General features: G+C 45.2%; 3 protein-coding genes across 5 annotated transcripts; 1 reads left to right on the plus strand and 2 right to left on the minus strand.

Moving 5' to 3' along the window:
- Positions 1 to 120,634: 120,634 nt before the first annotated feature.
- On the minus strand, positions 120,635 to 132,108 carry FBXL15 (F-box and leucine rich repeat protein 15). 2 transcript variants are annotated; one of them, XR_014789308.1, is made up of 5 exons: positions 132,000 to 132,108; positions 129,844 to 130,003; positions 126,624 to 127,126; positions 122,848 to 122,984; positions 120,635 to 121,929 (listed from the first exon to the last, which is right to left on the minus strand). XR_014789308.1 is itself a non-coding variant. In XM_084845158.1 (4 exons), exons 1-4 carry the CDS (start codon positions 132,044 to 132,046, stop codon positions 121,743 to 121,745), a joined length of 897 nt encoding a protein of 298 aa, XP_084701284.1. In that variant the 5' UTR covers positions 132,047 to 132,108; the 3' UTR covers positions 120,635 to 121,742. The 2 variants fall into 2 exon arrangements, 1 of the variants encoding a protein (XP_084701284.1); XM_084845158.1 differs by lacking the exon at positions 122,848 to 122,984.
- A 60,043-nt stretch (positions 132,109 to 192,151) lies between these two features.
- On the plus strand, positions 192,152 to 406,618 carry PSD (pleckstrin and Sec7 domain containing). Its single transcript, XM_084845159.1, has 16 exons — positions 192,152 to 193,123; positions 193,248 to 193,350; positions 209,587 to 210,061; positions 212,921 to 213,367; positions 270,198 to 270,398; positions 270,944 to 271,024; positions 282,485 to 282,597; positions 284,354 to 284,412; positions 291,848 to 291,937; positions 356,775 to 356,818; positions 397,907 to 398,085; positions 399,594 to 399,664; positions 401,675 to 401,832; positions 402,532 to 402,676; positions 403,087 to 403,230; positions 404,324 to 406,618. Exons 1-16 carry the CDS (start codon positions 192,167 to 192,169, stop codon positions 404,546 to 404,548), a joined length of 3,492 nt encoding a protein of 1,163 aa, XP_084701285.1. The 5' UTR covers positions 192,152 to 192,166; the 3' UTR covers positions 404,549 to 406,618.
- On the minus strand, positions 406,413 to 457,719 carry NFKB2 (nuclear factor kappa B subunit 2). Of its 2 annotated transcripts, none has more exons than XM_084845162.1 (23): positions 457,426 to 457,719; positions 456,726 to 456,789; positions 455,781 to 455,859; positions 455,540 to 455,580; positions 455,329 to 455,427; positions 451,041 to 451,192; positions 443,017 to 443,123; positions 440,270 to 440,428; positions 439,366 to 439,470; positions 438,257 to 438,342; positions 434,363 to 434,501; positions 434,152 to 434,271; positions 431,370 to 431,576; positions 425,956 to 426,097; positions 424,774 to 424,888; positions 424,024 to 424,231; positions 413,214 to 413,383; positions 411,178 to 411,280; positions 409,644 to 409,861; positions 409,213 to 409,291; positions 408,845 to 409,017; positions 408,652 to 408,763; positions 406,413 to 408,578 (listed from the first exon to the last, which is right to left on the minus strand). In XM_084845162.1, the coding sequence occupies exons 2-23, from the start codon at positions 456,747 to 456,749 to the stop codon at positions 408,442 to 408,444; spliced, it is 2,775 nt and encodes a 924-aa protein (XP_084701288.1). In that variant the 5' UTR covers positions 456,750 to 456,789; positions 457,426 to 457,719; the 3' UTR covers positions 406,413 to 408,441. The 2 variants fall into 2 exon arrangements, with proteins under 2 accessions (XP_084701288.1, XP_084701287.1); XM_084845161.1 differs by having other exon boundaries at positions 431,295 to 431,576; positions 457,426 to 457,510.
- Positions 457,720 to 576,716: the final 118,997 nt, after the last annotated feature.

The following is a 576,716-nucleotide window of genomic DNA, read 5'->3' on the forward strand; positions in this document are numbered from 1 at the left end:
ACAGGAGAGGTAAATTACTCTGTCCATCAGCAAGAGTTTGTGAAAGCAGGTTTTATGTGAGGACCACCAAATCAGGCCTCTGTCAGTAACCTGCCTCCTAGTTCACCAAGGTGCACTATTACCTCTTCTCCCACCCACCTCCTGTGTCCCGGCTGAGGTATGCTGTGGCTGCCACATAAGGCCAGTTTTTATGGGATGCCTTCTTATCAGGACCTGAAACTATTTGAGACATGCAGGAAGACAAAAGGCCTGTCTCTCAGCCGCCAAGTGGGCTGAAGGGATCCCTTTCAGCACTCACAGATTGTTCTGTGTTCTCTTAATTGATGGACCTGGCCAGCTCTGACAGCAGTGGCATGCAGCTGCTTCTGGCTGCTGCTCCTTCCACAGGCCACCTTTCAGCAGGGAAATTGCTTTTGATTGGTGTTATTGAGAGCAGCTTCTCTTTTCCTGTGCTTGATGCCTGAAAGATGCTTAACAGCTCCTCATTTGAGACCTTTTCTCTCCCACAGGCACCACCACTCTCCTACCCCAGGACAATAGTGTGGGAGGCCACCTCCCCTCACTGTAAATCAGGGGTGAGTAACTTGTGGACCTCCAGATGTTTTGGCCTACAATTCCCATCAGCCCTAGCCAGCATAGAGTTGTAGGCCAAAACATCTCAAGGTCCACAAGTTGCCCCTCTGCTGCAAATTATTAGCACCCATTTTCAACTACAGCCCAAAACCTCAAGGCTACTCAGGAGTCTGAGACATATTTTAAGGTATTTTTTGAAGAAGGGTGGGTTACCGGGTCCATAACTGGACAGAGCTGCTGTTAAAAATGGAGGAACTAAGGGCATAATCCTATGCATGTTTAGACAGAGAAAAGGTTTACAGCGTTCCCCAGCCAGCCTAAGTCTATTTTCTATTACTCCTTCATTTCCAGCTCTGGAAGTCTGTAGTCAAGCTGTGTGCCTGTTTTTGTGTTGTGAGAATTGGAGTGGGGAGAGAAAGTGTCTACCAAGGTCACCAGAGTAGTCTCTTGAATGGGGATTGACTCTTCCAAGCCAAACAAAAACAAAACGAAATGGTATGAAAAGGCAGCCTAGAAGTATAGGTAGCTACAACTTTGCCATGAAGTATAGATAGTGGCATCTTTCTGTATCACTGCTAAACCCGATCTGCTATGTTCTGTCACCAAGAGGGTTGTCTTGATGAGCAATTTACTGCCAGGTTGCTGTGTTTGGAGGTCATTTAGGGCACGTGACATCATGGCCATCTCACAGCCACCCTGGAGAACAAAACAAATACAGAACAAAACACAAGAAAAATGGAGGGTGGGGGGGAAGAGTTCATGAATTAGCAGAGCACTGCCACAGAGGCGGGGGAGTGGGTTTGCCAGGATGTTCATTTTTCCCATTTAAAAAAATGGGGACACATTGGGGACTGTTCAGCATTTGAAGTAGTTAGAAGTCAGTCAATAGATTATAAACTCCCCACCCAAAAACAAAAAAGACCCAACAGATGGTCATGTTTTATTAGTGCATTTATAGCATAAATAAAATGTATTTATTTATATTAACTTATAGCATTTTTATTTTTCCTTATAAAATATATACCAGGTCTCCAATAATGACAGCATAATTTTAAAAACAATAAAATAAAACATTACCAAATTACAATAAAACTAAATAATAGTACCATTCAAAACAGAATAAAAACAGATTTTTTTTAAAAAAATAAACCATTTCAAATGACTGCCTAAAACTAACTGCTGGAAGAGATAGGTCTTAGTTAACCAAAACCAGAGCAGCAATGGTGCCAGGCGAACATCTTTGGACAGAGTTTTCCATTATCTTGGTGCTGCCACTGAAAAAGCCCTGTCCCTCATGCCTGTCCACCAAAATTTGGGTAGGGGATACTGAGCAGGGCATGAGGAAATTATCTTAAGGATTGGGCAGTTTTATATGAGGAGACCATTCTTCAGATACTCTGGTCCCAAACTCTTAGGACTTAAAAGGTCAAAAAAAGTACTTGCATTGAGCCCCAAAACAAACTGGTAACCACTGCAGATTGTATAATAGCAGAGTTATGTTGTGTGGGGTGGTGGGCGGGGAGAGAAATTTGTCACTCATCACTATTAATACCATGGGATTAGTGACACTTGTGCAGTTCATTTCCAAGAGCACTCCAAAATGAAACAGATGCACTAGGTTAGCCTTTCCCAGCCTGGCACCCTGCAGATGTTTTGGACTTCAACTCCTGGCATCCCTGACCATTGGCCAAACTGGCTGGGGAAGATGGGAGTTGAAGTCCAAAACATCTATAGGGCACCAGATTGGGAAAGGCTGCTTCCCTCTAAGCAAGGTAACCTTCACTGAATGGATAACCTGCCGTGCGTGGCACAGGCACAGCAAGACCTGGTGTGCCTCTCATCCATCCTTGGACAAGCTGGGGGCAGGGTGAGAGTGGATCCATGAATTACATGGGGCAAAGTGGGAGAAATGCTGACTGGGAGTGTCTACCACTCAGCAATGCAGTCAGTACAGGCCCTGGAGCTGCGGCAGCTCTGCAGTGCAAGTGGTGCTGTATCACTTATTTTAAAAAATGTTTCCATGTATTAAAAGATCAACCTGGATTCAGAGACGTATCATCCACTGCAGCCAAACATTACATGCAAGCCTAATGGCTTGCTCCTTTTCTGCAATGATCTTCTTTTCTTTTTAGGAGCCAATTTGGAGTGGAGAAGCAGCAGGATAGGAATCCTTAACCTTTCCCCACTTCCACTTACCTCACCCCACGAGTAACTTTTTTCCCATGCGGGGTTCTAGGTGCACTTTGTGAGATCAATATGTCTGGAGCAATGCCGGTGATTTCCATGAGTGATTTCCAGTAGAAAAACAGTAGACGGTGAAAACATTACCGCCCCCCCCCCCACAGCCCTTCTCTGCTCCAGATGGCTTCTCCCCACACTGCTTTCAAGCAAAGAAGAAAACTGCCAAGCTTTAGTTCCCACATGCTTGCATGCTACATTCAGTTAGCACCTTGTTCCCAGTGGGAAGGAAGGATCCAGGAAAGACCGAGCTCAGGGGTGAGAGCAGGGGAAGGTGGGAGGGCAGGGCAGCTATAGCAGAGCTGCACAAAGTTGGTTTGTTTGGCTGCCTTTGTGTCACTCTTGTATTTACTGAAGGCAGCCGCAGTTTGTTCTGTTCTTTCAGCTAATGTATGGGACCAGATCAGGGTGCACATGGAACTACAAAGCAGCCCTTGTTGTCGGTAATCTGAGTCACATGTCAGACTCTTATTTGCTGTCAGTGGCTTTATTAAAGTCTACAGTTTCAGACCCTCAAACCTTACCTATTGTGTCCGATGGCCCCACAGATTCTCTTAGGGAGCGCTCACAATTATCAACTCTCTCACATGAGCACAGAAACACCATCAGGGGAGGCAGAAGCAGTGCCAAAGCTAGGGGGTGCATTTCTATGAGAAAGGCCAAATAAGTTGGAATGTGCAGCAGAATGCCATTTGGAGGAAAGGAACAGTCTCCTTATAACAGAGAACATGCTGTGTCCAGGTGACAGCTTTCTGTCCTGGTCTTTGCATAATTTAACACTTAACACAGAAGTGTAGAGAGCAGGACCATCAAAACTTAACATACGAAGGTGTGCAGGATTTGGGAAAAGAGTCCTTCACAATTCACCACTTGGACTGTGTTCCCTAAGCTGTTCCCACTCATTCCCTAGTCTGCTGTTTGAACTGACAGGGATAAGACTAGTTCTTGTGTGGGTTAGGTATGTCAGGTGCTGGGAAACAGCACACCTGGCATGCAATACATCCAGAAAGAGTGCACACCAGAAGATGTAAACACATATTTCACTGTCCTGTAAAGTTATTCATCATGTCTAAGTGCAAAGTACATCAGAGCCAAAATAGATTTGATATTGGGGTTCTCTGATTAGATCTCCCATTTCCTTTTTTGAAAAAGCCTCTGCAGGGGAGGAGATGTGAACTAAATTGGGGTTGCAGCACTAGGGGAAGGTGAGTTTAACTCTGCTCCCTTGCACCATTTTCCCAATCTAAATATCTCCTCCCTGTATAGGGAAAATATTTAGGGATCACATCTTATCTAGTTTGGCCCTAGCAGTTCTTTTTCATTCATTTCCAAAAGAAAGCACAAGTTTGCAAGTTGGGAGTGCTCTGGGATTCATCCTGGATTCTCAAATGGAGGCCATGATCAGGACTTGTGTTCTATCATTTTTGGCTGATAAACCAGATGTGTCATTGCTAGGAATGGACAAATCTGTCAATTTCATTTTCTCTCCATTTTTCATGCTTCCCGTCTCAAGTTTGGTTCGTCTCCTGTCTTCAGTTCATGCAAACTGCATGGCTAATGGTCAGACATACTGGCAGTTGTAGTCCAAAACATCTGGAGGGCACCAGGTGGGGGAAGGCTGCTGTAGATAAAGACGATTGGTGCCTTTATCATTGCTTCTACTACATTTTGTCATTTGTCTTGATGCCTCTTGACAAACATTCATCTTCTGTATCAAGGAGTGGGGAAATAAGGGGGAGGGGAATATTTTAAAATAAATGAAACCCTTTTCGTAAACTGTTAATTAAAAAACAAACAACATCTTAGAATACTTAGGGCCAGTTGGGGCTGTGTGTTGCTGGTGGGGATGGATTCTGCTGAGTAGGCAGCACTATTGAAATCTTGGCCAACTGTCTGTAAGAATGGCATGAATGGTGCGCATGAGAAGTATGTGTATGTGAGCATATACATCACATATATATTTGACTTACTGTGATTTTCCTGAGACTAACCAGCATCCTGATTTTCCATCTGTAGAAAGGAAAGTCCAGTTACCTCAGGGGACTGATGTGAGGATGAATGACAATAAGGAAATTTGGCTCCCTGTTTTGGGCTTAAGGGATAAAGGATAGCTTGGTGGGCAATACAGCCAAATAGGTGGTATCTCCTATTTAATATACCTACATAGATTTATATATATCCATAGCAATGAATTCATATGAAATGCATACAACTTTCTAGATTATTATACATAGGTTTCAACAAAAGTGGACAAAATATCCGAATAAGTATCCATTTGAAGGTGGCATCTATATGCCACCCATTCAAATACTGAAAGCATTGTAAGGTCCTCAGTCCATTCCATTATATGAGATGAGTGTTTATCTTTCCATTGTTGCAGTATCAGTCTTGTAGCTGTCAAAAGCATGGTGAGAATCCATTTACACAAACCATTTGTTAATTTCCATGAAGCAGGTAAATAGTTTAAAAGAGGATTTCTATCAGTGAATAGTGACTGCTCCAGTACAAAATTTACCCGTTTAATTACCTCCTCTCAAAAAGAAGCAATGACTGGACATTGCCAAAACATATGTTTAAAAACAAGATTAGCTGCCAGCAATTAGCCAAATTTGACATTCCCTTATTAAAGAGATGTTGTGGTGTCCAAAAGACACAAACCAAACATTTCTGCTGAATAAGAAGCAGCCTAAGATCCATAGACATGACTAGTAGGTGCCAAAGCAGTGATCCACTGATTAGGCATTTTGTGGTGGTTTCTCTAATTCCCAAATGTGCCCACAGGCTCAAAATAGTTGGGGACCCCTCTCCTAGAGCTACATGTTCAGTTGTTCCTTCTGCAACATGAGCTACTGATTAGATCTCCCATGAGCTACATGAGCTACAACATGAGCTACTTTTTTATTTTAAAAAATAAAAGGAACCTGGTGGTTGGAGTCTACCCACCCAACCAAGGAGAAGACGAGGATGAAACTTTTGTAAAGCAAAAAGCCAGTGTTTCAAGGAAGCATGATGTAGTAGGAATGGGGGACTTCAATTTCCCCGATATTTGTTGGGAGACAAATTCTGCAAAACATGGTCCCTCCAGGAAATTCCTGACTTGCGTGGCAGATAACTTCCTCCTACAGAAAGTAGAAGAAGGAACTAGAGGATCGGCTATCCTTGACTTGATCCTAACCAACAGAGATGACTTAGTAGCAGTTACAGTAGTAGTTACAGGAACTCTGGGGGAAAGCGACCATGTTCTACTTAAGTTCTTGGTTCCAACAGAAGCAAAAGCCGAGTGTAATCAAACGCGTACCCTGGATTTTAGGAAAGCTGATTTTAATAAATTCAGAACAATGATCAGTAAGGTCCCATGGCAAGTGACGCTAACAAGAAAAGGAGTCCAAGATGGGTGGGAGCTCTTAAAAACGGAAATTCTCAAGGCACAATCACAAACAATTCCAACAAGAAGAAAAGGTGGAAGACAACAGAAGAAGCCAATGTGGCTTCACAAAAAGCTTAGGGAGGACCTGAAAACAAAAAAGGACGCATATAGGAAGTGGAAAGAAGGTCAAGTAACAAAGGAAGAGTACAGGCAGGTAGCACAGAATTGCAGGGATGGCGTCAGGAAGGCTAAAGCTGAGAACGAGCTGAGGTTAGCGAGGGATGCTAAAAACAACAAAAAGGCTTTCTTCAGCTACGTGCATAGTAAAAGGCAGAGGAAAGAAATGGTGGTTCAGCTATTAAATAAGGATGGCAAAACGATAACAGATGACAAAGAAAAGGCAGAGGTGCTCAATTCCTACTTTGGCTCAGTCTTCTCCCAAAAGAGGGTCTATGACCCCCCTGGCAAAGGCGAAGTACAGGCTGAAGGGGCAGGATTGCAGCTTGAGATCGATAGGAATATGGTCAAGGAACACCTAATTACTTTGAATGAGTTCAGATCTCCAGGGCCAGATGAACTGCATCCTAGAGTAATAAAGGAACTGGCAGAAGAACTCTCAGAACCGCTGTCTACGCTCTTTGAGAAATCCTGGAGGACAGGGGAAGTGCCAGATGACTGGAGGAGGGCTAATGTTGTCCCTGTCTTCAAAAAGGGTAAAAAGGAGGAACCTGGGAACTACAGATCAGTCAGTCTGACATCAATCCCTGGAAAAATTCTGGAGCATACGATAAAGCAATCCATCTGGAAGCACCTTGACAACAATGCCGTGATTACTCGAAGCCAACATGGATTTGTCAAAAACAAGTCCTGCCAGACAAATCTGATCTCATTTTTTGATCAAGTAACCTCCCTTGTAGACCGTGGGAATGCTGTAGACAACATATACCTTGACTTCAGCAAAGCTTTCGACAAAGTGCCCCATGATATCCTGATGAGCAAACTAGCTCAAAGTGGGCTAGATGAAACAACGATCCGCTGGATCCACAGTTGGCTACAGAATCGGACTCAAACAGTGTTTATCAATGGGACCTTCTCCAACTGGGGAGAGGTAACGAGTGGGGTACCGCAGGGCTCAGTCCTGGGCCCAGTGCTCTTCAACATTTGTATTAATGACTTGGAGGAGGAGGTGCAGGGAATGCTGATCCAATTTGCAGATGACACAAAATTGGGCGGGATAGCGAATACTTTGGAAGACAGAAACAAAATTCAAAGTGATCTGGATAGACTGGAGTGCTGGGCAGAAAACAACAGAATGACATTTCATAGGGATAAATGCCAAGTTATGCACCTAGGAAAAAGAAACCAAATGCACAGTTACATGATGGGGGATATGTGGCTCAACAACACTACAAGCGAGAAAGATCTTGGAATTGTTGTCGATCACAAGCTGAATATGAGCCAACAATGTGATGTGGCTGCAAAAAAGGCAAATGCTCTTTTGGGCTGCATTAATAGAAACATCGCTTCCAAATCCCGGGAAGTACTAGTTCCCCTCTACTCAGCACTGGTTAGGCCTCATCTGGAGTACTGTGTCCAGTTCTGGGCACCACACTTTAAGAAGGATGCAGACAAACTGGAGAGCGTTCAGAGGAGAGCAACAAAGATGATCAGAGGACTGGAAACAAAGCCCTGTGAAGAGAGACTGAAAGAACTGGGCATGTTTAGCCTTGAGCAGAGAAGACTGAGGGGAGATATGATAGTACTCTTCAAGTACTTGAAAGGTTGTCACAGAGAAGAAGGCCAGGATCTCTTCTTGATCATCCCAGAGTGCAGGACACGGAATAATGGGCTCAAGTTACAGGAAGCCAGATTCCAGCTGAACATCAGGAAAAACGTCCTGACTGTTAGAGCAATACGACAATGGAACCAATGACCTAGGGAGGTGGTGGGCTCTCCCACACTGGAGGCATTCAAGACGAGGCTGGACAGCCATCTGTCAGGGATGCTCTGACTTGGATTCCTGCATTGAGCAGGGGGTTGGACTCAATGGCCTTGTAGGCCCCTTCCAACCTTACTATTCTATGATTCTATTATTCTACTGTCGCTTCTTTCAAAAGTGACAGAAACAGAACAACGCACCACTCCACGCCCCACGTGTAACAACTAGAATTAGAAGCTCTAATATCATTGCTGGGTTTATTATTCCAGACCATTGTAAAAGTACCCATCGAAAGGCACACAGCCACAGCTCACTGTGGCATCTCCAAAAGCCAACAGAAGATGCCATCTAGGAATATATGGTCCACGCATCTTAAAATAAAAATATTTTATAATGAAACCGACTCCTGTCAGTATATGGGGCAGTAGCTCATCTATTCACTGCCATTTGCAGCAAGACAAGGTGGCAAGTTTAATCCCACACCATCTAACTGACATGAACAAATTAAGCTTCTTTTTAGAATGGTTATTCTGTCCCAGTAAAAAAATCCTTATTTTTGTAATCTTGAAAGAGCGTATCTGTCAATATGCTGGCTTCAGCTAAGACTATTGTTTCAAAAAAAGTAAAAATAAGAAGAGTTAATTTGCAAAGGCAAAGCTGGTCGAAGCATATTTTATCAAGTTTGGACACTCTTCATTGATAACCAGACCACTCTTCATTCCGACATGTGGCAGACTGGACAGCTTTTGTGCTTGGTGTTTAGGGTTTAGTCATTTTGTATTTTGATATTATTGTGTTTCAACTTTAATAAACTGTAACCAAGAAAAGAAGAACAGTAAACAGCTGTAAACAGAAGAACAGCATGTGCTTCTTTGAGCCATAGCTACTAAGATTAAAGACAGATTTTATTTGGCACAGTAAAGATGGGGCAAAGCAGGTTCTGCTGAGAAGGGGTATGCATTCATTTCACAATGAGTGAAAAATTGAACCAGAAGTGACCCATTTGGTTCAATGTTCATTTGTTACAAAACAAATGGCAAAAGTAATGAATGGCTATGAATGGAGCTAAATTCATACCCATTCATCATGGGGGGGGGGGTTACCTTGTCCAATGGCAGCATGGCTGATTCCAGAGAAGAACAGGAAATGGGACTTGCCTGAAAAAGCTGCCGAAATCAGTTTATCTGCTACCAGTGGCCAAAAGAAAAGAAAAAATCAACACTAAAAAAAATGAAAACTGGGGGACGGGGATCACATCAGAGTCATGAAATAAATGAAATTATAAAACAAAGAAAAATCTTACACATGACTACTTCTAAGCACGCAAAGTTTGTCTCATGTATTAGACATTCCCAAGCAGAAACATGTTAACATTTCACATCAATGCTCCATATGCCTAAACGTTATCTACTCAGAAGAAATTTACACTGATTTCAATAAGGCTCACCTCCACATTAAGTATGTTTAGGATTGCAGCCTAATTTGTAGGCAATTTTTCCCATTTAAGATTTAAAATGCAAGTCTGAACCGAGAACAATAATGGGAAAGTATTCCTGTCCTACCTTGTAGAAATAGGTCTTGTACAGGTCTTTAACAGATACAAAACAGAAATTCAACAGGAGAACGTTTTTCCCTGTATAGAGCTATAGTGAAAGCCTCACATGTTGAATTTCATGCCTCTTACATAGCTGAAAAGAACTGGTATATCAAGTGGTACCAGTTATATCAGATGTGCCTTGAAAAATGGCTCAGTAAAACAGTCAGCCAATGTATGCATCTCATCACACCCCTAAAAGAATCCTTGACACAAAACATCCAAACTGGATATCTCCCCACTCCTCAACTCAGAATCAGTATTTATGAGCTTTATTTGTAAGCATTTGGAGGGAAAACATCTGTTTTCCAGGAGTTTTCTCCCTACTTGAGATGTTGGTGCATGCAACCCAATAATTCCACACATATGGTAATTATTGTATTGCTTCCTCATAAGAGTGGTTTGTTTTCACTTGCCATGCAGCTCCCTCAGAGTATCTTTCATGGGAGAGTCACTTGGAAATTTACCCACCCCCACCCACCTCCCTCCAAACACACACTCAAGAACGAGAGGGTTTTAGATCTGGATAACAACGTAATGACCTGGATTACACCAGGCTTATGATGGGTTATTTGACCTACATTGAGCCGCAGCATGTGCTAGGTGTATGCGGCCATCATTATGAATATGCAACTTCCAATGGGTTTGTAATGTATCATCCAGGGCCCCATCTACACGAGTCTTTTACTCCAGGCGGCTGCGAGTTGAGTCTTTGGGATATACGACACAGTGGCCACTTCGCAGCTAGGGGTGTACGGATTACTTACCTTGTTCCGCTGGGGCCGTCTGCTGTGGGGGAAGGCAATCCCCCCCCCCAGGAATCCTCCTGTAGCAGCCATATCGGGGGTCAGACTAAGTAGCCTCATGCAGTCTCATGCTTCATGTTCTTGCTGAGCTCTTTCTCCCTTGAATATATTGTTGTAAGCTAACAAGACACAGGAATTCCTTATCTTGTCAAAGGTCATACAATTGTATATCTTGTTCTCTGCTGTTCTCTTCTGTTCTCTCCTTATCATGGCTACCCTATAACCCAGTTCTTGTATTATAAACAATGGTGCTGGGAAAAGAAATGTTGAGGACTGCAACCCCACGTGGGAGGGAGAGGAGGAGCCATTTCATATGTGTCACAATGTCTATAAAACCAATGTGCTGATGTATTTCGGGGCTTCTGGCTCTTTGGAAATGATTCCAGCCTTAAGCCCGCGCGTTAAATAAAGAATCTCTTTTTCCTTCACTCCGTGGTCTCTCTGACTCTGGGTTCTGCAACATAAATGGTGCTGTGACTCGGATGTGGCAGGCTCTGAGCCAGACAGGTGGCAGTTGCCTGCTCTTGATCGCCGCACCAGGAAGACGAGCTCGGCGCATGCCTCCCTTTCTTGGCGCCACTGACCTTTTTGTCGAGTGAATGGGAGAAAGCCTGCACCGGGATCGCCCAAACGGCAGCGAGCAGCAAGAGAACCTTGGGAAGCGGAGGAAGGAACTTGAGCCCTGCCTGTATCGCAGCTGCAATTGAGTTGAAACCCACATTGGAAGCCTTCAGGAGAAAGGCAAGTATATGGGAAAAAGAGGGCCCCACCTTTAGGGAGAAAGGCCACTGGGCAGAAAAAAAGAGGGCCCCGCCTTATGAAGAAGGTCAGTGTTGGTGGTATACGTATACAAAAAGAACCTACTCCTTGCGGGTAGAAGGAGGGCCTGAACACACCCCCGAGTGGGCGCCAGTACCCAGCACGCCAGTACTCAGTAGGAAGCTGAGGAAGCTGGGGAAGCCGCTTTCCGCTCTGGTAAAAAGTGGGGAAAGTGGGTGGCAGGGACATATGGATGCAGTGGAGAGATTGATGATTGTGTGAGTGGCTACTGCGGTTTCTGATGCATACCGTTGACCGTCCGGGTGCCCAGGCCAGTAGCAAAGTGCGTGGCGTGTAAAATCCTCTTGTGTCGGCCAGTGAGACCCCTTACTCACTGACCAATTCCCATTCCCTAATTGTGTCTGTCTTCAATTTAGGAGGGAGGCTATGGGTGGTGGGGGAAGCAAACCTTGCACCCCCTTGAGATGTATGTCAAACCAAGAAGGAAAAAGTTTTTTTTAAAAAAAGATTCAGAATAGAGAGAGAAAACAGCAAAAAGCTCAAGGTCGAGCTGAGAGGAAAAAAAGAACAAGATCTGAGGCTGTTAATTAGAAAAATGTTGCAGGACAGTCTGGCTTTTAAAAAGCGTGGGAGAGTGAGAGTGTAAGGCCGAAGAAGTAGCTGTTAGCCTAGCGCGCCGAGAGGGGGGGGGGCAGGAAAATTGCCCACAACGTTCTGAGTTGTGCAACATCATCACCTCGCCTAATTGAGATGAAATCCCTAAGAAATGGAAACTGAAAATGAAGACCCAGAAGATGAAGGCAAAATAGAAAATAAAGGTGAAGAATCAGCCCCAGAGAACAGGCTAGACCCCTCTTCAAGTGAAAAGTGTGCCATAAGACTGGCCCAAAGCAGAATGAAGCAGAGAGACCACGTTGAAGATCTCTGTCAAGGTAACCGTCTTTAGCTTTGAACTGTGTTAGAATTGCATAGAGCCTGTAGCTACTGACCATCGGCTATATGATTTCTGAAGAGCGTAACCATTAAGCTTTTGCCGTGGGATTCCCTGCAATGAAGAAATCTCACTGATTTAAGTGTCCAGTGTTACACTGCCTAAGTGTGTGTGCTGAAGAGACCAAGAAACCAGACAGCATGTTCCTGGCCAAGCCAAAATCACACTACTACCATGCTCCTGAAAGCTGCAATAAACTGTGTAAGCTGGGAGACCCAACCTGATTGAGAAGAAAAGAAGATATTGGAGCAACTGTCTTAAAAAACAAGGAGATCTGTGTAGCTGGCTGGCTGACGCTGTCAGTGATGTTACAACTTTAAATTAAGACTGTTTTCCTGTTTGAGACCCCAGCGAAGAAAGCTGACCCGAGTTATTTGTTGCCCGTGCCAAAGCAGGAATTTGGCTGCCCTGTACCTCATCATGTCCTGTTTTAAGCTTGGGATTTACAAATACAAACTGAGAAGCTTGCCTTTGAAGTCCTGCAAATCACCCCACCGCCTCCCCGAAGATTAATGGCTGCCGGAAAAATGCAAGTATAAGGCGATGCCCATCACCCCCCAGCGTCCTGAGTTTCAGCACTCAGTGTTTCAGTGCTTTCATGTACCAGGTTAGAAGAAAAAAAAAAGAGTAAGTTTTTAAAATGTCTGTGAGAACCTGACAGAAGTAAAATAAAATGTACAGAGGAGTTGCCCAGGTTAAAGCGTCACAGCTAGAGAGCTGAGCTGTGCCGCTCTGTTTAGATAGAGGCCTTGCTAAAAAGTTAAAGGCCCTTGTCTGTCAGAAGGGGTGTAGGGCCACATTTCCCCTTTTTAAACTGATGCAAAAGTGGAGAGCCTTTGCAGGAAACATCGCATCTTCATTGCCCAGAGCCTTCTCTGTTTGCCTCCATCATTGTCTGGGCTTTTTAGAGACACTCTGCACATGAACTAAAATTTTAAATTGTCAAAGACTTGCCATGGACAGTGCTGTGAAGCTTTGGATAAACTTGAACTCTCATCGCTATGGACCGTGTGTCTGTGTTTGTAGTCAGCTCAGTGTACAGCAGGCTGAGTTTGATCTATGACTTTCAGATTTCCTTCTGCCAGAACTCATGCAGCATAGAGTTGCCGATGCAAAAATGGTGACCTAGAACTCTTTGCGTGTGTAAGTATGCCCGTCCCTTGATTTTAATGGGCCCTGAGCTTTCAGCCAGAAGAGCAGTATAATTGCTGGATCTGCTCCATCATGCCTTACCATGCAAAAAGTGTTTTCCATTCATTGTGTTAAATTGCAGAAAAAGTTTGTTGTGTATATTTTATGATTTCTTAAATATCATAAAATATATGTGATATTTGCAAATTAGTGTTAGTTGCAACTCCAAATGATACTAAGTGTGGTTCCCGATGGATGACAAGGAAAAAAGACAAAGGCAAGTAAAAAAGAAGGAAATAAAGAAAGTAGAAGACAGATAGAGAAGGGAGGAAAAAGAAAAAAGAAAAGGCAAGAGGCAAAGAAAAAAAAACATTTGTAGAAAAAAAGCGTGGCCATAGTTGCCCCCAGGATAAATTAAAAGCAGCTGATTGTGCCTGGAGCTTATGACCTGGGATAAAGTAGCCACAATATTGTAATAGTTCTTTAAGATGAAGAAAATGTAACTAGAAGGAGAAGAAGAGCCTTTCCCAAATGTGTGTCATTGGGACTAGTGTAAGGCAGAAAGGTTTAAGTAAGTGAGTTTAACTTGAAAAAGACAAATAAAGAGACAAGGCTGGTGCATGGAGCAGAAAGTTTTATATAAAAAGTTTGAAACATGATCTGCAATACAGACAGATCAGCAAAGAAAAAGAAAGCAAAAGAAAGAGAAAAAATTTGTCTTCCCATACTAATGAATAAAAGTGTTATCAAGCACTTTGGGAAGCGAAGTTGTTTACAGGAAGCTGTGCCTGAGAACCAAACACTTCTAGCCTATGCTGAAAATGCTTGCTAGTGTTGTGTTGCCTCATGGGTAACATGTATGGTATAAAACCCATTTAGCCCAATAGCTCGTGGTTCAGAGAAGCTGTCTGATCCAACCATTAAGTACGCCTGTGTGCTGTAAGTTACCCAATAAAGTCTCCTTGTAAGTAACCCCCCCACCCCCCACCCCCCGCCTCTGGAATCCCAAAACACAAGTAGGGCTAGAGCGCCTCACCCAGTATCAAACCCTGCTGTTAAAAGCCATGAAAGCAGGTATGAAGAAGTCAGTTAATATGACCAAAGTGTCTAAAGTGCTGCAAGGTGCCACCGAGGCCCCAGAGCGTACTTGGAGCATCTTTCAAATGCCTATCGCCAGTATACCCCCCTCAACCCAGAGGCCCAAGAAGACGTGGACGAAAAAAGAAAAGAAGACCCGGCAGAGGCAGAAGATTCTTAAAAAAGAACCAGTGTGCCCAGTGTGGACAAGATGGACATTAGTGGCATGAATGCCCAAATAAAATAAATCAAATACACAAAGGAGAAAACCAAAGGGGCCAGAATAGGTGAAGAGGGAGACAGCTTGAGAGGGGCCGTGACATTGACTGTGAGGGGCCGTGACGTTGACTTCATAATTGACACTGGAGCAGCATCAAAAGCAAGCAAACGTTAGCCTTAAACAAGAAGTCCAAACACTGAACAAAGTTCTTCAAGCCCAGCATCGCTTTGTCTTAGAAAAATAAGCCATTCCCATCACAGAAGCTCATCCTTTCCAACCAAGAGTTAAAGTATGAGTTAAAGAGGGAAAAATAACCCTTTGACTCCCAGATGGAGAGGACTGAAAACTGTCATACTTTCCACCCCCGCAGCTATGAAAGCAGCTGGAGTTAAACCCTGGATACATTGGACACGAGTCAAGAAAGCGAGAGGGGTAGAGTAGACTGTAAATAGAAATCCTGAAAATCCTTTAAAAATCATTCTGAAAAAGCAGTAAGAAGACTCAGGCTAGACCTTACTGTGGACACACCGGGAGACTGTCCCCCTGCGTACGGTCAGACCTGCAACTGGAGAATTGAAGAAGGGGACTAGACCCTACTGCAGCTTGCCAGGTGAATAGCTGCCCAGCGTACGGTCAGATCCCAAAGAAGATCAAACATGCGTGTTGTAGTGTTAGTAGTGTTGCATTGTGTCTCCTTAATAAGGTGCAAAAAGGGGGGTCTGCCCCTAGAAAGAGAAGTTTGTCCCAGCGATTTGCTGATAATTACTGGCTTCACCTGGCTAACATCACGAGAGTAAAACATTTTTGTTTGCCAAACGGTATACCTGCAAACAGGCTTATTAGCTCTTGCCTAATACCTGTCTGTAGACATCCTGGGAAAATTCAAAAAGATACCATGTTAAGAGTTTATGGTGTAAGTTTAACTTATTCCCAAAATGCTAATTGGGGCGTGGTTGCAAAGATCCTACCCCCTACAGAGTTCACTCTACGCACCCCCATCGTTGCTGAAACAAATGCTACGTGTGCACAAATGCTTAATTGTCAAAAAAAATTTCCAGAAAATATAAAGCTATCCTTGGCCCCCTTCCACTGTAATAAAATTCAAAACATAACTTTTAATGATGTCCACATACTTTTGCCTCATGGATGGTTTTAGACATGTAGTTCCCGCACTTGGTCATTCATTCCTGCCAACTTGTCTAATAACCACCCATGTTGCCTCAGCCGCCAATTAAACTGGTGCCAATTCTTCCCCTGTGGCCCGAGAAAATCCATCGATGGCAGCCTCGAGCACTCCAACTAACTAAAAATTGTAATAGTAATGTGCAGTTATATTCTGACTCAGAAAAATTGGCCTTAGCAATGTCACTGGTTGGGGTTCCAGGTTTAGCCTTGGCTGATGGTCTGGAGATCAACTGGTTAGCTTGCAGCTTAGCCAAAAGCATAAATGCCACCTCACGAGCATTGTCATTGTTAAATAAAGTGTTGCGTGATCTAAGAGGTGCAGTTCTAGAAAATAGAGCTGGTATAGATTACCTCTTCCTTCTTCATCATTTAAGTTGTGAGACACACCAAAAGCTCTGTTGTTTTAACTTAACTGATAATGGCAATGCTGTAGATGAACAGATCAACAAGCTGCACAATATAGTAGCTAATAAAACAATAAGACAAAACAATTAGCTAAATTAGTTGATCCTTTGGCTTCCAGATCTTAGCTGGCTTGAAGCATTGTTCATCCTAATTCTACCAGTGTTGTTCATAAAAGTTCTGTTATGTCTCTGCGTTCCTTGTCTTATGCGCTGTTTAACCAATCTGTTTTATGTCTCAGCCAGTAAAACTGCTGCCCTCTACGCTCTAATAGCCCAACAAGAGGCTAAGTAATATGTATGTCACAAAAAGCTTTGTATAGTTATCAGAAATGCTATAATTGTAATGAAATTATGCATTTAAGGGGGGAATGTAGCAGCCATATCGGGGGTCAGACTAAGTAGCCTCATGCAGTCTCATGCTTCATGTTCTTGCTGAGCTCTTTCTCCCTTGAATATATTGTTGTAAGCTGACGAGACACAGGAATTCCTTATCTTGTCAAAGGTCATACAATTGTATATCTTGTTCTCTGCTGTTCTCTTCTGTTCTCTCCTTATCATGGCTACCCTATAACCCAGTTCTTGTATTATAAACAATGGTGCTGGGAAAAGAAATGTTGAGGACTGCAACCCCACGTGGGAGGGAGAGGAGGAGCCGTTTCATATGTGTCACAATGTCTATAAAACCAATGTGCTGATGTATTTCGGGGCTTCTGGCTCTTTGGAAATGATTCCAGCCTTAAGCCCGCGCGTTAAAGAATCTCTTTTTCCTTCACTCCGTGGTCTCTCTGACTCTGGGTTCTGCAACACTCCCTGGCAAACTCTGCTCCACAGGGAGCCCGCAGAGCCGCCAGCCGCGGCCGCCTGCAGCCGGACCTCTGTCCGCTGCTGGGCTGCGGCTGCAAATGGCGGCTGCCATAGCAGCCACCATTTGCATCCCTGCGGTAGCCATGATAGGCTATGTATATATTTACGTAGCCTATCAAGACAAAAGGCAGGAACGCAAATGGCGGCTGCTACACCATTTGCATCCCTGCCTTTTGCCGTGATAGGCTACGTAAATATATACGTAGCCTATCATGGCTACCGCAGGGACGCAAATGATTTCCCTGCATTAGCCGTGATAGGCTACGTAAATACCTACGTAGCCTATCATGGCTGAAGTAGAATAGAAATGGAGGCTGCAGACCGGGGCAGCCATTCGCGGGGCAGCGGACGGCCGACAAAGGTAGGCTCCATCCCAGGGGGATTCCACAGGGTGGCAGGAGGGATTGCTCCATTCCGCCACGGACTCCACTGGACTCACTGGAGTCGGTGGCGGAATTCTCTAACATCCCTATTCACAGCCATCTGTGGTTTTCTCCTGGAAAATGCAGATTTCCAAGGAGGCATATTGTTTCAATGTTTTTGGTTTGCTGTGGGTTTCCTGCAGTTGCAAGCTGTCTGTCCCTTCCCCAAACTGACTTTGCATTTTGCAGTGGACATGTTGTAGGCGTGTGTAGTGCTTGCATCACTCTGTGATGCCCCTTTTCTCCCCCCATCCCTTCACAGCTGCGCAGTTACAGAGGCACAGAGAGGCGTTTTCATTCATTTAATCACACTTTCGGACACTTTTGCAGCTTCATATCTTCGGAGTGGTTGCTTTTGGACTCAGTGCCCAAGGGCCAGGGTGGTCTTGGGGGAGGGCCAACTTTGCTCTGGCCACCATTTCAGAGTGATGGGTAGGCACGTACCTCTCATGCCTTGGGTGAGTGCGAACCATTGCTGGGGAACTGTCAAACAGTTGGCGTGGAGATGAAGAAGCACAGGTCACCCACATTTTACCTAATGAGGGATGGACAGACAAAACAGAACCCCTAAAAGACAAAATAGCCACTGAAGTGTCGCACCCCCATGCTGCACAGCTGCACATTAAAATATAATGGCTTAAAAAAAGGGCACAGTGGAGTCTTTTGGGGAAGCCCACAGTAAATGGCGAGTGTATCACAGCAGGAGCTAATTCAAAGCTGCAATGCAGCGCAGTTGTGAAGGAGTGAAGCATGAAAGTGGTGCCATGTAGATGGGGCCCAAAGCTGGCCACCATGGGTTATTCAAGAGTAAACAACCCTCACATAACCCTGAGTTTGTAGTAGGACTATGGCAGGGTTGCTTAACCCTCAAGTAACCCATAGTGTCCAGGTTCAAACAACATGCTGCAACCCCATTGGGGATTGCATAGTCATAATGGCAGCCACACGCACCCGGCACAAATAACCCACAGTGAGCTTGGCATGTCCTTTGAACTGGCCCAATGTTTGCAAAAATCAATCAAGAGAACTGGCCCAACTAAATACTTACTCACCAAACAAAAGAAACTGCTTTGTCAGATGATCTGATCATGCAGTTCATAGTACTCATTGGGTGGTTCGCACTATCAAAACAAGCCACGGTGGCTTGTTGTGAGTTGCAACAAGCGTCGGCATGTGCCGGGCATGATTTACATAATCACCGCCTGACCACGAGTTATGTGGTCACATGTGGTTATGTGGTATGAGGGAACAGGGTTAATATGAAAAAGTTTTAAAAAATATCTCTTTATCAAGGGAAATATCTGCAAATGCACTTCAAAATAAAGAACAGTCAACTCAGAAAAGCAACACTAAAAGCATGTAGCCTAGAAGCTCCAGATCTCTAAACATGTTGTTGAACTATACAACATATTAACTTCACAACATGTTTAGAAAATATGATAATATTTTCCAACATGTTTAAAGATTTGGAGCTTTCAGGGACATGAGACTGTACATGTTATGGTTCTGTGCTAAATGTATTTTTTTTTAATGCTGTTACAAGCACAGACTCAAGTTGAACATTCCAAGTTTCCTGGAAATAACTCCTTGGGGAAATGGCCCTTGATTCATAATGCAGCTGAGCATTATGAGCTGAGCAGATGAATATATTGAGAGTGCAATCCAGTGTATTGTCACTCAGATGTAAGTCCCACGGTGTTCAACGGGGCTTACTCCCAGGTATGTATTATAGGGCTGCAGCCTGAGGCTACAATCCTCCTATCTACACTTACTTGAGAGTATGACCTATTGGAATCAATGGGACTTCTTTTTGAGTAGACATGAATAGGATTGCACTGTAAAGCAAACAATTACAAATGTCATTGCCATCACTAATCCACACCAAAGAGAGAACAAGATAGGAAGAGAGGCAGTGATGAGGTGAAGAGGAAAAAATAGAAAATGGACTGAAATGTGGGGTGTGGGGGAGAGAATCCACCTATAGACAACACATTCACCCTAGAATAACTACCCCATTAGAGTCAAACTAAATGTTATGTTAAATGCAACAGCAGCATAATGTCCAGATCACCAAAAGTAATAGTTCCATTCTCTATTCTGCATCAGATTGCATTTGGAGTACTGTGCCCAGTTCTGGGTACTCCATTTTAAGAAGGACATTGACAAGTTGGAGCATATCCAGAAAAGAGCAACCAGGATGGTGAGGGGTCTGGAAATGAAGTCCTATGAGGAATGGTTGAAAAAGCTGGATATGTTTAGCCTGGAGAAGAGAAGATTAAGGGGAGACATGATAGCAGCCTTCAAATATCTGAAAGGCTGTAATGCAGAAGATGGAGCAGACTTGTTCTATGTTGCTCCAGAGGGCAGGACTAGAAGCAATGGCTGGAAATTTCAGGGAAACATCAGGAGAAACTTCCTAACACTGAGAGCTGTTCAGCAGTGGAACGGAGTGCTTCTGGAGGTGGTGGGTTCTCCTTCACTGGACGTATTTACTCAGAGGCTGGAGAGCCATCTGTCAGGGATGCCCTAGCTGCACCCTGCACTGCAGGGCCTGCATTGGGTAGGGAGTTGAACTAGATGATTTCTGAGGATCATCTAGAATCAACTCTATGATCCTATGATATGTGCAGTGTTGTAGTGGAGCCAGGGTTTTCACAGTTGGGACCTTCTGATTAGCAGGGACAATGATGTGGGCAGTGAAGCAATGGAAGGTCTCTGGCCAGATGAGGTAGCATTGTGAGCACGTGGAACCCTGTACTGGTCTCAGTTGTTTATGATTACATCTGAACCAAGTCTCTACTAACCACTAGGACTTCGCATCATTTCAACAGAATGCCTATCAAGGGGGTTGGGTGGTTTTGCAGTTCTGTCATAACAGGGCTCTTCTCTCCATCCAGTTCTTCATAATTTCATTAGCTGTGTCATTTGGTCATAGTACTGTTTGCTTTCCTAATATGACAGATTTAACCCTTTTATGTAATATGTAATGTAATATGTAATGTAGGCTAGGTCCCCAATTCCAATGGCATGCTCCAAGAGGGCCTTTATTTGTTTTATTGCTTCTGCTATGCTTGGGTCTGGTCTAATGACTTCTTCCCTTTTCTATGATACAAGGGGGTGTTCCACAACAATGGAAGGAGAAGCGAATCAAGGAGTACCAGATTTTTAAAAAGGAATCGGCTTTGCTGCACCTTGGTCCCTGCAGGGCTCCACAAGTAAGTGCTCCGCACCAGCAAAAATTGCCTCACAGAACATACTTCTGGGTGGGGGTGGGGGTTGGAGTGAATGTCATGTGACTGGCAGGGGCTGCTCAATCAATAAGAGAGGCTCCCCAGGCTCTCCCCCTTTCTCATTTCCCCTGATACTCCAGATGCATCTGCATTTCAAGAGAAAGCCTCATTGTCCACAATGGGAGTTACTTCTGAGTGGACACACATATGTTTGTGCTGGGGAACACCTTTTGTCTGGATAAAAATCACTCCTCTCATTCCCCGCCCTGCACCTGCATTAAGTACTTTTTTAAAAGTGACAATCATTAAAAGAACAGAGTGTTCTCCCTGCAGAACAATCTCCTTCTCTCTCTCCCTCTCCCCTCCCACACATTACTTATTTCATTAAACAAACAATCAGTAGAGAAGGAACACAGTGTTCTTGCTCCTGTGCTAGATCAATCAAAGCTTTGAAGCTTCGACATTAAGGCTCCTAAATGCGTTATTTCCATTCATGGGAAGCTCAGTGACTCCCTGGAGTGCGCATTTTGGGGACAAGCCTCATTGAGCACAATGGGCATTATTTCTGAGTGGACACACATATGCTTGTACTGGGAAAGACGGTGGTGGGGGGAACACAGGGATGGGAAACCAGCCCCCTTTCTGACCTGATGCTGCACAGGATCCCTATAAAAAAGGTGTGAAAAAACGAAACAATGGAGAATCGGAGCCTCGAGATCACGCTTTACAGCCTTTAGGGAATTTGTGCTTTAAACTGTGCCATTTCAGTTGAGGGGGATCTCTGTAAATTCTGATGTGGGCATTCAGGGAACAAGCCTCATTGAGCACAAGGGGAGTTACCTCTGAGTAGACACTACTCAGACATTGGTTTGTGCTGGGAAACACAGAGACAGGAAACACCCCTTCACTGTGGTCACGGTGAAAGGTACACCTCTGGGCAGAGCTAGCATACCCAAGGTAAATGCAGGGGTTGGGGCACACAACAATTGAACTGTGGAGACCGCGACTTATAGAATCATAGAATAGTAGGGTTGGAAGGGGCCTACAAGGCCATCGAGTCCAACCCCCTGCTCAATGCAGGAATCCAAGTCAGAGCATCCCTGACAAATGGCTGTCCAGCCTCATCTTGAAGGCCTCCAGTGTGGGAGAGCCCACCACCTCCCCAGGTAATTGGTTCCATTGTCGTATTGCTCTAACAGTCAGGACGTTTTTCCTGATGTTCAGCCAGAATCTGCCTTCCTGTCACTTGAGCCCATTATTCCGTGTCCTGCACTCTGGGATGAGCAAGAAGAGATCCTGGCCTTCTTCTCTGTGACAACCTTTCAAGTACTTGAAGAGTGCTATCATATCTCCCCTCAGTCTTCTCTTCTCAAGGCTAAACATGCCCAGTTCTTTCAGTCTCTCTTCATAGGGCTTTGTTTCCAGTCCCCTGATCATCTTTGTTGCCCTCCTCTGAACCCTCTCCAGTTTGTCTGCATTAAAGTGCATTAAAGGGCACCACACTTAAAGTGTGGTGCCCAGTACTGGACACAGTACTCCAGATGAGGCCTAAACAGTGCTGAGTAGAGGGGAACTAGTACTTCCCAGGATTTGGAAGCGATGCTTCTATTCATGCAGCCCAAAAGAGCATTTGCCTTTTTTGCAGCCACAGCACATTGTTGGCTCATATTCAGCTTGTGATCAACAACAATTCCAAGATCCTTCTCGCTTGTAGTGTGGTTGAGCCACGTATCCCCCATCTTGTAACTGTGCATTTGGTTTCTTTTTCCTAGGTGCAGAACTTGGCATTTATCCCTATGAAATGTCATCCTGTTGTTTTCTGCCCAGCACTCCAGTCTATCCAGATCACTTTGAATTTTGTTTCTGTCTTCCAAAGTATTAGCTATCCCGCCCAATTTTGTGTCATCTGCAAATTGGATCAGCATTCCCTGCACCTCCTCCTCCAAGTCATTAATCAAAATGTTGAAAAGCACTGGGCCCAGGACTGAGCCCTGCGGTACCCCACTCGTTACCTCTCCCCAGTTGGAGAAGATCCCATTGATAAGCACTCTTTGAGTCCGATTCTGTAGCCAACTGTGGATCCACCGGATCGTTGTTTCATCTAGCCCACTTGGAGCTAGTTTGCTCATCAGGATATCATGGGGCACTTTGTGGTAAGCTTTGCTGAAGTCGAGGTATATGATGTCTACAGCATTCCCATGGTCCACAAGGGAGGTGACTTGATCAAAAAATGAGATCAGATTTGTCTGGCAGGACTTGTTTTTGACAAATCCATGTTGGCTTTGAGTAATCACGGCATTGTTGTCAAGGTACTTCCAGATGGATTCCTTTATCATCTGCCCCAGAATTTTCCTAGGGATTGATGTCAGACTGACTGATCTGTAGTTCCCAGGTTCCTCCTTTTTACCCTTTTTGAAGATAGGGACAACATTAGCCCTCCTCCAGTCATCTGGCACTTCCCCCATCCTCCATGATTTCTCAAAGAGAATAGACAGCGGTTCTGAGAGTTCTTCTGCCAGTTCCTTTATTACTCTAGGATGCAGTTCATCTGGCCCTGGAGATTTGAACTCATTCAAAGTCATTAGGTGTTCCTTGACCATATGCCTATCAATCTCAGGCTGCAATCCTGCCCCTTCAGCCTGTACTTTGCCTTTGCCAGGAGGGTCATAGATCCTCTTTTGGGAGAAGACTGAGCCAAAGTAGGAATTGAGCACCTCTGCCTTTTCTTTGTCATCTGTTATCATTTTGCCATCCTTATTTAATAGCTGAACCACCATTTCTTTGCCTTTTACTATGCACGTAGGTGAAGAAAGCCTTTTTGTTCTCAGCATTAGCCTTCCTGACGCCATCCCTGCCATTCTGTGCTATCTGCCTGTACTCTTCCTTTGTTACTTGGCCTTCTTTCCACTTCCTATATGTGTCCTTTTTTTGTTTTCAGGTCCTCCCTAAGCTTTTTGTGAAGCCACATTGGCTTCTTCTGTTGTCTTCCACCTTTTCTTCTTGTTGGAATTGTTTGTGATTGTGCCTTGAGAATTTCCGTTTTTAAAAGCTCCCACTTATCTTGGACTCCTTTTCTCATTAGCGTCGCTTGCCATGGGACCTTACTGATCATTGTTCTGAGTTTATTAAAATCAGCTTTCCTAAAATCCAGGGTACGCGTTTGACTACACTCAGCTTTTGCTTCCCTTAGAACCAAGAATTCAAGTACATCATGGTCGCTTTCCCGCAGAGTTCCTGTAACTACTACTTTATCCACTAAGTCATCTCTGTTGGTTAGGATCAAGTCAAGGATAGCTGATCCTCTAGTTCCTTCCTCTACTTTCTGTAGGAGGAAGTTATCCACCACACAAGTCAGGAATTTCCTGGAGGGACCATGTTTTGCAGAATTTGTCTCCCAACAACTATCGGGGAAATTGAAGTCCCCCATTACTACTACATCATGCTTCCTTAAAACATTGGCTATTTGCTTTTCAAAAGTTTCATCCTTGTCTTCTCCTTGATTGGGTGGCCGGTAGTAGACTCCGACCACCAGGTTCCTTTTATTCTTTGTTCCATTTATTTCAACCCAGATGCTCTCGATGGGGCTACCAAGCTCCTCCTCCTGTATTTCTGTGCAGAGATATGTATTTTTCACATACAGTGCAACCCCAACTCCCTTTCTGTTCCTCCTCTTCTTTTTGAACAAGTTATATCCTTCAATTGCTGTATTCCAGTCATGAGAGTCATCCCACCAAGTCTCAGTTATACCTATCAGGTCATAATTTCCCTCCTGTATTAAGAGTTCAAGTTCGTTCTGTTTGTTTCCCATACTCTGGGCATTAGTATATAGACATCAAAGACCATGTGCTTCATAGTCTGGCTTTCTTCCTACATGTGTCTGAAGACTATTATTGGGTGCTATCAGAGCTGTTCTCTCCATTGCAGTGCATGCGCCTACGTCCATTGTTACCCCCAACATTACATCTCCCTTCCCCGTAGGATTCAGTTTAGATCCCTCCTGATGAAGTTCTTCATGCTGTGGCCAAACACATTCTTCCCAGACTTTGTGAGGTGCAACCCGTCCCTAGCCAACAGCCCATCTTCCAGGAAGTATAGCCCGTGGACCCAGAATCCAAATCTCTCTCGTCGGCACCACCTTCGTAGCCAGTCATTCACCCGGAGTATTTTTTGTTCCCTTTCTATCCCTCTTCTAACTACTGGAAGGATGGATGAGAAAACTATCTGGGCCCCAAAGTTCTTGAGTTTCCTTCCCAAAGCTTCAAAGTCTGACGTGATCTCTTCGTAGCTCCGCTTGGCGGTATCATTTGTTCCCACATGGATGAGAAGAAAGGGATACCTGTCAGTGTGCTTTATGAGTGCAGGCAACCTTTCAGTCACGTCTCTAATCTGTTCTCCCGGGAGACAACATACCTGACGAGTCCACGGGTCTTCGCGACATACTTGGGTCTCAATCCCATGCAACAAGGAGTCTCCCACTACTACCACTCTTCTCTTCTTCTTCTTGTAGGCCTGGGTTTCATCGCCTCTGTTTGACTGACCTTCAGCCTCTTGCTCACTTCATGCAGGTTCCCCTGTGATTCTTCCTCTGCAGGCTGTCCTCCAGTCTCATCCGCAAGTACTTGGAATCAGTTCCACAGCTCCACTGCTTCCACTGGTGCAGAGTGGCGTCTAGTTCTTCTTCTCCTAACTGTCACCCTTTTCTACTCCATTTTTCTTCACCTCAGCATTTCCCACTGCTTCTTGCTGTTGCTCTTCAAGCTTCTGGTCTTCCCTTTGCTGCTGTAGTTCCCCCATTCTGTCCAAGAACTCTTCGTGTTCTCTTATTCCCCGGAGGGTCGACAGTCACCGCTCCAGTCCACTTACTTTTTCTTCCAGCAGCGTGATCAACTTGCACTTGTTGCAGGTGTAGGCCATGTTGTTCTCAGGCAAGAAAACAAACATTGCACACACCTTGCAGGTCACCACCACTGGAGAGTCTTGTCCTTCCATAGCCTCTTTTCCCTTTTTGTGTCTAGCTCTGTGATTGTTCTAGACTAGCCTGTGCCTGCTCCTCTACTCAGTAGAGGTTAAAAGCAGAGTCCCACTGGTGTGAAAGTGTGTGTTACAAGACAAATAAATGGAAAAAAGTTAGTTAAAAAAATAAAAAATAAAAATAAAATGTTAGGGGCCTCCCCCTTGACCTCCCCTGCCAAACTCCCCTGGCCAACTCCTGTTTGCTCCCCCTGTTCGCTCGCTTTCTGGGAGCTTGCCTGCTTCTGTAGTCCCTGGACCAGCTGGAGCAGCTTGCTCTGCTCGGCTCTGCTCTGCTCAGCTGGGAGGCGGGAAACAGACTGAAGCACTCAAACGCGTACCCTGGATTTTAGGAAAGCTGATTTTAATAAACTCAGAACAATGATCAGTAAGGTCCCATGGCAAGCAATGCTAGCGAGAAAAGGAGTCCAAGATGGGTGGGAACTTTTAAAAAAGGAAATTCTCAAGGCACAATCACAAACAATTCCAACAAGAAGAAAAGGTGGAAGACAACAGAAGAAGCCAATGTGGCTTCACAAAAAGCTTAGGGATGACCTGAAAACAAAAAAGGACACATATAGGAAGTGGAAAGAAGGCCAAGTAACAAAGGAAGAGTACAGGCAGGTAGCACAGAATTGCAGGGATGGCGTCAGGAAGGCTAAAGCGGAGAACGAGGTGAGGTTAGCGAGGGATGCTAAAAACAACAAAAAGGCTTTCTTCAGCTACGTGCATAGTAAAAGGCAGAGGAAAGAAATGGTTGTTCAGCTATTAAATAAGGATGGCAAAATGATAACAGAGGACAAAGAAAAGGCAGAGGTGCTCAATTCCTACTTTGGCTCAGTCTTCTCCCAAAAGAGGGTCTATGACCCCCCTGGCAAAGGCGAAGTACAGGCTGAAGGGGCAGGATTGCAGCTTGAGATCGACAGGCATATGGTCAAGGAACACCTCATTACTTTGAATGAGTTCAAATCTCCAGGGCCAGATGAACTGCATCCTAGAGTCATAAAGGAACTGGCAGAAGAGCTCTCAGAACCGCTGTCTATTCTCTTTGAGAAATCATGGAGGACCGGGGAAGTGCCAGATGACTGGAGGAGGGCTAACGTTGTCCCTATCTTCAAAAAGGGTAAAAAGGAGGAACCTGGGAACTACAGACCAGTCAGTCTGACATCAATCCCTGGGAAAATTCTGGAGCAGATCATAAAGCAATCCATCTGGAAGCACCTTGACAACAATGCAGTGATTACTCGAAGCCAACATGGATTTGTCAAAAACAAGTCCTGCCAGACAAATCTGATCTCATTTTTTGATCAAGTCACCTCCCTTGTAGACCGTGGGAATGCTGTAGACATCATATACCTCGACTTCAGCAAAGCTTTCGACAAAGTGCCCCATGATATCCTGATGAGCAAACTAGCTCGAAGTGGGCTAGATGAAACAACGATCATGTGGATCCACAGTTGGCTACAGAATCGGACCCAAAGAGTGCTTATCAATGGGACCTTCTCAAGCTGGGGAGAGGTAACGAGTGGGGTACCGCAGGGCTCAGTCCTGGGCCCAGTGCTCTTCAATATTTTTATTAATGACTTGGAGGAGGAGGTGCAGGGAATGCTGATCAAATTTGCAGATGACACAAAATTGGGAGGGATAGCTAATACTTTGGAAGACAGAAACAAAATTCAAAGTGATCTGGATAGACTGGAGTGCTGGGCAGAAAACAACAGAATGGCATTTAATAGGGACAAATGCCAAGTTCTGCACCTAGGAAAAAGAAACCAAATGCACAGTTACAAGATGGGGGATACGTGGCTCAACCACACTACGAGCGAGAAGGATCTTGGAATTGTCGTCGATCACAAGCTGAATATGAGCCAACAATGTGATGTGGCTGCAAAAAAGGCAAATGCTATTTTGGGCTGCATTCATAGAAGCATCGCTTCCAAATCCCGGGAAGTACTAGTTCCCCTCTACTCAGCACTGGTTAGGCCTCATCTGGAGTACTGTGTCCAGTTCTGGGCACCACACTTTAAGAAGGATGCAGACAAGCTGGAGAGGGTTCAAAGGAGGGCAACAAAGATGATCAGGGGACTGGAAACAAAGCCCTATGAAGAGAGACTGAAAGAACTGGGCATGTTTAGCCTTGAGAAGAGAAGACTGAGGGGAGATATGATAGCGCTCTTCAAGTACTTGAAAGGTTGTCACAGAGAAGAAGGCCAGGATCTCTTCTCGATCATCCCAGAGTGCAGGACACGGAATAATGGGCTCAAGTGACAGGAAGGCAGATTCTGGCTGAACATCAGGAAAAACTTCCTGAGTGTCAGAGCAATACGGCAATGGAACCAATTACCTGGGGAGGTGGTGGGCTCTCCCACACTGGAGACCTTCAAGACGAGGCTGGACAGCCATTTGTCAGGGATGCTCTGACTTGGATTCCTGCATTGAGCAGGGGGTTGGACTCGATGGCCTTGTAGGCCCCTTCCAACCCTACTATTCTATGATTCTATGATTCTAAGCTTCCCGCCCAGTCAGCTGCTGGGAGTACTCAGGCCACACCCCTCCAATTCAGTTGGAGTTCTCAGAAGCACCTGGTGAGCTCACAGCCAATCAGAAGGACAAAGGGCAGCCCCCTGGGCTTCCTGAAGCCCACTTACCTCTTAGCCTCTGTCTCCTTTGTCTCCTTTGTCTCTTCAACCACTGCAACTCCCCTGGCCAACTCCTGTTTGCTCCCCCTGTTCGCTCGCTCTGTTCACTCGCCCTCTGGGAGCTTGCCTGCTTCTGTAGTCCCTGGACCAGCTGGAGCAGCTTGCTCTGCTCTGCTCTGCTCTGCTCTGCTCAGCTGGGACTCTGGGAGGCGGGAAACAGACTCAAGGAAAAGAATCGGACTTTAAGCAGAAAATCTGTTTTTTCCGTGATAAGATGCAGGGTGGCTGCTGGATGGCCACAATGTCATATATTGACCACCAAACACAGCCATCTCAGATTAAGTTGCTCATGGAGACCCCCCCCCTCCCCCGTAGCTAACTTGCTCTTCCCCAATTTGCATTTCCCCAGTATTCAGCTTTAGCTTATTCGCCCTGCATCTTGTCAGTATGGCTTCTAGGTTTTTGTCATGCTGTTCTCCAGAACTTCCAAACACTAGAAAGTAGTCACTGATGACTTCAATACTGTTAAGACTTCCAATAATTCATTTCATGGGTTTTTGTTTGAGAGATCTTGCTTACAACATATGATATGCCAAAAGGAAGCATTTTGAGGCTACGCTGAAGAAAAGGAAGTACTTAAGAACATAAGAACATAACTTCTTCATGCAATTAATGAATCAATTAATTACTGGGATTTATAGTGCCAGGATGTGGTGATGGTCACTAGTCTAGATGGCTTTTTAAAAGATGTGGACAGAGGATGCAATCCTAATATAGGAAGAGTAGCACACATCTACGATGGCCACTTATGGATCACCAAAAAGGAGGACAGAAATTTGCATAAAAATTACATATGCTAATTTGCATGTGTACATGAACATTTAGAAATAATCATTATAATTTAAAAAGAAATACAATTTCACCATCGGGGAGAAGACTGATCAGGTGACCTGTGAGTCTGCCTATTAAGACTGCTGTCCAACAGTACTAACTGTTGATGGGCAACTTCAGGGCCCCTCCTGCTCTCCTTTCTGATGGTTCTTTCTCTTTAAACCAGACTTGGAGAGGACAACCCTTCAAACAGAGGATGACTTCAAATACAGGACTGTCCTCAGTAAAACAGGGCACATGGGAACCCTACGAAACATCCCATTACAAATGCACTGTAATTCTACAGTACTAATGTAGTGAAGCAGAACCATCAGAAAACTATTTCCAAAGACCAGCATTGCACATTACAACTTTGGAGTCTATGGAGCATGATTACAACTCCTTCCTGTAAGCATCATCATAACTTGGGAAGGAATTCTACACTGTCCAATTGTAAGTCAGAATTCAGGAATGTGTGGTGTCTCACACTTTTAAAAAGCTACCCCATATTATAATTTCACTCAGGGGCACTCCAGGAACTGGAAATGGTAACTAGATAAGTATCCCAGAGCCCTAGGTAAGCCTAGCTGAACTGACACTTCAAATTGATTGTTTCTTGCTAGGGATTTGCTTATTGTCTCAGAACGATTTGATGTTCTAATTAACCCACACAACACAGATATTTGTAAGTGCAGTCCATCCCATTTTGCTCTGTCTTTGTTTTTGGCCTAAATAAAAGCTCCATGAAGTTTGAGGGCTTGCCATCAAGAGAAAGTTGGTCCAATCAAAGATAATTTTGTAGCCTTCTGTGTATTCCCTTAAGCCATCATCAGATAAAACTATTCTGAAAAAAACTATCTGGCTTTTAAAATAACCACTCCTTTGCTGGGGGTGGGGGTGGGGGTGGTGATTACAATCTACTTGAGAGTCATTTGACTGAAAGGCAGAGTATAAATCTTCTAAATATATTAACTGATCAGCATCCTGCTACTGTTCTAAAGAACACATGTGCTGCTAGGGCATTGTGAGACCTCTGGGCCATTTCCTGAAGATGAATGCAACAGGGCAGTGTGTGCATGGTCATTTATGATAATAAGCTTGTCCTGAGCCACCACATCTTGAGGCCACCTCTGGATGAGAATTCACCCAGGAAAACCACTTTCTCCCAGTCTAAGCCTCCTCCTGTCTGTCTGCAATAATAATAATATTCTGCCTTGCAGGGGCCCTTATAAAGATTACTGAGATCATGTATGTGAAGTGACTTCTTAGGTAAAGCACTATGAATAGTAACTATTACTACTTTGGGGTGATAATGATGATGTATTCCCCTTCCTTTGCCTACACCTAGGTTGTGTCTCTAGACTGTGATAGGAACCTAGTTCATTTTATTTCTGTTCAGCAATTGTCACACTACTGGAATTTTAGAAATAATAAATTGGCTACTTGTACCATGCAGAGACATCTGCTAACTGGACTGAATGATGGACAAGTCCTGGTCTCCTATGTGTGCCATTTATAGTTTGCTCTATAATATGCTTGGCAAGGAGGCTGTTTTAGCTCATCTGATAGTGAGTGTAGTTGTTGGCATCCTTAGGCCTTGGGTACTTCACAGCGTACTGGTGGCAGATAAGACCAGAGTGGGCCTTTTTTGCACACATATACACACAGCATGCTGCTCATCTACCTTTGCCAAGGCAAATGGGAAGTGTGGAGCAAAACAAGGGCTATGGTGCTCCCTGCTGGCCAATTACCTTTTTCATGCACAGGTAGTCAATCCAGCTTTCTTGCCATCTCACCTTTTTAAAAGCCTTTGTTCTTGTATGTTAGCATGATGCATAATGAATCCTTTATTTATGGTCAATTGACCATCACCAAAAGATACAATACATAACAATAAAATATGTTGTTCTTCATCATAAAATTAAGTCACAGTGCCATAGAGGATCTAGTTAAAATAGCAATGTTCAAACATTTAGCAACTCGCTTGGTAATTAATGTGTTGGATCCTTTGATCTGCAAAACATGCCCCCCCCAGGAAATTCCTGACTTGTGTGGCGGATAACTTCCTCCTACAGAAAGTAGAGGAAGGAACTAGAGGATCGGCTATCCTTGACTTGATCCTAGCCAACAGAGATGATTTAGTGGATAAAGTAGCAGTTACAGGAACTCTGGGGGAAAGCGACCATGTTGTACTTGAGTTCTTGGTTCTAAGGGAAGCAAAAGCTGAGTGTAGTCAAACGCGTACCCTGGATTTTAGGAAAGCTGATTTTAATAAACTCAGAACAATGATCAGTAAGGTCCCATGGCAAGCGATGCTAACAAGAAAAGGAGTCCAAGATGGGTGGGAGCTTTTAAAAAAGGAAATTCTCAAGGCACAATCACAAACAATTCCAATAAGAAGAAAAGGTGGAAGACAACAGAAGCAGCCAATGTGGATTCACAAAAAGCTTAGGGAGGACCTGAAAACAAAAAAGGACGCATATAGGAAGTGGAAAGAAGGCCAAGTAACAAAGGAAGAGTACAGGCAGATAGCACAGAATGGCAGGGATGGCGTCAGGAAGGCTAATGCTGAGAACAAAAAGGCTTTCTTCAGCTACGTGCATAGTAAAAGGCAAAGAAATGGTGGTTCAGCTATTAAATAAGGATGGCAAAACGATAACAGATGACAAAGAAAAGGCAGAGGTGCTCAATTCCTACTTTGGCTCAGTCTTCTCCCAAAAGAGGATCTATGACCCCCCTGGCAAAGGCGAAGTACAGGCTGAAGGGGCAGGATTGCAGCCTGAGACTGATAGGCATATGGTCAAGGAACACCTAATGACTTTGAATGAGTTCAAATCTCCAGGGCCAGATGAACTGCATCCTAGAGTAATAAAGGAACTGGCAGAAGAACTCTCAGAACCGCTGTCTATTCTCTTTGAGAAATCATGGAGGATGGGGGAAGTGCCAGATGACTGGAGGAGGGCTAATGTTGTCCCTATCTTCAAAAAGGGTAAAAAGGAGGAACCTGGGAACTACAGATCAGTCAGTCTGACATCAATCCCTAGGAAAATTCTGGGGCAGATGATAAAGGAATCCATCTGGAAGTACCTTGACGACAATGCCGTGATTACTCAAAGCCAACATGGATTTGTCAAAAACAAGTCCTGCCAGACAAATCTGATCTCATTTTTTGATCAAGTCACCTCCCTTGTGGACCATGGGAATGCTGTAGACATCATATACCTCGACTTATACCTCATATCATATACCTCATATCATACATCATATACCTATTCCTGCATTGAGCAGGGGGTTGGACTCGATGGCCTTGTAGGCCCCTTCCAACCCTACTATTCTATGATTCTACTATTCTATGATTCTATGACTTCAGCAAAGCTTTCAACAAAGTGCCCCATGATATCCTGATGAGCAAACTAGCTCAAAGTGGGCTAGATGAAACAACGATCCGGTGGATCCACAGTTGGCTACAGAATCGGACTCAAAGAGTGCTTCTCAATGGGACCTTCTCCAACTGGGGAGAGGTAACGAGTGGGGTACCGCAGGGCTCAGTCCTGGGCCCAGTGCTCTTCAACATGTGTATTAATGACTTGGAGGAGGAGGTGCAGGGAATGCTGATCCAATTTGCAGATGACACAAAATTGGGCGGGATAGCTAATACTTTGGAAGACAGAAACAAAATTCAAAGTGATCTGGATAGACTGGAGTGCTGGGCAGAACACAACAGAATGACATTTAATAGGAATATATGCCAAGTTCTGCACCTAGGAAAAAGAAACCAAATGCACAGTTACAAGATGGGGGATACTTGGTTCAACAACACGACAAGCGATAAGGATCTGGGAATTGTTGTCAATCACAAGCTGAATATGAGCCAACAATGTGCTGTGGCTGCAAAAAAGGCAAATGCTCTTTTGGGCTGCATTAATAGAAGCATAGCTTCCAAATCCCGGGAAGTACTAGTTCCCCTCTACTCAGCACTGGTTAGGCCTCATCTGGAGTACTGTGTCCAGTTCTGGGCACCACACTTTAAGAAGGATGCAGACAAACTGGAGAGGGTTCAGAGGAGGGCAACAAAGATGGTCAGGGGACTGGAAACAAAACCCTATGAAGAGAGACTGAAAGAACTGGGCATGTTTAGCCTTGAGAACAGAAGACTGAGGGGAGATAGGATAGCGCTCTTCAGGTACTTGAAAGGTTGTCACAGAGAGAAAGGCCAGGATCTCTTCTCGATCATCCCAGAGGACACGGAATCATGGGCTCAAGTGACAGGAAGCCAGATTCTGGCTGAAAATCAGGAAAAACGTCCTGACTGTTAGAGCAATACGACAATGGAACCAATGACCTAGGGAGGTAGAGTGCTCTCCCACACTGGAGGCATTCAAGACGAAGCTGGACAGCCATCTGTCAAGGATGCTCTGACTTGGATTCCTGCACTGAGCAGGGGGTTGGACTCGATGGCCTTGTAGGCCCCTTCCAACCCTACTACTCTATGATTCTATGAGTCTATGAGTAAGATGCACATAAGAGATTCTAAACACCAACCTGGAAAAGATTGAGTAATTGGAAGTATTAGGGCATCTCTGACCCCCTGATAGTAACAGCAATTGAACAAAACATGTATGAGAGATTCTACTTCAACATTGTTACAACGGCAACATCTCTCATTTACCAGTGTTTTGTAGTATCTTCCAGCTAAGAGTTTAGAGGGTAAAACATTAAGCTCAGCCAAAGAGAATGTTTTCCTATATTTAGGAACTGATAGCCAATTTAAATAAGCCATTCCACCTTTGGAGAAGGAGCCTGGCAAAACCCAAAATCTGGGGGAACATGGCCCCTATGCTGCACAGTACATCGTGAGTGTATCGCAGGGCATGGTGATTTGAAGCCACATTGCTGCGCAGTTGTGACAGGGTGGGGGGTCAAAGCAGTGCCATATAGATGGGGCCCTGGGCACACCAAATGCAGATCTGAGAAAATAATGTTGTATACCTTCTAAAGAGCATTTAACAGTCAGAAACCAAATTGGTGCCCCAGACAGTGAGAGACAATTTTAGCTTTATAAAATTTTAGCTTTAACTTTATAAACCCAGATAGCTGACAGAATGTGTTTTCCACCTTTAGTAAAGAAAAAACTGGCTATAGCATTCACATTTTGTTTGCCTTTGGTCGTAACAGATTTCCCCTGCACTCTCCAATTTACAGTTTCATAAAACCAGATATCTAGATATTTGAACGAATCTACTTGCTCAACTCTGTTATTATTTAGAGTCCAGGAATATCTACCCTTTCTTTTTGAAAAGACCAAAACTTTAGATTTTAGATAATTAATAGTTAGAAGGTGGTGTGTTGTTGTTTTTTACAGTAATCAACAAACCCGATCAGCAATCTCTGAAGACCCAGGCGCGTCTGAGAAATCAAAACTGCATCATCAGCATACAAAAGGACAAAGATCTTTGTGGGTCCAAGCTTAGGTGGATGGGAAGGTAATGAGGGAAGGTCAGCCAATGATAAATTAAATAAAATAGGGGCAAGAACACACCCTTGCCTGACTCCATGTGTAGACGCAATGTCCTTTGAGAGATGGCCAACATTACTACATCATACATGTGCAGACGTATTATAGTACAATGTATGTATCAAAAACAGTAGCCTTTTATCAAAAGAATATTGCTCCAATTTGCACCACAGATGTTCGTGAGAGATGGAATCAAATGTGGGGTTTAAATTAATAAAGGCAGCATGATGCACTGTTGTAGAAAATGTCAAAGCTGGCCTAGGGTATTTGATGCTCCAAAGTACCACCAATTTGCTCCTATTTTGTATCTCTACTGGGACAAAGACTTGAAATGCAGTAGGACCACCCCAGCTATCATCCATTCCATCTCCCTCCTATCCTGTCTGATACATTTGCACTAGAGTTGCCAATCTGCTGTGACTTTTAACAGGAACTGGATGTGCAGACATGTTATAAAAAGCTTCACCTATGCCTGCAAATTGAACTGATCATAAAGACACAAGAGCAGGCAAGGTCAATTTTTACTTGTTAGTTGGTAATCTAATTTCCTTGTTGAAAAGCCTAAGCTTTTGCTGAAAATGACTGTCCCTGAGTATCCTTGCTTTGTGTTCATGTTAGGATATGTTAAAACTAGTACTTTATCACTGAAAGTTCCCCTACCATTTGTCAGTTGCTGGATATCCAGGTCACTGCCTCAGACTTCAGCAGTGGAAGAGGGCTTCAGCCTGGTGACAGTGGCAAAAGGAGCAGGTCTGTGCAAGTCTGTAGGACTGAAAAAGGTGCCAAACTGAGATAGCAGTCTGCAAGACAAAAGTGAGAGGGAAGATAGAGACAGACGACGCATGCCAGGACAAACAGAAAAGCGGGCAAGTGGCAGGCACAGGAGGCAGGTAGGCTGGCAGGGAAATAGACTAGCCAGCACAGGGGAGCAGCCTGGTTGTTCAGAGTGAAGATTCAGAGCTACAGCAAGACCTGGAGCATGGTTGGCTGGTTGGCTGGTTCCCCCCCATCGCTTGGTTTCTGGGCTCAAGAGGGGTCTGCCTCATTTGGTACCTACAATTTGCTCCTCTGAGCAGCTGTCCTGGCCAGCAATTCCAGGATTGCTAGTTCAAGTACTGTGATGCCAATGCCTACATGGTAAGGTCTGCATTGCTTGGTAGTTGTTCAGTGCTGAGCCTAATTGAGTCACCTATGAGGGCCAGACACTATTTGTGAGTACCACTGCAGGGAGAGGAACACTGAGAGGGCAGTATGACATTTTTGGTAGATGTTGAGGGCCTACTTTTGTTTTCTTAGGTTGGAAGGCTTGGCTCAATAGTCCCTTATTCTATGCAAAGGATTTTGGATGGGGTAACCATTCCCAGCATGAATGAAAGGACTAAATCAGTGTTTATGGTGAGTAATTATGTCAGGAGTAATTACAGCTGTAAACAAAGCATATAGTTATCATGGAAGTAAAATTATTACATGAGTAAAAATGGATGTGAACAAGAATGTGTAAGCAGACTTTCTTCTGATTAATATTGTGGTCCTTTGCGCAGTCATCTGATCCCATACATGTCTTTTGGTCAAAGACAAGATCTGGGTATCAGAAGGCACCCATCCATCCTATGGTGCTGGGGAAGAGGGGGAGAAAGCTGAAGCAGATTATCTAGACCCATTTCACTCTGGATTTGGGGCAGATTTTGAGACTGAGATGGCCTTGCTGGATTATCTACACAGGGAGCTGGACAGGAAGAGTGCGTCCTTATATTAGTTCTTCTGGGCCTTGCTGCAGCACCAGCTTTCAGTACAATTGGCCATGATATCCTTCTGGATTGCCTTTCTGGACTGGGGCTGAGAGACACTGTTTTGCAGCAGTTCCAGTCTTTCCTGGAGGGCAGATTTCAGGTGGTCATGTGTCCTCTTTTACAGAGGACAGTCCTCTATTTGAAGGGCTGCCAGAGGACTGTCCTCTATTTTGAAAGTGTCCTCTATTTGAAGAGCTGTCCAGCTGGGCCTTGAAGTTACCCATCAACAGCATATAGATACCAGACTGAGCAAGGCACACAGGTCACCTGGTCACAGCCTTCCACAATCCACACTATGGTGAAACTTACTGTATTTCTATTTCAATTATAATAATAATTTCAAAATTTGCATCTATACATATAAATTAGCATATGCACATTTTGTGCAAATCTGTGCCCTCTTCTTTCTGATGTGTGTCCTCTTTTTGTTGATTCACAAGTGACCACCCTAGATTGCAGAAGGTGGTGCTGGAGCTGGGGAGGTCAGGGAAGCCAGCAGGAAGCCAGCAGGGAGGGGGTTTGGAAAACAGCAGGAAGCCAGCTGGGGGAGTCAGCTGGGGCCAGCCTGGGAGGTTGGGGGTAGGGTTGTGTGTTTGTATGTGGGCTTGGGGCTGCATGCATGTGATGGAGAGGGAGAAAGAAGGGGTTGGGGGATTTTGGAGGGATCCTAAAAAATAATAAGTGTGGGTTTTTTGTGTGCTTGAAGTGAGGAGGAGAAGGGAGGGACATGTATGTATGTATGTATGTATGTATAAATGCATGATGGATACATAGGGTGCTTGTGTGTTCTCTCTCATACACACACATCTATGGGTGGTGAGCTGGGGAGGGAGAGAGAGAGAGAGAGAGAATGGGTGGTGTTCTACAGTGTGAGAGAAAAGGAATGTGTTGGATGGCAGAGAGGTGGGAAGATAAAAAGTTTGCCGTCTGTGAAATAGGGTTCTATTGGTGCTGATAACTGTGGACTCAAATGAGTTTTTTGGTGTATTGGGACTTAGATACCACCTCTGCCTCGTACTCGGTCTTTTGGGCAAGTTACTTGTCCTTGTGACTAGCCATGCCTCCCCATGACAGACATCTTGTGGTGGTGCACGGGACAGTTTTTCAAACTGCCAAATGTGCCCATGGGCCCAGAAAGGTTGCCTACTCATGGCATATGGTGTCCCACAAGGTTCTGTCTTGTCCCGTATGCTGTTTAACACCTACATGAAATCACTGGCAGAGGTCATCTGGAGATTTGGAGTTTGCTGTCAGCAGTATGCGGCGTCCATGGCCAGGAGTGCTTTTGCCCACATGTGATGCCCATTGTGCCCAATTCTGTAGAAAGAGGATTTAACTATGGTTACTCATGCCTTAATTGCATCAAGGTTGGATTACTGTGACATGTTCTACATGGATCTGCCTTTGGAAGGAAAGGTTCCTCCTGTGCAAGCACCGGGTCATTACTGACCCCTAGAGGGACGCTGCTTGTGCTGGCGTTTTCATGGCAGACTATAGTGGGGTGGTTTGCCATTGCCTTCCCCACGTGACTACCTTTCCCCCATCAAGCTGGGTGCTCATTTTACCAACCTCGGAAGGATGGAAGGCTGAGTCGACCTGAGCCGGCTACCCGAGACCCGGCTTCCGCTGGGATCGAACTCAGGTCGTGGGGAGAGAAGCCAGTTGTAGAGAGCATGTTACTCTATTCTTGTACTACTCTACTCTTCATTGGTTGCTGGTTCATTTCTGGCTGGAATTCAAAGCAGCGCTATGCCAAAAATTTATCCTACATTTTTTTGACCATTCTCCTTCAGTTTGATAGAAAATAAATTGCTTTTGAGAAGAAATTCAAAGAAGAAGGAAATTTCAGAGAAATTCTCATGAGTTGGGTTCACAGAATCATAGAATAGTAGGGTTGTAGGGGGCCTATGAGACCATCAAGTCCAACCCCACAATTTCAGAGTTCTTGTGCTTACTTTACTTATGAAGTGGCCAAGGACCGAGTGCAGTTGTCTTGTCTTTCATTGTACAATCATCTCTCTCATAGCCTGTAGCCTCCTGGGATTCCCACACTTCAATTAAAGCCCAGGGAAAGACATCATGAGGTAATTCCTCCCATTGGGCTTTTTCAGATCAGGAAGTGCAGGAAGGCTAGGAAGCCTGGGAAGCTACAGAGCAATGGAGAGACATATAATAGAGTTTAAAAAAAAAACACCTCTATTTGTGGCAGGTTTTCCAATCACAGTGGCTTCAGTGCAGTTTGGGAGTCCATGTGACCTCAGCTGGCTTCAGCTTGTGGAAGCAGCACTGATTTGCAGAAGGGAAGAGTTGCATGGGGTGGCAGCTTACATCTACCCGGAAGTAACTCATTGCCTTGGGGATGGGAATCAGCCCAGCTGCTTTGAAAGGACACTGTTGGCTGATCTACATTGCGCCCGCCATCGCAACAACATCGGGGTCCTGTCTAGTTAAACGCACTCGCATTAAAGCATGATTATCCACACTCACCCATTTTCCCCATTGCGGTTCTTCATCAAATGCACGAGCTCAGTTCACACTTGAGAGCTGTGCTGTTTTCCTGCTGTTAAAGACGGTGGCTCTCATTGGAGGAGCAGAAACTCTCCCTATTTCTGCTGATTCCCTGCCCACCGTCCCTCTCTTCCTCTATCCCTGTGTGTGTGTGTGTGTGTGTTTGCAGGGATGGTGCGAGCATCCTGTTGGGGCTCGAAGCCCGGTGAGAGCTTGTTCCTTGCCGCCACCACCGCTGTAGCAGGTGAGGGTGAAGGGAAGAAGGAGGCACCTATCCTCTTCACACACACCCACCTGCTGGAGTCCAGGGTGAGAGACTGGGGGGTGTCTGGCGATGCTCATTTCCCCACGCCAGCCCTTTCCAGCCAGTGCAAGGAAGAGGGGCAGCAGCGACGGCACCCAGCACTCAGGTTGGAGGGGGGGCTGCTAACATCTTCGAAGCGTCAAAGCTGTGCAGCTTCAAAGACTGTGAGATGGCATTGCATAGGTTCCTCAGCACTCAAAGCTTTATCACCAGCAAGGAAACGGCTGGAGGTGCATGTTCTTGTCTGATCTCAGAAGCTCAGCAGGGTTGCCCCCCCCCATTCTCCCAGTAGCTTAACTGGTGCTGTAATGTTTTCTCATGGCCCCAATCCTGGGCACTCACTTACTTGGGAGTAAGCCACATTGAACTCAATGGAACTTACTACTGAGTAAGATCACCCTGTAAGTCTGCAAGCCTCGAGTAAGCTTCATTGAGCCCCATTAGGGTGCTCTGAAACAAAAAATGATATTGCTTCTGAGCTTGGTGGGGTGGGGGATCAGAGGTGTCTCGCTTCATTGCAGGGAGGCATTTTACTTTCTTCTCCCTCCAATTGAGAAATGCAGAGGCAGGAGACGCTCAGGTCGGCGGGGGGGGGGGGGGAGGCTGCTTGCATCTTCGAAGACTGCCCAGTGAAAAAAATTATGTTTGTGTGTGGGGAAATCTGGCTGGAGAAGACACTATTCTTCAAAGATTTGAAGATCTGAAGATTTGAAAATAATGCCTTAATTTTTTAAAAAAAGATCACTTACAGATCTTATCTTATCTTTTAAAAAAAGATCTTATGTCTACTCAACAGTAAGCTCCACTGAGTTCAACGTGGCTTACTCCCGAGTAAGTGAGTGCCCAGGATTGGGGCTGTGAGAAAACATTACAGCACCAGTTAAGCTAGAATGGGCGGGGGAAGACAGCGTGTGTAAAGGCACTCAGTTGTGATCCTTAATTTAAAAAAAAGAAAAGCCAAAGCAAGGGATAGAAGGAGGTAAAAGTTAGTATCATTTGAAGGGAGAGAACAACCCGCTGAAGCCTGATTCCCAGGCGGTTGCCCATCCAAAATTCTGACCAGGGCTGACCCAGCTGAGCTTCCCAGATCAGACAAGACCTGGCACCTCCAGCCCTCTGCTGGTTGGTGATAAAACTTCCATTGCTAAGGAAGCTATGCTATCAGTAGCTGGAAGACCAGATGGGGGCATCTAGAGCTGTGATTGGACAGGGGGAAAATACAAGCACCACCATATATTGACAGGCGTGGGAGGGGACTACAACCTTATAAGTTAATGAACACGGAAAAGCAGAGCACCTGAATGGGAAATACCAGGATATCAGGGTATTGAAAGCAGGAGCACAGAAGTGGGAAATTCCGGTCCCAATTCGAGGCAGGTCCTGTGTAGTGTGATAGGGATGTCAGAGAATTTCTCCACAAATCTCGGGGAGGCCGAATGCCAGCGCATTCGGCCCCCCAAAATTGGTGGAGAAACGGTCTGCACCCCCCCGGGACGGGACTTACCTTGTTTGAATGTCCCTGGCGGTAGCGGCTCCGGCGGCGGGGCGGCGGCGGTGGCCGGTCTTCTGACCGGCTGCTGCCGCTGCCGCCATTTCCAAGTAAAACAAACAAACGTGATAGGCTACATAAAGATTTACGTAGCCTATCACGGCTAGATTTTTAAAAAAAACACTGTGATAGGCTACGTAAATGTTTACGTAGCCTATCACAGCTGACTTTGCGGGGGGGAAAGCGCGTACGCAAATGGCGGCGCCCATGGGCACTGCCATTTGCATTCCTTATTTTGGTACGTGTAGTCTACGTAAACATTTACGTAGACTACGGCGAAAATAAGGGGAACGCAAATAGCGTTCCCCTTATTTTCACCATAGTCTACGTAAATGTTTACGTAGACTACACGTACCAAAATAAGGAACGCAAATGGCGGCGCCCATGGGTGCCACCATTTGCGTACGCACTTTTTTTTTTTTTCAAAGTCAGCCATGATAGGCTACGTAAACATTTACGTAGCCTATCACGTCTGACCGCAGGGACGCAAATGGCAGCGGCTACGGCCACCACCATTTGCGTCCTGGCAGGAGAGGAGGTTTCGCGGCCGGAGGGACGGGGCGCCTCCACCCCCCGGCCAGAATTTCGGGGGGAGGGACGGAGCGCCTCCCCCCCACCACGAAGCAAGCCTCGGAATTAGGTAAGGGACTTTCGTCCATCCCTAATGAAAGATGAGCGGTGAAATCTTATTGGAAGCAAAAAAAAATGTAAGTGTAGATTGGCCCTGTTTCTAACCTGTGCTCAATCACTGCCTGTCCCTTTAAATATTCACTGAGCAGGAGTGGGGAGGTGAGCAGAACTAGGCTGTTATGTGTGGAAGTGCAAAGATATGCAGAGCCTTACTTATTTTAAAAGCTTCACAGGGTGGGGAAGCAAGCCTCCTTGCTTCCCCACACTTACCCATCTTATGACATTCAGTTCTACTTGTTTTCCCCATGCTAACGGATTTTCTTTTTGTATACACCACATTACTGGCTACCATTTACCCCAGGAGGATACCCAATTTCATGAAAATCCATATTTAAATGGAAACGCCTCAAAACCTGTTTCCATGTAGATTGGCTCCTGGTTGTCTTCTTTTACAGGCAGGTGGTATAACTCAGACTGCAGACACTCACTTTCGCCCCACCCCCTACAGATGAAGAGGAATGTGAGGTAGCAAGGCCAAGTGTCGATGGGCAGAGTCCACTAGGGCAGGGGTGGGCAAACTTTAGGTTTGCAAAATCTACTTTGTTTTTCATTAGAAACCCCAGGACCACCAACTAGAACCAGTGCAAAATAGTGGTTCAGGAAGGTGGATGTAGAATTGCGAGCTCTCATTTTATCTTCCTCCCCATAACTTCATTTGTACCAAGACTTCACCAGGATTCAGCCAATGAGTCTGTTTTCAAAACTAGAGCTAAGCTATGGAGAAACTCTGAGGCACTAAGTGCCTTTCCCTCACCACTGAAGCTACAGTTCACTATTTTTATTAAAGCTTTCTGTTCAAAGGAACATAGGAAGCTGACTTATACCGAGTCAGACCCTGGGTCCATCTAGCGCAGTATTGTTGACACTGACTGGCAGCAGCGGCTCTCCAGGGTTCCAGGCAGGATCCTTTCGTAGCCCTACCTGGAGGTGCCGGGGATTGAACCTGGGACCTTCCGCAGGCCAAGCATGTCCTCTACCACTGAGCTGCAGCCCTTCCTATTGCTGGATAATGGCAACTGACAAACAAAACAGCCCCAGATTGTTTCTCTGCAACCATGTGAACCCACTCTTCTCAAAGACTTGAATGAGGAGAAGGAGAGAAACCAACCCTCTTGTCTGTTTGTATAAAGTCAAATACAGTTCAGAACTTCTCTTGCCCACTGAAGAGAATTCTCTTTAAGAATTCCCCAAGATATGCCCTGAGAATAAAGAAGAGAAAGAAAGGATAGGATAGGATAGGACAGGGAAGAAGAAAAGAAGAATGGTGACTGGACATGTGCGTGGGGTTAGGGGGTAGAGAGAATTCCCTAAGCCAGGTGGCTCCTTTCAGAGAGGGCTCTGGATAGGGGCAAATGCTCCTTCCTTGTTCTCCTCGACCTCTCAGAGGCTTTTGATACCATTGACCACAGTATCCTCCTGGATGGCCTGGAGGGGTTGGGCACTGGAGACACTGTATTACGGTGGTTCCGGTCCTTCCTCTCTGGCAGGTACCAGAGGGTAGCACTGGGAGAGGAGGTTTCGGACCCATGGCCACTTCACTTGTGGAGTGTCACAGGGTTCCATCCTCTCCCCGATGCTATTTAACATCTATGTGAAGCCGCTGGGGGCTATCATCAGGAGGTTTGGGGTGCAGTGTCATCAGTATGCGGATGACACACAGCTCTACCTCTCGTTCAAATCTTCACCAAAGTTGGCTGTAGAATCCCTGTCCAAATGTCAGTGAGTGGCTGGATGGGGAGGAACAAGCTGAAGCTGAACCCTGACAAGACCGAGGTACTTTTGGTGGGAGACAAGAGGAGGTTGGGGGATGTTGACTTGGTGTTGAATGGGGTATGGTTACCCTTGAAAGACCAGGTCCGCAGCTTGGGGGTCATCTTAGACTCCCAGCTGTCCATGAAGACTCAGGTGTCAGCTGTGAGCTGGACAGCGCTGTACCAACTCCATCTGATACGGTGGCTGCGCCCCTACCTTCCCGACCATCTGCTCCCATCGGTAGTACATGCCCTGGTCTCCTCTCGTTTAGACTACTGTAATGCGCTCTACGTGGGGTTACCCTTGAAGACGGTTCAGAAGCTGCAGCTGGTACAGAATGCAGCGGCTTACCTGATTAAAGGCAAGATCACATCACTCCAGTGCTGAAGGAGCTGCACTGGCTACCAGTTGTTTTCTGGGCCAAATTCAAGGTGTTGGTTTTGACCTTTAAAACTCTATATGGTTCCAGCTCAAGGAGCACCTGCAGCAACACCAGATAGGCCACTCAACAAGATCAGCCTCGGATGGCCTTCTCTCTGTCCCATCAGCCAGGACAGCTGGGCTGGTGAGGTTGAGGGAGAGGGCCTTCTCTGTGGTGGCCCCCACTCTGTGGAACTCCCTCCCTAGGGAACTCTGCCATGCCCCTTCCTTAATGAGCTTCCACCACACATTAAAAACATGTTTGTTCAGGCAGGCACTGGGGGTGGGTTAGGGTAATTTTAGAAATGCTGTGTTTTTAATGTTGAATTTTATTGTATGAACTGTTTTTTATTGTTGTACATTGCCCAGAGTGGCTGGGTGACTGGCCAGATGGGTGATTAATAAAATAGATAGATAGATAGATAGATAGATAGATAGATAGATAGATAGATAGATGATAGATAGATAGATAGATCTTCAGAGGAATTTAAGAGGCTGTGAAGGGTTTGTAAGGAATTCCACCCCAAATGCCTGCCTGAACAACCACGTTTTTAATGTGTGGTGGAAGCACATATTTAAATTAACTTTATGAGGTGAGGTGGCAGAGGGCTTTTTCTAGCTTTTTTAAAACTGTAGAACCTGTTTAAAAGCCTTAGCTGTTCCTCGATCATGACACCACATAGACCTAACCCTCCTTTTGGAATAATTTGTGTCCTACAGCTATTTAGGAGAAATTAAAGTGGAGGGGGAGAAAGAAGTTTGTGGAGGCTGATTGGATCCTTTGCTGTACTGAAGCTACTAAACTTCTGCAGAAGCCAAAGTTTCCACTTTGGGGCAGTAAAATCAGGTGCTGTGTGAAATACAAGTATTTCACATGAAGCTCTTTCTTCCTTTCCTTCTCCCTCTTCAAAATTTCATTGCAAGCAAGCTCCCAACAGCGGGCATGTAAGAGCAGAAAAGTAGAGGGAGAGAGGTTTTTTGCACCTCAAAAAAACTCTGCACCAGAGATTAGGGATAGTGACCTCCTCCTAATGGTCACCTTAAATACCTTCTGATTAGGATCTCTAATCCCCTGTGTGGCTTGACAGTTTTTACTTTTTGTTTTAGTCCTTGAGAAAAGGAAACTTTACATATGGCTAGCATAAAAATCACTGGACCTTAACTGCCTGAAATTTGGCAGGTTCAATCAGCTCCATGGGGGCTGCAAGGTCCCCAAATTCCATGCACTTATGTGGAAGAAAAAAATTATAGCTCTTTGCTTTGACACATTTTCTTGAAAATAGCAAATTTTACCAGCGGCTAGTGCAAAAGCCACTGAACCTAACTGCCTGAAATTGGGCAGTTTTCTCTAACAAGAAAAGGAGTCCAAGATGGGCAGGAGTTTTTAAAAAAGGGAATTCTAAAGGCACAATTACAATTCCAACAAGAAAAAAAGGTGGAAGACAGCAGAAGAAGCCAATGTGGCTTCACAAAAAGCTTAAAGATGATCTGAAAAAGAAAAGGCACACATATAGGAAGTGGAAGGAAGGCCAAGCTACAAAGGAAGAGTACAGGCAGGTAGCACAGAATTGCAGGGATGGCATCAGGAAGGCTGAAGCTGAGAATGAGCTGAGGTTGTCAAGGGATGCTAAAAGCAGACTTCTTCTCATATGGAGCAGAAACAAAGATAGTCCAGATACAGCAAGAAGCACAAGATTTATTGGATGCCTCTGACATCAATTACAACTGATTACTCTGAAAGAACGTGGTGTGTCTCCTTAGGGAGGTGCTGGGAGCAGATATGAAAAGCCTAAGGTCTAACCCTGACTAACCATTCTTAGCCACAGCACATTCTTCCCTTGTGGAGGCTGCACATTATGCCAGCCGCAGCAGGAATTTCCCAAACTATCGTGCAGACAATACACTAAAATCTTGGGCAGGCTGGATGGCAGCAAGGCTCAGCAGCACAGCACATGTGCTTCAGGCCTACCCCCGTGCTGTTGGTTTTCATTCTGTGGGTCAAGGTGGCTAGAGTGGGTGATGCTTTTGGTGGGTGGGCGGGCAGGTGGCGGGGGGGGGCACTACCAGACCTGCTATTAACATCTCTCTCTTTTTTCCAAATTACCTCATATAATTTGTAAACACAAAGCAGTACCTGACTTTATAAGGAGGCTGCTAAGTGCTACTGTAGCATGGCTAGTAACAATTGCTCAGCAGGCAGCTTTGCCTTTGAGATTAAATGGCCTGCCACACAGACACGCGCGCATATCCCCCGCCCCCCCAGTCTCATGCTTCCTGCCAGGCAGTAGACACATCTCCCTGGGCAGCAGCAGTTGGGCTCTTCTGCTTGTCTTTTTGTGAGACTGCCACTAAATGAGGTGATTCCTCCCACAGCCAGTCACGCTGTCATCCACCATTCCCAACCTCAGCCTGAGCTCTGCTTGGACTGCCAGCCTTCTGCTCTGATATTCATTCCTTAAAGGTTAGGTTTCTTCTTTCTTACCCACTGGCCCCTCCACTCCCACCAAGTCAGATTTTCACCAAACAAAAATTAAAGTGCAGGGAAAAAGAAAGAGAAAAAAAAGGAAGGAAGGAAGGAAGGAAGGAAGGAAGGAAGGAAGGAAGAAAGAAAAGGCTCAAGAGGCTCCCGCCTGGTCATTCCAATCAGGTCAGTGTTTCTTTGCCAGTTAGGATGGATGCAATGCGAATTATTAAAAATAGGTCTGTGGCCCCATCTGTGTTGATTATTGTCCTCTGTTTCCATCCCCTGGCCAACTCTGTTAATTAATAAAGAAACTGTCACAGAAGGGAAGTGAGGGACAGGCAGGGGGAGCAGGGATATCCCTGACTGGAGCCTCCTGCTTAGAGAGTTCAAGAGAGAAATTGGACACTTGAATCTCTCTGTCATTTCCCATTGTGTGCAGGTCTCCTCATGATGTTGGGCTGGAAGTCAGCTCCCACCACCAGCTCTGACTGACTCTTCCATTCAATTATGCACTAAAAAAGAGTTTCTTCCATGGCAGCCTGGCCAATGTGGCTTGGCTGCTCCATCTGCCCTGGATCTGAGACCTCAAGGAAACAGCATCTGTCCCTCCTAAATAAATAATGGTATAGCTGAATGTGAGTGGGATAAAAAAAAATGAACCAAAATATGAGGCAACCAAGGTGTTGTTGCTCACAAGTAAGGGGGCAAATTTGCAAGGGAACTCTAAACAGTCCTGCATTCATTTGGTTGTATTTTGTCTGCATTTGTGCTCTGCATACATAATATGATATATGGAGGTGTGGAGGTGAGGAGAGGGGAAATTAAAAAAAGGGGTTGCCTCCAGCGAAAGGTGGACCCTTCAGAGAAGAGGAGTGTATATAGAACCATCTCCTTTCTCACAAGCCAGAGGAGAGCTCAGGGCTGTGCTCCCTCAGATCACTTGCCTTAAAGCCAGCACTTTGCTTTGGGATGAGTTTTGAAATCTCCGCTTCTGCCCTGAAAACAGCCTGCTAAACATAACTACTCAAAAATAATTCCCATTGACTTCCACTGCAATTACTCAGCACACAGCCAAGTGTTGTTGTTGTTTTTAAAAGGAAGCTTGTTGATGCCACAGGACTCCACCCACATATACCCAAACTAATGCCAATTCTCATGCAGTCTACCACACAAAAGCAGATCTTCTTTTCTTTTTTGTATATGCCACCACTTTAATTGGCTGCATTTGCCATGGGAGAAGCAAATCCAATCTTATGAAAATGAGGTTTTTAACTGAATCATGTTGGAAACATCTCCATGTAGATGGCCTCTTAGTCAATATCCTGGTGGTGCTAGTAGAAGAGTTTTAGATGTGTTAGGCACTGGGATACGTTTTGGGATATTTCCAGCTTATACAAAAGGGATGGACTTCACTTAACCCAAAATAGAGCCAAATTGCTGTCAAAAAGGTACAGCAGCTGTCAAGCATGGTGTGGGCCTGCATTGCTGCCTCAGGACCTGGACAGCTTGCCATCATTGACACAACCATGCATTCTGCAGTGTAACAGAAGACTCTAGAGGATAATGTCAGGCCAACCATCCATGAGCTGAAGCTGAACCAAAAGTGGGTCATGCAACAAGACAATGATCCTAAACATACAAGCAGTTCTACAAAAGAATGGCTGTGGAAGAAGAAATTATGTGTTTTAGAATGCCTAACCCCCACTGAAATGTTGTAGCAGGATCTGAAGCAAGCTGTTTATGCAAGAAAGCCCTCAAATGTCACTGAGTTGAAGCAGTTCTGTAAGGAGGAATGGGCCAAAATTCCTCAAAACCTATGTGAGAGACTGATCAACAGTTACAGGAAATAGTTACTTGAAGTCATTGCTGCTCAAGGGGGTGCCACCAGGTACTGAATCTAAAGGTTCACATACTTTTCCACACATGGATATTGAATCAGTTGTGGAGAAATAAATGTTGAAAAAGCATCATGTTTGTGTGTCATTTGTTTTCTCAGGTTATCTATTGTTCTTTATCTAGGAGTATGGGGTTCAATTAAGATCTAATAACATTTTAGGTTGGAAATATGTGACAAACCTAAGGGGTTTTATCATGCAGGGAGAATAGGAAAAGAAAGGCTTCCTTCTAGGCAAATAAAGTAATGTACCAATACAAAAAGGCTGGGTGGGGGGGAGACCAATTACCTATTGGTTACTAGGCAACTGATGGAGTAGTTTATTCTATTAACCCCTGACCCCCAGAGTTATCCCAAAAAGTTAGAGTGCAAGGTCAAGTTAACCTTTGCATGCACATGCATCTCCAACCAAAAACTACTCCCTCCTGAGTTATTCTTCCGTTGTGGTTCTTCCAACACTTTTGATATTATCAACCATAGTATCTTGTTAGACCAACTCTGAAGGTTAGGGTTGATGGCCACAGTGTTACAATGTTTCCACTCATACCTACAAGATTGGTTCCAGAAGGTAGATTGCAGAATTGTTGCGCAACTTCATGACATTTGAGCTGTGGAGTCCTGCAAGATTTCATCTTATTCTACATGTTCTTTAGCACTATATGAAGCCACTGGGTCTGGGGATTTAGAGTGAAGTGTCATCAGTATGTTTCTCTTTACCATCAGATTCAGGTGAGGCTGCAGAGGTGCTGAACCATTGTCTGGATGCAATAAGGGATAGATGAGGGCCAACAAACTGAAACTGAATTCTGACAAGAAGGAAGCACTGTTGGTAGGTGGTTCCCAAATCTGGGAAGTTGGTGTACAACCTGTTCTCGATGGGGTTTCACTCCCATTGAAGGAGCAGATGTGTAGCTTGGGGGTGCTCTTGTATCCAACACTGTCTCTCAAGGCCCAAATGGCCTCGTTGTCTCAGAGCACTTTTAACTGACTTAATCTGGTTCATCAGCTGAGGCCTTTCCTGAATAGGGATAGTCTGGCTACAGTGACCCATGTGCTAGTGACCTCCAGGTTGGGTTGCTGTAATGTGTTATAGGTGAGGTTGCCCTTGAAAATGGTCCAGAAGCTTCAGCTAGTACAGAATTGGGAAGGAAACTCAAGAACTTTGGGGCCCAGATAGTTTTCTCATCCATCCTTCCAGTAGTTAGAAGAGGGATAGAAAGGGAATGAAAAATACTCCCGGTGAATGACTGGCTACGAAGGTGGTGCCGACAAGAGAGATTTGGATTCTGGGACCACGGGCTATACTTCCTGGAAGATGCAGTGTTGGCAAGAGACGGGTTGCACCTCACAAAGGCTGGGAAGAATGTGTTTGGCCACAGCATGAAGAATGTGTTTGGCCACAGCCCTCATCAGGAGGGCTTTAAACTGAATCCTACGGGGAAGGGAGATGTAATGTTGGGGGTAACAATGGACGTAGGCGCATGCACCGCAACGGAGAGAACAGCTCTCATAGCGCCCAATAATAGTCTTCAGACACATGTAGGAAGAAAGCCAGACTATGAAGCACATGGTCTTCGATGTCTATATACTAATGCCCAGAGTATGGGAAACAAACAGAACGAACTTGAACTCTTAATACAGGAGGGAAATTATGACCTGATAGGTATAACTGAGACTTGGTGGGATGACTCTCAAGCCTGGAATACAGCAATTGAAGGATATAACTTGTTCAAAAAGAAGAGGAGGAACAGAAAGGGAGGTGGGGTTGCACTGTATGTGAAAAATACATATCTCTGCACAGAAATACAGGAGGATGAGCTTGGTAGCCCCATCGAGAGCATCTGGATCAAAATAAATGGAGCAAAGAATAAAAGGAACCTGGTGGTTGGAGTCTACTACGAGCCACCCAACCAAGGAGAAGACGAGGATGAAACTTTTGAAAAGCAAATAGCCAATGTTTTAAGGAAGCATGATGTAGTAGTAATGGGGGACTTCAATTTCCCCAATATTTGTTGGGAGACAAATTCTGCAAAACATGGTCCCTCCATGAAATTCCTGACTTGTGTGGCAGATAACTTCCTCCTACAGAAAGTAGAGGAAGGAACTAGAGGATCGGCTATCCTTGACTTGATCCTAACCAACAGAGATGACTTAGTGGATAAAGTAGCAGTTACAGAAATCTGGGGGAAAGCGACCATGTTGTACTTGAGTTCTTGGTTCTAAGGGAAGCAAAAGCCGAGTGTAGTCAAACATGTACCCTGGATTTTAGGAAAGCTGATTTTAATAAACTCAGAACAATGATCAGTAAGGTCCCTAGCAAGCATTAGCAAGAGACGCTAATGAGAAAAGGAGTCCAAGATGGGTGGGAGCTTTTAAAAAAGGAAATTCTCAAGGCACAATCACAAACAATTCCAACAAGAAGAAAAGGTGGAAGACAACAGAAGAAGCCAATGTGGCTTCACAAAAAGCTTAGGGATGACCTGAAAACAAAAAAGGACACATATAGGAAGTGGAAAGAAGGTCAAGTAACAAAGGAAGAGTACAGGCAGGTAGCACAGAATTGCAGGGATGGCGTCAGGAAGGCTAAAGCTGAGAACGAGCTGAGGTTAGCGAGGGATGCTAAAAACAACAAAAAGGCTTTCTTCAGCTACGTGCATAGTAAAAGGCAGAGGAAAGAAATGGTTGTTCAGCTATTAAATAAGGATGGCAAAATGATAACAGATGACAAAGAAAAGGCAGAGGTGCTCAATTCCTACTTTGGCTCAGTCTTCTCCCAAAAGAGGGTCTATGACCCCCCTGGCAAAGGCGAAGTACAGGCTGAAGGGGCAGGATTGCAGCTTGAGATCGACAGGCATATGGTCAAGGAACACCTCATTACTTTGAATGAGTTCAAATCTCCAGGGCCAGATGAACTGCATCCTAGAGTCATAAAGGAACTGGCAGAAGAACTCTCAGAACCGCTGTCTATTCTCTTTGAGAAATCATGGAGGACCGGGGAAGTGCCAGATGACTGGAGGAGGGCTAACGTTGTCCCTATCTTCAAAAAGGGTAAAAAGGAGGAACCTGGGAACTACAGACCAGTCAGTCTGACATCAATCCCTGGGAAAATTCTGGAGCAGATCATAAAGCAATCCATCTGGAAGCACCTTGACAACAATGCCGTGATTACTCGAAGCCAACATGGATTTGTCAAAAACAAGTCCTGCCAGACAAATCTGATCTCATTTTTTGATCAAGTCACCTCCCTTGTAGACCGTGGGAATGCTGTAGACATCATATACCTCGACTTCAGCAAAGCTTTCGACAAAGTGCCCCATGATATCCTGATGAGCAAAATAGCTCAAAGTGGGCTAGATGAAACAACGATCCAGTGGATCCACAGTTGGCTACAGAATCGGACTCAAAGAGTGCATATCAATGGGCCCTTCTCCAACTGGGGAGAGGTAACGAGTGGGGTACCGCAGGGCTCAGTCCTGGGCCCAGTGCTCTTCAACATTTGTATTAATGACTTGGAGGAGGAGGTGCAGGGAATGCTGATCAAATTTGCAGATGACACAAAACTGCGCGAGATAGATAATACCCTGGAAAATGGAAACAGAATTCAAAGTGATCTGGATAGACTGGAGTGCTGGGCAGAAAACAACAGAATGACATTTCATAGGGATAAATGCCAAGTTCTGCACCTAGGAAAAAGAAACCAAATGCACAGTTACAAGATGGGGGATACATGGCTCAACAACACTACAAGCGAGAAAGATCTTGGAATTGTTGTCAGTCACAAGCTGAATATGAGCCAACAATGTGCTGTGGCTGCAAAAAAGGCAAATGCTCTTTTGAGCTGTATTAATAGAAGCATAGCTTCCAAATCCCGGGAAGTGCTAGTTCCCCTCCACTCAGCCCTGGTTAGGCCTCATCTGGAGTACTGTGTGCAGTTCTGGGCACCACACTTTAAGAAGGATACAGACAAACTGGAGAGGGTTCAGAGGAGGGCAACAAAGATGATCAGAGGACTGGAAACACAAAGACAGAAACCAGCCCCCATTGTAACCTGCAGGATATCTATAAGGAAGCTGTGAAGTCCTTCAAAGTACTCAAAGTGTTCAAAGGATCTTAAAGTCCATCCAAAAAGTCTTTACAGGAATCTGGTGTAATCCTGTTTCGCATATGAGTTGCTTCTTCAGATAAATAATAACATCCTTAGACTCAACAAAAAACGTTGTTGCAGTACTGTAATCTGAATAGTTTTTCGAATAAGGCCACTTAATCGGCTGGCATAGCTTGCATTTTATCTCATAGAGCTTCACAGACCTCAAACCACAGTCTGATCATTTCTCTTGCTCTAACGTTGGTAAGTTGAGTCGGCTTTCTGTAAAGACTTTTTGGATGGACTTTAAGATCCTTTGGACAAACTACAATTTGGAAACACATTTGCGATTTTATAACTTTGATAGAAGACATTTGCCATGTCTGTTCAAGGCATTTGTTCTGAATTGACTTCTTTTTAACTGGCATCATGTTGTTGTGGGGTTTTTTAAAAAAGAAGACAGCATTAGGTTTGTAGTTTACTGGCTTGTAAGTTTTAAAAAACAGGTTTTTTTATATGTATATACCTGATATACAGATGCTTCTGTTATCTTTCAATATATGTACAGTTGTATTCACATTGTTTTCATATGTATAATTATATTGTTCCAACAACAATCCTAATTTAAATAGATCACTCCCACTAAGTTCATTGTGTGTTTTCATATTGTTACATAGAATCATAGAATAATAGAATCATAGAATAGTAGGGTTGGAAGGGGCCTACAAGGCCATCGAGTCCAACCCCCTGCTCAATGCAGGAATCCAAGTCAGAGCATCCCTGACAAATGGCTGTCCAGCCTCGTCTTGAAGGCCTCCAGTGTGGGAGAGCCCACCACCTCCCCAGGTAATTGGTTCCATTGTCGTATTGCTCTAACAGTCAGGACGTTTTTCCTGATGTTCAGCCGGAATCTGGCTTCCTGTAACTTGAGCCCATTATTCCATGTCCTGCACTCTGGGATGAGCAAGAAGAGATCCTGGCCTTCTTCTCTGTGACAACCTTTCAAGTACTTGAAGAGTGCTATCATATCTCCCCTCAGTCTTCTCTTCTCAAGGCTAAACATGCCCAGTTCTTTCAGTCTCTCTTCACAGGGCTTTGTTTCCAGTCCCCTGATCATCTTTGTTGCCCTCCTCTGAACCCTCTCCAGTTTGTCTGCATCCTTCTCCAAAGATGCCTATCGATCTCAAGCTGCAATCCTGCCCCTTTAGCCTGTACTTCGCCTTTGCCAGGGGGGTCATAGACCCTCTTTTGGGAGAAGACTAAGCCAAAGTAGGAATTGAGCACCTCTGCCTTTTCTTTGTCATCTGTTATTGTTTTGCCATCCTGATTTAATAGCTGAACCACCATTTCTTTCCTCTGCCTTTTATTATGCACGTAGCTGAAGAAACCCTTTTTGTTGTTTTTAGCATCCCTTGCTAACCTCAGCTCATTCTCAGCTTTAGCCTTCCTGACGCCATCCCTGCCATTCTGTGCTATCTGCCTGTACTCTTCCTTTGTTACTTGGCCTTCTTTCCACTTCCTATATGTGTCCTTTTTTGTTTTCAGGTCCTCCCTAAGCTTTTTGTGAAGCCACATTGGCTTCTTCTGTTGTCTTCCACCTTTTCTTCTTGTTGGAATTGTTTGTGATTGTGCCTTGAGAATTTCCTTTTTTAAAAGCTCCCACCCATCTTGGACTCCTTTTCTCGTTAGCGTCACTTGCCATGGGACCTTACTGATCGTTGTTCTGAGTTTATTAAAATCAGCTTTCCTAAAATCCAGGGTACGCGTTTGACTACACTCAGCTTTTGCTTCCCTTAGAACCAAGAACTCAAGTACAACATGGTCGCTTTCCCCCATTATACAACATGGTCGCTTTCCCCCATTATACAACATGGTCGCTTTCCACAACATTATACTAGTATTACCTGACCCATTTACACTTGTATCCTTCTTTGCTAATTTCTTATCGGTTTTTACAGCTGTGGCCCCTTTTTGTACTTAGGTCCTTACCTGAGCCACAGCTACCACAGCCTCTGTCCAGCCACTGCCACTGCCACTGCCATCCTCAACACCGCCATCCTTGCCGCCGCTGCTGCCACTGCCATCCTCGCCGCCGCCGCTGCCTCCACCATCACTGTCCTCACCACCTTCTCCGCCACTATCCTCTCCGCTGCCAACTCCTGACGCCTGGACGCATTTTAAAAATGGTGACTCCCTGTGGAGTCACAACGGGGTAATTGGATAGCTCATTATCTGCGATCTATTTAAAAACGGAACAAAGGGCATTTAGTGCAGGAAATGCCTTGAATGATCACAGCGTCATGTAAAGAGCCCGCAAACTTCTGTGAAGGAACAATCTCTATCGCAGGATAAACGTTCTGTGAAGAAAGCCTGAGACTTCACCATCAAGACAGGTTTTTATTCTCCTGTTCCTCCCTCCATCTTTTTGTAACATTTTGCCTGATGAAGAGATCTGGAGATCTTGAAAGCTTGTACAGTTGTTGTGATCTTTTGGTTGGCCTAATAAAGGTATGACACTAATGTGTATTTTGCAATTCTGATGATAACAACCACTGCAAGCATGTGGGTATTTTCTCTTTCCTTTTTTACTCATTGCACAGTACCTGGCTTTTGAGGTGCTCCACTGATAATAGTAATTATAATTCATAATTAAAGAGAAATAGACACAAAAAGAAAAGCAAGCAGAAGGTTAGCGGTCAAAGGCTTGAGAGAGGCTTCAATGAAGTCACAGTTGCTACGAGTGGGAGGTGTGCATGAAAACTTGTACCCAGGGTAGGCTCCACCATTATGTGGGGTCAGGCGGTGGAGTGGGAAAGAGTGGCCAACTGAGCTGCTTTCCCTGCCCCACTCCTTCCAGGAGGGCCCACCCCTTCTTCCTATCCATGCAGCAGCAGCTTCAGATGCCACCTGCCCAGCCTACCTGCTTGGCCAGCTGCTCCCTCACTTGCTCAGGCAGCTGGCTGGCCACTTGCTCCTGCCTGCCCCGTCACTCCTGCCTTGTGCCCCATCTGCCCATGGAGTTCCTCTGAGCTACAGTGAGAGGCTGGCCTGGCCAACCTATTGCAATAGCTGGGGCATGAGGCAGGAGCAGCGGCCAGGCCAGCAGGAAGGAGCAACCAGCTGATCTGGCTGGCTGAGCAAGTGAGGTAGAGGCCAGCCAAGCAGGGAGGGAGGATGGCACACAAGAGCGGGAGTGGCGGCAGCTGGGAGCATGGGGAGTAGCGGCAGTGGTGGCAAGAACAGTGGGTAGGCTGGCCAGGTAGGTAGATAGCTAGGTGAGAGGTGGCACTGTTGCTTGGCTTGAGGTGGCAAGATATCTTGGGCCGGGCCTGCTTGTGCCCAATGGGTCTAGTCAGGAAACCCATCACAGGAGAATGCTGATCTGGATTAATTTAGTCCTTTGAAACAGAAATACATTCCTGGGCACAATTAACCCACAAATTGCTGCTGTCCAAACAGGGTCATTCTCTGCAGCCAATCACAGCCCACCCGTGTGGGCTTGTGGAATAAAATTCCATGAGCCATTAGTCAGGCCCACGTTTGCTCTGATCCCATGCTTCACTAACCTTGCATATACCAAAGTACAGTAAAGAAAAGCATGCAGACTAAGTGTCTGGGTGAAAGGAAGTGTCAGGGTAACAGGGGAAAATTCCAAGCCTCAAGTTTCAAGGCCACCTGAAAAGTTAGATAAAACCAGAACAGTAAGAACTGCTTATCACTAGGGATGTTAGAGAATTCTTTAGGAGTTAAAAGGAGAATAAGAAGGAGAGGTGGAGTTCAATACAGGAGGAGCCATCTCCTCTGGGAAAGGCACTTCAGTTTTCTACTTCAACATGGCTGCAGTATATAAAGCCGAAACAGGGAGACCATGGGCATTGCTACACCAGCCTAAAATCCTGCATTTAAAATGGGGCTTTCAGCTTCCGCTTTAAATGCAGGTTCACAATGGACTCCTTTTACATGTGCTTCATTTTCCCCGTCCCCTTTCCCCCTCCATCTCCCCATATCTGAGTCTTCCATATCTTTAATTGACCTTGCTCCTCTTCTTGCCGCTTTTCCTCTTTTAATGGAGGGAACTCAAGCAGAACACAATGGGGTAATGTCATAGCTCATTATCTGTAACCTATTTAAAAATGGAACAAAGGGCATTTAGTGCAAGAGACGCCTTGGAGGATTACGGCGTCATCTAAAGAGCCCGCAGACTTCCATGACTGAGCCATCTCAATAGCAGGATAAAAACTCCATCTGAAGGAGCCCCATGGCTCTCTTCACACCTTGGTCTTTTAGCAAGATCGTTCTCCTTTAATTACTGGTTTTCACGGGAGCTTTGAACGACACCACTGCTCTAATGCTGCTATTTCACAACTTGCCTTCCCTCTTCCCATGTTATCTGAGAACGGGGAAAACCCGGCATTTTCTGTGCTTGTGACTGACATCGCCATTTCCCCCCTGTGTATTTCCCCTTTAGCACTTTGTCCCGCTTTGTATGGCTGTGTGCTAGGGGGTGTTGCTGGGCAGTGTTGAATAACATTGTCAGGACAACAAATTGGGCGGGGGGAGGTCACTTACCACTTCCAGTGACCATTTCTGCCTCTCTCCCATTCCACTATGGGTGCTAGAACTGTAAAGCTGAACCCTGACAAGCTGAACCCTGAACCCTGAAGCTGAACCCTGATAAGACCGAGGTACTTTTGGTGGGAGACAAGAGGAGGTTGGGGGACGCTGACCTGGTGTTGAATGGGGTACGGCTACCCTTGAAAGACCAGGTCCGCAGCCTGGGGGTTATTTTAGACTCCCGGCTGTCCATGGAGGCTCAAGTGTCAGCTGTGAGCCGGACAGCGCTGTACCAACTCCATCTGATATGGCGGCTGCACCCCTACCTTCCCGACCATCTGCTCCCATCAGTAGTACATGCGCTGGTCTCCTCTCGTTTAGACTACTGTAATGCGCTCTATGTGGGGTTACCCTTGAAGACAGTTCGGAAGCTGCAGCTGATACAGAACGCGGCAGCTCACCTGATTACAGGCAGCCGCTGGCGAGATCACATCACTCCAGTGCTGAAGGAGTTGCACTGGTTACCAGTTGTTTTCCAGGCCAAATTCAAGGTGTTGGTTTTGACCTATAAAACCCTATATGGTTCCGGCCCAGCCTATCTTAAGGAGCGCCTCCAGCAACACCAGACAGGCCACTTAACAAGATCAGCCTCGGATGGCCTTCTCTCTGTCCCATCAGCCAGGACAGCTAGGCTGGTGAGGACGAGGGAGAGGGCCTTTTCTGTGGTGGCCCCCACTCTGTCGTACTCCCTCCCTAGGGAACTCCACCATGCCCCCTCTTTAATGAGCTTCCGCCGTGCATTAAAAACGTGGTTGTTCAGGAAGGCATTCGGGGTGGGTTAGGGTATTTTTTTATGATGTTTTTAATGTAGACTTTATTGTTTTAACTGTTTTGTTGTACATCGCCCAGAGTGGCTGGGTAACCAGCCAGATGGGCAATTAATAAATTTAAAAAATAAATAAACAAATAAAATAAAGTGTTTAACCATCCCAAATGCTTCTCCGAGATCCCCCTGAACACAGCAATGCTTACTTCTGAGTAAACTTCTTGGCTGTAAGGCTTTCCTTTCCTGGGAGTAAGTGCCATTGAAATCTGTGTGGCTTGCTTCTGAGTAGGCATGCATAGGAGTGCATTGTAAGTTTACTTAGAGTAAACTCTTAAGGTCTCCCATCCCCTTCAATGCATTTACTTGGAACTTCCCACTCCTATTGACTTCACTGACTGCTTCTTCTGCCTTTTACTCACCAGTTTGATGGGCTTTTTTCCTCCCAGGGAGGATGGGGGAGTCTCCCTTCTCAGCCACGCAGGAGAAAGGCTCGACAGTTAGGATTTCAATGAGCATTAAAAGTGCCTCTTCTCCTCCCCTGAATAAATTCATCATGCAGAGCATAGAATGGTCAATTTAATGGTTTCCTTTTTCGGTATGGAGTTGTTTTAGATAAGGCAGTAATGCTGAGGTGGTTTTCCATAGTACTCCCTCCCACCTAGCAAGCCACTATTCCTTCTCCTAGCCCACCTTGCAGGGTCATTGGGAAGCCAGAATAAGGGGGAAGAGCAACAACAGCGTTGGGAGGGGGGAGCAAGCCAGGTCTAATGAAGAAAGTGTCCCACGTGAAGCAGTCTCCGGGGGTGGCACTGTATAAGGTTGGTGCACTGACAAGTCCATTTGTGGATTTCTTACTTCTGCAGTTGGGAATCTGGAAATCGGTACACCCTTCAAACTCAGTAGTGCAAGCAATGTACTGCATTTAATTCCATCACACACTGATGGAACAACAACAGCATGGTGGGGGGGGGGAGCAAGCCAGGTCTAATCATAGAATCATAGAATAGTAGGGTTGGAAGGGGCCTACAAGGCCATCGAGTCCAACCCCCTGCTCAATGCAGGAATCCAACTCAGAGCATCCCTGACAAATGGCTGTCCAGACTTGTCTTGAATGCCTCCAGTGTGGGAGAGCCCCCCCCCCCAGATAATTGGTTCCATTGTCATATTGCTCTAACAGTCAGGAAGTTTTTCCTGATGTTCAGCTGGAATCTGGCTTCCTGTAACTTGAGCCCATTATTCCGTGTCCTGCACTCTGGGATGATCGAGAAGAGATTCTGGCCTTCCTCTCTGTGACAACCGTTCAAGTACTTGAAGAGCGCTATCATATCTCCCCTCAGTCTTCTCTTCTCAAGGCTAAACATGCCCAGTTCTTTCAGTCTCTCTTCATGGGGCTTTGTTTCCAGTCCCCTGATCATCTTTGTTGCCTTCCTCTGAACCCTCTCCAGTTTGACTGCATCCTTCTTAAAGTGTGGTGCCCAGAACTGGACACAGTACTCCAGATGAGGCCTAACCAGTGCTGAGTAGAGGGGAACTAGTACTTCCCGGGATTTGGAAGCTATGCTTCTATTAATGCAGCCCAAAAGAGCATTTGCCTTTTTTGCAGCCACAGCACATTGTTGGCTCATATTCAGCTTGTGATTGACAACAATTCCAAGATCCTTCTTGCTTGTAGTGTTGTTGAGCCACATATCCCCCATCTTGTAACTGTGCATTTGGTTTCTTTTTCCTAGGTGCAGAACTTGGCATTGATCCCTATGAAATGTCATTCTGTTGTGTTCTGCCCAGCGCTCCAGTCTATCCAGATCACTTTGAATTTTGTTTTTGTCTTCCAAAGTATTAGCTATCCCGCCCAATTTTGTGTCATCTGCAAATTGGATCAGCATTCCCTGCACCTCCTCCTCCAAGTCATTAATACAAATGTTGAAGAGCACTGGGCCCAGGACTGAGCCCTGCGGTACCCCACTCATTACCTCTCCCCAGTTGGAGAAGGTCCCATTGAGAAGCACTCTTTGAGTCCGATTCTGCAGCCAACTGTGGATCCACCGGATCATTGTTTCATCTAGCCCACTTGGAGCTAGTTTGCTCATCAGGATATCATGGGGCACTTTGTTGAAAGCTTTGCTGAAGTTGAGGTATATGATGTCCACAGAATTCCCACGGTCCACAAGGGACGTTACTTGATCCAAAAATGAGATCAGATTCGTCTGGCAGGATTTGTTCTTGACAAATCCATGTTGGCTTTGAGTAATCACTGCATTGTTTTCAAGGTGCTTCCAGATGGATTGCTTTATCAACTGCTCCAGAATTTTCCCAGGGATCGATGTCAGACTGACTGGTCTGTAGTTCCCAGGTTCCTCCTTTTTACCCTTTTTGAAGACAGTGACAACATTAGCCTTCCTCCAGTCATCTGGCACTTCACCCGTCCTCCATGATTTCTCCAAGATAATAGACAGCGGTTCTGAGAGTTCTTCTGCCAGTTCCTTTATTACTCTAGGATGCAGTTCATCTGGCTCTGGAGATTTGAACTCATTCAAAGTAATCAGGTTTTCCTTGACCATATACTTTGCCTTTGCCAGGGGGGTCATAGACCCTCTTTTGGGAGAAGACTGAGCCAAAGTAGGAATTGAGCACCTCTGCCTTTTCTTTGCCATCTGTTATCGTTTTGCCATCCTTATTTAATAGCTGAACAACCATTTCTTTCCTCTGCCTTTTACTATGCACGTAGCTGAAGAAAGCCTTTTTGTTGTTTTTAGCATCCCTCGCTAACCTCAGCTCGTTCTCAGCTTTAGCCTTCCTGAAACCGTCACTGTAATTCTGTGCTACCTGCCTGTACTCTTCCTTCTAATGAAGAAGGTGTCCCACATGAAGCGGTCTCCGGGGGTGGGGGCTGCTAGGAATGGGTTGGTGCATTGACTGTATACAAGTTTATTTGTGGATTTCTTACTTCTGTAGTTGGGAATCTGGAAATTGGTATACCCTTCAAACTCAGTAGTACTGCATTTAATTCCATCACACACTGACATATTTAGCAGAGAAGGACTAGCAGCGCCAGCAACCTCGGTGTAAGCCACCGAGAAGACTCTCTCCCTCGCCACAAAGTTGGAGGAAGGAGGGGACCAGCTCCCATAGCCCACTATCCAGGCAACTAGAAGGGCTTGCGATTTCCCTCCTGCTGTGGAGGAGTGGAAGGATGGGCGGAGCCATCAATCATGTTACAGGAACCAATGATCAGGGGAGGGGAGGGGGCATGGAGCCAGCAGCCACCTTCTTTCCTGATTGTTCCATGCTGCTCTGCCCAGCCATGAAAAGGTAAAAGGGTTCATCACACAGCAAGAATCGCCCACCAATTGCAACTCCTGCCTCCACTCGTCTTTCTGAGGAAGGACTTTCCTCGATTCCCAGGTGTCTGCCATGTAAATGCTCTTCTCCCTCAGTTGGAGGGAGAAGAGGGTAAAATGCCTCCCTGCAACGAAGGGAGACACATCTGATCCCCTACCCCACCAAGCTCAGAAGCAACATCCTCTGTTGATTCAGAGCACCCCATTAAGTTCAAGGGGGTTTACTCCCATGTAAGTGTGCCGAGGGTTGCAGACTTGTGGCACAATCTTACATTTTATGTCTACTCAGAAGTCAGAGGTTTCCTGTGGGCTGTGAGAAAAGAGTACAGCAGAAGTTAAGCTATGAAAACAAGACCACCACCCCACTCCTTTGAATATATGCCAGGGAGGGAGGCACTCCCTCAGTTCAAACCACTTGTATGCCATGTAAAGGAACCCTTCCTAATCCCACAAAGAAACTGAAAACAGGAAGCTCCAGAAAGGATGTGGATTTTTGTGGGTTTTTGTGGGAAACACCCATAGAGTGGAGGGATGTGCTATGACAGATGCCTGTATACAGAGCCAGTGTAAATCCCGGAAGGGATCTGGAATCAAAAGGGCCAGTTTGTAGTGGGATAAAATGCCAGGTGTGAAGACAGCCCCAAACTCAGATGATAGGATATGCAATATGGAACTATATCACTCTGGCTTCATGTTGCTCACACTTACAGCACATGGAGGGGCAGGGGACTTTAGTGATAGGACCTATGCACTTTGCACAAAATAGCCTGGTTTCAGAACACCTATACAATGAGCCCATTGTTACTTGTCTTCCCAGAACCTTACAGGCAATCCGTCTCAGAACTTCAGAAACAAACACCCAACAGCAAACCCCACTCCACTTCTACATCTGGGGTTGCATGGACAGAGCACCCCACACAGGTAAGCAATGAAACGGAGCACCCATGCTAGAAGTATAACAACTTCAAAAATGCCTCTCCCCCCTCAACACACACACACTGCTATATGTAAAAACTATGTCTTGACTAAATTGAACAAATCCTTCATCCCCAGCAGCTGAGAGTAGTTTCATCCACACAGGAGACACCAGGTAGGCAAATTACAGTTTGACCCATTTTCCCATGCTAAATTGACTTAATGGGGAAATCTAGATTTAAGAATTGGAAAGAAAATGTGTTTATGGCAGACCTGGACAGATAAAATGATCTTTACCCTGGATCAATTAGTGGAGGCTGATGATGAGTTCTTGTTATTCTCAACTTTGTGGTTGTCTTTTAATGTTTTAATGTTTTTACAATTTTAATATTGATGATTTAATTACATTTTAAACTTTTGTACCGTTGTATTTATATTTCTATTCATAGGTTTTAATTGTAGAAGTTTTAACGTTGTAAGGCCGCCTTGAGTCCCAGTATTGGGAAAAAGGCAGGTTATAAATAAATATACTACTACTACTACTACTAATAATAATAATAATAACTTTGCAAGATCAGTTTGATTTTCCTGCTACGGTGGAATGGCAGTACTTGCAACTGAAACCTTTGATGGTAACTAGATTTGGTCCTGCTGCTTTTACTGCTTCGGAGTCTCTTTCAATACTGGAAATACTCATTGAAGCTGATCAGATATATCAACCTACTATTCATGTTTATAAATATTGATTATCAGTGAATAAATATGATACAAGTGGTTTACAGCAAGAATGGAACAGGGAATTGGAACGTCCCATTTTGTTTAATCAATGGACTGCCATTTTGGCATATTGGACATCTCAACAGATCGTCGGTTACACCTTATTCGGCAAGAACTTTTGTTTCGGGTCTATTGGACGCCACAACGTCTTTTTAATAGAGGTTTGTCAAATTCAGCTAATTGTTGGAGGTGTAATGCAGTCAATGCTTCTCTTATTCATACGTTTTGGAAATGCCCAATGGCTGCCTCCTTTTGGGAGGAAGTTCTTATACAGATAAATTTTGTATTGGAAAGCTCTTTAATATTTACTAATGTAAATGTTTTTTTTTAATTACTTACCTGTTTCTTGGAATGCAACACATGGTCAGCGTAAATGGATCTTACGTGCGCTTTTGGTTGCTAAAAGACTGATACTATGATACTGGAAGGAAAAAAGCTCATTGTCTATAATGCAATGGAATGAAAACTTAACAACGCTAGCAACATTTGAAAGAGTGGTATATAGGCGTAACTTGCAAATGGACTTATATGTGGATATTTGGTCTGCTTTTACTGAAGTTGATGTGTAACCTATTTTTTCCTTTTTTTCCTCTTTCTAGAATATTGTAATAATTCGAAACTGCCCAAACGTTCACGATCTTAGTCTTGCAGGATCAAAGCGTGGCCACATGGAGGGAGCAGCACAGTCACTGCATACAGATTCCTACTGCAACTCCATATAGGGTAAGGGCTACATAAGTATTGTTTCCATCGTTACAGTCTGCCCCCCAATAGTGTGCTGAAGCAAGGACACATTCTGTACATCCAGGTCCAAGGATAGTGTATTGCAGCTGCTGACCATTGCTTATTACCCTATCTATATCTCCCTTCACTCTCTACAGGCAACTCTCCAACAGGTGCAGAGGACAGGACAGTTCATCACGTTTCCTAGAGTATGCATACATATGAGGTGTATGTATGAGGAATGCTATTATTAATGTCATTTTTCCACTCTACTTCAGGTCATATCACAGGGAATATTTTGCTTTGAGTAAATACAGTGCTTTCTATGAGTTGTGAATGGCATACATGCATTTAAGTCGCTGCTTTCCTCAGCAAAATACGCAGAAGCGTGGATCAGGAAAGGTTTGGGGCCTTGCTTCTTTACCTCTTGTCAATAAAAGCAATAATTTAGGCACATAAGCACAAATATTTTCTACTTGGTATTTGCATCCAAGTACAAAATATCCTGATTGTCTCCAAACAAGGGTTTAAATCCAATGTACGAATGGAAGTCCACTCGCACAATAGGATTTCCCCTTGCTCTCCCCCTGGCCCTGCCGCAGCCCCTGTGCACCTCCCAAATGTGCTCTGGAGGTTCCCCCAGTTGTGTTTTCCCATAATTTCTTCTATCTTTTTATTTTTCCACAAGAAAATTAGTTAAGGAGGAAGAGACGGAATAGCTGCACAATGGTTTTTGATTGGTAGCACTAGGAGCCCTCTGTCTGGAAGTAACCCTTGTGACAGGAAGCCCTTGAATCACAAAGCTGTTCCATTATCACATGACAAAGAATCCACTGAAGAAGAATTTTAAATATTATTTCATGTATAGGGGAAGAATTACCAGGATGTGGAATTAGTGAGCCAGAGGAATGATGCCTTTGCGGGTACCCCTTTGTGTGAGGCTGAGGAAGAAGTGGGGAGGTTGGCAAAGGGGTCACAGAAGTAGAGGCCCTGAGTACAATGCAACAAAGGGCCCTGTGCCCTTTTAATCTAGTGCTGTTGAGTACATGGAGTAGCAGTGTACATGTGCCAGGAGAGGGTCATAACCTCTTTCATTCTTTTCCTGAGGGGGGTTGGATAATGAAGGAGAAAGCAGTGAAGCTGAGGGCTAATATATAGTGGCATTTCCTGGCCTCTCTTCTGCCAGTGAAGCTCTGTTTCATCTTTAGCCTTATCAATTCTGCAGCCATGTGGCTTTTCACTTGCTAGCCTCTGCCTCATCTCTCCCACCCACCCTCTTTTTGATGCAATAGAAACGTTGTTAATGCCGTTAATCTGCTAAGAGGTACAAATAAAAAAAAAATACAACTGCACACTCAAAAGCAAGAGCTGCTGGCATCCTTGGGCCAGAGAGCACCCATCAAACTTTTGCAGGGGCTTTGCGTTTATTTATTTAATTTTTTTTCATTTGCTTTGGGGATTTTCTTGTCTTCTTTACCCATTCCTACACACACACTCACATTCTCGCTGGATAAGGTGTGTTTGTGCAGTGTTAGTGTGGTGCTGCAAATGCACGTTCACAGGAGCAGTGTCCCTATGGAGGAGCAATGTTTTCATGCTTCTGATTCAGGATGGAACTACATATTTGCCAATCTGTGTCTGCCTAGTAATGCTGGGATGCAGCCAATTATGGATATATTATATGGCATCCAGAAGGTTGAGATTCCCACCTGCCCTGCCTGGTGCCTGAACTGAGAGGTGAAGAGTCCAAGGAAGGAGCGAACACGTACGAAAGCTCCTCTCCTTTGCACATGCGCAAACAGGCCACTGATGGAGAGACATCCAATCGAATCTCTGATAAGAACAGGAGGATAGTCTATGTGCTGGAGCAACACCAATTTGTTTTTTCCCAGGCTTGTTTTTGTTTGAGACTTGGAATTGTAGGTGGTGAGTGGGGGACACAAATGGGGCTCCACCCCCCGCCCCCAGGATGGGTCATGTCTGCTCATGTTCTTAAAGTCACTTGATTCTCTGTGCAATGGGAGCTGTTGCTAGAATGGGAGAAAGTGGGTGCTTTTGTGTGGACTGAAGCTTAGGGATGACCTGAAAACAAAAAAGGACACATATAGGAAGTGGAAAGAAGGCCAAGTAACAAAGGAAGAGTACAGGCAGGTAGCACAGAATTGCAGGGATGGCGTCAGGAAGGCTAAAGCGGAGAACGAGGTGAGGTTAGCGAGGGATGCTAAAAACAACAAAAAGGCTTTCTTCAGCTACGTGCATAGTAAAAGGCAGAGGAAAGAAATGGTTGTTCAGCTATTAAATAAGGATGGCAAAATGATAACAGAGGACAAAGAAAAGGCAGAGGTGCTCAATTCCTACTTTGGCTCAGTCTTCTCCCAAAAGAGGGTCTATGACCCCCCTGGCAAAGGCGAAGTACAGGCTGAAGGGGCAGGATTGCAGCTTGAGATCGACAGGCATATGGTCAAGGAACACCTCATTACTTTGAATGAGTTCAAATCTCCAGGGCCAGATGAACTGCATCCTAGAGTCATAAAGGAACTGGCAGAAGAACTCTCAGAACCGCTGTCTATTCTCTTTGAGAAATCATGGAGGACCGGGGAAGTGCCAGATGACTGGAGGAGGGCTAACGTTGTCCCTATCTTCAAAAAGGGTAAAAAGGAGGAACCTGGGAACTACAGACCAGTCAGTCTGACATCAATCCCTGGGAAAATTCTGGAGCAGATCATAAAGCAATCCATCTGGAAGCACCTTGACAACAATGCCGTGATTACTCGAAGCCAACATGGATTTGTCAAAAACAAGTCCTGCCAGACAAATCTGATCTCATTTTTTGATCAAGTCACCTCCCTTGTAGACCGTGGGAATGCTGTAGACATCATATACCTCGACTTCAGCAAAGCCTTCGAGAAAGTGCCCCATGATATCCTGATGAGCAAACTAGCTCGAAGTGGGCTAGATGAAACAACGATCATGTGGATCCACAGTTGGCTACAGAATCGGACTCAAAGAGTGCTTATCAATGGGACCTTCTCAAGCTGGGGAGAGGTAACGAGTGGGGTACCGCAGGGCTCAGTCCTGGGCCCAGTGCTCTTCAATATTTTTATTAATGACTTGGAGGAGGAGGTGCAGGGAATGCTGATCCAATTTGCAGATGACACAAAATTGGGAGGGATAGCTAATACTTTGGAAGACAGAAACAAAATTCAAAGTGATCTGGATAGACTGGAGTGCTGGGCAGAACACAACAGAATGGCATTTAATAGGGACAAATGCCAAGTTCTGCACCTAGGAAAAAGAAACCAAATGCACAGTTACAAGATGGGGGATACGTGGCTCAACCACACTACGAGCGAGAAGGATCTTGGAATTGTCGTCGATCACAAGCTGAATATGAGCCAAGAATGTGATGTGGCTGCAAAAAAGGCAAATGCTATTTTGGGCTGCATTCATAGAAGCATCGCTTCCAAATCCCGGGAAGTACTAGTTCCCCTCTACTCAGCACTGGTTAGGCCTCATCTGGAGTACTGTGTCCAGTTCTGGGCACCACACTTTAAGAAGGATGCAGACAAGCTGGAGAGGGTTCAAAGGAGGGCAACAAAGATGATCAGGGGACTGGAAACAAAGCCCTATGAAGAGAGACTGAAAGAACTGGGCATGTTTAGCCTTGAGAAGAGAAGACTGAGGGGAGATATGATAGCACTCTTCAAGTACTTGAAAGGTTGTCACAGAGAAGAAGGCCAGGATCTCTTCTTGATCATCCCAGAGTGCAGGCCACGGAATAATGGGCTCAAGTTACAGGAAGCCAGATTCCGACTGAACATCAGGAAAAACTTCCTGAGTGTCAGAGCAATACGGCAATGGAACCAATTACCTGGGGAGGTGGTGGGCTCTCCCACACTGGAGGCCTTCAAGACGAGGCTGGACAGCCATTTGTCAGGGATGCTCTGACTTGGATTCCTGCATTGAGCAGGGGGTTGGACTCGATGGCCTTGTAGGCCCCTTCCAACCCTACTATACTATTCTATGATTCTATCATCCTGGGATAGTCCAGGAACTGTTTGGCTGGGGGTGGGGGGGAGCAGGCATAAGATGCCTAATCACTCTTCTCTGTAACTGGCCTGTTATCCTGCCAACACCATACCTCCTCCTACCCGTGACCACACCAATTGGGGCACCCTCATCGCTCCCTAGGTTAACCAACAGGTCTCCCCTGCACATAACAAGCAGTCAATAATATATAGCAGAGCAAAAAGGTCTCAAATACTGGCTCTCACCATGGCAACAGCAAAGCACCAATGTTAGTTTACTTATGCTCTGGGGCCTACAGGTGGGGGGAAACCCAGGGAACCCGCCCCTTAAAATGCCTCTAGGGCCAGATATTGAAATGTGCCAGGGGGCGGGGTGATTTTCTCACCAGACCTTGATGGCAGATTGCAGGTTATTCCCTCTTCCAGAAAGTGCCTTAAACAAGGAGCAGAGAACAGCTCCTTTTGCACCCCTAAGCATCTACGCTGGTGAGAAAAGCAGAGGAAACCTTGCATCAGCATCACTCATCATGACTCCTAAGAAAACACCACTGTGGAAAAACAGCCTTCAGTGCTCACTGAGCCACAAACATGATCCACTTCCTTGCTGGAGATAAGAGAGGTGAGGCTGCACTCCATAAGGTACCATATCAGCCAGTGTTTGCACCAGCCCCCTAGCCATCCCCTCCTTTTAATACAGAAAAAATATTTGGTACCCCACTCCACCCCCAGCAGCCTTTGAAAAGGCATCAATACCAAAGGGATCCCCATTTTCATAGCCTTCCTTTTCAGCAGATCTCCAGGAATTTAGGAATAAGCTTTTGAGCAACTCCTTCTATTGTTGGAAGGAAGACAAAAGGATAAGGACCTGGATTTAAGCATAATAACAAGAAGTGCCCTCATGCAGAAAAACTACCGCAGAAGGAAATCCCCCTCCCTCTGATATACACAAAAGCAGGAGAGGGAGAAAAAATGTTTGAAAATAACTAATTAAAGTTGTTTTAGCCTCTCTCATATGCTTCTAAGGGCACCTAATCTCGCAGGAGCAGTGGCATGTGGAACAATAAACCGCAGCCCCCACCCCACCTCCCCTTTCTCTGTGCCTCCAACCTCTGTCTCAGAGGTTTTAAAACAAGAGACCACTTTAAGTTAATGAGCTCTCAGCTGACTAAAAGAAGTCTCTAATGAATGCTGATGGTCACTCATTCCCTGGCTGAATGAATAGGATCTTGCCAAACCCATAACTGTCAGAAATTTCCATTCATAAAATCCACATGCCAGAGAGGTAAGAGGGTTGAAAGGGGGAACTGGAGGTGTCTACATGGAATAGGCTGACCAAGAAGCAGTATGCATGCATGACCAGCGGTGGTCAGGCCCTAGGATTCCTGGGTCCCAGTTCCTTGCTCCTTTGTCTGGTGGTTAATTAGGGGTATTCTCACCCCACCCCACCATGACTCTGGAGGCCAACTGTTGAGATAATCAATAGGAGTTTGGGTTGGGGCTTCTACTTTCCTGTTATTATGTCACCATCTCTACAACGACCAAGGGCTGGATAGAAGGAGTGGGGGTGAGGGGGCGGGGGTGAGGATTGTCCTAAGTTATACGCGTGGGGACATCATAGCTTGCCAACTATTGGAAGCCATGTAAGAACACAAGAGGAATGCAGGTAGAATTGTTTGGGATGTCAAAAGACGGAAAAGGGCAGACAGATGAGGCCATTGACATAGCACAAAGTGTGGTGGACTCAAAATTGGGGGCTCAAATTTTAGATTGAGGTGAAATTGGGAGGGCGCAAAATTCATCACCCACTGCTGGTGGCCATCATTCTTTTCTCCCAAAAGCAGTGCCACTATGTGATGATGCATCCTTGCTCTTATGGGAGCTTCTGGGGAGAATGGCAGCCCCATTTTGTTTCATGGGGGATTTTGGCTTGCCTTAGTTGAAATACTTCCACATTTGCAAGACAGATGGAATTTGCTACATGCATAGTCCAAGGTGTGTGTGTGTGTGTGTGTACAGACGCACACATGTATGCTAACCCTGCTTTGGATTGAGCTTGGGGGAAACAACAGAATCTGGCTGTGTAGAACACTGCTTGGCCAGCACTTGTAGCATGACAAAACTACCTCTCTCTCCTCTCCAGAGCACCTTTCAAGTTTAATTAAAACAAGCATTTAATTGGATAAATTTGCAAGGTGCTGAGGGGTGGGGCTGACAGCCTGTTTGAAATATGCAGGAAGGGCAAATATATTTATTCTTTTTTATTTATTGCAATACTTATATACCTCATTTCCTAAAAGATCACAGAGGCTGACATAACAATACAATTATTTAAAAGCCAACAATATAACATTAACCACAGCAACAGTATAAAACATGAAGATAAATTCTTCATTGGATTCAGAGGCAAGTACCTGTGTTGTTTATATAATGGCCATTTACACATCACCACCACCCCCAAAAAAGGAAATGCATCACCAAAACAGAGGACAGAAGAGGATGCAGTTTTGCAAAATGTGTGCATGTTAAATTTATAATATGTAGATGCATATTTAGAAATGATCACTATAACATAAATAGAATAAGAACCACTTTGTTCTGGGAAGTCCACTCATCACATTGTTGCCACATGTACAGTCTTTTCTTGAGCACCCAACTCAAGGGCTACAAGCTATACCAGTTTAAAGCAGAGAGATCTGTACAGAGCATGACTTGGCCGGGCACCATTTAGAGATGGTATTTATTACTATGATATAATCTTTTGGATTTGTCAAAAACAAGTCCTGCCAGACAAATCTGATCTCATTTTTTGATCAAGTAACATCCCTTGTAGACCGTGGGAATGCTGTAGACATCATATACCTCGACTTCAGCAAAGCTTTCCACAAAGTGCCCCATGATATCCTGATGAGCAAAATAGCTCAAAGTGAGCTAGATGAAACAACGATCTAGTGGATCCACAGTTGGCTACAGAATCGGACTCAAAGAGTGCTTCTCAATGGGACCTTCTCCAACTGGGGAGAGGTAACGAGTGGGGTACCGCAGGGCTCAGTCCTGGGCCCAGTGCTCTTCAACATTTGTATTAATGACTTGGAGGAGGAGGTGCAGGGAATGCTGATCAAATTTGCAGATGATACCAAATTGGGCGGGATAGCTAAAACTTTGGAAGACAGAAACAAAATTCAAAGTGATCTGGATAGACTGGAGTGCTGGGCAGAAAACAACAGAATGACATTTCATAGGGATAAATGCCAAGTTCTGCACCTAGGAAAAAGAAACCAAATGCACAGTTACAAGATGGGGGATACGTGGCTCAACCACACTACAAGCGAGAAGGATCTTGGAATTGTTGTCGATCACAAGCTGAATATGAGCCAAGAATGTGATGTGGCTGCAAAAAAGGCAAATGCTCTTTTGGGCTGCATGAATAGAAGCATCGCTTCCAAATCCCGGGAATTACTAGTTCCCCTCTACTCAGCACTGGTTAGGCCTCATCTGGAGTACTGTGTCCAGTTCTGGGCACCACACTTTAAGAAGGATGCAGACAAACTGGAAAGGGTTCAGAGGAGGGCAACAAAGATGATCAGGGGACTGGAAACAAAGCCCTACGAAGAGAGACTGAAAGAACTGGGCATGTTTAGCCTTGAGAAGAGAAGACTGAGGGGAGATATGATAGCACTCTTCAAGTACTTGAAAGGTTGTCACAGAGAAGAAGGCCAGGATCTCTTCTTGCTCATCCCAGAGTGCAGGACACGGAATAATGGGCTCAAGTTACAGGAAGCCAGATGCCGGCTGAACATCAGGAAAAACTTCCTGAGTGTCAGAGCAATACGACAATGGAACCAATTACCTGGGGAGGTGGTGGGCTCTCCCACACTGGAGGCGTTCAAGACGAGGCTGGACAGCCATCTATCAGGGATGCTCTGACTTGGATTCCTGCATTGAGCAGAGGGTTGGACTCAGTGGCCTTGTAGGCTCCTTCCAACCCTACTATTCTATGATTCTATGATTCTGCTGTCCCTGCAGCAGATTTTCAGCTTAAAAACAAATGGTTGGGGCTAAAAATAAATGCAGATGCTTAAATGTATAATTGTACAAATAGTACTTTAAACAAAGGAAAGGTGGACAGTCCACCAGAAGCAACGGGTGAAGCCAAATTCATGAAGAGATTAGTGTTCACTGTGGAGCCAGGTATGTGTCTCTCATGCGAAGAGCAAAGGCGGAAGGAAGCTGAGCTCACCCTGCAGGGCCAGGAAAACACACTGGCTCCTTTTTTTAAGTATGTCTGAATGCATCCTGGATTTACTAGTATATTAAAAAACAAATTAAATCTCTGAACTGATCAATTCTTCAAAAGAAAAAAATGGGATGTTTAAACCCACAAATGAGTCAGAACAAGATTCTGAAATGGTTGCTGGATATAGATAGAAGAGCCCTAGTCAATGGCAAGGGGGGCGGGAACCCTAAACAGTTTCATTAAGGGTTAATGTTAATCTTAGGAAAACATAGATACCAAAAAGTAAGGAAATGCAAAGTAGTAGCTCTAGGCCACACATGCGCACACAGCACCCTCTCACTCCCACCTGCTTTGCAGCCTGTTCTGCCCAGCTACATGCAGCAAGATACCATTGCAAATTCTGCTGACTATGGTAACTTCAAGGTAAAAACACCCCTCAGCTCAATTTGGAATTGGGCATGGGCAAACTGAGCTATCCCACCCTCACAAAACATCAGAAAGTAGCCTGATTTATTCCAAGCCACATTCAAATCCCATAGGACTCCCAAATACATCATCAGGAGTTCAAAGGGATCTGCTCATATTCCCACCATCCCCATCACCTACAAGCCTCTGTAGCCTGCCCTGCTGCTCCTTTCCCATTCATCTGGCCTAGGAGCGGTAATGGTGATGGTGGTGGCAGCATCAGCATCAAAACAGGGAGGTCTCACTGGAGACTCCTTCCTACCTTGGCACTTGCTGGAAAGCTGCCATGGTAGTGCCCTAGGGAATAATAGATTTTGGAAAATGTAAGGTACCTGAGTCTTCTGTATGGATATTAGATGCCTTGGAAACATATCTCAGGGCTCCTGGAACACCTGCCATCTATACAAAGACTCAGAGACCTGGGCCAGATCAACACTTCGTGTCATATCGATATGATCCCATCATGGTGATGCTATAACCCTCTTGCCATTTATAATTCGTAGCACACACAATGACATCTGTTGCGGTATTTTGGATAATACAGAATAAAAAGCAGGAAATAACACTAGAAAAGTGATACACAGAATAAGCAATGTGCCCCAACAGTTATCAGTGCACTTCAATACTGATAAAAAGCACTAGCATAGATCTAGCCCTGATGTGGGGCAGTGGATGTGGCACTCTGGAGAAAGTACATTTCTGAGGGTCCCTGGTGCTGGGGTGCTGCCGTAGCAGTAGTCTATGTGCCAGGAAGGAGGCAGGGAGGCCCCCAGTGAGAACTCCCTGCTGCAGCTCCAACCACATCAAGTAAGTGGGAAGGTGAGGTGCAGGCCTGTAGAGAACACTTCTTCTCCAACTCTAATTACAATTTATTTGGAGAAGAACTCACAGGGCTGTAATGGTCACCTCAGGTTGAAAATGAGCATTACAAGTTTCTGAGGAAACTACAAATCTCATCAATATATGTAGTCACGTACAGCCCAACCACTCTGCTCCCAGAAATCTCAGAGCTGGCCTATAATAGATTCATGTAAGAAGCCCAGGGGAAAACACAGTATTAGTTCTTCTTCTGTCCAGTTTCTTCTCCCCTGTCACAGTGAAGAGGACTAACCACACCTCATACATGGTTGGGGCCAGCCCTCTTCTTGCAGCCACTGAGACAGCAGTATACTCTGGGGTCCTTTCAAAGAACTAGGAACATAAGAAGAGCCATGCTGGATCAGACCAGGGGTCCATCTAGTCCAGTATTCTGTTCACACAATGGCCAACCAGCTGCACACGGGAAACCCACAAGCAGGATATGAGTGCAACACCACCCTTCCGCTCATGTTCCTCAGCAACTGGTGTATACTGCATCTGATACTAGAGGTAGCATATAGCCATCAGTACTAGTAGACCTTGATAGCCTTCTCCTCCAGGAATTCATCTTATCCCCTTTTAAAGCCATCCAAATTGGTGGCCATCACTACCTCTTGTGGAAGTGAATTCCATAGTTTAACTATGTGCTGTGTGAAGAAGTACTTCTATCTGTCCTGAATCTCCCGCCAATCAGTTTCATGGGATGACCCCAAGTTCTTGTATTATAAGGGAGAAAAAATGTCTCCCTATCCACTGTCTTCACACCATGCATAATTCTGTATACCTCTATCATGTCTCCCCTTACTCACCTCTTTTCTAAGCTAAACAGTCCCAGCTGTTGTAACCTTCCCTCATGGGGGCGTTGCTTCAGCCCCTTGATCATTTTAGTTGCCCTTTTCTGCACTTTTCCCAGCTCTACAATATCCTTTTTTAGGTATGGTGGTCAGAACTGTACACAGTATTCCAAGTGTGTGGTTGCATCATAGATTTGTATAAGGGCAGTATAGCATTGGCAGTTTTGTTTATTCTTTTCCTAATTATGCCTAACATGGAATTTGCCTTTTTCACAGCGGCTGCACACTAGGTCAACATTTTCATCGAGCTGTCCACCACAACCCCAAGATCTCTTTCTTGGTTGGTCACCACTAGCTCAGTTCCCATCAGCTTATACCTGAAATTGGGATTTGTTGCCCCAACGTGCATCACTTTACTCTTGCTTAAGTTGAAATGCATTTGCCATTTGGATGCCCATTCTCCCAATTTGCTGCCTGCAGTGGTGTAGCTAGGGATGGACCTTGGGGCCAAAGTCCAGAACTCTGTAGCCCAGGGGGCCCCAAATGACAGGAGAGTGGCAGGTGATGAGGGCAGTGGAAGCAAACTTCATTTTATTCCTATAGTCATGGTGGTGCTATGGTTTAAGTCAGTATATAAAGCAAAACTGCACATGCGCTCTCTCGCTCCCGCTCCCTCCCTCCCCCTCTCTCTCTCTCTCTCTCTCTATATATATATATATATATATATATAAATAATCAGGATTAGCAAACAGTTTTGTCATTGTTTTAACATATCAGGAATGTAGAAACTGTTGTAAAGCATGGAATGGCAGTTGGGGTGAGGAGAAGAGAAATGTTAGTTGTGTGCTTCACAGCTGAAGTAATACACATGGCTGTGTAAAGAACCCCTCCGTCAGATCATTAAATCCAAAGTTTTAAATTACCTAGCTGCACCACTAGATGCCTGTAACAGGAAGTCTCTCAAAGAAAAATACCACACACCCACACACACAGACACCCCCCATCCAGTTTATTGAAATGGCAGAGCATTGCTGGAGCAGAAAGGGTAACTTTGTAATCTTTTTTGTTTGTTTGTTCTAAAGGGCTTCTTGGGAGTACATCCAAAAAAGAAAGTGAAGTGCCCATCCTTTACAGATATATATTGTATTTCTGTGAATAGGACAATCACTGTGAGTTTGCTTTAAGGCAACACCTGGCCAAAATCTTGGACTTTACAAAGAAGCCTTTATAGTCCAGGGGGTGTCTCCATAACAACAGAAAGAGAAGCCAATGATGGCTTACCCAGATTTTTCAAGGAGCTGGCTTTGGTCCACCCAGGGCTCCACAAATGAGTGCACTGCACCATTCTAAGTCCCTTCACAGGAACATACTTCTGGGCGAGGGGTTCGGGTGGAGTGAACGTCATCAGACTGGCAGGGGCTGATCAACCAATGTGAGAGGCTTCCCCACCCTTCCTTACAGCTGATAAAGCTGTGAACGATCAAAGCTTCCAAGCTTCTCATTAATTACTCCAAAGCAAACATTAAAGAAACACAGGTACAGCCTTCTTTCTCCCCTGAAGCTCCCGATGCTACAAACAATCAAAGCTTTGTCCTTACACCTGAGAAAGCAGCGTCGACATAGTGCTTCACAGCCTTTAGGAGAGTTAACCCTTTGAATACTTGAAGCACCATGGCTCCAACCAGCCCCTTTTCTAATCCCCTTTCTCCTTTCCGTTGAAGCTCCCAATGCTGCAAAGGATTGAATTCACCATCACGTGTCAAACCAATATTCCAGTAGTGCTAGCAGCATTTCAGGCAGAGCAGAGGTTACTTTAGATTTTTGCAAGTAACTGTAGAACCGTATAAACCTGACAAATGGTTTGGGGAAATAAGAGAGCCAGTGTGATATAGTAGTTAGAGTGTCAAACTAGTATTGGGGAGACCTGGGTTCAAACCCTTGTTCAGCCATGAAGGTTGGGACAGTCACTATCTCTCAGCCTAACTTACCTCACAGAATTGTATTGATAAAATGGAGAAGAAAAAACAATACACACTTTATTGAGCTTGTTGGAGGAAATGTGGAATATAGATGTAATTATTTGCCATTGGCAAAAGTGCAACATAAGGAAATAAACATGTGAATTGCATATGAAACAAGAGGAAGTCAAGAGTGCTTCCATGCCTTTGAAAGTGTATTGTCATTATAAGTTTGAGGATGAATGAGAGCAGAGAGACTGGATATTGGAGAGGGGTATAACAGGTAAATGGAGGAAGATGAAAGCAAAGGGCAAGATGGAGGAAAGGGCTGGTGGTAAAAATGAAGGCAGGCTCAAAGAGGATTCCCTATGCCATATACTCTGTGATTTGTTTGCATTAGGCAAATGGGAAGGGATAATGGTTTTAGCTGCATCTTGTGAGAGCACTTGCCTGACACAAGAGGTTCTGGCCCCTTGTCTTGAGAAGCAAGAGCTCTTACATGCTCGAGAGAGACAAAGGCCTGCTTGTCTGAGTAGAGTGTGCTTGGGATAAGATGTACTGGAGCCTGCAAATGGTTCATAATGTCAAGGGCCTCCCAAATCTACCATAGTTTGGATAGTGCAGCAGAGGCTCAACATGATGTAGGGATCAGCCAATACATACACATGGTTTCTATAGCTAGAGATATTCTGCCTTCTTAAATCTGCCCAAATATTCTTCACTGTTGATTCTTATGTAAAATATAAATTGAAAATTCAGTCTCTAATATTCAGTATCAATATTTAACATCCAATGGCATTGGTATTTGATAAATGATACTAGCTGACAATTATGGTATTTGACCTATTTAGCATCTGGTAGTACTTGATATTTGACAACTGATGTCATTTGATAATTGACTTCTCACATTTTATATCTGATTTCACTTGATAATTTGAAAACAGTGGTATTTTACAAACAATGACTGGACGAAACAATGACTTTTATACTCAATACCATTTGATATCCTATGTATAATACACATTATTCTGTGTATAGTATATTATAATTTACAGGTGGTATTTATATTTCATATCAGATATTCAATATTAGCAGTTCAGAATCTATATTTGATATTAACCCTGTCCCTCATGCACACTGACAGTATTTATTATTATTATTCCCAAAACTGGTTTGAGATGACAAGCAATTCCAGTTAATTCTTGGCAATGTCTGGAGTAAACTCACTTTTTTTAGTGCTTGATTCAATACTGTACATTTTACTTTTTCAATAAGTAGTTGCATGTGGAAACAATCCTTCCAGCAAATCAATCATATTTCACCCAGTATTTAAAAATGTATGGGGTTGGAGACAGAGAGAGACAGATAGAGAGGCCGCATTCAGACATCACTTTAAGCCATGGTGGTTTATTTTTTAAATAATCCACAATGCCCCACCACACGAGCAGGCTAATAAACTACCGTGAGTAGCTGATTAAGCTACTGTGCATAATCTGAGTCATTCCCCGTCCCCTGTCCCACTGCAGTCCTCCCGCCCAAGCAGTGGTGCTATTTCACCCATTGACAAAGGAGTGAAAATCCCGGGTGATGCACAAAGGAGCAAAAATCCTAGATGCACCAGAAAGGTGGTGGTGGCTTACACATACACAGCTGTAGCACTTTTTTACTCATTTGCTAAAGTGCTATAGCACTTTAGTGAAAGAGCACTACAGCTGTGTATGAAATTTGGTCCTGAACCTGCAAACCTCCAAGATTTTATAGCTGCCACCCCCTTTTTGGTGCAATCAGAATTTTCACTCCTCTGGGGTAATTGTGCAGGGTGTTGATTGTGCATTGGGTGCCACCTGACTAGGGGAGGCTGTGTGTGAAGTTTGGTCCTGATTCTGCAAACTTAAGGTGTTCCCAATTGAGCATTTCCCTCCACTGACACTACTGAAATAGCCTGTGTAGGCTGTTTCCTTAACAAAGAGAACTGAACCGCTCTTGCAGCACAACTTTGTAGGTGATCAAAATAACCCACGGTGCCTGCCAGATGACACGATAACTCATGGTGAGTTAAATAACCCCTACTGCAAACCGTGGGTTATCAGAGTGGGTTATTTTGGGTAAATAAACCATCATGGATTAAAACCCACAGTGCCCAACAGACGACACGATAACCCACGATGGTTATTTAACCCATCATGAGTTATCATGTCATCTTAACCCAGTCAGAGACAGATCAGAAAAATTAGAAGGAAAGCAAACAAGAAATGAAAGCCTTCCCTATTACTGGCTGTTGTTCAACCACAACATTGCTGTTCTTAAACTGCTGTTCTCTTGGGCTGCACCAAACTGATATTATCCCCAACCCCTGTAATTTTGCTCCAAACACATGACTCACTAGAAAAAGAAATAGAATTAACTATGTTTGAAATTAGAGCTTTTCAAAATAATTAAAGAAAGAGTTTGTTAGTTCTAAAGTAAGGCTAACCCAACATGTCCTGTTCCATGCTAACAGACAAAAGAAAGGTGGAAGGGTAAGGCTTGCTACAAAGATTAGGATTAGACTAGCTATGCTGAGGATAGACTATTTACCAGTTTTGACTGTTTTAAATTTTAGGAACAGATTAAGTGTGCTTCAGTTCAGGAAAGGAAGAACATATTGCATAAAAGGGGTGATAGGGAAGAGAGAAAATGATGGAAGTGCTATGGTATTTTTCAGATTCCTCCCATCCCCATTTTTTCTTAATAATTATTTTTTAGTTTCATATCACAAAAGAACAATATATCAAGAAATCACCAGTGTCTGCTATTTGTACAGATTAAACATGAATAAACATTCTCAAATCCTGGACATTGTTGCATGAATTTCCATTTCATTTTCTTACAGTCCTTTTTTCCCTACCAACCTTCCCTCCCCCCACCCTCCAATAACACCCACCACCTGAGTGATCCCACCTCAGGATCAACTCAGGAAAACACAAACACACACACACAAAACAGACAACTAATATTCAAAGGAAAGCAAAAGGGGAAAATAACTTAATAAAAATGGTTAATCAAACAGTTCTACATATGGCTGCCAAATCAGGAGGCCTCTGTCCTCTTTCATCAGATGTTTCCTCCCATCCCCATTTTAAAATATCCATGAGTGGTCCCGTTGGGACATCACACAGTGCCCCAAGTCTCTAAACTAGGCCTGGCTTAGATATTGTATTATGATGAATTTTGCACCCCACTTAAAAATATTTATGATGTTGAACAGATGTTTGGAAAACTGTCATATCAGTCTGATATCACAGGGCTCAAGGGAGATATCATATTGAAGTGTGTTTTACATTTTCTCCCCTCAGAAATAGTTGCAGGTCACGTTGATGTTTAATTCACACAAACTTTCATTCTGACCTGTCTTCAAGGGCTTTTTACAGTGCAATGTATTTGGTATGCTGAACTGGGTTTGAACTTTCATCTCAATATATCAGTCTTCAAGAGACATCAGAGTGTGTTTTACAGGTTTCCTAGCCTCCAGAAAACAGGTCTAGTGGTTGAGCAGGTATTTCATTTGAAATGTGGACTTGTGTGCAATACATATGCACTAAATTTTAATACAATATTAAAAAAATCTAACAGGCTAGTTAAATCAAAGGCCTCACTTGGCTCATCCAAAAGAGAACAATACATTTTTAAACATTTAAAACCATCTCTAAAGTTCACCAAAACAACGTAAGTGTGTCAGGGGAACAGTATGTCAACACTCAATATTAATTTAGTTAATAATTTCACAGTACCAACAAGTAGGAGCCTGTGTTAACCACAAGACCATTTCTGAGTGGTACAGCAAACAAATGTAAATGCTGGCTGGCCAGGAGTCTGTGTGGCATTTTCCCAATGACAAAATTGTGCTCAGTTAGGAAAATGTGATTTCCCCATGATGAATGCACTAGCAGAGGTTAAAACATTTATATCACCCAAAACAAATGAGTAAGAATGGAACATTTATTTGCACAATAAAACCATCTAGAAAGGCCTTAAAATTATGCATTGCAAGAGAATGAGAAGCATGTTGGAGTATTACCTAGTGTACCTTTAAAATTAGCATACCTTTAAAATCCAGTTTTCAGGGGTCACACAGCACTTGAAAGGAACATACTTCTGGGTGGGGGGAGTAGAAATGAATGTCATCAAACTGGCAGGGGCTGCTCAACCAATGAGAGAGGCTTGTTTCCTGGCTTCCCCCTGCTACTACATTATTATGAATGGAGAGCAACTAATTTCTCCCACGTGTGCAGGTTTCCCTGAAGAAGCTAAAATCCCCAGTTCACCAGTGCAACATCTGAAGGCTCCCCCGAGAGCTTCCCTCCATCCCACTTTTGCCACATTCCAGCAATCTGCCACGGAGTGATTACTCCCACCCCATTTTTTCTCCATATGTGCACTTTTGCCTATTGCTTCCCCCCCACACACACACACACTTTCTCCTTTTCTCCTCCTCCTCCTCCTCCTTGCTTGCAATGACAAGCCCCTGTAAACCCCAAAGATCATTACTGAGATAAAGTGATAAAGTGGAAAACTGGACTTTACATAACAACGGAGAAATGACTTTATATTAGAGAAACTTCAGAACATCAAAGAAGCACAACATCGCAATAGTGATTTAAGAGAGCAACAGAGAAGTGAAAGAGCACTTTAGGGCAAGTTACTGAAGTTAGTCTTCAACCCTTTCACTGCAGGGGAGTGAGATTTATTTCTTACTTCTGCGTAAACATGCACAGAAGGGGGGAATATATTAAAGATTAAAAGCAGGCTACTTTAGATGAATGAGTGTCCCCACTACTATGGTAATGTGAGGGATCACTGCTGTGCTCCTGGGGATTTTCGCAATGGGAAAAACTACTTCCATTGGAGAAACAAGAAGGAATGGGGTGTCCCACCGTCTTGAACATATCACTGCCAGGTCACAGAGGCACACCCAGGATTTAATGCAGGGGGACATGGCACACTGTGGTAAAGCTGCCGAAAGAAAAAGAAGTCGGAGTAAAAACAGTTTCAGAAAATGCAGCTTTCAGGAGGGAAGAGGCTAGTTGGCAATGGATTGGTGACAAAGTATTCTGTCATGAAGGAACTCAGACTGCTCTAACTTTGCACTAAATCACCTGTGAACAACCCTCAGGTCATCTGATAATAATTCTCCATATAAGCTAACCTCCTTGAGGACAGCCAAGCACTGGCATACAACCTGCTGACATGATGAACTATGTAAAAGCATGCACAGGTGTAATGGAAGGGACATGCACAGAGTCAAAACAACAGGGCTTACTTTATAGCAGGGATGGTGATATTATCTGCCAGGCTGCAGGCTTCCCTGTCCTCTCTGAGCTCACAGCTGCAGTCTTCACAGTGGCTAGGAAGGGAAATGCATTTTCCCAGCAACAATATAATGTTGTGAGCTATGCTTTTTGTAATGCAAAATATTTAAGGTGGCTTGGCCTTGAATGGGCAATTAAGACCCATTGGCTTTACAAAGGACCTGCTCTTTGTGGATAACGGCCTGGTTTGCAAAAAGAAGCCACCGTGGGTGGGTGAATTTCCCCACAGAACATCTCGCTGCAGTGGCAGCTGCCATTTTGAATATTCTGGGTGCAGTGGCGCATGCACCTCGCAAGGATGGGTTGTTGGGGTGGTTGTCAAGCCATCTGCAACCCTAAAACAACCCATGGGTTCTCGGTGGCTTATCAACCACCCACCCGCACCAATTTCACACGTAAGGAGAAGCTGCCAGGGGTGAGGGGCTTGGATTGGCAACCTGGTACCTGTGGGCATCGCAACCCACAGTTGTTAATAAGCCACGGTGGGCTGTAGTGATCAAGTGAACCAGGTCAGTCACAGTGTGCTCTTCTTCCCTTGTACTGGGCAAAGAAAATCCAGGCAAATCTCTTATATCTGTTTGGTGACATCTTGTGGCTGTCTCTCTTCCTTTCAAAATCCCCTGTTGAGTCCTCTTCCTACCCCAAAGGAGGAGGGGAAGGTGGCTCTGTGTGTCTGCATGCCTGCCTGTCCCTCTCCTGCCCTTTGGGGTTGTCTAGTTGGAACATGATTGTTCTGCTACTTTGTCTCCACCTATCCAAGAACTCTTACTAGAAATTGGCTAAATAGTTAAATATGTTTACTCTATTCAATGAGACTCCCAGGAAAATATGCATAGGCCTAAAGAGAACCCATGCTTCAGAATTCACCACTACACCACTGAATACATACATAGCCAAATATAAGAGCCTCAAAGTTCATTGCATGTTTTAAAATTCACAGTCAAATGTGGCCTTTTGATGTTTTTTTGGTTTAAAAAAAACCTTTATACTTTTGCTGCAAACCTATACACATTATACTCCTATACACCTGGGAGTAAATCCCATTGAACTCTGTAGAACTTACTTCAATTACATATGCAAAGGATTTTTAATGAATTAAAATTCTGTGCTATTTCCTTACAAATGTTATTTGACTGCATACACATTCCCCCCCTCCCTCTCCCACCTCATCCTTCTCTCTCCCCCCCTCCCCTCCTTTATCTCTGTCTCTCTCATATATGTACTTCTTTCTGTGAATGAACTCCTCATTCTTTTATTCATTCCACCTAACCTACTCCTTCCTCCAAATTTCAATTCCAAAGATCCTGAGTTAAATATTGGCTGGAGAAAAAATGGCATCTCAAATAAGAGAAGCAATTCCATGGAAGTTTAATGTAAAAAGATCAGCTAATATCGACCCATAATTTGAACAAGTGTCATGGAGACAAAATAAGGAAGGGAGACAAATAAAGACAGGGAGACAAAATAAGTTGAAATGATCATGTTTCAAAAATTCTGTATGTACACTCAGTCACTGAAGCAGAGATTGCAACAAGCTATATAACAACACAGCCATGTTTTCTATTTCTCCTGTAGATCTATGCTAACACAAGGAGAGTCTCTGAAAATGGATGTTGCTGACAAACAAAACTTGAAATCTTCTGCATAGGGCTCGGATGGCCTAGTTGATAAAAATTTCTAGAGGGCTAACTCTATCAATGTTGCAACAAAACCAAAAGAGACATGGCACTTAAAAAAATTATATATTTGTTATGGCGTGTGAGCGCACACACACTTACACACACAATGTACATATAGGCGATAACATTGTAAAACAGCAATGAAATGCAAAAAGGAAACATCTGTGAGCCCTATGCAGAAGATTTCAAGTTTTGTTCTGTTTGTCAGCAACATCCATTAATTGACTATTCATTTGAACCGAATTGTCATTAGCTGTGGAGGCTGGTGGCTCTGATGTCAGTGGGGCAGTGAATCCACTCCGGGTTTCAGTCAGAGCCAGTCAGAACTTTTAGAGATCTTACTGGTTCTGACTGAAACCTGGAGCAGATTCACTTCCCCACTGACATCGGAGCCACCAGCCTCCACTGTTAGACTGTATTTTTTGCATTTGAATGAAGAGAAGAGGCATGCCTGCTGCTGCTGGGCCTGCCGCCGCTGCTGCCGCCACCACCAACACCAGGACTTCCCTGCGGACTTCTGCCTGGCAGACCACCAGTCCCTGCAGGACCAGGCCCCCAGGTACCAAGCCAGCTGTGCTGCTTCCACCTGCCGCTTCCTGGAGGGGCTACATAAGCTGGCTGGCTGAGGTGGCCTGGGAAAGCCAGGGTCTGCAGGAGAAGCTGCCACCACCGGGAAGAGGCCTGCTGCTGCTGCTGCTGCTGCTGCTGCTGCTGCACTGCTGCACTGCTGCCACCACCACCACTATCACTACTGTGGGCTCCTGCCTGGCATTATTTTTAAGGGGATTTTTAATTGTTTTGTTGTTGTTGTTTTTTTTTAATTTCTGGGGGATTTTGTTGTGTTTTTAGGGGTGGGTAGCCTGCCTGATAGGCGAGAGCGAGGGGGCATGTGTCCACCTGATGGAGGCAGTGGGGGGAGTGTTGGGGGCCAGAACATACCGAGGCTGGGCGGCAGGCGCTGGCGGAGCGCTAGGGGCAGGCCATGCCAGGTAAGGGGAACAAGGGAGAGATGTGTAGTATCTGTCCCCTGCTCCGGGCCTGTCCAGAGCCAAAGGATGGCTGGGGGAGGCGTGACCCCATCTTCTGGCCTTTGTTTGCTGCTCTGCAATGCCAGGTCTGTTACCCAGAAAACCTCCCTCATCCATGACATGATCCTGGATGAGGGTGCAGACCTGGCATGTATTACGGAGACCTAGGTGGCCGAGGCTGCTGCTCCAACCCTTGCAGCCATGTGTCCAGCCAGATTTTTGTATGCACAGCAGCCGAGGGCTGGGGATCGGGGAGGGGGAGTGGCTGTTATCTACTGAGAGTCCTTGGTCTTCACCAGACCCCCTCTCCGGGAGACCAAGGTTGCTGAGTGCATGTACTGGAGGTTGGGCCCGAAGGGCAGTCTGGGGATTCTGCTCATGTACCGTCCACCCCGCTGCATGACTGACTCCCTGGCTGAGGTGCTTGAGGTGGTCTCTGATGTGCGTGTACAGTCCCCTAACGTATTGGTGTTGGGGAACTTCAACGTACATTCAGAGGCCATCCTCACAGGAGCTCCTTGGGACTTCATGGAGACCATGGCTTCCTGGGAGCTGCACCATATTCTAACTGGGCCCACCCATGTAGCCGGTCATGCATTAGACCTTGTGTTTGTTTCTGGAGAAGCGGGGAGTGATCTGGAAGTCGGGGGTATATCCACCACCCCCTTGTCATGGTCAGATCACTATCTGGTGACGTTAGACTTCTCGGTTCCACAACCCCTCCGCAGGGGTGGAGGACCCATTAAAATGGTCCGCCCCATGCGTCTTATGGATCAGAATGGATTCCTGAACACGCTTGGGGATTCTCTGGGGCACGCCAACGGCCACTCGGTGGAGACCCTGGTGGGTGGCTGGAATGCCGCAATCACTGGGGCATTAGATCGGGTGGCTCCGAAACGCCCTCTCCCCCTGAACAGGGCTCGGACTGCACCATGGTTCAATCCGCAGTTACGAGCTCTGAAACAGGAGGTGAGACAGCTAGAGTGCCGGTGGCGGAAGTCTCTCTCCAAAGACGATCAGACACGGGCTAGAGCTGTATCTTCAGCCTATCACGTGGTGGTGAAGGCAGCAAAAAAGGAATATTATGCTGCCTCTATCGTGTTTGCAGGCGGCTGTTCCAAGTGGTCCGGAGCCTGGTCGGTCCTGTGGCTCCTGAACCACTGGAGCATTCTAGGGCCTCCTGTGAGGCCTTGGCAATAACATTGATCAGATTAGGAGTGTTACTCTGCATGCTGTGGATACAGTTAGTGAGCAAGAGGCAGCCTGTGGCAAACCAGTTTTGTGGGATCGGTTCCAGCTTCTTCCTCCTGATGAAGTGGACAAGGTGCTTTCATCTGTAAGGCCGACCACCTGCTTACTTGATCCTTGCCCATCTTGGCTCATTATGGGCTGCAGAGAGAGACTGGGTGAGGGGCTCAGGGCGGTGGTGAACGCTTCCCTTGAGGAGGGAGTCATGCCATCAGCCCTCAAGGAGGCAGTAATAAGACCGCTCTTAAAGAAGCCCTCCATCGATCCTCAAGTTCTGAACAACTTTTGCCCAGTCTCAAATCTGCCATTTTTGGGCAAGGTGACTGAGCGGGTGGTGGCGATGCAGTTGAAGGCACACTTGGAAGGAACTGATTATCTAGACCCATTTCAGTCGGGCTTCAGGCTTGGGCATGGGACAGCAACGGCCTTGGTCACCTTGGTGGATGATATGATGAGGGCTCTGGATAGGGGTGAATGCTCCTTCCTTGTTCTCCTCGACCTCTCAGCGGCTTTTGATACCATTGGCCACGGTATCCTCCTGGAGGGGTTGGGCATTGAAGACACCGTATTGCGGTGGTTCCAGTCCTTCCTCTCCAGCAGGTACCAGAGGGTAGCACTGGGAGAGGAAGTTTCAGACCCATGGCCGCTCACTTGTGGGGTGCCACAGGGTTCCGTCCTCTCCCTGATGCTATTTAACATCTATGTGAAGCCCCTGGGGGCTATCATCAGGAGGTTTGGGGTGCGGTGTCATCAATATGCGGATGACACACAGCTCTACCTCTCGTTCAAATCTTCACCAAGGTTGGCCGTAGAACCCCTGTCCAAATGTCTGGAGACGGTGAGTGTCTGGATGGGGAGGAATAAGCTGAAGCTGAACCCTGACAAGGAGACAAGAGGAGGCTGGAGGATATTGACCTGGTGTTGAATGGGGTACAGCTACCCTTGAAAGACCAGGTCTGCAGCCTGGGGGGTCATTTTGGACTGCCAGCTGTCCATGGAGGCTCAGGTGTCAGCTGTGAGCCGGACAGCGCTGTATCAACTCCATCTGATACGACGGCTGCGCCCCTTCCTTCCCGACCATCTGCCATCGGTAGTACATGCCCTGGTCTCCTCTCGTTTAGACTACTAAATGCGCTCTACGTGGGGTTACCCTTTAAGATGGTTCGGAAGCTGCAGCTGGTACAGAACGCAGCAGCTCGCCTGATTAAAGGCAGCCGCCAGCGAGATCCCATCACTCCAGTGCTGAAGGAGTTGCACTGGTTACCAGTTGTTTTCCGGGCCAAATTCAAGGTGTTGGTTTTGACCTTTAAAACCCTATATGGCTCCGGCCCAGCCTATCTTAAGGAGCGCCTCCAGCAACACCAGACAGGCCACTTAACAAGATCAGCCTCGGATGGCCTTCTCTCTGTCCCATCAACCAGGACAGCTAGACTGGTGGGGACGAGGGAGAGGGCCTTTTCTGTGGTGGCCCCCACTCTGTGGAACTCCCTCCCTAGGGAACTCCGCCATGGCCTTCTTTAATGAGCTTCCGCCGTGCATTAAAAACGTGGTTGTTCAGGCAGGCATTTGGGGTGGGTTAGGGTATTTTAGAAAACATTTTTATTGTAGAATTTTATTGTTTTAAACTGTTTCATTATATGCTGTACATCACCCTGAGTGGCTGGGTGACCAGCCAGATGGGTGATTAATAAATTGAATAATAAATAATAAAAATAAATAAATGAGAAGAGAAGAGAAGAGAAGAGGAGAGGAGAAGATGGGTGGGTGGATGGCGGTTGCATTGACTATCATGGATTTACTTGATCTCAAGCCTGGCTTTGTGACCCACGATGTTGTGCTTTCCATGAATTTTGAGTCCTGTCCATGGATTCAAGAGTGCTTCCAGAGCTCATAGTGCTTCCAGTCAAAAGACATTGTGTAGCTATTCCATCTCTTCCTCCTTAATGGATTTTTTTGTGGAAAGAAAAAGGCAGAAGAAGCTGTAGGAAAACGCAGGATGGTTACAAGTGGGAGACTATGTTATCTGGACCGCCCGTAAGGCTCCATGAGCCTCATCTGGAACCACCATAATTTTGCTACATGTCTTCCTTTGTGCTTCCAGAGTGGTAGCCATGTTAAGTCTGTTGCAGCAAAAACAACAGTCTTGCAGTAACCCCTTGGGAGGAAGCCTCCAATCTCGGAGGTTTCTGAGTATCCAGTGCCTTGCTAGGCTGCTGCTGACAGGGCAGGAGGAGCAACAGAGGCGATTTTCACTTCTCCTTCCTTGCTTTACACAGTTTTCCTCTAAATGGGCCTTTGAGGCCATCTAGAGAAGATGTACTGCAAAGGGCTGGACTAGGCTTTCTTATATCCTGGCCTCTCCTCTCCCCTCCCTCTTTTCTCTCCCTCCAAGGCCGCATGTGGAACCTCAAGAAGCAGCTGGTGCAGTTATTTCCTCCATGGCGGGGATGGGGAGGGGATCAAAATTCAGAACCCCCCTCCTGAAGTCATAGCAGTGTCTATAGTCTTGGGAGAGGGACTCCAAATAATCATATGTTCCCTGGAATGCTCACCTAGGGACTATAGGATTGCTCTCTTAAAGGCTAACAAATTTATTATGGTATAAGCTTTCAATCATGACTAGAATCTGATGAAGTCGACTCGAAGTCGACTCAAAAGCTGATACCATAATAAATTTGTTAGGCTTTGAGATGTCACAGCCTCTTTCTTGTTTTTGGTGGATAAAAGACTCTTTGTGGTTGTAGTGATGCAAGCTAAATTGGGGACCAAAACTGTTTTAAATTATTTCTGAGCAATTATAGATAAACTTGCTGAACATAAGGAATTATTTTAGAAGTTTTGGACTTGAGCCTGGGTTTAAGCCTCAGCATTGTTTAAATTTCACTCATGGCATGCTCTTGGGGGGGTTCTCCATGAGCAATTTACTCAGAGCTGGCTGCATTTGGAGGTCATTGTGGCCATGCAGCAGCCACCCCGGAGCTTATCCGGGAAAACCCAGATTTCCTGAGACTGCTTAAAGTCCCATTATTTTCCTTAAGTTGGGTTCACCGTGGTATAGTTGTTGTGTGCCCCAACCCTTGCATTTACCTTGGGTATGTTAGTCCTGCCCAGGGGTGTGCCTTTCATTGTGACTCCAGTCAAGGGGTGTTTCCCAGCACAAACTAATTAGTGTCTACTCAGAAGTAACTCCCATTGTGCTTAATTAGGCTTGTCCCCTGAATGCCCACATGAGAATTTACAGAGGCCTCCTCAACTGAAATGGCACAGTTTAAAGCACAAATTCCCTAAAGGCTGTAAAGCACCATCTCCAGGCTCCAATTTTTCCATTGTTTGGTTTATTGCCTTAGGAAGTAACTACTTCACATCTTCATTATAGGGATCCTGCGCAGCATCGATTTAGAAAGAGGGCTGGTTTCCCATCCCTGCATTCCCCCCCATCATTCCCAGCACAAGCATATGTGTGTCTACTCAGAAGTAAGTCCCATTGCGCTCAATGAGCTTGTCCCCAAAATGCGCACTCCAAGGAGTCACTGAGATTCCCATTATTCAAAATAATGCATTCAGGAGCCTTAATGTTGAAGCTTCGATTGATCCAGCATGGCAGCTATAACACTGCATTCCTCCTCTACTGATTATTTATTTAAAGAAGTAAGTAATGTGTGGGAGGGGGGAGAGAGAGAGAAGGGGATTGTTCGACAGGGAGAACACTGTTCTTTTAATGATTGTGGCTTTAAGAAAGTACTTAATGCAGGTGCAGGGAGGGGAGAGAGAGAGAAGGAGTGATTTTTATCCAGACATAAGGTGTTTCCCATTTCCTAGCACAAACATATGTGTATCTGTTCAGAAGTAACTCCCATTGTGGTCAATGAGGCTTGTTCCTGAAATGCAGGTGCATCTCGAGCTTCAGGGAAAAAGAGAACGGGGGGGGGGGAAGCCAGGGGGGGGAAGCCTCTCTTACTGGTTGAGCACCCCCTGCCAGCCAGATGATGTTCATTCCCACCCCCACCCGGAAGTATGTTCTGTGAAGTGATTTTTTACTGGTCCAGAGCACTCACTCGTGGAGCCCTGCACAGACCAAAGCGCAGCAAAGCTGATTCCTTTTAAAAAATCCGGTACTCCTCCATTCACTTCTCATTCCTTTGTAGTGGAAACACCACCTTGGACTAAGGCTCTCTTCACACCTCTCTTCATAATCCCCCTACAAACCGGTCCTCTTGATTCTAGATCCTTTCCAGGATTTAGACTGGCCCTGTATACGGGCATCTCTCATAGCGCTTCCCTCTGCTCTAGACCTTTGAATGGCTGGGCGGAGCAGCATGGAGCAATCAGGACAGAAGGGGGCTGCTGCCCCATGCCCCCTCCCCTCCCCATTGGTTCCCGTAACATGATTGATGGCTCCACCCATCCCTCCACTCCTCCACAGCAGGAGGCAAGTCGGAAGCCCTTATTTATTATTTATTTATTCATTTCATTTCTATACCGCCCAATAGCTGAAGCTCTCTGGGCGGTTCACAAAAATTAAAACCAAACAACACACAATAAAACAATTTAAAATATATAGAACATTAAAACCACAATATAACAATACAACCACAATAAAACCTAGCAGCAGTGCAGGAGTTTAAAATACAGACTTAAAACAGCAAAGCTAAAAATTTAGAAAGCTAAAATGCTAAAATGCCTGGGAAAATAAAAAGGTCTTCACCTGGCGCTGAAAGGAATACAATGTAGGTGCCAGGCGAACCTCACTAGGGAGCTCATTCCAGAGCCGGGGTGCCACAGCAGAAAAAGCCCTCCTAGTGACCTGGATAGTGGGCTATGGGAGCTGGTTCCCTCCTTCCCCTGACTTTCTGGTGAGGGAGAGGGAGTCATCTTGGTGGCTTACCCCAAGGTTGCTGGCGCTGCTAGTCCTTCTCTGCTAAATATGTCAGTGTGTGATGGAATTAAATGCAGTACATTGCTTGCACTACTGAGTTTGAAGGGTGTACCGATTTCCAGATTCCCAACTGCAGAAGTAAGAAATCCACAAATGGACTTGTCAGTGCACCAACCTTATACAGTGCCACCCCCGGAGACTGCTTCACGTGGGACACTTTCTTCATTAGACCTGGCTTGCTCCCCCCTCCCAACGCTGTTGTTGCTCTTCCCCCTTATTCTGGCTTCCCAATGACCCTGCAAGGTGGGCTAGGAGAAGGGATAGTGGCTTGCTAGGTGGGAGGGAGTACTATGGAAAACCACCTCAGCATTACTGCCTTACCTAAACAACTCCATACCGATAAAGGAAACCATTAAAAATGACCATTCCAAGCGCTGCATGATGAATTTATTCAGGAGAGGAGAAAAGGCACTTTTAATGCTCATTGAAATCCTAACTGTCAAGCCTTTTTCCTGCGTGGCTGAGAAGGGAGACTCCCCCATCCTCCCTGGGAGGAAAAAAGCCCATCAGACTGGTGAGTAAAAGGCAGAAGAAGCAGTCAGTGAAGTCAATAGGAGAGAGAAGTTCCAAGTAAATGCACTGAAGGGGATGGGAGATCTATTGAATCTGTTTCTATTGAATCTGTCAGTCCAAACAGGCAACCAGATACTGTGTATGTGTATTTGGAAGAAAGTCCCTCTGAGTTCAGTGAGACTTAATTCCAAGTAAGCATTCAGAAGATTACAGCATTAGCCTTATACAGTGCCTTGCATAAGTATTTACCCCCCTTTGACTTTTCCACATTTTGTTGTTTGTGTTACAACCTGGAATTAAAATGGATTTAATTAGGATTTCTTGTCACTGATCTACACAAAATAATGTCGAAGTGGGGGGGAAATCTACATATTTTACAAAATGATTTACAACTGGCCCACCTCTAAATTACATAAGTATTCACCCCCTTTGCTGTGACACCCCTAAATAAGCTCTGGTGCAACCAAGTGCCTTCAGAAGTCACATAATTCATTGAATGGGGTCCACCTGTGTGCAATTCAAGTGTCACATGATCTCAGGTTAAATACACCTGTTTCTGGAAGGCCCCCGAGTTTGTTGAAGAGCGTATCTAAACAGACAGCATCATGAAGACCAAGGAGCTATCAAAACAAGTTCTGGAGAAGCACCAATCAGGGTTATTAAAAGAAAATATCCCAAACTATGAACATCCCCCAGAGCCCTGTTACATCCGTTATTACAAAATGGAAAGAATAGGGCACAACTGTGACTCTGCCTAGAGAAGGCCATCCACCAAAACTCAGTGAGTGGGTAAGGAGGGCATTAGTCAGAGAAGCAACCAAGAGGCTGGTAACTGAAGGAACTGGCAAGATCCACAGCTGAGATGGGAGAAACCATCCATGGGACAACTATCACGCTGATGCTCCAGACAGCTGGGCTCTATGGAAGAGTGGCAAGAAGAAAGCCATTGCTGAAAAAAAAATGTATCACATTTCATTTGGATTTTGCCAAAAGGCATGTGGGAGACACAGCAGACACGTGGGAAAAGATTCTCTGGTCTGATACGACCAACACTGAACTTTTTGGCCTTCCCGCAAAACACTATGTGTTGTGCAAAGCCAACAGTGCTCATCACGCTGAGAACACCATCCCCACAGTGAAGCATGGTGGTGGTAGCATCATATTGTGGGGGTGCTTTTCATCAACATGGGCTGGGAAACTGGTCAGGACAGAGAGCAAGATGGATGGAGCCAAATGCAGGGTAATTCTCGAGGGAAACCTGTTTCAGTCTTCAAGGGATCTGGGACTGGGGCAAAGGTTCACCTTCCAGCAGGACAGTGACTCTAAACACACAGCCAAAGTTACATTGGTTTAAAAGCAAGAACCTGAATGTCTTAGAATGGCCCATAATGGCCTCAGTTCAACTGAGAATCTGTGGCAAGACATGAAAATGGCTTTTCACCAACGGTCCCCAAGAATGGGCAAAAATTACAGGATCCAGATGCGCAAAGCTGGTAGAGACTTACTCAAAAAGACTCTCAGCTGTAATTGCTGCCAAAGGTGCTTCTACCAAGTATTGACTCAGGGGGGTGAATATTATTTATGCAACCAAGATTTCTTTGTTTTTGTTTTTGTTTAATTAACTTTTGTGCCACAATAAAAACATTTTGCGCCTTCAAAGTGTTAAGTATGTTGTGTAAATCAAATGGTAAAAATGCCAATTGTTGTTCAGTCGTTAAGTGCACGACTCTTTGTGACCCCATGGACCATAGCACACCAGGCCTTCCTGTCCTCCACTCTCTCCCAGAGTGTGCTCCACTTCGTATTCATTGCATCGGTGATGCTGTCTAGCCATCTCATCTTCTGCCATCCCCTTCTCCTTTGCCTTCAGTCTTTCCCAGCATCAGGGTCTTTTCCAGGGAGTTTTCTCTTCGCATTAGGTGGCCAAAATATTTCAGCTTCAGCTTCAGTATCTGTCCTTCCAATGAGTAGTCAGGGTTGATTTCCTTTAGGATTGACTGATTTGACCTCCTTGCAGTCCAGGGGACTCGTAAGAGTCCAGCACCACAGTTCGAAAGCATCAATTCTTCGGCACTCAGCCTTCCTTATAGTCCAGCTCTCACAGCCATACGTTACTACTGGGAAAACCATAGCTTTGATTATACGGGCCTTTGTCAGCAATGTGATGTCTCCTCCCAAGGATCAAGCGTCTTTCAATTTCATGGCTACAGTCACCGTCTGCAGTGATCTTGGAACCCAAGAAAATAAAATCTGTCACTGCTTCCATTTCTTCCCCTTCTATATGCCAGGAAGTGATGGGGCCAGATGCCATGATCTTCATTTTTTTAATGTTAAGTTTCAAACCAGCTTTTGCACTCTCCACTTTAACCCTCAACAAGAAGCTCTTTAGATCTTCTTCACTTTCTGCCATTAGGGTGGTATCATCTGCGTATCTGAGGTTGTTGATAATTCTCCCGGCAATCTTAATTCCAACCTGTGATTCCTCCAACCCAGCGTTTCTCATGATGTACTCTGCATATAAGTTAAATAAGCAGGGCAACAATATGCAGCCTTGTTGTACTCCTTTCCCAATTTTGAACCACTCAGTTGTTCCATGTCTGGTTCTTACTGTTGCTTCTTGACCCTCGTACAGGTTTCTCAGGAGACAGGTACGGTGGTCTGGTACTCCCATCTCTTTAAGAATTTGCCAGAGTTTGTTGTGATCCACACAATCAAAGGCTTTAGCATAGTCAATGAAGCAGAAATAGACGTTTTTCTGGAATTCTCTTGCTTTCTCCATGATCCAGCGAATGTTGGCAATTTGATCTCTAGTTCCTCTGCCTCTTCGAAACCCAGCATGTACTTCCGGTAGTTCTCGGTTCACATACTGCTGAAGCCTAGCTTGTAGGATTTTGAGCATAACCTTGCTGGCATGTGAAATGAACACAATTGTATGGTAGTTCGAACACTCTTTGGCATTGCCCTTCTTTGGAATTGGAATGTAAACTGACCTTTTCCAGTCTTGTGGCCACTGTTGAGTGTTCCAAATTTGTTGGCATATTGAGTGCAGCACGTTAACAGCATCATCTTTTAGGATTTTAAACAGCGCAGCTGGAATACTGTTCTCTCCGCTAGCTTTGTTGTTAGTAATGCTTCCTAAGGCCCACTTGACTTCACTCTCGAGGACGTCCGGCTCAAGTTCAGTGACCACACTATCATGGCTATCAGGGACATTCAGATCTTTCCTGTATAGTTCTTCTGTGTATTCTCTCCACCTCTTCTTCATCTCATCTGCTTCTGTTAGGTCCCTGCCTTCTTTGTCCTTTATCATGCCTGTCTTTGCACAAAACATTCCCTTGAGATCTCCAATTTTCTTGAAGAGATCTCTAGTCTTTCCCATTCTGTTGTTTTCCTCGATTTCTATGCATTGTTCATTTAAGAAGGCCTTCTTGTCTCTCCTTGCTAATTCTCTGGAACTCTGCATTCAGTTATAGAATCATAGAATAGTAGGTTTGGAAGGGGCCTACAAGGCCATCGAGTCCAACCCCCTGCTCAATGCTGGAATCCAAGTCAGAGCATCCCTGACAAATGGCTGTCCAGCCTCGTCTTGAAGGCCTCCAGTGTGGGAGAGCCCACCACCTCCCCAGATAATTGGTTCCATTGTCGTATTGCTCTTACAATCAGGAAGTTTTTCCTGATGTTCAGCTGGAATCTGGCTTCCTGTAACTTGAGCCCATTATTCCATGTCCTGCACTCTGGGATGAGCAAGAAGAGATCCTGGTCTTCTTCTCTGTGACAACATTTCAAGTACTTGAAGAGTGCTATCATATCTCCCCTCAGTCTTCTCTTCTCAAGGCTAAACATGCCCAGTTCTTTCAGTCTCTCTTCATAGGGCTTTGTTTCCAGTCCCCTGATCATCTTTGTTGCCCTCCTCTGAACCCTCTCCAGTTTGTCTGCATTAAAGTGCATTAAAGGGCACCACACTTAAAGTGTGGTGCCCAGAACTGGACACAGTACTCCAGATGAAATAACCAGTGCTGAGTAGAGGGGAACTAGTAATTCCTGGGATTTGGAAGCTATGCTTCTATTAATGCAGCCCAAAAGAGCATTTGCCTTTTTTGCAGCCACATTGTTGGCTCATATTCAGCTTGTCACCTACAACAATTCCAAGATCCTTCTCGCTTGTAGTGTGGTTGAGCCACGTATTCCGCATCTTGTAACTGTGCATTTGGTTTCTTTTTCCTAGGTGCAGAACTTGGCATTTATCCCTATGAAATGTCATTCTGTTGTTTTCTGCCCAGTGCTCAAGTCTATTCAGATCACTTTGAATTTTGTTTCTGTCTTCCAAAGTATTAGCTATCCCGCCCAATTTGGTGTCATCTGCAAATTTGATCAGTATTCCCTGCACCTCCTCCTCCAAGTCATTCATAAAAATGTTGAAGAGCACTGGGCCCAGGACTGAGCCCTGTGGTACCCCACTCATTACCTCTCCCCAGTTGGAGAAGGTCCCATTGAGAAGCACTCTTTGAGTCCGATTCTGTAGCCAACTGTGGATCCACCGGATTGTTGTTTCATCTAGCCCACTTGGAGCTAGTTTGCTCATCAGGATATCATGGGGCACTTTGTCGAAAGCTTTGCTGAAGTCAAGGTATATGATGTCTACAGCATTCCCAAGGTCTACATGGGAGGTTACTTGATCCAAAAATGAGATCAGATTTGTCTGGCAGGACTTGTTTTTGACAAATCCATGTTGGCTTCGAGTAATCACAGCATTGTTGTCAAGGTGCTTCCAGATGGATTCCTTTATCATCTGCTCCAGAATTTTCCCAGGGATTGATGTCAGACTGACTGGTCTGTAGTTCCCAGGTTCCTCCTTTTTTCCCTTTTTGAAGATAGGGACAACGTTAGCCCTCCTGCAGTCGTCTGGCACTTCCCCCGTCCTCCATGACTTCTCAAAGAGAATAGACAGCAGTTCTGAGAGTTCTTCTGCCAGTTCCTTTATTACTCTAGGATGCAGTTCAGCTGGCCCTGGAGATCTGAACTCATTCAAAGTAATTAGTTGTTCCTTGACCATATGCCTATCAATCTCAAGCTGCAATCCTGCTCCTTCAACCTGTACTTCGCCTTTGCCAGGGGGGTCATAGACCCTCTTTTGGGAGAAGACTGAGCCAAAGTAGGAATTGAGCACCTCTACCTTTTCTTTGTCATCTGTTATCATTTTGCCATCCTGATTTAATAGCTGAACCACCATTTCTTTGCCTTTTACTATGCACGTAGCTGAAGAAAGCCTTTTTGTTGTTTTTAGCATCCCTTGCTAACCTCAGCTCATTCTCAGCTTTAGCCTTCCTGACGCCATCCCTGCAATTCTGTGCTATCTACCTGTACTCTTCCTTTGTTACTTGGCCTTCTTTCCACTTCCTATATGCATCCTTTTTTGTTTTCAGGTCCTCCCTAAGCTTTTTGTGAAGCCACATTGGCTTCTTCTGTTGTCTTCCACCTTTTCTTCTTGTTGGAATTGTATGTGATTGTTCCTTGAGAATTTCCTTTTTTAAAAGCTCCCACCCATCTTGGACTCCTTTTCTTGTTAGCGTCGCTTGCCATGGGACCTTACTTTTCATTGTTCTGAGTTTATTAAAATCAGCTTTCCTAAAATCCAGGGTACGTGTTTGACTACACTCAGCTTTTGCTTCCCTTAGAACCAAGAACGCAAGTGCAACATGGTCGCTTTCCCCCAGAGTTCCTGTAACTGCTACTTTATCCACTAAGTCATCTCTGGTTAGGATCAAGTCAAGGATAGCCGATCCTCTAGTTCCTTCCTCTACTTTCTGTAGGAGGAAGTTATCCACCACACAAGTCAGGAATTTCCTGGAGGGGCCATGTTTTGCAGAATTTGTCTCCCAACAACTATTGGGGAAATTGAAGTCCCCCATTACTACTACATCATGCTTCCTTAAAACATTGGCTATTTGCTTTTCAAAAGTTTCATCCTTGTCTTCTCCTTGATTGGGTGGCCGGTAGTAGACTCCGACCACCAGGTTCCTTTTATTCTTTGCTTCATTTATTTCAACCCAGATGCTCTTGATGGGGCTACCAAGCTCCTCCTCCTGTTTTTCTGTGCAGAGATATGTATTTTTCACATACAGTGCAACCCCACCTCCCTTTCTTTTCCTCTTCTTTTTGAACAAGTTATATCCTTCAATTGCTGTATTCCAGTCATGAGAGTCATCCCACCAAGTCTCAGTTATACCTATCAGGTCATAATTTCCCTCTTGTAGTAAGAGTTCAAGATCATTCTCTTTGTTTCCCATACTCTGGGCATTAGTATATAGACATCGAAGACCATGTGCTTCATAGTCTGGCTTTCTCCCTACATGTGTCTGAAGACTATTATTGGGTGCTATCAGAGCTGTTCTCTCTGTTGCAGTGCATGCGCCTACGTCCATTGTTACCCCCAACATTATATCTCCCTTCCCCGTAGGATTCAGTTTAAAGCCCTCCTGATGAAGTTCTTCATGCTGTGGCCAAACACATTCTTCCCATCCTTTGTGAGGTGCAACCCATCCCTAGCCAACAGCCCATCTTCCAGGAAGTATAGCCCGTGGACCCAGAATCCAAATCTCTCTCGTCGGCACCACCTTCTTAGCCAGTCATTCACCCGGCGTATTTTTCGTTCCCTTTCTATCCCTCTTCTAACTACTGGAAGGATGGATGAGAAAACTATCTGGGCCCCAAAGTTCTTGAGTTTCCTTCCCAAAGCTTCAAAGTCTGACGTGATCTCTTCGTAGCTCCGCTTGGCGGTATCATTTGTTCCCACATGGATGAGAAGAAAGGGATACCTGTCAGTGTGCTTTATGAGTGCAGGCAACCTTTCAGTCACGTCTCTAATCTGTCCTCCCGGGAGACAACATACCTGACGAGTCCACGGGTCTTCGCGACATACTTGGGTCTCGATCCCACGCAGCAAGGAGTCTCCCACTACTACCACTCTTCTCTTCTTCTTCTTGTAGGCCTGGGTTTCATCGCCTCTGTTTGACTGACCTTCAGCCTCTTGCTCACTTCATGCAGGTTCCCCTGTGATTCTTCCTCTGCAGGCTGTCCTCCAGTCTCATCCGCAAGTACCTGGAATCGGTTCCACAGCTCCACTGCTTCCACTGGTGCAGAGTGGCATCTAGTTCTTCTTCTCCTAACTGTCACCCTTTTCCAAGGAGTATCCTCTACTCCATTTTTCTTCACCTCAGCATTTCCCACTGCCTCATCTTACTGTTGCTCTTCAAGCTTCTGGTCTTCCCTTTGCTGCTGAAGTTCCCCCATTCTGTCCAAGAACCCTTCGTGTTCTCTTATTCCCTGGAGGGTCGACAGTCGCCGCTCCAGTCCACTTACTTTTTCTTCCAGCAGCGTGATCAACTTGCACTTGTTGCAGGTGTAGGCCATGTTGTTCTCAGGCAAGAAAACAAACATTGCACACATCTTGCAGGTCACCACCACTGGAGAGTCTTGTCCTTCCATAGCCTCTTTTCCCTTTTTATGTCTAGCTTTGTGATTGTTCTAGACTAGCCTGTGCCTGCTCCTCTACTCAGTAGAGGTTAAAAGCAGAGTCCCACTGGTGTGAAAGTGTGTGTTACAAGACATAAATGGAAAAAGTTAGTTAAAAAAATAAAAATAAAATGTTAGGGGCCTCCCCCTTGACCTCCCCTGCCAAACTCCCCTGGCCAACTCCTGTTTGCTCCCCCTGTTCGCTCGCTCTCTGGGAGCTTGCCTGCTTCTGTAGTCCCTGGACCAGCTGGAGCAGCTTGCTCTGCTCTGCTCTGCTCTGCTCTGCTCAGCTGGGAGGCGGGAAACAGACTGAAGCTTCCCGCCCAGTCAGCTGCTGGGAGTACTCAGGCCACACCCCTCCAATTCAATTGGATCTCTCAGAAGCACCTGGTGAGCTCACAGCCAATCAGAAGGATAAAGGGCAGCCCCCTGGGCTTCCTGCAGCCCACTTACCTCTTAGCCTCTGTCTCCTTTGTCTCTTCAACCACTGCAACTCCCCTGGCCAACTCCTGTTTGCTCCCCCTGTTCGCTCGCTCTGTTCGCTTGCTCTCTGGGAGCTTGCCTGCTTCTGTAGTCCCTGGACCAGCTGGAGCAGCTTGCTCTGCTCTGCTCAGCTGGGAGGCGGGAAACAGACTGAAGCTTCCCGCCCAGTCAGTTGGATATATCTTCCCCCTTCTCCCTTGCTTTTCGCTTCCATTCTTTCCTCAGCTACTTGTAAAGCCTCATCAGACACCACTTTGCTTTCTTGCATTGCTTTTTCTTTGGGATGGATTGAGTTCTTGGTTCGCATACTGCTGAAGCCTAGCTTGTAGGATTTTGAGCATCACCTTGCTGGCATGTGAAATGAGCGCAATTGTGCGGTAGTTTGAACACTCTTTGGCATTGCCCTTCTTTGGAATTGGAATGTAAACTGACCTTTTCCAGTCTTGCGGCCATTGTTGAGTGTTCCAAATTTGTTGGCATATTGAATGCAGCACTTTAACAGCATCATCTTTTAGGATTTTAAATAGCTCAGCTGGAATACTGTCATCTCTGCTAGCTTTGTTGTTAGTAATACTTCCTAAGGCCCACTTGACTTCACTCTCTAGGATGTCCGGCTCAAGTTCAGTGGCCGCACTATCGTGGCTATCAGGGACATTCAGATCTTTCCTGTATAGTTCTTCTGTGTATTCTTTCCACTTCTTCTTAATCTCATCGGCTTCTGTTAGGTCCCTGCCTTCTTTGTCCTTTATCATGCCCATCTTTGCACAAAACGTTCCCTTGAGATCTCCGATTTTCTTGAAGAGATCTCTAGTCTTTCCCATTCTGTTGTTTTCCTCGATTTCTTTGCATTGTTCATTTCAGAAGGCCTTCTTGTCTCTCCTTGCTATTCTCTGGAACTCTGCATTCAGTTGGATGTATCTTCCCCTTTCTCCCTTGCTTTTCACTTCCCTTCTTTCCTCAGCTACTTGTAAAGCCTCATCAGACAGCCACTTGGCTTTCTTGCATTTCTTTTTCTTTGGGATGGATTTCGTTGCTGCCTCCTGAACAATGTTATGGACCTCCGTCCATAGTTCCTCAGGCACTCTGTCTACCAGGTCTAATCCCTGAAATCTATTCCTCACCTCCACTGTATATTCATCAGGGATATGATTTAGGTCATACCTGAATGGTTTAGTGGTTTTCCCTACGTTCTTCAATTTAAGCTGAAATTTTGCAACAAGAAGCTCATGATCTGAGCCACAGTCAGCTCCAGGTCTTGTTTTTACTGACTGTATAGAGCTTCTCCATCTTTGACTGCAAAGGACATAATCTATCTGATTTCGATATTGACCATCTGGTGATGTCCATGTGTAGAGTCGCCTCTTGTGCTGTTGGAAAAGAGTGTTTGCTATGATCAGCGTGTTCTCCTGGCAAAACTCTATTAGCTTTTGTCCTGCTTCATTTTGTGCACCCAGGCCATGCCTGCCTGTTATCCCGGTGATTTCTTGACTTCCTACTTTAGCATCCCAATCCCCTATGATGAAGAGGACATCTTTTTTTGGTGTTAGTTCTAGAAGGTGTTGTAGGTCTTCATAGAACCCATCAACCTCAGCTTCTTCAGCATCAGTGGTTGGGGCATAGACTTGAATTACTGTGATGTTGAATGGTTTGCCTTGGATTCGTACTGAGATCATTCTATCGTTTTTAAGATTGTACCCCAGTACTGCTTTTCCCACCCTTTTGTTGACTATGAGGGCTACTCCATTTCTTCTAAGGGATTCTTGCCCACAGTAGTAGATATGATGGTCACCTGAATTAAATTCGCCCATGCCTGTCCATTTTAGTTCGCTGATTCCCAAGATGTCGATGTTCAATCTTGCCATCTCATGTTTGACCACCTCTAGCTTACCTTGATTAATTGATCTGACATTCCAGGTTCCTAAACAACATTGTTCTTTACAGCATCGGATTTTCTTTTCACCACCAGACACATCCACAGCTGAGCGTCCTTTTGGTTTTGGCCCAGCCGCTTCACTCTTTCTGGCGCTACTTGGAAATACCTTCTGCTCTTCCCCAGTAGTATATTGGACACCTTCCAACCTGAGGGGCTCATCTTCCGGCGTCATATCTTTTAGCCTTGTGATTCGTTCCATGGGGTTTTCTTGGCAGGAATACTGGAGTAGGTTGCCATTTCCTTCTCCAGTGGACCACATTTTGTCAGAACTCTCCACCATGACCTGTCTGTCTTGGGTGGCCCTGCACGGCATAGCTTATGGATTCACTGAGTTACACAAGCTCCTTCACCACAACAAGGCAGTGATCCATGAAGGGGAAAAATGCCAATTAAATCCATTTAATTCCAGGTTGTAACACATCAAAATGTGGAAAAGTCAGGGTGGGGGGTGTGAATACTTATGCAAGGCACTATAGAAAGGTGTGGCTTTTGTTGTTACTGTTGTTTAACAACTTAACATAAGAAGCAAAAAAGTCACAATTTCTGGAATAAGTGTGAATAGTTAATTAGTTCATCCACTGAAGATGAATGGATGTAATCACAAACACTTATTTGTCCAGCACTAAGAAAATTAATCTCAGCAGTAATAATTTGAGGTGTGGAGGGAAGCAATTTGCTAGGACACAATTATATTCCTCCCATCTTTTGCAACAGTGGAATGTTCACTCTACTTAGAACAGAAACTTAGTTGGGACACAGTGACAATTACAATGACTACTGCACAAGGATTAAACTTCCTTATTTGCAGCTCATGAAATAGTCTTGAAACTATTACCCAACAATCTCATTCAAAGAACACTAGAGCTAACTGAACTAAGTGCACGAAACTGCACTGTGTGTTTATTTCTGTAAATGTATACAGGTTAATCTAACTGCTTTGCTTTACTAACAAATCAACTGTACATGTCTACTCAAATGTAAGTCCCACTGAGTTCAGTGTGGTTTAATCCCAGGCAAGTGGGTGCAGGATTGTATCTTTAAAGGCATGTGATGTTAGTCAAGTGTTTAAACAGAATTGTGTGCTTAAGTGGGCTGCTTTTTTTTTTTTTTTGGAGGAAAAACTGCTGTAGGGCCCCAATCCAGGACGTGCTCCCAAATCCAAACTAGGAACCTGCAACAGTTTTCTGCTGAAAATGGCCACTTAATTGGCTATTTGTCCCCAGAGTTATTGTTTGCTGTAAACACTTCTTTGGGAGGCAAAAAGCAGTCTGGAGGGAGCAATTTTCAGCCATTTTGAAGCTGCTTTTTTCCAAATAAAGGCAGCCAGGTTAAGCATGTTTATTTAAACACGTGACTACCTTGACGTGTAGTTTGGCTCACAGAGTAGATTCGGAGTGGAAAACCTGTATGCACAGTAGCCATCATTGGCAGCAGACACACTCAACATCATGTCTAATTGGGGCTCAGGGAAAGTAAAAATAAGGACATAAGGATAAGACCAGGTCTATTAGGTCCAGGGCATTTGTTTCCACCAGCAGCCAGCCAGATACCTCTGGAAGCTCACAAGCAGGACATGGAAGTCATATCCATTCCCTGATTATTGTTTTGTATCCAGTATCAATACTCAGAGATATACTGCCTCTGACCAGAGAGGTTCCATTTAACTATCATGACAGGGAGTCTGGCATATCCTCCATGAACTTGCATAATCCTTTTTTAAAAAAAAAAACCATCTAAGATCAAGTATTCCAAATGTGGCTGCACCACTGATGTGTATAATGGTATTACTGAGGAGAGAGATTAAATATCAGCAATACTTGAAATGAGATAAAGTTGTGAATCCTGTTCTTGCTGTATAGATCAATGCAGAAAGAATATTTGGGGATTGCAATTCAATCAGTTTTCTCAGTGGATAAACATGACTGACTGAATTCTAGGGGATGTGGCATTAATGCATGAATGCAGCGTGTTGGGGGAGGTTGTCATTGTATTTATATTCATTGTCAATTATAACAGTTTGCCATTAATCTGTATAAAATATATCTGAACTCCTTCAAAGTGGCTAAACTAATTACTAAGCTATTTTTAAAACTTCATGTCTGAACCAGAATTGGACAGAAAAGTTAAAAATTGCTGATGAACCTACAGCAGGAGTGAATCCAAATCTTTCATCTCCTTGTTTTTCCAGGGGAACATTTGCTATGTACAGCAGTAATTTGTATTATTAGAATTACGTTTGATTTTATTCCATGGATGCACCTTCCTTGTTGCTAAAAATGTAGCATTTGAGTGACATCCAGTGTTCAAATGCAGCACTGCTGTTTGTTGACATAGTAATAAACTGTACTGAGCCAAAATGGGAAGGGCTCATTAATGGAAGATTTTCACACTCATCCCCATTCATATATACACACACACACACACACACACCCTCACTGCATTGGCAACATTCCATGCCCCTCTGTGAAACGGTGCAAAACAATTCACAAAGAGATCAAAAGGAAGAGGGGAGGCAACTGGACCAATGCTCCTTCTTCCTGATCCAATTGTCCAGATGGATGATGTTCATATGGATTCCTGCATTGAGCAGGGGGTTGGACTCGATGGCCTTGTAGGCCCCTTCCAGCTCTACTATTCTATGATTCTATGATATCCAGATGTGCAATGAAACTGCAAGCACAACCAAACAAGGAGTGTTCACCCAGTTACCATTCTGCCATTCAGTGAGGCTAATGAGAGGACTTTGTTTGCCTGCAATGACATTATCACATAGCTAGATCTGACTGGCTACATAATGCAATGATGTCATCATATTCCTGACATGATCCCTGATTGGCTGGGGTTATACAGTGATTAAACTATTTCAAGTAAAACAGAAAAAAGGAATCAAAGCTGCAGTAGCGTGGAAACAATGGCTGAAAAGAAGAGGCATAAAAAAATGTACAAACATGTGGAAGGTAGGGTTTTTGTGGATCATTTGCCCTCCTCCCCAAATTGTAACAATGAAGGCTAAAACGAAAAAGAAAAAAAAAAGCTGTACAGTACTAGTTAATAAGACAGCAGATCTTGGGCCTGCATAAGCCAGAATCTTTACTGTCAAACTCATTATCCCAACAAAATCTTTAAGACAAGTTCTGATTTGTGCAAGGGTATACTCATATTTATTCCACTGCTGAGCTAGGTCTGACCTCTGGAACAAAATGAATCTTACCTGTTTATTGTTCAGCTGATGATAATCTTTATCTCTGGTGTCTTTGTTGCAATGTAGCAATGAGGGCAGACTTTTTATATCCAGGGATAAAAACATCACATATACTCAGACCTGTGCTGCTGAGGAGCAAAAAAAGAAGGGTGATACATGAACATAGTTCATATATAAAGAGGCGGAGTGTCCCAAAGATCAAACTGGTTACTGTAGGAAAACAATCCTAATCCAATAATGGCAACGGTGGATTAAGATGGTTTTCAAGAGGTCATTTTCTCTGGTTCTCAGTAAGAAAGGGGGTATTTTATTTGCATTATGCAATCATAAGGTGAGGAAATGTGGGTAAAGTTATAAATATTGTCAGTGTTTATTTTAAGTTATATTTGGGGGTATAATTTGGTTGTTCTATTTTATGGTTTATATTATTGCTATTAAAAGTAACTATGTAAACGACATTCTTGAGATTCTTATACTTTTTAAATTAAAAGTATAATTGGTTGTCCCTTTCTACAGTTGGTTCTATTGCCATTGATAGTAATCATTCAAGTGATACTCTTGAGCTTTGCATTTAAAATTGATGGTAAATTTAATGGTTAACAATCTTTTGCTTTTGAGAATTCTGTATTGCACCTTTAGCAGATTCTTATTATTTATTTGATTTATACCCCACCTTTCTACCAAAAAAATGGCACTCAAGGTGGCTTACAAAAACAATTTAAAATAGATTAAAACAATAAAACACATTATAATACAATAAAAACATAACAATTACAGAATAAAACAGCATCCAAACCAGCAAACCAACTTGCAAGCCAAAGGCCTTCTTGAATAAGGCAGTCTTTGGCTGGGTTCAGACAACACGCTAACCCATTGAGGGCCGCTCCCGAATGCAACTCACAGTAGGTTAACATGTTGTGTGGGGAGAGTTTTTCCTGCCCATGTTTGGTAAGTTATCCACCCGCTGCAGAGTGGGTACAGGGACCGGGAATGGGTTACCCATGTCATGTGTTGGGCATTCTGTAGGTATTTATTAATTTATTAATTTGATTTATTAGCTGCCCATCTGGCCAGCTATGCAGCCACTCTAGGCGGCATACAATACTAATAACAAATTTACATAATCAACTGAACAAAACAACATAACAAAACAACACTGCTCTACCAAAAAAAAAAAAAGGTAAAGGTGTCCCCAGCCAGTCATGTCCGACTCTAGGGCGTGGTGCTTATCTCCATTTCTAAGCCGAAGAGCCAGCGCTGTCCAAAGACGCTTCCGTGGTCATGTGGCCAGCATGACTGAACACCGAGGTGCCCTGAAAAAAAACTCTAACCCATCCCAAATGCCCGTCCGAACAGCCAGGTTTTTAAAGCCCAGCAGAAGCTCATCAAAGAGGGGGCATGGTGGAGGTCACTAGGGAGGGAATTCCACAGAGTGGGGGCCACCACGGAAAAGGCCTTCTCCCTAGTCCTCACCAGCCTTGCTGTCCTGGCTGATGAAACAGACAGAAGGCCTACCGAGGCCAATCTCATTGAGCGGCGTCCCTGGTGTTGCTGGAGGCGCTCCTTAAGATAGGCTGAGCTGGAACCATATAGGGTTTTAAAGGTCAATGCCAACACCTTGAACTGGGCCTGGAAAACAACTGGTAACCAGTGCAACTCCTTCAGCACTGGAGTGATGTGGGGCCAATCTACATTGTGCCCACCATCACAATGACGTTGGGGTCCTGTCAGGTTAAACGCACTCGCATTAAAGCGTGATTATCCACACTCACCCATTTTCCCCATTGCAGTTCTTCATCGAATGCGCAAGCTTGGTTCACACTTGTGCTGTTTTCCTGCTGTTAAAGACGGTGGCTGTCATTGGAGGAGCAGAAACTCTCCCTATTTCTGCTGATTCCCCACCCACCATCCCTCTCTTCTTCTATCCCTCTGTGTGTGTGTGTGTGTGTGTGTGTGTGTAGGGATGGTGCGAGCATCCTGTTGGGGCTCGAAGCCCGGTGAGAGCTTGTTCCTTGCCGCCACCACCGCTGTAGCAGGTGGGGGTGGAGGGAAGAAGGAGGCACCTATCCTCTTCACCCCCCCACCTGCTGGAGTCCAGGGTGAGAGACTGGGGGGTGTCTGCCGATGCTCATTTCCCCGCGCCAGCCCTTTCCAGCCAGCGCAAGGAAGAGGGGCAGCAGCGACGGCACCCAGCACTCAGGTTGGGGGGAGGGCTGCTAGCATCTTCGAAGCGTCAAAGCTGCGCAGCTTCAAAGACTGTGAGATGACATTGCATAGGTTCCTCAGCACTCAAAGCTTTATCCCCAGCAAGGAAACAGCTGGAGGTGCATGCTCTTGTCTGATCTTGGAAGCTCAGCAGGGTCAGCCCTGGTCAGAATTTTGGATGGGCAACTGCCTCAGTGAGCAGGGGGTTGTTCTCTCCCTTCAAATGACACTAACTTTTACTTCCTTCTATCCCCTGCTTTGGCTTAAAAAAAAAATTAAGGATCACAACTGAGTGCTTTTACACATGCTACCTTCCCCCCTCCCCCCCCCGCATTCTCCCAGTAGCTTAACTGGTGCTGTAATGTTTTCTTGTGGCCCCAATCCTGGGCACTGGCTTACTCAGGGGTAAGCCACATTGAACCCAATGGAACTTACTATTGAGTAGACATAAGATCACCCTGTAAGTCTGCAAACCTCAAGTAAGCCCCATTGATCCCCATAGGGTGCTCTGGAACAAAAGAGGACATTGCTTCTGAGCTTGGTGGGGTGGGGGATCAGAGGTGTCTCCCTTCATTGCAGGGAGGCATTTTACCCTCTGCTCCCTCCGATTGAGAAATGCAGAGGCAGGAGATGCTCAGGTCGGGGGGGGGGGGGCTGCTTGTGTCTTCAAAGACTGCCCAGTGAAGAAATTTATGCTTGTGCTAGGGGACATCAGGCTGGAGAAGCCCTATTCTTCAAAGATTTGAAGATAATACCTTAATTGTTTTTGTTGTTTTTTTTAAATCACTTACAGGGGGATCTTAGGGAAACATGTAGAGGCAGTATTCTTCCCAATTGATTACGAGGAACCAATACAATTAAAATCACTTTAAAACATATTAGGCTACCTATATTTATGGTCCCCACCCCTTTGGGCCCATTCAGCTTCAGTATTTCTGGCTACAGGCCTGAATAAGGATTTTTAAGACATCTTGGTTAACAAGAGGCACAGCATATCTGTGAGTCTGGAAGTAATAGTGTTCTTCTGCTCAGCTCTGGCAATACTTCTATGCAGTGCTGTCATTTTTCCTTCTGAGATTTAGCTGCTTGTAACAAGCTCCATTTCGTGAGGATTCCTGGCACACACTTGCTAAAACCGTAAGTTATAGGTTTTTCTGGTCTCCAGGCCTTCAAGGCCAGAACTGAATTTCTGCCAAAATTAGACTGACTGATTTCAGCTGGGTTGCAGTGAGAGGTTTTCACTTCTCTCTCCTCTCCTGGAAGCTGAGGAAGTTATTCAGCCTGACAGTGATTGGCTATGGAGGCTCACCTCACACTTGTCAAGGGCCTGGGGGGAGGGTACTATTGCCCTTTGGTTTTTGTTTCATCTAGTCTTTGGTCTTGATTCTGGTATTTCTTTTGATCTTCACCTGCTAACTAGCTTCTGTGCCTGTGAGCTTTTGGATCCTGCATTGGATCCTGTCCTATGGGAAGATCCTTACTTTGGTAAAGTATAGGATAGGGATAGGTATGGCTTTGTTGTTTTTGCCTGCAGTATTGTTCCAAAAGGTTTCTCTATTGTTTTAAAGGGTTTCTCGGATTTCTTTGGGTTTTCTCTGATTTCCTCTGATATTGGTACACCTTTTCTACCCCTTTCCTCTTTCCTTATTGTGAATAAACTACATAACTATTTCAAAGTTTGTGTGTGCTTTATTCCACTTAAACCTCAGTACTGAATTCAGTGCTTTCAGCTTTGGTCTTGCCACTGTTTAGAATTTTAGGCTTGGGGCTGGAAACAGAGGGTGTCAGTTAGAATCCTTATTTCTGTGCTTTCAGATTTGAGTATCCCCTGGCTCGGGCTGAAGTGGATGTAAAAGGTATGATGGCCATCTAGCGACCAATTTGTTGTCCCTGCCTACCTTGCAGGGAGTTTAGGCAACCCCCTTCCTCCCTTCACAAGTACTAACAACGTTCAGTAGCAATATTGCTAAGACTCATATCTCCAAGTGCAGAGTGTATCTGAGGCTTGTAATGCTTTTATCAAATGAGATGAGCATTACTACCTATGAATTCTAATATGGCTCAGATTTTAATCCAAGCCAGGGAAAATTCCACCCATACCCCCCTTCCTACCTAGCCAGTCCCCAAACCTTCCCCCATCCACCCAGTGATCTCCCCAAAACCCTCAGGAAAACTACATTACCTAATGGTTTCTTGTGGAGAGTGGTGGCAGAAAGCTGCAGGAAGAGGAAAGATCTCTACACTCTCTCCACTCCACCAGCAGCCACTAGGAAATGTATTTTCCTGAGGCTTACTGTGATAGGAGGGAGAAAGACTGTTGGCTTTGCACCACACATAGTGTTTTGCGGGAAGGCCAAAAAGTTCATTGTTGGTTGTATCAACCAGATAATCTTTTTCCACATGCCTGCTGTGTCTCCCACATGCCTTTTGGCAAAATCCAAATGAAATGTGATACATTTTTTTTTCAGCAATGGCTTTCTTCTTGCCACTCTTCCATAGAGCCCAGCTGCCTGGAGCGTCAGGGTGATAGTTGTCCCATGGACGGTTTCTCCCATCTCAGCTGTGGATCTTGCCAGTTCCTTCAGTTACTAGCCTCTTGGTTGCTTCTCTGACTAATGCCCTCCTTACCCACTCACTGAGTTTTGGTGGACGGCCTTCTCTAGGCAGAGTCACAGTTGTGCCCTATTCTTTCCATTTTGTAATAACGGATGTAACAGGGCTCTGGGGGATGTTCATAGTTTGGGATATTTTCTTTTAATAACCCTTATTGGTGTTTCTCCAGAACTTTATCCTGGACTTGTTTCGATAGCTCCTTGGTCTTCATGATGCTGTCTGTTTAGATACGCTCTTCAACAAACTCTGGGGCCTTCCAGAAACAGGTGTATTTAACCTGAGATCATGTGACACTTGAATTGCACACAGGTGGACCCCATTCAATGAATTATGTGACTTCTGAAGGCACTTGGTTGCACCAGAGCTTATTTAGGGGTGTCACAGCAAAGGGGGTGAATACTTATGTAATTCAGACTGGGGGGGTTGTAAATCATTTTGTAAAATATGTAGATTTCCCGCCCCCACTTCGACATTATTTTGTCGAATTATTTTGTCTCCAACAAACACGTCTCAGGGCAGGGAAAAAAATACGTAAATATCTACGAAAAATAGCCTTTCTTACGGAAGTTATGCAGACTCACGGAAATGGCTGGGCACCGGAATTACGGCTGTCGGTACAGATTTATCTTCATAATTTTCGGAGTGGGGGGGGGAAAGAGGAGAATTCCCGGGGGTTGTGAACGACGGTACGGAGCACTGGCTGCAAACTGCAGAAGTCAAGCGGCACGGAAGGTACACAATTCATACAGCCCTAGTCAAATGTGAAACATCTTTTTAGCCTTTGATAAACTAAGACCTGAAACTCGCTGCTGTATTTCAATTTTTGCATTTTATACCAAGAAATACAGAAATCAAATATTGCAAATACAAATTAGAATGTTGACTTCCCTATGTGCTTTAGATTTAGTTAGTCATGTGTAGAGGTCTCCTGAAATTTAGAGCCCAAAGCAGTTTGGCTGCTGTTATGAAACTCATGAAGAAAAAGAGACAGTATAATGGAAAGTTCTTTCTGAAGCAGTCACACTTGTACAAATGCAGCATAAAGAGAAAGATCAGCAACCTTCTCTTTGTTTGAATAAAAAGCACACTCTGCACATGCTCAGGGAATGGACAAAATGAGGAATAAACATACCAGGGAATATGAAGAACTATATTCTTTGTGTGTGTGTGTGTGTGTGTGTGTGTGTGGAATCTCCCTCAATCCAGTTGTTCCCTGGGGAAAAAAAAACCCATTCACCCAAGGGTCTTCTGAGATAAGTAACAGGAGGTTTGATAATGAACTGGATGTGGAAATACAAAGCTGAGCAGAGAGGAGAACCAACTCTGTGTATGTCTACTCAGAAGTAAGACTTATTGAGTTCAATGCAACTTACTCCTACACATGTCAGCACCCCACTTGCCCCCAGCTCAGCTTTGTATTTCCACATCCAGCTCATTATCAAACCTCCTGTTAGTTATCTCAGAAGACCCTTTCCATTTCCACAGTGTAGTGGTTAGAGTCCAGCCCAAAGTCACCCAGTGAGATGACTAAGAGGTTTGATAATGAGCTGGATGCGGAAATACAAATCTGAGCTGGGGGCAAGTGGGGTGCTGACATGTGTAGGAGTAAGTCACATTGAACTCAGTAAGACTTACTTCTGAGTAGACATGCAGAGTTGGTTCTCCTCTCCATTTTAGCCTCACAATGTCAACAACAACGCTGGATGTGGAAATATAAAGCTTAGCAGGGAGAATAATACCTTGTGCAGGGCTCCAGACAAGCACAGTCATTTTAAAGGGTTTTTTTTCCCCCTTTAAAACAGCATTGCTTTAAACAAAGAGTGCATCGCTCAGGCACACCTAGGACAGTCTTCTTTTGGGAAGCCCCTAGGAGGAGGAAGTGTTTTGGCTGAAAGTAAACAGAGATGGAGGATTTCAATTGAAAAAGAACACCCACAAACAAGGCGGTGAGCACAATTCATTTTTTTTTTAAATGTGCGTATTTATTATCGGAATTTACTACCTTGTTTTTATTTACGTAAATTTCTTGACTCTGTGCGGATGACAAAAAAAAGCCGCATGACTGCTGGCTCCGCAGGACCTCATGGTGCCGTTCCTCAGAGGATTCCGTGGCATGGACTGAAGGGAATTCAATCCCATTTCAGTCCGTGGCAGAATTCTCTGACACCCCCTACATTTGACTTAATTTTTTCAAACATCATGACGTTTAAATGTTTTTCTCCTTCCCATTTCCTTTCTGCCTCCTCTTCGGAGAAGGAACCCTCCACTTTGCTAGACACAAGGGCCCATATTGAGAACACTGAAGCCTAATAGTGCAAAGGAACGAAGTGGGTTCTCTACACTTCTCAAATGTAACTACAAAAAAGAATCTTAAAAGATTTATGTTGGTAGAAGCCCTCACCAACTAATACCACAACAAATCTGGGTTTCCCCCCAAAAGTATATGTTTGCCTAGCAACACTTTTTTTTTATTATTTTGTAAAAGGTGATCCAGCTAAGGAGGGTATGAACAGGATAATTAACAGATGATATCAGAGTGACAGGGCTCTCCCTTTGTAGCAGCCATATCGGGGGTCAGACTAAGTAGCCTCATGCAGTCTCATGCTTCATGTTCTTGCTGAGCTCTTTCTCCCTTGAATATATTGTTGTAAGCTGACGAGACACAGGAATTCCTTATCTTGTCAAAGGTCATACAATTGTATATCTTGTTCTCTGTTCTCTCCTTATCATGGCTACCCTATAACCCAGTTCTTGTATTATAAACAATGGTGCTAGGAGAAGAAATGTTGAGGACTGCAACCCCACACGGGAGGGGGAGGAGGAGCAGTTTCATATGTGTCACAATGTCTATAAAAACAATGTGCTGATGTATTTCGGGGCTTCTGGCTCTTTGGAAATGATTCCAGCCTTAAGCCCGCGCGTTAAAGAATCTCTTTTTCCTTCACTCCGTGGTCTCTCTGACTCTGGGTTCTGCAACATAAATGGTGCCGTGACTCGGATGTGGCAGGCTCTGAGCCAGACAGGTGGCAGTTGCCTGCTCTTGATCGCCGCACCAGGAAGACGAGCTCGGCGCATGCCTCCCTTTCTTGGCGCCACCGACCTTTTTGTCGAGTGAATGGGAGAAAGCCTGCACCGGGATCGCCCAAACGGCAGCGAGCAGCAAGAGAACCTTGGGAAGCGGAGGAAGGAACTTGAGCCCTGCCTGTATCGCAGCTGCAATTGAGTTGAAACCCACATTGGAAGCCTTCAGGAGAAAGGCAAGTATATGGGGAAAAGAGGGCCCCGCCTTTAGGGAGAAAGGCCACTGGGCAGAAAAAAAGAGGGCCCCGCCTTATGAAGAAGATCAGTGTTGGTGGTATACATATACAAAAAGAACCTACTCCTTGCGGGTAGAAGGGGGGCCTGATCACACCCACGAGTGGGCGCCAGTACCCAGCACGCCAGTACTCAGTAGGAAGCTGAGGAAGCTGGGGAAGCCGCTTTCCGCTCTGGTAAAAAGTGGGAAAAGTGGGTGGCGGGGACATATGGATGCAGTGGAGAGATTGATGATTGTGTGAGTGGCTACTGCGGTTTCTGACGCATACCGTTGACCATCCGGGTGCCCAGGCCAGTAGCAAAGTGCGTGGTGTGTAAAATCCTCTTGTGTCGGCCCTTTCTCATTGACCAATTCCCATTCCCTAATTGTGTCTGTCTTCAATTTAGGAGGGAGGCTATGGGTGGTGGGGGAAGCAAACCTTGCACCCCCTTGGGATGTATGCTAGCAACTTTTAAGAAAGGTTTTAGTGGAGATTATGGGGACCCCCCCATGAATCCTCAACGGTTGCAGACTTTGTGTGAAATAGAGTGGCCGTCTTTTGGTGTAGGATAGCCTACTAAAGGCTCTTCAGAGCCCAGCAAAATCAGCCGTGTATATGCCATTGTGGTTGGGAGACCTGGGCACCCCGACCAATTTCCCTACATAAACTCGTGAGATTCCATAGTCCGCGCTTCTCCTCCATGGCTAAAGAAATGCCTAGAATCATTTTTTTGGTGCTCAGAAAAGAAAAAAGTTTTGGTGCTCAGAAAAGAAAAATTGGCCAAAAAGAAATTACAACCAGTGTTAGAAGCCTCGTGTAAAGATCTGGCAGAGCTAACGGCATTTCCACCTGCTTATGCCCTGCTTCCACCACGGGCCCATGTTACTGTAAGACTATAAGACCGCCCCGTCGAGATCCAGATCCTGTGGCTCCTGAGCCCCTGCCATCCCCCCTGCAGAGGCATTGCCCCTCGCTTTGACTTAGAACTGTCGCCATCAGTTTCAAGCCCCACCAGCAGTAATTCGCTGATTTCAGCTACGGTCCTCAACTCCCAGATATTGTCTGCCGAGACTTTCTTCTCTACGGGATCGGGAGGTTCACCTCTTACACCTCAATCAGCATTAATAAAAGAAACTGAAGAATTGAAGTGTTGGGCAGAAGATTTAATAAAATCGGCAGTGACCCTTAAAAAGATGTGCTTTCACAAAAAAGGGGAGACGAGCTCGTCTACTTCTCAAGACTTGCACCCCCTTGAGATGTATGTCAAACAAAGAAGGAAAGGGGTTTAAAAAAAAAAGAAAAAAAGATTCAGAATAGAGAAAACAGCAAAAAGCTCAAGGTCGAGCTGAGAGGAAAAAAAGAACAAGAGCTGAGGCTGTTAATTAGAAAAATGTTGCAGGACAGTCTGGCTTTTAAAAAGCGTGGGAGCGTGAGAGTGTAAGGCCGAAGAAGTAGCTGTTAGCCTAGCGCGCCGAGAGGGGGGGGGCAGGAAAATTGCCCACAATGTTCTGAGTTGTGCAACATCATCACCTCGCCTAATTGAGATGAAATCCCTAAGAAATGGAAACTGAAAATGAAGACCCAGAAGATGAAGGCAAAATAGAAAATAAAGGTGAAGAATTAGCCCCCACAGCACAGGCTAGACCCCTCTTCGAGTGAAAAGTGTGCCATAAGACTGTCCCAAAGCAGAATGAAGCGGAAAGACCATAATGAAGATCTCTGTCAAGGTAGCCGTGTTTAGGTTTGAACTGTGTTAAAATTGCATAGAGCCTGTAGCTACTGACCATCGGCTATATGATTTCTGAAGAGCGTAACCATTAAGCTTTTGCCGTGGGATTCCCTGCAATGAAGAAATCTCACTGATTTAAGTGTCCAGTGTTACACTGCCTGAGTGTGTGCGCTGAAGAGACCGAGAAACCAGACAGCATGTTCTTGGCCAAGCCAAAATCACGCTACTACCATGCTCCTGAAAGCTGCAATAAACTGTGTAAGCTGGGAGACCCAACCTGATTGAGAAGAAAAGAAGATACTGGAGCAACTGTCTTAAAAAACAATGAGATCTGTGTAGCTGGCTGGCTGACACTGTCAGTGATGTTACAACTTTAAATTAAGACTGTTTTCCTGTTTGAGACCCCAGCGAAGAAAGCTGACCCGAGTTATTTGTTGCCCGTGCCAAAGCAAAGATTTAGCTGCCCTGTACCTCATCATGTCCTGTTTTGAGCTTGGGATTTACAAATACAAACAAACTGAGAAGCTTGCCTTTGAAGTCCTGCAAATCACCCCACCGCCTCCCCGAAGATTAATGGCTGCCTGAAAAATGCAAGTATAAGGCGATGCCCATCACCCCCCAGAGTCCTGAGTTTCGGCACTCAGTGTTTCAGTGCTTTCGTGTACCAGGTTAGAAGAGAAAAAAAAAAGAGTAAGTTTTTAAAATGTCTGTGAGAACCTGACAGAAGTAAAATAAAATTTACAGAGGAGTTGCCCAGGTTAAAGCGTCACGGCTAGAGAGCTGAGCTGTGCCGCTCTGTTTAGACAGAGGCCTTGCTAAAAAGTTAAAGGCCCTTGTCTGTCAGAAGGGGTGTAGGGCCACACTTCCCCTTTTTAAACTGATGCAAAAGTGGAGAGCCTTTGCTGGAAACATCTCATCTTCATTGCCTTCTCTGTTTGCCTCCATCATCATCTGGGCTTTTTAGAGACACTCTGCACATGGACTAAAATTTTAAATTGTCAAAGACTTGCCATGGACAGTGCTGTGAAGCTTTGGATAAACTTGAACTCTCATCGCTGTGGACCGTGTGTCTGTGTTTGTAGTCAGCTCAGTGTACAACAAGCTAAGTTTGATCTATGACTTTTAGATTTCCTTCTGCTAGAACTCATGCAGCATAGAGTTGCCGATGCAAAAATGGTGACCTAGAACTCTTTGCGTGTGTGGGTATGCCCATCCCTTGATTTTAATGGGCCCTGAGCATGCCAGAAGAGCAGTATAATTGCTGGATCTGCTCCATCATGCCTTATCGTGCTAGAAGTGCTTTCCATTCATTGTGTTAAATTGCAGAAAAAAGTTTGTTGTGTATATTTTATGATTTCTTAAATATAAAATATATGTGATATTTGCAGATTAGTGTTAGTTGAAACTCCAAATAATACTGAGTGTGGTTCCCAATGGATGACAAGAAGAAAAGACAAAAGGCAAGTCGAGAAAGAGGAGGCAAGAGGCAAAGAGAAAAAACATTTGTAGAAAAGAAGCGTGGCCATAGTTGCCCCCAGGGTAAATTAAAAGCAGCTGATTGTGCCTGGAGCTTATTACCTGGGATAAAGTAGCCACAATAATGTAATAGTTCTTTAAGATGAAGAAAATGTAACTAGAAAGAGAAGAAGAGCCTATCCCAAATGTGTGTCACTGAGACTAGTGTAAGGCAGAAAGGTTTAAGTAAGTGAGTTTAACTTGAAAAAGACAAAGAGACAAGGCTGGTGCATGGAGCAGAAAGTTTTATGTAAAAAGTTTGAGACATGATCTGCAATACAGGCAGATCAGCAAAGAAAAAAAAAGAGAAAAAATTTGTCTTCCCATACTAATGAATAAAAGTGTTATCAAGCACTTTGGGAAGCGAAGTTGTTTACAGGAAGCTGTGCCTGAGAACCAAACACTTCTAGCCTATGCTGAAAATGCTTGCTAGTGTTGTGCTGCCTCATGGGTAACATGTATGGTATAAAACCCATTTAGCCCAATAGCTCGTGGTTCAGAGAAGCTGTCTGATCCAACCATTAAGTACGCCTGTGTGCTGTAAGTTACCCAATAAAGTCTCCTTGTAAGTAACCCCCCCCCCCCGCTGGAATCGCAAAACACAAGTGGGGCTAGAGCGCCTCACCCAGTATCAAACCCTGCTGTTAGAAGCCATGAAGGTAGGTATGAAGAAGTCAGTTAATATGACCAAAGTGTCTAAAGTGCTGCAAGGTGCCACTGAGGCCACAGAGCATACTTGGAGCGTCTTTCAGATGCCTATCGCCAGTACACCCCCCTCGACCCAGAGGCCCAAGAAGATGTGGACGAAAGAAGAAAAGAAGAAGACCCGGCAGAGGCAAAAGATTCTTTAAAAAGAACCAGTGTGCCCAGTGTGGACAAGATGGACATTAGTGGCATGAATGCCCAAATAAAATAAATCAAATACAAAAGAGAAAACCAAAGGGGCCAGAATAGGCGAAGAGGGAGACAGCTTGAGAGGGGCTGTGACGTTGACTTTGAGGGGCTGTGACATTGACTTCATAATTAACACTGGAGCGGCATCAAGAGCAAGCAAACCTTAGCCTTAAACAAGAAGTCCAAACACTGAGCAAAGTTCTTCAAGCCCAGCGTCGCTTTGTCTTAGAAAATAAGCCATTCCCATCACAGAAGTTCATCCTTTCCAACCAAGAGTTAAAGTATGAGTTAAAGAGGGAAAAATAACCCTTTGACTCCCAGATGGAGAGGACTGAAAACTGTCATTCTTTCCACCCCCGCAGCTATGAAAGCAGCTGGAGTTAAACCCTGGATACATTGGACACAAGTCAAGAGAGCGAGAGGGGGAGAGTAGACTGTAAACAGAAATCCTGAAAATCCTTTAAAAATCATTCTGAAAAAGCAGTAAGAAGACTCAGGCTAGACCTTACTGTGGACACACCAGGAGACTGTCCCCCTGCGTACGGTCAGACCTGCAACTGGAGAATTGAAGAAGGGGACTAGACCCTACTGCAGCTTGCCAGGTGAATAGCTGCCCAGCGTATGGTCAGATCCCAAAGAAGATCAAACATGCGTGTTGTAGTGTTAGTAGTGTTGCATTGTGTTTCCTTAATAAGGTGCAAAAAGAGGGGTCTGCCCCTGGAAGAAGTTTGTCCCAGTGATTTGCTGATAATTACTGGCTTCACCTGGCTAACATCACAAGAGTAAAACATTTTTGTTTGCCAAGAGGTATACCTGCAAACAGGCTTATTAGCTCTTGCCTAATACCTGTCTGTAGACATCCTGGGAAAATTCAAAAAGATACCATGTTAAGAGTTTATGGTGTAAGTTTAACTTATTCCCAAAATGCTAATTGGGGCGTGGTTGCAAAGATCCTACCCCCTACAGTGTTCACTCTACGCACCCCCATCATTGCTGAAACAAATGCTACATGTGCACGAATGCTTAATTGTCAAAAATTTTCCAGAAAATATAAAGCTATCCCTGGCCCCCTTCCACTGTAATAAAATTCAAAACGTATCTTTTAATGATGTCCACATACTTTTGCCTCATGGATGGTTTTAGACATGTAGTTCCCGCACTTGGTCATTCATTCCTGCCAACTTGTCTAATAACCACCCATGTTGCCTCAGCCGCCAATTGAACTGGTGCCAATTCTTCCCCTGTGGCCCGAGAAAATCCGTCGATGACAGCCTCGAGCACTCCAACTAACTAAAAATTGTAATAGTCATGTGCAGTTATATTCTGACTCAGAAAAATTGGCCTTAGCAATGTCACTGGTTGGGGTTCCAGGTTTAGCCTTGGCTGATGGTCTGGAGATCAACCGGTTAGCCTGCAGCTTAGCCAAAAGCATAAATGCCACCTCACGAGCATTGTCATTGTTAAATAAAGAGTTGCGTGATCTAAGAGATGCAGTTCTAGAAAATAGAGCTGGTATAGATTACCTCTTCCTTCATCATTTGTGAGACACACCAAAAGCTATGTTGTTTCAACTTAACTGATAATGGCAATGCTGTAGATGAACAGATCAACAAGCTGCACAATATAGTAGCTAACAAAACAATAAGACAAAACAATTAGCTCAATTAGTTAACCCCTTGGCTTCCAGATCTTAGCTGGCTTGAAGCATTGTTCATCCTAATTCTACCAGTGTTGTTCATAAAAGTTCTGTTATGTCTCTGCGTTCCTTGTCTTATGCACTGTTTAACCAATCTGTTTTATGTCTCAGCCAGTAAAACTGCTGCCCTCTACGCTCTAATAGCCCAACAAGAGGCTAAGTAATATGTATGTCACAAAAAGCTTTGTATGGTTATCAGAAATGCTGTAATTGTAATGAAATTATGCATTTAAGGGGGGAATGTAGCAGCCATATCGGGGGTTAGACTAAGTAACCTCATGCAGTCTCATGCTTCATGTTCTTGCTGAGCTCTTTCTCCCTTGAATATATTGTTGTAAGCTGACGAGACACAGGAATTCCTTATCTTGTCAAAGGTCATACAACTGTTCTCTGCTGTTCTCTCCTTATCATGGCTACCCTATAACCCAGTTCTTGTATTATAAACAATGGTGCTAGGAGAAGAAATGTTGAGGACTGCAACCCCACACGGGAGGGGGAGGGGGAGCCATTTCATATGTGTCACAATGTCTATAAAAACAATGTGCTGATGTAAATCGGGGCTTCTGGCTCTTTGGAAATGATTCCAGCCTTAAGCCCGCGCGTTAAATAAAGAATCTCTTTTTCCTTCACTCCGTGGTCTCTCTGACTCTGGGTTCTGCAACACCTTGACAACCAGCACTCAGGGATGCACAGCCACCTCCTATATTGTACTGGTTGTAAAGCATACCGAAATTAAAAATGATTGGAAGTTATACTAGTTTCCCACCCCCTCCCCATACACTGTAGGTTGGTACTTGGGTTTCTGACATAATGAAAACATTTGGGACAATGGAGGAAGGAGGCCCTTGCATTTTCTTAGGAAGGCCAACTTCAGAAGGAAGCCTCACAAGCACTTATGAGAGCACTTTTGTCATGTACTGTTCGTGTTTCAGACACATGATGGTGAAGATCAGAAGACATATAGGCCAGCACCCACAAAGGAGGTAAGCAGCAGATTGCTGAGATAAGGAAAGAGAGGTATCATCCAGCCTCAGTCCTCCAGACCATTATCTACAGTAGCCTCAAGCTTAGACGACATACAAACTGTGTGTGTGCAATCTGCAGAAATCTTGCCAGCAGAAGTTGGCAAATTGTATTAGAGCAATTTACCAGGTGGAGGTAAGGGCAGCTGCATAAGAAGTTGTATTAAGCCCTAGCTCACATCTCTAGCGCTGGGCTACCACTGGCAGGAACCAGAGTCCCATTTCATTGAGATTGTGTTCATTTCCACTAATGGCAGCAGGTACCAGCTTTATCAGGGCATTTTATTCTATGTACATACAGGATTTTGCAAAGATTGTTTGCATATGTCAGCAAGAGTTCCTTCAAGAGCCAAGATGAGCCAGTGACATATTAAAGCTTTCCAGACATGCAGTCATTCACAGATAAATGCCTGGGACATTCATGTTTTGCAAATGTGTTGTAGTAACAAGCAGTTTGCTTACTACCAATTCCATGAACTGCAGTTCCATGAACTCAGAAACCAGCTTTCAGGCCACAGCATTTTCAGGGGGTGGAGAGAAAGAAGCAGTCTCATCCCTGAAAACCAAGGAGTAAGGGAACAAAGTCCATCAGGGATGGGACATGCTTCCATCCCTCCCAAGTCAACCTATATAATTATTCTCCATATCACAAACAGATTCCTTCCCAAATGGTACCTACAGAGCAAGTAACTTCAAGCAAGAGAACCCAGTTACATACTGCAAGTTACCTGGAAGGGAAAGTTACTCCTCTTCACGGTGATCTGTAAAAGAGTAAGTCCCAAGCATTGGGATTTACCCTTCTAAAGGGCATGTGAGAGTACAGCTCTATATCTTGAGCTGCTGAAGTCTCCACCATACAAGAGGAAAGGACCCTCTCTCCCCAAAAGAATGACCTATCATTATAAATAAGCCCACAATTGGCAACAGTAGACCTTTTGGAACTAGTCTTGTAAATGCAGTCTAGTATTTTAAAAATGTTTGATAAATAAGGTATTTTCTACATTAAACTTGGAAACTGAGGGCAGAATCCAACAGGCATCCAACACCTCCACCGATTCTCTTATGCCCCACCAACTCTCATCTGCAAGCGGTGCCCACTGCTTGCGGTATGAAGGTTTAATGTTTTCAGGACAACCAGAAACAAATGAAAATGCTCATTTCTGGAATGGGGCACATCAGTAAAGCTCACATACGGGAGCTCTGCCAACCTGTCCCAATCAAGAACATCTGTCGTGCAACCAGAGGGTCCCGTTTGTGCAACGGAATCAGAATGCAAGAGAACTGGCAAGGGTGTAGGCATGCCGTTGGATTCCACCATACTTCACATATATCTAAAAAGGTTTGCTTTCAGAGCATGAAAGGAGACAGCTCCTTGTGCATATGGCACAGTTCTGAGTATGCCTCTTGATGAGGAGGCAAGGTCAACATCTGTCTTATAATTAAATGATTCAATCACAACTACTGCAGCAAAGACTAAGTGCTCTGGCCTTCCCAGCTTCCAATGAATCATGCAGAAATGCAGTGGCTAGCCTCTACTATGGATGACTGTTTGGGGCCACAGCTCAGTGTGACAGAGCACAAGCTTTGCATGCAGATGGTCCCATGTTTGATCCCTGGCTTCTCCAGGTAGGGCAAGGAAAGAATCCCACCTGAAACCCTCCAGAGCCGCTGCCAGTCACTGTCGACAATACTGGGCTAAATGGACCAATGGTATGACTCAGTATAAGGCAGCTTCCTATGCTCTCAGGACTCTCAAAAGCCTTTAGTTAGTTGATCTACAGCAGCACACCCAAGGCCAGTTTACACAATCACTGGCACTCACCATGGCTTAAATAAGCCCACTGTCGGTTGCAGCATGTGCTGGCTATCACTGAATATTCAAGCCGGGTAGTCACTGTGGCTTACCATAATGTGCAAACCTGGGCAGGGTGGCTTGTTGCCTTGGTTAACAAGTCACCCCAGAACTCTACAGCAGCCCATGGATGCCCACCAGGCAACCTGCCTCTCCTGATTTTTTTTAACATTTTTTTTTTTTTTAGTGGGAGGCTGGCATGCAGCAAAACAAAGTGCCACCCTCCAGCACCATCTTTATTTGGATTCAAAAGGCTGGTTTTGTGTTTTGGAGCTCAGACCCCACCTCTGCCTTGTGCTTAGGTTCTTGGACAAGTTAGTTCTCTTTTAGTCTCACCTGTTTGCCTTCAGGAAAATTAGTGCTTTGTGACGGGCCATGCCCACTCTGGCACCCATTTTATGAGAGTGCCCATCTCACCCTCAAAATTTCAAATGTGCCCAGGCTGGGGACCCCTGATCTAATACAAAGTAAGTAATGCTGGCATCCATTAGCGTACAATTGAAAGAACTGTGTTTCCTTTTAGAAAACTACTTTCCAATCCTTTGTGTACAATTGACTCTAGTAATTTCATTCACACACTCCATTCTCACTTTTAGTTGTGAGAAAGAATGGGCACATATGAAAGTCTAATGTATACTTCCCCTTTTAACACACACACAAAAGTGCATCACCTTTGCCTTTAAATGCAGGACTTTGGGGCAATGCAGGTCTTCTCATCACTGGCACCAGAAAACTTCTACTCTGTAGCCTTTATAGGCACAACAGACTGTTGCAACCCTCAAAAAATAAAGGTCCTCTTCAACTCTTAAGAAGGGTGTGGTAAGACTTCTGCAGCACTCAGTGGTACTAATGTTGCCTACTGTCAATCTCCAGTGAGCTGAACTTCACATTAGATTCTTATAACTTTTCCCAACTAGATTTTCAATTATCTGTGGAGATCCACATGAAAAAGCAGTTGGAATTACTTGTGATTTGCAGACACTTCACAGTAGCAAGCCCAATCCATCTCTAGAATGTCCTTAATCATAACAGTTATCCACCATGATGCAGCTGGGAATCATATACTGTCCATCCTAAAGCAAATGTACTGGCTTTTCCAGGGCATACATACGCTCCCACAAGGGGTATCAGTAGCTCAGAACAGCTCTAACTTGCAATGATGGGTCTAAAACCTTCTCTGCCTTTTGAACTCAGTAGCAGTAGCTGACAGTTCTACCCACAGGGAGTCTGCAAGAACCACTAAAGTGTCTTCCTTTCATTAGTTCTGAAGATTGATAAATGGGGCAAAACCCACATCCTGCAAAAGAACCAGGGCACGCTGCAGTGGAGGTTCCACATCCAACTCCACACCACGACTACGCAGGACGCTTAGGCTGGATTCCACCACATCGTGACAGTGCTTCACCTTCAAAGCACGCAGCTTGGGACAGTACTCCGCCAAGGTCCTACCAAAAGAGAACATGCAAAAGGTCAAGTTCACAGTCTCCTGGCAGCAGCATTAATTGAGTTCTAGACTAGAACTGTATCACTTTGGGACATGTTGGAGAGGGGTTATGCGCAGAAGCCCCTAGATTCAACCACTGGCATATGCAGTTAAAGGATCTCAGTTAGCAGGGTTGGGGAAGGCTTTCAGGACCCTGGAGAGCTACCGCCAGCCAGAGTAGACAGCACTGGGTTAGATCTATAATTCATCTGTTATAAGGCAGCTCCATATGTACCAGCAAGACTGGTAGAGAGATAGGGCAGTTTAAGATCTAAGGCTGAAACAGGTGTGAAATGCAGCCATAAAAAGCCAGTTCTAAGACAAGAAAGGTGCAATAATGGAATTAAGCAAATTTAACTTGATTCCAAAGCAAAGTAGATGTCTACATAAACAATTCAGAATCCATTTACTCCTATTCATGTTACAGATCAAGGGAGAGGAATCCGGGAGACAAATCACTAGGAGCAATAGATACACTGTGGGACTACCACCCACTCCTCCACTCACAAGCACCACTTAAAACTTGAGAATGTGGCTTCCTGCAGCTCATTAGCAGCCTTCTGTTTTATGCAGAGCACTAACAAGCCAAAATTCATTGGCTAGCAGCAAAAATCCTTGTCTGTAATTTGTATTCCTGCCCAGATAATATCCAGAGAATTGTTTCTGCCTATGATGGCAGAGACACTAGGAACTAAGTATAAACCTTAGTGATAGGAGTTTTGTGTGTTCTGCAACTCATTTGCTGGGGAAATTCAAGACAGGAGCTTGTCTTCTAAATTGGTCCAATGCAGTCTTGACTGGCCTAGAGCCACAAGAATATGGTCTCTCTCATAGAAAGAAAAACGGTTGGGAAGGAGACTGGAAGGAGACACTGCTTTACCTTGGCTGCCTTCAGGTGTGCATCTGCTCTGCTCCATCCCTCCACAGACAATATATTCACCAGAGCCTTTTTGGAGAGATGACTGGAAGGAGAAGCTGCTTTGCATGGGCTACCTTCAGGTGTGTGTCTGTCCTGCCCTGCAGACAATATATTAGGCTAGAACTTGCCAGAGGTGTGAGTCTTGCTCTTAGCCAGAGGACCAAGGCTGGCAGCAAAAGCTGAAAAGTTTACTGAACTAGGTTTATATTGTTAAGGTGACTAATTGAACTCACTTTTACATCACTGAAGTGTTTTTAGCTTGCAGTTGCTTTTTCCCTTTCTTCCCCACACCTAATATAAGGTATTGTATTTTAAAGCACTTCTTTAGTTTTGTGTAAAAGTGTTCATGGATTTTGGAGTGAGTTCAGTGATTATTTCACTATGGCAGTAACCAGGGCCCAGAAGGGCCAATGGAAACTCAAAGAATGTCTTCCTTCATCAGCACAGAAGTCAGTATTTGATTATTGCCTCCCAGCAGAACCTGAGGGAATACCTAGTGAGGAAACCATATTCAAGGAAAAATGCACCCCTGCAGAACATATTAATTTAATCATGCATGTATGGTAGGATATAAAGATAACAAGGATTTGCAGTTGGGGAGTTCGAGAGATATTCCAAATGAGATGGGGGCAATTGGTCCCCTGATCCAGTTTTTGTGTGTGAAAACTTCCTTGCTGCCCCCAGAACTTGGCATTACCTCTCTTTTGCACAACAGGATAACTTGGTGGATAAGAATGTGAGAAAATGAAAAGTATACATTTCTTTGGGATCAATGCTTCCTCACAACCCAAGCTAATGAGAAAAAAATTACATTCGAGGAGCATTCTGGTCTTAGAGATAACATGCCAGTCATAATGGCTCTGAGACTGGGCTTCTGGAAACTTTTTATAGAATTTGTACAAGAAACAGAGAAAAATTATATCTGTGTATGTGGATTTTGAACTCTTGAGATGGTTAGTCCTCCTTTTTGTTGTTGTTGTTAAAAATTAGGAGAGAAATCAGATAATGTCTGTGAACTCAATGTATGATATACAACTAAGATAAGAAGTAGAGAACAATAATAAGCATTTGTTGTGTAAGGGGAGCCAAAGGTAGATATTTTATAATCTTAACAGATATTTTAGTGTATGTGTATTGTGCGTTTATGTTGTTGTTTTCTTTTTAAAAAAAATTATTATATCGAGCCTGGGATTCTGACATCAGCTTCTGCTTCAGAACCACTTCGTCAAGAAACAACTAGTTTTCTTTCTAATTTCAGACAGGTGCAGGCTGATACTCCTCTCATTAATACACAGGGTTCTAGAGGCTAACCAAGTGATTTGTTGGCCGACTGGGAAGAACAGGGTATGGAATGGCTAGACATGGCAGAAGAGAAAGAATATCCCAATAATGTGCTTATCTGTGATTTCTCACCTCGCTTTTCCTGACTTCACCTAATTATATTAGTTAAGCAGCAAAGGCATCAACGATGGAAACTAGTATGTCAGATAACATGATGGAATGGAATAGAAGGTGAGCATAGGCAAACAGGGCAGGAGCCAAAACAAGTAGATAGTAAATTAGATGTAGTAAGGGCACCCAAGATAGTGGATTCTCTGAGGAACTTTGATTTCTGTATCTCCATATATAATTGGCCATTGAAACATATGGATGGCTCATGGAAAAAAGATGTGGAGGTCCTATCAGATTTACTATCCACAGTTGGGATGTCATGGGAGGACAACCACATGCTTATACCCCTTGAGGTATAAGAAAACAAGAGGTATAAAAAGAAAAATGACTGTAAATGTCCTTGGAGGGGCTGCATGAAGTTTCCAATAATCAGGGAGGGAGCAGGATGTTCCTTTCAATAACAGCCTGTACCTCTCTTCATAGTCTCCCATTAGACAAATTCATGGAGGATAAGGCTATCAATGGCTACTACTCATGATGGCTATATGCTACCTCCAGTATCAGTAGTGATATGCCTACGTACACCAGTTGCTGTGGAACAAAAGTGGGAAGCTGCTATTGCACTCATGTAGGATCATGGACCTTACATGTAGGATCATGGTTCAGACAGCTGGTTGGCCACTATGTTAACAGACTGCTGAACTATATGAACTTTTGGTCTGATCCAGCGTGGCTCATGTTCCTAGCACTCTATTGATCCCTCTCCATTCCTGGCCTGTAAAAATTGGTCCAAGGTAATAATGCAACCAAAATAAAGTATTCTGATAAAACACATCCCTATTATCCTACAAAATTTGCATGGTTTATTACAGTTGAGGAATCTAGCTTTCAAGAGGCAGAATTCTGTACATTTAATACAGCATTTCACAAGCCCTATTCTCCAATATAACTGCTGTTTTTGAGAAGCCACAAAACATTCCAAGCTCTAGATGAGTTTTGTTTTCAGCAGATATTTTACTTTTGATTTTTCTCCCGGGTCAGGAGTGTAACATCACATTTTAAAATACATACTTGAACTGATCCTGCCTACAACAGACAGCGGGAGAGGACCAATCATCCAATCCAAACTCCTGCTGAAGGTACAAATCACCAAATTTGGCTTCAAGTATCTCTGCTCCCACTCTGTTCCAATTGAAATATGTCATGTCCCATCATTGCAGGCATTCAAGCAGGCTCTAAAGACCCATTTACAACTGCCTTTTCTTGAATGAGGATCTTCTGGGGCTACTGTAGTTAACATTTATCTGATTTTACTGTTCTTACTGGGCTGAATGCTGTTTGTTATTATTATTATTAGTGGTGGTGGTGGTTCTTGTTTTTCATCAATTGTAGTTATATGTAGTTCCATGTTTTTAAATTTGTATTGATTTTATATTGTAAATTTATATCTTGGAAGCCTCCTTGGGAGATTTGACAGGCAGCATCAAATATAAATATATATTTTAAAGAGATCTAGCCCTCATCATGGTGGGGAAAAGCCTAAGCTGGAAAGAGCTATTTTTACTTACTGCACAATCCACAGGGGGATGTCAGGTATCAGTGGGTGGACCTTCCACAACCCCAAAACGTAATTGGGGGTCATAACAACTACAGAAATAGCCAGAAGCAACACAAAAAACAAGCTGCAAGGATTGGCAAGTTCAATGCATTTTGAATTATCTTAATCGAGGAAACATGTACATATTTACTCCTTCATGAAAACTGATCAAAAAGGCTGCACACTGCAGTTACCCAGCCTGCAGCCTTTTGAGTAATATTCTTGAAAGTGCTTTTTGTGTTGCTTACACAATCCTCTCTATAGCTGTCATCATACCCTCTTTTTCATTCCATTACCTCACCAATCCTTTCTCCGAATTTAGATTTTTCCAGAAAGTTCAGAATTCCAGTCAGAAACAAGGCATGTTAATCTGTTGACTATTCAGTGCAGAATCTCACTGGGTGCATTTGGAGGTCTGTATATATGCAGCAACAGTTTTGGAGAAGCTCCTTATTGTCTTAGTAAAGGAGAGTTTATATTGATTAAAGCCAGTCAATTGAGAGCTAGTGAGGTGTAGTGGGCAGAATGTCAGCCTAGGACTGGGGAGACCAGGCCCTGAAACCCCACACTGGTCCATGCTCACTAGGTGACCTTGGGCCAATCACCATCTCTCAGCCTAACCTACCTCACAGGGTTGTTGCGAGGATAAAACCATGTATGCCACCTTGAGCTTCTTAGAAGAAAGGTGGGATATGAGTGTAATAAATACATAAATGCAATTGCTTTACTCCCTATGTGCACGTGTTACCTAATGGAATTGTTCTTGACCCTCAGGCAGCCCGTGAGGTCCAGGTACTCCAACTCAGGACAGGCTTTGGCAATCTCCTCTATTGCTGCATCACCAACATTTGCATTGACAGCCAGTGAGAGGGACTTCAGTCTGTTGCACTTCTGTGCAAGGTAACAGATGGCTTCATCTTTCAGCTGCCGGCAGGCTGTAAGGTCCAGAGATTCGAGCTCCTTGCAGTGGTCAGCAAGGCTCCGCAGGGAGAGACTATCCACCCACTCACAATGGGCTAGAGAAAGCTGGCGTAAACTGGAGCAGCTCAGAGAGATGGCAACCAGCGCATTCCGGCTGAGTTGTACACAGCCGTTCAACTCAATTTGCTGCAAATTCTGGTTTTGACCAATCACAGGCAGCAACTCCTTGTCAGAGAGCCAATCAGAGCAGTTCTGTAAGGCCAGTTGCTGCAGCACCTTTTTATCTTTTAGCAAAATACAGAATGCAGCTCTTGGAAAGTGAGGTCCGACCTGCCATAAGCAAGAAGACAAACTGGATTACTGTAAATATCTCAAACCCTGCCAAGAGCTCTCTCCTCTTGCACCTCCCCCTTTTAATGGCAAAACTAATCAATGCCAATTGGCATTGAAAGGTGGCATATATGTTTCAAGAAAATCATTAAAATAAATAAAGAGCTGTACAAATATCTGAGAACACTGAGAAGACTTCATCCATCCTTTGCCAGCAATAAATAGGGCCTTGTAAGTCCTGGGATGGGGCTGATGTGGCAGAAATAAAGCGCAGACTTTTGCAACCACCTTTTAACACATCACATTGCTTTAAAAATCTGCAAAAGCCTACTAGCAGACCATCTAAATCATGCAAACTGGGCAACTTCACACTAATGACCAATTTAGTGCATGCTGTATTAATTTATTCAAAGCACAGAAGCAAAGTTCCCTTGAATCAGAATACTGGGTGGAGGTGTGAAGTGGGGAAAGGGTGGAACATCTTGCCTTCAACAGAAAATACACTAGTATGGTAAAAGTATTCTAGCCAGTCTAAGGTTCATGTCACCCCAGTGTCACAACATTGCTACTACTTCTCCGTCCCTGCGCTTTCTGCTCTCTTCCCTCCACAATTATGTTTCGCTTAGGCTGCCTTGACAATCATATTTTGTTACAACTACTGCAGAAATGGTCCTAGCACTGCATAATCTCTAGTTCCCCAACCACAGCTAAGGATTAAATGCAATTAATTTTCCTATTAAAAGAATCCACAACAATTCCAAGCATGCCAGAAACCAGTGTTTAAGGACTATGTTGATGGCTTCATGATGCTGTAAGTGGACAAGCCATTTTCACTATGAAGCAGCTAGAACACAGAAATTTTATCAGAACCTATTAAGGCATGTGGGTGGGACAACAGCAAAAGTAGAAACCCTATAAAGAAACCGTCATTTCTAACCCTAGAAATAAAATCATATGTAATTATCTTGCCCTGAAGGGAGGGGAGAAAAAGCACAAACAGCTTGGTGAGCTGTCACCATTCAGCTCCCAGTGGTGGCCCTTCCCTCCCCCAATTGCCACCAGAAGATCTTCCGAGGAACCATCTTGTCCTGAGGACAAGAAGTGGATTAAGCGTGAACTCATGAACAGAAAGCAAAAAGAGAAGAGAAGCAGCAGAAGGGTAGGAAAGCAGAACAGACTAGCAGAGAGCACAATGCAGAGACCACAACGCCCCGGAAGAAGAACAGATACAGTGCAAACCTGATAACTGAGAAGAGTACAATCAGAATATTCCAGAATGGTATATTCTCGGGATGTACACTAACCGCAAGATTTCGTTTGGGCCCTGATTCAACAATGCAGAAAACTGGTTAATTCAGCTCAGATCAATTTGGAGGCCACCTGCTTTGACCAGATCTCAGTTTGGAAATCCAAATCTTCATGTATCCCATTAACTGTAATTGGAAATCGATGAATGGCTATAACTTCTTTCTATTTGTCAGAATTGCATGAAATCTGCAGGCATAATAGTCCCTTATGAGGGGATTAAACATGCCAAATTTCAGACAAATGGAGTGGGGGGTTGTACTATGTGCCTTTAAATTTTGACTTTTTTTTAAAGGGAACTGCCAATAATCTTATTCTTGGCAGAATTGGATGGAGTTTGCAGGAACAGTTGCCCCTTCCGCAGGGATCACACCTGCCAAGTTTTCAATGAATAGGTGCAAGGAACTTTGTGCAAGAGCAGCCATTATGGTTTGGGGATTAAAAAAAAAAAAAAGATATGCTTATCCCCCTACATTTTTATCAAAGTGGCATACAGCATAGAGGTAGCCCCAGCTAAGAAACCTGCAAGATTTTAGAAGGATAGGTGAAGCCTTTTTTGTGGAAGGGGAATGTTCAAATTGGGGGGAGGGGCAGGTTTTAACTGATTCACCAACAGGAAAGAGAGCAGAATGCAAGGGAGTCCCCACTGTATCGCTGATCTCAGATTGGAGATAACAACAGAGATTCCTCCAGGGTCCAGGGTTAGGGGGCCAAGCCCCACCCCCTGGAGGAACCCATGCAGTAAACTAATATGCCTTCGTCCTTGTTTGGAAGTAGCAGGCCAACCCCACCAGGTGCCTCAAAGCAAGCAGCATATTCCCAGAATTTGTTATAATCTGGAGGGACCTGGGTTTCTGTGTGTTTTTTAAGTAGCAGATTTGTGGATTTGGGTGCAGAATCTGAGATTTTTAAGCACCAGTCTTCCATGCACACTTTATGTTTGGACACCTCTATTGCTCATCTCTGCAATAAATTGATTTTCAGATGTGAAATGTCACTGCAAAGAGTGATGACTTTAAACTATGTTTAAATCAGAGAGATAAGAAGTGACTTCTTTTCTTAGAGAAATTTATCTCTCTACTCTGCTTCATTTTACACAGCTAAGATTAGAAATTCTCTCCTCCTAAATCTATTATTGAATGAACTCGCTGCTGAAGTTCAAAACTCAGTCCCACCACAAGTTAGTTTTGTTAAGAAAGGTATCTTATCTGATATTTGTCCATTACCAATATTAACGTGGAAATCACCTAGTTTGACCCAAGGACTCTACAACTACACATACAGAGTGATGATAGCCCGGTATCCCTTGCTTCCAGTTTATTACAGTTTAGTCATCAGCCACACCTACTCCACATAGGACTGAATACAGATAGATATCGATATAACACACACACACAATTAATTCATAATACCTGGCTAGAATCAAAGCAGCGCAAGTTGGTGAGGTAACTCTGGATTAGAAACAGGAATGCCTTGCTGACCCTCTGCAGGCTCAAGAGTTTCCTCAGAGGGAGATATGAGAGAACATGGGGAATGAGGATATCGTCCCAAGGCAGGTCCAATAACTGTTTTCTGGAATAAAAAGCAAAGTCAGTCAAGACAGCAGTTGCCCAAAAAGGTGGAGTGGGATATGACTGGCCACTAAAAGGTCACTTATCCATTAAAGTCCTCTGTTCTCTTACAGATAAAGTCACTGCCACATACATTCTGCCACACCATTTCCTGAAATATATTAATCCAAGCATTAAGTAATTCTTTTTGTGAAGAACAGAAGATGACATCAACTTCAGCCCTGCCTCCTCCAACCTTAACTTCCCCGTGTTAAGGTTCAAAGTGATCTGGATAGACTGGAGTGCTGGGCAGAAAACAACAGAATGGCATTTAATAGGGACAAATGCCAAGTTCTGCACCTAGGAAAAAGAAACCAAATGCACAGTTACAAGATGGGGGATACGTGGCTCAACCACACCACGAGCGAGAAGGATCTTGGAATTGTCGTCGATCACAAGCTGAATATGAGCCAACAATGTGATGTGGCTGCAAAAAAGGCAAATGCTATTTTGGGCTGCATTCATAGAAGCATCGCTTCCAAATCCCGGGAAGTACTAGTTCCCCTCTACTCAGCACTGGTTAGGCCTCATCTGGAGTACTGTGTCCAGTTCTGGGCACCACACTTTAAGAAGGATGCAGACAAACTGGAGAGGGTTCAAAGGAGGGCAACAAAGATGATCAGGGGACTGGAAACAAAGCCCTATGAAGAGAGACTGAAAGAACTGGGCATGTTTAGCCTTGAGAAGAGAAGACTGAGGGGAGATATGATAGCACTCTTCAAGTACTTGAAAGGTTGTCACAGAGAAGAAGGCCAGGATCTCTTCTCGATCATCCCAGAGTGCAGGACACGGAATAATGGGCTCAAGTTACAGGAAGCCAGATTCCGACTGAACATCAGGAAAAACTTCCTGAGTGTCAGAGCAATACGGCAATGGAACCAATTACCTGGGGAGGTGGTGGGCTCTCCCACACTGGAGGCCTTCAAGACGAGGCTGGACAGCCATTTGTCAGGGATGCTCTGACTTGGGTTCCTGCATTGAGCGGGGGGTTGGACTCGATGGCCTTGTAGGCCCCTTCCAACCCTACTATTCTATGATTCTATGATTCTATGATTCTATGTGTTGATAGGAAAGGCCTGAAATAATGCTATAACCATCCTCAACTGGATGCACATACAAGAATGGGAATCCTGATTACATGGGGCTCCTGACTGCACAAAGTACTGTAACTGGATTCAACCAAATACAATTACGGTGCCACTGCAGACCCCCATCAACATGGAGAGGTCCAGGGTAGAGCAATGGGGCCAGAGCTCACACCCCATCTGCCCCCCACAAGTAGAATTTTGCTTGCCTGTAGAGAGCTATAGAACCAGATCCTGTGGTCACCCTCCTGTGCCCCTTCCCCTTCAATTTTCTGTTGGAGAGGGAGGCACTACACCCAACAAATGTTCCTGCAGAATTTTTCCTACTCCCCATCTTCTCTCCCTGTTGGTGTGGTTAATAAGCTTTCTTTACTTAAGACTTTTAAGCTGCCTTTAACATGAAAATCAACGTTTAAATAAAACAGAAGGAGCATGATAGACCATTTCTATCAATGTGACCAGAATATTTTAGAATCATATTAAAGCACACATCAAGATTAACAGTTAAAGTAATCTCATAGAGCTATAAGATATATAAGATATAAACCATCTCATGCCACGTCTATGTCTCTGACCATTTCCATTTCCTTTCCAGATCCATTCCTTGCATTAATAGTAGCTCATTTGTAGCTTGCATTGCTTTCAGTGGAATCCAGACATATCAACAGACATTCTCAACTTCTATTATCTCCTATGGACCTTCCGAGAGCTGCCGTTGTTTCAACGGACATCCTTGCCCCACCTGGCACAACCGCACCAGAGAAACTAAAGGTTACCGCTCTCCTCCCGCCCGCCCGCTCCGCAGATCTAGCTGGGGGGGGGGGTCTCTACTCTCTAGTCGCCTAGCCTGCCTCTTCTCTCCTCCCCTCACACCTGGCACCTGCCGGCCCGGGTTCTCGGACTCTGCCCGAAGGCTCCATTCTCCTCCACAACCAGCAGATACGGAGCCAGTCACCACCTCCGTTTTAACAGAAATTACGTCAGGAATAAGGAAGTGGCGCCTCTTGCTTACTTCCTCCGCAGCCGCCATTTTGCCTAGCGGGGCGAAAGCCCCATAGAGTTATAAAAGGTTAGAGTAGTATGAAATGTCATGGTGTTGCAGAACCCAGAGTCAGAGAGACCACGGAGTGAAGGAAAAAGAGATTCTTTATTTAACGCGCGGGCTTAAGGCTGGAATCATTTCCAAAGAGCCAGAAGCCCCGAAATACATCAGCACATTGGTTTTATAGACATTGTGACACATATGAAACGGCTCCTCCTCCCCCTCCTGTGTGGGGTTGCAATCCTCAACATTTCTTCTCCTAGCACCATTGTTTATAATACAAGAACTGGGTTATAGGGTAGCCGTGATAAGCAGAGAACAGCAGAGAACAAGATATACAATTGTATGACCTTTGACAAGATAAGGAATTCTTGTGTCTCGTCACCTTACAACAATATATTCAAGGGAGAAAGAGCTCAGCAAGAACATGAAGCATGAGACTGCATGAGGCTACTTAGTCTGACCCCCCATATGGCTGCTACAATGGTTCACTCTGATTAATGCATGTTGGGAGTCAGGCTGAAATTTACAACAACCTTGCAGTCTAGTCGTATCATATTAGTATTGCAGGCTGAGCTGAGAGAGTAGTTTACAAAAATCCTGCAGTGTATTCAGTTGTAAATATTTCATATGAGGTGGTGCTGGGGTGGTTAATATCTCCAGCCAAAGGTACCCCATACAAAATACCCCACAGTCTCAGAAAAGGTCAATCGACTTCAGATTTTCCCTCAGACCTCCTCCCTGGGCAAATACAACACTCAGTTATTTGCACTTTGGCTCCATTATCTCACATACAGATGGGTTTAGTGTGCAAACACTTTAAATGTGCAAACACTCAAATTAGGGATGGTGTAAAAGCTGGAACGGAACGGGCCAGAACAGCCCATTTATAGTTTTAAAAAGCATGCCAAAAATGATAGCACATGTTAGAAGCACTTGAGAACAATATTTTAGGACTAAAACCCTTGCAATATTGTATTATTATTAACCCCATAATGTCCAGAACACATCTGGAACAGAACAGAATAGCTCAGAACAGACACTTCCAAACGAGCAAAATCAACTAAACTCACCAGTCACACATAACTCCATGGGAGGGATGCAACAAGCCACAAAAAGGCCACAGAAATCATGTTCTGATACCCACTCTGGGCCATAGTCCATATTGAAGAAAAATGGCCCAGAATGGCAACTTCCAAGTGAGCCAAATGAACCAAACTTGCCAGTCACACACTACTAGATGGGACAGATAGAGTAAGCTCCAAAATGTCCCCGGAAACCATGTTTCAATAGCCATTTTGAGCCATAGTTGGTATTGCACAAAACAGGCCAAGATAGCAACTTCCAGGTGAGCCAAATCAACCAAACTCATCAGTCACATTGGACTAGATGGACAGATGTGATATGCTCCAAAACCTCCAGGGAAATCATGTTTCAATAGCCATTCCAGCCAGCAGTGTAGTGCTCTGGGGTTGCACTGGGTCTTTGCTCCTGCACTTTTATTGGAGCCGGCTCCCAGCTGGGTTGCAGTCTGCTGCTGCCAGGGAGATACAACGGGAGGAGGAAGGAGCAGAGGAAGGGGGTGCGGGCGACTGGCAGCTGCCTCTCGCCTACCATGCAGAGCTGGCCAGACAAAGGGGGCAAGAGAGGGAGCCTGAGGGAGCTCTGCAGCCTCCTCTCAGCACCCCCTTTTCAGACCTTCCCAAGGAACACAGCAGGCTGGGGGGTCTTCTGACACTATAACCCTTTATTAAACAGAGCATGCTAGTATGGGTGGATCACTTGATTGAAAGATCCTTTCTGAACGGAGCATACTAGCACTGGTGAATTGCACACACGGGAAGTGCACACCCTGGTACAGATAAGCAGTAACTTATATATTTTGCAATTTCTTGCTGTGCCACAGCTGTCAGCCAATCAGATACTGGCACGCTAGTGGGGGCTAATCATGTACATGGAACAAAACCTTCCAGCACAGTTTTCGTATCTACTTACAACAGTCTAGCTTTTCAACATCCCAGCACATCCTCTTTGTCTGCTTACAATGCATTTCTACTTTTCCCACCAATGGCAACATTCCAAACACTCAGAGGGAGGCCTATCTTTTCTGCTGCAGCCTGAACAAAACTGCAGTTTTTCTCTCTCACCTCCTCAGCTTCTCCGTCTTCCACCCCCTGAGCAGCTGCCACGCCTCGCAACTTGAACATCCCCAGCCAGCCCCTCAGCTTCCTGACCCTTTCCCCACCCTGCTGCCTGTCCCCACTTCGCCCTCGTCATCCTGCAGCACCAACCACCCATTCAGAGCTGGGCTGCTGCTGCTGCTGCTGGGCGGGGGGCGGCGGCTCGCCCTTGTCTGTTGCTCGTGCTTATGCATGGGGTTTGCTGCATGAGAGAGAGGGATTCTAGCGGGTTTGATGTGCAGACGTTAGCAGGGGATCATGTCTTAGCACCATGCAGTGAAAAGTTTTCACCTGCTGTTTGTTTGCTCATCACGTTTGTCCTTCAAGGTGCAGGAGGGGGCCTGAGGTTGGATCCAACCCCTCTGGTTGACAGTAGGATCTTAGGTTTGTTTACTCAGAAGTAAGTCCCAATGTGTTCAGTGGAGTTTACTTTGGAGGGACTAGGCCATGAGTCACTTAACCTGAACTTGAAGGGTTAATATGAGTAAGGTGGGAGGGGATCTTTGAGAGGTTGTTCTGTCTTTTCCTTGTCTCCTCCCTCTACTTTCTTATCTTCTTCCTCCTGCAAGTGATGCTGACCTCAGCCAGCTTGAGATGTAAGTTTGTTATATCTCCAATAAAAGTCTGTTATTGAAAAGTCTGTTCCTAACCCACCACTCAGGTGTGTTTTGTCTACATCTGTGACTACTGACAGGGGTGTGTGTGTGTGTGTGTGTGTGTGATTTGGACTTTAGTTTACTCCCCTAGTGAGTGTAGATATGCTTGCAGCCTTGTAGGGCAATTCTACTTGTCTGTTCAGAAGTAAGTACCATTATATTCAATGGGATTTACTCCCAAATAAGTGTGTATAGGATTGCAGCCTTAAAGGAGCTGTGGGTCACCACGGACTAAGTTCCATTTATTTTAATGGGGCATTGCTTGACACCTGGTTGCAATGGCTCTTCATAATAATTAACCACAAATATACTGTGATTGTATTACTACTACTACTACATGCTTCCTGAATTAAAAAGGACTAACCTTTTTAGTCCACACTGGAGGCATTCAAGGCGAGGCTAGACAGCCATCTGTCAGGGATGCTTTGACTTGGATTCCTGCATTGAGCAGGGGATTGGACTCGATGGTCTTATAGGCCCCTTCCAACTCTACTGTTCTATGATTAACCAAATAATATTTTCTAGCAAGTTGCTGGACATGACATATGTGTGTTTTCTTTTCAAATTGACCTTTTAATAATTCTGAATTAAGGTGACCAGATACTCCAAACAAAGTGACTGAAAGCTCATTCTTATTGTATAATCTTACAAGGGTGTATAATTTTAGAAGGGGGCATGGGTGCGAGGGGGTGTGGCTGTGATTATCATGAAGGGCCCTCGCACTTCTGAATTTGCCACTGCACTGCTGGTTCCGGGCATAGTAGTTCCGGCCACTACTGGTTCCGGCCAAATGAGCCACAAATTCTTGGACAGAGGCATCCAGTTGCTCCTGAAGCTTACAATGACCTTTGGCCATTCACATCTCTCAGCCTAACTGACCACACAGGGTTGTTGCAAGGACAAAATTGGGGGTGACCACTATATTTCACCATGAGCTTCATGAAGGTAGGTGGGATATAAATGTAGCAATTATGTTTCCAGAGGCATGAGGTAAAGACTGGGTTCGGACATCACGATAACCCATTGTGGGTTATCATGCTGTCTGTTGGGAATTTTTTAACCCATGGTGGCTAATTTAGCTGAAATAACTTACTCTCCTAACCTACAGTCTGCATTAGGGGTTATTTAACCCATCATGGATTATCATGTCATCTGGTGGTCGCCATGTATTATTTTGGTCACCTACAAAGTTGTCCACCAAAGTAGGTGACCAAAATAATACACGGTGACCACCAGATGACATGATAATCCATGATGGGTTAAATAACCCCTAATGCAGACTGTAGGTTAGGAGAGTAAGTTATTTCAGCTAAAGAAGCCACCATGGGTTAAAAAAATATATATATTTTTTTGGTCACCTACAAAGTTGTCCCCTTCATGGATCACTGCCTTGTTGTGGCAAAGGGGCTTGCATAACTCAGTGAAGCCATAAGCTATGCCGTGCAGGGCCACCCAAGACGGACAGGTCATGGCAGAGAGTTCTGACAAAATGTGGTCCACTGGAGAAGGAAATGGCTACCCACTCCAGTATTCTTGCCAAGAAAACCCCATGGAACGTATCACAAGGCTAAAAGATATGACGCCGGAAGATGAGCCCCTCAGGTTGGAAGGTGTCCAATATACTACTGGGGAAGAGCAGAGGGTATTTCCAAGTAGCACCAGAAAGAGTGAAGCAGCTGGGCCAAAGCCGAAAGGACACTCAGCTGTGGATGTCTCTGGTGGTGAAAAGAATATCCCATGCTGTAAAGAACAATATTGTTTAGGAACCTGGAATGTCAGATCAATGAATCAAGGTAAGCTGGAGGTGGTCAAACATGAGATGGCAAGATTGAACATTGACAGCTTGGGAATCAGCGAACTAAAATGGACAGGCATGGGCGAATTTAATTCAGGTGACCATCATATCTACTACTGTGGGCAAGAATCCCTTAGAAGAAATGGAGTAGCACTCATAGTCAACAAAAGGGTGGGAAAAGCAGTACTGGGGTACAATCTTAAAAACGATAGAATGATCTCAGTACGAATCCAAGGCAAACCATTCAACATCACAGTAATTCAAGTCTATGCCCCAACCACTGATGCCAAAGAAGCTGAGGTTGATGGGTTCTATGAAGACCTACAACACCTTCTAGAACTAACACCAAAAAAAGATGTCCTCTTCATCATAGGGGATTGGGATGCTAAAGTAGGAAATCAAGAAATCACTGGGATAACAGGCAGGCATGGCCTGGGTGTACAAAATGAAGCAGGACAAAAGCTAATTTTTTAAAGAGTTTTGCCAAGAGAACATGCTGATCATAGCAAACACTCTTTTCCAACAGCACAAGAGGCGACTCTACACATGGACATCACCAGATGGTCAATATCGAAATCAGATAGATTATGTCCTTTGCAGTCAAAGATGGAGAAGCTCTATACAGTCAGTAAAAACAAGACCTGGAGCTGACTGTGGCTCAGATCATGAGCTTCTTGTTGCAAAATTTCAGCTTAAATTGAAGAACGTAGGGAAAACCACTAAACCATTCAGGTATGACCTAAATCATATCCCTGATGAATATACAGTGGAGGTGAGGAATAGATTTCAGGGATTAGACCTGATAGACAGAGTGCCTGAGGAACTATGGACGGAGGTCCGTAACATTGTTCAGGAGGCAGCAACGAAATCCATCCCAAAGAAAAAGAAATGCAAGAAAGCCAAGTGGCTGTCTGATGAGGCTTTACAAGTAGCTGAGGAAAGAAGGGAAGTGAAAAGCAAGGGAGAAAGGGAAAGATATATCCAACTGAATGCAGAGTTCCAGAGAATAGCAAGGAGAGACAAGAAGGCCTTCTTAAATGAACAATGTAAAGAAATCGAGGAAAACAACAGAATGGGAAAGACTAGAGATCTCTTCAAGAAAATTGGAGATCTCAAGGGAACGTTTTGTGCGAAGACGGGCATGATCAAGGACAAAGAAGGCAGGGACCTAACAGAAGCAGATGAGATGAAGAAGAGGTGGAAAGAATACACAGAAGAACTATACAGGAAAGATCTGAATGTCCCTGATAGCCACGATAGTGCGGCCACTGAACTTGAGCCGGACATCCTAGACAGTGAAGTCAAGTGGGCCTTAGGAAGCATTAGTAACAACAAAGCTAGCGGAGATGACAGCATTCCAGCTGAGCTATTTAAAATCCTAAAAGATGATGCTGTTAAAGTGCTGCACTCAATATGCCAACAAATCTGGAACACTCAACAGTGGCCGCAAGACTGGAAAAGGTCAGTTTACATTCCAATTCCAAAGAAGGGCAACACCAAAGAGTGTTCAAACTACCGCACAATTGCGCTCATTTCACATGCCAGCAAGGTGATGCTCAAAATCCTACAAGCTAGGCTTCAGCAGTATGTGAACCGAGAACTACCGGAAGTACAAGCTGGATTTCGAAGAGGCAGAGGAACTAGAGATCAAATCGCCAACGTTCGCTGGATCATGGAGAAAGCAAGAGAATTCCAGAAAAACGTCTATTTCTGCTTCATTGACTACGCTAAAGCCTTTGATTGTGTGGATCACAACAAACTCTGGCAAATTCTTAAAGTGATGGGAGTACCAGACCACCTTACCTGTCTCCTGAGAAACCTGTACAAGGGTCAAGAAGCAACAGTAAGAACCAGACATGGAACAACTGAGTGGTTCAAAATTGGGAAAGGAGTACGACAAGGCTGCATATTGTCACCCTGCTTATTTAACTTATATGCAGAGTACATCATGAGAAACGCCGGGTTGGATGAATCACAGGTCGGAATTAAGATTGCCGGGAGAATTATCAACAACCTCCGATATGCAGACGATACCACCCTAATGGCAGAAAGCAAAGAGGATCTCAAGAGCCTCTTGTTGAGGGTGAAAGAGGAGAGTGCAAAAGCTGGTTTGAAACTCAACATTAAAAAAACAAAGATCATGGCATCTGGCCCCATCACTTCCTGGCATATAGAAGGGGAAGAAATGGAAGCAGTGACAGATTTTACTTTCTTGGGCTCCAAGATCACCGCAGACGGTGACTGTAGCCATGAAATTAAAAGACGCTTGCTCCTTGGGAGGAAAGCTATGGCAAACCTAGACAGCATAGTAAGAAGCAGAGACATCACCTTGCCGACAAAGGTCCGTCTAATCAAAGCTATGGTTTTCCCAGTAGTAATGTATGGCTGTGAGAGCTGGACTATAAGGAAGGCTGAGCGCTGAAGAATTGATGCTTTCGAACTGTGGTGCTGGAGAAGACTCTTACGAGTCCCCTGGACTGCAAGGAGGTCAAATCAGTCCATCCTAAAGGAAATCAACCCTGACTGCTCATTGGAAGGACAGATACTGAAGCTGAAGCTGAAATATTTTGGCCACCTAATGCGAAGAGAAAACTCTCTGGAAAAGACCCTGATGCTGGGAAAGACTGAAGGCAAAAGGAGAAGGGGACGACAGAGGATGAGATGGCTAGATAGCATCACCGATGCAATGAATATGAACTTGAGCACACTCCGGGAGAGAGCGGAGGACAGGAAGGCCTGGTGTGCTACGGTCCATGGGGTCACGAAGAGTCGGACATGACTGAACAACAACACAACAAAGTTGTGCCGCAAGAGCGTTTGAGATTGCTGCTGCTCTGCTCCTCGCAGGTGTCTTCTATTTGTTGCACCTGGGACTTTACCTCCTCTGGGGTAATTGCACAGGGTTTTGATAGTGCATCAGGTGCCTCCTGACTAGGAGAGGCTGCGTGTGAAGTGTGGTCCCAGTCCTGCAAACTTCCAAGGTTTATTTGTGCCACTCCCTTTTTGGTGCACACCAGGATTTCTCTCCTTGTAGCCCCTGCTGTGATCTAATGAATAGGTATTGAGTTTCTGGGGTATCTCTTACAAGCAAATGAACAAGAGACATAATATTATAATCCTACATGAGAAAAGAAGCAACCTAGCCTAGTCCAAAATTATGCAGTCATAATCAAATTAAAGTTGTCTACTGTTTAAACAACCAACATTATATTTGCCTAATTTACCACTGAAAACAATTGCAGCATGTCACCTTAATCTTTCTCTGTGTGTGTAAATCGGATAGTGGAAAGTTAAATTGTTTGGGAATGTGAACTGTAGCACAGAACTGGTATTGAAATGCCATTTCTATGGATGTTAGGGAGCTTATTACAACAGTCCCATCCAGTAATGTGTAGCTGGTGAGTTTGGTTGTTTGGCTCACTCAGAAGATGCTGTTCAGGCCTATTTTCTGGAATACAGACTATAGCCCAGAAGGGCTACTAAAACATGGTTTCCGTGGAGGTTTTTGAGCTTATTATATCAGCCCCATCTAGTCCAGTATGACTGGTGAGTTTGGTTGATTTGACTCACTCAGAAGTTGCCGGTCCGGCTGGAATAGGGACTATGGCCTGGAGCAGCTATTGAAACATGGTTTCCCTGGAGGTTTTGGAGCTTGTTACATCTGTCCCATCTAGTCCAGTGTGGTGGCAAGTTTGATTGATTAGGCTCACTCGGAAGTTGCTGTTCCAGCCTGTTTTATGCAATATGGACTATGGCTGGAACAGCTATTGAAACCTGGGCCATGTTTCCACGACAATGGAAGGAGAAGCTAATGGAGGAGTACTGGATTGTTTTTAAAGGAATTGGCTTTGCTGTGAGCAGGGCTCCACGAGCAGATTCTCTCCGGACTAATAAAAATCACTTCGCAGAGCATACTTCTTGGTGGGGGTGGGGAGTGAATGTCATCTGACTGGCAGGGGCTGCTCAACCAATAAGAGAGGCTTCCCCCCTCCCCCGCCATTCTCCTTTCCCGTGAAAGTCCAGATGGACCTGCATTTCAGGAGCAGGTCTCAGTGAGCACAATGAGAGTTACCTCTGAGTAACTCATATGCTTGTGCTTGGAACGAGTGGGGGGAGAACACAAAGATGGAAACCAGCCCCCATTTTAACCCACAGGACCTCACTGGCAACAGTGGGAGTTACTTCTGAGGAGACACTAATGGGTTTGTCGTGGGAAAGAGACAGAAACCAGCACCCATTTTAATGCACAGAATCTCTATAAGGAAGCTGTGAAGTAGTTACTTCCTAAGGCAATGAGGCGGAGCCTCGAGATCCTGCTTAATTGCACTTAAGGAATTGGCCTAAAAATGTGCCATGTCAATTGAGGGGGTTCACTCTAATTTCTTTGGTCATTCAGAGGGCTAGCCTCGTTCAGCACAATGGAAAGAAACACCCTTTGACTAGAGTCATGGTGAAAGGCACACCCCTGGGCAGGGCTAGCATACTCAAGCTAAATGCAGGGGTTGGGACATACAACAACTATACTGGGGAGAACCCAACTTAAGGAAAAGAATCAGACATTAAGCAGTCTCAGGAAATCTGGTTTTTCCCTGATGAGATCTGGGATGGCTACTGGATGGACATGACATCATGTATCCCTAAGGACCTCAACACGCAACAACACCGTGGTTTCCTTGGAAGTTTTGGAGCTTATTATATCAATCCCATTGAGTAATGTGTGACTGGTAAGTTTGGTTGACTTGGCTCACTTGGAGTTGCCATTTTTCTTCAATATGGACTATGGCCCAGAACGGGTATCAGAACATGGTTTATGTGGCTTTTTTGTGGCTTGTTGCATCCCTCCCATGGAGTTATGTGTGACTGGCGATTCTGTTTGATTTTGCTCATTCGGAAATGTCCATTCCGGGCCGTTCTGTTCCAGATGTGTTCTGAGCTTTATGTGGTCAATAATAATACAATAGAATCATAGAACAGTAGGGTTGGAAGGAGCCTACAAGGCCATCGAGTCCAACCAGCTGCTTAATGCAGAAATCCAAGTCAGAGCATCCCTGACAAATGGCTGTCCAGCCTCGTCTTGAACACCTCCAGTGTGGGAGAGCCCACTGCCCTAGTTAATTGGTTCCATTGTTGTATTGCTCTAACGGTCAGGAAGTTTTTCCTGATGTTCCGCCGGAATCTGGCTTCCTGTAACTTGTGCCCATTATTCCGTGTCCTGCGCTCTGGGTGATCGAGGAGAGATCCTGGCCTCCTCTCTGTGACAACCTTTCAAGTACTTGACGAGCGCTATCATATCTCCCCTCAGTCTTCTCTTCTCAAGGCTAAACATGCCCAGTTCTTTCAGTCTCTCTTCATAGGGCTTAGTTTCCAGTCCCCTGATCATCTTTGTTGCCCTGCTCTGAACCATCTCCAGTTTGTCTGCATCCTTCTTAAAGTGTGGTGCCCAGAACTGGACACAGTACTTAAGATCAGGGCTAGCCAGTGCTGAGTAGAAGGGAACTAGTACTTCCTGGGATTTGGAAGCTATACTTCTATTAATGTGGCCCAAAATAGTATTTGCCTTTTTTGCAGCCACATCACATTGTTGGCTCCTGTTCAGCTTGTGATTGACAACAATTCCAAGATCCTTCTCGCTTGTAGTGTGGTTGAGCCAAGTATCCCCCATCTTGTAACTGTGCATTTCACTTCCTTTTCTTAGGTGCAGAACTTGGCATTTATCCCTATTAAATGTCATTCTGTTGTTTTCTGCCCAGTGCTCCAGCCTATCAAGATCACTTTGAATTCTGTTTCCGTTTTCCAGGGTATTAGCTATCTCGCGCAGTTTTGTGTCATCTGCAAATTGGATCAGCATTCCCCGCACCTCCTCCTCCAAGTCATTAATACAAATGTTGAAGAGCACTGGGCCCAGGACTGAGCCCTGCGGTACCCCGCTCATTACCTCTCCCCATTTGGAGGAGATCCCATTGACAAGCACTCTTTGAGTCCGATTCTGTAGCCAACTGTGGATCCACCTGATCATTGTTTCATCTAGCCCACTTTGAGCTAATTTGCTCATCAGGATATCATGGGGCACTTTGTCAAAAGCTTTGCTGAAGTCAAGGTATATTATGTCCACAGCATTCCCACAGTCCACAAGGGAGGTTACTTGATCAAAAAATGAGATCAGATTCGTCTGGCAGGAATCTGATCTCAAGATTTTTAGTCCTAAAATATTGTTCTCAAGTGTTTCTAACATATGCCACTATTTTTGGCATGCTTTTTAAAAAATATAAATGGGCCATTCCAGCCTGTTCCGTCTTTGACACCATCCCCTCAAATTATGCATTTTTTTAATTAGATGTATATTCCGTCTTTCCGCCACAAATGGTGTTCAAGGCAGAACATTTAGATGTTTCCCACAAAGTAAACACCAGCAAGTCTTCTCTTGCCCAGTACCTTTTGTGGCGGGTTTCGTTGGGGTTTGGAAATACCTGCTACCCATTCACAGCTACATTTAAAAATCTGAATTTCACCATTGGTTTCACTTCCATCTGAAGAGAGAAGAAAAAGTTCTATTGAAAATGGAAAGCAGCCCAGTGACGTCAGGGATCTCTACACCTCAAGTTTATTGAGCATTCATGGTTGCTCACTCACTGAATTGTGTGGGTCCATTACACGACGTTGTCATTGTCCAGTCATTATTCCACTATTTCCTCCCACCTATCCCATGTTTTCCTCAAACGGAAAAAATGGGGTATTTTTCTAGATATGCACAAATGGAGCGCCATGTCCTCCCCGTGTATTTCTCCCTTAGCGTTAACGAAGTGCTGAGTGTGGTTGTTGGGGGCGTGGTCATGATGTCAAAGGTGGTGACGAAGGTCTGATGGGCGTCCAGCCTTCCTGCTCCTGCACCATTTTGGCTCCTCACCATTTTCAGCCTGCCTGTTCAAAACAGAATGGCAGAGTGGCAGCGAGGGGGGGCGGCAGCAGGGCTGACTGGCAGGAATTGGCCAAAAGCATGGGAGACGGAGGCGGGGCCTGGGGAGATCAGTGGGGGGTGCTGTCAGTCCCCATCCACCAGTAATGTGCAAGGGGAAGGAAAGGGGCAGGAACCCAGGAGCAAGTATTGCTGAACCTGGAGCGTGTGTAATGCCTCTTCATGGAAACATAACGCAATGGGAATGGCCATCTACAGAGAAGGAAGCACATGTAAAGGGAATCAGTTGTGATCCTGCATTTAAAACAGAAGTGGAAAGCCCACTTAAATGCAGGATTTTAGGCTGGTGTAGAAATCCCCTCAGTCTTTTTAAAGCACCCAGTCCCACCATTCTCATGCTTCCCACCTTCTGCTTTGCCTTCAGTTTTCATTTGATAGCACGCCAGCCCTGCGTCCAAGTCAGTGGAGCCCAAGGCTTCTGTGTGTAATTGAGCGCTCAGTGGTGGATGTGGTCTGAGGGCGTACTTTAACTAGATTGAGCTCTGCCAGAGTCTGAGGGGTGTTGTGGCACAAGGGCTTTTGTTCTGCTGGAAACCTGAAGCAGCCACTACCATAAAGTGATAATGGGAGCGGGGAATGGGCTAATGGCTTCTACTGTAAGCACCTTAAATCACAATTTAACAGTTACTGAGCTTCTAAATAGACAGGGATTAGATTTGTGTGCGTGGTTGTGGTTTAAGGGAAATGCAATGGAGGGGGACTATAAAGTTATTCGTAATAGGGGTCATAGAATCATAGAATAGTAGAGTTGGAAGGGGCCTACAAGGCCATCGAGTCCAACCCCCTGCTCAGTGCAGGAATCCAAGTCAGAGCATCCCTGACAGATGGCTGTCCAGCCTCGTCTTGAACGCCTCCAGTGTGGGAGAGCCCACCACCTCCCTAGGTAATTGGTTCCATTGTCATATTGCTCTAACAGTCAGGAAGTTTTTCTGATGTTCAGCCGGCATCTGGCTTCCTGTAACTTGAGCCCATTATTCCGTGTCCTGCACTCTGGGATGATCAAGAAGAGATCCTGGCCTTCTCTGTGACAACCTTTCAAGTATTTGAAGAGTACTATCATATCTCCCCTCAGTCTTTTCCTCTCAAGGCTAAACATGCCCAGTTCTTTCAGTCTCTCTTCACAGGGCTTTGTTTCCAGTCCTCTGATCATCTTTGTTGCCCTCCTCTGAACCCTCTCCAGTTTGTCTGCATCCTTCTTAAAGTGTGGTGCCCAGAACTGGACACAGTACTGCAGATGAGGCCTAACCAGTGCTGAGTAGAGGGGAACTAGTACTTCCCGGGATTTGGAAGGTATGCTTCTATTAATGCAGCCCAAAAGAGCATTTGCCTATCCAGATCACTTTGAATTTTCTTTCTGTCTTCCAAAATATTAGCTATCCCGCCCAATTTTGTGTCATCTGCAAATTGGATCAGCATTCCCTGCACCTCCTCCTCCAAGTCGTTAATCAAAATGTTGACGAGCACTGGGCCCAGGACTGAGCCCTGCAGTACCCCACTCGTTACCTCTCCCCAGTTTGAGAAGGTCCCATTGATAAGCACTCTTTGAGTCCGATTCTGTAGCCAACTGTGGATCCACCAGATCGTTGTTTCATCAAGCCCACTTTGAGCTAGTTTGCTCATCAGGATATCATGGGCACTTTGTCGAAAGCTTTGCTGAAGTCGAGGTATATGATGTCTACAGCATTCCCACGGTCTACAAGGGAGGTTACTCTTTGTCTGCAAGCATTTTTTGCTCTCCAGATCACCTCCACGGCTAGTTTCCACCCATAGGTGGGATTCCTGTGGGTTGAAAAGAGGAGTTGGGGACTTTGATTATAAAAAGGACTTGGGGAAAAGAGTGGCCACCTTCTCACCCCAAACCCTACCACATACATGTCCCTGGAGGTCAGGTAGGCACCAACACTGTGTTGTTTCCGGTGCCTCCTGAAAACAGCACTGTTCCAGAAGGTATTCCTTAACTGACCAGCCATGGCTTTTGTTGGCATTCTGTTTTTAAAAAGCATAATTTTAATATAGTGTTTTAATCTTTTTATTCTTCTACTATTCTACCTTTTATGTTCACTGCTCCAAAATCTGTTTTAGATATGGAGCGGTATACAAATATTGTAAATAAATAAATAAAAATCAATACAAGGCATTCCATTTGAGGAAAGCACACAGGAGACTAGATAATACTGAGCAATGCAGAGTTGTTGTAAAGCACTCTTGCACCAATCTGCAATATGGAGGAAATGATGGACTGTGTTTTGCATTGGCAGGGACATTTTTTTTTTTAAAGAAACCCACACTTTCCCCACCGGATATTACGATCTGGGTTAGAAAGAGCATGAGTTTCCATATTTGCTGCTAACTTTTGTTTCTGGGTCAACATGCTGCTATTCAATCACCAGTACACTAAATAGCTTTAAAGCAGCGGTGGGCAACTTCAGGAGTTTGGATGCCACTTTCCACCACCACGCCAGACCCTCCTGCCGCTGCCCTCCTGCCGGATTCAGCAGCAGCAAAAAAATTGGCACCTTGCTGCTAAATTGCAATGGCAAACCTCTACAGAGGGTTAAAGGGGACAAATTTAGCTTATTTTCAAGCTAAAATATGGCGGGGGGTGGTGCATGTGGCCCATAGGCCACGTATTGCCCACCTGTAGTTTAAAGGAACCACAAATTCCCATCCCCAGACAGTGGAACTGTAACTAGAGAATTTTCTGATGAAGTTTAGACTAGAGCTTTTATCTGACTCTTATGTGGAAACCTGAATTAACTGATTATTGAAATGCCTAGAAAGATAAGAGGGGGCTAGTGACTGTCAGATGTGTTGTCAGCAGAGTAGACCTCCTGATTATTTATTCCTTATTAGAGTGGGAGAGGTAACAGCAGCTCATAGGAAACAATAGAGGAATTTAACTGACAACCTGTTCTCTCTCTCTCTCTCTCTCTCTCTCTCTCTCACACACACACACACACACACACACACCTCCACTCAAAGTAGTAGGATCAAAGAGATGAGGTCATGTTCTTCAAACTTGGGTTTCTGGGTGCTTTCAGACAGATAGCTTCTAGCACTACCAAACATAACACATTGGTGTCTCATTCACAGAATTTTACAGGGGGCCCAGACGACATCATCTTCCACTCATAGCCCTCACATATTTTCCTACCACTTCTTCTGCCTTTTTTTTTAGGCGTGAAAAATCCATTAAGAAAGAAAGGCAGAATAGCTGCACAATGCCTTCTGACTGGTAGCACTAGGAGCTCTCCATCTGAAAGTTCCCAGAGTTCCTCCTGAATGGATCTTTTGTGGGGAAAAAAAAAAAGGCAGAAGCAGCAATAGGAAAACATGGAAGGGTTAAAGTGGAAGACAACACTGACCTCGTTTGCACAATCACCATGGATTAAACAAGCACGTGTGTGCTTGGCACCATTTGCCTAATCACCTGCCTGGGAACAGCTTGTCATCTTGTTCAAACCCAGGAGGCATGGCTTGTTGGAGGGGAAAACAACCCTCAAATAACCCAGCAACAGCCCGTGGTTTAGGCAGAGTCCTATTATATTCAGTGATCAAAAAAACCTGTCAGTTTAAGACCAGAGTTAAAACTATCTCATGTTGGCTCACACTCGACAAAGCCAGGAAATTGGAAGTTAAGGCTGCTGTCTTAACAGTCATGCCCTGTGATCGGTGAGAATGTTTGTCAGGGCCTTGTAGGTTATGGCCAGGATTTGATTAGAAGTAGCCTGGAAGGGCTTGGGCCTATTCAGCCTCTGGAATGTCAGAATCTGTGTGAGCTTATCTCTGTCAGTGTTCTCAGAGCAGAGCCAGCGGGACAACTCCCTATCCACCTGCTGGTCTAGCCTTGGCAAGCAGGGAGGTTGGAAGCTGTCCATGAGAACCTGGCAGAGGTGAGGTGGGGTTTGCAGAAGGGTCGCCCAGGTTGAAGGATTACTGATAGAGTGCTGAGCAGTGATGCCCTGTTTAGACAGGGGCCTTGCTGAAAGGCTAAAGGCCCTTGTCTTTCAAGGGATCCAGAAGGGGTGTCTTACAGTCATGCCTTCCCTTTTAAGCTGATGCAAAGGTGAAGAGCCTTTGCTAGGAACATCTTGTCTTCATTGCCCAAAGCCTTCTCAGTTTGGATCAATCATTGACTGGGCTTTTGGAGGCACTCTGCACTTGGACTGGAACTTCAGATTGTTAAGGACTTGCCATGAAAAGTACTGTGAGGCTTTTCATAGATTTGAACTCTCGTTGCTGTGGATGGTGTGTGTCTGTTTGTCGTCAGCTCAGTGTACTGGCAGGTTGGGTTTGATCTACGACTTTTGGACTTTCCCCAGCCTGGATGCATGCAGTGTGGAGTTACCAGTGTGAAAGTGGTGGCACGGAACTCCCTGCGTGCCTGGGTTTACCCTTCCTTTGATCTTGATAGGCCTTGACCATGTAGCCTGGAGTTATCTACAAAAGATTCAAAGTTGGACTCTCTATGGGTGTGGTTTGTTTAGGCCTTTCAAGAAGTTATCCCTTGATTGCCAGATGGGTTCATTCCAGGAATCATTCCTTTTCCATGTCCAGGGTTGGAAGCTCATGAAAGGATTGTCTGGGTTAGGTACCTAGGAATCCAGAGTCCCTTCCCTTGTATTTGGAACTGTGGAGAATGATAACAGGGAAACCACGTTGACGAGGATCTCAGTCATGATAGTAGTGTTTAGCTTTGGACTGTTCTGGAATTACATAGAGCTTATAGCTCCTGACCATCAGGTATATGATTTCTGAAGAGTGTAACCGTTAAGCTTTTGCCATAGAATTTCCTGCAATAAAGAAATCTCGCTGATTTGGGTGTCCGGTGTCAGATTGCCTGAGTGTGTGCGCTGGGGGGATCAGAAAGCCTGACAATGTTGTGCAGTGTCACAAATTTTGCTTGCTTACAACATACCCTCCAGGCACCCACCCTTTTCCTTGGTCTTTCTGGCCCAAATCCAGAGGGTGAGGATGGAGTGCCTGGGACCATGAAAGATGACCCACTGGTCCTGTATTGCTATATGAAACATCTGAGCCTTACTGTACTGCTGCAGGGATGGGTAACTTGTGACCCTCCAAATGTCTTGGCCTACAACTCCCATGATCCCTCACCTTTGGCTATGCTGGCCATGGCTGATCAGAGTTGTAGGCAAATACATCTGGAGGGCCACAAGTTGCCCACTGCTGTGCTAGAGGAATCTTTCCTTGAGTTGACTCATGCCTATTTGTTGCTTGTCCTCCCAGACAGAAAGAACACTCGGCTCCAACTGACAGTTGCCCTGGGACTGCAGAAGGAAATAGAAAGAACACTTTGGCCTCATCCATTGGCCTAAGGAACAAGAGCCTCACTCAGGCAAGAACACCAGCAAGGGAAGATCAACCTGGCATAGGCATTGTTATAAATCGGCACACCTGGGCATGTGCCCCAGATCTTTTTGAGATGTACTAATAACATCACCTCCCTTAATACAATCTAATTTTGATCCTTTCAGTGCTCTGTAGCCACACTGGACACCATTTTTAGTATTTTTTTGCCCTACGGAGGCAGGGAGGCTTGCCTGTGGGGGCAGCAAAAATGGCCCCCAGACATCCCGAAGTTGCCCACCCCCAGTATATACATACATACATTTGGTGTTCTGCAAATTTATGTCATGAGCCTGTACCCTGGATCTTTCTAGTACCTAGTAACGCCTCCATCTGACATGCATTTAAATGCCCACTTATAGCTCACTACCTTGTTCTGGCCTTGAAAAAACTGGTCTCCTCTTCCTTTTCCCTTCACACCCCTTCCCTTGTGGGTCTTGTCTTTTTAGTTTGTAACCCTGATGGCAGAGCCAATCCCCTGCTTTTTATTGATGTGAGCTGCTTTGGGAGACAATAATTGTCTGGAAAGTGGGATAAAAATGCAGTAAATAATAATAATAATAATAATAATAATAATAAACGTAATAATGAAGGCAATCAAAGTAAGTGCAATGCTTCCTGTCTTCAGCCTGCTAGGAAGAAAAAGTGGCATGCTTCGTTGCCACCAGCACTCCCAGACGTATTATGGCCACATACTGTTTGCCACATGCTTTTCCTCCTTTTGTGCTCCCCCAAATTGGAAAGTTCTCTCCCAACTTCGCAGTACGTGAGAAGGGTAATAAAGCTGGAGGAAGCATTTCAGCACAGATCTTAACCAAGGTTTCCAAAGTAGCAGGTAACAGAGCTAGGAGCAGAGCAGGATGAAATGTTGCATCAGCTGGGCAACAGCTGACCAGCTTTATAGATGGCTCTGCTGCCTCACCCCTTTTGGAGCACCAGCTGGGCCCTGATCCAGGGCACACATTGGGTTATCTTACTTGTGCTGCCAGACATGCACTGATCTTTCTGTTCTGGGCTTCCAATTCTACTCATTGCCCTCTCTCTTCCTGGGTTCCATGGGTGATTTCAGAAGTTCTGGAGCTGGTGGGGTGATAGCACTAATCTGCAAGCTTCCCTGAAAGAGGCATTTCCCAGGGGAATGGTATCAATGTCCCCTGTAGTAGGGCTGGCAATGGGGTCTGTCCTCCTGTAAGGTCTTGTTCATTTGGGGGCTGGTGCTGACAGGCAGGTGATGGGGCATGAAAAGGACATTAACCACCTTCATCTTCTCCTAAATCTCAATATTTTTCAAGTTTATAGTTCAGACTATAAACATCATGATACTTGACACAGATAGACCACCTCTAGTTGAAAACATGTGCTGCTTGTTGCAATGAGTCTCCTGGGTATCTAAGTCTAGGGGCATTATTTTCCATTTATTCTCTACTATTTTGTACAGCTCTCTGAACTATTACTAGTGTATAGGCCTTAGATGGAAAGTATAAAAACACTTGATATTTTATCAGTTTCGGCTATTGGGCGGTATAGAAATGAAATCAATCAATCAATCAATATTTTAAACAAGATTTGTTTAGCTTTCTGAGGGAAGTTTCTTCCTCATTCAACAAGCAAAGTTGGGCATGAAAATACTCCAAAATGGTCAGCCTCTAAAAGCTGTAGCCTTTCAACAAGCACACTATTCCCATTTAGGAGGCATTTTGGTAGACAATATTTAATGTGTTTCACAGCAGGAAGCTACACCTTGTGAAATTATACTGCTAGTGGTAGCTGATGAATTTGGGAGCTAGTGGGGCTGCAGTTTGCGTTTTAAAACTTTTATCTCCTCCAGTCCTTCCCTTGCTGACCTGCCTATACATTTGAGCTGTTCCCCATCTTAACAGCTCAAAAGGAGGTGTAACCTAGCAGGCATGAGTGTCACTTGGAAGGGCCCCAGTTGAAGTTATTTCATTTATTATATTTCTATACCACCCCATAGCCAAAGCTCTCTGGGCAGTTCACAAAAATGAACCTCAATTATACCTCAGATATGAATTTACAGATGGCTTTAGTCAAGCTGCTGTCTCTCAGCCTCATCCCCCATCTGCAATATGGGGATACTACATACATGGTTATTATAAAGGTTACCGCTATAGTTATGTATAATTTTGAGTTCTCTAAAGCAGTGTATAAATGCTAAGCATTGTTTTTCTCAATTTTGAACGCAAATTTCTATGTTTTCCAAGGATGAAGCCTACCTCACTAGCCACCTATGAGAGCACAAACCTTTGCAGGAAAGCTACACATGTGGCTCTGTGCTCCTGTAGGCAGTTAGTGCAGAGAATATTTGGTTATTGGGTGGGTTAGAAATGTAATCAGTCAATAAATACTGTAATCCAAGCAAATGTATGCAATGATAGTTTAAATATGTCAGGGCTAAGCCAAAAGCGGCTGCTAGAGGAGAGTTAATTGTCAGGTATAGAACCATAGGACAAAGCTGAGAGTCAGAACCACTGGACTACACAAGAGCCAGGAAAGCTATTGCAACACAGGCAAAGTCTCATCCCAAACAGAAAGCCTTTTATAGCCCTTCTAAGTTCCTTCTTGCCTAAGAAGGACCTAATGGCCAGTCTGGATGGGTGGGGCCAGTCCAGAGCCCAAAAATATTTCACTGCCAGGCAAATGCTCCAAAGAGTTTTGTGGATTCCCTAGCCCTAATGCTTGCTGGCAAAATAACAATGAGTTATTCATTGTTCCTATTCCAGGTAGGAAGGAATGGGTGCCAAGGCCTACAGGGGCAAGCTCTCACCAGCACAGAACAAAAGAAAACAGGCTGAAAAATCCAGAGGTCCCAGGAAAAGGGGAGCAAAATTCAGAGGTAGGCAGGCAGCAAAACATTAAAAAGACAGGGTCTAGGAGCCAACCAATAATAATGCTGTTCAAGTAATCCACCTCTCTATGAAAGGAAACACATTGCTACCAGCTTTTGCCAACTGCCTCTTGCATAACTGCCCATGACCTTGTCTTCTTGCTTTTTGAAATATAACACCCACAGTATCGAAGGTCCCAGGGTCTCATCATTGTTGGGGGGCGGTCAGGATAAGGAAGGCACTGAGGATGGGAGCGGGGCGTGCAGGAGCAGATTTGACAGGTGTGAGGGCAAGAATCGCCTGCCAATTGCGTCTCCTGCCTTTGCATTTCTCAATTGGAGGGAGAAGAGGGTAAATTGCCTCCTTGCAATGAAGAGAGGCACATCTGATCTCCACCCCACCAAGCTCAGAAGCAACGTCCTATATTGTTCCAGAGCACCCTATTAAGTTCAGTGGGGCTTACTGGAGGGCTGTAGACTTAAAGGGTGATCTTATGTCTACTCAGAAGTAAGCCCCATTGAGTTCAATGCAGCTTACTCCCAAGTAAGTAAGTGCCCAGGATTGGGGCCACAAGAAGGAAGGTGCTCCCTCAGTTGAAACCACATGGCTAATCCTGCAAAGAAACCGAAAGTGGGAGAGTGGGGGGGGGGGAGTGAGCATGTGTAAAGGGAGTCAGTTGTGATCCTGCATTTAAAATGGAAGCAGACAACCCCGTTTTAAATGCAGGATTTTAGGCTGGTGTAGAAATGCCCACAGTTAGTGGGGGATGTTTTACAAGGCCGCAGGCTACAAACCCAAAGGTTTAACAGGCCACGGTGCTGTCTAGCTGGGCCTACCAGAAAGCTGGCCTCGCCTCGCTGCCCTTTCAAGGTCCACATTCTACTGTTTTCATTGCTGCCACTCTCAATGGAATCACACCCTGCCACCCCCAGGTTTAATTTACTGACCTCCCCTGGCTGGGCCTCACCCATCCGTGTTGTGGGGAATTGGAGAGTAAAGACAGGAGTGTGTAGCATGAGGCACTGTTGCTGCTCTCTGAAGAGCTGCTTCTGCGTGGAGGAGCCTGGTCATGCTGGTGCCTGCTACTACCTCTTTGCCTTATGAGGAGGCACTCCTGAGGCACCAGTTAAACTCAAGGGCATCTCCCCTCCCATGTCCCATCCTGAACCTTGCCCATGTGACTGGAAACTGAAAGCAGAGAAAGACGGGGCAGGCACAGCACAGCAGTGCTGTTGCTGCTGTCAGAATAAAGTCAAGACTGGAATTATATCCCCTTGCCCCTATGAGCAGATGCCCATGCCTCCTCCTCCCATCAGGAAGGAGGCGAGGCAGGCAAAGATGAGCTAGTCATCTATTCACTAGGTTGGCTTGGCTTCACTGTTTCCCTAGCTGGGAAAGCCTGCATGCCTGGTTCTTGGCCCAAGCACCAAGTGGATCCTAGTGCTTGGGCCAGGGAGCAAATGATGTCAAGTTGGTGTGGCCACGCCCACTGATGTCAGGCAAGAGAAGAAGCCAATGTGGCTTCACAAAAAGCTTAGGGATGACCTGAAAACAAAAAAGGACACATATAGGAAGTGGAAAGAAGGCCAAGTAACAAAGGAAGAGTACAGGCAGGTAGCACAGAATTGCAGGGATGGCGTCAGGAAGGCTGAAGCTGAGAACGAGCTGAGGTTAGCGAGGGATGCTAAAAACAACAAAAAGGCTTTCTTCAGCTACGTGCATAGTAAAAGGCAGAGGAAAGAAATGGTTGTTCAGCTATTACATCAGGATGGCAAAATGATAACAGATGACAAAGAAAAGGCAGAGGTGCTCAATTCCTACTTTGGCTCAGTCTTCTCCCAAAAGAGGGTCTATGACCCCCCTGGCAAAGGCGAAGTGCAGGCTGAAGGGGCAGGATTGCAGCTTGAGGTCAAGGAACACCTAATTACTTTGAATGAGTTCAAATATCCAGGGCCACATGAACTGCATCCTAGAGTAATAAAGGAACTGGCAGAAGAACTCTCAGAACTGCTGTCTATTCTCTTTGAGAAATCATGGAGGACAGGGGAAGTGCCAGATGACTGGAGGAGGGCTAATGTTGTCCCTATCTTCAAAAAGGGTAAAAAGGAGGAACCTGGGAACTACAGACCAGTCAGTCCGACATCAATCCCTGGGAAAATTCTGGAGCAGATGATAAAGCAATCCATCTGGAAACACCTTGAAAACAATGCCGTAATTACTCGAAGCCAACATGGATTTGTCAAAAACAAGTCCTGCCAGACAAATCTGCTCTCATTTTTTGATCAAGTAACCTCCCCTGTAGACCGTGGGAATGCTGTAGACATCATATACCTCGACTTCAGCAAAGCTTTGGACAAAGTGCCCCATGATATCCTGATGAACAAAATAGCTCAAAGTGGGCAAGATGAAACAACGATCTGGTGGATCCACAGTTGGCTACAGAATCGGACTCAAAGAGTGCTTCTCAATGGGACCTTCTCCAACTGGGGAGAGGTAATGAGTGGGGTACCGCAGGGCTCAGTCCTGGGCCCAGTGCTCTTCAACATTTTGATTAATGACTTGGAGGAGGAGGTGCAGGGAATGCTGATCCAATTTGCAGATGACACAAAATTGGGCGGGATAGCTAATACTTTGGAAGACAGAAACAAAATTCAAAGTGATCTGGATAGACTGGAGCGCTGGGCAGAAAACAACAGAATGACATTTCATAGGGATAAATGCCAAGTTCTGCACCTAGGAAAAAGAAACCAAATGCACAGTTACAAGATGGGGGATACGTGGCTCAACAACACTACAAGCAAGAAAGATCTTGGAAATGTTGTCGATCACAAGCTGAATATGAGCCAACAATGTGCTGTGGCTGCAAAAAAGGCAAATGCTCTTTTGGGCTGCATTAATAGAAGCATAGCTTCCAAATCCCGGGAAGTACTAGTTCCCCTCTACTCTGCACTGGTTAGGCCTCACCTGGACTACTGTGTCCAGTTCTGGGCACCACACTTTAAGAAGGATGCAGACAAACTGGAAAGCGTTCAGAGGAGGGCAACAAAGATGATCAGGGGACTGGAAACAAAACCCTATGAAGAGAGACTGAAAGAACTGGGCATGTTTAGCCTTGAGAATAGAAGACTGAGGGGAGATATGATAGCATTCTTCAAGTACTTGAAAGGTTGTCACAGAGAACAAGGCCAGGATCTCTTCTTGATCATCCCAGAGTGCAGGACACTGAACAATGGGCTCAAGTTACAGGAAGCCAGATTCCGGCTGAACATCAGGAAAAACATCCTGACTGTTAGAGCAATACGACAATGGAACCAATGACCTAGGGAGGTGGTGGGCTCTCCCACACTGGAGGCGTTCAAGACGAGGCTGGACATCCATCTGTCAGGGATGCTCTGACTTGGATTCCTGCACTGAGCAGGGGGTTGGACTCGATGGCCTTGTAGGCCCCTTCCAACCCTTCTATTCTAGACTATGATTCTATGGCTATGCCCACCTGATGTCATATGGCCCACACAGGTCAACCAGCCCCCCCCCCCCAACTAGTTCTGTACCCTTGATTTATAGGATTACAGCCTATGGCAGTTCTGCCTCGGTGGGCATTTCTTAGTTTAAAAAACTTTTAGGCTTTGCTCTTTTGATTGCTTCAATCTGCTCTGCATTGTTTTAATTATCTGTTCTTCTATTGCATTTAATTTTTCTTTTATGGACATTGTTATATTGTTTGTTTTGTTTGTTGATAGCCACCTTGTGTCTGCATTACAGAGAAAGGCAGGGTAGAAATTTTTGTTATAAATAAATATAATTCCATATACTCTAAGGAAAATAATGTTTGTGCTAAGAACTCTGGAAAAAATGCTTCAGAATTTTTACAGTATGATGTTTCATCAGTGAGAATTCCTGCGTATAGATCAAATAGATGATAGGTGTGGGATTAAAGATTACAAATGCTACAGGCATGGAAAGAGAAATGTAAAGTCTTGGATTATATTGAAGAATTGAAAAGGAATAAATCACCAGGGCTGGATGGATTTGATGCTGAGTTTTATAAACTTTTAAGCTTACCCCTAGTTATAGCATTAGTATTACCAGCCCAGTCCTATGCACGTCTATTCAGAAGTAAGATCCACTGAGTTCAATGAGCCTTATTCCCAGGTCTATAGGATTGCAGCATTGAGTGTAATATCACCTGTAAATCATGGCCCAAAGTAAATATTTTGGGAGGAGGACAAAAAGGGGGAAATATCCCTCTAAAGTATCATGCAGACCTATCTAATTGTTGAACTCAAGAGTATAAATTATTGGTAGGAATAGCTGATATGTTTAATAAAATTTTCTATAATTTTATTCATATAGATCTTGCAGAATTCATTTAAATAAAACTATTCAGATAATACTAAATGGGGTTTGAATATCTTTTTAATAAAACAGATCAGAATCAATAGCCCTCTTATTTGCAGATGCAGAAAAAGCATGGAACAGAGTCAAGTGGCCTTTTCTTGTTCCACTGAAAATTTGAATTTGTGATATACATTTTTACAATGATTCCCTTTGATTTATAGTCAGCCATATTCAAGGCTAATAGTAAATAAAATGTATTAGGGCACAATCCTATGCATGTTTAGACAAGAAAATGTCCTACAATTCTTAGCTGGGGCATGCTGGGAGATTTAGGGCTTTTTTTTCTGTCTAAACATGCATAGGGTTGTGCCCTAATACATTTCTATTTACTATTAGCCTTAGGGAATTTTCAGTTGTCTACAGGAAGTCTTCAGGGGTGTCCACTTTTGCCATTATGAGTGCCATGTTTCTAGAACTGCTAATAATTTCAGTGTGGCCAGATCACAATGAAATTATCTTTCAGGTTGGGAAAAGGAGCTTAAGCTATCCTCATATGTACGATACGATACTTTATTGCTTAAAGCCACAGGCCACCACAATGTACATTAAAAAGAGAGAGAGAGAGAGAAAAAACGAACAAACAAACGAACAGTACAGTCACATATTTGTATATACATAAATTCATACATCCAACAGAATCATCCCTAGTAGGCTTTGGGCTTTGGCATGTATTTTCCTTGCTGCCAAGGCAATTTTTGCAACCTGGGCAGTGGTGAAAGCATCAGTGCCAGAAAGAAGGACACATATCTGTTCTAAAGATGTTCTATTTAGGAGGCTCTGGGAAATAATGGCAGGAAATTTATGCCTAGGATGGCCATAGAGAGGGCATCTTAGTAAGTAATGAGAGACATCCTCAACCTCCCCAGACCCACAGATACAGAGTCTCTGATGGACTGGGGTATTGTCAAATCTTCCCTCCAAGAAGACAGAAGGCATGCACTGTAGACGCAATGCTGTAAATGATTTCCGTGAGGCACAGTCAGAGTTGTAAAATAACTCTCCAGACCAAATGACATCTTATATAATGGGTACCAGCAAGAATAAGGCATTTGTGAGATTGTAACCAAATCCATCCACTTAGAATAAAGATAATTTTTTTCTTTAAGCCTCTGCTTTACTCTATCAGAAGGGAAAGAAGGAAAGGACTCAGTATCAATTCCATAAGCTTGCAACATAGGTTTGGTCAGGTTTACCCAAGACTTTTGGGATGGGGTCTGAAGTTGCTCTTGAAAGCATTTTTTTGGAAGGCGAGATTCGCTCATATGGGTCAACCTGAGCCAATACAAAGCGAGAGCAGTGTAAATAGATGTTTTAACTGAAATCAATCCTACTTCTGCCCTTAGAAGGGCCCCAGGTGTACTCTGGGGGGCAGTTAAGAGAGATCTCATAAAAGAGTTCTGAACCACCTCAAAAATAGTGGCATTTGTGTATCCCCATACCTCAGCTCCATACGTCAGTTGTGAAACTACCTTCTTCTGAAATATCTCAACTACAGGGGCAACCAAACTTCCCCCTTGTGATTGAGAGAACTGAAGGAGAGATTGAGTAGACTGGGATGAGTTCAGCTTAATTACATCTAGATGTTGTCTCCATGAAAGTCGGGCATTGAAATTAAGGCCCAAATATCTAAAGTTGTTCATTTGTTAAATGGATTCATTGTCCAACTTCCACATATGTGTTTTCCTTTTCTTCCCAAATACTACAATTTTAGTCTTAGCATAGTTAATAGACAAATGCTCTCTTGTGCAAAATGTACTCAACTTTCTCAAGAGCATACCAATTAATGTAGTGGAAATCATTGCGATATCATCTGCATATAGGAGGACTGAGAGTTTAACATCTTGAATAGAAGCTGGGAAGCATTCCAAATCACTCAGTTCTTGAACAATGCTATTAATATAAAAATTTAAAAAGGGGGCCAATAGACATCCCTGATGCACTCCTTTATCAGTTGGGATGCTTTCTGATAACAATCCATTCGCCCCCAGCCTAACTCTAAGAGTAGTGTCAGAGTGAAGCATTTGGATTAAAAGAAACAGCCTTCTATCAATGTTTGTGGCAGATAGCTTTTGCCACAAATGATCTCTATCTACAAGGTCAAAGGCAGAACTAAAATCCACAAAAGTAACAAATACCTCTTTTCTATCATGCTGAGAATATTTCTGTATTAGGTGATGGAGAACAAAACACTGGTCTATTGTAGATTTCCCCTTTGCAAACCCAGCCTGTTCTTCAGCTAAAATCAAGTTTTCAGCTGCCCATGCCTCTAATTTGTATAAAAGATATTTAGTATATAATTTTGAATCAACATTAAGCAGACTGATTGGTCTAAAATTATTTGGATCTGCTTTAGAGCCTCATATGTACGTGATATTATAGGAACTTACAATAACTTGATTCAACTGAAAATCTGCCTTTTACAAAGATTTGCTGAAACATCAAATTATACAGTCAACAAAGTGGTCAGCCAAACACCCAGAAGAGCAAAGAACAGTAGCAGGGGGAGGAAAACTCAGGGTCCCCATGAGACCACCTACCTTTTAACTAAGGCAATCAGTCCTTGGCTCAAAAGAGACTACTAGGAATTACCTGATACAAAGCCTGCTAAAGGAACAATGCTGCTTTCATTGCCATTTGCTATATCCAGTGCCACCTTAGCTGACCAGGTGGCCACTGAGATTAATTTGGCTCTCCCCAAGACTGCCACTGCCCCTTCCACCACTATAGTCATTGCCACTACTACAGGTAGCTCACTTAAGGACATAAGAAGAGCCATCTGGATCCTAGGGTCCATCTAGTCCAGCATTCTGTACACACAGTGGCCAACCAGTTGTCAATCAGGAACCCACAAGCAGGACATGAGCAAAACAGCACCCTTCCACCCACGTTCCCCAGCAACTGGTGTACATAGGCTCACTGCCTCTGGTACTGGAGGTAGCACATAGCCATCAAGTCTAGTAGCCATTGATAGCCTTCTCCTCCAGGAATTTGTCTAACCCACTTTTAAAACCATCCAAATTGGTGGCCATCACTACATCTTGTGGTAGCGAATTCCATAGTTTAACTATGCACTGTGTGAAGAAGTACTTCCTTTCATCTGGCCTGAATCTCCTACCAATCAGCTTCATGGGATGACCCTAGGTTCTAACATTTTGAGAGAGGGAGAAAAATGTCTCCCTATCCACTTTCTTCACACCATGCATAATTTTGTACAACTGTCATGTCTCCTCTTACCCTGCTTTTTTCCAAGATAAACAATCTTAGCTGTTGTAATCTTCTCTCATAGGAGAGATGCTCTAGCTCCTTGATCATTTTAGTTGCCCTTTTCTGCACTTTTTCCAGCTCTACAATATCTTTTTTTAGGTGTGGTGACCAGAATGGACACAATATTCCAAGTGTGGTTGCATCGTAGATTTGTATAGGGGCAGTATGATATTGGCAGTTTTATTCTCAATTCCTTTTCTAATTATGCCTAACCTGGAGTCTGACTTTTTTTACAGCGGCCACACACTGGGTTGACATCTTCAAGGAGCTGTCCACCACAACCTCAGGATCTCTTTCCTGGTCAGTCACCACTAGCTCAGATCCCATCAGGCTATGCTTGAAGTTGGGATTTTTTTGCCCCAAAGTGCATCACTTTACAGTTGCTTACAGTGAACCTCATTTGCCATTTAGATGCCGATTCTCCCAGTTTGGAGAGATCCTTTTGGAGCTCTTCACAATCCCTTTTTGTTTTAACAACCCTAAATAATTTGGTGTCATCAGCAAACTTGGCCACTTTACTGCTCACTCCTAATTCCAGATCATTTATGAACAGGCTGAAAAGCAGTGGTCCCAATACAGTTCCCTGTGAGATCTCACTATTTACATCTCTCCATTTGGAGAGTTTACCATTTATTCCTACTCTTTGCTTTATGTTCTTTAACCCATTACTGATCCATAGGAGGACCTGTCCGCTTATTCCATGACTGCTAAGTTTGCTCAGGAGTCTTTGGTGAGGGACTTTGCCAAACGCCTTTGGAAGTCCAAGTATACAATGTCTACTGGATTGCCCTGTCTACATGCATATTGACACTCTCAAAGAACTCTAAAAGGTTAGTGAGTCAGGACTTAACTTTGCAGAAGCTGTGTTGATTCTTTTTCAGCAGGGCTTGTCCTTCTGTATGCTTACTAATTTTATCTTTAATAAGGCTTTCAACCAATTTACCCAGAACAGATGTTAAACTAACCGGCCTGTAATTTCCCGGATCCCCCCTGGATCCCTTTTTGAACACTGGTTTTACATTGGCCATCTTCCAGTCCTCTGGTATAGAGGCTGATCTTAGGGACATGTTGCATATTTTGGTTAGAAGACCAGCCAATTTCATATTTGAGTTCTTTGAATCATAAGATGGATACCATCTGGGCCCATGGATTTATTTGCTTTCAATTTATCAACAAGGTTGAGAACTTCATCTTTCATCACCACTTCTCCACACCTGCTCAGGCCCAATGCCCAAGCAGTTGACAAATGACCCAAATATCTGTTGCACTGCTTGCAAATGCTACAAAGAGATTAGAGAGCCATCTTAAACATATGATGCTTGCTGATCTCTCATTGGCCACACAAAGCAGATGTGCCTCATGCTGTCATCTCTCCTTGCCCTCCATTCAGCACACATGAGCACACATGCACACACATCCACACACATGCGCACACATGAGGAAGAGAGGGTTTTCATGCAAAGCCTTAGCAATCAATGTCAGGTGTCAGTGCCATATAAAGCTTCAAAATATATATTATGAATTCAGTGGTCACCCTATAAAAGAATTGATATATAACTTAATACAGCTTTTGGTTCCTTGAAGAAGCTATGTATAGTGTCTCTCAAGGCTTTAAAATGATTAAAAAGTATCAAGTGTGCAAATGAGAGAGTAGTTGTTCCTTATTTTCTATTGCAGAACAGGCACCATCTAATATGTGCCTGTGACAATTGTGCAATCACATTCTATGCAGCATTCAACCCAGCAAAAAAAAAAAAAAAGCGGGGGGGGGGAGTAGAAGGGAATTGTATTTTCCAGGCAACATAACATTACATTTTAAACACTGGGGAAATACCATTACCATGGAAATACCATACCATGAAGCATTTCCTCAAGGAAGGACATCTGAATTGCCCACAATAACTTGAAAACGGCTGCATCTTCTTGACTGCCTAAAAACACCTTTGCTCGCCCATAGCAGCAGCTAGTGACTGTCCTTTAGCAAGTATGCGGGAGCTGTCCCTTCAGCACCACACTAGGTTGCCGGATCAGCATCCCAAGGCTGATTCCCACTCTGCATTTTGTACTTCAGTAGGCATAAGACACACACACACCTCGACTTTCCCTCCCCCATGGCTACCAGAAATGTGAAACAGAAGCTCCCTTACTGACCTTAAGAGCTTCCACATGTCATGGACAAGACTGGAATCAGGTATCCGAAGGAACCGAATTTCTGAGGACAGGAAACATTCACCATGGAAAGGCCATTTTTGGTGGCATCCTTCTATTTGTTTGTTTGTTTATTCATTTCATTTCATTTCATTTCTGTACTGCCCAACAGCTGAAGCTCTCTGGGTGGTTCACAAAAATTAAAACCAAAAAGCACACAGTAAAACAATATAAAATATAAAAACATTAAAACCACAATATAACAATACAAGAAATAATAATAATAATAATAATAATAATAATAATAATAATAATAATAATAGAAAAACAGGTGGTCCAGTTCCAATTAATTACTGGTGGGAATCCAATAGTTCCTTTGAGGCTTCCTTGCTCTCTTCCTTCATTGTATCAGTCCTCTGTCTTCTCTCTTTCTTCCTTCAAGTTCTCTGGGATTTCTAAAACTGCTTTCTTTCCTGCACTTTCAGCTTCACTGCTTTCCTAGCCTTGACCTTAACTGCCTCAGCTGCAGTTGATTTCAGCCACTTCTGAGTAAGCCCGCATAGGATTGCAGCATAACTTTTTCCTTTACTTCCATCTCAGTGATCTGTGATTCATCAGCAATCTGTCCTTCAGTGAAAGTAATTCATATTCTAAGATAAAGCCTTAGAAATAATGATTTTGAGGAAGGAAAAGAAGTTCACCAGTAGGACAGAATTAATGCATCATAATGTGTATAGTGGAATGTCTCACCTACCAAGGCTTGAATACATGTAGAATCTACCTAATAAATATGCAGGGAGAAGAAGCTGGAAGGACAGGAAATAAGAAGATGGGCACTGTTCTTTCTGCTTCCTTATGTGCAGTTACCATAACAACTCCACATAAGGCTTCAATAAAAATAGAAGCTATTATCCCCTTCTGCTCTCACTTTGTTTTCCAGGGTCAACCTGCCTCAGAAGAACTATTTATTTCAAAGATGTATACACCACTTGTAAATTGGGGGCGGGGGGGAATCCACCTAAATTAATTAAAAACAATTGAATGTAAAACAGCAGCCCAATAAATATAACATCAAATAGCAGCGGGGGGTGGGGCGAAGCAGTGAAAATATTAAAACAGCTCATAAAAACAGGATCACTGTTTATTTAAAAGTTGGGCAAATACAATTTCATAACCTGACACGTAAAAGTTAAAAATTAAGGTGCCAGCCAGACATCTCTGGGGAGGGCATTCCATAAGCAGGGTGTCCCCACAAAAAGGCCCTCTCTCCTGCTTCAACTATGAAAGCAGGGGCACTCCGAGGAGGGCTCCTAACAAAGATCTTTAGCTGGACAGATTCATATGGGAGTAGGCAGTCCTTCAGATACCTGGATCCCAATTCTCAGGCCCAATTTAAAGATACAACTAAAGGGGGGAGAACCTAGACCAATCAGATAAGATTCCATCATTTCAATGTCTGTGTGTGTATAATTTCATTATGTCCTCCATACCTTTGCCAAAAATCAAGAGAGAGATTATAGGACTTGAACATCTCAGAGGAATAGAGAATATTAAATCTGAAGGTTTGATTTCTGAGATTTAAAAATATCAGAAGCAATGCAATAAAATATCAGGAGGAATAAGAGGGGGGAAATATCTGCATGAAATGTTGAACAAAAAGGATTGGGAAGAAATATGGCAGAAAAATACTTCCATTTCATTAAATGCTTTCTTGAAGGAGTGTCCCCACCTTATGGGCACCACTAGATGTTACACATAAAGTACCTATATATTTTCCCTGCAGGGCAAACAGCAGCTTCAGCTAAATATTGTGGGAGGAAAGGATGTCATACAATGGAAATCAAATACATTTGTAAAAGAATTGATGGATGGGTGGAAGGATAGGGTCTTTTATGCATGTATAATGTTCTGATAGGTGTCTTCAGAGGTTTGGGAAAATAGATTAAAACAATGTCAGGACATGATATTCCACTTAAACTTTGATTTGTCTTGTTAAATAAAGCATGGAATAATGTGGAGTTTACTAGCAGCAAACTGTGTGTGGCTCATTTCTGTATATACAATCAAGCACTTACTATTGCTCAGTTGAGGAACAAATGTTGGGACATTTCAGGGATGAAGAAATTAACAGATTTAATATGTATAGCTGCCTTGAGTGACATTTTTTGGTAGAAAGGTGGGGTATAAATCAAATAAATAACATATGAATTACAAAAAAGGGAAAAATTCTTGACAACGGGTTTTGCATTATACAAAACCAAACCCAAACCCAAAACCACCCTAGAACACTGCCCTTCACACACTTTAAAAAGAAGGGATATCTGGTTCTTAAATAGTCTGCTATATAAGCTGGTCACAGCTGAGGGAGTAGCAGTAATGGTAGAGGTGGCCATGGTGGTCGTTTGCCTCACTCTCCTCTGCTGACAAGGCTGCAGGCATACAATGGCACTATTGGCTCTGCCTTTTGGTGTTTGTGTTTCATTTGTGGACTGCCTCTGTATTCTCCTGGAGCATGGGCAGCCCTGGTTTCCACAGTACTTGTGCCCCAAGGTGTGGCTCCCTAGAGGTACATGCTGTGGCTATGAGGTTATGCAGGGCATTTGGCCTGCATCCATGCACTGGGATCTGTGCTGGGGATGGTGGGTTCTTCAGTGCTCTCTGCAGTTCTTGTAGGCCTTTTTGGTTGTTTTGTTGGCACAACAAGGGAGGACTTCCTGCTGAGCTTATACAGGTGGTGCCCTGCATTGATTAGCTCCTGTGTGAGCCGGACTCTGATGCGGACTCTGACTCTGACATGGGTGGGGGGAGAGAAGCATTGGCTCCAAAGGCAGTATCTTAACTTTGTCCTCATGAGACTATTAATCAAGAAGAGGGAGAGATTCTTACACAGAAGCTAGGTAGGATGATTTCATTCTCCAAAGGGGGACCAGGGTCCAAGTACTAGGATCTGAGAAATGGAGTGTCACATCCCATTAATCCCATTCAAGAGAACCCCAAAATGAGGACAGGTCCATCCATTCCAGGCAACAGAACTGTGGAAAGAAATGCAGGTTCTCCTGGGGGATGAGTGGCATTTCCCAGCAGGAAAGTGATGCTGTATGCATTGCCTCACGGTAGCTGGAGATGGTCTAGAATCTCTCTCTACGTGGATGAGAAAGACCTTCTTTGTCACACACGGAGTTAGAGGTAATCTATACACTGCTAGAGAGGAGGTGTGAGCTGGAGGAGTGCCATTAACAGCCGTACTGTAAGTGGTTAGTGTGTGAAAGCAATGAACAGGAAAGCATCCTGTTCCCACGTTTGCGTTAGAGATGAAGGGCATCTCTGCACCTCCAGTTTATTGCACATTCATGGCTGGCCACTCACTGAATTGTGCAGGTCCTTTACATGATACCATCATCGTCCAATCATTATTCCACCATTTCCACCCACCTATCCCATCCTTTACGCAAATGGGAAAAAATGTGGTATTTTTCCAAATATGCACAAATGGAGCGCCATGACCACCCTGTGTATGTCTCCCCTAGTGTGAATGAACTGCTGTGTGTTGGCAGCTATGGGCATTTGTTTTGGGTTGTTTGGGGTGCGGTCATGATAGCAAAGGTGATGATAATGGGCTGTGGGGCGTGTCGCCTTCCTGTGCCTGCACCACTTTTGGTCCTTGCCATTTTTGGCCTGCAGCGTTCTGAACAAGGCAGCAGGTCAGCAGAATGGCAGAGAGGCAGGTTGGCAGAGCGGCAGGGTGGTGTGCCGGCTTTCTGAGCTGCTGGGACACCCCCCTGCTGTGCATTCCCAGCAAGTAAATGGCTGAGTAAATGGCAGATATTGTCAAAAACACTGAACGGGGAGGCACGCCCCCTGGGAAGATTGGGGGGGGGACTGTCTGCATGTCAGTCCCCCATCCACCAGTAACATGCAAGGGGAGGGAAAGGGGCAGGAACCAGGGAGGAGCTGTCACCACACCCCAAGCGTGTGTAATGCTTTTTTGTGGAAAGGTGCTGATGCCTCTGAGCAGCATCACCACCCCCGTGAGAAGGAAAGAAATGAAAAATAACATGATAGGGACAGCCATCTAAAGAGAACGACCCAGTCCTTCAATGATACTGGATGGGGAAAGAACCAGCATTGATGTGGAATTCTCCGCCTGTGGGCTTCATCACATGGAGCTTTTATCCTGCGATTGAGATTGCACCTTCATGGATGTTTGAGGGCTCTTTACATGATGCCGTGACCCTGCTGCACTAAATGCCTTGTTCCGTTTTTTAAATAGATCTCAGATAATAAGCTATCAAATTACCCCAGCCTCAGTTTCCTCCATGAAAAGCATTGAAGCGGCAAGGAGTGAGATCATGAAAGAGAATGGAAGGCTCAGATACGGGGAGAAGGGTGGGGGCGAAGGAAGCACATGTAAAGGGAGTCCGTGGTGATCCTGCATTTAAAACGGAAGCAGAAACACCCTTCTAAATGCAGGGTTTTAGGCTGGTGTAGTCTTAGGCTGGTGTAGAGATGCCCTATGTGATGGAGCCCGAAGGTTCCCTCTGTACATACACATTGCCCCTGTGTGATAGACAACGTGCTGTATGGATGGTGTAAGAAAATACACTACTACACCACAAACGCACAGGCATTGCTGGCGGTTGCCCCGCCCGGGTCAACTCCCTCGACTCTGACCCAGGGAGGAGTCGCGCAACCTACTCCCGCGTGTCCCAGGGATCCAGGCAAAGCGAGCGTCGCCCTCGATTGAGCAGCAGCAGCGCTGCGGCCTGACAGACAGGTGTCCCGCCGCATCCCTCGAGGGAGTTGCCAGGCACAGGCGGCCGCATCACCGAGAGCGGCCGCGCGGGGACGCTGACCTTGGCTTGGCGCCCGAGTCGGCCCCACGGATCGGGGCCCGGACTCCTCGGGCACTTGGGGGCGGGCCCAGCTGGCAACCGCGAACCGAGCCGCTGATTGGCGCCGGAGGCATGGCGGGCGGGGCGCAGCTTGCGGGCTGCTGCAATCAGCACGCTGCGCTCGCTACCTGCTGCTTGGCGCTAAGCGGGGAGGAGCAGCTGCAGTGGCAGCGTCTCGTCCTGGCGGGGCGGCCCGGCCCGGCGCCTGGTGGGCTCCGAGGACGAAGGAGGAGGCCTCCTCCTTCCGCCGCCTCCTCCTCCACAGCAGCAGCAGCAGCAGCAGCCGCCTCCGCCCGCGTTGCCGCAGCGTCCTTAGGTGAGTCGGGCCAGCCGGCTTTGCGAGCTGACGGCCGAAGCGAAAGACAAAGGCACGCTCCTGCTCGGCTTGCGGCGGGCTGGCGGGCCGGTCTCTCTGCCCGCCTGGGCCAGCACCACCTCGCTCCGCCGCATTGTCTTGCGGTCCCGCACGTGCAGCGCTGGGGGCGTGCCCCGGGGAGAACCGAGGGCGCGCGGCTGTGCGTTTCAAGAATAGCAAGGACTTAGTCCGGCTGGGCGCATGCTTAGGAGGAGGGGAACAGAGGGAGGGAGGAGACGCAGGCGGGCAGGGCGGCCCCGCTCCTGCTCGGGCTCCTGTTACCCACTGGTTCTGATGAGTTCATTGAATGTGGAACCCCAGGCGGAGGGGGAGTAGCGGCTCTCCACTCCTCCTTTGTGAAAGCTGAAGTGGCTCTGCCCGTCATCCACCTGCAGTGGGGATGGGTTGCTACGTTTAAATCATGTATGTGCTGTGTGGGAGGGGCTGCTTGAGAGTGCATTTCGGAGAGTGGAGAAATGGTCGCGCTGGAGGAAGAAGTTTGCGCCAGGCTGCTCGGAGCAGGTACGGGAGGGGAGGGGAGGGGAGGGAGGTACGGCATGTTCGTGTCAGTCTCTGCAACAGCCGGGCGGACATCAGAATTTAGATCTGTGTGTGGGAGCAACCTCCAGAGAGCCCCCCGCCCCATGAGCTGCCCAATAAGAGACGCCCTGTGGCAAGTCTGGGAAATAGCGCGAGAGAGCGGGCACCAGAGCGTCTTCAGCTCTCCTAGAAGAAAATGCTGTGTAAGCTGTGCTGCAAGATCACTGGTTGTGTCTGTAGGAGGCTCGTCTGTCCTAGGAGGCAGACAGGTAGGCATCCACGGGTGCAGTGTGGCTAACCACTGAGCACCACCCACACTCTATAGGAAGCTGCCTTAGACTGAGTCAGACCATTGGTGCATCTAGCTCAGTATGGTCAGCACTGACTGGCAGCAGCTCTCCGTGGTTTTAAGCAGGATTCTTTCCTAGTCCTGTTAGGGAGATGCCAGGGGTTGAACCTTGGGCCTTCTGTGTGCAAAGCAGGTGCTCTACTATTGAGCTAGGGTACTGTAGTGCATGTAATCATGGTTGCTTGGTGATTTTGCCTGTGGTGAAGAGACTAACTTGAACTTGCCTGGCTCCTGGCCATTTCTAGGTCAACCTCTGGAACTCTATGTCTCTGTTTCATGCATTTGATCCAGTGGGCTCTGGCCCAGGAAAACTCTTGCCCCAATATCCATGTATTTGTACTTAATGTTGCACAACACTATTGTTTACATGGGTTGCCCATCTGAATGGGCAGGTGGTTCTCTTAGTCCAGAAGCTTGTTGCCCAGAACTTAAGGTATGACCTCAAGATGCACTGGTGTCTTTACCAGGATTGGTCATCAGTCTAACTAGAATAGCCTTTTTAGCTTTAAAAATGTTCATAAACTGATACTGTGCAGGAGTATAAAACATTATTGAAGCTAGACAAGTGCTTGAGAAATGCCAAGTGTCTGCAGTGGAAGATTTAACTGAAGTAGTGGCATCTAATGATAGATACAGTAGCTACAAAAGAGATTGTGGGTGCATATAAATGTACATAATTTGAGTGGTGAGTATTGTGAAAGCATACTATTTGCATTTTGTTCAAATACACCATCTTCTCTCTCAGATCAAGCACAGGGGAGACTGGTTCTTTATGTTTGTGAAAAGCCAGCTATGCACAACTCTGGCTGGAAATGGGGATGATGCAAAACCACCTCTTCCTCCTCATCCCCACTCCTCGAAATATTTCTAATTACTGTAAATTATTTTTTACTTTCAAAAAGGATAAAAATTCATTCAATTCAATAGATGTACATACTGTGTGATAAAAATAAAGAGACTGCATGCTTGAAACATGGGGGAGGGGCAAGGCAGACAACAGGATTAGTATTCAATTTGCTAATCAGTACATCTGACGTTTGCATTCTGAAGAGAGGAGGGAGTTGAGGCCTGTTAAGTCTGGGTAGAAGAAGTCCAAGAGACACAAAGACATAAAAGGAAGATGAATCTGATCCATGTACATGTCTCCAGTAGTTCAAAAATCCTGGCAGGCAGGCATATCTCCAAGGAAAAGTATTTCCAGAATCTATCCATGGCCTTGATTTGTGTTTTAGTGGGCCTTATAGAACCTGGAGCCAGGATTAAAGATATGGCTATTACAACTGGCCTTTTCTGGCTACTGAACTACTAGGTGTGTTCCTAATTATATTATAGATGCTTCAGCAAGATATAATAGCAGGTCAACAAGACTTAATTTGTCTCAAACTAAACAAGCATCAGTGTAGAGAGACACTACCAGACCCCCCCCCCCCCAATGTGACTTTGGAACTCCTACCTTCACTCAAATTATGTACCATCTTTCTAAAATAGCTCAGAACTTCTTTACTGTCTCTGAGCATTGCATTCTTCAGGAACTCATTCCTTCAGAGTTGCTCCTTGCTGAGCCAAGAAAACTAGGCTGATCTAGGGTGAGCTGATTGTTTTGATCAGCTGATTATGCCCTAGCAGGCAGAAAGGAGGAAGGGACTGTGAGAACTGAAAATATAATTCTGACTGGATTTTTGGCTGGAAGGGATAGGTAGCAAGACAAAAAGACTACGCCTAAGAGAAATCCAGAGGACTGTATTGTATATGCCCTCCTGTACATCCCCTTCATTTTTGGAAATAATAATATTTAGTTGTTGTTTGCCTTGTGATGCCCTGTCAGAGGGCAACCACTCTCTAACCTATTCCCAGCTCCAGGGAACATCTTCAACATCATTTAAGATGTAATCCCATGCATACTTACCTAGGAATAAAGCCCACTGAGTGCCATGGGGCTTGCTTCTCAGTAGATATGTATAGAATTGTACTGTTAATGTATGGAGACATACGTCCCTTAATGATTATGAAATCCTGATCAGCTTGGTTCAATACTGGATAAAATTGATTCCTTTCTCTCCTCCCTGTATGTATATTGATATGTAGAGGACCACTCTTGTGTGTGGGCATCAAGGTATATTGGTATGTAGAGGATAACTCTTGCGTATAAGATGATAGAGGATGATGAAAGTTTGGGATTAATTTGTTGAGAATAAAAAGGTATAACTGTGACTCAGTAATATATATATCAATGCCATCAGATATGTCTGCAATGGGGGTTGGGCAAGGTATTACTCTTACGTTAGCAGAATTTAAATAAGTCTTCAGGGGGTAGTCCCTTTGCTCTACTTGCCTGAAGTCTTTCCTGTCCCAAACATGTGCCCTACTCAGTGATGTGGGTTTTCTGATACAATTTTCCATGCCTTAAATCTATTTGAATCTGATTTAGCATGTTTGTTTGACTTATAAGGAAACAAAACTTTTTAGAGGTATACCACACTAATTTTACATGCTCTAGAATAGCCTTCCCCAACCCAGTGCTCTCTGGATGTTTTGTACTACAACTCCCAGCATTCCTGATCATTGATCATGCTGCCGGGGGCTGATGGGAGCTGAAGTCCAAAACATCTGGAGGGCATGAGGTTGGGGAAAGCTGCTCTAGAATGTTGCAAAATTTTCTCTAATAGCCAAAGGGATAGTCACTGAAATAGTTGACTAGGAAAAAAAATCAAAGCACACTTGGAATGCAATCATATTAACATTTACCCAGAAGTACCACTTGGTTCAATTGAGCTTACTCTCTAAAGTGTGTTTAGGATTGCAGCATTAGTGTGGTTTAAATCTTATATTTAAGTGATTGTAATACTTCACTTGAAAATTATTGAAATTTTTGTAATGTTTTAAGACACGAACATTTAGGGCTGTGCACCACTTTGTCCCGAAGCCCGAACTCCTAGCCGAAGTGGGTCACTTCAGGCTGCTTCTGAGGCGAGGTGGAGGGGGCATGAAGCAGCATGAAGTGGGTTGGGTTGCTATGAAGTGCTTCCGAGTGATCTGGAAGCCCAGCTGCGCTGCCACTGCCACCCAACCCTCAGCTCCTTACCTGGGCCCTCAGGATGCACACCTGCAGCTGTCTTCTTGTTCCAGGGAGTTGCCATTTTCCAGAAATAGATCCTGCACAAATGGCGGCCATCAAGCGCACAACATTGATGTAGTTGGCTGGCAGTGTGTGTCCTGAGGGCCCAGGTAAGGATCTGGTGGCGGTGACTCCCCAGAACAAGAAGATTGCTACTGGCACATATCCCAAGGACCCAGGTAAGGAGCTGGGGGCTTGCATGGCGCAACAGAAGTGTCTAGGGGGCAGTGGGATTCAGCCATCAGGGTTAGGCCCCAAATCAGCCCGAAGTGGATTGGGCCCACCCTGGAAGCCCTGACGCAGGTTCCAAAGTGGATCAGGGGTCCCTGAACAGCCCTAATGAGCATTCATGCACTATTCTTATATCACTTAAATTTAAAGAATAAAATGTAGGCACTGAACATTGTTAAAATACTAACTTTAGCACATCCAAGGGGCTGTGCATTAGATATATAGATATTTCCTGGGTATAAATGCTCTTATGTTCTATGCTCACATTTGTTCAATATGTGCAGGAGAAGCAGCATTATACCCTCTGGAATATATACTGTGGATCCACTGGATCGTTGTTTCATCTAGCCCACTTTGAGCTATTTTGCTCATCAGGATATCATGGGGCACTTTGTCCAAAGCTTTGCTGAAGTCGAGGTATATTATGTCCACAGCATTCCCACGGTCCACAAGGGAGGTTACTTGATCAAAAAATGAGATCAGATTCATCTGGCAGGATTTGTTCTTGACAAATCCATGTTGGCTTCGAGTAATCACTGCATTGTTTCCAAGGTGCTTACAGATGGATTGCTTTATCATCTGCTCCAGAATTTTCCCAGGAATTGATGTCAGACTGACAGGTCTGTAGTTCCCGGGTTCCTCCTTTTTACCCTTTGTGAAGATAGGGGCAACATTAGCCCTCCTCCAGTCATCTGGCACTTCACACATCCTCCATGATTTCTCAAAGAGAATAGACAGCGGTTCTGAGAGTTCTTCTGCCAGTTCCTTTATTACTCTAGGATGCAGTTCATGTGGCCCTGGAGATTTGAACTCATTCAAAGTAATTAGGTGTTCCTTGACCATATGCCTATCGATCTCAAGCTGCAATCCTGCCCCTTCAGCCTGTACTTCGTCTTTGCCAGGGGAGAAGACTGAGCCAAAGTAGGAATTGAGCACCTCTGCCTTTTCTTTGTCATCTGTTATCATTTTGCCATCCTGATTTAATAGCTGAACAACCATTTCTTTCCTCTGCCTTTTACTATGCACGTAGCTGAAGAAAGCCTTTTTGTTGTTTTTAGCATCCCTCGCTAACAGCTCATTCTCAGCTTCAGCCTTCCTGACGCCATCCCTGCAATTCTGTGCTACCTGCCTGTACTCTTCCTTTTTGGCTTGGCCTTCTTTCCACTTCCTATATGTGTTCTTTTTTGTTTTCAGGTCATCTCTAAGCTTTTTGTGAAGCCACATTGGCTTCTTCTGTTGTCTTCCCCCTTTTCTTCTTGTTGGAATTGTTTGTAATTGTGCCTTGAGTATTTCCTTTTTTTAAAAGGCCCCCCCCCCCATCTTGGACTCCTTTTCTCGTTTGAGTCACTTGCCTTGCTACCTTACTGATCATTGTTCTGAGTTTATTAAAATCAGCTTTCCTAAAATCCAGGGTGTGCGTTTGACTACACTCGGCTTTTGCTTCCCTTAGAACCAAGAACTCAAGTACAACATGGTCGCTTTCCCCTAGAGTTCCTGTAACTGCTACTTTATCCACTAAATCATCTCTGTTGGTTAGGATCAAGTCAAGGATAGCCGATCCTCTAGTTCCTACCTCTACTTTCTGTAGGAGGAAGTTATCTGCCACACAAGTCAGGAATTTCCTGGAGGGGCCATGTTTTGCAGAATTTGTCTCCCAACAAATATCAGGGAAATTGAAGTCCCCCATTACTACTACATTATGATTCCTTGAAACATTGGCTATTTGCTTTTCAAAAGTTTCATCCTTGTCTTCTCCTTGATTGGGTGGCCGGTAGTAGACTCCGACCACCAGGTTCCTTTTATTCTTTCCTCCATTAATTTTGATCCAAATGCTGTCAATGGGGCTACCAAGCTCATCCTCCTGTATTTCTGTACAGAGATATGTATTTTTCACATACAGTGCAACCCCACCTCCCTTTCTTTTCCTCCTGTTCTTTTTGAACTAGTTATATCCTTCCATTGCTGTATTCCAGTCATGAGAGTCATCCCACCAAGTCTCAGTTATACCTATCAAGTCATAATTTCCCTCCTGTATTAAGTGTTCAAGTTCATTCTGTTTGTTTCCCATACTCTGGGCATTAGTATATAGGCATCGAAGACCATGTGCTTTATAGTCTGGCTTTCTTCCTACTTGTGTCCGAAGACTATTATTGGGTGATATTAGAGCTGTTCTCTCTGTTGCGGTGCATGAGCCTTCATCCATTGTTACCCCCAACATTACATCTCCCTCCCCCGTAGGATTCAGTGTAAAGCCCTCCTGATTAGGTTCTTCATGCTGTGGCCAAACACATTCTTCCCATCCTTTGTGAGGTGCAACCCATCCCTTGCCAACAACCCAATTTCCAGGAAGTATAGATTTGGATTCTGTGGTCCCAGAATCCAAATCTATCGGCACCACCTTCGTAGCCAGTCATTCACCCAGAGTATTTTTCTTTCCCTTTCTAGCCCTCTCCTAACTACTGGAAGGATGGATGAGAAAACTATCTGGGCCCTGAAGTTCTTGAGTTTCCTTCCCAAAGCTTCAAAGTCTGATGTGATTTCTTTGTAGCTTCGTTTGGCGGTATCATTTGTTCCCACATGGATGAGAAGAAAGGGATACCTGTCAGTGGGCTTTATGAGTGTAGGCAACCCTTCAGTCACATCTCTAATCCATCCTCCTGGGAGACAGCATACCTGGCCAGTCCATGGGTCTTTGCGACATACTTGGGGTTCAATCCCATGCAGCAACTACTCTTCTTGTTGTAGGCCTTTGTTTCATTGCCTTCAGCCTTATGTTATTTATTAATATTTATAAACCCTTACCTCTGCAGATTTAAAAGCAGTGTACACAAATAGTAAAAAATAGTAAATAATATAAAACCAAGAAATAGAATTAATATACCATACATAGCCATAGAAATAAAATATGAGATAAGCGAAATTACACCGGGAAGGCTTGCATAAATAGATGTGTCTTCAACATGTGCCTAAAAATAAGAATTGATGGTGCATGTCTAATCTCAGGGGGAAGATTATTCTGCAGAGTGGATCTCAGGAGGGCCTCACCCAATGACCTCAAAAACTTGTCTGTAGGGGATGGATCATGAGGAGAGCTATAGCTATTTGGAAAAGGTAACTGCAACATTGAAACGGTCTGATTTACTGATATTGCGTACATTAATTGGCACTGTTTGCATGTTGCAATAAGCCAGAATTCTTTAAAATTCTTTAGAATTCTTGCTTATCCAGAATGAGCAAGTGTGCTTGTCTGCTCCTGTCAGGGGGAGCAGCTAAACAAACCAGGCAATCTGTGTCCGTGGTTTATTTAGCAAACTGGGATCTCTGGCTTGTTGCTCTCCTAACAAGACAGAATCATAGGCCAGGGGCTTTATTGCTTTATGATTCTGGCTTTTTAGGAAAGGAAAAAGTCCGAGATCCCAGTTTGGATGTAACACTAAGCAAACCACAGATGGAGGTTGTCTGGTTTGTTTAGCTGCTTCTGCTGGCAAGAAAAGCCAAACTGGAGCGATCAAGCAGCACGTGCTCATTCTGGATAAGCCAGAATTCTAAAGAATATCTGAACTCATCCATTATGGTACTAATTATTTCACAGAATTAATTCATTTTTAGACATGGATATTTTTCCATGGAAAAATAAAATAGTAGAAACATTCTGCTGCACATCGCTGACCCTGCTTGTCTTGCTCCCATCCCTGCATGCTGCCACTTTTCATCTCATTCATCATCGGGCCGCCCCCACTGGCCCAATTTGCTCCTCCAAGAAGATAAGGAGGAAGCTGGGGTGTATTGGGGGGACAAGGGGGGGAGAATATAGAGCTGTACTAACTTTGCAGAACATTCATTTCACTTTCAGTCCCAGAGAAAGAGCCCCATATATATTCTTCATGGATTCTGAGACTGGGTTCGGATGTCACGATAACCCACAATGGATTAAATAAGCCACAATGGCTTATTTAACCCATCGTTGGTTATCTCGTCATCTGTTGAGAATGTTTTAATCCATGATGGTTTATTTGGCTGAAATAATCCACTCTCATAACCCACAGACTGCAGTAAGAGTTATTGAACCCACTGTAGGTTATCGTGCCATCTAGAACTCACTGTGGCTTATTCCAAATCACCTACAGAGTCGGCTGGCAAGAGTAGCCAAAACTGCTCCAGCTGGCACAGCCCTTTTTTCAAGATCTGACAAGCAGCCCAGGGACAACCACAGCCAAACAAGCACAGCCTTCCCTGATACAGTTACTGTGCTACAGTGACAAAACGACAGCTTTCCCCTAGTACAGCCTCGTACTATCATGCTACCCCACTACAGCGTAGTTACATAATGACAGGCTTCCCTGATCACTACTTTGAAACTGTGCAACTTGGGGAATAGGGGAAGAACTGTTCACTTTTCCATGAAGAAGCAAAATTGTGCAATCATCTACTATCGCATTTGGGGGGTCCCCATGTGGGGACATCGCCTGTGCAATTTCAGCGCATTCCAGCAAACTGTCAAGGAACAAGAGCTCCTACTCCTTTTTCCTTTTCTGGCCATCCGCAGTACAATACAGCCTTCCCTGATCTCTTATTGCACAACCCTGCTACAGTGAAGGAATGTACTGGCAGGCTTCCCCCCTACCCATGACAGTCTTCCCTGATCTCACCATCATGCTACAGCGAAGTCACACAATGGTAGACCACCCTGATCGCTACTGTGCAAATGTGCAAAAGTGGAAATGAGTTTTTTTAAGAGGCAAGTGCGGAATAGGGGAAACTAGGTGAATAGGGCGGGGGGGGGGAACTGCTCACTCTTCCATGAACAAGCAAAATTGTTTAGTTACCCAATATAGCTTATGGAGGCCCCCCATGAGGGGTCCCAACCTGTAGAATTTTGCCCCATTCTAGCAAACTGTCAAGGAGTTATAGCCTCCACTTTCCTTTTCTGGCCACTTCTCTGTGAAAAAGCAAAGTTAGGCAGTACAGCACAGGCTTCCCCAGTACAATGACAGTCTCCCCTGAATGTTGCTATTGCAGGATCTCGCTACAGCTGCGTCACACAATGACAGACCTCCCTGATTGCTACTGTGAAAAAAGGAAAAAGAAGAGGCAACTGCAGAATAGGGGAACATAGCTGCATGGTACACTACAGCCTCCCCTAACCACGCGATCATGCTACTGCGATGCGTCGCATTTTCAGCCCTCTGTGATGAACTGACACTGCTCACTTTTCCATGAAAACTGCAATGCAAGGGAAGCTGGGATACCATCCAGCAAAGCGGGAGGACTGGAGGGGGAGGAGGGGCGAGGGCGGGGAAAATAAGCTACTCACAATAGCTTATTTGGCTGATCGCATGTGGGATAACAGTACTTTATTTTCTAAATAAGCTATCTTGAGTCGCTTATTAAGCCACCAGAGCTTACAGTGACATCCAAATGCAGCTGAATGTAGTTTGCTCTTGCTGTCACCCTTATAGATCTAGAACTGCATTGCTGAACTGAAGTAAGAGAGAGCCTGCTGTGTCCAGTTGTGATGGTGTAACTGTTTACAAAGCTGCAATAAGGGTTTGTTTGTTTGTTGCAGGCATCACAGGAGAGCATGTAACTCTGGGATATTCAACATGGTACTCATGGGCACCAACGTTCCCACAGACACCTCCCTTTAGCACCTGCCAGGCTCTCCGACTGTCCTGATTTAAAAAAAAGAAATGATGATGATGATAATAATGGGAGGCTGGCATGTTACAAAGTGAAGTGCTAGCTTCCAGTACCATCTCTGGGCTCCATATATATTGTGGGGGGAAATATGTGGTTTAGCATTTGGGGCTCAGACACCACCTCTGCCTTGCACTCAGTTGCTTGGCCAAGCTACCTGTCACTGAGCCTCATCAACTTGCCTTCTGCAAAATGGGTGTTGAAGCAGAAAACTGTGGGTTCAAAAGAGTTTTGGTGTTTTGGAGTTCAGACCCCACCTCTACCTTCTACTTAGGTTCTTGGGCAAGTAACCTTTCTTCATTCATACCAGTTGCCTTCTGGGAAATGGGTGTTTTGTGATTGTCCACACCCACCATGGCAGCCATTTTGTGAGTACACCCACAACACTCTCAAAATTCCACATGTATCCACTGACCCAAAAAGGTTGAGGACCCCTGATGTAACTCTGTCCTGCAGGGAGCAGGTAAGGAATGGATTACAATGCTGTACTTGAGGCTTATCCTAGACTTTGTCCTCAGAGATTTCCTCTCTCGTGTATGTGTGTAATATATAATTTTCAAATGTATGCTCTGGCTTACAGCCCAGACAAACCCCTAAAAAAATAACCTACAGTTATAGAGCCATATTAACAAACAGCCAATATATGCAGAATTAATAATATAAACAAGAATCTCCATTCTTGATCCTTCTGTAAATATAATGAAAAATGGTGTCTGTAATTCATAACAATGGCAGGTAAACAACCCTCAGTCATAGGGCCAGAGCTCCTTTGTTGCAGTCCTTGACAGTTCAGCTTTGGTCAGCTTTGTCCCCCTGCTGCTTTGTTTGTGTGCATGCACACTTCTCTGAGGATTAGATACTTTAAACAACAAAAAAGTGTGATTACACACAGTCGAGGAAAAGAAGGAAGGAGGATCCCCGCCACTGGGACTGGCCCCAACCTCCCTGTGAGGGAGGACCGCCCAGGACCAAATCCTGGGATCCCCTTCCCAAAACAGGACTGGCCAAACCTGGCCTTTCAGTCCCCCAAAATACCCAGTAGCCACCCTCTTAAGCCAAGAGGCACTGAAATTAGCACTGAAGTTGTGCAGAGAGATTACACCAACTAAAGGTTGGATAACGGTTTATTAAGATCAAAATAAAGGGGTAGAGGGAAAGGGAAGAATAGACGTAGCAAGTTACACAGAGGGTACAAAGCTAAATCACTTATTTATAAACAGAGCTTCATGAATGCACACCCAAGCAAAATAATAAATCTACCTGGCCTATCCTTACATGCTTAAGTATGGATCTCCCTGGATAGCAACGAGCCGTCTGCAGGTCCAGGACCACCAGGATGAAGGGAGACCCCATGCCTTGACCCCAGCCCACTTTTAAAGCCCAGCCCTGGCATCCCAGGGCAGATTTTGCCTCAGCCAATCACTGGCTCAGTCCCTGGGTGGACTGCCCTGGCCTCCAAGAGGCTGGAACTCCCCACCACCTCCAGCTGTTGGCACTTTCTAGTTAGCAGGGGCGGCATCTGGCCTTGGGCAAACGGCTGAGGAGCCTCTAGATTACAAACAATTCCAGGTGGTTGCATCCAGTGTGACAGCCTGACTCGATCTTATGGCGGAAAGCAGTCTGTTATCCTTGACATAAACAAAGGATCTCACAAAATCATAGGGTTGGAAGGGGCCTACAAGACTATCGAGTCCAACCCCCTGCTCAATGCAGGAAGCCTGATTCCCAGGCGTCTCCCATCCAAGTACTAACCTGGGCTGACCCTGCTTAGCTTATGAGATCAGATGCATCCAGCCTTGTTTAAGGAATTTGGTATTTGTACATTCTTATATAAAATTACCTGATACGCACCTCTCAGACTAATGTGTGGATTGGAACTTAGCTATCCAAAAGATTTTGCACTCCTCCAAATGTTGCAATAGAGTCTCAGTTTAAATATATAAAAATAAAATATGTATTTAAATATGTATTTTGAGAGGGTTTTTAAAAAAATGCAGATTAATGCAGGAATGGGATGGAAGTATGTCTAAAACATGTGAAAGTGACATTCACTGAAGCTAGACAAATTCACCCATCCCTAATGCTAACTATTTTGATGTACGTTCTTTGAATTGTTTGAGTGAGGGGCCTTGAGAGGTCTGCATGGAACTGTGAAGTATGGTGTATACAGGATATTTACAAAAACAGCCTTTGCTGCCCAAATACACTACAGAAAGGAGGAACCTGTGAAATCAAAGCCATCCTCATATGCACCTTAAGCCAGACCTAGAAACATATTTAGAATTCCAGCATCAACTTCCCAGGAGCCTGGGCAGTCAGATGCCTTGGAGTCTGCATGGCCTGCATGGCCTAGAACCAGGGACGTAAGCTAGTCGTAACTAACTTGGACCATTGAGTTCTGTTGGACTTAAGCATGAATTAAGTCTCAGGTTAGGGCTTGACTTCTGAACTTCGGAGGTTATTAATCCATCTCTGACAGATGTTGTGTGCTTACTACCCTTAAAAAGACAGTAGTTGGACCCCTATTTAAAAAGCCAAAACTAGATCCTCTAGTGTTGGGTAACTATTGCCTAGTGTCACATGTGCAAATTTTGAGTAAGATACTGGGGAAAGTGTTGGCTTCTCAACTCCAGGCTGAAACTGATCCAAGTAGGCTGAAATGGATCCAAATAATTCATATCATACAAGACTTCGATGATATGGATTATATGGATCTGTTTCAGCCTGCTTTCTGACCTGGTTTTGGCCTGGTTACCCTGATGGATAACTTATGTTGGGAAACGGATGAAGTACAACCCTATTAGTTCCCCTCAACCTATCAGCAGTGTCTGACACCACTGACCATGGGTGCTTGGCTGGGGTAGGACTGGGGCACACAGTGTTATGGTGGCTTCAATTCTTCCTGGAGTGGAGGACCCATAAGGTGGTGCTAGGGAACTTCTGTTCCACCACATGGCCTTTGGCTTGTGGGGCACCCAGTGGTGCTGTGGTAAATTTTGAAGTGTTGGAACCCCAACCAACCAACCAACCAACCACTAATGAAATCTCACAATGAAGTTTCTGGGGCATGACTGCAGATAATGAAGATAGTGGTGCTTACTTCTGGCTGCATAGGTTTAACGTGTAAAACACATTGAGCTTTAACAAAACATCTTCAGCCAGCAGAAATGCTACCACTTAAACTTCTAGTATGAAGTAGGAACCTTATCAAAGCAAAGGAAAGAAATATCCAGCCTCTGCTTGATTGTTTCCATCATACTCTGACTTCCACTATACTAATCTTGTTGTGTACTGCCTCTTCAAGAGGCAAGCCCAGAAGGCCTCAGTGCTAGCAGGCCATGTGAGAGGAATAGAAGGGATTGGTTTTACTTTTGGGAAGAAGCTAGTAGGTGCAGTTGGGCTAGCATGACCTCCTAAGAGGCCAGGACAATCTTGGGCCTGTACAGTAATATAGGCATAAGATTGTATTACTGTACCAGGGACCATTTTGACTCCCTGCGTGCAACATTAAATGCCTATGATTACAAGCTCAGATACAAGCCAGAAGAATTGACTGTAAATGTGGATGGATTAGGCCACTTACCGCTGCAGATATTGGAGTGTGCTACCCCTCCACCAGTGAACATTCTTATGTTGGAATCAATGCCTTAACCCCCTCTTCAGGTTGAACGGATTGCCAGGCTGACAACCAAAGATCCTACCCTGACATGTATTCCCAACTGGGTGTGGAGGGGTTTGCCAACTGAGAAACTGGCTGAAGAATTTGGGCCATTTTCATCACACCTGCATGAACTATCAGCCCACAGAGGTTGCCTATGATAGGGACATTGGGTTGTAATTCCAGAATTGGGATGCCAGATCATTCTGATGTGCACACCTGGATATTGTTTGGATAAAAACACTGGCCAGAAGTTATGTGTGGTGGCCTGGAATGGACACAGGCATAAAAAGAGTCATGAGAGAATGCAGCACATGTCAGGCCAATCACCACAACCTATTAAAGGCCCCCCATATTCCCTTGAAGTGACCAAGGAACCCTGGTTGTAATGTCCCTTGGGCATGGTTAATGTGGGGGTGAGCTTACCTGCTCAACTTGCAGTTCACCCCTGGGCCTTACTCTTATGTAACACACTTCTGACTCCAAAGCTTCCACAACTGCATTATTTATTGATACATGAAAGAAGACTTAACTCCCGAGGAGCCACACACCACGCTGCCTGGCTCCAAAGCCTACATAAAGAGAATAGAAAAGGCCTCCAGGTCTCCAGAAAGGAAAAAGAAACTAACAGCTGCAGGCTTCTTAAAGATATATACACATATCACACTGGTCATGCATTGACATTGACTTTGCTGGACCTTTTCAGGGTAAAACCTTCCTAATTGTGGTGTATTCTTAATAAAAATGGCTTGAAGTAGCCATGGTCCAAGTTCTCTATCAACTGTTCGCAACTCCAGGGATATCAGACATCATCGTTTCAGGTAAAGATGCAGCTTTCATCTCTGCAGTTTTCAAAGAATTCACCAACAGTAATTTCCTCAGGACTATAACTGTTGCACCTCACAGACCTTAACTGAATCACAAGTGGAGTGAATGATACAAACCACAAAATACACATTGAAGAAAATTATTGCTGGGCAGGACTGGGCAGCCAGACTGGCAAAATTCCTGTTTGCACAACATTGCATTATGTCTAGTGACTGGGCCCAGCCAAGCTACTTATGGGGCGTTGCCTCAGGACTTAGATCATGTCACCCTGCTCTTGCAAGAGATTTGCAGTCTTAGAAAGGTCAGGAGCTATATTCTGCTTTGACATCCAGGAATCTACATACCGTTCTTTTTCTCTTTCTTCATTTAAGGCAAGCATTTGTTTTAAGTAAGTGAAAGCTTCTGAATCTAACCCCCACCCCCCAAGTTTTTATTCAAGTTGTACATTTCTGATAACGATTCATAGACATTAAGGTACACACAGACCCTTGGGCTTGGCGCAGAATTAAGGAAATTTATGTTGGTTTTGAGGAAATTAAGCAATTTTCCATTCATTTCTTTGGAGTTTCACCTAACTGACTGGTCAGATGGAGACCATTTAAGTAGATTTTGGAATGAACACTGTCCTGGTCTAGTTACCTTTGACTGACAGAAATAACTTGAATTCTGGGAAGACAGGAAACTACCTTAGACAAAGTCAGACCAATGTTCCATGTAGCCCAGTATTGTCAACACTGACTTGCGGCAGCAGCTCTCCAGGGTTCCAGGCAGGATTCTTTCCTAGCCCTCCCTGGCCATGCTGGGGATTGAACCTGGGACCTTCTGCATGCCAAGCAGGGGCACTACCACTGAGCCATGGCTCCTCCTCTTCCTAGTTCAGTATAGGCTTTCTGACCCATTCCCCACCACCACGGTTTTAATTATATGTCTATGTTGTGTTTTGGTCTCATAATGTCATGCAAACAAAAACAAAAAAACCCAAATAACTATAAAAACAATGAACTAAAATTGTACATGTGAAATTGCCATATTCCAACCAGCTACTGTCATCTAGGATAATCCTTAAATAGTTGTCGTAGAGGCCAAGATGTCTCAGACACCTGAGACAAGAAAAGCTCTGAAGAAAGACTCAATCTCTGTATGTATGTCTGTGAGACCCACATAGCACTCCACTGGAATCGCCAACACTCCTTCTATGTTGTATGTTATGCAGTGTGCGCCATATGGCATGGCCACATTGTTGCACTTCACCATCACATGGCTATCTTCTCTCCCAGTTGTAGTATGGCATGGCATTGAATACCTAGCAGGAATTATCTGCACAAATACTGATTCAGATATCCCATCTAGCCATATTTTAACACAGGATGTCTGATCATCTGCATTTGTGGGGGCTGCTCTAGTCCCCAGACAATGATCTGGGGGTTGGAAGTGTGTTTTGCTGCACAAACTGACCCTTTTGAGAGTGGTGCAACTTCATAAAATTGGCACTATTTAGCAATAATGGTTTCATGGTTAAGGAATGCATGTACTCGGGTATAGCATTATATACATGCCATGGATATATTACCTCATCTTGTATGCAAAGATCACAACAGCATCTAGTTGGGACTCAGCAGAGGGTCTTCTCAGATAGCCATGCCAGGCTTTGGACCTCCCTCCCTAGAGAGTTTCATTTTGTCCCCTCTCTAATGGCCTTCAGTCAGCAAGTGAAAACATTTCTCTTACAGCTGGCATGTGACCTGCCAAAGTGTTAGTGTGTGTGTTCTCCCTGGCTCAATAGCTTCTGACACTTTTCTCTGCTTTTGCCCCTCTTATATTTTATATTGTTTTTGTTGATTTTATGTTGGCATTTTAAGAGAAAGGTTGAGATACAAATAAAATAAGTAAAAATAAGCCCAGAGTTTTCGTGTGTGTGTGTGTGTGTGTATCTCCTTACAATGCCCAAGATAAGGTACCTTCTATTGCACATGAACAGCTGAGGCTGAGCGAGCCTAAGACCACCTGGGGCCAATCTAAGTGATTTGGGCAAAATCCACATTTTCACAGAATCGAATTAGCTCTTTCCACAGTACACACAGTGCTGTATTCCTCCGCTTTTGTGGTGTATATAGGAACTGAAGCTGCATTAGTTGGGGTGGGGTGGGCGAGTCCAGCCACAAGTAGAAATGAACAGCAATTGTGTAGGTGTGGGGCAGCCAATGAGTGGAGGCTTGCTCCCCCTCCCTCGCATGTTCAACCAAGTGCAATGCAGGACTTGCTTTTGAGTAAGACATTCATGACAAACCCCACATACACACATTTATGAGACGGGCAGGCAAGCAGGCCGCCGCTGCCTGGAGATTGAGCAGAATGAGCAGGAGTTCAAGAGGCACAGAAAGCGTGGAGCCAGCGAGGAGGGAGAGCGACTAGCACGTTGTCTTCGATGTATATTAACTGGCCAATCAACAGGCTCCCCGCCCCCAACAAACACAGGCTCAATGAAGTGCTTCTGGGTACATCTTCATGAAAATCATCCACCCTGGCAATCACCCTTTCTTAGCTGCACAGCTTCAAATCAACAGGCGTCCGCAGTTTCTCAGCTGTGCTCCTTTGTAGCTGCACAGTTTCAAAACAGCAGGGCTGCCCCCCCCCCCCGCCGCCCAATGACTATTTAAAGTGAAAGGCAGCAACTGAGCCAGTATTTCTCAGCTGTGTCCTTCATAGCTACGCAGCTTCAAAAAAAGCAAGGCTGGCAAAGTGGAACTGAAGGCGATGAGTTACTTCCGGGTAGACATGTTTACCCCTCTGCTCTCCCCAGCACCCCACGCTACTTTTCCTTCTGCAAATGGGCGCCGCTTCCATCAGCGCTGAAGCCAGCTCAGGTCACGCAGACTCCCAAACAGCACTGAAGCTACTGTGACAGGAAACTCTGACACAAAATGAGTTTGAAAAAAAAACCCAGATTTAGGACAAGAAATGCCAGACTAGCTATGGAGAGTAGCATACGTTATCTGACACTATCGATTTGGGGGTGGAGTAGAACTGGAGTAAGAGCCCCAAGTAGATGGGGCCCCAGTGAGTTTACGGCTGAGGTGAGAGTTCCTGATTCATAGCTGAGTCCCTTGGCCACTGCACTATGGTGGGTCTCCTGAAATATAATGTTAACCTATGGGACCTCTCTTTTTTAGGATTTGAAAGAGTTTTTCCCCTGTTGGTGAAACTAGGCAATTGTGTTTAACCTTGATTGAAATGTGGTGGAGGCAGTGGGGGTCTGCAAGCCATGCCAGTGCTAAGAAAAGAGTCAAGTGGCAACTGAAAGTCTAAAAAAAAATGGTTTGGATCCATTGATTTCAATGGGAGCAAAGTATGACTAGCTTTGTCTGGATCCACCTGGTATGGCCTTTCATAATAAGTAGTTGCACTTTCACTTTATGAAGTAGGCTCCAGGTCTGCATTGTGGATTCCACAATCTACTCTGGAGTTTTGGGAGATCAAAATTAGTTTTGGAATAAACTTTGTAAAGCAAAAGCCAGTTATTCTACCCATCCGCAGTGGCCCATTGTTATTTCTGTGCCTAAAAGGACCATGGGGTTTGGAAAAACCAGAGCCCAATAACCATAGAACCACTTTCCCAAGAAGAGTTCCCTCGCTCAATCTGGAAAGCTTTATCAAGCTAGATGACTCTTCTAACATCAGTCTTGCTGAACTGGCATAAGGGCATAGGTAATATTTGGGCTGGGAACTGGGATTTTCTAGGACCTGATTATAGCAAAGATGTCAGCATGGGACATGATTACATTGGTAACAAATGGCCACAACAGGGATAGAGCTTTGCAGGTGTGGAAGACAGAAACAAAATTCAAAGTGATCTTGATAGGCTGGAGTGCTGGGCAGAAAACAACAGAATGAAATTTAATAGGGATAAATGCCAAGTTCTGCACCTAGGAAAAAGAAACCAAATGCACAGTTACAAGATGGGGGATACTTGGCTCAACAACACCAGAAGTGAGAAGGATCTTGGAATTGTTGTAGGTGACAAGCTGAATATGAGCCAACAAAGTGATGTGGCTGCAAAAAAGGCAAATCCTATTTTGGGCTGCATTAATAGAAGCATAGCTTCCAAATCCCGGGAAGTACTAGTTCCCCTCTACTCAGCACTGGTTAGGCCTGTATGCTCTTCCCTGAATAACTAGTTTACTTTTTCAAAACTTATATGTGTGGATGGTTGAACTTGATCAGGTCTTACTCGCCCTGCCCCCTTACAGATGCTGTGCAATTGCAACCACAACAACAAAATTGTGACACTGACTTTGTCACAACTGCATGTGTGTGGCTATCATGATTGCAGAGGTACTCATGAATATGGTTGTGTTTTCTGTCTGTCGATGTTTGATGTGTGTCATTCACACAGATTTGATATCCAGGGCAACACTTGAGCATCTCTGTTTTCTTAGGTGTTTTAGGCGCAATAATTGTAGAAGCAAAGGCTGAAGATGGACAGACAAGGCTCTCCAAAGGCTCTAGCGGTCAAAGCTCCTGTGGCATGCAGGGCTTTGTCTTCTCCCTCATGGCTTCCAGTTCATGAGCCCCTTCTGTATTTATCCTTTCTTTTCACAGTACACCATTTTCTACAGAGCCCAGTTTTATATTTGCAGACTTCTGAGATCAAATAAGAATGGCCTTGGGCTTCCCTGAAGAAATTGGACTTCCCTGATACAGAAATTTAGGGGGACAGGCATTGTATATAACCTAGAGATATCTTACTTCTTGAGAATACTACCCTTCCCAGGGTTATTAGGATGGAATAAATTTAAGAAATTTCCAACAAATGATGGAAATTCGTATGGTAGAATAACTTTTTAACAACACCACAGAAGCACTGTACTATCTGCAGGCAAAGGGCTGATGAAAAAGGCTTATGCCTGTCCCTCTGTTTACACTAGGGAGGCTGCTGTTTTTGGCATTTCTGCTTGTCCTGTTGATGAGCTTTCTGTGCCATAAAATAATAGCTGAAATTGACTAATCCCTGCTGTGACTTGCTGGGGATCCCTTCCACTGATGTACAAGTTCTTAGCTAACTTTTTCCAGATGCTGCCAAAGCCCATTACTGCTATCTCATAATCTTTTGCTCTTTCTTTGCTGAATGATGACTGTAATTGGTCCTTGTCCTCACTTTAACAACGCCTCTTTATGTTCAGGCAGCTTTTTATGGCTTCTTCTGTCCGAAGTCTCAGAGCCTTTCTACACAAGTAATTTATCATGTGCTCATGATTCCCCACTTATGGTAGTTTCCGGGTTCTTTACACTACGTCATCATCCTCCAGGACGTCTCCCATGCTTTGCAACCAATTTAGCTGGGGTGTTTCTAACTAATGAAGTCTGGTAATATTTGTGAAGGCGGGATAAAGCCTAGTGTAATTCCGCAATTCCACTATGTGTAATGGAACATAAGGAAAGTAAGAGAAAGAAACCGCCCAGAAAAAAAAAATAAACATGTAAAGGAGCCAAGCTTAATCCTGAAAAGAATCCAGAAACAGAAACCTCGATAGAGTGGCGGGTTAAGTCTGTAGTGTAGATAGGCCCGCAGTGGCAGTTTTGAAGCAAATCGTGTAGGAATCAGGGGTGGCCCTTCTTGGAGTGAGGTGAGGGTGCAAATTTGGGGGCAGCAGAATGGAAGACAGACATTTCCCCTAAGGGCCATGCTGCACCAAGTGTTTTTCCTGCATAGGCCCCATTTAAATGAATGGGAGTTCTGTAAAACCATGACCATGGGGCACTAATGCTGGATTGTGCCCCTCTTAGTAGGAAGGGAAGGTGCCATTTTCATTTACCGCCTCGAGCACCAAATGTGTTGGGCTTACTTCATGCCTAGTGTTTTTCTATACAGAAAGAGTATCTGCATCAGCTTTTTGGAGCAAAATAAACATGTTGCCATATTACCCACTTGATTATGTAGATGTTTTTCCTTACATAGAAATTGTCTTGGCCCATCATAGCATGGCATTTTTGTCTATATGGATTCTCAAACCTAAGAATTTTGCCTGTGGAAAAATGAAAGACAAATTGTGAACTATTTTACAGTCAGGCTTTCAAATACAAACATGGGTCCCTCTTCTGCCATTCTCTGCACATACTTTGAATCTTCCTTCTTATTCAGCAGCACATGGCATATTTGCCTAAACACCTCTACCAACCCCAAAGTCTGCATAATTTTGTTTTTAAGATTCTGTCCAAGCTGGGATAACTGAACAATATAAAGCAGATCTTAGAGCCACTTTACAGTAACACACTTTTCCTACATGGATAGTACTTTTGTATCGGAAAAATCCATGTGGAGACGTACGTGTGTGTGTGTGTGTGTGAGAGAGAGAGAGAGAGAGAAAGAGAGAACTACATCCATGTGTGACACTTGCATGTTATCTATGGGCGCCACTATTTTTGGCAGAGCAGAATGAGAACTCTGGCTTAGCTCACCTGTTCAGTATACTCTCTGTGTTTGTAGCACAATATTCCCTTGTGTTGTCTTATGAAAAGATGTCAAGATTTTGGCATGTTTAGTTTTAGAAAATAGGAAGTCTGAGAAAAGGATATGAGAGCTCTCTAGAAATACATGTGAAGAGGAAATTAGATTAAAGAAGCAAATGCATGCTTAATGTAATTGAACGTGTTTGCAAGAGAGACATGCCTGGGAAAACTGCACATCCTCAGAGCCAGTGCTAGGCTACCTCTTGCCTACACTTTCAACAATACATTCTACCTTTAAAAGGCAAGTTTCAATGCAAAAATAAAATCCATGAAAATTCATGGATTTACCTTTAAAAAGGTAAAGTGTAGTTTATCCTTTTTCAAAGAATTGGACAAATTTGTAAAGCCATAAAGCCATTAAAATAGCTATTAGGGTAGCTAAATGGAACTTTCACATCTGAAGACTTTATGGTCTCAGTGTGAGCTTCCCAGATACACCAGGCTGGCCACTGTTTACAAATGCATTCTGGGAAAGCTAAAACATAGTCTGAACCAGCAAGGCTGGTTATCAGGAGTGGGGAACTTAAGGCCCAGGGAACAAATCTGGCGCTCCAGGGTTCCCCAGATGGCCACACCCTTTCCTTGGCCCCATTGCCTTTCCCCCAAACACCAATCGGTTTGTGGTTTCCTGGCTTTGGTGTAGTTTTTCTCTATTCTAAAAGGATGAAATGCCTCTCCTAAGGCTTAGTTACTTAGTTACATAAAGCAGTAAGAGCTTTATGTTAAAATATGCTGGCATTGTTGTAATTTTCTTGTAGTTTAAGCACTACCTTCTATGCCTTCAGCCCCGCCCACTACTGGAATGTGACCTGACAGCTTCTCCGAAATTAGATTTGGCCCTCAGTCTGATTCCCCACCCTGATATATATAACAGTATTATGGGAAATACGCAATATACAGGCCGAGAGGCACTGACTCTATACATTCTGTTTTCCACTCATTCCCCTGGATTTGAACCTGTTTGCAAGTTAAGATTTCTCAGACCTGAAAATCCTTAACATTTATTCCAGGCATGTAGCAGGGGAAAGTGTTTGGTAATGGTGGTGGTTTTTAAGCAGTAAATTTACGGGCCCCTTGAGCACTCTGAGGCATTTACGTTTGTGATATTTTGGCACACTCAATGGTGATACTGATTTCAACAGGAGACTATGGGATAGTGATTTGATCATGAATGTGTGTACCTTGTTACACATTTTAAAAATACAAATTGTAATATTCTTGGACCTCTCTGACTAGTGATCTTGCAATGCATATTTCACAAAGGACAGAGCTGAGGATGAGTAGATAGGAGGGGCTTTGGGTGGGCAAAGTTTGGGCAGAGTTTTGGGCACCACTATTTGTGGTGAGGGGAAACACACAACAGCTGTCCCACTGAAAGAGTTTTGCACAATGTGTGGAACAAGACATAGTTTGATAGATGTGTGTGGAGAATGTTAGCACCCTGGACAAATGTATGCATGGGCCCATACCTCTTGTTTAACCTAGAGAGCATGCTGTGCTATCTCACTGCTCTATCAGTTTGCTCAGATTAGGAAAGCCAGAATTTTGTTGTTGCTGTTGCAATTGCCCAGCATCTGTAAGGGGGCAGGGCGAGTAAGACCTGCTCAAGTGCAACCACCCAAACATACAAGTTTTGAAAAAGTAAACTAGTTATTCAGGGAAGAGCATACAGCCTCCTAAGGGTCTGGGGAATGGGGAACCACAAACTAGTCTAGGGAAAAATAGAGCAGAGAAAGATGGGCAAGACCATGGTTTTTTGGCCTGTGTTTCTCAACTTTGGGAAGCTTTTCATTTAGATTGTAGTCCCACTCCCTGTAATCTTTGGAGACTGTGTACCCCACCCCTCCTGCTTGAAATGTACATCAAACCAATTCTAAGAGGAGTGCAGAAGGGCAGAGCACATCTGTGTCACTGGCCAAGCTAGAGATCCTCTGCCGTCCCCTTCTCCTTTTGCCTTCAATCCTTCCCAGCATCAGGGTCTTTTCCAGTGAGTATTCTCTTCGCATTAGGTGGCCAAAATATTTCAGCTTCAGTATCTGTCTTTCCAATGAGCAGTCAGGGTTGATTTCCTTTAGGATTGCCTGATTTGACCTCCTTGCAGTCCAGGGAAGAGTCATCTCCAGCACCACAGTTCGAATGCATCAATTCTTCGGCGCTCAGCCTTCGTTGTAGTCCAGCTCTCACAGCCATACACCACTACTGGGAAAACCATAGCTTTGATTATACAAACCTATGTCGGCAAGGTAATGTCTCTGCTTCTTACTATGCTATCTAGGTTTGCCATAGCTTTCCTCCCAAGGAGCAAGCGCCTTTTAATTTCATGGCTACAGTCACCGTCTGCGGTGATCTTGGAGCCCAAGAAAATAAAATCTGTCACTGCTTCCATTTCTTCCGCTTCTATATGCCAGGAAGTGATGGGGCCAGATGCCATGATCTTCGTTTTTTTAATGTTGAGTTTCAAACCAGCTTTTGCACTCTCCACTTTCACCCTCAACAAGAGGCTCATTAGATCCTCTTTGCTTTCTGCCATTAGGGTGGTATCGTCTGCATATCTGAGGTTGTTGATAATTCGTAATAATTAGCCTTGGGGATGGGGGGAAGCTCCCATTGGTGCCAATAGGGCCTTTCCCCCCCGCAAATGCTAATTGCTGTGCTGCAGGGGAGTTTTCATTGTGATTGGGCTGCAGAGGGAAGGGTTTAAACCTCAGCTCCCCGCACATTGTACTCCCAATAAAAATTAATATGATTAAAAACAAATTATTATTACTTAAAAATAGGAATAATAAATCCCAGACATGGTTGCTGACCACACATTAGGTTGTATCCAATGGCGGCTTTGCCTTGCAGAAAACTCTTCTGCTCATGCAAGTCAGAGCACCTGATTTTGTTGATCCCCCCCATTTCACTTAAGACCCCTGTCTATCCCCCTGAAAAGCTACTCCTTAGGGTTGGGGGACCCTCTGGAACAGAATGGGATAGGGCAAGTAGGTTGTGGGGGAGTTAGTAAAAAAAACAAAACTGAGTGCCCAGACTTGTGCAAGTAGAAGCACTTTCCACCAAAGCAAAGTCAACATTGGATACAACCCAATTAAAATAACGTCTAATTCAGGGGTAGACAACCTGCTGCCCTCCAGCTGCTTTGGACTACAATTCCCATAAGCCCCAACCAGCATGAGAAATGGTCAGGAATTATAGGCATTGTAGTCCAAAACATCTGGAGGGCACCAGGTTCCTATCCCTGGTGTAGCTTGACCCATCATTATCAGGGCTCTGCATGGAAGTGCCATTGCTGCTTGCTGGAATGAATGCAGCAGAAGCTCAGTGGTGGAAGAAGGAGAGGTAAAGTGTCAGGGCAAAGCTTCCATCTTTTAAAAACAAAACTCCCAGATTGGGTCCACTGCATAACCTGCTCATCTAAGGTAGCAAAAATAGCAGCAGCGCTTCTCTGGAAACCTTTTTTTTCCTAAGCCTTCACACACCAATCTGCTTCCCAGGGGCAGGAGTTTCTCTGTGGAGAAGGATGCCCAACAGCACACTTTTCCTTCACTGAGCACTTACTTGCACTGGGTTTTTGAGAATGTAAAAATCAGCTGGAATCCCTTTGTTGTTTTTAACCTTCCCTGTACCTTAGCCCTGCTTCTTCCTGAAGCACAAATAGAGATTTATTAGAAAGCCAAGCCAAAATCTGTGCACCTCTGTTTATTTTTCATTTCCATTCACATCAGAAAATAGACAACTGGTACCCTGTGACCCATATGTAGTCACATCTCACATGCATTGCTGTTATGATCGCTGCATAGAATTGCCATCCGGAGAGAGATGACTCTTATTTTTCCAGGTCCAGTGTACTGTGGGAAAATGTAATCTCTACAACAGAAGTACAGAGTTGAATACGTGGATGGTGAGCTACCACTGAGAAATAAATCTGCCTTTAGTTCCCTGTGTGAAAATCCTCATTGAAGTAGTCATGGAGTATATTCTGTGGCCTTGCTTCTAGACTGATGCAGTATAGGATCTGTTCACCCTCTGGTTTGGTGTTCCTCTGTATCTGAGACCTCTAACTTTCCCCTATCTGTTTCAGGGCCATGTAATGCTGCTTCTGCTTCTGTTGGATTTCTCACCTCAGCAGTGCTTGGAACATTCCTTCTGCTCCTTCCTCCCCTTTCAGCTCCATTCCTGATCCATCTCCTTCATCCAAGATGTCCCAGTCTGGAGCAATCATGTGCTTCCATCCTGAGGGAGATCACGCTATGACACCTCAGCACTTAACTCGAGAGCTTGAGAAGAGGTCATGGCTGTCGCCTTCAAAGAATGTGGAACCTGCTGCCTTTAACTCCCAGCACTGTCTCTCACCCAATCTCAATGCTGGAAGAATTCACCTTCTCCGCAAGGGACTTACCCCAGCAGCCAGGAGGTCCCAGCTGGGCATGTATAATAGCACTGGCTCCCTCTTCCGGAAGATCACAGAGATGGGTTATCTTGGCAATGGCAGCTGCCCTAGCTCAGGGAGAGTGACAGCACCATGTACCCCACTGAGAAGCAGGCCTCCACCTTCCCTATTCTCCCCAGGCAGCCACATCCCCCTGGTGGCTCCAGTCCCTGATGGTCAAAGCTCTGTGGTGACCTTCCGGTTTATTGAGAAGGCCAGTGTGAAAACTTTAAATGGCCTCCCTCTGGTAGAGTCCAGGAAGGACAGAGGCCTGACCAGGAGCCTAGAGTGTGATGAAACCCTCTACTTTGACTCCAGCAAGCAAGGAAACGGTGGCTCCATTGTCCAAAATCAGCATTCCCCACAGCACAAAGTGACAGTATCCCTGGGGCCTGTTATTCTAGATGTGAGTGAGAGTTTTAAAATGAAGACAAATGAGTACAATTTGAGCAGTACTGACCCTACAGGCGAACAGGCCCCACTCACCCTCAGCAGTAAAGGCCAGGCACACCTTGGTCATAAGCTGAAGCTGGAGACATCTGCTTCAGACCCTCTCCTGGCTGGAAACAGGTTCCTTTTAGGTGCACAGTCCTCCCTGGGCAGTGGAAGCCCACATCCTCTCAGTGCCAACTGCCTCTCCAGCTCCCTCACCAAGGGGATGAGCAGCCCTTCTAATGATGTCTCATTGCTTCGGAGAAGCCCACAGAATGGGGAGTCACAGTGCCAGGTACTTCATAGTAAGACTGATCCCTTTCTTGCCAAGAATGGATGTCCCCTGAACATCCCTAAATCTTCTCACCTGACATCTAACTAGGGAGCCTCACAAATAAAGTTATTTCTCTTTTCTATAGGGAAGCCTGTGGGCGTATTCCCGAGAGAGCTCTGCCCATGCCCAACGGATTGCCAAGGCCAAATGGGAATTCTTCTATGGCTCACTGGACTCTCCTGGCACAGGTAATGAATTCATTGCTAGTACTGGTGGGGAAAGTGTTTCCATTTATGATGATCAGCATTTCTTTAGGATTCACACCTGAAAACTGTGTCTGAAGTTCCACATACTATGGATAATGCAACTATAGTGGTGCATTTCAACATTGGATACTCAGGTACTTGAATAAAGGAATGGACAGTGTCTTTTCAGATTCAGACAAAGCAGGAACTGGATATGTGCCCCTAGGGGTGTACGGATTCCCCACTGCCTGTTCCGGTGGGGAATCCGTGGGCAGGGGGAGGAGATCCGTTCCTCCCCTCCCTTGGAATCTTCCAGAGCGGCTCCACTCCGCAAGGATTCTGCGGAGCCACACCGGCCATAGGGCCACTTACCTTGCTGGCCAAAGCATTCGCCTCCTCCTCACCGATTGCCATTTCTTAAAAAAAAAAAAAAAGGCGATCGGCAGGATGTGCCTATAGACTTAAATGCAAATAGAGCCGTGAATCTTGCATATAAGTCTATGGGTCCATAGGCTTATACGCAAGATTCATGGCTCTATTTTTTTTTTGGGGGGGGAATACTTTCTATTCTATTTTTTATCTTTATAAATGAAATAAACAATACCAACAACCCAATCATTATCCACAGTTTCCAACAATACAGTATTCTTAAGAGGACACAGCAATAACGAGAGAGAGAGAAAAAGAGAGAGAACGGAAAAAATTGGAAGAAAAAAAAGGAAGAGGAAAGCAAAAGGGGAAAAGAAAAAATATTAAAAAGTTACTTCAAAGGATTAAATTGAAACTGCATTACACACAAACTTCAGGTATCATTCTATTTAAAAATTATACCTATATAATTGCCAATATTACACTTCAGTACAGCATAGGTAATCAACCTTACATTTCAGTATCGTATCATCAGTCTTATAGCAAGGAAGCAAGCATACAATTAATTTCCTTCAGTTAATATATAATAATAGAGCTTAAAAATTTAGCCAGCCAAAGATATTACTAATCACAGTCTCATAATAATGAAAGTAATAATAATAGTAAAAAAAGAAAAATTAAAAAGGATAAAAAATAATAACAAATCACTAATAAATTTTATACTATCTATATCTTAGATAATATATATATATGTGTATATATATATATATATATATATATATATATGAATGAATGTGTACATATCTATACACACACAGATAGGAATTTTATATACAGTATATCATATCTAATATAAAAAAGAAGTAAGAAGAAAACAGGGATATCTAGAAACAGTCCTCCGCACTGGCACACTGCCCGGTCTTTGTAGCCTAAACAAATCCAAAGAGCAATCTTGATTGAAGAATTCTCAGCTCATGAAGCTGGAAAAGATGTCTCCTGTGCTTTACTTTGTATGCCAGCTAACCAAGCCTCCGCCAATTCATGATTTAGAAATTTTTTCATCTGGCCTTCAAAAAGAATACAAAATATAGCAGGATATTTGATATGATATTGTAAATTCACTTGTCTTGCCTGATTTCTCGCCATGGTAAATTGCCTTCTTTTGTCAGCAGTTTCTTTAGTGTAATCCAGGAATAGCATAACTTTATCCTGAGTCGGCCCCCCCAAAAGTCCTTTCATTTCTCTTGCCAAGCACAGAATATAATTTTTTGTGGGGACTCTTGCAAATTGGACTATGACAGTTGCAGTCCCATTGGTTCCACGAACTGCACCTGGAACACGGTATGCATGCTCAATATCAAGTAAATAATCAGCTGGCGGAAGAAGTAGCTCATGCAAAAATTTATCCAGGAATTTAGGCAGGCTTATCCCATCAGGCAGATCTTTGTTGCCAAGGGTATGCAGTTTTGCTCTACGAGAATACACCTCCAGTTGGGAAATTCTAGCAGACAGGATATGAGAGGCATGCATAGTAGTCTCTTGCACAGAAATCTGTTCTTGGAGGGCATTAACCTTCAATTCCGTCTTTTGCAGAGAGCTATTAATTAAATCCACAGCCCCTTGAAGGATAATAATGGAATCTTGGATTGTATCCAGCCTCTTAGCCTGTTCTGCTAGTTGAAAAGACAGAGTTTTTATCAAAGCCAGCAACTCCCCTACATCTGAAGCATTTCTAGAAATCTTTGGCAAGGGGGGAGTTGGGGGGGTCGGCGGTGGTCCCACAGCTTTCTTCCTTCCCTTTGATGCTGCCATCCCCCTCTTCCAAAGACAAAGCAAGTAGATATAGTTACAAACAGTCACTTAAACAATTTTTTCAGGTCCTCAGATGTTGTTATTTTCAATTCAAAATTACTAACTAAAATTGGTGTGTGTCAGCCCTGAATTCTCCTTACTATGTAGGAGTTTCAAAACAGCTTTGAGTGGGTGACACTCCAGAAAACTAACCTTAGAGTCCAGCCCTTCTGCTGCTTCGCAAAAGGAGTTGTTCTTCCTTTTAATTCCAGGGAAAGATGAAAAGGTTTTTCAACCTTTTAAAAGCTGTTTGAGGGGGTGACCTGCGGAGCCGCCTCAGAACGCTTGCCAGAGCAACATGGCACTGACTGGAAGTCTGATTCATGGCTCTATTTTGTGTATATGGGCACATCCTGCTGATCGCCATTTAAAAAAAAGAAAGAAATGGCGATTGGCGTGGAGGAGGCAAACAGTTCCGGTGGAAGAAGCAGCCGAGTGCTGTTCTGCCTCCAATCCTTCTGGAGCGGAGGGAAGTGGTGCCGATCCACCGTGGATTCCTGAGGCCAGATTCCAAAGAATCCGGCCTCATTTGAATCCGCAACAGATTTCTTTAATATCCCTATATGCCCCTTTAGACAATAGGCCTAAAACACAAAGTGGACCCTCATTAGCTGGACAGCTTGTTGAGCAATGATAACTTAAAATTGGGCTGGTGATTTGGTCGAGGCTCTGGTCTCACTATGGAATGGTGAGATGGGAAGGGCCATTGATACAATCACTCCCAAGTGCCCACTCTGGTGCTGTGGAGCCCATAATTCACCTTGGTTTACAGAAGATCTATGGGCAATGAAACAGGCCAGATGACAGCTAGAATGCAGGTGGCGCAGGTCTCGGAGCAAGTATGATTGAAGATTAGCAAAGACTCTTTGTTGTGCCTGTTATGCGGCAGAGAAGATGGCAAAAAAATCTACTATACATCTATTATTTCATCCTCGAAATGTTGCCCAGCAGAATTGTTCCAAGTGGTGAAGGGCCTGTTGAGATCTTGCTCAGGCTCAGAGAAACTGGGATTGGAACCCTCAGTCATCTGATGTGATAAATTTGCTAGGCACTTCGAGGAGAAAGTCGCTCATAAGTAGTGAAGGGGGGGTACCTGCATCAAATTCTAAACCACGCCCCTTTTTCAATAGTGACAGGTGCCCCGCCCCCTTAGGGAGACCAGAAGTCCCAACCTAGCCAGAAGACCTACCTATGCGATCAGCTGGCCAGGTCACATCACCTTCAGGGTCACCTGATGGGGGTCATGTGACCCCTCTACGAACTCATCATGCCACCGTGGACCAATAGGAAGAGGTTTTAGAACCCTAACAGGTATGGGTGCAGAAATGGCCCAAAGGGCCATTTCCAAGCCCTCCCTGGATTGGCCCAGAGGGGTCATGTGGCTCTACGAACTTGTCATGGTGAGGCATATGAGACCCCTCATAAATAGCATCTAGAACCCTCGAAACAGAGTGCATGCTGCTTGCTGAGTGTTAAAAAGCCAGGCTCTGTGAGGCATGTGACCCCCTCGGTATTTTGGGGGTTTGTATTTCATTTAATTTTATTTGAATACATGCTATAAACCGTTTTCTCTTAGAATTTATGCTAATCAGACTCCTTGAACATTGCTGTAGCTGCGAATAATACAATTAATACGTGCTTGCAGAAATGCAGACATTACCAAGCTGCTAACACCAAATGTGAGAATGTATTTCCATTTAGAAGTCTAGACCATTGACCCCTACTCTTTTCTAAAGGGCAGCCCCTGTTTTTTGACTCCCCATGTAGGATTTTTACAAAATCTAAGTGGCGCTTAAAGAATTATTTACTTTTTAAAGACCCTTGAAGGTTTTACTTGCAACCACTGTGATTTCTATATTTAATGATGCTTTCAAAATGATTCTAAAAAAAAAAAAAGCTTACTTTCCCCCTTCAACTCTACCACCCTTTAGGATCTAGTTCCATTTTGGGAATTAGTGATAAAAGTTGATTCTTTCAAAATGATTCTTAAGGAAAGAAAGGAAAAATAGTTTTTCCCCTTCAACTCTACCAGCATATACCCCCACCTTTTGGAATAGACAGAGGGTGATGATTGGATTGCAGCACAGGATGTTTGTAATAGGCCTTACTTGACAACCTTTAATTTTGTCTGCCTTACAGAGTTGTTGCAACCCTTGTGATTCTTACAAAAATACTTACTTTCAGCTTTACCACCATATCCACCTCCCAGGCACCCATGAATACAGTTGATAGGCTTAAGGCATGACTACTGTAGATACCTTTGTCTCCACAATCTCCAGGATCAGATGCTTGGATTACTAAATTTACCATGCTGCTAACAGCTCGTTTACAAGCAAAACAGGCAAAGCACATTTAAAATGAGAATTTATTTCCATTTTAAAGTATAGTCTCCCTACCCCAACTCTCGCTAAACAGCACCTCTTGATTCTGCCCCCCCCACCCGATTTTTTAATTATTTTTTTAGTTTACAAAATTTCACTGTGTTTAAAGCATGTCTACATTGAGGGACTGTTGTAACCCCTGTGATTTTTATTTTTATGGATTTTACAAAATGCTTAATTTTGTCTTCCTTACAGAGTTGTTGTAAAAGGATCCTTTTGCTTCAGATCTGAAATGTTGCAACCTTTGTTTTTCTGCTTTTTATAAAATGCTTACTTCTTTTCTCAGTGGGAAAATAAAAGGCTGCTACACTTTGAATAATATAACCCTGATGATCTGCGGGGGTGGCTCCTACATCTCAAAATGGGAATTAATGATACAAAGTCACTTTACAGGGGTGAGCGTAGTTTTTGGGAAACCCTAGCAGCATTTTAAATGTGTCTAGGGTGAAGGACCAGATTGCAGGTAAGCTTATAGTAGGTTTTAAACATAAAAACAAGTGATCTGCAGACAGACAGACAGACAGACAGACAGACGATGCTGCTGAGCAAGACTAACACAAAACTCTCTAACAAAAGTGTGAGGAAGAGGAGTTGGATCCTGACAGTTCTGTGTAGTCCCTTGCTTGATCTGTGCCTTCTTCATCTCAAAAAGTCACTTTACAGGGGTGAGCATAGTTTTTGGGAAACCCTAGCAGCATTTTAAATGTGTCCAGGGTGATGGGGTAGTACAATATCCCCTTTTGGGGCAAGGTGCTTGAGCATGTGGTGGCTCGGCAGCTTCAAACGTTCTTGGAGGAAACTGATTATCTGCACCCATTTCAGTCTGGTTTCAGGCCAGGGTATGGCACTGAAATGGCCTTGGTTGCTCTGACTGACGACCTACTCCAGGTGAAAGACAGGGGGAGTGCTACCCTGTTGATCTTCCTGGATCTCTCAGCGGCTTTTGACAGCATTGATCATGGTGTCTTACTGGATTGGCTCTGTGGGATGGGAGTTGGGGGCACTGTGCTACAGTGGTTCTGCCCCTACCTGCAGGGCCGATTCCAGAGAGTGGTATGGGGGATTTCTGTTCTACCCCATGGCTATTAAGCTGTGGGGTGCCACAGGGTTCTATTCTATCCCTCATGCTGTTCAACATCTACATGAAGCTGTTGGGAGAGGTCATTAGGAGTTTTGGGGTGGGGTGTCACCAGTACGTTGATGATACTTGGCTCTATTTCTCCTTGTCATTGGAACTGGCTGAGGCGGTGAAGGTTCCTGGAGGCTATAACGGGCTGGATGAGGGCCAAGAAACTGAAGCTAAATCCTGACAAGACGGAAGCTCTGTGGATTGTTGGTTCCTGAGTCCGGGACTTGGGAAAGCGACCTGTCCTGGATGGGGTTGTACTCACCCAAAGGAGCAGGTGCGTAGCTTGGGAGTACTCCTAGATCCATCCCTGTTACTGGAGCCCCAGGTGGACTCCATGGTCCGGAGTACTTGGGGCCAGCTTCAGCTGATCCTCCAGCTACGGCCTTTCCTGAACAGAGATAACCTAGCCACAGTAGTACATGTGCTGGTAATTTCCCAATTAGACTATTGCAATGCACTTTACATGGGGCAGCCTTTGAAGACGACTTGGAAGTTGCAGCTAGTGCAAAATGCAGCGGCTAGACTGCTGACAGTAGCACCTCATAAAAACCATATAACACCAGTTTGAAAGGAATTGCAGTGGCCGCCAATATGCTTCCGGTCGGAATTCAAGGTTTTGGTGATGACATTTAAAGCCCTAAGTGGTTTGGGACCTTGATATTTGAGGGAACGCCTCTTCCTATATATGCCTGCCCGAGAACTGAGATCTGTTGGAGAGGCCCTCCTCTGTGTCCCACCAGTACAAGACATACACTATGGTGGGACGTGGGAGAGGGCCTTCTCTGCTGTGGCACCCTGGTTGTGGAATGCCCTCCCCTTGGAGGCTTAATTGGCACAGACATTGGTCTCATTTTGCACCAAGTAAAAATATGGCTTTTTACCAAAGCCTTTGAGGGCTAAATGCATTCCCTAGCACATTGTTTTAACTGTTTTATTGTTGTAGATTTTAACTGGTTTTAGCTTGTTTAATAGTTTAATATGTTTTTTGCTGTTTATTTATTGTTTTATACTGTTTAAATTTATCTGTATGCCACCCTGAGATCTTAATGATATAGGGCAGGATAGAAATGTTTTAAATAAATAAAATAAAATAAAATTCAGCAAGGAAAAAAAAAAGTAACCTGCAGCCTGCTCGTGGCCCTTGGCTACTTCTGTGGCCCATGGAGCTGAGGGGACCCCTCCGCCCAAGTTTCCCTTGCTAGTGCTAGCGAGGGAAGCCCTTCCCTTATCTTTGATCACTCCTGAGCAGATCCACTTTAGAAGGAGCAGCTGCAACCTGCCATTCAAAGTGGCAGGCTGGAATGCTTCTCTTCTAAAATATCTACTCATGAGTAAGCTTCCCAGGAGAGCAATATTTGTAATTCTTGTTGCTGCTTTTCATGCAACTTATTTGCTAGACTGCACTCATGCAAAGAATAGCACATGAGCTTATTAGGGGTGCTGCTGGATGGACTCCTCCTAGAACTACCAATCAAAAGGATTTGTGCAGCTATTCTGTCTTTCCCTCCTAAATGGGTTTTTTTGGTGTGGTAAGAAAAAAGACGGCAGAAGCTGTGCAAAAATATGGAAGGGTTAACAGTGGAAGATAATGACATCTGGTCCCCCAGTACAATTCCATGAATGAGGCAGGGTGATTGCACAATACAAACCTTGCCTGAAAGCACCCTAGGACTACAAGAGAAAAACATCTGAGTGTTTGCCAGTCCATGTAAAAGAAAGTAGTGGGCTAGTCCCAACACCTTAGTCACCAGGGAACTGAGTGACATTTCAGGCTGAGTATATCAACCCACCTAATGTTGAGTCAGGCTGTTGGTCTATCTACCAACAGTACTGACTGTTTGGACTACAAGCAGCTTTTTAAAGGTCTCAAGTAGAGAATTCTTTCCCAACCTTATTATTTGAGATATTCCCTCAGATCACAGAATACCGTGTACATAATTTTCTAACCTAAATAATCCTTAAAGTGAAATTGATGTATTTGGTTTTCTGAGATGTCGAGATTTGGTTTGTGACACACAGTAAGTTAAGGTCTCTTGGTACAGTGATCTCATCTACAGTACTTTGTTTATACCCTGCTCTTCAAAGAAACTTTCCAAGGGCAGTTTTACAATAAAATATAAATAGAATAGAATAAAAATAAAACATACACAATAAAATCTAAACAATGTTCTAGCGCCAGTAAGATGTGTTCCCAGTGCCTGGTTCCCAGTTTACACCCTAGCCCTATTCAGGCGTTCTGAACCTGAATGGGGCAAATGTAGACCACTCCAGCCCTATGCCTGTCCTTTGTTGCATTTGTTGCCTTCAACTCATGGAGGTTGACTGTCTGAAGGGGAGAGCCTTCTGTATCCATGGAGGCTCTCCATATGAGCAAGAACGCAGCAGGTGTGATTTTTATCACCTTTATCTTTCTATCAAGACTTGGACCTGGCAGCCCTTCAAATAGAGAATGCCTTCGAAAAGAGGACTGACCTCTGTAAACATGGCCACACAGAGCCTGCCTGGGCAGTTTAGCACCTTCACTTTCCCATTCAGAAGATGCTCCAAACAAGCAGGCAGTGCTAAAATTTCCTCCAGTATGTCTGCCAGATTCATCCCCTGCCCCCTTTCCTCTGTCCTGCTATAGATGCCCACATGGGATGACCCCAAAGTGGTTGCCCTCATTATGAGCCTTGCACTCTTCTGCCTAGACCACTTGAGTGCTATGAGTCACCAGTCAGAAGCTACAGGGCTACCTGAGCTTTGCATTTTTTCTCAGCTTCATTTACCTCATGGGTAGTTAAAAGGATAAAATGGCATAAGCTCTTGTACGGCCATCCTGAGCTCCTTGGAGGAACAGTGGGATACAAATGGGATAGAAAGAAGCAACAATGAATTTTGTTGTTCAGTCGTGTCCGACTCTTCGTGACCCCATGGACCATAGCACACCAGGCCTTCCTGTCCTGCGCTCTCTCCCGGAGTGTGCTCAAGTTCATATTCATTGCATCCGTGATGCTATCTAGCCATCTCATCCTCTGTCGTCCCCTTCTCCTTTTGCCTTCAGTCTTTCCCAGCATCAGGGTCTTTTCCAGAGAGTTTTCTCTTCGCATTAGGTGGCCAAAATATTTGGGCTTCAGCTTCAGTATCTGTCCTTCCAATGAGCACTCAGGGTTGATTTCCTTTAGGATGGACTGATTTGACCTCCTTGCAGTCCAGGGGACTCGTAAGAGTCTTCTCCAGCACCACAGTTCGAAAGCATCAATTCTTCGGCGCTCAGCCTTCCTTATAGTCCAGCTCTCACAGCCATACATTACTACTGGGAAAACCATAGCTTTGATTAGACGGACCTTGGTCGGCAAGGTAATGTCTCTGCTTCTTATTATGCTGTCTAGGTTTGCCATAGCTTTCCTCCCAAGGAGCAAGCATCTTTTAATTTCATGGCTACAGTCACCGTCTGCGGTGATCTTGGAGCCCAAGAAAGTAAAATCTGTCACTGCTTCCATTTCTTCCCCTTCGATATGCCAGGAAGTGATGGGGCCAGATGCCATGATCTTTGTTTTTTTAATGTTGAGTTTCAAACCAGCTTTTGCACTCTCCTCTTTCACCCTCAACAAGAGGCTCTTGAGATCCTCTTTGCTTTCTGCCATTAGGGTGGTATCGTCTGCATATCGGAGGTTGTTGATAATTCTCCTGGCAATCTTAATTCCGACCTGTGATTCATCCAACCCGGCATTTCTCATGATGTACTCTGCATATAAGTTAAATAAGCAGGGTGACAATATGCAGCCTTGTCGTACTCCTTTCCCAATTTTGAACCACTCTGTTGTTCCATGTCTGGTTCTTACTGTTGCTTCTTGACCCTCGTACAGGTTTCTCAGGAGACAGGTACGGTGGTCTGGTACTCCCATCACTTTAAGAATTTGCCAGAGTTTGTTGTGATCCACACAATCAAAGGCTTTAGTGTAGTCAATGAAGCAGAAATAGACATTTTTCTGGAATTCTCTTGCTTTCTCCATGATCCAGCGAACGTTGGCGATTTGATCTCTAGTTCCTCTGCCTCTTCGAAACCCAGCTTGTACTTCCGGTAGTTCTTGGTTCGCATACCGCTGAAGCCTAGCTTGTAGGATTTTGAGCATCACCTTGCTGGCATGTGAAATGAGCGCAATTGTGCGGTAGTTTGAACACTCTTTGGCGTTGCCCTTCTTTGGAATTGGAATGTAAACTGACCTTTTCCAGTCTTGCGGCCATTGTTGAGTGTTCCAAATTTGTTGGCATATTGAATGCAGCACTTTAACAGCATCATCTTTTAAATAGCTCAGCTGGAATACTGTCATCTCCGCTAGCTTTGTTGTTAGTAATGCTTCCTAAGGCCCACTTGACTTCACTCTCGAGGATGTCCGGCTCAAGTTCAGTGGCCGCACTGTCGTGGCTATCAGGGACATTAAGATCTTTCCTGTATAGTTCTTCTGTGTATTCTTTCCACCTCTTCTTCATCTCATCTGCTTCTGTTAGGTCCCTGCCTTCTTTGTCATGCCCGTCTTTGCACAAAACGTTCCCTTGAGATCTCCAATTTTCTTGAAGAGATCTCTAGTCTTTCCCATTCTGTTGTTTTCCTCGATTTCTTTGCATTGTTCATTTAAAAAGGCCTTCTTGTCTCTCCTTGCTATTCTCTGGAACTCTTCATTCAGTTGAATGTATCTTCTCCTTTCTCCCTTGCTTTTCGCTTCCCTTCTTTCTTCATCTACTTGTGAAACCTCATCAGACAGCCACTTGGCTTTCTTGCATTTCTTTTTCTTTGGGATGGATTTCATTGCTGCCTCCTGAACAATGTTACGGACCTCCGTCCATAGTTCCTCAGGCACTCTGTCTATCAGGTCTAATCCCTGAAATCTATTCCTCACCTCCACTTTATATTCATAAGGGATATGATTTAGGTCATACCTGAATGGTTTAGTGGTTTTCCCGACGTTCTTCAATTTAAGCTGAAATTTTGCAACAAGAAGCTCATGATCTGAGCCACAGTCAGCTCCAGGTCTTGTTTTTACTGACTGTACAGAGCTTCTCCATCTTTGACTGCAAAGGACATAATCTATCTGATTTCGATATTGACCATCTGGTGATGTCCATGTGTAGAGTCGCCTCTTGTGCTGTTGGAAAAGTGTGTTTGCTATGATCAGCGTGTTCTCCTGGCAAAACTCTATTAGCTTTTGTCCTGCTTCATTTTGCGCACCAAGGACATGCCTGCCTGTTATCCCGGTGATTTCTTGACTTCCTACTTTAGCATTCCAATCCCCTATGATGAAAAGGACATCTTTTTTTGGTGTTAGTTCTAGAAGGTGTTGCAGGTCTTCATAGAACCGATCAACCTCAGCTTCTTCGGCATCAGTGGTTGGAGCATAGACTTGAATTACTGTGATGTTGAATGTTTTGCCTTGGATTCGCACTGAGATCATTCTATCGTTTTTGAGATTGTACCGCAGTACTGCTTTTCCCACCCTTTTGTTGACTATGAGTGCTACTCCATTTCTTCTAAGGGATTCTTGCCCACAGTAGTAGAGATGATGGTCACCTGAATTAAATTTGCCCATGCCTGTCCATTTTAGTTCTCTGATTCCCAAGATGTCGATGTTCAATCTTGCCATCTCATGTTTGACCACCTCTAGCTTACCTTGAGTCATTGATCTGACATTCCAGGTTCCTAAACAATATTGTTCTTTACAGCATCGGATTTTCTTTTCACCACCAGACACATCCACAGCTGAGTGTCCTTTCGGCTTTGGCCCAGTCGAACAACAACAAAAAGGAGAAAGAAACCAAATGCACAGTTACAAGATGGGGGATACTTGGCTCAACCACACTACAAGCAAGAAGGATCTTGGAATTGTTGTAGATCACAAGCTGAAGATGAGCCAACAATGTGATGTGGCTGCAAAAAAGGCAAATACTATTTTGGGCTGCATTAATAGAAGTATAGCTTCCAAATCCTGTGAAGCACTAGTTCCCCTCTACTCAGCACTGGTTAGGCCTCATCTGGAGTACTGTGTCCAGTTCTGGGCACCACATTTTAAGAAGGATGCAGACAAGCCGGAGAGGGTTCAGAGAAGGGCAACAACGATGATCAGGGGACTGGAAACAAAGCCCTATGAAGAGAGACTGAAAGAACTGGGCATGTTTAGCCTTGAGAAGAGAAAACTGATATGATAGCGCTCTTCAAGTGCTTGAAAGGTTGTCACAGAGAGGAAGGCCAGGATCTCTCCTCGATCATCCCAGAATGCAGGACACGGAATAATGGGCTCAAGTTGCAGGAAGCCAGATTCCGGCTGAACATCAGGAAAAACTTCCTGACTGTTAGAGCAATACGACAATGGAACCAATTCGCTAGGGAGGTGGTGGGCTCTCCCACACTGGAGGCATTCAAGATGAAACTGGACAGCCATCTGTCAGGGATGCTTTGACCTAGATTCCTGCATTGAGCAGTGGGTTGGACTCAACCGTCTTTTAGGCCTCTTCCAACCCTACTATTCTATGCGTTTATGATTCTATGAGCAGATGAGCTATCAAGCAAGTAGCAAAGGGAGGCTGTAGGCTGCTGCCCTTGTAGGCTTTAAAGAAAAAACTAGGTGGACATGCCCTTGGCAGTAGATCTTCATTGATTTGGGGGTTTATTGAACCCTTAGCTGCCCATCACACCACTTTCAGAGGAGGAGCCATATTAGTCTGTTGTAACAAAAACAGGACGAAGGTCATTCAGAAAGAGCTTTTTACTTCTCATTATTATTTTTTCATCACCCTTGAATCCTGAAAAGATTATAATTTATGAAATTGAAGTTAACACTCTGTTCACTCCTCCATCATTATTCAGTTAAAAGGAACTTAGAACAATTGAGTAATATGTTTTAGTTGATAATCATGAAGTTAAAAGGAGAGATTAAATTCTTATTGGAATGAAATAAAACACCAGATATGTAGATCTTTACAACATGGGATGCCTTTGAAGTGGGGTTGAATGCCACCACATTCCCAGATGGCAAATTGGGGGTGGGGACAAAATCATTAGGGTGGGTAAGAAGATGAATTTTTGCACTAAGACAGCAATCCTATGGTCCCTGGGCAAGTGTCCCAGGGACCATAGGGAAACCCCTCCAAAGTCAGAGGCAGTGTTGTGACCTTGGAAGGGGGAATCAGAGATCTGACCCCACAGCTCTCCCCCTTGCAGCCAGTGTGGAAAGAACAGTGCTGGCTGCTTCTCTGAGGTCGGAAAAGCAATCTCAGAGGAGGAGCAAAGGGGGCGTTCTGGTGGGCAGGGAGGGGAGGAGATTGGAGAGACCAGGATACAAGTTATCCTGAGACTCCTCCAGCTTCTTTTCCTCCCCCTCTGAAGCGCCCTTGCTAGATGGGCTGAAAAGCCCATCTAGCAAAATAAGAGGTGGGGGGGTAGCTATATGACAACAGAATGAGAAGCACATTGGGGTATTATCTGGATTTTCATTAAATCGGCTTTGGTCCATCAGTGGCAAACGAAGCAAGAACAGTAGAGTAAACATTACCTAAAAACTCACTTTTCAAAGGTCAATGCAGTTGAAATCACCTTACTTTGGGGTTGAGTAGGTGAAGACCTGCTGGTAGGAGTGAATGTCATCAATCCCATAGATGCTACTCAACCAATGAGAGAGGCTTGCTCCCTGCCCCGGTCCATGCTCCTCTGCTCAGGGAAGTTTCATGGAGGAGTAATGTGGTAGTTTTCCCTAAACACCCTGGAGCCAGCAGCAGGGTTGCTGCCGCTGCTGCCTCTACTTCCTGACCACAAACTAAGCCTCATCCTCCTGCCCACACTTTTATGAATGGGAGAATAAAGGCTAGAAACTCTGATGGGTGAAAGCAACAAATACACAATCCTGAAGCCCCAAAACAGCACTGTAGTGGTTTTATGAATGAGAAACACAGGCCCATTGAGAACAACAGGGTCGCTTCCTTCTACAGCCCCCCTTTCCGTGTTCAGTGATATGGGAGAGGAGACAACCAGTTACTTCCCCAACATGGTGCCTTTGGGTGCCATTTCAGCAAATTTTATCCCCAACCTGGCACCCTCAGAAAAAAATTAATCTGGGGTAAATTAAATTAAAAATTTATGAATTGAAAAGGCAAGCTAGGTACTCCCAGTGGCAAAAGAGTGAATGGGGGGAGCAACAACTACGCAGTTGTGAATGGCAGAAACAGCACTGCAGCACTTTATGAATTGAAAAGGCAGGCTAGTTACTTCAAGGGGCAAAAAATTGCATTGGGGGAGGGGTGGCCCCACCCCTTGACTGTGTCACTGCCAGGCCACAGCCATGTCACAGAGACATACCCAGGATTTAATGAGGAGGGACAGGGCACACTGCAGCTGAACCGCCTGGGAGCCGCTTTAAGTAAAAAAAACCCGTAGTAACTTTCAAAAAATGCAGCTTTTCAGGAGGGAAGCTGCTAGGTGGCTGCAGATCAGCGAAGATTTCATGTGTTGCAAAGGACCTCAAACTGCTCTCCCTCTGCACTAAATCATTCATGTAGATTGAGTCCAGATTGGAGGGCGGGGAGGCGAAGATCGCTTCTGCTGCTCCTCCTACTCTGCTGGCTTCAGCCTGGCAGGGCATAAGAATCTCAGAAGTCCCCAAGTTCAGAGGCTTCTGAATTATGAGGGCGCAGTTCATAGGATTGCACCCTTAATGTATTAATTAATTAGTGGGCCTATAAAAAACAACGTCTAAATACTTTAACAGAGCAATCCTGTGGCCCCTGGGAGGCATCCCTGGGACCATAGGATATAGCAGATTGCCATTTGCAAGGCCATAGGCATTGCTATGACCTCAGGAGGGGAAATCCAGCATCAGGCCATTCCCTCGACTCTGCTCCCTTAGAGCTGCTGTAGAAAGCACCGCAGTGGCTGCACTTCTGAGGTTGCTGAAGACCTCAAGGAGAGCAAAAGGGGTCATGGAGGGGAGAGGAGAGGCATGGATCTGCGGGATCCTACAGTTTCTCCATTGCCGTCCCCACCCACCACCAGTAAGTCAGCTAGACAGGCTCAGAGGCCCATCTAGCTGAATTTTTATTTTTAAGAGGAACGAGAAATGAAATTGCTTCCATCATTCCCCCCACCCTGCTTGACTCTTGCTGGCCGGGCTTTGGATAGACAGAGGACTCTGAGATTGGGAGAACAATCATTAGGAGCAAACTAATTTTGAGGAATAAAATACAAAGCCTGCAATCTTAGGCAAACTTACCTGGAAGTAAGCCCCATGGACTGAATAGGACTTCCTTCTGAGTAGACATGTACTGTAAATGGAATAACACTGTTGGAATAAATGGAACAAGGATTTGAAGGAAAATGCATGGCAGTATTTATGGTATGGAAATAAAGTATTTATGCCTTTATATCAATTTATTTGAAAATTATTAAAGGAGATCTGATATACACATGGTAACAATGTCTACCACCTGTTTGGGGAACAGATTATTGATAAAAATTAAGGAAATAACTGGAATTACAGTCCTGCTAGTTACTAATCAAATATTTTTGGGATATTTAAAAGTACTTCATACAAAGCAAGTAATTTAACTAATATGTCGATAACAATAAAGCTCAATACCGGCAAAAATGTACCATCTAAAATATGAAAAAGCAAATGCTGAGATATTATTTGTAGCTTGAAATCAACATACATTGTTCAATATAGAGAAGGTAGGACAAAGTATATTTAAAAACCAGAAGTAGTTAATAAATGTTTCCATTATAAGAGTAAAAATAGTTGGATCATCAAATTAGGTGGGATTGAAATAGTGAGGCATTGAAACCCGTATTATTATTTATCATAATATTAATTATTGAATAATTGAAATGACTACTTAATGTGTGGGAGTATACTTCTATGCAGTACATTGCTTTTCTAGATAAAGTATTAAAAAAAAGAATGAACAGTTTTGTTCTTATAGAAGATGATCACATAGACTATTTTATTCCTTTTTTTTTATTCCAATGTGGGATTACTACCCAAGGCACAAATCCTCATGCATGAAGTAAGCTGTGCAAACAAGACTGTGTGCAAGGATCACTGCACACTCCATTGTAGAGCAGGCAATTAGTGTGTTGGGGTGGGGAGGAGACCCAAAAGGTAGTGTATGTTTTGAGTTTTAAAAGTTTAAGGAACACTGAGTTAGCACAAAGTTTGTGTCTTTGCTTTAACTTTTGTACAGCACTTTATCTTCAGGCATGATGATGATGATGATTAGCTGATACTAAACTCTTTTCAGTGAGGAATGCCTGCAGCTTGTTTGCTTCCTCCCTCCCTCCTGCTCTGTGCTTTTGTTTTTCCTTCTGACTTTTCTATTTGTCTTATTGGACACATGTGTTGTACTGTACTGTACAACCATAGGTGTTGACATGTAACATGTTGATGTTTCTGGGCTAGTGTCATGCATGTAAGACAGAGAGAGCTAGTATCTTTTAGGAATTGGTGAGTATTTTTATGTTTGTAACCTGGGATCTCTATGTTTCAGGGATGGCTCCTCAGAATACACTGGATCCTCCACCTCAGCTCCTCAAGAAATCCAGCCAGCCGATGCAAACAAAACCAGATTGGACAGGGTCAGAGCATAGTTTGTGTCATGTAGAGGTAGAAATTGAGATGGCTCCACCAGGCAGTACAAAGCCTGGAAACTGTGAAACTGGAATTATCCGCAGAACGGTGAAGTATTCGGAGACTGACCTGGATTCTGTTCCTTTGAGGTGCTACCATGAGACCAACATTGATGACATATTGGCTGAGAAAGATGAAGTGGATTCAGCCATTGAGAGCCAGAAGGACAGTGAGAGCAATCCTAGTTTCACTGGAATCTTGGGGAAAGGGAGCACTGTTCCAGGGGACCTCTTTACTCAGCACACCAGGGAAGATGACGGCAAGCGTTTGAGAAATAAGATACAGGACAACAGAGATGATGAGGTATTTGAAGCCACACAACAGCAACAGGAGAGGTGAGGGTTTCTTTAGAGTGGTCAGTACTGGCAGTGAGCGATGTTTTCTGTTTTTTGTTTGTTTTGCAGCAACAGAATAACAACAGAAGCATGGATTTTACTGGCTTTGGGGTAATTGAGTCTCTTTATCCAGGGCATCCTAATACCTACTAACACAGGGTTGGGCATAGCAGTGCTCCTCTGGGAAATCTTGTCAGCAAGTTGGAGTGCTGCAGGAAATATACAATAATGATTTTGGTTATGGTGAAGAGCTGCCAATGATCCTATAGCTCTCTTGTCAATGCTTTGCTGAACTAAAAATTCTGCATATTTGTTCTAAGTGCTCTCAGTTCTGCATCATGAATATCTTTTAGTTTTATGCTTCCTGCCTTATAGCTATTGTCTCTTGAAAGCTGTTGCTGCTGTTGCTCTCAAGTTTGCATTTCAGCTTTGGATGGCGCCTATAATGCCACTAACTCTGCAGCCGCAGTATTTCGCAGTATTTCACTTTACTGCATAATACACCTACAACCAGCCAGCCACTCTCATCTTCTTCCTCAGCCACAGGGCTCCTGGGAGAGTCACGTGAAATATTGTGAGTGGTCTCGAACTCTCACAGGAGCAGCCGGGACATCATGAGAGGTCCTGAACTGTCGCAGGAGTTACCGGGATGTCTCACAGTATTTCAACTGACTCCCAGGAGCCCTGCAGCAGGGGCAGAAGGTGGGAGCGGCCTGGCTGGTGAGCAAGGAGGGAGAGCTGCCGCCACTGCTGCCAGCCACCCACCTGCTGCCCAGAAGAAGCAGGGCAGGGGCAGTGATGGGGGCAGCACTGCCACTGCTGCTCCCACCACACCAGGGCAGTGCCACCTTGCTTGAGGCTGCAACATGGCTTGGCCCGGGGCTGCTTCTGCCCTCAAGAAAAGTGAGTCAGAGCAGTTAGTTGCTTGATTGACTGGGGATGCCTGGCTCTCCCACCCCATTAATAAACAAACTTTGTGCCCTGTTTGTTTGTTGGCTCAGGGGACTCAATTACAGCGATACTGGAGGGATATGGCAGAGTGTTCCTCCTGGATGCCCTGCCTTTGAGTCTTTCAGGGGGGAGGGGGTTCTCTTGAGTGTGCACACGTGGGATGATGAGGCAGCCTGGTGGAGAGAGTTGCATGGTGCAGGCAGAACAGGAGAGACCTCAAGCCAAAGCTGCCAGAAGCAAGTGCAATTTTTGGCAACCAAAATGTGTGAATGTCTGAGTTGAGGAGAGAGAGCATATGCTCTGGCTAGCTGACACGTAGATGATTCCTTGCCCCATCCACACTTACTGATGGTGCTACTGTGTACTGGACAACTTTTACATTAAATCTGGATGACTTTTTTTTTTTGGCATTCATTGTGTAATAAACTACAATTGCTACTTATACAAGACTAACTTCCTGCAATCAGGATTAGTATTCAAGGAAACTCAAACTTGCCTCTGAAATTCTGTTCAGTAATTGTGTAGTGGGCTGGACTGGGATTCGGGAGACCCAGTTCTAGTTCCCAGTTGGCCGTGAAGCTCACTGGGTGGGCCAGTCACTGACACTCAGCCTAACCTACCTCCAGGGTTGTTGGGAGGACAAAAATGGAGAGGAGAAGGATCATGTATGTCACCTTGGGCTCCTTGGAGGAAAGGTGGAATATAAATGTAACAAATGAATAAATAAAATATAGAAAGGACCATCTCTGGTATCCCCATTAACAGATGGCAGATGATGGGGAAGACTCCAGCCTGAGACCATGGAGACCTGTTGTCAGTCAGAGTAGACAACACTGGGTTAGATGGACAAATAGTCTGATGCAGTATAAGGCAACTTCCAATGTATGTATTTTGAAGGGAAACTTGTTCAATGTGCACATAGTATTCTGCACAATTTTCAAGACAGAAAACTTATTAGTAAGGAGTGCTGTGGTGGCAAGAGAGTTGGGCTAGCTAAGGAGTGGGTGAAGGGGAGTGTAATGGGAGGGAAATACCACTCAGGGCCATGGGAATGTGATAGGTGGCCATGCAGGCCACAAAAGCTCTGCTCCAGAATACTGAAGTAATTAGGCAAATGTTGTGTGTACTTTGCTTGCAACCAAATTATGTAGGTTGCCAGTCTCAAGGCAAATTGGGTGAAGGTGTAGGACATGGCTGAAAGAAGGAGAGAGGGTATTTTTTGCCTACAGGAATGGGCACCAGACCCTAATGCAGCAGGCAGGAGCCACTGCAGAGTTTCCCTTCTCTGCTAGAGGAGGAGAAAGGGGCTGGAAATGTTTCAGTGATCTTGTTCCTTCTCTCTCTTAGAAAGCCAATAATCCAGGTAGCGCCACTACTATTAGATTGTCTAACAATTAGCACAAGCCCTTGGGATGGTGTGGGTTATAAACTGAATAAAATAAGTAAACAGGCCCAGCAGACCCTGTGGAGGAAGTGCCCCAGACCTTGGCACAGAAACACACCGACATATCAGGGCTGAGCCTCAGAGCCTGCCCTTCCCAGTGAAGGGGACCATTGACCTTCAGCTTGGTCAGTGGAGGGGACCACTGACCAAACTGGAGATCAGTGGTCCCCTCCACTGGGAAGGGCAGGCTCTGAGGAGGGCACCACTGACCAACACTGGTTAGCTGATGACTGAGGAGGCAAAAAAACCCAAAGAACTAATGCATTCTCTGATTTATTACAGGAAGAACTTATCATTCCCTTTGGGAAGGGTGGCAAGGAATTTCTCTTGGCCAGTGGGGTAGGAAAGGGAGCCCTGAGATCCTTACCTGGGAGAGGGAGCAGGAGGGAGAAGTGCAGTGTTTGATTCCTGGTAACCATCACCTCTCTTCTCTTCACCTGGGCCCATCCACCCCCAATCTCCAGGAACATCAACAGAGATGCCCAAGGGTTGCTCAAATCCCCAGTGCCCTTCCTCCTTGGACACAGTCTATCCAAAGATGGCATGGATTCATTCAGCAAGCATTTTGAGAGCATCATGGAGTCTCACCGAGCTAAAGGGACTTCTTACACCAGCCTAGATTCCATTGACATCCTGTCTTCCCCAGCTCACACACACAGTGGAACTTACTTCACCTTTGATCTCCCTACTCTGACCCCAGAAATGCAGGAGCAAATTCGAGACAGTGCCAAACTCATTGAGCAGAATTTTGCCCCCCTGGCCCTCCTGGAGCCCGACTCTGGAACCAGTTCTGCCACTGATGCTCCCTGGACTGAGAGGGAAGAGGAACCAACACAAGGAAGGAAAGGTGGCCTACAGAGTCCACGCCACTCTGAAGACAGCTTGGGAATTCCCCTGGCCTCCATCATAAGGTGAGTGAATAAGGCTAATTCCAGTGTATTCCTGGGGTACTATCATCTGATTGTTCAGGGGCTTAGCAAGTCTTTGTCTTACCTGTCTCCTTAGATTGGCATTGTGGGACAGAAATTACTGGAGAATGTGGACTCAGCAGCATCCTTCTAGGGTTTTAACTGTCTCAGAAAGCTAGTGAGAAAAATGCAAAAAGTGTGTGTCCTTCATGCTGTACCCCTTGGTCTTTCTACCTTCATGAATGGGCCTTTAGTAATCTGAAGGATCCACTTTTAGAATGGGGAGTAAGTGCTCTGTGCCAAAATAATTAGCCCCATGCTAAATGTTTGTGTTCCATTTTAGTATGAAAACTGTCATTTCAAAAGGTGCGAAAAGGTCTGCAGAAATAAACACCCTACCTTTCCACTGTTTCATTATTATTGTTTTTCCAGTTGTTTGCAGCTATTGTTCCCCCTGATCTGATATTGCCTTGGTGACATTTCTTTAATTTGAAAGGAAAATGCTCATGCTCTTTCTTTAAAAAAAAGAAGAAAAAGTTGTTCCTATTTACTAATATACATGCAAACGCTTTTTAGAGACTATTGATGTGTATAGATTTTTAAAAATCTAGAAATCTCCTCCCTGCAAACATTTTAATACATTTTGATCAGCCACAAAAAAAATGTTATTAAAAATGGGGAGCACTTTTCAAGTGATGCAAAAATATTTTTGAAATTTCCTCATGCCCCATTTCAGCTCAACACTAAAAACATTCTAGTTCCTATGCAAAGGAAGCTCTCATTTTGAGTTCAGAATCAATTGTGCAGAAGATTACTGTACATTTGTGTGTGTTTTCCCATGAGGTTGCTCAAATGAGAGGTAGAAGAGGTGATATTTGACCCATTTGAGCCCCACACTCCCAACCACTACTACTACCACCACTAAGAAAGGTAGTATAGATTTTCTGATACATGCTGTCATCTTGTATTAAAAATGGAGTGTGTAGGTGAAGTCCAGACTGTTCATATAAATGGAGGCCAAGAAAAAAAAAAAGAAACCATTATCTTCCCTCTGTACCTTCCACAGATTGAGGGAATTGTCTCTTTCTCCCAAAGTGTTCTGGTGAAAATATGAAATAGGCCTGAGAGCAGAAGAAGACTTTGCTACATCTTGGACACAAATGTGTATAATGCACACAAAAGGCTTACTGAGGCTAAGAACATGTCAGAATATGTGGCAAGACAGAGTTGGGGCACAGGAATAAAAGTAGGGGAGGAGGTGAATAAGGCTTTTTTGAAATGTGTTGTAATACAGAATTGCCATCCACCTCTTCAACAAGATGGGTTTGGAGATTTGCTAATTACCCAACTCTGGGTCTGTGTTTGTGCATCTGGTATTCTGTCCAGATTTTTGGAACAAGGAAAGGATGGAAAATGTGATGGAGTTTGTTCTAAGTAATTATGTTCTTGAGCTTCTGTTCCCACTTATGGTGATTTAGGGCCAAACTGCACATGGCACTAAACAAATTACTTGTGGTTGCATGATACTTTTAAAAACATTAAATAGTAAGTGTACCCAGTAAAGACTAGAGCCAAAGGGTAGGGTTTTTTAAAACCTTTTTTCCTATGTTGCCGTCCCAATAAAAACCACCCTTCCCCAGAGCTGCTATTTGGCACAGAAGGAAGGTTCCCACTGACATCAGTGGGAACTCCCATTGAGATCAATGGCAGCTAGCAGCTTGTGGGGGAGTCAAGAGGAAAGGGTTTAAAAAACACCCTGTGGGCCATGGTCCTGATCCTGACACACACACACACACACACACACACACACGCTGTGCCTGATATTTAATGTTTTTAAAAGATTCATGCAACTATATGTGACACATTAAACATCAGATGCAGTTTCGGTCTTAGTGTGTGGTTTGAGTTTTTCTAGTTTTCCTTCCTGATACAGGATGGAATATATTGTATTTAAGCTAGGGAAAGGAAAGGTTCCTCCTGTGCAAGCACCGAGTAATTGCTAACACCTAGAGGGACGCCGCTTTCGTTGGCGTTTTCATGGCAGACTATAGCGGGGTGGTTTGCCATTTCCTTCCCCAGTCGTGACTACCTTTCCCCCAGTATGCTGGGTACTCATTTTACTGACCTCGGAAGGATGGAAGGCTGAGTTGACCTGAGCCGGCTACCCGAGACCCAGCTTCCGCTGGGATCGAACTCAGGTCGTGGGGAGAGTTTCGGCTGCAATACTGCTGCCTACCACTCTGTGCCACATGAGGCTCTTAAGCTAGAGACCCCCTCAAACCATTCCTCTTAGGGTAACACCCTGTGTGCATGTGCATGTTTGTGCATTCTCTAGAAAGGTTACTGTCAGCCCAACCCATGTTCATACAAATAGGTAACTATCCAAGTGGATGCAATTCAACTTCTCATGGGGCACCGCCATCCAAACATATGTTCCGACTCTTGTTCTATGACTTATCTGGTGCAAAATTTGAGCTCTTTAGAATCTCGGCTTTGGAATTTAGTTTCTGATTTCTACCTCTCATGACTGGAAAAAATAGCAAGTTTTGGCAATGGAAAACTTTCTTGTTCAGGGGGTGGAGCATCTGTGCTCAAATGTCATAACTGGAGACAAAATCTAAGTCATGTGCCTTTCCAAAGGATCAAGAAGCTGTATCTCAGCTGCATTTTACCTAGGTGCTGCATTCCTGCAACCAGTGCAGAGCCCTACGCTGCACTGGTTGAAGGAATACAACCTTACATCCAAAGAGTGGTTGCGGGGAGACACCCTTGTTGCGGGGGATAGCCCTGCTTCTTTTTGAACCACGATTTCTCTTAATATGCACAGGGAAGGGGGGATGCACAGCCTCACAAGGATAAAACTAAAGAAAGAAGATTAGTTCATGAAATAAGGAGTCAGGGATATTAGTCTGTTGTCAAATGTCAGTCTGTGGGTTCCTTGATGATACTAATATGAGTGAGGTACCAATCTTCTCATTATAGCATGGGGAATCAAGTTTTGAATGATGATAGGCTCAGTACCTCTTCAGTTATGAGTTACAGGGTGAAAAACAAATGAGACCCTGATCAGTTTGACAATTTGGGAGAGGTTGAAGATGAAGAAGTAGATGAACTGAATGGTATTTCTGATGAGAGTGATGATGATGGTGGTGGTAAAGATGATGGTAAATAAATTTATTGTTTGACCTCATGTAATAAACAAAACTATTTTGGATCTTAACTTGACTTTTTTTCTGAAAACAAGAGCCTTGGATCTGAGATTACTTTAAGTATGTTGTTGAGATGGCCTTTCTCAAACATCTGTGCAAATTATAGCTTGTTATTTTTTTGTTTTTAAATCCTTAAGGTGCTGGACTACACCATGTAATTTGGGTAATTTAGCCACCATTTTGTTTTTATACTTTGATGTCTGCACTATTTTGGCAATATATGCCTCAATAAACAATTTACAATGCAAATAATAACAAAAATTGGCCACAATAACTATTTTCCAGTAACAATTAATGTTTTTTTTTAACAATTCTGACTGCCATTTTGTTTTTTTCCTGTAACTTGTAACTGAAGAGGTTCTGAGCCACCATTCAAAACTTGATTCCCCATGCTCTAATGAGAAGATTGGTACCACACCCATACTTGTATCATCAAGGAACCCACAGGACCCAATTTTTGTACATTTAAATGCAGACTATATGCTGTTCCTTGCCATTTTGTTCCTTGTGCTATTCAACATCTGTATGAAAGTGCTTTTAGCCTTGTGATACGTTCCATGGGGTTCCATGGTGGTCAAACATGAGATGGCAAGATTGAACATCGACATCTTGGGAATCAGCGAACTAAAATGGACAGGCATGGGCGAATTTAATTCAGGTGACCATCATCTCTACTATTGTGGGCAAGAATCCCTTAGAAGAAATGGAGTAGCACTCATAGTCAACAAAAGGGTGGGAAAAGCAGTACTGGGGTACAATCTTAAAAATGATAGAATGATCTCAGTACGAATCCAAGGCAAACCATTCAACATCACAGTAATTCAAGTCTATGCCCCAACCACTGATGTCGAAGAAGCTGAGGTTGATCGGTTCTGTGAAGACCTACAACACCTTCTAGAACTAACACCAAAAAAAGATGTCCTCTTCATCATAGGGGATTGGAATGCTAAAGTAGGAAGTCAAGAAATCACCGGGATAACAGGCAGGCATGGCCTTGGTGTACAAAATGAAGCAGGACAAAGGCTAATGGAGTTTTGCCAAGAGAACACGCTGATCATAGCAAACACACTTTTCCAACAGCACAAGAGACGACTCTACACATGGACATCACCAGGTGGTTAATATCGAAATCAGATTGATTGTGTCCTTTGCAGCCAAAGATGGAGAGGCTCCATACAGTCAGTAAAAACAAGACCTGGAGCTGACTGTGGCTCAGATCATGAGCTGCTTCTTGCAACATTTCAGCTTAAATTGAAGAACGTAAGGAAAACCACTAAACCATTCAGGTATGACCTAAATCATATCCCTAATGAATATACAGTGGAGGTGAGGAATAGATTTCAGGGATTAGACCTGATAGACAGGGTGCCTGAGGAACTATGGACGGAGGTCTGTAACATCGTTCAGGAGGCAGCAACGAAATCCATCCCAAAGAAAAAGAAATGCAAGAAAGCCAAGTGGCTGTCTGATGAGGCTTTACAAGTAGCTGAGGAAAGAAGGGAAGCGAAAAGCAAGGGAGAAAGGGGAAGATCTATCCAACTGAATGCAGAGTTCCAGAGAATAGCAACGAGAGACAAGAAGGCCTTCTTAAATGAACAATGCAAAGAAATCGAGGAAAACAACAGAATGGGAAAGACTAGAGATCTCTTCAAGAAAATGGGAAATCTCAAGGGAACGTTTTGTGCAAAGACGGGCATGATAAAGGACAAAGAAGGCAGGGACCTAACAGAAGCAGATGAGATGAAGAAGAGGTGGAAAGAATACACAGAAGAACTATACAGGAAAGATCTTAATGTCCCTGATAGCCATGACAGTGCGGTCACTGAACTTGAGCCGGACATCCTAGACAGTGAAGTCAAGTGGGCCTTAGGAAGCATTACTAACAACAAAGCTAGCGGAGATAACAGTATTCCAGCAGAGCTATTTAAAATCCTAAAAGATGATGCTGTTAAAGTGCTGCATTCAATATGCCAACACATTTGGAACACTCAACAATGGCTGCAAGACTGGAAAAGGTCAGTTTACATTCCAATTCCAAAGAAGGGCAACAACAAAGAGTGTTCAAATTACCGCACAATTGCGCTCATTTCACATGCCAGCAAGGTGATGCTCAAAATCCTACAAGCTAGGCTTCAGCAGTATGCGAACCGAGAACTACCGGAAGTACAAGCGGGGTTTCGAAGAGGCAGAGGAACTAGAGATCAAATCGCCAACATTCGCTGGATCATGGAGAAAGCAAGAGAATTCCAGAAAAACGTCTATTTCTGCTTCATTGACTACGCCAAAGCCTTTGATTGTGTGGATCACAACAAACTGTGGCAAATTCTTAAAGTGATGGGAGTATCAGACCACCGTACCTGTCCCCTGAGAAACCTGTACGAGGGTCAAGAAGCAACAGTAAGAACCAGACATGGAACAACCGATTGGTTCAAAATTGGGAAAGGAGTACGACAAGGCTGCATATTGTCACCCTGCTTATTTAACTTATATGCAGAGTACATCATGAGAAATGCTGGTTTGGATGCATCAGAGGTCGGAATTAAGATTGCTGGGAGAATTATCAACAACCTCAGATACGCAGACGATACCACCCTAATGGCAGAAAGCAAAGAGGATCTCAAGAGCCTCTTGTTGAGGGTGAAAGAGGAGAGTGCAAAAGCTGGTTTGAAACTCAACATTAAAAAAACAAAGATCATGGCATCTGGCCCCATCACTTCCTGGCATATAGAAGGGGAAGAAATGGAAGCAGTGACAGATTTTACTTTCTTGGGCTCCAAGATCACCGCAGACGGTGACTGTAGCCATGAAATTAAAAGACGCTTGCTCCTTGGGAGGAAAGCTATGGCAAGCCTAGACAGCATAGTAAGAAGCAGAGACATCACCTTGCCGACAAAGGTCCGTCTAATCAAAGCTATGGTTTTCCCAGTAGTAATGTATGGCTGTGAGAGCTGGACTATAAGGAAGGCTGAGCGCCGAAGAATTGATGCTTTCGAACTGTGGTGCTGGAGAAGACTCTTACGAGTCCCCTGGACTGCAAGGAGGTCAAATCAGTCCATCCTAAAGGAAATCAACCCTGAGTGCTCATTGGAAGGACAGATACTGAAGCTGAAGCTGAAATATTTTGGCCACCTAATGTGAAGAGAAAACTCTCTGGAAAAGACCCTGATGCTGGGAAAGACTGAAGGCAAAAGGAGAAGGGGACGACAGAGGATGTGATGGCTAGATAGCATGACGGATGCAATGAATATGAACTTGAGCACGCTCCGGGAGAGAGCGCAGGACAGGAAGGCCTGGCGTGCTATGGTCCATGGGGTCACGAAGAGTCGGACACGACTGAATGACTGAACAACAACAACAACAACAATGAAAGTGCTGGAAGATGTTGTCCAGGAATTTTGGGTATGGTGTCATCAGTATCCTAATGACAACTATCTTCTCTTTCCATCGGATCCCAGGAAGGCTGTGAAGGTGTTTGAGTACAGAGATGGACTGGATGTGAGCTAACAAGCTGACATTTAATCCTGACAAGACAGAAGTGCTATTAGTTAGTAGAAGAGCAAGTCTGGGGTTAGGTGTAAACCCTGTTCTGTACTCCCCTGGAAGGATCAGGTTTGCAACTGGGGGTGCTTCAAGACCTGTTTTTGCCCCTGGACAGTCAGGTAGCAGCCATGGCCAGGAGTGCTTTTGTGCAACTTCAGTTTGTGCGCCAATTGTGTCCTTTGATGGAAAGGGCAGATCTGGTCAGTGTCACACAGTCACAGCCAGATTAGATCATTGCAATGTACTCTACACAGGGCTGCCTCTAAAAAATGTTGGTAAGCTTCAGCTGGTGCAAAATACTTCAGCCAGGCTTTTGGCCATTACCGATTTTTGCGGGGAGGACGTGACTCCAATACTGTTCAGTTTTCATTGGTTTCTGATTTGTTTCCTGACACTGTTCAAAGTGCTGGAGCCAATCTACACAGCCAATTTAATGTGGAGGGAGAGCACATTAGGGTTGTTCGCAACAGATGGTGTGGTTGCCAATCTGCAGCCACCCCATAGCTTTCCTCTGGAAAAGGTACATTTTGTGGAAGTCCTTTTAGTGTGTTATTTTTCTTAAACGTGGCTCTGGAGAGGTTCCACTGCAATGTGCCCCCTCTCCTCACATTAAATCCTGGGCATGCCTATTTCTGTGACCTGGCAGTGACCTGGTCAAGGGGTGGGGCCTCCCCGCCCCCTTTCCCTCTTTTTGGACACAGGCTTCTTCCCACTTAGCACTACTTCCCATTCACAAGCATGTACCCATTGAGAATCTGTAGTGTCTTTTTACCATTGAGAAAATTGGAGCTGTGCTGTTTCAAGCCTTCAGAATATCATACTTCCTCTTTTTTCCATTGAGAAAATTGGAGCCGTGCTGTTTCAAGCCTTCACAGCAGTGCACTAGCTATCTAGCCTCTTTTTCCTATTCACAATAGGGCAGTTTCATTCACAGAGTGGGAGAGGGGGCAGCCAGTAGTGGGAGCCTGCAGCAGCAGTATTCCACAATATTCTTACTGCAATACACTGAAAATGAAAGAATACACAGAGGGGAAGGAGAGGGACAGGAGCATGGACAGGGCAGTGAACAAGTCTTATTCACTGAGCAGCATCTCTGCGGTTTATGACATTCACTTCAACTGGCAGGACTCCACTCAACCCCAAAGTAAGGTGGTTTAAAGTGCTCTTGTGTGACTTGTGAAAGTGGGTTTTTAGGTGGTGTATAATCCACCTTTCTTGCTTCATGTGCCTCTGATGGACCAAAGCCAATTTCCTGATAATCAGGATAAAAGCTGAAAATGCTTCTGCATGCGTTTCCATGTAGATCTGGCCCTGGTTGTTGTGAGGATAAAATGGAAAGGAGAATTATGTAAGGCTCCTTCGGTTTCTTAAAGGAAAAAAGGCAGGATGTAAATGTAATAATTAAATAAATAAATAAATAAATAAATACATGATCTGGATCACAGTGGGGGGCAAAGACATTAGCTATGTTGTTTGACCAGGCAGCAGTGGAGGGTTGGAGGGGCCCAGTATATGCAGGGTGGCAGTCAGGAAAAGGAAGCATGAAGGTAGGCATAGTCCTCACACTCAGGACATGTTGTTCAGACTGATAGATTGGCTTGGCTGCAAGGGCTTTATATGGCCTGGTGTGTCGTGTTTGGCTTGCAGAGTCAGCAGATAGTATTCAGGCTGGGAGATTAGCTGATTCTCTTGGAACTGTATTTTACAAGGTACTCTTTCCCCTAAGGCAGGGGTGCAGAACCTCTTTCACCCTATACTGTATGGCAGTCTTCCTATATGTCTGCTATTTTTGTTGTTTATTCGGTCATTCGCGTCCGACTCTTCGTGACTTCATGGACCAGCCCACGCCAGAGCTTCCTGTCGGCCGTCACCACCCCCAGCTCCCCCAAGGTCGAGTCCGTCACCTCCAGAATATCATCCATCCATCTTGCCCTTGGTCGGCCCCTCTTCCTTTTGCCTTCCACTTTCCCTAGCATCAGCATCTTCTCCAGGGTATCCTGTCTTCTCATTATGTGGCCAAAGTACTTCAGTTTTGCCTTTAATATCATTCCCTCAAGTGAGCAGTCTGGCTTTATTTCCTGGAGTATGGACTGGTTGGATCTTCTTGCAGTCCAAGGCACTCTCAGAATTTTCCTCCAGCACCACAGTTCAAAAGCATCTATCTTCCTTCGCTCAGCCTTCCTTATGGTCCAGCTCTCACAGCCATAGATTACTATGGGGAATACCATTGCTTTAACTATGCGGATCTTTGTTGTCAGTGTGATGTCTCTGCTCTTCACTATTTTATCAAGATTTGTCATTGCTGTCCTCCCAAGAAGTAAACGTCTTCTGATTTCCTGGCTGCAGTCAGCATCTGCAGTAATCTTTGCGCCTAGAAAGACAAAGTCTGTCACTGCCTCCACGTTTTCTCACCCAACAGTGCCTGCTTATTTTCCCCACTGCTTTTTATTGTTTATTCAACTTAGATCTTTTTTTCTTTTACAAAAATCAGCCATGGGGGTGGGGGGTGGGGGACATAATCTAGATCAAGACCATGGCATGGGGGAGGGGAATTAACCTTTTCCACCCTGTGAAGGGAGCCTGGGAGTTGCCCAAACTTCCTGCAAGGTAGGCAGGGACAATCAAGAACCAGTAAGCTGTTTCATCCACCTCAGCCTAAGTCAGGGGATTCTCGGACCTCCTGGGTACACTTTGGGCTACTAAAACAAGAATTCAAACTGACGCCCTCTGTTTGACATTATACATATAAACGTTATGCAGTGGCAAAACACCCAGCCAAAAGACACTGAGTTTTACCTGGAACGAAGCACACATAGCTCTAGAGGTAGATAAGTAGTTTATTAAGATGTGGAAAGGGGAATGGAATAAAAAGTGATATAAAGAATTACAGAGAACCTTTGAAGAATACCCCAGGCAAAATAACAAAACACTAGCTAATCCTATCCTACACATTACCAAAGTAAGGGTCTCCTACAGGACAGGGCCCCAGCCAGGGTTCCAAGAATGCACAAGCCATCAAAAAGTACAGTCAAAGTACCCAGCCTGGAGTGCCATTCTTGACACACACCCATATCATTTTTCTATTGAAAATTATCTCCTGGAACAAAGCAGAAAAGTATTGTTTATAATATTATTGAAAGACATCAGGATATGTTTAAAATCATGGATAAATCATGGATTCAGCACCTGGAATAGGCAGCTCATGCCAATCCTGTACCACCATTATTGGCACAAAGGTGGTATGCAGCTTTCAGTTCATTGCTCACCATCTTTTACCCACAGTGCTCAAACACACTTCCTAGTTAACAGCATAGGTAGGAGTTTGTAGAAGGTGGCTGGGGGAGGGGAAGGAAGATTATTTATTTATTTAGAGTATTTTTATCCCGCTCCTCAGCCAAAAAGGCTTAGAAATAATCAATAAAAGAAGACAGTCCCTACCTGTAGGCTTAAAATCTAAAAAGACACAACACACAAGGAAAACGGAATAGGAAGGGGGCGGGGAGTCTTTCAGCAGGGCTGATGGAATGGCCCTGCTCTCTTTCTCATCTCTTTCTGTACAGCCTGCTGGAATGGCTAATGGTGACAGTTGAAGGAGCTATATATGTGTAAGTAAGAGAAAATGAGAGAGTGTAGGTGTGTGTCTCAGTGAAAAAGATGTGTCAGAGGATGTAGAACAGCGGTACGACAAGATATCACCCTTGCACTCCATATTAACTAACCTGGGAAAATTAGCTCATATGCCTCAGTTCTGTCCTCACAACTCCTAAACAAAGATGGGGAACTGAGGCAAAGATAAGATGTTATGCCTAATGTCACACTATTTAGATTTTTGGCCTGCCACCATCTGAAAGGCCCAGAATGTGTAACAAAAACAATCCCTTCAACAGAACATAAAACTTACTGAAATTCACTGAAATTTTCCCACCCTTTCCTGACTAAGCCCTGAGTTCCCAAAGGCTGTTCTGTACCAATAAGTCTTTCAATGCCTGTAAAAGGTGCTCACGCTTGGACTTTGGCTAGTGTATAGTGGGAGTTCCAAAACTGTAGATGACAGCCGCCAAGAACTCCTCACTTTGCACCTTTGGTGTCTGAATGAATCAGCAATGCATTCTTCCTAGTGTTCTGTATGTAGGAGATGCAGGGTGGGAATGTGAAAAATAATCAGAAGTTGCTTTGCCAAGCTCCATCCACTTTCCAGATGTGCCATGCAATCATGTCTTTTATCCAGTAGATGGCATCTGTCATTTATTGAATTTCCTTTCTGGGGCAAAGAGGCAGGTGATGAGGATCATTTACAGCAGCTCTATGAGATTTGTGGCTGATTCCTTCCTCTCTAAGACAGATCACAAAATCTTGTTTAAAGAGGATTTGTGCAGATTGGAGAAAGAAATTGAACTGTATAAGATCAAAGCAGCAAAGAAGGAAAAGTGGGAGGAATGACTTGCATTCTTTCTCTGTCTTAAATTAAAATCTGAGCCAGAGAATAACTAGGGGCTGTAATGCTTGCCTTGTATTATTTTATTTAAGTATTTCGAGGATGCCTTTTAGGGTATAGCCCTTGCAAGGTATACACAAAACAAAATGCATTATTACAATGATCAGATCAGACCATAGCACACAGTTTAAGAGAACTGCTTGTAAGGCAGGCCTAATGATTTACATAAAATGCATTAAGGAAGGACTGCTAGGTAAAGATGGATGAATCTGTCAATTTTGGTTTCTTTCAGTTTCTCATTTTTCCAATCCTTAGTTTGTTCTGTCCTGTTTCCGCATCTATTTGTGGCCTTTTTCATAAAGTCTGCACAAAAATCTGTACACATTTTTGCACGCATTCTCCTTATACGTTTTTGTGCACATTTTAACTAATATACACATTTTTTGCACTCCCCCTCCCCAATATACACATTTTTGCATGCACTTTTTCTTAATATATATTTTAATGCATTTTTTGTTCAGGGAATTGAATCAGAAAATTCTGAAAAGTGCAAATAGGATAAGTGTGTTCTGGTTTGCACATTCATTTGGGAAATGCAAATTTGGTAAGTTCCTATCAAAATGTGAACTGGAAAAAAATTTCTATGAGACCTGAAACATGAATTCCAACACCATAGCCAGCTGCCCTTTGGTGCTCCACTATGTAATAAGAGGATCATGAAGGTGACTGGAGCTACTTTTAGCGTGCATTTTGTATGACTGTATGCATGGGGTTTGTGCAAGTGAACCTACCAGAGTAGAGCCCAAGCCCCCCCCTCCAAACAAGTGCCTGCTGGCTATCTCACTGCAGGTTATCCCTTAGGCAGTGAAGTGTCTGTGAGCTACTTCCTGTCTAGGTAAGTAGGCTGAAGTTGAGCTGCAGGACACCACATTCCACAGAACACCAAGACAGAGTCAGGACAGGTGAGGAAGCATTCTCTTCACAAAGGAAAAGTGCCCTGCATCAGCTCAGAGACACTCGAAGTTGAGTTAGGCTCTCTTTCCTTTAGTCTGCCTGCCCTATGAGGCTGATATAACATTTACCGTCAGGGCCAGAAATATTGGAACAAGGATAACTGTTTTGGCAGTTGGCCTTTGTACACCACCACACTGAAGTTGAAAGGAAACACACCCAGATGGGAGCGAAGTCAGGACTTTCAGCTGTAATTCAAAGGGTTTGACAAAAGTGGGGCACTACCCATTCAGGAAGTACAGCCAGTGGCATACACCCCCCCCCCCATCGTTGGTGGCTCATAAGTAATGGAACAAACCAACATAATTTCAAACTGAAGGATCGCCTTTAATACCTGGATGAGAATCCTTTGTAGTCAATGACTGCCTGAAGTCTGGAACCCATGGACATGACCAAATGCTGAGTTTCCTCCCTCAAGATGCTTTGCCAGGCCTTTACTACAGCTGCCTTCAGCTGCTGCTTGTTTGTGGGTCTTTCTGCCTTCAGTCTTGTCTTCAGTAAGTGAAAAACATGCTCTATTGGGTTGAGATCCGGTGACTGACTTGGCCATTGAAGAACATCCCACTTCTTTGCCTTCAGAAACTCTTGGGAAGCTTTTGCTGTATGTTTTGGGTCATTATCCATCTGCCATATGAAGCGGCGTCCTATCAGTTTGGCAGCATTCGGCTGAATCTGAGCAGAAAGTATAGCCCGATACACTTCAGAATTCATCCTGCTGCTTTTATCAGCAGTCAGGTCAGCAATAAACACCAGTGACCCAGTTCGATTGGCAGCCATACATGCCATGCTATAACACTGCCTCCACCATGTTTGACAGATGATGTGGTATGCTTTGGATCATGAGCTGTTCCTTTCCTTCTCCATACTTTTCCCATCATTCTGGTACAAGTTAATCTTGGTTTCATCAGTCCAAAGAATCTTATTCCAGAACTGGGCAGGCTTTTTTAGGTGTTTGCTGGCAAAGGCTAACCTGGCCTGTCTGTTCTTGAGCGTTACCAGTGGTTTGCACCTTGTTGTGAAGCCTCTATATTTACCTTCATAAAGCCGTCTCTTGACTGTAGAAGTTGACAATGACATGCCTACCTCCGCAAGAGCGTTCTTGACCTAGCTAGATGTTGTGAAAGGGTTCCTCTTCACCCTGAGCAGAATTCTGCAGTCATCCACTTTAGTTGTCTTCCATAGTCTTCCAGGCCTTTTGCTGTTGATGAGCTTGCCGGTTAATTCCTTCTTTTTCAGGATGTTCCAAACTGTTGTGTTGGCCACTCCCACTATTTTTGCTATCTCTCTGATGGGTTTATTTTGTTTCCTCAGCCTAATGATGGCCTCCTTCACTCACATGGACACCTCATGTTTGGACCTCATGTTGGGGGTTCCAGTGAACAGCTACCAAACGCAAATCTAACACTCAGAACCACCTCCAGGTCTTTTACCTGCTTGATTGGTCATGGGGTACCCAGGAAACAGGCCACACCTGGCCATGCAGCTGCTTGTCAGCCATTCATTCCATTACTTATGAGCCACCAATGGTGTGTGTGTGTGTATGCCACTGACTGTACTTCCTGAATGGGTAGTGCCCCACTTTTGTCAAACCCCTTGAATTACAGCTGGAAGTCCTGACCTTGCTCCCATCTGGGTGTGTTTCCTTTCAACTTCAGTGTGGTGGTGTACAGAGGCCAACTGCCAAAACAGTTATCCTTGTTCCAATATTTCTGGCCCTGACTGTATGTGCCTTGTTTATTTACACTGGAGGGTGCCAAGCAGCATTTTGTGGATGTTCACAATGACATAAGTTTGGGAATCTTACCTCTGCTGACTAACCAGTTTTACAACACCCTAATCTCTGTATCAGGAATATGGAACTCCAAGGAATGCAGGAGGACAGTCCATACTGTTCAGGTTATCCTTCCCATGGAGCTCAGTAGGCAGGACCCATTACTGAATGAGCTAATCCCTGGGAGGGTCCAACACTCCCCCAGACATGACCTCCCTATCAGCAAGGTAACAAAGTTTTAAATTCTTTTTACTTTTTTTAGTTAGGCTCCTTCCTTTTACCTTCCCCTCCAACACATCCAGACAGGATTGGGTAAGGGAGAAGGGTTTTTTTTTTTTTTCTGCAAAGAGGTATGGGGAGGGCAAGAGGTCTCCAGGGACCATGTAGGCCCCCATAGAGCCCCAGACAGAAAACAACTACTGAGGCATGCTTTGTGCTGCCATGCCTCACAGCATTCTATTCTCCTTTGCTCCTCTAGAGGAGGAAGTAAGAAGTGACCATGTGCAGAGCTGGCTCTTGAGTGTGGACAGCCATCAGGACTGCCCCCACTGGAACCTCAATCAGTATGAGGAGGTGGAGTTGCAGTGATCTATTATGAATCCATTATCTTATTGAGCTGCCCCATCCAGCAGTCCTCTAGATTTGAGTTTAGATTTGTTGAGACATGTAACTTCTGCAGGGGTGGAGGCCCCATTTAATTGATCTGCCCTTGGAGAGTGATGGATCATGAAGGATCCCTGAATGTTCTGGGGAATTTTCCAGCCACTAGGCTGGCAATCCTGTCAACACCCTGATTGGTCTGTGGAATGGGGAGATGATTTGGGCAGTTGACATAATCACTCCTAAATGTCTTCTCTAGGGATGGAAAGCACAAGCCTCTTGGTTTTCTGGGGAAATGAAGGCCTCTACTGATAACTAGAGCGGCAGTGGAGGGGAATGTGGGCTGAATCCAACCTAACAGCATCAGCAACTGTGTTGGCAGCCTGGCCATTTTGCATCCTCCAAAATCCCCTATAGCTAGCATCGTTCCATTGCGAGGTGGTCTATTACACATCTCTTCATCATTCTACAGCCTTCCTGGCTGCCTGTGCTTCCTGATCTGAAAAAGCCCCATGTGGGAGTTGTTACTTCATGACCTCTTCCCTTGGGCTTCAATTGTGGGAAGCAAGGGAGGCTGCAGGCTGCCAGAGAGATGCTAGTACAAATAAAGACAGCCTCAGCCACTTCATAAATAAGGCAACCAGAAGAACCCCAAATCCTACCCATGATAATTTCTCTGAAATTTGCTTTTCCTTTGAACATTTTTTTGAAAGCAATTTCTTTTCTATCTAATTGAATGACAGTGGTTAAAAAAATGTGGAAAAATTTTTTGGCACAACACCAGACTAATTGGGTTTTTTCCAATCTGTCTTTGATGCTTGACTTCTGTGCTGTTGACTTTACCTAGTATATAATTAGAGGATCTACAGATGCTGGTCTGTGCTATGGTAGACTGTATAACCTGAAACTGTAGGATGTATATTTTGCAAAATATTTTACTAGGTTTCAGTATCTTTAATGGTTTCATCGTCTTTAATTGTTTCACGAACACAACAAATCCATGAGATAATCCTTATTACTTGCCCAAAACTGCTGGCAGGGGTTAGCAGTGATGTACCATTTACATTGGACTGATACCTACTTATGACTCTCTTCATGTTCTTCCATTTACTGATCTTCAGCTTATGCTTTGACTCAATATCATCACTAATAAATGTCATTATTCAACAGACACAGGGATTGGGGCGAGCAAAATAATGAAGAAAAAAATTAGCAGCTGAGATAGCACTACTTGCTGTGCAGATATTACCTGAGGTTTTGGACCAACATATTAGACATATTAGACATTTAGATTCTATCTAGAATGGAGTTCTGTATTCTCTTTTTAACTGTTGCCAAAGAAAACCTCCAGATCACAATATTCCATAATGTCAGCAACTAGATTCTATGTGTTTAAAACTACAATTAATACTACTTAATAATATTACTTGGAAGTAAGTGGAACTTACTTCTGAGTAAACCAGATTATGATTTGACTCCTAGACTATATTTCTGGTCAACAGCTGGTTGTTGTTGTTCAATCGTTAAGTCGTGTCTGACTCTTCATGACCCCATGGACCATAGCACACCAGGCTTTCCTGTCCTCCGCTCTCTCCCAGAGTGTGCTCAAGGTCATATTCATTGGATCAGTGATGCTATCTAGCCATCTCATCCTCTGCCGTCCCCTTCTCCTTTTTTCTTCAATCTTTCCCAGCATCAGGGTCTTTTCCAGGGAGTTTTCTCTTCGCATTAGGTGGCCAAAATATTTGAACTTCAGCTTCAGTATCTGTCTTTCCAATGAGCAGTCAGGGTTGATTTCCTTTAGGATGGACTGATTTGACCTCCTTGCAGTCCAGGGGACTTGTAAGAGTCTTCTCCAGCACCACAGTTCGAATGCATCAATTCTTCGGCGCTCAGCCTTCCTTATAGTCCAGCTCTCACAGCCATACATTACTACTGAGAAAACCATAGTTTTGATTATACAGACCTTTGTCGGCAAGGTGATGTCTCTGCTTCTTACTATGCTGCCTAGGTTTGCCATAGCTTTCCTCCCAAGGAGCAAGCATCTTTTAATTTCATGGCTACAGTCACCGTCTGCGGTGATCTTGGAGCCCAAGAAAATAAACTCTGTCACTGCTTCCATTTCTTCCCCTTCCATTATTCCAGGAAGTGATGGGGCCAGATGCCATGATCTTTGTTTTTTTAAAGTTGAGTTTCAAACCAGCTTTTGCACTCTCCTCTTTCACCCTCAACAAGAGGCTCTTGAGATCCTCTTCGCTTTCTGCCATTAGGGTGGTATCGTCTGCGTATCCAAGGTTGTTGATAATTCTCCCGGCAATCTTAATTCCGATCTGTGATTCATCTAGGGATGGCGGAGAATTTCTCCCCAAATTTTCGGGGGGCTGAGCGCCAACGCATTCGGCCCCCCGAAATTGGCGGTGAAATTCTCCACCACCACCCTGCCACCCCTCCGGGATGGGACTTACCTTTGGCGAATGTCCCTCTCAGCGGCGGGTCCTGGCGGCATTTCGGCGGTGTTCCGTCAGGGGTGGGGGCGGCGGCCGGTCTCCTGACCGGGTGCCGCCGCCACCATTACAAAAAAAAAAAGTAAAACACACACACACACACCCGTGATAGGCTACGTAACGATTTACATAGCTTATCACGGCTAGATTTCCAAAGTCAGACGTGATAGGCTACGTAAATCGTCATGTAGCCTATCACGGGTGACTTCGGGGGGGGGAAAGCGCGTACGCAAATGGCGGCGCCCCATGTGCGCCGCCATTTGCGTTCCTTATTTTGGCACGTCTAGTCTACGTAAACATTTACGTAGACTACGGCGAAAATAAGGGCAACGCAAATAGCGTTCCCTTATTTTCGCCATAGTCTACGTAAATCTTTACGTAGACTAGACGTGCCAAAATAAGGAACGCAAATGGCGGTGCCCATGGGCCACCGCCATTTGCGTACGCGCTTCTTTTTTTCTTTTTTTCCAAAGTCATCCGTGATAGGCTACGTGACGATTAACGTAGCCTGTCACAGCTGACTTTGGAAATCTAGCCATGATAGGCTATGTTAATCATTACGTAGCCTATCACGGGTTTTGTTTTTTGTTTTTTACTTTTTGTTTTGCAGCCGGGGAGACGGGGCGCTTCTCCCCGGCCTGAATTTTGGCTGGGTGAGGCGGGACGCCTCCCCCCCTCGCCTGAACTTCGGGGGGAGAAGCGAAGCGCCTCCCCCCCACCGCGAAGCACCCCTGCGAAAAGGTAAGTGACTTTCGTACATCCCTAGATTCATCCAACCCGGCATTTCTCATGATGTACTCTGCATATAAGTTAAATTAGCAGGGTGACAATATGCAGCCTTGTTGACCTCCTTTCCCAATTTTGAACCAGTCGGTGTTGCTTCTTGACCCTCGTACAGGTTTCTCAGGAGACAGGTATGGTGGTCTGGTACTCCCATCTGTTTCAGAATTTGCCACAGTTTGTTGTGATCCACACAATCAAAGGCTTTAGCATAGTCAATGAAGCAGAAATAGCAGAAACGTTTTTCTGGAATTCTCTTGCTTTCTCCATGATCCAGCGAACGTTGGCGATTTGATCTCTAGTTCCTCTGCCTCTTCGAAACCCAGCTTGTACTTCCGGTAGTTCTCGGTTCACATACTGCTGAAGCCTAGCTTGTAGGATTTTGAGCATCACCTTGCTGGCATGTGAAATGAGCGCAATTGTACGGTAGTTTGAATACTCTTTGGCATTGCCCTTCTTTGGAATTGGAACGTAAACTGACCTTTTCCAGTCTTGTGGCCACTGTTGAGTGTTCCAAATGTGTTGGCATATTGAGTGCAGCGCTTTAACAGCATCATCTTTTAGGATTTTAAATAGCTCTGCTGGAATACTGTCATCTCCGCTAGCTTTGTTGTTAGTAATGCTTCCTAAGGCCCACTTGACTTCACTCTCGAGGATGTCCGGCTCAAGTTCAGTGACTGCACTGTCATGGCTATCAGGGACATTCAGATCTTTCCTGTATAGTTCTTCTGTGTATTCTTTCCACCTCTTCTTAATCTCTTCTGCTTCTGTTAGGTCCCTGCCTTCTTTGTCCTTTATCATGCCTGTCTTTGCACAAAACGTTCCCTTGAAATCTCCAATTTTCTTGAAAAGATCTCTAGTCTTTCCCATTCTATTGTTTTCCTCAATTTCTTTGCGTTGTTCATTTAAGGCCTTCTTGTCTCTCCTTGCTATTCTCTGGAACTCTGCATTCAGTTGGATATATCTTCCCCTTTCTCCCTTGCTTTTCGCTTCCCTTCTTTCCTCAGCTACTTGTAAAGCCTCATCAGACAGCCACTTGGCTTTCTTGCATTTCTTTTTCTTTGGGATGGATTTCGTTGCTGCCTCCTGAACAGTGTTACGGACCTCTGTCCATAGTTCCTCAGGCACTCTATCAGGTCTAATCCCTGAAATCTATTCCTCACCTCCACTGTATATTCATAAGGGATATGATTTAGGTCATACCTGAATGGTTTAGTGGTTTTCCCGACGTTCTTCAATTTAAGCCGAAATTTTGCAACAACAAGCTCATGATCTGAGCCACAGTCAGCTCCAGGTCTTGTTTTTACTGACTGTATAGAGCTTCTCCATCTTTGGCTGCAAAGGACATAATCAATCTGATTTCAGTATTGACCATCTGGTGATGTCTATGTGTAGAGTTGCCTCTTGTGCTGTTGGAAAAGAGAGTTTGCTATGATCAGCATGTTCTCTTGGCAAAACTCCATTAGCCTTTGTCCTGCTTCATTTTGTACACCAAGGCCATGCTTGCCTGTTATCCCGGTTATTTCTTGACTTCCTACTTTGGCATTCCAATCCCTATGATGAAGAGGACATCTTTTTTTGGTGTTAGTTCTAGAAGGTGTTGTAGGTCTTCATAGAACCCATCAACCTCAGCTTCTTCAGCATCAGTGGTTGGGGCATAGACTTGAATTACTGTGATGTTGAATGGTTTGCCTTGGATTCGTATTGAGATCATTCTATCGTTTTTGAGATTGTACCCCAGTACTGCTTTTCCCACCCTTTTGTTGACTATGAGCGCTACTCCATTTCTTCTAAGGGATTCTTGCCCACAGTAGTAGAGATGATGGTCACCTGAATTAAATTCACCCATGCCTGTCCATTTTAGTTTGCTGATTCCCAAGATGTCGATGTTCAATCTTGCCATCTCATGTTTGACCACCTCCAGCTTACCTTGATTAATTGATCTTACATTCCAGGTTCCTAAACAATATTGTTCTTTACAGCATCGGACTTTCTTTTCACCACCAGACACATCCACAGCTGAGTGTCCTTTCAGCTTTGGCCCAGCCGCTTCACACTTTCTGGCGCTACTTGGAAATACCCTCTGCTCTTCCCCAGTAGTATATTGGACACCTTCCGACCTGAGGGGCTCATCTTCCGGCGTCATATCTTTTAGCCTTGTGATATGTTCCATGGGGTTTTCTTGGCAAGAATACTGGAGTGGGTTGCTATTTCCTTCTCCAGTGGACCACATTTTGTCAGAACTCTCCACCATGATCTGTCTGTCTTGGGTGGCCCTGCACGGCATAGCTTATGGCTTCACTGAGTTATGCAAGCCCCTTCGCCACAACAAGGCAGTGATCCATGAAGGGGCAGCATTGGTTGACCACTGTGTAAATGGAATGCTGGACTAGATGGGCCCTTGGTCTGATCCAGCAGGGCTCTTCTGATGTTCCTATGTTCAATGGAACTTACTTCTCTAAGTGTGCATAGTATTGTGCCTAATTTTCCTTCTGCTGACCATGAAAGCAAATCTGGGCCAAACTACATACTATGTTAGTATCAGTTTTAAATAGTGTGTTTAGGACTGCCACACCCCTTTCTTGGCACCACGAGAGCTCCAAAATGCATTGGGACTATGGTACTGGTGGAGGTGGATTTTATCCTTCTCCCTGCACTGTTTCCCCATCAAAAATACCCTCCTCAAGTGCTATTTGTCTTCATCTCCACACCCTCCACAGCTGTAGTATATAACTGCCAAGGTTCAAGATTTGGGAGCAAGACAAAGGTCTCGCCTTATTCTTGAAATCTATACTTTTGCACTGTGGTGCAGATTAAAAGGCATGTACTGTTGGAGAAGTAGAGGCAGAAGGAGATAGCAACCTGCCACATTTCTCTACCACATGCTTTTAACTTTGTGCTCAAAGAGGAAGGAAGGCAGAACAGATGACAGAGACCACTCTTCCGTGGCATGAGCAAATCGTCAGGTAAGATTGTTCCACACTGTTTCTTCCCCAATTTTACATGGCAGTTGCCAAGAGTAGGCAAAAAAAAATCATTTGAAAGCACACCAATGAATGAGGATGTGCAAAATTAGAAAACAATTTGCATTCGCCAGTTTTAGGGAACTGAGATATGGCAACTGTAATACACAAACACACTACCCTATGGCTTCTGTTTCTCTGTCCTGCACTAGTGATGATGTTGACAGGTGACAGCAAAAGGGAACTTCTTCCCTGGCTCTCCCCATATGGCAGTCACAAACATCTCTCCAACCCAGCCTTCCCCAACCTGGTGTCCTCCAGATGTTTTGGACTACAACTCCCAGCATTCCTGGCCATTGGTGATGCTGGCTTGGGGCTGATGGGAGTGGAAGTCCAAATGTCTGAAGAGCACTAGGGCCCAGTCTACATGGAAATAGAATGAGAAGCACTTTCTGATTTTATCCAGATGTTCATGAAATTGGGTTTAGTCCATCAGCAGCATACAAAGCAAGAAAAGTGGAGTATACACCACCCAAAAACCTGTTTTCACAAGTCACACAAGAGCACTTTAAAATTCCTTACTTTGAGATTGGGCAGAGTCCTGCCAGTTGAAGTGGATAACATCAACTGCAGAGATGCTGCTCAGTGAATGAGAGAGGCTTGTTCCTCCCCACTCCCCATCCATGCCCTCCTGTTACTGGCTGCCCCCTCTCCTTCCCCTCTGTGAATGAAATGGCTCAGTCAATTGCAGTGGATGCGCATGACTTGCTTCCGAGTAGGCACATTTAGTGAACACCTCCCCTCACGTGCGCCCTCTCTCAGGGGAAGTTGGGGTGAATTAAAGTACTTGAATTAAATTGCTGTGGATGTGTGGATAGACAGGCTCTCCCCACCCCGCTCTCTGCACTCCCATGCACTGTTAAGTCAACAGGAGACACCGAGTTACTTCTCCCCTGTTCTCCTTACTGTGCTCAGTCAAGTGAAATGGACGAGAAGATCGCTTTTTGAGCTTGTATATGCACACATTCAAGCTGTCACCTCTTACAGTCAATAAAGCTCTGCATACCTATGCATCTCCATTTTTTAGCCCTCTGCTCCCCCTCCCCATGCAGCTTTGAAACAACAGGCTTTCACCCCCATTGCACTTGCAATGGAGGAGTTACTTCCAAGTAGACATACAAACATCTTCTCTCCTTCCCATCTCTCTCCCTCTGGTAGCGACCCTAAGGCCAGATGAAGTGATGCAAAGGTGCAAGACAGCACTCCTCCAGAAAAGCAATATTGTGAATGACTGAGCAACAGCAGTGCTTATAATAGTAACAATGGTCCTGGCAGGATTAGAGATCATTTAGGGGCCGTCAGCTCCTAAAATCAATAAAGTTCTGCATACCTGAGAATCAGAACAGGTATGGAGGGCGGGGAAGGGCATTACAGGTATGTGATGCTGCATGCAGATTTGTTTTTTACAAAAGGAGCCTAAAAGCAACCTGCTGACTTTCTCAGGAGTAAGCCTCATTGAAAAAAATGTGATTTACTTCTGTGTGGACATGGTTATCCATGCCAGCTCATGGTTCCTTGAGGCCAAGAAATTAAAAGGGAGAAAGGAGAGAACCAGCCCCATTCATATTCGAAGGTGTGGAGATAGGGAGAAGCAGAAGGTTAACTCCTTCCATTCATTCCCTCACCTGTTGTTTGAGGTTTGCTTGCTGCCATTCTCCCCCCACCCCCTGTGGCTGGTGAACTGCAAAAGTGGACAAGTTATTTTCAAGTAGGGATGCGTAGTTTTAAAATGGCAGGCTTGAGGCTTGCTCTCCACCACTTCCACTCCCCACTCCCACACTCAATGAATATTATAACAACAGGCAGAGGAATTCTCCTGACCCCTCTGCTCCTGTACTTGGCAAAGTGCAATTTAAAGTTACTTCCGGGTAGACATGACTCTGCTCTTCCTGTGCCCACCCCCTGCTACTTTTCCTTCCACCAATTAGCACTGCTCCAGCTGCCCGCAATGAGGGCAGTTCAGCTCACATGGACCCCAAAAGTGCCGTGAAAGCATCACGACAGGATAATCAATCAGAAAAGCAGTTTCAGAACACCGGATTTTAGAGCTAGAAACAGTGCACTGGTCATGCATGCATCATCTGACTCTGTCAACTTCAGGGTGCAGTAGGACTGGCATAAAAGCCCCATGTAGATGTGGCCCAGGTTGGGGAAGGCAGCTCTAGCCAAAGTATCTGGTTTGCATTGTCAGAGCAGACCATGAGGGTGTTGCTGCTGATAGCTTTGAGCATGTGGAGGGCGAAAGATGCCGAGAAGTGGGCATGGCACTGTTTTCACTGCCTAGGTGGGGATAGGAAATTTTTTTGGCCCTAGAATTGGTTCTAGGCAGGCACATCAGAAGCTACATGTGATCAGTGGGCACAGCCACATTCAAAAGTGGGTGAGGCTACCTCAGTGCTAGCATGTGGCCCTACAATGTGGTTGCCCAGACCCATTCACACACTCATGCACGCACGCACACACACACACACAGCCCTTCTCCCATTGCAATTCGGCTTTTTAAAAGCCTGATTTCAGTGGAGCAGGGGTGATTTTTCAAGAGTGGTGGTGGTCACAGTGTTGGGGAAGGGAGGGTTAGCCCTTCTCTCCACAGCAGCCACCTTCTCCCAAAAATGCCCTGTATGCTGCCATTAGGCTATTTAAAAAGCCTAAATGCAGCATGGGTAAGGGAGCAGAGAAACTGTCTTATCTACAATCAGAGATAAGACAGATAAGATCAGAGATAAAGCAGGGAAGTGAAAAGGGACACACACACCCTGCATGCATGCAGCAAAGGTTCCCCATCCCTGTCTTTGGCAATGTTTTGAGAAAGATGCTTCCTGGGTTGCCCACAGTGCCCACAGGTTGGCAAGGGAGAGGAGGAGGGAACCGGCTACAGCTCAGTGGTAGAGCACCCGCTTTCCACGCAGAAGGTCACAGATTCAATCCCTAGCATCTCCAGGTAGGGCTAGGAAGGAATCCTGCTTGAAACAGTGCACTGCCAGTCAGTGTTGATGATACCAGACTAAACAATAGACCAATAGTCTGTCCTGGGAGGGAAAGAAGCAGGAGCATGTGGCAGTGGGGATATGGCGGTGAGGAAGGTGCCAGTTCATAGTGGTTGAAGGAGTTAAGGTCCTTCCTCTGCCAAATGTATGCCCACCTTACCCCACCAAATGGCTAGGTTTTTGTTTATTGTTCACACTGCCACTGTCATGGCTGCGGCCTCCTTGTCCTCTAGAGTCCTACATACTGCTGGTTTTATTTTCTGCCATAGAAGTGAACAGCAGCTATTCACTTCTTCAGCAGGAAGTAAATCACTGCTCCTAGAGACTGCTGGGGTGGGAGGCAGGTTTTGTCTTTGTGTCTGCTGTGACCCTGATGCAACCTATTCAGTTTTCCCCACACATCATTGGTTCTCCATGACTTACATGAGGCAAAGTAAATTAAGCTGCAGCCTGGAAGGTTAGAATCATAGAGTCATAGAATAGTAGGGTTGGAAGGGGCCTACAAGGCCATCGAGTCCAATCTCCTGCTCAATGCAGGTTCTTTATATGGAGGCAAAACCCACCCCCGGTCTTGACACTGGACTCAGTAATGTGTGGGGTGAAGGGAAGTCTTTGTTCCTACCTCAACTGTGTCCCTAACTTCAGCAGCTGTGGTTTCTCTCATGGTCCTTAGTGGCTCTCATTAACTTCTGTGGGAGAAAATAAACAGTTCATCATATTGATGGGCATCTGGCCAGTTAATTAATAAACATGGTTTAGTAACCAGAATTGGCTTGTGCTAGTTGCTCTCTCCTGCTTCTGCGTACCTTAACAGTGGGTGCTATAGCAACAAGGAGAAGGAAGGAGAGGATGCCTAGCAACAAGGATGGTCTGGCAGCAGATTTCTAAGCAAGTCGGTTGGGAGATGGCAGTTGAATGAGAGTAGCTGATAGAGGAGTGGGAGAAAGATATTAAGGGAGTGGGAGTGCAGGATCCCCTGATCCTGCAGGGCTCTGAGATGGAAACAACAGAATTAGCTTTTCCTTTTGCTCATAATGAAACTTGCATTTCTCCATACCAATGTTTCTGTTGGTGAGTACAATGAAAAAAGGAAGTGATATAGATCAACTACAATATTTTCTCCTAAATACAGAGATACTGGTCACTTGGAAGAATGCAATAGTAGTGATAAGAATTAGGATTAGTTGCAGGAGATGGGATGACTATAGCCAGGGAGTGGAGGATCCCTCCTGTAGCACTACATGGACATTTAGTTTTCAATGGATTAAAAGATTTTAAAATAGAGAGAGAGACTGGTTGCTATTGCTCATGTACATTTTGTAATTATGAAAATCAGTAGAAACCCACTGTTCTAAAATTCTAGAGTTGGCAAGAACTTTTAAACTTTAGATAGATAACAAGATAATTTGCCCAAAGTGGCAACTTCACGCAATCAGTCCCTAGTGGACTAAGGAAAACTGAATGCCTGGGCAGCTAGTACAGGAAATGTCACAACAAATGTTTCCAGGCAATACTCTAAGCTTCTGTGGCTTCCTTGTAATCACGGCAAAATAGCCCCTTGCATGATTTTCACATAAGGCTACATATTTGGTGTTGGATCCAGTTTTATGTTGCATCAGCTGCGCTGATGGAAGTGGACTTCCCTGCCCCCTCCTTCCCATAGCAGTCCCTCCAACCTCCTTCTATACAGAGGGTCAGGAGATCCTGCTGAATGGGGTGAGCTGTGTGGGGGGGATCCCCAAAATTGGGCAGTGGGACCTTATGCAAGCAGAGCCCTTCCTCTCATAGAAGGCAGATTGTGGATCCAGCCCTTTCTATGCAGATTTCCCTATATCTGGGTAGCAACAATAGCACTTATGAAGAATACTTGAGACTTACAAAATCCAAAGTGGAAAAGGGTAAACCTTGGCCTGTGCTTCTATCACAGCATGCCAAGGCCTTTTTGTGAGACGCTATGAGCCAATCTACATGGGGCTTTCACTTGGGTTCTACTCCACCCCCAAGATGATCGTGTCAGATGATGCATGACCCTCCCCATAGTTAGCATGGCATTTCTTCCCCTAAATCTGTTTTTTTCCCCCCAACTCATTTTCTGATGGATTTTCCCGTCACAGCAGCTTCAGTGCAGTTTGGGAGTCCATGTGACCTCAGCTGGCTTCAGCACAGGCTGGCGGAAGCGGCACTGATTGGTGGAAGGGAAAATTGTGTGGGGCAGGGGCGGGGGGACAGCAGAGGGCTAAATATGTCTACCTGGAAGTAACTAATTGCTTTCAGTTGCATCTTGCTGAGTACAGGAGCAGAGGGGTCAGGAGAATTCCTTTGCCTGTTATTTGTGTGCCAGAGTGGGGAGAGGAGCCATCCCGGATGCTTTGAAACTGCAATTGTCGAGCAGAAGAAATGGAAAGGTACATAGAGTCATACTGATTTTAAAAGCTTCACTGAGTTCAGGGTGGGAGAGGGGGCAGAGAGTAAGCCTCTGCTTATTCGCTCTGCCCACCCAACCCCCAAACTAATGCAGTTTCAGGTGCTGTTTGCCCCATGCAAGTGTTTGTTTGTTTTTTAATGAATACACCACATTACTGGCTACATTTTGCCCTGGGAGGAGCTAACCTGATTTCATGAAAATCCATATTTAAATGGAATTGCCTCAAAAAATGTCTGTTTGTAGATTTGGCCTGTGAGAACCACAGAGGGAATTACAAGTACCATTACAGGCTGGTTGGCAGTTAGAATGAATGAATGAATGAATGAATGAATAAAAATAATTAGTTTTATGAAAACACTCCATTCTAATTTGTTTTCATGGTGAAAATTCCTCTACTGTTACTGCTTTTGCAGGAGCATTGGGCAACCGCTTTACCCACTCCAGATAGTAACTCTGACTTCATGTGTCAGAAGTCAACAAGGTGCTAAGGAAAAATATTAGCATTGTTGTGAATATCTTCTTGTGATAATGGTTTGTGCTCGCTTAAAGTTATGATATTTTCTCTGTAGGTCATGAGACCTTGTGAGATAAGGACTGTTTGCACCAGCCATGTAGCTGAGGGATATGGGGAGAGGAAGGAAGAGTGCAAGAGAAAAGACCTCAGTGTAGAGTAGTGGTTTCTTCACCCTACTTCCCTATGTTCCTGGGGTTCAGCCAGCAGCTTCAGATCTGTTGGTCCAAAAGAGAGAGAATTCAGCACCACACATCCCTTTCATATGTACTGCCAAATCTCTATTTCACCAAGCATCAAGATACTACATAATTCTCTGGGATGATTTGGGAACAATGAAAGTCTGCTCACCCTACCTGTTGGAGCCTCAGAGGTAATGGAGTTGGGCAGGGGCCACTGCTACAAGTATATGCAAAGTAGGAATAACTATATTCAAACTAGACAAGGCCTCCCCAAGCAGAAGGCTAAGAGGCTGATGTCAGGAGTGCCCTAGCGGCCTCTTTCAGTCTACTCCAATAGCCAACTCAAGACACAGACAAAAGGATTCTTTTCAAGCCTTTAATCCTTTTACAACTTAATGACTCTTTCAGATGCTAATCACCAGCGACTAAGCAATGAACAGCAGAGTAGCCTATGCTCCGGGTTAGGTAGTTGGTCCCCGTTTGAAGGAGAGTCACATGCAGACCCTGAACTTATGGGCTAGGGAGAGTTCCTCCCTCTTTCCCTTGGGTCCACAGGACGCGACCGTTGCTTGCACGCCAAACGGGTGCTACGCCTCCTTTCCGCGCCCTCCATCGCTCATCGCTCCCTGCATCTGCGTCGAGTGTCTAGCAAACCCCCCTCCCGCACTGTCTCACTGCCAGGGTCACTATCTATCCCAGGAATGCTGGCAGGAGGAATCTCTGCCAGGTGCTGTGTCTGTGAGGGATGAGCGGGCTCCTCTCCCACGGATTGCTGTTCCTCCTCAGAATCAGAACTGCTCTGGGGTTCTGTGGGCTCAGTTTCCACCTGACAGCTGAGTGGGGCTGCCTTGAAGGGAGGCCAGTTCTAGTATTCCTAGGAGAAGCAAGTCTTCACCCTGAAACTTCTGTTCTCTCCTTGTTGGTTTAAGAGATTGTAAGTGCCCAGCTCCTCTTTAGACTCACATGTCTTCTTCCCTCAAGCCACATTCTCTCCTCTACCAGTGATCAGAGCAAAATATAGAGCAACACTTATAGTAACTTGCACAGATGAGCCTCTCTGCCTCTCCCCATCCCACTAATAAACTGGTTATTCTCCTTGTGCTAGGCAAGTTATCAATATTTACATTTCTCTACAACATAGCTGGTAAAGCAATTGCTTTCTTGTCATGTGATTTAGAAGCCATGACTCTGTCTTTTAAACCAAGGATGCTCATACCTCTAGACAATGGCCTAAGGGCTGGAAGGATATTTTGCCACATAAATTAAACCCTCCATTGGTGGTCAGGGCATATAACAATGTCAGGACCACCAATCAGTGTGGGCTACACAGTTACAAAGCATATAAACCCAAAGTTAAGACTGTCTGTCTTACAGCATTTAAAATCTGAAAAAATGTATTTGTTTAGCCATAGGTCATAGAAACATATCAAACTAAACAAACGATGCAAAGTAAATTAGAACTGACAAAACAGTATGAGTCCATTGAACATCATATTGATTAAAACAGAATGAAATAGCGCAGAAGTCAATTGTCCATCAATACTTTCATCAGTGGGTTTGGGTTTTTATCAGTAGTTCACAACTGCCAACAAATAAGCATCTACAATTAGTATCTTTGCTATTATTTGCCAAAAACCATTCCTATTTCCACAGGTTTGACTAGTTTTCATACTCTTTCAAAATAGGATTTTTTCTTTAAAAAACTCTAACCTTATGTAAAAGCTTACAAAGAAGTTTGGAAGATTTATCAAGCAGTTCTCCACAGTGCTATTTTTACTTCCACTGGTAGAGAGCTGGTGACAAATTTTAGGGAGTCTATTATGTTCATAATTTGACCCAATAATTAAACTTCAAAGGAAGGGGTAATCCTAAGGGTGGGTGTCTAAGATAACCTTAACACTTTATTTTGGCAGGACTGAAGCAGAGAAAGACCCCAAAGTTCAGTTCCAAAAAGGATCTGTGGATGAAGTTTAGATTCTAGAGTTTTAAAATTTTAATCAGGAATTATATTATTTATAAAGATTTTAATCAAAAGAAGAAAGTACATACATCCTTCCCTCCTTTTTTATGCAGATACTGTTTGTTAAACGACCTATGCTGTTTGTCAGACTACAAGACAAATCTCTAGATTTGTTCCAGAATATTTAATTAATTAATTAATTAATTAATTAATCGGCCATCTGGCCAGTCACCTGGCCACTCTGGGTGAAGTACAACAGGACAATTTAAAACAGTAACATTACACATTAAAACTAGGATAAGCAGATCCAGATAGATTCTAGAAAATGTTTCCCATAATTTTTTTTTTCAAATGCTGTTTTGCAATCCACAGAAGCTACATGGATTCCTATCTTCTTTGTATATACAGAGTAATGGAAAAGATGGGTTGACACAAAATTTTTTTTTTTAATTACATAGATTTATATACTGCTTTCCAGTGGGCTATCAAAGACGTTTACAAAAATGATAAAAACATAAAATATAACAAACAAGACAGTAAAATAATCACTAGTCAGCTATAACCATACTAGCTGGGTAAAGCTATGAAGAGTGCTGAGCAGATGTCTAAAGATCAGAACTGAAGATGCTTGCCTAATGTCAGTGGGGAGCTTCGTCCAGAGAGCAGGTGCTGTACGCTCTATTACATGTACTCCTGAGACATGGAGGAGCACGTGGCACAATCAGAAGTAGTCCTCCTGAGGAACACAAGGACCGGATGGAGACATAAGGTGTGAGGCAATCCCTAAGGTAACCTGTTCCCAAGTTGTTTAGTGGTTTATATGTTAACAACAGAACCTTAAATGTGTCCTGGTAGGTTATTGGCAGCCAGTGCAGTTCTTTTAACAGAGGTGTAACATTCTGCTGAAAAGAAGCCCCTGTTATTTTCGGCTCCTGCCAGCTGACTACAGCTGGTAGTGATGAATCACTGGCTAATAACAGGGTCATAAACCTGTTCAAGTCTGCGAGAGGGAAAAGGTGGCTGAAGCAGGAAACTTTCCCCGGGCAGTCAAATCCAAAGCAATGTGGCAAAGAGAAGTCTGTATTCCAGTCCGAAGTCTAAAACACAAGGGAACATGAGCAAGGCAGTGGGTCAGGTCCAGGGTCGAAGCTGAGATCCGGCATGAAATATGACATTCTCCAGCAGATTTGCTGCTGCCTGCTTCCTGCTTTTATCTGCCGCATCCTGAAGCAGATGCATCCAATCAGTCCTCCTGCCTCTGAGAGCTTTTCTGTCTTAAACAGACAGAGACTCACCTATGTTGTTCTCTTACATGCAGCCACCTTTGCTCTGCAGAGGTCGGTGGCATTTCACCCTGTGAAGTCTCTGGGGGGGGCTGCAGCCAGGCATGGAACATCCACAGGAGATGAGGGGGCTTGGGCTCCTTCTGTGCTGGTCCCTTCCCCAGGTCTGGACTCAGTCATTCCCCTTCATCCTTGGGGGAGTCTGAGGGAGGCATGACACTATCCCCCTCCTCAGGCTCATTCTTCCTCTGCCCCCCTAGCCTTGGCTTGGCTGGGTTTTGCTGGTGGAACTGGCAAACCAGCTGGGGGGCATGTACTTGGGCTGCGTCTTCCCAGGAACGTTCTTCTGGACCGTACCCCTTCCAGTCAATCAGGTACTGGAGCCAGCCGTGATGCCAGCAAGAATCTAAAATCTGTGCAACTTCAAACTCCTCCTCCCCATCCACTTGCGCTGGGGGTGGAGGCAACCAGCAAGCACTCAAGGGATGAGGTGGGAGGGCTGGAATGAGCAGTGACTGGTGGAACATGAGATGAAGGTGAAGGGATGCGGGGAGCTGCAGCAGGAAGGCTGATCTGGGTTGATCTGCCAGGTGATCAGGAAAGGACCAATGTGCCATGCGTCCAGCTTCCAGGATGGCCTCGAGGTATGCAGCAACTTGGTTGAGAGCGACACTCTGTCCCTACTTTCAGCGGAGAGCCCGGTTGGCGGTGGTGGTCAGCAAATTGCTTGTACACTTCTTTTGCCTGGTCTAGTTGATCTTTCAGGACTGCCTGTATGGCCTTCAATTCCTGCACCATGAGGTCTGCAGTGGAGACCAGCGAGGGAGGTGCCACTGACGGGAAGACTCTGGGGTGATAGCCATAGGTGGCAAAGAAGGGGGTCTGCTGGGTGGACACATGTAAGGAATTGTCGAGTGCAAATTCCACCAGCAGGAGTAGATCCACCCAATCATCTTGCTGGAAGCTGACATAACACCGTAAATACAATTCCAGCCTGGCATTTGTGTGCTTGGTCTGGCCATCCAGTTGAGGGTGATAAGCCCAGGACAGGTGGACTTGGACGTTGAGGGCATGAAACAGGGCCTGCCAAAACCAGGCCATGAATTAGGTCCCCCAGTCTGAGATCAGATGATCTGGGAGACCATGAAGACGGAACACCTGGGTCAACAACATCCGCACCATCACCTGGGCTGAGGGGAGACCGGCACATGGGAGGAAGTGATCCATCTTGGTGAATAGGTCCACCATGACAATAATAGTGGTCATTCCTTTGGAGCTGGGCAGGTCAGTGATGAAATCCAAGAATACAGATCTCCATGGCCCTGGGGGAGTGGGAAATGGAAGCAAGAGGCAGGGTGGTTGCCCAGGAGCTACCTTAGCCCACTGACAGGTGTCATATAGTCTCTGACATCCGCACAAACCCAAAACCACCAGAATTCCTGCAAAACTAGGTGGAGAGTTTTATAGGTCCCAAAGTGACCAGCTGGTTGGCTGTCATGGCATAGCTGGAGCACCTCTCCCCGTAAGGTCCCGGGGGGGGGGATATACAGGTGATGTTGATGGTACAGCAGGCCATCCTGCATGGAGAAGGGGTTGTCTGCAACAGGGGTTCCAGACTGGGGGTCTGGCTGGTGCGCTTGAACATATGGATTGCTCTGCTGCAGCCCCCGTACCTGGTCCACCAGAGATGGGAGTTGCTGGGTGGCCGCAAAGTTTTCTGGGTGAAGGATGGGCTGCAGAGGATGACCTGTTGTCTCAGCTCAGTATTTGGGCTTGTGGGAAAGTGCATCTGCCTGTTTGTTCTGGTGTCCTGGGAGGTACGAGACCATGAAGTTGAACTGGGAGAAGAAAAGAGACCACCGGATCTGGTGTTGGTTAAGTCTCTGGGCACTTTGCAAGTATTCTAGGTTTCTGTGATCCATTCATACTTGCATTGGATGTCAGGCCCCTTCCAGCAGGTGGCGCCACAGCTCAAATGCTACCTTGATAGCCAACAGCTCCTTCTCCCAGATGGTGTAGTTCCATTCGGATGGGTTGAGCTTTCTTGAATGGAAGGCATAGGGGAGTAGGGTCTGCCCCTTCACCACTGGCTGGAACAGGACTGCTGCCACAGCCTTGTCAGAGGCATCAGTTTCTATGATGAAAGGCTTAGTAGGGTCCAGCTGTTACAAGATAGGGGCTGAGGTGAACGCTGCCTTGAGGCATTCAAATGCCTGCTGTGAGTGGCCTCTGTCCATTGAAACTTCTCCTTGGCTTGAAGCAAGTCTAAAAGGAGTGCAGTTAATGCAGAGAAATGGGAAAGAAACCGCCGGTAGTAGTTGGCAAAGCCAAGGAGGCATTGTATATCTTTCACACAGTGGGGTGCCTGCCACTACAAGATGGTCTCTATTTTTGCTGGGTCCATCTGAATTCCAGAGGGGGAGATACGGTGGCTCAGGAAGTCAATGGTCACCAGGTCGAACTCGCACTTCTCCAGCTTGGTGAATAAGTGGTGTTGTCTTAGCCATTGTAACACTGACTGCATGTGGTTCTCATGTTCCCAGGGGTGGTGCGAGTAGATCAGAATGCCATCCAGGTAGATCACTAAGAAGCGGTCTAGGAACTCCTGGAAGATGTCATTCATAAGTGCTGGAAGACAGTGGGGGCCTTTACATAGCCCAAACGGCATAACGGTTATTCAAAATGGCTGTATCTGGTACAGAAAGCTGTGTTCCATTCGTCCCCCTCCTGGATGCATACTAGATTATAGGCCCCACGCAGATCCAGCTTAGTAAAAATCTTGGCCTCCCGTAACTGCTCCAAGAGTTCAGGAATCAATGGCAAAGGGTAGCAGTTCCGGATAGTGATCTGGTTGAGCCTGCCATTCCCCTTCATCCTCGGAGGAGTCTGAGGGAGGCATGACAGTTACTAGCCTTGCAGCTGTGTTCTTACCAGTGGTAGAGTAGCCAAAGATCAATGGTGCTTGTAAAAATCTTAATGATAATTCCCCAGTCTTCCAACTTACATAAAATATACTTGACATAATTTTTTGCCATGGTGTCTTACAACTTCTGAAAACATGTTTTTCTTATGAGTGAAACTGTCAACAAACTGTCAGGGTGGACACTGAGCCCATAGAACCTCAGAGCAGTTCTGATTCTGAGGAGGAACAGCTGTCCGTGGGAGAGGAGCGCGCTCATCCCTCCCAGGCCCTGCAGCTGGCAGAGATTCCTCCTGCCAGCATTCCAGACATAGATAGCGGTCCTGGGAGTGAAAGAGCGCAGGAGGAGGGCTGGCTGGATGCTCGACGCAGACACAAAGAGCGACGAGCTATGGAGGGTGTGGAAAGGAGGTGTAGCGCCTGTTTGGCACACAAGCAACGGTCGCATCCAGAGGACCCAAGGGAAAAGGGGAGGGACTCTCCCTAGCCCATAAGTTCAGGGTCTGCAAGTGATTCTCATTCAAACGGGGATCAACTGTTTCCAACCCGGGGCATAGGTTACTCTGCTGTTCATAGCTTAGTCACTGGTGATAAGAGTTATTAAGTTGTAAAAGAAATAAGGCCTTGAAAAGAATCCTTTGTCTGTGTCTGGAGTTGGATACTGGAGTAGACTGAAAGAGGCCAGCTAGGGCCCCCCTGACACAAACTTGTTATCATAGCTTAATCAAAATTTGGTATGGTTGCTACTAGGTGCTGGATAAATTGCCTTTAGACCTGGGGTTACTGGTCAGCCATCTGTGGATAAATTTTAAATTTACCCAATGAAGGGAACAGGGCATTAGGATAGTTCCCTCACAGATACACTTTTAAATAATTCTTTTTTTTAATTTATTATTAAATTTATTAATCGCCCATCTGGCTGGTCACCCAGCCACTCTGGGCGATGTACAGCATATAATAAAACAGTTTAAAAAATAAAATTCTACAATAAAAACGTTTTCTAAAATACCTTAACCCACCCCAAATGCCTGCCTGAACAACCACGTTTTTAATGCACGACGGAAGCTCATTAAAGAGGGGTCATGGCGGAGTTCCCTAGGGAGGGAGTTCCACAAAGTGGGGGCCACCACAGAAAAGGCCCTCTCCCTCGTCCCCACCAGTCTAGCTGTCCTGGCTGATGGGACAGAGAGAAGGCCATCCGAGGCTGATCTTGTTAAGCGGCCTGTCTGGTGTTGCTGGAGGCGCTCCTTAAGATAGGCTGGGCCGGAACCATATAGGGTTTTAAAGGTCAAAACCAACACCTTGAATTTGGCCCGGAAAACAACTGGTAACCAGTGCAACTCCTTCAGCACTGGAGTGATGTGATCTCGCCGGCGGCTGCCTTTAATCAGGCAAGCCGCCGTGTTCTGTACCAGCTGCAGCTTCCGAACCGTCTTCAAGGGTAACCCCACGTAGAGCTCATTACAGTAGTCTAAACGAGAGGAGACCAGGGCATGTACTACCGATGGGAGCAGATGGTCGGGAAGGAAGGGGCACAGCCGCCGTATCAGATGGAGTTGATACAGCGCTATCCGGCTCACAGCTGACACCTGAGCCTCCATGGACAGCTGGGAGTCCAAAATGACCCCCAGGCTGCGGACCTGGTCTTTCAAGGGTAGCCGTACCCCATTCAACACCAGGTCAACATCCCCCAGCCTTCACTTGTCTCCCACCAAAAGTACCTCAGTCTTGTCAGGGTTCAGCTTCAGCTTATTCCTCCCCATCCAGCCACTCACCATCTCCAGACATTTGGACAGGGATTCTATGGCCAACCTTGGTGAAGATTTGAACGAGAGGTAGAGCTGCGTGTCATCCGCATATTGATGACACAGCACCCCAAACCTCCTGATGATAGCCCCCAGCGGCTTCACATAGATGTTAAATAGCATCGGGGAGAGGACGGAACCCTGTGGCACCCCACAAGTGAGTGGCCACGGGTCTGAAACGTCCTCTCCCAGTGCTGCCCTCTGGTACCTGCCGGAGAGGAAGGACTGGAACCACCACAATACGGTGTCTCCAATGCCCAACCCCTCCAGGCGGTCCAGGAGGATACCATGGTCAACAGCATCAAAAGCCGCTGAGAGGTCGAGGAGAACAAGGAAGGAGCATTCACCCCTATCCAGAGCTCTCCTCATATCATCCACCAAGGCGACTAAGGCCATTTCTGTCCCATGCCCAAGCCTGAAGCCCGACTGAAATGGGTCTAGATAATCAGTTTTTTCAACTGCATCGCCACCACCTGCTCAATCACCTTGCCCAAAAATGGCAGATTTGAGACTGGGCAAAAGTTGCTCAGAACTTGAGGATCCAAGGAGGGCTTCTTTAAGAGCGGTCTTATCACTGCCTCCTTGAGGGCTGATGGCATCACTCCCTCCTCAAGGGAGGCGTTCACCACCGCCCTGAGCCCCTCACCCAGTCTCTCTCTGCAGCCCATAGTGAGCCAAGATGGGCAGGGATCAAGTAAGCAGGTGGTCGGCCTTACAGATGAAAGCACCTTGTCCACTTCATCAGGAGGAAGAAGCTGGAACTGATCCCACAAAACCGGTTTGCCACAGGCTGCCTCTTGCTCACTAACTGTATCCACAGCGTGCAGAGTAACACTCCTAATCTGATCAATGTTATCTGCAAAGTGCCTTGCCAAGGCCTCACAGGAGGCCTTAGAATGCTCCAGTGGTTCAGGAGCCACTGGACCGACCAGGCTCCGGACCACTTGGAACAGCCTCCTGGGACAGCACTCTGCAGACGCGATAGAGGCAGCATAATATTCCTTTTTTGCTGCCTTCACCGCCACGTGATAGGCTGAAGATACAGCTCTAGCCCATGTCTGATCGTCTTTGGAGAGAGACTTCCGCCACCGGCACTCTAGCTGTCTCACCTCCTGTTTCAGAGCTCGTAACCGCGGATTGAACCATGGTGCAGTCCGAGCCCTGTTCAGGGGGAGAGGGCATTTTGGAGCCACCTGATCTAATGCCCCAGTGATTGCGGCATTCCAGCCACCCACCAGGGTCTCGACCGAGTGGCCATTGGCGTGCCTCAGAGAATCCCCAAGCGCGTTCAGGAATCCATTTGGATCCATAAGATGCCTGGGGCGGACCATTTTAATGGGTCCTCCACCCCTGTGGAGGGGTTGTGGAACCGAGAAGTCTGACGTCACCAGATAGTGATCTGACCATGACAAGGGGGTGGTGGATATACCCCCGACTTCCAGATCACTCCCCGCTTCTCCAGAAACAAACACAAGGTCTAATGCATGACCGGCTACATGGGTGGGCCCAGTTAGAATATGGTGCAGCTCCCAGGAAGCCATGGTCTCCATGAAGTCCCGAGGTGCTCCTGTGAGGATGGCCTCCAAATGTATGTTGAAGTCCCCCAACACCAATATGTTAGGGGACTGTACACGCACATCAGAGACCACTTCAAGCACCTCGGCCAGGGAGTCAGTCGTGCAGCAGGGTGGACGGTACATGAGCAGAATCCCCAGACTGCCCTTGGGGCCCAACCTCCAGTACATGCACTCAGCAACCTTGGTCTCCCGGAGAGGGGGTCTGGTGAAGACCAAGGACTCTCAGTAGATAACAGCCACTCCCCGTCCCCGATCCCCAGCCCTCGGCTGCTGTGCATACAAAAATCCGTGTGGACACGTGGCTGCAAGGGTTGGAGCAGCAGCCTCGGCCAGACAGGTCTCCGTAATACATGCCAGGTCTGCACCCTCATCCAGGATCATGTCATGGATGAGGGAGGTTTTCTGGGTAACAGACCTGGCATTGCAGAGCAGCAAACGAAGGCCAGAAGATGGGGTCACGCCTCCCCCAGCCATCCTTTGGCTCTGGACAGGCCCGGAGCAGGGGACAGATACTACACATCTCTCCCTTGTTCCCCTTACCTGGCATGGCCTGCCCCTAGCGCTCCGCCAGCACCTGCCGCCCAGACTCGGTATGTTCTGGCCCCCAACACTCCCCCGCTGCCTCCATCAGGTGGACACATGCCCCCTCGCTCCCGCCTATCAGGCAGGCTACCCACCCCTAAAAACACAACAACCCCCCCCCCAGAAATTAAACAAAACAAAACAAATTAAAAATCCCCTTAAAAATAATGCCAGGCAGGAATTGGTGGCAGCGGGAAGGCCTGGTGTTGGTGGCAGCGGCAGCAGCAGGCCCGGCAGCAGCAGGCACGCCTCTTCCCAATGGTGGCAGCTTCTCCTCCTGGCCCTGGCCAGATAATTCTGTTATTTGGGTCCAAAATTAGAATAATTGAGAATACTGAGCATCTATCCATCTCCTTCTGATCATAATATGTTTTTTGACTATTGACTTGAGGAGCTTCCTGCCATTTTATCCAGTGGTTCTGCTGAGGCCCTGATCTCTGCTTGGAATGGGGAGGTGACCATTGGCATGTTTACTCTCAAGTGTCCTTGATCAGTCATAGAGCTCTATTTGCACCTTGGTATTCTGAGTTACTAAGGGCTATTAAATGGTTGGGTTGACAACTAGAGCGCAGCTAGCAAAAAAAAACAACTTGTGCCAAGCATGATTGAACACAGGTGGCAATGGTGGTGAAGGTAGCTTAATTCTCTGTGATCACTTATTTTTTTGAGTGGCAAAAGTCTGTTCTCTATAGGATTGGGAGATCAGATGGAACTCTTAAAGGCTTACTGTGGCCAATTTGTATTATATTTTGCAGGCAAAATTGCTCACATTTGTTCTGACTTGGATGCCATAATTTTGAGAGTCAAAGATAGATGCAGCCAGGGTTCCATCTAATCATGTTGGTTTGGATAGGTTTCAGCTTGTGCAGCCTGCTGATGTGAAGACATTGCTTGGTGGTTTGAGTCCCACCACCTGCTTTTCGGATCCATACTGGATATAAAATCTGCCAGAACTGGGCTTACCATCTGGAACTCAGAAGTAACTCATAATCATCATCTTTATTACTATCACCAGTCAGACTTTGAGCATACAAAAATAAAAAGAGTCTACAAACACATTTAGAGAACATACAGTAAAATAAATTCTGAAGAGATCTTATTCTCCTAGCATTCGAAAAGAATTTAGCAAAAGTGTCTATTGTATCCCTATCCTCTGTTGTCCTAAAACAGTAAAGAAATGCATTTATATCTGATCTACTACCAAACAGTAATTTCTCTCTATTCTCTATATAAAAGGAACAGCAAAGTAAGACATGAGTAACGGATTCAATTTCATTCCTTCCACATGGGCATAAGTGATCTAAGAGACTAATTTTCTGAAACCTCCCTTGTAACAGAGCAGAGGGTAAGACATTAAATCTTGCCAAAGTAAGTGCTCGCCAATATTTGGGGATGTAAAGGATCGAGAAATATTTTGCTTCTACCAACCCATAACTCAGATTTGCACCCCAAAACAGAGGACAGCAAGTTCTATTTGCTGCAGAACTTAAAACTTGAAGATCATAATCCCTAACCCTTTGAGACAGAAGAGCTCTGGCCTTCTTAGCTTTCATCATTAATACAGACTCTGGGCAGAGGCCCAGAGAATTGATCTTATTCCAAAGCAATTTCATCCACTCAGAAACATAAGGGTCATCATGTGTCTTGTATAAGTAACCTGCTCCAGCAAAGGAGATTGTTACCTTGTCGTGGTGCTGGAGCTTGAGCACCTCAATGACTTCATGAGCTAAACCGTGAAGGGACACCCAAGACAGGAAGGTCATGGCAGAGAGGTCAGACTAAATACGATCCCTGGGGAAGGAAACGCCAACCCACCCCAGTATTCTTGTCATGAAAACTAAATGGATCAGTACAACCAGAGATATGTCGGTATACCATCGGAAGATGGGACTCCCAGGTCGGAAGCCCCAGATGTGATGACGCACTAGCTCAAAGCCGAAAGGACAGCTAGTGGCCTACGGTGCTGGTGGTGAACGACGAATCTGATGTTCTAAAGATCAACACACCATAGGAACCTGGAAGTAAGATCTATGAGCCAGGGCAAATTGGATGTGGTTATTGGGGAGATGTCAAGATTAAATATAGACATTTTGGGTGTCAGTGAACTGAAATGGACTGGAATGGGCCACTTCACATCAAATGGCCACCAGATCTACTACTGTGGACAAGAGGACGACAGAAGAAATGGAGTAGCCTTCATAATTAATAATAAAGTGGCTAAAGCAGTGCTTGGATACAATCCAAAAAATGACAGAATGATCCCAATTCGAATTCAGGGTAAGCCATTTAACATCACAGTGATCCAAATATACGCCCAACCACAGATGCTGAAGAAGCAGAAGTAGATCAGTTCTATGAGGATCTGCAGCACCTACTAGATAGTACGCCAAAAAAAGATGTTATTTTCATTACAGGAGACTGGAATGCTAAGGTGGGTAGTTAAATGACACCTGGAATTACAGGCAAGCATGGTCTGGGAGAACAAAATGAAGCAGGACACAGGCTGATAGAATTTTGCCAAGACAACTCACTGTGCATAAAAAACACTCTCTTCCAACAACCTAAGAGACAACTTTATAGTTGGACTTCACCAGACGGTCGACACCGAAATCAGATTGACTACATCCTTTGTAGCCATAGGTGGCGGACATCTATGCAGTTGGTAAAAACAAGACCTGGAGCTGATTGTAGTTCAGATCACAAACTTCTTATTGCACAATTTAGAATCAGACTAAAGAGAATAGGGAAGATCCACAGATCAGTTAGATATGAGCTCACGAATATTCCTCATGAATATGCAGTGGAGGTGAAGAATAGATTTAAGGGACTAGATTTAGTAGATAGGATCCCAGAAGAACTATGGACAGAAGTTCACAGCATTGTTCAAGAAGCAGCAAGAAAAAACGTCCCAAAGAAAAAGAAAACCAAGAAGGCAAGATGGCTGTCTGCTGAGACACTGGAAGCAGCCCAAGAAAGAAGGAAAGCAAAAGGCAACAGTGACAGGGGGAGATATGCCCAATTAAATGCAAAATTCCAGAGGTTAGCCAGGAATTATTTTTAAACAAGCAATGCGCGGAAGTGGAAGAAGATAATAGAATAGGAAGGACAAGAGACTTCTTCCAGAAAATTAGAAACATGGGAGGTAAATTCCAGGCAAAAATGGGTATTATCAAAAACAAAGATGGCAAGGACCTAACAGAAGCAGAAGAGATCAAGAAAAGGTGGCAAGAAGATACGGAAGATCTGTATAGGAAGGATAATAATATCGGGGATAGATTTGGCGGTGTGGTCAGTGAGCTAGAGCCAGGCATCCTGAAGAGTGAGGTTGAATGAGCCTTAAGAAGCATTGCTAATAACAAGGCAGCAGTAGATGACGGTATCCCAGCTAAACTGCTTAAAATCTTGCAAGATGATGCTCTCAAGGTGATGCATGCCATATGCCAGCAAATTTGGAAAACACAAGAATGGCCAACAGATTGGAAAAAATCCACTTATATCCCCATACCAAAAAAGGGAAGCACCAAAGAATGTTCCAACTATCGAACAGTGGCACTTATTTCACATGCCAGTAAGGTAATGCTCAAGATCTTGCAAGGTTGTTGTTGTTCAGTCGTTCAGTCGTGTCCGACTCTTCGTGACCCCATGGACCATAGCACGCCAGGCCTTCCTGTCCTGCGCTCTCTCCCGGAGTGTGCTCAAGTTCATATTCATTGCATCCGTGATGCTATCTAGCCATCTCATCCTCTGCCGTCCCCTTCTCCTTTTGCCTTCAGTCTTTCCCAGCATCAGGGTCTTTTCCAGGGAGTTTTCTCTTCGCATTAGGTGGCCAAAATATTGGAGCTTCAGCTTCATTATCTGTCCTTCCAATGAGCGGTCAGGGTTGATTTCCTTTAGGATGGACTGATTTGACCTCCTTGCAGTCCAGGGGACTCGTAAGAGTCTTCTCCAGCACCACAGTTCGAAAGCATCAATTCTTCGGCGCTCAGCCTTCCTTATAGTCCAGCTCTCACAGCCATACATTACTACTGGGAAAACCATAGCTTTGATTAGACGGACCTTTGTCGGCAAGGTGATGTCTCTGCTTCTTACTATGCTGTCTAGGTTTGCCATAGCTTTCCTCCCAAGGAGCAAGCGTCTTTTAATTTCATGGCTACAGTCACCGTCTGCGGTGATCTTGGAGCCCAAGAAAGTAAAATCTGTCACTGCTGCCATTTCTTCCCCTTCTATATGCCAGGAAGTGATGGGGCCAGATGCCATGATCTTAGTTTTTTTAATGTTGAGTTTCAAACCAGCTTTTGCACTCTCCTCTTTCACCCTCAACAAGAGGCTCTTTAGATCCTCTTCGCTTTCTGCCATTAGGGTGGTATCGTCTGCATATCGGAGGTTGTTGATAATTCTCCCAGCAATCTTAATTCCAACCTCTGATTCATCCAACCCGGCATTTCTCATGATGTACTCTTGCAAGGTAGACTCCAGCAATTCATGGAACGAGAATTGCCAAATGTACAAGCTGGGTTTAAAAAAGGCAGAGGAACTAGAGACCAAATTGCCAATATCCGCTGGATAATGGAGAAAGCCAGGGAGGTTCGGAAAAACATCTATTTCTGCCTTTGACTGTGTGGATCATAACAAACTGTGGCAAGTTCTCGGTGGTATGGGGATACCAAGTCATCTTGTCCTCCTCCTGAGGAATCTGTATAACGATCAAGTAGCAACGGTAAGAACAGACCACAGAACAACGGACTGGTTTAAGATTGGGAAAGGAGTATGGCAGGGTTGTATACTCTCACCTTACCTATTCAACCTGTACACAGAACACATCATGTGACATGCTGGGCTTGATGAAGTCAAGGCTGGAGTTAAATCGCTGGAAGAAACATTAACAATCTCAGATATGCAGATGATACCACTTTGATGGCTGAAAGCGAGGAGGAGCTGAGGAACCTTCTGATGAAGGTGAAAGAAGAAAGTGCAAAAGCTGGGTTGCAGTTAAAACTCAAAAAAACCCCAAGATTATGGCAACCAGCTTGATTGAGAACAGGCAAATAGAGGGAGAAAACGTGGAGGCAGTGACAGACTTTGTCTTTCTAGGCGCAAAGATTACTGCAGACGCTGACTGCAGCCAGGAAATCAGAAGATGTTTACTTCTTGGGAGGACAGCAATGACAAATCTTGATAAAATAGTGAAGAGCAAAGACATCACACTGACAACAAAGGTCCGCATAGTTAAAGCAATGGTATTCCCCGTAGTAACCTATGGCTGCGAGAGCTGGACCATAAGGAACGCTGAGCGAAGGAAGATGGATGCTTTTGAACTGTGGTGCTGGAGGAAAATTCTGAGAGTGCCTTGGACTGCAAGAAGATCCAACCAGTCCATACTCCAGGAAATAAAGCCAGACTGCTCACTTGAGGGAATGATCTTAAAGGCAAAACTGAAGTACTTTGGCCACATAATGAGAAGACAGGATACCCTGGAGAAGATGCTGATGCTAGGGAAAGTGGAAGGCAAAAGCAAGAGGGGCCGACCAAGGGCAAGATGGATGGATGATATTCTGGAGGTGATGGACTCGACCTTGGGGGAGCTGGGGGTGGTGACGGCCGACAGGAAGCTCTGGCGTGGGCTGGTCCATGAAGTCACGAAGAGTCGGAAGTGACTGACCGAATAAACAACAACAATAAGTACAACAACAATAAGTAATGGTTACAATAAGTAACCTGAGGATCCAGGGCCATACAAACAGATCCAAAAGTGGAATATGCTAATCCAAGCTCTCGAAGTGATTGTCTGTAGGACAGTTTCTAACAAGAGAGCAGGAGTTGCCATGCATTTTGGAAGACCAAGGGTGGAACGTATGAAAGCTGCCTGTGCAGATTCTATTGAAAAGTTAACGCCAGATTGCAATGCCATACGTCAGTTGCATAAGTGACTCTGGCTTTCTTTACATGGAGCTTTTATCCTGTGATTGAGATTGCTCCCTTATGGAAGTTTGCGGGCTCTTTAAATGACACCATGACCCTCCGGGTCGTCTCCTGCCCTTTGTTCCATTTTTAAATCATAGAATCATAAAATCATAGAACAGTAGGGTTGGAAGGGGCCTACAAGGCCATCGAGTCCAACCCCCTGCTCAATGCAGGAATCCAAATCAGAGCATCCCTGACAGATGGCTGTCCAGCCTTGTCTTGAATGCCTCCAGTGTGGTAGAGCCCACCACCTCCCTAGGTCATTGGTTCCATTGTCGTATTGCTCTAACAGGAAGTGTTTCCTGATGTTCAGCCGGAATCTGGCTTCCTGTAACTTGAGACCATTATTCCGTGTCCTGCACTCTAGGATGATCAAGAAGAGATCCTGGCCTTCCTCTCTGTGACAACTGTTCAAGTACTTGAAGAGCACTGTCATATCTCTCCTCAGTCTTCTCTTTTCAAGGCTAAACATTCCCAGTTCTTTCAGTCTCTCCTCATAGGGCTTTGTTTCCAGTCCCCTGATCATTTTCGTTGCCCTCCTCTGAACCCTCTCCAGTTTGTCTGCATCCTTCTTAAAGTGTTGCTCCCAGAACTGGACACAGTACTCCAGATGAGGCCTAACCAGTGCTGAGTAGAGGGGAACTAGTACTTCACGAAATTGGGAAGCTATACTTGCAAATGCAGCCCCAAATAGCATTTGCCTTTTTTTTGCAGCCACATCACATTGTTGGCTCATATTCAGCTTGTGATCTACATCAATTCCAAAATCCTTCTCGCTTGTAGTGTTGCTGAGCCACGTATCCCCCATCTTGTAACTGTGCATTTGGTTTCTTTTTCCTAGGTGCAGAACTTGGCATTTATCCCTATTATGTCATTCTGTTGTTTTCTGCCCAGCGCTCCAGTCTATCCAGATTACTTTGAATTTTGTTTCTGTCTTCCAAAGTATTAGCTATCCTGCCCAATTTTGTGTCATCTGCAAATTGGATCAGCATTCCCTGCAAGTCATTAATACAAATGTTGAAGAGCACTGGGCCCAGGACTGAGCCCTGTGGTACCCCACTCGTTACCTCTCCCCAGTTGGAGAAGGTCCCATTGATAAGCACTCTTTGAGTCCGATTCTGTAGCCAACTGTGGATCCACCAGATTGTTGTTTCATCTAGCCCACTTTGAGCTAGTTTGCTCATCAAGATATCATGGGGCACTTTGTTGAAAGCTTTGCTGAAGTCGAGGTATATGATGTCTACAGCATTCCCACGGTCTACAAGGGTGGTTACTTGATCAAAAAATGAGATCAGATTTGTCTGGCAGGACTTGTTTTTGACTAATCCATGTTGGCTTCGAGTAATCACAGCATTGTTTTCAAGGTGCTTCCAGATGGATTGCTTTATCATCTGCTCCAGAATTTTCTCAGGGATTGAAGTCAGACTGACTGATCTGTAGTTCCCAGGTTCCTCCTTTTTACCCTTTTTGAAGATAGGGACAACATTAGCCCTCCTCCAGTCGTCTGGCACTTCCCCCGTCCTCCATGATTTCTCAAAGAGAATAGACAGCAGTTCTGAGAGTTCTTCTGCCAGTTCCTTTATGACTCTAGGATGCAGTTCATCTGGCCCTGGAGATTTGAACTCATTCAAAGTAATTAGCTGTTCCTTGACCATATGCCTATCGATCTCAAGCTGCAATCCTGCCCCTTTAGCCTGTACTTCGCCTTTGCCAGGGGGGTCATAGACCCTCTTTTGGGAGAAGACTGAGCCAAAGTAGGAATTGAGCACCTCTACCTTTTCTTTGTCATCTGTTATCGTTTTGCCATCATTATTTAATAGCTGAACCACCATTTCTTTCCTCTGTCTTTTACTATGCACGTAGCTGAAGAAAGCCTTTTTGTTGTTTTTAGCATCCCTCGCTAACCTCAGCTCGTTCTCAGCTTTAGCCTTCCTGACGCCATCCCTGCAATTCTGTGCTAACTGCCTCTCCTCTTCCTTTGTTACTTGGCCTTCTTTCCACTTCCTATATGTGTCCTTTTTTGTTTTCAGGTCATCTCCAAGCTTTTTGTGAAGCCACATTGGCTTCTTCTGTTGTCTTCCACCTTTTCTTCTTGTTGGAATTGTTTGTGATTGTTCCTTGAGAATTTCCTTTTTTAAAAGCTCCCACCCATCTTGGACTCCTTTTCTCGTTAGCATTGCTTGCCTTGGGACCTTACTGATCATTGTTCTGAGTTTATTAAAATCAGCTTTCCTAAAATCCAGGGTACGCGCTTGACCACACTCAGCTTTTGCTTCCCTTAGAACCAAGAACTCAAGTACAACATGGTCGCTTTCCCCCAGAGTTCCTGTAACTGCTACTTTATCCACTAAGTCATCTCTGTTGGTTAGGATCAAGTCAAGGATAGCCGATCCTCTAGTTCCTTCCTCTACTTTCTGTAGGAGGAAGTTATCCACCACACAAGTCAGGAATTTCTTGGAGGGGCCATGTTTTGCAGAATTTGTCTCCCAACAAATATCGGGGAAATTGAAGTCCCCCATTACTACTACATCATGCTTCCTTAAAACATTGGCTATTTGCTTTTCAAAAGTTTCATCCTCGTTTTCTCCTTGGTTGGGTGGCCGGTAGTAGACTCCGACCACCAGGTTCCTTTTATTCTTTGCTCCATTTATTTTGATCCAGATGCTCTCGATGGGGCTACTAAGCTCATCCTCCTGTATTTCTGTACAGAGATATGTATTTTTCACATACAGTGCAACCCCACCTCCCTTTCTGTTCCTCCTGTTCTTTTTGAACAAGTTATATCCTTCCATTGCTGTATTCCAGTCATGAGAGTCATCCCACCAAGTCTCAGTTATACCTATCAAGTCATAATTTCTCTCCTGTATTAAGAGTTCAAGTTCGTTCTTTTTGTTTCCCATACTCTGGGCATTAGTATATCGACATCGAAGACCATGTGCTTCATAGTCTGGCTTTCTTCCTACTTGTGTCTGAAGACCATTATTGGGTGCTATCAGAGCTGTTCTCTCCATTGCAGTGCATGTGCCTTCATCCATTGTTACCCCCAACATTACATCTCCCTTCCCCGTAGGATTCAGTGTAAAGCCCTCCTGATGAAGTTCTTCATGCTGTGGCCAAACACATTCTCCCCATCCTTTGTGAGGTGCAACCCGCCCCTTGCCAACAGCCCATCTTCCAGGAAGGATAGCCCGTGGTCCCAGAATCCAAATCATAGAATCATAGAATCATAGAATAGTAGGGTTGGAAGGGGCCTACAAGGCCATCGAGTCCAACCCCCTGCTCAATGCAGGAATCCAAGTCAGAGCATCCCCGACAAATGGCTGTCCAGCCTCGTCTTGAAGGCCTCCAGTGTGGGAGAGCCCACCACCTCCCCAGGTAATTGGTTCCATTGTCGTATTGCTCTGACACTCAGGAAGGTTTTCCTGATGTTCAGCCGGAATCTGGCTTCCTGCAACTTGAGCCCATTATTCCGTGTCCTGCACTCTGGGATGGTCAAGAAGAGATCCTGGCCTTCTTCTCTGTGACAACCTTTCAAGTACTTGAAGAGTGCTATCATATCTCCCCTCAGTCTTCTCTTCTCAAGGCTAAACATGCCCAGTTCTTTCAGTCTCTCTTCATAGGGCTTTGTTTCCAGTCCCCTGATCATCTTTGTTGCCCTCCTCTGAACCCTCTCCAGTTTGTCTGCATCCTTCTTAAAGTGTGGTGCCCAGAACTGGACACAGTACTCCAGATGAGGCCTAATCAGTGCTGAGTAGAGGGGAACTAGTACTTCCCGGGATTTGGAAGCGATGCTTCTATGAATGCAGCCCAAAAGAGCATTTGCCTTTTTTGCAGCCACATCACATTCTTGGCTCATATTCAGCTTGTGATCGACAACAATTCCAAGATCCTTCTCGCTCATAGTGTGGTTGAGCCACGTATCCCCCATCTTGTAACTGTGCATTTGGTTTCTTTTTCCTAGGTGCAGAACTTGGCATTTGTCCCTATTAAATGCCATTCTGTTGTTTTCTGCCCAGTGCTCCAGTCTATCCAGATCACTTTGAATTTTGTTTCTGTCTTCCAAAGTATTAGCTATCCCTCCCAATTTTGTGTCATCTGCAAATTGGATCAGCATTCCCTGCACCTCCTCCTCCAAGTCATTAATCAAAATGTTGAAGAGCACTGGGCCCAGGACTGAGCCCTGCGGTACCCCACTCGTTACCTCTCCCCAGCTTGAGAAGGTCCCATTGATAAGCACTCTTTGAGTCCGATTCTGTAGCCAACTGTGGATCCACCGGATCGTTGTTTCATCTAGCCCACTTTGAGCTAGTTTGCTCATCAGGATATCATGGGGTACTTTGTCGAAAGCTTTGCTGAAGTCGAGGTATATGATGTCTACAGCATTCCCACGGTCTACAAGGGAGGTGACTTGATCAAAAAATGAGATCAGATTTGTCTGACAGGACTTGTTTTTGACAAATCCATGTTGGCTTCGAGTAATCATGGCATTGTTGTCAAGGTGCTCCCAGATGGATTGCTTTATGATCTGCTCCAGAATTTTCCCAGGGATTGATGTCAGACTGACTGGTCTGTAGTTCCCAGGTTCCTCCTTTTTACCCTTTTTGAAGATAGGGACAATGTTAGCCCTCCTCCAGTCATCTGGCACTTCCCCCGTCCTCCATGATTTCTCAAAGAGAATAGACAGCGGTTCTGAGAGTTCTTCTGCCAGTTCTTTTATGACTCTAGGATGCAGTTCATCTGGCCCTGGAGATTTGAACTCATTCAAAGTAATTAGGTGTTCCTTGACCATATGCCTGTCGATCTCAAGCTGCAATCCTGCCCCTTCAGCCTGTACTTCGCCTTTGCCAGGGGGGTCATAGACCCACTTTTGGGAGAAGACTGAGCCAAAGTAGGAATTGAGCACCTCTACCTTTTCTTTGTCATCTGTTACCATTTTTCCATCCTTATTTAATAGCTGAACCACCATTTCTTTCCTCTGCCTTTTACTATGCACGTAGCTGAAGAAAGCCTTTTTGTTGTTTTTAACATCCCTTGCTAACCTCAGCTCATTCTCAGCTTTAGCCTTCCTGACGCCATCCCTGCAATTCTGTGCTATCTGCCTGTACTCTTCCTTTGTTACTTGGCCTTCTTTCCACTTCCTATATGTGTCCTTTTTTGTTTGCAGGTCATCCCTAAGCTTTTTGTGAAGCCACATTGGCTTCTTCTGTTGTCTTCCACCTTTTCTTCTTGTTGGAATTGCTTGTGATTGTGCCTTGAGAATTTCCTTTTTTAAAAGCTCCCACCCATCTTGGACTCCTTTTCTCGCTAGCATCGCTTGCCATGGGACCTTACTGATCATTGTTCTGAGTTTATGAAAATCAGCTTTCCTAAAATCCAGGGTACGCATTTGACTACACTCGGCTTTTGCTTCCCTTAGAACCAAGAACTCAAGTACAACATGGTCGCTTTCCCCCAGAGTTCCTGTAACTGCTACTTTATCCACTAAGTCATCTCTGTTGGTTAGGATCAAGTCAAGGATAGCTGATCCTCTAGTTCTTACCTCTACTTTCTGTAGGAGGAAGTTATCCGCCACACAAGTCAGGAATTTCCTGGAGGGGCCATGTTTTGCAGAATTTGTCTCCCAACAAATCTCTCTCGTCGGCACCACCTTCATAGCCAGTCATTCACCCGCAGTATTTTTCGTTCCCTTTCTATCCCACTTCTAACTACTGGAAGGATGGATGAGAAAACTATCTGGGCCCCAAAGTTCTTGAGTTTCCTTCCCAAAGCCTCAAAGTCTGATGTGATTTCTTTGTAGCTTCGCTTGGCGGTATCATTTGTTCCCACATGGATGAGAAGAAAGGGATACCTGGCTTTATGAGTGCAGGCAACCTTTCAGTCATGTCACTAATTCGTCCTCCCGGGAGACAAAATACCTGGCGAGTCCACAGGTCTTCGTGACATACTTGGGTCTCGATCCCACACAGCAAGGAGTCTCCCACTACTACCACTCTTCTCTTCTTGTTGTAGGCCTGGGTTTCATCGCCTCTATTTGACTGACCTTCAGCCTCTTGCTCACTCGCATGTAGGTTCCCCTGTGATTCTTCCTCTGCAGGTTGTCCTCCAGTCTCATCCGCAAGTACCTGGAATCGGTTCCACAGCTCCACTGCTTCCACTGGCGCAGAGTGGCATCTAGTTCTTCTTCTCCTAACTGTCACCCTTTTCCAAGGAGTATCCTCTACTCCATTTTTCTTCACGTCAGCGTTTCCCACTGCCTCATCTTGCTGTTGCTCTTCAAGTTTCGTAGATCACAGATAATGAACTATCAAATTATCCCATTGTGTTCTGCTAGAGTTCCCTCCATGAAAAGAGGAAAAGTGGCAAGAAGAGGAGCAAGATCAATGAAAGACATGGAAGACTCAGATACGGGGAGAAGGAGGGGGAAAGAGGAGGGGGGAACGGAAGCGGGTGAAAATGGGAGTTCTTTTGATCCTGCATTTAAGATGGAAGCAGAAAGCCCCATTTTAAATGCAGGATTTTAGGCTGGTGTAGAGAAGCCCTCTGCCTTAAAAACATGAAGTGCAGCAGGGACAAATTGACCCCCTTTGGTATAGCAGAACCTTATTATTGGAGCAGCCGTGTTATTAGCTGTTGCTCTAGCCCTACTTCTCTGCAAAAACCAGCTGAGAGTTTTATAGAAGTACATACCCAAATATTTATAGCCTGAAATTTGCTCAATACAATTCCCATTCACAGACCATCCAAAGGTCCTCCTGCATCTTGAAAAAACCAGCACTTTAGATTTATTATGGTTAATTCTCAATTGGTTGATTTTTACAGTAGCTAGTGTAAACGTAGGAGGCCAACCCTGGTCCATGATATAAAAACAGCATCGTCTGCTTGAAGTAAAATGGGAATCTTTGAATCAGCCAGTTTTGGAGGGTGGGAGTCTAGTATTCAAAGCATTATGTAAATCACTCAGAAAAATGTTAAAAATGGAACTAAAATGCAGCCTTGTCTTACACCCCTGGTTGACACTATTGGTTCCAACAGGCTACCAATAGAGTTACTTCTAATTTGAACTTTCATCTGATGGTAAAGGTTTTGGATCAAATATAGAAGTCTTTTATCAATACCCCACATTTATAATTTTGCCCATAACTTATTTCTCGAAACTGAGTCAAAAGTGGATTTCAAATCTATGAATACAGAAAATAATTGCCTCCCTTTTAGTTTAGAATACTTTTCAGCTAGATGGGCCAAAACAAAACAGTGGTCGAAAGTTGAGCAACCAGGAGTAAAGCCAGTTTGTTCATCTTCTATCGCTTTGGAGTTTCCCATCCAATCTAGAAGACATTTGCATAACAATTTGGTGTAAATCTTCCCAATTATAGATAGGAGGCTTATGGGACAATAATTATTGGGATCCTGCCTCTCACCCTTCTTATGTATGGGAACTTAAATTGCCTTGCGCCAAATATGTGGGAAACGACCAGTCCTGTTGCATAAAGTAAAGAAAGGGGCTAAAAAAGAAGCCCACCAGCTCGCATTGCATTTTAATGCGTTTGAGGGTATACTATCAGGTCTGGGGGAGCTTATTGTTTTTGAGTTGACTAATTAAATCACTAATCTCTTTTGGATCGACATCAGGCCACTCAGATAAATCATCTATCTTCCCACTTACAGTTAAATTTACAGAGTCAGGGTCAAGAAAGATTTCAGTAAAGTATTTCTCCCACACCGCTGTTGGAATACAGCAATCAGGGGCCTTATTATCTGATAGTCCTGTAGATACCAGATTCCAAAAACACCTTGTATCTTTATTCAGAATTGCCTGATTCAACAAACTCCACCTCTCACTTATATCAGCTTGTTTCTTGGCCTGGATAAAGTTTTTAAAGTTGAAAATAATTTGCAGAGAACACGTTTATTGTGCTACTTCTATAGTTCTCATATATATTCTGAATTTGTTTCTTAAGTGACATGCAGTCACGATCAAACCAGCCAAAACTTTGTCTATGTTTTTGAATTTGTGGTTTGGGGTTTTCTAAAACTGTACATAATGTATCCATTAACTCTCCATAATGGGAAATCATTTTGGCTATATCACTGCAGAGTATTATGTTCAGATATAAAGTTTTCCCAACATCAGAAAGTATGAACTCATTAATCTTATCCTCAGAGCAATTGTTCCATCATACCACTTTATTGATTATTGACAGAATTATAGTGATGGTGATTGATAATTGGTTATGATTCCATCCTCAAAACCATTAAGCATAGTGATTAATGGAAAATGATCACTATCAGTAATTTCATCAACCCCAAATAAATGGATCTGCTCCTGCAGGACCTGCAAGATGATCACATAATCAATAACACTAGAACCTAAACTGGAAGTGAATGTGAATTCCCCACTACTGTCAAAGGGTGCCCAACCATTCAATAGCATTTTCCCTGACCAATTGATAAATTGAGCCAGAAGAACCCCTGCAAAAATTAACAACTTTATCTTTACATCTTTGGGTTGAGTGCATAAGGTAAGGGACCTCAGACTCTTCTAAATAAAAATATTTAGACTCAGTAAGTGCAGCATTGCTTGCTCCCATCCTGGCGTTGAAATCTCCCATTATAATCACTTTTGCTTTTGGAAATTGGCCTTCCATTTGGTTTACATAATCTTCTAGTGTGCACCATTGTTGTTTACCTATTGAATTATCCTGTATAGGTGATAGGTAGATATTAAACATCAAAAACTGTTCTTGTCTAAATTGGAGCAACACAGCCATGGCAATAGGGTCACAAATAGCAACTTTCCTAACAGTTGTTTTCAAGTTTAGTGAGAACAAACATAGTAAACCTGAACAGGGCCAGCCTTTACCTTTGTTACGTCTTGCATTAAGCGAGTAGGATAAAAATCTGTTAACAGTTATTGGCTCAGTTACCCAAGTTTCTTGAAAAAAACAACATAAAATTTATCTATGTAATCCTTAACAGGGGGAATTTTATTAATTCTACCCTAGCCTGCTACATTCCATGATAAACACCTTAGCTGGGTATACCTAGAGGCTATCTTGATTAGATTAATGGCTCCATTATCTCTAATTCTCTCTTCATATCTAAAAAAAATACTCCCGTTGGCTTTAGGGGTAGCAACCCAGTTCAACTTACTGGGATTTGTAACAGTGGAAAGCTGAAGACCTAATTCTGATGGCTCAAGGTATCTATGGCCTAACCAGCTATTATGCAACTTATCTGCCAATTGTGGCTTTACAAGCTCAGTAATTCATAGAGGGGGAAATTGTGAGTCAGAATCAACAAAGAATAAAACTTTCTGTATGGGCAGCGCTGTTGATTATACACTGCGGCGAAATTACTCTAACTGATTATGACTCTTCAAACAAGAATTGCTTATCATTATCAGTATGAGAGGGAGAATGTTCAGTATGGTTCTGGTTACATAGGGCACTGTCATCTTTGTTTAAATCTCCTTTCAATGTATAGATGTTCGTAATCTTTGCTTGTTCCACTGCTTCATGGGCCAGTAGATTACTGCTGTCTTCTAAGCGGAAAGGGTTCTGTGTTGATGGAGGAAATGAGGATTTTTTTAGTCTCTTCATCTACAGGGATCTCCTCATTATTTAAGGTGCTATTGACCTGTAAGAGAGCAGAGGACAGGAAGGCCTGGCATGCTATCATCCATGGGGTCACGAAGAGTCGGACATGACTTAACGACTGAGCAACAATTGACCTGTAACCCAATAAAAGAGATTTTTGTCCCTGGGGAAAGCCATTTCTTCATCTATTCCTTGCAACTTCTGCACAACCATTGAAACTGTTGATAACCTCAGTGTAGCATTCTGCTCATTGTAAGGGAGGGCAACAAAAGGGAGGAGCAATTTTGAGTCTATTGGCTTGGAAGGATAATCCATTTTCTTAGTTGTTTGTGAATCAAATCCCCTCCAAGAGTCGAATCAATTTCAACGTTAGAGCAACTACAGCTTGTTGAATTGACTGCTGAGATATTCCTGTCAGTTGACACTTTCCAAGGTGTCTTTTTCCCCCTTAATGAGAGTCTGTGTCTTTGCTTCACTGACTCTAAATGCAGGGGGGTCTGACTCTGCTATATAACAGCAGTGGTGTCTTTAAGATGTCGAGAAAAACACGTGAGGGAATCAGACCGAAGTTGTATAATAGTTTCCTTTTTAAGACTAACCTGGGAAATTTAGAGGTTTCAAATGCTAAAACATATTTCTTATTATAATTTGTGCTTTGAATTCTATTAACTCCCATGAGATTGATTCTTCTCTTCGGTACCTTAAGGATGTGGCTAAGATGTTGAACTGCTTGCCTTTTGGAACTCCAGATGTGTATATTTCCCTTATAAGGCAAAATAATAAGCGCCACTTCAAGGGGCTGTAATATTAAATTACTCTGCTTGCAGTTATTTGAGCATTCCCCTAACTTTATACTTTCAGAGTTATATTTTCTCCCTTCCTCCCTTGAAGCCTCAGGGTTATCTAGAAGGGTCTCAGTGTTAAACCGTGGTGTTAGCTCTCCTAGTTAGCTGAGACCTGGCCAAGTCGATGGAAGACGCATTCAACTGTACTGGCTATTAATGAAGTTTGTTCAGCAAAGAGCATTAAAATGCCTCCTGTACCACCCAAATCTAATTGAGACCTTGGGGACACCTTCCTCTTTAAATAAAGAAAAGGGGAAATCCTCAGTTCCAGTTCTCAAGGTTCCAGATTTGTTACTTGCAGGAATGTTTGAGTTAAGAATGGATTCCTTCTGAGTTGATGAGAAAAAGTTATCAATCCTACACTGTTTAGGTGAAGGGTAAGAGCTGCAGTCCTCCAGGTTGCAATAGCTTTTCAGTTTTCTCACCTTTAATACTAGGAACTACCTTTCACCATCCTTCCAATCAGAGTCAGAACATCAAGCAGCTTAAACAATTTAACAGTTCAAGTCAGGAAACTCCACCAGATTTATAATGTTTCAGACATCCAATTATGCTCCAGGTACTTTTCGCTGGTCCCACTGTCACTCGTTATAATCTATTATCAAAAGGTTCTGGGTCAGCAACAGCTGTTAGGAATTGTGCCTCCACAGGGAAGCAGCATCCCAATGAAAAACTTACTAAACCTGCTTTTGTGTAATGATAATTTAGGGTTGTAAAACATGGTTTAATTTGTTTTGCTTTACTTTATTTCTCTCCTCCTCTCTTCCTCTTCTTCCTCTCTTCTTGAGACACCCTTAAAGATTTTAGCTCAGCTGGCCAGATACCAGTTCTTATCAAGGAGAGAGGAAAGATTAATCCAAGTAGAAGCTTCAAATAGCTTTCTTCAGGAGAATATTCCAACTCAAGGTTAAGTTAATAAAAATGGTCTGATAATAAAAGGTCAAGATTACAGTTTAAGAACATTAGCTTTAAAAAGCATTAACAATATTTATCCTGTTGACTCATGAAGGTAAGTAGACTTTTAGGATTTATAATAGACGGCTTGACTCCACGATATATCAGCTTTGTTGTTAAAAAAGGATCTTATCCAACACTATTCAAATGTGGTGAGATCCCAGTCTGTTCAAATGGTTCCTTCCCTCAGTAAAAGCTCATTAATGAGCAGAGAGCCAACATAAAGACATAAAAACATTTTAAAAAGCCAAGATAACGCTAACTCCACTACTGAATCAAATCAATTAGACAATGGAAAACTAATTAAAAGAGATAAAAAGAGATTAAAACTGAGAATGCTGGAGCTCTCAAAAACACAGCTAACCGCATAGATGCCATTTTCATCACCATCCTTGTTCTCCTTATTCCTCAGAGGTAACTAACGGCTCTCTGAAGGTGGATATGGTTCCCACTGCATCCCTGTTCAACCCTTGTTTAAAACACCAAGTTTGGATCCCTTGATTCTGGAAAATTGTCACCCAGTATCTAATTCTTGAGTAAGATACTAGAAAAGGTGGTGGCATCTCAACTCCAGATGGTCTTGGATGACGCTGAATATTTGGATTCATTCCAAGCTGGTTTCTGGCCTTTTTATCTTTTATTGTTTGGGGACAGAAATAGCCTTGGTCACTCTGGTGGATGATATGCTGGGGGATGGATGAGAGGAATGCAATACAGTCAGTCCTACTGGACCTCTCAGTGGCTTTCAGTACCATCAACCATTGGGGGGCATGGTGGTACATTGGCTCCAGTCTTTTTTCAAGGCATGTAAGTAGGTGATTCGGGGGGACTCCTGCTCTGCCCCCATAGTTAATGCCTGCATTGATGTTTGGAGTGCATCAGGGTTCTATCTTGCCCCCATGATTTTTAACATCTACATGAAACCACTGGGAGATGTCATTTGGAGGTTTGGCTAAAGTATCAGGCAGTTCTACCTCTTGCTTCCTCAAGCTCATCCTGGGGAAGCTATGAAAACCTTGTCTGGGGGGCAAGCTTGGGGTGGATGAGGGCAAACAAGCTGAGGCCTAATCCAGCTAAGATAGAGTACTGTGGGTATGGAAAAATGCTGAGATGGATGGTGTGAGACCAGTGCTGGATAGGGTTGCACTTCCCCTGAAGGATCAAATGCACAGCTTGGGGGTTCTCCTGGACTTGGAGGTATCTATGAAAATGCAGGTGGTGTTCTGTTACCAGGGGTGCCTTTCATCAGCTTTGGCTGATTCACCAGCTTTGTCCCTATGTGAAGAAAGCCTTGCTATAGATATTCATGCCCAGGTTACATCCAGTCTAGACATATCATGCTATATGTGTGGCTGCTTTTAAAGACAGTTCAAAAGCTTCAGCTGGAGCAAAATTCAGCCATCCAGTTGTTCACTAGGGCAAGGTGATCAGAGCTTGTAACACCGATTCTGTACCAGCTGCACTGGTTGCCATTGGGCCCTGTTTCATGCCTGCTGGTAAGATCTATTATACTGGTGGGCACAAGAGATAGGGCCTTTTCTGTGGTGGCCCATCTTTTCTGTGGTGGCCCTACTGTGGTGGATGTGCATGTGGTTCTTTCCCTGGTTTTAAATTGCTGGAAGTTCCAGTCTGCCTTTAAATGAATGGATACTGATCTTTATTTCATGAATTGGAGATGTAACTGTCAGTTAGTTTAATAAATGTTTCATGCTGCTGTAGTAAATTGGATTCTATATTTTATTGTTTTATAATATTATCTTGTACATCATCTTGAGGAAAGTTCACCTCAAAAAGCAGTATTTAAAATATATTAAATAAATAAAGGAACAGAGCAGATTCAGAAAAAGAGACCTGCAACATCAGATGCAAAAGTTTCAGGGTTTGGGTTCTTCAGTTCTGTCCTCTAGATATATGGGCCTAGGACTCAACAGGGATTTTCCAGTTCCTGCCTTCTGAACTAGTTAATTTCTCTATTATTGCCAGTTGGAGCCATGTCTTTTCATGTTTAACAGGAAACCTACAGAATTGCTCTCTGCTGGTTTCTGGATATTTTTTGGCGGTGTGAAGGTAGTGTATTTAGCACAGGAGCACAAAACTGGAAATGGCAGGAAAGGGTACATCAAAGCACCAGTTAACAGAGGGATTTCTTGTTATTCTACCTTGGATGGTACTGCCCATGCTGGCCCTAGTAGCCTCTGATTTGCCATTTGGACTAATGGTGAACAGCACAATAATAGCCACCGTCCCTGATCAGCACACCAGGCACTTACCCCCAACCCCCAGCATCTAGAGGAGCCTTCAGCGAAGGGCAATAAGGCAAAAGGCCACTGGTTTGCAAGGCTTATGTGATGGCTTCTGTGTTTTTGTTTTAGTGAGCATCCTCTTAGTCCATTGGTCTCTGACTCGGATTCTGAACTGGACAGCATGGAGCAATTGGCCCTGGGCAGTACGGACACCCTCTCCAATGGGCACAAGGCTGATCTGGAGGCTGCTAAACGCCTGGCAAAGAGGCTCTACAACCTGGATGGTTTCAAAAAAGCAGATGTAGCCCGCCACCTGGGGAAGAAGTACGTGTGGGTATTAGGAGAAAAGACCGTTCACCCAGAGCTCTGTTAACTCCCTGAGGGAATACAGCAGCCTGCTACACTCACACAGAACGATCCCGAGGAGACGGTCTTTTGGAGGACCAGCAGATAGGACACAGCCTTCACTCCAGAATACTGAGTAAACCTTTGGCTAGCTTGCCTTTACCAGACACGCTTGGGTTGACAGTGCTTTCTGTGTGGCCCACATAACATACCCAGGGGATGGCCTATGTTGTACTTCTCTAGCCTGAGAAAAACATGCACACAAAAACATGTATGCCTGGACTCCTAATGCATATTGCCACAGGAGAATAAAGATCTCACTAGAGATTGAGGCAATGTAAGGGGGTGTGAAATAAAGTCCTTCATCAAAGATTGTAGGTGCCTTTGCTGGCCTGATATATATTCTGCCTTTCTTCTTGTCTTCCTGTTTCCTTGCTGTTGTGTTCATGATGTCCCCTGTGTACTCCTCTCCCCACATGTCTCCCTCTCCTATGATATAGTTTTAAAACAATTTCTTGTCTCCTTTTCAGTAATGATTTTAGTAAGATGGTAGCAGGGGAGTACCTCAAGTTCTTTGAATTCACTGGAATGAGTCTGGATCAAGCACTTAGGTAAGTGTTCAGAGAATGAGGTGTGCAATCTCCAGAAATGCTGAAAGCATGAAAAACTGAGTTTAATAGAACTTCAGGGGGAAATTGGACTTTTTGCAGTAGTCAGTTGCTTTTCAGGATTAGCATTTATTTACATTTTATGAATATTACAACTCCTGCATCTTTTCACTAGTTCTTGACACAGTCATGGCAATTCACCAACACTTGATAAGCCTAGAGTTCTTGCTACCTATCTGAAATTGCAAAAATGGGGGAGGGGGTGTCTACACATTGCTGGTGGGATCCATTCAGCTTGTGGGGGCGGGGCAGCGTCAGAAGTTGTGAAGGCTTGTCTTTAGACATGTAGAGATTATTCTGTTTTGAAGTAATGAGGTCACTATAGTCATTCTTCTGTTGAGGGGGATGCAGACATTTATCTTTCATAACACGCTGTCTGGTATTTAAAGTATAATGTAGAGTTGTTTCTTAAAAGCAGTTTTTGCTCTTTTCACAATTGCAGTTTAGAACGCGCACACACACAGACACACACACACAGTGCTTTTAAGTTTTAAAAGAGAGATTTGGAGATCTGATCATGGATCTATTGTGTCTCATGAAGTTATGGACCATAGTCCTGAGCTGAGCATGTCTCCACTGTAGTTCTTTTAAAAAGCAGTGAACTGCTTTCTCCCACAAAGCAAAAAGATTTTAAAGACTTTTCCTTTGAATTATGTGCAACTATTCTTGTACTTGGATATGCAATCATGTTTTTTAAAACAGGATGTCAAAGAGGTGTTTTCCCCACAGCAAGCTCTCCCCTGGTAGCTAGAGTTGCCTAGTCTTCACTTGTCTGGCTATGGTGCCTCCCTGGAAAGATGGAATAGCTGCACAATGTCTTTTGACTGATAGCATTGGAGGTACCCTGAGAGGGTGCAGCTTCACATCTCACAGTACTACTCCCTTTGCCCACCCTTGCCTTCTGCCTGCTGTGGGACAGGTGTGCTATAGCAGGTGGGAAAGGAGGGTGAGCAAAGGACTGATGAACCTGCATCCTGTCTTGCCTGACACACTGACCTGGTTCACATGTAACAAGAAGCCACTGTGAGTGAAATTACCAGTGGGGTTTCTCATTGCAGTGGTGGCCACCATTTTGAATATTCAGGTCATGGCAGGGGCACACCATAGCTTCTTGTTCTATGCAAACCCAGTGAGGGTGGTTTGTTGGGGTGGTTGCCCTCAGAGGCACCCAGAATGTATGGGCTGTTTTAGGGTTGCCCTCACTGCGACCTGAATATTCAAAATGGTGGTTGCCACAGCAGTGAGAAGCCCTGCTGGGAAATTCACCCACAGTAGCTTCTTGTTACATGTGAACAGGGCACTGGTAGCTTAACTGGAGAGGGGAGGGTTATACCACATCTCTGTGGAGCCCACTCCACACCTTTCTCTCAATACATAAATGGGGCAAGTCTGCAGCATCAATTATTTAAGCTGCCACAGGATTCTTTGCCTGGATCACCATGAAGCATCAGTCTTGAACTTGTGGTCCACATTTGAAATTTTCTTTCTTAGCTTTGGAAGGTTTTCTCTGTTGCACTGGTTTATTTACACCTATTTGTTTATAGCATTTTACCGTACTCTGCAGCTGAAAAGGCTCCCAGAGCAGCTTATAGAATGTAAAACAAGATCCACCAAAATAGTCCCTGCCATCAGGCTTACAGTCTAAAAGACACAATATAAAAAGAAAAGAAAAAAAAGAGATGAGGAGGGAAGGGCAATACAAGCAAGCAGTCACACGTTCTTAATGTTACAAGGTTCTCATAAGAAACAGATGGGATGGAAACAATTCAGGGAGAGAAGGAGTAGCCATGCTTCCCTTCTCTCCCTTTGCTGCAGTCTGGCCACGTCAACAATGGGATGGTCATTGGGTTGGATCCAGACAGTGGTTTTATTATGAAATAACACTGGCTCATTGGCCCCTTTTTTGTGGGGGGTCCAGATTATATTGTCATCCATTTGTGGCCCTCCCATGTTTTCCCATTGCTGCTTCCACTTTTTATTATACCAGAAAAAAATCCATTAAGGAAAAAAAAGACTGAATAGCTGCACAATGCCTTTTGATTGTTAGGGCATTTCTACACCAGCCTAAAATCCTGCATTTAAAACGGGACTTTCTGCTTCTGTTTTAAATGTAGGATCACCACGGACTCCTTTTACATGCTTCCTTTCCCTCCCCCGCCCTTCTCCCTTTATCTGAGTCTTCCATTATCTTTCAGTGATCTTGCTCCTCTTCTTACCGCTTTCACTCTTTTCATGGAGGAAACTGAAGCGGAACACAATGGGGTAATTTGATAGCTCATTATCTGCGATCTATTTAAAAACAGAACAAAGGGTCACGGCAGGGTCACGGTGTCATGTAAAGAGCCCGCAAACTTCCATGAAGTTGCAATCTCAATAGCAGGATAAAAGCTCCGTGTGAAGGAGCCCTTAGTGCTAGGGGCCCTCTGTCTGGAAGCATCGTAGCTTAATCCCTTTGAGATTACTGAGAATAGAGTTAGTCATGACTAAATTATCCCATTGATTTCAATGAATGTAAAGTGTGGCTATCCTAATCTAAATCCAAACCATTCTAAAGAAATAGAAATAGCTAAAGAAATAGCTAGAGTTTATTTATTATTTATTTAAAACATGTATAGCCCACACTTCCTCAAATAAAGCTCAATAAATGAAAACAATTTAAAAAAGTATCAAATACTAATAGCTGCAGTAAAATACCAAAACCAAAATAAAAGATAAAAACTACAGAGTTATTGAAAATAATTGCATCTGACAGCTTGTAGTAAGTTAAAATAATTCCAGTAAAGGCGTGACTACTCATTGAAAGTCTGTAGCTAACAGATTGTGGAATTCACTGCCTGCATAGACAGGGCAGCAACTTCTGAAACATGTTCAGCCAGTTATTCTTTAATCAAATTTTGAAATAATCATTCTGATTCTGGGCCTTCGGGGTGATGATCGAGAAACACTGCTGCACTAATAACCCATGGACTTGCCAGGTATGCTGACTCCCAACAGGACGGATGAGAGACATGGCTGAAGTGTTGCCTACACTTACAAACCCCACTGATATGTATCCCTTTCTTCTCATCCATGTGGGAACAAACGATACCGCCAAACGGAGCTATGAAGAATCACATCAGACTTTGAAGCTTTGGGAAGGAAACTCAAGAACTTTGGGGCCCAGATAGTTTTCTTATCCATCCTTCCAGTAGTTAGAAGAGGGATAGCAAAGGAAAGAAAAATACTCCAGGTGAATGACTGGCTACAAAGGTGGTGCCAACCCAAGAGATTTGGATTCTGAGACCACGGCCTACACTTCCTGGAAGATGGACTGTTGGCAAGGGACAGGTTGCACCTCACAAAGACTGGGAAGAAAGTGTTTGGCCACAGCATGAAGAACTTCATTAGTAGGGCTTTAAAATGAATCCTACGGAGGAGGGCCTCTTCATGGATCATTGCCTTGTTGTGGCGAAGGGGCTTGCGTAACTCAGTGAAGCCATAAGCTATGCCGTGCAGGGCCACCCAAGACGGACAGGTCATGGCAGAGAGTTCTGACAAAATGTGGTCCACTGGAGAAGGAAATGGCAACCCACTCCACTATTCTTGCCAAGAAAACCCCATGGAACGTATCACAAGGCTAAAAGATATGACGCCGGAAGATGAGCCCCTCAGATCGGAAGGTGTCCAATATACTACTGGGGAAGAGCAGAGGGTATTTCCAAGTAGCGCCAGAAAGAGTGAAGTGGCTGGGCCAAAGCAGAAAGGACACTCAGCTGTGGATGTGTCTGGTGGTGAAAAGAAAATCCGATGCTGTAAAGAACAATATTGTTTAGAAACCTGGAATGTAAGATCAATTAATCAAGGTAAGCTGGAGGTGGTCAAACATGAGATGGCAAGATTGAACATCGACATCTTGGGAATCAGCAAACTAAAATGGACAGGCATGGGCGAATTTAATTCAGGTGACCATCATCTCTACTACTGTGGTCAAGAATCCCTTAGAAGAAATGGAGTAGCACTCATAGTCAACAAAAGGGTGGGAAAAGCAGTACTGCGGTACAATCTCAAAAATGATAGAATGATCTCAGTACGAATCCAAGGCAAACCATTCAACATCACAGTAATTCAAGTCTCTGCCCCAACCACTGATGCCGAAGACACTGAGGTTGATCGGTTCTATGAAGACCTACAACACCTTCTAGAACTAACACCAAAAAAAGATGTCCTTTTCATCATAGGGGATTGGAATGCTAAAGTAGGAAGTTAAGAAATCACCGGGATAACAGGCAAGCATGGCCTTGGTGTACAAACTGAAGCAGGACAAAAGCTAATAAGAGTTTTGCCAAGAGAACATGCTGATCATAGCAAACTCTCTTTTCCAACAGCACAAGAGGCGACTCTACACATGGACATCACCAGATGGTCAATACTGAAATCAGATTGATTATGTCCTTTGCAGCCAAAGATGGAGAAACTCTATACAGTCAGTAAAAACAAGACTTGGAGCTGACTGTGGCTCAGATCATAAGCTTCTTGTTGCAAAATTTCGGCTTAAATTGAAGAACGTCGGGATAACCACTAAACCATTCAGGTATGACCTAAATCATATCCCTTATGAATATACAGTGGAGGTGAGGAATAGATTCAAGGGATTAGACCTGATAGAGTGCCTGAGGAACTATAGACGGAGGTCCGTAACATTGTTCAGGAGGCAGCAACGAAATCCATCCCAAAGAAAAAGAAATGCAAGAAAGCCAAGTGGCTGTCTGATGAGGCTTCACAAGTAGCTGAAGAAAGAAAGGAAGCGAAAAGCAAGGGAGAAAGGGGAAGATATATCCAACTGAATGCAGAGTTCCAGAGAATAGCAAGGAGAGACAAGAAGGCCTTCTTAAATGAACAATGCAAAGAAATCAAGGAAAACAACAGAATGGGAAAGACTAGAGATCTCTTCAAGAAAATTGGAGATCTCAAGGGAACGTTTTGTGCAAAGACGGGCATGATAAAGGACAAAGAAGGCATGGACCTAACAGAAGCAGATGAGATTAAGAAGAGGTGGAAAGAATACACAGAAAAACTATACAGGAAAGATCTGAATGTCCCTGATAGCTATGACAGTGTGGTCACTGAACTTGAGCCGGACATCCTAGACAGTGAAGTCAAGTGGGCCTTAGGAAGCATTAGTAACAACAAAGCTAGCGGAGATGACAGTATTCCAGCTGAGCTATTTAAAACCCTAAAAGATGATACTGTTAAAGTGCTGCGCTCAATATGCCAACAAATGTGGAACACTCAACAGTGGCCGCAAGATTGGAAAAGGTCAGTTTACATTCCAAAGAAGGGCAACGCCAAAGAGTGTTCAAACTACCGCACAATTGCGCTCATTTCACATGCCAGCAAGGTGATGCTCAAAATCCTACAAACTAGGCTTCAGCAGTATGCGAACCGAGAACTACCGGAAGTACAAGCTGGGTTTCGAAGAGGCAGAGGAACTAGAGATCAAATCGCCAATGTTCGCTGGATCATGGAGAAAGCAAGAGAATTCCAGAAAAACGTCTATTTCTGCTTCATTGACTACGCTAAAGCCTTTGATTGTGTGGATCACAACAAACTGTGGCAAATTCTTAAAGAGGTGGGAGTACCAGACCACCGTACCTGTCTCCTGAGAAACCTGTACGAGGGTCAAGAAGCAACAGTAAAAACCAGACATGGAACAATCGATTGGTTCCAAATTGGGAAAGGAGTACGACAAGGCTGCATATTGTCGCCCTGCTTATTTAACTTATATGCAGAGTACATAATGAGAAACTCCGGGTTGGATGAATCACAGGTCGGAATTAAGATTGCCGGGAGAAATATCAACAACCTCCGATATGCAGACGATACCACCCTAATGGCAGAAAGCGAAGAGGATCTAAAGAGCCTCTTGTTGAGGGTGAAAGAGGAGAGTGCAAAAGCTGGTTTGAAACTCAACATTAAAAAAACAAAGATCATTTTATTTTCTTGGGCTCCAAGATCACCGCAGACGGTGACTGTAGCCATGAAATTAAAAGACGCTTGCTCCTTGGGAGGAAAGCTATGGCAAGCCTAGACAGCATAGTAAGAAGCAGAGACATCACCTTGCCGACAAAGGTCCGTCTAATCAAAGCTATGGTTTCCCCAGTAGTAATGTATGGCTGTGAGAGCTGGACTATAAGGAAGGCTGAGCGCTGAAGAACTGATGCTTTCGAACTGTGGTGCTGGAGAAGACTCTTATGAGTCCCCTGGACTGCAAGGAGGTCAAATCAATCCATCCTAAAGGAAATCAACCCTGAGTGCTCATTGGAAGGACAGATACTGAAGCTGAAGCTGAAATATTTTGGCCACCTAATGCAAAGAGAAAACTCTCTGGAGAAGACCCTGATGCTGGGAAAGACTGAAGGCAAAAGGAGAAGGGGACGGCAGAGGATGAGATGGCTAGATAGCATCACTGATGCAATGAATATGAACTTGAGCACGCTCCGGGAGAGAGCGCATTACAGGAAGGCCTGGCGTGCTATGGTCCATGGGCTCACGAAGAGTCAGACACGACTGAACGACTGAACAACAACATGGGGGAGGGAGATGTAAAGTTTGGGGTAACAATGGATGAAGGCTTATGCACCACAACTGAGAGAAGAGCTCTAATAGCGCCCAATAATAGTCTTCCAAAATTAGGAGGAAAGCCATACTATAAAGCACATCATCTTTGATGTCTATATACTAATGCCCAGAGAATGGGAAACAAACAGAAGGGAGTTGAACTCTTAATACAGGAGGGAAATTACGACCTCATAGGTGTAACTGAAACTTGATGGGATGACTCCCATGACTGGAATACAGCAACTGAAGGAACAGAAAGGGAGGTGGAGTCACACTATATGTTAAAAATACATATCTCTGCACAGAAACACAGGAGGAGGATCTTGATAGCCCCATCGATAGCATGTGGGTTAAAATAAATGGAGCAAAGAATAAAAGGAACATGGTGGTCGGAGTCTACTATTGACCACCCAATCAAGGAGAAGACGAGGATGAAACTTTTGAAAAGCAAATAGCCAATGTTTCAAGGAAGCATGACGTAGTAGTAATGGGGGACTTCAATTTCCCCGATATCTGTTGAGACACAAATTCTGCAAAACATGGCCTCTCCAAGAAATTGCTGACTTGTGTTGGCGATAACTTCTTCCTACAGAAAGTGAAGGAAGGAACTAGAAGAACGGCTATCCTTGACTTGATCCTAACCAACAGAGATGACTTAGTGGATAAAGTAGCAGTTACCGGAACTCTGGGGGTAAGTGACCACGTTATACTTGAGTTCTTGGTTCTAAAGGAAGCAAGAGTGTAGTCAAATGTGTACCCTGGATTTTAGGGAAGCCAATTTTAATAAACGCAAAACAATGATAAGTAAGTCCCATGGCAAGCAACTCAAATGAGAAAAGAAGTCCAAGATGTGTGGGAGTTTTTAAAAAAAGAAATTCTAAAGGCACAATCACAAAAAATTCCAACAAGAAAAAAATGGTGGAAAACAAAGGAAGAAGCCAATGTGGCTTCACAAAAGCTTAGAGATGACCTGAAACCAAAAAGGCACAGGAAGGCCAAGGTACAAAGGAAGAGTACAGGCAGGTAGCACAGAATTGCAGGGATGGCGTCAGGAAGGCTGAAGCTGAGAACGAGCTGAGGTTAGTGACGGATGCTAAAAGCAACAAAAAGGCATTCTTCAGCTACGTGCATAGTAAAAGACAGAGGAAAGAAATGGTGGTGCAGCTATTCAGTGAGGATGGCAAAATGATAACAGATGACAAAGAAATGGCAGAAGTGTTCAATTTCGACTTTGGCACAGTCTTCTCCTGGAAGAGGATCTATGACCCCCCTGGTAAAGGTGAAGTACAGGCTGAAGGGGCAGGATTGTAGCTTGAGATTGATAGGCGTATGGTCAAGGAACACTTAATTACTTTGAATGAGTTCAGATCTCCAGGGCCAGATGACTTGCATCCTGGAGTAATAAAGGAACTGGCAGAAGAACTCTCAGAACCACTGTCTATTCTCTTTGAGAAATCATGCGAGGATGGGTGAAGTGCCAGATGACTGGAGGAGGGCTAATGTTGTCCCTATCTTCAGAAAGGGCAAAAAGGAGGAACCTGGGAACTACAGACCAGTCAGTCTGACATCGATCCCAGGGAAAATTCTGGAGCAGATGATAAAGCAATCCATCTGTAAGCACTTTGAAAACAATGCAGTGATTACTCGAGCATGGATTTGTCAAGAACAAATCCTGCCAGACTAATCTGATCTCATTTTTTGATCAGGTCACCTCCCTTGTGAACTGTGGATAGGGATGTACAAATCCCTTACCTTGTTCTATAGTGGGGCTTCCACTGTGGAGGGGAGGTGCTCCGTCCCTCCCCCCGGAATCCTCCCTGGGCGGCTCCGCTCACAGCCTAATGCAGGCATGCAAATGGTGGCCACTACGACGGCCACCATTTGCGGTCGCAGCGGCCTGGCAGCAGCCAGAAGACAAACCGGAGCTGCCACTGCCGCATTTGCTGCTGCTGCCACATCCACCGCTGCCGCCGCATCCACCACCAGGTAGGTCCATCCTGGGGGGACATTTCAGGGAGAGGTTGTTCCGCCACGGACTCTGGTGGGCCGGATTCCAAAGAATCCGTGGCAGATTTCTCCAACATCCCTAACTGTGGGAATGCTGTGGACATTTTAAATCTTGACTTCAGTAAAGCGTTCAACAAAGTGCCCCATGATATCCTTATTAGCAAACTAGCCAAAAGTGGTCTAGATGAAACAACTATCTGGTGGGTCCACAGTTGGCTACAGAATTGGACTCCAAGAGTGCTTATGAATGGGATCTTCTCAAACTGGGGAGTGGTAATGAGGGGGGTACCACAGGGCTCAGTCCTGGGCCCGGTGCTCTTCAACATTTTATTAGTGACTTGGAGGAGGAGGTGCAGGGAATGCTGATCAAATTTACAGATGACATAAAATTGGGTGGGATGTCCCTGGAAGACAGAAACAGAACTGAAAGTGATCTTGATAGGCTGGAGCGCTGGGCAGAAAACAACAGAATGAAATTTAAGAGGGATAAATGCCAAGTTCTGCACCTAGGAAAAAGAAACCAACTGCACAGTAACAAGATGGGGGATACTTGGCTCAACAATACTGCAAGCGAGAAGGGCCTTGGAATTGTTGTAGATCACAAGCTGAATATGAGCCAACAGTGTTATGTGGCTGCAAAAAAAGGCAAATGCTATTTGGGGCTGCATTAATACAAGTATAGCTTCCAAATCTCGTGAAGTACTAGTTCCCCTGTACTCAGCACTGCTTAGGTCTCATCTGGAGTACTGTGTCCAGTTCTGGGCACCACACTTTAAGAAGGATGCACACAAGCTGGAGAGGGTTCAGAGGAGGGCAATGATTAGGGGACTGGAAACAAAGCCCTATGAAGAGAGACTGAAAGAACTGGGCATGTTTAGCCTTGAGAAGAGAAGACTGACTGGAGATATGATACTACTCTTCAAGTACTTGAAAGGTTGTCACAAAGAGGAAGGCCAGGATCTCTTCTCGATCATCCCAGAGTGCAGGACACAGAATAATGGGCTCAGGTTACAGGAAGCCAGATTCCAGCTGGACATCAGGAAAAATGTCCTGTTAGAGCAATATGGCAATGGAACCAATTACCTAGAGGTTGGGGGGGTCTCCCATACTGGAGTCATTCAAGATGAAGCTGGACAGCCATCTGTCAAGGATGCTCTGACTTGGATTCCTGCATTGAGCAGGGGGTTGGACTCGATCGTCTTAAAAGCCCGTTCCAACCCTACTATTCTATGATTCTGTGATTCCAATTAATTAATTAATTAAAATTATATACTGCCCAATTGGCGGTGTACAGTAATTTAAAAACTCCAAAACAATAAAATAACAACCAAAACAATAAATGCAACAATAACAATATCAAAATATAATTATTAAAAACATTAAAAATAAGAGTCAGCAGTAAAATTGATAATAAAGACAGCAAATCAAATATCAAATGTCTACCAGAAGAGGAAAGTCCTAGCCTGGCCTCTAAATGTATACAGTTGAAGATACCAGGCAGATCTCTCTGGGAAGGGCATTCCACAGACATGGAGACACTACAGAGAAGGCTGTTTCCCTGATAGCCTCTTGTCGCATCATTGGGGGCAATGGCACCCAGAGAAAAGACTCCAAATATTATTGTAACAGTTGGGCAGGAACATATGGGAGAAAATGCACATTCAGATATACTGGTCCTAAGCTATTTAAGGGTCAACATCAACACTTTGAATTGGGCAGCCAGTGACACTGACTGGCAGCCAGTGTAGCTGATGCAGCACTGGAGTAATGTGTTCGATACTACCAGTCCCAGTAAGCAGCCTCGCTATTCTGTTCTGCCCTAATTGAAGTTTCCAAACTGTCTTCAGACATAGCTCCACATGTCATGCATCACAATAATCCAAATGGGAAGTTACCAGGGCATGTAGCCAGGCTATCTCTGTCCAGGTAGTGTCATAGTTGATATATCAGCCCAAGCTGATAAAAGGTACCTTGTGCCATTGAGGCTACCTGGACCTCAAGTTACAGAGCTAGATGTAGGAGCATTCGTAGTTTACAAACTAGCTTCTTCTGGGGAAGTGCAACCCCATTTAGAGCAAGTTGAACTGGACGGATGAACCACCTACTAACAGAACCTCTGTCTTGTCTGGATTGAATCTCAGTTTATTGGCCCTCATCCAGCCCATTACCGAGTCCAAGCGCTGATTCAACATAGTCACTGCTTCATCTGCATTTGATGAAAAGGAGAGGTAGCATTGAGTGTCGTCCATATATTGATGATACCTCATTCCATCCCCTCCGACAACCTCTCCCAGCGGTTTCATGTAGACGTGAAAATGCAAAATAGAGCCCTGAAGGATGCCACAACGGAGTCTCCATAAGGCAGAACTATAGTCTCCCAGCACCACCTTCTGGAACTGGCCATCCAAGTAGGAGTGGAACTGCTATAATACAGTGCCTCCAACTCTCAATTGAGACACTGACATTCTGCCCCAATTCCGGTGCACCTTGAAATGTTTCTCTTTTGCAGTGCTTGCTAGTGGCCTGTGCTCAGTTGTGTGAGGAATGGGATGCTGGGACTTGCAGCTCCTGGCCAGGAGATCTTGCCACTGTTTTAACTAATCACAGCCACCGCTTGGCTGATGCTGCAGTGTTGCTGGGGCTTCACATCCCTAGTGGCTGACAGGGCTGTTGCCTGTGCAAGTGCAGAGGTGCTGTGTTGTCCTGCCTAAGGAAGAAAGAAAGCACTCTGCTGAATAGCAGGACATGATGGTACTGTGAGTATTGTACTGAGGAGTAATTGTGTCTTTTTATTTCCAGGTCCTTTCTGAAAGAGCTGGCCCTCATGGGCGAGACTCAAGAGCGGGAGCGAGTCCTAGCTCATTTTTCACAGCGTTATTATGAGTGCAATCCTAAAGCCATCTCTTCTGAGGGTGAGAGTTCATGAAAGTAGGAGATGAGTGGGTGAGGTGTTTGGGCTTGTTCAGAAACCAAACAGCTGGATCTGTTCTCAGCATGCAGACTTGTTCCATACCAGTCAGTCAAGCAGAGTTGGATCTGAGGTCCTCCATTACATCCATTGGGGCACTGCAATGTTCCAGGCCCTGTGCACATACACTATGATTACTGGATTTGGACTAAGTGCTGCCTGGAGTGGATTTACCCTGTGCCACTTGCTGCCTCACAAAGAGAATTGAAGGCTAAGAAGCTGAATTCCTAGTGAGATGGATGATGTAGGTTGGACTGGTCTGCTTTTTGCCTAATACAGTGCCATGTGTGGAGGTGACCTCTACATCCAACTGCCGTTGCTAGGAGTGGTGGAATAGGCTGGAACCAACTACTTCTCTTTCCATACCTTTTGCTTGCTTGCACACCCTGCTCTCTGCATATGGAGACTAGAATTAACTTCCTGAAGCCTGCTAAATAAAGTTAGAATTAATGGTAGTAAACAACGTATTGCTACATGCTCCTCCTCACTTCCCTGAATGGGAGTCATTCTAAGGTCAATACTACTGGGTTTAGTTTCTTTTGGAGGAGAGCACTGAAGGCATGGTATCTGTAATATTTGCACAGTTTACAATATGCAAGCAGAGCATAAGTAAATGCAAGGAGGTACTACTGCAAAGTAGCAGATCTGCTACCAGATCACTAAAGATGCTTCAGTTCTAGTCAAATCATAGCTCGCTCACACCAGGGCTGTTCACACATCACCAACCCACACTCAATGATTGAGTGTGGGTTGCTGAGCCATGGGTTGTTTGTAGAACCATGAGCTTGTTGAACCATGGGTGTTGCCTGAACCCAGGATATTTTCCACAGGGTGGCTTGTTAACCCTGCAGCGTGACTTGTTAACCATCCTGAACAATCCAACAACAAACCATGGGTTCTCAAGGTGGCTTGTTCAAGAAGCCACACTGCATGGTTAACAAGCCACTCTGGGGAAAATGTCTTGGGTTCAGACAACGCACTAACCCATGGTTCAACAAACCCACAATTCAAAACAAACCACACTCAACCACTGAGTGTGGGTTAGAATGTTGGGCGAACCCAGTCACTGTCTGCATCTTTACCTGTCTCTTAAAAAACAAACAAAAAACAACCATACTGGCTGTGTGCACTCTCTCCCTCTTTCTCTCTCCCTCACACACACACGCTTCTCTCAAATGGCAGGATGGACACCTTAATCCGATGGGAATTTCATTCCAGACCTCATACTTCAGGGGACCATCTCCCAGCCATTAGTTCCCACTGAAGAAACATCAACCTATCTGCCTAACAAAAGGTGACTTGTATCAGCATAAGGAAATGCTGCTACATATGCTCACATTGTCAGTGTTAATAAACAGCCACCACAATATCTAATGTCCCCAATTGGTTCCCAAACTCCCTGGGTAATGTCTACATAGAGGACTCTTGGGATAACTGCTTGAATCAACTGTGGTTTACAAAAACTCATATAACTTTCATTCTAGATAACCATTCCTGTGGCTATGAATATAGTTCACAGGGTTTTTCTAAGGATTTTACCTGTCCTACTTTACTATATGTGCACACGAGACGGTCGGTCTTTAGAGCTAATTAGGTGAGGCTTTTAGCTTAGGTGTGGTCCAGATCATGGAAAAATGAAGGGTGGCTAGTCTGGGAGCTCATCTCTCTCTCTTTCTCTTTCTCTGGTGCTTGAGCTACAGATGGAGCCCACACTTTGACCTGCGCATTGATGCTCTTAAACACAGACCTTCATGGACATGTAAGTGTCTCTGTGCTCTGATTCTCTAGCTGTTATCTTGAAGGCCTATTATTGACATATGTCAACGCAGCTGTGCAGGGAAGTTTCATTTTCCTGGACTGGGAAAGCTTTGTACTAAGCTAAATAAGCTATAGGCCAGGTTCAGATGATCAGCAGGGAAAAGAAGCCACTGTGGCTGCTTTTCCCCATCCCACACATGTTGCTTGCACACCTGCCATTCCCTAATTGCCCTTGCTGCAGTGCGGATTGCCATGTTGTCTGAATCCGGCGAGGTGCACGGTGGGGGTGGCTTCCAACTACCCTGTAACCCCTACAACAAGCCATGGGTTGCAGGGTGGTTTGGAAGCCACTCCTGCCGCACACCACACTGGGTTCAGACAACACAGGAACCCATGCTGTGGCAAGGGTAACTATGGAAATAATGGGTGCACGAGTGGCACGTGCAAGACAGGGGAAACAAGCCACAGTGGCATCTTTTCCCCCACTCGTCATCCAAACCCAGCCATTGTATAGTCTCCCAGCCAAATTGTCCAATTGTCTGGAAGGTCCCTGTGTCCAAATATGTGCCCTATTCTGCTTCCTGTAAGCCTATTTTAAAACTCCCTGCTGCCCAGAAAGCAGTGGCAATTTTCCCATGGCAAATCAAAGGAATAGTGGCCAGCCATGGGGGATTTAAAAATGCCAGTAACTAGCCTAGCTGGGAAGCAGAATGATTGTTCGATGAAATACATCCTGATTCTGCATTTGGAAAGAGGAAGGTAGGTTAGTGTTTGTGCACTAACAAACATCTATGCAACAGTACTGGAAGCAGGGTGGTGGGCGGGGGGGTAGATTCAGCTATGTGCAGTGTTCCAGAATATGGTGCAATGTTGCATTTTCTCCCTACCACTCCATGTCCTTGTGACAGATAATCTAAAAGTACAAAGGGAAGAGAACAGAGAACAAAGTGAAGTTGGGATGCTACGTAGAAAGATGTAAGTGATTGAAAAGGAAAGGTCATAAGAGATGAAAGAAACTAAGACGAAAAGGTTAGCTGAGGTGGCAAGAATATTACAAAAATAAAGATTTGCTGTATCCCTGAATTCTTCTAATTGCCAAGAGAAATTAAAGTGTCCAAGGAGCTCAAATTTGCTTTAAAACATGATGCATGCTCCCCTTGTGCCTTGTCTTAAAGAGAAAGTGCTACTTTTTTCTGCCATGCCTCTTAATTTTGGTGGCATATTTGGTGGCACAGCTGAGGAAGGGGTGAAAGTGGGGGCTGCAAAAAAAGCCCATGGGCTGCATGTTGCCCACCCCTGGATTAGACTCCGGTCTATCCAGATAAGGGGTAGGCAATGTCATTTTCTTTGCAGACCCACGGGTGCACTTGTCATTTTGGAGGATTTCCTTTTTTCTTGCCCCTCTCCTTCCTCCTCCTCCTCCTCCCCCTCCTCCCTCTGCCCCAGATTTCCTTTCCCTTCCCCCAGCTTCTCCTGTCCTTTCTGCCAAGCACCACTTCTTCTACCCACCAGCTCGCCTCCTCCACCACTTCTCCCATCCAACCACTGCTTCTCCCCCGACACCACTTCTCCCCACACCACTTCTCCCACTGCCCACTTGCCACCTTCGCTGCTTATCCCAGTGCCTGCTTGCCACCCATGCCACTTCTCCAGCCCATTCACTGACATATAGATGTATATTTTTCTACTGCAGATGAGCTCCGCTTCCCCCTGCCTTTGCTCTTGTAGTCTGTTTATTATATTTTTGAATCAAAGTTCTCTGGGTGATGTACAATTAAAACCATAAAATACAAAGTAACAATAATACATATAGAGCCTCTGGATCCAACAAAGTTTTGTATTTCCTTCAGCACCAATGCTTTGAGTGGGCTATCTTCTTTTCGTTTCCCCCCCAAGTTTATGAGCTTAATTTTAGTGCTTAATTTCTGAAAGTTTTTAACAGTCTAAAAACTGCTTCAAGGAGGGATAGGAACTTCATGATTAACACAAAGGTCAGCCAATCAGCACTGTGCAAATGCAGCTTCTGCTGGTTTCCTTTGAGGTTAATCTGGGTGATTCAAAAGGAGAATATGGTATATTCGCCAAACATGCAATGAGTATGCTTCTGTAGTATAGTGAGCTTCTCTAAATGAGTAATTTATTGCATGCTTGTGATTGATCACTCATGGAGGTTTGCGGGTCCTTTACACATTGTCAACCCTCAAGATGTCTCCCATGCTTTCCCCCCTTAATCCCGCTTTCAAAAAGATTGGAGATAAACTGTAATGAAAGGTGATGGCATGATACCAGCAGTGTGTAATGCCGGTGTAGAGCTATAATTCAGCCACTAGATGGCCCTGTTTCATTGAACATAAAGAACATTGCTGAGAAGGGAAGTTTTCAATTCCAGATCACATGTTCGCCGTCTAAAGGAGCTCATCGTAAACCCGGAAAGGCTCTGGAAAAAGAAAGCCCTGGTAAAGATGCAGGATTTTTGCTCAAAGTAGAGAAACCCAGCATGTTGTCTGCAACAATGGCCAAACGTTGTTTTGGAAACAATGGAAAGCTCAAAAGCAGGGCATGATCATGAAAGGCAGGGGCATTGCTAGGTACTTGACATATCCAGGGCACAGGCCCATGCCATAAATGTACAGGTGTGTGCATATACACATGTCTATGTACATATTGGGGGTGAGCAACCTTGGGAGGCCCAGGGGCTATTTTCGATCCTCAGGACCCCCCCGGACCCCCCCCGGTGCAATAATAATAATAATAATAATAATAATGATGATGATGATGATGATGAAATGGTGTTCAGAATGGCTATGGAGCACCAAACGGATCAAAATTAGCTTGTTTTCTAGCTAGTTTTGACCCTTTGCATCACTAAAGGGTCAAGAAAGCTTCAAAATGGCCTCTTCAGATGTCATTGTGTTTTTGTTTTTTTAATCTTTGTTACAATTTGGGGGGGCAGCAGGGGTCACATGCAGCCCACGGGTCACTTATTGCCTACCCCTGGTATATCCATATGTGTATGAATGTGTGTGTCATAGAATAGTAGGGTTGGAAGGGGCCTATAAGATTATCAAGTCCAATTGATTCCCTGCTCAGTGCAGGAATCCAAGTCAAAGCATCCTTGACAAGTAGCTGTCCAGATTTATCTTGAATGCCTCCAGTGTGGGAGACCCCACTACTTCCCTAGGTAATTGGTTCCATTGTTGTATTGCTCTAACAGTCAGGACGTTTTTCCTGATGTTCAGCTGGAATCGGGCTTCCTGTAACTTGAGCCCATTATTCTGTGTCCTGCATTCTGGGATGATTGAGAAGAGATGCTGGCCTTCCTCTCTGTGGCAACCTTTCAAGTACTTGAAGATCGCTATCATATCTCCCCTCATTCTTCCCTTCTCAAGGCTAAACATTCCCAGTTCTTTCAGTCTCTCCTCATAGGGCTTTGTTTCCAGTCCCCTGATCATCTTTTTTGCCCTCCTCTGAACCCTCTCCAGTTTGTCTGCATCCTCCTTAAAGTGTGGTACCCAGAACTAGACATAGTACTCAAGATGAGGCCTAACCGGTGCTGAGTAGAGGAGAACTAGTACTTCACAGGATTTGGAAGCTATACTTCTATTAATGCAGCCCAAAATAGCATTAGCCTTTTTTGCAGCCATATCACATTGTTGGCTCATATTCAGCTTGCAATCTACAACAATTCCAAGATCCTTCTCGCTTGTAGTGTTGTTGAGCCAAGTATCCCCCATCTTGTAACTGTGCATTTGGTTTCTTTTTCCTAGATGCAGAACTTGGCATCTATCCCTATTAAATTTCATTCTGTGTTTTTCTGCCCAGCACTCCAGCCCATCAAGATAACTTTCAGTTCTGTTTCTGTCTTCCAGGGTATTAGCTATCCCACCCAATTTTGTGTCATCTGCAAATTTGATCAGCATTCCTGCACCTCCTCACCCAAGTCATTAATAGAAATGGTGAAGAGCACTGGGCCCAGAACTGAGCCCTGCGGTACCCTGCTCGTTACCTCTCCCAAATTTGAGATCCCATTGATAAGCACTCTTTGAGGCCAATTCTGTAGCCAGCCGTGGATCCACCTGAGAGTTGTTTCATCTAGCCCACTTTTAGCTAGTTTGCTAATCAGGATATCGTGGGGCACTTTGTCGAAAGCTTTGTTGAAGTTGACGTATATGATGCCCACAGCATTCCCACAGTCCACAAGGGAGGTGGCCTGATCAAAAAATGAGTTCAGATTAGTCCGGCAGGATTTGTTCTTGACAAATCCATGCTGGCTTCGAGTAATCACAGCATTGTTTTCAAGGTGCTTCCAGATGGATTGCTTTATCATCTGCTCCAGAATTTTCCCAGGGATTGATGTCAGACTGACCGGTCTGTAGTTCCCAGGTTCCTCCTTCTTGCCCTTTTTTGAAGATAGGGACAATATTAGCCCTTCTCCAGTCATCTGGCACTTTACCCATCCTCCATGATTTCTCAAAGATAATAGACAGTGGTTCTGAGAGTTCTTCTGCCAGTTCCTTTATTACTCTAGGATGCAGTTCCTCTGGCCCTGGAAATTTGAACTCATACAAAGTAATTAGGTGTTCCTTGACCATATACCTATTGATCTCAAGCTGCAATCCTGCCCCTTCAGCCTGTACTTTGCCTTTACTGGGGGTCATAGACCCTCTTTCAGGAGAAGACTGAGGCAAAGTAGGAATTGGGCACTTCTGCCTTTTCTTTGTCATGTGTTATCATTTTGCCATCCTCACTGAATAGTTGAACCACTATTTCTTTCCTCTGTCTTTTATTATGCACATATCTGAAGAAAGCCTTTTTGTTGCTTTTAGCATCCCTCGCTAACCTCACCTCGTTCTCAGCTTTAGCCTTCCTGATGCCATCCGTGCAATTCTGTGTTACCTGCCTGTACTCTTCCTTTATAGCTTGGCTTTCCTTGCACTTCCTATATGTGCTCTTTTTTGTTTTTCGGTCTTCGCTAAGCTTTTTGTGAAGCCACATTGGCTTCTTCTGTTGCCTTCCACTTTTTCTTCTTGTTGGAATTGTTTGTAATTGTGCCTTTAGACTTTTCCTTTTTAAAAACTCCCACCCATCTTGGACTCCTTTTCTCATTAGAGTCACTTGCCATGGGACCTTACTTATCATTGTTCTGAGTTTATTAAAATTGGCTTTCCTAAAATCCAGGGTACGCGTTTGGCTACAGTTGGCTTTTGCTTCCTTTAGGACCAAGAACTCAAGAATAACATGGTCACTTCCCCCTAGAGTTCCCATAAGGTTAGGATCAAGTGAAGGATAGGCGATCCTCTAGTTCCTTCCTCTACTTTCCATAGGAGGAAGTTATCAGCAACACAAGTCAGGAATTTCTTGGAGGGGCCATGTTTTGCAGAATGTATATGTTTGTATACATTCATGCAAATTTAGAATTCATAGTATTTATTTATATTTCACTAATGTTAGCAAAAAATAACAGTGAAATAAAGAGTGTCTCTGAGTATATGGGGAATGCTTTTCTCTCACCACTGAGCAATTGCAGCTTACCCCACACACTTTGTAGTGATGGAAGATATCCCACACAGTCTCAGCATTATCTTTTTAGGGATTAAACACTGACCATACCTGTTGGAACCACACCACATTACATACATTCTGTTCCCCTTCAGCAACAGTCTGTCCATTTTTCCATCCTCTAGCAATGCTTCATCAAACGCTACCTCCTCCTTGTTATGTGCGAGTTCTCCTTGTCTCCTCCTCCCCATAACTTAATTTGTGCCAAGACTTCATCACAATTCAGCCAACAGTCTGTTTTCAATACTAGGGCTAAGTTATGGAGAAAGTACCTCTGAGCATGTCGTATGTGCCATGACAAAACACAAATGACAGAACGTGTGTAGAATGGTAGCCAAGACAGTGGAGTGGAATGGGAGTAGATTTAGAATTGCGTAAGTGAGCAGTATTTACCTCTCCCCCCACCCCCACATACCCATTAACTCCTGTTTTTATTAAATTTGTCATTCCACTGATGGATAATAGCAACTGATAAACAAAATAGCCCCATTCTTTCCTCCGCAACCATGTGAACCCATTTTTCCCCAAATCCTCTGTTTGTATAAAGTCAAATACAATTCAGAACATAACTTACCCAGCACCTTTTGAGAATTCCAAGACTCTGGGTGGAATAAAGGAGAGACCAGGGCGTAGGATAAGGGAGGAAAGAAAAGGAAAATAAGAGCAGTGATTGGAGATGGAGCAGGGGAGAGAATGCTCCAAGCCAGGTAGCTCTTGTCACAGGGATAGTAACTCAGAGGAACTGGGCGGGGGGCAAGGGGGGGAGGGTTACACTTATAAGGTGAAGTGGCTATAGGCTTTTGTTTCTTTTTTTAAAATGGCAAACTCTATTTAAAAGTCCCATTGGGGATGGGCCATAGCTCAGTGGTAGAGTACAAGATTTGCATTGCATTCCTGGCATCTTCAGGTAGGGCAGGGAAAACTTCTGCCTGAAACCCCAGAGAGCCACTGCCAGTCACTGTCAACAATACTGGGCTACATGAACCAATGGTCTGACTTAGTATAAGGCAGCTTCCTATGTTCTGTGGCAGTTCTATGAGAGAAATCTGCATGCAGCCTTCCTAGGACTTTCTGATTCATGATGTCATATAGTCCTAACCCTCCTTTTGCTATAATCTGCTGACTGCAGCTATGTGGGAGAAGTTAAAAGTGGAGGGGAAAAAGAAGTTTGTGGAGGCTCATTAAATTATTTGCTGTGCTGAACACGCTGAGTTTCTGTAGCAGCCAAAAGTTCCAGTTTGGGACAGCAAAATCAGATGCTGTATGAAATACCAGTATTCCACAGGGAACTCATCCTGCCCTTCCCCATCCCTCTTCAAGTTTTCATTGTGAGCAAGCTCTCAGCAGTGGCCATGTAAGAGTAGAAAGGTAGGGAGAGAGAAAAGAACCCAATCAGCAGACTGTGGAAGGAAACGTGGTGGCGTCTCCTATAGTTTAAAATGCTTCTGCCTTCATACTGTGCCCCCTGTTGGTCTGCCAAGGCAATGAGTTCGAATGTCTTGTAGTCACTGCAAGACTGCTGAGCTCAGAGGGAAGAGGCAGGCTTGTAGTAAGGCAGATGATGTCATTGGGACACAGCTCAAAAGATCCAGGGCACATGCCCAGATGAGCCTTTAAATAACAATGCCCATGATAACAGGCACCTTTCCCCAGCATCTGGTATTCAGAGGCAGACTACTTTTGGAGATATTAATGAGGTCATAACCACTGACCTCATTCCACCATCCTTGTCTAAGCCTTTTTAAAGAAAGCCATATAAAGACAGCCCATTACCATATACTCTTACAAAGAATTCTGCCCTGATAAACCTGATTTAATTAGCTCTGTTGTTCTCATGACCTTGTTGCTATTTCTCCTTTCCCCATTTCTCCTCATAGAACATTGGGAAACGAATGTCCTGCTCAGATTTCATTGGGAACCTGGAAGGACTCAACGAAGGGAGTGATTTTCCCAGGGAGCTACTCAAGGTAAATCCAATTAGCACTCTTCTTGGAGACTCAATACAGTGCAAGGAGAGCCTGTGAAATCAGTTTGCAGGCCACATTTACTAGGACAATTCCCTAGACCTGGCATGTCTGATGGGTTTTTCCATTCCAGAGATATCATTTGGATAGGAAGAAGGTGCACCATTAGCCTGGTTGCAGCCCCTTTCAAAAAGGGGGCATTCTGTAGTCAGGGCATTTCTTCTGAGGTATGGCTATGTTCAAAAATAAAAGGGAGTACTATTTTTGATGCTGCGCTCAAAATTAGAAAAAAGGCTGCATTCTACAACTGCACATTGATAATCAGCAGTGTTCATTTTCTAGATTCAAAGGGTGCTGAGTTCTTCATGGAATCTGATATCTGGTTCAGAATGGCTTTCCTGAAACACTTTGGCTTTTTTCCCCCTTGTGTAATGAAAGCACAGACATTGTAGTGGAGAAGATGCCTTTGAAAATGCACACACTGGGCCCATTCTCATGACACCACAGCCTGATAGACAATGGGTTATGTGAAGATTGTTTAACCCTCACATAACCCATGCTCATCAGGTTTCCACGATATGACAACCCCCAAGTGGGGATTGGATATGCAAAGTGGCACCCAAAGCACCCGTGTCATGCGAACCAGGTCACTCTTTTTGCAAAAAGCTCCTAATGACCAGAAAATGGAGCCTTCCAGATTTCCCCAGTAAGTCTACAGGGTGTGGTGTAATAGTTACACAATACTCTGCTTTGAAACTGCCCCAGCAAGTAGAATTGGAACCACTGCAAAATAGTGCTTTGAATTCTCATCTCTTCAAGGACCTGAAGGTCACGCTCACCCAGCAAGGGGGGCATACTCATCCAACAATCCCTTAGTCCAGGCCACTGACAAGGACAGTTGCTGTACCCAGATGACAACTAAATCCTGAATGGTTTCTAGATCCAAAATATCAGTTTCCTCTAAAAACTGAGGTAGCAGTTCTAGAGCAAAGTATTTGTTTTAGATTTTTTCAGTACTTTTGGTGGTGGTGGGGACACTCCCTGAACATTGTATTAATCTTGGAGCGTGATGTGTGTGCATCATAGAACTTTCAGGTGTGGGGTGGACTTACTGTTCGACATGGCAGCCAACGTTTTAAAAAATGTTTTTTAACCAACTAAAAAATACCACTAAGCTCCCTGGGAATGTGATCATGTATTGTCATTCCCAGGGGCATTCTTGGAAAAAAGAGATGGATGGGCCCATGAGGGCAGCCATCTTTCCCCCCATTTTATGCTGCAGGAACATAGCATCATGCCCAGGTGCATTCTGGCCACACTTTCAAACTGAACAGCAGTGACGCTGCTGAACACTGCTAAGTTGCCTCTTGGAGAAGCAGCTTAGCTTTTTTCTAAATTTTGAACCTCCCTTTTGCCTGAGAAGAATGATCAAACTTGGCATAAGTTTTGTTTTAGGTAAAATTCGATAGCAATAAACGGTATGGATAAATTCCCCAGGCTGGGGCTGGAGAGGGAGTTGGCTCCTGTTCCAGGTAGCAGCCAGTATGCTTTGGTACCTATGCTTCTGCCAAGGAGGGGAGGTAGCTAGAATTCTATTGGGCCCAGCTACAACCCCTATTATGGGGAGGGGGGATATATTTAGGGATTATACCCCTAGAGGGATTACACCCCTGGTTCTTATATAAATAGTCGTTCACTTTCAAGAAATCTTCCTGGCTTGTATTATTACCCACTTACATTTTGTTTGCCTAAATGTATCCCTTATTTGGTCAAGATTTGTACTTTGCAACAGAAGTCTTTGACACTCCTTTATCAGGGATTGGGGATAACAGTGGGGATGCCTTTCCCTGTGGAGAGGAAACAGGGCCTAGGGAAGGAAGCTCTATGGAACAGATGGGGAACCTCCATAGGCCACAGCTTCTCCACCCCTGCCCTTTGGGCTTGTTTATGCGCTTTCTAATCTAATGATATTTAAGCCTTCATTATAGAATCCCCCCTCAAAAAAACCCTATGTTTTCTGAAGTGCTTTGAGCCTTTCAGATTCACATTAACTAATTTTGTTTTTGAGAAATTGCCCTTTTTGAAATTAAATATGAGTGTGCTGGATGTTATTGGAAATTTTTCACTCACATATGTTGTACTTGGTCATGTTGTGGTCCCTATTTACAAATAGCTCAACAATTATTTCATCTTGCAGCAGATCCTTGAGACCACTTATGGCAGTGGTCTTCAACCTGTCAAGACCAGAGACCCACCTCTGATCCCTAACCGGCAACATGGGACTCACTTTCACATTTCCACTTTTTGTTTATGTGGGGAGAGGAGCGAATCCACACAAAAACACACAAAAACGCTTCCTTGGACTCACATTCTCCTATTCCACCAACAACTCCCATTGCAGAGTAGCAAGTGACTTTAAGATCATAAGTGAAAAACAGTGAGGATGAATCCGCATAGGCATACAAAATTATGATAATGGTGGTAGTTGTGGTGTTATCCTCTGAGCTACACAGAAAAGTAGTCTTTGGAACCCAGCTGAAGTTCTGAGAGCATCCAAAATCCACCCCTTTGCATGTTGTTGTTGCAGTAGTAGTAGTAATAATAATAACCCAGCAGCAACCCATTGCAAAAGGAGACATTGAGAGATTATACTAATGATGATATCCTCAGAGCTACTGAGAAAAAAATCCAAAATCCATCTCTTTTACTAAGCATCCCCACGGCTCTCCAAAACTCCTCAGAAGAAACAGCAAAAAGCAGCATAGTACAAAAATCCAGCTTATGTTTCTCTACTCGTAAGTAAGAAAGACTGGATTACTCAGGAGTAACTGCCTAAGCTACAAACAGAATAAATAGCCTTTGCCCCCAAAACCCCAAAAGAAGATTTAAAAAATATATTTAAAAAACCAGCAATGCTGGTTCTGCTTTAGCTTTAATTCTGCTGCTTTAGCTTTGCTGGCCAATGACACTAATCATACTTAGAGAGACTCACTTACCCACATTAATTAAATAATATGAATTTGCACTGTCTGCCTGCAGAAAAGTTAGCTGGTGGCTCCATCCATGCTCAGGCAATCACGCACTGGGCGAGTTCACATGTCATGCTAAGCCACCTCGAGAATAAACCATGGTGGGTGGATGGCTTGTCTGTTACTCCTGGCTGATGATGGACCGCTCAATGGCATGCCATGGCTTGTTTCTCCTTCTGGCCCACTCAGTCCTCCCAGTGCCAGCATGTATTCCAGGGGCCTTTGCAGCAGAAATCCTCCTTCCCTACATCAGCATCCTTTCTGCAATTAGGCTGCTGGGGTTGCCGGCTCATGAAGGAAACTCCCCGCCCCCATCAGATCGCCAAAGAGATTTGCATTCCTGAACCCTTATGAATGTGTGAATGTGTATGCAATTTTTTCCCGCCTGTCTGCTATTGAGCCCAGCACAGCCATATCCCCCTCTTGTCAATCTCCTTTGCTGCAGAGCAGTAAAACAGAGGGGGAAATTATGCAAACTTCATAGAAGCGGAAATTCATTCCTGCACACTTGCACAGGACCAAAAATAATTGTTGTTGTTGTAATTGAGAATGCATTTGGGACAGTCTCCAGTGTCCCTTCGCCCAGATTTCTATGAAAAAAACATTAAAATCCATCCTGAGGCAGAGGGGACTGAAAAGGGAAGAGGGAGCATGGTGGAGGCACTAGCGAGATTGCGAGGAACAGCAGGGTTTTTTTCTGTTCTTGCTGGCCAGCTCTCTAGCCACTCCTGACAACCCATAATAAAACTGCCTTGCTGGATTTGGAAATCCCAAAAAGCCACCCTGAGAACAAGCCACCCTAACCAACCCTGAGTTCTCAAGGTGGCTTGTTTGTGAAAAACAACCTATGGTGGAAACACTGCTCCAGATGTGGACTTCACACTAAGCCACCCTGCAACCACCCATGATAACAATCCACCGTGGCTTAGTGTGATGTGCGAACCAGTCACTCACACTCACTCAATGCTGGTGATCAACAAATATAAGTTTTAATTTGCTCATTGTCTTGGAGAATGCTGCTGCTGGATGGACAGAACATGATCTCAGAGAGGAACAGACTAGTAGTTTGCTGTTCCACTGCACATACCTGGAAAACAGGACACAGAGCGATCGGAAGAGCTGATGAAGGGGACTAACACTGAGGACTTGTTGTAAGCGTGGTGCCACACAAACACACAGTAAAAACAAAAAAAGTTCACTTTTGGAAGAGCATGGGTCTTTGATGCAGGGAGTAAACAAGGCCAGGGACCCATCTGATGAGGCCTTGCAAGCCACTTGTGGGTCCCAATCCACTGGTTGAAGACTTCTGACCTAGGTCATTTGGGTGCTTAGGTCTTCATCTAGAGATGTACCTCTCCCTTTAAAAGTTCTAAAGTACTGGGAAACTGCCCTTCCTGCTCCAGCAGTCCTTTTGCCCATTCTTCTCCCCCACAAATTGTGAGGCAAATACCAGAAGCTGCCTTTCTACCAGGCAGAAGATGAAAGAGATTGAAGGGACTGGCAAAGCAGCCATGCAGGAGGTCTGGCACCCAAATGTTTAACCCTTCCCTCTTGATTCATTTTTCACATCTAAGACAAGGGGGGAGCAGCTACTGTCCCACTATGGGAAAAACAAGGAGTCCCTATATCTGTTTCCTTTTAGATGGGAAAGCAGCTGGGGCAAGCAATTTTTTATTCAAAGAGCAGATGGAGAGGAAGTGTTAAGCCTGATCACTCTGATCAGATTCACAGGGCTCCTTCACATGGAGCTTTCATCCTGCTATTGAGATTGCTCAATCACGGAGGTTTGTGGGTCCTTTTCATGATGTCATCAACTTCCAGGTCACATCCAGAGTTATTTCCTGGTTTTGTTGTTGTTGATGTTCAGTCGTTAAGTCGTGTCCAACTCTTTGTGACCCCATGGACCATAGCATGCCAGGCCTTCCTGTCCTCTGCTGTCTCCTGGAGTGTGCTCAAGTTCGTATTCATTGCATCGGTGATGCTATCTAGCCATCTCATCCTCTGCCGTCCCCTTCTCCTTTTGCCTTCAATCCTTTCCAGCATCAGGGTCTTTTCCAGTTTTCTCTTCGCATTAGGTGGCCAAAATATTTGAGCTTCAGCTTCAGTATCTGTCCTTCCAATGAGCACTCAGGGTTGATTTCCTTTAAGATGGACTGATTGGACCTCCTTGCAGTCCAGGGGACTCGTAAGAGTCTTCTCCAGCACCACAGTTCGAACGCATCAATTCTTCGGCGATCAGCCTTCCTTATAGTCCAGCTCTCACAGCCATACACCACTACTGAGAAAACCATAGCTTTGATTATATGAACCTTTGTCGGCAAGGTGATGTCTCTGCTTCTTACTATGCTGTCTAGGCTTGCCATAGCTTTCCTCCCAAGGAGCAAGCATCTTTTAATTTCATGTCTACAGTCACCGTCTGCGGTGATCTTGGAGCCCAAGAAAGTAAAATCTGTCACTGCTTCCATTTCTTCCCCTTCTATATGCCAAGAAGTGATGGGGCCAGATGCCATGATCTCAGTTTTTTTAATGTTGAGTTTCAAACAAGGTTTTGCACTCTCCACTTTCACCCTCAACAAGAGGCTCTTTAGATCCTCTTCGCTTTCTGCCATTAGTGTGGTATCATCTGCATATCTGAGGTTGTTGATAATTCTCCCGGCAATCTTAATTCTGACCTGTGATTCATCCAACCCGGCGTTTCTCATGATGTACTCTGCATATAAGTTAAATAAGCAGGGTGACAATATACAGCCTTGTCGTACTCCTTTCCCAATTTTGAACCAATCGGTTGTTCCATGGCCAGTTCTTACTGTTGCTTCTTGACCCTCGTACAGGTTTCTCAGGAGACAGGTACGGTGGTCTGGTACTCCCATCTCTTTCAGAATTTGCCACAGTTTGTTGTGATCCACACAATCAAAGGCTTTAGTGTAGTCAATGAAGCAGAAATAGACGTTTTTCTGGAATTCTCTTGCTTTCTCCATGATCCAGCGAATATTGGTGATTTGATCTCTAGTTCCTCTGCCCCTTCGAAACCCAGCTTGTACTTCCGGTAGTTCTTGGTTCACATACTGCTGAAGCCTAGCTTGTAGGATTTTGAGCATCACCTTGCTGGTATGTGAAATGAGCGCAATTGTACGGTAGTTTGAACACTCTTTGGCATTGCCCTTCTTTGGAATTGGAATGTAAACTGACCTTTTCCAGTCTTGTGGCCACTGTTGAGTGTTCCAGATTTGTTGGCATATTGAGTGCAACACTTTAACAGCATCATCTTTTAGGATTTTAAATGGCTCAGCTCGAATACTGACATCTCCGCTAGCTTTGTTGTTAGTAATGCTTCCTAAGGCCCACTTGACTTCACTGTCTAGGATGTCCGGCTCAAGTTCAGTGACCACACTATCATGGCTATCAGGGACATTAAGATCTTTCCTGTATAGTTCTTCTGTGTATTCTTTCCACCTCTTCTTAATCTCATCTACTTCTGTTAGGTCCCTGCCTTCTTTGTCCTTTATCATGCCCATCTTGGCACAAAACATTCCCTTGATATCTCCGATTTTCTTGAAAAGATCTCTAGTCTTTCCCATTCTATTGTTTTCCTTGATTTCTTTGTGTTGTTCATTTAAGAAGGCCTTCTAGTCTCTCCTTGCTATTCGCTGGAACTCTGCATTCAGTTGGTATATCTTCCCCTTTCTCCCTTGCTTTTCGCGTCCGTTCTTTCCTCAGCTACTAATCTCAAAAAGATCCGGAATGAATTAACTATCTTTTAAACTCTCAATGTTTTGCGATTAAAACAGCCACTAGATGGCACTGTTTCATTGAGTTCTATGGGACCTTGAAAATTAAAAGCTTCCGCTCTCAGCAATCATGAGGTCGCTGTCTGGGAGTCCGTTGTAAATGCAGAAAGGTTCCAGAACCAGAGGATTGTAGGGGTTTTCTTTAGTGTAAAGGCAGCCAGTTTCTCCCCCACTCCCCTTTTGCTTTTCAGGTTTTTGCTACTGGGAGACTGATCACAGATCTCAAAGTATCACATCTAGTTTGGCCCTTGGCCCTATGCTACACCTGATTAGTTAAATGAGGGTGTTTCCACTCTAGGCATTTGGTGTGGCATTGCTGTGCTTCATTCATTCAATTTTTAATTAAAGCATTCACAAGATATCATCAAGATATCATCAAGATATCACAAGATAACTCAGCCCTGGTTAGGCCTCATCTGGAGTACTGTGTCCAGTTCTGGGCACCACACTTTAAGAAGGATGCAGACAAACTGGAGAGGGTTCAGAGGAGGGCAACAAAGATGATCAGAGGACTGGAAACAAAGCCCTATGAGGAGAGACTGAAAGAACTGGGCATGTTTAGCCTTGAGAAGAAGACTGAGGGGAGATATGATAGCACTCTTCAAGTACTTGAAAGGTTGTCACAAAGAAGAAGGCCAGGACACGGAATAATGGGCTCAAGTTACAGGAAGCCAGATTCCAGCTGAACATCAGGAAAAACTTCCTGACTGTTAGAACAATACGACAATGGAACCAATTACCAATTAGGTGGTGGGCTCTCCCACACTGGAGGCCAAGGCGAGGCTGGACAGCCATCTGTCAGGGATGCTGTGACTTGGATTCCTGCATTGAGCAGGGGGTTGGACTCGATGGCCTTGTAGGCCCCTTCCAACCCTACTATTCTGTGATTCTATGATCCAATCATTGTCATCTGGTATTTTGCCCAGTGGTTCTTCCATTTTTTCTAAGATCACAGAAACAACAATCTTTTCAGAAGAATGGAAGAGTAGCACAATCTCCACACAGGTATAGATGCCTTTAGAGCTGTGCGACATTATAACCCTTGTGATGGGTGCTATTTTATTACTATGTTTAAATGCTTTGCTAGGTTTTAAAGACAAATTAAAGGCATAGGCTACCATTATACCACCATAATGCTGTAAGAAAGTTCTTTTAAAAATCATTTAAAAACATAGTATTACTGTATTACACTGTTATAGAAATATAATATCAACACTCAAACATTTACATTATAGCATTATAGTGGTATGGCATTATCCCTGAATTTCTTTTTCTTTACTTTTTTTTAAAAAAAAGCATTACTGGAAAAGCATTCAACTGGAAAAAAGTGAATTAAAAGACTGATTAAAAAAATAAACAGGGTTATAAAATGGCACCCACAAAAGTTATAGTGAATGTATGCTGAAGTTCAGATGGCTCAGTCCTCTTATTAGTGGTATATAAAACTTTGAAATAAATAAGTTCTTTTCAGGCAGGTCAACCCTGGAAAACAAAGTTAGAGCATATAATAGTTAAATTTTATTTAAGCCTTATGTGGAATATTAATATGAATGGCAGAAAGGGGAAAGGGAATGAAGGAGAATGTCTTTGCCTCACTCTACCTACTGCTATTTCTCATGGGGGCCTCACTTGTATGTTTCAGTTCCAACCCAATTTCCAGCTCAGGGAGGGCTCTCTGCTCATAGGGTGGCTCTCATGACGCACCTTGTAATTTAAGTCTGTTAACCACAGGTACAATGCCATTGGAATTGCACTTTTCTCTTAGCTTGTCCACAGCACGCTATATACGCTAGGTGAAAGTATGGTGATTTGCTCATGCTGTGAGCTTGTTAATGAGCTTGGTAATATAATGGAGAATATATATAGAACTGGGATGGAGACAGATAAATCAAGTTACTGCTTTCTCCTTCAGCTTTTTGTTATTTGCTCTCTCCCCTCCTCCCTCTCACTATACATCACACACACACATCCTGCCTTTCCTCTAAGGAACTCAAGATAGCGTACATGATCCCTATTTTATCCTCATGACCCTGTGGAGTAGGTTATGCTGAAAGACTCCGTGAACATCATGGCTGAGTGGGGATTTGAACTGGAGCCTTCCTGATCTTAGACATTCCAACCACAATACCATATTGGCTGTAGAGCATAAAAGAAAGTGATGCGGTATCCCTGGCACTAGATATCAGATACCACTATTCTATGCTATATTTATTTTTTTCTTGTATATTAGCTTGGTTTAGGTAATTTACAGAAAAAGGTAAAGAAAGGTGAGTTGTAGATATGATAAATAAGTACTGACCAGCCAGTCACTTGTGTGATGGATGTATTTTGTACCCTTTTCAGCTGTCAAATGTAGGGTCTGTTACTGATTAGCCTTGAAATGCTCACTGGGTTCTGCTTAGCAATACAGTCCTGCAAAGGCCTTCTGCACATATTTCCTGCCACTCATAGACTACCACAGCTTGTGTGAAATGACAGCTTGTGATTCCAAACCTTAAGGGGGTTTATCTCCCCCAGAAATAAAGCATCTCAGACACGATTCAGATGTTTGAACAGAATCCTGACATTCTTCATCATCACTCCATGCACTCCTAAAATTAGAGCTCTGCAAGATGTAAAGGAAGATACTCCCCCCACCCCATTCCCAATCCCATACACACTAAGGCAATGGATGCAGCCAGTGGATGTGATCCCTCCCTGCCCTTCTCAGCATCAGCAAAAGGGTGTTCCTGAATAATGAGACTAAGTAAATTCTGATAGGTTGTGATTCATAGTTCAAAAGTGTTCACTTCAAGGGAGTCTGTGTGTCTCATTGGCTGATCACAACCTTAAGAGTCCAGATAATTAGTTTTTAACACAGTAAATTAATTCACACACACCACACACCAAACGTTAACAGATGTCATACATATAGTGCTGGGCTGTATATATTTGAGCACGTCCTTCAAAGATAATGTAAAACTATTTTTAAAATTAGGAAAATGATGAGTGATAACTTTATCAGATAATCTTGCTTGTACCAAACAGAGTTCCTGAGTGATCAGAAAGACTGTATAGGCATTGATTCACATGAAGTGTACTTAAATTTGTTGTTGTTCATTGTTACTTTGAAAAATTCAATAACAAAATTAGGAAGAAAAGGTTACATAAAGGTGATGCATTTCTATGGACAGAGGGGAGCCTTGCAGGTGGTAACTGCTTGATTTTAGGGCTCCTGTATTTTAGTGGCATAGTGGGCGTGAGGGAGCGCTTCCCATTTAAACAAGTTTTTTTTAAAGGATAGATCTGTACAAAACTGTGATGAACTTGTATTAGTTGAGGTGGAGGGAAATCATGCAGCTTTCTATCAGTGATGTCCCAGGCTTGTTTCAGACAGGTACCCAAGCCACTTGCAGTCACATCCCACACAGTATTTTCCATCCCAAATATATTGCTGTCTGAGCTCTGGAAAAATGTTATCCTCAAAACAGTGACACCTTTTGAGGGAAGACATCTTGATTCTCAACAACAGCATATTTGTGGTTTTATAAACTCATCTGTTTAAAAGACACCCGGTTCCTTCAAATCATCTGGTATCATCAGTGTTCCCAAACACCCAGATTTACCCACTGGTTTAGAAAGGCCCTGCTTCCCCCCACTTGAATCTTTTTTTCTTCACCTTTGGAGCATAAATGACATCACAAAAACGAGGTGTTAGGTGGACCTACACATACTTGACTGTGGTGGCTTAGTGGTTAAGACGTTGAACTGCAGACCGGAAGGTCAGCAGGACAGCAGTTTGAGACCAGAGTGCCGCATGACAGAGTGAGCTCCTGTCTTCAGTTCCAGCTCCTGCCAACCTAGCAGTTTGAAAGCAAGAAATTGCAAGTAGATAAATAGGTACCTCTTTGGCGGGAAAGGTAACAGCGTTCCATGCACCTTGGTGTTCAGTCATACCAGCCACATGACCACGGAAGCGTCTTCGGACAGCGCTGGCTCTTCAGCTTAGAAATGGAGATGAACACCACCCCCTAGAGTCAGACACGACTGGCTGGGGACACCTTTCCCCTTACTTTCTTGCTTCAAGCTTTCTTTGCTGGATGAATTGTGCCAAATGACATACGTTGGGTTGGATAGAATTTAACCATATATCTGCTTCACAATGGTGGTGTTGCTCATTTTAGTTTTACTTCTTAGCATGCAGCTTAACCGTCTTGTTTGAGTCATCTTGACTGACTTTTCCTGCAGGTACCAAGGGCTTGACATTTTTGGATTCTTCAGATTCTAATGCTGTCCACACACGACTGGCACCATTGTGGTTCAGACCCACTAAGAGCACATTCCCAATTGACTAGAACAATGACCATTGGAGCATTCTTTGTATTTGTGAACACTACCTCTTTTCATCATTTGTTCTAGCATTGATCCTCAGTCAGACCCATCAGAGATGTAAGGCATCACTAATCCACATCTTTTTGTATTATGTTGTTTGGCCTTCAGACTTCTAGTTCTTCTTTACACTAAAAGGAACAGATTTCCTATAACATATAGAGCATGTTCTCCAGTTTTTCATCTGCACCACAGCTTCCATTGCAAGCCAGTGAAGCTCGGCTCTTAGGAACACCAAACTGATATGGGCTGGCAGTTACTGGATGTCTTGTATAAGGTTCCAGTGATAAAATGTCCAGTTTTCCTTCCTGCTTAATAAGAGTTGCTAATCTATATTATTGGGATGCTGAAGGGATTAATCTCTTTATGTAATTCCTTGTGTTCACATCTAGAGTAAAACTGAGCTGAAGATGTTATTTCCATTTCTTCTCAACAACAGGCACTTTAAGGGGTTTGTGCACCACTTGAAATTTCATCCTAGTTCAAGATATAATAAGGAACTGCCCACAAAGGGCTCTACACAATTATGCAATCCTTGAGTTAGTCTGCAGGCCAGGAAGTTCCCAAATTTATTTTATTTATTTATTTGTAAGAACATAAAAAGAGCTTGTGCTGGATCAGACCGAGAGTCCATCTACTTCAACATTCTATTCACGCAGTGGCCAACCAGCTGCCTTTGGAAAACCCATAAATAGAACATGCATGCAGTAGCACACTTCTAGTGATGTTCCTCAGCAACTGGTGTACATAGGCATACTGCCTCCAATACTGGAGGTAGCGTATAGCCATCATGAGTAGTAGCCATTGATGGCCTTATCCTCCATAAATTTGTCTAATCTCTTTTTGAAGCCATCCAAATTGGTGGCCATCACAACATCTTGTGGCAGCGAATTCCAGTTTAACTATGTGCTGTGTGAAGTACTTCCTTTTATCTGTCCTGAACCTTCCACCAATCAGCTTCATTTGATTTGTATTATGAGAGAGGGAGAAAAATATTATCCATTTTCTCACATAATTTTGTACACTTCTATCATGTCTCCCCTTATTTGCCTTTTTCCCCTAAGTTACAGTCCCAGACATTGTAACTTTTCCTCATAGGGGAGTTGCTCCAGTCCCTTAATAGTTTTATTTGCCCTTTTCAAACTACAGCAGCCTTTTGTAGATGTGGTGAGCAGAAATGTACATAGTACTCCAACTGTAGTTGCACCGTAGAGTTATATAATGGTAGTATGAGAAGTTTCCTTTTAAATCTAAGTTTCTTCCTTAGATAAGTTTCCTGTTTTGGCTTCCTTAGCAATTTTCCACTTAAATATATATTAAATCAGATAGCATAGTGGTCACTGTTTCCAATTCGTTCAGCAACAACATCTTGTTCAGGGTCACCTCCCCTCTGGTCAGTTCCATGGCCAACCGTTCTAGGGGATTGTCATTTAGGGCACTGAGGAATTTAATCCCTTTGTTGTGACTGGAAAGACAGGTTGCTACTGTAACAGTGTAGTTCTTCGAGTGGTCATCTGTGGATTCACACATATGAGCTCTGTGCCTGCACGGAGCCTCAGTTCAGGGAACTTCTACAGCTGAGGGATTTTGGCGGGAACCCTTCCTCCACTGTTCCAGTGGGCATGACCCTAGCAGGTTCCCACCTATTCCCTCAGCTCCTTGAGACTGACAATGTAGCCTTAGAACGGAGAAGAAATACCTTCAGTATCCAACATCGAACTCAAGTATGACACCAAAGAAGGGACGGTGGGCAGGTTGTGTGAATGCAGAAATGACCACTTGAAGAACTACAGTTACAGGTAGCAACCTGTCTTTGTCATGGTCTCTATGCATCACACATATGGGCGAGCAGCAAGCTAAACTTCTAAAGGTGGGGGATTGGTGTCCTATTACAACACAGAAGAAAGGATGACACTACCAAAAGTACAGTCAGCTCTAGCCTGAACATCCAGTCTGTAATGTCTAACAAAGGTAAACTGTGTCGACCAGATTGCAGGGTGGCACAGTTCAGGGATGGCAACCCTTCTGTCAAATGTGACCGACATTGCTACCACATGAGTAGAGTGAGTTTGGACAGTTTGAGTCCAGCCAGCTCATATGATAGCTGGATGGTCTTGATGACCCAGGAGGTGAAGCACTGAGTCAAGAGAGGCTGGCCCTGGCATTTGCCACAGTAGCAGACAAAGGCGAGGCAAAAGTCTGAACTGCTCAGTCCTCGATGTAGAAAACCAAAGCACGGTGCGCATTGGGCATATGCAGTGTTGACTCCAGAGGTGTAGATGAGGAGGTAAAGAAAGCAGGCAGAAATATGTCCTGGTTCAAATGAACATCTGACATGACTTTACACAAGAAAGAGGGGTCAGCACTGAGGACCACCTTGTCGTGGTAAAAAGTGAGATGGGGCTGGTCTACCCTGAGTGCTCAGATTGACTTTGTACCTTGCCAAAGATGGAGAAGCTCTATACAGTCAGTAAAAACAAGACCTGGAGCTGACTGTGGCTCAGATCATGAGCTTCTTGTTGCAAAATTTCGGCTTAAATTGAAGAACATCGGAAAAACCACTAAACCATTCAGGTATGACCTAAATCATATCCCTTATGAATATACAGTGGAGGTGAGGAATAGATTTCAGGGATTAGAACTGATAGACAGAGTGCCTGAGGAACTATGGACGGAGGTCCATAACATTGTTCAGGAGGCAGCAACTCAATCCATCCCAAAGAAAAAGAAATGCAAGAAAGCAAAGTGGCTGTCTGAGGAGGCTTTACAAGTAGCTGAGGAAGGAAGGGAAGTGAAAAGCAAAGGGAGAAAGGGGAAGATATATCCAACTGAATGCAGAGTTCCAGAGAATAGCAAGGAGAGACTAGAAGGCCTTCTTAAATGAACAACGCAAAGAAATCGAGGAAAACAATAGAATGGGAAAGACTAGAGATCTTTTCAAGAAAATCGGAGATATCAAGGGAACGTTTTGTGCAAAGATGGACATGATAAAGGACAAAGGAGGCATGGACCTAACAGAAGCAGATGAGATTAAGAAGAGGTGGAAAGAATACATAGAAGAACCGGACATCCTCGAGAGTGAAGTCAAGTGGGCCTTAGGAAGCATTAGTAACAACAAAGCTAGCGGAGATGGCAGTATTCCAGCTGAGCTATTTAAAATCCTAAAAGATGATGCTGTTAAAGTGCTGCACTCAATATGCCAACAAATTTGGAACACTCAGCAGTGGCCACAAGACTGGAAAAGGTCAGTTTGCATTCCAATTCCAAAGAAGGGCAATGCCAAAGAGTGTTCAAACTACCGTACAATTGCGCTCATTTCACATGCCAGCAAGGTGATGCTCAGAATCCTACAAGCTAGGCTTCAGCAGTATGCGAACCGAGAACTACCGGAAGTACAAGCGGGGTTTCGAAGAGGCAGAGGAACTAGAGATCAAATCACCAACATTCACTGGATCACGGAGAAAGCAAGAGAATTCCAGAAAAACGTCTATTTCTGCTTCATTGACTACACTAAAGCCTTTGATTGTGTGGATCACAACAAACTGTGGCAAATTCTGAAAGAGATGGGAGTACCAGACCACCGTACCTGTCTCCTGAGAAACCTGTACGAGGGTCAAGAAGCAACAGTAAGAACCAGACATGGAACAACCGATTAGTTCAAAATTGGGTAAGGAGGACGACAAGGCTGTATATTGTCGCCCTGCTTATTTACCTTATATGCAGAGTACATCATGAGAAACGCCGGGTTGGATGAATCACAGGTCGGAATTAAGGTTGCCGGGAGAATTATCAACAACCTCAGATACGCAAACGATACCACCCTAATGGCAGAAAGCAAAGAGGATCTAAAGAGCCTCTTGTTGAGGGTGAAAGTGGAGAGTGCAAAACCTTGTTTGAAACTCAACATTAAAAAAACTAAGATTATGGCATCTGGCCCCATCACTTCCTGGCATATAGAAGGGGAAGAAATGGAAGCAGTGACAGATTTTATTTTCTTGGGCTCCAAGGTCACCGCAGACGGTGACTGTAGCTGTGAAATTAAAAGATGCTTGCTCCTTGCGAGGAAAGCTATGGCAAACCTAGACAGCATAGTAAGAAGCAGAGACCTCACCTTGCCGACAAAGGTCCGCATAATCAAAGCTATGGTTTTCCCAGTAGTGGTGTATGGCTGTGAGAGCTGGACTATAAGGAAGGTTGAGCACCGAAGAATTGTTGCTTTCGAACTGTGGTGCTGGAGAAGACTCTTACGAGTCCCCTGGACTGCAAGGAGGTCAAATCAGTCCATCCTAAAGGAAATCAACCCTGAGTGCTCATTGGAAGGACAGATACTGAAGCTGAAGCCCAAATATTCTGGCCACCTAATGTGAAGAGAAAACTCACTGGAAAAGACCCTGATGCTGGGAAAGACTGAAGGCAAAAGGAGAAGGGGACGGCAGAGGATGAGATGGCTAGATAGCATCACCGATGCAATGAATATGAACTTGAGCACACTCCGGGAGAGAGTGGAGGACAGGAAGGCCTGGCGTGCTATGGTCCATGGGGTCACGAAGAGTCGGACACGACTTAATAACAACAACAAGACTAATTCATGGAGGATGAGGCTACCAATGGCTACTAGTCATGATGGCTATATCCTACCTCCCAGATCAGAGGCAGCATGTCTCTCAATACCAATTATCGGGAAACAACAGCAGGAGAGGGCTGTTGCCCTTGTGTTCTGCTTACTAGCTTCCCATGGACAACTGGCTGGCCACTGTGGGAAATAGGATGTTGGCCACGACTTACCGACTGAACAACAACTACCCTGAGTGCACAGAGTTCACTAGCCTGCCATACAGATGTGATAGCCACCAAGAATGACACCTTCCATGAGAAGAGGCGCAGGTCTGTAGTTGCTAATGGTTCAAAAGGCTTGGATGAAAGTGCCTTAAGTACCACAGAAAGGCTCCAGCTCAGTACTATAGAGTGAACTGCTGGTGCCAGATTCCTGCTGCCTTTCAGAAATCTTTTCACTGTCGGATGTGAGAAGATAGAGAACCCTCAACAGGAGAGTGAAAAGCAGAGACAGCAGATAATTGGTTCAGTCCCTGTCACCCGATATTCCATGCTGTCAGGTGGAGGGTCGCTACGTCTGGGTCTCAGGGCCAGCCATTCTCCCTGGTGAGAAAGGATAGATGCGATGGAAGATGACAGTACCAACCTTGCGCCATCCTGAGCAGCAGGGCAAACCATGAGGTAATTCATGGACAGGCATTCAGTAATGTCTGTCCCAATTTTCGCCAGTACCCTGGTGATCAGTAGGAACAGGGGGAAAAGGTAGCATAGCACTCCTGCCCATTCGAGAACAAAAGGGTCCCCTCACAAACCTGCACTGCAGCCTGCTCGGCTGCAGAAATTCTTGCAAACAGCACTGTCCTGAATAGCGAGTAAGTCCACATATGGTGTGCCCCAACTCTGAAACAGAGTCCTCAGGACTGACCTGTCCAACTCCTATTTATTTATTTTATTTACTTATTAATTATTGCATTTATATCCCACCTTTTTCCCTCTTGCAAGGAACCCAAGGCGGCTTACATTATCCTCCTCCTCTCCGTTGTATCCTCACAACAATAACCCTGTGAGGTAGGTTGGGCTGAGAGTCTGTGACTGGCCTAAAGTCATCCAGTGAGCTTCCATGGCCGAGTGGGGCTAGAACCCAGATCTCCCGGCTCCCAGTCCGTCACTCTCACCACTACACTACACTACACTGGCTCTTCTACTTGTGGGAGGTCAGCCAGGACACTGTCCACGCCGGCAATGTAAGGTGTGAGCAGCCCAATCCGATAAGGTAAGCACCAGTGATTTTTTTATATATATATTAGAGCAAGGAGCAGGAGCAACCTCATACCCCCTTCTTTGTTCAGGTATGCAAAGATCATGGTATTGTCTGAGGTGACCTGGACCAATCTGCCTGCTAGGTCCAGCTCAAATGTTTGAAGGGCCTTTTTCACCACCCTGAGCTCTAGGAGGTTATGTCATCTCAACTCCATGGCCAACTATTGTCCATGGAACGCGAGGCCCAAGCAATGAGCTCTCCACTCTGAGAGTGAGGCAGCCATAGCTACTACTTGGATGGAGAAAGGGCATGCCCTCTGACAGATTGGCCGGTATCATCCACCACTATAAAGAGTCCCTGACATCCTATGGAAGCTGCAGCATGGTCCGGTGGCCGTCCCACTTGGTATCAAAATTGCATATGAGCCAGTTCTGGAGAGGTCTTGTATTCAAACGAGCGTAGCAGACTACAGATGTCGTTGCAGCCATCAGGCCTAACAGATGCTGGATCTTGAGTGCTGACATAGCCTTGCAACTGTTTAGCTCTGCTGCCAATGAGATCAGCGCCTCTATTCGGTCCTGTGGAAGGAACGCTCTGCCCGAGCATGAGTCCAGGAGAGCCCCAATGAACTGCAGACTCGAGTAGGTTGTAGATGAGTTTTTTTGAGATTGAGGCAAAGTCCCAGCCTCTGAAGTAGATTGCAGGTCAACTCTATCAACCAAAGAAGATGGTTCCGTGTTGATGCCACCAACAACCAATTGCTGATGTACAGGTACATCTTGATACCTTGTATCCTGAGATGGGAGCAGAGTGTATCCCACTCATAGAATGGTGATCTAGACCTGTCCCGATAATGGCTTCTCTCGTAAAAATCAGGGGGTGACTTCTGTTAGAAGAAGTGACTGAGTAGACTGAATCCAGCAATTGTGGATGCCAATCACAGCTTGCGTCAAACCCTTCTCGTCAGTAATGACGAGGTGGCAGAAGTGGGGACAGATTTCAGATCTCACCCTCTGATTTCAATGTGATCGGAACAGGCTCCCCTGCAGGGGTTGGATTCTCCATACAAATTGGTGAAAATACCGTTGGTGGAACAGGTGGTATGGTCATTGGTACAGGGGACCATGTGACTCTTGAGGCATTGATGAGTGGGGAACATGGCTGGTACTGGAGATCGCTGTCAATCCTGAGATGCCAGTACAGAATCAGGTGGTGTGGTCAGAAGTGAGGAACATGCTTCATCCCGAGTTGGAGTGCTGGAGACGCAGCCAATTGTGGAGGTTGCTGTCGATCCCAAGATGCTTGCTCAGAGCTGGGAAGAGTGGAGGAGCCCGAGGGGTGTGCTCAATCCCGAGTAAGGTCATCTGACCTTTTAGAAGTCTTTTTCTTTTTCTTTTTTGGTTCCAAAGAAAGATTAGCCTATTTTGAAGCTTTAGCCTTTTTAGTTAGCTTCTTCACCAGGGAAAACAAAGACTGGTCCGGAATGAGAAGATCTTGGGTACTCAGAAGAGTACGATGTTGAGGGGATGATAATCCCAACACTGGAGGAGGGTCCTGTATGGCAGGCAAATTGTCTGAGGACGAGGTTGGCATCCCTCCCATACCTTTTGGATCCTCAACAGTTTTCAACACGTTTCCAGAGAGCAGCTTTCAGCCGGTCAAAACAATTTCACCTTGCCTGCTTTGAAAAGGCTTAGGAATGAGGACAATGTGGCCTTCTCCAAGGCAGAAAAGGCAAAGAGAATGCCCATCAGACAGTGGTAACTTAGCTCCATAATGGACACACTTTGTGGACATACTCCCTTACAAGGGTGATCGCGAGATCATTGAGAAACAAATGAAATAAAAACAGGGCGAAGTGTAAAGCTAGAAAAAACTTTGATAGAAAGAAGATAGAAATAATAAAACCTCAGCTGAAAAAGTGCTTTCAGACTGAACTAAATGCAAGGGAAGTTCCCTCATGAGGCTTCCACAATGGTGGTCGAAAGAGAACGGAGGGAATAAACAGGAACCCACTAGTGACATGTGCACTGGGACGGTGGGGGAAGGGTTCCCACCAAAACTCCTCAGCTATAGAAGTTTTCCGAATCGAGGCTCTGTGCAGGTACAGAGCCCTTATATGTGATGCACAGACTAAGAAGAAGAACATGCATTTATCCAAACAATGTGGGGTAATTGAAGTCACCCATAATTACAACATTTCCTTATTTGGATGCCTCCTTGATTTTGTTTTCCATCTTGATCACCCAGAGCATTCTGGTCCAGGGGATGACAGCATTTCCCGAGTACTAAATTACTTTTGGAATCTGGTATTTTCACCCACAGTGCTTCTGTGGATGAATCTGCCCCTTTTGTTTTCTAGTCTGCTTGAATGCTATGCCCCCTTTGATAAACAAAGCAAATCTTCATTATGCCCTTCCCATATATCCAGAGTTTATATCCAGAGATGACCATATCCAACTGGTTCTCTCCATTACATCTGGTTTCTGTTAGGCCCACTATATCCAAGTTCTCCTTTATAACTACGCACTCCAACATTCCCATCTGTGTGAGACACCCCCACACAGTGTCCCTCCTCAGATGTCTCTGAAGGTGCATCTTCTGCTATGACCTTTAGGCTTCTGTGACTGGCTCTTATACTTCATCATATGCTCGTGACTTATTTCCTCCCTGTCTCCATTTGGGCAATCAGAAACATTTTCACCTTCATCCTCTAGGGATGATTCAACTCAAACCAGATGCTTCACAGCTCCAGTTGGCTTTCCCCCAGGGTTCACTTTAAAAGCTGCACTACGACCTTTTTATGTTACGAGCCAGCAGTTTGGTTCCATTCTGGTTCAAGTGGAGCCCATCCTTTTTGTACAGGTTTGGCTTGTCCCAAAATGTTCCCCAGTGCCTAATAAATCTGAACCCCCTACTCCCTACACTGTTGTCTCATCCATGCATTGAGACTCCTCAGCCTGTCTAGCAGGCCCTGGCACATGGAACAGGTAACGTTTTGGAGAAATCTACCTTGGTGGTCCTGGATTTCAACCTCCTACCTAGCAACCTAAATTTGGCTTCCAGGACCTCACAACTACATTTTCCCATGTCATTAGTACCAACATAGACCACAACCCAGCGCTATCTACAAAGCTATCTAGAAGACACATGATATTTGTAACCTTCACACCAGGCAGGCGATTTATCATGTGGTCTACGCACTGATCATAGCCCCAGATGTCAATGTCTCTAATGATCAAATCTCTCACTACCACAAGCTGTCTGCTCCCTGGAAGCATATCCTTGGTTGAGAAGATATTTGTTCATCTTCCAAGGAATGGGTCTACTCAAAGGGATATTTTCCCTCTCCCTCAGGATGATGCCCTCCTTCCCCGAGACCACCATTCTACATTGCAGCAGAGGAGCTATCACTTAGGGACTGAGGCACCATAGAATCATAGAATAGTAGGGTTGGAAGAGGCCTATAAGACCATCGAGTCCAACCCCCTGCTCATTGCAGGAATCTAAGTCAAAGCATCCCTGACAGGTGACTGTCCAGCCTTGTCTTGAATGCCTCCAGTGTGGAAGAGCCCACTACCTTCCTAGGTAATTGGCTCCACTGTCGTATTGCTCTAACAGTCAAGACGTTTTTCCTGATGTTCAGCCGGAATCTGGCTTCCTGTAACTTGAGCCCATTATTCCGTGTCCTGCACTCCAGGATAATTGAGAAGAGATCCTGGACTTCCTCTCTGTGACAACCTTTCAAGTACTTGAAGAGCACTATCATGTATCCTCTCAGCCTTTTCTTCTCAAGGCTAAACAGTTCTTTGCCCAGTTCTTTCAGTCCCTCCTCACAGGGCTTTGTTTCCAGTCCCCCGATCATCTTCATTGCCCTCCCCTGAACCCTCTCCAGTTTGTCTGCATCCTTCTTAAAGTGTGGTGCCCAGAACTGGACACAGTACTCCAGATGAGGCCTAACCAGTGCTGAGTAGAGGAGAACTAGTACTTCCCGGGATTTGGAAGCTATGCTTCTAATCCTGCAGCCCAAAAGAGCATCGGCCTTTTTTGCAGCCACATCACATTGTTGGCTCATATTCAGCTTGTCATCTACAACAATTCCAAGATCCTCTCACTTGTAGTATTGTTGAGCCAAGTATCCCCCATCTTGTCACTGTGCATTTGGTTTCTTTTTCCTAGGTGAAGAACTTGGCATTTATCCCTATTAAATGTCATTCTGTTGTTTTCTGCCCAGCGCTCTAGCCTATCAAGATCACTTTCAATTTTGTTTCTGTCTTCCAGGGTATTAGCTATCCTGCCCAATTTTGTGTCATCTGCAAATTTGATCAGCATTCCCTGCACCACCTCCTCCAAGTCATTAATATAAATGTTGAAGAGCACAGGACTGAGCCCTGCGGTACCCTGCTCGTTACCTTTCCCCAGTTTGAGAAGATCCCATTGATAAGCACTCTTTGAGTCTGATTCTGTAGCCAGCTGTGGATCCACCTGAGAGTTGTTTCATCTAGTCCATTTTTAGCTAGTTTGCTCATCAGGATATCATGGGGCACTTTGTCGAAAGCTTTGCTGAAGTCGAGGTATATTATCTCCACAGCATTCCCACAGTTCACAAGGGAGGTGACCTGATCAAAAAATGAGATCAGATTTATCTGGCAGGATTTGTTCTTTCCTTTGAGTAATCACTGCATTTTTTTTCAAGGTGCTTACAGATGGATTGCTTTAGAATCTGCTCCAGAATTTTCCCAGGGATTGATGTCAGACTGACTGGTCTGTAATTCCCAGGTTCCTCCTTTTTGCCCTTTTTGAAGATAGGGACATTAGTCCTCCTCCAATCACCTGTCCTCCATGATTTCTCAAAGAGAATAGACAGTGGTTCTGAGAGTTCTTCTGCCAGTTCCTTTATTACTCTAGGATGCAGCTCATCTGGTCCTGGAGATCTGAACTCATTCAAAGTAATTAGCTGTTCCTTGGACTACTGATAGTCCAAGTCTCAAGCTGCAGTCCTGCCCCTTCAGCCTGTACTTTGACTTTGCCAGGGGGTCATATACCCTCTTTTGGGAGAAGACTGAGCCAAAGTAGGAATTGAGCATTTCTGCCTTTTTCTTGTCATCTGTTATCATTTTGCCATTTTATTATATATGTACAGTCAGGGCCAGAAATATTGGAACAAGGATAACGGTTTTGGCAGTTGGCCTCTGTATACCACCACACTGAAGTTGAAAGGAAACACACCCAGATGGGAGCGAAGTCACGCCTTTCAGCTGTAATTCAAGGGGTTTGACAAAAGTGGGGCACTAACCATTCAACGATGGGTGTATGTGTATGCCACTGGCTGTCCTTCCTGAATGGCTGGTGCCCCACTTTTGTCAAACCCCTTGATACTAGGGACAATCTTTCTCTCCCTGCATATTTCCTTATGGAATTAGTGGACATCATTCTTGAGAAAAATTATTTCAGATTCTCTCAACAATGTTATTTTCAAGTTAGAGGGGAGTCCTTTTGCCCCTAGTGTGGCTAATTTATTCATGGCATCCCTAGAGGACACCACAATATGCACCGTTAACTTCAATCCATTTTATAAGTATTTTCTTTTTTATTAACGTTATATCGATATCTTTCTAATCTTTTCGAAGCAAGACATTTTACATCAATTTTTGACCTAGATCAATACCATACATCCTACTATAAAATTTTCTTCTCATTTTGATGCACTGAGTATTTCATTTTTAGATACAGAGGTATACTGCAGACAAAATCATCTATACATTAGAGGATTCAGAAAACCGACTGACAGGAATTTTCTTTTACATTTTGAATCTTTCCACCCTGTGCGTACGATTCTACCATATGGACAATATTTACGTCTCAAGAGGAACTCCTCACAATATCATGAGTATGTGAATCAAAAAGTACTACTTAGGCAACAATTGGTGGATAGGGGTTACCCAAGGAATCCAATATATGTACAACTGTATTCATATTGTTTTCATATGTATAATTATATTGTTCCAACAATACTCTATTTTAAATAGATCACTAACACCCAGTACGTTCATTGTGTGTTCATATTGTTATAACATTATACTATTATTACGTGACCTATTTATAGTTGTGTGCTTGTTCACTTATTTCTTATCGGTTTTTACAACTGTGGCCCTTTTTGTAGTCACTTTCTATATGTGTCCTTTTTTGTTCTCAGATCATCTCTAAGCTTTTTGTGAAGCCACACTGGCATCTTCTGTTGCTTCCACCTTTTTATCTTCTTGTAATTGCTTGTAATTGTGCCTTTAGAATTTCCTTTTTTTAAAACCCCCACCCATCTTGGACTCCTTTCCTCCCTAGTTGCTTGCCATGGGACCTTAGTTATCATTGTTCTGAGTTCATTAAAATTGGCTTTCCTAAAATCCAGGGTACACGTTTGGCTACACTTGGCTTTTGCTTCCTTTAGAACCAAGAACTCAAGTATAACAGTCACTTCCCCCCAGAGTTCCCATAACTGCTACTTTGTAGCAAGCGTCACAGAATAGTAGGGTTGGAAGGGGCCTATAAGACCATCCAGTCCAACCCCATCCATTTCATCCACTAAGTCATCTCTGTTGGTTAGGATCAAGCCAAGGATAGCCAGTTCTCTAGTTCCTTCCTCCACTTTCCGTAGGAGGAAGTTATCAGCAACAGAAGTCCGGAATTCCTCAGAGGGGCCATGTTTTGCAAACTTTGTCTCCGAACAAATATCAGGGAAATTGAAGTCCCCCATTCCTACTACATCATGCTTCCTTGAAACATTGGCAATTTGCTCTTCAAAAGTTTCATCCTTGTCTTCTCCTTGATTGGATAGTCGGTAGTAGACTCCAACCACCATGTTCCTTTTATTCTTTGCTCCATTTATTTTAATCCAGATGCTCTCAGTGGGGCTACCAAGCTCATCCTCCTGTATTTCTGTGCAGATATATGTCTTTTTCACATATAGTGCAACCCCACCTCCGTTTCCGTTCCTCCTGTTCCTTTTGAACAAATGATATCCTTCAATTGCTGTATTCCAGTCATAGGAGTCATCCCACCAAGTTTTAGTTACACCTATCAAGTAATAATTTCCCTCCTGTATTAAGAGTTCAAGTTCGTTCTGTTTGTTTCCCATACTCTGGGCATTAGTATATAGAGATGGAAGACCACATGCTTTGTAGTCTGGCTTTCTTGCTACATGTTTTTGAAGACTATTATTGGGTGCTATTAGAGCTGTTCTCTCAGTTGTGGTGCATGCGCCTACGTCCATTGTTACCCCCAACATTATATCTCCCTCCCCCGTAGGATTCAGTTTAAAGCCCTCCTGATGAAGTTCTTCATGCTGTGGCCAAACACATTCTTCCCAGCTCTTGTGAGGTGCAACCCATCCCTTGCCAGCAGTCCATCTTCCAGGAGGTATAGCCTGTGGTCCCAGAATCCAAATCTCTCATGTCGGCACTACTTTCATAGCCAGTTGTTCACCTGGAGTATTTTTCTTTCCCTTCCTGGAAGGATGGATGAGAAAACTATCTGGGCCCCAAAGTTCTTGAGTTTCCTTCCCAAAGCATCAAAGTCTGACATTATTTCTTCACAGCTCCGCTTGGCGGTATCATTCGTTCCCACAAGGATGAGAAGAAAGGGATACCTTTCAGTGAGCTTTATGACAATTGAAAAATTTCCATGATACAAGATTAAAATCAAAATTTTAGTGCCACGTATTGAACCAGGAACACGATATGCATGCTCAATAGCAAGTAAAAAATCAGATGGTAAAGCAAACGGCTCATGCAAAAGTTATCCATACATTCAGCCAAACCTATATCAGTAGCCACGTCTTTAATACATAGATTCGCTCTGCATGTGAAGGCCTCCAGTTGAGAAATTCGAGCAGACAAAATATTGTGAGACACTTCCATGGCCATTTCATGAGCAGGAACCCAACCTTCAAGAGCATTAACCTTCGCTTCCATCTTCTGAAAAGAGATATTAATTAAATCCACAGCCCCCTGAAGGGCAGTAATTGAGTCCTGAATTGTTTCAAGTTTCCTTGACTGCTCTGGTAGCTGAGAAGACATAGTTTTTATAAAAGCAAGCAACTCCTCTTCATCTCCGGCATTTCTAGAAACTTTTGCCGAGGGAGCAATTGAGGGGGGTTGGTGGCGTTCTCAAGCCTTTCCTCTTTTCCTTTGGCACTGCCATCCTCCACTTTCAGAAGGACAACAAGCAAGTATAATTGCAGAAACACGCAGATTTAATTACAGGTCCTCAGGTATTGCTGGTAGTTTAAATTCAGAAATGCTTTATGGCGCCGTTTGCCCCTACATCTCCTAATGGCTTAGGAGTTTCAAACAGTGTTCAGTAGATGACACTCCGGCGTCTTATCTTAGATTTCAGCCTCTGTTTATTCGCAGAAGCAGCTGTTCTTCCAAGATTTCATCTGGATGGTACTGTAAGCTTCCCCTTTTAATTCCAGGGGAAGATAAAAAGATTTCTCAACCTTTTCCCAGCTGTTGGAGATAAGTAACCTTTCAGTCCCTGAAGGTCTCACCCACCAACCTCTCTTCCTCTCTCAGTTTCCTGAGGTCAGCAATCTTGGCTTCAAGGAAACAAATTTGTTCTCTGAGAGTCCGGAGTTCATTATACCAAGCACACACCCACGACGTCTGTCCAGCTGGCAGATAGGCATACACATGACTCAGTGCAATAGACTGGATAGTCCCCCACCCCTAACTTTCTATCTGCATAGCTGTTTATTTTATTGTTATGATTGGGTTTGTGTATTTACTAGGAGAAGGCAGGGAAGGATCAACTGCTCTGGTCACCTCACCCTATTGCTAAACTCTCATGGGTGCTAAAATATTTTTTTTTACCTTGACACTTTGTCACTGGGGCTGAGATGCTGTCGTAGTGGCATTCCTTGCACTTGGTAAGCTGGGCTCCCTTGGAAGTCTGTCTACTTATATAGCTCTGGCTAACTTGCTCCAACTGCTGCTGCAGCCAATCGGATTAAAGGGCCTCATTTCAAAAACAAGGGAGGATGTGGCTCAACTGCTAGTTTATGTTAGCTTCCAGTAAGTGGAAATTCAGCTCAAGTAAGCCCCCTCACAATGGAGATTTCTAATCAAGGGTTAGGGCAATACACAATGGATATGAGGTTAAGGAGAGGATGTGGTTTGAGCTTCCCTGGGAATGTAAGAGACTGGGTCTCAGTTTGCAGTTCCTAGACTTACTCTGTTCTTTTTAAAACTAAATGAAAAGTTGAACTGTTAACTATTCAGGCTCAGTGTAGGCCCAGGTTTTGGTCTTAAGAGCAGCTCATTAACTAAAGTTTAGGTATAGTTCTCATTCTATACCTAAACTTTAGTTAATGAGCTGCTCTTAATCCCAAAACCTGGGCCTACACTGAGCCTGAACTGAAGCTAAACCCACACTTTTTATGAGCAGACACTTCTACTAGCCAAGTTTGCGCAGTTATAGAGCTAAGTATTACTTTTGTTGTCCCTTTCCAAACTCAGATTTAGTTTATGTATGTGGTTGACGTTCTCTGCAACCACTGAGGAATCTCTGTTATTGCAGGGCTGCAGGAAGTTTCTACAGGATTTCCCCCCTGGGATTTTGCTTTCAAGTTTTTGCAGGATTCCCCCCCCCCCATCAAGAGGATTTCCCCCCTGGGATTTATCTCCCAACAGTTAAGTTTCTGCAGGATATCTCTCCTGGGAGTTGGCTCTCAATTGTTACATTTATAAAGGGTTACCTTTCTGAGATGTAGCTCCTTTGCTGTGCCCTTGTTTTGGCTTCAGCTGATGATTTATGAGTTTTAATGATAACATGTGTGAATTCAAAGCATTTCTATCCTACTTTTCAGTCAAAAGACTCCCAGAGGGGCTTAACAAGAATCAACACTCAGACAGTCCCTACCCTCAGGCTCACAGTCTAACAAGACATAAGGAAAAGGATTGATTGGGAGGGAGGGAGGGAGAAAAGCATGATGGTGATGCTTTTCGGTTGCCCAGAAGGATGGGAATGTATCAGTTGAACTCAGCTTCGCACTGTATCTACTGTCCTTCTGGGCTGGCCTATTCTTTGTTGGCCTATTCCTCTTTTCTTCTCTTTTGCAGCTTGTCTTCTTTTGAGCTGAAGCCTAATCTGTTTCTTCTTCCATCCCCTTAGGACAGGATGTTTCCTCAGAGGCCGTTCTGGTAACAGTTGGAGTAGGGAAGGGCCACCACTCAGAGCTAGATAGTGGCAGCTCACCAAGCTGTTATTGCTTCTTCTCCCATCCCTTCAGGGCAAGATGTTCCTCAGAAGCCCTTCCATTGGGGGAGGATGGGAGGGGCCACCCCGGTAGCAAAGCTTACAAATTACCTATATCCAGCCCTGTAGACAGCCAGCCTTATTAGGTGGGGCAGTTGTATTTCTAGGTGGGGCATTTGAAGGGGGGTGCATAGTGCCAGCCAATTCCCCCCTCCCAATCACCAGTGGAGAACATAAGAGGGCCAGGCCAGCTGAAGGGAAAAGCAGTGCCTTTCCCCTGCAGAGTGTGTGTTAACATACATAATGGGCTATGTAAAGGTCAAGTTTACAGAAAATTTAGTATGAATACCAGGAATACAATGACCGGCATATATTTTTTAATTGAAAAAAGGATGTTAAGGATACACTGAAGAAGGGGATCCCAAAAAGTATTAAACAAAATAGTTTATGCTATATAACTAAGAAGTTAAAAACTAGTGTGGAGCTTGTTTTCTCAAAATTTTGATTTTAATCTTGTATCATGGAAATACCAATCCCCCCCCCCTTAGAAACAGAATAAGAGCACATTAAAATGTAACCACACTCAAACATTTAGGGAGAGTGGTGCTGAAAATATGTTCAACCATCAACAATATTCTTTGTTGAAATCAGTGAGATGGAGGGAGCAATCCTATGTGGATAGACGGCCACCCCCAAACTCAGGAGGAACACGGGAGGATCATCTCTGCTGCACTCCAGCCGGTCTGCAATTGAGGCTAGATGGCCAATTTCAGCGAGATATTTGCGTAGCCTATCACATGAAAAAACAGGGACGCAAATGGCATAGTGGACACCATTTGCGGCCGTAAAAAGCTGGTAGATTAACCTAAATGCAGCCGTAAATGGCTGCATTTAGGCTAATCTAACAGCTTTATGGCCGCAAATGGTGCCCACTACACCATTTGCATCCGGAGACTTAGCACAGTGATACGGCACAGTAGTGGCTGCCGGCTGTATAGCCAGCGATGTGGACCAGGCAGCCAGCTCCGCAGGATCAACGTGGAGCAGAGCCGGCCTGGATGGATTCTGGGGGGAGGGACAGATCGTCTCTCCCCACCTGTGGACCCCCCCCAGCCAGAACGGGGTAAGTGATCCGCCCATCCCTACTTGTGAGCCATTGAAAGTCTCTCTGGCTGATTGATCCAGAGCCGTATTTCCATGACAATGGAAGGAGAAGCTAATGGAGGAGTACCGGAGGTTTTTTTTAAAGGAATCCGCTTTGCTGTGAGCAGGGTTCCATGAGCAGAATCTCCGTAGCAGTAAGAATCGCTTCACAGAACATACTTCCTGGTGGGGGTTGGAGTGAATGTTATCTGACTGGCAGAGGCTGCTCAACCAATAAGAGAGGCTTCCCCCCCTCTCTCCCCCCTTCTGCTTTCCCCTGAAAGTCCAGATACACCTGCATTTCAGGAGCAAGCCTCACGGAGCACAATGGGAGTTATCTGGTCCCATCACTTCCTGGCATATAGAAAGGGAAGAAATGGAAGCAGTGACAGATTTTATTTTCTTGGGCTCCAAGGTCACTGCAGACGGGGACTGTAGCCATGAAATTAAAAGACGCTTGCTCCTTGGGGGGAAAGCTATGGCAAGCCTAGACAGCATAGTAAGAAGCAGAGACCTCACCTTGCCGACAAAGGTCCGTCTAATTAAAGCTATGGTTTTCCCAGTAGTAACGTATGGCTGTGAGAGCTGGACTATAAGAAAGTCCATAAGGAAGACTATAAGGAGCGCTGAAGAATTGATGCGTTCAAACTGTGGTGCTGGAGAAGACTCTTATGAGTCCCCTGGACTGCAAGGAGGTCAAATCGGTCAATCCTAAAGGAAATCAATCCTGAGTGCTCGCTAGAAGGACAGATACTGAAGCTGAAGCTCAAATATTTTGGCCACCTAATGTGAAGAGAAAAGTCACTGGAAAAGACCCTGATGCTGGGAAAGATTGAAGGCAATAGGAGAAGGGGACGGCAGAGGATGAGATGGCTAGATAGCATCACCGATGCAATGAATATGAACTTGAGCACACTCCGGGAGAGAGCGGAGGACAGGAAGGCCTGGCGTGCTATGGTCCATGGGGTCACGAAGAGTCAGACATGACTTAATGACTGAACAACAACAAAGGGGGGGGGAGAACACAGAGACGGAAACCAGCCCCCATTTTGACCCAGAAGACCTCACTGACCACAATGGGAGTTATTTCTGAGGAGATAGTAATGGGTTTGTTGTGGGAAAGAGAAGTAAAAACAAAGACAGCATCCAGCCCCCATTGTAACCCGCAGGATAACAAAGTTGTGAAGTATTTCCTAAGGCAATGGGTCGGAGCCTAGAGATAATGCTTAATCACTTAATTGCACTTAAGGAATTGGGTTTTAAAGTGTGCCATTTCAATTGAGGGGGAATCACTGTAAATTCTGATGTGGGCATTCAAAGACAAGCCTCATTGACCGCAATGGGAGTTACTTCTGAGGAGACACTAATGGTTTTTTGTGGGAAAGAGACCAAAACTAGCCCCCATTTTAACGCACAGGAGCTCTGTAAGGAAGCTGTGAAGGAGTGGCATCCTAACACAATGGATCAGAGCCTCAAGATCGCACTTAATTGCATTTAAGGAATTGAGCTTTGATATGTGCCGTGTCAATTAAGGGGCTTCTCTGTTATTTCTGTGGTCATTGAGAGGGCAAGCCTCATTCAGCACAATGGGAGGAAACACCCCTTGACTGGGGTCATGGTAAAAGGCACACTCCTGTGCAGGGCTAGCACACCTGAGCTAAATGCAGGGGTTGGAGCACACAATAGCTATACCGTGGAGAACCTGACTTAAGGAAAAGAATCAGACTTTAAGCAGTCTCAGGAAATTTGTTTTTTCCCTGATAAGCTCCGGGGTGGCTGCTGGATGGCCATGACCTCAACAGGCAGTCGGCTCAGAGTAAACCACTGGTAGAAACACCCCCCAAGTTAAAACTAAAACTGTTGACCACAGATGGCTGTGCTGCAGGCAAAAGTTTTTGCAGCTGCTAGAAGCTGATACGTATCTGCGAAGGCCACTCTTTGCTGGTAAGTTTCTTGAAACACATTTGGGTTGCTCTATTTTTCTAAGGAATGTTTGGCCACAGAAAACTCTTCTTTTGTTGGAACTGTAATTCCTAGGGAGCTAAGTGGATTCACTTGCTCAAAATTCAAGTCATCAACTGCTGCAGTAATTATATGATCATTTTCAGAAAATCTCCCATTCATTTCAGTAAGAACAGTATCAATGACTTCAAAGTATATTCTTTCCACTTGTTCACTTTCCATCTCACTTTTTTCACCAATCTTTTCTGTAAAAACAATCTTTTAGGATTACATTTGTCTTTGGGGATGAATTTCTTCTTCATTGTTGTACTCCTGCAATTTTTTAGCCTCTTCGTGGACTTCATGAAAAGAATCATAGTTTTGAAGTTGTTTAATAGTTTGTGTTACTGAACTGATAATAGCTATAGCTTCAGTCCTGTTTCTTGGGCTTGCAAGACCTTATCTGCAGGTTCTAGAATCTCAAGAACTTTCCTCATGAACACTAAACAAAAACAGAATTCAAGTTTTTTTGTGACAGCAAGAAGCCCTTCACTGTGGGCCACATCATCTCCATTAAAGCTTCCAGTGTTCACCTTTAAAAAAAAAATCAGTTATGCTTTTGTAATTAGCACAAACAATTCTGGTAACTTTCAAATGACCTGACCAATGAAGTTCCAAAAGGTGAGACAGGCTTTGACCGTCATACAAACTTGCAACTTCTCCATGCTTAAAAAATGTATGAAGCATAACACATTGGTGAAAAAAAATGCTGGACAGTTTTTATATCATCCACTACAATGGACATATGGAATTTTTCTTTGAAGCTTCTCTTGAATTCGTGCTTACACTCCTCCTTCTCAGCCACTCATAACACTAGCTCCATCATAACATTGGCTTAACAACCTAGATGAATCCAGATTGTTTTCTTCAAACACTTCAATGTGTATTATTACAGCTCTGTGTACAGCTCTGCAATGGATGCAGCATCAAAAGTGGTGGTGGTTACCATGCACAACAAAGATTCATAAACCATTTTTCACATACCAGATTCCTAATAGTTTTTGTCTCTAGTACAATCTTTTAAAAGCATATACCATGGGACATCTGCAGTATTTATGTTTAGTACTATATCCTCTCCAACAACTTGTGCCATGATGTCTACAATTTCATTCTGTATTTCTGGAGACTGATAACTTGCATTTTTTGGAATGTGTTTACTAATTTCTGCCAATTTTTCATCTTTTTTGAGAGTATATTCAAAAAAGTCTAAATAAGCTGTGCTTTTCTTTCTCTTCAATGTAATATGTTCCCTACATAGCTAGTTCATTAATGACTAAAAATTGAATAACATCAACAATTACTTTTAAATAATATCTATTGCTTTCAAGAATGGTAGTATTCACTGAAGTGGACACAGACGTAGCAGCTGAGAGTTGCCTTTCTTTTTCATGCCACATGGTCATTGCTGAAATATAGACCATAAATGTAGCAGGTTTGTGAAACCCTCTTGATTTTTCAAGTGCGTTCTTTCAGTCCTTGAAACCTCTTAAAGTAAAGACATCTTGTTTTTATATATTGGGTTGGATAGCAGAAAGCTGCATCAGCTAATGGAGACTATTCTAACCATTAGTATTTCTGGAACCATTCTTGTTGGAAATTATGGCCCTCACTGTTCTTTGGGTATAAATGCAGTTTAATCTGTTTAATTGTTTCACCCTTTTTAAGAGATTCCCTGGAATACCAGATTCAAAGGCTTGAGTTTGCCTATAGCTGCAGTCCTCTTTCATCTGTAGTCTTTCTCGGCATTCCAGTTCTTCATGAACTGAATCACTTTGGTAATTAGCTCCTGTGCTTGGCTTTGATGCTCAATTAGGTATCTTGGTTTTAGATTCCACCCAGAAAACAAACTTGTCCATGCTAGAAGGAAAGAGCAGGGAAAAAAAATACTTTCAGGTATGTTTGTTAAGTCCCCCTTAAGGATCCCATCGTATAGCTTTGAGACATGACATTTAAATTTTCCTTCCTGTTGGACAATCAAGGGACAACTGCTTGCTATATAAAGCACTAAGTGAGTGGGAACTAAATTAATTGTGGAAAAACATTTTTTTACTAGTTGTGGGTTGACACCCCCACCCCCACCCCCACCCCAAACCCTGAGAAGGCTTCATGCTGGGCTGCACACATTAGGAAAATCAGAAATCAGGCCTCAGTTTCAGCCTTGGTGGCTAGCCAGGCAGCTAACAAAAAGTGTGCACAACAAAGTTCCTAATTCCTCTGAGCTGTTTTCATCCTCTGCCACCAAGTACGCAAGAAAAAGGAGAAAAATAGCCACTATATTTGTGAGTATAGTGAGTACTTGAAAAGAGTAAAGGGTAACTTAAGAAAAAATATCTACCCTATCTCTTAAATTAGCGCTAAATTTCTCCCTTTATCAATAAGCACCCAGTCCTGCTCTATTCATCATAATAACCAGAATAAACAAACTCTTACTTCTTACAGCAGACAAACAAACAGGCTTCTTTATTGCTGGCTGAGCAGAAAACACAATTGACACTGAGGGCATCTCTACACCAGCCTAAAATCCTGCATTTAAAATGGGGCTTTCTGCTTCCATTTTAAATGCAAGATCACGACAACTCCCTTTTTCACTTGCTTCCTTTCCCCCTTCCTCCTCCCCATATCTGAGTCTTCCATTATCTTTCACTGATCTTGCTCCTTTTACTTTACATTGATCTTGCTGCTTTTACTCTTTTCACGAGGAAACTGAAGCAGAACACAATGGGGTAATTTGATAGCTCATTAGCTGCAATCTATTTAAAAACGGAACAAAGGGCATTTAGTGCAGGAGATGCCTTGAAAGATCACGGTGTCAAGTAAAGAGCCTGCAAACTCCTGTGAAGGAGCAATCTCAATCGTAGGATAAAAGCTCAGAGTGAAGGAGCCCAGAAACTGAAAAGCAAAGCAAAGAGGTGGAGTCTAAACCTAGCCCACAGTAAGTTCTAATATTTTACTTTTCAAGGATCATATTACAACACTGTCTGTAATTTTTCTTTTTCAGGATCACTTACGTAATTACAGGGCAATTGTCATCATGAAAAATCCACCCTCAGTCAGGAACATTCTTGAGTGAGCAGATTTTGGAGGGCTCTTCCAGATGAGGTTTTTGTTGTGCACTGCCTTGTCATATTCTCTGAATTTTTCTTAATTGCTCCTGTTCTTAAGATGTAATTCTTTAAATGGAAGCTGTCACTGTCTGTCATGGCCCAAATTTCAAAAGACAATTTCCCCAAAAATCCGGGGGGGGGGGGGGGCAAAGCATAGCTTTAGGAGGGCACCCATCCACCCCCAGCTACAGGGCATTCCTGAATTTGTCTGATCAACGTCTCAGAACCTCCCTGACCAAATTGAGCTAATGCTTTGTCAGAATTTCTTTCTGTGGTCTGTTAGCAATGAGTGAGTCCTCTCTCCCCAATTTGTGTTGGATTGTTTCAGAAATAAGCCAAGCTACTTCCACAAAATTGTGATGTAACTCTGCTTATTTCTGAGAAAACCTGAATTTCCCCCCTTGAATCCCTAAAACCCCTTTCTCTCTCCCTCCCCCAATTCCTCCCCACTTTCCTCGGGTCTTAAGAGAGAGGGAGGTCTTTCCCTTCCCTCTCTTGCACCTCTTAAGTATTGTAGCAATGCATAGGCAAAACCAAAATAGCCCTTGGGAAATTTAGTTTCTAAATCAACCGTTTCCCAAGACTACTTTGCATTGCTGTGCAGTGTACCAGGAGTAAGAGGGGGAAGTGGGAGACCTCCTTCCCTTTTTCATTCAGTATGCCACCATGATTTCACACTGGTAAGTACCATATTAGGGGATTTGAGGGCAGGCTGGATGTGAGGGGAATTATTCTCCAGATGAGATTAAAATCTAGAGAAGAACTACGGAGTCATAAAGTTTGTTTCATTTGAGGTGAGCATTATAAGCCCCCAGTACTCATACTCTTGAACTTAGAAGTATGCGCCTTGGTGACATTCCTACTCTCAATAAGCCTTCCCCCAGGCCATTTGCCTGGTAACAAACCTGTTCCTAGACCTGCCTACAGGCACATGGCCAGAGGTGAGGTTGTCTTACTCAAAGCGGGTTTGCACAAACAACCCATGATTAACAAACCATGAGTTGTGAGTGCACAGTAGGAAGCCTGTTTATGCTTTGCTAAACAGCCCATGCTTTGTTATTGGGTTAAAACTCTGGGTTGTTTCTCCCTCAACAATCCAGCATTCCAGGTTCAGATGTCATGGTGAACAAACCAGAATGTTCCTGGGTTGTTTAGCAAAGTCGAAGCAGGTGAGCAGGTGGGAGCCAGCTTGTTAAATCATCAGAAACAGGTTGGAGAATATGTAGATGAGCCTTCCCAAAGCTGGTACCCTCCAGATATATTGGACTGCAACTCCCATCATTCCAAGCTAGCATGGCCATTGGCTGGGAATGATGGGAGTTATAGTCCAACACATCTGGAGGGCCCCAGCTTAGGGAAAGCGGAAGTACATCGCCCAATCTTTAGCTCATTTAAGTTGGGGAAGTTGCTCAGATGAGCTCAGGAATGATACAATTCTTTTCTTTCCAAGGCCCAGGTTTCTCTCCTACTTGGATGGTTGGCTCTAGAAGGTGGTGCTTGGGGAATATTGCTCGGCCCCGTGGATTCTCCAGTATGGGGTTCCACAGGGGTCAGTTCTGTCCCCCATGCTATTTAACATCCACATGAAACCACTGAATGCGGGCATCAGGAGTTTGAGTGCATTGTCATCGGTATGCTGACGACATGCAGCTCTATTTCTCCTTTTCATCTTCTTCAGGTGAGGCTGTGGATGTGCTAAATTGGTGCTTGGCTGTGACAATGGACTGGATGAGGACTAATAAACTGAAACTCAATCCAGGACAAGACTGAGATGCTGTTAGTGGGTGGTTCCCCTGACTGGATGGCGGGTGCTCAATCTGTTCTAGATGGAGTTGCATTCCCCCTGAAGGAGCAGGTTTGTGGCTTGGGGCTTCTCTTGGAGCCATCTGTGTCACTTGATTCTACCAACTTCAGTTGGCCCAGCTATGCCCCTATCTGGACAGGGATAACACTGCTTCAGTTGTCTATGCTCTGGTAACCTCCAAGTTAGATTACTGCAATGCACTCTACGTGGGGCTGCCTTTGAAGACAGTTCAGAAGCTGCAGCTTGTGCAAAATTTAGCAGCCAGACTGATAACGGGACCAGAAGGTCTGAATATATAAGACCCATACACTATGCTCTGCATCTACGGCCCTTCTCCAGAAGCCTCCTCTGAGGGAGGCTTGGAGGTCAGCAACAAGGGAGAAGGCCCTCTCAGTGGTGGCCCCCTATTTATGGAATAATCTCCCTGACAAGGCCTGCCTAGTGCCAATATTGTCATCTTTTCAGCACCAGGTTAAAACTGCCCTCTTCTCTCAGGCATGTGGTAGCATATAAGGAGTCTCTTTGATTGTCTCTTGCTGATCGTTTTAAGTTTTAGATATATGTCATTGTGTGAATGGTTTTATACTTTATATAAAGTATTTCAATGGTTTTTAAATTTTAGTGAACCACCCAGAGAACTTCAGCTATGGGGCGGTATAGAAATATAATTAATGAAATTAAATTTATATTTATATTTAGCAGCACCATAAAAAATCCACATATTCCTTTCCTTGATGTCCTCCTCACCACTGAGAACAACTAAATAGTCACCTCCCTGGACTAGAAATCCTGCCATCCCAAACATGTAATGAAAAATGTTATGTACAGGTTGGCTCTCAGAATTAGGTGCATCTACAACAATGAAAAAAATTACCAAAGAAGAACCAGTGAACTTAAAAAAAACACCTCCTTCACTGAGGATATCCTCCACATATCATTAACTATAACATCAATCCAGCAAACATCTTTTCAAGAGAAAAAACTTCTCCATGAAAGTTATGAGTCAGACAACAAAGAATCATAGATTCCATTTGTGGCCAATTTCCATCTAACATCTCCTAACTACCACCTGGCAATCAGGGAAAATTACCCATCGTTAACAAACTCTGAACACCTTGCTAAAAGCCATTAGCAAGCCTCCTGTTATAGCTTTCCTCCAAATCTATACAGGTTACCAGTGAGAGCTGTTCTCAAATCACCAATCCTGGTGAATTCAAGTGCTGCATCACTTGTGTTTATCTCAGGGAGACCATTACCTTCAAGAGCATTATGACCGGCAGGACTTACTACATCAAACAAAACAACACCTGCAGGGCATGCAGTGTTATTTACATCATTAAATACAAATGCCCAGGATGTCACATGTAGGTAAAACAACTGGCCTAGCAACATGTTTCAGGAATCACAAATCTGCAGTCTTCACACACACACACACACACACACAAATCAGAACAACCAGTTGTAGAGCACTTTAATTCAGAAGTTTGATTTATCAATTATTGTCAGAGATGCCATCTGATCCAAGAATATTGTAAACAAGAGAAAACTTCTGGATATATAGACTTAACACCACATGGCTTTAACCTCGAAGATAACACCTGACATCACTTATCCACAGTATATGCCACACCATGGAATATTCTGTCCTCGCTGTTCTATAACTGCCATCTTGGCTGCAGAACCCTTTGATTCATATCAGAGCAGCTAAAGAAGATGGAAGTCGAAATGAATTCACTTTTTTAAAAACCGCTTTACTAGTCTCTTACTCAAAACTGGATTCTGGACTAAACTACTGGCATAACCCTGTGTGGCAGTAGTTAAGTTTTTAAGGGTTCAATCCTATCTAGATAGGCGACCGCCTATCCAAAGCAGGGCAAGAGAAGCACGGAGGGGATCGTTCCCTCCGTGTTTCTCCTGGCCTGCTTTTTCTGCTAGAAAGCCGATTGCGGCTGTCTAGCCACAGGAGCACAGAGCGGGGAAGGAGGCTGCTGTACGACACACTGGATATGTTGTACAGGCAGCTACGAACTCCGTGCCCCAGAACACCCCCAGCAATGCCCCTTTCCAGCCCCTCCGCACTCCTCTTGCGAGTGCAGAGGATGCGGCTGTTCTGTGCTGCCTCCAAGGTAGCATGGAGGTGGGGGGAGGTCAGTTTTCTGGGAACCAACCTCAGCGCGTGGGCTCTGAGGTTGGTTCCTGGAAAACAGCATATACTATGGCCACCTAGATGCTGTTGAGCGGCCATAGGATTGCTCCCTAAAATGTCATTTTACTATCTCTGAAAGGCAAAATGAAAGACAACTGAAGATTCAAAGTCAAATAGACAGTTCCTCTACTTTTAAATTCAGATAAAAAATGCTAACAAGTGTATCAGTAAATATTTGGCTCAGTCGGAGGGTCATTTGGAAGCAAATAAAGTGACTGACCTTGGGAGGGTTGGTAGTTATTCCCTACATGCCAGTTCAGGAGTTAAATGAAATGCCAGGGCCACTCCACTGCAATGGTGGTCTTTGGATCTTTTTCAAGAAGGGATGCTTTCCTTGCACTTAAACGTCATTTTGTGACTGGGGAAATTATTCTCTCCCAACTGGCTCACATACTGTTTGTAGTTTCCCATGTGTACTGTGGTTGCCCAAAAGTAACAGGCCTCTTATTGGCTATTGCGCAATACATCAGTGGTAATAGCCAACAATCTTCCTCACACCATTATGAAATCTACACTTATTTCATGTATTTCTTTTGTTTTAGGTGAGTACTTCTTGTTTTATCACTCCATTCTACCACTAAAATGGGGGTGGGATGATGATCAGAGTAAACAACTCACAGCTCTGCCCTCCTATTTTGTGAAGCCTTTTTTCCACTAGGCTTGAGCTAGGCTAGTCTTGAGAAATGCTTTCTCTCCCCCACACAGGAATACATTTCATTCATTTATTTTAAAAAGCGAGGAATAGACGCTAGCAGTCATTTTCCACAGCAGCTGCATGTAAGCAAGATATTGTACTATTTAGCCTGAACTCGGCTGCCACTAATTTACCACACCCTTCAGTTAACTAACATCTGGGATTTGTCGTTGGATAGAATCCCTTCCCACAGGCCGCCCTCCAAGGCCTACAGCAATAATACCTGACAGTTGGACTGTGGAAACTATATGAGAGCATGTGAAAGAGAAAGCTGCCTTGCGGGGAGGCTTTTTGGTCGTGCTGCAAATTGGCTGTCTGGAAAGGGCTTCTTTTCTGCCCCCGCGGTTTTCTTCTCTGCGACCACAGCCATCACTTCTCCTCCATCTTACAAGTCTGACTCTTGATGTCGCACGTGCAGCGTCGTCGTCGTCTCTCTCCCCCGTTTCAATCTTAGGCCCCTCCCCTCCGCCAATTCGCCTTCTATTCGCGCCCCGCCTCGCTTTTCTGCGTTCCGGCAGGCTCCTCAGCGCGCTTAGTTTGCTCGCTCGGCTTCCCCCCAGTTGGCTGCTGGGGAGAGGGAGAGAGGACCGAGGTAGCTTTTGAGCCCCCCGCGCGGCTAGCTGAGCTCAATTCCCTAGCAACGCAGAACAGGAGCGCCGCGCCTTGGAGCACGCATAGCTTGGTCTGGCCGGCTACTCCAAGGAGGTGCGTTTGCAACAGGCAGCCGGTCAGTCGGCTCGGCGTCCGCCAAGATGATCGGTGTGAACAGCATCAACAGCAGCGGCAGCGCCGGGCGCCTCCGGTCGCGTTCCATGTGCTCAGTACGCTACGGGCGCAACTGCCGCGGCATGGAGACCTTCTGCTATGGCTGGCCGCAGCGCTCGCGCACCCTCAAGCCTGTCCTCTACACTGACTTGGTGGTCAGCCGCCTGCAGAGCCGCAGAAAAAAGAAGCCGGTAAGAACTAAGGGTGTGGGATAGCCGCTGGGGGAGAGCTTGCCGCAGCACCCATACAGGAGGGTCAAGCAGATCGGATCACGGCGTCGCCCCAGATCTGTCCCCACGCGGGGAAAGGTGGGTGCTCGGGTAGGGAGGGGGAGATCTGGAGAAGGGCCGCGGAGAGCGCTCTGCGTGCGTCCGCGGCACAGTATAAGACCCCAGTAACGCCCCGACAGCCTGGGCTAGATTCCTTTCCCCGCATAGCCCCTGACGTTTTTTCTCGAGGTGTTCCCTGGTGTTGGTGCAGCTCAAGCCACGAATGGCTATTTTGTCAGTGGTAGACCTGCAGGCTCCCTATTCTTACTGCGTGGAGCAGCTGCGTGGATCCTGTGCATGTTTACCCAGTGGGCAAGTGCGTATAGGAGTGCAGCTTTTGTCAAGAACCTCCTTCATTAGTCCAACAGTCTTCTACTGTGCAGGTCATCTGGCAACCCACATACAGACCTGTGCAGCTCCCATCAACACCTGCACCTGTGTGCATTGGTTTGGACAGATTTGTTCAGTGCAATACAAAACCATATGGTCATCTCACCAGGACAGGCAGTTGCACTCCTTTGTGGACAGGATGGATCGCTATAAATTGCCTTGATAGAAATCATTATTTAAGGGTGCAATCCTATGCATGTTTAGACAGAGAAAAGGTCTACAACTCCCAGCTTTGCTGGCTGGGGAATGCTGGGAGTTGTAGGCCTTTTCTCTGTCTAAACATGCATAGGATTGCATGTTTAAGACCAAATTTAAAGATCCTTAGAGACCAAATTTAAATCAATGATTTAAATAAGTTTCCTTTTGTTCAATTTATGCATTTCCTGAATAAGAAATTCCTATATACTAGATGCTTGCTATCTTTATAGTTTATAGTTTGCAACTAATTAAGACATTTCTGCTACCTAGGAACATTATCCAAAACCTTTGGTCATCTTATGTTTTACACTATACAGTTCTATTTCCTTAACTATGGGGGTTGGAGGCAACCAAAATTAATGGATTTCTGTTTTGCTCTCTGGACACATGTAAGAAACAAGACAAGGGTCACAATCCAATACACTCTGTACTCAGAGAAAAGATGTACTTTGTTTTCTTGGGGGATGGGGAGGAAAGCACGCAAGCAAAAAGCAGCCGCTGCACCTGCCTCCTCTCTTGTTTGCTCTAGATGCCCACCGCAGCAGGGAGGATTGGGCCCATGGGGCTGCTTAGAGTGAAATTGGCTGGGTTCACATGACACACTAAGCCATGGTGGGTAAGTTCCAGGAGCGACCCACAAGAGGTTAATGTGCTGGGGGGGTCTCCGCCCATGAATTACCCACCCTTGTATCCCATGTTCTGCAGTAGGGGTGAAGGGCCCGCAGTGGCTTACTGTGTTGTGTGGAGAGAGCACACAGGGATAACAGGGACCGAGCAGAGAGACGGGAGCCCAGAGCGGCTGGAAAACCTGCCGTCGCTCTGCTTGGCAGATCTCTATAGCTGAGACCGCCTAGCAACAACAGGGGATCCCTTTTCCGCTGGGATGCACAGCTGCTGGGCCAGGAGGACTCCAGAGGGGGTGCATCTCAGGGAGGGTAGGTAAACCATGCTGCCTGGCGTGGTTACGCGATCATGTGTGGGGGCGGCCTGTTGTTTCCCTAGCCCTCCACAGTGTGGCTCTGTGCTGCCATTGGCTCCGTGATCATCCAAATGCGCCCATTGTGAGCAGCTACCTTTGTCATCTTGCCATCTCATCTACTCACTGCAGTTACCCTCTAAAGGCGCAATCCTGTGGCCACTAGACAGTGTCTAGGCGGCCAAAGGATTTTTTGGTTTCTGGGAACCAAGCTCAGAGCCAGGGCTCAGAGCTCAGTTCCCAGAAACCGTGCTCTGGTTTCTGCACCCTCCCCCACCGGCAACGCGGTTCGTCCCCAGCTCCGCGCTCATAATAGCAGCATGGAGCAGGCAAAAAGGGGGCATTCCCAGGGAGGGGACTGACGAAGCGCCGTTATGACACTTCCTATGTGCTGTCTGGCCTCCCCCTCCCCCCCGCTCCGATGCACCCTGGCTAGACAGCTGAAATTGGCTGTCTAGTCACAAATGCAGGGCAGCCAGAATGCAGAGGAGAGGATCCCCTCTGTGCTCCGCCTGACCTGCATTAGATATTCGGCTGCCTCCAAGTTTGGAGGCAGCAGATTATCCCCATAGGATTTCACCCTAAGTTGCTTAGTGGTGGGGATTGGACCCAGTGGGTCAGTTCACATGATCACCGCAGCCCACCTTGGCTTATTTAAGCCACGGTGGATTGTGGTGCATGCTGGCAGCTAGTTTGAATATTCAACCCCTGGCGGGGGGTTGTAATGGTTTATTGTGTCGTCTGAACCTGAGCGGCAGGGGTTATTTGAGGGTTAAACAACCGTCAAATAACCCTACAACAGATCATGGGTTATTTGAGGGTTGCTTAACCGTCAAACAAACCTTGTCTCCTGGGTCTGGATAACGCGACAAACCATGATAGCCCCCAGCTGGGGGTTGTGTATTCAAAATAGCTGCCAGCACACACCACAACCCACCGTGGCTTAAATAAGCCACAGTGGGCTGCAGTGATCATGTGAACCCAGTCAGTGAACCCAGTCTCCCCACAATTCCATTATGCGACCCAGAGAGAGAAGACATGCAATTGGGCAGGTGGAGGATGCTCCTCCAAGGAGAGAGAGGCTGGGTTCAGACCTAATGCTAAACCATGGTAGGTAAGCAGCCTGAGCTGCCCATGATGGGCTAGCATGTCATGTGGGGGGCATTTTTCCTGCCCACTGTGAGTTAATTCCCCCAATTAAGCCACCCTTAGATCCCATGCTCTGCAGTGAGCATTATTTTACCTATGGTGGGTTAGCGTGTTGTCTGTTGCACCAGCATGGGTGACGGAGCTCGCCTACAGAGCTGCTCAGCAAGAGCGGCCAAAAATGCTGCTGCCGCTCTGCTCCTCTCAAGTCATCTCTATTCCTGCTACAAAGGAAGCTGGGATACTTGCCAGTCTGGGCAGGAGGACTACAGGAGGAGGAGGGTGAGGGGGCTGAAATAAACTACTCTGTTCAGCCTGTTTGCCTGATTGTCTGACGGGAGCACAATAGGTTGTTTGCATAACCACCTACCCAGCATAGTTATCCGTAGGTTAGCATGACATGTGAACAGTCCCAGAGTGTGTTCATGAGCCTGGTAGAGTCTTCCAGAGGGAGAGGGCAGGTAAACTCTTAGAGGGAGTAATAACCATAATTTGCCCAATCTTTGCTGCCAAGAGAAAGAGAAGCTGAGCAGTCATGCGGAGGCAGCTCTCTCTCTCTCTCTCTCTCTCTTGGTAGTATGGCAGGGAGGATTTGGCTTGCTGGGCTGAATCCCCACTGCTGTGCCACCCTGAAGGTGAATTTGGGTGAGGAAGTGAGACGATGTGGTGGTTGCTCCTTCCATTACTAACCCACTAGCTGGTGAGAGAGGGAGAGTGAGCAGGTAGAGACGTCTGTTTGTGCTTTCTCTGTCTAAGAAGCACCAGAGACCTGATTACCCCCTTCCATGGTGTCCAGAGAAGGTAAGCAAAAGAGAGGAGGCAGGGGCAGAGGTGATATTCAGAGGTGATATTCTCTTGTTTGCATGCTTCCTGACCCCTGCCAGAAGAGGAGAGCTGCTGGAGGCGGGAGCTTTCTCCCATTCAACATGATTTCCAAGGCATTTTGTCCAGCAGGAGCAGAGGTGATATTCATTGCCTCACTTTGTCCCAAAAGATCTTCGTTTCAAGACTTGTCAGAAATGGCAGTGGAGAGTGTTGAAGTCAGCCCAGTGGTTAAGGTCTCCTGTTCCAGAGCCCAGTTTTCTCTCAGAACTTGGAGTAGTTCCACCTCATTGCATGGAAATTGAAAGGCTCAATGTAGTCAGGTAACAATACAACCATGGCCTGGCAGGCACCATGCTAGTTTCACACAAGGGATCTAACAAAATTGTTGAAATTATCTAAAAGATCTTCATACATTGCTGTGGGTGAAAGAGCATTCAGTCCACCAAAGCAGAAGTTTGTCACTTAATGGATTTCTGTTGGAGAGTCTGTTCCAGGGGGTTTCGCCTAACACAATGATTAGCCTCAGCCATTTCTTCAATCCTCAGCAAGTCTGGCTAGAGACCATCATGTGAAACAGTTCTTGGGAGGGGAGCTATTGTCAAATCCTCTGTTTCTACACCCCCCCCCCCCTGTTTTACATAGAAAAGCAGGCTTTTATCAGTATGTTTCAATAGAAAGTCACGAGTTTTAAGGGATGCATAGAATTTAACATATTTATATTAAAATGATCTTTTTGTAAGCCTTTTTTTAAGTGTATATTTTTTTAATATAACTGAAATTCCCAAAACATTTTAGAAGTCTGCTTAAAAATAAATACATCTATTGTGTGGGAAAACCCTTTAAAAAAATACCCTGTTTGTGGGCAAGGCCTGCAGGAATGTGTGTTTACTCCAGCCATACACACTGCTCTGTGGTTGCTGCCGTTTCAGACTTCTAATTAGAATGAACAAACACCATACTGGCAAGGTGGCTGTCCAGTGTTTTTTGACTAGAAGCCCAGCTGTTGTACAGCACTAGATCTGTGAAAAGTTGTGGAAAAACATTTCAAAAAGGGGGGGGGGGTGGCATCACACCTAGGCTCAAGAGCATGCACTAGTATTTTCAGATATAATCTGAGAAGCACTTATTTTCTGCTGTCAGATGAGAGCATCAGTCTTCATTAAATCTGATTCTGACACTCTGGAACTCTGCTTCTTTTCTCTGGTAGGCAACTGCGGAGGAAGAAGACTGGGGGCTGAATTATTATTATTGATGATGATGATAATAATAATAATACCCCACCACTTCTACTGTAAAGGTTCCAGGCTACTTCAATATAAAACATAAAAAACAAACATCAATAAAACAAGACAGCTCCATCACAACAACACCAAAAGCAACATTTAAAATCTGGCAACTTCAGAATAAGCAAAGGAATGTAGCAGATCAAATACCAAGGGAAAGTGTGGGTACATGGAGGCTGAGTTCTAAGCAAGCACAACACATGACACACTAAAACAATATATTTACTGCTTACATGATGTGGATATTAAGGTGGGTGCCTTAACTCACAATTTCAGACCTTTGGGGTGCATCAGAAAATCTGTAAGAATCTTAAACTGTTGTCTTAAAGGGTTTTTTTTTAATATCCTGTAATAGAATTTGCTATAATGGCTAAGCCATATACTTGATAGTTCTAGAATGGGTGTTAAATACTCCAAACCACCAACACCAGATAATTACATCTTCTCACTCAGAGTTTTAATGTTTAATACTTAATTTATACTAGGCAGTTTGAAAATAAAGGACTGGCCTAGAAATACCATCCAGTCCCACATCCTAATTTTGATATTTTTAAAAAACAGGGAAGATTGTTCTCCTGGCAGGAGGTCACAAATACTGGCTGGCCCACTTTATTTATTTATTTCATTTTAATACCGCCCAATAGCTGAAGCTCACTTTTAAATGGTTGCCAAATTCCCCAATATGTGCCAAATTCTGGGGTGTGTGTGTGAGCTTTTTACCCCATGCTAGGATGGGACATTCTCAAACGACATGCTGCCTCCCGGCCCAGTGCTATGTGAGAGAGGCTAATGTTTTTCCTCACTGGAGGGCAACCTTGTTCACTTGCCTTGTGGTGTGGCCTAAGAGATGCTCAGAAGCAGTGAGAGATTCTGGTGTCATGTGAGTGAACTAACTTATCCCTCCCCTTGAGGAAAAGGATTAGCCTCATTCTTTCTGGGCTGGGAATGCATTCTCTTGTATGCATTCATAATGAGATCTTGTATGCATTCATAATCTCATTCATAATGAGATACCAGACAAGAGCCATTACTACCCTAGTAAAGAACAGAAGCCTAGGAGATCTATATAACTTCTTTTTACTGAGTCCAGTGGATTTCTTTTTAAGTGACATCTAGGGTCTGAGTTTGAAGGGAGGAGCGAGAGAACTCCCCAGGATGAGGTTTGTAACAAGCGTACTACGTTAGTGCTCTTGCTAATCCCGTGATCCACAAGCGCCCAGATACTGTTGGGATGGGTAGAGGACAGTGCAGCAGGGGATATAGCCTTCTGACAGAGCCAAGCCAAACAAATCCATCTTCCCATAGCTGCTGGGACTTGCCGAAAACCTCCTTAGTGTCAGGCAGGTTCAGAGATGGTTTCCTCCCTTGATTCATGATGGACTGCTTTTTCAGTTTCCAATAATTCTATTGATGGGCATGTACTAGTAACTGTGTTTGCTTCTTATAACACCCCTTTTTACTGTCACATAGGCACAGAAGGCAATGCGAGAGCATTACAGGCCTGTCTCCCTCAGAGTTTTTTCATTCCTCTTTCTATTTAGTCATTCCTAGAGTTCATTCCTTCTGCTGAAGCCTGATATGGTGATGTTGGCAAGTGATCAACATCTGGTCTTCATTTCCTCTGAATGGGCATTTCTGCCTTAAAATGTACTTTTCAGCAAGCCTCTGGGACTGGGGTTTCATATCAGGCCCTGAATCAATTGCTTTCACCCAGAAAAAGTACCTCATTTTATAAATATCAATTAATTATAGGCAGATGACAAATACATAGAAATATTTTTTTTCTCAGATATAGGCTAAAAAACAAATACTTCAAGCAGTTATAGACCAACCTCTCTTCCACCCCCCACCCCACACCTTTTGCTCTCCCTGTCTGCATGCTTGGCCAAATCTGGGAAAAGGTGGGTGTGACCTTTTCAAAATGTTCAGACAAGTTAATATTCCAGGCAGAAGCAGACATAAAAAGAATCAATACAATACATACCCATCTTGTTTTGAGAAGGAACCCAAAGCCTGCAGTCTAACCTTAGAGCAAATCAATTAATCGTAGTGGGACTCTGACCGTGACACAAACTTGCATCTCAAAGCAATGTTTATTTAGCCCTTGGTGGGACTAACGATTTTTAATCAAAGTAGATTTTTACCTATACTTTTACTTGTAAAGAAAAAGGGAATATATATTTAAATAGGATGAGAAGAGGGTAGACCACTGTAAAGCTCTTACTCTGGTTAGCCAAAAACACACACACAAAAATTAGTTTGGATTTGCAGCAAGACAGAGATAGTATAAAAGAGACATGGATATGGTGGGGAATTGGCTGTAATGTCACACAGGGGAGCCAGGGAGGTTTGTCTGCCAAAGGGGTAACTCTGAGAATGCTGATTTGGTTGAACAAGTGTGACTGAGCTGGATAGTGGCAGAAAATAAAGGTGGAAGGAGATTAAGAAGTTAACACAGATATTACCATGTCTAGGCACACACAGCAGAGGCAAGACTGTTCTTCAGGGAGAGGGTTGCTTCAATTAGGATTCCTTCGGCTTTGTCAGGCTTTGTTTGACTGCCTGGAGTGGGTTGGAGCTAAGGTTTGGAAAGGGGGACTATTAACAATCTCCTCTGTCCTGACTATACTGAGGGTTCAAAATAACAAACATGGACAAGGGAGAGAAGATCAAGGGAGAAAGATAGGAAGGATAAGTAAAACTAACTGGGATTAGGGTCTAGGAAGACTGGAATAAGTGCTAAAAGGTCTTCCTCTGGTGGCCACACTGGCAGAGATTGAGCCCTGGCAGAGACTGAAATGTGGCAGACCTTGAATGAGGTTTCACTGGAGATTACTTTTAGTCTGGCAAAGCTGCCTGAAGCAGGGGCTGAGCACTCCACTGGACATCCAGAGGGGACTTGAGACCTGCAGACCCACTAAGGTTAATACCCTTGGTAAGGGCATAACCTCAGATGAATATGTCAGGACTTGTACACAGATGATTCTGTGTTCGAGAAATGGACATGTGCTAGTAAATGTGTTTGCAAAAGTTTCCTATAATAGTGGTATGACCTAGAAGAAACCTAGCATTCAAATAGAGATTTGGGGTTACTGTTTTAGATTGGTTTCTTCCATACCCACCAGCTTTTCCATGAGTATTTGAAAGTCATGTGTGCATATCGCTGTTTGGCTCAGTTTTTGAACTGATGTAAAGAACTTTTCCCTTAATTATTTGTCTTTGTAGAAATTCCACAAACTCCAAGTAAAACTATTAGAACTAAGGCAAGGCTGCCTTAGTTCTAATCCGCCTGTAAGGAGATCCTTTTCTCTTTTTAGCTAATAACTTGCCCGTTAGATAATGGTCAGGCACTGTGCATGAGGTGCTTAGTTATCTGGTCATGGCTAGGACTTTTTCACTACAGTTGGTTTGCAGGCAAGTATTTTTACCACAAGATGGTTTTGCGAATCTGTCTACACATGTTCAAACCTGATTTATACCCAAGCCCTAGAATTCTGCTTAATCCAGGGTACAGATCATGGGCATAGCTGTACCAGGATTGAATGAACATTCATTTAGTTGCTTGAATTGATGAACTCATGTTCATGTAACCTCTAGTAAATGTACTTGGCTTTGCATGGACTGGAATAGCCCTTACTTTGATACAGAAAGCCATCAAGCAAAGTTGAGCGGCTGTCAGAGTTGGACACAGTGGCTGGGTTCACACAACACAACAACCCACAATCTTGTGTATAAAAGGTAGAAAAACTATACACAACAACCTCGAGTGTGGGTTGTCATGTTGTGTGAACCCAACTATTGTACCTGCCCCATGTAAATGAAGCCATGGCAGCTGAGAACCCTAGGCATGGCCCAGGTGCATTTCTACAGCTCCTGAAGGAGGGGTTTGGCCACTCCATTTCTTTGAGAGGCCACTCCCACAGCAGGGGGAGGGGGCAGCTGTATAACTCTGTTCTTCAGACTACTCCTCCCTGCTTTCAGACTGTAACAACTGCAAAGCTATGCACCGTTCAGGGAAGTCTACCATCTAGTGACTGAAAATGATACTGCAGATTTCAAACACAGGAACACATTTCAATTAATTTCAATTAATGATTTTAAAAACCAATAATCCAGAGGTGTACATGCCTATTTGTCCCCCTTAGTATGCATGCCAAGTTTTAGGTGTCTAGGTATCACAGTCTTGGAGCTATGGCACTGACAGACATACAAACATCCTCTTTTATTACTATAGAAGAAGATAGGTAGAAGAACAAGAAGATAGAGAAATGGATGTATAATGTACCCTCCTTGCAGGATCCTTGGAGCACAACTCTTTTTGGCGCTGAGGAGCTGCCATAAGAGATTTTTTTGTGAGGTGATTCTGAGGGAGAGTGGGAGATTTGAAAGAGAAAAGAGACCAGGGAGATGAAAGGGTGCGGTGGGGGAGTGAATAAAAAACACCAATAAGAGAAGACAATGGAGGAGAGAACTGTAGCCAAACACCCTCATGCAGAATCCATCCAGCAGCGGCTTTAAGGTGAGAGAGTGAACATGCCAAGCCCTCAACTGCATTCCAGCCCTGGGCTGTATAGCAGCAGATAGGCCTGAGATGAGAGACCCTAATAGCTTACAGTTTATTTATTTACTTATTTATTGAATTTCTTAATCGCCTATCCGGCCAGTCACCCAGCCACTCTGGGTGATGTACAGCAATACAATTTTAAAACAATATAATTCTACTTTAAAACATATTTCTAAAAATATCCTAACCCACCCCAAATGCCTGCCTGAACAACCACATTTTTAATGCGTGGCAGAAGCTCATTAAAGAGGGGGCATGGCAGAGTTCCCTAGGGAGGGAGTTCCACAGAGTGGGGGCCACCACAGAGAAGGTCCTCTCCCTCGTCCTCACCAGTCTAGCTGTCCTGGCTGATAGAACAGAGAGAAGGCCATCCGAGGCTGATTTTTGCTGGAGGCGCTCCTTACGATAGGCTGGGCCGGAACCATATAGGGTTTTAAAGATCAAAACCAACACCTTGAATTTGGCCTGGAAAACAACTGGTACCAGTGCAACTCCTTCAGCACCGGAGTGATGTAATCACACTGGCAGCTGCCTTTAATCAGGCGAGCCACTGTGTTCTGTACCAGCTACAGCTTCCAAACCGTCTTCAAGGGTAACCCCACGTAGAGCGCATTACAGTAGTCTAGACGAGAGGAGACCAGGGCATGTACCACCGATGGGAGCAGATGGTCGGGAAGGGAGAGGGCAGCCGCTGTATCAGATGGAGTTGGTACAGCGCTGTCCGGCTCGCAGCTGACACCTGAGCCGCCATGGACAGCTGGGAGTCTAAAATGACCCCCAGGCTGTGGACCTGGTCTTTCAAGGGTAACTGTACCCCATTCAACACCAGGTCAGCATCCCCCAGCCTCCTTTTGTCTCCCACCAAAAGTACCTCGGTCTTGTCAGGGTTCAGCTTATTCCTCCCCATCCAGCCACTCACCGTCTCCAGACATTTGGACAGGGATTCTACAGCCAACTTTGGTGAAGATTTAAATGAGAGGAAGAGCTGCGTGTCATCCGCATATTTTATTTATTTATTTATTTATTTATTATTAAATTTATTAATCGCCCATCTGGCTGGTCACCCAGTCACTCTGGGCGATGTACAACATACAATAAAAACAGTTTAAAACAATAAAATTCTACAATAAAAACATTTTCTAAAATACCCTAACCCACCCCAAATGCCTGCCTGAACAACAACGTTTTTAATGCACGACGGACGCTCATTAAAGAGGGGGCATGACGGAGTTCCCTAGGGAGGGAGTTCCACAGAGTGGGGGCCACCACAGAAAAGGCCCTCTCCCTCGTCCCCACCAGTCTAGCTCTCCTGGCTGATGGGACAGAGAGAAGGCCATCCGAGGCTGATCTTGTTAAGCGGCCTGTCTGGTGCTGCTGGAGGCGCTCCTTAATTAATATTGATGACACTGCACCCCAAACCACCTGATGATAGCCCCCAGCAGCTTCACATAGATGTTAAATAGCATTGGGGAGAGGATGGAACCCTGTGGCACCCCATGGGTCCGAAACCTCCTCTCCCAGTGCTACCCTCTGGTACCTGCCAGGGAGGAAGGACCGGAACCACCGTAATACAGTGTCTCCAATGCCCAACCCCTCGAGGCGGTCCAGGAAGATACCATGGTCAGCGGTATCAAAAGCCATTGAGAGGTCAAGGAGAACAAGGAAGGCGCATTCGCCCCTATCCAAAGCCCTCCTCATATCATCCACCAAGGTGACCAAGGCCGTTTCTGTCCCATGCCCAGACCTGAAGCCCGATTGAAATGGATCTAGATAATTGGCTTCTTCCAAGTGTGCCTTCAACTGCATCGCCACCACCTGCTCAATCACATTGCCCCAAAATGGCAGATTCGAAACTGGGCAAAAGTTGTTCAAAACTTGGGGATCGAAGGAGGGCTTTTTAAAAAGCGGCCTCCTTGAGAGCTGATGGCATCACTCCCTCCTCGAGGGAGGCGTTCACCACCACCCTGATCCCCTCACCCAGCCTCTCTGTGCAGCTCATAATGAGCCAAGATGGGCAGGGATCAAGTAAGCATGTGTTTGGCCTACAGATGAAAGCACCTTGTCCACTTCATCAGAAGGAAGAAGCTGGAACCAATCCCACAAAACCGGTTTGCCACAGGCTGCCTCTCATGTATCCATGGCACACGGAATAACACTCCTAATCTGATCAATTTTATCCGCAAAGTGCCTTGCCAAGGCCTCACAGGAAGCCTTAGAATGCTCCAGCGGTTCCGGAGCAACTGGATAACTGTTATTGGATAACTGATTTATTAGACTCCATCACCTCCTGTTTTGTTTTGTTTAGAGATTTATCTTAAATCATACAGTTACCTGAATTGTTCCTATTGTTTGCTTCCCTCTTCCCCCTTCTTATTAAATACATTCTTGTCAGCAATTTTTTTTACTTAGGGCGTAGGGCACTTTTGCTTAGGGCACTATTGATTACATCCCCACTCCTTGGACCTATGCCCTGCCGGTCTGAAGTCAAGAGGGCAGGAGAAGCAGTGGAATAGTGGTTGGGGTGATCTTTGCCTCCCCACCCTCCATTCCTTTTTTTTTGCTAGACAGGCTTTTCAGCAAGGGTGCTTCGGAGGGGCACCGAAGTGATTTATCAAGTGATTTATCAAGATCCCAAAACTCCTTATCTCTACTAAGATCCCCAAACTCCTTATCTCTAGTATTAGTTAATAAAAAAGCATAAATAGTGCCACAGCAATACAAGGATTACAGTGGTCTCTCACATGTTCTTCCTGGTGAAGGAATGCCCTTTGATGGGCAAAAAGATACTGGGCTATCACCCAAAAACCTCTGTATGAACACATGTATACTCCATTACAAGTGAATAACTATATGAGTGTACAAATCAACAATCTGAGTACACACACAGAGAGACTGTAAATATGTTGAATGTAATGTGTGAACATCCCTTATTAGTGGTCAGGATTGCAGCCGGGTGGAAAACTGAGAGGGAATCACTCTGATTGGTTTAACAAATGACTGACTGTAGAAGCATTTAATAGTGTTTGATTTTAATGTGAAAGCAGTTTGAATTACTGTCATAACTAATGTATTTTATTTCAGTAGGGTAGATTTGAAGAGGGTACTTCACCAATCCTATTCATGTTTATATAGAAGTATGTTCCATTGATTTCAGTAGGGCTTATTTCCAAATAAGCATTCTTAGATTTGTGGCATAAGAAGGAGATAGTAAATAGGACTAGGGAACAATTGCTGTTGATACAGAGGATAACTGAAACATCTGTAAAAGAATACTGTATAGATTATGCTCAGTTTACAAGTGAAGTTATAAGAAGATACTTCAGACTGGATGAGTAATAGTTATACAGTGCAATTCAAAGCATATTTACTTTGAAGTAAGGCCCCTAGAGTGCAATGGAGCTTATTCTCTAGCAAGTGTTTAGGACTGCAGTCTTAAACAAAATGTTGATTTGGAGTGGGTGGGAGAGGAGCTTATAAAGAACAGAGGATTTAATTACTAGCAAGGTCTGCATACAGGAAGATAATAGAGAGTTTTGTGGTACCTTATAGACAAATTATAATGGCATAAAAGTTTTTGAGCTTATGCCATCACACATTTGTTAGCCTTGAAGGTGCCACAACACTTCTTTATTGTGTTTTCCAGAAATATATTAACAGAGTTACTCCTCTAGAAATTATTCAGAAAACCTTAAGAGACTGCAGGAAGAAGAAAATTGGAGTTCTTAAGGCCAGCCAGAGTGGCAAAAAAGACAAGCAAGGTTGTAACATTTATAACCAACTAATGCTACGAGAGCAAATTGCATAACGCAGGTACAAAGGAGACCATTTTGGTATAGAACCAATATTATGTTGCTTTCATTTTTAGTAAAGGGAATTATAGTGAACACAACTCCAGTGAGAGGAGGACAGGTGCAGAAGTATTCAAGTTAATGTACTTGAGGTTGAGGCCCAGGTTTCAGCTTGAGGAGGGAGGGGAGGAAGCAGATAATTAATTCTAGATGTCTCAAAAAGAGCGAATACTGCGCCTATATTCAAGAAAAGGTAAAGAAGGACATCTAGACCTGTTAGTTTAACTTTAGTGACAGGTTAAGGCTTTAACAAATGCTTATGGAAATAATAAACAGCAAATTGGACATATGCCAGTAGATCATGCCAGATTAATGTAATAAGATTTTTGAGAGGATAACTAGTTTTCTGGATAAAGATCTAGTTGTTGTGTGTTGTACGTCAGAGTGGAAATGATGGTCCTGAGAGCCCCATTTAGGGGGCTGGATCAAGCACAACGGCTAGCAGGTGATTGTGGGCTAGATCATATCCTCAAAGCCACTTCACTGGAGGCTTCAGGGGGCCTGCCAAATTTTAATCAAAAGTGTGGTAAAATGTTATCCTCGGTTTTGATTTAAGGAAAATAGAATTGATTCCAAATGTTACTATGAGATATTTCACTTTTTATTGTTATCTCTCTTTGGGGTTTGTATGTAAAATGTCAGAGGAGCAGCAAGAAACCCAGTAGTAAAACAGTAGTGGTTAGCACATGGGAGGCAGCGCTCTCGCTCACTCCAGCATGGCCATGGCTAACTATGAGTTGTTTAACCCATAGTTAGTTGTGACGTGTGAACTGGGGCATTGTCTACTTCGTATATGCTGGAACTGGATTTCTGGCTCATCATTCCCCCGCCCCCCAAGAGAGAAAGTGGCAAACAGCCATTGCCAATTTGCCTTTTTATTGGGAGGTCTCTTTCACAAAGCATATTCATTCTTCAGCCCCTTTCCCCTGTCTGTGACTTCATGCTGTACATGCATGCATGCGTTCTATAACTGTAGAGGTCTTGCTGCTAAGCAACAGTAACTTTATGATGCCTTGTTGTCATTAGGGGATTGTCAGACATTATAAGGGAGTTTGGATTATATGCTTTTGCCCACCAGACCTTGTTGGGAGAAGAGATATAATCAAAGAAGACAGAGGGCTTAGCTAAACAGCAAACATTCAAGTTCTTTACAAGTTGGGGGAGTTTTTCAGGAATCAGGCATGTTCAGTTCAGTACTGTTGTTAGTTCCTGAAGGAGGCAGCGTTTGTGATGATTGCAGGTGATGGAGGCATTTGCACCTTTTTAAGCACTGTCTACGGACAGTGCAATCCTGTACATGCTTCCTGAGAAATATGACCCACAGTGTTCAATGGGGTTTATGCCCTTGTGAGTGTATTTAGGATTGTAGCCATAATGCACATCCTGCACCTGTATTTGCTTCCTTTCTCCCACTCGCCGTTTCAAAACCTGCTATTGAAAACACTGGCTGTCTTCCCTACCACCGAGGGGCGTGGGGAGAATAAGGCAAGAACAGAGCCAGAGCAGAAACTTCTCCCACAAAATGTGAGATGCTGCTGTGAGGATAAATGGGTGGCAGTAGCTCTCTCCTTTCCAGGAGCACAGGACAAAGTGTGAGAGCAGGAGGGAGGCCATCCGCTCATGGATTATTAATGGCTGCAGGAAGTGGCCACCAATGCAAGCGTAGATAGATTCTGTAAACTTGGTTCCTCATTAAAAAGTAACATTATCTAGAGAAGGGTTATGCATAATAAAATGTAGGACATAATGAACTGGAATTAAAGAAATGTGTAGGTATGTAAGGGTTATGTGTGAATTATGGTAGGATGCCAGTCAGTGTTTTGAACAGAAACATAGCAAATTAGTTCAGTGGTCAGCCACGAGATTGGCTAGTTGCCAGCCCACGACTTCTTTCCCAAAATGCTTTCCTTCCCACCCACCCTGTAGTAAGAATTCGCTGCTACTGACCGCGATGTTGGAGTTGGGGGAAAGTGTTCCCGTTTTTGCCAAGGCAGCCACTTTAAGGTGTGGCAGTCCAGCCTTAAGTTGGAAAAGGAGAGGAGGGGGCAGTACGGACATTTGCATAGGCAAGAAGCAATAGGGACACTTGTATAGTTGCCCAGCAGTTATACATTAATTTCCTTTTTCCGCTTCCCTTACAACTTAACCACCATTCAGCTGGTTTGAAAGTTATACAGCTGCCATTGCTACATCCCTGTAGCCAGCTGCTAGCCTTCCCCAGGCCACATTCTGCCCTAAAGATCATCAGTTATGAGTCCCAAAGCTAGGTAGGCTACTAGGACAGGCATGGTCTACCATTTTTAAGAACATAAGAAGAGCCATGCTGGATCACACCAAAGGCCTATCTAGGCCAGCATCCTATTTCCCACAGTGGCCAGCCAGTTGTCCATGGGAAGCTAATAAGCAGAACACAAGGGCAACAGCCCTCTCCTGCTGTTGTTTCCCAGTAATTGTTATTGAGAGTCATGCTGCCTCTAATCTGGGAGTTAGGATATAGCCATCATGACTAGTAGCCATTGGTAGCCTCATCCTCCATGAATTAGTCTTGTTGTTGTTATTAAGTCGTGTCCGACTCTTCGTAACCCCATGGACCATAGCACGCCAGGCCTTCCTGTCCTCCACTCTCTCCCGGAGTGTGCTCAAGTTCATATTCATTGCATCGGTGATGCTATCTAGCCATCTCATCCTCTGCCGTCCCCTTCTCCTTTTGCCTTCAGTCTTTCCCAGCATCAGGGTCTTTTCCAGTGAGTTTTCTCTTCACATTAGGTGGCCAAAATATTTGAGCTTCAGCTTCAGTATCTGTCCTTCCAATGAGCACTCAGGGTTGATTTCCTTTAGGATTGACTGATTTGACCTCCTTGCAGTCCAGGGGACTCGTAAGAGTCTTCTCCAGCACCACAGTTCGAACACATCAGTTCTTCGGTGCTCAGCCTTCCTTATAGTCCAGCTCTCACAGCCATACGTTGCTACTGGGAAAACCATAGCTTTGATTAGACGGACCTTTGTTGGCAAGGTGGTGTCTCTGCTTCTTACTATGCTGTCTAGGTTTGCCATAGCTTTCCTCCCAAGGAGCAAGCGTCTTTTAATTTCATGGCTACAGTCACCGTCTGCGGTGATCTTGGAGCCCAAGAAAGTAAAATCTGTCACTGCTGCCATTTCTTCCCCTTCTATATGCCAGGAAGTGATGGGGCCAGATGCCATGGTCTTCGTTTTTTTAATGTTGAGTTTCAAACCAGCTTTTGCACTCTCCTCTTTCACCCTCAACAAGAGGCTCTTTAGATCCTCTTTGCTTTCTGCCATTAGGGTGGTATCGTCTGCATATCGGAGGTTGTTGATAATTCTCCCAGCAATCTTAATTCCGACCTCTGATTCATCCAACCCGGCGTTTCTCATGATGTACTCTGCATATAAGTTAAATAAGCAAGGTGACAATATGCAGCCTTGTCATACTCCTTTCCCAATTTTGAACCACTTGGTTGTTCCATGTCTGGTTCTTACTGTTGCTTCTTGACCCTTGTACAGGTTTCTCAGGAGACAGGTAAGGTTGTCTGGTACTCCCATCACTTTAAGAATTTGCCACAGTTTGTTGTGATCCACACAATCAAAGGCTTTAGTGTAGTCAATGAAGCAGAAATAGACATTTTTCTGGAATTCTCTTGCTTTCTCCATGATCCAGCGAATGTTGGCGATTTGATCTCTAGTTCCTCTGCCTCTTCGAAACCCAGCTTGTACTTCCGGTAGTTTTCGGTTCGCATACTGCTGAAGCCTAGCTTGTAGAATTTTAAACATCACCTTGCTGGCATGTGAAATGAGCGCAATTGTGCGGTAGTTTGAACACTCTTTGGCATTGCCCTTCTTTGGAATTGGAATGTAAACTGATCTTTTCCAGTCTTGCGGCCACTGTTGAGTGTTCCAAATTTGTTGGCATATTGAATGCAGCACTTTAACAGCATCACCTTTTAGGATTTTAAATAGCTCAGCTGGAATACTATCATCTCCGCTAGCTTTGTTGTTACTAATGCTTCCTAAGGCCCACTTGACTTCACTCTCGAGGATGTCCGGCTCAAGTTCAGTGACCGCACTATCATGGCTATCAGGGACATTAAGTTCTTTCCTGTATAGTTCTTCTGTGTATTCTTCCCACCTCTTCTTCATCTCATCTGCTTCTGTTAGGTCCCTGCCTTCTTTGTCCTTTATCATGCCCGTCTTTGCACAAAACGTTCCCTTGAGATCTCCGATTTTCTTGAAGAGATCTCTAGTCTTTCCCATTCTGTTGTTTTCCTCGATTTCTTTGCATTGTTCATTTAAGAAGGCCTTCTTGTCTCTCCTTGCTATTCTCTGGAACTCTGCATTCAGTTGGATAGATCTTCCCCTTTCTCCCTTGCTTTTCGCTTCCCTTCTTTCCTCAGCTACTTGTAAAGCCTCATCAGAAAGCCACTTGGCTTTCTTGCATTTCTTTTTCTTTGGGATGGATTGAGTTGCTGCCTCCTGAACAATGTTATGGACCTCCGTCCATAGTTCCTCAGGCACTCTGTCTATCAGTTCTAATCCCTTAAATCTATTCCTCACCTCCACTGTATATTCATAAGGGATATGATTTAGGTCATACCTGAATGGTTTAGTGGTTTTCCCGACGTTCTTCAATTTAAGCTGAAATTTTGCAACAAGAAGCTCATGATCTGAGCTGCAGTCAGCTCCAGGTCTTGTTTTTACTGACTGTATAGAGCTTCTCCATCTTTGGCTGCAAAGGACATAATCAATCTGATTTCGATATTGACCATCTGGTGATGTCCATGTGTAGAGTCGCCTCTTGTGCTGTTGGAAAAGAGTGTTTGCTATGATCAGCGTGTTCTCTTGGCAAAACTCCATTAGCCTTTGTCCTGCTTCATTTTGTACACCAAGGTCATGCTTGCCTGTTATTCCGGTGATTTCTTGACTTCCTACTTTAGCATTCCAATCGCCTATGATGAAGAGGACATCTTTTTTTGGTGTTAGTTCTAGAAGGTGTTGTAGGTCTTCATAGAACCCATCAACCTCAGCTTCTTCGGCCTCAGTGATTGGGGCATAGACTTGAATTACTGTGATGTTGAATGGTTTGCCTTGGATTCGTACTGAGATCATTCTATCGTTTTTGAGATTGTACCGCAGTACTGCTTTTCCCACCCTTTTGTTGACTATGAGTGCTACTCCATTTCTTCTAAGGGATTCTTGCCCACAGTAGTAGATATAATGGTCACCTGAATTAAATTCTCCCATGCCTGTCCATTTTAGTTCACTGAATCCCAAGATGTCGATGTTCAGTCTAGCCATGTCATGCTTGACCACCTCCAGCTTACCTTGATTCATTGATCTTACATTCCAGGTTCCTGAACAATATTGTTCTTTACAGCACTGGACTTTCTTTTCACCACCAGACACATCCACAGCTGAGTGTCCTTTCGGGTTTGGCCCAGCCGCTTCACTCTTTCTGGCGCTACTTGGAAATACCCTCTGCTCTTCCCCAGTAGTATATTGGACACCTTCCGATCTGAGGGGCTCATCTTCCAGCGTCATCTCTTTTAGCCTTGTGATACGTTCCATGGTACTCTGTGGGGTGGGGTGTTCCATGGGGTTTTCTTGGCAAGAATACTGGAGTGGGTTGCCATTTCCTTCTCCAGTGGACCACATTTTGTCAGAACTCTCCACCATGACCTGTCTGTCTTGGGTGGCCCTGCACAGCATAGCTTATGGCTTCACTGAGTTACGCAAGCCCCTTCGCCACAACAAGGCAGTGATCCATGAAGGGGATGAATTAGTCTAATCCCCCTTTAAAGCCATCTAAGTTGGTAGCCATCACCAAATCCTGTGGAAGCAAATTCCATAGTTTAACTATGCACATTGGACTCTGCCATTTGTTTTTTCTATTGATCAAAATAAAGTATATAAGAAAAATTGTGTATAGGTGTCGGAGATTAATTGTTACTTACCTGCTGTTGGATGAAGCAGGGTGGGCTTCATCATGGGACAGGATCTCGTTCATAGCAGGTTTATGAGCTGTCATTGTTGGCCTTCCAGCTCTCGTCTGAAAGTCTAGACCTTTATCCTTGTTTCAAGGTGTAGGAGAGCCTTACTCCACTTTCTTATTTGCTCTTGATCACATGAGGTCCCAGTATCTTTATCTGAACTCCTATCTGGCAATTTCCTCAGTTAACCAGTAGATAGGGAGAGCACATCACAGACATCCATTCTAGTTGAAGGGAATTAGAGGGATATATTACTATAGTGATAATACCCTTTATTATTAATTTATAACTACCAACTTTTTAAAGTAGCTACATTCAGACCTCAGCTCTGGGGAATTATATCTATATAAAAATATTTTATTTTAAAATGGAAAGCTAGAATATTTCAAAAGCAATCCAGGACTGGATTTCACCACAGGTCAGGGCTAAGCAATAATGCAGCAATGTCCCAAATGTGTGGGGGGTGGGGAGTTTGCTTGCAGAAGAGGAAGGGCACAATAACCCCAACCATAGAAGGCTGTGTTGGGGTTCATGGTTAGGAAGACAGTTGGAACAGATCCAAGGTGGTTTCTGTTAGAGTGTGCATTTATTGTTAGAGGAAGAAGGGGTTGGGAGGAAAAAAGGGGATGAGATATACAATTTGAAAGTCACCACAGAAGTAAATTATTAACAAAAAAAGCTATTATGCCTAAAAATAGAATGGCATTCTCATAGTACAAAGGGAAAGGTCAAGCAAGGCGTGCGGGGGGGCGGGTGTCATATAGTTTCTTACATATAACCATTCTTTGTTCCCCACTTCCCCTGAGTCATCAGGAACTATCTCAGGACATGTTAGGCAATATGGAGATGCTCAAAATGATTTGCCATTACTTAGTGGATGGGTATCGTTTGCGCAGGATTTCACTGACCACATTTGTCATCCAGAAGTACCTTCTTCCCTGCCCCTAGTTTATGGCAGTCTGAGGTGTCCCTTACACAGGTTAATCAGTGTGGACAGCTGGCCTGATGGAAGTGGATGCATTGGACTAGAGGGCCTTGCAACAGTCTTGTATGTTTGTTATAAGCACGTGTGTGTATCTGTGTGTATATATAAGAAAGATAAATAGACTAAAAACAGTGTGATTTAAATATATATTTAGTGCTAAACATTTTGGCTTCCACCTTCATCAGTAGCTGTGATGTTAAATGGATACCAAAAGTGACAGTTTGGAATGCTGGAAGATGAAAATTCCTAAGAAGAAATAAACAGAGGTCTGAGTGGTAGAAAGCTTATGAATTCTTAGGGAGAAATCCTGTGGTCCCTCTACATCATCTGGGGGTGGCGTTGGATTTTTTGGATTTCCAGCACCAAGGTTGTAGACGGTGCTATGACCTCAGAGCTGGGAATCACAGCTTCATGCCCCCTGTCCTCCCCCTCACAGTCAGTGCAGAGAGAACCACGTCGGCTGCCTTCATAAACTCACAAATGCGAGCTCGGAAGGACGGAAAGGAGGCATGCTAGGAGGAGGGGAGGAGACGGTGTACTCCGTATCCCCAGCCCTCCCCAGCCTCTGTCCCTCCCCCTCCCCAAACCCTCCTCTAGACAGGTGAACCCCACCCCCCATCTAACTAAAATGCAGAGCAGGAGGTGCAACATGCCTCCTGCTCTGCATTGGATACTCATAAACCTCCAAGTTCGGAGCCTTACAAGTACCCAGGAGAGATCTATTAGGATTGCACACTTAATGTTGTAATCTTTGTAAACCATCCAGAGAGCTTTGGCTATTGGATGGTATAGAAACTGAATGAATCAAATCAGTGTTCCTGATTTAGTCTTTCAATCTTGATAGGCCATCCATAGTGTTCTTAATATATGAAAGATGTTTATGGACCAGTGGTTGAATAACAGAGTCGGTGACCTGGTTTGTATGACCTGACAGCCCACCGTGGGTTAATTTACCTGCAGGAGTTGTTGCATTGTACTAGGCGCCCGCAGCACCATTTTGGCATGGCACCCTTGGGCACCCAGCTGCCTGTGGCTTAATGGTGTTGTGTCATGCAAACCCAGGCAGCACAGGTTGTTTGAGGGTTAAACAACCATGGGTTATTTCAGGGTTAAACAACCATGGGTTATTTCAGGGTTGTCTAATCCTCAAACAACCCCTGCCATTTACGTTGGCATGACATGGCAAGCTGGGCACCTGGCACAATACAACAGCCCCTGCCTGTGGGTAAATTAAGCTACAGTAGGCTGTCATGTTGTGCTAACTAAGTCAATATAAAATGAAATTATTTCAGTGGGAGTATTGTTGCATGAAACAATAGGTCGTCCTGTGTTGTTGTTTTATGGATCTTTGGTAGCATGTAAAATCTTCCTGCTGTGGGGAAGGGGTTAATTAAAAGGTCAGCAGTTTCTCTGCCCAGTAAGTTTTCATGCAGGAATGTATGGATTACATTGCTAGGGGTTTTTTATTTAAGTCAGCTGTAATATCATGATTGAAGAGTTTGTATGTACTGGTATCATTTAGTTTTTCTCAGACTTTCAGAAATATAATCCTCAGTCTTCATCACAATAACAGCTCTTCCTTTATCAGCTGGTTTTATGACTATGACTTTCTAACTAGAAGTTGGTTGAGGGTCTCTCTTGTCTTGATAGATTATCAAAGACAAGTCCAGGTTTGTGTTCATGAATTCTTTTTTTTTAATTTATCAAAGGAAGGTTTCTAATACTGAGTTCCTATTTGGGTTTGGTATCCAGGTTTTTGGGGGCAGGAATTGTGATAGAGTATTATGGTGTGGGTTTACGATATGACTGGATTCACACAACACGATAATCCACACTCAAGGTTAAGTATGGGTTTAGTGGGTTGCTGTTGAACTGTAGATTGTTCTTGAAATGTGGGCTATTGTGTTATGTGAACCCAGCTGCGCTAACAAACCATGGTTTGTTAACCACGAACAAACCATGGCAGGAACACATTGAGTTGTTTATGGTTAACAAACCATGGTTTGTTAGCACAGCTGGATTCACACAACACAGCCCATGGTTCAACGACATCCCAGACTCAACCCACACTCAGTCTTGAGTGTGGGTTATCATGTTGTGTGAACCCAGTCAATTTGTTATCATTGTGGAAAAGTTCTTTTAACCTGTATCTTCTCTCAAGATGTCAGCATTCATTTGGACCAGGTCATGCTCCAAAGGTGTAGGGCAAAAGTTAAGGCCTTGTGACAGCAGTTTAATTTTTGTAGAAGAAATTCTGTCATCTGTTATTGAGAATATTGAGGTGCATTTGCTGGTATTGAAGTTCCTGCTGTAGTTTTGTTCTTAGGATTCTCACTTTATGTAAGTAGTGGTCAATCAAAGGTGACAAAAGGCACATACTCATTTCATGTCTCTTGATCTGACAGCATAAAGAGAGATAGCCTTTCAGAGATGGCTATGGATGTACGGATCTTGAGATCCAAGGGGATGATGAAAGGGATTTTTAGGTTCTTAGATGTTCAATAGTAAGCATACCTTTGGTGATTTTTTTCTTGAAGGAATAAAGCGTACATGGGATGGTTTTGGTGGGTCTTATTTTTCCACGTCTCTGGGAGCTTGATCCATTAAGGATGCTAGTCACTTTATGGAAGTAATGTAGAGGTAGGTGTGAAGCAGCACAATAGCAAAGCAACAAGGAGCCTCTGGATCCACAATGAACATAGTTAGTCTTCAATTAAAATATATAAGAAAGATAGACTAAAAACAAAGTAATTTAAAAATATATTTACTGCTAAACATTGTGGAGTGGGCAGAGTTCATTTTCACCCACCCGACAGCCCACGCTTTCCAGTATGGGTTGTAGGGTGGGTGAAAATGAACTCTGCTCACACCGTGCGCTGGGTTCGAATGACCGGGCAACCTGCAATGCAGCACGGGTAATTAGGGTAAACCCAGTTGTGTGATACGCGGGGGGGGGGGGGGGGGCTGGGAAACAACCAATGCAGCATTGTTTCTCCTGCTGGTCATCTGAACTCACCCACTATGTCCTGCAAAAGGCTGCTCTAGTGTTTTCTTTTTTAGTAAGAATTGCAAATTTGTGGTTACAGAATTTTGTTCTTGGTTTGTTGTAGTTTTTCCTACATAATGATGATGATTTCTTAGTTACCTTTCTCTTTAAAAAGACCCAAAGTGACTTTAAAACATACAAAATATAAAATAGCTAAAAATGATTTCCATTAAAATACCAAAATATAATAACATAACTAAAACATTAGCACAGACCATAACCAAAATCACTGATGCATGAAGTCAGTGCAATTGAGCTCCCACCAAAACAGGTCAAGTTCGTTCTTCTGGCAGTATTCATACCATATGCAGATATGTTAGTAGGACCTGTAAATGAGTGAGTACACAGCTCATACATAACAACAATCATGGGTTATCTGGAGCAAGCAATTACACTCTCTCATGTCTGCTCGCTGCTCCCATTTAATTTCCGCTTTTGTAAACAACACATGGTTTATTGTGGGTTAAAACTATTAATTGTTTCCCCTTCAAAAACCCGGAGTTCTTGGGTCACATGTCATCATGAACAACCCTGGATTGTTTTGGAAACCAGACGTGGAGTGGTGCGTGGGCGGGAGGCAATGTGTTCGCTTGCTTGTGTGCGTCCCCAGCTAATAATGGGTTGCTTAACCCATAGTTGGTTGTGATATGTGAACCAGGTGTAAAATCATGTTTAAAGAACATGTTTCTGTACGTGCATGACCGATATCTCCCTCTCTACTCTGCTTTTGCAGATCCAGCATACCTGAGTATGATTCTCATAAGGATGCTACAGAGTCTGCTATGCTATTTGTACATAATGTCAGATTCTGATTTTAAAGAGTGCATCCAGGTTAGCCCCTATGCACATAACTATAGTTCTTCATTACCAGAATTATATGTTGAATGTAGCAAGTATTGCAGCATCTGTTGGCACCTGCAGAGTCCTGGATATCTAAGGCCCATATCGATGAGAGAGCCTGTGGATGTGTGGTAGTTCTGCTAATGTTTAGAAAGTAATTGAGGCAGAATTTCAGCAACCTGTGACCTGAACTTCAGCTCCTATTCGTTTACATCTAAACACATTTTTTCCTATTCTGTGAAACCTAATCCTTATTACTTAGGCTGGAACAATTTTTTTCTTTTAAAAAACAAATCATGCTTACAGCAGATTTCCCTAAGTTTAATAACTTCCTCCAATATCATATTTGCTTGTCTAAATCTGTAATTCTTCAATTGCCTTGCTGGACCATCACAACTTCACTGTAGGCCAGGAATGGGCAACTTGTAACCCTCCAGATGTTTTGGCCTACAACTAGCTCAACTTTAAGATAGGGTTTATTCTAGTGGCAGCAGTTAAAGGTTTTACAGCTGAGAAAGAGTTCCCCAGCGGTGATGTTTAATTGGGAACTTTATTAAAAACTATGGCAGTGATTTCCATAGACTTAAGCCTCAAAGTTATTTTTTTTAAAGAAACATTAGTGGGATAACCCACGTACTATTCCATTGCATCTGATGACAGTGGGGGGGATAACCTACAGTGTTTTTTTCATGTGTGGGTTTTAGATTTGGGGCTCCTTCACACCAGGCATTTATCCTGCAAATGAGCAGAAATGAGATTGAGCAATCTCACGGAAGTTTGTGTGCTCTTTACATGATGCAGTGACCCTCCTGCACTAAATACCCTTTGTTCCGTTTTTAAATAGATTGCGGATAATGAGCTATCAAATTACCCCATTGTGTTCCACTTCAGTTCCCTCGTCAAAAGAGTTAAAGCGGGAAGAAGAGGAGCGAGATCAATGAAAGATAATGGAAGACTCAGATACGGGGAGAAGGAGGGGGGAAGGTAGCGCGTGTAAAGGGAGTCAGTTGTGATCCTGCATTTAAAGCAGAAGCAGAAAGCCCCATTTTAAATGCAGGATTTTAGGCTGGTGTAGAAATGCCCTTGAACTACATGGAGGGAGCAATCTTAGACATTGGGAGAATTTACCATTTATCCCTACTCCCTGCTTTCTATTCCTTAACCAGTTACTGATCCGTAAGAGGACCTCTCTTATTTTGTGACTGCTAAGTTTGCTCAGAAGTCTTTGGTGAGGGACTTTGTCAAAAGCCTTTTGTAAGTCCAAGTAAACAACGTCTACTGAATCACCCCCGTTGCATGCATATTGACCATCATAGCATTGTGGCAATTGTTTCCAAGCAGTTAACTCTCAAACTATCTTGCAGTTACTGTTTAGGATTGAATGCAGAATTGCCTCTCCTGTCATTCATGATGTTGAAGTGAATAATTTTTCTAGAAATGTTGCCTCTTTGTAATTACACAACTATCCTGATAATACAAATATTTATTTTCTCTCTGCAGGCTCTGTATAGCTCCATCAAGAATGAAAAGCTACAGTGGGCCATGTGAGTAACCCTATGTATGCCTATAGTAAAAGCTGCATTCCACTTCCTTCTCTGAACAGCCCCTAATTTTTCCTTTTCCTTTGAGCCTTATTTATTTACTTTATTTTCAGCATTTATAGCCTTCCTAACAAATATGCAAAGTGGCTTACAATCAAAATAACCCACAAATGCACATCTGTATTACTCTGTGTTTTAGATCCAGCCCTATCCTCCTCTTTTCCCTCACCACTGCCATCGCCTCATTTGGGCAATTGTGGAAGCATAATTGTATATTAATTATAGACATTAAGATTTATTTTATCTTCTGCAAACAATGTTTTACTTACCCATATCAGACCTCCCCCCCCCCCAAAAAAAAAGTGTGGGCAGGGGGGAGGGAGCTTGTTATAAACACAATGTAGATCCACAGAATGTGGATTCCAAAAAATATCTTTATTTTGAAACACTGGCCTGTATTATTCAGATGTAAATAGTTATTTCCTGCTAGGAGTCAGACAGTGACTCTGCTACTTATCTAAAGCTTCTCCACACAGGGCTTATATTGTGTGATCAAGATTCATTGCTCATGGAAGTTTGCGGGTCCTTTACATGATGTTGTCAACCTCCAGGGCCCCTCCTATGACCTATATCCCGCTTTTAAAAAGATCGGAGATAACATGATAAGGGACGTTAATCTGATCTATCGGCTGTGTATAATGATGATGTTGCGCTATAATCACAGCGCCATCTAGTGGCTGTAAAATGAAACATATAGAACTTGCTGAGAAAGGAAGTCCTTGATTCAAAGCCTGTGTCTGCCTGTGTAAAGGAGCCGATCTTAATCCTGCAAAGAATCCGGGAGCAGAAAGCCCTGGAAAGGTTGTGGGATTTCAGCCTCATGTGAAGAACCCAAAATGAGCTATTTCTATTATTCAAACCACCTAGGTTAGTGCCTAGGGCATGGGTCCCCAATATGGTGCTCTACTGGTGCCCACGAAGCTCTCTACTCTCTGCCACCTTCAAATATATATATTTTTGATAAAAAAATGTTAGGGCACCAGACTCTCCTTCCTGTTCCTGAACCTTCCGTTGATCCGCTGTTCAGCAGGCAGGAAGAGAAGGAAAGTTTTGTTTCCTTGTCCCACCCAATCTTCTTCCATCCACACAGACGTTTCCTCTTTGCTCTCTCTATCTCTCCACTCCCAGCCTCTAGCTTACTATTTCTCTCCCCCCAACCCCTTTCCCCACTATTCCTCTCCCTTGCCCATCCTTAGCTTTCTTCTTTCTCTCCCTTCCTAGCCCTTAGCCTTGCACGCTATCCCTCCCCCATTCACCTCTTTATCTTGCTATTTCTCTTCACTTCTAGCCTCATTATCCCCCCACCTCTTTGCCTCACTGTTCCTCCCCCTCCTAGCCTATAGCCTTGCTCTTTCTCTCCCCTTTACCCCATTGTCTTGTTATTTCTCCCTCCCAGCCTCTAGCCTTCTTCTTTCTCCCCATTTCACACCGCTCTCTCACTGTTTCTTCCTTCTCCCAGCCCCTACCCTTGTTCTTTTTCTCTCCATTTCCAGCCCCTTCTCACACTTGACACAAACACACAGCACCTTCCCTGTGGGGGCTTTAACAGCAGAGGAGGAAGTAGGACTGCCAGCTGGGGAACAGAGTGGCTGAGCCCGGCACTTTTTCTTTCCTTTTGCGTGTGTGTGTATGTGGATAGGATGAGCAGAGCGATCCTATGTAGGCCTGTTCGGGCATAATTCCCACTGAGTTCCATGTAAGCATGCATAGGATTCCAACCTTAAATGGGTATTCTCTTGTGCTTCTGTGGGATCAAATATGTGGATTGGCTTTGGAGTTCAGACCTAAATTCTACTTGTACTCAGTTTGTTGAGTGCATTTCTTGCCTTTTGTCTAGCCAGGCCCCCATGGCAGCCATTATGTAACTAGCCACATTCTCCATGAGAGCCATTTTATGGTGGTGAATGGTTCTCATGGAGCCATTCACAGCAGTTTCTAAAATTCCTGAATGTGCCCATCGGTCCAAAAAGATTGGGGATCCCTGCCTGATAGGGTTTCCTATCAGTCTCTTGTGCGGTCTTGAGCAGACAAAAAATGGGTGGTTAGGAGGTACTTAATTTTTGTCCTCTTTTTTCCCCCAGCTGCTTTTCTTCTTATGGAGGGAAGGATGCAGATTCCCACATATTTTTCTCAGGGAGAAAAGCAGCTGGGGGTGATTTTGAGCAGAAAAATGACCCGAGAAGGTTAACAAGTAAGACCTAGTTCACACATAATGCTAGTACATGGTTTATTTAACCCATATTTAATCCATGATTTGTTGCCCTACCCAGGATTTGTCTGATAAGACAATTGAATAAACCGTAGTTTGTTTCCTTAAGTCCTGGTTTGCTTCATTCCTCCTTTGCCTCCCTGTATGACGCTATAGTACTGGCATGTAGAGTGACTCAGTCTTTTTTTTTTTTTACCACTCTTGACTGCCAACTCTGTAGCCTGGTGAAAACACCCATTAACAACCCATGATTTTAGGATCACATGTAATAACAACCCATGGTTTAAATAACCCAGGGTTCACAACCAACAACAAACCATGGGTTCTCTTTTTGGGTTGTTTGTGGCTGGGTTCACACATCACAACAAGCCATAATTTAACAACCCATGAGTTAAATAAACCATGGGTTAGCATTATGTGCATACCAGGTCTAAAAATGATCCAAGAAAGAGATTAATCAGCCTCCTACACACATGCACTAGTCCTCTATTCAGCTTTTTATGTGGAAAACAGTCAATGGCATATCACAGTTTTTTAAAAATTGTAATATTGAATATACTTTTGATAGAAAATTAGCTCATGTCTTCAAAGTTAAAATGTCTAATTTATAATGGACACCTTGAGGAATGAACTTTGTGACTGACTAGAAATTATGCTAATCTACCCTTCAGTCTGGCTTCTGACATCTTTTAAAAGTGCAAGGCTGCCTCATATTTGTTCTTGCTCACCATTGGCCTTTGGGAGTGATGTCTTTGTCTTTGGAAGGAATATCTGAACACCTGCATCCATACCATCTGTCAAAATGACAGGTAGTAATGGTTTATTATCAACAGTCTACCAACCACATACTTACAAAATAAAGAAAAATACATATAAAAAGATATAGTACATAAAAATAAAGAACAGAATCATGAAACAAATCATAGAGGGTCTAATCTGGATGGCTACATTTAAAAAGAAATGGCAGATTAAGAGCATGTGGTTTCTTCTGCCTAGATCTTCTGGATGTGCAGACTAATATAATAAATACAGTAACTCAAGTTTTGAGGGCTATGGCTTATCAATGTTGGCCAAGTTAATAGTCAGTTAAGCAGACTATACTTTCTTTTTTTCTGTGCTTGTATTTATGTTTTCTTAATAAAATATAAATTTCTTTAAATATATCTAATATTTTCATGGATGCTTTCCATCTGTGTCCTGTATCTTCTGTGCCAGGGGTGGGGAACATTTTTTCTACCAAGGGCTGCATTTCTTTGAGGTTATAATCTATTTGGGGCCACACTTTGGCAGGGAGCAAGATGACAGTGGGGAGGGCCACCCCTTCTCTTTGTCTCCCTCTCTACCTAACAGGCTGACAGGGCAAAAACAGATCACTCTTGCTAGAATTCTGAACTGATCATTTGCAGAGGGCATTTTAAATTAGGCCATACCCCTGTTCTAAGCCTTAAAATAGTGCTGGCCTCACACTATCAAGGTGTTCAATACCAAAAGTTCCAGATGTTGGGTTGTAACTCCCATCATCCCCACCTAGGTGACCAATGGTCAGGGATGATGGGAGTTGCACTCCAGCAACATCTCCCTAGAGGTTGGGAACTACTGTTCTATAGGATTTAAGAGTACTTTAAGGAATTGTGTCTCCTCTGTCCCTACATTGCCAAAGTGTTGCAGAACTCAGAGTCAGAGAGACCACGGAGTGAAGGAAAAAGAGTTTTTCTTTATTTAACGCGCGGGCTTTATGGCTGGAATCACTTCCAAAGAGCCAAAAGCCCCGATTTACATCAGCACGTTGTTTTTATAGATATTGTGACACATAGGAAACGGCTCCTCCTCTCCCTCCCGTGTGGGGTTGCAGTCCTCAACATTTCTTCTCCTAGCACCATTGTTTATAATACAAGAAATGGGTTATAGGGTAGCCATGATAAGCAGAGAACAGCAGACAACATGATATACATGTCAACAAAGGCTAAGGTCATAGTGATAAGATAAGAAATTCCTGTGTCTCGTCAGCTTACAAACATATATTTCAGAGAGCAAGAGCTCAGCAAGAACATGAATCATGACACTGCATGAGGCTACTTAGTCTGACCCCCGATATGGCTACTACATAAGAACATACTTTAACTCCACAATCAAGAGCAGGGATGGGAGAGAAATCCTCCACGGACCCTGGTGAGGCCGGATTCAAAAGAATCTGCCCCCCCCCCCCCCGGAGCCCATGGAGGATCGGAAGACTTACCTCTGCCTCTAGGAGGAATCCTTGCCGGCCGGAGCACCAGCAATACGGCTGCCATTGCCATATCGCTGGCTGGGCAGATTGACTGTGGACGCAAATGCACCATTTGCGGCCGTTAAGGTCTTAGTCTAAGCTAAATGCAGCCATTTACAGCTACTTTTACCTTAAACTAAGACCTTTACGGCCGCAAATGCTGTAGTGGACGCCGTTTGCGTCCGCAGTCAATCTAGCCAGCCAGCGATACGGCAATCAATGGCGGCCGTATCGCTGACGCTCTGGAGCCGGCCAGCGGCTCCATGGAATCGCCGTAGAGCAGAGCCAGCCAGCGGACACCCCCCTCAGACCCGGAGGTAAGCCTTCCACCCATCCCTAATCAAGAGTAATGACTTCCATTATACTTCAGGCTGTGCTTCCTCCTCTTGCCTTTTTTTTAAATAAGAAAGTTGGTGGCAGCTGAAACTAATGAGGTCTAAGGTTTTGATTTGTCTGTTGTGCACTTTTTGTAAGTAACCCTGTTTCTTGTGTCTATATCTGAAGGAAGAGGAGAGAAATAGTATCCCTAAGATCAGCCTGGTCTCATGGAAAACTCTCACCTACTATTAAGGGAAAGCAATTTGATCTAAGTTTATGAAAAGGCACACAAAGAGCACCTGAGCAATATCTGTAATGTTAATGGGATGGAGTCTGCAAATCAAAGGTCACCTCCCTGGAAGTGCTTTCTGGTGAATCAGTGAGATTTACTTCCAAATAAATGTTTTCAGGACTGAGGTATAAGTAAAGCTGAGACAGCTTTATTATTTCACGGATAGGATTAATGAGAACAGAACAGGCCTGTCTAGCACAACACTGTAGGATGGGCCTGGGGAAGCCTATGTGGTAAACTAGGATATATGCAAGTAGAAGTAAGCTGAGAATGGTAAGTGAGTTAGGAAATGTGCACCAGTGAGACCAGCGGTGTGAGACCAGAAGTAAATTGTGTAGCAACTTAGACCTACACTCTTCTAACAAGAGAAATGCCACCTCTCCAGAAAATACTGCAACAGGACAAGTAGGCAACCTCTCCCAGTTTGGAAGGGAATTCTAACTCCTAACACCCATGTGACTGTTTAAGTTCAATTAAATGTTCTTCTAATTTCAATACATCAAAATTAAATACTTAACATCAAAATTTAAAATGTCAGTGATCAAAATAAGCAACAGCATAAAAACGCAAAAGGACACAGGAGGATTCCATTTCAAGGACTACTTCCTGAAGTTGGGAAAACTATACTGAAGTGAAATGATCTTTATGATGTTGTTGGAACTAAAGCTGGAGAACAGCCTTCAGAGGAAGAATTACAGGGGACCCTCCATGACAGTGAGCAAGAGGCTGAAGGTCAGTCAAGCAGAGGCAATGAAACCAAAGCCTACAACAAGAAGCGAAGAGTAATAGTAGTGAGAGACTCCTTACTGCGTGGGATTGAAACCCAAGTATGTCACAAAGACCCGTGGACTCGCCAGGTATGCTGTCTCCCAAGAGGATGGGTTAGAGAAGCATGATGTAGTAGCAACGGGGGACGTCAATTTCCCCAATTCAATTTCCTCCCATTTGTTGGGAGACAAATTCTGCAAAACATGGCCCCTCCAAGAAATTCCTGACTTGTGTTGCTGATAACTTCCTCCTACAGAAAGTGGAGGAAGGAACTAGAGGATTGGCTGTCCTTGATTTGATCCTAGCCAACAGAGATAACTTAGTGGATAAAGTAGCAGTTACGGCAACTCTGGGGGAAAGTGACCATGCTGTACTTGAGTTCTTGGTTCTAAAGGAAGCAAACACTAAGTGTAGTCAAACACACATCCTGGATTTTATGAAAACCAATTTTAATAAACTCAGAACAATGATAAGTAAGGTCCCATGGCAAGCGACAGTAATGAGAAAAGGAGCCCAAGATGGGTGGGAGTTTTAAAGAAAGAAAATTCTGAAGGCACTACAGAAGGTATTACAAACAATTCCAACAAGAAGAAAAGGTGGAAGACAACAGAAGAAGTCAATGTGGCTTCACAAAAAGATTAGCAAAGACCTGAAAACAAAAAAAGGACACATATAGGAAGTGGAAAGAAGGCCAAGCAAAAAAGGAAGAGTACAGGCAAGGTAGCACAGAATTGTAGGGATGGCGTCAGGAAGGCTTAAGCTGAGAACGAGCTGAGGTTAGCAAGGGATGCTAAAAGCAACAAAAAGGCATTCTTCAGATACGTGCATAGTAAAAGACAGAGGAAAAAAATGGTGGTTCAACTATTAAATCAGGATGGCAAAATGATAACAGCTGACAAAGAAAAGGCAGAGGTGCTCAATTCCTACTTTGGCTCAGTCATCTGAGTGTCTCAGAGCCCCCTGGTAGAGGTGAAGTACAGGCTGAAGGGGCAGGATTGCAGCTTGAGATCGATAGGCATATAGTCAAGGAACGCGTAATTACTTTGAATGAGTTCAAATCTCCAGGGCCAGATGAACTGCATCCTAGAGTAATAAAGGAACTGGCAGAAGACCTCTCAGAACCACCGTCTATTTTCTTTGAGAAATCATGGAGGATGGGGGAAATGCCGGATGACTGAAGGAGGGCTAATGTTGTCCCTATCTTCAAAAAAGGGCAAGAAGGAGGAACCTGGGAACTACAGACCAGTCAGTCTGACATCAATCCCAGGGAAAATGCTGGAGCAGATTCTAAAGCAATCCACCTGTAAGCATCTTCATAGAATCATAGTATCATAGAATAGTAGGGCTGGAAAGGGCCCACAAGGCCATCGAGTCCAGCCCCCTCCTCAATGCAGGAATGCAGGTCAGAGCATCCCTGACAGATGGTTGTCCATCTTGAATGCCTCCAGTGTGGGAGAGCCCACCACCTCCCTAGGTAATTGGTTCCATTGTCATATTGCTCTAACAGTCAGGAAGTTTTTCCTCATGTTCAGTCGGAATCTGGCTTCCTGTAACTTGAGCCCATTATTCCATGTCCTGCACTCTGGGATGATCAAGAAGAGATCTTGGCCTTCCTCTCTGTGACAACCGTTCAAGTACTTGAAGAGCACTGTCATATCTCTCCTCAGTCTTCTTTTTTCAAGGCTAAACATTCCCAGTTCTTTCGGTCTCTCCTCATAGGGCTTTGTTTCCAGTCCCCTGATCATCTTCGTTGCCCTCCTCTGAACCCTCTCCAGTTTGTCTGCATCCTTCTTAAAGTGTTGCTCCCAGAACTGGACACAGTACTCCAGATGAGGCCTAACCAGTGCTGAGTAGAGGGGAACTAGTACTTCACGTGATTTGGAAGCTATACTTGCAAATGCAGCCCCAAATAGCATTTGCCTTTTTTTGCAGCCACATCACATTGTTGGCTCATATTCAGCTTGTGATCTACATCAATTCCAAGATCCTTCTCGCTTGTAGTATTGTTGAGCCACGTATCCCCATCTTGTAACTGTGCATTTGGTTTCTTTTTCCTAGGTGCAGAACTTGGCATTTATCCCTACTCAATTACATTCTGTTGTTTTCTGCCCAGCGCTCCAGCCTATCAAGATCACTTTGAATTGTGTTTGTCTTCCAAAGTATTAGCTATCCTGTCCAATTTTGTGTCATCTGCAAATTGGATCAGCATTCCCTGCACCTCCTCCTCCAAGTCATTAATACAAATGTTGAAGAGCACTGGGCTCAGGACTGAGCCCTGCATTACCCTGCTCATTACCTCTCCTCAGTTTGAGAAGATCCCATTGATAAGCAGTCTTTGAGTCCGATTATGTAGCCAACTGTGGATCCCCCAGATCATTGTTTCATCTAGCCCACTTTGAGCTCATTTGCTCATCAGGATATCATGGGGCACTTTGTCGAAAGCTTTGCTGAAGTCGAGGTATATTATGTCCACAGCATTCCCACAGTCCACAGAGGAGGTGACCAAAAAATGAGATCAGATTCGTCTGGCAGGATTTGTTCTTGACTAATCCATGTTGGCTTCGAGTAATCACTGCATTGTTTTCAAGGTGCTTACAGATGGATTCCTTTATCATTTGCTCCAGAATTTTCCCTGGGATTGATGTCAGACTGACTGGTCTGTAGTTCCCAGGTTCCTCCTTTTTATCTCCTTCTGGAGATAGGGACATTAGCCCTCCTCCAGTCATCTGGCACTTCACCTGTCCTCCAGGATTTCTCAAAGAGAATGGACAGGGGTTCTGAGAGTTCTTCTGCCAGTTCCTTTATTACTCTAGGATGCAGTTCATCTGGCCCTGGAGATTTGAACTCATTCGAAGTAATTACGTGTTCCTTGACTATATGCCTATCGATCTCAAGCTGCAATCCTGCCCCTTCAGCCTGTACTTCACCTTTACCAGGGGGCTCAGAGACACTCTTTTGGGAGAAGACTGAGCCAAAGTAGGAATTGAGCACCTCTGCCTTTTCTTTGTCAGCTGTTATCATTTTGCCATCCTGATTTAATAGCTGAACCACCATTTCTTTCCTCTGTCTTTTACTATGTACATAGCTGAAGAAAGCCTTTTTGTTGCTTTTAGCATCCCTCACTAACCTCAGCTCGTTCTCAGCTTCAGCCTTCCTGACGCCATCCCTGCCATTCTGTGCTACCTTCCTGTACTCTTCCTTTTTTGCTTGGCCTTCTTTCCACTTCCTATATGTGTCCTTTTTTGTTTTCAGGTCTTTGCTAATCTTTTTGTGAAGCCACATTGGCTTCTTCTGTTGTCTTCCACCTTTTCTTTTTGTTGGAATGGTTTGTAATTGTGCCTTCAGAATTTCCTTTTTTAAAAGCTCCCACCCGTCTTGGGCTCCTTTTTTCGTTAGAGTCGCTTGCCATGGGACCTTACTGATCATTGTTCTGAGTTTATTAACATCAGCTTTCCTAAAATTCAGGGTATGCATTTGACTACACTCAGCTTTTGCTTCCTTTAAAACCAAGAACTGAAGTACAACATGGTTGCTTTCCCCCAAAGTTCTGTAACTGCTACTTTATCCACTAAGTCCTCTCTGTTAGTTAGGATCAAGTGAAGGATAGCCAATCCTCTAGTTCTTTCCTCCAGTTTATCCACCACACAAGTTAGGAATTTCCTGGAGGGGCCATGTTTTGCAGAATTTGTCTCCCAACAAATATTGGGGAAATTGAAGTCCCCCGTTACTACTACATCATGCTTCATTGAAACATTGGCTATTTGCTTTTCAAAAGTTTCATCCTCGTCTTCTCCTTGATTGGGTGGCCGGTATTAGATTCCGACCACCAGGTTCCTTTTATTCTTTGCTCTATTTATTTTGATCCAGATGCTCTCAATGGGGCTACCAGCTCATCCTCCTGTATTTCTGTGCAGAGATATGTATTTTTCACATATAGTGCAACCCCACCTCCCTTTCTGTTCCTCCTGTTCTTTTTGAACAAGTTATATCCTTCAATTGCTGTATTCCAGTCATGGGATTCATCCTACCAAGTCTCAGTTACACCTGTCAAGTCATAATTTCCCTCTTGGATTAAGTGTTCAAGTTCATTCTGTTGGTTTCCCATACTCTGGGCATTAGTATATAGACACCTTGAAAACAATGCAGTGATTACTTGAAGCCAACATGGATTTGTCAAGCACAAATCCTGCCGAACTAATCTGATCTCATTTTTTGATCAGGTCACCTCCCTTGTGGACTGTGGGAATGCTGTGGACATAATATACCTTGACCTCAGCAAGCTGTCCTCATGATATCCTGATTCAATGACTTGGAGGAGGAGGTGCAGGGAATGCTAATCAAATCTACAGATGACACAGTTAGGCACCATAGCTAATACGCTGGAAGATGGAAACAAAAGTGATCTTGATAGGCTGGAGCTCTGGGCAGAAAACAACAGAATGAAATTTAACAGGGATAAATGCCAAATTCTGCACCTAGGAAAAAGAAACCAAATGCACAGTAACAAGTTGGGGGATACTTGACACAACAATACTACAAGCGAGAAGGATCTTGGAATTGTTGTAGATCACAAGCTGAATATGAGCCAACAATGTGATATGGCTGCAAAAAAGGCAAATGATATTTTGGGCTACATTAATAGAAGCATAGCTTCCAAATCACGTGAAGTACTAGTTCCCCTCTACTCAGCACTGGTTAGGCCTCATCTGGAGTATTGTGTCCAGTTCTGGGCACCACACTTTAAGAAGGATGCAGACAAACTGGAGAGGGTTCAGGGGAGGGCAACGAAGATGATCAGGGGACTGGAAACAAAGCCCTATGAGGAGAGACTGAAAGAACTGGGAATGTTTAGCCTTGAGACGACTGAGGGGAGATATGATAGTGCTCTTCAAGTACTTGAACGGTTGTCACAGAGAGGAAGGCCAGGATCTCTTCTTGACCATCCCAGAGCGCAGGACACGGAATAATGGGCTCAAGTGACAGGAAGGCAGATTCCGGCTGAACATCAGGAAAAACGTCCTGTTAGAGCAATATGACAATGAAACCAGTTACCGAGGGAGGTGGTGGGCTCTCCCACACTGGAGGCATTCAAGACGAAGGTGGACAGCCATCTGTCAGGGGTGCTCTGACTTGGATTCCTGCATTGAGCAGGGGGTTGGGCTTGATGGTCTTGTAGGCCCCTTCCAACCCTACTATTCTATGATTCTGTGATTCTAAAGCAACTTCAGTGTGTCAGGCCTCTGGCCTTAGTATATGGACTTGATAGCCATCTTATGCCTCTTCATAAAGGCCAAACAAGTGTGACAAAGGAAGCCAAGCTTGTATGCCCTCTCCCAAATGTTGACTTTCTGCTGAATCTGGTTGCAGCAACTACACTAACAGTGCAATCCTGTGTAGATATATACATAGAAGTAAGTCGTGTGAAGTTCAGTTGGGCTTAATCCAAGATAAGTGGATATAGGATTGCAGCCTAAATTGTGCAAAATATATATTTAAAACATGGCCAAGCTTGTAGAAATGTTTTAAAATGTTATGATAGTCAGATAGGTATCCAGTCAAGTCAAAGAACAGGAAGTGATGAGGTTTGAACATAATGAGGAGAAATTAACAAGAGGCAGTGGCATGACAGGTATGTAGCATTCATTGTGGGTGCTCTCATATCAAATTGTTCTGGAATTAATATTTCAATAGAGAATAAAACAAAGATAAGCCAATAAACAACACAAAGAAGCTACTGATGCAAATAAACAGTGTGACCTAGAGCAGGGGTGGGCAGAAAGTAGATCTCCAGAGGTTTTGGACTTCAGCTCCCTGCGTTCCTTTTTGTGTCTCTGTAAATTATTACACATTTCATAGTATAATAAATATCAAACAATTAATTAATTTTTAAAAAACAATCGACTGTACAATCAAATTAATACAAGAAGTGCTATTACATTTAAATCTCTCCAAGCATTCATGACTATTGGCCATCCAGGCAGAGGCCTCTGGTAGTTGGTCCCAAACATCTGGAGATATACCTTCTGCCCACCCCTGACATAAAGGACAAAATATTGCTGTTGAATTACTGCAAAATTCTCTTATGGAATAGTGGTATGGTGTTAGTTAATAGTGATACAGCAAACAAAGTTAGAAATAAAAATTATGCGAGGGAAGGCTGTAAGAGTGTTTACATTTAATAGAAGATATCAAGCTGCATAAAATGACAACTAAACTAATCAGGTGGTGAATAAACGTGACTGGATCTTTATTTGAAAAGTAGGGGGCTGCTTTAGGCTCCTAGCACCACCAATCAAAAGTCATTGTGTGCCTATTCAACATGGGAGGGTTACAAATGTTGGCTGGGCAGCCATGCTGTGGAGGCAGGGCTATTGCAGGGTAAAAGCCTCATCTGGAAACAATTTGAATTTCCCATTCTGAATGTTTCCCTTATGGGCTTTATGCCCATCCAACAGAAATGCACTTCTGCATGGAATTCATAGGATCACAGAAACATAGGAAGCTGCCTTACATCGAGTTCATCTAGCTCAGTATTGTCTAGACCAGGGGTAGGTAACCTTTCTGGACCATGGGCACATTTGAGAAACTATCCTGGGCACCACTATAAAATGGCAGCCATGGGAGGTGTGGCAAAGGACAAGTAACCTGCCCAAAAGACTGAGTAAAAGGCTGAGTACAAGACATATGAAACAGCATCAAATGATGGGAAGTAAAGTTCTGTCATGACTAGATGTGCTGATGAAATGACAGAGAAGAATTTCTGGCCTGCAAGAGTAACACATGTTTTTTTAGTACACTGGCTACACATCTTTATGAAAGCAGACTAACTGTAATTCCAGCTCCAGTTGCTGCTGATATCAAAATTGTTTAGACTGCTGTGAAATCCTGAGTGCTCTAACACACTTCTGAAATTTATCGAGTAGAAAGCTATACTTTTGCACCTGAGCAAAAGAAGAGCACATCTCAAATATGGGACATTTGAAGTATAAAAGTTTTAACCAAGTCAAGAAATATGTGACCTATTGTTTTTTGCTCATGTGGTAACAGGCTATGATTCTTCCAGATTCTGTGCCAGTGTTGGAGAGGCAAGAGCCTCAGAGATTTAGATGGGGGCTGGAAGGGGGAATCTGAAGTTGGATCTCTCCCTCTGAGGGTGGACACCTCTCTTTATGTTGGAGTTGGAGATCTGAACTGTCCTATGTCTCCTGGTCTGCACTCCCAAGAACCATAGATTTGCATCCTAAATCTCATACTTGGAAATGGCTTTGAAGCCTATGTGTTCATTTATTTTTACATTTAGTCTGGAAAAAAATGAACACAAACAATGTTGCACATTTCTCACTTCCCTGAGCCAGGAGAAGTTCCAAGAGCAGCACCGCCAAGATTTGATTCTCTTTAGGTGAGAGAGTGCTAGAGACTTAATACCGTTTTGTAGTATTTGTAATATTTTGTAATATTTTTACAAATATACAAGCAGAGTGTAAGTGGAGGCAAACAGCAGGCACTGCCGTTATGCAGAAACCCACTACCAAATCCCCAGAGAGAGGCCCTGCACTCACCCTTAAAGAAGTACTTTTACCCAACTCTTGGCTCTCTGTTCCACTGGGCTCCTTCACACTGAGCTTTTATCCTGCAATTGAGATTGCTCCTTCATGGAAGTTTGCAGGCTCTTTACATGACACCATGATCATTCAAGGCATCCCCTGCACTAAATGCCCTTTGTTCCATTTTTAAATAGACCACAGATAATGAGCTATCAAATTACCCTGTTGTGTTCTGCTTCAGTTTCCTCGGTGAAAAGAGGGAAAGCTGCAAGAAGAGGAGCGAGATCAATGAAAGATAATGGAAGACTCAGATACGGGGAGAAGGAGGGGGAAGGGGGTGGAGGAAAAGGAAGCACGTGAAAAAGTGCTTCCTTTTCCTCCAACCGTGAGGAAAAGTGCTCACGTGAAAAAGTGCTAAGTGATCCTGCACGTGAAAAAGTGCTAAGTGATCCTGCATTTAAAATGGAAGCAGAAAGCCCTGTTTTAAATTTTAGGCTGGTGTAGAGATGCCCACTCTCTGTCCCATAAATCTCAAACTGCTATTGTTTCTTCTTTTCTCTCTGCCTTTCTCATCACAATAGGAACTTTTGAATTGTTTTAGAAAAATCTATATGTCATGTATTGTTGCCATCAGAACATTTTGCTTCAAGTTACTTTCTTCAACCTTTTAAATGACAAGAAAACGTTTTCTGAATAAAATTGATTTTGCAGTTTGTTCAGGGTCACTCTGCATATTGATTGTACTAATGGCTAAGATAATCAATAATAAATTAATGGTAGAAGCAAGAATTTCCAGTATGATTTAATACACATTAATAATCAATTTAATACACATATAGCTAATCAATGGAATCTGAATATTTTCAAATCTTCCCTGTTTGCTTTATAGTAACAGAATCTTTCAAAAGTCCTCTGCAAAAAACATAATGGTGGACATTGAAGATTATAACTAATATAACTACTAGTTATATTGTAGTAGTTATATATTTGATTTGAAGTAAGTACTACTAAGATTTGAAGTATTTTCAAATCTTCCCTGTTTGCTCTATAGCAACAGAATCTTTCAGAAGTCCCCTGCAAAAAACATAATTTGTTGTTGTTGTTCAGTCGTTCAGTCGTTCAGTCGTGTCCGACTCTTCGTGACCCCATGGACCATAGCACGCCAGGCCTTCCTGTCCTGCGCTCTCTCCCGGAGCGTGCTCAAGTTCATATTCATTGCATCCGTGATGCTATCTAGCCATCTCATCCTCTGTCGTCCCCTTCTCCTTTTGCCTTCAGTCTTTCCCAGCATCAGGGTCTTTTCCAGGGAGTTTTCTCTTCGCAAAAAAAAAAAAAAAAAACATAATGGTGGACATTAAACATTATAGCCAATATAACTACTAGTTACCAAAACCAATTCTATCAACAGTTGCTTCAAATATGTGTAAAATCTGTCTTTTGTTTGGAACATTTCCAGAAATTATCATCTCTTTGCCTGTATATCTTTTCTGGATGATACATTGTCAAATACCAGCAGATTAAGATCTTGTAGTGACTTTATATATTTCACAAGATATGCAGCTGGACCTTTTGTGAATACTCTTCCAAATGGCTTCTGAAATAGCAAAATCCCAGCATTCTTTCTCACTTGGCTCTAAAGCATTATATTCTGTACTCATAAAAGCTGATAAATGTTGGACCATAGTTCTTTTATTTTCTTCGTTTTCTTCCTATACTTTGTGTCATTACCTCAGAAAGAGTCATTTCTACTTTCATATTCCCAGATCTAAGGTTCTATGATCTGAAACTCCTTAACTCAAAATAATGTAACAGTATATTTCTCTCCATTTTGGTACTAATTTGGACATAAATTATACAATTCCCATTTGATACTATATTTTTGGATCTTGTAATGGTAGAACATAATCCAGAGGAACTAACTGAACCAACTAATTGAAAAAAAAAAGTACAAATAAAGAATATTGCTAAAGAGATGGTACAATGAAGTACTTTTTCAATGTATCCCATACCTCCAGTTCTGCTGAAATGGTCTGGGTTTTGAAGTAGATATAAGATTTCTATATTTTTCTTTATAATGCCATAGTAAACAATTCAATGGTGTCCTAGAGCATTTTTGTTCAAATGCATACTATGTGATACAGTCACATTTAGCACTAAGTGATCACTTTCAAAAACGGATATGACAAAACATTTGGGAAATGTAATCTTCCATTACAAACTTGACTTCTGTAGGGATGACATTGCAAGTGACTGGCTGGGTGAATGGAGAGAGTGTGAGGCTTTGAGCGTATGACTGTGTTGGGTGAGTGGGTTTTGGGAGTGTGTGTAAAGTTTTGGTGTGGTAAGGATGTACTTGGATAATTCTGATCTGGGGAACCATGGAGGTGGTGCCTCTATTCCAGTAATTTGGGCAGAAAGAGATATGGCAGGAGGCGGGGAGTGGGTCATCAGAGTAGAATAAGTTACAGATGTTTATACACCGTTCTCCTTCTACCTCCTCCACTAGCTCTCATGTACCTGATAGCTCATTTACTGAGCCCTCTTGTCTTGTGTTGCTGCTATTAAACATGAGGCTGGTCCACAATAAAATTGCATTCATTCATGATTTAATCATGGATGAGAGGGCCAATCTGGCATGAGACTTGAGGGGGTGAGCTGGTTGGGGTTGATCTGACACAACTCTGCCCACCCAGGTACTCGGTGCAGCACCAACATAAACTAGAGGCCAGGGCGGGGGGAGGAGCTGCTGTGGTCTATAGAATGTCCATCTCTCTCACCAGGAAAACACTCCATCTTGGGGCAGGCCTTGAGGGGTTGCACCTGATGTTGGGCCATAGAGACAGATTGGAGATGCTGTTGGTGAACTACCACCCGGCTGCTTAGCAGCCACCCTGACTGAGCTGGTGGAGGTGGTCTCAAGTGTAGTGTTGGAGGAACCCAGGATGATTGTTCTGGGTGATTCCCTTACCAGCCTGCCCGGTCACTGAGGTCATCAGATGAGGTCCTCCTGCACTTTTAGTCCATTTGGAGTCCACTTGGGAGTAGAGCCTTCAGTGTATTGGTTCCATTTCAGTGGAACTCCCTGCCTATTCATGTCAGGCAGGCACTGACATTGTTTTGTTTTCAGCTGAAGACATTTTTATTTAAACATGCCTTCCCTGATTGACCAGCCGCAGTCATAATCTGATTCTAAATATGTTAATTCTGTATCTTGATTCTTTTACTTTTTCTTTTTATTGTTTACCACTAGGGTATCTTGTTAGGTATAGTATACATCCTGTAAACAAAAATAAATAAACAAACAAACTGAATTTTACTGAACTGTACTGAAGTGTATGTGTAACCTATTCCCCCCCTCCTTTTTTTTCCCCTTCCTTTCTCGAATATTGTAATATTTTAAACAGGATTTTAGAATATGTTGTATTTGTTGTTGCTGTCCTTTTTGTGTGTGTTATGTTTTTGTTTTGTTAAAACTCACAATAAAAAATTGGCGGGGGGGGAGCAGAATCCATATTTTGCAATTCCTTCAACGTCACTAATAGAATTGGTATCATTACATTTTCAAATAGAAATGGCATTGGAGGTAAAACATTCATTTTAACACAGATATTCTTTGAATCCAAGAAATAACTAATGTAGTTTACTTTTTAAATTTGTAGCAGTGCTCTCTGTAAGAGAGAGATATTTAGATTGGAATATTTTTCCTGATGCAAATGTTTCATAATTTCAAATATTTCACAGGATATGTATTATTTTGTTCCTTCTGGAATATTAGTGCTTAATAATTCTGTCTTATGCCATGTTTACCAGTTTTGATCAATTGGAATAACTCTTGGATTGAAGCCTGTGGGTTTAGAGTGGAATCTTACGTTAATGGCTGGAGAGGGTTAGTGTCAGGAATGAATCTGAGCGTGTGGAGATAGTTAGCAGCTCAGACTTAGAATGGGAACAGCCAGAACCAGGGGAGGCTCCCTCCCTAGTGAGCTCAGATATGGCAAGGCATTCTTCTCAAGACCTTGGCACACAGATGGCTTGACCTGAAGGGCCCTCCTCTCCTCCTTCATGAGAACCCAGGTCTCGGGGGAGGAGGAGAGTGAAGGGCGTGACTTGAGAGATGCTAGCGTCTGTCGTAGAGCAAAGCGGGAAAGGTTAGAGGCAGAACTCGAGACGCTTCTCCAGGTTGGCTATGCATGATAGCCTAGGCAGGAGTAACTGTAAGGAAGGGACGTGCCCCTTAAGCTAGTCTGGCCAGGAAGTTCTTGTTCAAACTGCCGCCAACTTCTCTAACTTCCATTTTGGCTCCTCTATTGGTAGTCGTAATTGTGTGGAGTAGCTGTTTTCTTTGTAGCCTGAGAGTTTCCTAGAATTTGCATTTGTAAGGAACCTGGTCGTTAACTAATAAAGTAGTGAGCCTGAAGCCTGGTATCTTGAAGTGTGTTGATTGCGAAGGGAGAGGACGAAGGAACGTGTTAGGATGGTGCAGTGATGACTCTCTGCCAGCCTTTGCTGGTGAAGAGGAGCACTATCAGGTGAGTTAGCATGCTACCACAGCAGTTCTTGCAATAGCCAGTGGAAAGCCCCAAAATGAAGTGCCCTGGGGGCAGGGCTGGGAGGAGCCAGCTTTGGATCTGCCGATTCAGAGCTGCACCATTCCCTCAGATGGGTCTGATACAGGCCAGTCAGCTATGCCGTCCCTGGAGCGGCCATAGCTAATTCCCCTGAAAACAGAAATGACATGCACAAATGAGTGGGTCCTCAAGATGCACAAAAAAACACAAAGTCATTGAAACCCATAAAAATGTAAAGAGGGTATATTACTTGATGGAACATGACAGTGGGGCTGTTCACACAACATGCTAACCCACACTCAGTGGGTTGTTTTGAACTGTCGGTTGTTTGTTGAACTGTGGGTTATTGTTGATCGCAGCCAAGGTGGCTTGTTAACCATTCAGTGTGGCTTATTTTCTCGAACAAGCCACCTTGAGAACCCATGGTTCTTCTTCATGGTCTCTGTGCATCACACATATTGGCTCTGCGCCTGCATGGAGCCTCTATTCAGGAAACTTCCATAGCTGCTACACATGTTCCAGCAGGTTCCCACTCATCTCCTCAGCTCTCCTTGCTGAAAGGATGCCTCATCGGGAACTTCAGTGTCTCAGGAGATTTTTTTTTCTTGTTAGCTGAGTTAGCATAGTTTGTTCATCTTCTCTTCTTTTTGTCTATCATCTTTCTACCAAAAAAAAAAAGTTAGTTTTTCTATTTTTCATTGTGATCTTAGATCACCAACGGGTGCGTATGGCCATTTAAGGCCCCTTTTCGAAAATGTTTGCAATGCAGCAGCAAATTGCCCCTCATGGATAGACATTCTCCTTTCCTATTTTGCCTTGGGGAAGCCTGTATTGTAGAAACCTGTTGTCATTTTTTGAATTTTACAAAACAAAGCATAATAGTTCAGGCCACTTAAAGGCAGTATTGTGGAAGAAAGCTTTACAACAGTGGTTCTTCTTCATGGCCTCTGAAGCCTCAATTCTGGAAACTTGAAAAGCTGAGAAAGTTTTGGTAGGAACCCTCCCCCCCATCCCATTGCACATGTCCAGAGGGGTTCCCGCCTATTCCCTCAGTTCTTCTTCAACTGCCCACTGTGGTGCCTTGTTGGGAACTTCATGTTAGGACTGTGTTTGGAAAGTATTCCGCTGAGCTTTTATTCTATCTGTGTCTCTTTTCCCTATCATTCTTTCATTCTTTGAGCTTATTTATCTTGTTTTGTTTTTCTTAGACACTAGCTTTTGTTTTCGAGAGAGAGCGATCTTTCATCACCTCAGGGTGTATGGCCTTGAAGGCGCCCTTTCATAAGTGTTCCCAGTGTGGGAGTAAATTACCACCCTCGGACAAGCACTTCCTGTGCCTCTTCTGCTTAGAAGAGGGGCATGTGGAAGAGTTTCTCAAAGCAGGCTCACAGAAACCGAGCAGAGAGACTTCACACAGAGCTTTGGAAGAGGGCGTTGCTTGCTATTGAGGCACCTAAAGCTCCAATGGCACAGGCGCTTACCTCTTCAAAAGACTGGCGAGTGCCCCGAACTGAAGAGAGGGAGAGAGTCCAAACCCCCTCCTTTCCTTCCATGCCAGCTCTAGCGATGGGCAGGACAGAGCAGCCTCTTACTCCAGGGAAGTCGTTGACCCTGTCTGCAGCTCAAAAGTTCTAAAAAAAGGCTTGGATGCCTAAGACCCCTGACCCAGAGAAAAAGAACAGGAGGAAAATTGAGAAAAAATCACAGGCAGAACGTCTGAAGGATCTTCCGCCACCACCACCTCTGCTAAATTCACCAATACAGAAGAGGTCTGAGACTTCAGTACCGAGACCTGGGGTGCTGCAGTTGTCGATACTGAGGATCGACACAGTACAGATTGTTTTGACACCTGAGGGAAAGATAAGGGCTTCAACTCCTCCTGACAGGGAACAGGTGCAGCCTCATCAATCACCAGCATACTTACCTCAACATCGAGAGTCCCCCGAATCCAGGTCTTCGAGTTACTATGCTCGAGACCGTAGGATGGATCCTCTTTATGTACCTCATCCGCAACATCATTCACTTTCACCAATATCAGATTGGGAAGGGAGATGGGAGTGGTCTCTTCATCCTCGTCCTACCTACTATTGGGATGACTGGGATCAGTGCCATCATTTTTCGACTATATGGATCTGGACTTGCGTCATTCAAGACCCATTCTGATGGCCACTTGTTGCGTTCCCCCATCGGAGGACGTATCTCATCAACGGGGAGAACCTGAGCTTGATCGAGCTCCCTCAATGCCACCACCTTTGCCACCGATGGCTCCACAGCCTCCAGTATTTCCTCCAGTATTTCCTTCAGCATCTCCGATAGTGCACAAGGAAGACCTTCCGTCTCGTCCACCGGTCCCCTCACTGCATTATGGATGACTACCAATCTGATTCAGCCTCCTACTCTTCAGTCGCCCTATTGATCTCGTCACAGTAGGATCTCAGCACCCAATTTGGGTTTTGGGGCACATCTCTGAGCAGAATGGCACAATCTCTGGACATAGAAACTCAACAGCCTGTCAAAAGGCTGAAAGACCCTGTGTTTGACGTGGTCAGCGTAGAGATGCCAGTGGCCATTCCTTTCTTTCCAACGCTTCTACAAACCGTCAAACAGTATTGGAAGGCACCAGTGTCCATGACTCCTACTTCGAAGCACTAGAGAGCAGTGTTGAAAAAAGACACTGACTTCCTGTTTACTCACCCATGCCCGAACTCTATAATTGTCAAATCGACACAGAGCTGTTCTCACAAGACTCACTCCACTGCGGGAGATAAGGAAGGATGGAGACTGGATCTCATGGGCCACAGACATTCATCTGCAACATTGAGTCTTTGGGTTGCTAACTATCAGGTGACGATGGCATGGTATCAAATACTCCTCTGGGAAAAAGTGGGATCGCTTTGTGACCACCCGAAGATCAGAGGGAACTGGCCAGGGTGTTCCAGGCAGAAGCAACTGAGTGGCAAGACAATGGATAAACACCGCCCGTCATCAGACAGATTGTGGGACAAAAGCAATGATTGGGGCAGTCATGCTCAGGAGGCATGTCTGCTTGAAGTCGGTTGGATTGTCTCAGGAAGCTAGGTCCAGAATTGAAGACCTCCCTTTTGATGGTGCAGGTTTGTTCAGTGCGACTACAGATGATACCGTGGACTCTGTCCAAAAGGCAAAAACTACAGCTAAGAAAATGGGACTTGCCCAACCCCCAGCCCAGTTCAAGCCTCGCTGTTGGTTTAGACATCCAGGCTTTCACCAACAAAGACAGCAGGGTGAACGCTACCAAAGGCAACAGCAGCAGCAGCCGTCGTCTGCATTGAGGAGGCAATATCTGCTGTCCAGGTTCTAATCTGCTCACCACAAGTCTGACCTGGGGAAAGAGTCATCTTTGACTTACAAAGAATGATCCCTTGCCAGCAAATGCCTTTCCAAATTTTTGGAACTCGTCTCTCCCATTTTCTTCAAGCGTGGATGCAAATTATGTCAGATTCATGGGTGCTATCAATAGTCAGCAGGGGATACAAGATCGAGTTCGACACCCTCCCCCCCTTTGGTCAACATCACCATAGGATGTTCTAGAAGTGGAGGTTGCTTCTAGGGGTGTACGAAACCCACTCACCGTTCTGGTCCGGGCGTCCGTGGGGTGGGGGGAGGTGATCCGTCCCTCCCCCTGGAATCCTGCCTGGCCAGCTCCACTCCGCAGCGAGTCCGCAGAGCCACCAGCCGGGCCCGTCCGCAGCTGGACTTCTGTCCGCTGCTGGGCTGCAGCCGCAAATGGCGTCCGGTGTAGGGGACACCATTTGCGTCCCTGCTCTTTTCAGTGATACGAAAAGAGCAGGGATGCAAATGGCGTCCCTTATGCTGGACGCCATTTGCGGCCGCAGTCCGGGGCAGTGGACAGATGGCAGCAGTGGACGGACCCAGACCGGCCGGCAGCAGGTAGGGTCCGTCCAGGGAGGATTTCGGGGGGTGGCGGGGGGGGAGTAGTCCGTTCCACCACTGCACTGTTGGAGTAGGGTGCAATCAAACTTGTACTGACTCATCAACTCCTGCAAGGCTTCTATTCCTGATACTTTATCATCCCAAAGAGGGATGGAGGGCTATGCCCAATCTTGGATCTATGTGATGTACATTTCTTTAACACACCCAGGAAATTCTGTATGATGACATTGGCTGCCATCCTGCCACTGTTGCAGAGGGGGGGACTGGTTTGCCTCCATCAATCTCAAAGATGCGTATTTTCATATAGCGATCAAATGGTCAAGTCAATGTTATCTTCACTTTGCTGTTGGCACATAGCCATACTACTTCTGTGTTCTTCCTTTCGGCCTCTCGACAGCCCCGAGTGTTTTTGCGAAGTGCACGGCAGTGGTTTGCGCTTACCTATGACTTCAGGGAGTCACTCTCTTTCCTTACATTGATGATTGGTTGCTAGTGGCACCATCGCAACATCCTCCTTCGCTCAGTGTCACTTACCCGGGATCTTCTGGAGGCCCTCAGGCTCTATGTGAATATCCAAAAACCTTGCATGAAACCAACCCAAGTCATCCAGTTATAGGTGTGCTTCTGCATTCTCATTAAGGTCATGCTTTCCTCCCACGGGATCGAGCAGTCACGCTAGTTGCCTTAGTGAACCAAGTTCTTCACTCCAAAACTGTCACCACTTTTACGGTACAGAGGCTTTAGGATTGATGGCGGCTACGACTGCGGTAATTCCGTTTGCCCGCCTTTGAATGAGGACGCTCCAACTCTGGTTCATTGGAGTCTTCGACCCCACAGGGGATGCACAACACACTCGTCTGATGTTCCCTGAAGAGATAAGATGTCATCTGATGTTCCCCACCTCACCTTCAAGGAGTGCTGTTCTACCATCCATCCCCCTCGAAAGTGATAACAATGGACACATCTCTACAGGGGTGGGGAGCTCACTGTGGATCTCTCAGAGTACAGGGCCTCTGGACAGGATTGGAAAAGGGCAGACATATAAACTTCCTTGAGATGCTTGCGGTACAGAAAGCACCGAGGGCTTTTGAACTGGAAGTCCAGGGCTGGATTGTACAAGTGGCGTCAGACAACACAACCATTGTTTGTTATTTGAACAAACAAGGGGGAACAAGGTCAGCCCCGCTGGTGAGATTGATTCTGGACATTTTCCCATGGTGCATTGCAAGGGAAATTTCCCTAATAGCAGTTCACTTTGCCAGAGTTGACAAAGTTTAAGCAGACCAGTTAAGTCGATCTTTTTGGGTATCACACAAACTCCATCCTGAAGTTGTTCACAACCTGTTCAGACAATGGGGAGTGCCTCTGGTAGACCTGTTCGCAACGGAGGAATATATGGTGTGCAGGAATTATTGCAGCAGAGCGGTTGTAGGTCTAGCCTCCTTGGGGGATGTCTTCCTCCTGCAATGGACTGAAGGGTTCTACTTCCTTTTCCTACCATTTCCACTGTTGACCCGGGTGCTATCAAAGATACTCAGAGACAACACAGCCTGCATACTCATCACCCCTTGGTGGCTGAGACAGGGGTGGTTTGCCCCACTACTCAGCAGGGCATGACACCAGAACCACTGGCTCCCACTGAAGCCTGACCTCCTGACCCAGCGAGACCGACGGATTTGACATCCCAATCTCCAAACACTGCACTTAACAGCATGGAGACTTCGAAGTCGGTAGGTGCACTGCAGTTCACAGAACTGCTTCATGTAATCTTTGAGGCGGCTCAGAAGCCAGCCACTAAACATGCCCTTAAATGGGTGAAGTTCTCTCACTTTATGAATGCGAATAAGGAAGACCCAGTTAATTGCTCACTGCAACAGGTACTGCAGTTTTTGTTGTCCCTATTTGAAACCTGGCACCGAAAAGATGACAATGTTGGTGCCAGGTGGGCCTCGGCAGGGAGTTTATTCCATAAATGGGGAGCCACAACCAAAAAGGCCCTCTCCCGCCCTCTGAGCCTCCCTTGGAGGAGGCTCCCAGAGGAGGACCTTAGATGCAGAGTGTAGAGTATGGGTCGGTTCATGCCGGGAGAGGCGTTCCATCAGGTACTGTGGTCCCGAGCCTTGTAGGGCTTTATAGATCAAAACCAGCACTTTGAATTAGGCTTGGAAGCATAGAGACAGCCAGTGCAGGTGTGCCAGAATCAGTCTTATATGTTCAGACCTTCTGGTCCCTGTTATCATTCTGCCACATTTTGCACAAGCTGCAGCTTCCGAACCGTCTTCAAAGGTAGCCTCACGTAGAGCACGTTGCAGTAATCTAATTTGGAAGTTACCAGAGCATAGACAACTGAAGCCAGGTTATCCCTGTCCAGATAGGGGTGTAGCTGGGCCACCAAGCAAAGTTGGTAGAAGGCACTCCATGCCACTGAGGTTACTTGAGCCTCAGTGGACCCACAAGCTACGAACCTGCTCCTGCAGGGGAGTGCAACCCCATCCAGAACAGGTTGAGCACCCTCCATCTGGTCAGGAGAACCATCCACTAACAGCATCTCAGTCTTGCCTGGATTGAGTTTCAGTTTATTAGTCCTCATCCAGTCCATTGTCACAGCCACACACCGCCCATCCACAGCCTCACCTGAAGAAGATGAAAAGGAGAAATAAAGCTGCGTGTCATCAGCATACTGATGACAATGCACTCCAAAACTCCAGATGACCATACTCAAAAGTTTCATGTAGATGTTGAATAACATGGGGGACAAAACCAACCCCTGCGGAATCCCATACTGGAGAATCCACGGGGCCAAGCAGTATCCCCCAAGTACCACCTTCTGGAACCAACCATCCAAGTAGGAGCGAAACCACTTCAATGCAGTGCCTCCCACTCCCAACTCGGACAATCACCCCAGAAGGATACCATGGTGGATGGTATCGAAAGCCTCAGAGATATAAAGGAGAATCAAGAAGGTCACACTCCCCGTCTCTCTCCCGACATAGGTGACCAAGGCTGTTTTTCATGACAAAACGTGGCCTGAACCCCGACTGAAATGGATCTAGGTAATCAGTCTCATCCAAGAGTGTCTGGAGCTGGTTAGCAGCCACCTGCACAAGAACCTTGCCCAGGAAAGGAACATTTGCCACTGGCCTAAAATTATTAAGATTTTCCAAGTCCAGGGAGGATTTCTTTAGGAGTGGTCTCACCACTGGCTCTTTCAGGCAGCCCGGGACCACTCCCCCTCACAAAGAGGTACTTCCCTAGCCCAGCCAGCTGTTCCTTCCCTGCCAGTTTTTATAAGCCAAGAGGGGCAAGGATCCAATACAGAAGTGGTTGCATGAACCAGCCTTTCTGTGGGCTCTAGTGGAACAAATATGACATGATCTTTCAATAAGTATCTTATCTGATTCTGAATCAATGACAGGGCCAAAAAAGGATTTTCAGCACATGGCACAGCAAGGCAGAACTGAGAAGGTTGAAGAACTTGCAGAGTAGGTCAGCTCAATGCTTGTAGTAGAAAAGAAAACCACTAGGGCTGTATGGGTATATATAGATCTCCAAGAACAGAGCAATAAGGCAAGAACATTACAGCTTACCTTTGCTTGATGACATCAGTAGCAGGCCGGAAATCAAACAGGATGAAAACAGTACCACCACCACCCTTTTAACAGTTAAGAAGATGGATCTTCAAAAGATCAACTTTTGGGATATCGTTCTCACCAGAGATCTTCCAAAGAAAGGTTCATGAAATGCTAGAGGATCTGGAGATCAATGTTATGATATTCAAGTAAATGCAAGTTCTAGAGACCAACAAAAATCTAAGAGCCTTACTGACAAGGTGCAGGAGAATAACCTAAAGCGGAATGCCAACAAAAATGCAAATTGAGGTGGAGCAAGTAAGCTTTAGCCATATCCTAAAATGGAGAGGCATTAGACCAGACCAATTTCATGAAGCAGCATTCTCCCAGGATTGGAAATTATCCTAGGATGGTGACCTATTTTTCATGATTCATATTAAGATTGGCAGACATCACACCACAGAATAGGGTTGGAATTGCAATCTGAACCTCCTAAAATATGTGGGTTGTCATCAGCCTGCGAACAAATCTAAGTTACTATGAAGAAAGAATTAATAGTGCAAGTAGATGCCTCCCAAAAAGCCATGTCTCATACACAAAAGAGCTCCAGTAGCATATGCTTCAAGAGTATTATACAGAGTGGCCCAAAAGTAGGTATACAGTATAGTTTATTTGCATTTTATCACATTATTACATTTACATTTGTTTAACACTGTTTAATCTTGTAAGTGCTCGAAATGTATTCCATCAACATTGCAACATTCCTACAACATGTCCTACAACACCTTCGCTGGACAGTGCACCCCACACTGTGACACCTGGCTGGTTCAGTTGAGATGTGATAGTCAAATGAGGATTTTCATCTGCCCAATACACACAGTTATGCCTGTTCATGTGGCCTGACAACTTGAAAGAAGCCTCATCTGACCAGATGATCTTATCAAGAAGGTCTGGTTCATTAGAGATTTGGTTACGCATCATCTCACAGAATTGCAACTGACGGTCTGGGTTGTCCTCCAGAAGACCATGTAACAGTCTTGGACGGTACGGCTTCAATTTCAATTTACACATTAAGCGTTGCAAGAACATTCTAGGTATGGATAGCTGCTTAGACACACATCGTGTGGACTTTTTCGGACTGTTCACAAATGTCAGAGCGACTCTCATCTCATTTTCCTCTGTAATAGATGTCCTAGGACACCCAGATTTCAGTGCATTAGCACCTGTTGCTTCAAATTTATCTCGAAGACAGTACATTGTCAGACGTGTTGGTGGAGGAGTGTCAGATGCTTTTTGCCACGCTGTGCGCACCCACTCGGCATTTTCAGTCTTCCAGTACTGCTTTAGAATCCACTTTCTTTGTTCGTGACTCAAGTTTGCTGCCATCATTCACAATATCAGTAAAAAAAAATAACTAAACAACTAAACAACTGTATACCTACTTAAGGGCTTCACTCCCCTCACTCTCTACACTTAACTGATTTAACTGTCACACCCTGTCACTCACTCATCCGAACTGTCATTCTGACTCCACCCACACATCTTCTACTCACACATTCTCTCCCCCTCCCATCAACATTCTAAACAACTGTATACCTACTTTTGGGCCACCTGGTACATCAACTTAGTAAAATGATGTCCAGCTAGAGAAGGAGCTGTTGGCAGCATTTTTAGAAATGTCATTAGCATTTATATGGCCACCTGATCACAATAGAAACAACTCTTAGCTGCTATACTCAAGAACAATGTCCCAGACATTTTGCTGTGTGAATAGTGTCCCCCCGCCACACACACTCACACACACACACACACACACACACAATCAACAGTGCTGCTGACTTGCTCACTAGGGGCAAGGGTCCCTGGCTAGAAAGATTCACTCACGACAGCCTATGACAGGCTTAGGACTGTCCTAAAATCCAGGGTGGGGAATAGCTTTTGGCCTGGGGCCAAATTCAGTTTTGGAGAAGCTCTTGGAGCTGCATTCCAGTGGTGAGTGTGACCAAAGGAAAAGGGGTAGGGTTAAATACCAGCATATTTTAGCTTAAAGCCCTTAACTGCCAGTAACTAAGCCGTAGGCATTTCAACGTTTAGGAAAAAGGAGGAAAAATGGGAGGGGAGAACTGAAAAAGCCAGAAAGCCACCAAACGATTTGTGGTTAGGGGAATGGGACCATCTGGGCAACTCTGGAGGGCCAAAAGAGCCAGATTTGGCCATGGGCCTGGATTTCCCAACCCCTGCTATAATCCTATCTCGTGCCACCAAGATTGTCAATATATGATAAAAAGCAAAGGTAGATGTGTTGACCATAAGTAAAATTCAGCTCCTTGGTATTCTGAGGAGCTGAGGGCAATGAACGACTGTGTCAACAATTAAAGCACAAGTGGCAGAAGGCTCAGAACAAATACGATCAAACACAGGTAAGAATTCACTTGTGATCTTATTCGGTGGCAGTGATGGCAGCAAAAGTCCTGCTTCTCCGCCACCATTGCATCTGCTCAGTGTTGTCCAGTGGCACTCTTTTGTGTGGTTAAGGTGTAAGTCTTGGGTGTAAGTCTTGGAACACAACAACTTGAACCCTCAAAGGCCTGCTGTGAACAATTTGCCAGACACTTTGCAGATAAAATCATTCCTATTTGTGCTGTTTTGGATGCCATTGTTTTGACATTTGAGTCTGATATGGATGGGGCTGGTGCACCATCTAGTTATGTTATGGATACCTTTTGGCTTTTGCAACCTGAGGATGTGGACAAACTGCTTGGAGGATTGAGGCCTGCTACTTGCCCTTTAGACCCTTGTCTATCCTGGCTTGTGAAATCTGCCAGAGGTGGGCTTGATATCTGGACCTCCAAGGTAGTAAATGCCTCCTTGAGGGATGGTAAGGTCCCTGTAGCTTTGAAAGAAGCTGCTGGTGGTGGGGCCCTTGCTGAGAAACCAAATTTAGATCCTACAGTTTCAAAACTGCCATTCTTGGGCAAGGTCCTGCAGAATGTGGTGGCCTCACAACTCCAAGCCGTTTTGGATGAAACTGATCACCTAGATCTGTTCTAATCAGGTTTCAGGCCTGGTTATGGGACAGAAACAGCCTTGATCGCCCCGGTTGATGACTTACACCAGGGAATGGATGGGGGGAGTGCAACCTTGTTGGCTCTTCTGGACCTCTCAGTGGCTTTTGATACCATTGACGATCCTTCTGGATCTTTTATCTGGATTGGGCTTGGGAGGCAGTTTTAAAGTGGTTCTGGTTCTTTCTGGAGGAGCGCTCTCAGAAAGTGATGCTGGGGAACTTCTGTCCCACCCCATGGCCATTAGCCTATGGGGTGCTGCAAGGTTCTACCTTGTCCTCCATGCTTTTTAATATCTACATGAAACCTAGGGGAAATCATCAGGAGGTTTGGGCTGAAATGTCATCACAATGTGGATGATACTCACTTCTCCCTCGTTTCCATCTGCACATCCCAGGGAGGCTGTGGAACTCCTGAATCAGTGTCTGGAGGCTGTTTTGGGATGGATGAGGGTGAACAAGCTGAAACTTAATCCAGATAAGATGGAGGTACTTGGGAAACCACCTACTTCGGATGGAGGTTTACAACTGGTCTTAGACGGGGTTGCATTCCCCCTAAAAGACCGACTGTGCAGTCTGGGAGTCCTCCTGGGCTCTGAGCTAACTGGGGAAGCCCAGGTGGCTGCCGTGTCCAGGAGTGCATTTTACCAGCTTAGGCTGGTATGCCAGCTGCGGCCCTATCTGGAGAGGATGGACCTTGCCTCAGTTATCTATGCACTAGTCATGTCCAGGCTGAACTATTGTAATGTGCTGCACATGGAGCTCTCTTTGAAGACGGTTTGGAAATTTCAGCTGGTGCAGAACGTGGCCGCCTGTTGTTGAGGGCGAGGCAATTTGATCACATAATGCCTATACTGCACCAGCTGCACTGGGTACCAGTGTTTCTGAACCCAATTTAAAGTGCTGGTTTTGACCTTTAAAGCCTTAAACGGTTTGGGACCAAGTTACTTGAAGGACTGCCTTCACCCATATCAGCCTGCCTGCACTTTAAGATCAGAAAGAGAGGCCCTTGTCATTTGCCCACCCATGAGAGCAAGGTAGGCGACCACACCTGAGAGGGCCTCCTCTACAGTGGCCCCACACCTTTGTAACAAGTTGCAATTGGAGGTCCGCTATGCTCCATTGTTGAAGGCTTTTAAGAAGGCCTTGAAAATGTATTATTTTACCACAGCCTTTTCTTGACATGACTGCTGTTGCTGCTGCTGCTGTTGGTTTTATTGTTGGCTTTTATAACTGTTTTTATATATTTTATTGCTGTGAGCTGCCTTGGAAGGGCTTCTGCCCTGAAAGGTGGCCAAAAAAAATTTAAAATAATTTTTTTTAAAATCCAAAACACATGTTAGTGTATTAACTTTATTAGGCTAATCAAAAGATTACAAAAAATGTGTTTTTGGATCCCCAGATTGCTTCATCTTCCTCCAATGTAGGGTCCTGTTATAGAACAGCTAATGGTCTACTGGTAAAAAAGAAAAAGTCCCCATTCCATCTTGAGACCCTGTACATTTAGACACTGACTTGACCATCTAGTCAGATTCCCCCCTTCCCATATTCCCCTCCCTAACCTGCTTGTTAGAATATCTTGTCTGATTAAGAGATCTGGAGGTCTCAAAAACTTGCACATTTTTATGATCTTTTGATTGGCCTAATAAAGGGGATATGGGTTTTATAATATAAAACTAATATGGGGGTTTGGGATTTTCCTTATAGTCAACACAGCTACTTTTGCTTTTTGTGTGATTTAAAGAATACCGAAGTTAGTCATTCCACAGTGGGACTGCACACTGGAGGACGAGGATTCTTGTAAAGCTTCCCAATTTGGCTTCCATTGACTTATTTAGAGCAGCATCTAAAATTATCTCCTGCTTTGTTAATTTAAAAGACTTGCGAATTTCTCTTTGTAGTCCACCGGTAAAATGCTTCTGAGAAGAGTTAGATTTTATATTTTCTTAAGTGGAGGATCCACCATTTCTAACCCCCAGCAGCCCTAGGGATTGCAGGTCTAATCAGAAACCATCACATGACCTGCAGACCCTAATTTGAATGTTTGCGGATCCCTCCTCCATCATTCCATCTTGGGACCCTGAACCGCATGACCTCTGCCCCCAAACATGCTGTATTGATCTAGGGTTCTGATTCTGTCAGGTCAAAGCAGATTCTTTTGATTACCAAGATGAAACAAAGTCACTTGTGCAAAAAGATGACTATTTGATAGAAAATAGATGCAGAAGAAAGTTCACACCTCTCCTCAGCCAATGAAACTGTCACAGCTGGAGTGTCTATCTGGAGAAGCTATACCTAAGGCCACAAGTTCCTCTAAGCTGGCCTGCACACACATTGCCCAAATCTCTTAAAGTGAGACCAAAGTGCAAAGCCTGTGGATTGGATCTTATAAGCTTTTCTGCTGGATGCTCACCTCTAGCTCATGAGCTGACAGGCACCTCCTCTTTCCCCTCTTGAGCTAACAGGCCAGCACACACAAATTCAGGAGAAGGGGGGCTTCTCCTGCTCAAAGCATTCCAGCCTGGGAAACTATTTGCCTCTCTTAAAAGAGAGAGGCCCCAACATTCCAGCTGTGAGAATCAAGGCAGCACACCAGTTATCTCTTTCACTCCATGAGGTAATGGGGCAAGGCTTAGCAATTTCTGATTGTTGACATATGGAGCTGTACTTGCTTGGAACCAATAATGGCCTGGTGTAAAAGGCCTGCTTACTTAACCATGAAACTGCTGGTTAAGTCAAATGACACAGGTCTGCTACCAGGATACAAGAACTCTGTGAAGTCCACTTCTTTAGTTTATTAACCAACTCACTACATGTGCTATCAGAGCAGTCCATGTTTGTGTTGCCTCCATGAGCAGAGACTGCTGTGAAAGTGCACATTGAGGGTTTGGCAACTGCCCTGATACCCTACGAAGCTACAAAGCAGGTCCAAAGTCCTGGGACCAGTCCTCTTTACTTTGGACTGCTTCCGGGAAGATCCACTTTGCTTTGGAGAATGGATAAATATGTCCGAAGTGGCCCACTTCTGATCAGTATTCAGGCTTTGTCTAAAGTGAATGCATGCAACATTTTGTTTGCAAAGAAGAAGTGTTATGTTAATTAAATGTGCACTTACCCCATAAGTACAGCCCAGGCTCCCCCATCCCCTGGATTAGCCCAGGGGTAGGGAATCTGAGGCCCTCCAGATATTGACCCCCATCATCTTGGCCATGCTGGAAGGGGCTGATGAGTCCAGTAACATTTGGAAGTTCCCACCCCTGGGCTGTGGGGAAATCCTGCTTCAGGTCTAAATTTTAGAGCCCTGCCAAGGAGCTGTATCTAAATAACCTTGTTACATTATCAGCATGTGGAGCCTGAACAGGAGGTTCAACGAATGCACTAAGGCTTTTTATTGTTTCTTTTCAGGAGAAGGAGATGCTGTTTCTTTTAGAAGGCAGCACTTTAATTTGCAGAACACTGCAAACTTATGTAAAACCAAGTTTGGACAAAGAATAGCAGAAACTTAGGCAAAATAAACTGTTTGATGATTAAAAGTTTCTTAACTTTGCATTTCTTCATGACTACCCAAAATGAAACAGATCTCTGTATTCTCCAAAGCCATGCAGTTACCTACTTTTCTGCAAAGATATTCTCCAGCTCTTGGAGACTTGGGTAGATGGGTTGTTCCAATGCATTTGCCAAGGATACCAGGATTTGTATGGTAATTTCTTTCGTCTTCCAGAAATGCAAAAATGCTACCAAAAGTATTTTTTTGCTCCAATTATACAGTCAGGGCCAGAAATATTGGAACAAGGATAACTGTTTTGGCACCAGTTATCCTTGCATAACTCTGTACACCACCACATTGAAGTTGAAAGGAAACACACCCAGATGGGAGCGAAGTCAGGACTTTCAGCTGTAATTCAAGGGGTTTGACAAAAGTGGGGCACTAACCATTCAGGAAGGACAGCTAGTGGCATACATATATATATATATATATATATATATATATACACACACACACACACACACACACACACACACATTGTTGGTGGCTCATAAGTAATGGAATGAATGGCTGACAAGCAGCTGCATGGCCAGGTGTGGCCTGTTTCCTGGGTACCCCCATGACCAATCAAGCAGATAAAAGGCCTGGAGGTGGTTCTGAGGGTTACATTTGCATTTGGTAGCTGTTCACTGGAACTCCCAACATGAGGTCCAGACATGAAGTGTCCATGTGAGTGAAGGAGGCCATCATTAGGCTGAGGAAACAAAATAAACCCATCAGAGAGATAGCAAAAACATTGGGAGTGGCCAATACAACAGTTTGGAACATCCTGAAAAAGAAGGAATTAACTGGCAAGCTCAGCAACAGCAAAAGGCCTGGAAGACCACGGTAGACAACTAAAGGGGATGACCGCAGAATTCTGCTCAGGGTGAAGAGGAACCCTTTCACAACATCTAGCCAGGTCAAGAACGCTCTTGCAGAGGTAAGACATTGTCAACATCTACAGTCAAGAGATGGTTTTATGAATATAAATACAGAGGCTTCACAACAAGGTGCAAACCACTGGTAACGCTCAAGAACCGAATGGCCAGATTAGCCTTTGCCAGCAAACACCTAAAAAAGCCTGCCCAGTTCCGGAATAAGATTCTTTGGACTGATGAAACCAAGATTAACTTGTACTAGAATGATGGGAAGAAAAAAGTATGGAGAAGGAAAGGAACGGCTCATGATCAAAAGCATACCACATCATCTGTCAAACATGGTGGAGGCAGTATTATGGCATGGGCATGTATGGCTGCCAATCGAACCGGGTCACTGGTGTTTATTGATGACCTGACTGCTGATAAAAGCAGCAGGATGAATTCTGAAGTGTATCGGGCTATACTTTCTGCTCAGATTCAGCCGAATGCTGCCAAACTGATAGGACGCCGCTTCATATGGCAGATGGATAATGACCCAAAACATACAGCAAAAGCTACCCAAGAGTTTCTCAAGGCAAAGAAGTGGGATGTTCTTCAATGGCCAAGTCAGTCACCGGATCTCAGCCCAGTAGAGCATGCTTGTCACTTACTGAAGACAAGACTGAAGGCAGAAAGACCCACAAACAAGCAGCAGCTGCAGGCAGCTGCAGTAAAGGCCTGGCAAAGCATCTCGAGGGAGGAAACTCAGCATCTGGTCATGTCCATGGGTTCCAGACTTCAGGCAGTCATTGACTGCAAAGGATTTTCATCCAGGTATTAAAGGCGATCCTTCAGTTTGAAATGATGTTGGTTTGTTCCATTACTTATGAGCCACCAACGGTGGGTGTGTGTGTATGCCACTGGCTGTCCTTCCTGAATGGTTAGTGCCCCACTTTTGTCAAACCCCTTGAATTACAGCTGAAAGTCCTGACTTCGCTCCCATCTGGGTGTGTTTCCTTTCAACCTCAATGTGGTGGTGTACAGAGGCCAACTGCCAAAATAGTTATCCCTGTTCCAATATTTCTGGCCCTGACTGTATGCATTTACTTAAGGTTATGTTTTTCGCTTACCATATAATTTACCAGGAGCTGAAAAGGAGTTTATATACTCTGAAAGGAAATCCTGAATCTCCAGTGAGTCTCTTTGAAGGTTGTTAAAGCAATACAGAAAGTAAAAGTGAACCATTTCTTAATGAAATTATCAACGTGACCCTTTCTTTCAATTTACAAAATGTGGGAAATTTAAACATAGTTTTTAGTGTCACTTGCCAAAATGCCCATAACTCCTTGCTGCCCAAATAAAGAATTGCACAGCAACTAGTCCTTCCTGCCAGTTACCCCAGACAGTGTGTATCGACAAGTTGTTTTATTAGGAACAGGAGGGTTTTCCTTCACCTGGTGACAGAATTGAAGCAGATTTATTTGCAGGACCTGGACTGTTTCTACAAGGGTTTTTTGATTTGTTTTTTAAATTTAAGCTGCTGCTCTGGGACCAGGATAAAACTGCCCCATCTGAGAAGGTGGAGGCTCATTGTCAACTTCACCTCAGACATGGAACTAAGAATCTGTACATCTAAGGCAGCATTGAATATAGGGGATAGAGTATGAGCCAAACAAAGGAGTGTCTGAAATATTAGTTTGGGCTGCGTCGCATCTTGTATTGGGAAGAAGTAAGTGGATCAAGACTGAGTGGATCAGACTTACCAAAATTAAGATCCCTACATTCAGACATGCTGGATCTTATTGCAGGGAAGCAGGTACTGGGTCTTAAGTCCTTAGGTTTGAGCCTGTCAGGGCTTTTTTACACTTCAGTAGCTGTGGGAGTTGCCTCGCTATGTGGAAAAGCGAGGGTCATGTCCATCTATTTCCAAGGCCCAGGTATTAGACCTAGCTATTACAACTCCCTTGGTAGTCTGCTGCTTTTTTCCCTTTCTGGTTCATAAGAAGGCTTAGGAAGCAATCCTATGGCCACTAGACACTGTCTAAAGGGCCATAGGATGTTTCAGTTTCTGGGATCCAAGGTCGGCACCAGGGCTCTGACCTCAGAGCACGGAAACCATGCTCCCCACTCCCTCGTAGTCTGTGTGGTTCTCTCTGTGCCGGTTACATTTCTGTGCTCAAAAACGGAGCACGGAGACCGAGAAAAGGGGGTGTTCCCGGGAGCGGGGAGGAGCTGTGTGTTGCACAGCTTCCTATGTGCGTCCTGGCCTCCTTCCCTCCCCCAAGCCATGGCTAGAGAGGCAAAATCGCCTCCATGCTCCAGCCATCCTGCATTGGATACACAGCAGCCTCCAACTTTGTAGGCTGCCAACTATCAATAGGATGGTGCCTTTTATAAATGTTTTTCAAGGTCTTGATCTTTATACCCTTCCTTGGTCTTTTTTATTGCTGATTTGACAGAATATTTGCCAGATGGCTATGTAGCTTAGGCTACAAAAGCCTAAAAGTACAACACTGATATCAGCAGTCAGAACCACATTATACCCAAAGCTTACCAGGCTCCCCATCTTGAATAGATGGAAACCACAGAGAGGGAAGGCTTAACCTTTTCTTCCCCCAGTGTGATCTTGACAAAATCCACCCCATCCCTCCCCACCATACCCAGGAAAAAAGTTCCTACTGGAATTGAGTTAGAGCTTTATTCACAGGAATTGATAGCAGGTGTAGAGGTGTGATTTTTGTTTGGACTGCACTGAGAGAGGACCAGGTGAAACCTCCCCTTCCCGTTTCCTCTTGTCCCAGTGAAAATGGGGGTGGGGGTTACAGCTGCTATGTTTTTTAAGAAACTAATCTGATGCCTAATGATGCATTTTGTGTCTTGGCCCTTAGATTGTGAGCTCGTGGGCAGCATTTGTATCTTTTTAACTTCTGTACAGCACTTCTGTGTCTGTAGAATGAGTACCTAGTAGTAGTAGCAGCGGCGGCATATAAATGAATCACAGAGGCAGTCAAATCATGCTGTTTGGGCCATATGGTGCATTTTAGGTCCCCCTCAGAACCAAAACCTGCACAGAATGGCAGGTTTGGACAAGATCCTTTGGGGTTAGGAGTGTTGCTAACTCAGCCATTTGATGTCAGTAGAAGTGCAAGGCCCTCTTGCACCCTAGGTGAAGCGGGCTGTGCAAGCGTCTCATCTGCTTTCCACCACCATAGACTTGTTCAATAGATTTGCTGGGATTAATTATCCTGGTGTGTAACCCTGTCTGCAAGTCAAAATAGGCTGTAGCCATGGAGACACCTTGGCTTAGGTGGATTGTTGTTGTTCAGTCATTCAGTCGTGTCCGACTCTTCGTGACCCCATGCATGGACCATAGCACGCCAGGCCTTCCTGTCCTGCGCTCTCTCCCGGAGCATGCTCAAGTTCATATTCATTGCATCCGTGATGCTATCTAGCCATCTCATCCTCTGCCGTCCCCTTCTCCTTTTGCCTTCAGTCTTTCCCAGCATCAGGGTCTTTTCCAGAGAGTTTTCTCTTCGCATTAGGTGGCCAAAATACTGGAGCTTCAGCTTCAGTATCTGTCCTTCCAATGAGCACTCAGGGTTGATTTCCTTTAGGATGGACTGATTTGACCTCCTTGCAGTCCAGGGGACTCGTAAGAGTCTTCTCCAGCACCACAGTTCAAACGCATCAATTCTTCGGCGCTCAGCCTTCCTTATAGTCCAGCTCTCACAGCCATACATTACTACTGGGAAAACCATAGCTTTGATTAGACGGACCTTTGTCAGGAAGGTGGTGTCTCTGCTTCTTACTATGCTGTCTAGGTTTGCCATAGCTTTCCTCCCAAGGAGCAAGCGTCTTTTAATTTCATGGCTACAGTCACCGTCTGCGGTGATCTTGGAGCCCAAGAAAGTAAAATCTGTCACTGCTTCCATTTCTTCCCCTTCTATATGCCAGGAAGTGATAGGGCCAGATGCCATGATCTTTGTTTTTTTAATGTTGAGTTTCAAACCAGCTTTTGCACTCTCCTCTTTCACCCTCAACAAGAGGCTCTTGAGATCCTCTTCGCTTTCTGCCATTAGGGTGGTATCGTCTGCAAATCTGAGGTTGTTGATAATTCTCACAGCAATCTTAATTCCGACCTCATCGAACCCAGCATTTCTCATGATGTACTCTGCATATAAGTTAAATAAGCAGGGTGACAATATGCAGCCTTGTCGTACTCCTTTCCCAATTTTGAACCACTTGGTTGTTCCATGTCTGGTTCTTACTGTTGCTTCTTGACCCTCGTACAGGTTTCTCAGGAGACAGGTAAGGTGGTCTGGTACTCCCATCTCTTTAAGAATTTGCCACAGGTTGTTGTGATCCACACAATCAAAGGCTTTAGCGTAGTCAATGAAGCAGAAATAGATGTTTTTCTGGAATTCTCTTGCTTTCTCCATGATCCAGTGAACGTTGGCGATTTGATCTCTAGTTCCTCTGCCTCTTCGAAACCCAGCTTGTACTTCCGGTAGTTCTCGGTTCGCATACTGCTGAAGCCTAGCTTGTAGGATTTTGAGCATCACCTTGCTGGCATGTGAAATGAGCGCAATTGTGCGGTAGTTTGAACACTCTTTGGCATTGCCCTTCTTTGGAATTGGAATGTAAACTGACCTTTTCCAGTCTTGCGGCCATTGTTGAGTGTTCCAAATTTGTTGGCATATTGAGTGCGGCACTTTAACAGCATCATCTTTTAGGATTTTAAATAGCTCAGCTGGAATACTGTCATCTCCGCTAGCTTTGTTGTTACTAATGCTTCCTAAGGCCCACTTGACTTCACTCTCGAGGATGTCCGGCTCAAGTTCAGTGACCGCACTATCATGGCTACCAGGGACATTCAGATCTTTCCTGTATAGTTCTTCTGTGTATTCTTTCCACCTCTTCTTAATCTCATCTGCATCTGTTAGGTCCCTGCCTTCTTTGTCCTTTATCATGCCAGTCTTTGCACAAAACGTTCCCTTGAGATCTCCAATTTTCTTGAAGAGATCTCTAGTCTTTCCCATTCTGTTGTTTTCCTTGATTTCTTTGCATTGTTCATTTAAGAAGGCCTTCTTGTCTCTCCTTGCTATTCTCTGGAACTCTGCATTCAGTTGGATATATCTTCCCCTTTCTCCCTTGCTTTTCGCTTCCCTTCTTTCCTCAGCTACTTGTAAAGCCTCATCAGACAGCCACTTTGCTTTCTTGCATTTCTTTTTCTTTGGGATGGATTTCATTGCTGCCTCCTGAACAATGTTATGGACCTCCGTCCATAGTTCCTCAGGCACCCTGTCTATCAGGTCTAATCCCTGAAATCTATTCCTCACCTCCACTGTATATTCATAAGGGATATGATTTAGGTCATACCTGAATGGTTTAGTGGTTTTCCCTACGTTCTTCAATTTCAGCTGAAATTTTGCAACAAGAAGCTCATGATCTGAGCCACAGTCAGATTTGTTTTGACTGACTGTATAGAGCTTCTCCATCTTTGGCTGCAAAGGACATAATCAATCTGATTTCGATATTGACCATCTGGTGATGTCCATGTGTAGAGTCGCCTCTTGTGCTGTTGGAAAAGAGTGTTTGCTATGATCAGCGTGTTCTCTTGGCAAAACTCTATTAGCTTTTGTCCTGCTTCATTTTGTACACCAAGGCCATGCCTGCCTGTTATCCCAGTGATTTCTTGACTTCCTACTTTAGCATTCCAATCCCCTATGATGAAGAGGACATCTTTTTTTGGTGTTAGTTCTAGAAGGTGTTGTAGGTAGAACCGATCAACCTCAGCTTCTTCGGCATCAGTGGTTGGGGCATAGACTTGAATTACTGTGATGTTGAATGGTTTGCCTTGGATTCGTACTGAGATCATTCTATCATTTTTAAGATTGTACCCCAGTACTGCTTTTCCCACCCTTTTGTTGACTATGAGTGCTACTCCATTTCTTCTAAGGGATTCTTGCCCACAGTAGTAGATATGATGGTCAACTGAATTAAATTCGCCCATGCCTGTCCATTTTAGTTCGCTGATTCCCAAGATGTCGATGTTCAATCTTGCCATCTCATGTTTGACCACCTCCAGCTTACCTTGATTCATTGATCTGACATTCCAGGTTTCTAAACAATATTGTTCTTTACAGCATCGGATTTTCTTTTCACCACCAGACACATCCACAGCTGAGTGTCCTTTCGGCTTTGGCCCAGCCGCTTCACTCTTTCTGGCGCTACTTGGAAATACCCTCTGCTCTTCCCCAGTAGTATATTGGACACCTTCCGACCTGAGGGGCTCATCTTCCGGCGGCGTCTCTTTTAGCCTTGTAATACGTTCCATGGGGTTTTCTTGGCAAGAATACTGGAGTGGGTTGCCATTTCCTTCTCCAGTGGACCACATTTTGTCAGAACTCTCTGCTATGACCTGTCCGTCTTGGGTGACCCTGCACGGCATAGCTTATGGCTTCACTGAGTTAGGCAAGCCCCTTCGCCACAACAAGGCAGTGATCCATGAAGGGGTTAGGTGGATATATTTTAGTAATCATTGTGTTTGAGGGAAATGCAGCACAGTAGATCCCCTGGCATGGTGTGGAGCAGTACCAAGTCATGATTCACAAAGAAGGAGCATGCCTGGCCGAACACCTGCCTCCAACCCTGAAGTGATGGGCCAGCACATGCCCAATATGGTCCTTTGCTGTGTGTGTGTCTATAAGGCCAGACAAAAGTGATTCCCATCTCAATGTTCACATCCGGGATTTTCTTTCAGAGAGCTTTCCTTCATATCTTTGCCTTGGTCTGTTTCAGCCTCTGTCTGGTTCTTTAGAGCCCCCCTTGGGCTGGGGAGGTACAGGACAGGAGAGGTCCTGGAGGAATGTGTAATGTAAGAATCTCAGCTTGCATTTGAAATAAGAGCAGGACTTTGTCAAAGTTGCTGAACTGGCAGATTCTGCTAACCTCTCTTGCCTTCATGACAAGGCCAGCCCAAACAAGGCTGATAGGATGACCCAGACTATGGAGTCCAGCCTTGTGATCCTCCATAACCATACTGTGGGTTGTGTATGTATGGTAACTTCGTAAACTATTGTAGATCAATCTTTCTTTCTACTCTTCCTCCAAGGGGCTCAGGCTGTCACTGCCTGCAGTACACATTCCTTTTTCTTATTTTCCCATCATTCTCTTTGGGCATAGCTTCAGTGATGAACAAAGCATGAGCCCTTACATGCCCAGACTACTTTTCAGTTTTTTTCTACATCTCTGGCAAGTTGTTTTTGTTATACTGTACAGGATAATTGCACTACTAATCATTCAGCCTTTTAAAAATAAAACAAATTGCCCCGCCCTCCATTACTCATAATAATGGATGTATACAAACAGCCCAATGATGAGTTTTTGTCTTGATTTTTTTTTTTAGTAAGTGAAAGATTGTGTGCATATCCACTTATCCAGAAAACACTGTAAGGCAAACTCACACCTCTGTTGCATAAAACTAGCAGAAGCAATTGTGATTAAGATTTAGGAAAGTATTTTTCTCCCTGTGGTAGGGCTCCTGTCCTTTCTCCTGCTGTTATACTTGACAATTATCAAGTTGTGATGACTGGACCATGGCCACTGCCACAACAGTGTTAAAGGGGAAGTTGTTCCCATTGCTTGCATAAATAATTGTCTGTTCATAGCCTGTGGAGGACCATGCCTGGACAAATACCAGTAATCAGATAACTGTCCTGTTGGATATGCTGAACATACAAAAGGTACAAGGTTGGATTCAGACTTATTCATACCTAAGAGTAGATGCACTGAAATCAATGGGATTTATGTTAGAGCAGACCCATTGAAATCAATAGGACTAATGTCATGACTAAGTCTCAATCCAGCTTATGTTTTGCTTATGCCCATGGTGGCAATCTGCCACTTTGCTGAGAGAATCAAGGGTATTCGGTGATCCTAGCCATGCTGGTCCATGTCCCTAGGTGTAAACAGGCAACTATACCCTCATTAATGTTGACTTTGGGTCTCCTAATGTGCCATTCCCTGGCTTAAGGGCTTGAAATATTTCATTGGTGGGAGCATATGTCAGCTGGTTTGAAGATGTTAATCCCTAATGCTTGTTTGCCCTTCAGAGATGAAGAAGAACTGCGCAAATCCCTTTCAGAACTGGCAGACCCCAACCCCAAATCCATCAAACGCATCAGCAGCTGCAGCAACCCTTTCCTAGACTTCTCACAGGATCCCAGCATTGCTACATACAAGCATGGTCTCCTGGTGCGCAAGAGCCATGCTGAGCCAGGTTGCAAAAAGAGTACGTGTGGCAGTGGGGGGTGGGGCGGGGGGGAGATGATTTGGGGCCTCACTGTTGCCTGGAGGCCATGTGGGAACAACGGCTCTCCTTTGCAGGCTGACATTAGGGTTAAAGTAGGTAGACACCCCCTGAGATAGGTAATGCTTGGTAGAAACAGTGCTTAGGAGAACATCAGGCTGGAGCCAAGGGTGAGAGAGAGACACACAGAGAGAAATGAACACTGAGGGGCTGGTATATGAGCCACCAGTTTACTTTGTTCTGTGTCCTGGATTGTCTGCGAAACTCCTTTGAAAACCAGGAGGTCTACTGCAGGTGGAAAAAATGGTCTTGCAATTTCAGAAAAGGCTTTTGGCCACTGCAGGCCTGTTATCCATGAGCAGCGAGGCTCATACTAATATTAATCTCCCACCTATCTTTCACAGACACAGAAACCTTCCTCCCACCTATCTTTCACAGACACAGAAACTCTTCTACACTCATCCATTCAGCATATCATCTGGCTTGACCTTTACAGGGTACGCGCTTTGACATTAATATCCCACTTTTCCTCCAAAGCAGTTCAAAATGGGTTACGCATTTTCACTTGAAACAAAAACCCACTGGTAGAAACAGTGTTCTAGAGCTTAAGAGAACATCAGGCTGGAGTGAAGGGCTTCTGCACATCACCACACAGCAGATGCAGAAGCAAGTTGTTCTGGTGAAAGTTGTGCAAGTATTGAGCTTCAGCGCCCAGCCCAGCCCTATCTTTCCAATGTGGAAACTGGAATGTGGAAATTGTATGTGGAAATTCTTTGTTTCTTGCAGATTGCCAATTTTGGTAACATAATTTCATACTGCATGGTAGCACAGAATGCAGTACTTTCAGGGAGGGAACCAAGAAGGTTGTATAGAGGGGGAGGGTCGCTAGCAGGACTGCTGGGGATAAGCTGAGCTCATCTGCCAGGTGACAACCTTCTCTCTTTTTACACTTACTCCTCTCTCTCTCTCTCTCTCTCTGGCCACAGTTTTGAATGAGAGGGTGGGGGAGAAAGATACAGGGCTGGGATAGAGGCTTTCCTTCAGCTTCCCCGGTGATACATCTTGTTGACACCCTAATTAAAGATGGGAAGTCATTTGCCTGGGTCTGAAGTTCCTGCCCCATACCAATGAATGCAGCTGCAGTGCGCATTCCATTTCTCCTGCAAAATCCTTCCTAATCCCAGGCATTTAATGCCTCCCTGATCTGATTAGGTGTTACCCATATGTTTTGTAGCAACTGCCAAGTACAGATTTACCTGACAGGAACCACTCATTGTGTCTGCTTCCTCTAAGCAGCAGTCACAGAGCCTTCAGCAGCTGCCTGCTGCTCACAACCTTGGCCTAGAAGGCAGCAGGCCAGGACCACACTGCAGTCCTTCCCTTCGCTAGCACCACCCTCAAGCTCAGACACCAACATCCATGCAGCAATCGGTCACTCCTGACAAGGCCTTTGTCTAGCAGCAGCTTTCATACTGTCTTTTGCTTGACAGCCCCAAGAGGAAAGCGGGGATGGAAGACTTTCCATGGGATCCTGAAGGGCATGATCCTGTATCTACAGAAGGTACAAGAGCCTCTCTTTCTCCCAGTGCATAAGGTGGGTCCAGACCTCCCTGATTGCACACACTCTGCAAAATACAGAGCACTTGAAATAAATGAGCTAATCCTATTTGCTTAGAGTTTTTTGTATATTTTATTCTTCTAAAAATGCAGGGATGGATCAAAACGTAGTCATGCTGATTGCAATCAATCATGACTAAGGTGGGACAAAAGACAAAAAGATCAGCAAAAGCATTGAGACTAGTTGGACAGAAAGCAACAGAAAGAATAGTAACCACAGAGAGTATTGTAGTGCTCTTTCCCCATGCTGCCTTGACCCCCAGATGTTGTTATCAAGCTACTGCCACCATCACTACACACACATGCAGTTAATGGGGGCTTCCTAGACACAGCCCATAGCCTGAGCTTTGCCACACAGCTAAATAAATTATAATCTCTAGTCCTGAGGATATTTCGTAGACTATATTTGTGAACAGAGTGAGATTGCTTGGAAAGTCCAATCAGGTAGCAGAGCCCAGATTCCATGTACAAGCACATCCAAAATGACAGTCATTCGCTCAGCTTCAGTCCTGGTGGAACAGTGCCTCTTGCAGTATCAGGGCAAAGCCTCCTCTTCTACCTAGCTGATGGCTAGTGTCTTGAACAAGCTGCTTAGATCCTACAGTAAGGTGGGGCATGTTGCTACATTCAGACTGTTAAAAACTAGGACACTCAACTGGCATAAAATATTAATATACCTACTATACAAAATGTATGCGGGTGTCACATATTCACAGGTTTTGCTCCAGAAAGCAAATATAGAAATTGAAGTTTGTAAAGCACATTGCAAATCGTATGATGATTGGCCTTACAAGAGCCCTGTGAAGCACATCCTTACTAAAACATTTTAGTCTACAGGTCCTTATCCAACTGTAACTACATAATTTTCATTCTTAGAACCCTTGAGTTATCTTCCAACTCTTCTTGTTTCCTTTAATTCTTGCTAAACAGCAAGTAACCACTAGTATTCAGTTTTAAGCACCCACTGCATTACTTGACTTTAGGGGCACAATAAACAGTAGGGATTGACTCAGATTCAGCCATTACACAATAAACATGGTGCTCACCCATTCAGTGCCAGCTTGCAAAGAAAGAAAAGGCAGGAACAGGACATGGCAATCCCCCTGGGGCTGCGCCTTGATCTGGGGATGGCCTTACAAAGCAGCCATTTTGGAGAAATAGCATTTAGCTCATGGAATTTCTCTTCACCACAAAGCTCACTGTACAGGAAGCAAATCAGGGACAGATGCATGCACACCTTTGGATTGAGTAATCCTGTAGAATACTGAGTAACTGGCAACTTTTACAGACCTCTCCTTGGCGGGCTAGGAAAGAAGTAACTACTATTCCTTTCCTGAAGATTTTTAACTAGAAACCCTTCAGAATTTAAGCTGATCTGCCCTTGAGCATAAAGTATGAACTGGAAATGCATAATCACATGACTTAATTTGTAAAGTGATCCCACTTCCCTGAATTTCAATGTTTAACGGGATTGTTAAAGGGTTAATGGGATGGTTAGGAGCACGGGGTGGCTGTACATCACAGAACGTAATGGGAAGCAACAGCAGGCCACAACCCAGGCACAATAATGAATGAAAAAATGCTAACTGCTCCACACATGTGCCTCAGTTTCCAAGGCCTTTAGCAAAAATGCCCACATACTTTAAGGTTTATCTTTGTAATTTAAATATGAAATAACTAAAATAAATGAAGCCAATAATAACACTTCAAATTCTGCAGCAAATATTTAAAAAGTGTGCTGTTTGCCTGTTTTCTGGTCCTGGCATCAGGGATTTTCTCATGCATAAATGCACAAAGTTCCATTCTCCATTTCTGAGGCCTCTTGCCTCAGCCCTCTCCAAACTAAGATCAGGTTCTTAGGTGAGAATGAGGGAAAGCCCCATGTCCTTTTGGAAGGTGGTAAGTTTCAGGAGAGGAGCACATCTCACACATAGACAATCTGCCTGTATTTCAGGAGGAATATAAGCCTGGCAAGGCCCTGGCAGAGGAGGAGCTAAAGAACGCCATCAGCATCCACCACTCCTTGGCTACCCAAGCATCAGACTACAGCAAGAGACCCAACGTCTTCTACCTCAGGACAGCTGACTGGAGAGTCTTCCTCTTTCAGGCCCAGTAGGTAGTTGGGCTTAGTCCTGTCTGGAAAGCCCTGGATATCGAGGGGGAATGGGAACATGGGATGCAGCAGAAGAGCTGGTGGGAGGGTTTGCTTTTCCTCCAGGCACTTGCTGAACCTCACTAGCTCAGAACTCCCTCTGCATTTGCTTTATCTCAGCCTTCCCTACTCTAATTGCTTATCTCCTGCCACCTCCTTTCAAATTGCGTATCCCTTCCCCATAGTCGCAGCCTTTATGCTGCTGAAGAGCAAGCAGCCAGCAGCAGTTTCTATGAGAGCATCTCAGACACCTTCAGTCCCCCTGCCCTTGAAATTTGCTATACTTCTCCATGGTGAGAAGTACATGTTTTGGTAAACTGTGTCCCAAGATGTTACTTAGCTTGGCAGCATTCTCAAAAGGTTCTCAAAACAGGTACTGCCCAAGGAGTGCCACTATCCTGAGGCCAAGGGTGTGTGTGCGTCTCATCCCTGCCACCTCTTCTATTTGTCAGTCTGCTGGCTAGTTGTACCTGGCCCAGAAATATCATGCTTTTGCGTCAGATGAATGCTGCCCTTTATTGGAATAGACCTATGAGCCATAGAGACCTTCCCCTTTTTAGGCTTCACATGCTAATATAAAACCTGGAGCAGAGTATAGTCCTAGCACTAGTAAGTGCAGATGGAGAATGGCATCTCTTTACTTTTGCATCTTCCTCCAGGAATACAGAACAAATGCATTCCTGGATCACATGCATCAATGTGGTGGCAGCCACGTTCTCTGCTCCCCCATTTCCAGCTGCCATTGGGTCTCAGAAGAAATTCAGCCGCCCACTGCTGCCCAGCTCCACCACACGGCTGTCTCAGGTAAGTGGAGGACCTATTCTCTGACACCTACTGGCAATTTCTACTATAAGGTACCAGAGATAAAAATAGTAATACCAGTGATAGCATTGCAGTGGAAAAGAAATGAGGGAGATGATGGAACTTCCAGATTTAAAGGACTCCCTTGAAGTGGGAGAGGCAGGAGGATAAGCTGTCCCTGTCCCTGTGCAGGAATTTACATTTAGGTGGATACAGAATAGAGTACAAGACAGCTAAAGAAACTGGTCACATTTAGCTCAGAGAAAAAGCAGCTCTCTGAAAGGGGAAGGAAAATAGCTATAGGGCAGGTTATTGTGGAATAATGCAGCTTGGGGGCGGATTAAGTATCAGGAAAAAGTGGTGCAAACAACAGAGATTAAGAGCAGAGAACTTCTTTCCTTACTCTTTCCCAGGAGGAGCAAGTGAAGAGTCATGAGACCAAATTCAAAGCTATGGCAGCAGAGCTACTGGAACACCGCTCCTCCCTGCCTGAGAAGAAGGTGAAGGGCAAAGAGTATGAGGAGCTGAAGCAAAAGGAGGAGTATCTGATATTTGAGGTTAGTGCAGGGGGGCACACCAGACCCATTTCCACATAGAATTTGGTGGAGATTCTAGCCAGAGGGTTCTCAAAAGTAGAAGCAGGAAATCCCATCTTTAGCTACAGCAGCCCCCCATCACCTGCAACCCAAGCTCAAGGACACGGGTGCTTTGCAAGCCTCTGCTGGGTCAGACCAAGATCCACCTAGCCCAGCATCTCAATTACAACAGCAGCCAGCCAAAGGCTTCCAGGAAGCCCACAAGTCAGGCAGGAAGGTGCCAGGCCTCTCCACTGCTTGCTCCCAAACAACTGGCACAGCGGGGCATGCTGTCTCTTCTAGCTGTAGGTGCCATAGCTGCAAATACATGAAGTGATCATTTAAAGTATCTAAGCTGGTAAATTTCTAGCACCAGCACACATCCTGTGGCAGTGAATTTCTTAAGTATGCATGGGGTGAAAACACTCTTGATTTTCCTGACCCTGTATTTGAGCCTTATGAAGACTACCAATTTCTCTCTATTCCCACCATATTTTAGAAACCACAATCATCCCTTCAACTTAAGTCTTTTCTCCCCAAAAGTTAACTATTCCCAGGGAAGGTGCCTACTCCTTAATCTGCATCTTTTCCAGCTCTTCAAATAGGGCATTAAGGACCTTACAGTATTCCAAATGCAGCCACACAGTGGGCTGAATCCAAACTAGATTAGTCATGCTTTAGTTCTGTTGAAAATCTACGGGACTTAAATTAGTCATGCAAAGCGTGAATAAAGTTCATGCTGGACCCAACCCCAATTTCAGAGTCTTGTGGAGCCTTAAAGATTTAACAAGTTTATTATGACATAAGCTTTCAAGCCTTTCTGTTTCAGCTGCAACAAACTAACTTGGCTATCCCTATGGAAGTTGTATAAATCATGTTTGCTGTTTTACCCAGTTTTGAAAAGTCCCTCTGACATGCTGCTACTTGGCCCTTCCCCAGCCCACAGCTTCTCTTAAGGCTTCAGCAGAATGGGAAGTCCCTTGTGCCTGGTGCATTGAGTGAAAAATGAGAATGGGTGGGGAAAAGAGCCCTCCCACCCCTCAAACCAGCTGTCTCTAATTTTCATTTTTTGCAGAAATCGCGCTATGGCATCTATGCTACGCTAATGCGTGCCAAGCTGAAGACTGGCTGTGAGGACCTGGCAGTGCTAGAGGCTACTCTGTTTGATACAACAAGCAGCACCAAGGACAGCCTGAAGAAGTCCCAGTCCAGCTCCTCCCTGAATCAGGAGCCAGGTGGCACAGCTCCCAGAATCAAACATAACAGTCGACAAGCCACTAGCAGTCTGCAAAAATCCTAGAAGGTATTGGTGCCTGCCAGGAGGGTGGCATGCATGTCCTAAAAATCTGCATGATTTCATTCTCCATGGCCAGGAGCAGCACCATAGAAGGCCAGAGAGCACCTTGCTATGGACCAGATCCTGTGTCAACTTTACCAGCCAAGAGGAGGGGCAAAGTCCTATCCTGACCACAGTCCCAGTGTGTGCAGCCTTCCCAGTCTCATGAGACACTGGGTCCTGCATGAGTGAAGCGATCACAAGCCCTTTGTGCATCAAAGCAACAAGGCTGCTTTCTAGATCACACGAACCTTTTCCATTTCTTGCAAAAACAGCAGGGAGGGGCTGGATCCTGGCTGCCTCCATATTGCACACACACCCCCTTGCCAGTTTCTTACCGTTTTCTGATACACTATTTTACATTTTTTTAGTACCTGACAAAGTTGAATCACACTGGAGTAGGGAAGTCTGACACTACAAAAGATAGACACTTGCTACATTTAGTGGACGGTTTTGCCTAGAGTTTGGGGGCAAAGGCCCCTATCCCTCTTACAGACACAATGCTTGCACTGGCTGCCTACAGGAGCACTAGCAACTCCTGCATGGATGCCCAATTCCTTCACCACCACCAGCTATCCTGAACTGGCTCAGTTCTTTTGCCACCAGCATGAGCTGGACCTTGACTCACCCCGATACGTCTTCAGCACTTACAGAACTGGCCAAGGTTTACAATTTGGCTTCAAGGTAAGGGTCCAGCACCAAGAGGGTAAATAGGGACAGTGGATGCCCCCCACATGGCAGCCTGACACAAACACAAAGCCATAGAAGGGTGGCCCCTGAGCACCCCTGCCCCACTCCCCACCGCCATGTAGATCACTGTGGATGGTAGGTCTGCTGGCTTTAGGCTGTCATGTGGAACTTATGATTTGTAGTGGCCAGAAAGAGCGGCCTGTCTGCATTGCAACACTAAATAAATTTACCAGCCTGAGTCTGATTAGCACACATCCAGAAGGAAGGAAGAAATCTAAAACTGCCAGGAGCAGTTCTACTCCCAAACCCTTGGCTGCACAACTAGTGCCATCACAGGCCCTGTACAGATAGCCTGCTCCTTTAACTTGTCATTTCAAAGGGCTTTAAGGCTATGGCTCTAATACTTGATTATAACATCATGTAGGCAGTGAAAGAAAGCCCCAACTGATAAGGCTAGCGGTATGAGTATATGCAAGCTGACATTCTGCAGACATGAAAGGCCTGAGGGCTACTACATATACGGTTGGTGTATTCCAGGGTAGCCGATGGAAGGAGAGTGCCACTCTCAACTGCAAGGGGGCTGGCTGTTTCCAGCACTGACTCTGAATGTGTCGTTTTTTAATTGACTGTAAAAAAACCAAAACCTAAAGAGCTCTGTACAGTTTTGTCCTTCAGTTATCGAAGTAAAACCTTCTCAAGCACCTAGAGTGACCTGGTTCTCCCTCAAACCCTCCCTGTGCATGGTTGGCCAAGGACTAGAAGCAACTCCATAAGCAAAATGGCCAGAAGTACCACACTTTCCCACCCACGTAGAAGCTGGATGATGCCAATACACAAAAATATAGTGTGGTTTGTTCAGGCCTGGCTGTAGGTGGTCTTTAGTAAAAAACAGGCTGAGCTGCCTGTCCCCTTCAAAGACACAGGAGATCAATGCTCTACACAGAACAAGTAAAGAAATGTGATTCCTACTAAAAAGGAAGGGGCAGAAGGGGAAAGATAGAGGAAAACGTAAAAGGCAACTAAGGGCTGAGTAGGGAAAACGTGTTAGAAAAAGCATGAGACAAAAAAAGTTAAGTTTTAAGGATTAAAAAAATAAAGATACCTAAATTTTATAACTAAGGCACAACAAAAACATAGTGGAGAGAAGACAATTTATCAAGATGATTAGAGGCTCAGCAGAAACAGAGTTACACAAGGACTAATTAGATAAGCCAGTGAACAGAACATTGCAGTAGACCAGGTAAAGGTATTTTACAGAAGCCTGCAAGTTTTGAAAATCACTTCTCTATAACCTGGAGAAAGACAGAAATTGTTTAATTCAGATTTTCAGGGATGTTTTAAGTCTCTGAATGGCAAAATTTGGGAAGTTATGTGTAAAAGGAAAAGAATACATGACTTGAATGATCTAAAGCACTTCACCCAACCAGCCATTTTGTATTCGTGAAGGTTGACCTTTCATTAGAGTGATGCAGATCTCTAGGCCTGGGCCTCTGAAAATACTCCTGGAAAAGAGATTGCCTGCTATCATTCTTCATGGTTGCTCCTCCTCATATAAATTTATTCAGAAGGCCCAGCAGTGCAGAGATTTTTGCTGTCCCATATGCAGCTGCTTGCCTCATGACCCCCTGCTAGAACCAACCAGGCTTCCTTATATGGTACCTTCTCTCCAAACTGATGATGTTATATTCTCTGTATTATTCCTTTTGGAGGTGGGTATGTGAGTCACAAAAGCAAGCTAGCTTTATACTTCCCAGGAAGAAGTATTTAAGAAGAAGACAGATAGAACCTGGGTTTTTCATCTCTAATCAAATTATATGTGATGTTATCCGATTGTGGCATAACCCTCACTGTACTCCTTCAATCTATTAATTTTAACCCAAATCTTAAAGCACTCAAATGTGTGGTACCTGGTTTAGATCTGGTAGCCCTGGCAGATGTTTTCTAAATTAAAGAACAACAGACAGTTCTACTCTTAATGACATAAGTGTTTTCAACTATAAAGTTAAGAAATCAGAGTGCAGTTCGGGCAGAATTTCAGCAATCACTCCAGGATTTTGCCCTCTTTGTGCCTATTTCTTTTCTAGTCAAAAAAGGCTACATTCTGTTAAACAGACACCACACTGTGCAACAAAGTAACATACTTTAAAAGTTGCACCATTTATTCCAGTAACAGAATTAGAAGTTTTCTGAGCAAAGGCATTTTAAGCTTAGAAAACACTGACAATAAGCTAGCATGGATTCAGAACTGTTACCTCAAAGCTTGGGCTACTTTAAGCAAGGGGTCATTGTTAGCTTTGTTCCCTGTTGAGGAATTTACCATCACTGGGATTGCTCTGTACACAACAGTTTAACCCACCACACACACGCACGCACACACGCTGCAATAGAATACACCTTCTTTAAATAGGGAATGCAAATGTAAGCAGCTAGTTGAGGCCAGAACATGTATGTCTCTCCACTTGTAAAAGCTGGCTACTGGCATGAGTAGCATTTTCAGGAAGGTACCGTTTGTTACTTGAGAGTAATGCATGAACTGGCAATCTGCTAATAGACAGGTGTTAAAACTGCATTTAAGGAACTGGTGAAAATGATCGGTCACACCTGCAGGTCTGTAGGAAAGTGAATCCCAAATGGCCGCTATACAACCCAAAGTCCCAAGATATCCTACCTTTGGCACAACCCTTCAAAAACATTTTCAGGATTCTGCACCAAACCCCCAGCCAAAATGCTCAGTTCCACAGGGCAGGAAGGCATCCATTTCCAAGGAAAAGCCTCCTGAATCAATAGGGCTTGCAAAGGCACAAAGAGAACCTTGTAAGGGGTTTTCTTCCAGCAGCTCACAAGGAAGCAGGTTCCATTGCCAAGCAAGTCCTAATCGTCACAGATGTGGCTGATGTAGGGGAACACAGGAAGAACATTCTTGATTCTCATGATCAAGCTGACAGTGTCAGAACAGCTTCGTGCTTCTCTGTGCTTGGGCCAGGCCTGGTGAAGACAGCAAACAGGCTGAACAACGAAGTCCCCCCTTTTACAGACTAGCCAATAAAACTGGAGCCGATCCAGGCTCTGCACAGCATTCCCACTGATGCTGGAACCCTGGATCTGAGAGGCATGTGCCTGAAATACCCTTCCCCCTACAGTCAGTCAGGCTCCTGGCTGCTCCAGCCTCAGTGCACTTGCTCCTGCTGGTTGTGAGGCAAGAGAGAAGGAGGCTCCAGCAAGGGGGCTGGCTGCAGCTTCCCCGGCAGGTTTGTTGGCTCCTCTTCCACCGACTGACTCCCATAAGCACTGTCTTCCTTGAGCTCTGAGACAGACAGAGAAGGTAATTAGTAGGGCATCTCAGACAGCCCTTCCCCACCCCAATTCCATATATCTACCTGTACTTTGTAGCTTGACAAAGGTCTCTGGGCTCTGCAGTAACTTCACTCCCTCAGTCAGCCCCATTGAGTCAAGTCCCTCCAGCAGACCCCTAAGATTGCCACCAGCAAGCTGGGGAGAGAGGATCACTTGGATGAGCGGGGCACCCTGAGAATAGGGTGAGAGTGGAAAGACACAGGAGGATTCACTGACCTCATAGCTGAGCAGGAGTCTCCTACTGGGAGAAGCTGTACCTTTGTAGGTCTCCACTAGACTGCAGAGACCCAACCTCTTGGCCAGTTCTGCCCAGTCTGCCCCTTGGCAGTCCTGGTTCAAGAGCTGCTCCAGACTTTGGAGGGTGTCACTACTCAGAGACAGGATGCTCCCTAACACAGAAAAGAACTGCATCACCTCTCTATAAAATCAGAAACAATGCCAGTTTCTGCCCTCAAACCCCCACTTCTGTCCAGAAGAAAAGCATCATGATCTCTCCATGGCCAAAAGTCACCAGCCCAAGTCATAAACCACATAGACAGAGTCATTCTTAACAAAACCCTAGGAGAGCAGCAAAACTCACCCACCTTGCCTAGAAGCAGGAGCAGCAGCAGATTGCTCTCCTTCAGGGCCTTGCAGCGAGGCCTGCAGCAATATCTCCCGCACCTGGAGGGAAAGAAACCTTAATAGTCTTGAACAGTCCCCTAAGTACACTACACCAGGAGAACATCTACTAAAAAGGAGCCCCTCCTACAGTGTGTGCCTGCTGCTCCCACCTGCTGCAACACCACATGGATCAATGCCAGTGTAAAATGTGGTGCAAACAGGCATGTGGAGAGCTACTAAAAGCTACTATTAGAGGCAGATGATCAGAACTGTCTTGGGTGCAGGACAAACAATTCACAGTCACTTAACATCCTCAAGGAAGAAGTTACAGGCTAGACAAGATTACTTAAGTAATGATAAGGTAGTTCTATTGCTGCAACATTCCAGCTGAACCCCTCAAAATGTTACCTACCTTCAGGCTAGAAGTTAAGTCAAACGCGGTGTGCCCTCGGCACCGTTTTGGAAGATATGTGTCAGGCTTAGCAACACAGTCTACATCTTGCTCATTAGAACATGGCTCTCCCAGCTCCATGACCCATTCCTCCTCTTCCTGCTCCACCTCACTGTCACTGCTTGGGTTGGATGAAGAAGCCAAGACAGGCTCATCATTCTCACACAGAGTATCTGCTCCTGGAGAGGGAGGTAGAGCAAGATTATTGCTTCAAAGTGAGGCAAAGGGAAGGAGACTAATTTGCAGGGCTAGAGTGGGCAGCTCTAGTTATGACAGGCTCCTGCCACTGGAAGCAGGAGCAAAGGATGGCACAAGCCTATGCACACAGACCTGGACTCCTCAACTGGGCCAGTTCGTTGCCAATACTGTAGCGCCCACCCTCTCTTCCTCCTGTTTAAAAGTCTGGAATATTTACTCAATTCCATCTTCATTTGAAATGGACTCAATAATTCATTTTTTCAGTTCAACAATACAACACGTGTCTCATGTAGACATCTTTAAATAAAACCTTCTGGTTTATGTGCAATGGTTTAAACAAAGTTTCACATCCCTACAACCTCATTAGAGTATCCAGCAAGACTCCAAGGAAGATCCACAGAGGCCTTCCTAAACTGAACCACGGCTTTCATTATTGTTTTGCCTTTTGTGACAGCAAGAGTTCCTTCTACTACTAAGCCTTGACTCAAGTGAAATCTAAATAAGAGCCTCAACCTTATTGAGGGCTCAATCCAAGATGACAGCTATAGACTAGACTCAAGGAAGACTCGAAATGAAATTAAAGATGGGCTGGAAAGGAAAGACAGACAGCTAGGAGGAAATCTCTTCACAGTTTAGGTCTCCTCTTTGCAGATACAGAAGGGGAGAAACCACAGATCCTAGCATACAAGATAGTGGATGGCACCAAAATCCAAACAGTGGAGAGGGATATTGTATTTGCGGGACTGAGCACAAGATGCATATATGTCCTGAGCCATATAACAGGCCCCAAATCCCCATTCATATAAGACTCCTCTCCTGTGAAAGCCAGTCCTTCCTGGAAGAGAAAGTTATGGCTACAGACGGAGGGCACCACCTAGGTGTCCTTGGTCTGCAGCTCTCTAGTCCACATGGATTGGACACACCTGGTATAAATCAATATAAACATTCCGCTGTAATTTTTTCCTGCTAGGCAGATGATCTAAGGCCAAGTGTTTTCGAATTTATACTGTGGGAAGCAGTAAGCATTTAACAGACAAAAGTGTGGGTGTGTGGGAGGGGGAATTCATGCCATAAGTGAGTACAAGCGGAAAGAAATATCCAGCAACACAGGTAATATTTCAGGTAATATATCATTTCAAAACCAAAACACACTCTTTTTAACAAAGGGGGAGGGGTCAGCATATGAGGAAATGGCCAGTTTCACCATCTCTTCCCCATTTCTTTGGAAGCTAACCCACTACTTTCCAGAAGAATTCTTGAAGCAAATTACCCAGGAGACATTGGGGAGATGTATTACCTGCTTTGATTAGCAACTTGGTAAGGATTGGGGAACCCATTCCTGCTGCCAAATGAAGAGGTGTATTCCCTGCAGATGTCTGGGCATTCACATCAGCTCCCAGCTTGATAGAGAAAGGAGAGTGAATAGCATATAAATATATTCAGAAAAAGAGCCACTGCTTCCCATATGTACAGAAGGACTAGCAATCCTACTTAAGAGTAGATCCTACTTAGTCTAACATAAGTCCTACTTAGAGTAGATCCTTTGAAATGAATGGGATTTAAGTTGGTCATGACTAATTGAAGTCCCATTCATTTTAATGGGTCTGCTCTAAGTAGGAGTTATGTTGGATTTTACCCCATGACCACACAGGCTTTGAGTGAAAACTGCAGGACCCTGAAAAATCAGATTTTCATTTTAAATGTACAGAGTAATTTACTAGTCCACAACAAAGAAAGAAAAATTGATACAGATGTGACCCATTTCTCCTTTCACACACTGAGACTACTATGTTTGTATTTAAGGGCCTCCCTCACAAGCCCCCATTTCTTTCCTTCTGCCTCTATACTATTGCCTTCTGCTACATCGTATGAATCCCAAAAGCTCCTTCCAAGAACTTAACAAAAATGCTTCTAATTTTTTTTTAAAGACAAGCTGTGCAACCAAAACACAAGACCACAAAAAGGCCATTTATAGAAGCATGGGCATAATTATAGTTGCAGAAAGTCACACTGGTACTTCCTGTGCATATTTTTCTCATCGGGCATAGCACAGTGATCTGAATAGGGCTGTTCCACCTCCAGTAGGCAGGGCCAGTCAAATTGGTAAAAACTAAGGCCAGAAGCAAATGCCAGGGAAAAAGGGTTAACCAGATTTGGAAGCAGAGGAAGAGGCATATCTCAGAGAAAACATTTCAAAAAGCTCCTGATTCTCCTCTCACAGCAGTGTTCTGTTAAACCAGAGGGGCAGAGGAGTGGCTGAAAACCCACCTGTTCTTTAAAGAATTTTAAAAATTAAGTTGTGCTTTAGTCTTTGTTTAGATTTATGTTGTGATTGCCATTTTTTTTTAACATCCTCATGATTAGGTTTTTCGTTTTTAAAGTTACTTTGAGGACCTTTTGTGAGGAAAAGTGATCCTTAAATATAAATGAGTGATGCATCAGAGCTAGAACGAAGATTCAAGGAAACCACTAATTTTACTTCCTGCCTCAAGGTCCTTTTTAGGCCTTGGCTTTCTTCTCCCCAAGTTTATTTGTCGCTTCTCTCAGTTCCATGCCTGTGTTGTGAGATCTTTCAAGTTCCCTCTCTGTTCTTACTAATGTTTCTCCTTAGATACTGGACCACCATTTCAAACTCAGTATCCTCATTTGCTCTCTCAGCAACCTTTTTCCCCAGTCTTCTCAGCAAGGTTTTTCCCCAGTCTTCTCAGCATTGGACATTATCTTTGTTGGTTCATTTTACTCTCTCACCAAGGAATGAGGATGACAGGATGACTTTGTCCAGGGGTAAAGATTAATCTCCAAACCCACAGCTGGGACCTGTATCCAAGCCAGAGGAGTGTTGGGACTTCCAGCATGCAAAGCATAAGCCCTGGCATCTCCTGGTAAAAGGGTCTCAGACAACAGAGCCAGGGAAACAAACTCTCTCTGCCTGAGACTGGACAGCTGCCTGTCAGCCATTACTAGGTGAAGTGGACCAACTCACTATAACTCAGCTTCTTATGTTCAAGCACAATACTTCTTGTGTTCAAGCACATAGCACATCTGGACAAAAGCACAATGCTTTTACTTACCTGCTTGTTCCAGAGCCTAAAACCATGAGTAGTTCAAGAAGGTCCCTTGAATGGTCAGGGAATCCTGTGCAAACTCTGCTAGTGCATCCCTTCCAGATAAGTCAAAAGGTAGCAACCACAGCCACTACCTTAACTCCTATCCATGGCTGGAGTATCACTTGTTAATGGCAAAGCGAACTCCCAGTACCTGCTCAACTGTGGTTTCAGGCTGCAGAAACAAGAGTGCTCTCCATGACCCAGCAATAGCCTCATCCCTACGCACCTTCTTCATCAAGTATGTGACCAGGTTAAGGTTATCCATCTCCACAGCTAGATGTAAAGGTGTCCGTCCACTCTGCCGCTCAGCTGCATTCACATCTGCTCCCTTCTCGACTAGCAGATCAAGACAGGCTAGCTTCTTGCACTTCACAGCAAGGTGCACAGGGAAGAGGCCTAAAATAACAAATGTTGCCCATGATCCCACCCCCATCCTGCAGGACTTTGGGGATGACCGGGAGACCCCTTTTGGCACAGCACACCTCCTGCATACCCAAATGAGGGCTTCAGCCTTCAAAGCCCAGACATAATTAGCTTGGCCTCTCAGGACCAAGCACAACAGACAGTTTAATCCCGCTCTTCCTACATAAGAACATAAGAAAAGCCCTGCTGAATCAGACCAAAGAGCCATCTAGAGCAGCATTCCATTCACAGTGGCCAATCAGCTTGCTATGGGAAACCCAAAAGCAGGACAAGTACACAACAGCACCCTCCACACAAGTTCACCAGCAACTGGTGTACATAGGCATACAGCCTGTGATAATGGAGGTAGCATATAGCCATCGGGACTGGTAGCCATTGATAGCCTTATCTTCCATGAATCTGTCTAATCCACTTTTAAAGCCAGTCAAATTGGTGGCAATCGCTACATCTTGCAGTAGGGAATTCCTCATTTAACTATGCGCTGTGTGAAGAAGTACTTCCTTTTATCTCCCACCACTCAGCTTCATGGAATGATGCTGGGTTCTAGTATGAGAGAAGAAGAAAAATGTCTCCCTGTCCACTTTCTTGATATCATGCATAATTTTGTACACCCCCATCATGTCTCTCCTCACTCACCTCTTGTCTAAGCTAAACAGTCCCAGATGTTGTAACCATGTCCAGCCCCTTGTTCCTTTTAGTTGCCCTTTTCTGCACTTTTCCCAACTCTACAATATCCTTTTTAAGAGTGCAGTGACCAAAACCATACACAGTATTCCAAGGGTGGTCACACCAAAGATTTGCATAAGGGCAGTATGATATTGGCAGTTTTATTTTTGATTCCTAATTATGCCTAACATGGAATTTGCCTTTTTCACAGCAGCAGCACACTGGGTTGACATTTTCATCGAGCTGTCCACTACAACCTCAAGATGCTTTCTTGGTCAGTCACCACTAGCTCAGATCCCATCAGCTTATATATAAAGTCGGAATTTTTTGCCCCAACATACATCACTTTACACTTGTTTACACTGAACCACATTTGCCGTTCTGATGCCCATTCTTCCAGTTTGGAAAGAACCTTTTGGAGCTCTTCACAATCCTTTTTTGTTTTAATGACCCCAAATAATTTGGTGTCATTAGCAAACTTAGCCACCTCACTGCTAATTCCAGATCATTTGTAAACAAGTTGAAAAGCAGTGGTCCCAATACGGTTCCCTGTGATATCTCACTATTTACATCTTTCTATTGGGAGAATTTACCATTTATTCCTACTCTCTGCTTTATGTTATTTAACCAGTTACTGTTCCGTAAGAGGACCTCTCCTCTTATTCCATGACTGCTAAGTTTGCCCAGGAGTCTTTAGTGAGGGACTTTGGTGAATGACTTTGTCAAAAGCCTTTTGAAAGTCCAAGTAAATAATGTCTACAGGATCAATCCTGTCCACATGTTTATTGACACTCTCAAAGAACTCTAAACAGTAAGAACTGTTACCTTTGCAGAACCCATGGGGGGGGGGGGGGTTCAGCAGAGCTTGTCCCTCTATTTGCTTACTAATTTTATCTTTAATACTGCTTTCAACCAATTTACCTGGAACAGTCATTAAACTAACTGGCCTGTAACTTCCTGGATTCCCCCTGGATCTTTTTCTAAAAATTGAAAATTTTTTCATTTTCTCCAGTCCTCTGGTTCAGAGCCTGATCTTAGGGACATGTTATATATTTTTGTTAGGTCAGCAGTTTCACATTTGAGTTCTTTGAGAACTCTAAGATGGATGCCATCTGGGCCCAGTGATTTATTAGCTTTCAATTTGTCAATAAAGTTGAGAATTCCATCTTTTGTCACCACTATTTGCTTCCGTTCATCAGGCTTCCTTCCTGAAAACATCCATTCAGGCACAGGTATCTGCCCTATAACTTCTGCAGTTTAGACAGATGAAAAGGATTCATTTAGCTTCTCCACAATCTCATCCTTTTTTAGTACTTCTTTAACTTCATTGTCATCCAGCAGTCCAACTGGCTCCCCAGCTGGTTTCTTGCTTCTGATATATTTAAATAATTCTTTATTGTTGGCCTTGATGTTGTTAGCAATGTGCTCCTCAAAATGCTTTTTTCCATCTCTTACCATCTGCTTGCACTTCCTTTGTGTAAGTTTGTTCTTCCTTTTTGTTCCCCTCATTTAGGTTTTCTGAGGGAAGCTTTCTTTTCTCTAATAGCTTCCTTGACACCGTTCTTTAACCATGGTGGTGACCTCTTAGACTTTGTGCTACCTTTCCTAACCTGTAGAATGAATTCTAGTTGACCTTCTATTATTGTGGTTTTGAGTAACCTCGAAGCATATCAAAGAGATTCAACCCTCTTGTCTCCCCCTGTCAACTTTCTTTTTACCAATTCCTTCGTTTTAAAGAAGTTTCCTCTTTTGAAGTCAAACAGACCTCCATGACAATTTTCCACTTAAATATATATTAAATCTGATAGCACTGTGGTCACTGTTTCCAGTTGGTTCAACAACATTCACATCTCTTGCTAGGGCCTGGGCAGCACCACCTAGAATCCAAGGTCGCCTCCTCACTGGTCATTTCCATGGCCAACTATTCTAGGGCATAATCATTTAGGACATCAAGAAATGTGATCTCTTTGTTGTGACTGGAACATGCATTTATCCAGTCAATGTGGGGGGTAATTGAAGTTACCCATTATTACAATACTTCCTCATTTGGATGCCTCCCTGATTTTATTTTCCATCTCCCGATCACCCTGAGCATTCTAAAGGTCCAGGGGATGATAGCATATCCCTAGTACTAAATTATTGGGGGGGGGGGCGGGTATTGTCACCCACAGTGCTTCTGTGGAGGAGTCTACCCCTTTTAGGTTTTCTAGTCTGCCTGACATTATGCCCCCTTTGACATACAGAGTGGTATCTCCTCCAGTATAGCCTTCCCTGTCCTTCCTATAGAATTTATATCCAAAGAAGACCATATTCCACTCATTCTCTCCATTCCACCAGGTTTCAGTTATCCCCACTATCCAGAAATATAGGGCCAGAAATATCGGAACAAGGATAACTGTTTTGGCAGTTGGCCTCTGTACACCACCACATTGAGGTTGAAAGGAAACACACCCAGATGGGAGCGAAGTCAGGACTTTCAGCTGTAATTCAAGGGGTTTGACAAAAGTGGGGCACTAACCATTCAGGAAGGACAGCCAGTGGCATACACACACACCCACCGTTGGTGGCTCATAAGTAATGGAACAAACCAACATCATTTCAAACTGAAGGATCGCCTTTAATACCTGGATGAAAATCCTTTGCAGTCAATGACTGCCTGAACCCATGGACATGACCAGATGCTGAGTTTCCTCCCTCGAGATGCTTTGCCAGACCTTTACTGCAGCTGCCTTCAGCTGCTGCTTGTTTGTGGGTCTTTCTGCCTTCAGTCTTGTCTTCAGTAAGTGACAAGCATGCTCTATTGGGTTGAGATCCGGTGACTGACTTGGCCACTGAAGAACATCCCACTTCTTTGCCTTGAGAAACCCTTGGGTAGCTTTTGCTGTATGTTTTGGGTCATTATCCATCTGCCATATGAAGCGGCGTCCTATCAGTTTGGCAGCATTTGGCTGAATCTGAGCAGAAAGTATAGCCCGATACACTTCAGAATTCATCCTGCTGCTTTTATCAGCAGTCAGGTCATCAATAAACACTGGTTCGATTGGCAGCCATACATGCCCATGCCATAACACTGCCTCCACCATGTTTGACAGATGATGTGGTATGCTTTGGATCATGAGCTGTTCCTTTCCTTCTCCATACTTTTCTCTTCCCATCATTCTGGTACAAGTTAATCTTGGTTTCATCAGTCCAAAGAATCTTATTCCGGAACTGGGCAGGTTTTTTAGGTGTTTGCTGGCAAAGGCTAATCTGGCCATTCGGTTCTTAAGCGTTACCAGTGGTTTGCACCTTGTTGTGAAGCCTCTGTATTTATATTCATAAAACCATCTCTTGACTGTAGATGTTGACAATGTCTTACCTCTGCAAGAGCGTTCTTGACCTGGCTAGATGTTGTGGAAGAGTTCCTCTTCACCCTGAGCAGAATTCTGCGGTCATCCCCTTTAGTTGTCTACCGTGGTCTTCCAGGCCTTTTGCTGTTGCTGAGCTTGCCAGTTAATTCCTTCTTTTTCAGGATGTTCCAAACTGTTGTACTGGCCACTCCCAATGTTTTTGCTATCTCTCTGATGGGTTTATTTTGTTTCCTCAGCCTAATGATGGCCTCCTTCACTCACATGGACACCTCATGTTTGGACCTCATGTTGGGAGTTCCAGTAAACAGCTACCAAATGCAAATGTAACCCTCAGAACCACCTCCAGGCCTTTTATCTGCTTGATTGGTCATGGGGGTACCCAGGAAACAGGCCACACCTGGCCATGCAGCTGCTTGTCAGCCATTCATTCCATTACTTATGAGCCACCAATGATGTGTGTGTGTGTATGCCACTGGCAGTCCTTCCTGAATGGTTAGTTCCCCACTTTTGTCAAACCCCTTGAATTACAGGTGAAAGTCCTGACTTCGCTCCCATCTGGGTGTGTTTCCTTTCGACTTCAATGTGGTGGTGTACAGAGGCCAACTGCCAAAACAGTTATCCTTGTTCCAATATTTCTGGCCCTGACTGTATCTAAGTTCTCCTTTATAACTAGGCATTCTAACTCTCCCATCTTGGCTCAGAGGCTTCTAGCATTTGGATGTTGTTGTTCAGTCGTTCAGTCGTGATTAAGTAATCAATTTCAATATTGTATCTTCAGGCTTATAACAAGGAAGCAAGCTTACAATTCATTTCTATTGGCCATATAATGCCCTTAAGCTACTATATAATAATAAAGCTTAAAGTCAACCAACCAGAAATATTACTAATCCTAGTATCATAATATTGATAATAATTATAATAATTAAAAAGAAAAAGAAATTATAAAGAATTTAAAAAAAGAAAAAATAGAACAATCACTGCTGTATTTTGTTGTTGTTGTTCAGTCGTTCAGTCGTGTCCGACTCTTCGTGACCCCATGGACCATAGCACGCCAGGCCTTCCTGTCCTGCGCTCTCTCCCGGAGCGTGCTCAAGTTCATATTCATTGCATCCGTGATGCTATCTAGCCATCTCATCCTCTGCCGTCCCCTTCTCCTTTTGCCTTCAGTCTTTCCCAGCATCAGGGTCTTTTCCAGGGAGTTTTCTCTTCGCGTTAGGTGGCCAAAATATTGGAGCTTCAGCTTCATTATCTGTCCTTCCAATGAGCACTCAGGGTTGATTTCCTTTAGGATGGACTGATTTGACCTCCTTGCAGTCCAGGGGACTTGTAAGAGTCTTCTCCAGCACCACAGTTCGAAAGCATCAATTCTTCAGCGCTCAGCCTTCCTTATAGTCCAGCTCTCACAGCCATACATTACTACTGGGAAAACCATAGCTTTGATTAGACGGACCTTTGTCGGCAAGGTGATGTCTCTGCTTCTTACTATGCTGTCTAGGTTGGCCATAGCTTTCCTCCCAAGGAGCAAGCGTTTTTTAATTTCATGGCTACAGTCACCGTCTGCGGTGATCTTGGAGCCCAAGAAAGTAAAATCTGTCACTGCTTCCATTTCTTCCCCTTCTATATGCCAGGAAGTGATGGGGCCAGATGCCATGATCTTAGTTTTTTTAATGTTGAGTTTCAAACCAGCTTTTGCACTCTCCTCTTTCACCCTCAACAAGAGGCTCTTGAGATCCTCTTCGCTTTCTGCCATTAGGGTGGTATCGTCTGCATATCGGAGGTTGTTGATAATTCTCCCAGCAATCTTAATTCCGACCTCTGATTCATCCAACCCGGCATTTCTCATGATGTACTCTGCATATAAGTTAAATAAGCAGGGTGACAATATGCAGCCTTGTCGTACTCCTTTGCCAATTTTGAACCAATCGGTTGTTCCATGTCTGGTTCTTACTGTTGCTTCTTGACCCTCGTACAGGTTTCTCAGGAGACAGGTAAGGTGGTCTGGTACTCCCATCACTTTAAGAATTTGCCACAGTTTGTTGTGATCCACACAAAGGCTTTAGCATAGTCAATGAAGCAGAAATAGACGTTTTTCTGGAATTCTCTTGCTTTCTCCATGATCCAGCGAATGTTGGCGATTTGATCTCTAGTTTCTCTGCCTCTTCTAAACCCAGCTTGTACTTCCGGTAGTTCTCGGTTCACATGCTGCTGAAGCCTAGCTTGTAGGATTTTGAGCATCACCTTGCTGGCATGTGAAATGAGCGCAATGGTGCGGTAGTTTGAACACTCTTTGGCGTTGCCCTTCTTTGGAATTGGAATGTAAACTGACCTTTTCCAGTCTTGTGGCCACTGTTGAGTGTTCCAGATTTGTTGGCATATTGAATGCAGCACTTTAACAGCATCATCTTTTAGGATTTTAAATAGCTCGGCTGGAATACTGTCATCTCCGCTAGCTTTGTTGTTACTAATGCTTCCTAAGGCCCACTTGACTTCACTCTCGAGGATGTCCGGCTCAAGTTCAGTGAGCGCACTATCATGGCTATCAGGGACATTCAGATCTTTCCTGTATAGTTCTTCTGTGTATTCTTGCCACCTCTTCTTAATCTCATCTGCTTCTGTTAGGTCCCTGCCTTCTTTGTCCTTTATCATGCCCGTCTTTGCACAAAACGTTCCCTTGAGATCTCCAATTTTCTTGAAGAGATCTCTAGTCTTTCCCATTCTGTTGTTTTCCTTGATTTCTTTGCATTGTTCATTTAAGAAGGCCTTCTTGTCTCTCCTTGCTATTCTCTGGAACTCTGCATTCAGTTGGGTATATCTTCCCCTTTCTCCCTTGCTTTTCGCTTCCCTTCTTTCATGAGCTACTTGTAAAGCCTCATCAGACAGCCACTTTGCTTTCTTGCATTTCTTTTTCTTTGGGATGGATTTCATTGCTGCCTCCTGAACAATGTTACGGACCTCCGTCCATAGTTCCTCAGGCACTCTGTCTATCAGGTCTAATCCCTGAAATCTATTCCTCACCTCCACTGTATATTCATCAGGGATATGATTTAGGTCATACCTGAACGGTTTAGTGGTTTTCCCGACGTTCTTCAATTTAAGCCGAAATTTTGCAAGAAGCAGCTCATGATCTGAGCCACAGTCAGCTCCAGGTCTTGTTTTTACTGACTGTATGGAGCTTCTCCATCTTTGGCTGCAAAGGACATAATCAATCTGATTTCGATATTGACCATCTGGTGATGTCCATGTGTAGAGTCGCCTCTTGTGCTGTTGGAAAAGAGTGTTTGCTATGATCAGCATGTTCTCTTGGCAAAACTCTATTAGCTTTTGTCCTGCTTCATTTTGTACACCAAGGCCATGCCTGCCTGTTATCCCGGTGATTTCTTGACTTCCTACTTTAGCATTCCAATCCCCTATGATGAAGAAGACATCTTTTTTTGGTGTTAGTTCTAGAAGGTGTTGGAGGTCTTCATAGAACCGATCAACCTCAGCTTCTTCGGCCTCAGTGGTTGGGGCATAGACTTGAATTACTGTGATGTTGAATGGTTTGCCTTGGATTTGTACTGAGATCATTCTATCATTTTTAAGATTGTACCCCAGTACTGCTTTTCCCACCCTTTTGTTGACTATGAGCGCTACTCCATTTCTTCTAAGGGATTCTTGCCCACAATAGTAGATATGATGGTCACCTGAATTAAATTCGCCCATGCCTGTCCATTTTAGTTCGCTGATTCCCAAGCTGTCGATGTTCAATCTTGCCATCTCATGTTTGACCACCTCCAGCTTACCTTGATTCATTGATCTGACATTCCAGGTTCCTAAACAATATTATTCTTTACAGCATCGGATTTTCTTTTCACCACCAGACACATCCACAGCTGAGTGTCCTTTCGGGTTTGGCCCAGCCGCTTCACTCTTTCTGGCGCTACTTGGAAATACCCTCTGCTCTTCCCCAGTAGCATATTGGACACCTTCTGACCTGAGGGGCTCATCTTCCGGCGTCATCTCTTTTAGCCTTGTGATACGTTCCATGGGGTTTTCTTGGCAAGAATACTGGAGTGGGTTGCCATTTCCTTCTCCAGTGGACCACATTTTGTCAGAACTCTCTGCCATGACCTGTCCGTCTTGGGTGGCCCTGCACGGCATAGCTTATGGCTTCACTGAGTTACGCAAGCCCCTTCGCCACAACAAGGCAGTGATCCATGAAGGGGAGCATTTGGATAGGAACACCTATACATGGTGTTCCTCCCCCAATGTCTGTGATATATGCATCCTCTGCTATGACCCTTAGGCCTCTTTGACTGGCTATTATACTTCACCATATGCTCATGTCCTGTTTCCTCCCTGTCTCCACTTGGGCAATCAGAAACATTTTCACCTTCATCCTCTAGGGGTGATTCAACCCAAACCGGATGCTTCACAGTTCCTGTCTGTTTTCCCCCAGGGTTCAGTTTAAAAGCTGCACTACTACCTTTTTTATATTAAGAGCCAGCAGTCTGGTTCCATTCCAGTTCAAGTGGAGCCTATCCGTCTCATACACATTTGGCGTCTCCCAAATGGATGCTTTTGACATAGATTCCTGCACTGAGCAGGGGGTTGGACTCAGTGGTCTTATAGGCCCCTTCCAACCCTACTATTGTATGATTCTATGAAAATGTTCCCCAGCGCCTCACAAATCTGAACCCTTCCTTCCTACATAACCATCTCATCCATGCATTAAGACTCCTCAGCTACACCTGTCTAATGGGCCCTGTGCATGAAACAAGTAGTATTTCAGAGAAAGCCTCCTTGGCCCTGGATTTCAACCTCCTACCTAGCAATTTAAAATTGGCTAAATTTGGCTTCCAGGACCTCATGACTACATTTTCCCACATCACTGGTACCAACATAGGCCAAACCACTTACACCACCCCAGAACTATCTACAAAGCTATCTAGATGGCACATAATATCTGCAACCTTCACACCAGGCAGGCAATTTACTATAAAGTCTACATAAACATCACAAACCCTATGTGTCTAATGATCGAATTTCCCACTACCACAAGCCCCCTGGCAAGCAGATATTTGTTCATCTTAAGAGGAATTGGTCCCTTCTAAGGAATCATTTCCCTCTTCAGAGGAATGATGCCCTCCTTCCCCAAGCCCTCATTCTCCCTGACAGCAGAAGAGCTGTCACCCAGGGACAGAGCTATTAGGTCCCCAAAGGTCTCATCCACAAACCTCTCCCCCAGCTTCTCAAGATGGAAAAGTTGTTCTCTGAGAACCAGGAGCTAATTACACCAAGTACACACCGATGACTTCTGTCCAGCTGGCAGACAATCAAATATGTGGCACTCAGTGTAATACACTGGATAGCCCTCACACCCCTACTGGTTTTATACCTTCTTAACTGGGTTTGTTTTTTTAACTGGGCTTATTTCACTGGAAAATTAAGTTTTTTTCTAGGATAAGGTAAGGAATTTTACTTTTTTTTTTTACTTATTCTTTATTAAGAGAAGGTGGGGAAGGGCCAACTGCCCTGGCCTCCTCACCCTGTTGCATGGGAACTTAACTCATGTGTGCGCTAAAAGACTTTTTACCTTGACGCTTTGTCACTGGGCCTGAGATGTTTCATCACTGGGGCTCCTTGTGTTGCGTGAGCTGCACTCTCCCACAAGCCTGCCTCTCTTATAGCTCTAGCTAGCTTGCACCCAACTGCTGCTGCAGCCAATCGGATTAGAGAGCCTTGTTTAAAAAGCAAGGGAGGGTGTGGGTCAAGTACTCATCTGCACTAGCTCCCTGTGTGTGGAAATCTAGGTCAGCTGAGCCCCATGGGATCTAAGATTTTCTATTTAGGGGAGAGGACAATAGTCAATGGGTCATTAGAGGGGACAATAGACAATGGGTAGGTGATTAAAGGTGCAATCCTATGCATGTTTAGACAGAGACAAGGCTGGCTGGGGAAATCCTGGGAGGTGTAGACTTTTCTCTGTCTACACATGCATAGGATTGTGACCTAAGGAATGGATGTGGTTTGAGCTCCCCGGGAATGCAAGAGACTGAGTCACTGAGAGTGGATCACTGTGCACTGTTTTTCACTTTGTGTGGGGTAAAAAAAAATCTAAATAAAAAGCTGAACTCTCAAACTTTAGCTTATGACCTGCCTTGTAAGACCTAAAACCTGAGCCTATACTCAACCCGAACTGAAGCTAGCCTACACTTCTTGTCTACAAGCAGACTCTTCCACTAGCTAGGCCTACACAATATAGAGCTATGTAATACTTTCACTGCCACTTTCTATACTTGGGGCTAGTTTAAGCATGTGGTTGAGGTTCTCTGCAACCTCTCAGGAATCTCTGTTAGAGCAGGGCTGTATAGGTTTCTGCTGGATTTGCCCTTTGGCAAAATAGCTCCCATCTGTTAATAGCTCCCTTTTACTGTTAAGTTTGTAAAAGGTTCACCTGCTGGTATTTAGCTCCCTTTGCTGTGCCCTTGTTTTGGCTTCAGCGGATGATGTATGAGTTTAAATGAATTTTAAATTATTACCTGAGAGAATTTAATAAATAAACTGAGTTGCTTCTACAGCTCAACAGAACTTTCCTACCATTCTCATATCACTCACCAAAATAATTAGGTGTCTCAAGAAGGTGGAGAGTGTGGGAGCCCAGGTGACCGAGGAGGGTCTTCAGCATCTCCTCATCATCCAACTGCAGAGCCAGGTGTACTACCGAGTTGCCATAGCGATCCAATAGAGTGGGATCGGCACCAGCCTGCAGCAAGAATGCAGCCACCCTGGGCTGATGGGTGATCACAGCCAGGTGCAAAGGTGTCTGAGGAGAGAAGGAAGATGGTCCAGCTCTATCAAAAGAAGAGGACATGCAAACAAGCAGATGCCACAGGCACACTAGCACTACTGCTAGCCTCATAGGCTATCCCACTCCCACTTGAGTAGGAGGGTACAAGAAGGGTCTTGCATTAGGATGCAAGGCTCAATGCTCTGCCTCTCTAATCCATGATCAGACTGAGGTACTGTATCTGGAACCAATGGACCACACCTGATTCATGGAAGCTCAGAAGGAAGGAGCCAAGTGTGTGTTCACCAGATCAATTATTCGGGTTTTAAGAAGGGGAACCAGTTCATTTTTTTACTTAATCATGGGACTAAATTCCAACCCAATGGGGATGCACCAATTCACTGTTAAGACAAGCCCAAGGGAAAGTTTGTGCGAGACCACTGCCACATTAGAGTCCTGAGAGCAAAAAAACATAGAAGTGCAGTGACGCCCACACCCACATACATGAACCAGGTCTAAGGGAATACGAGAAGGATCGGGGTGGAAGGGCTGTGCCCTGTGCACAGTACCTACTATACCTGTTGCAAATTATTGTCAATGTTGATAATCTGTTGATTGGGGATGCTGACTGCCACCTGGACCAGCTGTGCAATCACAGCTGTCTGCTCATGGATGATAGCCAGGTGCAAAGGCCTGTGGAAACAGACAAGATCATGGACTTAAGAGCAGAGCCTACAGCTACTGTAATCAGTTGCAGACAACTATGGTCCAGAACAAACAGAAGTGAGAGTCTAAATCATCAATGCATCACCAATTCCTATTTCTTTCTCCTCTCCAACTTTCAAGAAAGATTCCAAAATCTCCCTACATTTGGGGCTTTTCCAATTTAAAGCATTCAACTAGTGGAGCAGATTGGCATTGCTCTGCTAATTAACACTTGTCTCCCATTTGCAAAGAGCAGCCTAGAGAATAATAGCAGAGTACAAGCTTAAGATCATTCAGACCACAGTTAAAAAAAAAAGCAAGTGCAACTTTGGGTTGAATGGAAAAACTCTGATATGAGAATCATAGAATAGTAGGGTTGGAAGGGGCCTATAAGACCATCGAGTCCAACCCTCTGCTCAATGCAGGAATCAAAGGGAACACAGAAGGGAACACTCTCCCCAGCAGAGCACTGGGCCAGCCTCAGCTACAGTCCTGTGTTCAACACTGTCCTCACCATCTTAAGGTCTGCACAAATTTCAGAGGAAAACAAAAATGCTCATTTACCCAACGTATGTGAAAGTCCGAAGAAAATGTGCATGTTTAAACAGAAACCAAAGACAGAGGAAAGGGGGCAACCTTTATCAAAAAGTATCTTAAAACTGTCCAAAAATTAGGGGAACTGTTCCTTGGAGATCGCAAGAAAAAGATTTTGGTAAGGTATCAGGACATGCTTCCCAACTTTGAGGGAGAGAGAATATATGGCTCAAGAAGGTAATAGAATCCCTTTCCATGAGCAGTTTTAAAAGAGGGTTTGAGACCAGGGAATCCTGCCATGGAATGATTTTTTTCCATCTCAGAGGCACAGTGCTTTATGGAGATCCATAGCCTAGTACCACCCTGCAGAACCCTGCCTTCAGAAGAGAGCTGAAAGCAACCTGGCTGATCCCCCATACCACAGAAAATGTCAGAGGATGCCTCTCTCACCATAGCAACCAGTACCAAAGAGTCCATACAACACCTGTCCAGGGACCCTGTGCTTTCCAAAGCATACTCACGTGTCTCCATTCTTATCCTGAGAAGCCATTAGGTGTCTCTGCACAGCCAACAGCATACGTGGGTCAGCAGTGACTGCATAGTCCAGAAGAGCCTGGGCATTGCGCTGAGCGAGCATTAGCATCCATGAGCTGCACTCCTGAGCTACATGGGCAGGAAAAAGGCAACACATCGACACAATCCCTGCTAGTGCAAAACTGCACTTCGTCTCCAGCTCACTAGGCATGACTCTCCCTCTTACCAAGCTGTGTTTCAATAGTGGAAGGGCCATGGCTCAGTGGCAGAGCACATGTTTTGCATGCAGAAGGTCCCAGGTTCAATTCCTGGTATTTCCAGGTAGACAGATTATGAGAAAGGCCACTCTCTGCCTGAGACCCAAAGAACTGCTTCCAGTCAGAAGAGACAATACTGAAATAAATGGACAGTCTGACCTGGCATAAGGTAAGGATGTATGAATTGCGTAAAATCCATTCTGTCTGTGTTTTGCGGAATGTCAGGTGCCTTTCATTCTGTCATCTGCCCATCAGTGGAATCAGATTGTTTTTGTTTCTGAATTTGCACAAACTCAAATTTGCACAAATGCACATTTGCACAAATTCACATGTGCAAAAATGCGCAAATTCCCTCAAATACGCAAATTCCCCCCAAATGCACGTTTTCACAATTTAGCTTATGGGGGAAATGCATATTTTTGGCCAGTTTTTTTTTTTAAATCTGTATTTTTCTACATATGACATTCGTACAAAATTTGGGAAAGTTGGAAAAATGGCCCGCCCAACAATGGAAAAGCCAGTCCACTGAGGAATCCATGGGTCAGATTCATAAAAATCCAACCTCATTTGGTTCCACTGCAGATTTCTCCAATATCCCTAGTGTTAAGGCCACTTTCCTACTCCTGATTTAAGAAAATTTTTTTGTGGCAGCAGCAGCCAGCAGCAACAGCAGCACAGGCTTGCCAGCGTTCTCAGCCTAGTTAACTGCTGCTGCTGCTGGGCCACAAAGGCAAGGGCTGTCCCCTCCAGCTCCGCTCAGTCTGCCTCACCTGAAATTGGTGCAACAGCAGCAAGGTAAGAAGCTAGCAGACTAGAAAGTTGGGGACATACTGTAAAGTTTCATTCCAGTCTGGTGTGAAGGAGGCATCAGAATGGGTAATGTCCCCCCACTGTCATGTGACCAAGATCTTTGCCTTGGTTGTGCTGTGACTGGCTCCTGCCTTCCAGTTCTGCCCTAGCCAAGCTTAAGGAACAGTAGCTTCAGCAAATGGATAAGGCAAAGATTAAGGACAGAGAGATTGAAGGAGTCACCTCTGAGAAGATGTGACATGCACTAGAAAACTCATAAATATGGATGCCTAATTTTCTGTGGACTCTGCTTATTATAGGTGCGGTCATGATGCCTTCTTCACACCAGACTGGAATATAACTTCACGGTAAAATGCAAACTTTCCACTCCCCAACTGATGTGAAGAGGCATCAGAATGGGATGTCCACAAGCCCAGAAAAGGATGAGAAAGGCCACTCTCTGCTAATTAAGGGTGTGGGGAGAAACACTTCAGGGCTGAGCCTAAGGTTGGAGGGACCACCCTCCATCCAAAAGCTGAAACTGCTTCTGCTGAAATGCACTGATCCAATTTGTGTGTGTGACAAGTATATTTTGAGAGGGCCAAATGGCTGCTTTGCACATTTCAGCTAATGCTTCAGTAGTGCAGAAGGCAACCAAGACTGCTACAGCTCTGGTGGAATGAGCAGATACTTGTGCTGGTTTACGCAGCTACTGCAGTTAATAAGTAAGGTAACTACATGCCCCGAGCCACCTGACAATGGTGGTATTTGAAACTTTCTTCCCCAATGCAGCAAGGTGGAACGAGACAAAGGATTGGAGCAGCAAAGCTCCTCTGTCCACTTGAGGTTGATTTTAATGCCTCTGCAGGCATCAAGTCTATGTCATGTTCTTTCAGAAGGGTAGGAAGGCTTGAGACAGAAAGAAGAAAGAACTAAATCCTGGGTTCTGTGGAAGACAGCATTGACTTTTGGCAAAAAGGACAGGGCTGATCATAAAAAATGGAGTCTTTTATGAATATGCGTTGGTGGTCCCTCATCCATCATACATAGAGCTGCCAACTCCTATATCTTTCTTGCACATGTTAAGTGCTACAAAAAATAAGACTTTGAGCTACAGAAGTTGGACTCAGTAGTACACAGTGGCCCAAGAGGCTACTTTGTTAAGGCAACTTCCATGTGGGGAAGTGATGCACAATCAATGGACTGATGCTCATCCCCTGTAAGAATCTCAAAATGTCTAGATGTATCTACAGGCAGATTTAGAAAAACTGACAACAGAGCCAAGGCTTGTCTGTGAAGGGCATTTGCCCTGAATCCCATCTCCAAACTTGACTGAAAGAAGAGCCAAGATTCTTTCCATAAAGGCCAGGAGACAGGTAAAGGCAGAAAATGTTTCCACAGGGTAGAATGAAATTCAATCATGTACCAATGATGAATGACGTTAAGCATCCCTAGATCCAAAGCCTTCACTTCCCATTCTGACTTCATTTTAAAAAATACCCTTGGTGCCAATGCAAGCTCTAAAGACAGGGCCCTGAACTGTAAGTTATGCCCTCTGAAAGCAAAGTAAAGGTATTTTTGATGGGATGCAGCCACAGGGACAGATTTGCCTGCCAGATCTATGGACACCAAGAATTCATCTTGGTGAAGAGTTTGTTTTATTGTTCGGAGGGTTTCCATCAAACACTTGTTGGTGTACTTCAAGTCTAGGGTGGCCCTCAGGTCATCCCCCTTTGGGGGAACAAAAAATATGAAGGAGACCCTGAGGAAACGTTCTCCAAACGGAACCTGTTTCTATCACCCCTAATTTCTGAAGGTGTTGAATGGCCTCACCCACAACCCAGTCCAGGTTCCAGCCCAGAAATCAGTCATCTTCCATCAGTAGGTCCAGTACTTCTCAACCTAATAAAACCCACCAGACAAGCAGTTCTGACTACTCTTCCATAAGCCATCCTTGGCTGCTACCACTCCTGACAATAAGGCCTCTCCACCAGGGCATTAACTACTGGAACCTTGATGTCCTCCATCACCTGCTGTGATAGGGAGTAAAATCTCTGAGCCATGTTAGCAGCCTTCCTACATTGCATGGGAGATGACCATTTAGCCTTTACCAACTTATTGAAGGAGGCGGGGAAGGGCCTCCTTCAATAAGTTGGTAAAACCGGTTTGGGCTTTGGGAAGACAGAACTGCCTCTAGAGATCAGTTTTCTGGAGTACTGTGAAGCAGATTGGAGCCTTAGGGAAGCCAGTGCCTTAGGCAAAAGAGAAAGTTCTCATTTTTATTAGGCAAGCATTAGATGGTTCCTCAGAGGAACCTGTGTCTGTCCATTCCCCTTCCTCTTTTTCGGAGAAATCCAGTACTTGGAGTGAATGCCTCACCAGATTGGAGGGTTTAATTCGTTATCTGAATGCCTCACCAGATTGGAGGGTTTAAGAACCTTAGTGGTCCAATGTTGACCCCTTGTCATGTCTCTAGGGTCTGGAGATTCATCGGTGGACCCAGCTGATGAGCGAGATTGTATGAGGGAAATGAGGAAAGTGCTTATTTTTCCACTTAGACAGCCTGGAAGGGGACATTTCACTTTTATTTTTACTTGATTTTTCTCTAGTATCTGACAATGACAAGGAGTTTGAGGAGGAGCCCCTCCTACTGTGCTTTTTAGGGTGTTTTGTTGCAGCTTGCTGACCTTCCTTTAATCAAAACAAGCAGCCCATCATCTACTGGAGTCAGTTGCTACTGAGTGTTTCCCATAACGGAGTGGAAGGTTGGGCCAGAGTAAGGATAGACTAAGAATAAGTAGCATTAAGGCCCAATAGAGATAAGAGGCAATGGTATCGACAAGCTCTGTCCTTGGTGAAGGCAGGGACTGAACTGGAAGGGAGGAGCTAGTCACACCATGACCAAGGCAAAGATCTTGATCACATGATCCCTGCCTTCTTGGGTGGTGGGGGTCATAGTCTATTCTGATGCCTTCTCACACCAGATGGGGAATGAGCTTTTTGGATGGCATGAAGCAGGGAAGTGTGCATGCCTCTGTCTGTCTCATATGGTGCACACCCACTTACTGGTTGGGAATTGGAGTTTAGAGACTGCCAAGCAAGGTACTGTCTATCTGTCTTAACAAAATATTGATTCTGGGGGTGGGGGGATATGAAGTGTGTTATCACCAGATTTTTTTCTCTTAATATGTCTGAATGCAAGTCACGGATGGCATTATGAATCACAGACAAGAGATAGGCACAGGCTCCAAACGTACCACTCCCTGCCCCTCTGTTCAATTGCCAGGCTCTCTGGGCCTGGAATGTGCCTGCCCACAGCCAGCATTGACAGTAGGCATGGTCAGGCACCTGCTGAAGGCCCACACCCCAGTAGCAGCCAACTGACAAGAGCCCCCTGGAGTTGCTCCTCCTTTTCATCATGGCAATCTGTTTGTTCACCTGCCTCTAGCTCTGGCCCACATAATGGTGGTGGTGGTGAGGAGGAGGAGGAGGAGCAATAGATGGTACCGCCTGCTTGTTCACTGCCTGTCAAGCAAGCGACAGTAATGAGAAAAAGGGTCAACAGCAGCTGGTGACAGTGGTGGTGGGAAGGTATATTCGCTGAGGGAGGGGCCCATTGAGAGTGTCTTGCCCAAGGGACCCTCGAAAACCAGGAGCCAGGACTGTGCCTACCCCTTTTAATTATTGCATTATCAGTAGATAGTATTGTTTAAAAGGTACGGATAGCCTTCTGAAAAGAGACACAAACCCCTTACACCCTAAACAAATACCTTCCAACTGTTGCACCTATTTCTCACTGCATGTAGTAGTTGCCAATGTGGACAGGTTTACACAGACCACAGCTGATCTGTGAACAACTGCTGGACTGACCCAGAGCACAGAAACTAAATGTAACAACCCTGCTGCTGTGTACAGCCATTTTCTATCCTGAACACTTTTTTATATTAAAAGATGTGAAAATAAACAAATCTATATTTTGGCTACTCTTATCTGAAAGTCCAGCTAAAAATCCATGGGGTTTAGAGCACTGAAAGAGTGAATGTGCATGCATATCAGATTCTTGCAATCAAAATAGTGTAATGGGTTTGGTTGCCTGGGGGATGAGGGGGAGACTGGGCTATTGTAACTACTGCTGTATTACCCTGTATTACATGATGCATGGCGTGCTGGGGACAGTAACACTCTATGGAACTCTTAACCACATATGCTGGCTCCATGCCTTTCACATCCAGACCACTTAAGATCCATTGTCTCCCCAGCATGGTATGACAATGTCATACCATGCTGTAGCAGTTCTAGATAATCTTTTTCCTCCATGAAGATCTGGTTCCCATCTTCTGAGTACCCAGCCATACCATGCTGTAGCAGTTCTAGATAATCTTTTTCTTCCACGAAGATCTGGTTCCCATCTTCTGAGAGTTGGTGTTCACTGTCTTCCAGTCTGGCACTTCTAGGCATCTGGATGCCTCTCCCTCCTTGGTAGCTGCCCATAGGATGGGTGCCAGACAGGTAGATGCTGCTGTTGTAAGGACTGTATCCCGAAGAATGCCAGGGATTCCCGGCTGAAGTAGGCACAAGAAAAACAAATGCATCTATGTTAGTGAATGAATTAAGATGAGACATTCTAGCTGTTGATACCACATAGTGGCAAGTTCTAAAAAACCAGCTCTATCAGAAGAACCATACCTTGGTATGGTTGCAAAATAAACATCCGCTTAGTAAGGGCACTGTGACAACGCACAAGCTGAAAAAACGTTGGCATAATCACCACTCAGTCTAACATTTTCAGCCATCATACTTGAAGCTTGTATCACTGTTTATTTCAGGCTGGTCATTAACATGTCATGTAGTTGCCAATGATGACTAGACCTTCTCCCAGGCAAATTGGTCTAGTCATGTGGCAAATTCAGAACCCCTGATCTGCAGCACATTCCTCTTTAAATATAAAATCAAAATGAACTGGACATGCTCAATTCAGTGGTTACTGAACTCCATCAATTACCACATTAACTTCTTTTTTACCCCAGAAGCCTTCTGCTTTGTTTTACAAAGAGGTCCATTATGCTGGTATCCTTTCTGCTTTGAAAATTAAGATAATGACTCAGTTAGTGGATGGTCTGTGATCATGAGTAGTTCGGCCTTCGGAAGGAGCACGTCTCCTGAGTCATAGGGAAAGGTGTGATGAGAATCGTAATGAGCTGTTTGCATTTGCTGCAGAAACTGCAGCTACCTCAAGGGCAACAACTTGTGTTTAAGGATCAGCATGTTTATCTTCCTTTGCCTAAGAGAGAATTATGCATACCACTGCAAGCTATTTGTAGTGATTCCATCCCAAGCATCATCCATATCTTCATGTTGCTATCAGCGGCAATGTGGTTGGCTTGTAGTCCAAGAAATAATTATTTCCATATTAATCAGAGAAGCAGCATGTTTCCTATATTAAACTTGTGGAGCTTGCCTGCAGTAGCATCCCTCCATCCACTGCTTCAGGGAGTCCTTCTACAATTACACCATACAAATTTTCTCTGATCCGGCTCTTAGCCAATGCAGATAAGATGTCATCGCATTAGACAAGACATGAGTAAATCCCAAAGGCTGTCCACTTCATTAAACGGAGTTAAGGAAATGATAAAAAGGCAAGACAACGACCTATACAGAAGTGGAAGCCTTGCCAAAATGGAAGCAACAAGAGCACCGACTCTGGCAAAACATATGCAAGTTGACAATCAAAAGGAATGAGGGAAATGCATCACTAAAGATATTTATACTAGAAAGACAGTGGGACTCTTAGATGACAAAGATGTAAAGGGAGGAGGTGGGGAAATCACAGAAAAGCTAAACAAACACTTTGCATCTGTCTTCACTGCAGAAGATGTTGGGCAGAGGTCCACAAATGAACTATTATTGGGGGGTCAGTGCACTTGAGATGTCTCATATAGGAGGCGATAAAGGATTAAGGCTGCAAGCCTATGAACACTTATCTAGGAGTAAACCTCACTGAACATCGGAATTACTTCTAAATATGCACAGGATTGGGTTAGATGTTTGAGAAACAACTGTCAAGTTAAAAAACCATTCATCAGGTGGCTTTCACCCAAGAGTCCCAGTGATGGCTGGGCATCCACAACAGTGGCAGTGCTCAAAGTTCCACTCCCCAACTCAGATACCCACCCAAGAGGAGCCAGCCTTAAGTTACAGCAGAGGGCTGGACGAGGAACATGCCAATCCTGAGATTCTATTATCTGCTGTTTAACAGATCACTTATCTCCACTTCACAAAAGAGCTTTCCTCAAGAAGCATATGCACTCATGCATCCTCCCCAACTGCCAGTTTTCCCCCAATCAATTCACTTTTATCACACTCTCATCCAACCACATTGAGTACATGCTCAATACAATTTGAGAGGTATTAGTTACCTCCTGCACTCTTGACCTTTTTAAAGGCCCACCAATTCTTACAATTAAGGTTGCTAACAGGTGAACTATCCACCCTTCACCCATTCCTATGATAAAGTGCTCAGGAAGGGGAGAGGGACATTTGGGGGCTACAGGAAATGCAGAGACATATGACGGCATGATTCAGAGCAGGGAAGGTAAAGATGGTGGTGGGGAGATTATAAATCTGGCTACCACTGAAAGATCTTTAAGAAGAATTTGCTTAACTGTTATTAAAACAATAAATAACAATACTTAAATCATGAGAGGACTGTAAAAGGAGGAATGCCAACAGTGAAGTTGGGGGCAGCCTCAAAAATTCTGTAAGGGCAAGTACAGGAACTGGGGTTTGGGGCTGAAGTGGCTGCTATGCAGGAGGAAGAGATCCTCCGCAGTCACCAATGGAATTCCCACTCAAACCTTCAGACTAACCTTTCATAGAACTTCCAGCCACTTTAGCCTTTCTCCCTGCAACCACCAAGACTAGAAATTAGTGGTTTCTTTGGGTTTGTTTTAAAAGAAAGCTTAATTTTCTAGGATTTTGTAGGAGCTACTGGATTCTACACTCTGCTGCAGCTTAGCAATAAAGTTTCTGATCTCAAATTTAAAGTAGCTTAGGATTACGGAGTTCAAGAACAAGAAGTTCATCCAGTAAGAACAAGGAGTTCAAGCCCACAGAGCCTCCACCAAGGAGAACATTTACCTCCGCTAGAACCAAATCCACCACCTCCACCACCAGCACCTCCCATGGGTGCGCCACCCCCAAAGTGCTGAGGGAACTGGGGCAAAGTCTTCTTGCGTTTCCTTTCCACTTCTTCCTTATCTGCAGCAAAGAAAACAGAAGAGTAATCAAGGATAGGCCCTGCCATGCTGTTAAACAACAGAAGTAGCACATCACCTGGAGTGCCTTGTACCTTCCACCACTGGGTAGTAGGTAAACTGCTTGGAGTCACTCACGTCACCCCCTCGCTTGCGCTTCAGCTGGAGGAACACAGTGACCGGACGGTCTATCTTGGTCTTGTGGTAGGGCGGTGTGCGGAACACAATGGCATACTGCAGAACACAAGGCATGAGAGAGGGGGTAGGGAGACAAGTCACACTACACAGCCAGATCACCCCTCAAGTACATGTACCCGCTTGCCAATGCAGGATGTGTCAAGTGCTGTACAGTTGCCTCAGAACAGCCCCGTTCTCAGACAAGCCAAAATTCTCATTTTACTCAAGGGGGCAGAAACATTTCTGTTTATCAAAATACTCAGTGACAAACATTAAAAGCAACATTAAAAATAAAATATTTAAAGAACATATACAAAAAAAATTGGTTTCTACTTGCCTAAGGCAGTAGAAACTGGGCCCATCAATGGTGTGGGGAAGCTTTCAAAAACAAGACGTTTTTAACATGCTGTTTGTCCAGGTTGGAGCTTGGTGAGTTCCAGGCCAGGAAACTCTGGAGTAAGACAACCAACTCCCAAGAACCATAGCCCAGGTGCCCACAATTCCCACCTTTCAGAATGAAGGAACATGAAGTAGGGCCTCCCCACCACTCAAAAGTGGATGGATTGGAGGTACAGTCATGTGAAAAAGAAAGTACACCCTCTTTGAGTTCTATGGTTTTACATATCAGGACATAATAAAAATCATCTGGTCCTTAGCAGGTCTTAAAATTAGGTAAATACAACCTCAGATGAACAACAACACATGACATACAGAAATAAAGCCAAAATGGAGAAGTCGTGTGAAAAACTAAGTACACCCTTACTGCTTCCATAGGTATGAAGAGGCTAAGTAGCAGCCAGGTACTGTTAATCAAATGCTCTTGATTAATTGATCATCAGCAAGTGCGACCACCTGTGTAAAAGCCGAAGTCTCAGGAGTTTGCTGGTCTCGAGCATTCAGGTGTGTGTTAACACAATGCCAAAGAGTAAAGACATCAGCAATGATCTTAGAGAAGCAATTGTTGCTGCCCATCAATCTGGGAAGGGTTATAAGGCCATTTCCAAACAATTTAAAATCCATCATTCTACAGTGAGGAAGATTATTCACAAGTGGAAAACATTCAAGACAGTTGCCAATCTTCCCAGGAGTGGACATCCCAGCAAATTCACCCTAAGGGCAGACTATGCAATGTTCAGAGAAATTGCAAAACATCCAAGAGTTACATCTCAGACTCTACAGGCCTCAGTTAGCATGTTAACCCTGGGCACCTTGCAGTCATTGAGTCGACCATGATCTCCCCTGTATACCAAAGTATTCTAGAGTCAAATGTGAGGCCATCTGTCCGACAGCTAAAGCTTCACCGAAATTGGGTCATACAACAGGACAATGATCCCAAGCACACCAGGAAATCTACAACAGAATGGCTGAAAAAGAAAAGAATCAAGGTGTTGCAATGGCCCAATCAAAGTCCAGACCTCAACCCGATTGAAGTGCTGTGGCGGGACCTTAAGAGAGCTGTGCATAAACAAATGCCCGCAAACCTCAATGAACTGAAGCAATGTTGTAAAGAAGAATGGGCCAAAATTCCTCCACAACGATGTGAGAGACTGATAAAGTCATACAGAAAACTATTACTTCAAGTTATTGCTGCTAAAGGTGGTTCTACAAGCTATTGAATCATAAGGTGTACTTAGTTTTTCACACATGGCTTCTCCATTTTGGCTTTATTTCTGTAAAATAAATAATGACACCGTGTAATATGTCATGTGTTGTTCATCTGAGGTTGTATTTACCTAATTTTAAGACCTGTTAAGGACCAGATGATTTTTATTATGTCCTGGTACGTAAAACCATAGAACTCAAAAAGGGTGTACTTTCTTTTTCACATGACTGTATATGTAGAAAGAAGTGTTCCCTGAGCTAAGCATACTGTGAGCTAGTGCTCAATAGAGCCCCCTTCCCTGCTCATAGAATAACCATGGAGTTTTGCACTGACTTCAGATTCTGAATGGTTTTAAAGGGTAGTCCTGCATAAACCACACAGCAATAACCTAAGACGGAGGTTGCCAAAACATGAGCAACAGTGTCCAGATCATGGTAGTTGAGGCAGGGCTGCAGCCAATCTTGCCTGAATTCAGATTCAAAGAATAGTAATCAGCTACTAATGGAGCCCAGGCACTGATATAAGGAACTTACTACTGCTCCTGGGTTATATGAGAATGAAACACAGAGTTGGGCATTATAAGCATATTGATAACAGTGAATCCCAAATTGACATAGCATCTCTCCCTGTGGTTACCTACAGAAGATAAAAATATTACGGACAAGGTATATTCCTGTGAGGCAGCAATACCCTTCTGAAGCCACCCAGCCAGGTAGGGTAGAACCTCCACAATGTGGTGCCCCCAATAGCTCAAGAGGATTTACTATACTGAATAGCACTAAGAGGCCCAGAAAAATCTACTTGTAGAAAAAGGTCATCTACCAGGACAATTAACACAGTTTCCGTTCCAAATCCTGGTTGAGTCCAACTGATGTGTCCAGAAAAATCAGTTTCGTGCAAGTGTCCCTGGAGCTGTCCTACCACTGCCAACTTGCAAACTTTGGTCAGGAAGGGCAATCAAAATGGGCATGTAGATGCCTGAATTGTGATTCAAATAAGCCTTCACAACTGTGCAGATAATAGTTTACTGCTCTCTGACAAAGCAACAGTGATGTTTGCTGTCAGAAGTAGGTCCAATTTCTCATGGGTTGCTTTCATTGGCCATAAGAGGCAAACAAATGTGAGGCTCAGATTTTGTGAACATCAGATATAACAATGGAAAGTGGTCCAAAACAATCAGACCCTTCATGCCCACTGCTAGTCCTGCCAAAATAGCAGCATCCAAGTCAAATTTGATGTGAGAAAATGTATCCACAAAGTGCCTTGCAAACTGCCAAAGGCTTGTCAAAGCTTGCTAGGTGGGCCTGGATATAATAAATCTTTCACCACCAGGACAGTCTGCTGGATGGCACTGAGCAGATGCAAAGGTAGCAAAGAAAAACGACTCCCACAGCACAGGTCTAGAATGTGTTCAATCAGCACTGGCAAAAGTTCTGTCACATACACTCAAGCTGTCCTCCTTGAAGTATTACTACCCTTAACGTATTTAAGAGCCTTGGGCATATCTGACTCCACTGCCTGGCAAAAGAACATCTAGAACCAAGTGCATCAATGAACTGGGGCAGTTGTTAATTCTATGAAGCCTACCCGGGTTAAGGTTAGGTAAGCATGAAAATCCCCAGAGCATTTTGGAAGCCATCAGGATCTATCAGTATCCAAGGGCACATCATTTTCATTGGTCCCCCATCCCTGGGGAAAGCAGGCCCTACCAAATACAACAAGGGCAAAGTAGGTATGTTCTTTAAACACAGATCTCCATTCTCATGGCCAGAGCAGAACTAGTCAAACACATGTCATGCAATATGTGGGGCCACTAAGAAAATAATTGCTTTATGTGAAAGCCATGGAGTCCAGAGCTCCACCTGAGGAGGAAGCCTCAAAATGAATGTTGAAGCCCCCAAGAGCTAGAAGTCTAGGGAACCTGAACAGCAGTCCCAAGATGAGCTCAGTTAGGGCTCCTGCTAGGCAACAGGGTGGGATGAGTACTACAGAATTCCTCTCATTTGACAGATGCAACCAGGAGCATAACAACTGTTAAGCTGCAACCCAAAATAGCTAGTGCAAGGAATGGTGTCTTTTACAGATGATGGCAGCCTACATGTGCAATACAGAATGTTACACTACAAACAGTGATTTGCTGAAAGCCATTTATGACTAATTTTTTATTTGAACCCAAGTCCTACACTGGCTCTCATGACTGAACCAATACCTGTTTGTGCACATCTGTGGGGGAGAAATCCCCAAAGGCCTGCCAGCCATTCTCATCATCTTCATAAAATCGCACCTCAATATCATCTAGAGAAGGAGGAAAGACACTTGCTATGAGAATATCAGGATAGTATCCCACCCTGTCCCCATGCCTCAGGCTTCCAAACCAATATAGAACTCATCTAAAGATTTCCTCCACCCACTTCTCTCTCTTTCATATTACTATACTGCTGGGGTGATCATACTTCCTCAGTTCAAGCAATCCACTCACCCGCCCCCCACCCTGCTACACAACCAAAACCCATGCATTCTAACGTATTATCTATCAGTCCTTACTTTAATTCTGAAGAACAGCTTATTCTAGCTTTCAGAAGCCCACCATGCTCTGAAGGAGCCACAGTTGCTCACTCAAATTACCTTCCTCAGATCCAGTATCCACTCTGGAACCATAGCCCATCTTCCAAGGCAGACTCGATATCTGGCAATCTCATTTGGTTGGGAGAGATTCTCCCATTACAGAGACTGAGGGCTGCCTCTTTTCCTACCCCTTTTCATTAGAGGCAGCCAAAATTTGGAAAAGGATATTGTGTGAGATGAAAATTTCACTTTTTTAAACAAGGAGACTTTGAACAATCAAGTGTTCTCACAAACTCCCCCCCCCCCAACACTTTCCCAAGCCATTTTCAGCCTTTGCCTCCTCTAAAGCAGCAGGAACAGGTATTTTTTCACTATTCCTTTTGCACCAATGAAGAGACCAATAGGACTTGGGAGGCCCCATTTAGAAGTACCTTGGAAAACACTGCCTACACAACTAGTTCTTCTGGAGCAAACCTGCTCAAGAAGAAAACAGAACTACAAGACACGTTTACATTCAGAAGATCATACCAAGAGGAAGGATGACATAATACTCCAAGAAGAACAGTAACATCACTGGTACATCCAGTTCAGTATTTTGTCTGCATTCAGATGTCTAAATAATGTTTAACAGCAGCAAAAGGTGCCAAGCTCTTAAGACTCATTATAGGTATAACGAAGACAGAGATGCATCACTGCTGCCACTTCCCAAAGCACACACAAATGAAAAAGGAGAATGCTAGAGACAATGCTTACCTTTCTGGACTTTATCACACAGCAAGTATACTTCATCCCCGCCTCGCACTGAGCCAGCTGTCTTATCCATCCGAGAGATCTTTAAGTTGGAAGCTCCAGGAGACTCTATAGAAAAAGAAAATCCAGAGCTGTGTAAATGAGAAGCGGGTGTCTGGAACCATCAACTTGAGTCGCCCAGCACACACAGAGGATTCAGGGAAGCATCTGAGTATCAATTTGTGCCAGCCTTTAGAGCCACTCGGAAGCAAGCAGCTCTCTCACTACTTCCAAGTGTCACCAAACCCACGTGCGAAGAGAAATCAAACCCTTCACTGTACAAGTTCTCTACAACGCATGGAGACTTTGGTGTGGCCCTCACTTTACATCTCAACCAGGAAGATTTATGGTCATTGCTAGCAGCCTGATATCTACGTTTGTTGACCCTCTTTTCCTTTTTCCAATTTGTAAGCTCTCCCACACAGAGATGAGAGGATCTGGGGAGTTGGTGGGGAGGAAATCATTCATGCTCTATGTCTACAAGGCCAAAACACCAACAAAAAATCAGTCACACCTCTGGAAGAAGGGGAACAGACTTCTCTCACCTGTTTGTGTTAACCCTGACATTATCTTAACATCACAGATGGGGGCACATTGTGAAACTTAGCTTTGCTGTCAACGTTTGGTTACAGGAGGGTAGAACTGACCACACAAAACATACACCCTGGAAAGCATTCACATTTATATAATCTGCATGCTTATAAGATTTGGGCCATGATAGCCACAGAGTCTCAGAAAAGGGGGGAACGGAGAGCAAACAAACCCTGGCCAACAAGTAGACATAGCAACAGACACTCCATGGCTCTCCTCTAAACAATATTGAAATCCCAAGTATAGTCAGTCTATGATCCAAGAAAGCTGGACTCACTGCTATCATGAATGGGGTCTGAGATAACTGGCTTCAAGGTTAGAGTGAAGTTTCCATTGCTGTCACGAAGGTAGGCACTGAAGCGCAAGCGAACAATGCTGAGGTCCATTGTCTTCTTCAGTTCCTTCGCCTCTTGTTCAATCGCCTCTTGCTCAGAATCTGCCAAAGTAGATGCTAAATTAAAAGTCTGACAAACAAGGGATACATCCATCCATGTCTCTGTGAGTTCTGTGCCACCCATCAGTGTACCATCCCCATAAGCTAAACAGTTCCTCACAGAAGATGGACTTGGAGGTAAGAGCAACCAGTATGGAAGAACTTCTCACACTCATCCCAAATCTTTTTAAGGATCAAGCTGGCAGAATGGTTATGTTATATTCAAAAGGAATGCCCAGAATACCATATCCAATGCCTGTGAAAACAATGCCATCTCCATGATGGAAGCTGTCTAACCTCTGTAGCAAAGATTCTTTCTAAAATGTTTAAATAGGGCTGGGGTGCTGCCCACAGGAGCCAATGTGCCTGCGGACACCTCTTTTAGCACCCTCCAGGTTCCCTGACCCTCCTGATTTTTCTTTTCTTAAGTTTTTTAAATTTTATCTTCTTTAAATTGGAAGAATGGCATGCTGCAAAGTGAAGGGCTGCCCTCTAGCACCATCTTTATTTGGGTTTAGCAGACTGGTTCTGCGTTTTGGAGCTCTGACCTCACCTTTGCCTTGCACTTAGGTTTGTGAATGGGCAAGTTGTTCCTCATTCCAGCCATTCTGTGAGAGTGCCCACAACACTCAAAATTCTAAATGTGTCCACTGACCCAAAGAGGTTGGGGGACCCCTGTATTCAGTAGTTATCCTCGGTGATTTGCAAACTACAATATGCATACAACCTCCATCTGCAATACAGAACTGGTAGCTGGAAGTGAATTATACTATGCTCCTGCACTGACTGTTATGTTTTCTTCCCTCACCCCCTCCCCGTGGGCTCTACCTCTTTACCAATGGTTTCTGTCCTTGGGGTGTATGGGATCTTGGAAGTGGGCCCCAGGTTACAGACTGGGGTTCCAAGTGGGACCACTGATTAGCTTTTACATAGTGCTTTTTGAGTATCAAATGCACAACATAATATTTACAACAACCCTGTAAGATTTGGGGATGATGATTCTTACCTACTGCAGATGTGGGAATGAGGCCATGGGAGCAATTTGCCTAAAGCCCCCTACTGAGTTCATGGTTGAGGAAAGATTTAAACCAGAAAATTCTTGGCTCATGGATCATACCCTTATCCGTTAAACTACATCAGCTCTTCCTGCACCTTGCTGGAGGACAGATTTGTATAGGAAACTAGCTTATATTTTATATTTGGAAAACATGACAGTCTGCCTAACACTGGACATATTGAGAAGGAAGACATGGGATTGGCTAGAAATTATGTTATCTAATCCTTCACAATAGTTTTTGATGTCTTGGACATCAAATCTCGGAGGGCAGCAGTCCTGACTTGCGCTGCCTTTGGACCATTTCTTATATCTCTTACATGTTTGTGCCACCCTTCTTCCAAGAAACACAGGGAAGATACACAGAATGGTCCTATTTCAGCATCGAAGCCATGAGGCTGGATAGGTAGGGAGTCATAGCTTAAGGTACATAGCTTTCACTTGTCCTACATCTTACAGGTATCAACCCACAGAGTCCATGTCTGCCTGAAACTACACTGACTTAAGGGGTACACTTGTAAAGTGCTCCTTCAGATTAGTCTTTGATTTCAAGTCTGGGATCTGGAAACAGATTCTAGGGCTAAGCGCTAGTGAGCCACTCTCATACACATGCTTTTTTCCACCCTTAACTTTCACCCCTGTTCTGCTCTTTCTTTTCACCACTTTTTCCTACCAAATTTCAGTCTTCCTCTTACTTTCTTCCCTTCCTGTACCTAGGCCCTATCATATACTTCAGATTTTGAGCCTATTAGGGCCTTCTGAGACCTTCCTTTCAATTCAGATATAGCGGGGACAGATTCTGGTGACTCTGCTGAGCTAAATGCATTCTATGTATACCCAGACACAATTCTGTATGGAAACTAAGGGGCCTTAAAAGAGGCATGGATTAATTCTGTAGTCTTGGGCAAGCCTCTGAACCTCAGTCCTTATTTGTAAATTGGGAATCCTACGAAAGAGAACTTGTGAGTGACACTCAACATGTGAAGCTTCATGTGAGAAGTCATTTTTATTTTATACATGATTCATAGTACTTATGGTTATAGCTGGCAGCTATAACAAACTACAACTAACTTGATCCAACCCAACATAGCAGAAATGTTAAATGAATTTATTGCCTCCCTCCCTCCCTCCCCTCATGTGAACTGGAACTGAACTAGCATGCCAGATCTGTTAGGCACCCCCATTGCAACAAAACAAAACCCTAAACAGTTTGACAGGTCAATGGCCAACAGACAGTTCCAGACCTCTGTCCAGTGCAGCTACCATACTGTTATGGTCGCCTTCTGATTGTAACTGTGTAGGGGACAGGTAGAAGTAGAAAAATATTTAGGTAACAAATATATAATCTCAGTTTAGCTAATTCTGCCTATGTTATAAGCATCCCATCATACTTAAGGTCTGAGTCTGAAGGTGAGAGGGAGAAAAAAAGAGAGCGCCCCCCGCCCCCCCCCCCCGGATCAAACCTGGAATCAAGACATCCTCATCCTGCTAGATGCCTAGCAAATCATCCCCAGCTTCTTTCCCAGTTCAGAGTCACCTGTCAGAGACTGTGGATGGTTTCGAATCCTCTGCTTCTGCAGTTTGTCCCTGATGACCTCCATCATGTTTTTCTTGGTCACATGGAGCACACCCAGGTTATTAAATCTAAGAAAGGACACATCACCACCTCATTTCAGTAAAAGTCACAAAATGTCAAATTGGACAGCAACCTGCCCAAGAACAGGAGCAGAAGATCCCAGTGAACACTACTGGGCCTGAACATATTAAAAAAGACATTCAATGGAAGACAAAACACAGATGACAAGGGGCCAAGACAGAAGACAAAAAACTAGTTTCTAAAAGATATACTTGCTTACCTAATCATGCTGTGTGGTGAAGGTATACGGAAAGGATGTTTACCTAAACAGGGAGCTACCAAACCATGAGGCAAGGGTCTCCAGGTCATGCTGCTAGGCATTCCACAAGCTGCAATGCAATCTGAAAATCTTGGGTTTCTCTTCTGTAACCACAAGGGTTACAAACTTGCTCTTTGTTTTAAATTAAATCAGGAACCTATGGAATGTTTTGCTTGTTCTAAATTCTAGTGCTCAATCAAAACAAGTGTTTGACAACTGTCCAGTCCACATAATTTCTATTCAACATTTGGATTTTCTGGATTTTTTTAAATGCTGGACACACAATATAAAGATTTGCTTATCTTGGCCCATCAGCAGCTGCCCTGCAGCCAACTAAAGGAGCAGGAGAGACAGAAAAATCCCTCCACTAGCCCATCAAGACTGGAACACTGGACTTAGGTGAGTGTTCCTTCTCTTTAGAGATAGAAAGCCATCCTGTGAAGGGTCACTCCACCCATCAGCCTCTGGAGGCAGGGCTAGCTGATCACCCTCTCAGCCATGACAAGCCATAGTTGCAAAGAAAAAAATCACAATAATATCAAACCAGGCACTTCGTGAACTAAAAATTTCAAATGAAAACTGCCAGAAAGGGCAGAAAGGAAGAGTAAGAAACAGGATGGCTTCTCTTTCTCTCATTGACAAGAATCAGAGTGTGAACCAGAAGAAAGATTCCCCAGAGTTTGCCCACAGCAGCCAGCCACCCAAGATGGGTGGCGCAGAATGTTCTCCTACCTTCAAGGAGAAGGAACACTCACAAGGAGTCCAATGTCTCTCCAAGGGAGAACAGGAGGACATGCTGTGAAAAGTTGTTGTATAGCATTGCCTCCCATCCCAGGTAGCAACAGCCAATGCTGGGCAAAATATAGAGAATCTACTATAAGACTCTCATGCGAAGGCTCCACTGGTGGAGGCAAAACACTGCCATCTTGATTTTGATATTTGTTCTTCATCACAACACCCACACTGCTGTCTTATAAATGTCTAAGGATTTGTTAGTGTCAAAAGCCAGGCAGGTTGCTACCCCCATGACTGAGTGGGTGGCAATGCTCTCTGGAACTGGAAAAAGAGACACCTGACATGAGAAGGAGGTACTGTCTAAGCCAGAGGCTCAAGATAGACTTGCACTGCAACCCTTTACTCAGATCCACTGTGTTCAATGGGGTTTATTTCCTAGTACGTGTATTTAGGATTGCTGCCTTGGATACCTTTTTGCCTGGATTAGTGAAGAGCCACAAACAGGAGTCTGAACATCTTAAATCAGCTGCATGACTACTGAAACTGCGTAAGGCCCGAAATACATCAAGCAAATGTCGTTAGGATGCTGAGAATTGGGGCAGTGATCAAATACCACATCTTGAAGGTCAGAAACGTGATGTGAAGATATTCAAAACTCGATTTAGTAAGAGCTCGCAGAACAAAGTGATGCAAGCATTTAGGAAAACTATGCACTGTTCCCTTGAGAAAGTGCTACTTGCAGCAGATTGTTAGACATGGGCACATTGAAAAATGAAGCCAGAACACTGGACAATGCCATACCTCATTTCTTCCAAACATTTGGATGAAGGCCTCAGTCCAGACTTAGCTGAAGGAATGAAATACTATGATTTATGGATGCTTTGGGGGCAACAACTCCCACACGTCAATGCCAAAAGATGCAAAAGCCCTTTCATAGATCTGTGTCATGGAAGGCAGAAGAGAGCCTAACACCATGTCAACAATGTCCAAAGTATAGCTAAGGCTCAGGAGATGAAACAGCCCTGGGGAAGGACGCTCTGCATTGTTGGTGAATACTGTGGAGGATGTATTGGCAGCTCAATCTGTTCCAAAAACCATGGACAGAATGGCTAGTGAAGAGTCTCACAAATCAGCTGTGCTTGTTCCTCCCTGAGCTTCTGCAGCATCCTGGGAATTACTTGCATAAGTGGAAAGGCATAAACCAATATCCTGGGTGTTTCCTGCACCCTGGTAGGGGAACTTGGGAGAAAAACCTCTGTATCTTGAGGTTGGCTTGAGATGCAAGCGGATCATCCAGAGAAGGCCAAACCTGTATGTGATTTACTAGAATACTACTGGTTGAGATCATCTGGTGGCTGAGCCAGTCGATGGAAATGAGGATTCCTTGAATACGCTCTACTCTCAGTGACAGCAAAGAAATTCAGCCCAAGTTAACAGGCACTTGCTGGGATAGTATCGGAGAGCTCTTGGCTTGGCTGATCAAAAATCTATGGTGGCAAAGGCACTGTACAGTCATTTGGGAATCCTTTGTGCAATGAAGGGACTCCAATTAGGAAGTAATCCAGATATGGATAGACATGGTTTCCTTTTAGCTTGTTATGGGTTATCACAGCCACAACCCCCTTAAATACTCTTGTTGCTGTGGGCAGATTCAAGGGGAGGGTCTTGTACTAGCAGTCTCTTTAGATATGCAAAGCATAGGAATCTCCCATGAGGAAGACGTATGGGAACATACACTTACATCTCTGTGAGGTCTAAGGATGCCAGGAAGTCTCCTTGTTCAAGGGCTTAAGCTATGGACTGTAGCAACACCATCTGGAAGCACCTGCGATGTGCTTGTTCAGGAACTTTAGGTCAAGAACAGCTTTTCAGTCTCCATTCTTTTTTGGATCCTTAAAGAATGCTGAGTAGATGCCCGAGAGCTACTATGGAAACATCACGCCCTCTATCACCTCTCTCTCTAACCCAGGAATGGGAAACCTGGCCTGCCAGGCTGGCCCCTCCCAGCCCCCTAAAGGCTAGCAGGGAGAGGAGATCCCCATGCTGTTCTCTCCGATCAACAGAGGACAGCGCACCACTCGCTGTCCCAATTGTGGGAATGTGCGGTGCAGGCAAAGCCACCTCAATAGAAGCACCAGCTGGAGGACCTCCAGCCAGCACCTGAATGATGTCAGGGTGTGTGCCCCCCCCACCCTCTCATCATCTGCCCAGCGGACAGCTTGGTGGGGGATCACCCAACCTCCCTCCCTCCCACCCACCCACCCACATAAAGTTCCCCAAACCTGCTCCAGCCTTATGCAGGCATTCAACCTGCTCACGGGAGAGCTAAAAGGGGAACAAAGGGCATGCATGCAAGCCCCCAGCTTACTCATTCGGTCCCCATCCTTCTTGTGTTGACAAAGGGGCATCTACTTAACCTTGCTTGAACGCAAGTAGAAGCCTCCACGGGATCAGGAACCCTGCTTTATCTAGATTCCCAATTGTGCAGAGGCTTCTACTCACATTCAACCAAGCATGAGCAAAAACCCACTGCAGAAGCCTTCTCTAGAGCTTAAGGTTTTGCCTGCTCTGTCCCAGGAATAGACTCCTGCTTCTCTCATCAATTCTAGCACTCCAAATGCCTTGGTTGAAAGGGAATGGAAATCTTCAGGGACAGCAATCTGGATGGAGTGGGTATGGATCCAGACTCCTCCTGAGGCAGCTCTCCCTCTTCAGCTAGAATGAGAAGGGCTATCTCCAACTCGACTTGAGAGACCTCATTATTCTCTTTTAATCTAGAGGTAGAGTGTGGGTTGGAGCTTGTTTTTTTCCCTTGGTCTGAGATGACTCCTTCACTCAGTTCCCCAACCAGGGTGTGGAGTGCAGAGGGGAGAGTGGATAATGGGCAAGGTCTCAGCTCTTCCCAGACAGGCTCAGTGAGCATTTCAGCCAGCATGCTTTGTCCATGTGCTTGCATCTTTGCCTCTCCCATGGCTCTATGCTGAAGGAACCGCAAGGTGGTGAGGGTGAGTCCTTTGCTTCCTCCCTTGTGCTCTAGACCCCACAGCACCACCTTGCCGATCTAGTAATAAAACTGTGGATGGAGGTGACCCCTGTCAATTACAGGAGGAGGAGGAGTGGAGAAGCCATCTGAGCTGCAGGGAGAGTTCATGGGAACCACTGCTTTCTCCTGGAGCGGGCTGGGACTGCCTTTGCTGCACTTAGCACTCTTGCTGTCCACAGCAAAATCATCACATGGCTCTGTGGAGTGATCCATTTCTGCACCATCGGTGGCCCAATGGGACATGTCTGTACTGTGTTGCCCAGCAGAGGCGTGGGGCAAGTCTCCCTCTGTGTTTCCCTTGAAAGTCTCATTTGCTCGCCAGCTTTGCACCATCCTTTCTCCCTCCTAGAGAGAGTGTTGTAGGGTGCCATCAAGTGTCCTTCCTTCCACTCTTCTCTCTTTCCTCCCTTCCATGGGAGAGAGATCCATCCAGGTTGACTGGGGAATGTGGGCAGGGAGAAAGCTGGAGAAAAAAGGCTAAACGCTCTACAGCAAGAGTACCACAGAGCTAGTACAAAACTCTGCTCTCATGACACAGGAAGAGAATTGGGAAGGGACTAGCCCCACCACCACAATGGCGAGACAGAAAAATCAGCTAGCCCTTCCTGCAGAGACCAATCGGAGGACTTCACATTCACTGGATGCCCTCCTCTTTCTCTAAGGGAAACCAATTGCATTTTATACTTGTACTGGGCATATTGGGTTTGCGTTTTCATAAAGAAAGGTGAGATAGAAATATGAAAACTAACAAAGAGAACAGTACACTGTTATGAAAGCAAGCTGTGAGCCACAAGTTCTCAATTCAAATCTCAGATAAGCTATAAACCCAAGCGTGGCCTTATGGAAGCTGTCTCTTGACCCCTGCCTGGAATACGGGGATAATACTGGCTTATCTCACAAAGGTGTTGTAAATATTACTGGAATAACGTATATGAAAGATTTTACCTCACATGGTACATCTCTGTTCTGGGCAGAAGCAAAGGGCCATTCCAGAAACATGGTCCCCTTCTAGCCATCATCACCTACGCTTTGTGACCTCTTCTCCCTGTACAGCAGCTGACAGGGGAAACAGGCAATTGGAGTTGGTGGGCTGCCTACATGCTTGTTTGGAGGAGCTCACTGCTGTTCTAGCATGAAGGACAGAGCAAGCTTTATAAGATTTATCTTGCAGTTAGCAATGATGCAAAAGTTCATAGCAGCTATAAACATGTGTCCACCGTGTAATGTTCAGCAGCATCATTAATAAAGTCCCTTTTCCAGCAGAAGTTCTTGTTGGCTTGAGTAGGGCAACAAAATTTTGTATTCAGCAGATCAAGTGCCCAATTACAAAGGCAGGGGAGACCTCTCAGAAAGAGATGAGCGGTTTCCACATGCTTGCCAAGAAGCTCAATTCTCAATTAAGCCAACTGGAGCTCACTAATCACTAACTGAAACCCCATCTACTTCCTGATTGAGATAGGACTCAGGAGACCAGAGATCCATAAGTGTAAGACAGCAGAGTCTGCAAGGGGGAAGCTTCTCTGTTGCACTTAATTTTGCTTTGTTTCCTTTCCCTCCCTCTGAATAGACTGGGTCTCAAAGGTCTTCCATAAGATACAAGGGTGTTTTTTTTTTAAGCAAATGCTTAAAAGGTATATTAAAATTAGGTATACTTGCTTACCTAATCATGCTGTGTGGTGAAGGTATACGGAAAGGATGTTTACCTAAACAGGGAGCTACCAAACCATGAGGCAAGGGTCTCCAGGTCATGCTGCTAGGCATTCCACAAGCTGCAATGCAATCTGAAAATCTTGGGTTTCTCTTCTGTAACCACAAGGGTTACAAACTTGCTCTTTGTTTTAAATTAAATCAGGAACCTATGGAATGTTTTGCTTGTTCTAAATTCTAGTGCTCAATCAAAACAAGTGTTTGACAACTGTCCAGTCCACATAATTTCTATTCAACATTTGGATTTTCTGGATTTTTTTTAAATGCTGGACACACAATATAAAGATTTGCTTATCTTGGCCCATCAGCAGCTGCCCTGCAGCCAACTAAAGGAGCAGAAGAGACAGAAAAATCCCTCCACTAGCCCATCAAGACTGGAACACTGGACTTAGGTGAGTGTTCCTTCTCTTTAGAGATAGAAAGCCATCCTGTGAAGGGTCACTCCACCCATCAGCCTCTGGAGGCAGGGCTAGCTGATCACCCTCTCAGCCATGACAAGCCATAGTTGCAAAGAAAAAAATCACAATAATATCAAACCAGGCACTTCGTGAACTAAAAATTTCAAATGAAAACTGCCAGAAAGGGCAGAAAGGAAGAGTAAGAAACAGGATGGCTTCTCTTTCTCTCATTGACAAGAATCGGAGTGTGAACCAGAAGAAAGATTCCCCAGAGTTTGCCCACAGCAGCCAGCCACCCAAGATGGGTGGCGCAGAATGTTCTCCTACCTTCAAGGAGAAGGAACACTCACAAGGAGTCCAATGTCTCTCCAAGGGAGAACAGGAGGACATGCTGTGAAAAGTTGTTGTATTGCATTGCCTCCCATCCCAGGTAGCAACAGCCAATGCTGGGCAAAATATAGAGAATCTACTATAAGACTCTCATGCGAAGGCTCCACTGGTGGAGGCAAAACACTGCCATCTTGTGATGAAGAACAAATATCAAAATCAACACCCACACTGTTGTCTTATAAATGTCTAAGGATTTGTTAGTGTCAAAAGCCAGGCAGGTTGCTACCCCCATGACTGAGTGGGTGGCAATGCTCTCTGGAACTGGAGCATCATTAATAAAGTCCCTTTTCCAGCAGAAGTTCTTGTTGGCTTGAGTAGGGCAACAAAATTTTGTATTCAGCAGATCAAGTGCCCAATTACAAAGGCAGGGGAGACCTCTCAGAAAGAGATGAGCGGTTTCCACATGCTTGCCAAGAAGCTCAATTCTCAATTAAGCCAACTGGAGCTCACTAATCACTAACTGAAACCCCATCTACTTCCTGATTGAGATGGGACTCAGGAGACCAGAGATCCATAAGTGTAAGACAGCAGAGTCTGCAAGGGGGAAGCTTCTCTGTTGCACTTAATTTTGCTTTGTTTCCTTTCCCTCCCTCTGATTAGACTGGGTCTCAAAGGTCTTCCATAAGATACAAGGGTGTTTTTTTTTTTAAGCAAATGCAAAAAATAGTTTGACTTGTTTCTGATGGATGGTGTGCATTTTGTTCTCAATCTTCCTAGCATCCCCACACTGTAGATAGGCCTTATATGCCCCCCCACATCTTATAGTGCTCTATCCCTTCAACCACATTCTCTGCTTATTTATTTATTTATTGCATTTATACCCCGCCTTTCTCCCTCTCGCAAGGAACTAAAGGCGGCTTACATTATCCTCCTCCTCACCGTTGTATCCTCACAACAACAACCCTGTGAGGTAGGTTGGGCTGAGAGTCTGTGACTGGCCCAAAGTCACCCAGTGAGCTTCCATGGCCAAGTGGGGACTAGAACCCGGATCTCCCGGCTCCCAGTCCGTCACTCTCACCACTACACTACACTGGCTCTGCTTATGCTTCCTTGATTACACACTTGCCTTCCCCCAGCTTCCATACGAGATAGTTACAGAAAATCCCCTGCTATATAGATCAAGCCATGAGTTGAGAACAGCAGAAGTGTGACTTGTTGCTCAAGGTGCCCCTAGAGCTCCCTAGAGGACCAGAAGGCCACACCTTTGCATTTCATAATACTTTAGGGTTTCATGGAGAAGTCTTCACAAGGAGTCAAGCGTAATGCACAAAATGGATAGGGCTGCACTGAAGGTGTTGCAGTCTATTTTGCTCAAACTCAGAGAAAGCTTACATACTATTGTGAAATAGCATGTAGCTCTGTGCAACGCTGCCCCCTCATGGCGCATACATACTGTGCAGTCATGTCCTTTGGGCCCACTGTCACGATACAGTTGCCAGCTTCATTGCATTGTTTTCCCACCAGACTGTGGGCATGCACCTGTGGAGGGTCAGTGTGAGTCACCAGGTCCACTTCTATCCTAGCCAGCCCGTTGTAATTAGAGATCTGTCAATGAAATGGGATAAAGTGAGGTCCTAGAGCATAAGGCCCCTCCTTAGCGGGGGGAGAGAGAACCTTTCTCTGAAACCAGCACCCTTTTAGGCTCATAGAACTCTTTCCTCACCAGAATTCCCAGGAACAGCTTCTATGGGGCTGATTCAGATGTAAACTATAGTTTAGCATTACCAGAACAATTCTAGCCTGCCCCCAAGCTCACACGCTCCCCACCAACAGCATAGCCAAAAGGAGTTAAGACATTTCTGCTTCTGTTTTTTATTAACTGCAGCTAGTTATATCATCTAAACCTAGACAAACTTTAATTTCTCTTAAATGCAGTTAGTGGAAGCAAGTCAACTTCAAAGAATTGTTTAGCAAGCTGGTTTGTTTCCAGTAACCAGAGCTAACCACAACTTAGCATTGGGTCTGAACCTAGCCATTGGTCATGTTCACACATAACAAGCCATGAATTCTGTCTTATTAAATCACAACAGGAATGAACAGCATGCTAGTACATGCAGCTTGTTTGCTCCTGCCTTGCCCCTGCCTTCATGCAAGTGGGTAAACAAACCAAGCAGGCACAGTTTATCATGATGGCCAAACTGAGGAATATTGTTTAATGTGCCCAAACAAGGCAGCATCATAAGCCAGCTTTAAAATAGGATTACTATTCAGTTATAAATCCTGGCTTGTTTGAATGCGATAAACCATAATCCTGGGTTCAGACAACACTGAACCCAGGATTATCCTGCCTGGTTTGTTTTTTGCACTGGCACAAAGCAGAAGCAAACAGACTTTGTGCATAAGCATGTTGCTTCACATTATTGTTTAACAAGCCAGACCTTTCAAGGTAGACCTTCTGAAAGCAGCCCCCAGCTGCCCAACAAACCTTTGATGAGAATTCTGGGAAAGACTTGTGAAGCTATGCAGAAATGAGTCATGAAAATAAGTTCAACACCCTGGTGTGATGATGCACACCAAAAGGAACTCTTTGGATCATAGGTAATTACACAATTTAATCATGACTTAAAATTATTAAGTGTTCTATCAAACCTAGAGCCCAGGGATAGATGAATATATTTAAAAATTCAAAATGCAGATTGCAATCACATACAGATAAACTACAATATATAATGCAATCATGGCCACAGTAATTCATTTTTATAATTACACACAGAACCTAGCTGCTAACATATAAGGAGAAAAGCAAATTCCTCATAGTTCTGGCTTCCCATTCCTTCTACATGCCCTTAATTACGTTACTAGCACTAATAGCCTAGGAGTAGAACTATAGCTCCCTTCTTTATCTTTCACATTCCTCCCTGCCCCTAAGGTGCCACTTTCAACCTCCTATCACTGCTACTCTTTATCAAAATATGACAAGTACCAAATTAAAAATAAAGCTCAAACATGTAAAAAGGGAACAGCAAAGGGAGAGAGAGGAAGCCGGGTCATTCCATCAGCTCTGCTGAAAGACCAACTCCACTGGGCGTTTCCTCCTTCAATTGTCACCTGGCAGCAGCCATTCCACTTGGCTGCGGCAGAGGGAGATGGGAGGTGGGGGCCACTCCATTTGGTCTGGCTCTTCCTGTCCCTGAACTGTTTCCAACCCAGCTGGTCATCATAAACATTTCTATTTAAACTTTAAGAACTGGTGCCTCAGTTCACTAATTTTCCCCTTCTCTCATCCCATTTTCCTCCCGTGTCATGTCTTTTCGATTGTAGGCCTGCAGGCAGGAACTATCATACACTTTATTGACAGTATGTAAGTGGCATTGGGAGGCTTTTTAGCTGTAGAGTGGAGTAAAAGTCCTTCAGATAAACAGCAAATAATTTTGTTGTTATCTTAGAGAGCAATCCTATGGCCCCTAGACAGCTCCCTTTGCCGAGGTCAGGACTCCGACCTTGGAAAGGGGAGTGTCGGGGGAAGACCAGTGGACAGGGAGGGGAAAGGCTGTAGATCCGCCAGATCCAAAGGCCTCTCAGCCTCTGTCCCTGGCAGAGAGAGCAAGTTAGACTGGCCCAGAGGCCCATCTAATAAAAATGCTCTTAAGGTGGACAGAGATGCACAAAAAAGGCTCCATTGCTCCTCTTGACCCGGCAGGAGGTGCCTGGCGGGACTTTAGATGGACAGAGGGCTCTGAGATCAGAGCCCTCCATTATCTGAGCGAAACACCCATGGGAATGCTCTCTTATTTGCATAACATATTGAAGCAAAAATAGATAGATCTAAATCCAGTATTTGGACATCGTTGTGAAAAAAAACTAAATCCTGAACTATGCTGTGTACACCTGAAACAGACCTCCCATTTGTCCAAGAGAATGATCCTCACAAAATATATTGCAAATAATTGTCTTGAAATACTTCCATCTGCTTTTCTTGCCCATAGATTCCAATGTAGGACAAAATGTATTTTAGGGTGCAAATTTATCAGGATCCAAGTTCAACCTCTGAACTTGGAGGCTTACAGCCATCCAGTGCAGAGCAGGAGGAGCGGCAGAGGCGATCTTCGCCTTCGCACTCCCTCCCACTCTGCATTTTAGCTAGACGGGTGTTTTTGCCCATCTAGCTGGGGCTCTGCAGAGTAGGAGGGAAGGAGATTGGGGAGGCCTAGGTATACTGTGTAAGCCGGACTCTCCAGTCCCCTCCCACCACCATGCCCCCTTTCCCTCCTCTCCAAGGTTGCCTTTTCAACCTCAGAGATGAAGCTGGTGTAGTTCTCTCCGCACTGACTCCAACCTTGGATCCAGGAACCCAAACTATCATATGGCCTCCCAGACTCTGTCTAGGGGTTATAGGATTGCACGCTTAATTTTTTTTTCTTTTTAACATGTTGTCATCATGTTTTATTTGTGTATTTTATCTCATTTTGTAGACTGCCCTTGAAGCTGTGCTGAAGGGTGGTATATACATCTTAAATAAAATAAAAATAAATATTTAAAGGAAAGGGCACCGTAGCCATCAAAACCTGCAAAATATTTGGGCGTTATTAAGAAAAAAATAAGAAAAATAAACTTAATGCCACTACAAATCAATAGCACCTCTCAACAGCTTGCAGAGGTGTCACACCACAGAACTGAACAGCAGGAAAAGAAAAAAGTAGATGTTCAACATGAAAGTCAGGATTTCCATGCGCTTTGCACTGGATGTGCTTAGAAGCCTCTGTGTGATTCAGAACCCCCTTCAGACCTTTATGCATAATGCATACAGGTCTAAAGAGGAGCCTGCCTGCACGAGAAAATTGAAGCTTGTGTTTACATCCCTGCCTCCTCCTCATTTTAAGGCATTGTGTGTTCTAGCAAATTCCTGAACAGGGCTGATCTAGACTCCAGGCATAGAAATCCTATGCCCTTTGGCCCACAGTCACCAGCCTTTCAGAACACCTTTGCCTGTCTGCTTCCTTCCTCATAATAATGCACAGCCTCTCCTCTCTTTAGGCCCTATATGTAATTTTGCCCTGTCCTATTTTCTCCAACTCCCGGACTCCATCATCCTTTGTTTCCTCAGGTCCTTGCTTTTCAGCTCTTTGCCTTGTTTGGGTGGCTAAAGGAAACTGAACAATTTCTTAACCAGTCTCTCAAGTACTCCCCCTCTCCATAGCATACAGCCCCTCCTTATTTAGACACTGTGTAAAGCCCCCCTGCTTCTTGACCTAACTCCTCATCTCCTCTGCCCTCTTCCACAAACTTCATTTATCCATTAGTTACTCTGGACCCTTCTATCATCCTTCTTGCCTCTGGGCTCCTCTCCTGATCTCTTCTCACTATTCACCCCTGTGAGGACTTAATCCTAGCCAAACCAAGACTTTCTGTTCCCCCAGGAATGGAAGCAAGCTTTCATTCCCTGAGCAATTGGCCACACCAGGTCTGCCAAGCAGTAGCAGAGGCTTCACCACCACAATGGTATATTACATTTACCAGCAACTATCCAGTATAGCAGAGCATTATGTCAGGAAGTGGACTTTAAAGTGCTCTCTACTAATCAGAAAGACTATCCTGAGCTGAACAGATCTCTAGTCTACCATAGTATGCCTTGTTTTGTTTGTTTTTTAATCTAAGATTTTCAGATATACTAGAGATAAATACAGACTAAACAATTATCCAAAGCCAATTTCTTAAATATCTCTAAGCAATGTGATGCTCACTTTAACAGTGGGGTAAGTCTTGTGTCCTTTCTCACTAGAAGCTCCAGGCAGCCCACCATGCGAGGGTCCTTCACAACCATATCGGAACCGGAAACCTCGCTGCCAAAAATGATAATAAAAAAAGACATTCTACCACATGGCCAATTGCAACAAATTAAGCTGTTGGGGAAAGCGTGCTGAGGCATCCAGCTCTGTTAAAAAGAGTTCCTACCTGCTTTGGCTGTTCAATTATAGTGAGGAATGGACCTTCCACTGAGAATAAAAAAGAAATATATCATGATTGGGCCAATATTGTATATGCACATGACATGTAATTCAGTTATGCGGTACTTTACTGTCAAAATACACACATAACTGAAACTACGCTCCCTCTCCAAACCTTGAAGTGTTCCACGTCACTTGTAATTTACTGTCTCCAAGGCACATAACTTCCCAAAGTAAGTGTTCCTTACCTGTCTCCATGAGCAGCTCTTTCTGCTCAATCAAATGAGAGCCAAACTGGAAATCATCATAGTCTATCCCATCCAAGCACTGCATACAGAATAGGATCAAGAGAAAAGCAAAACTTGAAGTTATGAAATACATAACTGACTGTGTGTTAACACAAACAGCTCTAAATAAGAACATGATAGAGGTATATCAAGAAAAAATAGCAGTGACAGCTAGATGAAGCCTCTATTAGCATACACTGGGGACAAACAATTCGTAAATAAGAACATCTAGGGTGCTGTTTCCTGAAGTTCTGACAGCTAGGAACAATTCCTCCCACCCCTACGTTAGTGAAGAGTGCCTCAAATTCTCTTACACTTAAGAAGGTTTACATTTAGAGTGTGTAACAACAACTCACCCCACAAGGTGTGATCATAGGTTGGTCTGAGCACACCTCCCAACTGGAACAGGGCAAGTCCAAGAGCAATGACTCACTGAGGCACAATGGGCAGTCACCTTTCCTGCCCAAGGAAAACATAGAGAAGCAACAGAAGTACTTGCCCTGGCACAGTTCATTGCTCTGGCTTTACCTTCCTGCACAGACACAACCAACCAACCTCTTCTCTGGGCAGGTACTTTAGGCAAATAGGATCAGACTGTTATTGAATTCTCTTATTTCTTGTGGCACAAAAACAGTACTTTTGAACCACATGGCTTTCGAATTACTGCTCTAGAGTGGGTATTGCGGTTGTCTTAGCCCTACAAAGTAAGAAATGCAAAACATATAGAAATCTGTTTCAAGCCTGTTAAAGGGATTTTGTCCAAAAAGAGAAGGTGGTCTTTGAAATGATGAACTTGACAATTTGGTTCTGGTCCAATTTTTGCATATGGCCCAACTCAAAGAATGCGGGTTTTTTTTTTTCCTCCAATCGACCGACAAGCCCAGCAACCCTTAATCGGGGACTCACTGTGGGGTAGCCGTCGCAATCCATGGTAGGTCAAGGTGGCAGTCTCGGAACTGGTAATCCGGCTCTGCGAAAGGAGAAGAAGAACCGGAACAGGACAAGAAAGGAAGAGGGAGAAAGAGCGACGTCTCGGCTGCCGAAAGAGCCACAGGCGGAAACTGCGCGGGCAAGGAAACGCCGATGGAAAGTCCCTAGAAGCCCAGCAGAGCCGGAGAGCGGGAGCAGGCAGGCAAGGAGGGAGGCGCTCTGCTCTGCTTCCTCCCTCCCTCCCAACTTCTCGACCGCCGGAGGCAGACTCGATTTAGCCCCCCGCCGCGGCCGCCACCTCAGAAATCCCGGAATATCCACAAGATAGGAGGGCGTGAAGAAAGGCGGAGGCGTCACTCGCGTGTTTTGTGCGTGTAACTCCCGCACAGAATAGTTCGCAGCCCTTTCCTCACCGAGTAATCCAACTGGAGCAACTCCCGTGAGGCAGCCAAGAACTGCTGCGCCGTGGTGTCCCCAGCAGCCGCAGCTACAACAGCCAAATGCGGCAGGCGACAGCGCCCCACTCGGAATGCTTCCCCCGCCCGGCAGCCCTCACGTGGCCGGAATACCCCACCAGGAAAGTCACTCCGGGGGAAACGAAGAACCTTCTCGGGGCAGTGGGGGAAGGAGGGGAGAACGACCTGATCGCCGCCCACCCATCCTGGCTACCGCTTACCTGCAAGCGACTTCGGCGGCTTGGTCGCGCCAGGGCGGGACTCCTCCGGGGCCGTTAAGCCACGCCCCTCCTGCAAGGATTCTCAGCAATCAGCTGACCCGTCGAGGAGGCAGGACCTCCTTGACAGGCACGGGCCGATGGCTGGCTGGTTGTCCGGGAAACGCAAGATACGCCCCTGGCCAAGGAGCGAGGGGCAGAGGGCGGGAAGTTAATACGGAAGAAGAGGCAGCAGCCGGGCCTGGCTTGAATCTCCGCTCGGTCCGGAAGCTTCCTTGCGCCGAGCCTGTAAACGGAAAGAAGTTTGGCGGAAGGAAAGAGAAGTGCACGCCCGCCACGTTCATGCATGCATAAACAGTTCCCTCGGAGGACAGTGGTCTTCTTCCACCTCCAGTTTCCACAGTGATCAGCAGATCCGTTCAAAGGAGGGCAACAAAGATGATTCGGGGACTGGAAACAAAGCCCTATGAGGAGAGACTGAAAGAACTGGGCATGTTTAGCCTCGAGAAGAGAAGACTGAGGGGAGATAGGATAGCGCTCTTCAAGTACTTGAAAGGTTGTCTCAGAGAGGAAGGCCAGGATCAATTCTCGATCATCCCAGAGTGCAGGACACAGAATCATGGGCTCAAGTTACAGGAAGCCAGATTCCATCAGGAAAAACCTCCTTTCTGTTAGAGCAATACAACAATGGAACCAGTTACCTAGGGAGGTCATGGGCTCTCCCACACTGGAGGCGTTCAAGACAAGGCTGGACAGCCATCTATCAGGGATGCTGTGACTTGGATTCCTGCATTGAGCAGGGGGTTGGACTTGATGGCCTTGTAGGCCTCTTCCAACCCTACTATTCTATGGTTCCACTTGCCCCCGTTCTCTATAGGTTAGTTCCAGGCTAAAAAACAAACTGGTGGTTCTTCAACACAAGAATTTAGGGCACAATCTTATGTGTATTTAGACACCACTGCTGACCCCTCCCCAATCCCACAGTAGTAGCATTCCAGTTGTTCCTTGCTGGAATGCAAAGGAAGAGTGTTTGAAATTCCGCTCTTCCCATGACTCCCAGAATTCCTTGAGCCTCCAAAGTGCCTGCAGTCCAGGTTGGTTCTTGCCTCTGCCAGTGCAACTTCTTTCTCCACCAGGACTGCTGTAAAGAGCACATGGCCATGCCACAGTCTTCAAGCAAGGGATGTGGTGTATCATGGAGGCATGTCATGGAGGCATCAGGAGCTCCTGGATCTACTGGCCATTTGAGGGGAGCAGAAGGTCCAGGAGCAGCCACCATAATATAGACTATTTTGAGCAGATAGCCCACCAAATGTCCACCCGGGAGCACAGACGCAGCACAGTGGAGTGCCAGACAAAGACCAAAGTGCTGCATCTTGAGTACAGAAGGGTGGTTACACACAACTCCCGATCTGGGAGTAATGCTGCAACCTGCCCCTTCTTACTGTCTCCAGATGGATCACCTACTGCAGCGGACCGCCACGGACAGCAACTGCATGCTTCATTTCCTTGCGCGGGAAAGCAATAGGGAAGTAATAGCAGAGTAGAATTGGAACAGGACCCAACAAGCACGACAGGCATCAATAAACATGCAGACAGAGCTGCTGGAGATGCTGGTGGGGGAGCTAATGCATGGAGTCAGTGGCTGTGTTCAACCAAACACTGAACTCAGCCCGGACCCACCTGTATAGCTGGAGGGGGATGAAGCATCCCCTCCCACCATTCCTTCCCATATTGTCCTGACACCCCACCATCTTCCTGCAGTTGCATGACAGAAGGATCCTATCCCCAAGAAGGTCCCTCTCTCCCACTCAAAGATGCCCCGCCAGCAAAGGAAAGCTACCCACAGTGCCGACTGTCCGCCCATGAAGGTACTTTCCAAACCACCCCAGGCCAATGCCCCAGTCCAGCCCTGGCTGCATCCTTATCACCTTCCTAGGGCACCTCTCCCCAAAACAGGCCAAGAACCAACCTCCAACAATGTGAATACCTCAGCCCTGGGGAAGGCCCACCCACCAGTGCCCCAGGGCACTCCACAACTCCTGCTCAGGATGCCGCAGTACCTCATGGGAAAGCCCTCCCCCCCCATCACCCCAAGTGCCAACAGTAACACAGGTGTGGGCACCAGTGGAGGTGCATAGCAATGTGGACGGATTAGCAGGTCAGCAAGATTCAGAAGATGACCTGGCCTGCTGTTTGAGCTCGAGGAGGAGGAACCCATCTTGCTCTGCCCGGTTTTACCCTCTGATCTTCAGCCACCACTCCATCTGCCTTGCCCCTCACCCACTGGACCACCACAGCTTGTATCACCCCCCCCCCCAAAGGCTACCCTGTCCCATCACAGGGAGCACCGCCAGGTGAGGAAGCCAATTACGTTCTCACCATAGCCACCAGCCACTATCTCACCCTGTCCCATCCTGTGCGACAAGAACTGCAGGGAGACATGGAAAAAGTTTGCAAATATGTTTTGTATTATTTAAATAAAACCAGAACGCAGAAACTGAAGTGGAATTCTTGGGCAGGGAAAGTGGGTAAAGTGACCAGGGTACAGCTCCTTCAGGGTGGTGATGGTGGGCAGAGTTGTTGGAAGGTAGGAGAGAGAGTGGGTAATGATTTCAGAGACAGAATGAAACTTATTTACAATCTATACATAGGAAGGAGGTGGAGGTTGGATGTGCATCAATGGCCAGGTGGCAAAGGCAGCATTGTGGGCTGTGGGAGCACAGCTGCCGGCTGAGCACCCTGGCCTCTCCCACCGTCCTGCCTCCGTGCTCCCCAGCAAGCACCCCACTGCTGAAGTTGCTGTTGCTGCCGCTGCTGCTGCTCCTCCCTCTCTTGCTCCAGCAAAGCAACCTGTGGCCACTGTGGAGAAGGTGGGAGGAGGAAGGGTTACTGCAGGGGCTCAGATGCATGGCTTCAGAAAAGGGGCATGCATGCCCTGCACTCACGTTCTTGCCACATCCCGACCAAATGCTTGAGGATCTCCTGCACCAGCCTTGCGGAGGCTACAGCAGCAGGGTAGCCCTCCTGCCCATGTCACACTGCTGGCCAGTCTCCCCCTCTGCGATTGGCTGGCGGCTCCTGAGCAAGAGCTGGTGGCAGCAAGGGAGGCAGCAGCGGAGCCACGGCAGGGTGTTTTTGCCCTCCTTGGTCCCCTTCCTCAGGCGGACAAGGTTGGACAGCTTCTGTTAGTGGGGAGACAGCACATAGTCATGAGTGACCTGGCTCTGGACCGTCAACTGTGGATTCTGGGTACAGCTAGGCCGCTTATGCCCAAGCACCTACCCTGATGGTGTGCCTCCATCCGCTTCTCTGCCTGCTCCCCGTCCTCCTGCTGTTCAGCACGGGCTGTGGAAGGAAGATCATGTATAATGAGTCAGTACTGTGGGCTTAATGCATCTACGGAGAGAACAGATGACAAGCTTCTCCCACTCTACACACTCATCCCTGGGTAATTTTTTCTTGACAGGCCAATGGGTGGGGTGGGTCACCGGAACTCTCTCGCTGCAAGGAGAGGATGGCCTTACCTAGGTCATGGTCGTCTTTTCTTTTTTATAATATTTTTTATTCTACTTTTATCTTTATAAATGAAATAAAGAACACCAACAACATAATCGTCTTCTACAGTTTCCAACATTACATTATTCTTAAGAGGAAAGGAAAAGGAAAGGTTCCTCCTGTGCAAGCACCGGGTCATTACATGGTTCATGGCAGACTATAGTGGGGTGGTTTGCCAGTGCCTTCTCCAGTTGTGACTACCTTTCCCCCAGCAAGCTGGGTACTCATTTTACTGACCTTGGAAGGATGGAACGCTGAGTCGACCTGAGCCGGCTACCCAAGACCCGGCTTCCACTGGGATCGAACTCAGGTCATGGGGAGAGTTTCAGTTGCAATACTGCCACCTACCACTCTGGGCCACACGAGGCTCATTCTTAAGAGGACCCATCAATAATAAAATAGAGGAAAAAAAGAGAGAAGGAAAAGAAAAAAATATTAAAAGGAGAGCGAAGGACAAATGGGAAAGAAACAGAAAAACAAAAACAAAGGAAAACAAAGCAGAATATAAACAAAAGATTACCTAACAAATTTAATTTAAACTACATCACACATAAACTTCACTCTTAGAAATTATACCTATAATATTACCAATCTTACAAATAAATACAGCATAAGTAATCAATTTCAATATTGTATCTTCAGGCTTATAACAAGGAAGCAAGCTTACAATTCATTTCTATTGGCCATATAATGCCCTTAAGCTACTATATAATAATAAAGCTTAAAGTCAACCAACCAGAAATATTACTAATCCTAGTATCATAATATTGATAATAATTATAATAATTAAAAAGAAAAAGAAATTATAAAGAATTTAAAAAAAGAAAAAATAGAACAATCACTGCTGTATTTTGTTGTTGTTGTTCAGTCGTTCAGTCGTGTCCGACTCTTCGTGACCCCATGGACCATAGCACGCCAGGCCTTCCTGTCCTGCGCTCTCTCCCGGAGCGTGCTCAAGTTCATATTCATTGCATCCGTGATGCTATCTAGCCATCTCATCCTCTGCCGTCCCCTTCTCCTTTTGCCTTCAGTCTTTCCCAGCATCAGGGTCTTTTCCAGGGAGTTTTCTCTTCGCGTTAGGTGGCCAAAATATTGGAGCTTCAGCTTCATTATCTGTCCTTCCAATGAGCACTCAGGGTTGATTTCCTTTAGGATGGACTGATTTGACCTCCTTGCAGTCCAGGGGACTTGTAAGAGTCTTCTCCAGCACCACAGTTCGAAAGCATCAATTCTTCAGCGCTCAGCCTTCCTTATAGTCCAGCTCTCACAGCCATACATTACTACTGGGAAAACCATAGCTTTGATTAGACGGACCTTTGTCGGCAAGGTGATGTCTCTGCTTCTTACTATGCTGTCTAGGTTGGCCATAGCTTTCCTCCCAAGGAGCAAGCGTCTTTTAATTTCATGGCTACAGTCACCGTCTGCGGTGATCTTGGAGCCCAAGAAAGTAAAATCTGTCACTGCTTCCATTTCTTCCCCTTCTATATGCCAGGAAGTGATGGGGCCAGATGCCATGATCTTAGTTTTTTTAATGTTGAGTTTCAAACCAGCTTTTGCACTCTCCTCTTTCACCCTCAACAAGAGGCTCTTGAGATCCTCTTCGCTTTCTGCCATTAGGGTGGTATCGTCTGCATATCGGAGGTTGTTGATAATTCTCCCAGCAATCTTAATTCCGACCTCTGATTCATCCAACCCGGCATTTCTCATGATGTACTCTGCATATAAGTTAAATAAGCAGGGTGACAATATGCAGCCTTGTCGTACTCCTTTGCCAATTTTGAACCAATCGGTTGTTCCATGTCTGGTTCTTACTGTTGCTTCTTGACCCTCGTACAGGTTTCTCAGGAGACAGGTAAGGTGGTCTGGTACTCCCATCACTTTAAGAATTTGCCACAGTTTGTTGTGATCCACACAATCAAAGGCTTTAGCGTAGTCAATGAAGCAGAAATAGACGTTTTTCTGGAATTCTCTTGCTTTCTCCATGATGCAGCGAATGTTGGCGATTTGATCTCTAGTTCCTCTGCCTCTTCGAAACCCAGCTTGTACTTCCGGTAGTTCTCGGTTCGCATACTGCTGAAGCCTAGCTTGTAGGATTTTGAGCATCACCTTGCTGGCATGTGAAATGAGCGCAATTGTGCGGTAGTTTGAACACTCTTTGGCGTTGCCCTTCTTTGGAATTGGAATGTAAACTGACCTTTTCCAGTCTTGCGGCCACTGTTGAGTGTTCCAGATTTGTTGGCATATTGAATGCAGCACTTTAACAGCATCATCTTTTAGGATTTTAAATAGCTCGGCTGGAATACTGTCATCTCCGCTAGCTTTGTTGTTACTAATGCTTCCTAAGGCCCACTTGACTTCACTCTCTAGGATGTCCGGCTCAAGTTCAGTGACCGCACTATCATGGCTATCAGGGACATTCAGATCTTTCCTGTATAGTTCTTCTGTGTATTCTTTCCACCTCTTCTTAATCTCATCTGCTTCTGTTAGGTCCCTGCCTTCTTTGTCCTTTATCATGCCCGTCTTTGCACAAAACGTTCCCTTGAGATCTCCAATTTTCTTGAAGAGATCTCTAGACTTTCCCATTCTGTTGTTTTCCTTGATTTCTTTGCATTGTTCATTTAAGAAGGCCTTCTTCTCTCTCCTTGCTATTCTCTGGAACTCTGCATTCAGTTGGATATATCTTCCCCTTTCTCCCTTGCTTTTCGCTTCCCTTCTTTCGTGAGCTACTTGTAAAGCCTCCTCAGACAGCCACTTTGCTTTCTTGCATTTCTTTTTCTTTGGGATGGATTTCGTTGCTGCCTCCTGAACAATGTTACGGACCTCCGTCCATAGTTCCTCAGGCACTCTGTCTATCAGGTCTAATCCCTGAAATCTATTCCTCACCTCCACTGTATATTCATCAGGGATATGATTTAGGTCATACCTGAACGGTTTAGTGGTTTTCCCGACGTTCTTCAATTTAAGCCGAAATTTTGCAAGAAGCAGCTCATGATCTGAGCCACAGTCAGCTCCAGGTCTTGTTTTTACTGACTGTATGGAGCTTCTCCATCTTTGGCTGCAAAGGACATAATCAATCTGATTTCGATATTGACCATCTGGTGACGTCCATGTGTAGAGTCGCCTCTTGTGCTGTTGGAAAAGAGTGTTTGCTAGCCTTGTGATACGTTCCATGGGGTTTTCTTGGCAAGAATACTGGAGTGGGTTGCCATTTCCTTCTCCAGTGGACCACATTTTGTCAGAACTCTCCGCCATGACCTGTCCGTCTTGGGTGGCCCTGCACGGCATAGCTTATGGCTTCACTGAGTTACGCAAGCCCCTTCGCCACAACAAGGCAGTGATCCATGAAGGGGGCTGTATTTTGTACTGTCTATATTTTAGATAGTACCATTTCTAAATATATAAATGAGTGTGCACATTTCTATGCACTCACACAGGAGATTTAAGTACCGTACTTCTTTTGCCAAGAAGTGTTAATTAAGTCCACAGCCCCTTGCAGGGCGGTGATGGAATTTTGAATTGTATCCAGCCTCTTAGCCTGTTCAGCAAATTGCGAAGACCAAGTTTTTATCAAAGCAAGGAACTCCCCTATATTTCCAATCACTTCTTCAAGCCTTTGCCAAGGGAGGTGTTTGTGTGTGTGTGTGTGCGCGGGGGTTGGCGGTGATCCTGCTCCTTTTCTCATCCTTGATGTTGCCTTCCTTCTTTTTAAACCGATCTTGCAGGTCCTCAAATATTGTTGGTATTCTTTAGTCCATAAACACTAAAAACTACATTGGAGCACGTCAGTCCTGAGTTCTCCTAATTAGATAGGAGTTTCAAAACAACTTTGAGCGTTGTCTAAGCTCTGGCAGACTAACCTTGGAGCCCAGCCCTTCTGCTGCTTCGCAAAAGGAGCTACTCTTCCAAGATTTCATCCAGATGCTGCTCTTGCTTTCTCTTTTAATTCCAGGGGAAGGTGAAAAGGGTTTTCAACCTTTTAAAAGCTGTTTGAAAAGCAGGAGCCTCCGCAGAATGCTGCCAGGGCGACATTGGCTCCAACCGGAAGTCGGTCATGGTCATCTTTGAAGTTGACCACCCTTTCTGTTCTGACCACCCCCATGACCTTCCAGAATGATTTCTTATACTTTCATGCTCCACTGCTAGCATTATTAGATACGACTACTGGGGTCCTTAGTCACCTTAAGGGCTTACTGTGAGTGGAATTGAGGAAGGCTCTTTAAGCAAAGCAGCTATGGGCTGCATAGTGGTGGGACAGAAACAGTAGGAAGGAGTATCTAATAACAAATGAGGCACTAACCTTGTGACTGCGTGAGTCTTGGGTTGGGCCGCCCAGCCATAACCCATAGCTCCAGGAGCTCCCCAAAGAAGGGTGGCCAGGCAGCGTGGGGTGGCTTCTCCCCATGCAGCTCCAGGGCATTGTAGAATGCCCCCACAAGGCCTTAAAGTTGAACCTACACTGCAGTGAGAGTACTGTTGAACCTAGAAGTGGCCATCTTCTGGGCGATCCACCTGTAGAGGTGGATGGTTTGTAAGCATGTGCTGAGCATGAACCTATGAACCCATCCAGTCTCACACACCCTCAGAGGGCAGCACACTTCTGGGCCCATCCGGTAAGCCCCCCTGTGCCGGAGAGCCATCTTGCCCTGGAGCTAATGGGGCGGGGCACAAGCCTGACCTCCTGGATATGCAGGCATGGCAACTGCATATCCAGTCTATGGTTTTCATTCTGAACGGTAACACTCTGTACTTTCTGCCCTGTCAAAGACAGGCAAAGTGATGAGCAGCAGCATACTGTGCAGAGTATGCAGGCTGCAAGCTGCAATCCTTACCTTGGGCAAGCAGTACATAAGAACTGGGAACTACAGTGCAGGAAGTGTTGGCTGGAAAGGCAAAATGGAGAACATGACTCAGCAAACCTACGAGGCTGCACGAGCAGGAAAAAGCGATTAAGCTCAGATTGAGCTCAATTAGTTAAGATACTCAGGTGTGGTGAAGAGCAGGTGCAGACTTCTCCTTCAAGGGAGAACAGGCAGTTTCTGACAGAGGCAACCATACTTGAGATTGAAATAAAGCGCTAAAATGCCTTTTTGCATTGTACAGACAGGACCCTGCTTTCACTTGTGTGTGATTCTCCATTGCCACCACTTATCAACAAATCAACCTTGCAGAGTGGTTCTTCGACCCCTGCCCCCTATCCCCAAATAATGGCAGCAGACTGGCCTTCCACCACTCCCCATCCCAAATGCCATGCGCCAGACTGGTTCCCCCCGCCCCCGCCCTATCCCCTAAAAAGACAGCAGACTGATTTTCTACCCCTCCATCCCAATTGCCACACGCCAGACTGGTTCCCCCACCACCCCAAAATCCACTGGAGATACATGATTTGCTCCACACCCCAGTAATCCGCAACCAGTGATCCCCAATGCTCCAGGAAGGCCTACCCACCATCCACCACCCACCCCTCTCCCAACACACCCAAACACAGTATTCAAGGACACGCTGTATACAAATAGTGAGAGCTTTATTGACTGGCACTGTCTCAAAGGCAATCCAAGCACCTAAGTTTGTGGTGAAGAACCTGCAGGTATCCAGAGGGGCTACCGGGGGGCCACAGAACTTGACACCCAGTCTGCGGTCGCTGCTCTTACAAGCTCCTCTGCCTCAGTGTGCTCCCACTCCTCATGCTGAGGCTCAGCACCCAAAGTGGCCATTTCAATTGCCACTCTGTCCTCAACATCCGTGAGAATTGCATGGCCCTTACTTGCGCAGATGTTGTGGAGAATATTACAGGAGGCAATGGCAAATGTTATGTTCTCCTCTGCAGTCATCGGCCTTGCAGTGAGGCACCTCCAGTGGCTCTTTAGCCTCTCAAATGCCCTCTGCATCACATTCCATGCCTGGCCATTGCAGTAGTTGAAATGTGCCTTGCGTGCATCCAGATGTCCTCCGTAGCAGGGGTGGGACCTCTACACCAGTAACAGTGGTGGTGGTGTTCCCTGGAAAAAAGGAGCCATTGTTTCAAAGGCATCCATTGTTTAAAAAATGGCAGAGTTCCTGAAGTCAAAAACATCATGATTTTTCCAGCATCCCACCTCAATGTCAATAAAGTATCCAGTGTGGTCCGTTGCTCCTTGGGGGAGGATGGAGTAGAACTGCTTCCTGTTTATGAAGTCATCGCCCCGCCTGGTGGACAAAACGATCTGCACGTGGCAACCATCGATGACTACAATCGTCTGAGGGAACCCAAACATTCCGAATCCCTCCATTGAAACAGAGGGAGTTCATCAACGCTCCTTTGGAGGACCTACTTGCCACGCAGCCCTAGGACGCACCCTTCCCATAGTTAGGTTCCCATCCAATCCCTAACCCCTTCTCCCTGAGCATAGGCTGCCTCCCAAACCAGTTTTTGAGTTTCTGATAACCTATCAGTCACAGCCCCCCCAGCTGAGGGCAGAGTCATTACACAGTTTCTTCCTCTCCTCACACTGCTTCCCCACACACCTGGCGCTGGCCTCCTACCCAGACATAGGCCCCCAAACCATGATCCCCGGAACCCTGCCTCTAGGCTGCTGTGTTACCCAGAAGTTGGTCTCCCCCCACCAGTCATCCACAACACACACTGCCCACACCCACTCCCTAATGCAGTGTATCTCTCCGCCAACCCAGCATCACCCACCCATTATCCCCAGCCTACCTTGGCAGCATCCCCCAGCCTAACCGTCCATCTCAGCAGCAGGTACTCCATGGCCAGGAAAACTTTGTTCATGATTTTGCGGGCAGTTGCTCTGCCCACTCCAAATTGACTTACCACCTGTACACACGGTGATTTTCCAGGCTTCATATGCAGATCACCACTCTTTTCACCACTGGGATCGACACCCTCACTGTTGTGTTTTCCTTTTCAAGTGCTGGCCTCAGGACCTCCGCTATTTCAAAGAGTGTCGCACATGTCATCCTGAAATGCACAATACCACTGCTCATCACCCCACAGTGGGAGAACCTTGTGCGAAAACATGGCAGAGATCCTTAGGGATCCTCATGATTTTTAAAAGAAAGATACCCCCAAACACCATCATATCACAGAGCACATGTGCCTCCACGGACTGAATCAGAAAAATCAGGGATCCACCACTCATAGGCACAGCCATGGCACAAAGACATGGATCCCATGCAGGGAGCCTCATGATTTTTTTCTGGGAAAGGCCTCCCCAAACACCATCATAACACAGAACACATCTATGCCCAGGGAATGAGTGACAAGAAACATAGATTTGGGCTATCAAAACACTGTCATGTCATGTTAACCATGGATAAGGTGCATAATTCAATATGGATCCTCTCAGTTTTTACATTGGGTCCCCCCACCCCAACCCCCAAATCAAAGCACAGAACTCATCTTTGTCCAAGTATGCACACTAAGAATCCCAGATCTGCTGCTTCCCAGCAGATCCCAGATCTTCTGCTTCACCTCAAATGGTGTGAACCATTTATGCGAGGCATGGATCCTGATGGACCATCTGGTTTTGTATGTAGTGCATCTAAAATCATAGCTGAATCACAAGGCAAGTCTGACCTGCTGGAATTACAGACACAGATTGACAGATAACACCTCAGTTATTAGACTGTCCTGCCCTCTTGTGGCAACTCTGAGTGGTGCAGGCTCCTGGCATTTACAACCCTGTTAAGGACTGAGAGCTTATATAGTACTGCCCTCTGGTGGCGACTCTGACCATTGGCAGCTGCTTGCATTATCCGCCGAGTTAAGACCTCAGATCTTATATGGTGCTGCCCTCTGGTGGCGACTCTGAACATTGCAGCCTGCTGGCAATTACGATCCTGTTAAGAACTGAGAGCTCATATTGTACTGATGTACCTCTGGTGGCGACTGACGCTGCAAACCGTTGGACATAACAATCCTGTTAAGACCTGAGTGCTTATACTGTTCTGCCCTCTAGTTGTGACACTAAGCCCTGCAACCTGCATGCATTATCCTCCCTGTTAAGACCTCAATGCTTATACAGTCCTGCCCTCTGGTGGCGACTCTGAGCACTGCAGCCTGCTGGCATTAATGACCCAGGTAATACAGCCCTGTAGTGGTGAGTCTGAGCACTGCAACCTGCAGGCATTATCCTCCCAGTTAAGTCCTCAATCCTTTTGCAATCCTGCCCTCTGGTGGCGAATCTGAGCACTGCAGCCTGCTGGGATTAACGACCCAGTTAACACTGCACTCTAGTGGTGAGTCTGAGCACTGCGGCCAGCTGCCATTAACGGACCAGTTAAGACCTCATTGCTTATACTGTGCTGCCCTCTGCTGGCGACTCTGAGCACTGCGGCCAGCTGCCATTAACGGACCAGTTAAGACCTCACTGCTTATACTGTGCTGCCCTCTGGTGGCGACTCTGAGCACTGCAGCCTGCTGGCATTATCCTACCAGTTAAGACCTCATTGCTTATACTGTGCTGCCCTCTGGTGGCGACTCTGAGCACTGCAGCCTGCTGACATTTATGACCCGGTTAAGAACTGAGAGCTTATATTGTACTGCCCTCTGGTGGCGACTCCGAGCCCTGCAACCCACTGGACAGAACAATCCAGTTTAGACCTGAGTGCTTATACCGTTCTGCCCTCTAGTGGTGATTCAAAGTACTGTAAACTGCAGGCATTATCCCGCCAGTTAAGACCTCATTTCTTACACCCTTCTGCCCTCTGGTGGTGACTCTGAGCCCCGCAGCCCGCTGGCATTAACTGCCCAGTGAACACCTGAGAGCTTCTACTGTCCCGCCCACTGGTGGCGACTCTTGACTGGGCCGTTAATGCCAGTAGGTTGCAGTGCTCAGAGTAGCCATCAGAGGGCAGCTCAGTATATACCCTGAGATATTAACTGGGCCCTTTATGGCAGCAGGATGCAGTGTTCAGAGTCACCATCTTAACTCAGTTGTTATTTCCAGCGGGCTCGGAGTCGCCACCAGAGGACAGGATAGTAAAAGCGTTGTGGTTTTAACTGGGAGGATAATGCCTGCAAACTGCAGTGCTTAGAGTCACCAGTCGAAGACAGAACATTATACGCACTCATGTCTTAACTGGGTTATTTCCAGCGTGTTGCAGGGCTCAGTGTCGCCACCAGAGGGCAGTACAATATAAGCGCTCAATTCTTAACAGGGTTATAAATGCCAGCTACACCGCTCAGAGTCCCCAGCCAAGGGCAGGACAACATTAGAACAGAGGTGTTATATGCATCGTTAATGCCAGCTAGATGCAGTGCTCAGAGTCGCCACCAGAGGACAGTACAGTATAAGCATTCAGGTCTTAACTACATGGTCATTTCCAGCGTGTTGCGGGTCTCAGCATCGCCAACAGAGGGCAATACAGTATAAGCTCTCAGTCCTTAACAGGGTCGTAAATGCCAGCCGGCTGCAGTGCTCAGGGTTGCCACCAGAGAGAAGCACAGTATAGGCCCTGAGATATGAACTGGGCCTTTAATTGCAGTAGGCTACAATGGTCAGAGGCACCATTAGAGGGCAGCATGGTCTAAGCATTCATGTCTTAAACGGGTTGTGAAAACCCATTTCACCAAAGTTGTGAAATGGAAGCCAAAACGGCACTGTAGCTCCCATTTAGGGTAACCCGAACAAAATGAAGTGCAGAGCACTCCAGCATGAATGAACTGAGTGCTTTTCATTTCCCCGCCGTTTTCCCCCAAAACTGTAAACCACTTCTTTTCCAGACTTTCCCAACAGTGATAGTGTTCATTTGTCGTCCTTTTCAAGTTGCTGAGGCAAGAAGAATGGCACGTTTATGTCATCTGACACTTTGAAAACAGAGTGAAACATGGAAATCCCACGCAGAGTTTAAAGCACAGAAATGAAAAGGACTGAACCCATTCATGTCAGAAGGGTCTCCACTTCACTTCGGTGGGGCTACTCGAAGTTGAGCTACACTGCTGTTTTGGCTTACATGTCACTTCTTGGTCAAATGGACGGCAAATGAACTTCTTCGTCACTATTGGGAAAAACCTGAAAAAAGATGTGTCTTCCAAATGTGTTTTTCCCCCAAAAAACACTAGTTTGGGGGAAAATCCAACTCGGGGATTTAGTCCAATTTCCATCACTTTGCGGAAATTTCAAAATAGTGGGGTTTTTAGCACACTAATTTTCAAGTCAGTTCTGCGCAGAGCGGACACATTACCAGTTTGCTTGTCAGTCCCTCTTGTCAGATCGACATGGAAGTCCGGAAGAGAGTTAACCCACAGAAATGAAAAGAAATGAAGTCATGCATGTAAGAATGATCTCCACTTCATTGGGACTACTCGAGGTAGGAGCAACAGTGCCATTTTAGCTTCCATGTCACATCTTTGTCAAATTGTCAGTTGACACGAGACCTCAACATGCCATCCTTCTCTCCTCAGCAATTTGAAAAGGACGACAAATGAACATTTTCCTCCGTATTGGGAGAATCTGAAAAAAGGTGTGGCTTATAGCACAGCACTAGCTTTGGGGAAAATCCAACTCAGGGATTTACTCCAATTTTCATTACTTTGTGGAAATCATTACCAGAAAAAGACATCATTACTTTGCGAACTCATTACCAGTGCAGTGGGCTTGTCAATCAAGCACCTAAAGCAGGCCATCCTTCTCACGTCAGCAACTTGAAAAGGATGACAAATGAACACTTTCATCAACAATTCCAGGTCGCTTGTCAATCATCCTCAGGCTTTCAGAAATTTTCACTTTGTGGACATTTCAAAAGCGTGTGTAAGAATCACAATAGTGTGTAGCATAACAACAATTTTCAAGTCAATTCTGCTCAGAGTGGAAGCAATACCAGCGTGCGTGTCAGTCCCTCTCAAGGGTCAAGATGGGAATGCCACGCAGGGTCAAAGCATGGAAATGAAAAGCACTGAACTGATTCATGTCAGAATGCTCTCCACTTCATTTTGGTGGGGCTACTCGAAGTACAAGCTAAGTGGCGTTTTGGCTAACAAGTGAAAACATTGTCAGATTTGAACTTGAACAGCAACTTGAAAAGGACGACAAAGGAACACTTTCATCACGAGGAAAATCTGAAAAAGCTTTGGCTTCCAGGACAACACTCGTTTTTTGGAAAATCCGAATCAGGGATATACTCCAATTTCATTAGTTTGTGGAAATTTCAACCTTGGGTATTGTTTTTAGCATAACACTACTTTTCGAGTCAATTCTGCTCAGTGGACGCAGTACCAGTTTGCTTGTCACATCTTTGTCCACTTTATGGACATTTCGTCAAATCGTGCTATTTCGTACGACACTGATTTTCAAGTTAATCCTGCTCAGGGTGGGCACATTAGCCGTGCGCTTGTCAATCCCTCTCAGAGTTCGCCATGGAAGTCCCGCGCTGAGTCAAAGCATGGAAATGAAAAGCACTGCATTGATTCATGTCAGAAGGTTCTCCACTTCATTTCTGTTGACACGAGGCCGACTCATGCTATCCTTGTCACCTCAGCGGCTTGAAAAGGCGCAAAATGAACATTTCCATCAACATTGGGAAAATCTGAAAAAGATGTGGATTCTAGGACAACACTAATTTTTCGTAAACTCCAACTCAGGGATTTACACCAGTTTTCATCACGTTGGTGGGAATTTCGAAAGAATGTGTTTTTAGCATAACACTATTTTCCAAGTTAACCCTGCTCAGAGTGGACGCAATACCAGTGTGCTTGTCAGTCCCTCAGGGTTCAACATGGAAATGCCACGCAGAGTCAAAGCATGGAAATGAAAAGCACTGAACTGATTCGTGTCAGAATGCTCTCCACTTCATTTCAGAGGGGCTACTCGAAGTAGGAGCTCCAGTGCCGTTTTGGCTCACATTTCACATCGTTGTCAAATTGTTACTTGACCTAAACATGGAACCCTTCTCACCTCCATCGATGTCAAATTGTCAGCTGAAACCACATTAACGACCCAGGTAATACAGCCCTGTAGTGGTGAGTCCGAGCACTGCAGCCTGCTCTTATTAGCGGCCTAGTTAAGGTCACAGGGCTTGTATAGTCCTGGCCCGTATTGGGCCAGGACTAACGACTCTGTTAAGAACTGAGAGCTAATAGCGCACTGCCCTCTGGTGGTGACTCTGAGCCTTGAGCCAGCTGGAAATAACAACCGAGTTAAGACATGAATGTTCCTACTGTGCCGTCCCCAAATGGTGACTCTGACCACTGCGGCCTGCTGCCATTAACGGACCAGTTAATATGGCCCTCTAGTGGTGAGTCTGAGCACTGCAGCCTGCTGGCATTTACGACCCTGTTAAGAACTGAGAGGGAATGTTGTACTGCCCTCTGGTGGTGACTGAGCCCTGGAACTCACTGGACATAACAATCCAGTGAAGACTTATACTGTTCTGCCCTCCAGTGGTGAGACTAAGCACTGCAACCTGCAGGCATTATCCTCCCAGTAAAGACCTCAGTCCTTTTGCAGTCCTGCCCTCTGGTGGCGAATCTGAGCACTGCAGCCTGCTGGGATTAACGACCCAGTTAACACTGCACTCTAGTGGTGAGTCTGAGCACTGCGGCCAGCTGCCATTAACGGACCAGTTAAGACCTCATTGCTTATACTGTGCTGCCCTCTGCTGGCGACTCTGAGCACTGCGGCCAGCTGCCATTAACGGACCAGTTAAGACCTCACTGCTTATACTGTGCTGCCCTCTGGTGGCGACTCTGAGCACTGCAGCCTGCTGGCATTATCCTACCAGTTAAGACCTCATTGCTTATACTGTGCTGCCCTCTGGTGGCGACTCTGAGCACTGCAGCCTGCTGACATTTATGACCCAGTTAAGAACTGAGAGCTTATATTGTACTGCCCTCTGGTGGCGACTCCGAGCCCTTCAACCCACTGGACAGAACAATCCAGTTTAGACCTGAGTGCTTATACCGTTCTGCCCTCTAGTGGTGATTCAAAGTACTGTAAACTGCAGGCATTATCCCGCCAGTTAAGACCTCATTTCTTACACCCTCCTGCCCTCTGGTGGCGACTCTGAGCCCCGCAGCCCGCTGGCATTAACTGCCCAGTGAACACCTGAGAGCTTCTACTGTCCCGCCCATTGGTGGCGACTCTTGACTGGGCCGTTAATGCCAGTAGGCTGCAGTGCTCAGGCTCACCATTAGCAGGTAGCACAGTATAAGCGCTGACGTCTCAACTGGGCCGATTATGCCAGAAGGCTGCAGTGCTCAGAGTAGCCATCAGAGGGCAGCTCAGTATATACCCTGAGATATTAACTGGGCCCTTTATGGCAGCAGGATGCAGTGTTCAGAGTCACCATCTTAACTCAGTTGTTATTTCCAGCGGGCTCGGAGTCGCCACCAGAGGACAGGATAGTAAAAGCATTGTGGTTTTAACTGGGAGGATAATGCCTGCAAACTGCAGTGCTTAGAGTCACCAGTCGAAGACAGAACATTATACGCACTCATGTCTTAACTGGGTTATTTCCAGCTTGTTGCAGGGCTCAGTGTCGCCACCAGAGGGCAGTACAATATAAGCGCTCAATTCTTAACAGGGTTATAAATGCCAGCTACACCGCTCACAGTCCCCAGCCAAGGGCAGGACAACATTAGAACAGAGGTGTTATATGCGTCATTAATGCCAGCTAGATGCAGTGCTCAGAGTCGCCACCAGAGGACAGTACAGTATAAGCATTCAGGTCTTAACTACATGGTCATTTCCAGCGTGTTGCGGGTCTCAGCGTCACCAACAGAGGGCAATACAGTATAAGCTCTCAGTCCTTAACAGGGTCGTAAATGCCAACCGGCTGCAGTGCTCAGGGTTGCCACCAGAGAGAAGCACAGTATAGGCCCTGAGATATGAACTGGGCCTTTAAGTGCAGTAGGCTGCAATGGTCAGTGGCACCATTAGAGGGCAGCATGGTCTAAGCATTCATGTCTTAAACGGGTTGTGAAAACCCATTTCACCAAAGTTGTGAAATGGAAGCCAAAACGGCACTGTAGCTCCCATTTAGGGTAACCCGAACAAAATGAAGTGCAGAGCACTCCAGCATGAATGAACTGAGTGCTTTTCATTTCCCCGCCGTTTTCCCCCAAAACTGTAAGCCACTTCTTTTCCAGACTTTCCCAACAGTGATAGTGTTCATTTGTCGTCTTTTTCAAGTTGCTGAGGCAAGAAGAATGGCACGTTTATGTCATCTGACACTTTGAAAATAGAGTGAAACATGGAAATCCCACGCAGAGTTAAAAGCACAGAAATGAAAAGGACTGAACCCATTCATGTCAGAAGGGTCTCCACTTCACTTCGGTGGGGCTACTCGAAGTTGAGCTACACTGCTTACATGTCACTTCTTGGTCAAATGGATGGAAAATGAACTTCTTCGTCACTATTGGGAAAAACCTGAAAAAAGATGTGTCTTCCAAATGTGTTTTCCCCCCAAAACACACTAGTTTGGGGGAAAATCCAACTCGGGGATTTAGTCCAATTTCCATCACTTTGCGGAAATTTCAAAATAGTGGGGTTTTTAGCACACTAATTTTCAAGTCAGTTCTGCACAGAGCGGACGCATTACCAGTATGCTTGTCAGTCCCTCTTGTCAGATCGACATGGAAGTCCGGAAGAGAGTTAACCCACAGAAATGAAAAGAAATGAAGTCATGCATGTAAGAATGATCTCCACTTCGTTGGGACTACTCAATACAACAGTGCCATTTTAGCTTCCATGTCACATCTTTGTCAAATTGTCAGTTGACACGAGACCTCAACATGCCATCCTTCTCTCCTCAGCAATTTGAAAAGGACGACAAATGAACATTTTCCTCCGTATTGGGAGAATCTGAAAAAGGTGTGTCTTCACTAATTTTTAGTGAAGCACTAATTTTTCGTAAAATCCAACTCGGGGATTTACACTGATTTTCATCACGTTGGTGGGAATTTCGAAAGAATGTGTTTTTAGTATAACACTATTTTTCAAGTTAACCCTGCTCAGAGTGGAAGCAATACCAGTGTGCTTGTCAGTCCCTCTCAGGGTTCAACATGGAAATGCCACGCAGAGTCAAAGCATGGAAATGAAAAGCACTGAACTATTTCATGTCACAATGCTCTCCACTTCATTTTGGTGATGCTACTCGAAGTACGAGATGAAGTGGCGTTTTGGCTAACAAGTGAAAACATTGTCAAATTTGAACTTGAACAGCAACTTGAAAAGGACGACAAAGGAACGCTTTCATCACAAGGGAAAGTCTGAAAGAGATGTGGTTTCAAGTGTCAACTGGGAATTTGACAACGATGTGATATGTAATCCAAAATGGCACTTTCCCTCCTACTTCGAGTAGCCCCACGAAAATGAAGTGGAGAGCATTCTGACTTGAATCAGTTCAGTGCTTCTCATTTTCATGCTTTCACTCTTCGTGGCATTCCCATGTAGGAGCAAAAGTACCATTTTGGATTACATATCACATCGTTGTCAAATCGTCAGTTGACACGAGGCCGACACATGCTATCCATGTCACCTCAGCAACTTGGAAAGGCGCGAAATGAACATTTCCATCAAACTTGGGAAAATCTGAAAAAGACGTGGCTTCTAGGATGTTAATATTAATAATGATTAATAATGATTAACATTATTAATATTAATAATATTAATAATGTTAATATTATTAACATTTGATAATGTTGTTCTAGGACAACATTAATATTTCGTAAAATCCAACTCGGAGATTTACGCTGATTTTCATCACGTTGATGGGAACGTGCATCACCAGCGTGCATGTCAATCCCTCTCAAGGTTCAACATGGGAATGCCACTCAGAGTCAAAGCATGGAAATGAAAAGCACTGAATTGATTCATTTTCAGAAAGCTCCCCACTTCATTTCGCTGGGGCTACTCGAAGGAGGAGCTACAGTGCCGTTTAGGCTCACATTGCACATCGTAGTCAAATTGTCACTTGACACCAGACCTAAACATGCAACCCTTCTCATCTCCATCAATGTCAAATTGTCAGTTGACACGTACCCTAAACATGCCATCCTTTTCAGCTCAGCAACTTGAAAAGGATGACAAATGAACACATTCATCACTACTGGGAAAATATGAAAAAGATGTGGATTCCAGGACAACATGAGTTTGCGGAATCCAAGTCAGGGATTTACTCCACTTTTGAGGACTTTGGGGAAATGTGAAAATAGTCTGTTCTTTGGTAGAACACTGATGTTCATGTTTTCAAGTCAATTCTGCTCAGAGTGGACGCATGACCAGTGTGCTTGTCAATCCCTCTCAGGGTTCAACATGGAAGTCCCACGCCTAGTTAAACCACGGAAATGAAAGGCATTGAATTCATTCATGTCACAATGCTCTCCATTTCGGTGAGGTTACTAGAAGTGGGAGCTACAATGCGGTTTCGGCTCATATATCACACCTTTGTCAAATTGTCACTTGACACCAGACCTAAACATGCCATCCTTCTCACCTCAGCAACTTGAAAAGGACAACAAAGGAACACTTTCATCACAAGGGAAAATCTGAAAAAGATGTGGTTTGCAATACAACACTCGGTTTTGTGGAAATTTCGAAATACTGTTTTTAACGCTTATTTTCAAGATAATGCTGCTCAGAGTGGACGCAGCACCAGTGTGCTTGTCAGTCCCTCTCAGGGTTCAACATGGAAATGCCACGCAGAGTCAAAGCATGGAAAGGAAAAGCACTGAACTATTTCATGCCACAATGCTCTCCACTTCATTTTGGTGAGCACACTCGAAGTACGAGATGAAGTGGCGTTTTGGCTAACAAGTGAAAACACTGTCAAATTTGAACTTGAACAGCAACTTGAAAAGGACGACAAAGGAACGCTTTCAACTGGGAATTTGACAACGATGATGTCAGGGTGGACACTGAGCCCATAGAATCCCAGAGTAGTTCTGATGCTGAGGAAGAGCAGTCGCTCCTTCGGGAGAGGAGCGTGCTCCTTTTTTCCCAGGACCAACAGCTGACGGAGATTCCTCCCACCCACATGCCTAGTTTAGAAAGCAGTCCAGGGAGTGACTCAGCACAGATAGCAGACTGGGGGGGGATGCGCGGCGCAGACGCAGAGAGCGGCGCCAAATGGTTGGCGCTCAAAGAACGGTTGCGCCCAGAGGATCCAAGGGAAAAGAAGAGGGATTCTCCCTAGTCCTTATATTCAGGGGTCTGCCAGTAATTGCCTTTCAATCGGGGACCAACTGTTTCAACTTAGGGCATAGGGATGCTGCTGCTCAGATCTAGTTGCTACCTGTACAGTTGTAAGTTGTAAAAGAAGAATAAAGCTTTGAAAAGAATCCCTTTGTCTGCGTCTGGACTTGGCTACTGGATTAGACTGAGAGAGCCCTCCAAGGAGCCCTTGACAGATGTGATACGTAATCCAAAACCGCACTTTCGCTCCTACTTTGAGTAGCCCCACCAAAATGAAGTGGAGAGCATTCTGACATGAATCAGTTCACTGCTTTCACTCTGTCCACGCTTTCACTCTGCGTGGCATTCCCATGTTGGACCTTGAGACGGACTGACATGCACACTGGTAATGTGTCCACCCTGAGCTTGGAAATTATTGTTATGCTAAAGAACACACTATTCTGAAATTTCCACAAGGTGAAAATTTCTGAAAGCCTGAGGGTGATTGACAAGCGAACTGGGATTGCGTCCAACCTGAGCAGGATTAACTTGAAAATTAGTGTTATTCTAAAAAACACACAATTTTTAAATTTCCACAAAGCCTGTGAGTGGGACTCCCCCCCCCCCAAAAGAGTGTTGTATTGGAAACCACATCTTTTTCAGATTTCCCCAATAGTGATGAAGGGTTCATTTCTCGTCCTTTTCAAGTTGCTAACCTGAGATGAATGGCATGTTTAGTTCTGGTGTCAACTGACTGACAATGATGTGCAATATTAGCCAGAACGGCACAGTCGCTCCTTCTTCGAGTAGCCCCACCGAAATGGGGCATTCCGACATGAATGAATTCAATGCCTTTCATTTCCGTGGTTTAACTCAGCGCGGGACTTCCATGCTATACTCTGAGAGGGATTGACAAGCACACTGGTAATGCATCCACTCTGAGTAGGATTAACGTGAAAATCAGTGTTATACTAAATCACACAGTATTTTCAAATGTCCTCCAAGTCCTGAAAATGTGGAGTAAATCCCTGACTCGGATTTTCCGCAAACTAGTGTTGCCCTGTGTTCATTTGGCGTCCTTTTCAAGTTACTGAGGTGAGAAGGATGGCATGTTTGGGGCTGGTGTCAACTGACAATTTCTCTCAGGGTGCAATGTCGGAATGCCGCGCAGAGCTGAACCACGGAAATGAAAGGCACTGAAATCATTCACGTCGGAATGCCCCATTTCGGTGGGGCTACTCGAAGAAGGAGCTTCAGTGCGGTTTAAGGCTCACACGTCACATCTTTGTCAAATAGACATCTTAGTCAGTTGACACCAGACCTAAGCATGCCATCCTTTTCAGCTCAGCAACTTTTCTGATATTCTGAAACTCTGATTTTCACGTTAATCCTGCTCAGAGTGGACGCATTACCAGTGTGCTTGTCAATCCCTCTCAGAGTATAGCATGGAAGTCCCGCGCGGAGTCAAAGCATGGAAATGAAAAGCACTGCACTGATTCATGTCAGAATGTTCTCCACTTCATTTCTGTTGACACGAGGCCGACTCATGCTATTCTTGTCACCTCGGCAACTTGAAAAGGCGCGAAATGAACACTTTCATCAGTATTGGGGAAATCTGAAAAAGATGCGGCTTCCAGGACAACACTCGTTTTTCGCAAAATCCAAATCAGGGATATACTCCAATTTCACTTGTTTGTGGAAATTTCAAACTTGGGTTTGTTTTTAGCATTAACACTACTTTTAAAGTCAATTGTGCTCTGTGGACGCAGTACCAGTTTGCTTGTCACATCTTTCGCCACTTTCTGGACATTTCGTCAACTCGTGTTATTTAGTATGACACTGATTTTCAAGCTAATCCTGCTCAGAGCGGACGCATTAGCCGTGTGCTTGTCAATCCCTCTCAGAGTTTGCCATGGAAGTCCCGCGCTGAGTCAAAGCATGGAAACGAAAAGCACAGCATTGATTCATGTCAGAAGGTTCTCCACTTCATTTCTGTTGACATGAGGCGGAATCATGCTATCCATGTCACCTCAGCAACTTGAAAAGGCGTGAAATGAACAGTTCAGGAAATTTGGGAAAATCTGAAAAAGATGTGGCTTCTAGGACAGCACTAATTTTTCGTAAAATCCAGCTCGGGGATTTACACCGATTTTCATCACGTTGGTGGGCATTTCGAAAGAATGTGTTTTTAGTATAACACTATTTTTCAAGTTAACCCTGCTCAGAGTGGACGCAATACCAGTGTGCTAGTCAGTCCCTCTCAGGGTTCAACATGGAAACGCCACGCAGGGTCAAAGCATGGAAATGAAAAGCACTGAACTGATTCATGTCAGAATGTTCTCCACTTCATTTTGGTGGGGCTATTCGAAGTAGGAGCTCCAGTGCCGTTTTGGCTTACATTTTACATCTCAGTCAGTTGACGCCAGACCGAAACATGCCATCCATCTCACCTCAGCAACTTGAAAAGGACGACAAATGAATACTTTCATCACTATTGGGAAAATAAGAAAAAGATGTGACTTCCAGTACAACACTCATTTTTCGTAAAATGGACATAACAATCCAGTGAAGACCTGTGTGCTTATACTGTTCTGCCCTCCAGTGGTGAGTCTAAGCACTGCAACGTGCAGGCATTATCCTCCCAGTTAAGACCTCAGTCCTTTGGCAGTCCTGCCCTCTGGTGGCGAATCTGAGCACTGCAGCCTGCTGGGATTAACGACCCAGTTAACACTGCACTCTAGTGGTGAGTCTGAGCACTGCGGCCAGCTGCCATTAACGGACCAGTTAAGACCTCATTGCTTATACTGTGCTGCCCTCTGCTGGCGACTCTGAGCACTGCGGCCAGCTGCCATTAATGGACCAGTTAAGACCTCGCTGCTTATACTGTGCTGCCCTCTGGTGGCGACTCTGAGCACTGCAGCCTGCTGGCATTATCCTACCAGTTAAGACCTCATTGCTTATACTGTGCTGCCCTCTGGTGGCGACTCTGAGCACTGCAGCCTGCTGACATTTATGACCCGGTTAAGAACTGAGAGCTTATATTGTACTGCCCTCTGGTGGCGACTCCGAGCCCTGCAACCCACTGGACAGAACAATCCAGTTTAGACCTGAGTGCTTATACCGTTCTGCCCTCTAGTGGTGATTCAAAGTACTGTAAACTGCAGGCATTATCCCGCCAGTTAAGACCTCATTTCTTACACCCTCCTGCCCTCTGGTGGCGACTCTGAGCCCCGCAGCCCGCTGGCATTAACTGCCCAGTGAACACCTGAGAGCTTCTACTGTCCCGCCCACTGGTGGCGACTCTTGACTGGGCCGTTAATGCCAGTAGGCTGCAGTGCTCAGGCTCACCATTAGCAGGTAGCACAGTATAAGCGCTGACGTCTCAACTGGGCCGATTATGCCAGAAGGCTGCAGTGCTCAGAGTAGCCATCAGAGGGCAGCTCAGTATATACCCTGAGATATTAACTGGGCCCTTTATGGCAGCAGGATGCAGTGTTCAGAGTCACCATCTTAACTCAGTTGTTATTTCCAGCGGGCTCGGAGTCGCCACCAGAGGACAGGATAGTAAAAGCGTTGTGGTTTTAACTGGGAGGATAATGCCTGCAAACTGCAGTGCTTAGAGTCACCAGTCGAAGACAGAACATTATACGCACTCATGTCTTAACTGGGTTATTTCCAGCGTGTTGCAGGGCTCAGTGTCGCCACCAGAGGGCAGTACAATATAAGCGCTCAATTCTTAACAGGGTTATAAATGCCAGCTACACCGCTCACAGTCCCCAGCCAAGGGCAGGACAACATTAGAACAGAGGTGTTATATGCGTCGTTAATGCCAGCTAGATGCAGTGCTCAGAGTCGCCACCAGAGGACAGGACGGTATAAGCATTCAGGTCTTAACTACATGGTCATTTCCAGCGTGTTGCGGGTCTCAGCATCACCAACAGAGGGCAATACAGTATAAGCTCTCTTAACAGGGTCGTAAATGACAGCCGGCCGCAGTGCTCAGGGTTGCCACCAGAGAGAAGCACAGTATAGGCCCTGAGATATGAACTGGGCCTTTAATTGCAGTAGGCTGCAATGGTCAGAGGAACCATTAGAGGGCAGCATGGTCTAAGCATTCATGTCTTAAACGGGTTGTGAAAACCCATTTCACCAAAGTTGTGAAATGGAAGCCAAAACGGCACTGTAGCTCCCATTTAGGGTAACCCGAACAAAATGAAGTGCAGAGCACTCCAGCATGAATGAACTGAGTGCTTTTCATTTCCCCGCCGTTTTCCCCCCAAACTGTAAGCCACTTCTTTTCCAGACTTTCCCAACAGTGATAGTGTTCATTTGTCGTCCTTTTCAAGTTGCTGAGGCAAGAATAATGGCACGTTTATGTCATCTGACACTTTGAAAACAGAGTGAAACATGGAAATCCCACGCAGAGTTAAAAGCACGGAAATGAAAAGCGCTGAACTGATTCGTGTCAGAATGCTCTCCACTTCATTTCAGAGGGGCTACTCGAAGTAGGAGCTCCAGTGCCGTTTTGGCTCACATTCACATCGTTGTCAAATTGTCACTTGACCTAAACATGGAACCCTTCTCACCTCCATCGATGTCAAATTGTCAGCTGAAACCACATTAACGACCCAGGTAATACAGCCCTGTAGTGGTGAGTCCGAGCACTGCAGCCTGCTCTTATTAGCGGCCTAGTTAAGGTCACAGGGCTTGTATAGTCCTGGCCCGTATTGGGCCAGGACTAACGACTCTGTTAAGAACTGAGAGCTAATAGCGCACTGCCCTCTGGTGGTGACTCTGAGCCTTGAGCCAGCTGGAAATAACAACCGAGTTAAGACATGAATGTTCCTACTGTGCCGTCCCCAAATGGTGACTCTGACCACTGCGGCCTGCTGCCATTAACGGACCAGTTAATATGGCCCTCTAGTGGTGAGTCTGAGCACTGCAGCCTGCTGGCATTTACGACCCTGTTAAGAACTGAGAGGGAATGTTGTACTGCCCTCTGGTGGCGACTGAGCCCTGGAACTCACTGGACATAACAATCCAGTGAAGACCTGTGTGCTTATACTGTTCTGCCCTCCAGTGGTGAGTCTAAGCACTGCAACCTGCAGGCATTATCCTCCCAGTTAAGACCTCAGTCCTTTTGCAGTCCTGCCCTCTGGTGGCGAATCTGAGCACTGCAGCCTGCTGGGATTAACGACCCAGTTAACACTGCACTGCGTGTTAACTGGGTCAGCTGCCATTAACGGACCAGTTAAGTCCTGGTCTTAACTGCGGTCTTAACCGCACTGCGGTTAAGTGCGGTACTGGTCAGTGCAGTCTTAACCGCACTGCAGCCAGCTGCCATTAACGGACCAGTTAAGACCTCATTGCTTATACTGTGCTGCCCTCTGCTGGCGACTCTGAGCACTGCGGCCAGCTGCCATTAACGGACCAGTTAAGACCTCACTGCTTATACTGTGCTGCCCTCTGGTGGTGACTCTGAGCACTGCAGCCTGCTGACATTTATGATCCGGTTAAGAACTGAGAGCTTATATTGTACTGCCCTCTGGTGGCGACTCCGAGCCCTGCAACCCACTGGACAGAACAATCCAGTTTAGACCTGAGTGCTTATACCGTTCTGCCCTCTAGTGGTGATTCAAAGTACTGTAAACTGCAGGCATTATCCCGCCAGTTAAGACCTCATTTCGGGGATTCACACCGATTTTCATGACGTTGGTGGGAATTTCGAAAGAATGTGTTTTTAGTATAACACTATTTTTCAAGTTAACCCTGCTCAGAGTGGACGCAATACCAGTGTGCTTGTCAGTCACTCTCAGGGTTCAACATGGAAATGCCACACAGAGTCAAAGCATGGAAATGAAAAGCACTGAACTGATGCATGTCAGAATGCGCTCCACTTCATTTCGGTGGGGCTACTCGAAGTACGAGCTAAAGTGCCGTTTTGGATAACAAGCGAAAACATTGCCAAACTTGAACTTGAACACCATCTTCAAAAAGACGACAAAGGAACACTTTCATCACAAGGGAAAGTCTGAAAAAGATGTGGTTTCCAATACAAGATTCGGTTTTGTGGAACTTTCGAAATACTGTTTTTTAGCATAACGCTTATTTTCAAGATAATGCTGCTCAGAGTGGACGCGGTACCAGTGTGCTTGTCAGTCCCTCTCAGGGTTCAACATGGAAATGCCACGCAGAGTCAAAGCATGGAAATGAAAAGCACTGAACTATTTCATGCCACAATGCTCTCCACTTCATTTTGGTGAGCACACTCGAAGTACGAGATGAAGTGGCGTTTTGGCTAACAAGTGAAAACACTGTCAAATTTGAACTTGAACAGCAACTTGAAAAGGACGACAAAGGAACGCTTTCATCACAAGGGAAAGTCTGAAAGAGATGTGGTTTCAAGTGTCAACTGGGAATTTGACAACGATGATGTCAGGGTGGACACTGAGCCCATAGAATCCCAGAGTAGTTCTGATGCTGAGGAAGAGCAGTCGCTCCTTCGGGAGAGGAGCGCGCTCCTTTTTTCCCAGGACCAACAGCTGACGGAGATTCCTCCCACCCACATGCCTAGTTTAGAAAGCAGTCCAGGGAGTGACTCAGCACAGATAGCAGACTGGGGGGGGGATGGGCGGCGCAGACGCAGAGAGCGGCGCCAAATGGTTGGCGCTCAAAGAACGGTTGCGCCCAGAGGATCCAAGGGAAAAGAGGAGGGATTCTCCCTAGTCCTTATATTCAGGGGTCTGCCAGTAATTGCCTTTCAATCGGGGACCAACTGTTTCAACTTAGGGCATAGGGATGCTGCTGCTCAGATCTAGTTGCTACCTGTACAGTTGTAAGTTGTAAAAGAAGAATAAAGCTTTGAAAAGAATCCCTTTGTCTGCGTCTGGACTTGGCTACTGGATTAGACTGAGAGAGCCCTCCAAGGAGCCCTTGACAGATGTGATACGTAATCCAAAACCGCACTTTCGCTTCTACTTTGAGTAGCCCCACCAAAATGAAGTGGAGAGCATTCTGACATGAATCAGTTCACTGCTTTCACTCTGTCCACGCTTTCACTCTGCGTGGCATTCCCATGTTGAACCTTGAGACGGACTGACATGCACACTGGTAATGTGTCCACCCTGAGCTTGGAAATTATTGTTATGCTAAAGAACACACTATTCTGAAATTTCCACAAAGTGAAAATTTCTGAAAGCCTGAGGGTGATTGACAAGCGAACTGGGATTGCGTCCAACCTGAGCAGGATTAACTTGAAAATTAGTGTTATTCTAAAAAACACACAATTTTTAAATTTCCACAAAGCCTGTGAGTGGGACTCCCCCCCCCCCAAAAGAGTGTTGTATTGGAAACCACATCTTTTTCAGATTTCCCCAATAGTGATGAAAGGGTTCATTTCTCGTCCTTTTCAAGTTGCTAACCTGAGATGAATGGCATGTTTAGTTCTGGTGTCAACTGACTGACAATGATGTGCAATATTAGCCAGAACGGCACAGTCGCTCCTTCTTCGAGTAGCCCCACCGAAATGGGGCATTCCGACATGAATGAATTCAATGCCTTTCATTTCCGTGGTTTAACTCAGCGCGGGACTTCCATGCTATACTCTGAGAGGGATTGACAAGCACACTGGTACTGCGTCCACAGAGCACAATTGACTTTAAAAGTAGTGTTAATGCTAAAAACAAACCCAAGTTTGAAATTTCCACAAAGTGAAATTGGAGTATATCCCTGATTTGGATTTTGCGAAAAACGAGTGTTGTCCTGGAAGCCGCATCTTTTTCAGATTTCCCCAATACTGATGAAAGTGTTCATTTCGCGCCTTTTCAAGTTGCCGAGGTGACAAGAATAGCATGAGTCGGCCTCGTGTCAACAGAAATGAAGTGGAGAACATTCTGACATGAATCAGTGCAGTGCTTTTCATTTCCATGCTTTGACTCCGCGCGGGACTTCCATGCTATACTCTGAGAGGGATTGACAAGCACACTGGTAATGCGTCCACTCTGAGCAGGATTAACGTGAAAATCAGAGTTTCAGAATATCAGAAAAGTTGCTGAGCTGAAAAGGATGGCATGCTTAGGTCTGGTGTCAACTGACTAAGATGTCTATTTGACAAAGATGTGACGTGTGAGCCTTACACCGCACTGAAGCTCCTTCTTCGAGTAGCCCCACCGAAATGGGGCATTCCGACGTGAATGATTTCAGCGCCTTTCATTTCCGTGGTTCAGCTCTGCGCGGCATTCCGACATTGCACCCTGAGAGAAATTGTCAGTTGACACCAGCCCCAAACATGCCATCCATCTCACCACAGTAACTTGAAAAGGACGCCAAATGAACACAGGGCAACACTAGTTTGCGGAAAATCCGAGTCAGGGATTTACTCCACATTTTCAGGACTTGGAGGACATTTGAAAATGCTGTGTGATTTAGTATAACACTGATTTTCACGTTAATCCTACTCAGAGTGGATGCATTACCAGTGTGCTTGTCAATCCCTCTCAGAGTATAGCATGGAAGTCCCGCGCTGAGTTAAACCACGGAAATGAAAGGCATTCATGTCGGAATGCCCCATTTCGGTGGGGCTACTCGAAGAAGGAGCGACTGTGCCGTTCTGGCTAATATTGCACATCATTGTCAGTCAGTTGACACCAGAACTAAACATGCCATTCATCTCAGGTTAGCAACTTGAAAAGGACGAGAAATGAACCCTTTCATCACTATTGGGGAAATCTGAAAAAGATGTGGTTTCCAATACAACACTCTTTGGGGGGGGGGGGGAGTCCCACTCACAGGCTTTGTGGAAATTTAAAAATTGTGTGTTTTTTAGAATAACAGTAATTTTCAAGTTAATCCTGCTCAGGTTGGACGCAATCCCAGTTCGCTTGTCAATCACCCTCAGGCTTTCAGAAATTTTCACTTTGTGGAAATTTCAGAATAGTGTGTTCTTTAGCATTACAATAATTTCCAAGCTCAGGGTGGACACATTACCAGTGTGCATGTCAGTCCGTCTCAAGGTTCAACATGGGAATGCCACGCAGAGTGAAAGCGTGGACAGAGTGAAAGCAGTGAACTGATTCATGTCAGAATGCTCTCCACTTCATTTTGGTGGGGCTACTCAAAGTAGGAGCGAAAGTGCGGTTTTGGATTACGTATCACATCTGTCAAGGGCTCCTTGGAGGGCTCTCTCAGTCTAATCCAGTAGCCAAGTCCAGACGCAGACAAAGGGATTCTTTTCAAAGCTTTATTCTTCTTTTACAACTTACAACTGTACAGGTAGCAACTAGATCTGAGCAGCAGCATCCCTATGCCCTAAGTTGAAACAGTTGGTCCCCGATTGAAAGGCAATTACTGGCAGACCCCTGAATATAAGGACTAGGGAGAATCCCTCCTCTTTTCCCTTGGATCCTCTGGGCGCAACCGTTCTTTGAGCGCCAACCATTTGGCGCCGCTCTCTGCGTCTGCGCCGCCCATCCCCCCCCCAGTCTGCTATCTGTGCTGAGTCACTCCCTGGACTGCTTTCTAAACTAGGCATGTGGGTGGGAGGAATCTCCGTCAGCTGTTGGTCCTGGGAAAAAAGGAGCGCGCTCCTCTCCCGAAGGAGCGACTGCTCTTCCTCAGCATCAGAACTACTCTGGGATTCTATGGGCTCAGTGTCCACCCTGACATCATCGTTGTCAAATTCCCAGTTGACACTTGAAACCACATCTCTTTCAGACTTTCCCTTGTGATGAAAGCGTTCCTTTGTCGTCCTTTTCAAGTTGCTGTTCAAGTTCAAATTTGACAGTGTTTTCACTTGTTAGCCAAAACGCCACTTCATCTCGTACTTCGAGTAGCATCACCAAAATGAAGTGGAGAGTATTGTGGCATGAATCAGTTCAGTGCTTTTCATTTCCATGCTTTGACTCTGCGTGGCATTTCCATGTTGAACCCTGAGAGGGACTGACAAGCACACTGGTACCGCGTCCACTCTGAGCAGCATTATCTTGAAAATAAGCGTTATGCTAAAAAACAGTATTTCGAAAGTTCCACAAAACCGAATCTTGTATTGGAAACCACATCTTTTTCAGACTTTCCCTTGTGATGAAAGTGTTCCTTTGTCGTCTTTTTGAAGATGGTGTTCAAGTTCAAGTTTGGCAATGTTTTCGCTTGTTATCCAAAACGGCACTTTAGCTCGTACTTCGAGTAGCCCCACCGAAATGAAGTGGAGCGCATTCTGACATGCATCAGTTCAGTGCTTTTCATTTCCATGCTTTGACTCTGTGTGGCATTTCCATGTTGAACCCTGAGAGTGACTGACAAGCACACTGGTATTGCGTCCACTCTGAGCAGGGTTAACTTGAAAAATAGTGTTATACTAAAAACACATTCTTTCGAAATTCCCACCAACGTCATGAAAATCGGTGTGAATCCCCGAAATGAGGTCTTAACTGGCGGGATAATGCCTGCAGTTTACAGTACTTAGAATCACCACTAGAGGGCAGAATGGTATAAGCACTCAGGTCTAAACTGGATTGTTCTGTCCAGTGGGTTGCAGGGCTCGGAGTCGCCACCAGAGGGCAGTACAATATAAGCTCTCAGTTCTTAACCGGATCATAAATGTCAGCAGGCTGCAGTGCTCAGAGTCGCCACCAGAGGGCAGCACAGTATAAGCAGTGAGGTCTTAACTGGTCCGTTAATGGCAGCTGGCCGCAGTGCTCAGAGTCGCCAGCAGAGGGCAGCACAGTATAAGCAATGAGGTCTTAACTGGTCCGTTAATGGCAGCTGGCCGCAGTGCGGTTAAGACCGCACTGACCAGTACCGCACTTAACCGCAGTGCGGTTAAGACCGCAGTTAAGACCAGGACTTAACTGGTCCGTTAATGGCAGCTGACCCAGTTAACACGCAGTGCAGTGTTAACTGGGTCGTTAATCCCAGCAGGCTGCAGTGCTCAGATTTGCCACCAGAGGGCAGGACTGCAAAAGGACTGAGGTCTTAACTGGGAGGATAATGCCTGCAGGTTGCAGTGCTTAGACTCACCACTGGAGGGCAGAACAGTATAAGCACACAGGTCTTCACTGGATTGTTATGACCAGTGAGTTCCAGGGCTCAGTCGCCACCAGAGGGCAGTACAACATTCCCTCTCAGTTCTTAACAGGGTCGTAAATGCCAGCAGGCTGCAGTGCTCAGACTCACCACTAGAGGGCCATATTAACTGGTCTGTTAATGGCAGCAGGCCGCAGTGGTCAGAGTCACCATTTGGGGACGGCACAGTAGGAACATTCATGTCTTAACTCGGTTGTTATTTCCAGCTGGCTCAAGGCTCAGAGTCACCACCAGAGGGCAGTGCGCTATCAGCTCTCAGTTCTTAACAGAGTCGTTAGTCCTGGCCCAATACGGGCCAGGACTATACAAGCCCTGTGACCTTAACTAGGCCGCTAATAAGAGCAGGCTGCAGTGCTCGGACTCACCACTACAGGGCTGTATTACCTGGGTCGTTAATGTGGTTTCAGCTGACAATTTGACATCGATGGAGGTGAGAAGGGTTCCATGTTTAGGTCAAGTGACAATTTGACAACGATGTGAAATGTGAGCCAAAACGGCACTGGAGCTCCTACTTCGAGTAGCCCCTCTGAAATGAAGTGGAGAGCATTCTGACACGAATCAGTTCAGCGCTTTTCATTTCCGTGCTTTTAACTCTGCGTGGGATTTCCATGTTTCACTCTGTTTTCAAAGTGTCAGATGACATAAACGTGCCATTCTTCTTGCCTCAGCAACTTGAAAAGGACGACAAATGAACACTATCACTGTTGGGAAAGTCTGGAAAAGAAGTGGCTTACAGTTTGGGGGGAAAACGGCGGGGAAATGAAAAGCACTCAGTTCATTCATGCTGGAGTGCTCTGCACTCCATTTTGTTCGGGTTACCCTAAATGGGAGCTACAGTGCCGTTTTGGCTTCCATTTCACAACTTTGGTGAAATGGGTTTTCACAACCCGTTTAAGACATGAATGCTTAGACCATGCTGCCCTCTAATGGTTCCTCTGACCATTGCAGCCTACTGCAATTAAAGGCCCAGTTCATATCTCAGGGCCTATACTGTGCTTCTCTCTGGTGGCGACCCTGAGCACTGCGGCCGGCTGGCATTTACGACCCTGTTAAGGACTGAGAGCTTATACTGTATTGCCCTCTGTTGGTGATGCTGAGACCCGCAACACGCTGGAAATGACCATGTAGTTAAGACCTGAATGCTTATACTGTACTGTCCTCTGGTGGCGACTCTGAGCACTGCATCTAGCTGGCATTAACGACGCATATAACACCTCTGTTCTAATGTTGTCCTGCCCTTGGCTGGGGACTGTGAGCGGTGTAGCTGGCATTTATAACCCTGTTAAGAATTGAGCGCTTATATTGTACTGCCCTCTGGTGGCGACACTGAGCCCTGCAACACGCTGGAAATAACCCAGTTAAGACATGAGTGCGTATAATGTTCTGTCTTCGACTGGTGACTCTAAGCACTGCAGTTTGCAGGCATTATCCTCCCAGTTAAAACCACAACGCTTTTACTATCCTGTCCTCTGGTGGCGACTCTGAGCCCGCTGGAAATAACAACTGAGTTAAGATGGTGACTCTGAACACTGCATCCTGCTGCCATAAAGGGCCCAGTTAATATCTCAGGGTATATACTGAGCTGCCCTCTGATGGCTACTCTGAGCACTGCAGCCTTCTGGCATAATCGGCCCAGTTGAGACGTCAGCGCTTATACTGTGCTACCTGCTAATGGTGAGCCTGAGCACTGCAGCCTACTGGCATTAACGGCCTAGTCAAGAGTCGCCACCAGTGGGCGGGACAGTAGAAGCTCTCAGGTGTTCACTGGGCAGTTAATGCCAGCGGGCTGCGGGGCTCAGAGTCGCCACCAGAGGGCAGGAGGGTGTAAGAAATGAGGTCTTAACTGGCGGGATAATGCCTGCAGTTTACAGTACTTTGAATCACCACTAGAGGGCAGAACGGTATAAGCACTCAGGTCTAAACTGGATTGTTCTGTCCAGTGGGTTGCAGGGCTCGGAGTCGCCACCAGAGGGCAGTACAATATAAGCTCTCAGTTCTTAACCGGGTCATAAATGTCAGCAGGCTGCAGTGCTCAGAGTCGCCACCAGAGGGCAGCACAGTATAAGCAGCGAGGTCTTAACTGGTCCGTTAATGGCAGCTGGCCGCAGTGCTCAGAGACGCCAGCAGAGGGCAGCACAGTATAAGCAATGAGGTCTTAACTGGTCCGTTAATGGCAGCTGGCCGCAGTGCTCAGACTCACCACTAGAGTGCAGTGTTAAATGGGTCGTTAATCCCAGCAGGCTGCAGTGCTCAGATTCGCCACCAGAGGGCAGGACTGCCAAAGGACTGAGGTCTTAACTGGGAGGATAATGCCTGCACGTTGCAGTGCTTAGACTCACCACTGGAGGGCAGAACAGTATAAGCACACAGGTCTTCACTGGATTGTTATGTCCATTTTACGAAAAATGAGTGTTGTACTGGAAGTCACATCTTTTTCTTATTTTCCCAATAGTGATGAAAGTATTCATTTGTCGTCCTTTTCAAGTTGCTGAGGTGAGATGGATGGCATGTTTCGGTCTGGCGTCAACTGACTGAGATGTAAAATGTAAGCCAAAACGGCACAGTAGCTCCTACTTCGAATAGCCCCACCAAAATGAAGTGGAGAACATTCTGACATGAATCAGTTCAGTGCTTTTCATTTCCATGCTTTGACCCTGCGTGGCGTTTCCATGTTGAACCCTGAGAGGGACTGACTAGCACACTGGTATTGCGTCCACTCTGAGCAGGGTTAACTTGAAAAATAGTGTTATACTAAAAACACATTCTTTCGAAATGCCCACCAACGTGATGAAAATCGGTGTAAATCCCCGAGCTGGATTTTACGAAAAATTAGTGCTGTCCTAGAAGCCACATCTTTTTCAGATTTTCCCAAATTTCCTGAACTGTTCATTTCACGCCTTTTCAAGTTGCTGAGGTGACATGGATAGCATGATTCCGCCTCATGTCAACAGAAATGAAGTGGAGAACCTTCTGACATGAATCAATGCTGTGCTTTTCGTTTCCATGCTTTGACTCAGCGCGGGACTTCCATGGCAAACTCTGAGAGGGATTGACAAGCACACGGCTAATGCGTCCGCTCTGAGCAGGATTAGCTTGAAAATCAGTGTCATACTAAATAACACGAGTTGACGAAATGTCCAGAAAGTGGCGAAAGATGTGACAAGCAAACTGGTACTGCGTCCACAGAGCACAATTGACTTTAAAAGTAGTGTTAATGCTAAAAACAAACCCAAGTTTGAAATTTCCACAAACAAGTGAAATTGGAGTATATCCCTGATTTGGATTTTGCGAAAAACGAGTGTTGTCCTGGAAGCCGCATCTTTTTCAGATTTCCCCAATACTGATGAAAGTGTTCATTTCGCGCCTTTTCAAGTTGCCGAGGTGACAAGAATAGCATGAGTCGGCCTCGTGTCAACAGAAATGAAGTGGAGAACATTCTGACATGAATCAGTGCAGTGCTTTTCATTTCCATGCTTTGACTCCGCGCGGGACTTCCATGCTATACTCTGAGAGGGATTGACAAGCACACTGGTAATGCGTCCACTCTGAGCAGGAGTAACGTGAAAATCAGAGTTTCAGAATATCAGAAAAGTTGCTGAGCTGAAAAGGATGGCATGCTTAGGTCTGGTGTCAACTGACTAAGATGTCTATTTGACAAAGATGTGACGTGTGAGCCTTACACCGCACTGAAGCTCCTTCTTCGAGTAGCCCCACCGAAATGGGGCATTCCGACGTGAATGATTTCAGCGCCTTTCATTTCCGTGGTTCAGCTCTGCGCGGCATTCCGACATTGCACCCTGAGAGAAATTGTCAGTTGACACCAGCCCCAAACATGCCATCCATCTCACCACAGTAACTTGAAAAGGACGCCAAATGAACACAGGGCAACACTAGTTTGCGGAAAATCCGAGTCAGGGATTTACTCCACATTTTCAGGACTTGGAGGACATTTGAAAATGCTGTGTGATTTAGTATAACACTGATTTTCACGTTAATCCTACTCAGAGTGGATGCATTACCAGTGTGCTTGTCAATCCCTCTCAGAGTATAGCATGGAAGTCCCGCGCTGAGTTAAACCACGGAAATGAAAGGCATTCATGTCGGAATGCCCCATTTCGGTGGGGCTCCTCGAAGAAGGAGCGACTGTGCCGTTCTGGCTAATATTGCACATCATTGTCAGTCAGTTGACACCAGAACTAAACATGCCATTCATCTCAGGTTAGCAACTTGAAAAGGATGAGAAATGAACCCTTTCATCACTATTGGGGAAATCTGAAAAAGATGTGGTTTCCAATACAACACTCTTTTGGGGGGGGGGGAGTCCCACTCACAGGCTTTGTGGAAATTTAAAAATTGTGTGTTTTTTAGAATAACAGTAATTTTCAAGTTAATCCTGCTCAGGTTGGACGCAATCCCAGTTCGCTTGTCAATCACCCTCAGGCTTTCAGAAATTTTCACTTTGTGGAAATTTCAGAATAGTGTGTTCTTTAGCATTACAATAATTTCCAAGCTCAGGGTGGACACATTACCAGTGTGCATGTCAGTCCGTCTCAAGGTTCAACATGGGAATGCCACGCAGAGTGAAAGCGTGGACAGAGTGAAAGCAGTGAACTGATTCATGTCAGAATGCTCTCCACTTCATTTTGGTGGGGCTACTCAAAGTAGGAGCGAAAGTGCGGTTTTGGATTACGTATCACATCTGTCAAGGGCTCCTTGGAGGGCTCTCTCAGTCTAATCCAGTAGCCAAGTCCAGACGCAGACAAAGGGATTCTTTTCAAAGCTTTATTCTTCTTTTACAACTTACAACTGTACAGGTAGCAACTAGATCTGAGCAGCAGCATCCCTATGCCCTAAGTTGAAACAGTTGGTCCCCGATTGAAAGGCAATTACTGGCAGACCCCTGAATATAAGGACTAGGGAGAATCCCTCCTCTTTTCCCTTGGATCCTCTGGGCGCAACCGTTCTTTGAGCGCCAACCATTTGGCGCCGCTCTCTGCGTCTGCGCCGCCCATCCCCCCCCCAGTCTGCTATCTGTGCTGAGTCACTCCCTGGACTGCTTTCTAAACTAGGCATGTGGGTGGGAGGAATCTCCGTCAGCTGTTGGTCCTGGGAAAAAAGGAGCGCGCTCCTCTCCCGAAGGAGCGACTGCTCTTCCTCAGCATCAGAACTACTCTGGGATTCTATGGGCTCAGTGTCCACCCTGACATCATCGTTGTCAAATTCCCAGTTGACACTTGAAACCACATCTCTTTCAGACTTTCCCTTGTGATGAAAGCGTTCCTTTGTCGTCCTTTTCAAGTTGCTGTTCAAGTTCAAATTTGACAGTGTTTTCACTTGTTAGCCAAAACGCCACTTCATCTCGTACTTCGAGTAGCATCACCAAAATGAAGTGGAGAGTATTGTGGCATGAATCAGTTCAGTGCTTTTCATTTCCATGCTTTGACTCTGCGTGGCATTTCCATGTTGAACCCTGAGAGGGACTGACAAGCACACTGGTACCGCGTCCACTCTGAGCAGCATTATCTTGAAAATAAGCGTTATGCTAAAAAACAGTATTTCGAAAGTTCCACAAAACCGAATCTTGTATTGGAAACCACATCTTTTTCAGACTTTCCCTTGTGATGAAAGTGTTCCTTTGTCGTCTTTTTGAAGATGGTGTTCAAGTTCAAGTTTGGCAATGTTTTCGCTTGTTATCCAAAACGGCACTTTAGCTCGTACTTCGAGTAGCCCCACCGAAATGAAGTGGAGCGCATTCTGACATGCATCAGTTCAGTGCTTTTCATTTCCATGCTTTGACTCTGTGTGGCATTTCCATGTTGAACCCTGAGAGTGACTGACAAGCACACTGGTATTGCGTCCACTCTGAGCAGGGTTAACTTGAAAAATAGTGTTATACTAAAAACACATTCTTTCGAAATTCCCACCAACGTCATGAAAATCGGTGTGAATCCCCGAAATGAGGTCTTAACTGGCGGGATAATGCCTGCAGTTTACAGTACTTAGAATCACCACTAGAGGGCAGAATGGTATAAGCACTCAGGTCTAAACTGGATTGTTCTGTCCAGTGGGTTGCAGGGCTCGGAGTCGCCACCAGAGGGCAGTACAATATAAGCTCTCAGTTCTTAACCGGATCATAAATGTCAGCAGGCTGCAGTGCTCAGAGTCGCCACCAGAGGGCAGCACAGTATAAGCAGTGAGGTCTTAACTGGTCCGTTAATGGCAGCTGGCCGCAGTGCTCAGAGTCGCCAGCAGAGGGCAGCACAGTATAAGCAATGAGGTCTTAACTGGTCCGTTAATGGCAGCTGGCCGCAGTGCGGTTAAGACCGCACTGACCAGTACCGCACTTAACCGCAGTGCGGTTAAGACCGCAGTTAAGACCAGGACTTAACTGGTCCGTTAATGGCAGCTGACCCAGTTAACACGCAGTGCAGTGTTAACTGGGTCGTTAATCCCAGCAGGCTGCAGTGCTCAGATTCGCCACCAGAGGGCAGGACTGCAAAAGGACTGAGGTCTTAACTGGGAGGATAATGCCTGCAGGTTGCAGTGCTTAGACTCACCACTGGAGGGCAGAACAGTATAAGCACACAGGTCTTCACTGGATTGTTATGACCAGTGAGTTCCAGGGCTCAGTCGCCACCAGAGGGCAGTACAACATTCCCTCTCAGTTCTTAACAGGGTCGTAAATGCCAGCAGGCTGCAGTGCTCAGACTCACCACTAGAGGGCCATATTAACTGGTCTGTTAATGGCAGCAGGCCGCAGTGGTCAGAGTCACCATTTGGGGACGGCACAGTAGGAACATTCATGTCTTAACTCGGTTGTTATTTCCAGCTGGCTCAAGGCTCAGAGTCACCACCAGAGGGCAGTGCGCTATCAGCTCTCAGTTCTTAACAGAGTCGTTAGTCCTGGCCCAATACGGGCCAGGACTATACAAGCCCTGTGACCTTAACTAGGCCGCTAATAAGAGCAGGCTGCAGTGCTCGGACTCACCACTACAGGGCTGTATTACCTGGGTCGTTAATGTGGTTTCAGCTGACAATTTGACATCGATGGAGGTGAGAAGGGTTCCATGTTTAGGTCAAGTGACAATTTGACAACGATGTGAAATGTGAGCCAAAACGGCACTGGAGCTCCTACTTCGAGTAGCCCCTCTGAAATGAAGTGGAGAGCATTCTGACACGAATCAGTTCAGCGCTTTTCATTTCCGTGCTTTTAACTCTGCGTGGGATTTCCATGTTTCACTCTGTTTTCAAAGTGTCAGATGACATAAACGTGCCATTCTTCTTGCCTCAGCAACTTGAAAAGGACGACAAATGAACACTATCACTGTTGGGAAAGTCTGGAAAAGAAGTGGCTTACAGTTTGGGGGGAAAACGGCGGGGAAATGAAAAGCACTCAGTTCATTCATGCTGGAGTGCTCTGCACTCCATTTTGTTCGGGTTACCCTAAATGGGAGCTACAGTGCCGTTTTGGCTTCCATTTCACAACTTTGGTGAAATGGGTTTTCACAACCCGTTTAAGACATGAATGCTTAGACCATGCTGCCCTCTAATGGTTCCTCTGACCATTGCAGCCTACTGCAATTAAAGGCCCAGTTCATATCTCAGGGCCTATACTGTGCTTCTCTCTGGTGGCGACCCTGAGCACTGCGGCCGGCTGGCATTTACGACCCTGTTAAGGACTGAGAGCTTATACTGTATTGCCCTCTGTTGGTGATGCTGAGACCCGCAACACGCTGGAAATGACCATGTAGTTAAGACCTGAATGCTTATACTGTACTGTCCTCTGGTGGCGACTCTGAGCACTGCATCTAGCTGGCATTAACGACGCATATAACACCTCTGTTCTAATGTTGTCCTGCCCTTGGCTGGGGACTGTGAGCGGTGTAGCTGGCATTTATAACCCTGTTAAGAATTGAGCGCTTATATTGTACTGCCCTCTGGTGGCGACACTGAGCCCTGCAACACGCTGGAAATAACCCAGTTAAGACATGAGTGCGTATAATGTTCTGTCTTCGACTGGTGACTCTAAGCACTGCAGTTTGCAGGCATTATCCTCCCAGTTAAAACCACAACGCTTTTACTATCCTGTCCTCTGGTGGCGACTCCGAGCCCGCTGGAAATAACAACTGAGTTAAGATGGTGACTCTGAACACTGCATCCTGCTGCCATAAAGGGCCCAGTTAATATCTCAGGGTATATACTGAGCTGCCCTCTGATGGCTACTCTGAGCACTGCAGCCTTCTGGCATAATCGGCCCAGTTGAGACGTCAGCGCTTATACTGTGCTACCTGCTAATGGTGAGCCTGAGCACTGCAGCCTACTGGCATTAACGGCCTAGTCAAGAGTCGCCACCAGTGGGCGGGACAGTAGAAGCTCTCAGGTGTTCACTGGGCAGTTAATGCCAGCGGGCTGCGGGGCTCAGAGTCGCCACCAGAGGGCAGGAGGGTGTAAGAAATGAGGTCTTAACTGGCGGGATAATGCCTGCAGTTTACAGTACTTTGAATCACCACTAGAGGGCAGAACGGTATAAGCACTCAGGTCTAAACTGGATTGTTCTGTCCAGTGGGTTGCAGGGCTCGGAGTCGCCACCAGAGGGCAGTACAATATAAGCTCTCAGTTCTTAACCGGGTCATAAATGTCAGCAGGCTGCAGTGCTCAGAGTCGCCACCAGAGGGCAGCACAGTATAAGCAGCGAGGTCTTAACTGGTCCGTTAATGGCAGCTGGCCGCAGTGCTCAGAGACGCCAGCAGAGGGCAGCACAGTATAAGCAATGAGGTCTTAACTGGTCCGTTAATGGCAGCTGGCCGCAGTGCTCAGACTCACCACTAGAGTGCAGTGTTAAATGGGTCGTTAATCCCAGCAGGCTGCAGTGCTCAGATTCGCCACCAGAGGGCAGGACTGCCAAAGGACTGAGGTCTTAACTGGGAGGATAATGCCTGCACGTTGCAGTGCTTAGACTCACCACTGGAGGGCAGAACAGTATAAGCACACAGGTCTTCACTGGATTGTTATGTCCATTTTACGAAAAATGAGTGTTGTACTGGAAGTCACATCTTTTTCTTATTTTCCCAATAGTGATGAAAGTATTCATTTGTCGTCCTTTTCAAGTTGCTGAGGTGAGATGGATGGCATGTTTCGGTCTGGCGTCAACTGACTGAGATGTAAAATGTAAGCCAAAACGGCACAGTAGCTCCTACTTCGAATAGCCCCACCAAAATGAAGTGGAGAACATTCTGACATGAATCAGTTCAGTGCTTTTCATTTCCATGCTTTGACCCTGCGTGGCGTTTCCATGTTGAACCCTGAGAGGGACTGACTAGCACACTGGTATTGCGTCCACTCTGAGCAGGGTTAACTTGAAAAATAGTGTTATACTAAAAACACATTCTTTCGAAATGCCCACCAACGTGATGAAAATCGGTGTAAATCCCCGAGCTGGATTTTACGAAAAATTAGTGCTGTCCTAGAAGCCACATCTTTTTCAGATTTTCCCAAATTTCCTGAACTGTTCATTTCACGCCTTTTCAAGTTGCTGAGGTGACATGGATAGCATGATTCCGCCTCATGTCAACAGAAATGAAGTGGAGAACCTTCTGACATGAATCAATGCTGTGCTTTTCGTTTCCATGCTTTGACTCAGCGCGGGACTTCCATGGCAAACTCTGAGAGGGATTGACAAGCACACGGCTAATGCGTCCGCTCTGAGCAGGATTAGCTTGAAAATCAGTGTCATACTAAATAACACGAGTTGACGAAATGTCCAGAAAGTGGCGAAAGATGTGACAAGCAAACTGGTACTGCGTCCACAGAGCACAATTGACTTTAAAAGTAGTGTTAATGCTAAAAACAAACCCAAGTTTGAAATTTCCACAAACAAGTGAAATTGGAGTATATCCCTGATTTGGATTTTGCGAAAAACGAGTGTTGTCCTGGAAGCCGCATCTTTTTCAGATTTCCCCAATACTGATGAAAGTGTTCATTTCGCGCCTTTTCAAGTTGCCGAGGTGACAAGAATAGCATGAGTCGGCCTCGTGTCAACAGAAATGAAGTGGAGAACATTCTGACATGAATCAGTGCAGTGCTTTTCATTTCCATGCTTTGACTCCGCGCGGGACTTCCATGCTATACTCTGAGAGGGATTGACAAGCACACTGGTAATGCGTCCACTCTGAGCAGGAGTAACGTGAAAATCAGAGTTTCAGAATATCAGAAAAGTTGCTGAGCTGAAAAGGATGGCATGCTTAGGTCTGGTGTCAACTGACTAAGATGTCTATTTGACAAAGATGTGACGTGTGAGCCTTACACCGCACTGAAGCTCCTTCTTCGAGTAGCCCCACCGAAATGGGGCATTCCGACGTGAATGATTTCAGCGCCTTTCATTTCCGTGGTTCAGCTCTGCGCGGCATTCCGACATTGCACCCTGAGAGAAATTGTCAGTTGACACCAGCCCCAAACATGCCATCCATCTCACCACAGTAACTTGAAAAGGACGCCAAATGAACACAGGGCAACACTAGTTTGCGGAAAATCCGAGTCAGGGATTTACTCCACATTTTCAGGACTTGGAGGACATTTGAAAATGCTGTGTGATTTAGTATAACACTGATTTTCACGTTAATCCTACTCAGAGTGGATGCATTACCAGTGTGCTTGTCAATCCCTCTCAGAGTATAGCATGGAAGTCCCGCGCTGAGTTAAACCACGGAAATGAAAGGCATTCATGTCGGAATGCCCCATTTCGGTGGGGCTCCTCGAAGAAGGAGCGACTGTGCCGTTCTGGCTAATATTGCACATCATTGTCAGTCAGTTGACACCAGAACTAAACATGCCATTCATCTCAGGTTAGCAACTTGAAAAGGACGAGAAATGAACCCTTTCATCACTATTGGGGAAATCTGAAAAAGATGTGGTTTCCAATACAACACTCTTTTGGGGGGGGGGGGAGTCCCACTCACAGGCTTTGTGGAAATTTAAAAATTGTGTGTTTTTTAGAATAACAGTAATTTTCAAGTTAATCCTGCTCAGGTTGGACGCAATCCCAGTTCGCTTGTCAATCACCCTCAGGCTTTCAGAAATTTTCACTTTGTGGAAATTTCAGAATAGTGTGTTCTTTAGCATTACAATAATTTCCAAGCTCAGGGTGGACACATTACCAGTGTGCATGTCAGTCCGTCTCAAGGTTCAACATGGGAATGCCACGCAGAGTGAAAGCGTGGACAGAGTGAAAGCAGTGAACTGATTCATGTCAGAATGCTCTCCACTTCATTTTGGTGGGGCTACTCAAAGTAGGAGCGAAAGTGCGGTTTTGGATTACGTATCACATCTGTCAAGGGCTCCTTGGAGGGCTCTCTCAGTCTAATCCAGTAGCCAAGTCCAGACGCAGACAAAGGGATTCTTTTCAAAGCTTTATTCTTCTTTTACAACTTACAACTGTACAGGTAGCAACTAGATCTGAGCAGCAGCATCCCTATGCCCTAAGTTGAAACAGTTGGTCCCCGATTGAAAGGCAATTACTGGCAGACCCCTGAATATAAGGACTAGGGAGAATCCCTCCTCTTTTCCCTTGGATCCTCTGGGCGCAACCGTTCTTTGAGCGCCAACCATTTGGCGCCGCTCTCTGCGTCTGCGCCGCCCATCCCCCCCCCAGTCTGCTATCTGTGCTGAGTCACTCCCTGGACTGCTTTCTAAACTAGGCATGTGGGTGGGAGGAATCTCCGTCAGCTGTTGGTCCTGGGAAAAAAGGAGCGCGCTCCTCTCCCGAAGGAGCGACTGCTCTTCCTCAGCATCAGAACTACTCTGGGATTCTATGGGCTCAGTGTCCACCCTGACATCATCGTTGTCAAATTCCCAGTTGACACTTGAAACCACATCTCTTTCAGACTTTCCCTTGTGATGAAAGCGTTCCTTTGTCGTCCTTTTCAAGTTGCTGTTCAAGTTCAAATTTGACAGTGTTTTCACTTGTTAGCCAAAACGCCACTTCATCTCGTACTTCGAGTAGCATCACCAAAATGAAGTGGAGAGTATTGTGGCATGAATCAGTTCAGTGCTTTTCATTTCCATGCTTTGACTCTGCGTGGCATTTCCATGTTGAACCCTGAGAGGGACTGACAAGCACACTGGTACCGCGTCCACTCTGAGCAGCATTATCTTGAAAATAAGCGTTATGCTAAAAAACAGTATTTCGAAAGTTCCACAAAACCGAATCTTGTATTGGAAACCACATCTTTTTCAGACTTTCCCTTGTGATGAAAGTGTTCCTTTGTCGTCTTTTTGAAGATGGTGTTCAAGTTCAAGTTTGGCAATGTTTTCGCTTGTTATCCAAAACGGCACTTTAGCTCGTACTTCGAGTAGCCCCACCGAAATGAAGTGGAGCGCATTCTGACATGCATCAGTTCAGTGCTTTTCATTTCCATGCTTTGACTCTGTGTGGCATTTCCATGTTGAACCCTGAGAGTGACTGACAAGCACACTGGTATTGCGTCCACTCTGAGCAGGGTTAACTTGAAAAATAGTGTTATACTAAAAACACATTCTTTCGAAATTCCCACCAACGTCATGAAAATCGGTGTGAATCCCCGAAATGAGGTCTTAACTGGCGGGATAATGCCTGCAGTTTACAGTACTTAGAATCACCACTAGAGGGCAGAATGGTATAAGCACTCAGGTCTAAACTGGATTGTTCTGTCCAGTGGGTTGCAGGGCTCGGAGTCGCCACCAGAGGGCAGTACAATATAAGCTCTCAGTTCTTAACCGGATCATAAATGTCAGCAGGCTGCAGTGCTCAGAGTCGCCACCAGAGGGCAGCACAGTATAAGCAGTGAGGTCTTAACTGGTCCGTTAATGGCAGCTGGCCGCAGTGCTCAGAGTCGCCAGCAGAGGGCAGCACAGTATAAGCAATGAGGTCTTAACTGGTCCGTTAATGGCAGCTGGCCGCAGTGCGGTTAAGACCGCACTGACCAGTACCGCACTTAACCGCAGTGCGGTTAAGACCGCAGTTAAGACCAGGACTTAACTGGTCCGTTAATGGCAGCTGACCCAGTTAACACGCAGTGCAGTGTTAACTGGGTCGTTAATCCCAGCAGGCTGCAGTGCTCAGATTTGCCACCAGAGGGCAGGACTGCAAAAGGACTGAGGTCTTAACTGGGAGGATAATGCCTGCAGGTTGCAGTGCTTAGACTCACCACTGGAGGGCAGAACAGTATAAGCACACAGGTCTTCACTGGATTGTTATGACCAGTGAGTTCCAGGGCTCAGTCGCCACCAGAGGGCAGTACAACATTCCCTCTCAGTTCTTAACAGGGTCGTAAATGCCAGCAGGCTGCAGTGCTCAGACTCACCACTAGAGGGCCATATTAACTGGTCTGTTAATGGCAGCAGGCCGCAGTGGTCAGAGTCACCATTTGGGGACGGCACAGTAGGAACATTCATGTCTTAACTCGGTTGTTATTTCCAGCTGGCTCAAGGCTCAGAGTCACCACCAGAGGGCAGTGCGCTATCAGCTCTCAGTTCTTAACAGAGTCGTTAGTCCTGGCCCAATACGGGCCAGGACTATACAAGCCCTGTGACCTTAACTAGGCCGCTAATAAGAGCAGGCTGCAGTGCTCGGACTCACCACTACAGGGCTGTATTACCTGGGTCGTTAATGTGGTTTCAGCTGACAATTTGACATCGATGGAGGTGAGAAGGGTTCCATGTTTAGGTCAAGTGACAATTTGACAACGATGTGAAATGTGAGCCAAAACGGCACTGGAGCTCCTACTTCGAGTAGCCCCTCTGAAATGAAGTGGAGAGCATTCTGACACGAATCAGTTCAGCGCTTTTCATTTCCGTGCTTTTAACTCTGCGTGGGATTTCCATGTTTCACTCTGTTTTCAAAGTGTCAGATGACATAAACGTGCCATTCTTCTTGCCTCAGCAACTTGAAAAGGATGACAAAGTCTGGAAAAGAAGTGGCTTACAGTTTGGGGGGAAAACGGCGGGGAAATGAAAAGCACTCAGTTCATTCATGCTGGAGTGCTCTGCACTCCATTTTGTTCGGGTTACCCTAAATGGGAGCTACAGTGCCGTTTTGGCTTCCATTTCACAACTTTGGTGAAATGGGTTTTCACAACCCGTTTAAGACATGAATGCTTAGACCATGCTGCCCTCTAATGGTTCCTCTGACCATTGCAGCCTACTGCAATTAAAGGCCCAGTTCATATCTCAGGGCCTATACTGTGCTTCTCTCTGGTGGCGACCCTGAGCACTGCGGCCGGCTGGCATTTACGACCCTGTTAAGGACTGAGAGCTTATACTGTATTGCCCTCTGTTGGTGATGCTGAGACCCGCAACACGCTGGAAATGACCATGTAGTTAAGACCTGAATGCTTATACTGTACTGTCCTCTGGTGGCGACTCTGAGCACTGCATCTAGCTGGCATTAACGACGCATATAACACCTCTGTTCTAATGTTGTCCTGCCCTTGGCTGGGGACTGTGAGCGGTGTAGCTGGCATTTATAACCCTGTTAAGAATTGAGCGCTTATATTGTACTGCCCTCTGGTGGCGACACTGAGCCCTGCAACACGCTGGAAATAACCCAGTTAAGACATGAGTGCGTATAATGTTCTGTCTTCGACTGGTGACTCTAAGCACTGCAGTTTGCAGGCATTATCCTCCCAGTTAAAACCACAACGCTTTTACTATCCTGTCCTCTGGTGGCGACTCCGAGCCCGCTGGAAATAACAACTGAGTTAAGATGGTGACTCTGAACACTGCATCCTGCTGCCATAAAGGGCCCAGTTAATATCTCAGGGTATATACTGAGCTGCCCTCTGATGGCTACTCTGAGCACTGCAGCCTTCTGGCATAATCGGCCCAGTTGAGACGTCAGCGCTTATACTGTGCTACCTGCTAATGGTGAGCCTGAGCACTGCAGCCTACTGGCATTAACGGCCTAGTCAAGAGTCGCCACCAGTGGGCGGGACAGTAGAAGCTCTCAGGTGTTCACTGGGCAGTTAATGCCAGCGGGCTGCGGGGCTCAGAGTCGCCACCAGAGGGCAGGAGGGTGTAAGAAATGAGGTCTTAACTGGCGGGATAATGCCTGCAGTTTACAGTACTTTGAATCACCACTAGAGGGCAGAACGGTATAAGCACTCAGGTCTAAACTGGATTGTTCTGTCCAGTGGGTTGCAGGGCTCGGAGTCGCCACCAGAGGGCAGTACAATATAAGCTCTCAGTTCTTAACCGGGTCATAAATGTCAGCAGGCTGCAGTGCTCAGAGTCGCCACCAGAGGGCAGCACAGTATAAGCAGCGAGGTCTTAACTGGTCCGTTAATGGCAGCTGGCCGCAGTGCTCAGAGTCGCCAGCAGAGGGCAGCACAGTATAAGCAATGAGGTCTTAACTGGTCCGTTAATGGCAGCTGGCCGCAGTGCTCAGACTCACCACTAGAGTGCAGTGTTAACTGGGTCGTTAATCCCAGCAGGCTGCAGTGCTCAGATTCGCCACCAGAGGGCAGGACTGCCAAAGGACTGAGGTCTTAACTGGGAGGATAATGCCTGCACGTTGCAGTGCTTAGACTCACCACTGGAGGGCAGAACAGTATAAGCACACAGGTCTTCACTGGATTGTTATGTCCATTTTACGAAAAATGAGTGTTGTACTGGAAGTCACATCTTTTTCTTATTTTCCCAATAGTGATGAAAGTATTCATTTGTCGTCCTTTTCAAGTTGCTGAGGTGAGATGGATGGCATGTTTCGGTCTGGCGTCAACTGACTGAGATGTAAAATGTAAGCCAAAACGGCACAGTAGCTCCTACTTCGAATAGCCCCACCAAAATGAAGTGGAGAACATTCTGACATGAATCAGTTCAGTGCTTTTCATTTCCATGCTTTGACCCTGCGTGGCGTTTCCATGTTGAACCCTGAGAGGGACTGACTAGCACACTGGTATTGCGTCCACTCTGAGCAGGGTTAACTTGAAAAATAGTGTTATACTAAAAACACATTCTTTCGAAATGCCCACCAACGTGATGAAAATCGGTGTAAATCCCCGAGCTGGATTTTACGAAAAATTAGTGCTGTCCTAGAAGCCACATCTTTTTCAGATTTTCCCAAATTTCCTGAACTGTTCATTTCACGCCTTTTCAAGTTGCTGAGGTGACATGGATAGCATGATTCCGCCTCATGTCAACAGAAATGAAGTGGAGAACCTTCTGACATGAATCAATGCTGTGCTTTTCGTTTCCATGCTTTGACTCAGCGCGGGACTTCCATGGCAAACTCTGAGAGGGATTGACAAGCACACGGCTAATGCGTCCGCTCTGAGCAGGATTAGCTTGAAAATCAGTGTCATACTAAATAACACGAGTTGACGAAATGTCCAGAAAGTGGCGAAAGATGTGACAAGCAAACTGGTACTGCGTCCACAGAGCACAATTGACTTTAAAAGTAGTGTTAATGCTAAAAACAAACCCAAGTTTGAAATTTCCACAAACAAGTGAAATTGGAGTATATCCCTGATTTGGATTTTGCGAAAAACGAGTGTTGTCCTGGAAGCCGCATCTTTTTCAGATTTCCCCAATACTGATGAAAGTGTTCATTTCGCGCCTTTTCAAGTTGCCGAGGTGACAAGAATAGCATGAGTCGGCCTCGTGTCAACAGAAATGAAGTGGAGAACATTCTGACATGAATCAGTGCAGTGCTTTTCATTTCCATGCTTTGACTCCGCGCGGGACTTCCATGCTATACTCTGAGAGGGATTGACAAGCACACTGGTAATGCGTCCACTCTGAGCAGGATTAACGTGAAAATCAGAGTTTCAGAATATCAGAAAAGTTGCTGAGCTGAAAAGGATGGCATGCTTAGGTCTGGTGTCAACTGACTAAGATGTCTATTTGACAAAGATGTGACGTGTGAGCCTTACACCGCACTGAAGCTCCTTCTTCGAGTAGCCCCACCGAAATGGGGCATTCCGACGTGAATGATTTCAGCGCCTTTCATTTCCGTGGTTCAGCTCTGCGCGGCATTCCGACATTGCACCCTGAGAGAAATTGTCAGTTGACACCAGCCCCAAACATGCCATCCATCTCACCACAGTAACTTGAAAAGGACGCCAAATGAACACAGGGCAACACTAGTTTGCGGAAAATCCGAGTCAGGGATTTACTCCACATTTTCAGGACTTGGAGGACATTTGAAAATGCTGTGTGATTTAGTATAACACTGATTTTCACGTTAATCCTACTCAGAGTGGATGCATTACCAGTGTGCTTGTCAATCCCTCTCAGAGTATAGCATGGAAGTCCCGCGCTGAGTTAAACCACGGAAATGAAAGGCATTCATGTCGGAATGCCCCATTTCGGTGGGGCTCCTCGAAGAAGGAGCGACTGTGCCGTTCTGGCTAATATTGCACATCATTGTCAGTCAGTTGACACCAGAACTAAACATGCCATTCATCTCAGGTTAGCAACTTGAAAAGGACGAGAAATGAACCCTTTCATCACTATTGGGGAAATCTGAAAAAGATGTGGTTTCCAATACAACACTCTTTTGGGGGGGGGGGAGTCCCACTCACAGGCTTTGTGGAAATTTAAAAATTGTGTGTTTTTTAGAATAACAGTAATTTTCAAGTTAATCCTGCTCAGGTTGGACGCAATCCCAGTTCGCTTGTCAATCACCCTCAGGCTTTCAGAAATTTTCACTTTGTGGAAATTTCAGAATAGTGTGTTCTTTAGCATTACAATAATTTCCAAGCTCAGGGTGGACACATTACCAGTGTGCATGTCAGTCCGTCTCAAGGTTCAACATGGGAATGCCACGCAGAGTGAAAGCGTGGACAGAGTGAAAGCAGTGAACTGATTCATGTCAGAATGCTCTCCACTTCATTTTGGTGGGGCTACTCAAAGTAGGAGCGAAAGTGCGGTTTTGGATTACGTATCACATCTGTCAAGGGCTCCTTGGAGGGCTCTCTCAGTCTAATCCAGTAGCCAAGTCCAGACGCAGACAAAGGGATTCTTTTCAAAGCTTTATTCTTCTTTTACAACTTACAACTGTACAGGTAGCAACTAGATCTGAGCAGCAGCATCCCTATGCCCTAAGTTGAAACAGTTGGTCCCCGATTGAAAGGCAATTACTGGCAGACCCCTGAATATAAGGACTAGGGAGAATCCCTCCTCTTTTCCCTTGGATCCTCTGGGCGCAACCGTTCTTTGAGCGCCAACCATTTGGCGCCGCTCTCTGCGTCTGCGCCGCCCATCCCCCCCCCCAGTCTGCTATCTGTGCTGAGTCACTCCCTGGACTGCTTTCTAAACTAGGCATGTGGGTGGGAGGAATCTCCGTCAGCTGTTGGTCCTGGGAAAAAAGGAGCGCGCTCCTCTCCCGAAGGAGCGACTGCTCTTCCTCAGCATCAGAACTACTCTGGGATTCTATGGGCTCAGTGTCCACCCTGACATCATCGTTGTCAAATTCCCAGTTGACACTTGAAACCACATCTCTTTCAGACTTTCCCTTGTGATGAAAGCGTTCCTTTGTCGTCCTTTTCAAGTTGCTGTTCAAGTTCAAATTTGACAGTGTTTTCACTTGTTAGCCAAAACGCCACTTCATCTCGTACTTCGAGTAGCATCACCAAAATGAAGTGGAGAGTATTGTGGCATGAATCAGTTCAGTGCTTTTCATTTCCATGCTTTGACTCTGCGTGGCATTTCCATGTTGAACCCTGAGAGGGACTGACAAGCACACTGGTACCGCGTCCACTCTGAGCAGCATTATCTTGAAAATAAGCGTTATGCTAAAAAACAGTATTTCGAAAGTTCCACAAAACCGAATCTTGTATTGGAAACCACATCTTTTTCAGACTTTCCCTTGTGATGAAAGTGTTCCTTTGTCGTCTTTTTGAAGATGGTGTTCAAGTTCAAGTTTGGCAATGTTTTCGCTTGTTATCCAAAACGGCACTTTAGCTCGTACTTCGAGTAGCCCCACCGAAATGAAGTGGAGCGCATTCTGACATGCATCAGTTCAGTGCTTTTCATTTCCATGCTTTGACTCTGTGTGGCATTTCCATGTTGAACCCTGAGAGTGACTGACAAGCACACTGGTATTGCGTCCACTCTGAGCAGGGTTAACTTGAAAAATAGTGTTATACTAAAAACACATTCTTTCGAAATTCCCACCAACGTCATGAAAATCGGTGTGAATCCCCGAAATGAGGTCTTAACTGGCGGGATAATGCCTGCAGTTTACAGTACTTAGAATCACCACTAGAGGGCAGAATGGTATAAGCACTCAGGTCTAAACTGGATTGTTCTGTCCAGTGGGTTGCAGGGCTCGGAGTCGCCACCAGAGGGCAGTACAATATAAGCTCTCAGTTCTTAACCGGATCATAAATGTCAGCAGGCTGCAGTGCTCAGAGTCGCCACCAGAGGGCAGCACAGTATAAGCAGTGAGGTCTTAACTGGTCCGTTAATGGCAGCTGGCCGCAGTGCTCAGAGTCGCCAGCAGAGGGCAGCACAGTATAAGCAATGAGGTCTTAACTGGTCCGTTAATGGCAGCTGGCCGCAGTGCGGTTAAGACCGCACTGACCAGTACCGCACTTAACCGCAGTGCGGTTAAGACCGCAGTTAAGACCAGGACTTAACTGGTCCGTTAATGGCAGCTGACCCAGTTAACACGCAGTGCAGTGTTAACTGGGTCGTTAATCCCAGCAGGCTGCAGTGCTCAGATTCGCCACCAGAGGGCAGGACTGCAAAAGGACTGAGGTCTTAACTGGGAGGATAATGCCTGCAGGTTGCAGTGCTTAGACTCACCACTGGAGGGCAGAACAGTATAAGCACACAGGTCTTCACTGGATTGTTATGTCCAGTGAGTTCCAGGGCTCAGTCGCCACCAGAGGGCAGTACAACATTCCCTCTCAGTTCTTAACAGGGTCGTAAATGCCAGCAGGCTGCAGTGCTCAGACTGACCACTAGAGGGCCATATTAACTGGTCTGTTAATGGCAGCAGGCCGCAGTGGTCAGAGTCACCATTTGGGGACGGCACAGTAGGAACATTCATGTCTTAACTCGGTTGTTATTTCCAGCTGGCTCAAGGCTCAGAGTCACCACCAGAGGGCAGTGCGCTATTAGCTCTCAGTTCTTAACAGAGTCGTTAGTCCTGGCCCAATACGGGCCAGGACTATACAAGCCCTGTGACCTTAACTAGGCCGCTAATAAGAGCAGGCTGCAGTGCTCGGACTCACCACTACAGGGCTGTATTACCTGGGTCGTTAATGTGGTTTCAGCTGACAATTTGACATCGATGGAGGTGAGAAGGGTTCCATGTTTAGGTCAAGTGACAATTTGACAACGATGTGAAATGTGAGCCAAAACGGCACTGGAGCTCCTACTTCGAGTAGCCCCTCTGAAATGAAGTGGAGAGCATTCTGACACGAATCAGTTCAGTGCTTTTCAATTCCGTGCTTTTAACTCTGCATGGGATTTCCATGTTTCACTCTGTTTTCAAAGTGTCAGATGACATAAACGTGCCATTCTTCTTGCCTCAGCAACTTGAAAAGGACGACAAATGAACACTATCACTGTTGGGAAAGTCTGGAAAAGAAGTGGCTTACAGTTTGGGGGGAAAACGGCGGGGAAATGAAAAGCACTCAGTTCATTCATGCTGGAGTGCTCTGCACTCCATTTTGTTCGGGTTACCCTAAATGGGAGCTACAGTGCCGTTTTGGCTTCCATTTCACAACTTTGGTGAAATGGGTTTTCACAACCCGTTTAAGACATGAATGCTTAGACCATGCTGCCCTCCAATGGTTCCTCTGACCATTGCAGCCTACTGCAATTAAAGGCCCAGTTCATATCTCAGGGCCTATACTGTGCTTCTCTCTGGTGGCAACCCTGAGCACTGCAGCCGGCTGGCATTTACGACCCTGTTAAGGACTGAGAGCTTATACTGTATTGCCCTCTGTTGGTGACACTGAGACCCGCAACACGCTGGAAATGACCATCTAGTTAAGACCTGAATGCTTATACTGTACTGTCCTCTGGTGGCGACTCTGAGCACTGCATCTAGCTGGCATTAACGACGCATATAACACCTCTGTTCTAATGTTGTCCTGCCCTTGGCTGGGGACTGTGAGCGGTGTAGCTGGCATTTATAACCCTGTTAAGAATTGAGCGCTTATATTGTACTGCCCTCTGGTGGCGACACTGAGCCCTGCAACACGCTGGAAATAACCCAGTTAAGACATGAGTGCGTATAATGTTCTGTCTTCGACTGGTGACTCTAAGCACTGCAGTTTGCAGGCATTATCCTCCCAGTTAAAACCACAACGCTTTTACTATCCTGTCCTCTGGTGGCGACTCCGAGCCCGCTGGAAATAACAACTGAGTTAAGATGGTGACTCTGAACACTGCATCCTGCTGCCATAAAGGGCCCAGTTAATATCTCAGGGTATATACTGAGCCGCCCTCTGATGGCTACTCTGAGCACTGCAGCCTTCTGGCATAATCGGCCCAGTTGAGACGTCAGCGCTTATACTGTGCTACCTGCTAATGGTGAGCCTGAGCACTGCAGCCTACTGGCATTAACGGCCCAGTCAAGAGTCGCCACCAGTGGGCGGGACAGTAGAAGCTCTCAGGTGTTCACTGGGCAGTTAATGCCAGCGGGCTGCGGGGCTCAGAGTCGCCACCAGAGGGCAGGAGGGTGTAAGAAATGAGGTCTTAACTGGCGGGATAATGCCTGCAGTTTACAGTACTTTGAATCACCACTAGAGGGCAGAACGGTATAAGCACTCAGGTCTAAACTGGATTGTTCTGTCCAGTGGGTTGCAGGGCTCGGAGTCGCCACCAGAGGGCAGTACAATATAAGCTCTCAGTTCTTAACCGGGTCATAAATGTCAGCAGGCTGCAGTGCTCAGAGTCGCCACCAGAGGGCAGCACAGTATAAGCAGCGAGGTCTTAACTGGTCCGTTAATGGCAGCTGGCCGCAGTGCTCAGAGTCGCCAGCAGAGGGCAGCACAGTATAAGCAATGAGGTCTTAACTGGTCCGTTAATGGCAGCTGGCCGCAGTGCTCAGACTCACCACTAGAGTGCAGTGTTAAATGGGTCGTTAATCCCAGCAGGCTGCAGTGCTCAGATTCGCCACCAGAGGGCAGGACTGCCAAAGGACTGAGGTCTTAACTGGGAGGATAATGCCTGCACGTTGCAGTGCTTAGACTCACCACTGGAGGGCAGAACAGTATAAGCACACAGGTCTTCACTGGATTGTTATGTCCATTTTACGAAAAATGAGTGTTGTACTGGAAGTCACATCTTTTTCTTATTTTCCCAATAGTGATGAAAGTATTCATTTGTCGTCCTTTTCAAGTTGCTGAGGTGAGATGGATGGCATGTTTCGGTCTGGCGTCAACTGACTGAGATGTAAAATGTAAGCCAAAACGGCACAGTAGCTCCTACTTCGAATAGCCCCACCAAAATGAAGTGGAGAACATTCTGACATGAATCAGTTCAGTGCTTTTCATTTCCATGCTTTGACCCTGCGTGGCGTTTCCATGTTGAACCCTGAGAGGGACTGACTAGCACACTGGTATTGCGTCCACTCTGAGCAGGGTTAACTTGAAAAATAGTGTTATACTAAAAACACATTCTTTCGAAATGCCCACCAACGTGATGAAAATCGGTGTAAATCCCCGAGCTGGATTTTACGAAAAATTAGTGCTGTCCTAGAAGCCACATCTTTTTCAGATTTTCCCAAATTTCCTGAACTGTTCATTTCACGCCTTTTCAAGTTGCTGAGGTGACATGGATAGCATGATTCCGCCTCATGTCAACAGAAATGAAGTGGAGAACCTTCTGACATGAATCAATGCTGTGCTTTTCGTTTCCATGCTTTGACTCAGCGCGGGACTTCCATGGCAAACTCTGAGAGGGATTGACAAGCACACGGCTAATGCGTCCGCTCTGAGCAGGATTAGCTTGAAAATCAGTGTCATACTAAATAACACGAGTTGACGAAATGTCCAGAAAGTGGCGAAAGATGTGACAAGCAAACTGGTACTGCGTCCACAGAGCACAATTGACTTTAAAAGTAGTGTTAATGCTAAAAACAAACCCAAGTTTGAAATTTCCACAAACAAGTGAAATTGGAGTATATCCCTGATTTGGATTTTGCGAAAAACGAGTGTTGTCCTGGAAGCCGCATCTTTTTCAGATTTCCCCAATACTGATGAAAGTGTTCATTTCGCGCCTTTTCAAGTTGCCGAGGTGACAAGAATAGCATGAGTCGGCCTCGTGTCAACAGAAATGAAGTGGAGAACATTCTGACATGAATCAGTGCAGTGCTTTTCATTTCCATGCTTTGACTCCGCGCGGGACTTCCATGCTACACTCTGAGAGGGATTGACAAGCACACTGGTAATGCGTCCACTCTGAGCAGGAGTAACGTGAAAATCAGAGTTTCAGAATATCAGAAAAGTTGCTGAGCTGAAAAGGATGGCATGCTTAGGTCTGGTGTCAACTGACTAAGATGTCTATTTGACAAAGATGTGACGTGTGAGCCTTACACCGCACTGAAGCTCCTTCTTCGAGTAGCCCCACCGAAATGGGGCATTCCGACGTGAATGATTTCAGCGCCTTTCATTTCCGTGGTTCAGCTCTGCGCGGCATTCCGACATTGCACCCTGAGAGAAATTGTCAGTTGACACCAGCCCCAAACATGCCATCCATCTCACCACAGTAACTTGAAAAGGACGCCAAATGAACACAGGGCAACACTAGTTTGCGGAAAATCCGAGTCAGGGATTTACTCCACATTTTCAGGACTTGGAGGACATTTGAAAATGCTGTGTGATTTAGTATAACACTGATTTTCACGTTAATCCTACTCAGAGTGGATGCATTACCAGTGTGCTTGTCAATCCCTCTCAGAGTATAGCATGGAAGTCCCGCGCTGAGTTAAACCACGGAAATGAAAGGCATTCATGTCGGAATGCCCCATTTCGGTGGGGCTCCTCGAAGAAGGAGCGACTGTGCCGTTCTGGCTAATATTGCACATCATTGTCAGTCAGTTGACACCAGAACTAAACATGCCATTCATCTCAGGTTAGCAACTTGAAAAGGACGAGAAATGAACCCTTTCATCACTATTGGGGAAATCTGAAAAAGATGTGGTTTCCAATACAACACTCTTTTGGGGGGGGGGGGGAGTCCCACTCACAGGCTTTGTGGAAATTTAAAAATTGTGTGTTTTTTAGAATAACAGTAATTTTCAAGTTAATCCTGCTCAGGTTGGACGCAATCCCAGTTCGCTTGTCAATCACCCTCAGGCTTTCAGAAATTTTCACTTTGTGGAAATTTCAGAATAGTGTGTTCTTTAGCATTACAATAATTTCCAAGCTCAGGGTGGACACATTACCAGTGTGCATGTCAGTCCGTCTCAAGGTTCAACATGGGAATGCCACGCAGAGTGAAAGCGTGGACAGAGTGAAAGCAGTGAACTGATTCATGTCAGAATGCTCTCCACTTCATTTTGGTGGGGCTACTCAAAGTAGGAGCGAAAGTGCGGTTTTGGATTACGTATCACATCTGTCAAGGGCTCCTTGGAGGGCTCTCTCAGTCTAATCCAGTAGCCAAGTCCAGACGCAGACAAAGGGATTCTTTTCAAAGCTTTATTCTTCTTTTACAACTTACAACTGTACAGGTAGCAACTAGATCTGAGCAGCAGCATCCCTATGCCCTAAGTTGAAACAGTTGGTCCCCGATTGAAAGGCAATTACTGGCAGACCCCTGAATATAAGGACTAGGGAGAATCCCTCCTCTTTTCCCTTGGATCCTCTGGGCGCAACCGTTCTTTGAGCGCCAACCATTTGGCGCCGCTCTCTGCGTCTGCGCCGCCCATCCCCCCCCCAGTCTGCTATCTGTGCTGAGTCACTCCCTGGACTGCTTTCTAAACTAGGCATGTGGGTGGGAGGAATCTCCGTCAGCTGTTGGTCCTGGGAAAAAAGGAGCGCGCTCCTCTCCCGAAGGAGCGACTGCTCTTCCTCAGCATCAGAACTACTCTGGGATTCTATGGGCTCAGTGTCCACCCTGACATCATCGTTGTCAAATTCCCAGTTGACACTTGAAACCACATCTCTTTCAGACTTTCCCTTGTGATGAAAGCGTTCCTTTGTCGTCCTTTTCAAGTTGCTGTTCAAGTTCAAATTTGACAGTGTTTTCACTTGTTAGCCAAAACGCCACTTCATCTCGTACTTCGAGTAGCATCACCAAAATGAAGTGGAGAGTATTGTGGCATGAATCAGTTCAGTGCTTTTCATTTCCATGCTTTGACTCTGCGTGGCATTTCCATGTTGAACCCTGAGAGGGACTGACAAGCACACTGGTACCGCGTCCACTCTGAGCAGCATTATCTTGAAAATAAGCGTTATGCTAAAAAACAGTATTTCGAAAGTTCCACAAAACCGAATCTTGTATTGGAAACCACATCTTTTTCAGACTTTCCCTTGTGATGAAAGTGTTCCTTTGTCGTCTTTTTGAAGATGGTGTTCAAGTTCAAGTTTGGCAATGTTTTCGCTTGTTATCCAAAACGGCACTTTAGCTCGTACTTCGAGTAGCCCCACCGAAATGAAGTGGAGCGCATTCTGACATGCATCAGTTCAGTGCTTTTCATTTCCATGCTTTGACTCTGTGTGGCATTTCCATGTTGAACCCTGAGAGTGACTGACAAGCACACTGGTATTGCGTCCACTCTGAGCAGGGTTAACTTGAAAAATAGTGTTATACTAAAAACACATTCTTTCGAAATTCCCACCAACGTCATGAAAATCGGTGTGAATCCCCGAAATGAGGTCTTAACTGGCGGGATAATGCCTGCAGTTTACAGTACTTAGAATCACCACTAGAGGGCAGAATGGTATAAGCACTCAGGTCTAAACTGGATTGTTCTGTCCAGTGGGTTGCAGGGCTCGGAGTCGCCACCAGAGGGCAGTACAATATAAGCTCTCAGTTCTTAACCGGATCATAAATGTCAGCAGGCTGCAGTGCTCAGAGTCGCCACCAGAGGGCAGCACAGTATAAGCAGTGAGGTCTTAACTGGTCCGTTAATGGCAGCTGGCCGCAGTGCTCAGAGTCGCCAGCAGAGGGCAGCACAGTATAAGCAATGAGGTCTTAACTGGTCCGTTAATGGCAGCTGGCCGCAGTGCGGTTAAGACCGCACTGACCAGTACCGCACTTAACCGCAGTGCGGTTAAGACCGCAGTTAAGACCAGGACTTAACTGGTCCGTTAATGGCAGCTGACCCAGTTAACACGCAGTGCAGTGTTAACTGGGTCGTTAATCCCAGCAGGCTGCAGTGCTCAGATTCGCCACCAGAGGGCAGGACTGCAAAAGGACTGAGGTCTTAACTGGGAGGATAATGCCTGCAGGTTGCAGTGCTTAGACTCACCACTGGAGGGCAGAACAGTATAAGCACACAGGTCTTCACTGGATTGTTATGTCCAGTGAGTTCCAGGGCTCAGTCGCCACCAGAGGGCAGTACAACATTCCCTCTCAGTTCTTAACAGGGTCGTAAATGCCAGCAGGCTGCAGTGCTCAGACTGACCACTAGAGGGCCATATTAACTGGTCTGTTAATGGCAGCAGGCCGCAGTGGTCAGAGTCACCATTTGGGGACGGCACAGTAGGAACATTCATGTCTTAACTCGGTTGTTATTTCCAGCTGGCTCAAGGCTCAGAGTCACCACCAGAGGGCAGTGCGCTATTAGCTCTCAGTTCTTAACAGAGTCGTTAGTCCTGGCCCAATACGGGCCAGGACTATACAAGCCCTGTGACCTTAACTAGGCCGCTAATAAGAGCAGGCTGCAGTGCTCGGACTCACCACTACAGGGCTGTATTACCTGGGTCGTTAATGTGGTTTCAGCTGACAATTTGACATCGATGGAGGTGAGAAGGGTTCCATGTTTAGGTCAAGTGACAATTTGACAACGATGTGAAATGTGAGCCAAAACGGCACTGGAGCTCCTACTTCGAGTAGCCCCTCTGAAATGAAGTGGAGAGCATTCTGACACGAATCAGTTCAGTGCTTTTCAATTCCGTGCTTTTAACTCTGCATGGGATTTCCATGTTTCACTCTGTTTTCAAAGTGTCAGATGACATAAACGTGCCATTCTTCTTGCCTCAGCAACTTGAAAAGGACGACAAATGAACACTATCACTGTTGGGAAAGTCTGGAAAAGAAGTGGCTTACAGTTTGGGGGGAAAACGGCGGGGAAATGAAAAGCACTCAGTTCATTCATGCTGGAGTGCTCTGCACTCCATTTTGTTCGGGTTACCCTAAATGGGAGCTACAGTGCCGTTTTGGCTTCCATTTCACAACTTTGGTGAAATGGGTTTTCACAACCCGTTTAAGACATGAATGCTTAGACCATGCTGCCCTCCAATGGTTCCTCTGACCATTGCAGCCTACTGCAATTAAAGGCCCAGTTCATATCTCAGGGCCTATACTGTGCTTCTCTCTGGTGGCAACCCTGAGCACTGCAGCCGGCTGGCATTTACGACCCTGTTAAGGACTGAGAGCTTATACTGTATTGCCCTCTGTTGGTGACACTGAGACCCGCAACACGCTGGAAATGACCATCTAGTTAAGACCTGAATGCTTATACTGTACTGTCCTCTGGTGGCGACTCTGAGCACTGCATCTAGCTGGCATTAACGACGCATATAACACCTCTGTTCTAATGTTGTCCTGCCCTTGGCTGGGGACTGTGAGCGGTGTAGCTGGCATTTATAACCCTGTTAAGAATTGAGCGCTTATATTGTACTGCCCTCTGGTGGCGACACTGAGCCCTGCAACACGCTGGAAATAACCCAGTTAAGACATGAGTGCGTATAATGTTCTGTCTTCGACTGGTGACTCTAAGCACTGCAGTTTGCAGGCATTATCCTCCCAGTTAAAACCACAACGCTTTTACTATCCTGTCCTCTGGTGGCGACTCCGAGCCCGCTGGAAATAACAACTGAGTTAAGATGGTGACTCTGAACACTGCATCCTGCTGCCATAAAGGGCCCAGTTAATATCTCAGGGTATATACTGAGCCGCCCTCTGATGGCTACTCTGAGCACTGCAGCCTTCTGGCATAATCGGCCCAGTTGAGACGTCAGCGCTTATACTGTGCTACCTGCTAATGGTGAGCCTGAGCACTGCAGCCTACTGGCATTAACGGCCCAGTCAAGAGTCGCCACCAGTGGGCGGGACAGTAGAAGCTCTCAGGTGTTCACTGGGCAGTTAATGCCAGCGGGCTGCGGGGCTCAGAGTCGCCACCAGAGGGCAGGAGGGTGTAAGAAATGAGGTCTTAACTGGCGGGATAATGCCTGCAGTTTACAGTACTTTGAATCACCACTAGAGGGCAGAACGGTATAAGCACTCAGGTCTAAACTGGATTGTTCTGTCCAGTGGGTTGCAGGGCTCGGAGTCGCCACCAGAGGGCAGTACAATATAAGCTCTCAGTTCTTAACCGGGTCATAAATGTCAGCAGGCTGCAGTGCTCAGAGTCGCCACCAGAGGGCAGCACAGTATAAGCAGCGAGGTCTTAACTGGTCCGTTAATGGCAGCTGGCCGCAGTGCTCAGAGTCGCCAGCAGAGGGCAGCACAGTATAAGCAATGAGGTCTTAACTGGTCCGTTAATGGCAGCTGGCCGCAGTGCTCAGACTCACCACTAGAGTGCAGTGTTAAATGGGTCGTTAATCCCAGCAGGCTGCAGTGCTCAGATTCGCCACCAGAGGGCAGGACTGCCAAAGGACTGAGGTCTTAACTGGGAGGATAATGCCTGCACGTTGCAGTGCTTAGACTCACCACTGGAGGGCAGAACAGTATAAGCACACAGGTCTTCACTGGATTGTTATGTCCATTTTACGAAAAATGAGTGTTGTACTGGAAGTCACATCTTTTTCTTATTTTCCCAATAGTGATGAAAGTATTCATTTGTCGTCCTTTTCAAGTTGCTGAGGTGAGATGGATGGCATGTTTCGGTCTGGCGTCAACTGACTGAGATGTAAAATGTAAGCCAAAACGGCACAGTAGCTCCTACTTCGAATAGCCCCACCAAAATGAAGTGGAGAACATTCTGACATGAATCAGTTCAGTGCTTTTCATTTCCATGCTTTGACCCTGCGTGGCGTTTCCATGTTGAACCCTGAGAGGGACTGACTAGCACACTGGTATTGCGTCCACTCTGAGCAGGGTTAACTTGAAAAATAGTGTTATACTAAAAACACATTCTTTCGAAATGCCCACCAACGTGATGAAAATCGGTGTAAATCCCCGAGCTGGATTTTACGAAAAATTAGTGCTGTCCTAGAAGCCACATCTTTTTCAGATTTTCCCAAATTTCCTGAACTGTTCATTTCACGCCTTTTCAAGTTGCTGAGGTGACATGGATAGCATGATTCCGCCTCATGTCAACAGAAATGAAGTGGAGAACCTTCTGACATGAATCAATGCTGTGCTTTTCGTTTCCATGCTTTGACTCAGCGCGGGACTTCCATGGCAAACTCTGAGAGGGATTGACAAGCACACGGCTAATGCGTCCGCTCTGAGCAGGATTAGCTTGAAAATCAGTGTCATACTAAATAACACGAGTTGACGAAATGTCCAGAAAGTGGCGAAAGATGTGACAAGCAAACTGGTACTGCGTCCACAGAGCACAATTGACTTTAAAAGTAGTGTTAATGCTAAAAACAAACCCAAGTTTGAAATTTCCACAAACAAGTGAAATTGGAGTATATCCCTGATTTGGATTTTGCGAAAAACGAGTGTTGTCCTGGAAGCCGCATCTTTTTCAGATTTCCCCAATACTGATGAAAGTGTTCATTTCGCGCCTTTTCAAGTTGCCGAGGTGACAAGAATAGCATGAGTCGGCCTCGTGTCAACAGAAATGAAGTGGAGAACATTCTGACATGAATCAGTGCAGTGCTTTTCATTTCCATGCTTTGACTCCGCGCGGGACTTCCATGCTACACTCTGAGAGGGATTGACAAGCACACTGGTAATGCGTCCACTCTGAGCAGGAGTAACGTGAAAATCAGAGTTTCAGAATATCAGAAAAGTTGCTGAGCTGAAAAGGATGGCATGCTTAGGTCTGGTGTCAACTGACTAAGATGTCTATTTGACAAAGATGTGACGTGTGAGCCTTACACCGCACTGAAGCTCCTTCTTCGAGTAGCCCCACCGAAATGGGGCATTCCGACGTGAATGATTTCAGCGCCTTTCATTTCCGTGGTTCAGCTCTGCGCGGCATTCCGACATTGCACCCTGAGAGAAATTGTCAGTTGACACCAGCCCCAAACATGCCATCCATCTCACCACAGTAACTTGAAAAGGACGCCAAATGAACACAGGGCAACACTAGTTTGCGGAAAATCCGAGTCAGGGATTTACTCCACATTTTCAGGACTTGGAGGACATTTGAAAATGCTGTGTGATTTAGTATAACACTGATTTTCACGTTAATCCTACTCAGAGTGGATGCATTACCAGTGTGCTTGTCAATCCCTCTCAGAGTATAGCATGGAAGTCCCGCGCTGAGTTAAACCACGGAAATGAAAGGCATTCATGTCGGAATGCCCCATTTCGGTGGGGCTCCTCGAAGAAGGAGCGACTGTGCCGTTCTGGCTAATATTGCACATCATTGTCAGTCAGTTGACACCAGAACTAAACATGCCATTCATCTCAGGTTAGCAACTTGAAAAGGACGAGAAATGAACCCTTTCATCACTATTGGGGAAATCTGAAAAAGATGTGGTTTCCAATACAACACTCTTTTGGGGGGGGGGGAGTCCCACTCACAGGCTTTGTGGAAATTTAAAAATTGTGTGTTTTTTAGAATAACAGTAATTTTCAAGTTAATCCTGCTCAGGTTGGACGCAATCCCAGTTCGCTTGTCAATCACCCTCAGGCGTTCAGAAATTTTCACTTTGTGGAAATTTCAGAATAGTGTGTTCTTTAGCATTACAATAATTTCCAAGCTCAGGGTGGACACATTACCAGTGTGCATGTCAGTCCGTCTCAAGGTTCAACATGGGAATGCCACGCAGAGTGAAAGCGTGGACAGAGTGAAAGCAGTGAACTGATTCATGTCAGAATGCTCTCCACTTCATTTTGGTGGGGCTACTCAAAGTAGGAGCGAAAGTGCGGTTTTGGATTACGTATCACATCTGTCAAGGGCTCCTTGGAGGGCTCTCTCAGTCTAATCCAGTAGCCAAGTCCAGACGCAGACAAAGGGATTCTTTTCAAAGCTTTATTCTTCTTTTACAACTTACAACTGTACAGGTAGCAACTAGATCTGAGCAGCAGCATCCCTATGCCCTAAGTTGAAACAGTTGGTCCCCGATTGAAAGGCAATTACTGGCAGACCCCTGAATATAAGGACTAGGGAGAATCCCTCCTCTTTTCCCTTGGATCCTCTGGGCGCAACCGTTCTTTGAGCGCCAACCATTTGGCGCCGCTCTCTGCGTCTGCGCCGCCCATCCCCCCCCCAGTCTGCTATCTGTGCTGAGTCACTCCCTGGACTGCTTTCTAAACTAGGCATGTGGGTGGGAGGAATCTCCGTCAGCTGTTGGTCCTGGGAAAAAAGGAGCGCGCTCCTCTCCCGAAGGAGCGACTGCTCTTCCTCAGCATCAGAACTACTCTGGGATTCTATGGGCTCAGTGTCCACCCTGACATCATCGTTGTCAAATTCCCAGTTGACACTTGAAACCACATCTCTTTCAGACTTTCCCTTGTGATGAAAGCGTTCCTTTGTCGTCCTTTTCAAGTTGCTGTTCAAGTTCAAATTTGACAGTGTTTTCACTTGTTAGCCAAAACGCCACTTCATCTCGTACTTCGAGTAGCATCACCAAAATGAAGTGGAGAGTATTGTGGCATGAATCAGTTCAGTGCTTTTCATTTCCATGCTTTGACTCTGCGTGGCATTTCCATGTTGAACCCTGAGAGGGACTGACAAGCACACTGGTACCGCGTCCACTCTGAGCAGCATTATCTTGAAAATAAGCGTTATGCTAAAAAACAGTATTTCGAAAGTTCCACAAAACCGAATCTTGTATTGGAAACCACATCTTTTTCAGACTTTCCCTTGTGATGAAAGTGTTCCTTTGTCGTCTTTTTGAAGATGGTGTTCAAGTTCAAGTTTGGCAATGTTTTCGCTTGTTATCCAAAACGGCACTTTAGCTCGTACTTCGAGTAGCCCCACCGAAATGAAGTGGAGCGCATTCTGACATGCATCAGTTCAGTGCTTTTCATTTCCATGCTTTGACTCTGTGTGGCATTTCCATGTTGAACCCTGAGAGTGACTGACAAGCACACTGGTATTGCGTCCACTCTGAGCAGGGTTAACTTGAAAAATAGTGTTATACTAAAAACACATTCTTTCGAAATTCCCACCAACGTCATGAAAATCGGTGTGAATCCCCGAAATGAGGTCTTAACTGGTGGGATAATGCCTGCAGTTTACAGTACTTAGAATCACCACTAGAGGGCAGAATGGTATAAGCACTCAGGTCTAAACTGGATTGTTCTGTCCAGTGGGTTGCAGGGCTCGGAGTCGCCACCAGAGGGCAGTACAATATAAGCTCTCAGTTCTTAACCGGATCATAAATGTCAGCAGGCTGCAGTGCTCAGAGTCGCCACCAGAGGGCAGCACAGTATAAGCAGTGAGGTCTTAACTGGTCCGTTAATGGCAGCTGGCCGCAGTGCTCAGAGTCGCCAGCAGAGGGCAGCACAGTATAAGCAATGAGGTCTTAACTGGTCCGTTAATGGCAGCTGGCCGCAGTGCGGTTAAGACCGCACTGACCAGTACCGCACTTAACCGCAGTGCGGTTAAGACCGCAGTTAAGACCAGGACTTAACTGGTCCGTTAATGGCAGCTGACCCAGTTAACACGCAGTGCAGTGTTAACTGGGTCGTTAATCCCAGCAGGCTGCAGTGCTCAGATTCGCCACCAGAGGGCAGGACTGCAAAAGGACTGAGGTCTTAACTGGGAGGATAATGCCTGCAGGTTGCAGTGCTTAGACTCACCACTGGAGGGCAGAACAGTATAAGCACACAGGTCTTCACTGGATTGTTATGTCCAGTGAGTTCCAGGGCTCAGTCGCCACCAGAGGGCAGTACAACATTCCCTCTCAGTTCTTAACAGGGTCGTAAATGCCAGCAGGCTGCAGTGCTCAGACTGACCACTAGAGGGCCATATTAACTGGTCTGTTAATGGCAGCAGGCCGCAGTGGTCAGAGTCACCATTTGGGGACGGCACAGTAGGAACATTCATGTCTTAACTCGGTTGTTATTTCCAGCTGGCTCAAGGCTCAGAGTCACCACCAGAGGGCAGTGCGCTATTAGCTCTCAGTTCTTAACAGAGTCGTTAGTCCTGGCCCAATACGGGCCAGGACTATACAAGCCCTGTGACCTTAACTAGGCCGCTAATAAGAGCAGGCTGCAGTGCTCGGACTCACCACTACAGGGCTGTATTACCTGGGTCGTTAATGTGGTTTCAGCTGACAATTTGACATCGATGGAGGTGAGAAGGGTTCCATGTTTAGGTCAAGTGACAATTTGACAACGATGTGAAATGTGAGCCAAAACGGCACTGGAGCTCCTACTTCGAGTAGCCCCTCTGAAATGAAGTGGAGAGCATTCTGACACGAATCAGTTCAGTGCTTTTCAATTCCGTGCTTTTAACTCTGCATGGGATTTCCATGTTTCACTCTGTTTTCAAAGTGTCAGATGACATAAACGTGCCATTCTTCTTGCCTCAGCAACTTGAAAAGGACGACAAATGAACACTATCACTGTTGGGAAAGTCTGGAAAAGAAGTGGCTTACAGTTTGGGGGGAAAACGGCGGGGAAATGAAAAGCACTCAGTTCATTCATGCTGGAGTGCTCTGCACTCCATTTTGTTCGGGTTACCCTAAATGGGAGCTACAGTGCCGTTTTGGCTTCCATTTCACAACTTTGGTGAAATGGGTTTTCACAACCCGTTTAAGACATGAATGCTTAGACCATGCTGCCCTCCAATGGTTCCTCTGACCATTGCAGCCTACTGCAATTAAAGGCCCAGTTCATATCTCAGGGCCTATACTGTGCTTCTCTCTGGTGGCAACCCTGAGCACTGCAGCCGGCTGGCATTTACGACCCTGTTAAGGACTGAGAGCTTATACTGTATTGCCCTCTGTTGGTGACACTGAGACCCGCAACACGCTGGAAATGACCATCTAGTTAAGACCTGAATGCTTATACTGTACTGTCCTCTGGTGGCGACTCTGAGCACTGCATCTAGCTGGCATTAACGACGCATATAACACCTCTGTTCTAATGTTGTCCTGCCCTTGGCTGGGGACTGTGAGCGGTGTAGCTGGCATTTATAACCCTGTTAAGAATTGAGCGCTTATATTGTACTGCCCTCTGGTGGCGACACTGAGCCCTGCAACACGCTGGAAATAACCCAGTTAAGACATGAGTGCGTATAATGTTCTGTCTTCGACTGGTGACTCTAAGCACTGCAGTTTGCAGGCATTATCCTCCCAGTTAAAACCACAACGCTTTTACTATCCTGTCCTCTGGTGGCGACTCCGAGCCCGCTGGAAATAACAACTGAGTTAAGATGGTGACTCTGAACACTGCATCCTGCTGCCATAAAGGGCCCAGTTAATATCTCAGGGTATATACTGAGCCGCCCTCTGATGGCTACTCTGAGCACTGCAGCCTTCTGGCATAATCGGCCCAGTTGAGACGTCAGCGCTTATACTGTGCTACCTGCTAATGGTGAGCCTGAGCACTGCAGCCTACTGGCATTAACGGCCCAGTCAAGAGTCGCCACCAGTGGGCGGGACAGTAGAAGCTCTCAGGTGTTCACTGGGCAGTTAATGCCAGCGGGCTGCGGGGCTCAGAGTCGCCACCAGAGGGCAGGAGGGTGTAAGAAATGAGGTCTTAACTGGCGGGATAATGCCTGCAGTTTACAGTACTTTGAATCACCACTAGAGGGCAGAACGGTATAAGCACTCAGGTCTAAACTGGATTGTTCTGTCCAGTGGGTTGCAGGGCTCGGAGTCGCCACCAGAGGGCAGTACAATATAAGCTCTCAGTTCTTAACCGGGTCATAAATGTCAGCAGGCTGCAGTGCTCAGAGTCGCCACCAGAGGGCAGCACAGTATAAGCAGCGAGGTCTTAACTGGTCCGTTAATGGCAGCTGGCCGCAGTGCTCAGAGTCGCCAGCAGAGGGCAGCACAGTATAAGCAATGAGGTCTTAACTGGTCCGTTAATGGCAGCTGGCCGCAGTGCTCAGACTCACCACTAGAGTGCAGTGTTAAATGGGTCGTTAATCCCAGCAGGCTGCAGTGCTCAGATTCGCCACCAGAGGGCAGGACTGCCAAAGGACTGAGGTCTTAACTGGGAGGATAATGCCTGCACGTTGCAGTGCTTAGACTCACCACTGGAGGGCAGAACAGTATAAGCACACAGGTCTTCACTGGATTGTTATGTCCATTTTACGAAAAATGAGTGTTGTACTGGAAGTCACATCTTTTTCTTATTTTCCCAATAGTGATGAAAGTATTCATTTGTCGTCCTTTTCAAGTTGCTGAGGTGAGATGGATGGCATGTTTCGGTCTGGCGTCAACTGACTGAGATGTAAAATGTAAGCCAAAACGGCACAGTAGCTCCTACTTCGAATAGCCCCACCAAAATGAAGTGGAGAACATTCTGACATGAATCAGTTCAGTGCTTTTCATTTCCATGCTTTGACCCTGCGTGGCGTTTCCATGTTGAACCCTGAGAGGGACTGACTAGCACACTGGTATTGCGTCCACTCTGAGCAGGGTTAACTTGAAAAATAGTGTTATACTAAAAACACATTCTTTCGAAATGCCCACCAACGTGATGAAAATCGGTGTAAATCCCCGAGCTGGATTTTACGAAAAATTAGTGCTGTCCTAGAAGCCACATCTTTTTCAGATTTTCCCAAATTTCCTGAACTGTTCATTTCACGCCTTTTCAAGTTGCTGAGGTGACATGGATAGCATGATTCCGCCTCATGTCAACAGAAATGAAGTGGAGAACCTTCTGACATGAATCAATGCTGTGCTTTTCGTTTCCATGCTTTGACTCAGCGCGGGACTTCCATGGCAAACTCTGAGAGGGATTGACAAGCACACGGCTAATGCGTCCGCTCTGAGCAGGATTAGCTTGAAAATCAGTGTCATACTAAATAACACGAGTTGACGAAATGTCCAGAAAGTGGCGAAAGATGTGACAAGCAAACTGGTACTGCGTCCACAGAGCACAATTGACTTTAAAAGTAGTGTTAATGCTAAAAACAAACCCAAGTTTGAAATTTCCACAAACAAGTGAAATTGGAGTATATCCCTGATTTGGATTTTGCGAAAAACGAGTGTTGTCCTGGAAGCCGCATCTTTTTCAGATTTCCCCAATACTGATGAAAGTGTTCATTTCGCGCCTTTTCAAGTTGCCGAGGTGACAAGAATAGCATGAGTCGGCCTCGTGTCAACAGAAATGAAGTGGAGAACATTCTGACATGAATCAGTGCAGTGCTTTTCATTTCCATGCTTTGACTCCGCGCGGGACTTCCATGCTACACTCTGAGAGGGATTGACAAGCACACTGGTAATGCGTCCACTCTGAGCAGGAGTAACGTGAAAATCAGAGTTTCAGAATATCAGAAAAGTTGCTGAGCTGAAAAGGATGGCATGCTTAGGTCTGGTGTCAACTGACTAAGATGTCTATTTGACAAAGATGTGACGTGTGAGCCTTACACCGCACTGAAGCTCCTTCTTCGAGTAGCCCCACCGAAATGGGGCATTCCGACGTGAATGATTTCAGCGCCTTTCATTTCCGTGGTTCAGCTCTGCGCGGCATTCCGACATTGCACCCTGAGAGAAATTGTCAGTTGACACCAGCCCCAAACATGCCATCCATCTCACCACAGTAACTTGAAAAGGACGCCAAATGAACACAGGGCAACACTAGTTTGCGGAAAATCCGAGTCAGGGATTTACTCCACATTTTCAGGACTTGGAGGACATTTGAAAATGCTGTGTGATTTAGTATAACACTGATTTTCACGTTAATCCTACTCAGAGTGGATGCATTACCAGTGTGCTTGTCAATCCCTCTCAGAGTATAGCATGGAAGTCCCGCGCTGAGTTAAACCACGGAAATGAAAGGCATTCATGTCGGAATGCCCCATTTCGGTGGGGCTCCTCGAAGAAGGAGCGACTGTGCCGTTCTGGCTAATATTGCACATCATTGTCAGTCAGTTGACACCAGAACTAAACATGCCATTCATCTCAGGTTAGCAACTTGAAAAGGACGAGAAATGAACCCTTTCATCACTATTGGGGAAATCTGAAAAAGATGTGGTTTCCAATACAACACTCTTTTGGGGGGGGGGGAGTCCCACTCACAGGCTTTGTGGAAATTTAAAAATTGTGTGTTTTTTAGAATAACAGTAATTTTCAAGTTAATCCTGCTCAGGTTGGACGCAATCCCAGTTCGCTTGTCAATCACCCTCAGGCGTTCAGAAATTTTCACTTTGTGGAAATTTCAGAATAGTGTGTTCTTTAGCATTACAATAATTTCCAAGCTCAGGGTGGACACATTACCAGTGTGCATGTCAGTCCGTCTCAAGGTTCAACATGGGAATGCCACGCAGAGTGAAAGCGTGGACAGAGTGAAAGCAGTGAACTGATTCATGTCAGAATGCTCTCCACTTCATTTTGGTGGGGCTACTCAAAGTAGGAGCGAAAGTGCGGTTTTGGATTACGTATCACATCTGTCAAGGGCTCCTTGGAGGGCTCTCTCAGTCTAATCCAGTAGCCAAGTCCAGACGCAGACAAAGGGATTCTTTTCAAAGCTTTATTCTTCTTTTACAACTTACAACTGTACAGGTAGCAACTAGATCTGAGCAGCAGCATCCCTATGCCCTAAGTTGAAACAGTTGGTCCCCGATTGAAAGGCAATTACTGGCAGACCCCTGAATATAAGGACTAGGGAGAATCCCTCCTCTTTTCCCTTGGATCCTCTGGGCGCAACCGTTCTTTGAGCGCCAACCATTTGGCGCCGCTCTCTGCGTCTGCGCCGCCCATCCCCCCCCCAGTCTGCTATCTGTGCTGAGTCACTCCCTGGACTGCTTTCTAAACTAGGCATGTGGGTGGGAGGAATCTCCGTCAGCTGTTGGTCCTGGGAAAAAAGGAGCGCGCTCCTCTCCCGAAGGAGCGACTGCTCTTCCTCAGCATCAGAACTACTCTGGGATTCTATGGGCTCAGTGTCCACCCTGACATCATCGTTGTCAAATTCCCAGTTGACACTTGAAACCACATCTCTTTCAGACTTTCCCTTGTGATGAAAGCGTTCCTTTGTCGTCCTTTTCAAGTTGCTGTTCAAGTTCAAATTTGACAGTGTTTTCACTTGTTAGCCAAAACGCCACTTCATCTCGTACTTCGAGTAGCATCACCAAAATGAAGTGGAGAGTATTGTGGCATGAATCAGTTCAGTGCTTTTCATTTCCATGCTTTGACTCTGCGTGGCATTTCCATGTTGAACCCTGAGAGGGACTGACAAGCACACTGGTACCGCGTCCACTCTGAGCAGCATTATCTTGAAAATAAGCGTTATGCTAAAAAACAGTATTTCGAAAGTTCCACAAAACCGAATCTTGTATTGGAAACCACATCTTTTTCAGACTTTCCCTTGTGATGAAAGTGTTCCTTTGTCGTCTTTTTGAAGATGGTGTTCAAGTTCAAGTTTGGCAATGTTTTCGCTTGTTATCCAAAACGGCACTTTAGCTCGTACTTCGAGTAGCCCCACCGAAATGAAGTGGAGCGCATTCTGACATGCATCAGTTCAGTGCTTTTCATTTCCATGCTTTGACTCTGTGTGGCATTTCCATGTTGAACCCTGAGAGTGACTGACAAGCACACTGGTATTGCGTCCACTCTGAGCAGGGTTAACTTGAAAAATAGTGTTATACTAAAAACACATTCTTTCGAAATTCCCACCAACGTCATGAAAATCGGTGTGAATCCCCGAAATGAGGTCTTAACTGGCGGGATAATGCCTGCAGTTTACAGTACTTAGAATCACCACTAGAGGGCAGAATGGTATAAGCACTCAGGTCTAAACTGGATTGTTCTGTCCAGTGGGTTGCAGGGCTCGGAGTCGCCACCAGAGGGCAGTACAATATAAGCTCTCAGTTCTTAACCGGATCATAAATGTCAGCAGGCTGCAGTGCTCAGAGTCGCCACCAGAGGGCAGCACAGTATAAGCAGTGAGGTCTTAACTGGTCCGTTAATGGCAGCTGGCCGCAGTGCTCAGAGTCGCCAGCAGAGGGCAGCACAGTATAAGCAATGAGGTCTTAACTGGTCCGTTAATGGCAGCTGGCCGCAGTGCGGTTAAGACCGCACTGACCAGTACCGCACTTAACCGCAGTGCGGTTAAGACCGCAGTTAAGACCAGGACTTAACTGGTCCGTTAATGGCAGCTGACCCAGTTAACACGCAGTGCAGTGTTAACTGGGTCGTTAATCCCAGCAGGCTGCAGTGCTCAGATTCGCCACCAGAGGGCAGGACTGCAAAAGGACTGAGGTCTTAACTGGGAGGATAATGCCTGCAGGTTGCAGTGCTTAGACTCACCACTGGAGGGCAGAACAGTATAAGCACACAGGTCTTCACTGGATTGTTATGACCAGTGAGTTCCAGGGCTCAGTCGCCACCAGAGGGCAGTACAACATTCCCTCTCAGTTCTTAACAGGGTCGTAAATGCCAGCAGGCTGCAGTGCTCAGACTCACCACTAGAGGGCCATATTAACTGGTCTGTTAATGGCAGCAGGCCGCAGTGGTCAGAGTCACCATTTGGGGACGGCACAGTAGGAACATTCATGTCTTAACTCGGTTGTTATTTCCAGCTGGCTCAAGGCTCAGAGTCACCACCAGAGGGCAGTGCGCTATCAGCTCTCAGTTCTTAACAGAGTCGTTAGTCCTGGCCCAATACGGGCCAGGACTATACAAGCCCTGTGACCTTAACTAGGCCGCTAATAAGAGCAGGCTGCAGTGCTCGGACTCACCACTACAGGGCTGTATTACCTGGGTCGTTAATGTGGTTTCAGCTGACAATTTGACATCGATGGAGGTGAGAAGGGTTCCATGTTTAGGTCAAGTGACAATTTGACAACGATGTGAAATGTGAGCCAAAACGGCACTGGAGCTCCTACTTCGAGTAGCCCCTCTGAAATGAAGTGGAGAGCATTCTGACACGAATCAGTTCAGCGCTTTTCATTTCCGTGCTTTTAACTCTGCGTGGGATTTCCATGTTTCACTCTGTTTTCAAAGTGTCAGATGACATAAACGTGCCATTCTTCTTGCCTCAGCAACTTGAAAAGGATGACAAAGTCTGGAAAAGAAGTGGCTTACAGTTTGGGGGGAAAACGGCGGGGAAATGAAAAGCACTCAGTTCATTCATGCTGGAGTGCTCTGCACTCCATTTTGTTCGGGTTACCCTAAATGGGAGCTACAGTGCCGTTTTGGCTTCCATTTCACAACTTTGGTGAAATGGGTTTTCACAACCCGTTTAAGACATGAATGCTTAGACCATGCTGCCCTCTAATGGTTCCTCTGACCATTGCAGCCTACTGCAATTAAAGGCCCAGTTCATATCTCAGGGCCTATACTGTGCTTCTCTCTGGTGGCGACCCTGAGCACTGCGGCCGGCTGGCATTTACGACCCTGTTAAGGACTGAGAGCTTATACTGTATTGCCCTCTGTTGGTGATGCTGAGACCCGCAACACGCTGGAAATGACCATGTAGTTAAGACCTGAATGCTTATACTGTACTGTCCTCTGGTGGCGACTCTGAGCACTGCATCTAGCTGGCATTAACGACGCATATAACACCTCTGTTCTAATGTTGTCCTGCCCTTGGCTGGGGACTGTGAGCGGTGTAGCTGGCATTTATAACCCTGTTAAGAATTGAGCGCTTATATTGTACTGCCCTCTGGTGGCGACACTGAGCCCTGCAACACGCTGGAAATAACCCAGTTAAGACATGAGTGCGTATAATGTTCTGTCTTCGACTGGTGACTCTAAGCACTGCAGTTTGCAGGCATTATCCTCCCAGTTAAAACCACAACGCTTTTACTATCCTGTCCTCTGGTGGCGACTCCGAGCCCGCTGGAAATAACAACTGAGTTAAGATGGTGACTCTGAACACTGCATCCTGCTGCCATAAAGGGCCCAGTTAATATCTCAGGGTATATACTGAGCTGCCCTCTGATGGCTACTCTGAGCACTGCAGCCTTCTGGCATAATCGGCCCAGTTGAGACGTCAGCGCTTATACTGTGCTACCTGCTAATGGTGAGCCTGAGCACTGCAGCCTACTGGCATTAACGGCCTAGTCAAGAGTCGCCACCAGTGGGCGGGACAGTAGAAGCTCTCAGGTGTTCACTGGGCAGTTAATGCCAGCGGGCTGCGGGGCTCAGAGTCGCCACCAGAGGGCAGGAGGGTGTAAGAAATGAGGTCTTAACTGGCGGGATAATGCCTGCAGTTTACAGTACTTTGAATCACCACTAGAGGGCAGAACGGTATAAGCACTCAGGTCTAAACTGGATTGTTCTGTCCAGTGGGTTGCAGGGCTCGGAGTCGCCACCAGAGGGCAGTACAATATAAGCTCTCAGTTCTTAACCGGGTCATAAATGTCAGCAGGCTGCAGTGCTCAGAGTCGCCACCAGAGGGCAGCACAGTATAAGCAGCGAGGTCTTAACTGGTCCGTTAATGGCAGCTGGCCGCAGTGCTCAGAGTCGCCAGCAGAGGGCAGCACAGTATAAGCAATGAGGTCTTAACTGGTCCGTTAATGGCAGCTGGCCGCAGTGCTCAGACTCACCACTAGAGTGCAGTGTTAAATGGGTCGTTAATCCCAGCAGGCTGCAGTGCTCAGATTCGCCACCAGAGGGCAGGACTGCCAAAGGACTGAGGTCTTAACTGGGAGGATAATGCCTGCACGTTGCAGTGCTTAGACTCACCACTGGAGGGCAGAACAGTATAAGCACACAGGTCTTCACTGGATTGTTATGTCCATTTTACGAAAAATGAGTGTTGTACTGGAAGTCACATCTTTTTCTTATTTTCCCAATAGTGATGAAAGTATTCATTTGTCGTCCTTTTCAAGTTGCTGAGGTGAGATGGATGGCATGTTTCGGTCTGGCGTCAACTGACTGAGATGTAAAATGTAAGCCAAAACGGCACAGTAGCTCCTACTTCGAATAGCCCCACCAAAATGAAGTGGAGAACATTCTGACATGAATCAGTTCAGTGCTTTTCATTTCCATGCTTTGACCCTGCGTGGCGTTTCCATGTTGAACCCTGAGAGGGACTGACTAGCACACTGGTATTGCGTCCACTCTGAGCAGGGTTAACTTGAAAAATAGTGTTATACTAAAAACACATTCTTTCGAAATGCCCACCAACGTGATGAAAATCGGTGTAAATCCCCGAGCTGGATTTTACGAAAAATTAGTGCTGTCCTAGAAGCCACATCTTTTTCAGATTTTCCCAAATTTCCTGAACTGTTCATTTCACGCCTTTTCAAGTTGCTGAGGTGACATGGATAGCATGATTCCGCCTCATGTCAACAGAAATGAAGTGGAGAACCTTCTGACATGAATCAATGCTGTGCTTTTCGTTTCCATGCTTTGACTCAGCGCGGGACTTCCATGGCAAACTCTGAGAGGGATTGACAAGCACACGGCTAATGCGTCCGCTCTGAGCAGGATTAGCTTGAAAATCAGTGTCATACTAAATAACACGAGTTGACGAAATGTCCAGAAAGTGGCGAAAGATGTGACAAGCAAACTGGTACTGCGTCCACAGAGCACAATTGACTTTAAAAGTAGTGTTAATGCTAAAAACAAACCCAAGTTTGAAATTTCCACAAACAAGTGAAATTGGAGTATATCCCTGATTTGGATTTTGCGAAAAACGAGTGTTGTCCTGGAAGCCGCATCTTTTTCAGATTTCCCCAATACTGATGAAAGTGTTCATTTCGCGCCTTTTCAAGTTGCCGAGGTGACAAGAATAGCATGAGTCGGCCTCGTGTCAACAGAAATGAAGTGGAGAACATTCTGACATGAATCAGTGCAGTGCTTTTCATTTCCATGCTTTGACTCCGCGCGGGACTTCCATGCTACACTCTGAGAGGGATTGACAAGCACACTGGTAATGCGTCCACTCTGAGCAGGAGTAACGTGAAAATCAGAGTTTCAGAATATCAGAAAAGTTGCTGAGCTGAAAAGGATGGCATGCTTAGGTCTGGTGTCAACTGACTAAGATGTCTATTTGACAAAGATGTGACGTGTGAGCCTTACACCGCACTGAAGCTCCTTCTTCGAGTAGCCCCACCGAAATGGGGCATTCCGACGTGAATGATTTCAGCGCCTTTCATTTCCGTGGTTCAGCTCTGCGCGGCATTCCGACATTGCACCCTGAGAGAAATTGTCAGTTGACACCAGCCCCAAACATGCCATCCATCTCACCACAGTAACTTGAAAAGGACGCCAAATGAACACAGGGCAACACTAGTTTGCGGAAAATCCGAGTCAGGGATTTACTCCACATTTTCAGGACTTGGAGGACATTTGAAAATGCTGTGTGATTTAGTATAACACTGATTTTCACGTTAATCCTACTCAGAGTGGATGCATTACCAGTGTGCTTGTCAATCCCTCTCAGAGTATAGCATGGAAGTCCCGCGCTGAGTTAAACCACGGAAATGAAAGGCATTCATGTCGGAATGCCCCATTTCGGTGGGGCTCCTCGAAGAAGGAGCGACTGTGCCGTTCTGGCTAATATTGCACATCATTGTCAGTCAGTTGACACCAGAACTAAACATGCCATTCATCTCAGGTTAGCAACTTGAAAAGGACGAGAAATGAACCCTTTCATCACTATTGGGGAAATCTGAAAAAGATGTGGTTTCCAATACAACACTCTTTTGGGGGGGGGGGAGTCCCACTCACAGGCTTTGTGGAAATTTAAAAATTGTGTGTTTTTTAGAATAACAGTAATTTTCAAGTTAATCCTGCTCAGGTTGGACGCAATCCCAGTTCGCTTGTCAATCACCCTCAGGCGTTCAGAAATTTTCACTTTGTGGAAATTTCAGAATAGTGTGTTCTTTAGCATTACAATAATTTCCAAGCTCAGGGTGGACACATTACCAGTGTGCATGTCAGTCCGTCTCAAGGTTCAACATGGGAATGCCACGCAGAGTGAAAGCGTGGACAGAGTGAAAGCAGTGAACTGATTCATGTCAGAATGCTCTCCACTTCATTTTGGTGGGGCTACTCAAAGTAGGAGCGAAAGTGCGGTTTTGGATTACGTATCACATCTGTCAAGGGCTCCTTGGAGGGCTCTCTCAGTCTAATCCAGTAGCCAAGTCCAGACGCAGACAAAGGGATTCTTTTCAAAGCTTTATTCTTCTTTTACAACTTACAACTGTACAGGTAGCAACTAGATCTGAGCAGCAGCATCCCTATGCCCTAAGTTGAAACAGTTGGTCCCCGATTGAAAGGCAATTACTGGCAGACCCCTGAATATAAGGACTAGGGAGAATCCCTCCTCTTTTCCCTTGGATCCTCTGGGCGCAACCGTTCTTTGAGCGCCAACCATTTGGCGCCGCTCTCTGCGTCTGCGCCGCCCATCCCCCCCCCAGTCTGCTATCTGTGCTGAGTCACTCCCTGGACTGCTTTCTAAACTAGGCATGTGGGTGGGAGGAATCTCCGTCAGCTGTTGGTCCTGGGAAAAAAGGAGCGCGCTCCTCTCCCGAAGGAGCGACTGCTCTTCCTCAGCATCAGAACTACTCTGGGATTCTATGGGCTCAGTGTCCACCCTGACATCATCGTTGTCAAATTCCCAGTTGACACTTGAAACCACATCTCTTTCAGACTTTCCCTTGTGATGAAAGCGTTCCTTTGTCGTCCTTTTCAAGTTGCTGTTCAAGTTCAAATTTGACAGTGTTTTCACTTGTTAGCCAAAACGCCACTTCATCTCGTACTTCGAGTAGCATCACCAAAATGAAGTGGAGAGTATTGTGGCATGAATCAGTTCAGTGCTTTTCATTTCCATGCTTTGACTCTGCGTGGCATTTCCATGTTGAACCCTGAGAGGGACTGACAAGCACACTGGTACCGCGTCCACTCTGAGCAGCATTATCTTGAAAATAAGCGTTATGCTAAAAAACAGTATTTCGAAAGTTCCACAAAACCGAATCTTGTATTGGAAACCACATCTTTTTCAGACTTTCCCTTGTGATGAAAGTGTTCCTTTGTCGTCTTTTTGAAGATGGTGTTCAAGTTCAAGTTTGGCAATGTTTTCGCTTGTTATCCAAAACGGCACTTTAGCTCGTACTTCGAGTAGCCCCACCGAAATGAAGTGGAGCGCATTCTGACATGCATCAGTTCAGTGCTTTTCATTTCCATGCTTTGACTCTGTGTGGCATTTCCATGTTGAACCCTGAGAGTGACTGACAAGCACACTGGTATTGCGTCCACTCTGAGCAGGGTTAACTTGAAAAATAGTGTTATACTAAAAACACATTCTTTCGAAATTCCCACCAACGTCATGAAAATCGGTGTGAATCCCCGAAATGAGGTCTTAACTGGCGGGATAATGCCTGCAGTTTACAGTACTTAGAATCACCACTAGAGGGCAGAATGGTATAAGCACTCAGGTCTAAACTGGATTGTTCTGTCCAGTGGGTTGCAGGGCTCGGAGTCGCCACCAGAGGGCAGTACAATATAAGCTCTCAGTTCTTAACCGGATCATAAATGTCAGCAGGCTGCAGTGCTCAGAGTCGCCACCAGAGGGCAGCACAGTATAAGCAGTGAGGTCTTAACTGGTCCGTTAATGGCAGCTGGCCGCAGTGCTCAGAGTCGCCAGCAGAGGGCAGCACAGTATAAGCAATGAGGTCTTAACTGGTCCGTTAATGGCAGCTGGCCGCAGTGCGGTTAAGACCGCACTGACCAGTACCGCACTTAACCGCAGTGCGGTTAAGACCGCAGTTAAGACCAGGACTTAACTGGTCCGTTAATGGCAGCTGACCCAGTTAACACGCAGTGCAGTGTTAACTGGGTCGTTAATCCCAGCAGGCTGCAGTGCTCAGATTCGCCACCAGAGGGCAGGACTGCAAAAGGACTGAGGTCTTAACTGGGAGGATAATGCCTGCAGGTTGCAGTGCTTAGACTCACCACTGGAGGGCAGAACAGTATAAGCACACAGGTCTTCACTGGATTGTTATGACCAGTGAGTTCCAGGGCTCAGTCGCCACCAGAGGGCAGTACAACATTCCCTCTCAGTTCTTAACAGGGTCGTAAATGCCAGCAGGCTGCAGTGCTCAGACTCACCACTAGAGGGCCATATTAACTGGTCTGTTAATGGCAGCAGGCCGCAGTGGTCAGAGTCACCATTTGGGGACGGCACAGTAGGAACATTCATGTCTTAACTCGGTTGTTATTTCCAGCTGGCTCAAGGCTCAGAGTCACCACCAGAGGGCAGTGCGCTATCAGCTCTCAGTTCTTAACAGAGTCGTTAGTCCTGGCCCAATACGGGCCAGGACTATACAAGCCCTGTGACCTTAACTAGGCCGCTAATAAGAGCAGGCTGCAGTGCTCGGACTCACCACTACAGGGCTGTATTACCTGGGTCGTTAATGTGGTTTCAGCTGACAATTTGACATCGATGGAGGTGAGAAGGGTTCCATGTTTAGGTCAAGTGACAATTTGACAACGATGTGAAATGTGAGCCAAAACGGCACTGGAGCTCCTACTTCGAGTAGCCCCTCTGAAATGAAGTGGAGAGCATTCTGACACGAATCAGTTCAGCGCTTTTCATTTCCGTGCTTTTAACTCTGCGTGGGATTTCCATGTTTCACTCTGTTTTCAAAGTGTCAGATGACATAAACGTGCCATTCTTCTTGCCTCAGCAACTTGAAAAGGATGACAAAGTCTGGAAAAGAAGTGGCTTACAGTTTGGGGGGAAAACGGCGGGGAAATGAAAAGCACTCAGTTCATTCATGCTGGAGTGCTCTGCACTCCATTTTGTTCGGGTTACCCTAAATGGGAGCTACAGTGCCGTTTTGGCTTCCATTTCACAACTTTGGTGAAATGGGTTTTCACAACCCGTTTAAGACATGAATGCTTAGACCATGCTGCCCTCTAATGGTTCCTCTGACCATTGCAGCCTACTGCAATTAAAGGCCCAGTTCATATCTCAGGGCCTATACTGTGCTTCTCTCTGGTGGCGACCCTGAGCACTGCGGCCGGCTGGCATTTACGACCCTGTTAAGGACTGAGAGCTTATACTGTATTGCCCTCTGTTGGTGATGCTGAGACCCGCAACACGCTGGAAATGACCATGTAGTTAAGACCTGAATGCTTATACTGTACTGTCCTCTGGTGGCGACTCTGAGCACTGCATCTAGCTGGCATTAACGACGCATATAACACCTCTGTTCTAATGTTGTCCTGCCCTTGGCTGGGGACTGTGAGCGGTGTAGCTGGCATTTATAACCCTGTTAAGAATTGAGCGCTTATATTGTACTGCCCTCTGGTGGCGACACTGAGCCCTGCAACACGCTGGAAATAACCCAGTTAAGACATGAGTGCGTATAATGTTCTGTCTTCGACTGGTGACTCTAAGCACTGCAGTTTGCAGGCATTATCCTCCCAGTTAAAACCACAACGCTTTTACTATCCTGTCCTCTGGTGGCGACTCCGAGCCCGCTGGAAATAACAACTGAGTTAAGATGGTGACTCTGAACACTGCATCCTGCTGCCATAAAGGGCCCAGTTAATATCTCAGGGTATATACTGAGCTGCCCTCTGATGGCTACTCTGAGCACTGCAGCCTTCTGGCATAATCGGCCCAGTTGAGACGTCAGCGCTTATACTGTGCTACCTGCTAATGGTGAGCCTGAGCACTGCAGCCTACTGGCATTAACGGCCTAGTCAAGAGTCGCCACCAGTGGGCGGGACAGTAGAAGCTCTCAGGTGTTCACTGGGCAGTTAATGCCAGCGGGCTGCGGGGCTCAGAGTCGCCACCAGAGGGCAGGAGGGTGTAAGAAATGAGGTCTTAACTGGCGGGATAATGCCTGCAGTTTACAGTACTTTGAATCACCACTAGAGGGCAGAACGGTATAAGCACTCAGGTCTAAACTGGATTGTTCTGTCCAGTGGGTTGCAGGGCTCGGAGTCGCCACCAGAGGGCAGTACAATATAAGCTCTCAGTTCTTAACCGGGTCATAAATGTCAGCAGGCTGCAGTGCTCAGAGTCGCCACCAGAGGGCAGCACAGTATAAGCAGCGAGGTCTTAACTGGTCCGTTAATGGCAGCTGGCCGCAGTGCTCAGAGTCGCCAGCAGAGGGCAGCACAGTATAAGCAATGAGGTCTTAACTGGTCCGTTAATGGCAGCTGGCCGCAGTGCTCAGACTCACCACTAGAGTGCAGTGTTAAATGGGTCGTTAATCCCAGCAGGCTGCAGTGCTCAGATTCGCCACCAGAGGGCAGGACTGCCAAAGGACTGAGGTCTTAACTGGGAGGATAATGCCTGCACGTTGCAGTGCTTAGACTCACCACTGGAGGGCAGAACAGTATAAGCACACAGGTCTTCACTGGATTGTTATGTCCATTTTACGAAAAATGAGTGTTGTACTGGAAGTCACATCTTTTTCTTATTTTCCCAATAGTGATGAAAGTATTCATTTGTCGTCCTTTTCAAGTTGCTGAGGTGAGATGGATGGCATGTTTCGGTCTGGCGTCAACTGACTGAGATGTAAAATGTAAGCCAAAACGGCACAGTAGCTCCTACTTCGAATAGCCCCACCAAAATGAAGTGGAGAACATTCTGACATGAATCAGTTCAGTGCTTTTCATTTCCATGCTTTGACCCTGCGTGGCGTTTCCATGTTGAACCCTGAGAGGGACTGACTAGCACACTGGTATTGCGTCCACTCTGAGCAGGGTTAACTTGAAAAATAGTGTTATACTAAAAACACATTCTTTCGAAATGCCCACCAACGTGATGAAAATCGGTGTAAATCCCCGAGCTGGATTTTACGAAAAATTAGTGCTGTCCTAGAAGCCACATCTTTTTCAGATTTTCCCAAATTTCCTGAACTGTTCATTTCACGCCTTTTCAAGTTGCTGAGGTGACATGGATAGCATGATTCCGCCTCATGTCAACAGAAATGAAGTGGAGAACCTTCTGACATGAATCAATGCTGTGCTTTTCGTTTCCATGCTTTGACTCAGCGCGGGACTTCCATGGCAAACTCTGAGAGGGATTGACAAGCACACGGCTAATGCGTCCGCTCTGAGCAGGATTAGCTTGAAAATCAGTGTCATACTAAATAACACGAGTTGACGAAATGTCCAGAAAGTGGCGAAAGATGTGACAAGCAAACTGGTACTGCGTCCACAGAGCACAATTGACTTTAAAAGTAGTGTTAATGCTAAAAACAAACCCAAGTTTGAAATTTCCACAAACAAGTGAAATTGGAGTATATCCCTGATTTGGATTTTGCGAAAAACGAGTGTTGTCCTGGAAGCCGCATCTTTTTCAGATTTCCCCAATACTGATGAAAGTGTTCATTTCGCGCCTTTTCAAGTTGCCGAGGTGACAAGAATAGCATGAGTCGGCCTCGTGTCAACAGAAATGAAGTGGAGAACATTCTGACATGAATCAGTGCAGTGCTTTTCATTTCCATGCTTTGACTCCGCGCGGGACTTCCATGCTACACTCTGAGAGGGATTGACAAGCACACTGGTAATGCGTCCACTCTGAGCAGGAGTAACGTGAAAATCAGAGTTTCAGAATATCAGAAAAGTTGCTGAGCTGAAAAGGATGGCATGCTTAGGTCTGGTGTCAACTGACTAAGATGTCTATTTGACAAAGATGTGACGTGTGAGCCTTACACCGCACTGAAGCTCCTTCTTCGAGTAGCCCCACCGAAATGGGGCATTCCGACGTGAATGATTTCAGCGCCTTTCATTTCCGTGGTTCAGCTCTGCGCGGCATTCCGACATTGCACCCTGAGAGAAATTGTCAGTTGACACCAGCCCCAAACATGCCATCCATCTCACCACAGTAACTTGAAAAGGACGCCAAATGAACACAGGGCAACACTAGTTTGCGGAAAATCCGAGTCAGGGATTTACTCCACATTTTCAGGACTTGGAGGACATTTGAAAATGCTGTGTGATTTAGTATAACACTGATTTTCACGTTAATCCTACTCAGAGTGGATGCATTACCAGTGTGCTTGTCAATCCCTCTCAGAGTATAGCATGGAAGTCCCGCGCTGAGTTAAACCACGGAAATGAAAGGCATTCATGTCGGAATGCCCCATTTCGGTGGGGCTCCTCGAAGAAGGAGCGACTGTGCCGTTCTGGCTAATATTGCACATCATTGTCAGTCAGTTGACACCAGAACTAAACATGCCATTCATCTCAGGTTAGCAACTTGAAAAGGACGAGAAATGAACCCTTTCATCACTATTGGGGAAATCTGAAAAAGATGTGGTTTCCAATACAACACTCTTTTGGGGGGGGGGGGAGTCCCACTCACAGGCTTTGTGGAAATTTAAAAATTGTGTGTTTTTTAGAATAACAGTAATTTTCAAGTTAATCCTGCTCAGGTTGGACGCAATCCCAGTTCGCTTGTCAATCACCCTCAGGCGTTCAGAAATTTTCACTTTGTGGAAATTTCAGAATAGTGTGTTCTTTAGCATTACAATAATTTCCAAGCTCAGGGTGGACACATTACCAGTGTGCATGTCAGTCCGTCTCAAGGTTCAACATGGGAATGCCACGCAGAGTGAAAGCGTGGACAGAGTGAAAGCAGTGAACTGATTCATGTCAGAATGCTCTCCACTTCATTTTGGTGGGGCTACTCAAAGTAGGAGCGAAAGTGCGGTTTTGGATTACGTATCACATCTGTCAAGGGCTCCTTGGAGGGCTCTCTCAGTCTAATCCAGTAGCCAAGTCCAGACGCAGACAAAGGGATTCTTTTCAAAGCTTTATTCTTCTTTTACAACTTACAACTGTACAGGTAGCAACTAGATCTGAGCAGCAGCATCCCTATGCCCTAAGTTGAAACAGTTGGTCCCCGATTGAAAGGCAATTACTGGCAGACCCCTGAATATAAGGACTAGGGAGAATCCCTCCTCTTTTCCCTTGGATCCTCTGGGCGCAACCGTTCTTTGAGCGCCAACCATTTGGCGCCGCTCTCTGCGTCTGCGCCGCCCATCCCCCCCCCAGTCTGCTATCTGTGCTGAGTCACTCCCTGGACTGCTTTCTAAACTAGGCATGTGGGTGGGAGGAATCTCCGTCAGCTGTTGGTCCTGGGAAAAAAGGAGCGCGCTCCTCTCCCGAAGGAGCGACTGCTCTTCCTCAGCATCAGAACTACTCTGGGATTCTATGGGCTCAGTGTCCACCCTGACATCATCGTTGTCAAATTCCCAGTTGACACTTGAAACCACATCTCTTTCAGACTTTCCCTTGTGATGAAAGCGTTCCTTTGTCGTCCTTTTCAAGTTGCTGTTCAAGTTCAAATTTGACAGTGTTTTCACTTGTTAGCCAAAACGCCACTTCATCTCGTACTTCGAGTAGCATCACCAAAATGAAGTGGAGAGTATTGTGGCATGAATCAGTTCAGTGCTTTTCATTTCCATGCTTTGACTCTGCGTGGCATTTCCATGTTGAACCCTGAGAGGGACTGACAAGCACACTGGTACCGCGTCCACTCTGAGCAGCATTATCTTGAAAATAAGCGTTATGCTAAAAAACAGTATTTCGAAAGTTCCACAAAACCGAATCTTGTATTGGAAACCACATCTTTTTCAGACTTTCCCTTGTGATGAAAGTGTTCCTTTGTCGTCTTTTTGAAGATGGTGTTCAAGTTCAAGTTTGGCAATGTTTTCGCTTGTTATCCAAAACGGCACTTTAGCTCGTACTTCGAGTAGCCCCACCGAAATGAAGTGGAGCGCATTCTGACATGCATCAGTTCAGTGCTTTTCATTTCCATGCTTTGACTCTGTGTGGCATTTCCATGTTGAACCCTGAGAGTGACTGACAAGCACACTGGTATTGCGTCCACTCTGAGCAGGGTTAACTTGAAAAATAGTGTTATACTAAAAACACATTCTTTCGAAATTCCCACCAACGTCATGAAAATCGGTGTGAATCCCCGAAATGAGGTCTTAACTGGCGGGATAATGCCTGCAGTTTACAGTACTTAGAATCACCACTAGAGGGCAGAATGGTATAAGCACTCAGGTCTAAACTGGATTGTTCTGTCCAGTGGGTTGCAGGGCTCGGAGTCGCCACCAGAGGGCAGTACAATATAAGCTCTCAGTTCTTAACCGGATCATAAATGTCAGCAGGCTGCAGTGCTCAGAGTCGCCACCAGAGGGCAGCACAGTATAAGCAGTGAGGTCTTAACTGGTCCGTTAATGGCAGCTGGCCGCAGTGCTCAGAGTCGCCAGCAGAGGGCAGCACAGTATAAGCAATGAGGTCTTAACTGGTCCGTTAATGGCAGCTGGCCGCAGTGCGGTTAAGACCGCACTGACCAGTACCGCACTTAACCGCAGTGCGGTTAAGACCGCAGTTAAGACCAGGACTTAACTGGTCCGTTAATGGCAGCTGACCCAGTTAACACGCAGTGCAGTGTTAACTGGGTCGTTAATCCCAGCAGGCTGCAGTGCTCAGATTCGCCACCAGAGGGCAGGACTGCAAAAGGACTGAGGTCTTAACTGGGAGGATAATGCCTGCAGGTTGCAGTGCTTAGACTCACCACTGGAGGGCAGAACAGTATAAGCACACAGGTCTTCACTGGATTGTTATGTCCAGTGAGTTCCAGGGCTCAGTCGCCACCAGAGGGCAGTACAACATTCCCTCTCAGTTCTTAACAGGGTCGTAAATGCCAGCAGGCTGCAGTGCTCAGACTCACCACTAGAGGGCCATATTAACTGGTCTGTTAATGGCAGCAGGCCGCAGTGGTCAGAGTCACCATTTGGGGACGGCACAGTAGGAACATTCATGTCTTAACTCGGTTGTTATTTCCAGCTGGCTCAAGGCTCAGAGTCACCACCAGAGGGCAGTGCGCTATTAGCTCTCAGTTCTTAACAGAGTCGTTAGTCCTGGCCCAATACGGGCCAGGACTATACAAGCCCTGTGACCTTAACTAGGCCGCTAATAAGAGCAGGCTGCAGTGCTCGGACTCACCACTACAGGGCTGTATTACCTGGGTCGTTAATGTGGTTTCAGCTGACAATTTGACATCGATGGAGGTGAGAAGGGTTCCATGTTTAGGTCAAGTGACAATTTGACAACGATGTGAAATGTGAGCCAAAACGGCACTGGAGCTCCTACTTCGAGTAGCCCCTCTGAAATGAAGTGGAGAGCATTCTGACACGAATCAGTTCAGTGCTTTTCAATTCCGTGCTTTTAACTCTGCATGGGATTTCCATGTTTCACTCTGTTTTCAAAGTGTCAGATGACATAAACGTGCCATTCTTCTTGCCTCAGCAACTTGAAAAGGACGACAAATGAACACTATCACTGTTGGGAAAGTCTGGAAAAGAAGTGGCTTACAGTTTGGGGGGAAAACGGCGGGGAAATGAAAAGCACTCAGTTCATTCATGCTGGAGTGCTCTGCACTCCATTTTGTTCGGGTTACCCTAAATGGGAGCTACAGTGCCGTTTTGGCTTCCATTTCACAACTTTGGTGAAATGGGTTTTCACAACCCGTTTAAGACATGAATGCTTAGACCATGCTGCCCTCCAATGGTTCCTCTGACCATTGCAGCCTACTGCAATTAAAGGCCCAGTTCATATCTCAGGGCCTATACTGTGCTTCTCTCTGGTGGCAACCCTGAGCACTGCAGCCGGCTGGCATTTACGACCCTGTTAAGGACTGAGAGCTTATACTGTATTGCCCTCTGTTGGTGACGCTGAGACCCGCAACACGCTGGAAATGACCATCTAGTTAAGACCTGAATGCTTATACTGTACTGTCCTCTGGTGGCGACTCTGAGCACTGCATCTAGCTGGCATTAACGACGCATATAACACCTCTGTTCTAATGTTGTCCTGCCCTTGGCTGGGGACTGTGAGCGGTGTAGCTGGCATTTATAACCCTGTTAAGAATTGAGCGCTTATATTGTACTGCCCTCTGGTGGCGACACTGAGCCCTGCAACACGCTGGAAATAACCCAGTTAAGACATGAGTGCGTATAATGTTCTGTCTTCGACTGGTGACTCTAAGCACTGCAGTTTGCAGGCATTATCCTCCCAGTTAAAACCACAACGCTTTTACTATCCTGTCCTCTGGTGGCGACTCCGAGCCCGCTGGAAATAACAACTGAGTTAAGATGGTGACTCTGAACACTGCATCCTGCTGCCATAAAGGGCCCAGTTAATATCTCAGGGTATATACTGAGCCGCCCTCTGATGGCTACTCTGAGCACTGCAGCCTTCTGGCATAATCGGCCCAGTTGAGACGTCAGCGCTTATACTGTGCTACCTGCTAATGGTGAGCCTGAGCACTGCAGCCTACTGGCATTAACGGCCCAGTCAAGAGTCGCCACCAGTGGGCGGGACAGTAGAAGCTCTCAGGTGTTCACTGGGCAGTTAATGCCAGCGGGCTGCGGGGCTCAGAGTCGCCACCAGAGGGCAGGAGGGTGTAAGAAATGAGGTCTTAACTGGCGGGATAATGCCTGCAGTTTACAGTACTTTGAATCACCACTAGAGGGCAGAACGGTATAAGCACTCAGGTCTAAACTGGATTGTTCTGTCCAGTGGGTTGCAGGGCTCGGAGTCGCCACCAGAGGGCAGTACAATATAAGCTCTCAGTTCTTAACCGGGTCATAAATGTCAGCAGGCTGCAGTGCTCAGAGTCGCCACCAGAGGGCAGCACAGTATAAGCAGCGAGGTCTTAACTGGTCCGTTAATGGCAGCTGGCCGCAGTGCTCAGAGTCGCCAGCAGAGGGCAGCACAGTATAAGCAATGAGGTCTTAACTGGTCCGTTAATGGCAGCTGGCCGCAGTGCTCAGACTCACCACTAGAGTGCAGTGTTAAATGGGTCGTTAATCCCAGCAGGCTGCAGTGCTCAGATTCGCCACCAGAGGGCAGGACTGCCAAAGGACTGAGGTCTTAACTGGGAGGATAATGCCTGCACGTTGCAGTGCTTAGACTCACCACTGGAGGGCAGAACAGTATAAGCACACAGGTCTTCACTGGATTGTTATGTCCATTTTACGAAAAATGAGTGTTGTACTGGAAGTCACATCTTTTTCTTATTTTCCCAATAGTGATGAAAGTATTCATTTGTCGTCCTTTTCAAGTTGCTGAGGTGAGATGGATGGCATGTTTCGGTCTGGCGTCAACTGACTGAGATGTAAAATGTAAGCCAAAACGGCACAGTAGCTCCTACTTCGAATAGCCCCACCAAAATGAAGTGGAGAACATTCTGACATGAATCAGTTCAGTGCTTTTCATTTCCATGCTTTGACCCTGCGTGGCGTTTCCATGTTGAACCCTGAGAGGGACTGACTAGCACACTGGTATTGCGTCCACTCTGAGCAGGGTTAACTTGAAAAATAGTGTTATACTAAAAACACATTCTTTCGAAATGCCCACCAACGTGATGAAAATCGGTGTAAATCCCCGAGCTGGATTTTACGAAAAATTAGTGCTGTCCTAGAAGCCACATCTTTTTCAGATTTTCCCAAATTTCCTGAACTGTTCATTTCACGCCTTTTCAAGTTGCTGAGGTGACATGGATAGCATGATTCCGCCTCATGTCAACAGAAATGAAGTGGAGAACCTTCTGACATGAATCAATGCTGTGCTTTTCGTTTCCATGCTTTGACTCAGCGCGGGACTTCCATGGCAAACTCTGAGAGGGATTGACAAGCACACGGCTAATGCGTCCGCTCTGAGCAGGATTAGCTTGAAAATCAGTGTCATACTAAATAACACGAGTTGACGAAATGTCCAGAAAGTGGCGAAAGATGTGACAAGCAAACTGGTACTGCGTCCACAGAGCACAATTGACTTTAAAAGTAGTGTTAATGCTAAAAACAAACCCAAGTTTGAAATTTCCACAAACAAGTGAAATTGGAGTATATCCCTGATTTGGATTTTGCGAAAAACGAGTGTTGTCCTGGAAGCCGCATCTTTTTCAGATTTCCCCAATACTGATGAAAGTGTTCATTTCGCGCCTTTTCAAGTTGCCGAGGTGACAAGAATAGCATGAGTCGGCCTCGTGTCAACAGAAATGAAGTGGAGAACATTCTGACATGAATCAGTGCAGTGCTTTTCATTTCCATGCTTTGACTCCGCGCGGGACTTCCATGCTACACTCTGAGAGGGATTGACAAGCACACTGGTAATGCGTCCACTCTGAGCAGGAGTAACGTGAAAATCAGAGTTTCAGAATATCAGAAAAGTTGCTGAGCTGAAAAGGATGGCATGCTTAGGTCTGGTGTCAACTGACTAAGATGTCTATTTGACAAAGATGTGACGTGTGAGCCTTACACCGCACTGAAGCTCCTTCTTCGAGTAGCCCCACCGAAATGGGGCATTCCGACGTGAATGATTTCAGCGCCTTTCATTTCCGTGGTTCAGCTCTGCGCGGCATTCCGACATTGCACCCTGAGAGAAATTGTCAGTTGACACCAGCCCCAAACATGCCATCCATCTCACCACAGTAACTTGAAAAGGACGCCAAATGAACACAGGGCAACACTAGTTTGCGGAAAATCCGAGTCAGGGATTTACTCCACATTTTCAGGACTTGGAGGACATTTGAAAATGCTGTGTGATTTAGTATAACACTGATTTTCACGTTAATCCTACTCAGAGTGGATGCATTACCAGTGTGCTTGTCAATCCCTCTCAGAGTATAGCATGGAAGTCCCGCGCTGAGTTAAACCACGGAAATGAAAGGCATTCATGTCGGAATGCCCCATTTCGGTGGGGCTCCTCGAAGAAGGAGCGACTGTGCCGTTCTGGCTAATATTGCACATCATTGTCAGTCAGTTGACACCAGAACTAAACATGCCATTCATCTCAGGTTAGCAACTTGAAAAGGACGAGAAATGAACCCTTTCATCACTATTGGGGAAATCTGAAAAAGATGTGGTTTCCAATACAACACTCTTTTGGGGGGGGGGGAGTCCCACTCACAGGCTTTGTGGAAATTTAAAAATTGTGTGTTTTTTAGAATAACAGTAATTTTCAAGTTAATCCTGCTCAGGTTGGACGCAATCCCAGTTCGCTTGTCAATCACCCTCAGGCGTTCAGAAATTTTCACTTTGTGGAAATTTCAGAATAGTGTGTTCTTTAGCATTACAATAATTTCCAAGCTCAGGGTGGACACATTACCAGTGTGCATGTCAGTCCGTCTCAAGGTTCAACATGGGAATGCCACGCAGAGTGAAAGCGTGGACAGAGTGAAAGCAGTGAACTGATTCATGTCAGAATGCTCTCCACTTCATTTTGGTGGGGCTACTCAAAGTAGGAGCGAAAGTGCGGTTTTGGATTACGTATCACATCTGTCAAGGGCTCCTTGGAGGGCTCTCTCAGTCTAATCCAGTAGCCAAGTCCAGACGCAGACAAAGGGATTCTTTTCAAAGCTTTATTCTTCTTTTACAACTTACAACTGTACAGGTAGCAACTAGATCTGAGCAGCAGCATCCCTATGCCCTAAGTTGAAACAGTTGGTCCCCGATTGAAAGGCAATTACTGGCAGACCCCTGAATATAAGGACTAGGGAGAATCCCTCCTCTTTTCCCTTGGATCCTCTGGGCGCAACCGTTCTTTGAGCGCCAACCATTTGGCGCCGCTCTCTGTGTCTGCGCCGCCCATCCCCCCCCCAGTCTGCTATCTGTGCTGAGTCACTCCCTGGACTGCTTTCTAAACTAGGCATGTGGGTGGGAGGAATCTCCGTCAGCTGTTGGTCCTGGGAAAAAAGGAGCGCGCTCCTCTCCCGAAGGAGCGACTGCTCTTCCTCAGCATCAGAACTACTCTGGGATTCTATGGGCTCAGTGTCCACCCTGACATCATCGTTGTCAAATTCCCAGTTGACACTTGAAACCACATCTCTTTCAGACTTTCCCTTGTGATGAAAGCGTTCCTTTGTCGTCCTTTTCAAGTTGCTGTTCAAGTTCAAATTTGACAGTGTTTTCACTTGTTAGCCAAAACGCCACTTCATCTCGTACTTCGAGTAGCATCACCAAAATGAAGTGGAGAGTATTGTGGCATGAATCAGTTCAGTGCTTTTCATTTCCATGCTTTGACTCTGCGTGGCATTTCCATGTTGAACCCTGAGAGGGACTGACAAGCACACTGGTACCGCGTCCACTCTGAGCAGCATTATCTTGAAAATAAGCGTTATGCTAAAAAACAGTATTTCGAAAGTTCCACAAAACCGAATCTTGTATTGGAAACCACATCTTTTTCAGACTTTCCCTTGTGATGAAAGTGTTCCTTTGTCGTCTTTTTGAAGATGGTGTTCAAGTTCAAGTTTGGCAATGTTTTCGCTTGTTATCCAAAACGGCACTTTAGCTCGTACTTCGAGTAGCCCCACCGAAATGAAGTGGAGCGCATTCTGACATGCATCAGTTCAGTGCTTTTCATTTCCATGCTTTGACTCTGTGTGGCATTTCCATGTTGAACCCTGAGAGTGACTGACAAGCACACTGGTATTGCGTCCACTCTGAGCAGGGTTAACTTGAAAAATAGTGTTATACTAAAAACACATTCTTTCGAAATTCCCACCAACGTCATGAAAATCGGTGTGAATCCCCGAAATGAGGTCTTAACTGGCGGGATAATGCCTGCAGTTTACAGTACTTAGAATCACCACTAGAGGGCAGAATGGTATAAGCACTCAGGTCTAAACTGGATTGTTCTGTCCAGTGGGTTGCAGGGCTCGGAGTCGCCACCAGAGGGCAGTACAATATAAGCTCTCAGTTCTTAACCGGATCATAAATGTCAGCAGGCTGCAGTGCTCAGAGTCGCCACCAGAGGGCAGCACAGTATAAGCAGTGAGGTCTTAACTGGTCCGTTAATGGCAGCTGGCCGCAGTGCTCAGAGTCGCCAGCAGAGGGCAGCACAGTATAAGCAATGAGGTCTTAACTGGTCCGTTAATGGCAGCTGGCCGCAGTGCGGTTAAGACCGCACTGACCAGTACCGCACTTAACCGCAGTGCGGTTAAGACCGCAGTTAAGACCAGGACTTAACTGGTCCGTTAATGGCAGCTGACCCAGTTAACACGCAGTGCAGTGTTAACTGGGTCGTTAATCCCAGCAGGCTGCAGTGCTCAGATTCGCCACCAGAGGGCAGGACTGCAAAAGGACTGAGGTCTTAACTGGGAGGATAATGCCTGCAGGTTGCAGTGCTTAGACTCACCACTGGAGGGCAGAACAGTATAAGCACACAGGTCTTCACTGGATTGTTATGTCCAGTGAGTTCCAGGGCTCAGTCGCCACCAGAGGGCAGTACAACATTCCCTCTCAGTTCTTAACAGGGTCGTAAATGCCAGCAGGCTGCAGTGCTCAGACTCACCACTAGAGGGCCATATTAACTGGTCTGTTAATGGCAGCAGGCCGCAGTGGTCAGAGTCACCATTTGGGGACGGCACAGTAGGAACATTCATGTCTTAACTCGGTTGTTATTTCCAGCTGGCTCAAGGCTCAGAGTCACCACCAGAGGGCAGTGCGCTATTAGCTCTCAGTTCTTAACAGAGTCGTTAGTCCTGGCCCAATACGGGCCAGGACTATACAAGCCCTGTGACCTTAACTAGGCCGCTAATAAGAGCAGGCTGCAGTGCTCGGACTCACCACTACAGGGCTGTATTACCTGGGTCGTTAATGTGGTTTCAGCTGACAATTTGACATCGATGGAGGTGAGAAGGGTTCCATGTTTAGGTCAAGTGACAATTTGACAACGATGTGAAATGTGAGCCAAAACGGCACTGGAGCTCCTACTTCGAGTAGCCCCTCTGAAATGAAGTGGAGAGCATTCTGACACGAATCAGTTCAGTGCTTTTCAATTCCGTGCTTTTAACTCTGCATGGGATTTCCATGTTTCACTCTGTTTTCAAAGTGTCAGATGACATAAACGTGCCATTCTTCTTGCCTCAGCAACTTGAAAAGGACGACAAATGAACACTATCACTGTTGGGAAAGTCTGGAAAAGAAGTGGCTTACAGTTTGGGGGGAAAACGGCGGGGAAATGAAAAGCACTCAGTTCATTCATGCTGGAGTGCTCTGCACTCCATTTTGTTCGGGTTACCCTAAATGGGAGCTACAGTGCCGTTTTGGCTTCCATTTCACAACTTTGGTGAAATGGGTTTTCACAACCCGTTTAAGACATGAATGCTTAGACCATGCTGCCCTCCAATGGTTCCTCTGACCATTGCAGCCTACTGCAATTAAAGGCCCAGTTCATATCTCAGGGCCTATACTGTGCTTCTCTCTGGTGGCAACCCTGAGCACTGCAGCCGGCTGGCATTTACGACCCTGTTAAGGACTGAGAGCTTATACTGTATTGCCCTCTGTTGGTGACGCTGAGACCCGCAACACGCTGGAAATGACCATCTAGTTAAGACCTGAATGCTTATACTGTACTGTCCTCTGGTGGCGACTCTGAGCACTGCATCTAGCTGGCATTAACGACGCATATAACACCTCTGTTCTAATGTTGTCCTGCCCTTGGCTGGGGACTGTGAGCGGTGTAGCTGGCATTTATAACCCTGTTAAGAATTGAGCGCTTATATTGTACTGCCCTCTGGTGGCGACACTGAGCCCTGCAACACGCTGGAAATAACCCAGTTAAGACATGAGTGCGTATAATGTTCTGTCTTCGACTGGTGACTCTAAGCACTGCAGTTTGCAGGCATTATCCTCCCAGTTAAAACCACAACGCTTTTACTATCCTGTCCTCTGGTGGCGACTCCGAGCCCGCTGGAAATAACAACTGAGTTAAGATGGTGACTCTGAACACTGCATCCTGCTGCCATAAAGGGCCCAGTTAATATCTCAGGGTATATACTGAGCCGCCCTCTGATGGCTACTCTGAGCACTGCAGCCTTCTGGCATAATCGGCCCAGTTGAGACGTCAGCGCTTATACTGTGCTACCTGCTAATGGTGAGCCTGAGCACTGCAGCCTACTGGCATTAACGGCCCAGTCAAGAGTCGCCACCAGTGGGCGGGACAGTAGAAGCTCTCAGGTGTTCACTGGGCAGTTAATGCCAGCGGGCTGCGGGGCTCAGAGTCGCCACCAGAGGGCAGGAGGGTGTAAGAAATGAGGTCTTAACTGGCGGGATAATGCCTGCAGTTTACAGTACTTTGAATCACCACTAGAGGGCAGAACGGTATAAGCACTCAGGTCTAAACTGGATTGTTCTGTCCAGTGGGTTGCAGGGCTCGGAGTCGCCACCAGAGGGCAGTACAATATAAGCTCTCAGTTCTTAACCGGGTCATAAATGTCAGCAGGCTGCAGTGCTCAGAGTCGCCACCAGAGGGCAGCACAGTATAAGCAGCGAGGTCTTAACTGGTCCGTTAATGGCAGCTGGCCGCAGTGCTCAGAGTCGCCAGCAGAGGGCAGCACAGTATAAGCAATGAGGTCTTAACTGGTCCGTTAATGGCAGCTGGCCGCAGTGCTCAGACTCACCACTAGAGTGCAGTGTTAAATGGGTCGTTAATCCCAGCAGGCTGCAGTGCTCAGATTCGCCACCAGAGGGCAGGACTGCCAAAGGACTGAGGTCTTAACTGGGAGGATAATGCCTGCACGTTGCAGTGCTTAGACTCTCCACTGGAGGGCAGAACAGTATAAGCACACAGGTCTTCACTGGATTGTTATGTCCATTTTACGAAAAATGAGTGTTGTACTGGAAGTCACATCTTTTTCTTATTTTCCCAATAGTGATGAAAGTATTCATTTGTCGTCCTTTTCAAGTTGCTGAGGTGAGATGGATGGCATGTTTCGGTCTGGCGTCAACTGACTGAGATGTAAAATGTAAGCCAAAACGGCACAGTAGCTCCTACTTCGAATAGCCCCACCAAAATGAAGTGGAGAACATTCTGACATGAATCAGTTCAGTGCTTTTCATTTCCATGCTTTGACCCTGCGTGGCGTTTCCATGTTGAACCCTGAGAGGGACTGACTAGCACACTGGTATTGCGTCCACTCTGAGCAGGGTTAACTTGAAAAATAGTGTTATACTAAAAACACATTCTTTCGAAATGCCCACCAACGTGATGAAAATCGGTGTAAATCCCCGAGCTGGATTTTACGAAAAATTAGTGCTGTCCTAGAAGCCACATCTTTTTCAGATTTTCCCAAATTTCCTGAACTGTTCATTTCACGCCTTTTCAAGTTGCTGAGGTGACATGGATAGCATGATTCCGCCTCATGTCAACAGAAATGAAGTGGAGAACCTTCTGACATGAATCAATGCTGTGCTTTTCGTTTCCATGCTTTGACTCAGCGCGGGACTTCCATGGCAAACTCTGAGAGGGATTGACAAGCACACGGCTAATGCGTCCGCTCTGAGCAGGATTAGCTTGAAAATCAGTGTCATACTAAATAACACGAGTTGACGAAATGTCCAGAAAGTGGCGAAAGATGTGACAAGCAAACTGGTACTGCGTCCACAGAGCACAATTGACTTTAAAAGTAGTGTTAATGCTAAAAACAAACCCAAGTTTGAAATTTCCACAAACAAGTGAAATTGGAGTATATCCCTGATTTGGATTTTGCGAAAAACGAGTGTTGTCCTGGAAGCCGCATCTTTTTCAGATTTCCCCAATACTGATGAAAGTGTTCATTTCGCGCCTTTTCAAGTTGCCGAGGTGACAAGAATAGCATGAGTCGGCCTCGTGTCAACAGAAATGAAGTGGAGAACATTCTGACATGAATCAGTGCAGTGCTTTTCATTTCCATGCTTTGACTCCGCGCGGGACTTCCATGCTACACTCTGAGAGGGATTGACAAGCACACTGGTAATGCGTCCACTCTGAGCAGGATTAACGTGAAAATCAGAGTTTCAGAATATCAGAAAAGTTGCTGAGCTGAAAAGGATGGCATGCTTAGGTCTGGTGTCAACTGACTAAGATGTCTATTTGACAAAGATGTGACGTGTGAGCCTTACACCGCACTGAAGCTCCTTCTTCGAGTAGCCCCACCGAAATGGGGCATTCCGACGTGAATGATTTCAGCGCCTTTCATTTCCGTGGTTCAGCTCTGCGCGGCATTCCGACATTGCACCCTGAGAGAAATTGTCAGTTGACACCAGCCCCAAACATGCCATCCATCTCACCACAGTAACTTGAAAAGGACGCCAAATGAACACAGGGCAACACTAGTTTGCGGAAAATCCGAGTCAGGGATTTACTCCACATTTTCAGGACTTGGAGGACATTTGAAAATGCTGTGTGATTTAGTATAACACTGATTTTCACGTTAATCCTACTCAGAGTGGATGCATTACCAGTGTGCTTGTCAATCCCTCTCAGAGTATAGCATGGAAGTCCCGCGCTGAGTTAAACCACGGAAATGAAAGGCATTCATGTCGGAATGCCCCATTTCGGTGGGGCTCCTCGAAGAAGGAGCGACTGTGCCGTTCTGGCTAATATTGCACATCATTGTCAGTCAGTTGACACCAGAACTAAACATGCCATTCATCTCAGGTTAGCAACTTGAAAAGGACGAGAAATGAACCCTTTCATCACTATTGGGGAAATCTGAAAAAGATGTGGTTTCCAATACAACACTCTTTTGGGGGGGGGGGGGAGTCCCACTCACAGGCTTTGTGGAAATTTAAAAATTGTGTGTTTTTTAGAATAACAGTAATTTTCAAGTTAATCCTGCTCAGGTTGGACGCAATCCCAGTTCGCTTGTCAATCACCCTCAGGCGTTCAGAAATTTTCACTTTGTGGAAATTTCAGAATAGTGTGTTCTTTAGCATTACAATAATTTCCAAGCTCAGGGTGGACACATTACCAGTGTGCATGTCAGTCCGTCTCAAGGTTCAACATGGGAATGCCACGCAGAGTGAAAGCGTGGACAGAGTGAAAGCAGTGAACTGATTCATGTCAGAATGCTCTCCACTTCATTTTGGTGGGGCTACTCAAAGTAGGAGCGAAAGTGCGGTTTTGGATTACGTATCACATCTGTCAAGGGCTCCTTGGAGGGCTCTCTCAGTCTAATCCAGTAGCCAAGTCCAGACGCAGACAAAGGGATTCTTTTCAAAGCTTTATTCTTCTTTTACAACTTACAACTGTACAGGTAGCAACTAGATCTGAGCAGCAGCATCCCTATGCCCTAAGTTGAAACAGTTGGTCCCCGATTGAAAGGCAATTACTGGCAGACCCCTGAATATAAGGACTAGGGAGAATCCCTCCTCTTTTCCCTTGGATCCTCTGGGCGCAACCGTTCTTTGAGCGCCAACCATTTGGCGCCGCTCTCTGCGTCTGCGCCGCCCATCCCCCCCCCAGTCTGCTATCTGTGCTGAGTCACTCCCTGGACTGCTTTCTAAACTAGGCATGTGGGTGGGAGGAATCTCCGTCAGCTGTTGGTCCTGGGAAAAAAGGAGCGCGCTCCTCTCCCGAAGGAGCGACTGCTCTTCCTCAGCATCAGAACTACTCTGGGATTCTATGGGCTCAGTGTCCACCCTGACATCATCGTTGTCAAATTCCCAGTTGACACTTGAAACCACATCTCTTTCAGACTTTCCCTTGTGATGAAAGCGTTCCTTTGTCGTCCTTTTCAAGTTGCTGTTCAAGTTCAAATTTGACAGTGTTTTCACTTGTTAGCCAAAACGCCACTTCATCTCGTACTTCGAGTAGCATCACCAAAATGAAGTGGAGAGTATTGTGGCATGAATCAGTTCAGTGCTTTTCATTTCCATGCTTTGACTCTGCGTGGCATTTCCATGTTGAACCCTGAGAGGGACTGACAAGCACACTGGTACCGCGTCCACTCTGAGCAGCATTATCTTGAAAATAAGCGTTATGCTAAAAAACAGTATTTCGAAAGTTCCACAAAACCGAATCTTGTATTGGAAACCACATCTTTTTCAGACTTTCCCTTGTGATGAAAGTGTTCCTTTGTCGTCTTTTTGAAGATGGTGTTCAAGTTCAAGTTTGGCAATGTTTTCGCTTGCTATCCAAAACGGCACTTTAGCTCGTACTTCGAGTAGCCCCACCGAAATGAAGTGGAGCGCATTCTGACATGCATCAGTTCAGTGCTTTTCATTTCCATGCTTTGACTCTGTGTGGCATTTCCATGTTGAACCCTGAGAGTGACTGACAAGCACACTGGTATTGCGTCCACTCTGAGCAGGGTTAACTTGAAAAATAGTGTTATACTAAAAACACATTCTTTCGAAATTCCCACCAACGTCATGAAAATCGGTGTGAATCCCCGAAATGAGGTCTTAACTGGCGGGATAATGCCTGCAGTTTACAGTACTTTGAATCACCACTAGAGGGCAGAATGGTATAAGCACTCAGGTCTAAACTGGATTGTTCTGTCCAGTGGGTTGCAGGGCTCGGAGTCGCCACCAGAGGGCAGTACAATATAAGCTCTCAGTTCTTAACCGGATCATAAATGTCAGCAGGCTGCAGTGCTCAGAGTCGCCACCAGAGGGCAGCACAGTATAAGCAGTGAGGTCTTAACTGGTCCGTTAATGGCAGCTGGCCGCAGTGCTCAGAGTCGCCAGCAGAGGGCAGCACAGTATAAGCAGTGAGGTCTTAACTGGTCCGTTAATGGCAGCTGGCCGCAGTGCGGTTAAGACCGCACTGACCAGTACCGCACTTAACCGCAGTGCGGTTAAGACCGCAGTTAAGACCAGGACTTAACTGGTCCGTTAATGGCAGCTGACCCAGTTAACACGCAGTGCAGTGTTAACTGGGTCGTTAATCCCAGCAGGCTGCAGTGCTCAGATTCGCCACCAGAGGGCAGGACTGCAAAAGGACTGAGGTCTTAACTGGGAGGATAATGCCTGCAGGTTGCAGTGCTTAGACTCACCACTGGAGGGCAGAACAGTATAAGCACACAGGTCTTCACTGGATTGTTATGTCCAGTGAGTTCCAGGGCTCAGTCGCCACCAGAGGGCAGTACAACATTCCCTCTCAGTTCTTAACAGGGTCGTAAATGCCAGCAGGCTGCAGTGCTCAGACTCACCACTAGAGGGCCATATTAACTGGTCTGTTAATGGCAGCAGGCCGCAGTGGTCAGAGTCACCATTTGGGGACGGCACAGTAGGAACATTCATGTCTTAACTCGGTTGTTATTTCCAGCTGGCTCAAGGCTCAGAGTCACCACCAGAGGGCAGTGCGCTATTAGCTCTCAGTTCTTAACAGAGTCGTTAGTCCTGGCCCAATACGGGCCAGGACTATACAAGCCCTGTGACCTTAACTAGGCCGCTAATAAGAGCAGGCTGCAGTGCTCGGACTCACCACTACAGGGCTGTATTACCTGGGTCGTTAATGTGGTTTCAGCTGACAATTTGACATCGATGGAGGTGAGAAGGGTTCCATGTTTAGGTCAAGTGACAATTTGACAACGATGTGAAATGTGAGCCAAAACGGCACTGGAGCTCCTACTTCGAGTAGCCCCTCTGAAATGAAGTGGAGAGCATTCTGACACGAATCAGTTCAGTGCTTTTCAATTCCGTGCTTTTAACTCTGCATGGGATTTCCATGTTTCACTCTGTTTTCAAAGTGTCAGATGACATAAACGTGCCATTCTTCTTGCCTCAGCAACTTGAAAAGGACGACAAATGAACACTATCACTGTTGGGAAAGTCTGGAAAAGAAGTGGCTTACAGTTTGGGGGGAAAACGGCGGGGAAATGAAAAGCACTCAGTTCATTCATGCTGGAGTGCTCTGCACTCCATTTTGTTCGGGTTACCCTAAATGGGAGCTACAGTGCCGTTTTGGCTTCCATTTCACAACTTTGGTGAAATGGGTTTTCACAACCCGTTTAAGACATGAATGCTTAGACCATGCTGCCCTCCAATGGTTCCTCTGACCATTGCAGCCTACTGCAATTAAAGGCCCAGTTCATATCTCAGGGCCTATACTGTGCTTCTCTCTGGTGGCAACCCTGAGCACTGCAGCCGGCTGGCATTTACGACCCTGTTAAGGACTGAGAGCTTATACTGTATTGCCCTCTGTTGGTGACGCTGAGACCCGCAACACGCTGGAAATGACCATCTAGTTAAGACCTGAATGCTTATACTGTACTGTCCTCTGGTGGCGACTCTGAGCACTGCATCTAGCTGGCATTAACGACGCATATAACACCTCTGTTCTAATGTTGTCCTGCCCTTGGCTGGGGACTGTGAGCGGTGTAGCTGGCATTTATAACCCTGTTAAGAATTGAGCGCTTATATTGTACTGCCCTCTGGTGGCGACACTGAGCCCTGCAACACGCTGGAAATAACCCAGTTAAGACATGAGTGCGTATAATGTTCTGTCTTCGACTGGTGACTCTAAGCACTGCAGTTTGCAGGCATTATCCTCCCAGTTAAAACCACAACGCTTTTACTATCCTGTCCTCTGGTGGCGACTCCGAGCCCGCTGGAAATAACAACTGAGTTAAGATGGTGACTCTGAACACTGCATCCTGCTGCCATAAAGGGCCCAGTTAATATCTCAGGGTATATACTGAGCCGCCCTCTGATGGCTACTCTGAGCACTGCAGCCTTCTGGCATAATCGGCCCAGTTGAGACGTCAGCGCTTATACTGTGCTACCTGCTAATGGTGAGCCTGAGCACTGCAGCCTACTGGCATTAACGGCCCAGTCAAGAGTCGCCACCAGTGGGCGGGACAGTAGAAGCTCTCAGGTGTTCACTGGGCAGTTAATGCCAGCGGGCTGCGGGGCTCAGAGTCGCCACCAGAGGGCAGGAGGGTGTAAGAAATGAGGTCTTAACTGGCGGGATAATGCCTGCAGTTTACAGTACTTTGAATCACCACTAGAGGGCAGAACGGTATAAGCACTCAGGTCTAAACTGGATTGTTCTGTCCAGTGGGTTGCAGGGCTCGGAGTCGCCACCAGAGGGCAGTACAATATAAGCTCTCAGTTCTTAACCGGGTCATAAATGTCAGCAGGCTGCAGTGCTCAGAGTCGCCACCAGAGGGCAGCACAGTATAAGCAGCGAGGTCTTAACTGGTCCGTTAATGGCAGCTGGCCGCAGTGCTCAGAGTCGCCAGCAGAGGGCAGCACAGTATAAGCAATGAGGTCTTAACTGGTCCGTTAATGGCAGCTGGCCGCAGTGCTCAGACTCACCACTAGAGTGCAGTGTTAAATGGGTCGTTAATCCCAGCAGGCTGCAGTGCTCAGATTCGCCACCAGAGGGCAGGACTGCCAAAGGACTGAGGTCTTAACTGGGAGGATAATGCCTGCACGTTGCAGTGCTTAGACTCACCACTGGAGGGCAGAACAGTATAAGCACACAGGTCTTCACTGGATTGTTATGTCCATTTTACGAAAAATGAGTGTTGTACTGGAAGTCACATCTTTTTCTTATTTTCCCAATAGTGATGAAAGTATTCATTTGTCGTCCTTTTCAAGTTGCTGAGGTGAGATGGATGGCATGTTTCGGTCTGGCGTCAACTGACTGAGATGTAAAATGTAAGCCAAAACGGCACAGTAGCTCCTACTTCGAATAGCCCCACCAAAATGAAGTGGAGAACATTCTGACATGAATCAGTTCAGTGCTTTTCATTTCCATGCTTTGACCCTGCGTGGCGTTTCCATGTTGAACCCTGAGAGGGACTGACTAGCACACTGGTATTGCGTCCACTCTGAGCAGGGTTAACTTGAAAAATAGTGTTATACTAAAAACACATTCTTTCGAAATGCCCACCAACGTGATGAAAATCGGTGTAAATCCCCGAGCTGGATTTTACGAAAAATTAGTGCTGTCCTAGAAGCCACATCTTTTTCAGATTTTCCCAAATTTCCTGAACTGTTCATTTCACGCCTTTTCAAGTTGCTGAGGTGACATGGATAGCATGATTCCGCCTCATGTCAACAGAAATGAAGTGGAGAACCTTCTGACATGAATCAATGCTGTGCTTTTCGTTTCCATGCTTTGACTCAGCGCGGGACTTCCATGGCAAACTCTGAGAGGGATTGACAAGCACACGGCTAATGCGTCCGCTCTGAGCAGGATTAGCTTGAAAATCAGTGTCATACTAAATAACACGAGTTGACGAAATGTCCAGAAAGTGGCGAAAGATGTGACAAGCAAACTGGTACTGCGTCCACAGAGCACAATTGACTTTAAAAGTAGTGTTAATGCTAAAAACAAACCCAAGTTTGAAATTTCCACAAACAAGTGAAATTGGAGTATATCCCTGATTTGGATTTTGCGAAAAACGAGTGTTGTCCTGGAAGCCGCATCTTTTTCAGATTTCCCCAATACTGATGAAAGTGTTCATTTCGCGCCTTTTCAAGTTGCCGAGGTGACAAGAATAGCATGAGTCGGCCTCGTGTCAACAGAAATGAAGTGGAGAACATTCTGACATGAATCAGTGCAGTGCTTTTCATTTCCATGCTTTGACTCCGCGCGGGACTTCCATGCTACACTCTGAGAGGGATTGACAAGCACACTGGTAATGCGTCCACTCTGAGCAGGAGTAACGTGAAAATCAGAGTTTCAGAATATCAGAAAAGTTGCTGAGCTGAAAAGGATGGCATGCTTAGGTCTGGTGTCAACTGACTAAGATGTCTATTTGACAAAGATGTGACGTGTGAGCCTTACACCGCACTGAAGCTCCTTCTTCGAGTAGCCCCACCGAAATGGGGCATTCCGACGTGAATGATTTCAGCGCCTTTCATTTCCGTGGTTCAGCTCTGCGCGGCATTCCGACATTGCACCCTGAGAGAAATTGTCAGTTGACACCAGCCCCAAACATGCCATCCATCTCACCACAGTAACTTGAAAAGGACGCCAAATGAACACAGGGCAACACTAGTTTGCGGAAAATCCGAGTCAGGGATTTACTCCACATTTTCAGGACTTGGAGGACATTTGAAAATGCTGTGTGATTTAGTATAACACTGATTTTCACGTTAATCCTACTCAGAGTGGATGCATTACCAGTGTGCTTGTCAATCCCTCTCAGAGTATAGCATGGAAGTCCCGCGCTGAGTTAAACCACGGAAATGAAAGGCATTCATGTCGGAATGCCCCATTTCGGTGGGGCTCCTCGAAGAAGGAGCGACTGTGCCGTTCTGGCTAATATTGCACATCATTGTCAGTCAGTTGACACCAGAACTAAACATGCCATTCATCTCAGGTTAGCAACTTGAAAAGGACGAGAAATGAACCCTTTCATCACTATTGGGGAAATCTGAAAAAGATGTGGTTTCCAATACAACACTCTTTTGGGGGGGGGGGGAGTCCCACTCACAGGCTTTGTGGAAATTTAAAAATTGTGTGTTTTTTAGAATAACAGTAATTTTCAAGTTAATCCTGCTCAGGTTGGACGCAATCCCAGTTCGCTTGTCAATCACCCTCAGGCTTTCAGAAATTTTCACTTTGTGGAAATTTCAGAATAGTGTGTTCTTTAGCATTACAATAATTTCCAAGCTCAGGGTGGACACATTACCAGTGTGCATGTCAGTCCGTCTCAAGGTTCAACATGGGAATGCCACGCAGAGTGAAAGCGTGGACAGAGTGAAAGCAGTGAACTGATTCATGTCAGAATGCTCTCCACTTCATTTTGGTGGGGCTACTCAAAGTAGGAGCGAAAGTGCGGTTTTGGATTACGTATCACATCTGTCAAGGGCTCCTTGGAGGGCTCTCTCAGTCTAATCCAGTAGCCAAGTCCAGACGCAGACAAAGGGATTCTTTTCAAAGCTTTATTCTTCTTTTACAACTTACAACTGTACAGGTAGCAACTAGATCTGAGCAGCAGCATCCCTATGCCCTAAGTTGAAACAGTTGGTCCCCGATTGAAAGGCAATTACTGGCAGACCCCTGAATATAAGGACTAGGGAGAATCCCTCCTCTTTTCCCTTGGATCCTCTGGGCGCAACCGTTCTTTGAGCGCCAACCATTTGGCGCCGCTCTCTGCGTCTGCGCCGCCCATCCCCCCCCCAGTCTGCTATCTGTGCTGAGTCACTCCCTGGACTGCTTTCTAAACTAGGCATGTGGGTGGGAGGAATCTCCGTCAGCTGTTGGTCCTGGGAAAAAAGGAGCGCGCTCCTCTCCCGAAGGAGCGACTGCTCTTCCTCAGCATCAGAACTACTCTGGGATTCTATGGGCTCAGTGTCCACCCTGACATCATCGTTGTCAAATTCCCAGTTGACACTTGAAACCACATCTCTTTCAGACTTTCCCTTGTGATGAAAGCGTTCCTTTGTCGTCCTTTTCAAGTTGCTGTTCAAGTTCAAATTTGACAGTGTTTTCACTTGTTAGCCAAAACGCCACTTCATCTCGTACTTCGAGTAGCATCACCAAAATGAAGTGGAGAGTATTGTGGCATGAATCAGTTCAGTGCTTTTCATTTCCATGCTTTGACTCTGCGTGGCATTTCCATGTTGAACCCTGAGAGGGACTGACAAGCACACTGGTACCGCATCCACTCTGAGCAGCATTATCTTGAAAATAAGCGTTATGCTAAAAAACAGTATTTCGAAAGTTCCACAAAACCGAATCTTGTATTGGAAACCACATCTTTTTCAGACTTTCCCTTGTGATGAAAGTGTTCCTTTGTCGTCTTTTTGAAGATGGTGTTCAAGTTCAAGTTTGGCAATGTTTTCGCTTGTTATCCAAAACGGCACTTTAGCTCGTACTTCGAGTAGCCCCACCGAAATGAAGTGGAGCGCATTCTGACATGCATCAGTTCAGTGCTTTTCATTTCCATGCTTTGATTCTGTGTGGCATTTCCATGTTGAACCCTGAGAGTGACTGACAAGCACACTGGTATTGCGTCCACTCTGAGCAGGGTTAACTTGAAAAATAGTGTTATACTAAAAACACATTCTTTCGAAATTCCCACCAACGTCATGAAAATCGGTGTGAATCCCCGAAATGAGGTCTTAACTGGCGGGATAATGCCTGCAGTTTACAGTACTTAGAATCACCACTAGAGGGCAGAACGGTATAAGCACTCAGGTCTAAACTGGATTGTTCTGTCCAGTGGGTTGCAGGGCTCGGAGTCGCCACCAGAGGGCAGTACAATATAAGTTCTCAGTTCTTAACGGGATCATAAATGTCAGCAGGCTGCAGTGCTCAGAGTCGCCAGCAGAGGGCAGCACAGTATAAGCAATGAGGTCTTAACTGGTCCGTTAATGGCAGCTGGCCGCAGTGCGGTTAAGACCGCACTGACCAGTACCGCACTTAACCGCAGTGCGGTTAAGACCGCAGTTAAGACCAGGACTTAACTGGTCCGTTAATGGCAGCTGACCTAGTTAACACGCAGTGCAGTGTTAACTGGGTCGTTAATCCCAGCAGGCTGCAGTGCTCAGATTCGCCACCAGAGGGCAGGACTGCAAAAGGACTGAGGTCTTAACTGGGAGGATAATGCCTGCAGGTTGCAGTGCTTAGACTCACCACTGGAGGGCAGAACAGTGTAAGCACACAGGTCTTCACTGGATTGTTATGTCCAGTGAGTTCCAGGGCTCAGTCGCCACCAGAGGGCAGTACAACATTCCCTCTCAGTTCTTAACAGGGTCGTAAATGCCAGCAGGCTGCAGTGCTCAGACTCACCACTAGAGGGCCATATTAACTGGTCCGTTAATGGCAGCAGGCCGCAGTGGTCAGAGTCACCATTTGGGGACGGCACAGTAGGAACATTCATGTCTTAACTCGGTTGTTATTTCCAGCTGGCTCAAGGCTCAGAGTCACCACCAGAGGGCAGTGCGCTATTAGCTCTCAGTTCTTAACAGAGTCGTTAGTCCTGGCCCAATACGGGCCAGGACTATACAAGCCCTGTGACCTTAACTAGGCCGCTAATAAGAGCAGGCTGCAGTGCTCGGACTCACCACTACAGGGCTGTATTACCTGGGTCGTTAATGTGGTTTCAGCTGACAATTTGACATCGATGGAGGTGAGAAGGGTTCCATGTTTAGGTCAAGTGACAATTTGACAACGATGTGAAATGTGAGCCAAAACGGCACTGGAGCTCCTACTTCGAGTAGCCCCTCTGAAATGAAGTGGAGAGCGTTCTGACACGAATCAGTTCAGCGCTTTTCATTTCCGTGCTTTTAACTCTGCGTGGGATTTCCATGTTTCACTCTGTTTTCAAAGTGTCAGATGACATAAACATGCCATTCTTCTTGCCTCAGCAACTTGAAAAGGACGAAAAATGAACACTATCACTGTTGGGAAAGTCTGGAAAAGAAGTGGCTTACAGTTTGGGGGGAAAACGGCGGGGAAATGAAAAGCACTCAGTTCATTCATGCTGGAGTGCTCTGCACTCCATTTTGTTCGGGTTACCCTAAATGGGAGCTACAGTGCCGTTTTGGCTTCCATTTCACAACTTTGGTGAAATGGGTTTTCACAACCCGTTTAAGACATGAATGCTTAGACCATGCTGCCCTCTAATGGTTCCTCTGACCATTGCAGCCTACTGCAATTAAAGGCCCAGTTCATATCTCAGGGCCTATACTGTGCTTCTCTCTGGTGGCAACCCTGAGCACTGCAGCCGGCTGGCATTTACGACCCTGTTAAGGACTGAGAGCTTATACTGTATTGCCCTCTGTTGGTGATGCTGAGACCCGCAACACGCTGGAAATGACCATGTAGTTAAGACCTGAATGCTTATACTGTACTGTCCTCTGGTGGCGACTCTGAGCACTGCATCTAGCTGGCATTAACGACGCATATAACACCTCTGTTCTAATGTTGTCCTGCCCTTGGCTGGGGACACTGAGCGGTGTAGCTGGCATTTATAACCCTGTTAAGAATTGAGCGCTTATATTGTACTGCCCTCTGGTGGCGACACTGAGCCCTGCAACACGCTGGAAATAACCCAGTTAAGACATGAGTGCGTATAATGTTCTGTCTTCGACTGGTGACTCTAAGCACTGCAGTTTGCAGGCATTATCCTCCCAGTTAAAACCACAACGCTTTTACTATCCTGTCCTCTGGTGGCGACTCCGAGCCCGCTGGAAATAACAACTGAGTTAAGATGGTGACTCTGAACACTGCATCCTGCTGCCATAAAGGGCTCAGTTAATATCTCAGGGTATATACTGAGCTGCCCTCTGATGGCTACTCTGAGCACTGCACCCTTCTGGCATAATCGGCCCAGTTGAGACCTCAGCGCTTATACTGTGCTACCTGCTAATGGTGAGCCTGAGCACTGCAGCCTACTGGCATTAACGGCCTAGTTAAGAGTCGCCACCAGTGGGCGGGACAGTAGAAGCTCTCAGGTGTTCACTGGGCAGTTAATGCCAGCGGGCTGTGGGGCTCAGAGTCGCCACCAGAGGGCAGGAGGGTGTAAGAAATGAGGTCTTAACTGGCGGGATAATGCCTGCAGTTTACAGTACTTTGAATCACCACTAGAGGGCAGAACGGTATAAGCACTCAGGTCTAAACTGGATTGTTCTGTCCAGTGGGTTGCAGGGCTCGGAGTCGCCACCAGAGGGCAGTACAATATAAGCTCTCAGTTCTTAACCGGGTCATAAATGTCAGCAGGCTGCAGTGCTCAGAGTCGCCACCAGAGGGCAGCACAGTATAAGCAGCGAGGTCTTAACTGGTCCGTTAATGGCAGCTGGCCGCAGTGCTCAGAGTCGCCAGCAGAGGGCAGCACAGTATAAGCAATGAGGTCTTAACTGGTCCGTTAATGGCAGCTGGCCGCAGTGCTCAGACTCACCACTAGAGTGCAGTGTTAAATGGGTCGTTAATCCCAGCAGGCTGCAGTGCTCAGATTCGCCACCAGAGGGCAGGACTGCCAAAGGACTGAGGTCTTAACTGGGAGGATAATGCCTGCACGTTGCAGTGCTTAGACTCTCCACTGGAGGGCAGAACAGTATAAGCACACAGGTCTTCACTGGATTGTTATGTCCATTTTACGAAAAATGAGTGTTGTACTGGAAGTCACATCTTTTTCTTATTTTCCCAATAGTGATGAAAGTATTCATTTGTCGTCCTTTTCAAGTTGCTGAGGTGAGATGGATGGCATGTTTCGGTCTGGCGTCAACTGACTGAGATGTAAAATGTAAGCCAAAACGGCACAGTAGCTCCTACTTCGAATAGCCCCACCAAAATGAAGTGGAGAACATTCTGACATGAATCAGTTCAGTGCTTTTCATTTCCATGCTTTGACCCTGCGTGGCGTTTCCATGTTGAACCCTGAGAGGGACTGACTAGCACACTGGTATTGCGTCCACTCTGAGCAGGGTTAACTTGAAAAATAGTGTTATACTAAAAACACATTCTTTCGAAATGCCCACCAACGTGATGAAAATCGGTGTAAATCCCCGAGCTGGATTTTACGAAAAATTAGTGCTGTCCTAGAAGCCACATCTTTTTCAGATTTTCCCAAATTTCCTGAACTGTTCATTTCACGCCTTTTCAAGTTGCTGAGGTGACATGGATAGCATGATTCCGCCTCATGTCAACAGAAATGAAGTGGAGAACCTTCTGACATGAATCAATGCTGTGCTTTTCGTTTCCATGCTTTGACTCAGCGCGGGACTTCCATGGCAAACTCTGAGAGGGATTGACAAGCACACGGCTAATGCGTCCGCTCTGAGCAGGATTAGCTTGAAAATCAGTGTCATACTAAATAACACGAGTTGACGAAATGTCCAGAAAGTGGCGAAAGATGTGACAAGCAAACTGGTACTGCGTCCACAGAGCACAATTGACTTTAAAAGTAGTGTTAATGCTAAAAACAAACCCAAGTTTGAAATTTCCACAAACAAGTGAAATTGGAGTATATCCCTGATTTGGATTTTGCGAAAAACGAGTGTTGTCCTGGAAGCCGCATCTTTTTCAGATTTCCCCAATACTGATGAAAGTGTTCATTTTGCGCCTTTTCAAGTTGCCGAGGTGACAAGAATAGCATGAGTCGGCCTCGTGTCAACAGAAATGAAGTGGAGAACATTCTGACATGAATCAGTGCAGTGCTTTTCATTTCCATGCTTTGACTCCGCGCGGGACTTCCATGCTACACTCTGAGAGGGATTGACAAGCACACTGGTAATGCGTCCACTCTGAGCAGGAGTAACGTGAAAATCAGAGTTTCAGAATATCAGAAAAGTTGCTGAGCTGAAAAGGATGGCATGCTTAGGTCTGGTGTCAACTGACTAAGATGTCTATTTGACAAAGATGTGACGTGTGAGCCTTACACCGCACTGAAGCTCCTTCTTCGAGTAGCCCCACCGAAATGGGGCATTCCGACGTGAATGATTTCAGCGCCTTTCATTTCCGTGGTTCAGCTCTGCGCGGCATTCCGACATTGCACCCTGAGAGAAATTGTCAGTTGACACCAGCCCCAAACATGCCATCCATCTCACCACAGTAACTTGAAAAGGACGCCAAATGAACACAGGGCAACACTAGTTTGCGGAAAATCCGAGTCAGGGATTTACTCCACATTTTCAGGACTTGGAGGACATTTGAAAATGCTGTGTGATTTAGTATAACACTGATTTTCACGTTAATCCTACTCAGAGTGGATGCATTACCAGTGTGCTTGTCAATCCCTCTCAGAGTATAGCATGGAAGTCCCGCGCTGAGTTAAACCACGGAAATGAAAGGCATTCATGTCGGAATGCCCCATTTCGGTGGGGCTCCTCGAAGAAGGAGCGACTGTGCCGTTCTGGCTAATATTGCACATCATTGTCAGTCAGTTGACACCAGAACTAAACATGCCATTCATCTCAGGTTAGCAACTTGAAAAGGACGAGAAATGAACCCTTTCATCACTATTGGGGAAATCTGAAAAAGATGTGGTTTCCAATACAACACTCTTTTGGGGGGGGGGGGAGTCCCACTCACAGGCTTTGTGGAAATTTAAAAATTGTGTGTTTTTTAGAATAACAGTAATTTTCAAGTTAATCCTGCTCAGGTTGGACGCAATCCCAGTTCGCTTGTCAATCACCCTCAGGCTTTCAGAAATTTTCACTTTGTGGAAATTTCAGAATAGTGTGTTCTTTAGCATTACAATAATTTCCAAGCTCAGGGTGGACACATTACCAGTGTGCATGTCAGTCCGTCTCAAGGTTCAACATGGGAATGCCACGCAGAGTGAAAGCGTGGACAGAGTGAAAGCAGTGAACTGATTCATGTCAGAATGCTCTCCACTTCATTTTGGTGGGGCTACTCAAAGTAGGAGCGAAAGTGCGGTTTTGGATTACGTATCACATCTGTCAAGGGCTCCTTGGAGGGCTCTCTCAGTCTAATCCAGTAGCCAAGTCCAGACGCAGACAAAGGGATTCTTTTCAAAGCTTTATTCTTCTTTTACAACTTACAACTGTACAGGTAGCAACTAGATCTGAGCAGCAGCATCCCTATGCCCTAAGTTGAAACAGTTGGTCCCCGATTGAAAGGCAATTACTGGCAGACCCCTGAATATAAGGACTAGGGAGAATCCCTCCTCTTTTCCCTTGGATCCTCTGGGCGCAACCGTTCTTTGAGCGCCAACCATTTGGCGCCGCTCTCTGCGTCTGCGCCGCCCATCCCCCCCCCAGTCTGCTATCTGTGCTGAGTCACTCCCTGGACTGCTTTCTAAACTAGGCATGTGGGTGGGAGGAATCTCCGTCAGCTGTTGGTCCTGGGAAAAAAGGAGCGCGCTCCTCTCCCGAAGGAGCGACTGCTCTTCCTCAGCATCAGAACTACTCTGGGATTCTATGGGCTCAGTGTCCACCCTGACATCATCGTTGTCAAATTCCCAGTTGACACTTGAAACCACATCTCTTTCAGACTTTCCCTTGTGATGAAAGCGTTCCTTTGTCGTCCTTTTCAAGTTGCTGTTCAAGTTCAAATTTGACAGTGTTTTCACTTGTTAGCCAAAACGCCACTTCATCTCGTACTTCGAGTAGCATCACCAAAATGAAGTGGAGAGTATTGTGGCATGAATCAGTTCAGTGCTTTTCATTTCCATGCTTTGACTCTGCGTGGCATTTCCATGTTGAACCCTGAGAGGGACTGACAAGCACACTGGTACCGCATCCACTCTGAGCAGCATTATCTTGAAAATAAGCGTTATGCTAAAAAACAGTATTTCGAAAGTTCCACAAAACCGAATCTTGTATTGGAAACCACATCTTTTTCAGACTTTCCCTTGTGATGAAAGTGTTCCTTTGTCGTCTTTTTGAAGATGGTGTTCAAGTTCAAGTTTGGCAATGTTTTCGCTTGTTATCCAAAACGGCACTTTAGCTCGTACTTCGAGTAGCCCCACCGAAATGAAGTGGAGCGCATTCTGACATGCATCAGTTCAGTGCTTTTCATTTCCATGCTTTGATTCTGTGTGGCATTTCCATGTTGAACCCTGAGAGTGACTGACAAGCACACTGGTATTGCGTCCACTCTGAGCAGGGTTAACTTGAAAAATAGTGTTATACTAAAAACACATTCTTTCGAAATTCCCACCAACGTCATGAAAATCGGTGTGAATCCCCGAAATGAGGTCTTAACTGGCGGGATAATGCCTGCAGTTTACAGTACTTAGAATCACCACTAGAGGGCAGAACGGTATAAGCACTCAGGTCTAAACTGGATTGTTCTGTCCAGTGGGTTGCAGGGCTCGGAGTCGCCACCAGAGGGCAGTACAATATAAGTTCTCAGTTCTTAACGGGATCATAAATGTCAGCAGGCTGCAGTGCTCAGAGTCGCCAGCAGAGGGCAGCACAGTATAAGCAATGAGGTCTTAACTGGTCCGTTAATGGCAGCTGGCCGCAGTGCGGTTAAGACCGCACTGACCAGTACCGCACTTAACCGCAGTGCGGTTAAGACCGCAGTTAAGACCAGGACTTAACTGGTCCGTTAATGGCAGCTGACCTAGTTAACACGCAGTGCAGTGTTAACTGGGTCGTTAATCCCAGCAGGCTGCAGTGCTCAGATTCGCCACCAGAGGGCAGGACTGCAAAAGGACTGAGGTCTTAACTGGGAGGATAATGCCTGCAGGTTGCAGTGCTTAGACTCACCACTGGAGGGCAGAACAGTGTAAGCACACAGGTCTTCACTGGATTGTTATGTCCAGTGAGTTCCAGGGCTCAGTCGCCACCAGAGGGCAGTACAACATTCCCTCTCAGTTCTTAACAGGGTCGTAAATGCCAGCAGGCTGCAGTGCTCAGACTCACCACTAGAGGGCCATATTAACTGGTCCGTTAATGGCAGCAGGCCGCAGTGGTCAGAGTCACCATTTGGGGACGGCACAGTAGGAACATTCATGTCTTAACTCGGTTGTTATTTCCAGCTGGCTCAAGGCTCAGAGTCACCACCAGAGGGCAGTGCGCTATTAGCTCTCAGTTCTTAACAGAGTCGTTAGTCCTGGCCCAATACGGGCCAGGACTATACAAGCCCTGTGACCTTAACTAGGCCGCTAATAAGAGCAGGCTGCAGTGCTCGGACTCACCACTACAGGGCTGTATTACCTGGGTCGTTAATGTGGTTTCAGCTGACAATTTGACATCGATGGAGGTGAGAAGGGTTCCATGTTTAGGTCAAGTGACAATTTGACAACGATGTGAAATGTGAGCCAAAACGGCACTGGAGCTCCTACTTCGAGTAGCCCCTCTGAAATGAAGTGGAGAGCGTTCTGACACGAATCAGTTCAGCGCTTTTCATTTCCGTGCTTTTAACTCTGCGTGGGATTTCCATGTTTCACTCTGTTTTCAAAGTGTCAGATGACATAAACATGCCATTCTTCTTGCCTCAGCAACTTGAAAAGGACGAAAAATGAACACTATCACTGTTGGGAAAGTCTGGAAAAGAAGTGGCTTACAGTTTGGGGGGAAAACGGCGGGGAAATGAAAAGCACTCAGTTCATTCATGCTGGAGTGCTCTGCACTCCATTTTGTTCGGGTTACCCTAAATGGGAGCTACAGTGCCGTTTTGGCTTCCATTTCACAACTTTGGTGAAATGGGTTTTCACAACCCGTTTAAGACATGAATGCTTAGACCATGCTGCCCTCTAATGGTTCCTCTGACCATTGCAGCCTACTGCAATTAAAGGCCCAGTTCATATCTCAGGGCCTATACTGTGCTTCTCTCTGGTGGCAACCCTGAGCACTGCAGCCGGCTGGCATTTACGACCCTGTTAAGGACTGAGAGCTTATACTGTATTGCCCTCTGTTGGTGATGCTGAGACCCGCAACACGCTGGAAATGACCATGTAGTTAAGACCTGAATGCTTATACTGTACTGTCCTCTGGTGGCGACTCTGAGCACTGCATCTAGCTGGCATTAACGACGCATATAACACCTCTGTTCTAATGTTGTCCTGCCCTTGGCTGGGGACACTGAGCGGTGTAGCTGGCATTTATAACCCTGTTAAGAATTGAGCGCTTATATTGTACTGCCCTCTGGTGGCGACACTGAGCCCTGCAACACGCTGGAAATAACCCAGTTAAGACATGAGTGCGTATAATGTTCTGTCTTCGACTGGTGACTCTAAGCACTGCAGTTTGCAGGCATTATCCTCCCAGTTAAAACCACAACGCTTTTACTATCCTGTCCTCTGGTGGCGACTCCGAGCCCGCTGGAAATAACAACTGAGTTAAGATGGTGACTCTGAACACTGCATCCTGCTGCCATAAAGGGCTCAGTTAATATCTCAGGGTATATACTGAGCTGCCCTCTGATGGCTACTCTGAGCACTGCACCCTTCTGGCATAATCGGCCCAGTTGAGACCTCAGCGCTTATACTGTGCTACCTGCTAATGGTGAGCCTGAGCACTGCAGCCTACTGGCATTAACGGCCTAGTTAAGAGTCGCCACCAGTGGGCGGGACAGTAGAAGCTCTCAGGTGTTCACTGGGCAGTTAATGCCAGCGGGCTGTGGGGCTCAGAGTCGCCACCAGAGGGCAGGAGGGTGTAAGAAATGAGGTCTTAACTGGCGGGATAATGCCTGCAGTTTACAGTACTTTGAATCACCACTAGAGGGCAGAACGGTATAAGCACTCAGGTCTAAACTGGATTGTTCTGTCCAGTGGGTTGCAGGGCTCGGAGTCGCCACCAGAGGGCAGTACAATATAAGCTCTCAGTTCTTAACCGGGTCATAAATGTCAGCAGGCTGCAGTGCTCAGAGTCGCCACCAGAGGGCAGCACAGTATAAGCAGCGAGGTCTTAACTGGTCCGTTAATGGCAGCTGGCCGCAGTGCTCAGAGTCGCCAGCAGAGGGCAGCACAGTATAAGCAATGAGGTCTTAACTGGTCCGTTAATGGCAGCTGGCCGCAGTGCTCAGACTCACCACTAGAGTGCAGTGTTAAATGGGTCGTTAATCCCAGCAGGCTGCAGTGCTCAGATTCGCCACCAGAGGGCAGGACTGCCAAAGGACTGAGGTCTTAACTGGGAGGATAATGCCTGCACGTTGCAGTGCTTAGACTCTCCACTGGAGGGCAGAACAGTATAAGCACACAGGTCTTCACTGGATTGTTATGTCCATTTTACGAAAAATGAGTGTTGTACTGGAAGTCACATCTTTTTCTTATTTTCCCAATAGTGATGAAAGTATTCATTTGTCGTCCTTTTCAAGTTGCTGAGGTGAGATGGATGGCATGTTTCGGTCTGGCGTCAACTGACTGAGATGTAAAATGTAAGCCAAAACGGTACAGTAGCTCCTACTTCGAATAGCCCCACCAAAATGAAGTGGAGAACATTCTGACATGAATCAGTTCAGTGCTTTTCATTTCTATGCTTTGACCCTGCGTGGCGTTTCCATGTTGAACCCTGAGAGGGACTGACTAGCACACTGGTATTGCGTCCACTCTGAGCAGGGTTAACTTGAAAAATAGTGTTATACTAAAAACACATTCTTTCGAAATGCCCACCAACGTGATGAAAATCGGTGTAAATCCCCGAGCTGGATTTTACGAAAAATTAGTGCTGTCCTAGAAGCCACATCTTTTTCAGATTTTCCCAAATTTCCTGAACTGTTCATTTCACGCCTTTTCAAGTTGCTGAGGTGACATGGATAGCATGATTCCGCCTCATGTCAACAGAAATGAAGTGGAGAACCTTCTGACATGAATCAATGCTGTGCTTTTCGTTTCCATGCTTTGACTCAGCGCGGGACTTCCATGGCAAACTCTGAGAGGGATTGACAAGCACACGGCTAATGCGTCCGCTCTGAGCAGGATTAGCTTGAAAATCAGTGTCATACTAAATAACACGAGTTGACGAAATGTCCAGAAAGTGGCGAAAGATGTGACAAGCAAACTGGTACTGCGTCCACAGAGCACAATTGACTTTAAAAGTAGTGTTAATGCTAAAAACAAACCCAAGTTTGAAATTTCCACAAACAAGTGAAATTGGAGTATATCCCTGATTTGGATTTTGCGAAAAACGAGTGTTGTCCTGGAAGCCGCATCTTTTTCAGATTTCCCCAATACTGATGAAAGTGTTCATTTCGCGCCTTTTCAAGTTGCCGAGGTGACAAGAATAGCATGAGTCGGCCTCGTGTCAACAGAAATGAAGTGGAGAACATTCTGACATGAATCAGTGCAGTGCTTTTCATTTCCATGCTTTGACTCCGCGCGGGACTTCCATGCTACACTCTGAGAGGGATTGACAAGCACACTGGTAATGCGTCCACTCTGAGCAGGAGTAACGTGAAAATCAGAGTTTCAGAATATCAGAAAAGTTGCTGAGCTGAAAAGGATGGCATGCTTAGGTCTGGTGTCAACTGACTAAGATGTCTATTTGACAAAGATGTGACGTGTGAGCCTTACACCGCACTGAAGCTCCTTCTTCGAGTAGCCCCACCGAAATGGGGCATTCCGACGTGAATGATTTCAGCGCCTTTCATTTCCGTGGTTCAGCTCTGCGCGGCATTCCGACATTGCACCCTGAGAGAAATTGTCAGTTGACACCAGCCCCAAACATGCCATCCATCTCACCACAGTAACTTGAAAAGGACGCCAAATGAACACAGGGCAACACTAGTTTGCGGAAAATCCGAGTCAGGGATTTACTCCACATTTTCAGGACTTGGAGGACATTTGAAAATGCTGTGTGATTTAGTATAACACTGATTTTCACGTTAATCCTACTCAGAGTGGATGCATTACCAGTGTGCTTGTCAATCCCTCTCAGAGTATAGCATGGAAGTCCCGCGCTGAGTTAAACCACGGAAATGAAAGGCATTCATGTCGGAATGCCCCATTTCGGTGGGGCTCCTCGAAGAAGGAGCGACTGTGCCGTTCTGGCTAATATTGCACATCATTGTCAGTCAGTTGACACCAGAACTAAACATGCCATTCATCTCAGGTTAGCAACTTGAAAAGGACGAGAAATGAACCCTTTCATCACTATTGGGGAAATCTGAAAAAGATGTGGTTTCCAATACAACACTCTTTTGGGGGGGGGGGGAGTCCCACTCACAGGCTTTGTGGAAATTTAAAAATTGTGTGTTTTTTAGAATAACAGTAATTTTCAAGTTAATCCTGCTCAGGTTGGACGCAATCCCAGTTCGCTTGTCAATCACCCTCAGGCTTTCAGAAATTTTCACTTTGTGGAAATTTCAGAATAGTGTGTTCTTTAGCATTACAATAATTTCCAAGCTCAGGGTGGACACATTACCAGTGTGCATGTCAGTCCGTCTCAAGGTTCAACATGGGAATGCCACGCAGAGTGAAAGCGTGGACAGAGTGAAAGCAGTGAACTGATTCATGTCAGAATGCTCTCCACTTCATTTTGGTGGGGCTACTCAAAGTAGGAGCGAAAGTGCGGTTTTGGATTACGTATCACATCTGTCAAGGGCTCCTTGGAGGGCTCTCTCAGTCTAATCCAGTAGCCAAGTCCAGACGCAGACAAAGGGATTCTTTTCAAAGCTTTATTCTTCTTTTACAACTTACAACTGTACAGGTAGCAACTAGATCTGAGCAGCAGCATCCCTATGCCCTAAGTTGAAACAGTTGGTCCCCGATTGAAAGGCAATTACTGGATCCTCTGGGCGCAACCGTTCTTTGAGCGCCAACCATTTGGCGCCGCTCTCTGCGTCTGCGCCGCCCATCCCCCCCCCAGTCTGCTATCTGTGCTGAGTCACTCCCTGGACTGCTTTCTAAACTAGGCATGTGGGTGGGAGGAATCTCCGTCAGCTGTTGGTCCTGGGAAAAAAGGAGCGCGCTCCTCTCCCGAAGGAGCGACTGCTCTTCCTCAGCATCAGAACTACTCTGGGATTCTATGGGCTCAGTGTCCACCCTGACATCATCGTTGTCAAATTCCCAGTTGACACTTGAAACCACATCTCTTTCAGACTTTCCCTTGTGATGAAAGCGTTCCTTTGTCGTCCTTTTCAAGTTGCTGTTCAAGTTCAAATTTGACAGTGTTTTCACTTGTTAGCCAAAACGCCACTTCATCTCGTACTTCGAGTAGCATCACCAAAATGAAGTGGAGAGTATTGTGGCATGAATCAGTTCAGTGCTTTTCATTTCCATGCTTTGACTCTGCGTGGCATTTCCATGTTGAACCCTGAGAGGGACTGACAAGCACACTGGTACCGCGTCCACTCTGAGCAGCATTATCTTGAAAATAAGCGTTATGCTAAACAACAGTATTTCGAAAGTTCCACAAAACCGAATCTTGTATTGGAAACCACATCTTTTTCAGACTTTCCCTTGCGATGAAAGTGTTCCTTTGTCGTCTTTTTGAAGATGGTGTTCAAGTTCAAGTTTGGCAATGTTTTCGCTTGTTATCCAAAACGGCACTTTAGCTCGTACTTCGAGTAGCCCCACCGAAATGAAGTGGAGCGCATTCTGACATACATCAGTTCAGTGCTTTTCATTTCCATGCTTTGACTCTGTGTGGCATTTCCATGTTGAACCCTGAGAGTGACTGACAAGCACACTGGTATTGCGTCCACTCTGAGCAGGGTTAACTTGAAAAATAGTGTTATACTAAAAACACATTCTTTCGAAATTCCCACCAACGTCATGAAAATCGGTGTGAATCCCCGAAATGAGGTCTTAACTGGCGGGATAATGCCTGCAGTTTACAGTACTTTGAATCACCACTAGAGGGCAGAATGGTATAAGCACTCAGGTCTAAACTGGATTGTTCTGTCCAGTGGGTTGCAGGGCTCGGAGTCGCCACCAGAGGGCAGTACAATATAAGCTCTCAGTTCTTAACCGGATCATAAATGTCAGCAGGCTGCAGTGCTCAGAGTCGCCACCAGAGGGCAGCACAGTATAAGCAGTGAGGTCTTAACTGGTCCGTTAATGGCAGCTGGCCGCAGTGCTCAGAGTCGCCAGCAGAGGGCAGCACAGTATAAGCAATGAGGTCTTAACTGGTCCGTTAATGGCAGCTGGCCGCAGTGCGGTTAAGACCGCACTGACCAGTACCGCACTTAACCGCAGTGCGGTTAAGACCGCAGTTAAGACCAGGACTTAACTGGTCCGTTAATGGCAGCTGACCCAGTTAACACGCAGTGCAGTGTTAACTGGGTCGTTAATCCCAGCAGGCTGCAGTGCTCAGATTCGCCACCAGAGGGCAGGACTGCAAAAGGACTGAGGTCTTAACTGGGAGGATAATGCCTGCAGGTTGCAGTGCTTAGACTCACCACTGGAGGGCAGAACAGTATAAGCACACAGGTCTTCACTGGATTGTTATGTCCAGTGAGTTCCAGGGCTCAGTCGCCACCAGAGGGCAGTACAACATTCCCTCTCAGTTCTTAACAGGGTCGTAAATGCCAGCAGGCTGCAGTGCTCAGACTCACCACTAGAGGGCCATATTAACTGGTCTGTTAATGGCAGCAGGCCGCAGTGGTCAGAGTCACCATTTGGGGACGGCACAGTAGGAACATTCATGTCTTAACTCGGTTGTTATTTCCAGCTGGCTCAAGGCTCAGAGTCACCACCAGAGGGCAGTGCGCTATTAGCTCTCAGTTCTTAACAGAGTCGTTAGTCCTGGCCCAATACGGGCCAGGACTATACAAGCCCTGTGACCTTAACTAGGCCGCTAATAAGAGCAGGCTGCAGTGCTCGGACTCACCACTACAGGGCTGTATTACCTGGGTCGTTAATGTGGTTTCAGCTGACAATTTGACATCGATGGAGGTGAGAAGGGTTCCATGTTTAGGTCAAGTGACAATTTGACAACGATGTGAAATGTGAGCCAAAACGGCACTGGAGCTCCTACTTCGAGTAGCCCCTCTGAAATGAAGTGGAGAGCATTCTGACACGAATCAGTTCAGTGCTTTTCATTTCCGTGCTTTTAACTCTGCATGGGATTTCCATGTTTCACTCTGTTTTCAAAGTGTCAGATGACATAAACGTGCCATTCTTCTTGCCTCAGCAACTTGAAAAGGACGACAAATGAACACTATCACTGTTGGGAAAGTCTGGAAAAGAAGTGGCTTACAGTTTGGGGGGAAAACGGCGGGGAAATGAAAAGCACTCAGTTCATTCATGCTGGAGTGCTCTGCACTCCATTTTGTTCGGGTTACCCTAAATGGGAGCTACAGTGCCGTTTTGGCTTCCATTTCACAACTTTGGTGAAATGGGTTTTCACAACCCGTTTAAGACATGAATGCTTAGACCATGCTGCCCTCCAATGGTTCCTCTGACCATTGCAGCCTACTGCAATTAAAGGCCCAGTTCATATCTCAGGGCCTATACTGTGCTTCTCTCTGGTGGCAACCCTGAGCACTGCAGCCGGCTGGCATTTACGACCCTGTTAAGGACTGAGAGCTTATACTGTATTGCCCTCTGTTGGTGACGCTGAGACCCGCAACACGCTGGAAATGACCATGTAGTTAAGACCTGAATGCTTATACTGTACTGTCCTCTGGTGGCGACTCTGAGCACTGCATCTAGCTGGCATTAACGACGCATATAACACCTCTGTTCTAATGTTGTCCTGCCCTTGGCTGGGGACACTGAGCGGTGTAGCTGGCATTTATAACCCTGTTAAGAATTGAGCGCTTATATTGTACTGCCCTCTGGTGGCGACACTGAGCCCTGCAACACGCTGGAAATAACCCAGTTAAGACATGAGTGCGTATAATGTTCTGTCTTCGACTGGTGACTCTAAGCACTGCAGTTTGCAGGCATTATCCTCCCAGTTAAAACCACAACGCTTTTACTATCCTGTCCTCTGGTGGCGACTCCGAGCCCGCTGGAAATAACAACTGAGTTAAGATGGTGACTCTGAACACTGCATCCTGCTGCCATAAAGGGCCCAGTTAATATCTCAGGGTATATACTGAGCTGCCCTCTGATGGCTACTCTGAGCACTGCAGCCTTCTGGCATAATTGGCCCAGTTGAGACGTCAGCGCTTATACTGTGCTACCTGCTAATGGTGAGCCTGAGCACTGCAGCCTACTGGCATTAACGGCCCAGTC

The sequence above is a fragment of the Heloderma suspectum genome, chromosome 3 (genome assembly GCF_057233095.1).
Source record: "Heloderma suspectum isolate Gila_16-S chromosome 3, 16-S_ref, whole genome shotgun sequence".
Taxonomy (NCBI): domain Eukaryota; kingdom Metazoa; phylum Chordata; class Lepidosauria; order Squamata; family Helodermatidae; genus Heloderma; species Heloderma suspectum.

Bases quoted from the DNA above. Each gene is read 5' to 3' on its own strand.
- PSD (XM_084845159.1), top strand. From the start codon at position 192,167: ATGTCCCAGTCTGGAGCAATCATGTGCTTCCATCCTGAGGGAGATCAC. The intron at 282,598-284,353 runs GTGAGAGTTCAT...CTTGAGCTACAG, and splicing joins TAAAGCCATCTCTTCTGAGG to ATGGAGCCCACACTTTGACC. The intron at 284,413-291,847 runs GTAAGTGTCTCT...TTCTCCTCATAG, and splicing joins ACACAGACCTTCATGGACAT to AACATTGGGAAACGAATGTC.
- FBXL15 (XM_084845158.1), bottom strand. From the start codon at position 132,046: ATGGAGCCTTCGGGCAGAGTCCGAGAACCCGGGCCGGCAGGTGCCAG. The intron at 130,004-131,999 runs GTGTGAGGGGAG...TTTTTATTCCAG, and splicing joins CCCGGGCCGGCAGGTGCCAG to AAAACAGTTATTGGACCTGC. The intron at 127,127-129,843 runs GTATTATGAATT...TGCTTATGGCAG, and splicing joins GCTGCTTTGATTCTAGCCAG to GTCGGACCTCACTTTCCAAG.
- NFKB2 (XM_084845161.1), bottom strand. From the start codon at position 456,749: ATGGATTGCGACGGCTACCCCACA. The intron at 434,502-438,256 runs GTATTGGTTCAG...TGTGTTCTGCAG, and splicing joins CCACAGATGTGCACAAACAG to TATGCCATTGTGTTCCGCAC. The intron at 424,889-425,955 runs GTGAGTATGCTT...CTGTTTCCACAG, and splicing joins CAGGATAAGAATGGAGACAC to GCCTTTGCACCTGGCTATCA.